This window comes from Haemorhous mexicanus, chromosome 2 (assembly GCF_027477595.1).
Source record: "Haemorhous mexicanus isolate bHaeMex1 chromosome 2, bHaeMex1.pri, whole genome shotgun sequence".
NCBI classification, from domain to species: Eukaryota; Metazoa; Chordata; class Aves; order Passeriformes; family Fringillidae; genus Haemorhous; species Haemorhous mexicanus.
In genome coordinates, this window is record NC_082342.1 from 41,062,062 (window position 1) to 41,626,317 (window position 564,256).

General features: G+C 41.0%; 3 protein-coding genes and 1 long non-coding RNA gene across 9 annotated transcripts; 2 read left to right on the top strand and 2 right to left on the bottom strand.

Moving 5' to 3' along the window:
- The first annotated feature begins 31,457 nt into the window (after window positions 1-31,457).
- Window positions 31,458-344,150, top strand: FAT3 (FAT atypical cadherin 3). Of its 2 annotated transcripts, none has more exons than XM_059838535.1 (25): window positions 31,458-34,764; window positions 127,560-127,874; window positions 210,147-210,208; window positions 235,765-236,079; window positions 237,897-238,107; window positions 247,365-247,504; window positions 256,842-257,117; window positions 258,639-258,849; window positions 262,484-266,557; window positions 273,820-274,016; window positions 275,098-275,251; window positions 276,115-276,348; window positions 289,836-290,225; window positions 292,481-292,695; window positions 293,452-293,589; window positions 296,233-296,376; window positions 296,929-297,126; window positions 299,635-300,433; window positions 307,656-307,790; window positions 308,802-308,959; window positions 316,555-317,023; window positions 326,231-326,384; window positions 327,517-328,172; window positions 330,816-330,929; window positions 337,612-344,150. In XM_059838535.1, the coding sequence occupies exons 1-25, from the start codon at window positions 31,470-31,472 to the stop codon at window positions 338,229-338,231; spliced, it is 13,674 nt and encodes a 4,557-aa protein (XP_059694518.1). In that variant the 5' UTR covers window positions 31,458-31,469; the 3' UTR covers window positions 338,232-344,150. The 2 variants fall into 2 exon arrangements, with proteins under 2 accessions (XP_059694518.1, XP_059694519.1); XM_059838536.1 differs by having other exon boundaries at window positions 330,858-330,929.
- LOC132323385 (uncharacterized) lies at window positions 344,144-404,321 on the bottom strand. 3 transcript variants are annotated; one of them, XR_009485336.1, is made up of 5 exons: window positions 404,123-404,321; window positions 401,819-402,073; window positions 369,953-369,996; window positions 345,097-345,247; window positions 344,144-345,007 (listed from the first exon to the last, which is right to left on the bottom strand). It is a non-coding gene; the product is annotated as an uncharacterized LOC132323385 (long non-coding RNA). The 3 variants fall into 3 exon arrangements; XR_009485335.1 differs by lacking the exons at window positions 344,144-345,007; window positions 345,097-345,247; window positions 369,953-369,996 and adding exons at window positions 374,238-377,141; window positions 379,936-380,057; XR_009485334.1 differs by lacking the exons at window positions 344,144-345,007; window positions 345,097-345,247; window positions 369,953-369,996; window positions 401,819-402,073 and adding exons at window positions 374,238-377,141; window positions 379,936-380,057.
- A 49,910-nt stretch (window positions 404,322-454,231) lies between these two features.
- MTNR1B (melatonin receptor 1B) lies at window positions 454,232-481,271 on the top strand. Of its 3 annotated transcripts, none has more exons than XM_059838537.1 (2): window positions 454,232-454,562; window positions 475,314-481,271. In XM_059838537.1, the coding sequence occupies exons 1-2, from the start codon at window positions 454,346-454,348 to the stop codon at window positions 476,180-476,182; spliced, it is 1,086 nt and encodes a 361-aa protein (XP_059694520.1). In that variant the 5' UTR covers window positions 454,232-454,345; the 3' UTR covers window positions 476,183-481,271. The 3 variants fall into 3 exon arrangements, with proteins under 3 accessions (XP_059694520.1, XP_059694521.1, XP_059694522.1); XM_059838538.1 differs by lacking the exon at window positions 475,314-481,271 and adding an exon at window positions 454,653-455,126 and having other exon boundaries at window positions 454,256-454,562; XM_059838539.1 differs by lacking the exon at window positions 475,314-481,271 and adding an exon at window positions 454,751-455,126 and having other exon boundaries at window positions 454,271-454,562.
- Window positions 481,272-520,714: 39,443 nt separating this feature from the next.
- On the bottom strand, window positions 520,715-522,001 carry LOC132324198 (ankyrin repeat domain-containing protein 7-like). The gene is made up of 4 exons (XM_059840297.1): window positions 521,816-522,001; window positions 521,518-521,691; window positions 521,320-521,426; window positions 520,715-520,856 (listed from the first exon to the last, which is right to left on the bottom strand). The coding sequence occupies exons 1-4, from the start codon at window positions 521,987-521,989 to the stop codon at window positions 520,715-520,717; spliced, it is 597 nt and encodes a 198-aa protein (XP_059696280.1). The 5' UTR covers window positions 521,990-522,001.
- Window positions 522,002-564,256: the final 42,255 nt, after the last annotated feature.

Genomic DNA, 564,256 nt, shown 5'->3' on the forward strand with positions numbered 1-564,256 from the left:
TTGTTGATGACCTTGAGTAGGACACCTGTTTTCATGAATTTCCATATATACTGAGCTAAAACTGTGACACTCCCCTGAAGGTATTTAGTATTTATTGGGAGATAATACCTTTATAGTGAAATCTGATGAGCTTTTTGGAGGTCCTGAAGTTACTATATATCTGGTTGTATGGCGTCTTTGTACTTTTTTATCTGGGCAAAATCATAATTAAAGACTTCCATGGGATAGTGAGTTTTTTCTTTAATCCTTGTATCTGGACCTCACATAACAGTATAGGAGAATTTTGTGTCCTGATCCTAGGGCATCCCTCCCAGATATCCCTCATAACCTGCATTCTCTGCAAAGGACTGCTAATGGGAATAGCCTTGGAGGAAATGTCACTCCACTTCTGAAATACTCTTTGATGTCTCAAAGTCACTACTGGAATTGTTCTCCTGGATACCGTGGTGAGAAGATAATGCCTGTCTTAGACTGGAGTAGCAAGGAAAGTCCAAAGCAACATTTCACCTACTCCACTTGGTAGGAATACAGGAATTACTTGCTTTTGTGTGTGCTTCCACATGCAAGGATAACGTGGTGAGGTGAAGTCGTGCGCTATATAGGCAAGGGTGATTGACAGCCCAGCTGGTGCAGATCAGTAATTGGAAATTCATTGCACATAAATCTTCTAATACTTACCATGAGACATGGGAATGAGAATATCTGAGCTCCAAAGGAGTTAACTCTTTCAGGGCCATCTCTGAAGATGTTCGGCTTTCCAACTAGCAAGACTGTTCAAATATTTCTCTTTAAATCCTTCATTTCTTGTTGTAGCAAGAAGAATGCTGGTGGAGGAAAAAGCCACCACCATGTGCTTCAATTTATAGCATTTAGGTGCACAGCCTTAAATATTTAATATTTATTTCTCTTACAAGTGCAGATTCAGATTGTCTTGGAAAAATCATCTTTTTATTTGGTGGTGAACACATTTTTGCCTCTACAAAATGCATCTTGCACATGTTGCCTGCCAATTTCATGTCTGATTTACCTGATTTGTGTCTCCACATTGGTGGGCTTATTGTATGTTTGTCCATGTGCCAGCAGGCTCTGCAACTGTATTTTAAGAGGTCTGTTCATGTCTAAATATTTATATTCTTTTCCATGAGGCTGAGACTGATTGTATGTGCTAGCAACTTCATCCCTGCCCCTCCCCCTTCTTCCCCCAGTCCAAGTGTGTGGTTTTGGTACATTTTCCTTCTCACTTGATTTCAACACTCGGGTGATTTCCACAATACAGTTTAGAATGTATAATTGGTTTCTGGTGACCACATTTTTTCTCACTTTTTTTGGACTGCCTCCTCTGTTACACACATATTTGTCTCTTCATTAATGTCAACGTGAATTACAGATGAGAGGCTAAGTGTGGATAAATTAGTAACTACACGAAACGGAAGGCGGCATTTAACTTTGTGAATTATTTGTGTGGGCACAGGACAGCTAATGAATACCTGAGGATCTGAACAAAACAGCAGTGCCAGCGTGCAGGGCTCCACTGTCAACACAGTTCACAGCGTGGTGGCTGTGGAAGATGGGCTCCATGGGGGGCAGTGCAATCCTGCTGGATTTTAAGGCCCACTCTTCTGGAAAGTGCTGTGGGTAAGTGGAAGTGCTGGTTGTGGTTTTGGAGCCAAAAGTTGTGCTTGCCTTTAAGGAACAGTTGTCTGTGTACAGTAAAGAGAAGACTAAATAGTTTGCATCTCAGTCCATAATGTATTGAGACTTCTCTTGGCCCTTAAAATGGTGTAAAACAGTCCAGAATGGTGTTTCTTGCTGTAAAAATACAGCACTTGGATGAAAGCCTTCCTTCAAGATGGGCCATGTTCTCTGCTTCACTGCCTGTGGTAACACTTTATTCATTTATGTCGGGAGAAAACCTTTTGTCTTCAGCTGAGCAACTTCTGCTTTGCTTGCGGTGCCCTGCAGAAACATTACAAGAGGTTTCCTTAAAGGGAAGCACTTGGCTATTTTCTGAGCTCGCTTTCAAAGTACTCTGAATTAATTATAAATGAGTAAAGCTGTCTGGCTCTTGATTACACAATTGCCTATCCTGGATTCCCTCTAATGAAATGTAAGCTGGTCCAATCGCAGTAAAAAAGGAGATGCCTTCTCTCCCTCCCTCTCTTATGATCTGAGCTATTCTCAGGTCTACTGGTTTTTTTTTTTTTTTTTTGGCTGCAATTCTGCCAGCCTTACATTTCCTCCCTTCTTTCCCTGCTACCTTATTTTTATTAGTCTTTTCTTATGGCTGCACTTAGGCCCATACCCTGTTATAATTTCCATTTAAAGTAGTTAACATGCAGCGATACAGTGGCTTTTTGCACTGAACTAGCACAATGCATTTTATTTATTTAAAGGATTCTAAGTGCCTATAGTGTCTAAGTGTTTGACAAACACATAAAAATACACAGTAGTCAAGCACTTAGCTGCCCCAAGAGGATGGGTTTCCCTCTGTGTCTGCCAGGAACATCCATAAACCCTATTATTCATGTATCCCGTAGCTTAGTAACAATTAACCTGAAGTCTTTGCTTTCTATGTGGCGAACCCTGACCTGTTGTCTCCATCATTTGCCACAACCTGAACCTCAAAGGATATGCTGTATTTTATCCCATTTTTCTTCTTCTGCTCTCATTTTTTTATAGTGCTGGATATTATGGGCTCCAGTTTTGAATTTTGTCACATTTTAACTTGGTTTACCACCTTCAGATGGGGTGGGAGATCGCTCAGTGCAAGTGACATGGATGTCCTTTACTCTGACATTTTTATTCTGTGTAAAATACCAGAAGTTAAGGAGCTGTGAAGTCCTCATTTGGACTGTAATAACAGTGTATAAGCTAAAGAACCCAGCCTGAGTTTTGGAGTGGAGGTCATTGAGCCCTAGCCCGACTGAATCACGGCACACATGGTGGAGATGGTGTGCCTCTGTCTTCTTCTCATTGAGGCTCTTGGCCTGGATGTCCAGCACTGCTCTTGACCTTTCTGCTTGTTGAGGAAGGATGAGTTCAAAATGAGTTAGGAAAGTGGCAACCAGGGCAAGGTAAATTTATTCACCCCTGCTCCTCTCCCCTTTTCTTGTGTTGGTTTAGCGAGTTGAAGACAGGCTATGGAAATAGATGAAGCTGTGAATTTTCTTCTCATGACAATATTGTAGAATCTAAGGAAAATAAATTATTCTGGGCTTTGTTTTTTCATCTTTGCTGGAGATAGTTTACTAAGAGCTTGGAAGTCTTCCTAAGGCTGGCTGAGGTTTGCCTTGAAAAGTAGACTGTACCTGCTGAGTTACCATCGTCCCTGCCTTTGGGATTTGAAGCCCATGTTGATGAATGCATTTAGTCCCACAATTACCAGAGGGCTGCTAAATACCTATTACTGTGCCAGACTTGGAGTCATGTATATTGAAACTTAGTTGAAAGGGGAGACATGAACCTTTATTGTTTTATTTTTTTACCGGGGTGTTCTCTCTTCTACCAATCCACCAAGGTTAGACCATCCCAGCTGCCTTTTTCTTACAGGGTGCTGGATTTTTTCATCTGCTCATTTCTAGCTCCTTTACCAGGACCTCTAGCCCTGAAGCTGCTTTTGTGGAGTATCCATAGCCTTCAGGACTCATTCCCACAACTGATGCTTGGGTTTGATAAAGGCATCAGCCCTGAGAGTTTTAACCTTCAGCAACCATAGCAACCAGACTTGTATCTTTTGAAGAAATAGTCCTGAGATCAAGTCACTTTAAAGACCCATGCTCTTTACTTCAGAAGACCTCCCCAAAATGGACTGAAATTGTCACTTGACGACATTCAGGAAATAGGGCAGAACTTGTAGAACATTTGTTCTGAGAATGACAGAAACTGTCGAAATTGTAAGACAATTACACTAATGCAACCTCTCTTAATAATGGGAACATCAGTTTGGCTGTGCTGGAAGTCTGTTAGAAATAGATGGTTTTTCAGAGTGCTATCTCTATTTTTTCTTTCTTCCTCTCTAAATGGTAAATGAGACCTATATAGGCAAACCATAGAATATGAGGCATTTCTGGGGGGAGGGTGGATATGGGAAGAGGGGAAAGGAGTGGGGAAGAGCTTTGGAGAGAAGAGCATTACCAAACCAGTGGAGAACCATCAGAGGAAAAAACTGTCTTTTTACCTATTACTCTGGAACTAACATGCTTGACCTCTAGCTTGACCTTCAGGGATGTTCATGAAATGGGAGGGTGAGCTCAATAATCACCCCATCCTGGTGTACCTGCAGATCCCCTACAAACTGTATCTTTCCAGAACCTTCCCAGGAGACTCTCAGAGGAGGTGTCCACTTATAACAAGGAGTGGTTTTGACTACTCTGATGCAACGCATATCCTGAAAATATGCTGATGAAGGTTTTGACTGCTTGACCACAGTGACAGGGTGGTGGTGGTTGGATGTGCCAACACACTTTCAGTTCTCTTGAGCTGGCTTGCAAAAGGTGCTTAGAAAAGTTGCCACTAAAATAAAACTGGAGAAGGAATAGAGGATGCAAGCTTGCAGTGAGCGGGAGACAGATATCATAGGCGTTTGTGATCTCTTGCCAAATTTATCCATCTCTTTTCCCACATTCTCTCTCCATTTCTGAGGAATGACGCTTAGCAGTTACTTTCTGTCTTCGAAGGTAATAGATGTGAGCATCTGTGATGTGGCACAGTTTTTCATTTGAACTGTTATTAGCATGTGTTGAAGATATATATTCAAGCAAAGTGACACTTAAAATATATTCTGTGTTGTATGCCAATATCCTATAGAAAGGCCTGATGTATCAGTAACCAAAATTAGCAATGGAGCATACTATCATATAATCTTCTCAGTGAAATCACAGACCACTACATAGCAATTTTCTTAGGCACTTGTAATGCTCTTATTCATACTTATTTTCCCTTCCGACTATCCCACGTAGTTGCTTCTTCAGTAGACTTTGGCTGGTATGTCCTAACCATCACTGCAGGCTCTTTTGGCTCTGTTAAGATACAAGTCTCTCTCTGCTTTTGAGCCAGCTCTGTCCCTATGCTGCCAAGCTGGAGCAGTGGGGGAAGGTTTTCTTGCTGCAGAGATGGAACCAAAGTGTGTTAACTCAGTCTGAATTGGGAGAATTGATTGGAGGTGTTGTACAAAAAAACTGCTTAAGAAGAGCTCTCTCCTGTGTTCATGTTCAGAGTGAGCATGGAATAGGGATAGGGATGAGACATACATCATGGAACCCTAAACACCTGGTAAGATTGACTGCATCAAGCTGGCAGCAGCATCAGCCCAGGCTGACTCAGTGGGGCAGGCAGATGCCCCAGGAGCCGTACTGCACTACCCGTAGCTGCCTTAGGACCAACCAAGCGGTTACAGCTGAATAGTATGAATTTCTTCCAATGTTATTTTTAATTTTCTTTTCATTTCACTTCATTCTAGAAGGAGCTCCATCTTCCCCAGTAAATTACAGATCTTTCTAAAGCTACAGTCAGAAGCATTAGAAATGTGCCAGCTGCTTTAACCAAGCTTGCCTGAGTGGCTGCGTTTGCCATGAAGCCACGGTAACAGATGCTTTATCGTGGTATGGTCAGTGGTCAGAGCTGCTTGGACCCTGATTAGATTTATGTGGTCTGTGCTGATACTTGTAGCTTCACTGTTGTGAACAGTCATGCTGTTCTCTCCTGTTTAAAGGTGGGTTAGGTTTGCTTCTCTGTGCTGCAGTCAGATTTTGGTACAGTGTCATTTCCCACCCTGCTCATGCAGAGCGAGAGCATCTCTGGTGGGAATGGTAAGAAATAACTATTGTTTTCTAAGTTTGCGTTCTGTCATATTTTGTAGGACCTTTCTCAGGAGGGTAAGTTTTGCAGACTCATTGAATAAAGACTTTAAAAAGTGAAAATTAGAGCCAGTCAAGATGGTTTGGTCACTTGAAATAAAGTGCCTTTAGAGAGTTTGGTTGCGTCATGAGGATGTAAACAAGAGTTCCCAATTCCCAATTCACCCAAGTGTGGTTGATTTGGCATAGAGTACAGCGAGCCCCTCATGCCTAGCTGGGAGGTATGAACACCTTTTCAAGAGCTGGGGCATGGGAGTGATGCCATGGGCACTGCAGCTCCATTTGGGATTGTTGGACCTCCGTGGTGGATGCTGTTGGGGAGGTAATCACCCAGCCCCACAGACTGGCAGCTGCACATTACTGAAACCCAATTTTCAAATAGGAAATTGGCCTTTTATCTTTGGTACTTGCTACATAATGGTGCAGAGCATTAGTCAGCTGAACCTCACCATGGTTTACTGCCTGGCTGTAAATTGTAATTGGCTGACTAACCTCCTCTGATGTTAAGTGGCTTAAAAGGTTGTTTTTCCTTTGTTTTAGTTTAGGTTTAGTTTCTGGCTTTATGTGTTCTCACTGTTTTTCTGATACTAAAATGTAATTAGAAATTAAAAAGAACAAAGAAAACCTCCAACCCTACTGATGTACATTAACATGAATCATCATCTCTTGAAAGTGTGTTTAATCCAGAGCTCTGCAACCTGATATACATCCCCTTCATTTGGTAAATATTTAAAATATCTGCAGACAGTTTTTTACATTCTTGAGCAAAGACCGCATCACCACGTGTTCAGCTTTGTTTCTGTTTTTGAGTATTGATTTTTATGAAGCTGAGGTGTGTTAAATGTTCTCTCTTCTTTTGTAGTTTCTAGTATCTATTGTACTATTATGAAAGCAGATACAAAGAAAGAGAGAATTTATTTCCTTTTTAATAATCAAAATGAGTATATTAGAAAGAAAGTGTAAGCAACTTTAAATAGTGCCAAAGGCTGTAGTCTTTGAGAACAGTTGAATTGAGAGGTTTATATAATGAACAGAGTTGATGATGCCTGTAATAAAGTGGATTAGCTGTTAGAAATTCTGTTACACCATTTATCTTTACTTAGTTAATCTTCCATTCTTGCAATTTCAGTCATACTTGCTTGGGGGTACCCGGATAGATGGTGGTTGTCCAAAAAAGAGGGCACATTTTTGTTGTCCAAAAGCTGGCACTTCCAAGTGTAGCTTCCAAAGGAGACAAGAGAAAAATTTCATAGCTTTTCCTCTGTATCACATAGTATTGCCCCCTTAGCAATCATTAGTTTGGGTAGTAATACTGACTTCTTTCTCTTTTGGTAGCAACTCTTTTTCTTCGATGCATCTTTCCATCTCGGAGTTCTGCTAGGTATTCCTTACAGCTTACATGGAGTTGCCTTTCAAGTGAATAAAGCAATTTCTGAGCATAGTGCTTCTTCTTCCGCATAATTTTAGGCTAAATATGTCCTGTTCTGTGGATTCTGTTTGTGTGATTATCAGGGCCCCATGTCTGATGGTGGCAGCAGTGGTGGCTGTGTGTGGGGTGATGCTGATGTGCAAGGGCTGTTGCTGTCAGGTGAGGTGTGCAGGGGCTGTCCAGGGCAAACAAGACAGCACAGGCAGCTCACCAGGATCTCTGTGCATGGCAGATTCCTTTTAGAAGCCTCTTGCACAGGTCAGGACCGTGGCACATCCCTCTTTCTCTGCCTCCGGCAACAGAAAGGTTTGTTTTGTTGACAGCCAGGGACCGGGACCTTCACTGTGACATTCAATTAAGAGGACATTGCCCAATAACTTGGTCTGATCCTGGCATAATGGCTTATTTTGAGAAATGTTGTCTATGCCTTTTTTTTCACACTGAAGAGGTGTCCATTCACTGAATTCCCCACTGGCTTGAAATGTCCTACCAAACTGGGACTGTAATTTTTACTGTCGAACAATCTTTAAGTTATTTTCTAGTAAAATAGTGTGGATTTTTATTTGCAATAAAACTTGATAGTGAATACAAATCAGAATTTTTAAGGAGCACAGGTGTTCTGTAATACCATGAATAGTGCTGTGATTCAAACTTGAGTAGTCTAGAATGGTGTTAGTATTTTTTAAGGAACAAAGCTTTACTTTAAAAATATGTCAAATTCAGTTGATTGTGTTTGAAAGAAGAACAGTCTTTGCAAGTAAGGGACTTGAAAAGCCTGGAATCAGTTTCCTGCTATTCTCCAACACATTTTGTATCTCCTTGGGGAGGCAATTTAGGCTTTCAGTCATCAAATCATCATCTCCAAAACCAGGGTAATAAAGACATTCTTAGAGCTTGGGAGTGTTGAGATGACAGACCAACTGATAGATCATTTATGGGTTCCAAGAGCCCTTATGTGCCCCTGTGTGGCTGTAAACCTCAACCTATGCCAAAATGCAGCTACCTGCTGGGTCTCCATAGCCAGTGTAGATTCAGTATATTACATCCTTACTAAAGTGGTTTTTTTGTGTAAGCAGTTTGATTGTCAGGGTGAGGGTGTGTGTGTGTTCATTCACTCTGATGTTGTCCCAAAGCAATTGCGAAGTGATTTGATCCCCTTGCTGAGAGAAGCATTTTGTACAAGGTTTAGGCCACTTTCAGGGGCACTTTAGCCAATTAGCATTGCCCCCTAATTCAGGGTAGGGGACTAAAAGAGAAATGTCATTCTGCAGACTCTGACTATCAGGTTGGTATTACCAGTGTTCTCTGTATCATGTTTCAAATCCAGTTTGCCATGCGGTGGTGCTAAATCAGTAACAACTGTGAAGCATGATGATCTACATAAATTCCTGTGATTTCTGGCCAAGGTTTTTTATTTTCCTCTCTTTCAGGTTGTCACCTGGTGTTGTCCTGCTTAGTGCCTGTAATCAGGGGTACTTCTTCCCTGATCCTACTTTTTCCCTTCCCTTTGCTCAAAAAAACCCATGTCAGCTAAAGGATACTTGTGAAGTGCAGCATCTTCACCACAAATACAGGTGCAAGTACATGAGCCTTGAATTACCATAGCTCAAGAAACATGCCTTCATGTCTATAAGCAGTATAGCTACACTCTTTTGGATCTTCCCATTTAAATAAACCTTTGATTTGTGGTATTTCTTGGGATAGTTGACCACTTCTTGAGATTTCTGCATACCCCATGTTTATCTAACTATGAAGGATGTTCCTTGGCATCGTAAGGAATCGGTAACAAATGGTGTGATACTTGGATCTACTCTTGTAGTCACTAACAGAAATTTGTCCTGCTGCTGGGTTATTTCCCTCTGTTAGCTAGAGGGAGAATCATAACCTTAACAGTATTTAATTGGAGGCCTTTTGAGTTAATTAATTTAACTCTTCACTGCCTTTGATCGCATGGTTTTATGAGTATTTTTAATTGATCTTATTTGTATGGAAATGTAATCTAACATTAATTTAACAAGATGGATTCAAATCAGTGGTCAACCCAGCTGCTCAATCAAGGATATTGCTCAGTGCTATTTTTGGGTTTAATTTGAAGATTATGGCCACCCTAGAAACAAAAAAGGAACAGCAGCTACTGGTGCTGAAATCCTGTAATTGTAGGCAGTTTGCACTGATGGATACTCTCAGCTAGGAATTGTACTGGCCACAGCAAATAAATATGGCTTTCTTCCCTTTCCACTGAGTTTTACAAATACAAATAGAAATATGGAAAGGGAAGGGGGACCACTTAACCTGTAAATTTCAATCCATTTGGATTTAAGCAAACCACCCATTTATTCTTAGATTAATGGCTTGCAGGCAGACTCTATCTGTTGTGGACTGTATTGTATTAATTTGCAACTGCAAGAGTTAATGCTAGTAATTGCCTTTCCTCTATAGAGAGAGCCTGTAGTAGGTTGTTTTTACATGGCAATCTGTGATTGATAGATCGGGGAAAACAGGACCAAAGAAGGTTACTGCCTCCCAACAACTTCCCTCTTCAAATGAAAATAATTTGCAATTTGTAGGATGCCTTGCCACACGTGCTTCAGGAATGAAGCAGTAAACACACTAGGCTGCATTCCCTTAAAGCAGTGAACCTCTTACTGCCTTTCTTTCACCAAACCAAACAAGTCGTGTTGTTGGGAGTCCATTGAAAACAAGTGTGCTGGCGAAACAGTCCCCAGACCCCTTCAGCAAACTTCCTGTACGGCCAGGCAGCGGACCTGATGAAAGAGCCTGTTTGTGAACCTTTGGATTCCTTCCATTGATTTGTAAATCCACTTTATTAAAGTACTGCCGAAGCTAGTGAAATGAGCAGCCGAGGGCTCCCATCAAGTTCCTAACAAATATCTGATGCAGCTTGGATCACTGGTACTGGCACATGCTTTTGAAATTGTTTTTTTTTTTCTGCTGTGTTGGATCGTTTCGAGACTGGGGGAGTAGAGACGTAGGAGGAAAAATGCAGTCTCCATCAGCCACGCATTATATGGCTGCTTTATTTTTCAATGCTGCTAAAAGTCCTCTTATTTAATATCGATCATACCAAGGAGCCAGCAAAGTACAGTGTTAATTGGGTCCACTGGAATTCTTGTCCCCTGGGAGAGAGAGCTTCCTAGGCAGGGAGGGCGGAGGGAAGGAGGGAGGGAGGGAGAGGAGGAGGGAGGCAGGCAGGGAGGAGGGGACCCACTGTGCGCAGCATAAAATGTAAGTGCACTAGACATCAAGGCTTCTGCTTGCATCGCTGGGAAGCAGTCGCGGCGGTTCCCACCCGCCCCCCTTTCAGAAATTAGCCAACTATTTTTGTTCTTTTTTTTTTTTTCTTTTAAGTCTGGTAGTTGTTCTTGAATTAGCAGCTCCTTTCTTTTATTTTTCTTTGCTTTTTCTTCCCCCCTCCCCATTTGCGGAGGGCTTTTTTTTGTATTTGAATTGTTTTCCTCTCCTTTCTGCAAAGCTGCAAAAGCTCTGCTTTGAAAACTGCTGCCCCAGAGTGCAGTTGCTTAGCTGTCCTGTCAGCATTGTTCTAATGCTCATTCCATATGTATGTCACATAGGAGCAGTACCCTCCTCCTCTCCCTTCCCCCCAACCATGCATTTGATTTTTTTCCCCTAAAGACCGATTTTTTTTTATTTTTCCAAAGGAGCTTGCAAACAGGGAAATTCAAACTGGATGTCTCTGTGCTGTGGTTACTTATATAGCCAAGACCACATTTCTCTTAGAAAAAGTGTTAGCTCTGTTCCTTCTTTTCCCTACTCTCTCTTTCTTCCCTATAAGCACAAAGGCTTTAAAAACTAAGATCTATAGTTCCTTTTTCTTTTTTTTTTTTTTTTTGCGTTACCGTGACAGCATGTATCTCTGTTGCTGAAGAATGAAGCAGGCAGGCTGGAGGTTTTTTATGTTCAGTGCTTTTGGGACCACTAAAAAGAAGTCTGCAGAGAAATACGTACAGCAGCTGTGCCAACCGAGTTTCTCATGACTGTTATCTGTCACTTATTCTGACTAAAAGGTAAGGGGTTCTTAGTATTTTTGTTAAAGTCTTTGTGCATTGTTTTTGTGGTGTCATTTGACATGTGCAACTCCGTGGCTCAGGAGGGAGATGGGTTGTGAAGATTTTTGTGTTAAGGTATTATAGGTCACCCAAGCAAAGCTCTTTGCATCCAGAGGAGAAAAAAAGATCTTGTTTCTTGGAATTGTTTCCCTTTTCATCTCAAATGGTTTCTCCAGCTTAGCTTGCTACTGATTGAGACATAAAGCTGGGGCATTATCGCTGCTGCTTATCTTTTCTGGTGCTCTTTCTCTACCTGGGGAGCACACACAGCCAGCTGGTGTGTGTGTGCAGATGTGGGGTAAGGCAGAGCCCCGGTGCATGGCAAATACTTGGCGACGTGCATGTTCTCCTCTCTAACTGTAACTAAATGTCTTCAAACACCCTTTTCAAGGTAAGAATGCCTTAGTTCAGCACACTGCAGCTTATGCCTGTTTAAAATTATTACTTGGATTACAGTGCATACTGTGGAAAGTTATTAGTTTCCACAGAGACCATTTTAATTGGGGGGTATGTGTGCAGCGGTTCTGTTTTGTGCTTTCCATACCCTGCTTGTGGGGGAGTATGAAATGTTATTTTCTTCTTAATTCTTGGGAAGGGTGAAGTTTACACTGTCTGTTAGGCATAGCAAATGAAGTTATAGCTGAAATCGATTAAAGCTGTGGAGAGGCATAGCCTTACAAGGCTCTTCAACTTAGCCTGAGAGTCAGAAGATACTTTATTAAAATATTTTTTTGCTCTGTATTGTAATATACAGAATTGTATGCAGGAAGGCATCTTCACCAAGAAGAATTAGTAGTGAATGATGCCTGGACTGGATCATTATGTCATTTATGTGTTAGAAACCTGTTTAATCCACAACCTTGGTGCTCACTGCTTTTTTGTGCCTGTGTGCTGGATGCATCTTTCAACAGCCTCTTAGTTCAAGAGGGCATTGTTTTATAAAATGTGTTAATGTGTTTCTGCTTTGCAGGCAGGCAGAAGTGCTCACTGTAACTGTCCCCTTAGCTGTGACACAGCCCATTATTTGGCATTTTGCAAAGGGCTGATTTTAGGACTTGCTTTTCTTTCTTTCAGTTATTTGTGTTCTTACTTTTTAGCTGTTAGTTCTCTGCATGGAAAATGTATCTTAAGTGTGCTCATTTCTCATGCTTTGCAATTGTAAGTGGCTGAGACAGTTGAGCAACCTGATTTAGTGGTGTCGCTTTACCAGGAATGTTGGATTGCTTATTTGAATAACCAGGAATGCCACCAAATATGTAATTACTTTGAGAACAGTCTAAAAATACAAAGTGTGAAGGAAGAGAGAAAAGTCCTGTCTGCAGGCATACATTTCTTTCTGTACTGTGCTGTTTATAAACATTATTTCAAAATCAGGTATTTCCTTACACATGCTTTGTGACTCTTATTTTTCCATTATTGTTGCATTATATCAGCACTGAGAAAACAGTCATTTAGATAACAAGTTTTCATTGATATCCTTTTTATAATACAGAAAGCAGTATAAGAAGCAGTAATAAGTTAAATTGGCATCTGCTAATTATGCTGAATACAGATTGTGAGCTCTTCAAGTCGTCCCTTGCCTTAATGCTGTTAGCATATTTTAGCACTGGCAACCAAAGGAAAGAAACTGGAATGTTCCTGCTTGGGGTTTTTTTTAGGGAAAAAAATATGACTTGTGAAGAAGTGTGAAGTTAATGTTTCTGTGCTGGTTGTGAACAGAACATCATAAATAGTTTGGTAGCACTTGGCAGAATTGCGATCCCTAAGAAACTGACCTGCTTGGTGATCACTAGAATTAAATGTGACCCTTGGAGACAAAACCATTGTTGTCTGATGGAAAACTTAGTCTTAGGGCAGGAGAAGTTGGAGAGTTTTGTTGTTACCAAACACATGATTCTTTTGGAAGCCTAAGAGAGACAATTAAAAATATAACTATTCTGAGCTTAGTTGTGGTTCTTCATACTGTATGGCAGTTTGGCTCGCCTCCTCTCAACACTGGATGGAAGTCTTGGGCTTCCGTGGAAGCAGGAGAGCTGCGCTCCTGCCCAGGTGTGCTCAGCTGCGCTCCGTGCGCTCTCCCTGTGCGGCAGCGGTGCTGCTGCCGGGCCGTGGCACGGAGCGCGGGCGGCGGTGGCAGTGCCAGCCCGGGACACAGCTCCGTGCCGCCCGTGGCCGCGCCAGCGGGACCGGCAGTGGCGGCGGGTCAGCCGCTAGAGGGGAGGCGAGAGCCGCTTATCCCGGTGCCTGGCACCGCCGGGGGAACACCGGGAGCCGCTTGGCCACGGGCGGGTGTGCACCGAGCACGGGCGCAGCCGGCATCCCCCGGGTGCCGCGAACATCCAGCGGTGCTCGCTGGGGCGTGGGGCAGGCTGATGCAGGTGCTCTTCTCAAGGAGCATCCTGCTGCTGGGGTGCGTGGTGTCCTGAGACGGAGCAGAACCGTGCCCACGCTTCGTCTGCGCTGGAGTTCCTGCCTGTGGACCTGCCTCTGTGCACAGCCTCCCTCTCGCCGGGCTCCAGCCTGCAGAAGAGGAGACTGAGGGGAGATCTCCATGCTGATCATCTTCAGCATCCTCGTGAGAGGAAGCAGGAGGTGCAGGCACTGATCTCTCCTCTCTGGTGGCCAGTGACAGGAAACAAGGGAATGGCATGAAGCTGTGTTGGGCAGAGTTTAGGTTGGATATCAGGAAAAGGTTCTTCACCCAGAGGGTGATTGGGCACTGGAACAGGCTCCCCAGGGATGTGGTCACAGCACCAGCCTGACAAAGTTCAAGGAGCATTTGGGCAGCACTCTCAGGCATGTGGTCATATTCTTGGGGGGCTGTCCTGTGCAGGGCCAGGAACTGAACTTCAGTGATCCATCTGAGTCCCTTCCAACTCAGGATATCCTACAATTTTTACCAGTAATGATGAGTTGATACATAGATCTACCCTAAGTTGTTTCATCCTTCTGTAGAGAACTTGTGGCACACAGTTTGTGGTACTTGCTCTGTGTGATGGGGATGGGCACAGTGGGAAGTGTCCTGTGTGGGGAGGTGCAGGGCTCAGTGGAGAGAGGAGAGCTACCAGCCAGCGAGTGCTCCAAGTCAAGGTGTGTTTGCTTAGGGATGGATGGGCAGTGCAGGAACTGCCTGCTTTGGATGTTGGTGTGTGTTATGGCAGTGCTGTAAATCTTGTCTTCATATGAGCCTAATTTTGCTAAAAGTGGTGTCAGAGTCTTTTTAATAAGACATTATGATTTTGGCTTCAGTTTTGGGTTGTCTTACTCTCTTATGTGCATGTGTAAAATGCAAAGCATATTTAATGAGGGAATACTTCAAATGCTTCCAAATTAATTAAAAACAGTTCCACATCTGGAATAAATCCAGTACCTTTAATGGATGGCTTTAACTTCACGGTTTTTCCCTCTTGTGGGAAGCCTTGTGACTGTTCCTGTGTGGATGCTTGTGAAAACTGGAGTAGCAGAATCCAGGCTTATTTTACAAAGGAGAGAGAACTAGAACCCACAGAGATCAGTAGAATCTTGGCCTTTATTCCAGCAGACTTTGATAAGACCTAATAATATTATATGATTATATGATAGGCCTGTGTATGGTCAGGTTTTCTCAGGGTACCTTGTTGTGAAGGTAACTGCTAATCTTAATTAAAATTTGTTGTTTCTTGTGGTTCAACTGCTGTTTAAATTTACACAGGTTTCAGAGGGGCTTGAATTAGGCACCACAAACAAAAAATAGTGGTTTTATAATAAGCTGTTTTTTTCCTTCTGCCTTCTCTGTCCCCAGAAGTAAAAAAAAAAAGATGAGATTTTTCTCTGTGTGAATGTTGTGATTTAAACTGACATAACTAAGTGACCTAAAGATAGGCTTATTGCATAGATAAAAAATGCAGGGTTGGGTTGTTTGAACTGCATTAGCATCAGAATAAGAAATGGCAGGGCAAGTTGGCTGAGGTGCCCATGCAGAACTGGGGAGGGTTGTTCTTTGGAAAGCTTCTGAGCTGGGAATTCTTTTCTGAGCCATAAATAAATAAATCTGTGTCCTGAACAGTTAATGAATGCAGGAGTCTGGGCAACTTTAAGCTGTTTGGGATATTTAAGAAACCCACATGGTGCTTTTGTTAGTATGGTTGATTTCAATTTTTCCCCCTAATATTTCCATTTTAAGGTTTTTGTTGCGTTGATTTTTTTTTTTTTTTTTACTTGCCTTATTTATGCTGAAAGATGCTGTTGGTAATGTTTTTGCCAGCACTTTCTGTGACTCCTACAGCAGTTCTGTTGTATGTTGCACAAAAATACTGCCCCTGAAACTTTTGATTCTTGAGCTACGGATGGAGATTGCAGAATTTTGCCCTTCAAGTATCTTGTCTTTGGAGTTGTCCTCTGTCTGCTTGTGCTGGATCCTCTGGGGATGCCAAGAAAATTTTATCTTGCAGGGATCCTACTGTGATTGCATTTACAGCCTTTCCAGGGGTACTCAGGGTGTTTTGCAGACCAAAACTCATTAAACCTCATGACATTCATGGCAGACAGATAAGCAGAAACCATAATAAGTAAACTAAAACAGGAAGAGGTGAAGAACTCAAGTTTCCCATGGTAATGAACAGTGACATTCCCACTGGACCAAGCTATAGGTGCCATGTACCTCTGAAAATGAGGGTGCTGTTGACTTGGCTGGAAGAGCTACCCTTTTGGCAGTGGATTTTGTGGAGGTAGTTAATATTTACAGTTTTGGTTCTAGCACCTGCCTGTTAAAGATTGAATTAATTCAAATTACCTTAGAATTTCCTTGCTGCTAAGTTCTTGGTGACTCTGCATAAGCAGTATCATCTTGGGAAGTTACTGAAATGTCCTCATGCCCTTCCAGGCTTTTTTTTAATTCAGAGTTTTCTGAATCAAGCAGCCTTGATTGGAATTGTAACTTTTTGCATTAATTAAAAAAGTGCCTGACAAAGGTGCACTAGCTCTCACAACACTGGCAGGTTGTGACCCTTACTGGGTTCTGACTTCATGGATGTAGCATTTCTAGGTATTCCACCTTTGAGGTGGCTTTTAAGAGAGGTTTGATACTCTTGGCATTGCTGCTGTCAGTGCTGTTGGTCATAGGCCAAATAAAAACACAATGCTGATGAAGTGGGTGAGCTGACCATACAGTAAAATGGAATAGGTAGATGCTTTGAGTGCACAGCTGCTTCAAGTGCAAGAGTACAGGGCAATGCCTTTAGAAGATAAAGGGTTTAGCCAGTCTGCTAATCAGATAGTTATGGTGCTGTAAGCCAGATTTTTAGGTGTACTGATACAATGCAGAAATTCCCATTAGGACACGCTGTATAACTGGAATGTACTGACAGAGAGTATGGCCCTAACTTGTACAGCCTTTCAAGAAAGCATTTTAGGCATAGGAGCCAGTTAAAAGGTTAATTGGGTGAGATCTTCTTTGTGGTATGTGAAAGTGAGCTTTGGAGCTTGAGAAGAGAAAGCAGCAGACAAAGCAGTGAGGTGTTCCAGGAGATGAAGCTGTTCAGGGTGGAAAAATGAGGATCAACCCTACACAATATGGAAGAGGGGAAGTGTAAAAAAAAAAATAACAGAATAAGAAGATGTGAAAGTTCTTTAAATTATACAAGACACCCCCCCCCCCCAAAAAAAAAAAAACCAAAAAAACCCAAACAACCAAACAACAGTGTAAGTGGAAAGAGCAGGGCAGACAAGTTGTCTTTAGATCTTACAGAGATGACAAGGGTTATTCTGGGAAAGGAATAAAGTTTGGGAAAATGTAAGAGACAAGGCCTGAAAGAGGAGGGAGCATGAAGGTCCTGGTGGAACCTCTTTTACCAAATCAGCATCCCTGAAAGCATCCAGGATATTGGCACAGTTCTGTTACTATGTGTGTTGTCGGTCAGTCATGGAAAAAAATGAGCCAAAAAGGAATGTAAAGGTCACATAGAAGGACTGCGGGGGCATCTGGAGAAGCTGGGATGTTGAGGTATGTGCTCCTATCAACTGTCACAAGAACTGGTAGAGAGGAGTACCAAAGTTCGTCCTTAGCATGACAGAGTGGTTGTTTGGGGGAATAAGCTGTCACAGAAATCAGGAGAATAAATGAATTCTTGCTGAAATTGAGCTGAGAATCCTGGGGTTTGGCATGATGCTCTAAGTGCTAATACCAAAAAGTAGGAGTTAATTTTGCGTTGGCTTCCTTACTGTAGCCTGCCTTCCTACGAAATATCCCAGAGCTTGAGCTGTTGATATTGGAGCATAAGTATTCATTTCTGAATTAATTTTAATAATGTGGGAATGAATCAATAGGCAGTAGTGCTTGGTGCCAATGAAATGGATTTCACACCAATGGGCTCTGGAGAAGAGCGCAGTTTCAGTGTTTCTCCTATTGCACATTTCAGTTTGCTGAGAACCTGGGGCAAAGGACGGCATCTCTGCTTCATTTATTGCTGGCTGTGCAGTTTAATTAGTGCCCATCATTACTGAACAACTCCCATGAAGGTGAATACAGGCTTAGAGAAGTCTTCAGCTCTGCAGAGGAACTCTGTGACTAGATGCTAAGAAGGGGCTGTTCATACATGGGAAACAAAAGGGCCCTTTATGTAAAAGTAGCTTGTTAGCTTTTTGTTTTAAAGCTGTAGCATCAGGGGTGTCACACACTAATAAACTGGCCAGTTCCTCCAGAGTAGACATTCTTGGTGGTGATTTAGAAGGTGCATTTATACAGTAGTCTCCAACTTCATTACTACGCTGTTTCCTTGGTTACTGAACATTTTGCATATAATTACGAGAGGGATCTTAACAATGCTTCGTGGTTCTAATGGTTTTAATAAAAGTTTTTCATATTACTTGGTTAGTGATTCTCTTTTTCCTTTAATGTTCTGTACTGGAGAGGAAGAACAAAAGGAAGTGATTCTTGTCAGCTAATTTGCACAAATTCTTTTGAGCCAAGAACAGGTTTTATTTTTTAGGGTGTGGAAATCCTGCTTGCTATTTCTGGAATTATGTTGCTGAATGGGTTGTAAATAGGGGTTAGAGCGCTACTATTCATTGTAACATGGAATTCACACTGTTTGGGAACAATTTTACAATAGTAAAGAAAAAGCTGTTTAAATGCTGGGCAGTAAACAAAACTTGTTATGGGTGTGAAAGCATTTAAATACTTCATGTGTCTATTTAAGGCTTGGGTATTTTGATAGTGTTCAGTATGTTTCTCAAAGGTACTTTCTGCTCTTTACACACCATCTTGGTTGCCTCAACTCCGGCTGTTGTTTAACAAACAGTTTGAGCTGCCATGGACATGGAAGGGATCCTGCCTGCCCCAGGCACCCGTTCCCATCTCCCTCCCTCCCTTTTATTCACAGGCATATTTGCAATAGGGCAGCTCAATCCCTACTGAGAACAAAATCAACAGAAAACAAATAAACAAAACCCAAACTAAACCAAAACAGCAATAACAAAGAGAAAACCAATGCCAAAACCATGGATACACACACAAGCAACAAAAAATAAAAATCAAGAAAGAAACAACAGGAAAAAGCAGGGGGATTGAGCCTGGGACAGCTGCTTTGGTGGCCACGGTGGCTTATCCTGCTGTAAAGTGATCGCCAAGCTGTGGCATGAAAGGATTATGCCTGAATATAATTAGGTTTAGTTGTGCAGAGTTTCTGCAACTCTTGCAAAGAAGTTGGTAGGAGCCTCCAGGCTTTGGTGGTCCCATGGCGATTCACTGTCTGTCATGGCCCTTCACTGGTGCTGCATGTGGGCATGAAGCTCTGTGTGTGTTGCCTCCATGGTTTTTGCACATCTCATTGTTCCACTGGCTGCAGGGGATGCTTTCATATGCACCTGAGGAACATCTGCTTAGGAGCAGTATTTTTGCATGTCAAAAAAAGAATTAATGCTTTCGTGTTCTTCAAGACCCTGTCAGACCTTGGGATATTCCCTAGAAACACAGCAACAAGGGCAACAAGGGTTTAAACTCTGAAATGTCTGTAACTGTCACAGGCTGTGTACATGAGATATGAGGGCAGCTGGGTGTGATGAAATGGGCTCTGTGTGTGTACACAGTCAAACTAGAAGTGTGCTGTCTTACTGGAAGCTGGTTTCAAGTTCAAAATGTTGTGGGTTTTTTTAGTGTTGAAAGAACTACTTTATATTCCTACTGTTGCTTTTTCTTCAGAGAAACAATATATTGTGTAGTTTCGTTTAATAAAATAACAGCATTTTTCCAAAAGCCAGAGAATACAAAATTTAATTAAGTGGCATTTGAAGATAAATTCTAGGGATGCATATGAGAAGGTTTTTTAACAGTATACTCAGTTTTATTGAAGTCCTCACAGCAGCTTTCATATGCCGAAAGCTATTGGCAGTCTTTTCCCATCAAAGTGGTACAGAACAATATTATATACAGATATTTTGTCCTTACCCATAATAGTTTCACAAGTGAGGCATGCTGCTTTTTTCCCCCTTAGTTTTGGATCTGTAAGTTTGCTTTGTAAGCTTATGCACTGCTATTTTATATAACTTTTTTTTCCCCCCGGCATAGTTTCGTCTAAAAAACACAGAGAAAACAGGTTAAATTATTCCAAATGATGTTGATCTTTGACCTGATGCTCTCTGAAACAACTTCTTTTGGTTTTTTACCTTTCTGGAGATTTGCAGGGATCAGCTTGAAATGGCAGCTGACTTTCAGTCAGTGCATTGTGGAGCCTGAGGAAGAGCTATTTGCAAGTAGTGCCTGTTATGAGGAACTTCATTTTAAATTCAGGTTTCAAATTCAGGAGCAGATAGCCTCACTGGGCATGAGTTAAGAGTTATTTAGGCTGGAGTCCTTTTTATTTCATCTGAGCAGTTTTCCCCTTCTCTTGTCAAAAGAAAAAGGGTGAGAGAATGGTGAATATGTGGCCTGAGCTTGCTTCTGTGGGATGCTGTAAAAGGGAACATCCATGTACCTTTGCCTAGCACAGCTGCTGGGAGCTGCACGCCATCACAGCACTTTTGAGATGAGGCAGGAGGGATGGAGCAGCATGGCATAGCCATGCCTGGGTTTTGAGGGAACAGGCGGGATGGTATGGGGGTGCTAGCACTGATTACTCCCCTCTGGGTGAGCAAACAGAAGGTGTAGAGCCAGTGATTGGCTGTGTTTTGGGAACATGAGTCAACAGCTTGGGGACATGGGATCTGCCCCATTTATTGGCAAGCATAAGGTTGGATGTTCAGCATGTGACATGGTCACTTCACTAGCAGTTTTTGTCAAAGTGTCTGAGGGATGGGGTGACTCTATTAGGAAGATTTATCCACGGGGACTTGGTGTGGCACCAGCAGGCAGGGAATAGTCAGACCAAGGAGTCTGCAAGCAAACGGATGCACAAGAGGGAGACATGATGAATTCTTGGTCGGGGGGACTGGGCCTGACCTTGCCTTGCACGTTGAGGTGGTTTACTCCAGCCAGTGTTTGGTGTGCATGCCCAGGATTTCGGAGTGCGGACTTTGCAACTTGACCTTTGGCTGCATGTGATCTTGACTCCAGCAGGGCAAATAGACAAGGGTGGGACATTGAGATCCATCTGCTTTTCTTGGTGGCTTCCATTGTAAACAACATGATAGAGTCGTAACTCTGTTGTTGGTGGTGGTGTTGTTATTATTACCTCTGCCTTACTGGTCTCCATTTCATGATCAGTGTCCACTTAACTTTCCAAGATCTGCATGTAATTTTGAAGACTAAACCCAAACTCCTGACCAAGCCCAAGCTGCTGACTTGTGAAAAAAACCCAAACTCCTGACATGTGAAAAAAACCCAAACTCCTGACCAAGCCCAAGCTCCTGACTTGTGAATAAATGATGAGTTTTGAATGGTACTCATGGCAGTGGTAGTGAGAAACACAACTGTATGACCCTCTGTTCTGGGAATTTAAGCCATAAATGCTGGCGAGTATTGCTTTGTAGGGAAACCTTCTTGCCCTAGATTTTGCAGGTATCAAGGGCAGCATAGCAAGGCACTGAGAGCTGGAGTATGTGGGAGGGTTCTCCTCTGTACCCTGGAGCAAGGGGCTTGAGACACTGCCTGTTGCCTCAGCTGAAAATGGGCTGAGTGTTTGCACTAACCTGACCTTCAAGTATGCATGAAAATTGGGGGCCTCAAGGGCAGTGCTGTCAGGGCACATGGGGGCACTTTGCAGCTGAAGCTCATGTGACAGCCAGTGAGTGTGGGTGCCTCAGAGAAGTCCAGTGCCCACAGGGATTTCAGGAGGTAGGTAGCAGTCTGCCATGGAAGTTTGTTCCTGCTTCCCAGTGTGCCTGGTTATGAGTCTCTCCATGAAGCCTGAGCTGCTGTGCTTGTTTAAAGTGCACTTCATAGAGGAAGGGCAGATCATAGCTCTCTATGGCTGTTTCCCCTGGTTTTCCATGCACTGCTCCTGTAGTTATTTGAGGAACATGCTTCTCCAGAGGGGAGCATGGAGCTCTCTTAGTGAGGAGAGCTAAAAGAAAGCTGAGCTTCTTTTTTCTTGTTTTTTAAATTTTGTATGATTTTGACATTTGAAACTGGATCATAAGTGAAAATACACTTTTTCTGAGGTTCTGCCTCTTCTGCCAAATATTTTAAAGGCACTTTTCCAAGATGATTATCAAAAATCTGCATTAAGAGATACCTCATTTAATCTAACATATGCTGATTGCCATGAAGATATTTTCAACAGATACTCTGCCATGGTCTCTGTTATTCTTCAGGACATAAATAACTGCTGGACTGTAGATGACTCTGTGGGTAACTGGCGGCTTATGGGTAACCTCTTTTCTGGCACAGAAATAATGGGTTGTTTGTTCCTTCAGTTGAAGTCCTGATGTGTTTTGATGTTTCTGATTTACATTTTTAGCACTGTTCCTGATACCATTCAGTGTTCTGTGAACAGTCTTTAAACTTGGTGTTTATTTTGGAGCCTTGGTTTTTCAGCAAACAAATATGTGATTAGCAATTAATGGTTTTGCTATAAATAAACAAAAGCGAACAGTTCAGCTTTAAATAGTGATCTGTGCTCTGTGGAGCTTTTAATTGAGCCGTGTCTGCAGAGTTGAACCTTTCCAAACACGCAACTGGCTTTGAGGGACTCCCAGCTGTGGTGACTGAGCTGGCTGAGTTGGAAAGCTGAAGCTGTGGTGGTTTGAGTTAATGCATGGTTCGCTAAAAAGTGGTTATCATCTCAAATACCTAAGCATGAGCCGACCATTGGAGGGGGGGCAGAATCGTGGTTTCAGTATGGATGAAATGTTTGAATGTGGAAGGAGTTCCAGGATGCTGAAGGCTTCCAGAGCTGTGCTTTTCCCTTGAGGGCTGCTCTCTGGGTGGCGGTGACTGCTGGAGGTGGCACCAGAGGCTCTTCCACACAGCCAAGACAGGTCTGGCTCTCTGAGTGCCACAAGCATGCCCTTGTGTGCATCAAAAATAGTATGTTGTTATGTTCCCTTCAAAATAATTGGATATAGCACCTTGTATGGATTTGGGCATTTCTAATGCAGATAGGTGTCCAAGGCCAGCTTTTTGGGAGAGCTTTTCTTCTTGCAGTGATTGAACCTTAACACATGAGCTGGAAGGAAATTTCTAGGTTTCTCTCAGAACTGTTAGAAAAGTAGATGCGGTCAGCCTTAAAACTATTTCCCACGTGGTGTCTGCAGTATGTATTTCACTTATCTGAGAGAAAGTATGATTTGTTTGACCTGATGCAGCTGTGCATTGCTTTTTGCTTAGGCAGGTTAACCAACTACTGTGGCCAGAGCTGGATGTAATTTTAAAAAGTAATGGCAAGAGCCCTCTCTCTAAATATTGCCTCTTAAAACAAGTGACAAACTTTCTGATTTTTTTTTTTTTTCAGAAAAAGTTGGAGAGCAGCCACTGCATTTATCAACAATTGCTTTTTTGTTTCTTTCTTTCTTTCTGCTTGTGGACAGTTGTGGGCTTTTACAGTTTGTCCAAGTTTTTAGAGACTGTTTTGTCAGAGGGCCACTGAGAGGCAGATTTTGGGGAGCTGGCTTTTGGAAAGGTGGCTGCTCTGCAGTGCCTAGCAGCCAGACCCATGTAGAGATCTCTAGCTGGTTGTAGACAACTCCGGTGTGTTGCTCCAGAAGCGGCTCCGTGTCAGCCTGTGACACAGCAGCAAGTGCCAGCACCCTGCAGATTCCTGCCCTACCAAAAGAAAAATGTTCATTGCTAAATCTAGTTTTTGTTCTCAAATCTCGAACTTGTTGAGAATCTCAATCAAAATATTTTCTCCTTCCACTTCCATCATGATCTCTTTCTGTTGCTTTGTGTCACAGCTCTCTAGAAGAGATACGGCACTGCAAAACCAATAATCCAATTCCTAGTCTCAAGTGTTTTTTTCTTTCTTTCTTCCTGACTAGGTTAGTAAGATCTAGCTAGTTCTCAAGTGATTGTTCTGTTTAATTGTGTTTTTATTTAAAGGCACCTGGCTGCACTCGTATGTCTTCTTTGGTGTAGTGAAAAGCTTTATCCTACAGTCTCTTTGTAAAATCCTTACTGGGCTATCATGATTTTGATTTGGCATCTCATAATCATAGGGCCATATAATGGTTAGGGTTGGGAAAGATCTTTAAATATCAACTAGTCTAACCTGACAGTGTTTTTCCCTAATTTCCATTTTATGTTGTGTGTTTTATATTGAGGTGTCAACAGTGAAGAAGCTTTTGTATATGCATCTCTATTTTCAATCTCCCTTCATTTGCCCATCTATAAAGGTCTGGACCATTTGAGCTGCCCTGCCTCCCCACACAGAGTGTCTGAGGGAGATATATAGTAGTTTTTACTGTGAGAGTAACAGCTTACTGCTGTCCTTATACCTACATACCTATTTATGGCCCTGGAAACAGTAGTTGTAAATATCATGGACCTCTTTCTTACTATAAACCGTATCCAAATAGTTTATACAAGCCTCTGCAAGCTGTCAGAAAGAGTATGTGCAGTATCCCAAACACAGAGCAGACCAGAGGCAGCAACCAGCAGCAGCTGGGACTAGCGGGTGTGAGTTTGCAGGAAAACAACCGTGGAAGAGAGTTCATGGTGGGACCTGAGCCTTGTGTGGCAGAGGTGGAATATGCTTTTTAAGCTGCAGGTACATCACCTTCACATCAGTGCTGCAGCTCCAAAAGTGCTTTTTTCATTGCTATGTTTCACCAGGTATTGTAAAAAAGCTGAAATTCGGGTTGCTCTAGGGTTTTGTACAAAGACTATCTCATCTCAATTGTTGTATTATTATTATTCAGCATTATTAGCATTATTATTTGCATTATGGTAAGGGTGGAGTTGCAAAAAGCCCAGTCAAATCGCTGCTGAATTCCCACTATGCAGCTGGAACGTGCCCCATGGCAGCCTGTGGTCCTCCCCATCCTCAGCAGCCTCTGGGTGTAGGAGTAGAGCTCTTGCCCCTTAGGATCAGAGGTGCAGCTTGGTAAAAAGCTGGCTGCTTGGAGGGGATCCAAATTGATCCACATTTATTTGTGGGGAAGGACCAGCAGTGACAGTAGTGGGACTCATCACTGCTGGATTTTTGCTGCTGACATTACACCTTGAAAGAACTTTCAAGCTAGAACACCTTGGATGGGGGTCAAAGTAGATTTATGAATAATACATAAGGAGAAAAAAAAAGAAAGGCCAGATAAGCAAGAAATAATTTCATTGAATGTGTTCCATAAGGAAGCCCCCATATAAATAACTGGCTCATTTTGAAACTGTCTCAAAGCGTCCCTGTTTTACAGTGACTAAGAAGCAGGAGCCAGGACGGATTTGAGATACACAAAGCGTGAAAACTGGATAGCAGCCTTTGTTTCCCTGGAGGCAGACCACCAAGGGACAAGCTCAAATCCTTTGTAAGGTGGCTCCCAGGAATTCACTTTTGACAGATCTCACATGGCGGCAAATTATTCCTTCCCCCTCCTCCTAAATTTTCCTCAAGCCATGTTTCATCCTCGAGGGGAAAGGGAGAGTCCAACAGACCCTTTGCACTCTTTATTTGGGAAGAAAAACAATGCTCGGCCTCTGCTCACAAGTGGAAGCATTTGCTGATGAACTGATACTTGGCAAAAATTGGTGTTGTATGGAAAAAATCCCCAGCACCTGCTAGCAAAACAAAGTTATTCATAACATACGGCTGGGTGGCTGAATCTTCACTTCCTAGGGACGGCCTGAATTACACTTGCTACACGCTGAGCAGCCTGTCTCCTGTGTGGAATGACATGCAGGCAGCAGGAGGATTTGCAGCTCTGAGAAAGGTTGGGATTTATAGGGCTGTCTCTTGCAAGGGCTTACTCTGCAGAAATGATCATTTTGTCTTCACCTTCTCTTCTGGGGATAAACACATCATGATATAATCATATATATGGAAAAGCGGATCTTCGTGCTCATCGGGGAGCAGGTAGCTCCATGAATATATCTTATGTTGTAAATCTGTCAGTGTCACTGAGGTTTTTTTCGCCTCCTGCCTAGACTCAAACACAAATCTTTAATTCATTTCTGCATGGCACATGTTCTAAATTCCTATTCTGTATGCTGACTTTTTTTCCTGGCCAGTAAATTGTTAGCCTTTTCCTAACTGGGTGAATTATTGTGGAGTGCAAGAAAGTTGTCTAGCTAGGGGAAGTGTTGTTCAAACATGTTTTTTTTCCCTTACTCACTATTCATTTGACAACATGCTAATGATATTGCCTGTGTAATGAGAGTTAAAAAATCCATGTCTCTCTAGTCTCTGTTTCAGCTTTGCAGGTAGAATGTCACCTTGGTCTTTAAACTTCTCGATCAGTATCTTCCATATGACTAAATAATAATTTCCATGACTTCAGAAGAGTTTTCAGTGGTTCTGTGCTATGGAAGAGACTTCTTCCAAGAGGGCATTGACAAATATGGACTCTCACCTCCTGGTTGCAATACTGACAATGGATTTGTTGCAATACTGACAATGGGTTTGTTGACAGTTCTTTTTCTATCACTGATGCAGCTTGATGCAAGCCTTTCATAGGTGACAATTGCAAACTTAGGACAAAGCTTTTCAATCTTCCTTCTGTCCTTTTTGCAGATCCTAATGTCCTGGTCATACAGAAGTTTCTGTGTGGTCAAATTTCTGTTGTTGATAGAAAAGAACACTGAGGTTTCATGCCTTGTGTTTTGATGGTTAGACCATGAGAATAGATAAGCTGTTGTTGATGTTGATGTTAGAATGACAGGAGTTACCTTGAAAGATTAAGGCCACTTCCAAAGACATCAAGAGCTTCTGTTCTGGGGCAGATGCATGACTTCTCTACATACTACTTAGATTTCATGTGCATGTGATATTACTGTTCCTCTGCTTCCCAAAAATACCTTTTCATTTTAGAATATACTGTTTTTGCTCTAAAGCTGCTTAGAGATTTGTGGCAATTCCCTCAAGGAAATAATAGTAATTCCAAATTGTAGTATTTGTCTGTACCATGAGGTCTCCAATCCTGTCCTGTGTGAGGAGACAGGTGTCCTTTCCCAGCTTCACCAAAAGAAATGCAAATTAAGACTAAAACCTTTCAGTCAAGGTTTCTTGACCCCCTTTTTATTTTCCCCCAGTACACATAGGTTCATAAATACCTTGACTCTGAGAAATTTTTCTAAAGTCAAGAAACTGTTTTTTCCCCTCTCATAGCCCAGAGGACCTATATATGAGCTCGATTGGGTTCTTCACCCTTCATTGAAGCTGGAAGTTAAAGCACAAATGAGTTTCTTCTGTCTTCGAAGGACACATAAAAAAGGTCTTTAATGGTTGTTTTGTATTAGCTAGTCACATTGCCTGATGGCCACCTGGAAACATGCTCTCAGAGTATAACTGGGCTTGCAGGCAAAGTAGGGAGAGAGGAGAAGGCTCTTTTGTTACCTCTTCTGTTGCCTACTAAAAGGCTTATTCCTCTTGTTTGCTGAAGAAATTTGCCTGCTATATTCCTGATATTCTATAAAAGACCTTTTGGCTCATGTTTACCCGAGAGACATATGCACTGTTTTCTTTTTCAAGTGTTTTATGATGTGGAGATCTTTGGAATTAGAAAAATTAGCCTAGGGAGAGGGAGTCAGACCAAGGAACAGATAGCACTTTTTTCATATCTACACATTGAGTTAGAACCATATTTTTGATGTGCAGGAATCCTGGCAGTTCCTGAGAATTCAGTCTTCCTTCTCTGGTGGGGTGTTATGTTTGGACGCAGCCCAGGCTGGAGGTTGCCAGAGCCAAGATGAGATAAAGGAGGGATGATCATACCCCTCTCAATTCCTCTAAGGAGCACCAGCAACTTAGAGGTCCTTGCAGCTATTCTGCAAGGTTTGGGTCACACAGTCAGCCAACTTTGTTCAAGGAGCAAGAGAAAATTACTCAAATGATGAATTGAATTTAAAATCGTAGAGTTCTCCATGATGTTCAAGTTTATTTTAAAGAGTATTAAAAATCAAGACACACTGTTCTATTTTTCCATTTTTTCCTTCCCACTTCAAGGCCAGAGACTTTTATAACAGCTAGAGTGGAAAGATTCTGGACTCCTATATTGTGTTGTTTTTTCACTTTTTTGGGTAGTTAGAAGGGAGTTGTTTCCCTTAAGTCTCTACTGCTATTGTAGAGCAGTTTTCCTCTCTCAGAAAGTTTTTTCCTTTTCCTTTTTCCCTGTTCCCTTTTTCATTTCATTTCCTTTATTTTTTCCCTTTTTTTTCCCTTCATACTAACCATGCTGAGCAGTACTAGGGAATTTTTATTTTAGTAGCTCCTGCCTAAACATTTTAAAATCAAGCAAAAGTAACCACAAACTTTGTCTTCACTTGAAGCATAACATTTTTGGACAAGAAGTCCCTTTAAAGAAACGCCTCCTAATTTACAGCGGGTTGCTTTGTACTTTGTTTCTGTAACCTGTCCCCTTACATTTCCTGTGTGTTAAGTATGTGTGTATTATGAACTCTTAAAAACAAATATCCCAGAAGAAAGGAATTCAGTAAATGAATAAAACATTCTTGGGTTGCCCAAGTGGCAGCTTAATAGCTCATCCATTGGGACTTTGATATAATATAATATAATGGTGATAGCCATATAAATATATGGATAGATTAATAACTTCAATGGGGAGCTTGTTACAACTCTGCATACCACATTTGAGATGAAATCAAACCCTGGAAGTGCTGCCTGATGTGAAAGTCCAGTTTTTCCGGTGCCAACCATGAAATTCTACCTAAAAATACATAATCTGTGTGTCTGTGTATACGTATGTACATACAGCTAAAACATGCTTTCAATAGCACACATATACATATGCTGCTTCTGGGTGGAATTTAGTGTTTCAGGACTGATATTGATTGCACTGAACCTCTAAAACTTGGTGGACTATTGACATGACTGAGCCTTCAGCAGTGTGTTTGAGATAAGGTTTTAGCCCAGCTTTATTTAAAAATGATAGGATAAATGGAATAGGAGTATAAGGTTGTCGTGTTACATTGCCTAGGATATGTGCAACTTTTTCGTTAGGTTCCCCTAATCACAGAGCTTCGTAAATATCTGCTTTGATGCCTGTCTGCCACAGCAGTCTGCAGCATAGGGTAGGGCTGAAGGTAAAGTTTCAAATATTTTTTTTTTTTTAGCAATGATATTCTCAGGAAAACTGATTTCCAGTTATGCTGGACTTGGAAACCTGATGTTGATGGCCCTGAGAGGTAGAGAGAAACCTGCTCATGCTGAACCATGGCATGGACTGGAGAAACTAGACCACCAATTGAGACAAATAGGATAAGACAATTCATTTCCTTACTTCAAAGAATAGGAAAATGAATTTCTAGGAAGTTGCTGAACTGTGGTGAAAGAAGTCTAGATGCTCATATGAAACGTTACAGCAGTCTCTTTTGTAAACCAGCAAAAATTCTCTCTCTTAGCAGGGGGAGAGATGATTATTGTGGTGTAGACAAAGGGTGCTGAAGTGCTCTTCATGAAAGGCAGCAATACAGTGATTGTCTATTGATTGTCTTAATAATGCACATCACAGAAAAGGTCCAGTCCTTTATTTTCCCATGAGATCTTTCTCAGTAGAATTTCTCCTTTTCATTGTCTGAATTTCTTCAGAAGTTTATTGTATGTATATATATATATATATATATATATATATTTAAAAAAAAAAAAAAATATATATATATATATACAACTAGCATAATCTCCCACACTAGTCTGAAGCAACAGCTTTTAGTTTCAGTATTTAAAAGTGATCCCATAAAGCCCCATGAAAATAAGGGACTTTGAGATTTTCATACTGGTGGATTAAATTGATGAATGTTTGTTGGGCTGAAGAATAAGGTGCCACTGCTGGTCTTTCAGATGAATGAAATGGTAACAACAATAAAATAATCTTTCCTCTATGAAGCAGATGAATTCCGTCATGGGACTTCTGGAGGTCAGCCTGTTCCCTCATGTACCCTAAGCATATTGGAGAATTGTGCTTATTTGATGTATGACTCGTATAGAACAAGATGTAAATCAGAGGACTCACGTGCCATGTGCACAGTAATTGAGTGGGCATATTCAGAAAAGGGACTGCCACAAATGAAATTCGCTGGCTACTGGGGAATGTAGGTCCAGAATTTGCATTTTTATTCTCTTTTTAAAGAGTTTATTTCCTTTTTTTTTTTTTTTAATATAATAGAAAAGAAAATAAGGAGACAAAGGTGTTGGAGAACTGCGAAAATAAATGTATTGGAAGATGAGTGCTACACTTGGGAGAATTGACTAAATTGATCAGTGTGTTAAAAAATGGGATATAGACTGTAGGATCAGGAAGTTAAGTGTTGTGTGTGGACATTGCAACATCGGTATGATAAATTGTTTGTTTGTTGTCAGTATTGAAACTGCAGTAGTCCCTCCGTTACATTGGAGGTGATAACGAATATAAATTCATATTCAAAACTAGCATGCAATTTATAAATCTCCTTGGGGAAGTTGAAATCTTGTTGGAAGTTTAAATTAACCTGTGTCATTGACAACTTTTCCTATCCTTTTCGTCCCTGTGTTCTTGCTTGGAGAAAACTACATTTTCAAGTAGCTTTTAAACGACAGTGAGAACAACGTGTGTGTGCAGTGGGTCTTTCAATAGTTGCCTTTTAAAATCAATTTTTATGATTTTCACAAGTAGCAGTGCATGTACTCTGTAACAAAGATAGTTATTCCCACTGCCTTATGGTAGCACCTGCCTGGTTTCCTCAGGCTCCTTTCCTCTGCTTTCAAGGAGGAAGCTATAGATAAGTAGGACTTGGCTCCCACCTTCTGCAGTACCCTCCAGCAACCTTCAGTTAGTGTCTCCACTTACTCTGTCTCTGCTTAACCTCACAATTTAGATTCTTGATGTGAGGCACTGGGCCTTTTCTAAAGGTATCTGTATTTAAAGTAGTGACTGCATAATGACTTTCTTATTCTACTTGTTCTTGATGGCTCAAATTTCATCATTCTTAACTGACCATAAAAAAAAAAAAGTAACATTTGACTATGACAGCATTTCATACATATGAAAATCCTGTCTCTCTTCCAAATGTTGGGACTGAAAATGAATTTTCCAATATGCTCTGAAAACAAACAAGTTTAGGCTTAGTTGGAGCTGCTGATAAATAAGAAAAAAAAAAATTTCTGTATGTGGTTCATTCTTTGATATGAATTTATACAAATATGTGTAGTAGCTTTTAATTTTTTTTTACTGTGATTATTATTCTGGACTGTATGCATGTGTATATGGTTGTGGTAGGGTCTTCTATTTTAAAAATGTGTGCATACATATATATATATATATATATATATATATATATATATATATATATATATATATATGTGGACATGCATATATACTATTCAGGTGTAAAAATACCCAGAGCTGGTGTGATTATATGTGTGTGTGTATAGTGTTCTCCCTTTCTGTTTTGTTAAAGATGTGGTGAATTGATATTACATAGATTTTACTTTCAATTAGAAATTTAGTAAGTAATGTTGACGTGTCACTTCACAGTACAGTTTTTATCTCTTGATCAACTATTTCCTGTTTTCTCTCTCTGTCACAGGGTGAAAGAATGATGTGATGGACGTGAATATGGGCCGCTGGTCAGGCTCACGGCTACCTCCGTCATGCCTTGCCCTTCTGATTGTCAAGTTCCTGGCCTTGATTTGCCAGGTGGCTCACGGGACTGCCCCGCTTGGCTTTCACTTCACACATTCCACTTACAATGCCACAGTGTACGAGAATTCTGCAGCCAGGACCTATGTCAACAGTCAGACGAGGATGGGCATTACCATGGCTGACCTTTCCTGGGATATCAAGTACAAAATAGTGTCTGGTGATGATGAGGGCTTTTTTAAAGCAGAGGAAGTCATCATTGCTGACTTCTGCTTCCTCAGAATAAGGACTAAAGGTGGGAATTCTGCGATATTGAACAGAGAAATCCAGGACAACTATTTATTGATGGTGAAAGGGTCTGTCAGAGGAGAGGACTTGGAAACATGGACAAAAGTGAACATTCAGGTTTTGGATATGAATGACCTAAGACCTTTGTTTTCACCAACCACGTACTCTGTCACAATAGCAGAAAGCACTCCCTTAAGGACTAGCATTGCACAGGTGACCGCAACAGATGCGGATATTGGGTCCAATGGTGAATTTTATTATTACTTTAAAGGTAAAGTTGATCTCTTCTCAGTTCATCCCACGAGTGGTGTTATCTCCCTAAGTGGCCGGTTAAATTATGATGAGAAAAACAGATATGACCTTGAGATTCTGGCAGTGGACCGTGGGATGAAGCTGTATGGAAACAATGGGGTAAGCAGCACTGCCAAGCTTTATGTTCACATTGAACGTGTAAATGAACATGCCCCAACAATAAGTGTAGTAACCCACATTCCCTTCCCATCAGACAAGGAACCTACCTATGCAGTTGTTAATGTTGATGACCTAGATGAAGGAGCCAATGGAGAAATAGAATCTGTTTCTATTGTTGCTGGAGATCCTCTAGAACAATTCTTTTTGACTAAAGAAGGGAAATGGATGAATGAGTACAAAATCAAGGAAAGAAAGCCTATTGACTGGGACAGCTTCCCTTATGGTTACAACCTCACTCTCCAAGCTAAGGACAAAGGATCTCCTCAGAAGTTTTCTGCGGTCAAACTGGTCCACATTGCTAGTCCCAGGAAAGAAAGTATCCCCCTGAAGTTTGAAAAGGAAGCGTATGATATTTACATCAGTGAATTTTCACCTCCTGGTGTGGTAGTTGCAGTAGTTAAGCTGATGCCTGAGCCGCAGGGTGTGGAATACAGAATATCTCCAAGTGAGGATGCTGAGTATTTCAAGATCAATCCCAACACAGGCCTTATTACTACTGCTCGTCCTTTGAAAATCATTGAGAAGGACCTCTATGAATTAGAAGTACATGCAAACAAAGGTGGCGATTTAAAAGCACAGGTTACTGTCAGGTTAGAGGATGCTAACGATCACACTCCAGAGTTCCAGCAGCTCTCGTACAGCTCATTTGTCAATGAAAGTGTCCCCGTGGGCTCCAGCGTTTTGGCAGTGTCAGCAGTTGATGAAGACAGGGGCGAGAACGGATACATCACGTACAGTATTGCCAGTCTGAACTCACTGCCATTTACAATAAACCAGTTTACAGGTGTCATCAGCACCTCTGAAGAACTGGATTTTGAGTCCTCACCAGAAAGTTACAGGTTCATTGTGAGAGCATCCGACTGGGGTTCTCCCTACCGCCACGAAAGTGAGGTGAATGTCACCATATACATTGGCAATGTCAACGACAACAAGCCTCTCTTTGAAAAAGTGGCCTGTCAGGGAGTGATTTCGTCTGATTTTCCTGTTGGTGGTCACATCACTGCTGTTTCTGCAATAGACATAGATGAGTTAGAGCTTGTGAAGTACAAAATAATCTCTGGAAATGAGCTTGGCCTTTTTTATTTAAGTCCAGACTCTGGTGTCCTGCAACTTAAAAAATCTCTTGTTAATTCCGGCATAAAGAATAGCAATTTTGGCCTTAAGATAACGGCAACTGATGGAGAGAACTTTGCTGATGCTATGTTTGTTAATATTTCAGTAGTTCATGGGAAAGTGTCTTCAAAGACCTTTAGCTGTAGAGAAACTAGAGTTGCTCAGAAGCTAGCAGAAAAATTGCTCAAAAAGGCAAAAGCGAATGTGAAGCTGAATTTGGAGGATGGTTTTCTTGATTTTTATTCGGTCAACAGGCAGGCGCCTCATTTTGACAAATCCTTTCCTACTGATGTGAAGGTTTCAGAAGATCTGCCAGTTGGTGCCACCATCCTGAGGATAAAAGCCTATGATGCTGACTCAGGCTTTAATGGAAGAGTACTTTATACAATTTCTGATGGTAATGTAGATAGTTGTTTCAACATTGACATGGAAATGGGGATACTTAGTGTTCTCATGCCCTTGGACCGTGAAAAAACAGAGCTCTATCTCCTTAATATTACAATTTATGATTTAGGTAATCCACAGAAATCTGCATGGAGACTGCTGACTGTCACTGTGGAGGATGCAAATGATAACAAGCCTGTTTTTCTACAGGACAGTTACTCGGTTAATATTTTAGAAAGTACAAGTCTTGGTACAGAGATTATCCAGGTAGAAGCCAGAGATAAAGACCTAGGATCTAACGGTGAAGTGACTTACTCAGTACTGACAGACACCCATCAATTTGGTATCAACAGTTCCACAGGAGTGGTGTATGTTGCAGATCAACTAGACCGGGAAGCAAAAGCAAACTACACACTGAAGATTGAGGCTCGGGACAGAGCCGAGAGTGGCCATCAGCAGTTTTCCGTTGTGCCTCTGAAGGTTTTTTTGGATGACGTTAACGATTGCTCTCCGGCCTTTATCCCATCCAGCTACAACGTGAAGGTCCTTGAGGACCTGCCAGTTGGCACTGTCATAGCTTGGTTGGAAACTCACGATCCAGACCTGGGCTTGGGAGGCCAAGTCCGCTACTCGCTGGTGAACGATTACAACGGGCGGTTTGAGATCGACAAAGCCAGCGGCGCCATCCGCCTCAACAAGGAGCTCGACTACGAGAAGCAGCAGTTCTACAACCTGACCGTGCGTGCCAAGGACAAGGGGCGCCCAGTTTCTCTCTCTTCTCTTTCTTTTGTGGAAGTTGAAGTGGTGGATGTTAACGAAAATCTTTATACCCCTTATTTTCCTGACTTTGCTGTCATTGGATCTGTAAAGGAAAACTCCCGCATTGGTACAAGTGTTTTGCAAGTTGTTGCTCGAGATGAGGACTCTGGAAGAGATGGGGAGATCCAGTATTCCATTAGGGATGGCAGTGGGCTGGGGAGATTCAGCATTGATGAAGAAACTGGTGAGTTTTGTTTCTAATTTCTCCTTCATAGAGGTTTTTTTCAAAAGCAAAGCTGAGGCATAATTGTTTTCTACCCTTAAGAAATTCAGTTCTTCTTAACAGGCAAGATAAAATTATAAGTAAGGATTTTCCAGGCACAGCAATGACATGATTTAATTACCTGGTTGCATTCATCACTCTGTGGATGTGAAATTATACACATTTCTTTTCAGCAGCTCTGTGAGGACTCCATTTAGAAGGCAGTGATAGTTACAGAATGACTCCCTTACAGTCACTGCATTGTCTGTTGATCACTGTAAATTACTCAGGTCACCTCCACGACATTGCAATACTCTAGATCCAGTGTTAAACCCAGTGAAAGGAAATAAGGAGTATGAAAGAAAGATTATTTTGTCCTAAAACCTATTTGTGGCCTTGTTCTTGTTGCTGGGAGTCATTTTTCATGGGAGTTATTCTGGAATGGCACACCATCCTCTGTAATACACTTTCTTGTGTTTATCAGTGTTGGTGTGCTTATGTAAAAGGTAAAAATCCAGGGAAATGTTCATAGCTGTAAATGACCTGTGCTAGTTTTCTTTTGGTGCCGGTAGTATTATAAATATTGATGTTAAAAAGCATTGTTAATATAGTGAAGGTTCTTCAGATGCTGAACTTTATTACCATACCACCCTACTGGAAAATGTTCAAAATACTAAATATAAAAGTGTGTTTAGTAAAACACTTAAAAACTGGCTGTTTAAATGTCTGAGGGTTGTTGGGAGTAATGGTGCAGCTGTGCACCACTAGATGTAGTGAAGGAATTAGAAAATATTAGTCAACAGTTTCAGAAATTATATTAAATATGTTAGGTCTGTGGGTTTACTGTGGTTTGTATGTCTTCTTCTGAAGCTTTTAATTGAGAATGTGGTATTAAACATAAGATTAAAATGTATGTTTTGGCAAATTCAAACTGTTTAATCAAATGTCAACTTTCTAAACTGAACATTATGAAAAACAGACGACATCACAAATGCTGTGGCTCTCATAGTACAAGCAGAGAAAAATATTTTTATTCTATTTTTGCTACAGCCTTGCTGGTACAGCTGTACACAGATGATTGCAGTCAAAACCTTATGTCCGGAAACATCAGACTGGGGTGTCAGAAGTCAAGAGGGCGCCTAGTGTAATTTCCAGGAATGTTAGAAACTCACATATCCTGCAGCGCTGACAGTAGCGGAACAACATTATTTAGACATTTGGACATGTGTTTAAATATTAAGCTCCTGCATTTGAAAATGTCATCCTACCTATGTATTGAGTTGCATCAACTTCATCTCAGTGGGCTCTTTATAAAGCATGGGGAGGTTGGTGCCAATGCTGCAATATTGATACAGAAATTGCAGCATTCAACATTTATTGAACTTGAGCTAGTAGGGAAAGTAACTCACTGTGTGTCACTCATAAGTGAAATAACCAGTTTTTTACCCTGTGCCTGCCCTAGTAGAGGTGGTGGCTTAGAATAAGTTAGGTCCCTTGTTCAGTAAAGCACAAATAATGTTTTAACAGGAATGGAAATTGTACTCAGTGTTCCAGATATACTTTCTTTCTAAAATTGAAATATATTTTGTGGAGGCAGAAAAGCCCCAAATGTCCCAAGATGCAAAGATTTTTCTGCCTTTCACTCTTTCATGAGTGTTACGTGAAAATGAGCCAACCTGTGTGATTTCACTTAATCATTCCAGAAGATAATCCAGCAGATCGAAAGGTTTGGGATTCTTGTTCCTGATTTCTCCAAATGTTCAGTGCCATGTAAGCCTTCTTGAAAGCAATTTGAAGAACACTTTGGGTGCTGCGCTGCAGCCAGGGCGATGTGGAGGGCAGGGCTTGAGGGCTACTCTGGGTCATGCTGTTGTAAGCTGAATGCAGGATTTGACCTTCTGTGTCAAATAAAATGCAACATTAATACTCTGCTATTGAACTGGTGGCAACTTAAATGCTGCTGAATGATGAATCAGCTTTCTAGCTGTAGAAAAGGGCTTAAGTCACATATTGAATTAATTTATAAAGAGATAGCTGTTTATTTACTTTCAGTGCAGTTCATTTGTCACTTTTAAACTGACCAACTCTATTGGCTTATGTACCGTCTCGCCTGAAATTTGTGAAGGTAAGCAGGAGTGTGAAGTACAACAAATCAATATTTTTGGCCGCTGCCTTAATGAAAAGATGACTGCAGCATCCATTATAATCATTAGGATATAAACTTGGCCAAATTCATCCTGATATATGAGCGGGCTGGACTGCTAGCAAGTCTGTGCTTTCAGCAAAATTCTGCTCAAATGCATTGTTTTTATTTTCCTGAAATATTACATGTTAATGGTGTTGCCTGTGTGTTGAGTGAGATGTGCTTTTGCTTTCTGAGGCACATTGATAATGAGGAGAAGCAGGCCTTCAGGATGGATACACACTGCATTGTGCAGCTGAACATTTGTTCTCATGGTGGCTTCTTCTTCCACTACAGACGTATAGAGGTGCCCAGTGGTGCATCTGGAAAATAGGAGGCTCAGGGGAGATCTCACTCTCCACAACTGCCTGAAAGGAGCTTGTAGTGAGGCAGGGGTCAGTCTGTTCTCCAAGTAACAAGTGTCTGGACAAGAGGAAATTGCCAGGAGAGGTTTAGATTGGGTGTCATCATCAGGGAAAATTTATTCACTGAAAGAGTTGTCAGCTATTGGAACAGGCTGCCCAGGGATGTGGTGGAGTCACCATCTCTGAAAGTGTTCAAAAAACGTGTGGATGTTGTACTCATGGCTAGGGATTAGTGATTGACTTTGCAGTGCTGGGTTAATGGTTGGCCTCAAGGATCTTGGAGGTCTTGTCAAAGTCAAATGATTCTGTGATCTATCTCCAGCAAGCTTGATCTAGCTTTTGGTGTGGGTTTCACAACACGCTTTTCCCCATTCAGGTCAGAACAGTGGATTGCAGTCAGGGAGCTTGGGAGTCTTCTCTGTATTGGTCCTTACGGATCCTTCTGCACAGTGTAAATGTGCAAATCTGGCTGCTGTTGTAGTTTGTTAGGAGTTGTACCATGGGGGTGAGCCTGGAATTCCCTTCCTACAGTGCTGCTCTTTGCCTCATGTCCTTTAGAATTGGTAGAATGAGGAGCATTGTTGTTGCAGCATTCACTGCTAAATATGCCAGTTCATACAGAGTGGTAACCAGAAGCATAGCAAGTATTTGCCAGATAGAAATGTGAATCACTTCCAAATTTGCTCCCGTGGATTTACTTTCCATTTCCAGGAGTCAGAGCCAGTACAAATCTGTAAATAAATAGAAAATCTCCTGAAGTGGATTGCTGCAGTTCATGACCTTTCAACTCCATCTGTGGTTTCCCACTACCTTTGGTAGAAAATGAAATTTCTCATGGGTTTAGAAGTCAGTCATGATTTATAACAAAAAAATCTGGTTTCAGGCTTTTCTAGAGGTTAAAAAAATGGAGGAACTTTTTTTTATTTATTGACTGTTGATATAAATGTCAGAAAGATGCCATTTAAAAACCTTGCACTAAGGAACATATAATGTGATCCTTCTGTCTCCTGTTAAAAACTGCCTTTTTTTTTTTTTTTTCCCCTGTCACGTTCAATTTTTTGGGGATCCAGATATGTAATCTGTTATAAAATATGGTTGTCTACAATGAGAGCTAGTCACTGCAAGCTTCTTTAAGTCAACAGAAGGAAACAAGTCGCTGAGAAACATGATTCATTTCACCCTAATGTAAAAATACAAAATAAGTTGGGTGAATCATGCTCTAAAAATGTGCCAAGGTCCTTGTGAGACTAGCTCAGGTAGAGGTCTACACTGAGTGCCTTGCTTGGTCAGATGTAGCCCTCCCTGTTAGCTGTGAACAAGAAGATATACTGTCAGCCTTACTGCTGGGTAATTTGTTATGACTCCTCTCTACCAGATTCATGGTTTTAATCCAGTTTCTGGGAATTATCTTTCATTCAGAAACCTGCACATAAGTGCACTTCTAGAAATAAAAAGTGGTAAAAAGATTTTAATAGTGTAGGGCTGAGAGTAATGTAAATATTAGTTTATGATTTTTCATTTTCTGACAATACAGTGTTAAAGCATCCTTTTTTCTACTTGTAGAAATTGATCAATATCTTATATTTGGATCTTGCAGAAGTGACTAATAACCTTCCCCTTGTGCAACTCTCATGCTAAAAAGAAGCTGGAACCATTTTCTCGTCTTCAGTATGCTTCCTGCCTTGTGTGCATCTCCACGCTCTTTGCCAGTGTGCTAATTGCATTTCTTAGAAGAAAATTGTGTAAAATGCACTCTTTTATCTCCATGTTGTTGTACCACAAATAAGCAGAGATGTGGTAGAAAAAAATTTGTGGGATGATAGTATGCTCTGAGTTTCCATCACAGGTTAGCTCTAATAGTTAGGACTACTCGTGAGGAAATGTCCTGTCAGAGATCCTACACTGCCTTATTAAAAATCTGGATTCTCTTAGCTCTGGTATGTACACTCTCATCGTGCCGATACCACAGCAAATGGTGTATGTTTGCTGTTTCAGGAGTTGGTGGTGAGTCCAACAAATGCATGTGGGTTTATGGTATCACCCACCTTGGGAGACTGAATGCCAGCTATCAGAACCTCTTTTCTGGTGGCAGTGGCGATTTGAGCAACTGGTAGGAGTTCCTGAGTTCCTGAAAGGTTGAGTTAGGTGAGATCAGGCGTAAATGCTGGAATCCTCCTTCTCCTTTTTTGATGATTTATAGTTCAGCTAAACTGCATTTTTACTCTAGCTCCACTTTTTAGGCTGGCATCTGTTTCTGCATGTTTACATAGCAGCCTGGCACACAAAGAGTTTCTGTATTTACCCTTACGCTACCCATGGACATACTGGTAATAGGAAATGATCAAAGTGAGTTCTAGAGGAGCAGAGAGGTGAGACAAAATCAATGGTTTCTGTAGGGTTTGTCAGAGTTGGTGGAGCAGCATCCTGACATGCAGGGAATTACTAACTGTTGTGCAGGTGGGGAAACTGAAGCAACAAGTTTTTTACTTGTTCTCAGGAAAGCATAGAAGCATCTTAAGTCCCTCTGAAATTGAACGTGAAGATAAAACGGTGATGTTAATGAAACGCTTACAGGATCCTCAGTGTTCTTGCAAAGCCCATGAGCATGGACTTAATGCTTTCAAAGAATGCTTTCTTTATTTCCTAGGGTTGTTCAGGAGCCTAAGTCTCCTAACTTTCATTAGAACTTGAAATTTAGGTGTTTGCTGACACGAATTTCTAACTCTGTAGAGGATCTCTGGTAAGAATGTAACTTGTAGATGACCCTGTTAACTTAATGTCTTTAGGTGTTTCAGCCCTATAATTAACATGAACAAGCCAGTCCTGTCTTTAACAGTGCTGAAAGCTTAAAAGGGACTGTTAAATGGAGGTAGAGGTCAGATTATTACAGACTCCATGGGTTTATTTACCTGGCTAAGGATGGTCTGGTCTTCTATCTGGATACCTCAAAAGTGATAGAAATTCATAACAAACTGTGGCTAGAAAAGGCAGTTGGTGCTGGAAAGCCCTAATCATGGCTTCAAAGGACTCGTAATGGAAACTGGAAACACCAGATGATATAGTTTACAATATACCAGACCTGCCTGCACTGTTCAATCTATTTGGCAGAAAGGAATGAATTTACTGCTTCAGACTCCTTGCATCTTCTTGCTGTCTCTTAAAATAGTTTTCAGTTATTTTGTATGCAGTTTGAAGGATATTTTCATTTACTACAATCTGAGTGGTTTGATAAATATTTATATGGGACCATTTCTAGTGTTTCCTTGAAACAAAGTAAAGTAAAATGAAAATCATTTGTGATACATGTTTTTCTCCCTCTCAGTTGTTTAATTTTATGGAGGCGTGTAGGAGCTAGTGGGTGGGTCTGTGTGGACTCACTGGCAGAATTTAATTCACTGTAGAGTTTGGAGACATTACTATTACAGCTGTTATTCATCTTCCTAGAGAGTGTAGGCAAATTTCATTACCCAGAGACAGTATTGTGGAGCCTCTTTATTATCCCAGGCTCCTAAACCCAGTTTTCAAGGTAATTTCAGGCCATAGCATGGGAGAAGTGCCAGTGGGTGCTGCTGGGAGGTGGCCTGGGAAAAGAGGGCTGCTTGCAGGGAAGACACTTGGAGCAGGCACTCATGACAAGATCATCAGCCCTCAGCTGGTCCTTGGTGTCTCTCCTGAGCAGCCTCCTTGGGGAGAGGTGTGTCACATGGGTCACTGAGCTCAGTCCTGGCCAAAATCTGGTCTGTCAGCCTCTATCTGTGTCAGGCAGGAATGAAGCATGCCTGAGAGCAGCTATTTCTGAGCCTGTGGAACTGTGTTAAAATTGTTCTGTGAGTTATCTCTGGCAGCTTTTAACAGTGGAAGTGTTCCTCCATATAAGATTTCTACTTTTAGGACAACAATCACAAACACTTTTTCTTTAGAATTAAAAACCAGTAATTTTTATACAAATTCTGTGTCTGTGTGTTTATAATTTCCCTGTTATTTCTGGATGTAAATTAGTAAGGAACAAGTCTTGTCTTAGTTTCACTGGACCAAATTTGTTTAACTTCTTTTTAACAATATGAACCCTAAAACAATGCATCAGCTTATGAAAATATTTACTTTAAAAGGCTCTGAGTATTGTTCTGACATACTTTCAAAGTTTCTGAAGTGAGACCAGTCATTCGGAATTGTTTTATTCAAGCTGTTCAGCTCTCTAGGCTTTATACCCCATAAAACAGCTCACTACATACAATTTTTATAGCTAGCTGTAATTTGCATGCTTTCCCTTCTTTGGAAATTGTTTAGAGAATATCCTTCATTATTCAGGATGCTCCTGGTGATAGGACATTTTGTCTCAATCTCCGAGTAGTTTATTTATTAATAAAGAAATGTGTAGTCTGTATTTCCTCCTGTCACCTTTATTACCCTTGAGAGATGTTTCCAAGAGCATTTTGTATTATGTCTTCTGTTATTCTCAGTGTATAATCCCAGCAGTGACCTCTATATCAGCTCATGTATCATCATCCATTAAATTATACCCAGGTGCTCGTGCAGAAAGCTTATCTCCAAGGTGCCAGCAAAGGGACCAAGCTCCAAGGTAGTGAGTTTGATGATGTTAGAGGGAAATTGACTTCCAGTGTCTAGTGTTCAGTGTGAGTGCATGAGCACCAGCTTTATCCTGGCATCACTTCAGACCATGAGCAGCAGTTCATGATAGTTCAGAGAAAAGTGGAGCAAAATCCACTTTAGCTGTTCCAGAGCACCAGGGGAAGCTGAGCTTACTAGCATATGGAGGGCAATATCCTCTTCCAGGGCTATGCAGAGGAGGGTGTTTGGACAATGTCTAAGATTACATGGAGCCATTTTGTTGCACTTCCTAATCCTTTGCTGTTACAAGTCCAGGAGAGAGAAATCTCTGCTGGCCAATAAAACTGAGGACACGTTTTTCTGTCTGACCTTGCAGCAGGTTGTGTGGCTTTTTAGGGAGCAGTAGAACTGGACAGAGTTAATCAGGAATTTGTAGAGCTGGTTTGGAGTGATAACACTGAGCTGATCACGTATCTCTTCCCCTGCTTGAATACGTAGGTAGGCTCGAGGATTTACCTTGGAAGCTGGATTAAAGGTACTTTTTTTTATAAAGCTGTTTGCAGTTCAAGGACTACAAGTAATGGTTAATCAGTCAGTTGCTTGGAAAGCTTTTCCAAGCTTTCATTGCTCTCATTGCTAAAAATTGTGTCGTATTGTAAGGCTGTTTGGCTAATTTCAGTGTTCAAGTCTTGGAACTTATTAGGTGTTTGCCAAGAAGGTAAAAATAAAATTAAATTAAAAAGCCCTTCCACTGTCAGATCTCTGAATTAGCATATACATGTTTACCTGAAAATAGATGTTTGGAGATGAGCTTCTGTAGCTCATGGAACAGATTATTTCAATCTGTAGTCTGCTGTTTAATGTAAACATCTTTATTGCATTTTATACACTTATGGTGTCTTATTAGCATTGAAGTGTTGCCAGTAAGAAATAACTGAGAGAAAACCAAACAGAGTGCATGTGGGGAGGGGCTTTCCATTGCAGTTGGTTTGCATTAGGTGTTTGCACTAATACATCTCTGTGTATCTCAGGGTGAAGTTTTTGGCATTGACCTGGTCATTTTGTCCAGGTGAAAAGAAGGGGTAGATCCATACAGCTGTGGCAAGAAGTTTGTCCCAAGTGTTGCTGCAGTGTTCCATTAGAGAGGGAAGTGTATGAAGGTGCAGGACTGTGCTTTGTTTCCTCCATGCTGAGAGCTGTGGTACATGCCAGTACATCCCACCTAAATGACTAGGAGTATCAGGACATGTTGTGGCACTTAGCCACCCCTCCATTGAGATACATGTGGGATTTTTTGCTCTTAGATGTCTCACCTTTGCAGCTGTTACCCACTGGGGGCAGCCTGGTTTCTGCAACCCTCCTTGAGAGGGAGGCAGCCTGAAGCTACTTCTCTTAGGAAGTGGTTTTCAATTACTTGGATGATAATCTTGGAGTTGAGCAAATTGTGCTCACTGTACATGAGCAACAATTCTTCAAGGTGATGGTCTGGAACAGTGCGAGTAATCTCATTGTGTGTGGTTTCAACAGCTCTCTGCTTCCACTGATGGCAAGGTCTGCCTATCTTTCACAGCTGAAGCTTTTGGGTTTTTCAGTTTTGCTGAAATATGCATAGCAAATGAATTTCTGATTTTAGATCTTGGCAGCCCGTAATGAATTATTTGCATCTTTATTTGGGAATTTTTCATCTTCATTTGAAAATTTTACTTAGAATTTGTGTTCTGGAAATGTAACTTTATGTATATGTCATTAAAAATGGCTTTGCTTCACACCAGTGGTTCATTCTATAGGGTAAAGATTTGGCAAAAAGAAGAAAACTGATACAGTGGATCAGGTTTTTCTTTTTTTTTCCAAAAACTTTATTTTTGCAAGAGAATAACTATGGGATTTAATTAAATTTCCCAGAATACTTCACAGTCCCAGAACACCTTTCATGTAAAGTACACAAATTATTTTCCACATTTTAATGAAAGAAGCTCTTTGATGTACTATGCCTATGTAGTTTCCATTTTGCTGAAAGGTGTAGATAAGTTAATAGTTTGAGATGTTTTTCTCTTTTTTTGGGACCGGGGTATGACAATGCACAAATTCATTAAAAGCCATGGGAACTTCAGGTGTTTGGCTCCTCTGTGATGAAGCCACAGGAAAGAGAGGTGGATGGGACAGATTGTTCTGAGTCCCAGCCTGTTGTTCCATGTGAGACCACCCTTCTTGCACTGTACAGGATCTTGGAGCTGGTTTTAAAAGCGTTGGATTTTACCCACCTTTTTAGGAAGGGTTGGATTTCTTTTTGAGATAGTTTCTAAGGATGAACTGGTTTGGTTTGCTATGCTCTACTTCCACTGGATGTGTTAGTTTGTTTTGTTTTTTACTGTGCTGTAATTCTCTTTTAACAGTAACTCTTTGATGCTGGCAGGCTGTAGTGTAAGCCATTGTCAATGATTAATGCAGCTTCCTCTGGGATGATAACCTTCTGTTTTCTGTCGAGGAAAGAACAGTGGGTAGCTACAAGTACCAGCAGTGAGGGTCAATCCAGGGATAACCTGGGCTGCCCACAGGACTGGCAGCTGGATAGAAACCTCATCTGGCCTTTGGGGCTGATTCTTCTGGGTGGCACTGAGTGCTCTGAGTGGCTGTGGAGCCTTCCCAGTATAGAGCAGACTTCCCAGTATGGGGCAGATTTCCCAGTATGGAGCAGTCTCCCTCACTGTAGGCTCTCAGTGCAGCACTGCCCTTCAGAGACACTTGCCTCATTCAAGGCAATCCTGAAAACAGCAGATTGAGCCCCTGTGAGCTCAATACAGCTCCACTGGAAACAGCTTCCATTGGAAACCTAACAAACATTCAATGTGCTATTTTCACTCCCACAGTTCCAGGATAGGGCAGTCTGTTCCGTGCCTTCTGTACCTCAAATTAGTGGTGTGGCTTCATCTCCACGAGGAGCAGTTGCACCAGCCATTTGCTAATGAGATGAGATGCTTTTTGTGAGTGTGTGGCTCCTCTGCAACCCAGTGTGGGTCTGCCTTTAATGAGGTATCTTCTTTTTTGGAACATTCAGTGTGGGCAGTAGTTCAGTGTGGGCAGCAAGCTGCTTCTGAGGTACAGAGTGTCATGCTGGAGACAAGCAAAATAATCAAAAAAGGAAGACTGTGCCCATAGAGACGTTTGTAAAGGAGATGGGAGCTGTTTATGAGGCAGGGCCGGGACTGGCATTTAGCTGTGCTGGCTAAAGGGTAAATAGCAAAATCTGTTTCATAAATGGGACCTAACGAATTTATAACTGCTGATTCTAAAGTTTGTCCCTCCATCAATTCATTGTCAAAACCTGTAGCAGCTTCTCTCTAAAAATGAAGGTAATACCTAAATAACGTTGGAATTTTCTCAACTGTAAAGACTGAATTTGTTGATGGTGGAAGTGGAAAAAGCCATTCAGCTGGTGGGTGTTCCTGGCTGTAGCCATTGCTACATTGCAAAGTGCTCTACTCATATATTGTTAGGAGCACAGAAGGGTTCCTGTTGTCTTTGTGTAAACATACCAGTGTTTAAAACTTTTTGCATATGCTTCTGCTCTTTCATGGGGATTTCCTTTAATTGCTTAATCTTTCATAATGAACATTAATCTGTCACTGGCAAAGATAAAATCCAGCTAATTCTCAGAAAAATCTGTTTTTCTTTCTCTGTACCCACAAATTAAAACTCATCTGATAACAGTTGGAAGCTCTATCTGGACACTGAATAACTGGTCAGAAATAACTGTGTGGTCACACTGTCAATCATAATCCAGTCCACTTTAACAAGAGGGTTTGGGCTTTCCTGGCAAGTCCCTGGAGGATATGGGAACCTCTGGTAAAGGGGCCATGGATCCCCTTTTCCTGGTCACCTGGATCTAGGAAAGAATCTGGGGAGAACTGGCAGGGTTCCTAAAGGGTTGATGTATACTCACAAAAAATCCCCCAGACAAGCAAACTATAACAGCAAGCTTTTGCAACTTGAATTGCTTCTGGAGAATCCCATGTTTTCAATTAAAAAAGACTGTAATTTCCACTCCTTTTATACCTGGCATTTATCTGCTCTGAAAGCAGCAGAGGCAGCCCATTCCTGGACCTGAGTGCTGTTTCATTCTGCCTCCCCTCAGTGGCTCTGGTTTTTCCTACAGCCACTGGGAACCAGCTCAAGAAAGCCATGAGGGAAGAACTCGTTTTTTGAGGAAAAGAGTGGTGGGGGGGATCAGCTCCCTGGTTGCATTTACAGGTCTTGCAAACACAAGCCATTTGGGTGGACCCAGAGAAGGAGATCAGGTGCAAAGCAAGGTATTGCATTGCTCTTTTGATGCTTCTGGCCCTATGGGTTTGGGAACATGGGTGCCCACAGCTTCAGTGGTGTAATTCATGTCACTGAAATTCATACTAAGACATAGCAGACATTTACTTGTCGCTATGGAAAATTTGTAATTCCCTGTTTTGTAGAAGTTGCTTGGTGGAGAGTTGACCTGCTAAACCAGAAATGAATTTAGTGTGATGGAGGAATGTCTTGGAAATAACACGTGCAAGAGCTACTGCTTTGTCCTGGCTTTGGTGTGGAAGAAGCAGTTGTGATGGAGTGAGCAAGATGTGTGCTAATGTGGGGACTGGTGTGTTAGCTGATTAGGGTGCTTATTTGCTGCATGGTGGTAATGGTGTGGGTCCCTGGGCCTCGAGCTGAAATCACAAGTCAGAACAACTATCAGATGGCTAAAGCTGCTTACTACACATCACAGAGAGACAGAATCCCCCTGGCAGTATAACTAACCTTTTCATGCCTAGCTTTACCTGTCTGTACAATAAGTCTAATGATCATCACATTGTCAAGGGCAGTTTTGTGCCAGTTGTGATGCTTGCATGATTAATGGCTTTAAAATGCGGTGAGTGATTTTGATGGAAACATGTATCAAAATGCAACGCAGCAACTGGGCAGTGCAGTCACTTGGTATTTGGAGGGTGTTAAAAGAGAAGTCCCTTCAGGAGTCACTTCTTCCCAGTTTGATTTCCCAGGAGAACTGTAGAATCACAGTGACCTATTTAAGCCAGTACATTTATTCCAAATAATTGACGATGGAAACGTTACACTGCCTGCACTGGACACGCACAACAGCCATGTGCTCAGGTTGCTCAGTCATTCCTTTCAGCCTTCCAGGGCTGCTTCAAGTCCTGGCTTGCTGCAGTGCAGTGGGTGGAAACAAAATGCTAAATAAATTTCAGGATGAAATGAGACAAATCCTTACTGTTGCTCCCTGCATGCCATAATTGCTGTGTCTCTGTTTGACCTGGCTGAGGGGCTGGCTGTGATTTTGTGTTGCAAGTAGTCCTATGATGCATCATTTTAAATGGATTAAAAAAAAAATGAAGCTGCAGTATTGTTCTTAGTCATTCTTCCCAGTTGTGGAACTGATAGCCATAGGTGAATAGAGCTGTTGAACTTTTGCCTTGGGAAAGCATTCCTTTTAACACATAATGGGAGACCATTTTGATGGAGTCAGATTTTTTTTTGGAGTTATGCTTCTGGCTTTCAGGTACCATGGGAGAAGGCCACTTCAGTATTCCTGATACAGGTAATACTTTTTAGTGATACCATCCATAATTTATTGAGGGATCATGCTGAGATGGGGCTCTGCTATTATCCAGAACCAGGATTTTTGTGCCATATTATCCCCTGGAAGCAGGAGCACCTCCAGCCCAGCATGCTCAGCTGCAGGACAGCAGACAGCAAAGCATGCCAGAAGTATGCAGGTTTTGTGTCCATACCATGGGTGCAATGTAAGCATAACATGGAGGAAAAGCTGTAGATGAGAGCAAAGTGCAGCAGAAACTCATTTGAAGATTCTCTCTATTTACTTAAATAAATAGTTCTGGCAGCTGCTAGCTAACTTGACTGCTTAGAGTATTTTCCATGTCAGTAAGGAGCACTGCCACGGTGTCCTCATTTTAAATCCAGTATGAGGCTCACCAGGAGTGACAGAAATTAATCTGAGCTACGATTTCCCATTTTTGGGTTTGGGGCAAGTTTGAGGCATCGTGCAGAAGTTGAGTAAACAGATTAATGCTGCCTGCAGCTCATGGTATTTTGGCTCAGAAATGTGCTGAAGGAAGACGTGTCTACCATGGCTTCACTGCCTTGCCAGAACATTTGCTGTGTTGTGTGGCATAGAGGGTAGTAGTTGTTTTAAGGAAATGTGCTCTGCCATCTCACATTCCTCCCAGCTTGGTTAAACTTACGACTTCTACCCCACAAGCAGAGTTGCAGACCTCTCCTTCCTTTCATGTGAAGCTTTACCTTCTCTGTTTTTCTTGGCTTTTTATGGTTTTATCTTTTTTGTGGAAGTGTCTCTCTTCCCAGTGCAATCTAAATTCCTAGGAATTCCCCATAAAATCCCTGTTGTCTCTTCCTTGAACTGTTTTAACAGCAGACTCAGTTGTGTGGGTTTTTTCTGTTTTTTTACTAACTGGAGCTGGACTGGAAATCTTCCTAAAGATTTCAGGAATCTATAGTGATTGGGAATAATTTCATTTGCCAGTGTCACAGCCTGGCATCTGTATGAACAGGGCTAGGTAATGCAGGAAAGAATTTTTTTTATTTAATGGAGGTACCTAAGGTTTAGGCAAACACAAATATTATTGATTCTACAGCCTTGGTTGAGTTGCTTGATATCACTGAAGTTTATTTATTTAATTATTTATTGAATTACGTGTTCAAAAGATGTGAAATCTTTGGAATAGAAAATATTACAAAGACTTTGGAGATTTATTAGACTACATGGCAATAAAAAAAAAGATTACCATATCCCTAATCATTTCATTTGTGTGAAAATGGCTTTGTGTTTCTAATCAGCCAGAAAGGAAGTTGGTCTCTTGGTAGTGATATTGCTTATGGTGATAAGCAAATACAACTCAGAAAAAGTCATGCTGAAAGCAATGTTCCCTGGTCCTTTTCACCAGCCTCTGTTTTGACTTTTTCATTTGTGCTGGCAATGAGTGATGTTAGGAGTGTCTCCTGGGCAACATACTGCCTGAGAGGTGTGATTTATGGTCCACTATTTTAGAGAAACTGCAATATTCTGCTCCTTACTAAAGAGAGCTTTAAAAACATACAGAAGTTGGGAAAATATGATCTGTCTTTTAAAAACAAGATCTGTGAACAGATGTATGTGTCTATTCTGTCACCATACAGATGGGCAGAAAACATTTAGTTGTCATGGCAACAAAATGTATAGTGCCACAAATGAAAAAGAAATATATAAAAGAAAAGTATTTGTCTTGCCAGTTGTTATATCATGAGAGCAGCTGCTGAATTTGAGTTTTATTGTCCTGAAACTTCAACACAAAATCCTCCAGACCACGTTTCTCCTTAATGCAGTATTTGTATCCTGTAGGCTTCCTGCAATTTGTCTTTAGATCTCTTTACTCTGGGAGGCATAGGTATTTTCATCTCTAGTTATTTATCTAGATGTGGTTTCTCTCTTGAATGAGCATGGGGCACTAAGCAGTAGATGGATATCTCTGTTCTCATGAAGCAGCTCCTAGATGAACTAACATTTCTATTTTGTTGTTAACTGAGATTTCCATATTGCTGAGCATGATGGGTTGTACTCTTGATATTTGGGTGAAACAGGAACTGTTTAGGCTGTAATCAAAATTTTTGTATATCTCTATATAGAGTGAGCAGAAGAAAATAATGTAGTCGATTTCTATTATTCCTTGGGATATTCTGTTCTGAAAAAATCAGTCTTTGAAAATGAAATGATGCAATTCAAATGACTGTGTCATGGTGGCAGCAAGGTCGCTTTCCATCAGCATGGAGTTGGGTTGTGCCATGCTCCCCCAGCCCTGTGGGCTCAGCCTGTGGCAGTGATGGGCCTTGAGGGTGGCCGTGGCTCCTCCATGATGTCTGAAATTGGCGTGCAGGCACCCATTGGCTCTGCCACCATGCCAGTGCAGGGTGCTGCTGTTTTACCTGGGGCACAAGTACAAGATGCCAGCAGGAGTTGCAGTATTTGGAAATGAGCACATGGAGGAATAGTGGCAATTCAGTAACTCTCAATACTAAGCTCAGAGCCATCATCAAAAGTCCTTTTACTTCTGTGTCTTGCTAAATGCTTTAGACTGCTTTGTAAACTGTTTTTAATTAAAAAAAAAACCAAAACAAGTGAGTCTTGCTGGTACCACTTGTCTGCTTTTTTGGTTTTGTGTAATATTGTGAATGTTTAGGGTGTATCCTCCTGGTCACTGCAAATGAGCTGTGTAGCCATTTCCATTTAAATTATCTTTTTTTTTCTTTAGCTGCTTGAAGCAGTGTTTCTTTTTTGGAATCATTAAAGAGTAAGCCAGGCTTTCTGAAGGTCAGAACTGTTTATAGCACTCTTCCCTGCTTTGCTTTTGCTTTCACAAAAAAATTTTAAAAAAATTATGATTTTTGGGATTTTAGGATTAGTTAATGTATTTACCCAGCCTTCAAAAGGTAATTTTCATGGGATAGAGAGATCTTGTTTACAATATGTATAAAAAGATTAAAAGGAATTAATTTAATTGTGTAAAACTCTAAGTAATCTCCTGCCTTCTTCTGTCAACCTGTCGTGCCTTCAGTTGAGTGGCACTTCCTATTTCTACTTTTTCTTAATCTTCAATTAAGTAGAAAGCTTTCTCCCATTTTTTAATTCTGTCTTTTCTTTTCTTCCAAAGCCTTCTCTAGCAAATTTGTGCTTACCCTGGTATGTCCTCTCTTCCTGTCTGCCTGTCATGTACTTTTATTCTCTGCCATCAGCACTGGCCTCCTATTTAGCTGAGTGCTTTTAACCCAATGAAGCCAGTGGGATTTAAATACCTGTCTGCTTGTTTTGGAAGGGGATTAGCTTTACAGCCCTTTATTGTGAAAGCAATGTTTCAGTCTACAGCTGCGGTAGTGTAGATGAAGAGTTGAGCTGGAGATCAGAAAACACTGAGAATTAAGTTGTGCTTGCAGTCAGTTTGCAGCCTCTGAATCTTGAAGAGTCTTCTGTTTGTATGGTTTAGGCTTTTAAATTTGTCTGTAAGTCCAAATGCCTAATTCCAGAACTCAAATCCAGTGAGTGAGTCGCAAGAGTGGTCCATCCTGCTGGGTCCCTCTCCTCTTCACCAGCACAATCTTCATACCTAAGGAGAAGTCATCACTGACCATGGGGGAAGAAGTTAACAGTCAGCTTTGCCATGTCGTAAATGCCAATATTTTAATTCATCTAAAAAGAAAATTTACTTTTTATTATTTCCATCTTCTTCAGTATGTTGTCAGAGCTGTTACAGCCATTTCCAACTGGCCCAGCCTTGGGCAGTGGCACATCCATCTTGGAGTTGCCTGACACTGGCTCTGCTAGACATGGGGGAAGTTTCTGGCACTGTCTCACAGAAGCCACTCTTGTAGCCCACCCTGCTTCCGAAACCTGGCCCTGCAAACTCAATACACCTGCCCATGGTGGGAGGGTTGGAAGTATGTCTTTAGTTAAATAAAACATCTTTAAGGTGCCTTCTCATCTGAGCCATTCTATGATCCTGTAACTCTAATTTTGCCTGGCAGTAGCTGACGAAGGCTCTGCCTCTTCCATTGTGAGAATTCCCACAGTAGAGCACAGCTCATTTCTTCAGAGGTGTCTGCTGTGGCTCTTCCTCTGCCTGCAGTACGACAGACTTCAGCAGTATTCCAGCTAGAAAACTTTTACTGATATTTTTCTCTCTGGGTGCACATTACTTGTGTGATCACTCGGTCTGATCTCACTTGTGTGTGCTAGAGCTTGCTGCCTTCTTAAAATTGTGCATGCAGCATGAAAAGATTCATGGATATGAGCCCTTGCAAGTTCACAACCGGTAAATGAGCTAATGATGATACATCTTCCCCTCCCTGCTGCACTCAGAATTTTTATTGCAAGGCTAGTGTCATTTGTTTTCATCTCTAGCAAATCCTCCCTACATCCCTTTCCATCCTAATAATTTCCTTTGAAAAACACCTACTGCAGTGACCTCCATTTGACTATGAAATTGAAGCACTAATCAGCAGGGCTGGTATCCAGGAAGTTTTGTCAATGTTGTGTAGTACAGACCCCTTTCCAGCTACATTAGCCACCAAAAGGCAGCACTTTTAAGCAGTACAGAGCCAGATACTTTCTTATATGAGCTTTGGTCTCAGCATCAACATCCCTTCTTAAAAGCAAATCTAAGAAGACAGTTTGCAAAATACAAAGTTCACCACTAATTTAACCCAGGCTAATAGGTATCATGTAAGGTTGAACAGATTAAAGTGAAACATTTTCCAGGCTTAGGAGCAGCCAGCAATGGGGTTTTCCATGTGAAAATCTTAATTATGGATCTTGATGTCCTCTGGTTCTGCCTGAACAGCGAGCCCTGCCATGAGTGTCTGCTTTATGAATGGCACTTCCACATGCCAGTGGCACTCAAAGCTGTCATAAATTCCTATTTTAATGTCAAATGCTTGGATGTACATAGCTCCTCTTTCAAGTAGGAGCCAGGCTATGAAGACTGGCGTGCATGCTTCAGTGGAGGGAGATTTTCTGAATCTTGGAAGGTGACTTGGACAGGTCATGCTCTTATCTAAAGAAATGGATTTTGGCTGAATTTTGAAAAGGACAAATGTGTGTCTGCATTATGTATTTATTACTTAATGTCAAGAAGCAAATTATGGATTTGGCAGATCTCTGTAATAGATGTCCGTAAGTGATTCTAGCAGTATAAGCTGAATGAAAAAGCAGATTTGTGGACTAACATGTCTGTAAAAGAAATTATGTTTTGACTTTGCGCAAGATTTGTTAAAATATATTTTTGTTCTGTTTGGGTAGTGGCTCTTTGGATAAGTACATGTGTGGGTGTATAGAAGCCTGCTGAATGGCTTTATTTTTTTAATAGCAACAATTCAGTTCCGGAGTTTTTTTGAGTATATGATGAAGTGATAAGTTTCAGTCATAATTACTTTGACCTTGCAGGTAATTTAATGATCTTCCTGACCCCTTGCATTATGACCTTAGGCCCTCATTTTAAATGTCCCAAGTGTGGGGACATTTATTCTGGAAGGTTTTTATTAGTGCAGGGATCTGTGGCTGTGCTTGGACAGCAGGTAGAAATTCATGCAACTTTTTCTTAAAAATATTTTTGGACACAGTTAGTATGCAGGGTGCTTCTCCTCTCTCTGTCACAGGAAGCCTTCTCCCTTCTCATCATCCATCTTGGGGCTGACTTCATGCCCAGAGACTGCCCCTCTTTCACACAGTGCATGCTGGGCTGAAAAAGGAAGGTTTGCTTTTTGCCACTTCTTCCTCAGCCTCGTCATTACTTCAGTGATGTCCCAGTGTCTGGCATGGTGACAGATAAGCTCTCTGGGCCAGATGAGTGTTAGAAAGGTTCAAGCTGAATCCTGATGTGTGTCTGGTCCCTCCCTAAGACCATGTTTAGAGCTGCAGTTCATGCATTTTTAAAAATATATTTCCACCACATTTGGAGGCCCCCTCTTCCCCCCCCCCTCCCCCCATTGTCTTCATACCTAATTAGTCATTCCCTAAGTAAATACGGTGGTGCCTCCCAAATTACTTGTACCATGAGGGAATACAGTTCTCTGTCTCCCAAATACAATCTGTCTTGTGCTTCATGGGAGTGATGGATTTGTCTCACGGAAAAACTTACCGAGAACATTTTTCATAACTTCTTAGCTTGAGGCGTGTTTATGTTTTGAATCAAATATCAAATTTTTTTGAGGTTTCTCTGTTTGAAGGCTATTGCTGTCTCAGTCCTTAAGGAGGCATGGGCTGGGGTTTCCTAATATTTCTCCTGATGGTCTCCTTAGTCCTTTAAGAGTCCCATTCTTCTTGTTTGAGCTGGTTATTTCTTATATTCCAGCAATGTAGTATAATTTTGTAGCTTTTTGTTACCTTCTGGTTGACCACCAGTTCCTTAACTTGAAAAATGTTGTATTTCAACTTTCATTGTCCTTTTTTTGTTTAACAGTTGGCACATACATCTTTAGCTCTCAGCATTGCTCTCTGGGTTTAGCTGGAAGGAAATGCTCTCCATGAGATAAGCCTAATGAAAAGATGAAACTCTAGTCACACTTTGAACTCCTAATTTAATGAAAAAAAAATCACCTGCACTATAAAGTGTGTAATTATGCTGATTTTCGTGACATTTGGGTCACAAATGGATTCTTCCTTGTGTACAGATGACATCAATTAATACCCGTTAGAGCTTTCTGGTAAGCCACAGATTTACCAGTGATTTTTGATTAAGTGGGCTTTAATTCTTGCTAACTATGAAGTGAGTCTTTCTGTGTTACTGCTGCTGATCAGATACCTGGAGATTTCCTTTTTTGTCCTAATGCTAGAAGGCTCTACCATGGAAAGTTCGTTCGGCTGGGAATATGCCTTCTCAGAGAATATGTATTTTGAGATTAAAAGAATATTTTACATTAATTAAAATTCTCTTTATGTGGAAATACAGATTTGTATGGAATATTTATAGTGTTCATTTCTGTATTGTTGAAAGAAGACAGCTACTTCTGTGTTTATACCCTAAAAGCTCAGCAGAGCAACAGAGATTCAAAGTTCCCCAGGCTAATCTTCATTGTTCATGTCCAGAATGAATGGGGCAGTGCTGCCCATTTTCCATGCTAAAGCAGATCTGTCTTCTCTACTGGAAGGATGTGCTAGGTTAGGTGGTAGGCTAATAGGTTAGGTAGGAAACTGGAGTGACTTCACAGGCAAATGCTGCTCAGGCAGCATTTCTTGGAAAATTCATATTAGAAATAAATAAACCTTTGTACCATATGGCAAGAGATTTAAAAAAAAGGCAAAAACCAGTTGAGACAGAGAGTAAGGAATCATGTTTCTGGTGTTATGTTGCTCTTGGGTGAGCATTTTCCCCCTTAAAATACCTTAAGCACTTTAAAAGAAATTGCTATTTCTACAGCACGCAATACATAAGGAGTATATAATAAATATATGCAAATTGCGTAGTACTAATATTCATAGGGGTTTTGATAAATCTCTTTAGGAGATACTAATTTTTTTCCCTTCAGTGTCATGTTTTGAACTTAAATCCTTCATCTGCTCTATTATTATTCTTTGATATTTCATTAATTCTGACTAAATTTTCTTAAATTATAAGCACAGTTCTTATTTCTGCAGAAATGCTAATAAAAGATGGCATGCCATATTTGGGACTTTTATTGAATTTAATTAATAACAAAGCGAGCTAATCAGGTAACATTCACCTTGAACTTTTTCCCTTAAAGGGAGATAATTTCTCATCTTTTGCATTTTTGTGTTAGGTGGAAATTTTCCAAGCACATTCTGACAGCTACATTTGAATATCTTTGTAGAGTGTAGTTAAATATTCTGTAAGCACTGCTGCTTAGTGATCTAATGAGCACAATACCAGTCTCTTGCTACATTATATTGCCTATTCTTCACAGTCAGGAAATGCATCTGGATGCTTTCAGCATGTAGAGCTGTTGTCAATTTGTGTTATTTAATATGATAGGAAATAAAATAATACTTTTAAACGTTTAATTGCTGACAAATTATAATTTTTAAGGTTAAGTGCTTTTATTTTGTACCCTGAAGAAACCCTTCATTTTAGGGCATTTGGTGGAAAACAATATTGGTGCTGTAAAATAATGGCTTTATTTCACAGCCATGTGCTAGTTTATATTTTAGGTTAACTGCATATGCAAAAGTATTCACTCTTTCCTCAATGGAGTAACTGAATGTGGATTTTACTGGAGTGTTGCCAGCCTCAACCTACTTTCTGTATGAACTATTAGGACAAAAGAAACTCCCTAAAATAGGTATTCAGAACATGATATTATGGATGTAATTCATAAAGCAGCAAGAATGATTTCAAGAAGAAAAAGTAAGGCTGTATAAAATTACATTATAAATCTTAAGCTGGGGAGGGGAGGAGGGGGAGGAAGATGTCAGAAGGATAAAGAAATTACCCTGGTCTTCAGGGAGAGAAATGTTAATCCAACATTGAGTGTCTTTGAAAACTTCACCCTTTAGTATTCATATACTCGTGACTGTGCCTGGAACACTGCACACTGAAAGTGCATTAAAATAATAGGAATAAGGTGAGAAAGTCAGAAAACTTGCAAGTTAGGGAAATAACCTGTGTGAATCTAGTCTGTCCACTCTCTGCGTTATCCGGTACTTTAATTCTGCAGCCATTAGTGGTAGCAGGAGTATTTTTGCATGGTCTTTATTATTCAAAGCACAGCATTTTGGGGACTGTTCATTACTTTGCTTTTCCTTTGTTTTTCATTTATTGTAGCCCAATTCACTATTTTAAAACATATTTTTAAACAAGATAAATTCCATTATATTTAACTCAAATTCCTATGATGCTCTTCACTCTCTGTATCTTATATCTTAATTTTTTTTCAAGACTACTCTGCCTGGCTACAGAAATCATGGTCAGGATTCAGCTAGAGTTGAGACTTGAAAGTAGAGACTAGTGGGCATGATGTCAGGCATTTCTGAGTGTGAGCCTGCATTTTTCCAGCTGAAGGGCTAGTGAGGCCATTTCATGTGCCCCAGCATTGTCTACCCAGTCTCCTGCTTAAACTGCAGAGGGGTATCAATCCATGCATAATTTCTGTCATATCTGTCAGTCCCTTGAGGATGCCTCAGGTAATATGCTGAGGAACCTTAAATGGCAAAAATGACAGTGTGAAGGGAACTGATTTTTCAGATGTTCATTGAGCATGAGGGGAGCGTAGGTGTTTGGCTCACGTCAAGACACCTACATTTAAGAATCTGGATCTGGACTTGGACTCCAGCCTTGGTAATAATGTTAATAGCACATTGCAGGATGGGAAACAGAGGCACGAAAAAATTAAAACAGGAAATACACAGAAATTTTATGGCCTGATTTTCAGAAAACGCAACAATCTGTATTTCAAAGCACATCAGAAAAATGGCAGAACCTTTTAGATTAGGAGGTCATCTTGCTCCAGCTTCATCTAACCTCAGTGTTGGGTCCAGTTACTCCAGGCAGTCCTTATCCAAATTGGTTGAGCAAATGTGTCTGGGAAGGCTGTTCCAGTGCTTAACTACCCTCTGGCAATGAGTTTTCACTTACTTCCAACAGAGGTTTATTTTGCTGCTACTCAGGACAGTTTCCTCTTTGTACTTTGTCTTCTCTGCAGCTTCTTTAGGTGGGAAGACTGCAATGAGATTTCCCTCTGCCACTGCTAGCCTTTTCTTCCCAATCTATACAGACCCACTTCCCTTATCTTCTTCTCCTCCACTGCATGCTTGGGTCCTCTGACAGTCTTGCTGGAGAGACATCAGTTTGTCATTAGGGCCACTGGGGAGTCTAAAACTGAGCCTGCTGTTCCATCATCACTGCATGGAGACAGTGCTGGCTTGTTCTGTGTTACCCACCAGAGTCACCGTGACATTTTCCTTTGACCTGCTCCCACTGGGCTCCAGTGGAGAAACAGCAAATCCCAGTGCAGGTTTTATTCCTTGAAGTTTTGGTGGTTCTTGTCAATTGCTTTCATGTCAGTCAATCTTCCATCTTACAGCAGTGACTCTGAAGAGAAGCCCTGCTCTCCACAATATCCATTGTTCCTTCTAAATTGGTGTCATTTGTGAGTGGGTGGGGCTGTTTTTTATCCAACATCCAGGTGGTGGCTGAACAGCAACAGTTCCACTCCTGACCTTTTAGGATCCCTTGTCACAGTGAACCCCTGGATATGTGATGAGCCAGAACACTTGAAACTACAGACCTCTGTTATTTGTGTCCAGCAGTCCAGACAGTTGCATCACCTTGTCCACTTATCCAGTCTAAATCCCCCAAATTATGATGCAAGGACTATGGAAAGCTGTACTGAGTTGTGTTTGAAGTAAAGCTTTGATTTGGCCACTGGTAGATCCACTTGAATGCCAAGACTGTGACTTTGGCTGTCTTCCAGCTGAAAGAGAGCTCCACCCACCTCATGGCTTTTTTAGAGGACAGCCTGTTGCAGGTGCTAAGCATGGTGCCTCCATGCAGATCCAGCACTGCAGGCTCAGCTGGCAGCCATGCCAGCACCTCTAATCCTGGATCCTACTGGCACCTGGATCCTACTGGCACATCCCATTGGTACATCCCTGCATGCTCCTGGTTGGGTGGGAAGGCCAACTTGAGGCACTTTTTACCCCTTGAAGAAATTTTTTCTTGGCTGGCAACTCCTTATACTGCCTTTGCTGAGCACAACTTGCTCACTTTGTGCAAACTTTGTGAGCAAGTTTGCACTTTGCTCTCTCATCCTCCTTTCTTGACTGGGCTCCACCCTGGGCAGCAGCAGCCTGGACCAAGTTCTTCAGAAACTTTGATTACATCTCTATGCCTGCCTGCTTGTTCTGACCCCTTTTCCAGTGTGAATCATGGAAATGCTACTACCTCTCATAGAAATTATTTTAACTTTTTTTTTTTTAAACATTTTAATATTGTTTTCACCAATGCAGTTCTTGAACATGTTATTCATTTAAGCTGAACTGTAGGAAAAGGTTGAGTTGTAGGCAGGTATGTGGCATAGAAGACTTAGTGAAAAAATGCTTAGTATTAGGGTAAACGTTCAAAAAAATAATTCTAGAATTAATTTCAAGCAATTTTAATGTCAGCACTGCAGCCCAACTATTTTAGCCAAGCTAATAAAATATGTTTATAAAATGGCATGTGTTCACTTACTTTATGATGGGAGAGCAGTGCCAAGTGTGAGGACTCCCTGTTTCACAAACTGGTGATTTCCCTAAGTTATGTGTAGAAATCAGCTGCTTTCTGTGATGGCTGTGACATGTAATGATTGCAAAGAGAAAGCAGACATGGTTGCAAGGGTAACATTGAACTGAAAAGATGACTTGTGATGCTTGTAATTAGGGTTTTGATTATTATCCAGCAGATGTATTCTTTCTTATTAGATGTTACTTGAAATAGTCATATTACTTGGAAACTTCTTCACAGTGGTATAAGTGTCAGCACACTTTGGTTTTATCCCTCATAAACTTCTAGTACATGGTATTAGCATCTCTGCTGAGTACAGGCTTGATTTTAGCCCCATGAGGTGGGAGGGGCCAAGCTCTGTCTGGCTGTGGGAGCCAGAGTGCATCAAGGAGAAGTTTTTTTGGATACCTAATCCTAGTCTGGATTAGTTGTTTGATACACTTATTGACACTGTGTTTTGCCAGTCAGATGGTGTAGCACATGTTCACCTGATGTCATTTGTCCAGAAATTGCCTGTTGTGTCCAATTCCTTGAGCTTTTTCCATAACAGGCTCTTCTGAGGATGGTTTGCCCCCTGGAAATGGCTTTCTCTCTACTCTGAATGCACAGTGAGTCCATCAGACCAGGCTGCACCAGACACCAAACTTTCAGATGTGTAGGGATAGTTGTAGAGGAGTTGTATCCTTAAATAAAATATAAACTGACTTCAAGTATGGTGGGAAATGACACCAGTTTTGTTGCTTAACATCTGCCTTTTTCATTAGGAAGCCAGACCTAGAAACCTTTTGATTTATGCTTGTAATCTCCATGATCTGCAGCTTTAGCTAATTTCAGTTTATTTAGCTATGGCCAAATCACATCAGTGGGGTAAAATGTACCCATTCCCTGGAGCAGTGCCCAGCTGAGCCCTGGTGTGGAGGCAGGATGGGCAGTGCATGCAGTGAAGCTGATGTGCTGTCAAAAATTATGGGAGTAACGGGAATACTGTCCAGGAATTTCTTACCCATCTGGACACACCAAGAGAGATTTAGGGATGATGCATATTGATCAGTCAGCCCTGAGTGATCAAGGGTCAGCTGTGTCTCCCACCACGTCATGGTTTGGTGAACGTTCCTGTTATGCTGCCATCTGATTTGAATGAACTTCACCTCTTCTTGTTCACTGTATTTTTCCTTGCCACAATTTTAGATGCATTATAAGGTCTTTGTTTTATTATTAGTCTTGGCAAAACATGACTATAGTTTTACATTTCTGAGATTATAGAAAAAGAAAAATGAGATTTTTCTCTCCTTGTCTTTCACCCAGAATCATGTTTGAATTTTGTGAGCTCAAAAAAGGAGCTTTTATTCCTGAAGATGTCAAGATAAGGTCTTGCATTTTCTTCCATAGCAGATTTCAGGTTAAGACGCTAATTTAAATGCATTTGAAATCAAAGTATGTTATTTCCTTTTAATTTGAAAGGAAGATGGATTTAAAAGCAAAGCTTATAGGACTGCTTGGGTATGTTCTGTAAATTGTTTGTATAAATTATATAAGAATAAATAGCAGAGAGCTTTAACTTTTCCCTTCTAATTTTCCATGGATTTGAACTTGTTTATTCAGAAGTTAGAGAGTATCGTTTGTGGCATTTACATTATACTGAAAATCATCTGCTCTCCATTTTCATTATTTTTCATGCTGTGAGGTTCCTGGGTTCCTTTATTTCCATGGAGTTGGACGGTCAGGGCAGATGGAGAATCTGAGAATCCTTTGTCCTGGAGTGTTCCCCGTTTTCTTTCTCTACCCTTCATTTTTACAGCTTGCTGTATTTTGTCCATCTGGTACTTATAGAGGTTTAAGCAATTTCAAATTTCTTTCCTTCTTACATTTCCTCAGACAGTAAAATGTAATAAAGAGGAGCGCAGATGCCACAGCTTGCAGCTTTAGAATCATAGAATCGGGGAATGGTTTGGGTTGGAAGGGAAAGATTGAAAGATCCTGTAGTTCCACCCCCTCTGCTGTGAGCTGGGATGCCTCTCACTAGATCAGGTTGCTCAGGGCCCCATCCAGCCTGGCCTTGGGCACGTGCAGGGCTTGGGCATCCACAGCTTGTCTGTGCAACCTGTGCCAGGTCCTCACCAACCTCACAGTAAAGAGTTTCTTCATAACACCAAATCTAAACCTGCTCTTTTTCCACTGAAAGCCATGCCCCCTTGTCCTAGCACTACATGCCCTTGGGAGACGTCCTTCTCCAGCTTGGTTTTAGTCTCTTTAGGTAGTGGAAGGCTGTTAGAAGTTCTCCCTGGAGCCTCCTCTTCAACAGGCTGAGCAACCCCAGCTTTCCCAGCCTGTCTTCAAAAGAGAGGTGATCCAGTTCTCTGGTCACCGTCATGTCCCTCGTCTGGACTGCTCCAACAGGTCTGTGTCCTTCTTGTGCTGGGACCCCAGAGCTGATGCAGCACTGCAGGTGGGGTCTCTCCAGAGCAGAGCAGAGGGGCAGAATCCCCTTCCTCACCCTGCTGCCCACGCTGCTTTGGATGCAGCCCAGGATGAGGCTGGCTTTCTGGGCTGTGAGCACACACTGTTGGCTAGCTTTTCATCCATGTCCAGCTTTTCATCCATGAGAACCCCCCAAGTCCTTCACCCCAGGGCTGCTCTCAGTGAGTTCTTGCAGTTTGTGCTCAGGTCTGCAGCTCCTTGCACTTAGATTTACTGTGCTTCCTGAGATTCAAGGGAGGTGCTTGGATTTATGGAAGTCTCCTCCTTGTATGCCCCGTACTACTCTTGTGTCACAGGATTACTTCTGGCAGAATTTCCAATGAGAAATTTGTGAAGGTTTTTGGCATTTTTGGTAGAAATAGACTTACTAATTTATAGCTCTGGGCTGATAACATTGCTGTCTGATGTCAGCTTGATAACTTGCAAAAAGTAATTTGAAGGTATCCTGTATTTTAAACCAGATTTTTGAAAGCCATGAAGATTTATCATTATTGATGTTAAGAATTTTGGGAGGGATATTAGATCTTGTGCTTCAGAGTTTCATACACTTTCTGAATTATCTTCTGTTGTGGCCTTGAGTTACTTTAATAATAACCTAAATATCAAATGAGATTGAAGGCTGGATGGCTTGTAACCCCATTTGTCACTGTCATAACCTGCTTGTGCTTCCTAGGCTCTGGGTTAAACCAATGCCTGACTTCTGCTGTCCAGACACACTAATTAAAAAGAGATTATTCCATATGATTCTATAGGTGTCTGCTGATATATAATCCTTGAGGAAGGTCAGTAAACTGGAAGTATTTTTGGTCTGCTCCTGTTGACATGAAACATAGTGTTTTTTCAGTTCTTTTTTTTTTTTTTGTTTTGTGTTTATGTGCCTTTGGATTTTATCTTAACGGCTGAAGATTTAGAATATAAAATCATGCAGCCACTGTAAAATGACAATTCTTGACTCAGAAGTTCAAGTCCAGAGGCTGTTCCCAATGTTCCATCTAGCAGGACGTGTTGCCCACATTAGTAGGTGCCAGTCCAAGAATTTGGTGGGTTTCTGTTGGTGCTGTCTGTGTGTGACTGAGGCGCAGGTGTGACTGCTAGAGTTTCACCTTCTCAGCTGAGTAAGTGACCCTATGAGCAGAGAAGGAGCAGAAGCAATTCCACTGTAAGGGAATAAAATTTGGTGGTTTTGCTTTAGATTACTCCATAAATTTCATTCTGTTTCCAAGAGAAAGTAGCACTGTCCATTAAGGTAAACAATTTCACAGTCCATTTGGCATCGTACAATGAAGGGCTGAGTTCAGAGATAACTCTGGTGCACCCTGTCAGACAAAGGAGGGAGCTCTGGTAGGTTTTATTTTTATTTTCTCCCTCTGACGCTTCTAGAAGTGGAATGCCAAGCAACTAACATGAAAACTGGCGGCCTACATTTACTTTTGCTCCAAATATTTAGGGACTAGGATCTATAGATGTGCTACCTTGGTAGGAATTATTTAATCCACGAGTATCTTCTGTATTTTGAAGGTTCTTCTTTCTTCTGAATTGATCCAAAAAGCCCAAACTGAACATTATCACAAACTTAGAATCCAGCAAATCTAGGTCAAGATTATCAACTAATTCAGTTCAGTGTTTAAATTGTAGCTTACATTAGATTTTAAGCTTTTACAATGAACTGAGAAATGGAATTTCTCATTCTGAGTTTCTCAAAGTAGAAAATTCTTGTAATGGTTTTACCTTCCCAATTATAATTTCATTTTATTAGTTACAGTTTTAGAACAGAAAAAAAAAAAAAGGAAAGAGAGAAAGAAACAAGGGAAAAGGTATGTTCAGTTGCACCACAGTTCTGGATAAAATTCCAGACTACTTCCAGTTTTTCCACTAAAGAAAGCTTCCTGTGAGTAAATGGAGAGAAAGTAGCTGCCATACCGAGAGGAGAGTTTTTGACTGTTTCACATTGTCTCTCTTAGGTTTGCAAAAACAGTATTCTTGGGATTTTAATGCTGGAAGTTTAAAAGCTGTGTTTTGGAGGTATGCATAGGGGGCTGCTTTCTTCAGGAATTATAATTGAAATGAAATGATTACTTTACAATAGACTTCCTAATCTTTATACAGTGAAAATAGGAAGACTTTCATCCCTGCTGTTCAAGTTCTAATGCAAAATCCCTGCCCTTTTTATATACTTTTTAATCACAGTGGTAGTCAAAGAGTTACTGTCGTTAGTGAAGTACTGTATTTAGGGTTGTTAATAGAGATAATTTTTTTTTTTCTTCCTCTTTCAAGTTGGGTGTGAAGCACTTGTTTTGAATGCTATATTAGTCATAGCCAAAAATAAAGTCTCACATCCTGCTCCTTCTCCTCCCATGTCTTCTGGGGAGCTTTTCTCTTGCTCCTTATCTCAGGAGACTTGTGGGTTTCATGTTTCTGAGACAGACCCATGCTACAGCTCCGCTGCCTGGTGACATGCTGCAGTTCAGTCTTTAGCAAATAGCTGTCCCTCATATGAGAAAAAAAGTGGATTTCCTTACTTTCCATCCCAGACCACCAATGCCTGCTGGTTTACGCCGTGCTTGACAGAGGCCAGGAGATGCATCCCAGCATCTGTGTGTTGGCTGCATCCCTCTGAGGTGCCTGGTTGAGTCATGCCAATGGTCATCCAGCAGCGGGGACTGGCCGGGCTGCTCCTGGGCACTGACCTCTGGATCCTGCTGCAGAGCCCCGGGGTGCTGCTGCTGCTGCAGCCCTGCTGCTGGCGTGCCAAGGCAGATTTACTGGCCTGACCTTTTTGTGACAGGGCAGGTGATGCAAGAGCAGCCAGAGGTCTTCCAGCACGCTCTGGGCTCAGAAGGAACAATTTGGAGGCATGCCAACAAAGTAACTTACAGAAAGGTGATGCCTCAGGTTTTAACTTTAATATTTTTCAGATTCTGTACTGCTTTAGTGTGTAGTTCTGAGCTTTATATTAGGGGATAGTAAACTCTCTTCACAGAGTAGGGAGACAAAATAATTCCTTCTCTAGCTGGGGACCAAGGACAAATGATCCAAATTTCAGGCCCAAGAGCATAAACAATGGTGGACTGAAGAGAGGAAAACAAGGATGGGAATTCATACCCTAAAGCTGTAACTGGACAATTAGCTCCAATATGCTGATGGACCAGAACTTTAAAAAGTATGAGACCCTGTGACAGGTTGTCCATTTTGTGACCATTTTGTGTTCATCTTGGGTGTAGCCCTGGTTGGGCTCTTGTGCTGCCCAAGGTGGATTCATTGAGGCCTTCTAATAAATACCTACCTTAATCTTTAACTCTGTCTAGTCCCTGTTCTAGGTCAGCCTTCACAAGGCATCAAAGGTATGAGGATGAAATTAAAAAAGAGCATGGAAATGAAGGAAGGCAGCAGCTTGCATAGATTGTGTTGGGATTTGGCATTGGGTTTAAGACCACAGAAGTCTTTTCTCAAATCTTAAAGTTTGGGGGTTTTTATGGCACATTTTCCCAAATTAGCATTTAAACATAACCAGGAGGAAGGAAATAATCCTCTGGTACTTTGCACTACTGGAGGCTGAATAGAGCCATCTACGGGGAAACAGAGATGTATTTTTGCTGTATTTTCTACTGTTCAATCTGTTTTAACTCTAAAACACTTTCTTGTTGTGCATGTCACAGCACTTTTCCTTGAGATGCATTCAGATAATAATTGCAGGCCAGATGTAGAATAGAGTGGTCAGTCTGAAATGTCACAGGAATAACAAAAGACATCTTCATGTTGCTGAACTGCTATGCCTTGAGGCATCTAATTTCACTCTGTACCTTTGGAAATGACATGGATATCACGATTTTGCTTCCTCAGAGCATGCGAAACCTGGGAAACTTTCGTGGATTTTTTTTATGGTTTTGGTTTTAATTTCCCTCCCACCCCCTTAGGAATTACTTTTCAGTTGCAGAATTTCAGTTTGCTTTGTTTAATGTGAAGGGCTGCATGTTAATGGGTCAGAGAAAATTTGGCCTCTTGAAGTGTCTATTTACCAGGGGAGAAATGCAAGGAGCATGATATAATTATATTTATTCTTCACATGGGAAGAATTTATTCTTCCACACCTTATGTGCTGCTTATGAAGTACCAGACCCAAAGTAGTTGTCATTCCCCAGACTGCTCATATTTAACACAGAGTGGCTTGCAAATCCCTCAGAAATAGCTTGTGTTCAGTGCAGGAGTTGGTGGGAAATGAGACTGCCTGGGACATCCAGAAGAAGCTGGCCTGGCCTCTCCCAGCCACCTAGAAGGATTTATTTGCAGCTTGCCTGTCCCTGCAGCTACAAAGTCTGGTTTTATGAATGATTTCAGATGCCTCTCAGGGGACAGCGTAGGACTAGGATTCAGCACCACCTCCTTTTCAGTACTGTTGGAGGACATATATGACAAAAATTACAGAAGAAACCATCACAAATTTTATGTAGAAGGAGGGGTTTTGTCAGAACTCAAAGTTCCTCACAAGGGGAAGTGGTGGGACAGGTACTGAACTGTCTTCTGGGCTGACTAGCAGTAGGGCCCAGGAGAATGGTATGAAGCTGTGTTGGGCAGGGTTTGAGTTGGGTATTAGAAAATGCTTCTTTATCCAGAGGGTGGTTGGGCACTGGAACAGGATGCCCAGGGAAGTGGTCACAGTACCAAGCCTGACAAAGTTCAAGAAGAATTTGGACAATACTCTCAGGCACACAGTGTGATTCTTTGGGCTGTCCTGTGCAGGGTCAGAAGCTGGGTTTAATGGTCCTTGTAGATCCTTTCCAGCTCAGGATATGACTCTGTTCTGTGATTCTCAAGTGAAGTTCTTTGGAGATGCTCTACAGAACACCAGCCATTTCTTCAGACACATAGCCAGAGTGAGGTGGGATTCATCTCACCAGACTGCAGCCATCTGGAAGTTAGAGGAGTATTTTTAGAGAGAGCCACAAGTGGAATACCTAAGATGATTGGTTGGTTGGATGGTTTAGAGATGCAGTCAGGGGCAAGGAACATATCACTCTATGAAGGGAATTTTTCTTTGAATTTATTTATCTGAAAAGTCTGGTTGGTGAGGAAAAAAGGTCACTTCTAGTTCATCTTCCTTCTCAGCACAGGGTATTAGGAAAACGTCATAGTTTTCAGATAAAGGCAAGCAATACTAGAAGGAAATTATTTCCAGGAATGCAAGAAGATTATTAGTTTAGTTGGAATGCTCTTCCTTTCCATGCAAACCCTGAAACAATCCTTGAAGGACTCTAAGAACTGTGCCTTTGAGTTGAGGTCATTGTCAGTGTCCCCCCCCCACTCTCAAGTGATGGATCCAGATGACTCCAATAGTTTGCCCGTAGTGTTTGCTCCCACAATGAAAACCTATCTATTTATAGTAACTTAAAATAAACTAATGGATTCAGTTTTATACACAAGCTCATTGGTTTAATAAATAGATATTATTTAGCGTATAAAGGTTGAAGGAGAGTTAGATAAAGACACCAGCTAATTAATCATGCAGACTGCATATTCGTCCCTGAGCTATATTTGGCTACTGCTTAGCAAGTAGAGGGTGAGTAGATCTGTGCTTGATTACTTTGAAAGAACTCTCTGTGTTGGCAAGGGAGTGAAAGCAGGTTTATATTTACTTTTAGGGACAAAAGCAGCCATTCCATTGACATGCAAGTTGTACTCCTTTACTGCTTATATCTGTGTTTGGAATAAAGTACACCCAGCTTGCGATTTACCCCACTGCTCTAAGCACCTTTCAGGATTTGGCCCTGGCAGATTAACATGCATTTACAAATCCAGCTGGCTGTGTTTGGAAGCTCCCAAAGGAGTACTTGATTGCCAATTACACTGTTTCTCCTTTCTATCAAATTGCCAAGAAACAGTAACTCAATTGATTTAAAATTATTTCTATCCCACGCAGTCTCGAAGCCTTGGAACCAGGTTATTTTGCTCAGTTGTATGGTGGTGTTTTACCCCATTGAATTGTGGTTTTAGGATTGCTCATCATGTCCCCTGTTGGACTCCAGTTAATAACTTGTTTGTGCTACATTAACTGTTTTCTGTCAGATAATTCTGCCTTCCTGTTAGGAAACAATGTCTCATAGTAAAAGCAAACACAGCTTGTGTCTGGGTTTGGGCAGGTAAATTTCAAGCCAGTGATAAGCATTTATTATTTTGTTTAAACAAAATACAAAGAAAGGTTTCACAGTCATAAAGGAATTACGTTGCCTGTCACTAGGAGAACAGACCATGTCTTTGCTTATTCTTTGCAAATAATTGTGTTTAAAGAAGGTGAATAAGGCAGAGAAAGCAAGCATTCAGGCTTAAGTGTTTTCAGGGTGAAGCCTGCCCATGGTGCCTTCTATCCTCTCCTGTGCCCTGTGGTATCCCCTGGTTTGAATTTAAAGGATCGAGCAGTCACCATTACTGCAAACCAATTACCTTATTCTGTTCCCTTCTTGAGTGGTGCTTGGGCATTAACGACTGTTCAACTTTCTCTTCCATAGTCCAACTGAGTTTGTAAAGCAGCATTTGAATAGAGAACGATTAACATCCCAAAAGGCATCTTTCTGTAGATGGTTTTGGGTGTCTGACTTGTCTGAACACATACCCCTAGAAGACACCAGATGTGTGCTGGAAAAAGCTGGATCTGCTAAGGACCATTGCACCTGGAGGGGCCAGGGTTGGTGGAGGTGTGTTGTGTGCAAGTAGAAGCTGCCCATGGAGCCTTTGTTTCAGAATATGTCTGTGACAGAAGGGTTGGGAGGCAGTTGCCCATGGAGCCTTCAGCCGAGCTTCTGTTCTCCTAAGGCCCTTTTGTCCTCCTGCCTGCCTTCAGCTCATGCAGCAGGTGGCAAGAGCACCCTAATGCTCAAGAAGCTCTCACAGCTCTGTTGTCCTGATTTACCTGAGAGCAGCCTTATTGCCTGCAGGTGAGGAGACAGTGGGGAGAAGAGCTTGGGCTGCTCCTGGGCACACACAATAGCTATTGTTATTTCAGCCTGTAACTCCTTGGTTGGGAAAGATAAATATAAAGTACCCTTGTGTGGCAGTGATAAATGGCAAACCCATTTAGTAGCAGACTGTCTAGCATCAGCTGTCATTAGACATGCATGCAGCACACTTTTCCATAGGATTTTGCAGTGGTTTTCTTTGAAATAGTGAGGTGCAGGAATTTTCTCACTGTAGGCTTTGGATGAGAGTTTATTAGGCATAGGCTTTTTCTGCCTGTTCTTGGTATAGCTTTTTCCATCCTTCTCCCTTCCTGCCTTAGGAGACTGCTGAGAGCAGTGACAAGCACAGTGCCTGCACTGATCTCTGGGACAAGCAGGTTGCAAAGCCAGGTGCAGCCAGCGGCAGCAATCACATGTGACATGCTATGATAGGGAGTGGATTGCATCTGGTTTGCAGGGACATTGCACAGACCACCTCTGATCCTTTAGGAAATGAGCAGCAACTATTCATCAGTGACAGTTTTTTGAGGTCTTGTAATTTGGGAGAGAAAATGGGCAGCATTTAACAGAGAGAAGAAATAAAATGCTGGGACTTGAAGGCTGCTCCCATGCAATTCAAAGTCCATCTTGCAAATGGCACGGACAGCAGAAGTCTTCAGACCAGACAGCTCTGATTTATTATGAGTCAAAAAAGGAATTGTTCTGTCTTCAGTAAGTTTCACAGGTACTCACCGTGGTGCAGGCAGTCTGGCCTGGAAAACCTCAGGCAGTTACAGGTTACGGTCTGGATGAGTACTGAGTAAGCCATCAAAAACTGTGTTTGTGGAAGGCATTTTCAGGCAACCATAACACCAGGTGTTGATACCAGCAGCTAACACATGTGGGTTTGTTTGTTCATGCATCTTCATAGCACAGCCAGTTTGTTCTGTGTGGCACTTAATGCAGCTGCCAATCCACAAGATGCTTTCTTGTGTACAGTGCTGTAAAAGAGGATCAGAATACCAGCTTGGTTTTTAATAGCTGTTACACTGGGATACTGTAAGCCCTGTGGTAGTTAATGTCTATTCGTGAAGCAGTGCAGAAAAACAAGGCATAGGTGTCCACAGCGTGTTGGGTAGAGCCAGTTCACTCCCTGCTGCACTGCTCAGGCTCACCCAGCCACCAGTTTGTGGTGAAGAATAAGACCATTTCAGTTACATGCAGACTTCTTTATACAAGCAATTTGTAAAGCCTTTGGATATAGTATTAAATAAACGAGACATTATTATACAGTTGACCAGCTAAGTTGAGCTTTAGCCAGTAATCCTGCTTACTAAGCGTATTATCAGGAGGAATACACTAGTCTAGACACTTTTTGTGATTTTTAACTTCAGTATGCAGTTACTCTGAAATAACAGGCTTTGAAAGGAAAATTGTCTGAAATGGCGAGTTCTTCACTGCAAGCATTAAGTACATTCAGGGAGAGAAAACTTTAAGTACTAAAGGGCTCTTCAGCCTCGTGGAGAAGGAGAGCACAAGGGGGTGTCTGAAAGCTGGGGCAGACAAATTTGCACAGAAAGCGAGACACATTTTTGACAGAGTTGCAATCCATCAGAACAAATTAGCCTTAGAAATGTTAATTTGAAAACAGAAAGAAAAATCTAAGTCTTGTTTTAGCCCAACAAAACTGATCTTCATTGAAAGTACTGGAATCTGTGGGGGAGTAGCTGGGAGATGTATGTTTAGCTGTAATGTAAAGATCAAGTTACACGATTTGATGGAGTTTTGTGGAATTTAGTGGCAAATGCTTGTCTGTACTTCTTCCCAAGGTGTCTTCCATGTCTCTTCCCTTGATTTCTAGATAACTTGTACATGCATGTTGATGCACAGACATGCTTTTTTATTTGTTTTTTTAGTGGGTTTTGACACAATTCAGTTGATCTGGGGCCTCACAGTGTCTGAGCATAGCAGGCCTAAGTGTGATGATTTCTGAAAGGAAGGAAATAACTGCTTCCCTGTAATGCAGATACCTCAGGCATCTCTCAGTGCCCTTATCATGCACTCTGTATCAGCCTCTGGCCTGAAGGGCCTTCTTTTACTTGTTGATTAATTGGCTGTGAGATGTGGAAACCAACCTGAGCCAGTTCCAAGGAGACCCATATTAATCACACCATCTTGCAAACCATATATGGCAAACTGAGTAAGCAGCTGCTTTCTAAATCTTTGGGAGACTTTAAAGCATAGGGACAAGAGCCATACTTACATACTTTTGATAACTAAATAAAGCCTAAGTTCTAAGCGTGAAGCTCCAGCAGACTATTGAAATGGAGCATCTGGATTCTCTTAATGTATCCCTCCAAAAAAGAGGAGGGAAAATGTTTGTGACTAAAGAGTGAATGATCATAGAATACATAGGCTGAGCAGGGAGCCTTGTTGGGGGACTGAGAAGGAAACTCTTGGGAGTTACCTCTAGTTTTAGGTAATACCAGGGAGCAGTCTTTTGGGATCACATGCATGCCAGTTTAAGCTCAGTTTACACAGAAAGTCAAGATCTTGTTTGCCTCTGCCTTTGGCTTTTAGGTGGCACACAGTGTCAGGTGTGGTTAGTATCAGGCAATGGTTTGAGTTGGAAGCAAGCAGAAAGATCCTCTAGTTTGACCCCTCCACTGTGAGCTGGGATGCCATTCACTAGAGCAGGTTGCTCAGGGCCTCACCCAGCCTGGCCTTGAGCCCATGCAGGGATGGGGCATCCTCAGATTCTCTGTGCAACCTGTTCCAATGCTTTTTCTCACAGTAAATGATTTTTTCCTAATACCTTATGTGGACCTGCTCTTTTTTCATTGGAAGCCATTCTCCCTTGTATTTTCACTTCATGCCTTTATGAAAAGTCCCTCTCCAGATCTCTTGTAGTCTCTTTAAGTAGTGGAAGGCTGTTAGAAGTTCTCCCTGGAGCCTTCTCTTCTCCAGGCTGAAAAATGGCAGCTCTCTAAACCTGTCTTCAAAGGAGAGGTGCCCCAGCCCAGTTATCATCTTCATGGCCACCTCTGGCCTCACTCCAACAGGTCCATGGTCTTCTTATGTTGATGGCCCCAGAGCTGGACACAGAACCCCAAATGGGATCTCACTGAAGGAGGAGGAAAGTGCAGGATCACCAGCCTAGGACACAGGTGGCCTTCTGGACCATGAGTGCCCATTGCTGGGCCATGTTGAGTTGCTCATCCACCAGCATGCCCAGGTCCTTGTCCTCAGGGCTGCTTAGCCTTGTTGAACTTCATAAGATTGATATTGGACCACCTCTCCACCATGTCCAAGCCCTTCTGGATAGCAAAGATATGTTGAACAGCAGTTTTATTTTGGGAGCACCTTCCCATTCTGTGGCCCATGGGGGAGTCAGAGCTGTGGAGGAAGTCATTACACATGTTGGGCTAATTGTGCCTCAGGTTTAAAGGCGTGGGTACAGGTGGCTGCAGACAGCCTGGGCATGCTGAGATCTGGCATTGCTGAGTGTTTGTGACTTGGGCTTTGCGAGATGCACAGTATTGCACAACAAAGAAATTATAGGCAATTAAAATATGCGTCATTATTAATTATTTAAATGCAATTAAATGATGCTTAATAGACTGTGTAAGCTCACTCCCACACCTAACTCTGCTGTGACTCTCCATAATGCACCAATACACCAGCCTTTCTGGAAAGGCAAATCCACTCAATTAAGCAGGTGTTTCCTCGCTCACTCTGCTCTCCTTTTTTCACTAATGGTTTGCCCAGGGGGAACCTGATTATTCACTTGCAATTAGAAGAAATCACAGCCAGTTGGTAGTGGGTTAGTGTGGGAACACTTTTTACAGGCCTTGGAAGTTGGGGTTTTTTTTTGTTTTTTTTTTTTTTTTTTCCAATTCCATTAGTGAATTAAGCTCTGGGAAGAATTATGCAGAAAGCCTATGCTTTCAGAAGCAATGGGACTCTGTTCCAGGAGTGTTTATTTTCTTTAGGATTTCTCACTTCCCCTTACTCTCACTCTGTCTTGTTGCTTTTCTCCTTCCCACCTGTCCCATTCCCTCATTGCTTCACGTTTTTATTTTTTCATTCCTTCTACGTACCCGTGTCATGTTCCTCCTTCACACTTTTGTCAGTCATTGCTTGCTTCCTATTTCTCATTCCGTCCACTGCTGCCCTGGTTAGCTCCCCCTTCTCTCCTTCATGGTTTTTGTTTTTGTTTTTTTTTTCCCACCCTCCCATATCTCCCAAGCATCACATAATGAGGAACAGATTGGATTCCTTACTGGGCTCGTCAGTGAAGAGCACCATGTTGATGCCAGGTTGAGCTGATATGATATGATACTACAGACAGGAGTTGGAAATAAGTAAACTTGGTTACTGTGGCACATTGAGATTCTTGGCTCTACCCCAAGGGATTTATAAAAAAAAAAACAAAAAAAAAAAAAAGGAAGAAAATTGAAGGGGGGAGTGAGAAACCAGCTGAATAGTCTGTTGCAGCTCACTCAGAGGGGAAAAAAAGATGCAGAGCATAAAATCTATTTTTGGGGGCTGGTCTTATTGTGGCTTCATCAATCATGCTACTTTATATCACTGGATTTACACAATAAAAATAATGTGCTTTCCACACTTCTCCTTGTTTGAAATGTCTCCCAGCAGCACTGGGAACAGAAACTTTGAGGTCTCCATAAATTGCTTGCAAGACTGGGGTTGGGATCCTGTCTGGGTATCACACAGAGTTGATATGTGATATTTCAGTTGACTGCATACTTTATATGAATGGTATTTTCAGTTTAGAGGAAGCCTGAGATCTGACAGTCCCATAGAGGTGCAGTGTAAGCAGTTATTTTCTTATTGATGGAGAACTGATAACCTGCCAGATCTTTCTGCAAATAAAGCAAGCTGTAGCATGTTCCAGACTTAATGACACAGGTATCTTGGTACCCACAGACAGTATTTGTTCATGGTCTTTCTTTTTTTTTTTTTTTTAACTTTTCTTGGTTATTATGAGTAAACAGATAATGTAGGAGTAAACAACCCATGCCAGATAAGGGTTTTTAGTTGTGGTATGTGATATTTCTGGGTTTGCCTCAAAAATTCATGTTTTCCTCTCAAAACTGAGTCCTGTTCAACAGAGTATTAGTACTTCTGCCTTAAGAAGAGATCTCGGTGCTCAGTTTTCTTCTACCATTTCCTTGTTTGCACTAGATAGTGCTGTGGTGCTGAAGGAGTGTGAACCAGGGGAGAGGGACATAACCTCACTGTGCACCTGTGTCTGTCCAGCTCTCTGTGTGTCCTGTGTGTGCATTGTTATACCTGGGTATATCTGGTGATCCTTAGCTTGTGGAAGTGAGAGCACCTTAAGGGAAACAGTATTGCACAAGAACTGGGCAGAAACTGAGCCTCACATATAGAGTAACCCATTTCTGCCAGTCAGCTTTCAGTGCTTGATGGACAGTTATTTATAACTGCTTACAAACATTAAAATTTTTTTTTCCTTTTTATACCTTTTAGTGATTTTAAAGTAAGTACTGCTCTGGCAAGGCTGGTTAGGACTGAGCTGGGGGTAACTAAGCAAACTGCCCACATTTCATTCTGGACTCCTGCACTCCTCAGTCGGAATACTGTTCCAATCTGAAGTCCTCCAGCCTACGCATGGGGAAGGAAGACAGTCATGTGTTCTCCAAATAAATAAGGCAGTTTCCAGCTCAGCTGGAAAAGTGGGTGAACCCAACACATCCCTGCTTTTTGTGATGACGTGCCTGTCACGGGCTTCTTTGATGCCCCTATTCTTTTCAGAATTCATGGGCATGGTGGAGAGCATTTGTGGACTGATTGAGGTAGGTTGATGTGATGTGAACAGTCCTCAGAACCTGGGGACTGCACCCTGCGAGTCACCTTTAGCCTCCTGCTCATGGGATTGTGGATCCTCTGGAAAGGATGAGGTGCTACAGAGTGGGGGCTTCAAATCCTTTTTCCTACCTGAAAATTATACATTGGAGGTTTTTCAGCAAATCTGTAGATTCAGATCCCCTGTCAAGTATATAGGCCATTCCTCCTGATCTTGGTCACAGTTTGGTATGGAATATTTCCACGGATTTGTGCCTCTCTCTGTGAACAGGGATAAAATAATTCTTTTACAGAAGCGATGCTGCTGGTAAATACATTAGCTTTCATGAAGTCCTCTAGTATCAGGGAGATGAGAGCCCTCTCAGGACAAGAGTACTCTTGAGGCTTGATGATGTTTCCATTGTAGTCAATTGGCTGGGACAATGAAACATCAGCTTCCCTGGGGAATACTCATGCAAATTCAGCCTTTCTCCTGGGTATCCTTTATCATAACTGTAGGGGTCGATGAGCTTTCAAAATTGACTGTCTCTCATTGTATGGATCAGCAGAAGGAAAGGGAGCAGCAGATGTCAACAGCTGTGATGCTGATCCCAGGTACAGCAGTGCAGACTTAATGTGCTTTTTTGTGGTAGGTATTCAGCTGTTGAGCCTCCAGCCTGCCTTCACTCCCACACACGAGCAACAGGCTTGGCCACACTGTCCAACTGGGATTCTTTGTTCCTAAAAACAGGGTTTGGACATCCTCCTACTAGGGATGACATTGCTTTGCCAGTGATGTTGGAGAGGGCATCCACAGTTCTCAAGGTTTTAAAAGACTTACTAATGCCACTGGTCAGGATTTCTGAAGAAAATGTTAATCAGGGCTTTTACTATATAAGTATGTTTAGTGTGACTCATCATCCTGGGAAAAACAGTTTAAGTGCTTAAGAACTTGCCAGTTATCCTGCTCTAAGATGCACTGGAAGAAGTGAGAAAGAATCAACAGAGACTTCAATACTGAATCTGCTAAAGTTCAACAAGCCCATCCTAAGGCTGCTTTGTTCTCTAACAGATGATATTAAATGGATCACTGATCACTTAGCAGAAAATTATTATTGATGTTCTAGGGTTTTTCTTAAAAAAAAAAGGGGAGAAGTAAAACTAGCATACAAAGAAATTGCACCATCACCAAACTAGTTATTTCTGTGAAGCATGACATTCATTACATGGATAAACAAGCAAACCTTAAAGGATGAGCTATTTGCCTTCTCACATGAATATTAAAGAGTGAAATCACTCTTGCTCCAGATGAGATAGTAATAGGTTTCTTTTCTTGAGGAACAAAGCATTGTCTTTGCTGTCTCAAAGAGGAATGCCCACATGAATCTTTCCTCCATGAAATACCACTTCTTTGGGCAGTGTATCAAATTATGGCCTTATTCCACATGCTTCAAAAGAGAAGAGCTTTCTAAGAATCTGTTTTTCACATTCCAAGCGATATTTTAGGTCTAATCTCTGCCTTGTGATGATATAGCTATTTATATATCTCTAAACACCAAAAGCAATTAGACATCTAAAAAAAATGAGTGAAACCCTTTCTTCCCCCACAGCCCCCTCAGTTTGTACATTGTCTGCAAGATGATGTTAGTCTGGTCATGTGGCATGCAAACATGTATTGCAGAAAGTGCAGCTCCATGGCATGTTACCCATTGTATTTCTTAGGTTTTTTTCTGTAGTGACAGTGCTTTCTCTCCTATCAAAGTACACATTTGCTATGCAGTCCTCTCGTCTTTGCACAAGTCCTTAGTGATGCTGCTGTAATGTGGGATTGCATCATCTGGCTCAGCTGCCTCCCTTTTCATAGCTATCATCTTGGGCATTAAGTGGGATGGCCAGGATTTCTCTTTTGTGGTTTATTCCCTGTCTGCATGGAGCAGTGTGTGCGTGCAGGAAGATGTTTTGCTTGCTAGAGTTTTTGCTTTTCTGTTTCTAAATATGCATTTCTGCTCCATGCCTGTATTCCTGGAGGAATTAAATTTGTGGTCTTGGACTGGGCCCCAAGAATGCTTTTACTGTGGCACTCATTGATTTAACTCTCATGGTAGATATATCTCCTCTGCTGGTGGGGCAAAAGAAGGATGGAGGAGAGGCATCTGTGCTGGGTTCCTCCTTGTACAGTCCTGCTTTATCATTACAGAGAAGAAGAGGTTGTGTTTTCCTCTTTTCCCTGAGGATAAGCCCAGTATTTGGAGGCTGCTGTGAGGAGCAGGATGCTGTGTGGGGAGGGAGGTGAAGAAGGTGTTGCCACCTCCTCACCACACATACCAATCTGGCCTGCAGGTCACAGATGTTTGGCTGCTGTGAAGTTGCTCGAGGCTTTGCCCATCAGCTGGACCTCGGCTCTTCCCAGGCTTCAGACCTTGAGCCAGAGCCTTCGGACCTGCTGTGGGCAGAAAGCAGGTCCTGTTCTCAGTGGTAGGATTCTCAGGGCTGTTGTTCTGTGATGGAATTTTTTTGCTTCTTGTGATTTTTTGGGGGGTTTTTTGCCCATTTCTAGAGTGTGCTGTGTCACAGACCAGCAAAGAATGCTTGAAGCAGGGAAAGCCTGAGCTTTATTTGTTTGGGGATTTTATTGTTTTGTTTTCCAGTGGGATCCTTTGAGAATAGTTTAAATACAATATTTCATCTGATACTAACCCAGGCCTGTTTCTTTTTCATTCCTTAAGGAGGACAGGGTTAAAGGAACAGTTTAAAATTCAAAAAGCTTTTTAATTAAAACAAGATAAAATAAGGACAGACCCCCTAGTACTTTAAGTGCCTTATAAACAGTTAGCCACAGTTGTTAGGAAAGGTGTGGGGTTATCTCCAGAAACATCATTTCCAGGCTGTAAAATAAATGAGAACATATGTGGGAGGGTGTTATCATTTGGGGAAAAATTCATGCATGGAAATTGTCATTTCAATAAATACAAAAATAGATAAAGCAAACACATACAGTAACTGCTGCATAATGTCATCTGCTATTTATTTCTGAAGTCTAAAGCAAACAAATATGATCTAATGGGGAAAATGGCTGCTTTGAAAGCCAAAAAAAAAAAAAAAAAAAAAAAAAAAAAGCTGGGAGGTGCACCCCAGTCCGTGGATCATGCCTTTTTTGTTTGTGGTAAAATTAGAAATAATCAAATACATTGGCCAAAGCTCAGAAAGTTGGCTTAAAGCTGAGGAGGGAAAGTGTTTGGAAATACTGTGATATTTAATGGGAGTCCAAGTGCCTTATGCTTCATTCTCATCCACACTGAGGGCTTCATGGTGAGACCACATTCCTCTCCTACACAGTGGTTACAGGAGGTGGTGAGCTGTGGGAGTCAGTGCTGGGGCACATCCTGGGGGATGTGCATGACACGAAAATAACTGTTATTCCCCCAGATCCAGGCAGAGGTGTCTGTAATTTGTTATCCTGAGGTTAGATCACCAGGCTGTTTGCTCCCTTTGAGGCAGCATCCTTCCATTCCTGCAGTGATGGCTGTGGTAGGACGCAGTGCCAGCTGTGTCCTACAGGCATTTTTGTTATCAGTAAGCTTATTGATGATGTTCCTCTGCTCACATCTGTTACTAATAGATGTAAATTTTATCAGTGTGGAGTCAGCCCCAAAGTATCTCACTAGTAAAGATGTGACTTTCCTGACTCATAAAAACATTCTGCTCCTTTTAAGTGATCCCTGATCACCTCCTGCATCCAGACTGCAGTTTGGGATCCATCCAGCATGTTGCTGGATATGTTTGGATTGAGGGATTTTTGGAAGCAAATCCGTTTGTCCCCATGTACTGGGCTTTGATCCAGATTGGGCGAAGGTCTCACAGGGCCCAAATGTGCTGTCTTTTTGGAAGACTGAACTGGGAGATCAGCACCTGGTGCACTCCAGTAGCAGGGGTGTGCAGGCACGGGAGCAGGCTGGAGCACCCCGATGCACAGAGTATGGGTTTGGGCTCCTCAGAACCCATTACTTTGCTGTACAGGCATGCTCCAGTTGCATCATACTGTTGCTGGCATAGGCGAGGTTTATTCTGTCTGGTAGAGGCAGGGAATTAAAGACCTGAAAGAATCATTATTCATATTTTTGAATCATGGAAACAATATATTATTCTATGATTTTTCCAGCTTTGTGATAGCACATGTAGCTTAGGCAGTTTTGGTCTAGGAAAGAGTGGAATAATTTACAGAATTATATGCTGGATATTTTTTTATTCTTATTGTGAATAAAATACTCAGTTCTACTCTAAATTTGGTGACATTTTTTTTTTATTCCTATTTGTTGACACCTGCTTTTTTTACATTGTTATGGGGGTTTATTACTTCATTTTCTGCATATTCTTGCATACTTCACTTTCATTAAGTAAAACAGAATGTTTTGATGTCACTTCATTACGAAGCTCCTATGTCCGTAAAGACGATTTCTACCAGTCTGGGATTGAGACACATGTTCTAACATAAAATCTGCTGTTGCAGTGTACTTGCATTTCTACAAGGCTTTGGACTTGGTACCATCAGCTCTTTTGTTTTGGCTTGTGTAGGCATAACAGTACATGCTACATAGATTAAAAACTGGTTTAATGATGTGTGTCAAAGGGAGAGGGTATCACTGAGGAGGTTTCTACTCACTGTATACTCCTGGGAGCAGTTCTTGTCCTGATGCTACTCAGTATTTTTGGCAGCAACCTAGAAAATGGTCTGGAATATTTACAGTTGTGATAAAGATAGGTGAGGGTGCTAAAGATGAGGAGGCTGTTTGTCAGTCTGGTTTAAAACCAGCTAATTCCTGAAGCATAAAAAAATACACTGGCCAGAACAAAATAAAATAAAGGTATCATAGTCTGATGATGGCAGTGGGGTACTGAGCAGAGACGAGAGGAGATTTCAGTCATTGCAAGGAGATACAATAGCAAGGAGCTCAATACAGTTGTTTTTATCCAAGGAAATATTGTTTGGTGTCTTCATCCCTCCATGTAGTTGCACAGAGAATAGTTACTGAAGGCCAGTATCTTTGTGGTTCTCTTGGTGAACTCATTACAAGATCCAATGACTGAAAGTCCTTGTGAGAAATCTTATTTTGAATTAGGGCTGCTGCTTAGTAATGAGAGTCAGTAGGTACTAGAATGGTTGCAAAGGAAGGTGATAGTCCCATGGCTTGGAAAATCTAAAAAGAGTTACTTTGAAAAAGAAAGGCATATGTAGACATACACACACCAACTCCACCTGCTCATGCTAACCTTTTATCACCCTTGATGAGAATGAAGAATCACTGCTTTATCAATACATCATTAACTGGGGATGTGCTGTGTCTCTCTTTGTCTATTTTTGTTAGGTTGAGGGGTTTTTGGGTTTTTTCTCCTCTTTTCTTGTTCCTTGAGAAAGAAGAACCTCATTTGGAGATAAAGAACTGAACATGATGGACTAATGCTTAGTCCTTACCAGTTTGGCCAGGGAGGGTTGTTTCTGTGGTCAAGATCACAGCGATAGCTCTTTGAAGGGAGGGGAGATTTTTCCACCGCATGATTAACAGAGAACTTGGAAAAAATTCATCTCTGCAGCAGGGCTCATCCATCATCTGGGGCAGTCATTTTTGCCTTTATCTTCTCGAATAATTTCCTTGCCATGTCTCTAGCAGGAACTGTGAGCACCAAGGCCGTTTTTTCCCTTCAGAGTCAGGCAGCCCGAGAGCAGCTCACCTCAAGGCCAGTGTCTATGATGTGCCTGAGGAGTCACACCCAGTAGTGCCTGCCTCTCCCTGCAGGCTGGCAAGATGAATTCCACCCAAAACTGGTCTTTTCTCTTGGTGAGCTATGATGAGGCTCAGGAGCATTTAGCTTAGATACCAGCGTGTTATAGGTGCCCATGTTTTGGTGCTGTGAATCTGTGGAAGGTACGGCAGAAGCCCTGCTTTGTGTCTGCTTATCAGCTTTACTGATCAGCAGTGAGAAACCAGTGGTATTTTGCTGGGGAAAGACAAGACAACCATTATCTGTGAAATAGTTTTTCCCAAATAGTCCATTTGATCATGGGGAACAGTTATGGACCTCAGGAAAGTCTGACAAAGGAGGGTAGAAATAGAGGATGGCTGTGGATCAGTTCACATAGAGAAGGTTATCTCTGCAACCTTTAAAGGCTAGAAGTTTAATTTTTCTTTTTAAATGAAAGCTTAAATTCTGCAGATGGCTTTGATAAGGTGGCACATAGATTTTTCATCTCCTGTTTGTTATTACTGTGAGGTCGGGAAAAGGTCCTGTGTTAAGGATATCTGGGAGAAAAAAAAAGAAAAAAAGAAAGAAAAGAAAAAGTGTAAAGTCTTCACAGGCCTGAAGCTAAAAAGGGAAGAAAGCCAGTCATCCAGGAATGGCAGATCAAAGCACTTTAGGAGGAAAGTATTTGTTTGTATTCCCACTATAGTTCCTCTTGGCCACTACCACCCCTGGAGTGTGTTCTTGACCTCAGCAGCAAATTATTACAGTAGATGCTTTTGGGTTTTTTTTTTAATTTTGTTTTCAGGAATGGAAAAAAAGGTGGTTCAGGCAGGGGAGTGGGCAGACCAGCAGAGAAAGTAATGTTTCTCTCTCCTTGTGATGGACCAGAGCAGTCTATAATTATGATTTATTTAGTTTGATGTGCAGCACACTGGACTTCCCTCTCTGCATTTTTTGCTTCTGTGGATCAGGCACAAAAATGTAGCTGTTGTTATTAATTGTGATTGTTTAGGTATTAGCAAAACCCCTTGAAAACAGCGTATTGACTTGCAGGTTGGTGGGCTTGTTTGGGGTTTTCTTAATATATTTTCTCCTTCATGGAGAGGATATTATTGTGCAGTTTGAAGTCTAGTGAGAAGTTACTTTGTTCTCTCTCCCTCTTTGTTCCTGTTTCTTCCCTCTGGAAAGGAAGGAGAAATTCTCATCAGTCCCAGCTAGAGGGAGGGACCAGGGAGGTTGCCCACTGCTTGTCCACTCCTGTTCTCATCTCAGTGTTCCATATTTGGAGTTTCCATCCCATTCTTGGGCCCTTACCAAAGCAACTCCCTTCAACCCACTTTATTACTCCTGCCTGGGCTTTAATTCTTGCTCCTAGTTAGGTGCAAAGGAGCAGGTAATTTCAATACAGATATTTAAAATGCCTGTGTTATACTAATAAAAATATTGGCAGCATTGTAGTGCCTTTTTTTTTTTTTTAACCTGAGATGTAGTCAGCAGAGGATGGTCATTGAATTCTGACTGCTGTTGTGTGTGTGTTGGCTGCCTTTCAGAAACCCTTATTGCCTGGCTGTGGCTCTCCCCATTGCCAATCTATCTTATGAGAAGGTGTTTGCTTTTAATGATCCTTGCCTTGTAGCAGTGCTGGCAGCTGGGATGCCATCCTGTCCCTGAGTGACATCTCTGCTCCCAGCCCCTGCTGCAGAGATTAATGTGAGCAGTTGCCTCTAAAACATTTTAATCTCACTTTTGGTTATTTTGAAAAATGGGTAACCAAACCCTGTAAATCATCACCCAGAGACAGTAAACAGTACTTGAAGGTGTTCAACACCAGGCATGGATTGCACCTCACCTTAAATCATCGCTGGCCAGCACCTGGCCAGCTCATCACTTAGTGGCATGACATCTTGGGCAGGTGCCCCATGAAGAAAGCTGAGGAGTTCTGTGTGCTTCTGTCTGGCCAGGCTTCATTTCAGCTGTGCCTGGGAGGAGTGGTGCCTTGCATCACCTGGCACTAGGTGCAGGTCTTGCCTCATGGGCTGTTGGTGTGGAGGGAAGAAAGGTTTGTGGTCTTTGCAGGGACCCCAAGGGAGAGTTGAATTGGCCAAGCACCTCCACTGGGTTTAATGGCTCTTCCTACAAATGTTCTGGGATTTAGGGAGAAGTGCACGTGCTTTGTAATAACCCTCAAAACCATCTGGCTGTGGAAGTTTGTAAGAATTCTGGTTTCCTGCAAGAACAATTTGTCTGTCTTAATTTTACATTATGGTTATGAACTGTTACATCAACATTAGAAAAATTAATGCAGAAGAATGTTTTTCATTCCTAAAAATGACCTTTCCCCTTTTTTGTCCAGCAGTTGGGCACTTGTCAGCTGGTGCCAGTAACTGCAATTCCTGAAATGCATTTGCTGCTGACCTGTGAAAACCTCTGAGGCTTATGGTACAGGCAGCACACTCAGGCACCTTTTACAGCTGAACTTTGTTAAACTAAATGAAAGTTCTGTCTTGGTAAATGAAACAACCCAAAATCTCTAAAATTGCTGCCAGCATGAGAACATCAACGCTTGTGAGATAACAGAAAGTTGGAACAATAGAGGAAGAGGCCATATGATACTATTTAAATAGAATTTCATTAAATACAGCTTCATCAAGTCCTTCATTTTTAATGATGTCAGGGGATGGTGCTGTGGGTGTTGTCTGGAACCCACCAGCCAGGATATGGCAGGGGCTGCCTGGAGCATCAGCCACCTGCACAGGAGGAGCTGTGGGTCTGCAGGGACAGGAAGGAGTTAGTCCAGGAGGCCACTGGAGTATATAACTGAGAGTTAAAACTTTTTTCTACTATCTTCTTCTACTATCTTAGCCCAAAGAAAATCTGAAAACCTTAGCAAGAATATATTAGCCCAGGCTTTTCTTCTGTCTTCCTGATCCTATGCAACAACTGAGAATTAAGAGAGGCCCTCCAGAGGCAATGAAGGACTGGCATGGCTGAAGGCATGCAGGTCCAGACCTGAGGTCAGTGGAGGCAGCAGCATTGCCTGAAGAGCCAAAAGTAGGTCTTGATTGAATATTCTTCCAGGGGATGAAATTAGACAATGTAGTCTAGGCCTTCAAATAATTTTCCTGTATTCAATCCCATTTAAAAATCACGGGAAAATCTATTACTCATCTGATAGGATGGCATACTGTTCTGCTTATACTCTTGATACTTTTTTACTGTATTGATGCTTTTTATTTGGGTGAAATTAATATTTGTGAGTTTTTTAGATTTTAGGTGGAAATTTGCTAATTTCTACTGGATGAGTAAGTGTATCATCAGGATACACTATCAAGGGATGATCATTAGGTAAATAAAAGAATGATTAGTAGTGTTGTTATCTCTTTCCTCAGTATTCTTTATAGTGCTTAAATATGCATCAATTGAAAGATGTGGACAACTGATTATCTGGTTGTGGATGACATTAGATTTCAAACCACATTTTTCAGCTAAGTTCTCTTTCACATGAAAGATAGGACCAGATGGTCTTTTGAGGTCCTTCCAACCTGAGCTGTTTCTTTTTTCTAACATCACATGAAATGTGTGTGTCTTAGCATCTTTCAACAGTCCTCTTTCCTGCTTACAAAGAAGCCCTGCCACTTGCAAAGAAATCTTTAACAAGTTTTTTTACACCAATATGCAGCCGGTGGGTTGTGCCACTGGAACAGTGATATCCAAGCCACTATCTGAGCCATTATCATTATAAGCTGTGCTTGTGCTCCAGCTGCACTCTGCTTGGATGATGATACCCATGCTGCCCACCCTTTGGGCTCATTCCTTGAGAAGCAGTGAACCTTGCAAGCCTGACCTAGCCTCCAAACCTGCAGGGGAAAAAAACCCCAAAAACAAGCAAACAAAAAACCCCCAAACAACCAACTGAAAAAAAAAAAAGGCAAAACCCTCTTCACATCCATAAATAACCTCCTTTAGAAGCCCCAGGGAGATTTATGAAGTTACTTGTGCCAGATGAGCAGCTGAGACATAGGCATAATGGCAGATTTCAGAGTTTTAGACTTCTTGCAGAGGCTTCCCTGCCTGGCCATGTGGAGCTATGCACTAAAAGAACCTTGTTGCTGTCAATAACTTTGATATCCTCACTTCCAAATACCGGGAGGTATTACTTGCTAAGAGTACCACATTCATACAAATACTAAATTCCAGACTGTATAAAAATATTACTTTTACTTAAAGACTCTTTTTACACCTAGGTATAGCGAAGATTACATAATGTGGTTTAAGGATCTCAGAAGAAGAGCTAAAAGGCTGATCAGGTACTGGGGAGAGACTGGGGAGGGGGCGTGGCAAGGAGAAGCCACAAAGAGTAACATGAGGTCTCTTGAAAGCTTTTGTGGTAAAATCATTCCTTAAACTGTTTGAAATGGGGATGGCAAGTGATATTCTGAAAAATGAGTGACAAAGGCATCTGCTGAGAAAATGCATAGAAAATGCATGTATATCTGGGTGCAGGTTGTAGGCATTTCACTGTGTGTGCAATTTCCTTCTGTTCTTCAATTTATGTTTAAAAGAAAATTTGTAATCAAATGGAAAAGGACACTTCAGCTCACAGAATTTTTCTCCCATAGACAGGCCCATGTCATCAATGCAGAACAAATGTTTTTATTGCTTCCTAAAAAAACCCTGGGCATTGCAGGGTAGCCTGCAGAATGCACAGTATTTCTTTATACTATTTCAGCTTAGACCTTTGCTGTTGCTACCACCTGTGCCCTGTGAGGGCTGTGTTTCCTGTTGCTGCTAACCTGGGGTTCACACTAGCAGGCTGGAAGATGAAAGGCTAATACTAATGCCTTCACACATTTCACAGAGTGAACAATTCACATTCATTCATTCCCCCCAGAGCTGGCTAGAAAATTGTCCTTCTCCTTGTTCTGATGAGGTTTAATAGTGAATATGCATTTTCAAGTGCTTGGAGTTATGTTATTTTGTGTTCTTTTCCACAGCACATGCAAAAGATACTGTCAGCTATCCTCATGTCCTTCAAACTCCGCCTGTGGTTGTGTATTGTGCATATTCAAGGATCTCTTTCATTTTGGTTATCTAAGGCGCTTCATGTACTTAATTATCCCGAGTAGGCTTTTCTGATGAGCCCTATGAAGGAGCTCAAAAAAAAAAAAAAAGAGAAAAAGAGGAGAAAGGTTAAAGACACATGATTCTCTCCAGGAGATACCCAGACAACAGCTGTGGATGCATTTAGTGATCAATGCTGCCTTTCCTCAAAACAAAAGAAATCCTGGGGTAAATGAAATTGAAAGACAGCACTTAGGAGTAAATAGCCCTAAAGCAATACCCTGGAAAAGCAGCTTTGTGGAAAGAGACAGACTAAGTCTCTTTACAAGCTACCTTATTTTATTTTCTGTAATTGCCTTTTTTTCCTATAGGTATTGACATGGGCACCCTTAGTGCTGACTACTAGATGATTCTGTTCACATCCTGAAAGTTTCAATGTAAGCCTCATCCTTAAGGGGCCATCTAGGATTGGTCTTCAAAGATGCATCTTCTACCCCAAATGTCTCTTGAAGCGTTTTGATCTTCACTTGTGGCATTGCTGGGTTACTTGGGGCTGAATCTGTAATCCCTGGATTTGACTGCGGAGCTACTCTGCCAGCAGAAATGTTAATTAAAATTGGTGGATTTTAAGGGATAATTGTATTCCTTTGGACCTTTTTGCTGGGGAGAAAGAAGGGCTGGCAGCATGGGAACACCCCAGTGTGCAGAACCTTCCCATCACCCCTAGGCATCCTGGGGTAGGAAGGGAGAACATAATTCTGCAGTTGCCCTTGACCACCTGCAGTACTGTGAACAAGGAGGGTTTGGCCTGCTTGATTGTCCCCATAGGTAGCACTCAGAAAAAAAAAAAAAGAGCAGCTCTTGAAACACGAGGGCTTTGGCTTGTCAGGAGCAGGGTAATGACGGTCAATGACATATAAAAGGTGCATGTCATATTTCTAGCTTGTTTCTTGCTCTGAGAGCATCACAATCCTGGGGAGGGAGGCAATTGTCAAGTAGACTAAATAGGATGAAGGTGTTGCAGAGATTTAATTTCCTGGAGAACAGTTTCCCAGATTTCTTAGATTTTCCAAAGCTGTATGAAACACTTTGGTTTCTGTGTTTTTTGGGAAAAGCCAAAATTTTCCAGCTGAACTCTGACTGACATAAAAATTGTCTCTGTCTTCCTTTCTGAGCGCTTTAACAACCAGCTGATATATATAGCTTCCTATAGTAAATTATGTTGTAAAGTCTTTTTGAAAAATAGGTAGAAATAAGCTCAAAACAATTTGGAGATGTGTGCAGCAGGATTTTGCCATTTTTGAGCAATCCATTGTTCATAGCAGTAGTTGGTGGCTAAGCTGTTTTCTTCTGCTTGTACATGTGTAGTGTGTGTGTATATATATCTATATATGTCATATTGTTGTTGTTTAGGAATGGTATTCTCCAATTTATAGCTCCCACTGAAACCACTCCAAACCACACTGCCACTCACTCACTCCCACCCTTCCCCTACCCTGCAGGGGGATGGAGAGGGTATGGAGGCACATAAAGTAAAGATCACAGCTTGGGAAAAGAACAATGTACTGGACTCAGCAATGAGATAAGAGAACCAACAATAATGACAACAGTACTAATGACAGAGGGTACAAGAAAGAGACAAATGATTCATGTGCAAACCCCCAGCTCTGCCCGACGGCTCCCTCTGCTATGTTGTGCTACCCTGAGGGGAGCCCTTCCCCTACCCCTGGAAAATGATGTATAGAACAATCTCTGGGTCCTGGCCATACCCCCTCCTGGCTACTGCTACAATTAACCCTGTCCTGGCTGGAACCAGGACACAGACCTCCCTCTGTGTGTGCCTGTTTGAATGGTGTGACTGCCTGTCGTGGGCCGTGTTGGAGACACTGTCTCGCAGTGAAGGTCCTTCTCTAAGGGATGGGTGGTTCCCAGCAAATGCCAGCAGTTGCTGAGAATGTGGTTCTGTCTCTTGACAAGGTGGATTCTTTATTATTAATATTTTAAATGAGTCTAACGTAATGAGTAGCAGTGTGTTAAAGCCTGTTTTCAGCCCAGGTAGTTTAAATAATAGCAGGACACAGCCGCTGTAAGCTTTTCATGCTGGGATTTGTGCAGGTTGCTTCCCAGGTTATCTGCTTCTCTGTGACTTGTCCTTTTCATCTTGTGCTGTCAGTAACTTCAGTGCATAAATGAACTGCAGATTAACCATCCAGGCTGGGACGTTTTGCTTTGCATTTGAAATGCTGATTCTCAGCACGAGGAGCTTGAACTCTCTGGCTGCCTTTGCTCCACAGAGTGTCACAGAGATTCAGACATTAGAGCCACGTGCAGCACCAAACAGTGCCTTCTCAGAGGCTACTCATTCTTCAGGCATGATATTTCAAATAATTTTTGAGTCAAAGGTTACATTTATGTCATCATCCCAAACATGGAGTATATTAAGATAGGTCAGTCGTTCATATCGTTAACTTGTAAGCTTGCTTTGTTTGTTTTAAAGGACATTGATTTTGTAATTACCCCAGAGATAGCCACTGAAAACCCCAAGAATGCACTGCTTAATTGAAATCCAAATATTGAAAGCTGTAGGAATGCAGCTGTAGGAGTCCTGTGATGGGCTCTGCCATCTAGTGACACCCACAAGAAAAAATGAAACGTTTACAAAAACAAGCCAAAGCCCTCATATGATTATTTTTGAAACCTGCTTGCTATGACTGGTAAACCAACAAAATGACTCAGGCCCAGTGGTGTTGCCATTGTCTGATGGCACGGCTCACCTCAGTCCAGCTTTGGCCTCCCTAGGCCTGCCAGAGGAGATCCATGCAGATGAAAACCACAAAGTTTTTTTACTGTTTTCAGTATTTACTCTGCCAAGACAGCTGAACCAAGACACCTGGTGATTAACTCCATAGGGGCCCTGTTCTGTACATCTCGGAAGCAGAACTGAGCAGCAGTGCCCTGTCCGTGGGGAGGCACACAGCCAACCAAATCTTCACATGCACAGTCTTGAAAAAACATATGTGAAATCTTAAAATGCAGGTCTTACAGTGTCCATGAGTTCATCTCATCCATGCTTCCAAAGCTGTTTCTTTCCTCTTCTTTTATCTTTGGAAGGGTGTTGTGCCAGGAGCACGTGTTGTGTTTGGGCTGCTTGTTTGCAACTTCTGATCCTCCCCAGGGAGCAGCTTGACCAGGCTCCTGTGCAGCTGGATCATGCAGGGAGCAGGTCACTGTCTCCACTGGAAACCCTGGATGCAAGAGTTGACCATGACATCAAATGGCAGTGAAATGCCAAGCAGGATGGTCACGGGGATGCTTACTACCTGCTAGCCCTGTGGAAATGCAGAAGCCTGTTCAGACTCAGAGGCTTGCCAAGGGGTCTCCTAGCTGTCAGACCTACCAGTATATAAGAAAAGTAGTAATAACCCCTCATATCCTCAGTCACATCTGTGCACGTTGATGAAAACTATAGTGCTTGGATAAGCTTCACTCATTTGGCAAAGGTTGGGGCTTTAATCATCATTTTCTTTGTCCTTCTCCAGCTGTGTTGATATCTCACTTAAATAGGAATAAATACAAAGACCTTCTCAGGCTCTTAGTAGAAGATAGCCAAGAGGTGAGGGGAAAAGGAATAGTGAAAATTATACATATTTTAGATGTCACTTGAGAGGAGGTGGATTTTATAGGGCTCTGTTTGAAGATGAAGCAGGAGCCTAATCCATGTGCTGAGCCAGTGTGGTCTGACCCAAGCCCTTTACTCTGGGTTGGGCTGACAGGCTCAAATTCAGTCTTTGTCCTTACAGTACCGTTTTACTGAAGTTTGGCTCTGGGAGGACTCTGATAACTGCTTTAAAGGACAGAGTTGGCTGTGATGCAGGGGAGTTGGGTTCTAAATGGGCTGTAAATGCCATCTCCCACACCTTGTGTTTTATGTAGGCTGGGGCAAGGGAGCATCTGTTCAGCATCTTCCACGTGAAAGCCTCTGATGCCTTTTTGCTGAACAGAAATTCTTTCTAAATACTGACACCATGGAATTAGGAACATATTTAAACAATGCTGGATTTCACTTCCATTTCCACATTTTAAGTGCTGAAGGTTTGGTGTCATAACCTCTGGGAGGTCCATCCTGTGGACCTGTCATGATGTTCTATGGGTAGAATTGTAGAGAGGCTGGGTTGATGTGAGGGCATCTGGCTGTGGCTCTCAACAGCATCAGGCCTGGTCAGGGTCTTCTGAAGAGCCAGCAGTGGAAAATAGGGAGAACTCTGGTGGTTGCTTTGATGTGGGCATCCGGTTGGATTAATGGGCTGGTGACCTACCTGTGATGCAGAGCCTGCAGGAGGGGAGGTGTTGTTAGCACATGGAGTGGGACAGCTACAGGGGTACCTTTGTTCTGGTGTCTAACCTGGGTTTGTGAGGGCTGGCAGAGCTGGAATTGGGACTCCTGGAGATTGCTTTGCTGTCATTGTGGTTCCTGCCTCTAACAGGAAGCCTCTGTTTGTGTTGGTGCCTGAACAGTCGCCGAAGCCTTGTGCTGTTTCAAGACACGACACTGCCGTGTGCAATTTCTCCTGCTGCTGTGCTGTATTTTATGTAGCACTGCCTATCAGTATGCCTAGCATTGGGAAGTAACAAAAAGAAATTACTCAGATGCTTTGAAAATAGATAGAAAGATCAGTTAAAAATAGATAATTTTCTCTTTCAATTACTAAACTCTAAGACGTGTTCATTTCTTAGTGTTTAAACAGCAGCTATTAACCTTTTTGTCCCTACCACTTCCTTACATTTTTCTGCTTGTGAATTTTGCAGCCCAGATGAATATTGAATGACTGTTTTTAATAAATTATTTCTTTCTCTTTCTGAAGCTGAGTCAAGGAGCGTCAATGTCAATGCCCCGATTTGTATTAAGGAGGCTGTAGATAATTAAGCACTTGTGAGGATCTGGGCAGTTTGTTGATGTGTTTTTAATTTTCTGGCGAGTGAGTGATGTTCTTTGAATTGTGGTCATTGGGGAAATCAGAGCTTACTGAAGTGACAGCCAGTGTTGTCTTCACTGTCACGTTCAGTGCAAGTCCAGCAGTATTATGGCAAAGCTTATGGGCAGAGATAACTATGCATCTCTCAGATGCACTGGTAAATGCTCTTCACATCCCTGTGTTTAACTTGTGAAAATTTGTGTCAGCTGTTTGGATTTCAGGTTTCTTTCACAATAACATACCTGGTTGTGAGGTGTAGTTGCTTTGTGCACCATCTGTAATGTAAAACAGAATGATCTGTAACACAAAATCAAGAGTTGTTGGTGCGCTGATGCTGCCTGGACCCCAAGTGCTCACCAAAGCTGTTCTGTTAATCCCTTCCTCAGCTGGACAGAGGAAATATAACAGAATTCTTGTGGGTCAAGATAAGGACAGGGAGAGCTCACTCGCCATTACCATCACGCGTGAGAGACCACTCGCCATTACAATAATTCCCCTAGTCTAAGCTGGGGGAATTATTGTAATTTATTACCAATTAAATCAGAGTAGGATAATGATAAAACCGAAATCTTAAAAACCCTTCCCTCCACCTCTCCCTTCTTCCTGGGCTCAGCTTCACTCCCAGTGGCACAGAGGGACAGGGAATGGTGGCTGCAGTCAGTTCATCATCACACTGTTTCTGCTACTTCTTCCTCCTCAGCCAGGACTCCTCAGGTGTTTCTCCTTCAGCCTGGGGTCCCTCCCACTGGAAGGAGTCCTCTATGAATTTATCCAGTTTGAGTCCTGCCCACTGTCTGCAGTTCTCCATAAACTGTTTCAGTGTGGTCCTTTCATGGGCCTCAATCCTTCAGGAACAGGCTGCTCCAGCATGGATCCCCCATGGGATCACAACTCCTGCCAGCAAATCTGCTCCCGTGTGAGCTTCTCTCTTCCAGGTCCCACAGGTCCTGTCAGGAGCCTGCTCCATTGTGGGCTTTCCACAAGGTCACAGCCTCCTTTGAGCATCCCCCTGCTCTGGAATGGGGTCCTCCAGGGGCTGCAGGTGGATCTCTGCTCAGCATTTGACCCCCGTGGGCTGCAGGGGAACTGACCTTGTTGTCGGTGGGGCTGGAAGTTCACTGGTGGTTTCAGTGGGACCAGTCTCTTGGCTGTCCTTGCATTTGCTGCCAGGCCATGTTTCTTGCTTCCCTAAAGTTACAAGAGGTTGCAAAAACAAGTCCTCACAAATGCTGCTCATCTCTACGTGGCACCCATTGCCTTAAGTCAGACTCTGTGCTGGGGCTCTGCACATGCATGGATATTTCTAATAGCTGGTGCAGTGTGCAATCTCATCCGAATCAAAATTTCATCTTATTTTGAATAAGGGGCACAGACTTTTCTTCAGAGCAATTTCCATGAGATATGGGCTGTTCTTTGCAAACAGAGAGACGCTTGAGCGCTGCAGCCCACTTGGAGAGGACAATGCCATTTAAAGCCCTGAGTTAATGAGAAGTCCACAGCACACATTTGATAAGCTTTGTCATTCTTTTGTCTGCAGATCATAGACCCTGCATTTTAATTTACTATACATAATGCTTTCTTAATGAGTTCCAGTGGATAGCCATTGAAACATGGCCCTTGCAGCTGCCAGCACGATTATGAAAAAGAGGCAGTTATTTGATTTACGTGATATTCTGTTACGGTAACTAATATTTGCAGACAGGATACAATAGAGGAAGAAAAACCCCTCCATTTAGATTTTGGTATCTCAGGACTCAGATGCTAAATCATTTATTTTGCATGTACGTGAACCAGCTACTAATTGAAAATTAATGGAGTTATGTTTGAGTTTTGAAAGTCTAGAGAGACTTCTGTTTGCTTTACACCACAAAGTTCAAGCAAACCCAGTAACACTAACAGGATTTTTAAAGTGCAAATGAGCTTCTTAACATAGTACACAGAAGCATTTTATAGAAGAGGTCCCTCATCTATTCCCTCTGTTTCAAAACAGAAGTGAAAAAGCCCAGAACATGGGAAACAACAAAATTGTAGTGCTATGGAAGAAATAATGCATTACTGCTGGTAGGGTTTGTTTTGTAAGGAGTTACTTTCCTTGCCTCCTTTCCTTCAGCTTGAGCCTGTGTGCAAGCCTTTATATAAAGCTCTGTGTGTGTGCATACTTATCCCCTTTCCTATACACTCCTCCTTGCAGAGCACCACACTGGTGACTTCTTACACAGAGGCACAATTTAAAGGGTTTATAGGGTTTTTCTGTTGTTCTTCCTGGGATTTTGGTTTTGTTTTGTTTGGATTTCTTTGGTTTTTGGTTTGTGGGGTTTTTTTGGGGGTTTTTTTTGTTGTTGTTGATGTTGTTGTAGGAATAGAAGCCATGATACCTTTGTGTGCTAGGCAGTGAACAAGGTGATAATTTTCTGTGTAGGTTATTTCCACTAAGTTTGTATGTGGGGGGGGAACCATGTATGTTTATGGTGGGATGATACTGTGGGACCCAAGTCAAGGAACAGATGCGTCTTCTGGTCTCTAGTACAAGATACAAACTGCTAGGGAAAAAACCAACAAAAACAAACCCAAGAAAATAAAAAGTTTCAAGTGGGGATTACAACTTCTGGTATTTTCTAAGTTAGACTGCTTGATTTTGCAGGTGTAGTTCTTAGCATTGATGAGGATGGTTGTTGTTGCTGTTGTTACCAATGACTGGAAAGCCCCACAGGGCTAGCAGGGGGTAAGGCCTGCCTGTGGGTTTTGCAGATACTTGCAGAAACTCTGGAGTGGTGAGTTTGAGATTTCCCTATTCTACTCTCAGGTGCAGGGAGAGGGGTTGTCACAGTCATTCACTGTCCCAATCTCATTTGTCTGTCCTCGTCCATCTTTACCCAATCCAGTGCTCCCAAGTTTTCCATTTCCTGATCTGCTCCCAGGTTTTCCTTTTCATGGTCTAGCAGTGGAGCAGGGAAGTGGTTGAGTTGCTATCCCTGGAGGTATTTAAAAGATGCATAGCTGTGGCTCTTGGGGACATGGTTTATTGGTAGCTTGGCAGTGCTGGGTTAACAGTTCAACCCAACAATCTCAGAGGTCTTTTCCTACCTAAACAATTCCATGATTCTATGAATCATACAGCACTTACCATACCATGTAAAAATACCACTGCTCCCCTGCACAGTGCCCAGCGCTGCTGCCGCCAGAGCAGCAGCTGCAGGGATATCTCGCCCTGGATTAGCAGCTCATACAACAAAAGCATCCCAAAGAGTCAAGCAGAAGTGTGTATCTACCCATCCCATGAAGGCTAGGAGACCAGACATAGCCTCACCTCACCACGTGTACAAAGCAAAGCGTTCCAGTCAGAAAACCAGTAGCTGAATTTGCTCCGGCCTGCAGTAAAGAGTGATGGTAACTTATCTGATGACACAGATCTCCAGGATGAAAATTTAAATACTGTGTCATTTAAGTTTGGCAAAGTGTGGAGGAGCAGAGTCCCACAGCCAAAAGCTTCTGCATTACTGGTGAATGAGCTGGAAGTGCACATTCCCCTTCTGTAGCATGTGAGCAAATGCATACGTCTGTGTGTGCACCGTGCGGGCTGAGTCATCGGTATCACCGTTTGCCAAGGCATGGAGACTGGAAAAATGAGAAATGCATGTAAAAATATACCCGCTGCTAGATCAAAAGGATTTGCCACGGGGAAGCTGCAGCGAGGCGATAGTGACGCTCGTGTTTGTCAAATGGCTTTTGTGCGAGACGAAATTAAACGGAGAGGGACTGTGGCGTGTGGAGATGCCATTCCCAAGGGGCAGAGAAAAGGTAGAAACAAGTGATTTTTCACGGGAGTGTCTGCTAAAAGGTGGAGATGTGTCAGATGAAATAACTGGGCAGCAAGTTCAGCAAAAAAGGGGGACCCCTTTTTCCCCAGCGCCGTGTGTTGGGGTTGCGTGGCTCTGCGCCCCTGGCTGCTCTGCCTGCCAGGGCCACAGTGGGCACACAAAAGGGCTGCAGGAAAAAAGCCTTTATGGAGCTATTACTAACCAAGGAACAGTTATTCCTCACAGCTCAGGAATCCTCCTAATTTTAGGTTGCCAGAAGCTCGCAAGGCCTGCCCCAGGGAAGTCTCCTTGTTCTCATGCCATAGGTTTAAATCTGGCTCCAAGCAGCAGCAAAAATGAGCTCATGGTTTGGTTCAGCCCAGACCTCCTTGTGCCTGTTGTTTTGCTGAGCTTTTAAATTAGTCCTTTTTAATATTTTTGGAAGTTTCTGAAAAGGCACTGCTTTAATATAACTGTAATTAAACCCCAGAACTCTTTAAAACTCTCTTTTAGAAGTAGGTCATTTTGCACTTACTTGTCTTGAAGGGGTATTTTTTTTTTCTTTTCTCATGTCTTAGTTGTAGGCTGACTTACCATCTGCCTTTCCTTGGCAAAGCAAAGAAGCAGAAGATAAAAATTTGTAAGATATAATTGAGCTAATATTAATCATTTATCTCACACGAGGTGAGTCACTGGAAATTATCTGTGACTTTATTTCTAAGTCATCTTCATGGTCTTTTATGGGACACTTAAAGTTCAGAAAACCTTCCCAGTAAAAAAAAAAATCCCAAATAAAAGTCTCAGTCTGCTCAGAGGGTGCTATGATATTTTAAAGCCATGTGTGGAGAGCTGGGAGTTTCTTGTTGTGCAGTAACTGGGTTTTGCATGGTTGGGAAATTGTGGGGTGAGCCCAGGCAGGATGTGGGATTGGTGCTCACCCCAGGGGATTGCAGAGCAGGTTGGGATCTCTCCCCCACTGTCCCACCAGGCTGGCAGTGAGCAAACAGCAAAACAGTTGTGTATACTACACACAGACTTCAGCAGATAGGATTATTTATTTTAGTTTTACTGTAACAAGTCACCACAGTCAGTGTGTCAGTTCACAGATGATGTTTGTCAATCTATACACATAATCAAGTATGCTAACTTCCCCAATTTTGAAAAAAAGTTTTAATAAAAAGGCTGAAGAATGGGCATGTCCTGCAACACCCCAGAAGTAATTTTGCTTTTGGTGCAGTCATTGAATTTCTTTCCCTCCAGCAACTGGAGACTAAATGAGCAGCATCACCTTCCTTCCTCTGGGAAGCAAGACCAAAGGAAAATGCTGCTCCTAATGTCGGTGTACTCCCTTGGATTTATGGCTGCACCCAGCAGCTAGCAACTGCAACCCCTTCTTTTTTTTATAAATATGTAAGAATTATGTGTTTGAATCTAAGGTATCCAAAGAAAAAAATTAAGGGGATACTTTTTCCTTTGCTGTTGGCTCTTCCAAGCCTCTGCCTCGTTTTTTATTGACTTTAATAAAAGCTGCTCTTATTATAGCTTTCAAATGGTTTCTTTATTTTATCTGTATGTGTGCATGCACATGGGCTTTTTAAAGCTTGCAGATGGTTTTTCTTCACCTCACCATTATGACTAGCCAGGGAATATTTTTATATTGTTTTGGTTTAGATTTTGTCTGAAAAGTAAGGCCTGCCAGAGCAGGAGACTACTTCTCAGCCCAAGGAAGGGCTGAGGTGGACTTTTGGAAGCAGATGGTGGCATAAAGAGGTGTCAGTAGCAGAGGGTCAGAAAATAAACACCCTAGACTACTAAGACTATCTGAAATGAGATGCATGTATAATTCTACATGTACAGCTTAAAAGGAAGCAACATGCCATAAGTATAAATTTACCTTTGTTTCTCATTATCCTTCTCTACTGATGACTACACAGTTAGTGTTCAACACTGACATCAAATAAAGCAGTTTACAGCAGCACACCTTCCTCTGTCTTCCCATGCATTTCATAGCTGCAGAGCACTAACCCTGGATGGTTGGTTGGTTGGTTGGTTGGTTGGTTGGTTGGTTGGTTGGTTGGTTGGTTGGTGGGTGATTAAGACTCAAAAGGGATAGTGAATTTTGCAAGCATGAATGCTGGCAGCACCCACTGTGGTGTTGGGCATGTGGAAGTAGTTCAGCCTTTTTGGCTCGAGCTCTCACGGGAGTTTAGGCCTGCTTTTGTTGTTTCTCTAGAGCTATTCTTACATTGTGGCCGGTCCTGTATTGGTCAGAACTGAATGTTCTAAGTGTTAGCTTGGTTGAAACCCTAATGAAATAATTCATCTTTGACTGACAGCGTAAGGAAACAAGAGAAAAAAGCAAATTCAGTGACTTCTTCCATGGTCCACAAAAACTGAGGGGGGATATCTGTGCACCTACCTGAGTCAGAAAACCTGGGAAGGAAAAAGAAGAATGACTGGAGTCATGGAAGTAATGGAGACTGTTTTTCAGAGAGAAGTCTTAAAATTGTAGAATACTTTCTGCTTAGTTTATCTAAACAGATGAGGTATTGATTGGCCTGATAGAAACCTTCACCCAGTGACAGTGCCAGGTGCTCTGAGACTCTGCAGTGCAGCGCAGAAAGAAGGGAAAGACCCCAGAGAGGAAGGGTTGCACTTGAATGATACAGCCACCACTTCAAAAACCTACCACCCATCTCCCCATGTCATCAGGAAAATAAGCCTTCAGCAAGTCTATAAGCAGCACAGTGCAGATTTTGAAGTCCAGTCAAGGCTCAGATCAGTAAAATTATTGGAGGTCAGATTGCTTGATCTTGTGATTCTTTTTTACCTTAAAAGCTATCATTGTGTGCCATTTTCTGTTTTAGATATGGATAACCTGCATCTGTTACACATAGTTTATAGTTATGATTCTATTTGTCTGGAGAAAAAATGTCAAAATTGTTAAGTCGAATCTGAGTTTCATGTCTTTACACCAGAATTCTTTGGGGAAATTTCCTATAGTCTTTTATTTTTAATATTGATACAGGCTCTGGCTTTGGTGATTTGTCTTGCTGCCACATAAAGTTTGTTGAAAGGAGTATAGTGATTAATGGCAAGGACATTTTAAAATTCTTGTGAGATGGGCTAAGATTATTATTTTCCTGGAGTTTTGCCGTGTAATGCCTGCTGTCAGAAGATAAGCACCATGTGACTTAATCAGCACTTGGGGAGAGCCCATTAGTGACAAATCCAGGTGCTACAGCTGATCATGTAGATGGCTGAATAAATAGCATTGTTCTTTCCTTTCCAGTGTATTGCACGAATATTGTGGTGTGCAGTTCAGTGCTGGAAGTAGAATGAGGTTTTTTGCAAGGTGTTGTATATCAGTAGGAGAGGGAAAACTGCATAAGAAGCAGATGGCATAAGCAGGAACAGTAGAGTTTTCAGCAGGAGAAATTAGTTTGGTTAGATGCTGTTAAGCTGTTGGAGTGAGGTGGGGACTTAACAAAGCAAAATTGACATGAACATGCACATATAATAATGTTTCATCTTCTAATAAAAGCTTCCTAGGAGTCACAGGGTCAAAATAAACTTGAAATTCCTTTGTGTTCTGCAAAGGGATATTTTAAAACAAATTACAAAATTAAAGTTTTATTAAAATGCAGATAAGGATTAGGAGTACCTGAAAGCAATTTAGGGCTGGGCACATTACTGCAAATATTCTAAAATAAACCTAATAGATGCACGTATCTAGAATTAAGGTTAACCTTAAAACAAATCAGTGATGTTCAGGAATGGAAATGCACAGCCACTTCACCCAAAAAATCTTGACTTTTTTCTGTACTGAGGTCATGTAATAGCTATATAATTATTGTGAGTGAATAATAGGGTTTTGTTATTTTTGAAGTCCTGAAACAGATTAAATTAGTCTTTTGAATTATGTTTTGCCTCAGAAGTTGTGCCTGAGGGGTGAAGATATTGTTAAGAGTAGTACCTGAGGAAGGTTACTACCAATGTATTTTCACATTTTTGTTCACAAAATGACAAATGACCCTATTTGTGAGTTCTCAGAAAATGCAGTCTGAACTGTCTGTTGTACAGGGAAGATGTGCTGCATTGTGTGTAGTGCAGTCCTTGCTTTCAGAGCAGGACTCAAACTAGCTCAGGGGAAGTAAGTGGCACTTCTGCTGGGAAAGATCTGTAAAATGTTGAAAAAGTGACTGTGGGAAACTCTGAACATGAGAAAAATGTTATAGACAGAATTACCAAGGGAATGGAATGAAAATAGGTATTTGTCTGAATGTGATATTGACTTGAACCCTGCAATGAGATTAGAAAAGAGAAGGGCAGAAAGAAGAGCTGCATCAAAAATTGGCCAGAGAAATTCAGTGATTTGCTTCTATCCTGAATGCAAATGCAGGGTATGCTGATGCAGAGCAGTGGCTCACACAGGACTGAGAGTGGTTGCCAAGAGAAGGCAAGGAATCGCTCCTTGAATACAAGCAGTTTGTTGGGTGGGTGAGAGAGCCTGGGTACCACTGTGAGAGCCTTCAGCAAGACAGCACTGGAAAGAAGCCATGGCAAACACCTCCTCAACTGCAGCTGAGGGGATATCTCTCTCTAAGGAGACTTTCTCCTGTTACTGAGCCTGTGAAGATCCATGTCCCTGGTGAATTCTGAGGTCTGTGAAATGTGTAGTGGCCCAGAAACCAGAACATTGGCATATCTGCTATGTAAAATGCAGGTTCGGTGGTATATCCAGAGCCTGGCATGTGCCAGGACATAGAGGAAGCAAATGTCTCACTGGTGGGACTGTCACCATTTCACCAGAGCTGTTTCTGGAAGTAAAGCACCTTTCCTTGGGATGAAAAAGGATTTTGGCTTGGTGTAAGGCTGCTTTAGTGGATTTAGCAGCAGCAAGGCACTTCATAACCCTTCAGTAAGAGCAGAAACAGCACAGGATGCCGAGCCCACCATATGTTCATGTTTAATAGAAGTTTATAAGTCTGTGAATTTTGCCTACGGGATGTCTAAAAACTCAGGGGTCATGTAAATTGAAACAATGCAAAGTTTATTGTGCATTTAACTTAATTTAAATACCTAGAAACAAGCACAGGGGGATTCTTACCAGTTGCAGTTATTGGTTTTAATAAATACCATTGTAATTGGATGTGATTTAATAAAAACAGTGAATTTCTAGCATTGTGGAGTAGGGGTACAACTCCCCAAAGACAGGACAGCAGAGGAGGGTTAACCAGAGTAACTTTCCTTTTAACTCAGTCAGTGTTACTGAGTCACTCCAAGGAGCCAGTGGGTATTCAGTTTCTCTCACACCATCCTCAGACTCTGTGTTTAATCTTGGTGGTGGTGGAAAGGTCTGCACTGAGGTGGCTGCTTCTCTCTGCAGGTCCTCTGTGGAATGACCCTGGGGAGGAGGCTACTTTTGGGCCAATATCATGGGTTTTTTTCCTAGGAGTTAACTGTGGAGAAGGGTGACCTCCCAGAATTGACCCTGTGGGATTTCAGAAGAAGCTGCCCACATGCCTGCATGTCCATGGTTTGCCCATCAATTATCTCCTTTCTGGTTTATTCAGCTCAGTGTGGTCTTTGATCTGCCGTGATCTAATGTGATCTCATCTAATGTAATCTATTTGTGTTCAGAATCCCAGTTGAAGTTCGTGGCAAGATTGGTATTAATTTTAAGCCTAAGATTTCTCCTAATATGGATATTTGCACACCTAAACACCTGCAGACACCATTTCTGTGTAAATCACAATCACAGTAATCTTGCAGCATTCAAACACATGCAAAAATTAACATAGTTATAAATTCTCTTCCTGTTCATGGGTTTCCTGGTAGATTTTACATGTGCAATTCCTGTGTGTTGTTTTAATAGCAAATTCCCTAAAGCTATCATCAGATTCAGCAAGTTTGTGTTGCATTACTTTTATCCAGCTTTTTTTATTGAAAACACCTGTGGAAAACTAACAGGTATCTGGCATTGATTCACTATTCAGCATCTAAAAAATATTCACTTATTTATGTAGTATTTAGGGATCAGAATAATTGCTTTCAGCATAGTACCAGAGCTGAGAAAATCCATTTTTAAGGTATGACTCTAAGGTCACTAATAAATTTTGAGTCTTAGAGTTTCCTCCAGAAAAGCGAAATGGGTCTGTGACACAGTGTTTGAAATATTATTCTGCTTTGGATATTAAGCCAGAATATTTATTTAGCTTAAAATCAAGTAGATGAATCAGAGATAGGTTTTATGTTTCATACTATCAGATAGACCCTGTAAGCCTGCTACAGAATCACAGCAAGAAATGGGATCCCTGTATTTGGGGTAAGGTTAGGAGAGATCTTTTAGCTTTGTGGCCATCATAGCATTACCTTTTGCTCAGCCTTGGAGAGTCGTGTGTTCTGTTTGTAAATTGTCATGGTAATTTCTTCTTTGATGAGGGCTCCAATTACAGTGATTTTATCTTAGGATGTTTGATTGTGTAATCTTTAGAAAACCATTTAGACATGCTGAAGCATTAGCACCAGGTGTGTCGTACCATGAAATCTGGTATAAAGCAGCTGTTAGCAATGCCTTCACCAAGTATCTCTAAATAATTGAAAGACCCAGTTAAGATTGAAAGACCCAGTTGTTATTGATGCAGTATCACCAGTGAGTGCTGTGTGTGGTAGCCCAGCAGGAGTGGTGTAACCAGCCTGCTGTGGCATCACTGAGAAGTCTTAATACACTCTCAGGTAGGAAACCTGGTATTTTGTGATCTTGGTAACACAGTAATTCACTGGATCTGGTGACAGTGTTTTTTTGAATTTGATTGTTAGCGAAATTGGGACTGTGGAGGTGATATTTCAGCATCGTTGGAGCATGTGATCCTGAGGGCACAGGTGGCAATCAATGATATAACAGTATAAGCAATTATATAAGGCTAAATCAAATAAAATAATCAATAACATAGCACCAATGCTATTATAATAAATTATGTTATGATGATAGCTATAAGAAGTGTATCTGAGCCACCATTCTCCAGTAAGGTCAGGCGGTGCCCATGTGCCATTGTTCTCCATTGTGTGCACTGACAGTGAACAAACAACCTGCCAGCTGCAAAGCTTCTTTAAAAAGGACAAAATTTGATTCAAGATTTGAAAACACCACAGAACATGAATAGGAGAATATTTGATAATATCTTAATAAATGCTGTCCTTTGACAAAGCTCTTACCCTTTAGCTGGCCTCTGAATACTGTATTATCCTAGAATGAAAATAAGATTCCAGATAAAAACAAAGAAATAGGCTCTATTAACACTAAAGGGCGTCTGCAGTTTTCCCTATCTGGGCCAGCCTCTCTGTATTTTCCTCCCTCAATGAGTTCCTGTCGGTTTCTATTTCATCAGACGATATAAATTTAAGTCCTTACAATGTTCTCCCTCTCATTTCTCTCCTATCATTTATTATTTAACCCTCTAAAGCATTTTATGTCTTGCAAGGTGCCATAAAAAATCAAGTTGATTGGTATAAATATTGCATTAGGAAGTTTCTACATTTGTGACCTGGTTTTTGTTGCCCCACATCATAGGATGCTAAATATTAGTTTAGGTTTAGTGCCTGTGTTGGGTAACTTTATGTACCTGTGTGTGCTTTAATTCAACTATACACCTAGGGAAGTTAAAACTCTCAGTGTGATACAATGTTGGTTTCTGTACACCAGTGTGTGTGCACTACATGTTGGGCAGACTTTTTGTTTGCAGATTATTGCTTTCCATGGCATTAGAAATTCTCCAGAGTGATGAGATTTTAAATTTAAAAATAAAAAAGGATCATATAGTTGAAAATGTGGCTTTACAAAAGCCCTCCACCTGGTTTCCAGCTTTGTGGCAGCCAGTTCCCTTTTTATCACTTGGTTTACCTGTTTCAGTTAGTTGAAATAGTAGAAGTAAAGCATGACATAAACTCAGTTTGTATAAAATTTATCCTCTTTTTCTGGATGTCACCTTTTACTGGGTTTGATCCCCAAACTGCTAGATTAATGATGTTTTATTTTTGGTGTTTTACTGAGGTACGGAAACCTGATGGAGTTGTGACTTCTGTCTTTCTGCCTTGAATATGGAAATACTTCATCACTCTGGCTTTACACTACGGGTGAGATGACCAGCATCAGTAAGAGAGCAGGTCCTTGTGATTGACACTGAACATGGTCTGGGCAGACTGTGCTGTGTGGGGACCTGTTATCTGAAGTGCCAGGTAGACAGAACTATGTATTTATAACTGAAAGCATAAAATGGATTATACAGGAAAAATGTGGTGTGTAGGAGAGAGAGAGTAGAAAGCAAAGATTACTTTAGGTACTTGGAATGAATCTTTCATCAGAGCCCTAGAATGAAAATCCAGAGATTTAAAAGGTAGTGTGGACTGAGGCCAATAACAACAGTTTATTGGTTTTAGTGATCTTGAATTAATCTTAATGCAGAAAGAGAATTTCCAATAAATTAATCTTAAAATAGCAAAAAAAAACCCATCATGATGGCTTATTTTATAGAAGATAAATACTAGGAAGGAAAGCATTTCTTCTGATAAAATGAAAAGTATAGAATAATCCTTAAGATACCTTTATGCAGAATACTTTGGTTAAACAGCCTGAATTTTTATGTAAACGACAGGCAGTGGGACTTCCATTCTGCTTTATTTCCAGATGAATGACATTTGAGTCATCAAAATAAGAATATTAAACAAGGGTGTCATTTTACAAGACTAGTTTAAGCTGTTAGGTGACCTCTACACCATTCATGGGTGGGTCTGAATGACTGTGGTGGTGTGATTTTTTCAGGGTAGGTTCTTCATCAGGCAAAAATATCTTAAGTGGAAGTTTATAAAAATACCTTTGTCCTTTGATTCTTTCTCACAAAACAATGTTTCATAGGTCTTTGTAAGCTTTATCTTCCCTCAGAATTCCTGACTGTGCAGCATATGCACAAGGATTTGGGAGATGGCAGTAGAGGTTGATTTGGATGCTTTAGTTTGTCCCTTTCTTCTGCATCAGTGAGGAATGGGAGAACTGGTTAAAAACCAAAAAACTAAGAAAAAAAAAAAGAATCTTTCTGATAGTTTCCCCCCAAATCTCTGTTTGTTGTCCTCAAAAATGTCTAGCTTTAATCAGGTTGTTTTTACTCACAGTGAGCAATCCCACGTTTTCACAGCAGATATTAAAAGTATTTTTCTCAGTATTTGGAATAACTGCAGTTCAAATACAAGGTGTAGTTCATGGCTCAGAGGTATTGCAGTCAGGTTTATTGCAAACCTAGCCAGGAATTGCAAACTGAGGACACCCAACTCAGTCTTGAAGGTTTTTATAAGGGTAACATGTCTTAGGGAGGTCAGGAAAGTCCTCTCCTCTCCCATATCTCCAAAATTTCTTTCTGCATGCTTGTTGGGAGACCATTAGCTTTGAAAAACATTGCTGGAAGCACTTACCTCTTATTTTTGCTCCCAGTCTGGGGAAGGTTTCATCAAGAAAGCTTTTTCTTCTTTGCAGGTTCTCTTTATCTTATGAATATTTCAGCAGAATCTGTGCAAAAGAAAGAGGCTTTTTAGCTGAAAAGCATTATTTGCTCTTCTGAGCTGCACACCGTCTTCCTATTGTCTGAGCTGTAATTGTTCAGTGCTGCTGTTGTTTAGGGAGTAGGTTGCACACTCAGCATCCTCAGAGTTACAGATCTCTCCTTTCCCCAGCAGCTCAACTTTTCTGATGCAGCTGATTTTTGACTACAGCAGAGGCCTTGATTTCAAAGCCACATTGTCCACAAGATCTCTAGTATGGCAGGGCACATGATTTTGTGGTCATCCTTTTTTTGCTAAAATATCCATGTGGTAGAGTATGTTTGTGTGTGTTTGCATAGCTGTGTCTCTAGGGACTGTCTATTAAGGGAAAAGTGTAGAGAAGCCAAAAAGAGAGACTGAGTATCTGGCATGGTGTCTCTAGAGATTCCCTCCTCTTCTATTAACCTTTCCACCACAACCACTTTTGTATTTCTGTTCTTAATTAGAATTTCGAGTGGAGCTATGGAAGGAGCGTATCTATCCCCCAGTTGATTCCTCCATCTGATTTGGCATCCAGAAATACGTTTCCTAGGAATTAATTATAATTGCTTTTGATGGAAAGCCAACTTTTTTCTTGTGTTAACTGTTAATTCTTAGCTTGTTTAACATGTGATTAAGTAACGATGATAAGCCTGAGTGCAGGCTCTCCCTGTGCTTGTGTTTTGTGTTCCAGGCTCAGCGTGGCTTGGTGGCTGGGCCATGTTAGTGGTCAGCATGGAGACGTGTGTTTTGGAGGGGTGAAGACAAGGCTCTGAGAGGCTTGTAGAGCTGGAGGAGCTGAGAGGTTGATTAATGAAAAGTTGAAACTACTATTTTTAGGACTGCCTGGCTCATTTTCAGTTCACTCCATACCATGCTTCTCCCCAGCTGTGTTCAGGGTAGAAAAGTTTAATGCTATGCTCACTTCTTGGCAGCTACACTTGGCTGATGTGGGGACATGAGCACCTTGTTTCCTGTGGGATTTCTCTGTCCTGGGGACAATGAGTAGCACCCAAGTCCTGGGTTGGAGAAGCCTATTACTGTAGCCTCTGCTTTGGGGACTCATCATGACAGGCTCCCCTAGCTGTGGTGTTTTTTTTGTTTTTGTTTTTCTGCTTTTTCCTATATATCTTTTTTAGACTGCCTGCTATTCCAGTTTCTGAGAGTAGCCCCTCATGCTTGTGACTCATGTTTTTATTCCTTCTCCTTCTCATGACAGCCAAAGATGTCATACAGATTCTTCAAGACAGGTTAAAACATCTTTTAGACACTTTCTAACTATGCTGCTGGAATTATTTGTGACTGTCAGTGAAGAGCCTTTACTGGGTTATTTTATTCTGAAAACTGACTTTGTAAAAGGAGACTTGTAACTGTCCAAGCACATTTCTTTGTCAAAATCACTGAGCTTAAGGTGGGGAAGTGCTTATCCTCCTGCCAGCCTTAAACCCCATCTCAGTGCCAATCAATACAAGGATTGTTTTCAGTTGAGACAGACAGTTTGACAAAGTAGTGATGGTTGTGAGTAAAGAAGACAGAGGCTTTTCTCTAGCTCAGTCAGTGGAGCTGCATATAAGCTTTACATCAGAGAAGGTAGGTTTCCCTCACCAGCCTCATCATAAGTGGGCAAAAAGTAGGTAGAAGATGTCCTGTTTATATCAAACACTCATTTGTGCTATTAATTTAGTCGACAGGATTTCTAGAGACACCTTGCAGTGCAGCATGAAGTGGGGGAGTCCCAGAAATGCTGTGAGGGTTTGTGCATGTGTAAATGGCAGGTCCTAAGGAAGAGATGCTGCTGGGGGCAGGCAGTGAGGGGGGAATGCTGTGCTGCACCCCTGACTCCAACAGGTGAACAGCATTTCCAAAAGCTCTGGCACAGCTGGACAGCTGCAATTCCTCCAGGGCTTGGAGAGGGACAGTGAGGCATTGAGGGGTTGTCACTTTGACTACCACTTTTTCAGTCCAACATGATTTCTTTTCTGGTAGGCATGAACCTATCCTGTTTTATCTCCCAGACACTAAGCAGCCAAAGGAAGAGCCAGTACATAAAGAGGCGTAAATGTGTAGGGAAATAAAACAGGTTTTCAGACTTGTTTAGCAACTTCCAGGGAAGCCATGAAGTTAAAAATGCTTTCAGTTTGCCTTCCATGATCAGCCATGTCAAAAAGCATTAAAATGATGGTTTCTGGAAAAAAAAAAGTATTCTTAATAATTAGTAATTCTCTAAACTTCATCTTCTCACTGGGAAATTTTATCTAGAGTGCCTGGGATCATCCTCAACATCAGCCCTGACCTGAGACCTCCTGAACTCGAGATAGAGATACAGATAGCAGGATTTTTGGTCATGTTGCTATGGGTTGGTGCCTAGGTTTTACTGAAAGAGGATGGTTGTTTTTATCAACTTTTACCTTATCCAGGCAACAAGTGTGCTCTTGGTGGAAGAGGCAAGGCCTGGGAATGGTGAGTTGTGCAGTGCTACCAGCAACAGCAGGTGATGAGATTTCCAGGACTGTTGTGGGGACTTTGAATCCAGCTAAATATGTGAGTTAAGGTCTGGTAATATTAGATAATGTATGAAAATAGCCATATTCCATGAGAACAAACTCAAGAGATGTTTAACTGTGGCTGGTAGCACATACGCAGACAGGAATCCATGTATAGGACATGGGTCATCTTGAGTCTGTTCTAGTTGTAAACAGTGAGACAAGGACCACATTGCAGGAGGTAGGTTTGTGATATTGCAGATATTTTTGCTTTTACAATAATGCTTGAGAGATGGTTAGAAAACCATGCAAAATTACTGGAACCAGGATGTGACTAATTGCTAAATCCCGTTGAATAGAAGTGGATTGATTTTTATGATCAGCAACCTGAACTAACTAAGTGTTTACATAACTTTGCAGGGTATCTTCAAGGTGGTGAGAAAGAGAATTGAAAACATCCTTTTTTGTTCCCAATTTAGGCATTTGACATTTTTATCTGCATGCAGCAGATTAGCAGAGGAAGGGCTGTGCAGGGCAGCACTTGCTTCGTTCTGCCTGTGCTGGGGACAGCATCCCTGTTGCACCCTCGGGGCCCCTCAGATATTGACTCTCCTGGCAATTGCTGTATCTGCTGTGCACACTCTGTTAGATGCCTCATTTGCACGTGTGCTGCTGGTTTATTTATTGTGGTGTAATTGCTTGCTGTGTTTGTACTGTTTTTCAAAGCTCTCTAAATGATCCCGCTCCACTCAGTCTGCCACAGTAAATACCTATTCCAGTGTATTGTCTCTCACCTTGAATGTTCTCTCTCTCTCTCTGAAGCAATTTGATTCCTGGCTCTGCTTTTCTTGATAATCTTTACCACTTCAGCCCAGTGAGCCTCCCCACTTTGGGAAACCTCTCCCTTTTTGTGCTTATCTCTGCTTTACTCAGTACCTAGTATCTCTTCACCCCTGAAGAGAAAAACTTTCTCCTTGTCTCTGTGCCAATTGTACATCTTTTTTTTCCAATTATCCTCCTTAAAAAAACCCAAAATATGTAAGAGGTCATGATGGGTATATTTCTGTCTGTGGTCCCCATCCCTCTCCATGCAGTGCAAGAGAGACATTATGAAGGGAGCCCCCATGTAAAATCGTATTTTAAAAGTTGCAGTGCTGAGAGCACTGCTGATTCTGTTTTAATCATACTTTTAGCTGTGTCACGTGTGCCTCTTCTGGCTGACCAACCTTTGGTCCCACAGCTCTTTTCTGACATCTAACCTGGGAAATCTCTGTTAGTTTTTTCTCCTCCTTTCCCATCATGTCTCTCTTTCCTATCTGATTCATGCTCTGGTGACATACTTTACTTTACCACTCTTATGCATGGTTGAGTTTCATTTGTAATCAGATATCTAGTACATCCCTTCGAGTCCCTCCAATAGGTGAGGGATTTTCTTAGTTTCTTCCGTCTCTTCCTTGTCACTAGTACCTTCCTTGAAGGTACTAGTCAGGTCACTAATAACTCTACCCCTCATTCTTCATCTCAGGTAGCATCTTGCCAATCTACCCATCATGTTCATCTCTTCCAGTTTGGATTTTGGAGTCTGGTTTCTCCTGGTTTGCAGTTTACATTTCCATCTCCCTTCATCATTCCTAATTGCCTAATCCCCTGTCAGAATACTCACTGACATTTTAAATATTCTCCTTTTCTAAAAGTTTTTTTTAATGTTTTTACTCCTATGTGCTCTCCCTCTGATTGCCTTAGCTGCCGCTGTCATTTCTATAAGTGACTCCAAAGATCCTTTCAAAGCACACATGATCCAGGGCTTGGTGCATCACAGCCTGGCCCCTGTTATTTGCTTTTTTTAATTACAAGAAGTGGGCAAGGTACATAGGTGTTTCTTTATCAGTGTATGTACAAAACTTTGCAGAAGGCAGTAGTGTGATTTTTTTTTTTTTTTTTTTTTTTTTTTTTTTTTTTTTTTTTTTTTTTTTTACCACTAGGTAGCTGAACTACAGTGTGCTGTAGGGATGGTTCTGTCTGAAACTGTTTAATAACACAGTAAAAGGCATTTTTGTTCTGTCAGTTGGTGATAAGGAGATAATTTCTCTCAAGTTAATAAATTTTAATTAAAGCTTCGTAGAGTGATGTAAAAATGGTGCTTTACTTGTAGTCATTGTCAGCTCTAACTCAAGGAGAGAAATCTAGCTGGTTGAGATGGGATGGAATTTTTTCTTTTGAGTCTCCAAATTCATTATAGAAAAATTGAACTGAGACCTTTGGTGGAGGCTGATACGATGCAATAAGGAATTGCAGTAAAATTAAGAAAAGTCCGACTTTCATTCAGCATCCTCCAGATAGGAGATGCTTTTTATTGGCTCTTTCCTTTGGGAATGTGCTCATTACAGTAACCATCAAAATAGGAATCCTTCATCTGGAGGCACCACTTATGTTTTCTATCTGGCTGTTTGGGGAATGAGATCTTTAATTAGTTCCGGATATAAAATATTACACAGAATTTACCTCCAACTCTTGCTTTGTTACTGGGGTCAGTAAGTGCAGCTTTGTTGTAATTGTGGTTGTAATGGTGTTGTCCTTGTCTAATTATAACACTCCTTTTCCCCTATAAACTGTCAGGACGTTTTTTTGTATCCTGTAAATAGCATGAGAAATTGTATCCCAAGGTTGATAATAAATATGTCCACTGAAAACAGGGATCTGGTTGACACATATATATAATGATATGAGCAGTGGAGAAGTTTTATAGCTGTCCTTACAGGATACTTTTAAAACTAGAGGGCGAGATCTGAATTTGTTTTCAGAGACATGAGAGATTCAGCATTGATATGAATGGTGTTGTGATTTCATGCAACATTTGCTTAGAGGTTATTGCTGTGGTCTTAATGGAAAATGAGGTAAATAGACTTCTCAGGACTGGTACGTGTTACGCCTCTGTGAGTGTAGTAAGTGCAGATGAAAGTGAATCGAAGTCATTGCTCCTTACAGCCTGACAGAGCTTCAGCTAGAGGGGATAGGGAGATAAGAATGTACTGTACCTTGTTTAGCCCAGATGCTGTATGAATCTAGTTTATATTTTAAAACAGAAGAGGTGAAAGGATGCTGTTTCTCTTTGAGAGATTCTGGTACCCCTTTTCCCAAACTACAGGCTCACAGGAGCCCCAGAGTACCAGCTGAGGAAGAAACAGTGGGAGAGCACAGCTCTTCCACATGGCCAAGGAGTAGCAACCGCTGGTGCCTTGGGATGGAAATCCTTTTTTTAACTCTTTCATGTGAGACCCACGATGGACAAACCTCATTCTTCCTGTTCTTCACTTGCTCCTCCTTCAATCCCTAGTGACCTTTATTCACTGTTCTTCGTGCCACCTCACTTAACCCTATTTTCTTTCTTGGAATCCTTTCAACTTTCAGTTCTGCCTTTGTGTCCCTGCACAGGGAAAACCCCACAATTCTCCAAGCATATCTGCTGCTGCCAGGCGCCCCTTCGCCTTTTCTCTCCTACCCAAGCTCCTTATTCCTCCTCTGTGCTCTGGCTGCCTTCATCTTCCCACTGCCAGCTCTCTCAGAATTTTTGCCCTCTCTACTCCACTGAGATTGCAGTTGACTAAACCCACAAATTATCACTTCTGGCCAAATCCCAAAGCGTCATGCCTGTCCTTGGCCTTGACTTGTTTTCATATTCACTGCAGTTGACCCCTCTATCCCCTTCGATTCACTCTTTTCTCAATAGCTCTTGGCAGCTACAATTACTTCGAAGAATGGCTGGTGTCTCTTATCTCTGAAGTGTGTTGTTCAGCGACTGCCTTGGCAGCTGCATCTTCTCCATATCCCCCTCATCTTAGCATTTAGCAAGGCTGCAGCTTCAGTTGCTTTCCTTCTCTCTTTTCCTGGTCCCAATCACTTAGAAATTTCACATTTTTTATTGCTTCCCCCTCCATGCTGGCTGATCAGAAGTAATACCCTTTAACGTAGAAATTTCCATTCCGGTTGGAATGAAAATTGCTGTCTATTCCCAGACACCCCCTGCTAGTTCATTTGCAAGTTGCTGCAATCAGCTTGTGTATTATCCCTTCATGAAATTCTATTTCTTTCATCATGGGGGTGGTGGGGGGAGAAGCAAAAACCGACTCTCTCTTTGACTGAGAATAAATAGGTCGTTAAGGGTTACTGTAGGATTTTCCTTCTGCAGCACTTGCAGATGCCTTTGTGAGCAAAGTCTTACAGTAGAGAATTAGGAAGAAAGATAAATTCCAAGCAAGATGGACATCAAGCTTATGCAAGAAAGAAGGCAAAGATAAACAAAATTGCTAATGAGATTTATTATAGTATTGAGGTGGAGCACGTCAAGAAATGTCATCACACATGTGTAGGTTACGTTCACTGGTAGGGTTAAACCATGTACATGAAATGTTCCTGGAATAAAAAAATCCAGTAAAAGATGACTGAACTGAGTCCATGAACTGTGTCCCTGCTCTGTTTTCAGGAGCCCACAGTGTTCAGAAAATGGGACCATCTGAAGTTCTTCTTAAATACTTCATTTTGCCAAGGGTTCACCTCCATGGCGTTGCTTACAGACTTCCAGCAATTCTCAGAATCTAATAATTTTACTGCTGCGGTAACAATGCATATTGTAGAGATTGTTGGATAATAATGACAATAAAAAGTAATTTCAGCATTGTGTTCAGTATATGATGGCTGTAACGTAGTAGCTTAATATTGCCTCTCTGCTGGAAACCATGTAAATGCCTGATTATGTATACCTATTAAAAACCCCCGGAATTATTTATAGCAGAAATAAAAATGAAGCATCTGTTTGTCACTGGGGAAGACATTCCCTGTGCTGTGCTACAGTAGGCCATGCATGTATTGAGATTTCTGCAGTCCCCAGTCCTTTAATCACCTGCACCATGTTAATAGCCTGCACCATGGGAGGCTTTCCCTCCACAGAGCGGTGCTGTGCAGTGAGGCGCGTTTGCCCACTTTTGTAAAACTTTGTCCAATTTTGCCCATTGAGCAGATGAACATGTGTTGTAGTAAATTTGCACAGTCAGTTAAACTGAAGATGCTCTGGTTAATAATGTGGGAATTTTATACACTTCTTATGTTCAGTTGGGATGTCAGTGCCAAAGTTAGTAATGTGTGTGCGCGTTTGTTTTGCCTTTTTAAGGCTTGTTTTGTCTGGCTGTTGTAAGAATTAGCAGATGTTTCATTTGATTCATGATGCTGGATGTCACGTCCTGGAACGGGTGTTTTAATTAGGTGGTGCCAGATGCTTGTTTGGTAGTGAGTGAGTAGAGGCACGCTCATGATGGGAATGCCAATGTCGTTGCAATACCATTGCTACTTCCCCTCTCATCCTCAAAGTGATGCCTTCTGCAGTGAACATCCCCAGTTTCTCCTCATTCTCAACCTCTACTTAACTTCTAGATTGTGCCTTCAAGTCCCTTGCAAGGAACATTCCTTCAGAGCTTGGTTTGCATGCCCCAGTGGATTGCTAAAACTTACTGACCAGCCAGAATAATGCTTTCATTTCTTCCCAGGATCTTCTCTGGCAGCGTTTGGGATCAGAAACCTTGATACCACAATTCCTCTTGGCATTACAAACTGAGATTAAGGAAAGTCTGTGCTGCCTTTTAGTGGCATGGTCACAGTTCCAGTTAACAGTTCCAGAGATCTTTCGGCTAGTTTGTTCCTGTGACAGCAGGTATTCAGACAGGAGCTTTTGAGTGTCACTTTGGACAGACAGGCAGTGGGTGACATCGCTTGAGGTAGGATTCATTGTGGCCATCACACATCCAAATACAAGGAGACAGCAGCAGTAATTCCAGCATGCTATGTATCTTGTATAAATGGCTGTAATATAAAGTTTAATATTCTGTTCAGCTGGGAGCCATATGGATACCTGATTGTTGTTCTGTGTGGAAATGGCACCTGTACATAGCAAAATACTCCTCAGTTCTGTTTGGGGAGACTCTACTGCAAAACGGAAAAGTTTCTCTGTCACCTTCTTTCAAAAAGTAAGATCAGCCCACATTTCTTGCCCCTGACTGCCTCTAGACATTCCTTGAAATGCAACCTCATTAGATACCTTTTTCAGTTTTGGGCTCACCCTGGGAGTGTCTGGGGAATGCCTGGCACTCACTCACTCACTCGTGCAGCAGCGTGGCTGTGCTGCTGCTGGGCAGCCTTTGGGCACAGCCAGCCTAGTGCTGTCCAGTTAGCCTGCTCCTGGCCTGACTGGCACTGGTATCTGTCAGTACCCCAAGCACTGACCTGGAATTAAAGACTTCTGGCTATGTCAGCACCATTTGCAGTTCACACCTGTTGGGAAGGAGGAAAGTTTGACAAGAAAATTTAACAGGTATGTAAGCTTGGCAGAAAGATCTCTGAATGTAGAACCTGCCAACAAAATAGAGATGGAAGCAAGTTTTGATATAGAAGAAAAGAATTGCTGAGCCAGTCTTACTGGATAACTAAGAAGGCAAAGGGTGTGTTAGTTAGGAGGTGTTTTTATGGCTTAGAGCAAAGGAGAAACCCACCTCAAACAAGATGTTTTTACCAAGTAAAAAGATACCACAGGCAAACAAGCCTGCTGATGGTGCAAGTGGAAGAAAGGTCTCAGAATTTCCACTGCCAGAAAACTGAAAAGCAACTTCTAGCTTAAACTGTAACATACTAACTTCTAGTGATTGGAGAATAGTAACATCAATATGGCAATTATAGTAGTTATGATAGGCTGTAGGTAAAAGTTAAGGTATAGATTGGTTCTGCTGTATTAAGATGCTCAGCAGAGAAAAGTATATAATGTAATCTTAACTAAAGGGTCTTCAGGCCTGCCTGCAGCTGGAGCTGACAGCTGTAGGCACAGGCTCTGTGGCCCATGACCCTGGACTGCTGCAACATCTTGGATACAATAAACTGCATTTTGAAGAGCTGCATCTCTTATTCAGGCTCTTACTCGCACCCCTGGAGTATGAAGTAGGAGTGTGCTCCACTCAGGCATTTTGGCTGTGGAGCTTTCCTGGTACGATGGTTTTGAATGACAAATTTTCCTCTCGTTCGCCTTCAGGATCTCAGCGAATTTGTGTTTCACTCAGTATCACTGGTGCAAACATTTAATCGTTTAGCATAAGTACGAAGTGATTCATCTGTTTATTTTGAGAGGTTGAATGCCTGACCACAGTATGTTTTCTTACATTTTACAATTTAATAGTAGCCTGGGGTGCTGTATTAATTTTACTTTACTGCTCCAAGAAGCTAAGATATGGCTCTTTGGTTCTCTTATGCTTTAGCTTAGCAGTGCTCTGTGAGATTATGATGACTGCTTGGTAGCTGGAGCTTTACTCTTTCCCTTCTGTTGTATTTCTGACTGATGCTGGGCTTACCCCTCCGTTAAATAGGTGCAGAAGCACCTGGCTACTGGTAGTTTATTAATGTTTGTCAAGAGCTCCTGAAGTGATGTTGTATAAAGTCTAACTATTTTCTAAAGAATGCCATCCTTCAAAAATTCCTGTACCCTGGGTCTTGAGGGAGAGAGTTTGATTGCAAACCATCACATTTGAAACGGAAAATAAAAAAATGACTGCTGAAAGCTGCTTTATATATTTGCTTCCCACTGGCCCTTTTACGCTGTACCTTGCCAGGGTCAAGACAAATATAATTCCATCCTGTAGCAGTAAAAGCAAATAAAACCAAAGATATTATTATTTTTATTGGGGTTTTGGTCCTCACCACAGTATGTTTATAAGGTAAACTCAGGTTTAATGGAACAGACTTACCTGTTCAAGAATCGAGTCTTGGACTGCACTTTCCCAAGTAAGCTTTTCTGAAGAAGCCAGTACCTATCAAGTGTGCTGCCAGAGTTTTAGTGCCCAGCACTGGACAAGTGGACATGTTGCATCTCAATTAAGAATGGAAGATAAATGGATGGCAGTAAATGGAGGTCATAGGTTAGAGGCATTTAATGGAAGAAATGGAAATGAAAATTGGAAAGCAATCTAGGGGATCTTGAGAAGATAAGAGCAAAGGAAACTCAATTAGAGGGAACCATGCTTCCACTCTTGGATCAGGGATAATTTCCTCAGTTTTGTTTGATAGGGTTTATTGCTTTCACAGTCAGCAAAGTTGCATTATAAATAAATAATTACATTCTGTTTTATGATTTCCTCAAACTGATGCATTTCAAACAGTGAAAATATAATCTCCATTTCAGAATGATGTGTAAATAGACAAATAGACTTTTCATAAGTGCAGCCTAACAATTAGCCCCAGGCAAAGCCCACACTGGTATTACTGAGTGTTTAAGAACTAAAAGCATGAAATAAAAGTGTATTTTTAAAAGCTGAAATACTCACAAATCAGATTCAAATGCTAACTATTTATGAAAGCTTGCAATGATAGATTTAACTGCATACAGTGATGGATTTGCAAGGCAGTCCATGCAGAGAAAGCATCCTATGCATTTGTGTCTGGCCATTTACAGAAAATAAAATAAATCACTTTTTCTTTTCCCCTCTTTCTTTAGGAATATATGTGTCTGTGAGTATGTATGTACATGTATTTTTATACATATCATACCTGTCTCTACATATATACAACATTTTATCATGATTAAATTTGATAAAGTGATAGAAGTTGCTGCAGTGCATAATGAGCACATAAATGTTGTGTCCACAGCAAAGTCCTTATTTTCTGTGTCTTATTTCATTAGGGCTCATGCTTGTGGTTTCCCTCAAGGGATCACACAGTGTATATTGGTACTGCAACATTTCATTATTTACTTTATCAGGATGCTCAGTTGCCGTTTCTCCTTAGGGACCTTAGTTCCCCTCATCATAAAACACTTCAAAATTGAGCTGCTGCAGTTGATGTGCATGTATATATACACCCCTGGTGAAGGCAATACTCACTCCTACAGACTGCATCTGAGCCTTGTCCTGAATAGCAAAGGAACATCTGGGTGGATGCTGAAGTCTTGGCACCCCTTTAGTGCCGGGCTGCCCACTTTGCTTCCCAGTGACGTGAGTAGAGCCAAAACATCTCCTGGAACTGCGAACAGGTAAAGCTGGTAGGAAGTGTCATGACTTTGGAGCACTCTGGTGGCATAAGGGTGGACCTTTATGTCTTCCATGAAAGGTTATACTTTGGAGTGCAGCAGCCAGAGCACATTGATTTGCTTCTCTCTCTTCAGAGCCAAAAGGAAGCACCCACAGAGTCACTGGCACTGTTCCCAGTAATCACGATAGAGTTGTCTGAGTCAAGGATTTTATTGTATGGCTCTCATTTGCCACAGTCTCTTGTGTGTCTCAGCTTTCTTCCCCCTTCTGTTCCCTTCTCCAAAGAAGAATGTCCTACCTGTGGAAGATTTTTTTAAGATAAAAATAAGACTAGTTCTTCCCCAAGATTAAAAAACTGGTGCTTACCACTAGTATACTCCGTCATATTCCCATATACTCTTTGAACCTTGGATTTATTACCACACGGAGCATGGAGAGTGAAACAGAAGTGTAATTATGGTCTGCTTGTGCAGGGTCTGTGCTTCATTTGATGTTATAACTGCAGCTCCATTTCCTGTATGAAAGGTAGAAAATTAAACTTCTGACTATCTCAATGATCATCTGCAGGTTTTCCTGTGGAGGTACCGCAAGGTTGCTCAAGGGGATTTGGAAAAAAATCCAGCATGGAAATGAATCCTAGTTACTTCACTTTTTGCAGTCACAGATAGGGCTGTAGGTGAGGTGCCTGCCATACAAAGCTTCTAGCTGTCTCTAATACTTTATTATTAGAAATACACTCAAAAGCATCAGGGGATGCACTTGGCAATTTTTGTAGATATTTATTCCATACTAGGAGAGAGTCAGCTAAATTGTGAGAAGTCTGAAGACTGATGGGAGTTTTTGGTGAAAGGTATGTGCTGGTGGGGTAGTAAGTGGGAAATCAGAAAAGGAGCTTCAAGAGAAGTTGAGAGGACATCGTGCCATCTTCACACAAAATAAGAACATTCAAAAAAAAAAAAACAACAACGAAACAAACCTCACAGACTTTAAAGGAAGGTGGGTTTTGGTATTATTTGGTGAATATCAGCATTTCAGCTATCACAGCTATCCACAGAGGCTTGTGGCCCTACTTAGTTTAATCCAGAATGACATTGTGAGTGAAAACATGATGCTAGTGTGGTTTCCCTGCAGAGGTTCAGCATCTGTGCAAGAGGTGTCTCATGAGGGAGGACTGCTTTGTGGAGGTTAATTTCTCATTAGTGAAATAGGTCTGGGGTGTTAGAACCATTCTTGTTCTTAAAAATGCTACCAGAGAGAGTCTTGTGTATGTTCAACAAGAGAAATGGATCTCCCATCCTTTCTGAAACAAAGAAAAGAAATGCTCCTAATCTTCTCAGTGTTGGCAGGTGATCTGAACAAAACTTTGGCCTCCAGGCAACCCTCTTGAGTATTTTTCTGCTGCAGTCACTGAAACTTCTGCCGAGGACAGAAGCAGCAGCTTGAGGTGTTTTTACATGCTCCGGAGAAGGAGGATGAAAGGTGGTGAGTCTCCTGCTCAGCCTCTCTAGAGAATAGAGAGGCTAGAGTATACCTAAAAGCATACTTAAGAAAAACTGAAATGCTTTACTTCCAGGCAATTTAAAACCGTAGTACTGAGCCAAAACAAGTCACCTTTTTTTTCCTTTTTTTTCGACATGCTTACCATGGAGTATCTTGGTGCCTGGTAATCAAAACCAAAAAACTTTCGTTTTAGAGACCTGAGAATAGTCCTGAAAATGGGTCCAGATAAAACTTCAGGCATCAGTGTGTCCATTCTGCATGTCACAGTGAAATGTAAAGTGTCTTCTTTGCAAAACAGAAATGTTTTGCTACAATATTGATGAAGCATATACTGCCCTTACCACTGGAAATTTCACTCAGAGAAACAAAGGGACATCACTGGTTGTTCTCACAAAGCCACAAAGTTTCCTGTCTGGGAGCATCTTGTAATCTGAGACCGAGCTGTTCCCTGTCTGCCATTCCTGCAGTGCCTGCCACCTGATGCTCTGCCCGGACAGGAGCAGTGGGCATTGCTCCAGGTTCACCAGTGGTCCTGTCCAGCACTTGTGCTGCTCCTGATGCACATCTCTAGAGCCGGCTCTTCAGTTTTTTTCATGCCCTCATACATGAAGCAAGAAGATACCAGGAGCTTCTTTTTTTCATTGAATGTGTTTTCTCCCCATTGTGGAGTTGGCAGTGAAGCTGTTGGGACAGCATAAAATGACCATGGGAGTGGAGCTGGGCATGCAGCAGCCCAGCATCCCACAGTAAAATTCTTCTTTACCAAGCTCCTTGGAGAAAACAGCTGGACAGTGTTCACAGATCTGTAGTGCTTAAAACCAGAAAAAAATCAGATAATTTGATCTCACCCCTTTTATATCTCTGTCTATTCTATGTTACTTTTATACATCTTTACTAAATGATCCTTTCCTAACTATACCATAGCATATATTTGCTGTGAAATATTTCTCCCTCAACAGTTTGTAGCTCTCATTTGCAGATGTCTGAGATTATTCCAAGAATTAATCATCTGCTTAAAAAAAAAAATTAAAAAATCAAGCTGATTGCTAATTTTATTTTTCCTGGCTTCAGTTTCCAATCATTAGACGTTGCTCCACCTTATTTTGTTAGATTAAAGAGCCCTTTGCTTCCCAGTAATATTTCCCTATGAACCTTACATGGATTTTTCTAATCAGGTTGCCTCTTCATCTTCTTTTTAATAAGCTTAGCAGATTGAAATCTTAAACTCCCTTACTATAAATCATTTTCTCTGCTCCTCAGACTGTTTTTGGAGCCTTTTTTTGTTCCATCTTCTCCATTTTTTTTTAACATGCTTTGTAAAACAGACTCCAGAGTCATGTCTGGTATGTCTGAGGAAAGGAAACATGGACAGGGTAAATGATGCTCCTGTGCTGGCTTTGTGCATCACACTCCTCTTTCCTGCTGTGTTCATGTTCAGGGGCAGCATGGCTGTTGAGCCATTTAAGAGGTACTCTTTCTCTCTTCTTTTTGTCAAAAAAAACCCAAAAAAAACAAAAAAAAACCCACCTAAAAAAAAAAGCCACCAAAAAAACCCAGCTCCTCTGGGTTAATGTTTGGATAGAGAGATAAAGGCAGATTCCAGGGTAATGGTACTTTTTCTTTTTCATAGGGTTGCTCTTTTGCTGTGGGCCAAGAGAAACAAGTAAGAAGGACAGAGCAGGGGAGTGAGTGGGAAAATGACTCTTTTTCCAGTAAAATATACATACTCTGATTTCAGCATAATGGATATCACTGAAAAGGGAAAGACATTTTCTAGCTGGAATATCCCAGTACTTCCTCATCTGCTCTGGCCAACCATCCCGGGCCAGAACTGCTTGGTATGGAGGATTGCTTGCTCTCCAGGGCAGCCTTCCCCAGCAGCCAGGCTCACCTGCAGAGCTCCTCTGCTTCCCTCCACCTCCCTCACTACTGGTCCAAAACACCTGAAGCAAATTGGCACAGATTTTGCAGAAGGGCTCCCAAAGCATGTAGGGACTACAAAAGATGCAGATCTTTGTGTAAAGGAAGAGGACCCCATACAGAAGTCCCTTGCCAGGACTTTCATCAGAATCCTTTTGAGCATCTTTTACCTTTTTTCTACATCTTTTCTTTCTGCTTCAGCTTTGCTGCACTTATGATCTTATTTCTAAAATAACCAGGAGCAAACTCTTCTTTCTAAAATAGCTTCCCAGTCCTGCAGGCAGAGGACACATGGGTCGGACTTTGATCTCTTTATTAATCTACTAAAGAGGATGTGTGAAAAATCTGGGTTACTCTGGGCATGAGCCAGAACCTTTGAGGAAAAAAAGTGCCCCCATTGAAACAGATTATTATTGAGAGTTAATAGCTTTCATCCTTGGTGAGGATTTCTGCTGGTGCCATTCCCACATTTGGTTCTTTTGGGAAGGCTGCAGAGGTGGGCACGAGGCATGCAAGGGTTTTGAAATCCCAGAAGCGCTCAGAAAAAAGGCAGAAGTTGTCATTTGCAGTAGGGACAATCAGATCCAGGGAGAAAAATTACATGCAGAGAGGCTATAATAATGTTGAGAGTTCCCAGTATGTAATTCATGTGTGGTTAGAAATGCTGTACCCACAACTGCTTTAAAAAAAGAAAAAAAAAAAAAAAAAAGGCACAGTCGGTAGAGCGAAATTATACCATCAACTGTTGTTCTTCTGAATTACATTAAGAATGTATTACCACAGTAGATCTTCCTGCAAGATTTTGTGAAAGTTTGAGGTATCTGAATTTTACATTATGTCTGCCACAGCCACAAAATTGTGCTTTTTGTTTGTTTTTCTTGCCCATTTGGCTGTCAAGTTGAGTCTGTGCGTATCCAGGGAATAGCAAAAAGTTCTCTCAGTGCATAGGCGTTGTATTTTGCTGTGCTTCTGAGACCAAAGGGTAAGGTGGATCCACAACCACTGAAGGGATGCCAGTAGCAGCCCAGATTCCTACAAGTTGAACACTATGGCTCAAGCCATGCAGGGTGGCAACAAATCCCTTTTGTCAGAGCAGCATCACGGTTTGCCCCGTTGTTCTCAAGCACTTGGAGCAAGTAGGGAATGGAACGTGGCAGCAGTTTAGTGTTCAGTGGGGCTTCATGACTCCTCAGCCAGGTTTTATTGCTGAGTTTTATTGCTTTGTCTGGCACTGATGGAGTGTGTTAAGCTTTGATAGAAGTTATTCATAAATGAGAGGTTTCTTTCCTGTATTTGTGCTTTTGAAGGCAGTTTGTTCCAGAGTTGTCCATTCTGTAATTTTTGTTCATCCATATAAGATTTTTTTTTTATTTTTTTCCTCAAGCAAAAGATATTAAAGCAAGATGAATATAGATATTTCTTAAAATAAGTAGAAGGATGTGATGGAAGACACAAAAATGGTAATAAAGCCTAGTCATGTAAAAATGTTGGCACATCTTATTTCATTTAATTCATAAGTGGAAGAAGATAGAGAATTTATTTGACTAAGCCTCTGGTTCAGTGTCTTGATGATATGTTTGGAAAATTGCTCTGAAATTGATGTGTAAGTGACCTTGAAGATGTCGTGTTTAAGTGATAGCTCATTTTGATGGGAAGTTGTAAGCCTCCCTCTTGGCCTCAAATAAAGCAAGCAAAGGAACTCAGCATTGAATTTAAGTAATTTCGAGGTGAAAAGGGAAGAAACTCTCCTCAAAACTCAAAATATAAATAGCCTGGAAGGTCAAGCACCTAATCTGAGATGGGCCTCTGTTTCAGTGCTATTAGAATGCTGCTTCACTGGGAAGTTTGCCCTTGTGGCAGCAGCTCCCCTACCCTGGTATCAGCCAGGGGAGATGTGATATGACTCCAGAGAAAACTCAGTCCTTATGGTGGGTTGCACTGCCAGTTCAGTATGCAACATTCACCCTTGGAATCACATTGCTCCTATATATATACATGCATACATATATATTAAAAAATACTAATGCCTTCATAAATATTAATGGCTTCATATATGAATATTAAAAAAATAAAATACCTTTAAAATAATTATTTTTGTTTTAGAGGGTGGTGGCCAGACCTGAACTTGACTATTGCTTTTAGTTTGTTGAACTTCCTCTCTACCTGTAGTAAATTAGGTTACTTTAATGTCTTGCAGCCTGAGGCAGGGCTGGCCAGGATTCCTGCTCAGGCAGGATATTCTTCCCAGCCTGGTGTCGAGGTCCTGCCAGTTTAAGCTGTGCTGATGGGCTGTACCTGGTGTAATGGCCCTGACAGAGCACAACTGCAGCTGCACTTTGCATTTAAGGCACATGAGTATCCCTCCCTAACTTTGGCCGTACCAACACCTCAGAGGTCAGAAGAATCACAGAGTCATTAAGGTTGGAAAAGACCATCAGCTCCAGCCGTTAAAATCTGGGAGTTTCCATCTGTACCTGAGCTGGATTTCAATCCAGCTGGCCGTGTTTGATCTAAAGCATTGCCTGGTGTTGGTTTCCTCTGTGAGCAGGAGGGGTTTACAGCCCCTCTGCGCGCTGGTGCTCTGCTCACAGCAGCAGCAGTGCTCCCTCCTTTGGGAAGAGCCAACAACTTGAACTTGCCTCTGAAACACACGGTGGCATGTTGTGTCCAGCCTGAGTTGTAAACTGTGTATTATTTACCTACTTACACATTGAGTGCAGATATATTGCATTTATTGACACAGTGAATGTCCTTGTGACGATTCTGGCTGGTAGTGATGGTCATGATATTGTGTGTAATATCATGGTAAAAGGTTTATTTGCAGACTAATTCAGTGTTGGAAATAGCATTGCTGAGGATTGGCTTTCTAATTCTCTTTTACTGCTCTGGGAACTCAGATGTGATATTCACCACAGAAACTGCACTTTGAGGTAACAGTAAATTTATACATTCAAAACATCAGTAAAAAAGAGAAAATCAGAAGTTAAGCCCTAGACAGGAATGTAACCTGCCTTTCCTTATCTGGCAAGAGCAGTTTATGGTATATGTTGTGTATTTCAACCAGACATAAGAATATTAGGAAGTTGTAGGTATGTATAGCCTCACAAAGTTAATATTGCTTTTGGACTTGTTCCTGGGCATGATCTAATCTCCATTTAAGGCAGTGGAGATTTTTCTTCTTTCTTCAATAGGAATTGAGTTTGTGTTTTAATATGCAGTAAAGCCTACCAAATTTGTGCAATAAAATAAAAACAGGAGGGCACACTTTGCACAGTGGGGGGCCTTAAATGAAGGCCTTGAAATAGTGTTTAATCACCAGAGTAAGGATGCAGATTTTCAAAGCTGCTGGCTGTGAGCAGTGGGGGGGATGAGCGATAGGTCTCCTTCATGCTCCGCTTGAGTTTGTGGCTGATGTGATACTGCTGCCCGCATGCAGAACTGGCCCTGGTTATTTATGGCTTGAGAAGACTTTAAAAAGGGGTCAGTATAATCTATGGTTTATTCTAATTCCCACTGGCTTTGGTGGCCCCAGTGTGATGAATCAGTCTAGCATTGGTGCTCAGGTTGGTGTCTTTCTTATGCTAAAACTGTATGATCCTTTGGTTTATATTTACAATTTAATAAAATATCTCCCAAAAGATGTATATGCACTCTACTTTCATGCACACAGAACTGTTCTATGTGAAGGACCTAAATAAAAAAAAAAAAAACCCAAACAATCACTTAGGTGTAATGTTAGTTTTCTTGAAATCATAAATATTCTTCCTTAATTAGCTGTGAAATTCCTGTCTGCAACTCATAACATTTTGGTTGATTTTACATTCACTGGTTTGATGAATAATGGGCTTGCAACATTTTTTAAACTTTTCCTGCTTACAATAGCTCTCCACTAAGTGTCTCTCAAAAATCACATCTCTGCTCAATGCAAGTAATCTTATTAGCTCTGACATTAGCTCTGACATTTGCATTTGCACTCACAAATCTTTCCATGGCTCCCCTGTGCATCGATATGTGAGGGAAGGATCCAGCCAGATCTTGGGGGTAGGAGCGTGGGTAGGCAGATATAAAGCCTTCACCTCGGTGCAGCCAGATGAGGTATGTAAGTTCTTTCTTCCCCCTCTGTATTTTAGACAGAAAAAAAAAATTAAAAACTTATTATGCAACTGTTTTCTTCTCAAGCTACTTTTATTTATTACTTCTTTCCCAACAAGGCAACGTAAACGAGGACCTTTGGCTGACAGCTCGGTGACAGCCAAGGTGTTGTGTTTACTTTCAGGAGACTCACAGAGTGTTTGATAAAAGATCATGAATAATTAGTAGCATTTTGGAATCCGTGGTTTTTCTCTTTCTTCCTTTGAGGGATGTAACAGCCCTGAGTACTTCACTGTTAGTCGGCATTCCTGATGGCCTCAGTCACCCTGAAGGGGGTATATATTTTTATAGTGACTTTAACCACTAAACCTTGCATTTGCACTAGCAAGGAACTGGCTTTGGGTTGGAATGGGCGTATTGCACTCTGGTAGCTGGGAGTATCTGGGAGTATGTTACTGTAGTGTCACTTCCATCCTGTGCTGCAGCTTGTGATGAAGGCATCTTCTGCTTTTGCTGCCTCCCACTCCTCCTGCCCGCCTCTACAGCTGCTCCTGGGCCAGGCTCTGGAAATAAGTGGGCCATTCACCTTATCTAACCTTTCCTGATTTCCTAGTCTGAGATGCACATTTGTGCAATTAGCTCATACTCCCAAAAAGGGTTGGGGAAAATAGGCAACATCTTTTGTCACTGAGACTTTTCTCAATTGATAACTGATGTAATATGTCCCCCTAAAAAACTACTGCAGTATTTTGAAAAGGAGAGAACTAAGCGTTTTTATGTGGCATTTCTGTGTGATAGTTTTTGAAAGAGTAGCAGATAATTTGTTGGTCAGTCTCCTTTCCCCGTATCTTGTTCATGGTTTACTGAGCGTATGGCTACTTCTACTGGTAACTTTTATAACGTGGGCTACTGAGTCACTCAGCAAAATCACATTCTACGTTAGCTTCTGCAGCTAAGCCAATAACTAGGGTAGAAGAATAGGTTCTATTGTCTTGTCTCAGTACCAAGGTGCCAGATGATGGGAGATTCTGGCCTGTCCCTGACAAGCAGTTGCTCCTGCTGGATATCCTCCTTGCTGAATATTTGCACTCTCCTTTTTCTGCCGTTGACTTCCAGCCATCAGACCTAAGTTTGCTTTTCTCAGCTAGATTAAAGAGCCTTGTTACTCTCTTTTGACTTTTCCATGCACAGCTTCTTACAGACCACCAAGTTGTCTTTTAATCTTGCCTTGAAAAACTAAACAGAATTGAACTCCTTTCAGTGTTTGTGCTATTGAGGGTATTCATGAAGGATGATCTGACTTTTAGGAGGAGCGTATGTGTGTAGCAGATATCCATGGCGATGGGCACCTATGTAAACAGCCAGGCTGACAGCTCCAGTAAACATTCCCTTAAAGAGCTGTGGCAGGTCCATCCATCACACTGCCTATATACACAGTACTGTCAAATATGTAAAGTAAACAAACAGGGGGCAAAAAGGAGGTGATGAAAGAAATAATGCTTTTCTCTAATCTCTTTTTGTTTTAAGAGCCTCTCAGGTTTCTCATCGTGATAGTAAATACACGACTTTCAGATATTTTTTGGGTGAACCACATCATTTGAAGTGGTCTGGTGACAGATGTACAGCAAATCGGTGGGAGAGGAAAGAGGGAAACCCAGTTTGCCAATTCTTCATCCTCTTTAATAGTTTTTTGAGTTTTTTTTAAACCTTCATTCTTCTCATTGTGTCCAATTGCAGGAGCCATACAGAAAACATTATCCCATTATTTTCTCGGGGAAAGAGGGAAAACAAGCCTTAAAGAGAAACAAGCACACAACCTTTGCATTGCTGGCACATTGCCGAGCCCAAGGGCTGCACTTAATTTACATATAAATGTGCTGAGGATTTTATTCAGCAACTAATGCACTCTGTTGTTATTTTTCATTTACAGTGTTTTCAGTGCACGTGGTGGTGGTTGGCAAATTGCATGGGCATATGTACTTGGAGGAATGCAGTGGCAAGTGTATTAGTGGCACTGCTTTTTGGATTGTTGGCTGGCTTTATTTCTGAGGCTGCCCTGGGCCTCAGGTAGTGCTGGCTCCAGGCCTTCAGGGATACTGCAAAATCCAGCCAAGGGCGACATAAAGAGCTGGCTCTCAGAGGTGTGCTCGGATTTCAGCTGTCTGATGTGAAAACACTGAGGTGCCTCCATGGTGTAGCATCCCTGTGGGTGAGAACATCTGTTTTATCTGTCTTGTTCAGAAGTGTGTCTGCAAAATCTTGGAACTTTGTGGTTTTTAGTCCTTTTGAAATTTTCATGATTTCTGCAGTTGTTTCTTCTTGATTTTTTTAGTTCAGGCATCATTACTTTGTTCACATTTATCTATTAACTGGCAAGCAGCTGTAAGAGTGCACCACAAAAACCCATCCAAGAAAAGCCCTTAGAGTTGCTCCCAAAGGCCTCTCCTTCTTTCTGCTCCCAAAATAGCAGGAGCTATTACCTGGTAATATCTGTGAGCTTTGATGTAAGTGATGTGTTATCTAAATTTATTGTGATTTTATCCAAGGATATTTCTCTCCTTTCTCTCTGCTAAAGTGAGTGAGACTGTCTGTGGACTGCCCAGGAAATATTTTGAAGCTCCTGATGTCAGCTCTGTAAGCCTCTTTTCATTCATACCATAGTGATGAAGGAGCAGTGTTGATGACCAAATATCATCATTACTCTCAAGGGTTAACACCTCATGTGAAGCTGGCATTCCTCTGGAAGGATGTCATCCACACCTGTGCGGAGTGATCCATTAAATATTTGGGCAGCTTGTGTATTCTTGTATTCTTTGTATCCATATGTGGGTGTACAGCAAGGAGGCATTTTGTACAGAACGTTGAAGAGCATGGTAGAAGGTATTCCCAGAATGATGAAAGAATTCCCATGTGGAAAACCTGAAAGTGAACAGAAGTCTTCTTATTTATCAAACTGCTGTGTGGTGTTGACACGTGAAACGACAAGACTTATTGAGGAAAAGGAATAAGGAATTAATTGTATCTGGGACCTTTTAATAAATCAGAAGTAAAAATAAGAACCAGCGTAGCAGACCTGTTGGCAGTAGCTAATGCTTGTTCAATGATCCTTCCCTTCTGAAATACAGAAATGAAAAGTGACTGTTGCCAGGAGTTATAAAATAAAGGAATGACTCAGAAGATAGATTTGTTATCACCTTAGTATCAGTGAAATTCAGCTTCATAAACACAGGTTAATCTGCTAAAACCTTCTGTGCTCTCACTGGGAGAGAACCTTATTTATTTCAAATTTTGTTTAAAGATGTAAAATAATTCTTCTTGTCTTCTGAATAAATCATCATCTCTAGTATCACTAATATTCATCTTTTTTTTTCTTTCCTATGTGGATTTATTTTATTTTATTTATTTCTATGAGTTGTTATGGGCACTTCTGATCCTTGCAGTGTAATTTCTCTTCTGGACTTGTGGGCTTTTTCATCACAGTTCACCATATATTTCACCTGTGTTTCTGCAGAAACTCATTACATAGCACAGGCTGCTGCCAACAAGAATATTTAGAATAAACTCTGCTTTTGTCCTCCAGTGCTGCCCTGCTCACCTAGGATGGGTGAATAATACATCTGAGTGAGAAAGACATGGATTTGAGATTACTGCAAAATGACCTAAGCCCATAAATGACCAGAATCAGTGCTGCCCCTCTCCCCTTCCTCTATTATATGGCTGATCAAATGCTAGGAGTATACTTGTCAGTTCAAACTAGCATTAAAAGACATTAAAAAAATCCAAAACTTGGAAAAAAGTTGTAGTATTAAAAAAAAAAATGTATCTTAAAAGGCAAAAGCATGTGGCATCTCTGTGACTGTGTGCTTGGGTTCTGTGCTGCCTTGATAACTTTTCTAAGACTTGAAGCTTAGAAGCTGCACTGTCATGGAAACAGTGCAGTCGGATCCTTAAAAAACCCCCAAAGCCAAAAAGACACACATATCTTTTATTAGTGCTAACCTTAGAGCAACTCTGTCCTCAGTGATGAACTGATAATTTTGTTCTAAATAGTATCAAACACATCTGACACTGAATTCAGGTTTCTTGTATTCCTGTTTTGCCCCGCAATTTCTCCATCATTTTCCATCTACTATTGACATGACTTGATGGTTTGGAAGCAGTCCATTTGGGTATTTCTTAATCTTGAGATCCTCTGCATTAGTGTGTCTCTCAATATTTAATAATGCTGTATTAGGAGATGAAAATGTTCTTGATACATGTGTCATAGAAGTGGTGAGGATGTGCATTTGCATATTTTGATGCTGGTGTGATTTTGTGTGTGGTACCAGTGTATTTGATCCTCTGTACACTTGTGGTCAGTGCTTAAGCCAGTGAAGGTTTGGACTATGCCAATAAAAGCAAGTCTTAGAGTTTCTGCTTTACCAGAGAATCACAGAATGATTTGGTTTAGAAGGGACCTGAAGGGTCATCTGGTTCCAACCAGACACAAACCAGATGTTCATGTCAGGGGGAGGATGGATTTTGAAAGCGCTTCAGGCAGGAATGAGGTGGGTGGAAGCCCTTCGTGCCAGGACAGTTCAGACACGGGGCTGGTAATTCAGTCCCTCTCTGTGGCTCTGAGCCAGAATCACACCAGCATCAAAATAAGAAAATGCACTTCCTCACCACTTCTATTACACATATATCACATATTTCAAGAACATTTTAATCTCCTTATACACAGACAGACTTTCTCTTTTGATTTCTTAGGACCAGATGGAAAACCAACTGATGTTTTCTTATACCAGCAGGTAAAGTGGCCAAGCCTTTCCTTCCTCTGTGATAAAAGAGGATAGAAAGATGTTTGTTACATTCATTGTCTAAGGGCTGCTGTGTGAGCTTTTGATTGCTTTTTATCCAGAATTTTGGCATGGTGCAATGAGTGAGCTCAATTTTAAATTTACTGTCTATTTTCTGAACTTGGATGGATTAATTTTAAAATGCCTCCTAGGTTTTTTTCTTTACCAAGGGCACAGGCAGGAACTAGAAAAGCCACTTTTTTTTTTCTTTTTTTTTCTTTTTTTTTTTTTTTTTGTGCAATTCATTGTCAATGGTTGTATCCCTCCCTACCTAGTTTTCTACAAGTTTGCATCACAAAGCAGAAAATGATGGTGTTTCTTCTGTTGCTCTGCCAGCTGCAGTTCTAGCAAAGAAATGGCTGTGGCATTAGGGCATTTAGGAAGAGCCATCCTTTTACCTTCCCTCCCTTCCAATTTCTTGGGACAAACGACTGAGATGTTGAACTGAGTTCACAAAGCAATTCCTGAGCTCAGGCTTCTGTTTTCATTTGTTGGACAACTTGAATTTTGGAGCTCCACTTAAACGGGTGGAGCCTTTGTTATATGCTGAACACATTTCTGTAGTACAGCCAGATGAAAAGAGATGTGATGTCTTGCTGATCCTCTTTGTGACATCCTCTGCTTGATGTTTTTCTACAGGAGTTATCTACACAGCAGATATTCTTGACCGGGAGACGACCAAATCCTACTGGTTGACAGTGTATGCGACTGATCACGGTGTTGTCCCACTCTACACAACCATCGAAGTCTACATTGAAGTGGAGGACGTGAATGACAATGCCCCTCTCACCTCTGAACCTATCTATTACCCAGTCATCATGGAAAACTCCCCAAAGGATGTATCTGTCATTCAGATCCAAGCCCAGGACCCTGACTCCAGCACTAATGAAAAACTGACTTACCGGATTACAAGTGGAAATCCCCAGAACTTCTTTGTAATCAATCCCAAAACAGGTAACAAAACCCTGTTGCCTCAGGGCACTGGGAGAATGCAATTTACATATTTATTGGCTTTTACCCCTTCAGGGTGCACTGGTTTGCTTTCCCAACCTCTGTTTTCTGGTGGCTTCTGTGACTAAAGCATCTTGTATGTGTCTGAAGAATTCTGCTTTGCATCGGTGTGCGAACGCGCTGGCAGGTGATGTGCTGCAGATGTGCTGCTGCAGCAGTCACTCTGCCCTGGGTCGCTGAATCACTGCTGGCTGTTGCCTCTTCCCTGCGTCTACAGGGACGAGACTTTGCTGCCCTAAGTCTGCAGAGCAGTGCTAGGAAGCAGATTCAAGCTGTTGCAGGTTACAGAGCACTGTTTCTTTCTTTATTAGCTGGTGTAGCACCACTGGAGTGAGTGACATGATGGCTGGCCAGCACATGTAATAAGGCTCCACATTAAAGTAGGTGGATTTAATTCTACAGCTTGCTTCACACAAAAAAAGACAGTTTAGGTGACCTAAACATCCCTCAGGCCTTTAAAAAAAATCCTTGTGTTTGCATTGATTTTTAACTGCTGGGGATGTAGCCTGTGGGTGCAGTGTGGCAGAGATGGTGATTGTTTCAAGTTAAAAAGCTGTTGTTAGCTGGCAGTGGAGCATGGCACCCATGCAGAGCAGCTCTGCACATGTCTGTACCCCAGGTGCCTTTGCTGAATGAGGCTGATAAAGAAAGTGCCCCAGGAGATGTAGCCTGAGTTCTTGGATGGGTGGGCACCTGCTGGGTGCCTACCTGTGCTTGGCACCTGGTGTTCCTCACTCCAGCATGTACCCAGCTTTTCTCACTCACTGGGGACCCTCCAGCATGATATGAGCTGGAGAGTAGAGGGGATCTTTCAGAGAAATATGCTGATCTTTGTGAAGATAGTTCAGAGAATTCACACAGTGCTCCTGCTTGTTTTCATGGTCCTCGTTTTGTTCTGGGGTTTTGATTTACTATTTTTTTAAGTTTATTTATATCCTGCAAATTTCTTTTCAAAATTTTCTTTTTTTCTTCAATTTTTTTTTAAACAGCTAAAAAACTAGAAGGAATAGACGTGACAGGGAGCATTTTTAATTTTGTGTATGGAAATGATGTTCACTAAAAAGGTTTTCAACATTTGGTTGGGCAATCCTATTGCAATGTGTGGCATAAGAAGGGGTCAGGATCTTCTCAGGCATAAGCCCAGGTGAAGAATTATGGAGAATGTATAATCACTGTGTTCAATCTGCTGAGCCCTAAGGCGCATATCTCACTTATTTTTAACACTTGGAATGGCCGAAGATGCTCTTCCATCTGCATCCCTTCTCCCCCTCCCCACCCCATAAATCCCATCTGGGCAAAGTAGCAGAGTTAGGACTCACAGTGTTTAATGCTTGTGCTTCCCTTCCATCAGCTCCTCCCGCAGAGCAATCTGCTCAGCACAGCCCTGCTTATCTGCCAGGGGAGCCTGTGACAAGGACTGGAGCAGGGCACACGGCAGCCCTGCAGCACCCTAGCCTGGTGGCACACCCTATGGGTTGGCTCTTTGTCCCTCTGGAGAGCAGGAAGGATACTCTTCCCTAACAGTGAGATCTTATTCTCACAGTTAACACTGAGAGTGGTTAATCTTCATTTGCATTGTGGAAATTGCTGTCTGAGAGCTTAAAGGCTTCAGGATGAGTAACTTTGCTGCTTGGGCAACTCCCAAAGGGCCCCCCTTGCACTCAGTGAGCATCCTTGCTAGTGACTGGCTGTGATTTGTTATGGAGAAGATAAATCATCCCCTTTCCTATCCAATTCAGTGCCAAACGCAGAGCAGTGAGAACTGGGCAAGGAGGCCTCTTGGAGTTTTGAAAACGATGAGGGTGACAGAGAGTGTGTGTGCAGAGATCCCTTTTCCCAAAGGGGAGTGCCAGGCCTTCACATCAGAAGGCTCTCTCCTGATGGGATGCTGATGTCCGAGAAATAAAAGCATAATGGATTTTCCTAGAGAGTGCCCCTGGAGGTCTCTGACAAGGCTCCTTTCAGCGTCTCCCTGCAGTGCACTAGTTCTCTCTCAGACTGTAATTTACACTTCAGTTGTTTTGTACAGGAGACTTCTGCACACCCGGGAGAGGTTTGTAGCCTGCCAGCCCCATGCTCTTGCTGGGATTCAGCTCAGCAGTAACTCACGTAGAGCGTTGCACAGCAGCCCTAAATGCGACAGCATGCTGTATAATCAAGATGAAAAGGTTTAATGTGAACCCAAATATGCTGCGATTGCTGCATACGTGGGCTGAATGAGCATGCTCCTGCTGTCGGGGGAGAACAGTCAGTTGAGAAAGGGGATCTTTTATTTTCTGTGTCACTTGGGAAGTTTCAACACTGCCAGCAAACTGACATCTCACTCCTGTGAGTAATCCACTGCCGAGAGTCAACACGAAGGCAGCATCCTGCATTTTTTACATCTTTTGGTGGGAAGTGACAGAAGAGATGGGGAGTTTGCTGGAGCAAAGGGATGTTCTCAGTTGTCTTTGGAGGTCAGTAGTGACCGTGTTTGCCTTCCTCTGGAGCTCACTTGCAGCTGCCTTGTAGCTCGTGCAGGTCAGGCAGGTTTCTGGAGGCACGTGGACCCCACTACATGTCTGATTAAGCAGGGACACAGGGAGTCCAGGTTTTGTTCCTGGTTCTAACTCAGAATCATAATTGCAGCCAATTCTCACACTCATGATTGATTATCTGGATAGCAGAAGCAACATTACTCCTTGTATGCCATATCTGTAGATAGAAGAAACCTCTTAATAGACAAGTTGTCACTTCCTACATTTTTATAGACTGGCACAGCTCGTGGTGGCTATTTTAGGCAGTCCCACTGCAAATGTATCGCGTGCATTTGGATCTGTTTGAAGGCAGGCTTCAGACCTTTCAGGATTATTGCCTGCTGTTTGCTCTTTGGGTTTTAGAGAGATAAAGAGTTGCTCCTGCAGGAATGAAGAGATGCTAAAAAAGCACTGATAGCAAGGTTTGGGCACGGAAGTCACCCTGGGCATGCTGTCACTGGGGGCTGACTCTGCTGTGAGGGCACAGGTACACAGTGGCAAGGGCCCTCCTCTTTGGGCTCGGGGTTTATATGGGTGCTCCAAGGAAGAGGACAGGAACGTGAGCAGCCTGCCCATATATTTCAGGATTGGAAAGGCAGTGTGGGCAACCTCCCATGAAGGCCTTTTTTATTTTCTCACCTTGATATTTTTATTGAAATACAGCCAAGCATCAGTTTGCGCCGTGGTATGCACTTTTATCTCATGAACTGATATTCATAGGTACAAGTACTAAGTGAATAATGAAGCACATGAGCACGTGTGAAACCATAAATCATTTACACTTGAGAACAAGGCAGCCTTGTTCTGCTAGCTGGTGGACACTGCAGCCTAAGTCTAGCAGGTCCAAGAGAGCAAGATGTGATTTTCCTTTACAGTGGGCAAGAGGAATATATTGCAAAAGCACAGTTTTGTGAGGGGAGTAGGAAACATGGTTTTCAAAAAGCTGAGGTGACTCTAGGGGTTACATGACTAAAGGGAAAGGCATTCCCCTGGGCATTTGTTTCCCAGCTGTGTATACCCACAGCAGCAAGGGAGGCATTCCTGGAGCTCAGCATCTTCAGCAGCTGCAAGTCAGCCTAAACCCTGTTGTGGCTGCTGGGAGAGCCAAGCCTTTTCCTCATAGCTTGACTTTTGTGCTTGGGAGGGCTTAGGGTTGCTTTGGCAGAGCACAGGGTCAGAGGGCTGTGCTCCTTTGTGGGTGGTGTGAGATGGGGAGGGTGGCAGAGCTGCTGCCAGAGCAGCTGGGCTGACAGCTCCCAGGAGCGCCGCATTCCGCCCGAGCCCGGTCACTCCTGGGTGAGGGCATGTGGAGGAAGGTAAATAAAACAGAAGGTGGAGTTAATAAAAAAATTGATTGATCAGAGCTGTAAATTCTTACTTTTATTTCATGTATATGGGTGTTAATTTCACAGCACAGGGAAATTACAGTGTTGATTTATTATGTTTCTGTGCTCTGGAAAAAAAGAATTTTAATTCAAGCCATTGCATTACTTTGTTTAGTGTTAACATATTTTAAACAAACCCAGTAAGCTTCTCTTCAGGCTGATGTAGATTACTTAAGAGATTCTTTAACTAACACACCAACAGACCAAATTTCACTCTTGTGCACATTCTTATTAATTAATTTACGCTAAAATTATGCTTGTGTGTCTGGAAAATCTGCTTACACCTTGCTTAGCCTTTTGCTGGCACCATTTAAACAGAGGCAGACCCCTGGCACCCCTGAAATAGTGTTTGCTGCAGTGGTTAAGGCAGGATGCACTTGTAGGTTTAGAAATAGTGCATGTAGGTCAGTACATCTTTGCAGAGCAGCAATACTCTGCCTCTGGAAGTTGTCTCTGAACTGTCACATCTGCACCTAGATTTGGAAAGACTCTGGATATTTTCACAGTGAAGTAGTATTAATATTTATATAAGCTAATAGAGGGTTAGTGAATGTCAGAATTTAATTGGTACGAATGCTACTCTGCTCAGCAGGCTGGGCTTTGCTTTCTTTTGCACTCACAAAGCCAGCTGGCGTAGAATCCTGCTGGGTCTGAAAGCCACGTTTGCTCTTCCATACTAAAGTAGTGCTTCACCCTCCTGTCATGCATCCTGATTTTTCTAGCTACTTTTCTTTGCCTTGTTCCAAGAAATCCCCACCCATCTTTGCTCTCACAGACTGAGACAAATCCAATGGTTTGCTGCTGCTCCACATCCTGATGGCTGCCAGCAGTACAGATCCTGGGTACCCAGTGTCTCTTTTCAGCCCAGAAATCGTAGAATCATGGAATGGTTTGGGTTGGAAGGGACGTTAAAGACCATCTAGTTCCAACACCTCTGCCATGGGCAGGCAAATCTCCCACTAGACCAGTTGCTCAGAAGCCCATGAAGCCTGTCCATGAACATTTCCAGGAATGGAGCAGGGATTATCTTTCTGTCACACCTTAATATTATAGCTGCTATTAGAGCAGACCTTGAGGAGGGGGCTGCTCTGTGCAGCTCTGGAGGGTTTCCCTGTGGTCATGGTTGTGGTCATGATTTCTTCTAGGTTTCTCAGCCTGTTCTTGTTGATAGTGGCGCCCTGGAAAATGCTAAGATAAACTCCGAAATGTTAAGCCTTGTGTTTTACCTGCGTAAGTAGTATAATTGCTAGCTGAAATGATTGTTTAGTAATTAAAATAATTATTGTATAATCATAAAAAGAACAATGAGAAACTGTATGTTCCTAGTCTAAGGTGGCCATGCTTGGCTGAAACCTATGTATGCTATAGAACAATGTAAGTTTAATAATTAACATGAAAGTTATATAAGGATAGAATATAAAAGCATATCCATCCCGAACCTATGTCGGAGTCAGATTTGGGTTTGTACCCCTGACACCCAGAGCTCTTCAATAAAAGCACCTACATATAATCATTTCTCGTGATTATGTGTTCCTGAACGCTAACATTGTGGTCAAGGGAAACTCACCTGTCCTGACTGCTACATCCATGCTGCTAAACTCTTAGTAAACTTCCTCTGAAATAAGGTCTTCCATATCTTGTAAATGAAGGCCATTAGCTTTTTTTTTTTTTTTTTTTTTTTTTTTTTTTTTTTTTTTTTGATTTTTAAGTCTAACCTGCAGTCTTTCTCCAGGGTGTGTTTTGGGTGGTATTGTAATCTAATTAGAAAATGTATTTTGAATTTTGATGGCATTGCAGGTCAGCTCCCTCCCACTGGGTGCTTCTCCTGAAGGGTGTCTCCTTCATGTGTGTTGGCCATGGAGCTGTTTCTGGCAGCTTGTGTGTGAGATGAAAATCAGCTCTGCAGATCATGTCATAGCATGAGTAGCTCAATGCTATGCAGCCTGTAAGTGTCCTTGCCCTGTTGAAGAGCAGAGAGGACCTTGCAGCGGCAAAAGACATTGATTCTGGGCTCTCCAGTTGATGGTGAATTTGAGGAATTGGTCTCCCTTTCCTTCCATGTTCTTGAACGCTGTACAAATGCTGAGTTCACCAACAGTTGCAGAGTCCAACCTGATACATCCATCACTGATGTGTGACCATAACTAATAGAGAATTTTATAATGTAATTCCCCTACCACATTAGCTGGCTTCCATCCTCTGTAATTTATGTTGTATCAACACACGCTAAATGATCTCCTTTCTTTGCTTTCACTTCTCTATTATTTAAAAGTGTGGCTCTTAATGACTTCTTTGTAATGCACTCACTGTTGAAAATTGAGCTTTGGAGCATTTTAAAAGCTTTAATTTCTGCTTTGGCATGCTTGTTCTTTACTAGACACCATATATCCAGTGGTTTGAGCCCAGGGTTAACAGCTGGAAAATCAAAGGATCGTGGATGTTGGAGTTGTGTGCTTAATTGCAGTGGGACCTATGCTGTACAGCATGTTGGACAAAGTTCCTGCATTAAGGAGTTTGTCATAATAGCAATAATAATATTAATAATTAAGAAAAAAGAGGAGATGAAAAAAAATAGGGAGAAGGGTGTAAATCAAGTCCATCTGCTTGCCAAGGCATGTTTATTCCCCAGAGGAAATTTTCAGTTAGATTCTGAGCTGCAGCATAGCAGGGACACAAACTCTTCTTTTCACTTTGAGTCACCTCACCTCATCGTTTTTTATTTATTTCTTCTTTTTTGGTGGGTTTTTTTTTTTTTTTTTTTTTTGGGGGGGGTTTTTTTGTAAGTGGAAGTATTTTCTTGCCTTATGTGATTGTCCTGTAAATTAATTCATAGTAGACAGTCTGGGGATCAAATATGCTCTGGAAATGCAAGCTATTGATTTTTCAGGCATCTTGGCATTTAAAAATGTGCATTCACAGTCATGTAATCATAGGCATACAAAAAAAACCCCAAAAAAAAACAAAAAAAAGAGAAGCATCGCTCCCAGTAGGATGAAGAGAAATAGAAAATAATTTTAGACTAAGTAAGTATTGTCTAATGGCCAGACCACTAATCCACTGAAAATGACAAAATGTGGGCTCAGCCAGCATGTCTCTTCCCTCCTCCCTTCCTCCCTGGCAGCGATTTCCTTCACAATCTGTATATGTTATCTGTGGAGAGGATAAAGGTGTGAGCTGTGCCACCTCAGTTGCAGCTACAGTAATGCTGCTATTAATAAAATAATAAATCCATTTTTATCATTTCTCTTGAACAGACCTGATTTCTGCTAGCAGTGGGTTTTTATTCATGAGGCACTGAATGTGGCTGAGATTGCTGGATGTCTCTGGTATCAAGTGCCTCTTTTAAAATGACATTTAAAGATACTATGTTTCTTATAAATGCCATTTCTTTGTAATCAGCAGATTTATACTCGGCTTATAGAAATTTTAACCTTTCTTTAGATGCCCATGATGACTTCTTTGGCCCTCTTTCACAGTAAGAAGTTTAAGGAGTATTCCTATTGCCTTAACTAGACAATTGTGTCCTCACTTACTCAATGCAGCGCCAGTTTTAAATCTGAACTCTTTGTTTGCTTCAGTAGAGACTTATGTCTGAAGGGCATAAGCATGGCAAGGGCCAGTGGGACAGCATTTTTTTCTCATGGAAGAAGTTGCTGCCCAATAAACAGACAGCTCCCTTCTTTCCTGTCCCAGCACCAATTCTGGAACAGCAACAATTTTGCCACTGATCTCATAAATCAACGTTGTTGTGCATTACATCAATCATTTATTATTGTTACAAACATCAGCAGAGCGTATCTTCTGCCTACTCAGAAGTCATTCACCTATCAGCTTAGCTGTGAAACTCATTTTTCTACCTTGTCTGTCAGTTCAGTTTCTGTTTTAAATTTCCAGAACTCATAGCTAGGCAGAACTGTTTAAGAAATCACCTGTCTAATAGGCTGTGCTATTCCTGCCCTAAATTTTTAGTAGGGCTGTTCCATTCACTTCTGGGTAGCCAAATTCTCTTGTTAGAATTATTATCAATGGCAGAAGCACAGTTTAGCTTAGTGGGTGAAATTGTACCACAAGTACTGAGTAACAGCCCTGTTAAGTGTATCCCCAATGCATATGCTATGGATGCTTGTCATATCCTGCCATACATTATTATGATAACATCAGCAAATGTCCCTGCGTTAACTTGTGGTCCAAGTCTGAACTCTGGCAGGAGGAATTAGCTTGGTGAGTTAGGGATGCTGAGGTGTGGAGCCTGCGAGCATGGCATTTGTGCAGGAGCTGGGGTCTGGAGAGGGAGCTGCCAGGGAGGAAAATAAAGCTGTGATGTCAGCCAAGAGAGGGTGAAAGCTTGGGACGAGGGTAGTCGAGGGGGTTCTTTCTTCTGTTTTATTTCCCACTGCTTTTTCATCAGTCAAGTAATTTGTGTTTATCTTTTGCTCAACAGTCAAAGTTAGCACCGGTGTCTGTGATGTTGGACACTGCAAATCCCAAGCAGACAATATTAAACCAGCTTTTTCCCCTTTTGCTCAGGTGCAGTGAATACTGTCTTCTTAGATCAGGCTCTTTTTGTGGCTTGAGTAGTGTTTCACTTCTTGTGAGGAATTTGTAAAATCTGTTAGTGGACTGGAAGTAAGACGCAAGGAATGTAGTTCTGGTTTACTCTTAGTTAACATGTGATCCTTGGTACAAATGGTGATATTTCCTCTTTGGAGAATTAGATTGACCTATGCTGCATGTGGGTATTAAAAAAAATAACAAAGCTCGGAAATGGAAATAAGAAGAGAAGGCAACTGGGAAGGCAGGTGTGTTTGCATAAGCCATAACGATGTCAGTAATCACCAACTATTAATTCTTCTTTGCCTTCCATCACACAGAGATTGTGTCAGCACCTCTTGTACCCCCAAAGTCTCGTAACCTCACAGTTCAGCTTAACTAGTCTGTTCAAAAACTAAGCTTAACAGTGGATTGTGTTATTTTCCCCCCTTTTTATTTGTGACTCTGTTTCCATCAGAGTTAAACTGTTACAACCAAAGATAATTATTTTCTGTGAAATTACTCTCCTCCTTTCCCCTTCCCCTTATGTTAATGAGAGTGTTTTTCGTTTGCTGGGAAGACTGACACAACTTCTTTGAAATTAGTAGTGTTGTTGCCAGTTAAGTATGTGACCTTATCTGTGTAATTGTACAGATCGTGCTGCCATATGTCTCCATGCACAGAGCTTAATTTAACCAGAGACATACATGTGTAAAAATAAAGCATTATCTGGGGGTTAAATATCAGAAGAGCCCCCTAATCACAGCTTTCACATTATACACAGCTTTCTACAGAGCTTGAAGAGCTCTGAAGTTAAATCTTTAAAAAACACTCTTTACATGGGACCATGCTCTTGTAACCCTGTTTTTTTACAATGATCATCATGTGGATTCTACTTCCTTGCGTGTTGTTCCTACTTGGTTTCTCCCCCTGTGGTAGCTAAGTCCTTCATGCTGCTTCCTTAGGTAGAATAGGACCATTTTTAATTTTTTACAATCAAGGAACTGACGCAAGGGAAGCAGCTAACTCCTCCAATGCCAGCAATAAAAGTTTGGTCTTCATTTGCCTTCAAAGCCAATGGCCACATGTAGTGCAAAGCCTTATGGCACGGGTCCAGCCCATCCTGCCCTGCTAAACACAAGGGAACCCTGGCCCCAGTGTTGTCTGCCATGTGTACAGAACTTATCTGGGCATGTTGGAGCCCTGGTAGGATCTATTTCCTCTCCTGTTCCCAGCTAGCCCACCACTTCCCATCCCTGCCGTTCAGTCCTTCCTGGCCTTTCTTTCTCTCTTGCCCAAAAGCAAGCCTGGGTTGCCCACAGGAGAGAAGGAATTACAGTTTGCACGGAGACAAGGAGTGCCAGATGGCTCTGTTGGAACCTGGGCATGTAATGGCAGAGCTGACTCTTGTCTTTTGGGTGGATGAAGGAGCCCCCTTCTCCATCAGCCTAATGCAGGCACGAGCCTAAACGTTCATGCTGGAGCAGGGAAGCAAACCCAGAGCCCTCAAGTCTCCTACTACCCTCAATAATCATGTTCTTTCTTTGTCAATACTACATTTGCTTGTACTTTCTGTGCAGGAGTGTTTCCTCATTGCTTCCTGTGTGTATAAGTCAATGTCATGACATGCTGTGGGTTTGTTGCCTTCTAAGAGAAATTTAATATTTGTGTCGGATGAGTTCCGTGCAAAGAATCTGTGCTGCTGCTGCAGTGATCTATTTATATGGTAATTAGCAAGTAGCTTTGCAGCTTTTAGAGGGATTTGGTTTGAAAACTAAGTATTATTTCCTGAATTTTAACTTACTAACAGTGTATGAACAGCAGTGTACATGCACTTTTTTTTTTGACGTAGCCACAATACTCAAAAGATAAATGTAAGTCTGCTCTGCAAGAGAATATTTTGGCTATAATTAATTTTGCTCCATTTACCATATGCTTGTATTTTCTGACCTTCATTTTATTCACAGACTCTGTGTAATAGAATGTGCAGTATTAAAACATAAGTTGCTTAAAGAAGCAAAAGTGCTTATGGTGCTAATGTCTTCAATTGAATTTTGTGGTTTGTGCCACCTGAGAATTTGACCATCATATCCTTAAGAAGTTATTACTATGGAAAGGTGCTGTCATTGCTCAAAGATATTGAAGGTATTTTTGTTAATATAAGAATGAGATTATTTTTTTAAAATCTTTGAAGAAATGCTGTATGCCCACTCAGATAGATCCTTTAGGAGAGGCGAACAGGAATGAAGAATCTTTGTCCTTATTATTCTGTGTCTGAGGCAGTTCTTGAGACACGACCTGGGAATGCACTGCCAATGACACAAGGAATAATTGCTGCTAAATTTAATTTATTGAGTAGGTGTGAATTAGATTAATTAAACAGAGAATAAACACACACAAGATTACCCAAAGTAACTGCATGGATGGAAAAATGTTAGGCTGTATTAAAAGCTTAGATATACATGATGCTGAGATATTTTTCATGTGAGTCTGTAATTTCTCTTGGGTTTTTTCTTTCTTTCTTCTAACACTTAATGTAATCCAAACTGATTAAGGGAATGCTATGCATTAAAGGGAAGAAAAATAAGACAAACACATGCTTAAGAATTAACTTGAGTAGTCTATTGGGTGAGCTGCAGCTTTGACTCAATAATATGCCTGTGCCCTGCATTTTCACCAAGGGGTGAAAACCCCTTGGCTTGGGTTGGATTCACTTGCAAAGGACAGAGTCCTTTAAGAAGGATGCACAGCTCAGCATCAGAGAAGCAAATTGGCAGGATTTGGATACAGTCCTTGTTGGTCAGCTGCATGGGGGGGCTTCATGCCCTACTCCCAAGCTTAGCTCTAATCTGTCAGTGCGTCTCTCCTTCTGCAGCCTGATGTTGAGCAGGGAGGATCTCAAGGACTTTTTATTGTATTCAGCCTGTAGGAGGAGGTTTCCATTCCACCTCCAAAACTTCTGTCTCTACTTTCTGCTTGAAGTCATTGTGCAAAATGGCTGTGATTTTACAAACACCCTGCAAAGCATTAGTCTATCTCTTTACTGCCTTAATAACAACAGAAGTGCAGCACTGAGAACATAATTCAGACTTATTGGGAAGACAAAAATTTCAGAGAGGGGAAGATTCCTATGTAGAGAGACATTATTTTTCTTATAAACAAACATGAGGAAAGGAGATAAAAACATGAAGAAAGTAATACATGTTTTGTTGAAGGGACTGTATAAAGACAGTTGCATAACATAGAAAATGTTGCTTGTTCAAAACTGTTTCACCCATCTATGTGTATGGACGTGCCTTTTGTCATCGTGAATGTCCACCCCCACCTCTAATAGCTCCTAAACAACCCAGAATCATATTCTCAAGATGCCTTAATTTCTGCCTATATAGTCCTGCAAGAAATGTAAGATGGATTGTGGGGGTTCAGGTTGGGTTTGGTTTTGTGATTTTGTTTCTGGTTTGGTTTTGGTTTTTTTTCCACACAAGTTTTTGTTGATTTTCTTCAGCACTTTTATTTCAATTATTTAATAATTAAAAATAATTCATACCTAAGAACTCAGTCAGGAAAAGTGAAACCTGTGCTGCCTTTTGGTAAGCTGAAATGGCAACTTATTTTTTTAAATATTTATTTGCAATCTTGTGGCACCTTTGTAGCTGCAGCCGCGAGGCAGCACCCTGCCACGCTTGGCAGGATGAGCGGAGGAAAAGATGGTTGCTACACCGAAAAAGCTCGCAGTTTAGGGGGAGCCTGAGACAACAGATGGGGAAAAGCAGATGGAGATGCGTCAGAAAAACCAAGGCGGGATTGATCAGTGCTAAGTTTGTTGCCGGGCACTCTCGGTGCGCGGAGGAGTGCCGAGCAGGCTTGTAGAAAACGGAGCATGGGGCAGTTTGGACACGGGCTGGCAAGGTGCCCTTGTGTGCCACGGGCTTCGTCCTGGGGCTGCAGCTCCCAGCCTCTTGCAGAGCTTGCAGCGAGGGGCTGCGAGGGATTGGCTCCAAATAGGATACAGGATATATATACATGTGCTGCATCTGTATCTATGGAAAGATTTCCCTCCCTCTCTCTAAGGTGTCTATATATAGATAGAGATATATAGATTATTTTTCTTCCAAAATTTAACACAGATTGCAAAGGGTTGGTTCTGGTGGGTTTCTGTTTTGGCTCTGTCTTTTCGTTCTTTTATTTCTTTTCTCTTTCTCTTTCTCTGTCTCTGTCTCTCTGTCTCCTTCTCTGTCTCTTTCTTTCTCTCTCTCTCTTTCTTTCTTTCTCCCTTCCTCCATTCCTTTCTCCCTTCCTTTCTCCCTTCCTTCCTCCCTCCCTTCCTTCCTCCCTCCCTTCCTTCCTTCCTTCCACCACTTCCGCCACTTCCACCACTTCCTTCTGCCACTTCCTTCCTCCCTCCCTCCCTCCCTGTTTTTGTTATGTTTGGTGTTGTTTTTTTTTTTTTTTTTTTAATTAAGGGAATTTTCAGCAAAAAGACATTCAAAGTGGATTTTTTTTTTTCTCTTTATTGGAATGTCTATAAGTTTGGAGGTCTTTTTTCCCTGTTCTCTGTCTCTGTTTTCATGAGAAAAGAAAGACAGAGGCAGTCTTACAACAGAAGGGTCAAACTGCCCTTTGAGTGGGACATGAGGGCACAGTCTTCTGGAAAGGCTGAAGTTTTCAAACATGATGTCCAGCTGTGCTCCTGAAAGGTGAAATTCTTTATAGTCTGGAAAAGCTGGCCTCACCAAAGTTAAAAAAATACCTAATGGAGCATCCCCATCCCTTCCTCCTACACTGGAGATCCAGGGGTTTTAAAGTGGGGATTTTTAGAGGCATTTGCTGTTTACAGCCAGAATAGAATCCAGGGAAGTCTCTGAATACTTGATTTCTCATTGGTAATGATGTGCATGTAGACGGGTGTACCAGGGTTAAAATCCTACCTTTTCTTCACCTGTCTGCCTGTGTGGGCAGAGGGACTCAATGTTAAATCACAGAGTCAGACATTTAGAGCAAAATTCTCATCTCTTTTTAAGCATGACTGGATCCTTTGTCAGTCCATGTACTTAAAAGGGTCACATCACTGGGCTTCTCAAGTGCATTTTTTTAAACCTAAAATCTGCACTACCATACCATGGGGAGCTGAAGAATATCTGTCTGTGTAATTTGTCAAGAAAAATTGAAGAGGTTGTGGCTTCATAGTTTGTGTGTGCCTGCATGGAGACAGAATTTATGATGAAGGTTTTCTTTCATCTAACAGATAAAAGTCATAAAAGACAGTGAAGTTAGAGAAATTCAGACTAAAAAGAGTTCTGTTTTTCTGGCTCAGCCTAGTTGTAGCTGTAAAGGTGCCATTCCAAGGGTGTGGTCCAGACACAGATGCTGAGCGACAAAATTCCCTGACCGTTATTACCCAGGAGCACAAAACAGATGATCTGATCTGGCCTAAAAACCTATTAATGCATAATGAACGCAGTTAAAGCCACAAAATTACCACAGCAGTAGAGGGGCTTTATGGCACAGCTCTGTTTTGCACAAAAAGCTAGGAGGAGAGGCCATGTCTCTTCTGGGAATGGATAATATATATTCAAATACAGTGTTGTCCCGTGTTTTTCTCCTCTGGGCTACTTGAATACCATTATTGCTATGAAATGTTTTAAATAAATCAACAAAAGAAAAAGATTGTTACATATATTTCTATATTGATTCTAACAGGATAAAAATAAGAAAACATTAGCACCAACTTGCCTCACATAAGAAGCATGATTTACTTGCTCTGTCACAGCTGACAGCATTGCCGACCATATTCCTTTTAAAACACTGTCTCACTGATAGCAAGGTGTGATGGAGCTTTTCAGACTGTTGTTACAAATTTTTGGATTAAAAAGTTTCCTATCTGTTACAAAACATCAATAAGCACATTTAGTGCGGTGTGCGGTAGGAGTGACTTGTTCCATTTCAGGGGGCATGTAATATTTTATCATCTTGCAGCCTTCTCGCAATTTGGTATGCCGAGAGAAATTAATTTGACTGTTTACAATATTTAATTTTCAATAATTATTCAAGCATATAGAACAACAGGCATTTACAGTATGTAGTAAACAGATGGATTAGAAATTGTGCATGCAATTAGAAATTGCACTAAAAATACAAACGTGCATTTGAATATTCAGTTACCTTTAAAAAGAGAAAAGGTAGAGATAAAACTGTGAGTGTCTTAGAAATTATTTCTAGAGCTCATGAAGTGCCCTTTCATAAATGGGTCTTTTCCAAAAATATTCATTGAATTCCGGTTGCAAATTGCATGTACTTCTTTTTTCCTAAGATAAGACTGAATTGTTCAGATTTGCTAGTTTTTCCATGCTGTTGTGGTTTCACAGTCACTGCAGGATCACTTTTTCCAGCCTCCAAAGAGAGGCATTCCCCTTGCATCACTGTGTCCATGGTGTTGGTGGTGTGAAGCACAGAGTGCTGACTCTGCCTGGCACCCACTCCTCAGCCCTGCCTTTGGTAGAGGTCCACTCGAGTCATGGCACTTGAGAAATTACTTTGTTAGGACAAGATAAATCTTTCCCAGAAATTGTGGAGCTGTCAGGATGTGAAAGTACTCTAAATGAATAACAGTCTGATCTTATTACTTTAGAGTTTATCCTTTCCCCACCTTGAATTGTGTTGCAATCTTTCATTCGGTCAAAACTGATTTGTGGGATAGATGACACAGTGACCCCCAGTGAAATCACCAAAAATACCTGGAAATGATTTTTAGAAGTGACTTTTGAGAATCCATTTTAGATGCCTGTGCAAATACATTCTTCCCTGATTTGGTGTGGTCTCCTCACACGGCTCCTGGACCGAATGCTTTGGTGCTGTGCACATGGCACATGCAGCAGGCTGTCTCCATCAGAGCTGGTGTAGAAGAACCCCAGCTTCATTTTCTCTTTTAATTTTATAATTAATAAAAACCAACCAAACAAAAAACCCAAAAAAAACCAAAACTAAACCCCACTCTTGTCTCATGAATACTTTGGAGAAAATGGGCTATAAATGTAACACCCTCAAGGAAAGAGGTTCATCCTGCTTTCAGTGAAGTCAGTGGGATTCTTGCCATTGCTGCAGATGGGTGTGGGATTGAACCCTTAGTGATTGTCTGAGTGTGAAATGAGAAAGTATATTTAGCCAGGTTCATTTGAAATTATTAGAGACAAATTCTCATCTAAGGTAACAGTTGGAGCTGATTTCCATGGCCTTTCAGCATATTGACCATAAATTATGTCATGACTATTAAATACCTCCTTCCCCCTATATGTACCTCCTTCATTTAAAAGGGATTATAATTTAACATAGAAAAAATATTTGAAATCTCTGCCACTCGAGTGGCAGTTTACTGGATCCAGTTCACTGGATTTAAGTGATTACTTTGACTTTAAGAAAAAATAAGTAATTTAAGATAGTTATTTTCCATTTTTTTTACTATATTGTATCACTAATTTTCAACCTATTGTTCTATTCACTATTGTAATTTAATTAATTCTATGTATATATTTGTTGATGAGTGTGATTTTTTTTTTCCTAGACCTTCTAGCATAGTGCATGAGAGCTCATCTATTTTCCCTGCTTGTGATATTTTCTGGTTTAGAGATGGAAGCAGAGTGTTTGTGGAGGTTGTGCAGTGTTACAGGACAGTGAATAAACAGATTCATAGGCTTTAGGTCAGAGGGGTATTTTATCACCTGCTCTGACCCCTTCATGGTAGACATGATAGAAAATCACCTAATTACCCCTACACTGAGGTATCTAACTGGTGTTTGACTAAAGCCTGTATTCCAGGAAGATACCGATTTAAAGGCTACAAGACCTTTTTTTTTCTTCCTCCCCCTGTTGCTTATCTCTTGTATTGTTTGAAATGTCTTGTTTATTTTTCATTGAATTTGTCTGCTTCTTCTCTCCGCCATTAGATTTCTTTATACTTTTTCTCTGCTGGAATAAAAAACCATTTACTCCCTAGTAATTTCTCTCTGTGCAAGTGCTTCTATGCATTAACCCAATTATTAATTAATTAACGACAGTATATTTTTAATGCAGAGAGGAAAAGAAGCACTGATTTAATTGGTGCCATATTGTCATTGACTTACATGTAGAGAAATGCAGGCTGTTCTGCCTCCCTAAAGTGATTTGTGGTCACAGTCTAAACGTGACTTTCAGAGTACTCCCTGCTCAAGTCTGAAACATGCAGGAAAAGCCAGGGCCAGGTGCAGAGGCAGGTATGAAGTAGCTCTGAGGACCTTCTCAACATGAGAGCAGCAATTGCCAATGAAGCAAAGAAGGTGTTCCAGCTTATTGTTCACAAAAATTATTGCTCGTGGCGCTGGCTCCCACAGTAAGATGATAGATGCTTAATTTCTTTTTGCTGTAGATAGGAAGTGAATGCATATGGCTTAGCCATTTGTCCCCCACCATGGCTATCCCTCCACTTCTTCAAGGACAAATTACCCCACTGTTTTTATGGCTAGGGATGGAAGGTTCTTGGCTTGGGGGCAATTATCCCCTTTGAGCTTCCTTTGTGGTCAAAAGATGGAAAATCTGGTGTTGTCTCCAAATATGTAAAAAGCATCTTTGGGGTAAGGAGACTAGAGAGATGTCAGCTTTCTAAACACCACAGTGCATATTTAATGAAAAAAAAAAAAAAAGATGTAGACCTAAGTTTTGATGATATTTCCAGAATGTACAGCGGATGCTCTTAGAAACTCCAATTTGTTTCTGCTCTGCTGTCACTGATCACAGATTCATGCACATTGTGAGCCCAGCCAATGTGGTTTATCAGCGGCAGATGATGAGCAGTGTTGTATAGCACAGAAGAGGTCCAGTGTGAGCCATCACCTAAGCACTGCAGGCACGTTTGCTCACCAAAGTGGCAGGCACTGGTGTCCCTGCTGTCCCTTGGCGCTCTCCCATGCAGTTCCGTGGCCTCTGTCCTACGAGCAGGATGGCGCTGGCTTCCTTACCCACTGGCAAGACCTTGCTAATGGCACAGGAGCCAATAGATCATAAGTAGTTGTCTTTTTGGAAAACAAGCTATCATGGGTGAGGGGTTGGCTTTAGTTGGATGAAGGAAAGTGGGGGGACAGTCACAAATTAGAACTTTGCTCCTCTGAATTCCAGTTACAAGTCAGAACCACAAGATGCTGCAGTGTTTGCTCTAGCAGGCTGGCAGTTCACTCACTTGTGTGTTAACACTTCTTGTTAACCTGAAATGTGGGGTAATTAAGACCTGGATTCCCTCCTCAGCTCTGCCATAAGGCTTATGCATGATCTGGAAGTGTCTCTTGGAGCAGCTTCCCCTGCACAGAGGTCAGGACTTTGCCCCATCCAGCTGACTTCATGCTGGCGGTGCAAGGCTGGTGCCCACACACGGACAGAAAGCCTGACTCAGCCCCCAGAAGGAGTTGCAGCCCCTAAGAGAATGGCAGTATCAGAAGCACAAAAAGAAAATACATTTTTGTTGTTTTCATTTGCCTTCTGGTTTAGGGCAGACTGAACAGATTTCAAACTTCAGATCCACAAATACAGCTTTTTTTCTGGGGATTGTTTTCATTTTGTTTCTTGTAAATGAAAGCTGAGACTCTTGTAATTACCAGGAGTCTCAAGACTTTGGCTAAATACAGAGCATTGGGGAAGCAATGACAAATCCTTGACAGGACCCATAACTGGCAGTGAAGTATGTGGTGACACTTGGGCGCTTGGTCCTCACAATGAAATTCTCTGTCTGAAAGCACGACTTTATGACTGTGAGCAGCAGCAGTAATGATCCCCTTCTTCTCTTGTGTGAGTTATTTCATTACTGCCTGTAATGTGCTTTGAGACCTTGGATTGAAGAGCAGGGTGATTATTATGGTAGTTTAATAATACTGTTTAGAAGGATGTAGTGCGCTGCGGCACAGCTTTCATGGAAACACAATCTGCATTCAGGGGAAATGTTCTCCATCACCAAAGTCAACTCCCAGAGTCAAAGTCACACTTGGCATTGCTGCTGCTCCATCTTCAGCAGCTTTTGGGGAGCTCAGAGTGCAGCATGATCATCTTCCAGTCCCCGGCTCTGTGACAGGACAGGTTGTTCTCACCCATCCTCTGTTGTCACTGAGATCTTTGCGTTTAGAGCTCTCTGGCTGGGGACAAGGGGATTTGCCTCAGGACACCTGTCCTTGTCCTCTGGTTTCCACCATTGCCTGGATTTATATTGCTCTGTGCCAAAAGGCTGCTGTGATACTATTTGGATTATCCCTGCACCTGACTCCAGACAGAGATTTTTGTGATTGCTTTCTCAAGTTTCACTGTGACTTTACTCATGGGTGGCGATCACCTCTTGCAGCTTGGTCTGCTGGCTTTTGAGAAGGAAGCAATCCCTGCTATCACAGGCTTCAACACCAGAAAGAGCTGTTGTGGCTTGAGACAACCAGTCATCTTCCCTGTTTTTAGAGGGAACAGAGGGATTTCATTGCCTCCCCAGGGCCCACACCCACAGGACAGGTTTCCTGGTACTGGTAGCTGAGCTGCCACCTCTGAGGCAGCTCTTGTCTCTATGGGCATGTGCCATCTGGGCGCTGTGCTGGCTCCCAAGCTTTCCCCTCCCTGTGCTGCTGCCAGTCTGCCCAAGGACCTGAGCTTGTGCCCAGTCACAGAGAGTTTTGCAGATGTTGCAGTATTGCTCAGTAGCTGAAGAAAAGGAAATTTCAAAACGCCATTTTTCCATCCAGTTATGTGACCTTTTATGTATTTTTCGACTTTCAAAGCTATTGTGCTCTTGTGCCTATTATCTCCTTTTTTTTTTGTTAACAAAGGCAGATGTAAGGTAATCGAAAAATACCATTTACCACTTAAATTGGTGCCTGAATTACTGTGGTGTCTGCACTGTAGCATCTCACAGTTTGCTCTGTATTTAGATTTTTACATTAATCTTTTATGCCACAGCATTTAAATACCTTTCAAAAATGCATTAACCAATCCATTTAACATTTCCAATAAAATACAGACAAGTTCTTTAAAGGAAATACTAATAAACTGTTCAATTCTCTAGTTGCATTAAAGCATATATAAACCAGAAACTTTAAAAACCTCTTCAGAATCCCTCTGTAATGAAAGGACAGAGAGGGCAGATCTTCCCATTCTGACTTCAATCGTAGGGTGTGAGTGGGGTCTTTGACGGTTCTAGAAAAGGAAATTAGCTGTTTGGAAACTCACTGCCAGTATGGGAGGTAGGATCTGTGGCTCCAGAGGAGAGAAAAAGGAGAAGATAAAAAGCAGGGAGAGATTTTGGTGTAGGAATTGCCAAAACTTCATCTCTGTTGCCCTCCATCTGTCTCCTGTCTCCCACCACTTCTGGGCATCATAGGACAAGCAGCACGAGAAATCTCTTTTCCCTTCCTTCATTTTCCCCTCTAGACCCAGTTTGGCAACACTTTCAGAAAAGAGAGGTGTGAAATTATATTTATTTTTTGACATCTGGCTTGTTTTCATTTTTTGCTCGTCCTGAGTCTGGAACAATTAGTCTTGGTCCACATTTAGGGCTGCCTTAGTATAAATGATGTAAATAGAAAAGCTGGTCTCTGCCACCAAAGTCATGCAGGTTTCTTCCTTATTTGGTCTCAGAAAATGAGAAATGGCAAGGAGCTTTCAGATCTGGCTTTTCAGATTGATTCCTGGCTGGATGTGTCATGTGAGACAGATAAATGCAGTTTAATGATAAATTCCAAAGGGAAAGGAAGAATTAGGAGGGATGTGTCTGAAAATACAACATCTTTGCCAGCCAGCTACATGCTAGAATATAATTTCTGACTGATTATCATCTAGTAACAATTAAACATCTTTAACCTTTTCAACCTCCTGTGATTTGGTGCATTAATGAAAAATGTAAAATGGAATATCCATCTTTCTGAAGAGGTTACAGAGAAGAAAAATGGTTGTGAGACTTACCAAGATTTCATTTACATAGCAAATCTGGTTATTACTTAAATTGTCTATCAGAACATAGTAAGACAGTGTCCAGAGAAAGAATATTCTTCTGACACTACATAATGATAAGACTTAAAAACTGAGAGGAATACAGTGACAGGAATTGGTGGGGGTTTTAGTTGGCCTTTTTTTTTTTCTTTTCTTGTGTTAAAAGAATATTAATAAAGATTTAAAGTACTATTTTAATCACAACTTCTAACTTTTATCATAATAGTCTAGATATATATAGCTGTATTTTTTACGAGAAAACAGACAGTTTCCTATTTGTAAGGACATCAAAAACTTAGAGCTCAATTTCACCATTCAGGACTTATTTGCCTTGTTCTCAGATTTTAAAAAAAAGCAACTGTTGCCATGTGGGCTGAAAAGTGATCTGTAATGACTAATCGACTGCAAACATACACCACTTGGGTATTGAAGCAGATAAAATTGCCAGGCATTTTTTAAATCAGGGTCTCAATATTTTTTTCTCCCCAGATGCTCTGGGCTCTAGCAAGTGCTCGCTATTCAGCAGGCATTAAAGAGGAACACTTAGCCATTTCTAAGAACAGATTGATTAGTTTAATCTCTTTCTTTGAAGGTGAACAAAAAGCACTGTACATTTTGTATATCCCAGTGATCTCCTGAAATGAGGCTGTGTGGTTTTCCTGAGTCTGCTCCTGTTCCGCCTGCTCTGCCCCTGCTGCAGCTGTTGGTGTATAAATAGGCTGAGGGCTTCTCCAGGGGTCTGTGCTGCTGACACTCTTGGAGATCATGTTGGCCTCAGCCTTCATCTGAATTCCCTGAGGTCTCCACAGCAGGGGCTTGTCTAACAAGGGAGAATCTCTGTACCAGCCCAAGGAGGCGCACTACAAAAAACTTCAGTCCTGCTTGGCACTTGTCTTGCATTTCAGCCTCAGCTTTGTCAGGCATCTCACAGTGGTTTTCTAGCAACAAAACAAACAGCTTCATGTTATATTGGCCATCTTCACTTCTGGGCTGTAGTCACATGATTTCAATAATGCACCTTCTGCCATTCTCACATGAAGTGTGTGCCAGAATTTTAAACCATGCCCTGCTGAAGCTCACCCAGGTAGTCAGCACTTAGCTACTGCAGAGCCTGGATAAATTCTGCTCTGGAGGCATCAGGTAGATAGGCTGAGAGCCAAACACTGCACAATCTACTGTTCCTCAGGCTCCTGAAACCACAGTTCAGCATTTTCAGAGATGTCCCATAGGAAGTGCCTCATGCCTGAGTGCACAGGCATGGAGGGAAGGCCGGAGGATGGGGCATGGGTGGGAATTCTTGGTGATGGTGAAGGCTCATTATGGGAGATGAGAGGAAGCTTTTTATCTTCCAAATTGTCCACAAACAGCATGGTAGCACTCACCAGTGCTGTGAGCTTGCAGTGGACACAGTGTAAGAGATCCAGCTCAGGCTCAGTTCACCCCCATTTTGGTGCAGAAGGAAGCTAGTGGAGGAGAAGGGCCTGAAAGGTGAGATAAGGAACATCTGCTGAACTTCGTGTTATGAGGTCCAGGAGACTGTAATCAGAAATCAAAGGGAGAGGACAGCTTATCTGCCCACCCCATCTCTTTTGTTGCTTACATTTGATTTTAAATCTTATTCTGATCAGAGCAACCTCAAGGTCTCTGAATTCTCCAGGTTGGCTGTGCTGGTATCAGTGGAGCAATGTCCTTTGTGATTTTCATCTGCTCTGCCTTGGCATGCTGAGAACAGTCCTTTCATTCTATCAAAGCCTAAAATGACTTCCTAGGTCTGGAGTCCCAGCATCAGACTCCTCTTGATCAGAATTACATCTGGGGCTATTAAGAACAAAGTGCACAGCTTCAGAACATGCTGGGTAGCTTTCTTCAGTGCCACAGTAACCTGTTAGGAAGTGGAATAATGATGAACACTATGAGCTTTGCATAGTACGTCTGAACAAGATATAAAGAGACAGTAAACCACGGGGAAGGGAGCTCTGTGGGTTATTGGTCATTTTTTATGCTGTCAAGTAGCTTTGTACAAATCATACACAGTCCGAGCTTTCTTCAGAACAGCCCCTGGATATAATTGGTGAAGATGTCTCTCAAGGCAAGAAGTTTGACAAAAGGGCAAGCTTCTCATTTTCCCAGCATTGACACTGACCAAAACATCCTGAAGTGCCTGATTAATGTCTCAGCAGCAAGGTGAAGGAGGTTCACAGCACAGACTGCAGCTGTGTCTGTCAGTGTGGTGCCTTGCCACACATGCACACACCACAAGCAGCATGCCTGCTTTGTTTCCCTCAACTTTAAGTATGTTTTGGAGTTTTTTTCTGCTAAGACATCTGGATGTGAAGATCCTTGCAGTTGTACTAGGAGTCATAAAAAGTAGGTGGTCTGTTCTTTGTTGCAAAAGAGATAGCATGTGTGTGGAGGGGGTTGGAGATGTCAAAGCATTTCCCCTCTTTTATTTCCAATAACAGAAGGAGACCTCAATTTCTATGACTTTTCAATTGAAAACAATTTTTTTCTGGATAGTCTTTTAACACCCAGTGTAAACTTTAGGGTTCTTTAACAAACCAGGTTTTTTAGCATTCTGTAACAAAATCTGAATGAGAGAAAATGAGGCATTTCATTGTTAAACGGCATTGATTTGTGAAAAGACAGCTATGTCAGAGACTCATAGAATTGTTTAACTTGGAAAAGACCTTTAAGATCATCAGGCCCAATCTTTGGCATTCGAAAAAAATCATTGTGTCACAAAATATACAGTACTCTTCCTATTTGCTGCCTTATTCCAATGGATGCTGTAGCTCTGTGGGTATCTGGCTCAGGAAAGCAGACTTTCTGGTCATCACTTTTACACAGCCAGCTAAATATGTTCTGAAGTGGTAGGACTCATGTAGATGAGATTCAATGCAGAAAATACAACATGCATGAAAGGAGTGTCATATATTAAAACTATTTGATTTAGTATTACCAGCAAAAAAAAAAAAAAGGATATTTACAAGTGTAAGATGAAAGGTCAGAATTGGTAATCTGGTGCCAAAATATCACTAGAGAACAATTTTAGCCCTTCTCATTTGTGAGAAACAGCTTTGTAAAACTCACTGTTCAGTGAGACCTCACTATAGAGGATTATTTCTATATGGATCAAGAGACACCATAGTCTGAATTCACTGCCATACACTCTGAAAAGCACAGCACACCTCTTCTCATTTGTTGTTGTTTTAATCCCTCTTCTTACATTTGTCTAGGTTTTCTATTTCTACTTTTATTAATTGTTATGAGGCTACAGCTGAAGAAACACTTCATAGTGCAGTTATTGAGCTGTTCCAGGAGAGGCACATCTTCAACATATGAGGAATGTCTAAATCTTAGAGAGAGTTTGCCTGAGGCTTCCAAAATATTACTCAGGTGCCAGCACATAGAAAATACCAGCAACTCCTGGTGAGACATGTGCATTGGATCAGAGGAGAGATGTGCATTATTTTCATCTGAAGTTTGCATGAAGATAGAGGAGAGAAGGATGCAGTAAAAACACTCAAGTGAATGAAACAGTGTCTGTTGCTGTAGATAAGTTTGTTTGGAAGGGAGTGCAGAGTGCTGGATGCAAGAAGCTGGGTTACATGGATGACATTTTTAGTGCAGGAGGCACCATGAGGAAAGTAGGGCACTTTGAGCATATGAAAGAGAGAGGTGTGCTGAACTTCATTAGCAATTCCAGTCACTTCTTCAGTACAAGACAAGATAGGCAATGTATTTTGCTGTTTAATCACTTTATTTGTTCCCTATACAGTCCACACAAAGGTTAAGCATCTTTATTTTTTCTTTAAATAGAAGTAGGCATCAGTGACAGAGACATTGCTGAGACTCTATTTTAACAAGTTAGCTACATGGTGGAATTATTTTAGATTTGCTTTGGGTTCTGATTAAAGGGAAATCTTTTCCCTGACAGCATCTTTTTGTGTGCTAGTGTTATTGGACTATTTGAACCAAAATTTACTAATGCATTTACTCACAACAGTAGTCATCCAGAAGTGGCATTTACAGCTTTTCCCACTGTTGTGCATGGTACCTGTTCTACAAGCCTCATTGTCATAAAATTCTTAATTTTTTTTAAAGATGACTACTCCTCCAACCCAAAATGTATTTATCAACTGCAGAAGTTAGGATGGACAGAGAGTTCTTTGAATTGTTATGCATTTGCTTGAAGACAGGACCTCAAGGTCTCACTTTTTACTTTGATTTTAGTCCCGGTTTCAGCTGGTATAGAGTTAATTTTCATCTTACTAGCTGGTACAGTGCTGTGTTTTGGATTTAGGATAAGAATAGTGTTGATTACACATCGATGTTTAAGTTCCTGCTTAAGTTAAGTGCTTACCCTCAGTCAAGGACGTGTAGTGTCCCGTGCACAAGAGCTGGGAAAGAGTACAGCCAGGAGAGCTGGGAAAGAGTACAGCCAGGAGAGCTGGGAAAGAGTACAGCCAGGAGAGCTGGGAAAGAGTACAGCCAGGAGAGCTGGCCCGAGCTGGCCATGCCACAGATAATCATGCTTAGTTTATAAATTGGGGGGAATCAGCCAGTAGGTGCTGACCACTGCCTGGGGATGGGCTGGGTGTTGGTCATTGAGTGGTGAGCTACTGTAATGGACATCACTTGCTTCCCTGGCATGTGAGAGCAACTTAAGGGCAATTTCCTATTGCTTGTTATTTTGGAGAAGAGTCTGACCCACATCTGGCTACAGCCTCCATTCAGGGATTTGAAGAGGACAGTAAGGTCCCTCCTCAGCCTCCTTTTCTCCAGGAGGAGAAACATCCCTATCTCCCTCAGCAGCTCCTGATCTGACTTGTGCTCCACACCCTACCCCAACTCTGTTGCCCTTCCCTCTGCTCCAGCACCTCAATGTCTTACTTGTATTGAGGAGCCCAGAACTGAATTGAGCACACAATCAAGACGTGGCCTCACCAGATATATGTATTTGTACATATATATATGTGTGTGTGTGTGTGACCCTTACTATACATATTGTTTTCATAAAGTAAAAACAAAAATTGGAAAGTGCCTGGCAAAAAAATGGGAGTAACATATGCTTTGGCAGATTTTTGTCGCATGTAGTATTTTATTCTGTGTTTAGAATCTATAGACATGTAATTCTAAATGCGTGCAAAAAACCCTCCATATTGTCAGTACCTTATATTATAAATACAATTTTCTATTCTATTAATAATGCAGTGTTCTATAGAAAGTGCAGATATAAAAGAACATTGCTAAGTATAGTTAATAACTGAAGATAAGTGTGACCTGAATATTTTTCTTTATTTTAAAACTCAGAACTGCCATCCTGAGAGTGACTTTTGAACTAGCAGAACCTAGTCTGAACTAGAATAAAACCTTTTCTAGTTTGAACTAGACTAAAACATTATGTTTTATTTGACCACGTTTTGAGCTGAAAATAAACAAGGTGATGACCTTAAAATCCTGAAAGCAGCAGCTGTGTTCCAGCATTCTACCATGTCCCTTGTGGTTTATGGTTTGCACTCCACACAGAGGTTTAGATCCAACACAATTAAAGAAGTCAAGTAGTCCCACTCCAAAATGAGAGGTGGCAGTTATCAGAGCCTTTCAGAATGTATATAATTATGATATTCTGCTGTTATAATTATGAAATGTGTTCCTGAGTATGTGTTGCATTCTCCCAAGAGCCCTTTCCCCATGGGATCACGTTTAAAAGCCCCAGAGACTGCTCCTGATTGCTTTGCTTCTGCACACACCTAATTTATAGGTTAGTAGGCAGGGAACTATATGAAATCTTTATTTTGAGGTGATGCTCTGCAAGTGTGCTTTATTTTGTGTGGTTGGGTTTTTTTGCAGCACAGTTCCAAACTTGGAGGAGAATCCATCTTCCATGAAACATGAGGTTGTTAAATCCCGTTGTTATGGTGTCGTTGTTTGCACCACATCAGTCATTTTTCTCTGCAGAAGCTGAAGATAAGGTGTAGTTTGTATTTTCTCTCACAAATGGCTGTAGAGCTATTTTGAATCCTTCCCCATTGCATACTGCAGTTAAAACCTTATGCATAGATGTGGGGGGGGAAAAAAAAAGCACTTGAAATTTCCAACATTAAAGTAATGTGTCAAAAAAAAAAAGGGCTTTTTATTTTTTTCTAGTAAAGTAGTTAATTCTTCTGGTAGTAGTAATTATGTCACATTTGTTCAGTAGCACGTATTAAGCAAGACTGTGTAACCTCTGTGCCCCTTCACATGTTTCACTGCTTGTATTTGCTGAGTGCTCAGAGCAGGGGCGTAAAATACTAAGTTGAGCTCAAATGGTAAATATTCAAACTGAAGCATGGTGCATCATTAATTAAAATTAATCACATTTGCATTTTAAATGGCTGCATTTGCGTGTTGGTGCTGTCTGGCCATTAGGAGGATGTTTTCTGTCTCAGCACAGCCCTTTGCTGCATGATGGAGGAGGCTGGGAGGGTCCCCTGGGCTGCATCTTGCCCTGTATTGGTGAGGTATTTGCTCCTGGCTGAGGCTGTCTTGGAACAAAGATACGCTGAGTGCAAGCAAGAATAAATTTGTGCAAGTAATATACTTTATACACGGTGTCACTCTAGTGTTCAGCGTGATCCCAATCTATTTATAATCCATGAAAATGATATAGTGATAGTCAATATTGTATGGATTCAGCCAGCTTTTTGTAAGATGAGTAGTAAATTTATGTGATGTTCTTTAACATCCCTCTTTCCAAATGCCTAAGAGCCAGTATCTTATCTATGCCTTATGTAGAAGCACAATCACAAAAGGACAACTGTTTCTGGAATAATGAATCTGTTTATACATTGATCTCACTGCCAGTTTCTTCTTACTGTCTCCTAGAGCAACCCAGTGATATTTGTATGGCAGCAGACCTTTTGAAATAGTGATTCGTCCATAAATTTATTAGAAAACCAAATTAGTTCATCCATCCCCAAATTACCAAAACCTGTGATGAGCCACTTGAGCAGGCACTGGGAAGTTTTCACATAGTGGCTAGAAATCAGCAGTTCAGTTCTCTGACTAGCATTTCATTAATTTAAGAAAATGGCTAGTATTATATTTTTCTATACTTAATCTGTCATTTCATAGTAAGTAATACCTAATTTAAAAAATATTATTTATGAACTTTGTCATTGAATTCTAGTTAGCCTCCTAGGAAGAACTCATGCTGGAATAAAATACAAAATAAAGTAAGAAAAGTAATCTAGAAAAAGAAAATTACAAATGTACCATAGGAAAGCACAGGACTTCTTTAAAGAGTGTGCAGATTTAATGTACTCTCCTGGTTAAAAACAGGTTTCCAATTTAGTGTTTAGTTACAATTCAGTGTGTTTTAATGACTACCAACCATTGGACTGAATCTTACTTTAGAAAAATAACTAAAAAGTACAGCTGCAAAGCAAGATTAGAATTGATTAAATAAATTAATGTTTCCTGCTTGCTGATTTAAATCATGATTAGAAGGGGTGATTTAAGTCTCTTTTATTTATATCATATTGTGCAATGTGGAGACTTGCAGTCCAAGTCCGGAGATGTGATTTGCTATTCCAGAATCACAGAACTACCTCTAGTAAACCACAATTAAGTTTTGGAGTCCTCATCTTCACTAGTTCAGGATATTTTTTCTTCTCCTTCTGCTTAAACAATCACAACTTGTGATATCACAAGTTGCCTATTATTGTTTCCTTTGGCCACTCCATGCAGCCTACACAGTGTTGGGTTTGGGGTTTTTTTTGTCTGAAATGTCTCTTGTTTTACTTGTCCTTGCCCACTGCAATGACACCTTCCTTGACAACTCTTGCACTTGGAGCAGGACAATATGGATAGATGGTAATACTGGAACTGCTGGGATTAAGGAATTGCTCTCATCAGGAGACCTTGGTGATGGACATCAGATGCTCTTGACTGATGACAACACAAAAATCACCACGGGGGTAGTTTAAAGCTTGCATGCTTTCCTTTGCATTGGCAGCAGGGTAGGAGCATGCACACAGTTCCTCAGTGATAAACCACGACAAGGGCACTAATTTTTGATTGCACTGACCTTGCCTGTGGCTGGTTGTATGTCTGGAGGTTAAGTGTGGCTTAGTATGGTATGGTGTGACTTTGCATGATGAGACTTTTGTGTGAACTTTTCAGTTTCATTTAAGGGAATAGTCTTGTGCAGCTGGAGAGTAGCCGTAGTCACGGCAAGCAGAAGGCACGAAGGGTTTCACTGTAACCTGGAGGTTAATCTCCATCACACCATTACACACAATACAAGAGATCATAATGAAATCTTCAGGTTTTTTGAATATCCCTTGCCTAAAGCCTGAAGGAATAAATATAAGAAGCTCGCTAACTGATTTTAAAGAGGGAGAAAATGTGCAGGTTTTGTTCACTCAAACATCCGAAGTTATTTTTTTTCCTTTTTGAAACATTCATAATTCTTCTGATAAGTAAATTTGGTGATGTGTAATGCAAAAGGAGATGTAAAATGCAGCATCCTCTTCTCTTTGTACTTCTGTTTCAACAGAAGTACAGGCACTCCTGGGGTTTAGAATGTTCAGAACATTGTCCTCTCATCACATAATATAATTATGTGGGGCGGTTTCGTAGAATGGCTGGACTTTGATCCTAGAAGTCTTTTAGTGGGATCCCACCCCGGTGAATAATAAATGGAGCCTCCTCAAGGAAAGGGGATTTTTTAAAAGAAAAAGGAAGCAAATCCAAAGACTTGGAGCTCAAAGAACAAATATTATGTTGTCAGTGTCCCTAAATTTAACAACTGACCTATGCTTTAAAGGATTTTTACGTTAGGATCAAAAGGGATTGTGTCATTCTCCTTCAGCTCAAGAACTTGTGTATCCTCTCATACATCCCTAATGTACTGGAGTTTCCCAAGACCTTGTTTAGATATTCTAGTGATGTGAAGTAGAACCACTTGGGGGAAAAAAAAGGTATTTGTTGTTACTATCGCTGTTACATTTGGTAAGATATAAGTTGTAAGTGATACCATGTTTTATGCTTAGAACGGAAAATAATTCCATTCTTCTGATATAAAGTTAAAACCGTTATTTTCCTCTGTGGAGAAAAGTCTTCCATCTATAGGTGCCTCCATAGGAAGCATGCAGCACTTGGCCTTTTTGGAAGTATAATACCAGATTATTCTCAGTCAACCACTTATTTCTTTCAAATAACCGTGTTACTGTCTAAAAATGACATGAGGGAGATAATGTGCAGCAAAGCAGGTAAACTAAGAGGAAAAAATAATGAAGGATTTCATTACATGGGTTATTTAAATTTAAAATGTACATACTTTGGAATGCAGGGCTCATTCATTATAAAATATATGCACCCTCGTGGCTTTTGGGTGTGGATATTTAGAAGTCCTTGTGGCTCACTCCCAACAGAGTTCAAAAAAACATTAGTTTGTGAAATAGGAACCAGTTGCATAGAAGAGAGGGACTGGGGGATTTTTTGATCCTGCTTTACTGTTGGAAGTTACAACCTTACATCATGGACTTTTCCATGCCACCTCAGTTGCTTTCATAATAGATCTATCAGAGTAGCTGTCATTTTTTCTCTGGCAGTGGCTAATGTTCAGCATTCCAGGAAGTGGATGGAAATGTGTGTGTTCACCCAACTCTTTCATCAAGCATTGTCTTTTTATTTATGCCTAATCTCAGTTCAAGCAAGAGAAAGAAAGCTTCAGAAACCCAAGAGCCAGATGGAGTTTCGTTTGCTTGTTAGTGGAGTAGCTTGGATGTCTGTATGTTTATTTAATAGTACCGGTGGCAGAAATTGAACTGTTCTGCTCTTAACACATCAAGCTGCTTCTGCCCATTACTTATCTGTTGCATGTGATAGGAGCTCTTAAAATGTGAAGAGTAGAAATGAATGCTCCTGTGAGTAGGGATTCTGATTTGTATATTATTTTTTAAGTGCTATGGAGTCGTTCAAGATGAAAGATGATACATGAATAGCCACATGAGATTGATTGTTAACCTTAAGCATTAAACCAAAAATACCTTGATTTCCTGGAACCACAGATCTTGGCAGAATCACCTCGGTGTTTATCCTTGCCTTTTATGTAGATGAAAGACTACCCGTTTTATTGTGTTTTATTCTCTCGGAATGAGATCTTAATTACTGAGACCCAGTCTGATATACACAGCCATTACATTCCATTACCACTTTCTGTAGCAGTGGAAATTTGCCAAATCACTTTAGACAGAATTTTGTCTTGCACGATGTGCTGCTTACTAATTGCCTGCAGCCTTCAGTCCTGTAGTAGCTATCCATCAGGGAAATGCCTCTTTGGCAGTACAGATCCCATTGAGTGACACTGAGGTTCTGATCATCACTGCAGGCTCCCTTCTTCTGAAGGACATGCTTGAAGGTGTCAGGACTACATGTAGTTTCCAAGCTTTTTGGATTCCTCTGCCGTAAATGGATTCTTCACTTTAACTTTGTTGCATTATTGATTGATTTCCTAAAGGAAGCTCAAGAAAATGTCCCTTGGGAGTCAAAGGTTTTACCTATTTAAGAAAACTTGCTTTCCAGAGTGTGTAGGAAATTGTCAGCCTTGCCATACTTCAATGTGATGCATTAGAGGAAATTTTGGTGAAAACAAATATCTAAAAGGACCTCAGCATGCTGGTCTTATGTGACCACTCAGTCATATCTCTTGCAGTCTCCAGCAAAGTTCCTTGGTGAATGTTCTAAGTCATTGAGACCTTGAAAGTTTTGATGTGGGGTTTTTTCCTTTTTTTTTTTTAAGTAGAGAAAATAACCCCATTTGCATGTCTGTGACTTACCCCTTTTAGCCTTTCTATTTCAGACTGTCAGTATGTGATTTTGAAGCTGCTAGGTTTTTGCTAGGGCTGGTTTAGGTCATCTTCAACAAGATTAATTTTCTAACAGTTGGCTTCAAAGGGCAGAGATAGCCATCAGTGTGTCTTCTCATTTGACACTTTCTGGAAAAGGGCAGACTCATTTCCACCATTTGCTCAAAGTGGTCTCCAACAGTAAAGCTCCTGTTAGAATATTATTTATGAAACACAGAAGTATTTCAAAGTCCAACCTGATTAACTAAAGTGGCTCTTCTCTGTAATCCATTACTCTAAGCTGATGTTTGATAGATGGATGGTTATTGCCCTGTTTGTATTTAAAGCAGTTATTTCTCCTGTTATAAATTTGCTGTCACAGTTATTTCCAGCTTCTGAAAAGCTAGCCTAACCTTTTTAGAAAATGGAGTGTTTTGAAATATTAAAGTACTAGAACACATTAAAATGTATTCTATGTTCATGAAAAGACAAGGAAAAAAAACAATTAATATGAAGATTAACAGTTCTGGTTTTACTTGAAAGACATGTAGGTGTGATACTTGGGAACATGGTTTAGTGATGGACTTGGCAGTGCTGGGTTAATGGTTGAACTCAGTGATCTTAGAGGACCTAAGTGATTTGGCTTTTCTAAATACAGCCAAAATCTTCCCTAATGACTGATGGTAGAGGGGAAGTTGTGTGGCACTGGCTGTCCTTGCTGTAGTTTTAATAGCAGTAAAGTAGTGAAAATAGAGTAGTGTTATAGGTGCTTGCTTATGCCCTCTCAGAGAGATGTTTGCTATAAAGAGTAGTGGGAATCAGATGTGTCCTTGAAATTCGTTTTGTTTGCACCCCACTTCTGAACTGGATATTGTTTTTCAGATCTTTCTGCAAGGATGATAAATGCTTTATTTTTGTGGTAGTCATTTGACTTTTCTCTTAAGAGAAAATACTGTTACCCATTCAGCCCAGAGAAGACACAATTTAGGGCCTGGTGGCAATATTTAGAAAAATGCATACAGTATACAACAAAATAACAGAATGCTTGGTATCAGTTCCTCTATTGCATGAATTTCCTTTGCCATCTCTGCAACCTAGGGACATGTTTATAAAGCATAGTTTCTTTTCTGCAGTGGAAAAAAATAAATGTCTTAGAAATTTTCTTCTTCTCTCCTCCTGAGACCACCTCAGGATTGTTATATATGTTATCCTCCCAAAACCATGTGCCTGATTCTGTGAAGCTGCTAGATTAATATTTTTTTTGCTGCCTAATACTTTAGTCTCTTTTCTTTTTGTTTTATCCCTCAGAGTCCCAAGTATCCGTGGACAGCAGTGCAGCAAAGTTGACTGTGTTCTTGTCCAGCACTTTATACTTTTATTTGTCCAGCTTTTATACTGTCTTCATCAGGGCTCCTTGCAAACCACAGCACCTGCATGAACTGCAGAAAGGCTTGTGCAGCTGCTGCCTCCTGTCCAAGAAAACCAAACTTACACTGCTGCTGTGGTTAACACAGTGTTTGTTAGTCACTGCATTTAGAAATAGTAACCAGAGAAGTGTTCTTCCAGCAGGAACTTTGATGTCTACACTTACTAAAAGGTCCTTCTCATATTTCTAAAGCAGTGATGAATTCAGGACAATGACCCTTTTAAAAGTCTGTTAATTTTAATTTGAAAGTCTAGTTACCTCATTGATAGTAGAGCCTTATAGTAGAGGACTCTTTAAGAAAACTGTAATGCTACTTAAAGATTAGTTCACCTTTTGGCCTCAAATGTGCAAGACTACCAAACTGAAATGGATATGGGGTTCATATTAGCGTTTCTAAAAATCAAGCCATTTGCCTAAATACCTAGATAAGGCTTAAAATGTCTGGATTTTTTCCAGGCAACCCAATTACAAGAGGCTAATATAGGCATGCTTGTGGAAGCAGACATTCAGAGAAGACTCATGTACCTAGATAACTGCTCAGCTTCTAAAGACCTTGGAAAGCCTTGGAATTACAGACTCTGATTTTTGCCTTTCTGGAGGACTGGTGGTTAATTGCACCATTCTGTTGTCTTTCTAAAATTGAAATGCATCTATTTCAGTTTGCAATGATAAATCTGATAATAAAATTGTAATTGCAAAAGCAATTTGTTGGAGCGGCAATTAGCAGTGGAACAACTGCTTCGTTAACATACAGATGCAGGGTAATGGTTTCTGAATCAAATGGGACTTGGTGAACTCTCTGGTGAAGAGGTTCTCCCTGACACTATTGCACATTTTCCTTTCTGTGAGCATTGTTTTCTGTTGCTTATGAGCTTCACTTGCTTTAACACAACATTATTCAAATGTCTCTGATAGCCTTCTCAACATTATCCAAGCTTTTTCTGTTTAAAGTCAGAAGCAATTACATGGCTCATATTCAGCTGATTTACTGTGTCAAACTCAGTCACCTGCTCTGATGTCTGAATTCAAGAGTGATTAAAAATTCAAGTACTTTGTTGAGTGAGGATGCTGATGCCCAGGTTTATGCTGAGGGCGGTATTCAATCCAGAGCTCTGAAAGCTTCCCTCAGGTGCTGCACACACTGGTTGTCCTAAGCTGTGCAGGTTACTGTTGTCTGGCACTCGGGAACCATAGATCCAGAGGTCTTGGTCATCACTTTCCAAATCCAATGCCATTACAGGTACCACCATTGTAGATATCACCACAGTTTCTGTTGAAACTCCTTCACGAGCCAAAGACGCAAGTGGTCGCAAAGTCTTTGACATTTAACCTTTTCACAGGAAAAACTCCTCTTGGGCAGAAATTTAGGGTTGGAGGTTTATTTATTTTTATGAAGATGGTGGGGAAATCGGTAGTCCCACTGGCAGACTCTTCTATCAGTTGGTGGACACCAGACTACAAGGTTCAGTTTTCAGTGGTGCTGAGTAGCCTGTAACTGGTCATTGGAAGGGCTGAAATGTCAGCTTCCAGCCCTGCAGAAATTAGCCCACCTTCTAGGGACCTGCTCTGGAAAGGCTGGCTCAGTCTTACCTCATGTAAGGAAGTTTCCTCTGTAGGAGATATTCGGTATTTCTTGAATGCATAAACAGCTGCATGGTTTTTGAGTTTCTCCTTTCCATTTACTCCTCTGGTTTTTTTCCACTCTTGAAATCTCTTTCCCAGATGTGTGGCAACACTGAAATCACTGGTTCCTTGGTGCGACTAGGGTAACAATATATGCTTGCAATGTCTGAAGGCAGTAATACCAGCAGAGATTCATACTGAAGACCATTGAAATAAGAACATGATCATTTGGCAGCCTGTTTACCATAGCATCGTCATTGTTATAAGGGGTTGTCACGTTACAGTGACCAGCATACAGCCTTCTGAACAGGGCAAAGTATTTATTTGAAAACTGGGGATACCTCCCCAGGAGAGGTTTGTCTTTTGCTCTCCATTACTGTGCTCAGCTGAAGGGATAGTGAGTAGAAGTCTCTGGAAAGCCTAAAATCCACATTTTCAAAGGCATTACCTGGTGCTTAATGGTGCAGTCTTAGGCACTGGGTGCCAGCCTATGCACTGGAGTCTGCACACTTAGTTCTGGTACTCCTGGATCTGTCTGGGAGCTGCCAAATAAACAAAACACTGCCACAGGTATGTGGCATCAGTGTAACACCTCACAGTGTTAGTGATGCACTTCTGGGCGCTGTCCCATCTCACCTCTGGTCTCAGAGCACCCGTTAAGTCCAGTCCAGCTCAGAAGACTGACAGTACAGGTCACAAAAGGGTAACACCAACAATGGTTGACAATATGGATGTAGAGGTATAACCTAAAATGCATATGGTGCAGGACTACATTTTGATTTACATGACATTGAGCACATCAAGGTGATGATGACATTATTGGTATTTCTGTGAATAGGGGTTTAATTTCATGTTTATAACAGTCTGAGGACTGGAAACTTCAGTACTTGTCCCTCAATTAGCACCTTTTTGCAGTTAGCAGTGAGAGCTAAGAGGAGTTCAGTCTCCCACCTTTTATTAGATGTGAAATCTGATCAGTCTTCCTTTCCTAGCAGTGTGTGGTGCAGGGCCATGCTCACACTTGCAATTCCACTGTAATAACATCCACAGACTGCTTGCTGCAATTCCTTTGGATGCGACATGCTAGCTTAATAAAAGGTAGCAATTTCAGACACGTGGTGATAATAGCTTTTGCTTGTGGGCTCTGAGGAGGCATTAAGTGGTGAGGTTTTGGTCTTTTCTTACAGCAAGAAACAAATGTGTCTTTAAAATAACTCCAGCATCAAATATTGGTGAAGTGCAAAGGCAGCTTTCAGCAGAGTGCAGAATGCGGGCTGCTGACAGCTACAGCTTTTCAATACCACAAAGATACTTTAAATGCAATGTCATAGGGTAGATCTCAAGGGCAGCAGTGAGCTCCTTGAAACACACTGCCCTGGTAAGAGTAGGAGAGCAGTTGTGGTAGGAAATGGGTTGTCAGAAGAGCAGCGTCGGTGTGTTAAGGCATGGTTTGGAGCTCGGTGGGGCTGTGGGTTTGGGCAGGGCAGCAGAACATACGAGAGACGGTGCTGCAAACCTACACTGCTTTGGCAGGACTATGGAGACACCAGGGCCATCTCCACTGTCACAAAGCCAGAGGTGTTGTTTCATTTTTCCCCAGAGGCAGCTATCATACAGTTTCTTTGCTGTAAAAGCATCACTGGTGACAACCTCCCTGCTCTGCTTGTTAGCACTGTAACCAGCAATCACCCTCGGTACCTCCACAGCAGCCAAAAGACCTTGTCACCAGTGCTGCACAGGGATAAATTACACAGGTTGTCCTGCAGATAAAATACAGGCCTTCCTGGCTTATTGTCATTGGTGCTCAGTGCAGGGGGTCCCTGACAACAGCTTTTAAAAGGTTCAAGAGTATGCACTGGGGTCAGGGATGAGCAGTGTTGCATGAATGACTTAGGGTGGTTTGCATCCGACTCTCAATTCCCAGCTTTCTCTACTGATAAACCCAACAGAAAGTGTCTTCTGGAGCCCCAATAGCTGTTCCTGTGTAATGTCTGCGGGCTTTCCTCTCACTACACCTCTCAACACCATTCATCAGTGATGAAAGGTGACATTAATTCATGTGGTAACTGTCTTCAACACTTCTCCAAGCCTGGGCTCGCCACCAGAAGTGACACCACAGGCTACCGAAATCAGCACAGTAGAAATTCGCCTCCACTGGCCTGTCAGTGCAAGCCCTTGGAAAGGCTCAACTGGCAGCCCTGGGAGCCAGTCTGTTCCTGTGAAATCTAGCAGCCAAGTGCCCTGGGACACTACTGTCTCCCTGGTATTCTTTGAAGTCACCAGTGATGCTGTGAGTCCCTGTGGAGAGCACCGTGCTGCCTTGCACTCCCGCAGTAGCACAGGAGGCATCTCCCCTAGGCTCTGCTGTGGGGTGTCCCACGTCCGGCTGTGCTCTTGCAGAGCTCCCGGAGCTATTGCAGCCGTTGTGAAGGGGAGAACAGATATTAGCAAGAACCTGTGAGCCTTCACTGCCTGGCCACACACAGACAGCACAAAGAAACACCATCTGACCAGGCGGTGCCTGTGGAGAAGTGTGAAATTCCTCTTCGTCAGGAGCCCAATCTGTTCCCGAGACAATTATCAGCTTTTCATACTCCCTTTGGTCTTGGCTCCTCACAAGTGGATGGGCAGATCCCAGAGCACAGACGTGCCTGGGAGCTTCATCCCTTGGAGCTGACCTTCCATCTCAGTGAGGGCAGGTTTGCCCCAGCTCTGCCTGGGCTATGCAGATCAGGAATCCTCCTTCACCGCAGATGACCTCTACCAGAAGGGAGGTTAATTTTAAAAAGGCTGGGCTTTCAATCTAAATTGTGGTTAATAGATAAAACATCTGAAACTACTTTAGACTGTCAGGGTGGGCTCATTCTGCTCTGTGGCATGGGAAGGCCATTTGACTTTTCACTTGTTGTGAACTGGGCAGTGCGTGGCATCTCTCTGTTCCTCTCGTTATGCTGCGGATCTGCCAAAGGCATTTCTCACTCCTCCTTTGGTGGCAACTGGTACATTAGCTAAATTCGCTTCTTCCAGCAGATGGTGATGCTGCTGCCCCATCTGTAAATGTGCTCTGCCTCAACAGCTCCTATCACTCCTGCTCTTCTCTTCTACTTGATATTCAAGCTGGGGGTTTCCAAGGGATTTTCTTACATCAATTTTTATGTGACACCTTTTCATTGGACTTGTGATCAAAAGAAAATGTCAGGCTCATTTTCTCAGCAAGTGTCATGGTAATGAGAGATATCTAGGCTAAACTTTAGGGGAAACATTTTAACCATAAGGACAGCTAAGCTGTCCATTTCAGTGATGAAATGTGAAGTGCCATAAAACATCCTCAGGAGCAGTTGAGTAGTTGGAGAATATTTGGAGTAATAAGAATGGTAAAGAGAGTTTCTGTTGGGAAAGGATTAGATATATTGCTGATCTGTCTTTGGGGCCCTGAGATGGACAAAACTGCTTAAAGTTGTTCTGGTCCTGTCTTCATATTCTCTTATTAAATTTGTTAATTAATGGGTTGTTCTGAACATGCTGTGCGCCCTGGATGTGGGTGTCTGAGCAATGAAATGTGTAATATAAAGGAGGTCATTGTAAGGTGTGTTTTAAGAGGCAGTGATGAATTTTGCAGATATGAGATCAGGGAGTGCTATCTGTCTGTCCGTCCGTCCGTCCGTCCATCCATCCATCCATCCATCCATCCATCCATCCATCCATCCATCCATCCACCTATCCACCTGCCTATCTATCCATCTATCTATCTGTCTATCCCTGTCTCCAGACTCAGTAACTGACTAAGCATGCAAACTGAACCCCAGACTTATGCAGATGCAAGGCTTTTTACTCTGCCTGATGCTTGGGAAGAGGATTTCAGTAAGGATTTTTTAGGATGACTGAGACAATACCTGATACATAAGCAGTGTGCTTTTACAGCTGCTGGGATGATGAATATCTGAATCTGTGAATTTTCAAAGACAAGAGTAACTGGAATGGGGAGTTTTTCAAGGTGATATTAGTAGACCTTGAGAAAGACACTAGAGATTTCCAGAGAGAAATGGCCACTTTTGTTAGTAAAGAAGTTTCTGGGAAGACTTAGAGAGAATCCAGCCTTGCCAGCATCTCTAAAGCCTGTTGAGAGAGAACAGTCTTGCTACTGACTTGCTTGCTGCCAGACACTGGAATCTTCTGTATTTCTGCCAGGCCCAGGAAACAGGGCATCTTTAATTTTTTTGGTGGTAAGAAGTGAGTCCAGACATTCTGAAATGCAGCATATAAATTAATAACTCCTACACAGCTAGCAAGCCTTTCATTGTTAAGTTGTAAAAATAGAAATCAATAAATAACAAATATTCTCAAGCATAGAACATTTGTAGGCCACTGAGTATTAGCAGTCATGCAACTGATCCTGTGTAAGTATTAAGTTTGCTGGTTCTGTTCTTGATAGAAGGGAATACTCAAGTGCATTATTAAATTTGCTTTAATTCCTGGGAAACCATCTCTGATTTTATAATCAGTGATGTTTCTGTGCTTGTGTTGAAGGGCCCATGGCTAGAATTTAAAAACAATATTTGAAAGTGACACTGGCAGCTTTGTTCAGATGTGTTAATTTTTAATATTATTTATTGTTACTTTGTTTTTGTTTGCTATTGTCACATAAATATACAGTTGGATTATAGAAATAAAACTGTATATCTCTGTAGTATGGCCTTTTCCTCCCCAGTACTAATGGTCAGATCTGGAAAGTTGCTGATTTAAGTAAGATAACTTTTTACAATCCCTACAATGAAATTTCTTATCATCCTTCTGTAAGGATGTGTGTTCTGCAGCAGAGATAGTTTACTGAAATATTGACTGACATTTACGTGAGGGTGTTTTTACTCAACAAGCAGGGTAGTTTCAGCATCACCATGAAACTGAAGTGAGGTGACCAGTCCCAGATGACAAGTTTCTTGTCCTCACTGACTGTTTTGCGTTATGGAAAGTAGCACAAGCCATATGAGAGGCCTGAGTGAGAGTAAAACCCTTGGACCTGGTCTCAAGAAATCCCCTCTAGGATCCCTATTGCCCCAGGATGTTCATGGCTTGGGAGCTTGCGCATCACGTAATGCTTTGCTGCAGTCTCAGCCCCCTTCACAGAGATCCTGTGTCAGTTTGGTTGCCTTCTGTAGACACTGTGGTTGGAAGTTGTTATGGGCTGCCTGGTGTCAGACTGAGCTCATCTGCTTGGGCAGTCTTCCACCTGGCTCTCTGGTCTGCAAGCCTCGGTTTCCATCCAGGTCCTGCCGGGAGCACCAACTTTCATCCCTGCCACTCTCCAGATGTTGACTGTTTTCATCTGCCCTTGGTCTTAGTTTGGATATGAAATTAATTTGGGCTCAAGGGAAGGTTTGATGCCCCATTTTGATACAGCTCTCAAGCAGTTACGGGTGACAAGTTTGTTATGACAGCATTCACAGCTCTGAGTTCCAACTGCAATGGAATGAGGCATGTGACAAGGTAAATCAGGTCAGTGGTTTGAAGGCACTGACAGATTACAGTGCTCAAGTCATTATATCCAGGCTGTATGTCCAGGTCAGTAACAGTGAGACTGAACAAATCTGCATTTCATGTGGTCGTGCCTTGAGGTAAGGTTGTGCTCTTAGCAGGTGTTTGTGGACTTTAGCTATTAGCAGTTGGATTAATTTTGCTTTATCATATTAAATTTTTGGTTTATATTTTCTTGATCTACATGAACATTCTGATTACTCCTGGGAATTTTATTTAATAGGAATCTGCAATTCTAACTGTGAGTGAATGCTAATTGTGACACCTCTTAAATTTAATAACTCACTCTGACATTTCCTAAAAGCTCCTCTTAGTTGGAAACAGTTTCCAAATTTCCAGATTTAGTGTTCAACAGCTTCCCAAGCATCTGTTTTCAGAACTGCTATGTTGCTGAGCCTCTTGCAGAATTAATGTCACCTAGTTTTTAAAATGTAGTAATAGTGGTATTTACGTTTGAGCTTGTTCCCCAGGATTCCCCTAAATGCTTATTGAAAACAAACAAGACCCAAGTGAGTCATCTGTGGGAGAATATTCCTCATTGACTGCAAACTTTCGTGGGGTTGCTAAGCAAGCTGTAGAGATCTGCACTGTACGTGCCTGTTTTTGGTTTGAGGGCTTCTGCCCTCCATGTCTCATGAACCATCGGATGCAAACCTTGTCCTTGCAGTCCAGCATCTCATTTGAGCTCTCTTTCTAGGTCTCTTCTTCTAAAACATCTTGGATGTTCAGCTTCACTTTGGATATTCTCTAAGGGACAGCTTTCTTCTTTCTGCTTATCCCGAGCCCCTTCTTTCTGCCTGTTTCATTTCCAGCTTCTTCTCCCAGTGTCACATTTGTCATTTAATTTGGAGCTATAACACTGAAAGAAACTCGTGTTGTGTTTGGATATATGGGAGATAAGGCTACTCTGAACAAATACTCTTTGTAGGCCTTGTCTGCAGCAAGTGTTCTGCTACTTTTTGCTCAGATGTCTGTGATTCTTTGTTCCCAGTGCAGTACTTGGGATTGCACAGTCACAAGCACGCGGTTTAGAAAGACACGTGAGGATGAAACCACAGGAGGGTATTGTCAAAGTCACAATAAGCAGTTTCTTAATGCTAACCTTGTTGGTTAGGAAAACAGAAGAATAACTATTGCTTCTGAAAATGTAGTTCATCAGCAGAATTCTTCAGTGTGCTTTTCACAGTTTCCTCGGAGTTGTCAGTGGCTTTTTATAAGTGAACTGCAAATAGTCTATAGTATTAAATATTTAATCACAGTTAGGTACAGCATATTCATCAGTCTGTAGAGTGAGCTTGTCAAAAGGCTCCTTGTTTTTTGTCTTCAAGTCAAGTCACATATTTTTAATACAAATCTGTTGTGTCTGTTATGTGGACTTAAATTGCTGCTTTGCTTGCAGAACTAGAAAAAGAAGAAAATAAAGCTGTTGGGGCTTTAAGTGGTTTTTAAATACATTCAGCAAGAATGTAGGATGAGGAGTTGTATCCACATGTTAAATGTTTTGTGTGAAACTCAAGAATGTAAAAGCATTCATATAGCTTCTAAGTCTTGTTCACTGATCATGGTAAGCTTTATTCCACCTTGGTACTTTATTCCTTGTGAAAAAGGTGGCTTTATTTCCCATTAGAAGCACCCTTAGTGAATCTCATTCCATTTAGGCATAAAGAAGTTGTTACTGTTCATTTTTTCAGTCACTGAACAATCAGAATTAGAAGTAATGTGAGATAATTGAGCCTGTGCTGCTTGTGGCCTTAAGGTATGGCACTTGATAGGAAACCAGCTAATGAGAGTATCCACAGTTGTACTAGATAGGATAAGGAGAAAAATACCCAAGAATTATAAACCCTCCTGCTTTAGAGCCAGCCCTTAATTAGGAGGGAGGTATGAAGAAACTTCCACAGTGCACAGGGTGAGTATTTTGATGTCTTCTTGTAACTTCTTCAGGAACATCTGGTACTCATTCCTGTTAAAGTGAAGGTGGTAGAAATAAGAATTTCTCAGGGCACCAATCAGATATCATAAATTTAAAGATGAAGATGCCAATTGCACATAATTTGGCAGCTACATGGAGCATTAGTTTTATATGTGGATATGAGTTTTCTTAATTAGTCAGTGGAGGAACGGCTCCCCTTCCTTGGGGAAAAAAATATGTGAAAAGTAGATGGTATAGGACTGGAAGCAGAAAATCAGATACATGCTTGAACCAACAGATGTAATAGTGATCAGGATATAAATAAATAGGAGGCAGGACGCACAGAGAAAGAAGCTGTAGTGAAACCAGCTGTAGCATGTACTGTTAAATAACCCTAGTGGTTTAGGATTTCAGCTCACCATTATGTCTGCATAGATCATGACTTTGGTATTGCTTCATAATTGTCTACGGTACCTGCCACGTCATGAGATAGACTGAAAAGTATTTTAAAAGACTTTTTACTTTGAAGCATTTAGAAGCAATTTGTCTACTCCCTGAAAGCTAGATTCTTTCTATCCAGCCCTTGACATGGTTATCTTCGTAAGAGCAGAGCTAGTGTTTAGCTCAGCCAGTCCTGTGCTGCTCTGCTGCTCATTCCTGTTCCTGTTTGTAGAGCAGGAGCAAGCTGATGGTTTTCTTCACTTTAGATAAACCTGTAGAGAGTTGATAGCAGCAGCATGGGTTTTAGTTGGTGATTAAAGCATTGGTTAAATGGGTGCACTTACCAGCCTGAATAAATCCTTCAGCAGAGTATCTCTGTAATAATTCTAGTAATCACGTACCAGGGCAAGAGGTGGCCTGGAACAGACCTGCAGAGGATTGAACTGTTGTTACGTTGCCCTCTGAACAACATGAAACAGCAGGGGAAATGAAAGACCTAATTTTACCTTGTGATAGATGATTGTGGCTAGAGCTGGGGGCTGACCATCCGGTCCTCTGCTGCACAGCCTAATAATGAATTGAGAAGGCACTCATTGACCTCATCTCAAATGAAATTTGTCCCATAATCACAATGACTTCTTTTTACCTTAATCTATTTTTTTAAAGGAAATCTTATAACCTCTTGACTTCAGGAGGAAAAGGAAAATAGTCTGTTAATTGGGAAAGTTTTCCCTTAAGTGTTCCTGGCTGGCAACCCTCAGAAGCCTCTTTTGATTGCTGATAAAGAGTATTCATCTTTGCCTGATGATAATAGTTATGATGAGAGTGAGATTGATGCAACGCAAAAAATTAAGAGCATTGGAAGGGTCAGCACTGAAAATTGCATTAAGATTTTTCATTTAACTAGCATCCCTTTGGTTGTGACTCTTTGTAAGTAACATAAATGACATAACAGACTTCTAGTTTAGGTATTTTGGGTAGGGCAAGGCCTAGATTCACAGCTTAGCTGTTTTTCAGAACAGCGCTGAACTGATTGGTTTGGTCCCTTTTTTCTATAAAAGCAGATTTTGCCTCTGCTTTGTCCTGTATCATTTCTTCTGAGAAGGAGATGTGATCTTGGCAATGCAAATTATAGTGAAATATTTTTAAGCAATGGAAAAAATATAATTCCTTATAGTCCACTTAAATAAAATATATTAACTCTGGGATTTGTGGGATCACTTTCACAGATATTTTATGCGCTTTATCTATGTCTGTTCATAGCAGCATACAGATCTTCCAGCAATTCACTTGGTCTGATTTACTTTAAATTCCATGAATCAACCTTGTGATAGTTTCCACAGTTGCACTCATGTGTAATAAAAGTGTTCTGTAAATCACTGTATATGCATATACAGGCACATGCATATTTTTACATATAGAATTCCAAATGTGTTCATACAAGTTATGGGCAACCAAAAGAACACATATGAGAATGCAAATCTCACAATTTTTAAAATTTTAATTAATGTTTTTTCAGTGTAATCAAATGCAATGACAGCTGCCTATCATTAGACCAATTATAACAACAATCTAGATCACCAAATTTCTTTAAAGGGTCATTAGTAGTACATAAAATTGCGTTCCCAAGTATCTGTCTGGTTTTACATTTCCATTCTCTAATTAGTAGGTGGAGCTGTCAGCATCACATACTCTTTGCAAGAGGAATATGATGTTGATGATGTGGATTTCCTTCTCCTGAGTTTTTGGTTCACTCAAAATTATTTTGTCTCCGTATTTCAATATCACAGTAGTTCACAGGTTGTGCTTTCCCGTTGGTTCATGAGGTTACTTGAACCACAGTTACTTACTTTTGCCAGTCTTCTGTCCAAACAGAAGCAGGAAAAGAATCTGCAATTGCACAAAGCTAAGCAGAACTGAAGTGGGTAAAGGTAAATTAGTAAATTAGGCAATGATGCAACTAAAACAACTTCCAAACCAAAAAGCAGTGAACAGGCAAATAAACACAGGCAAATTTTACTTTACAGCTGGTCAAATGAGGCAGTAGGCATCTGATGGTAGGGCCAGCAGCAATGATTTCTTGACTTTTGTAGGTGCAGCAAACACCAGGCTAAAACCAGTGCAAGACCAGACAGGTCTTACAGGGTTTGGAGTCATATATAGCTCATACAGTTAATTATTGTTGTAAAACATGAGATGTGATACAAGCACCAGCATTTACCAACAAGGCTCTGGCTGGGCCATGGGGATCCTGTGTGTGGTAGTCTGAGCCCTGCCATTCCCAGGATTGCAGGAAGGTGAGTTTGGGAAGAACCAATTCGGAACAAAAACATTTGCAAGAAGGAGATGACAGTACTACCCCTGTGCAGCATGATTTATTGATGCCTGAAGAAATCCTGCCTAAGGGAGAACCAGGTTCAGGTCTCTCCTGGGCCTGCAAGGTCTTCTTGCTCCCGGGAAGCATCCTGGCCCCCAAGTTGTGTCCCACATTAGTCCACGGCTCTGGCTGGGCTAAATCCAGACAGAGGCTCCTCCAGCAGTGTCACACACAGGGTTTCATTACTGACCAAACCTCCCTCAGCCAATGGTGCTGGGTGAGCAGCAGCTTTCCCACTGGCAGCAGGGCCTCAGTTACTGAGGCTGCATCATGTTTATTCGAGGATTTGGATTTGAACAGCTCACACCCCTCTCTTCCCTCAGGGCGTAAAGAAGCCTGCAACAGACTGCAATATGTGTTATGGGGGTCTTGATGGAAATGAAGGCACGGTGAAACACAAATGTTCAAAGAAATGTCCTTCCCTGGCTCCAAAAGTGACTGGCAATGAAGCAGGAAGGGTAATAGAAAGGATTATGGCCCCTTTCCATGGATATATTGACATACATTCTGTGGTATTTTAACAGATTGAAAGCTCCTGGAGCTGGAGTGCAGACAACATGCTCTGAGTAGCAGGCTACCCGTGGTTGTATGCTTTCATGCTTGGAACACTTTCAAATACAAAGGTCTATTGTCTTAAAGTTGTTGCACACAGATTACTGTATAATCTAATAAAATACAGATGTTCATTTGAGATGGCACTGTCATGAGGAGTAGGACCGCTAGGAGCATAAATTCTTTGGCAGCCCCTGGTTCTGTCTTAGACGATTCTCGGTTGAAAGTCTTTTCACATTATACTTTCATGCTTGAAGCACACAGTGTTATTTCACTCTTCTGGGCTTCCCTGCATATTGCCAGGCATTTTTAGTGGAAAATGTTTGGAGAGGCTTGTGTAGCACTAGTCCTCTTTTTGTCTTTTGGCTTCAATTCAAGGGACACCTCCTGCTTCCTCGGGAGAGCTGGTCTTCAAGAGAGACAGTCTGTGGGTAGGGAACAAGCACAGGCAGCCTTGTCCTCCCAGTTAATGTTCCAGGTCCAGTACTGAAATGGGGGTGGCTGTTGACAGGGTGTGGATGGTCATAAAATAACCTAAAACCAGCATCTAACTGGAGCATAGAAATAAAACTGCTCTCAGACCGGTGGTAGCAGATGCCATCAGGCTTGTAACAGCTGGAAGGGAGTATGGGCTGAGTGAGGAGGAACATTAGAGATGCTCCCCTTCTGACCAGAGCTGTGTAGTCTATCTGCTGTATTAGAGCCTGGTTTGATGAGAGATTTCACTGAAGCAGAGCTGATTTCTGCCTGCCAAAGCTCTGACCTTAGCACTTATTTTGAGCTCTTGGAGAAATTTGAAGTAGGCAAATGGTAGATTGACATATGAATGGAAAATCCTGGAGAGTTGGCAGAGTTGCATAACATGAAGTATCCTGTGTTGAGGTGTCAAGGACCACTTGGTCAGGCAGAAACAAAAAATTGGGGTACATTGTGTGTACGTTGTAGGGAGCAGAGACTGAACCAAAGCATTTGTATTAGTACTAAAGCTTATGTGGTGCCCTGGCTCCTGGATCAATACTGTATTCCCTTTAAATTTGCACTAAATGTCATTTTTCATTTCCAGTTTGTTAAGAAGCACCCATGCTCCAAACCACTGGAAAGCCAGCACTGGTAGTTTTGGATTAGCAGCATGCTCCATTTGAGGCACAGCTTGGCCTCCTTGTCTCCTGTCACGCTCAAAGTCCTGTGGAAACTCTGCTGAGTTTATCACTCTGTCATTTCTCTGAAGCAAATCAACTTGGCAAACGAAGCAGGAGTCTTTGCAATAACTGTGTCATCATCTCTCCTCTGAAGAGATCTCTTGGAGCAAATGTTTGTGAATATACCATTGTTTGGAATGCAAACCCAGTTTTTTCCTTAAGAACTACAGGAGCCAGTAGGGCATGCACTAAGTTTATCCCTTACTGTTGACAAAAGGAAAAGGATTTAGTGTTCATTTTTCCTGTTTAAGATCAGTGTAAGATTCTGCTTACCTTTGATCAATTTGTTAGGCTAGGGGGGGAAATATTTTGAGGTTGGGGAGAGTATTGCAAACTGCACCTTGCTGCATTCCTGTATTTGAATGATTTGGGCACTGTAACAAGAGAGAGTCTTTAAATACCTGGAAAAGCTGCTGACTTGGCTCCGTGCCAGCATCAAGAGCACATGCTGAGAGTTTGGCCAGGGGCCTCTTCCCAGATTGCAGGCTTAAATACATTTCCAGTCCAGAAAGGGCCATAAGCCTATAAACATCATCTGGGAACTTGCTTCTTAGAGGAGATTTCCTCAAAGAAGTTAAGGTACCGGGAAGATCCACAACTAAGGGAGGTGGTTGTTGTCATTTAAATCATACTTAAAAATGTCTGAAGATTCTTTTAAACTAAAGTTTGGAAAACAGAATTTTCTCTGTCTTCTTAAGTTCTCATCTCTTAAGTTCTCTTTTACCTTTCCATTCTCAAAGTATTCTGAGAGTGACATATAGGCTCCTACATAGAGCTGTGGAGATTAATGGATAGGATTTTGGAAGTGAATTGAAAGGAATGCTTGTGTGTTTTTCTCCTTTTTCTAGCTGCCTCTCTGCCATGGTTAGCTAATACCAACCAAAAAATTTAAAAAACACAAGAGGATCAAGGATGCAGCAAGTGCATGAAACATGTTTATGCTTACTGTGGTCATCAAGGAGAAAATAAACTTGTGTTGCTGGGGCTTCATAAGTTACTTTTTTCCTATGACTCCTTCATTCATAATTCGTTTTTAGACATGTGGATTCTCTGACCATAGCTAAGCTCAGCTTGAGCAGAGGGAGGCATTAAAATGGCCCCCTGTTCTTCAGTCACCTGCTTTTTATCAGACTCTCAGGAACATGGATAGAGAATTCTCTCTTCCTGTCAAATGAAGGTGAAAATCAGCTAAGACAGAAAAAAAAAAAAAACCAGAAAAAACAACGTTATTGGGAAAGAATGACAGGCACACATAATGTATTCACTTAACTTTCAGTTCTAGGGGAGCGGGGTCTGTGTGAGGCTCACAGCCTGTCAGCAGGTGCAGCTTCTGATGGGCAAAGCTGCATTCCACAATGCAGGAAGCCTCTTTAAGATGCACATATTTAGGAACTCCCTTCCTGCCTGCATTCTTTGCAAGTCATGAAGCTTTTATGCTGAGTAACTTAGTTCACCACCACTGCATCAGGAGAGTCTGACTGCCTGGTTTTATCAAGGGGGAGGAGGGTGGCTTCCCAAGCAGTACCACCTACATGTGGCATTGGAAGGTCGAGTACCACTGCTTAAGGTTCACACGGGAGCCATTTGGCATCCAGCAGAGGTTGCTGGAGAGAGGTGTAATGAGCCATATGGGTAGTAAGAACTTTTTGGGTGAGCTGCTACGTGGCTAAGCACTTATGCCAGCCTGCATTAAGGCACATATCACAAAGCAGTTTGAGAAGGCATTTAAGCACACTTCTAAAGCTAAGCCTGTTCTTGAAAACAAGGAGGCAAAACCATATGCACAGTGTGTTTCCCTGAATAAAAGCTTGAAAAAAATATGAAAACCAATGGCTGTAAAGGTTTAAATATAATCACCAACTTCAAGTTTAACAGAGCTGCAGAAAAGGCACATATTGTAATTTTCATTATCTGTGTTGTGTTTCCCTCTTGTTAGAAATTCATCCAAAGTCCAGAAGAGGCATGATTTTGATTGGAAAATTGCAGGAAAGGCATCTCAGACCACAGCATTTTCAGTGACTCAGTGAATTCAGAGTTACCTGTCACTCATGGGTCTGAGTTCTGTCCGTTTGACCCATTTTCCCACTCCTGCACTGTGTTATTTATATTCTGCAGCAGCACATGTTCCAAACCCATGACCAAGGCAATTTCCTGCCACAGCTGTGGCTCTCAAGTCATGGTGCTGTGATCGCAAATCCCCCTGTCATCCAGAAAAACTGTCAAGCTGGCAAAATGCAGCAGCATCAGTACTAATACCAGATCAAATTTGATATTTCAACCTTCACTGAAAAAATGGACTGTCAACTCAATTATTGTTTGGAGCAAAACACAACAGTGCAGTTGGCAGCAAGCCATGCCATTATTGGGACAATTGAGTTTTATGCTGGGGAATAAAATGTAGTTATCCTTAAGAGTGCCTGTCTGTGTGCACACTGCGCTGCAGACCTCCACACACTCAGCACACAAGTGCCAAGACTGTTTTCCTTAGTGTATCTGTCTGTCACGTGTCTATCCAGATGCTTCAAAGGCCCCGTGCAAAGGGGCATGAAAGGTACTGCATGAAAGGCATAATTCCTGCTCTTCTCAACTGCTGTTTTTTGAGAGAGAGCATTCACAGCCTGCCTGTGTCATGTGCAGGAGTTCCTTTTTGTTCTTGCATCTCCACTTTTAAATTTGTTTGTTTTCATCTTTGGAATCACGGAAAAGCTTATGTTGAAAGGAAACCTGAAAGTCCTCTAGCCCAACTTGTTCAAGAAACTGGGCCACTTTAGGTCAGCATTCAGATGTGATTTGTTTCCATCAGGTATCAAGGAGCTTCTGTAAATAAGGATGCTTCATCTTCTCCTGATTTACTCAAACATTCCTTTGGTCACTAGGATTGTTCTCCTAAACTCAGCCTGATAAGAGGTTTATGAGTCCATGTCCATAGACTGCCGTGGGAATTGTGCTGTCTGTTTGTTGTCCACTTTTTGGTCAGAAAAGAGCATGTGAAGAGCTGATTCTGGTTTTCCTAGTGGAGTCATCCTCTGCTTCTGTAGCAGAGCACTGAGCTGCATGCAGTAATTTGGGGGGGGGGGGGCACAAACTTGTACTGAAATCCAAGGCCAGAGCATGGTTTCACAGTTGTCTGAGACCAGCATGGCTTTGCAGCCTTGCACTGTGAATATTGGTGTTCCATACTGACAGGCTTCTCCCCACATTTCTCCATCAGAACTGATGGATTTGGAGGTGTCACTTCATTTCACAACTCTGGTCACAAATCATGTAGCTGCAGTTGCACCACTAAAGTTTCATGATGGTCCAGAAGCAATAACTACATTAACCCCATCTTTCCAAATCTAGTTGGAAACTCTTTCTACTCCATTAGCATGCTCCCTATAATACTGATAACTCCTGCAGATTTGAGCATCTCTCACAGAAGCCATGGGATTCTCCTGAAAGAAAGGTTCCCGAGCCTTTGAGCCTGTCTGCCACCAGCTCACCCTTCCTAGTGTTCTGGCTCTGGAGACATCCTTTGCCTTAAAATCACTCTTTTGGCTGTGGGCCCTTCTTCCACTTAAGATTTGACTCCATAAGCACATCTCATCACCCAGGATGCACTGGCTTCACATTGTAAGCCCTCCCTCGCTTGGTTTTATGTTCCATCACTGTAGCGCAAGACGAGTTTTCTGATTTGCTGGGTGCATGGTCTGACTCATCTTCCTCCTGGGAGGAACAGTCATCACTCCATCAGTGTAACAGGTGGCCATCTCTGGAGGCATGCAGGAAAGCATGAAGAAGAAGTCCAGCTTTATAGATTCCCATGGAAGGATTCGAGAAGCTTCCATGTGAACTCAGGGATGCATCCGTTTGCACCAGTCAGCCCTCATCCAGTTAGTCCCATCCTCTCACTGGAGAACAAGGACAAGAACAGGCAGTCTGCCACTCATGACTCGCACAAGCAGAAGTCTGCCAAGCCCTTTACAAGGCTGTGGACCTCTTTCTCACCACTTTTCTTTCAGTGGTTCCCATGGCCAAAAGAAGCATGAGACTGTAGTGTAGCACTGTAAAGATAAGGATGAAACTAGAAGAATGGAGGGAAAAGGGCAGAAGAATTAAAAAAAAAAAAAAAAAAAAAAAAAAAACCACAAAACCACAACACAGGATTGTGTTGATTTTGTGTTGATTTTGTGTTGAATTGCAGTGCCAAGATACCAGGAAACTTGGTTGGTTTTTTGAGATAATAGGTCCTGCAGAGGCAATGGGAAGTCCTTACAGCCTGGAAGGAATATTGTTTCCTCTACCTGCAGAAGAAGAATTGGAGTAGCATTCACCTCCCCTGTCCTTAGGCATCTGCACTCTACCTATCCTTGTCACTCCAGGCCTACCGGGTGCAGTATAGGAAATTTCAGATGCAGATCAGAAGAGATTTTTTCACTCTGAGGATGCTCAGATGCTGGAGTTGGTGCCCAGAGAGTTTATGGGGTTTTCGTATTTGGAGATACTCAAAATTCAGCCAGTCCTTGAGCCACCTGACTTTTCCTCCTGATTTGTGCAGTGAAATGCTCTAGATGTCATTCACATGCCCTTCCTATAAATAACAACCTGAATTATACTAAATTTCTATGACCCAATAATCATTACAAAGAAATAGAACATTCCAAGACAGGCCCTGTATGTTTAACAGATGTGTCATCTAGGGAAAGATTAAGGTCTGCCAGAGATGTTTTTTTATGGTTTGGTGTTTTTGTCTTAATTGAAGATTAGGAAATCAGCAACTAAGCATGTATTTATCTCACCATGGCAGAAAATGTTATGCCCATAAACAGTCTCTGTTGCTACCTTAAAACACAGAAAAATTATCTACTGAAGTCAGAGACAGATATTGCTACCTGAGTAGTGGCTGGTTTTTCCATATTCTCTTGTTATTAATATTATCTGTGATATTTCTTTGGATTTTTATCTGTAAAGATTTTTTTTTTCAAGCTCCATAATATTCGAATTGCAAATAGCACTGTTGTCATGGAAATCATTACAGAATTAGGCCACAAAGAGTGACAGTGACTCAGTAGCCAGGTGATACAGGCACTCATCTGGGAAAAGAGAAATATATTTTTCTGTCTCTGCTCCCATGAACATACAATTACTTCTTTGCTAATGAATCAAATGCACTTGGAGGGGATATCCCAGAAAACTCCTGCCAGGCAACTGCAGTATTTCTTCTGGCCTGGATTCAGACTCCTGTTCTCACTGAGCAGCAAGAGAAGGGAAGAGTTGAATTTTGATTTTGCATGTGTTAGCAGAAGGAATTAATCTCTGAATGAGGAGGTGGGAGAGGCAAGATGGCCACACTTGCCTGTCCTTGCCCGGGTGCTTGGGCAAGCTGTGAGCACACTCACCCATCCTGCTCCAGCTAAATGAGCTGATAGACAAGCAGTTGACTAATTCTAGTTGCATCAAAACTCAGCCAGGCGTGAAACTGTTTGCTCCTCACAGGACAGATGTGGGCTTAGTAATGCAGGCATTGATGGGAATTTGTCTGAGTGCAAATGGAGCCAGGAGTATTGGGAATCTCTTTGTATCAGCACAGGAGTCTGTGTTTATCTGATGAGTTCAATGCTTCACTGTTTGGTGTTGCAAAAAGAAATAGTTTAATAAAAATTGACCCTGGTTTGCACAAAGGCATGCATTGAACATCAAGAAGCAGTCCTGTGGTGGATGTGACAAAATGGACTTTTTGAGGTCCCTTCCAGCCTGAATCACCTGCTGTGATCCTGTATCTGAAATACCTGGCATAGTGTCAGGGGCTTAAAAATGGTTAAACCCTTGCTCACCGAAGAGTCCAACTTAAGTGTTTGGGTTTTTTTTCACTCAGTTCACATGAGAAAGATGTTAATGTTTGCAGAAGTTTATCTCAAGAAATCACAATTATTACTATCAGAAAGCCTGTTCAGATTGAAACAGCATTTACTCTGATTTTAGTACTGATTTTGATACTCTACTAATGATCCTTACAGAAGCAGTAAAATAAAATAAAATTACTTCATCAGGAAAATAGAAATTTGCACCAAAACTTTTAACAGTTAGTATGTCCTCCCTTAGTTGCCAGAATCGCGATGGGGTTTTTTATTCTTTTAGTATCAGCTTTTAACTCAGTACTTTCTTTCTTACAAGAAGGAGATGGCAGTGCAGTTCTGTAACCTATAATCATTTGTCGGGGATGGGGGTGGGAAAAGATTAGCTCATAACATGGTAATCTCATCTGCTATCTATTTTTGGACAGATTTTGATTAATTCCCTATTAAGCAAATTCAGTGGTGTGCATTAATATAGTGTCATGCTTTCCTGTAGCATGCTACCTGTGTCATGTGATGAGCTGTCCTGAGGGCAAGAAACCAATAAAAATTACATTCTTGCTTATTATTTGCACCACTACCCTTTGATAGCCCATCATCAGCCTATGTGTTGCCTAAGTTCAAAGTTAATTAGAATGACTGCCACTTCATGTCGTATGCAAGATGATTACTGCATGTACAGGAGAGTTATGCACCTCCTTATACGTGTCTGTCAGCAGCTCTGCCAGTTGTGCCCCATTCTTTGTTTTTAATCATAGCTGTCAGTAGGAATATGGGACACGCAATGACCATGAAGGTGCCAGGTGTAAATGGTTGGGAAATCAGCAACCTTTTCACTCCAAATGTGACGTTTCCCAGGAAGACTTTAACTCCACTAACCAAAAAACTCTTCTTTGTACAAAAGCATCCTTTTAAAAATTATTTTAAGCTCTTCCATTTTATTTACGTCAATCACTGGAAGAAGATTTGTGAAAAGATAGTAAGGAACAATCCTTAAAATACGTGGTTATGAATTGTAAGATAAAAAACTTAATTGCAGTTTAGACTTCAGATTTATTTGAAAAGGGGATAATGATAGTAATTACCCAGTTTGAGTTTTGTAGAAGGCTAATTAGATCCCAAAAGCATTTGTATGCACAAGGCAAACCATAAATACAAAAGACCATCTGGTCCTTATCAGCTTACAACACTAACACTGTCTGTAATTATTTTTTCTATATTGTTTTGATGTTGACATTTTATGATGCAATACATCTAGCCATGGTTAGGGAATAACCTGTAAATGCTTTTTTAGTTGTTGATGGGTTTGGGGTTTTCTCCTGCGTTTGAGGACATGGTCTGACTCTAGGAGTGCAGTGAAGCAATCTGGAGTTCAGTCGTTTGCACTGCTAACGGGTCAGTGTTTTAAACTGAGTTTGATTCTGAGGTTTTAATCTGAATTGTTCCATCTGCTTATTCCAGCATTCTGGGGGTTCAAAACTAATTTGTGAATATGATGGTAAGGCTTTTTCAGGCTGTGAATAAGTAGTTCCACAGCACTATAGAGACTCATTCCAGTGCCCTTGTTCCAGGTTTAGAGCTTGCTGTCCAGAGCTGCCTATGCTTTTGCTCCAAAATCAAGTCCATGTGTGGTCTTGTAAAAGTCCCTTGCTATCCCTGTGAAGTTACATGTTTGGTCCCTTCTGTGCTTTAGGGATGGCTCTCCACACTCCATGCTGTGAGCCCAGGCAGGCAGGATGTCCCAGCAGGACCTCTCCCAGGCTGCAGGTGGGTGCTGTGCTGCAGGAGTTGCCTCAGATCCTGTGGAAAGCTTTAGTCAGGCCCTACAAGGGAGGCAGGACTGGCTCCAAGCCTTAGGAAGGTGCTGAATGTGATTCAGCCTGAGTAATTTACCAGAGATGCAGAGAGAGACACTGCCAGCTGCTTTCTGTGGCATCTTGAGGGTTCTCTGAGCTTTTCTCTAAGAGGAAAATTCTTGTGCAGAATTTTAATCAATTCCTTATTTATGAAAATTGTCACTGATTTGATGCCTTCTGACAGCTCTCCTCAGCCAAACAAGGACTAAATCAATCCTGCAGGTGCTGCCCTGGGGCCCACGCAGGCTTCAGGGATCTGACTGTGCAAATCCAAGTGCAAATCGGACACTTAGCATGAAGTTCAGTATCTGTTTCACTGAAATTAGAAGTGTTTTAATCCAGTCCTAGTTCTCTTCATTCCAGATACCTCCCAATCAGTTCATCATGCTGTCTGGGGGCCTGCATCAGTCCAAATCCTAAAATCTGACAAGAATTAAGTGTTTAAAGTACCAAATTGTCCTGAAATTGAATCTTGTGTAAAAAATTATTTGATGCCAGATGCCTTTACTTCTCTTTATTTAAGGGATTTTCTTTCCAAATATTTTTCTCTTACTTACAGAGCTTGGAATCTAACATCTCTAGTGCTTTAGAGTCTGTTTCCTTATAATTGCATCATCTCAATTAACAGTGCACAGAATCTCTAACGAGACTGGGGCCTGTGTGAGCTTTCTGTTTTGAAAGGACAGAGCAGGAAAGGCACAGTACAAGCAGTGTGAGCAAGACTGTTACATACGTATGCCCTGTTACTTCCCATGGTTTTTCCACGCTTACATGGTCTTCTGTCTCGGAAAGCCTGGCCTGTGTGGATAGTGTGGATGTCTCTCTACCTGTGCAAGGCTTCACCCATCAGCCCCATCACACCCCAGTGCAGTCCTGGTGTGTAGACTCATACACCTTGTGTACCATCAGCCTCCCAGCCCCATACCGAGGAGAATGAGCCTTCCCTGGCCATGGCATCAGGTTCTGCCTGTCCTCACAACCTCCATCCCATCACCATCCCAGGCAGGAGAGAGAACCCTGTTACAGCCTGGCTGGAAGGAACCTTTATGTGACCACAGCATGAAACTTGGGTTTGGGTAAAGAAGATAAAGATCTGTATCTGCATAGGAGTTCATTTGTATTTAAGTAGCATAACATGACTAGAAAATTCGTGTGTTTGGAAGAAGTCTTAGGTGGGTGTATTGTTTATTTATTTTCTTTAGCTGCTTTGAAACACACTGGTGGCAGGCCTTGTATAGTAGCTACAAGCTATCTCTTTTTTCCTTTTTTTAAAGGGACCACGTTTAAAGTAGACAGTGTTCCTTAAGTAAATGCCACTGACTGTCCTAAAATTTCATGTCTGATCTCATGTTTTCATGTGAGAAGCATCTACCTTCTATCTACTGCAGAACCAGGACCCAGATCTTCCAGACATTAAAGCCTGCTTCCACCACTTCTGTGTCACCATGGTTTTGTAAAGGACCAGTAGAAAGCAGATAGCTCCTGAACCTCACCCAGAGTCTGTAGGTAGAGGCTGCAGCTGGGGAAAAATAACAATTTTATAGCACAGGAGCATGTGAATTCTCAAACCTAGACTTCATTCAGATCTATCACCTCCCTTGGCATCCAAAAGGTTAAGATGTACATCAGGAGCCACTAAGGGTGAGTTTGCTTTCTAATATAGACTGTCAGGAAAATCATAACACTGTTTTACTACCAAGATTGCTTTGGAGATTTTGTGGAATCATCTTGTTTGAGTGTTACAGCTGTCTGTAGGAAATTGATTGGGATTAGCCTTGGGAGTAGAGTTGTGATGGACCTGTGGTGTGCACAGTAGGTGCAGCGTGCCTGAGGCTGGGCTGGGGCAGGCAAGGAGCATTCAGACTGCATGGCAAAACTTCCCTTTTGCTCTCCCCTTCCTCCTTCTGTGGTCATTCCAGCTCTCCCAGCAGGCATCCGCGCATCCAGCATCTGCTTCCCTCTTAACACAGTCCGCCAGATCTGTGTGTGCTTCCTCCAGGCCACAGAAGATTTGGTTTAGTTTTGGTTTTTTGCATGTGAAATTAACACCTGGGATGGGATTTGCTTAACTGGATATGGATCTCTAAAAAGTCAGCATTTCTGAAGCCAGGTTCCAAAGGCTGTGAAGGGACACTTGAGTGGCTTCTCTGGTGAAACATCATTATTATATGCTTAGGCAACAGGAAATCTACTTCAGCTAACTGGTCACAAGGGGCTAGATCCAGAAAACATTGGTTGCCTAATGTGAGACTTTAGAATTTAAAGACCTGAATCTGATATTGCAGTCCCAAAGCCAAAATTACTTGCACACAACCCTAACGTCTCTTCAGTTTTTCAGCTCATTTGTGTTAATAGTGAACACTCATCCTGCCCCAGGGTCCTGCAGTCCACTGTGGTCCACACAGGACTGGCTTGTAATCAGCCTGGATTGTAATTCACAGATAAACTGAAAGAGCTTGATCCATGAAAGTTTAGGAAAGGAAGGCATACTGGATGGGTTGGGGAGCCTGCATCTTGTCAATGCCAGGCTATTTTTGAATGGTGTAAGAAGGGTGGAGGGGCTCTGTCTTTGATGAAATAATGCAGGAGCTATAGCACTTAGCCAGGAAGCTTAATGGTCTCTCATCCCAAAGATTCAGGATGGCATTTCTGCTCTTCCAGGAGTGTACTAGGTTAGATACACTTTAATGATACCTTCGGTACCCTTTCTTTTATGCTGACTCTCAGTGCAAAAACAGAATTAATGATTTTCTGTAATGGAAGGAGAGAAGTAAAGCACAGGAAGCTTTGCAGAGGGAAGAAGAGAAAATACAACTTTCTGTTAGAGGGCTGTGAGTGTCACTGACATGTTTTATGAAAAACCCTTTCCTTAGTATTTTTCCCTCCTGAGAAGCCTCAGGAACAAACTGTAAACAATTCTTATCTGCTGCTGTGGAATGCACCAGGTGGATCTGTGATTGGTCTTATCTGGTTGTTTCCAATTAATGGCCAATCGCAGTTCACCTGCCCAGACTGTCTTGGTCAGAGAAAAGCCTTTGTTATTCATTCCTTTTCTATTCTTAGCTTAGCCTTCTGATGAAATCCTTTCTTCTATTCTTTTAGTATAGTTTTAATATATTATCTATCATAAAATAATAAATCAAGCCTTCTGATACATGGAGTCAACTTTCTCGTCTCTTCCCTTATCCTGGGACCCTTGTGAACAATACCACACTGTGAGTATTTACCTGGAAGGGAATGTTCAAACACTCTGCTGCTGAGGCAGCCCTGGTGTTTCTTGATGAACTTCCACTGAATTAACAGAGCCAGCATAATACAGGAGATTTTCCAAGGTGAGATTCTCTCCAAAGAGCTCCACCAAAGACTGGTGATCCAGTTTAAGCTTTCTCTCAGAGCCAGTAAATTTTAGGTATCTTGTTTTGCTTTGGTGCAGTACCTGTAGGGGGAACCACATCATTTGTTTCACTGTGGTTCCACAGACATGCCTTGAGGTTTGAGTTGGGTGTTCTCTGAGGAGGGGGAATGTCAAGTTTTTGGCTTCACACCCCAGACAGAGTCAGGAGCTCTGCACTGGCCATCCCTGCAGGTGTCCCCTACTACTGAGGCTTTGACCTGCTGTCATGGGTAGATCCACCACCACTGGCCTCAGCTTGCTGTGCCTCACCTGTCTACAGGTGGGGTTTTTTTCTGAATTCTGTAACAATTCTGTAACAATTATATGAAATTAATGTAATTGAGACCTGTACTTGTCTGTTGATTTTTTTTTTAAATCACCCATATAAATATAATTGAGGCTGAAGGGCTTATTATGAGTGAACATCAGATTTCCTGTGGCACTTGGATGTCAGCAAGAGAAGGGAGGTGGATTTTACATCATGGTTTAGTTACTATAGCTAGAATCCATTAAGTTTCATTACCAATTTTGATTTGATGTGATGATTTGACCCTGGCGGTCAAATCCTGTAAATAAAGCAATGTGAGTTTACCTAAATTTCTGCCTGACAGGAGCACTCAGTTGTAGCGTTACGACCTATTATCTAAAATCACTGTGAAGCAGTGGTTCAGGAAAAGAATCTCCTTGCAGATATAATTTATTGCATCTTGCTAAACTCTTTGAGTGACTTTCAGACTTAAAGAGAGCCAATTACACTGCTTCTCACAATAGGCACATCCGTTTGCAGAGCCTTTTAGTAGTACTTAAGATTCCTTGACTGCATTTGCCTTTTGTCTGTGAAGCTTGCTTTCAATGTCACTTCCACTCTGCTGCTGGAGATAATCTCTGGCATCACACTTTTCCTTTCACTCTTCATACCCCACTCCCTCTACCTCGATTTTTGTCGCGGAATTTGCCGGCGGCTGAGGGGTGTCAGCCGTGGCTGTAACTTTGGGAGCCTGAAGCAGTTCTGAGAAGAGTCAGGACCATGAAGGCACCTTGCACCATTGCAGCCCCCCTTGCTACAGCCCTTGTTAAAACCTCAGTTCACCTGCCCTGTCGCCAACACCGCTTGTCATCAGTTGGCTGACTTCAGGCTGGCTTTGTGTCTTCCTCTCTCATCAGCTGCTCGATAGCGTGCTGATCTGTTTTGTTTGCAGTGTGATAGGTTTGAGCATACTGTATTATTTATAAATGTTTGGTAATTTTCTGTGTCAGCGATGTGTTCTTTGGGGCTGCTTCAGTCTTTAAAGAACAGGCTTGACACAGCATCTCTGTCGTGGCATTACAGCAGCATTCCCAACTGGTTGCTCTGTACTTGTCTCCACTTGCTGCAGTTTTAAAAATGTTCTTGAGTGCTGTGCTGAGTGTTTAATTAAAATTTCATGAGGGTGCTTGGTCTAATTCTCATCCAAATTACAATAGCATGAATGGGAAGTGGCCACAGAGGACTCGGCAGAGTTAGGGTAGTGTAAAATTGGAGAATGAGGGCTTTTGTCTTCAGTGTCATTGCCAAATAGTAAATCTGATTGAAGATTTTTCCCTACAAAACCTAACAAATTGAAACTAACATTTTTGTCCATTCACTTTTCCAATGTTTTTATTACTAAACCTACTGTATTTATATTTAATTCCCAGGGTCTGGTCTTGAGATATGCTGACCCCCCCTACAGTTTTCTCAAACTTGTATCTCATGTTTTGGACCTGAATCAATAAAGATTTCTTACAGTGTATTCTGCATTATGCAAGCATTAAGAGATCTTCAGAGTGGGGAAGAGAGAAGTGCCTCCTACCCCCTGGTTTTGTCCCCTTTGTTCACAGTCCCCATCCCTGCAAGTGCTCAAAGCCAGGTTGGATGGGGTGTTGAGCAACCTGATTTAGTGGAAGGTGTCCCTCTCTATGGCAGGGGGCTTAGAACTGGATGTTCTTTAAGGTCCCTTCCAGCCACAACATTTCTATGGTTCTTTTCAGATCTCAGTGGCCCCAGCACAAAGTCACCCTTACAGGGTGGCAGAAAGGAAGATCTGCCCAACAGCCATAACTTAGAGTGTTATCAGTCTGGCTTTTTCCTTCTCTTCACCTTTTCCCTACTGTTAAGGCAGATGCAGATATAATTACAACTCTGAATAGAGATCTAGTGAGCCACTGATTGCTAGCTATGTTGTGTGGCCATGACAGATCCTTTACTTTCATGGGTGCAAGCATAAAGTATGTCCTCTTGAAAACCTGAAAAACCAAAACAAAATGGTCCATGTAGTTGCAGATTACTCACATTTTAACATCCTTATGTGTGTGTATGAGACAGAAGAAAAATATTCTGTGCAAAAACTGAAAAACAAGATGTGTAGATATGGAAGGTTAAAGTCAAGTTTGTGTAAATCCTTCCTGTTAGTCCATCATGGATGTCATATTTCACTGAATTGCTGCTGTGGTGTCTTAAAAGTGTTGGTAGTTCACTGTATTTTATATATGCCATTCCTGTCTTTAATGTAAACTGCATCTTATCCACAGATATGGAAAGTTGTCTTCCCTGTGTGGAGGATAGGCTTTTTGTATCTTTTCTTGATGGTTGAGGCTTAGTAGAAAAAGAGATGATGGGACACAATGATGCTGTCCACTAAAAACCAAAATGACACATTAACCTCTTAATTTTGCTGTTAACAAGTAAAGATATATTAATGGCATAGGGATTTTTCATAATCCTTGTCTATTAAAGGGACAGCTTAGTATCTTCAAAGGAAGAAATAGATTTCTGTAATGCTTAATTGTAAGGCAAAAATAAATTGCTGTACTCCTTAAGTTAACTAAAAAAGCAAAGAATGCATTAGGAATAAGGAGAAAAAAAGATGTCCAAGAATTATCCCGTAAAACCAGATGAATAGGCACAAGTGTAAATCTCAGATAAACTTATGCTGAGAAAATACCATCTCATTTGCAAACAGGCACTGAACTGGATGGTTGTGGAGCTACTGAGAAGAGATATGCTTGATCCCCAAATTTAAATAATGACTTCTAGTTGACAGCAGCTTTGATTGCTCCTTGGAGCTACCCAAGCGAAAGAGAAACTGATGCAGTTGTCAGCCTGATCACTGACTATCTGGACTTACCATGTTCTGACAAGTGTATCAGGTACAGATGTCTGTAAAATTTTCTTAATAGGAGAGTCAGACAGGTCTGTCTTACTCATCAGCTGCCTCACATGTTGAGAGGCCACCATCATCGTTTCTTGTTTTCCTCCCATCCTTGCTCAAGAGAGAAGCCTGATATATTCTCCACAAGCCCTGTTAAGGTTGTAGCCTCACAGCTCTGTTCTTGCATTCATTATTTGTGTGTGTATACAGATATGTTCATATCTTTCTTGTCTGGATTTCCCTGCTTTTCTACCCAATGAGGAGCAGTAGTTTTTGCTGTTTTGCTCCACTCTGCCCCATTTTACCATGCTCCCCAGGTGGTCTAAACAGCAGCAGCAGAAGCCAAGATTCTCATATTGCCTCAGTGGGCATAAAGATCACTCAGGAACCCTCAGCTTTTTATCTCCTCGTGGATTTCTTTTTTCCATTGCCAGCAGAGGTGGACACTCTTGCCCAGACCTCTCCCAGCAGCATTCCCAAGCATATGAAGAAGTGGCTCAAGCAGTTAGCCTGCTCTGCTGCAGTAGGTGGCTTTCAGCTGTAGATTGTCCTTCCCGGTGGACCAGGGATCTGTAGCCAGAGATGTAAACATTGTGGGTAAGCATAGAATCCCAGAATCATTTAGGCTGGAGAAGACTTCTAAGATCATCATGTCATCAGCCAGAAAGCACAAATTTACGTTCATTGATGGAAAGGAGGGGATGTGGGTATGGTAACATTTGTGCCTGACCTCACTGTGAAAAGAGGAGTTTAGCAGATAGGACTGACTACTAGGAGTTGTGCCCTGTGCCAGATATTAACACAGAACTATTTTCTTTCCTTAATTTAAAGTCATTAGTTTAATTCAGACCAATTATGAAAAGAGTTTATTTGGGACTTCAGTTACTTCAGTTTGGGGGCACTCAAAATGAAGCAATGATCTGATTTCAAAAGATGTAGGTTTTCAGTGTTCTAAAAACATTTTTAAGGTACCTTCAGTTGCAGCACCCCAGATTATTACATCTGAAAATTAAAAGTAGTTGTTGAAATACTGCTTTTACCCTTATGCTTAAGAGCACAATAACTCTCATTTCTCCTGCTGGGCATTAATATCATTTACTTACAATTCTTTCAGGTGCAGACTTGTTTGCTTGGTAAGCAGGCTCAGAGGGAGACTTTGCCTGTGTTCCAATGCACTTCTGCTATTAAGGGCTGCAGCCTTTTCTGGTTTCTGGCAACAGTTTGATCTTGATGTTTCTGTGGATCTTGCATGGATGTGGAACATAATGGAGCAGCAGCTCAGCAGGTGCAAGCCCTGGTTATTGGTGATCACTCCTTTTAGATTTTGGCACTGATTTGCAAAGGTGAAAACATCAGCAGCACATCAGTTCTTACTCCTGTGTTAAGAAACATGATGAGATTTGACAGAATGGATGCAGGTGACTGATCATGTATCTCTTTGTCAAGGAGCCAGTGAGTTGATCAGACAGATCCAAACTCCTAAGTCCGCTATACTGTTCACCATATTCTTTCTCAGAGATGTTTTCGGGACAAGAAATATCATTATCACAGGTCCAGCATCTACCCAACTTCTACACATATGAGTAAAACAGCTCTTCAGTATCAGGATGGCCATGTGTGAAACTGTTCTCCTCAGTGCCAGTTGAAAAAAACCATGGTGATTTAAATGCTGCTTTCAGATCAGGTATTGACCATTTGTAAAAGAAACAAATAAATGTTTCAGGAAAACATCACAGAATCATAGAATGTGCTGAGTCAGAAGGGACCCATCAGGATCATCGAGTCCAGCTCCTGGCCCTGTGCAGTATACCCCAAGAAACACACCAAGTGCCTGTTTCTCAGTTTGTCCTGGATGTTGTCCAGTTTTCTGAGTTGTATTTGTAAATGAATCTTAAATTCAGTAATTTGGAGAGGATAGGAAGTATGCAGTCATATTTTATTTCCATTTAATATAGTGCATATCCTTTGGAAAAATGCCATCACATGCTACAGGCACAGTGCAGTGAGGTACAGGATCCAAGCTCCTAAACTAGGTTATTCTAGAAGGGGAAATTTTAGTTATTGATATCATGGGCACAGAGAGGAAGTCAGCTGCTAAGTGTTTCAACTTAGTTGTAAATTGTTTTATTATCCTGTTGTCTTTGTGATACTTCAACAATCATCACTGCTGCAAATTGATAGTATTCCTGTGTCCTGGGTTTACAACTGAAACAGAAGAAGCAGAAGAGTGTATGTTGAGGAGCTGGTTAAAGGGAAGGAGCTTGGACTTGTTCTTCCTGAAATATTTACTGCCTTTCACAGATTTTTTATGGGCTCCAGGAGAGATTTGAATGAGGTGTTAGGTTGAAAACTGAACTGAGAGGCTGTTCCTTATGTAGGGGAAGATGGTGTAAAGGAATTAACTGTTTGACAGCTGGACTTTGACTTTTGATGGATATTTTTTACGGGAGAGTGTGAATCCCCCTGCTCCTTTTTCAGCTACTCCAGACACAGGGTGTAGTGTGCAGAGGGTCACTGCTCACTGTTCCATTCCTGTGCTGGGAGCAGGGGAATGAGGGCTGTGTGGGGTTCTCCTCCTCATGCCTCTGGGCTTCCCAGGGAGCCAGGGCCTAGGGAGCTGTGCCACAGCGTGTTACTGTCATGGGTCCATGGTGGGTGACTGCCCTGGGGACGTGGCAGGGAAGTGTGCAGGTAGGTGTGACCCGGGAGTCTGTCTGAGCCTTGATGCCTCCTGGAGCTGCTCTCCCTGGGGTGGAGGTTGTGTTCAAGTCCTTACTCAGGGCTTGGGTTACAGGCACTATCTGACCTATAAAAAGCAATTATAACATAGCAAGTATTTGCCCCTAGCAACCCCTGTGGGCTTGCAGAGAGAGCTCAGCAAATAAATCACTACTCTTCAACATCAGCTTGTACCCACCTCACAAACCCATTCCTGGATTTAAGGGGAAGAAAGAAAATCGCATTCAAGGAAAGACGAGAGTTTTGTGCTGTGGTTTTATTTTTACCTCCCCAGCAGCACTATTACCCCTGTCAGTGCCTGCGCGTTGGCACGGGGGCTCTGCGGTGCCGGTGTCTGACAGCCTGCTAATAATGCGGCGTGGTGCGAGCGCGTCCTGTGCCAGCAGCGATGGCTGCGAGCGGGCGGCAGCGCGATGACAGCCGTGAGGAGCGCCCGGCGCAGTCTGAGAGGTGACATCCCAGGGAATTTCCCAATTATTTCTGCTTCGTTAGGCTCCGGGTGACAGGAAGGTCGCACAGCAAGCGCACTCCCGCCCAGAAGGTGCGGGTCGCCTCTTTCAGGCTTCTCTAAACGGTGCCTTTATAATTAGAGGATGTAATTTAGTTTTATTATATTTTTTTAAAGATAATAAACTATTGACAGCTGAGGTTGCAGGCTGAATTTAGCCGTAATCACAACCACAGATGCTTGTGTTTTCACACAAGTAACTGTACTCATTAAGTCTTCCTGTATAAACAGCTAAAACTCAGGGCTAGCTTGCCAAAAAGAAATCAAGACTTCTGAATACCAGCATACTGCTGCCCAGGGTGTCTACTAAATATATGGAATGGGAAAGGGGGAAGAGAGGAGAGCAAAGATTGATTAGGACAGCTTTTGTGGTGATGATGCTGGCACTGAAGGATGGCATTAATCACAGAACATGCTGAATTGCAAAGGACTCACAAAGGATCGTCAAGTCCAACTCCTGGCCCTGCACAGCACACCTCAAGAGTCACATCATATGCCTGGGAGCGTTGTCCAAACACTTATTGAACTCTGTCAGGCTTGGGGCTGTGACCAGTTCCCTATGGAGCCAGTTCCAGTGCCCAGCCACCCTCTGGGTGAAGAATCTTTTCCTGATATCCAGCCTAAACCTCCCCTGACACAGCTTCAGGCCATTCCCTTGTGTCCTGGCACTGGTCACCAGGGAGGAGAGATCAGTGCCTGCCTTTTGCTTCCCCTGATGAGGAGGCTGTAGACCGCCACAAGGTCTCCCCTCAGTCTCCTCTTATTTAATTAGTGTCATTTTTTCAGAATCAGGCTTCTGTGCTAAGCCAGGCATGCAAGCTGATCTGTAGGTACTGGAGAGAGAGGCAGTCCAGACTGCCCAGCAGGCCCTTCTGTGTGCTTTACAGCAGAAATCTGGATCACAGGCTTAGGCAGGACACCCAGATTTACTTAGCCAAAACCAGACAAGATGGCTTTCGTTCTCTGGGGTGTTTGGAATCATATCAGCTGAAATATTAATACTGTTCCTGTGACAGAATGGTGCTGCCATGATGTAGGTCTCATGAAATTACTGAGTGTGATTTTTTTCACCCTTAGAAGTTTTAATGCAGAGCTACGAAACAACTCCACTTAAGGTTGTATATTCTGGTGGCTTCATTCCTGTGGAAAGGGCAGCATGGAGCCAGAATGGAGACACAGTACCCTCTTGCAGACCCTTGTTCAGTGCCAACCCTTTGCTTCTTCCTTAAGGATGAGAGGACAGAGCAGGAGTGAGCTGTTGGTGCTCATAAGCTGCTGTCATGGTGGCTGACTATTGAGAAAAGCAAGAAAATAGATACATCTGCTTGCAGCCCTGAGCACACACTCATTCAAGGGCTAGTTGGGGTCTAACTTGGCTTCTTTGTCCTCCAAGGTTGGACCTGTTTGTCAGGGGACAACAGTCCTACAGAAACCAAACGTTACCAGCCGAGAAACACTTCTGTGAGGAGGATTTGAGTTGGTATATAACTTTGACATGCCTCAAAGTTATATAGACTCACAGAATCATAGAATACCCTGAGTTGGAATGGACCTACAAGGGTCACCAAAATCCAGCTCCTGGCCCTGCTCAGGACACCCCCAAAAATCACGCCATGTGCCTGAGAGCATTGTCCAATATATCACTGTATAAAGCAAGGAGAGACTGAGTGGTTTTCTTGGTTTTTTTTTTTCCATTAAAAAATACAAGTTTGATTTATGGGGTGTCAAAAATCAACATTTAAAATACTTTTTTGTTCTTTTTGAGAAGCAGTCTGAATGCCTTTACTGCAGCTTCCACTCCTCCGGGATGGACAGCCCACTGAGACAGCTTCCTCTGAGCAGTGGGTTTTGTCTCTTTGAGATTCTGTGAGAACTTGGATTGCATCAAGGCATGAAGAGAGACTGCTAGACAGCACTGTGGTATCCTCAAATCCAAACGCCCAGTTTTAGAGGAAAAAAATTGAAATTAAAAACACTGTAATGAAAAGGTGTGAGTAGGTTTTCGTTGGGTTTTTTTAACAAAAAAAAAACCCTTTCACAACTGCTGGAAAGTGAGAAAAGTACTTCCTTTGATGCTCAATTTTGTCAAAACCACTTGGGAAAGAGGCTCTCACTAGTGCTGAGCTGTGTAGGAAGGTATGAATTAGCTTGATTCCAGGTAGGGTCTGGAAAACAGCCATATAGGACAAAAATTAATTTAAAATCACTGAAAGTAGGAACCAAAATTGTGTGTTGCGGGAGCGCGTATGAAATTTAACATTTTCTTTCTGTCCTTCAGAAAAGCACTCTGGATGTGAGCATGGAGTACTGAATGAGAAGTCCTGAGGGTGCTGTGGCTAGGAGCCATATGTGCCCAAAGCCAGAGACGCTTATGTGTAGGAACCCGAGTTGAACACGCACTGATGAGTTCTCTGGATCACATGCAGACACCTGAATTCAAGTGTCTTAGTCTCAAGATGACTCTCAGCTGATATTTAAGGAATTACTAATTTTTCAAGCAGATCTGCTGCCTGTAAAAGAAATTTCTATTTGTGTTCCCCTGTTCTTCCCCAAGGAAAAAACCCAAAACAACTCCTTCCAAACATTTGAGTATTTCCAGAAACCTGTTCAATAGAAGTCAATTCTGTTCAGCATTTTCCATGTTTATGCCCTATGTTTATGCTAGTATTGCATGCATGACCCACTTGGGCATTTGGGAAAATAGAAGATGATTGGAAATGGGGGTCCGTGTGTCTAGTTGGTGTCTGTGCTGCTGCAGTACTAGTAGCTGGTGCTTCAGTCTTTCCTTGCTTGTGCATTTCTATGTGTTTGACCTTGAGGAAATCAGTAAACTCCTCTGTGCCTCGGTTTCCTATGGAAACATTGCTCCCTGTCTGCATTGGCAGCCCATTTTTTTATTAAATCTCCTTCTATTTTTTTCAGATTAAGCAATTTCTTGTTGTTTCCTGTGAGATGGTTCTAGTATTATTCAGAAAAAAAAAAATTAAGTGATGTGTATCCATAATCACTTTGATGGGTTAAGCAGCCTCTTGGCAAGCCTGGTTTCAGGGAAAGAACAATGTGGTTTTCTGTGGCTTCAAGTTTAACCTGTGGAGAGTGCATATGGGAGATGGGGGTGGTTTTCTGGGATTGTTTTTCCTCCCTTTGTCAAGTTGTGTACTGTGCAGGGCGCACTTTCTCCCAGGATGAGTTGACAAACACTCTGTCTAAAGCAATCGTGATGTATATCCAAACCTCTCTCCGAGTGAGGCCAAGCACTTTGGCAGCTCCTTTTTGCAGTGAGGTTCTCCAGAGCTGACAGCCGAGGCGCTGCTGAATGGGCCAGCACAGGGCTGGTGCTGATTAATGATGCAAACACAGCCCCCAGGAGCAATGCCTGAGCAAACAGGGCTGATGTCAGCCTTAGCAACAGATGGCAGAGCCCCTTTTCCCGTGCTCCACGGGCTGCTCCAGCACTCGGGGCTGCTGAATAAGGAACAATAAGGGTAGCACAGGGTTAACCACCACTTCTCTCAGCGTTTTTGTGCTGCCTTCGCGCTTTCACAGCAAAATGTCACTGGGTGAATTGATTATTTTTTTGTTTTGTTTTGCTGTCCAGATGCAAGAGAAAAGTGGCCACAAGCAACTTTTAGCTCTTGGGGCTGCCTGGTAAAAAGGGCACAATAAACATCCTTCCCGCAAATGTGGAAAAAGCAATTGAAGGTGGAGCTATTTTATGGAGGCTTCTGATGCTGTTGCAAATTGTTATGGGTCAGTTGCTATTTCCAACACTAACCTCAGCTGCTGAGGGTGGCTGGAAATGCCCGTGTTAATTACCATCAGGGTGAGGTCTTGTCTGTAGACACAAGTTGCATTGCTTTAACTACACTGGTATCATTAAAGCCGTACAAATACCCCGAAGTGAATGCAGTTACAGCCCTATAAATGGGCTTGTTTAGCTCATAATCTATGCTAGTATAAAGCACCTTTATACCCATATAATTGCACTCACTGGGGGTTGTGCCAGTGTAAATGTTTTGGTACAAAAATCAATAACTGGCATACTTGGAGGCTGTCTGGGGTCTGGCAGGCTGGAAGTGCTCTGCTGCAGCAGCTTCCATACTGAATGCTCAGCTATTTTTGTTTTTAATCTATCATTCTTGTCTCGACCTAGAAATAAAAATTTAATGGAAAGTTGAAGTTATGGCTGCAGCAGAAATAGGGGTTGCAGGTGCTATCTTCCCTCCTTGAACTCCAGTGGCTGGGGGATGAGGGAACCATCTGAGAGATCCCTTCCTGCACAAGGACAGGCAAAGGCCAGCCCGCAGATCCTCCCAGAGAAATATCAGTGATGGGAAAGCGAGTGATGTAGCCTAAAATAGGAGGTGGAGAGCTGCTTCACAGCTTTCTGGGGCTGCTCTTCCTGGGGCTGTAGCCCCAAATCCAATAGGACCTGCAGGGGCAAGAGACAATCCCATTTTGCCTCCCTCATCTGCCTCATGGGCATTTGTTCTTAGGACATGAAGTCTGTGACTCCCCCTCCCAAACTGTAGGGATCTGCACCATCTGTAAAATGCCTTTATAGTGACTGGAGAGTGAGAAATACCTCTAAACTACATTTTGTCTCCTCTTAACTTGAATATCTAAAAAAACCCCATATAAATCATGCTTAAGAGGTGCCTGCTTCTCTGCTTTGACTGTACAAGGATGTTTGTCAGCTGAGTAGAATGCAGGTACAGTGAGTCTTGCCTGTCCTGGTTTAGCAGGGTCCTGTTCTGTTCCAAGGCACCTGTGCTGACCCATGGCTTTGAGAGAGGTTTTGGTGGCGTGGCTGCAGAAATATTACTGACTCTTGGAAAAATCCATGTACTAAAAATGTCTTTACTCTCACTTCTTTGTCCTCCTTCCTTTAACTGACAAAGCAAAACTTGTTTGGGCCATTGGGTGTCTTAGTGAACTTTTAATTAACTATTTGCCCATTTCACTTTTCATTGAACTCCTGTTCATTGTTTTGCTACTTTACACTGTGGCTACCTTGAATCATTTCTGCTTGCTCATACAAGCATTTCCTCTGGAAGAGACAAGGCCATTGTAGGTCTCTGCACTCCTGGTTCTGGACCACCATCACCACTCTTTTAAGTAGCCACCAGGACTGCCCAGGTGCTCAGCAGTTCACTCAGCTCTGTCGCTGTTAGCAGATATCATGGCCCTTTGGAAAACTGCGGGGTTTAGTTCCTGGGAGTAGATCTGTGGCTGTCCTGACTCTGATGCAGCCCCATCCCAGCAGCCATGCAGTCTCCAGTCCCTGCTCCCAACTCCTGCCATGTCTCCCTGATTCCCCACACAGTGGCTCTTAGCTCAGTGTGCCTCAGTAGATACAGGCTTTTAAGAGGCTACCTGATAGTGATTTAAGATTTTAAAACATCTTAAATATTTTAAAAACCTAATCCATCTACCTTTTACTTCTGGGTGTTTCAGTTTCACCAACCACCACCTACAGTAGTTACAACCTGATCCTTTTGGATCCTACAGGACCTGTTTTTAGATTTAGGGCTGTGCTATTGCTGTAAAAACAATACTGCAAGTAAAAAGAATAATTTCAGTGAGTGAGAAGGCCTAATTGATTCATCAAGGGTTATACAGCACAAACACTTCAAAGCATCATCACAGGATCCTGCTGGGAAATGCCACTCAGCCTCCTGCCACAAGGAGCCCAAGGAGCAAATTCTCTGCATATTTTAAGGAGGTACTGAGTCGCAGCCTCAAAACCCCCAAAAAAGTTTTTCCTCGCATAGAGACTCCATGTGAAGTATTTTTGTATCATTTTAACCTACATTTATCTGTTTTTTATCTCAAGGAGGACTCTCAAAATTGCTCATGTTCTTAAAACATGAACCTGAGAGACTGAAGTGTTTTAAATGTGCTTCTGCTGTGCACAGCACCAATCTTCAACACACAGTTTTACTTTTATAGCTAAGATCCCTTATCTGTAAAATGGGAGAAGTCTTTTTAACCTGAGAAGGGGCTAACCTCATACCTCACACAAGCTTTTGGTGCTGAATTCATTGACAGTTATAGAGTACAATGTAATCTTTGTGTGCTAGATGTTGTCAAAGAACATGATTTTAAGGTTCTCAGATTTGCCTGGACTTTATTTTTTAAAAATTATTTTTAAGTGCATGTTCAAACTATCAAGTCACTGGGGAATGAAGTTTTATTTCCAACTTGTTTAAACACACTGAAAACTATGGGAAACAGGTAACTCAGTGTTGTTTTGAGTCCCATGTTTGAGGCAGTTTTATTCCCTTCAGTACTGAATAAAAAAATGTAACTGATCTGTAAATCAACCCTTTGATGCAGTGAAACTGCCAGAAACCAAAACTGATCTGGCTCAAATGATAGACACTTACTCTGGCTGACAACTTATACATTTAATTGGAAGCTACAGCTTTTGAAATGAATTGGACAGGGTGAAATCATCACAGTCAGATGTAGACAATGACAGAAGCCAGTATGTTCAGTTGTCTTCACTGAGGCTTGTAACACAGAAAAAGCTGCTGATCTTACTAGATTGCGATTGTAGATATTTGCCCTTCACTGAATAATGAGCTTGCAATCACATTTTGCTGAAGCAGGTTCTTTGTACAAATGAAACTTAAATCAGAAGGAAGTTAAATCTCATTTCTTAGTCTTCGATCAAAACCTTCATGCTTGAGCGCCTTGTAGAGAGGAACATTAGGCTCACATTTCTGTAATCTTATTTGTTATTCAAGATTTGCTCCTCATAGCCTAAACTACTGGGAAAAAAAAACCAAAATAAAAAAAAAAAAAGAAAAAAGAAAAACAAAAAAAAACAAACCCACATCCATAGAGCCTTAAAATGTAAAATCAATTGATTTTCATCACTTTGGAAAGCCTTTTAGTATAAAGGGAGAGCAAATCAAGTAGAAAAGAACTGCATACATCCAAAGTCACCAAATCTTTTCACTTGTTCCCAGGGCTCGGACAACAATGCCACTATGAAAATAGCGCTGAGGAGGAAGAGCATGCTGGGTAATGAGATGCAAATGAGCACACCAAGCATCCCACTCTGCCTTGGAGCCTTTGTATCCAGTAGTGCAGTAACAACCAGCTTTTGAGTCATGATAGGTTAGCACAGAATAGGTTTCACAATGGGTGTGTGTATTATCCTCATGGTTCTCCTCAGCTTGTGGTCAGCAGGGTAGTTAAACATGGCATCCATTTCAGTGAGAAGTTGCCTAGATTAAAACTAGCTGCAATAAGAGTGTCAGAATTAATTGTAACAAACTCAGTGTGAGACCTTGTGAAGGGAGAAGGCCATTTTATTTTATTTAACTTGATCTAAAACTTGTTTTTTTCTTATTCTCTCATACTCTGCACACCGAGGCACGGATATTCAAGTGCTGTGGTGATGATAACTCTTGTGAGAAATTGAAGTCCTCACTCTGTCTCTTGAGTTCTTGACTTAAAAGAAACTGAGCAGGTCTTGTTTTAAACAGATCTTCCTAAACATTTAGGGCTTAACAGAACTTTGCATTGCAATTTGGCGTATTTCTGGTTCTGTAACTCATTGCTGACTGTCTTTGTCTCATCCTGGATCTCTTTAAGGCCATCATCCGTCTTTTTCTTAGCATGATATTATAGGTGATGTGCTGGAACCTTGTTTCCCTCCTCCTGTTACCAAACCACAGATCTCCTCCTGCTGACAGGTCAGTGCTGGACCTTAGCAATGTGCCCAGATGTAATCAGCATGTAATCAGCGTGACATCTCCTTGGTTAGCAGTATAGACCATTCCTTTAAACCTGACTGTTGTTTGAGTGTTTTCACACATACACATTTCCATTCCTGTTTTGTCCGTATCCATTATATTCCTAAAAGGGACCTGTGCAAGAGGGAGGCCTCCAAGGAGCCTTGGATTTACTCAGAGGACTCAGCTGTTTCACAAGGCTGGGGCACTGGGCTGGCTTCACAGAGAAAAGCAGCTACTGTCCCTGTTGTAGTTTTGCTGTGCATTTTTGCTATATGTGCTGAGCCACCAAAGTGGGGGTCACACCTAACACTGCATTTTAGCCTTTGATAACAGTATATCAATCTCTGCTCAGAGAAGCAAAACAAGGACAAAGTTTAGAAAATGCTTAGTGCTGTTATCACTGAGCTTTATGATATTGTTAGTTAATAATATCTTACAAGAAGTAATTTTTTTCCTTTTAGGTTACAAAGAAGCATATCCATTATCCCAGTTTTGTGGAAGGGAAAGCTGAAGCACAGAGACGTAAAATGTCCCATGTAAGATTACAGACCAAGACAGAGGATGAGCTGGAAAATCTAACACAGGTGTCTCAGGATGCTTTCTCAGGCAGGAGACCACATTGGGAAAGGCAGCAGATCTTGACAGTGCTGAGTGTTGAGTTGCATGTCATGAAAGAGGGCCATATATCTTTTCTGTGAGGCTTCTTTACACAGAAAAGCTCTGTGTTCTGCCTCCAAATCAGTGAGATCACCTCACCAATGAATCATTTTCTTATTAGAGATGAAGATGAGATTGACTTGACCCGGGGAATCTGCAGGTAGTGCAGGGAACCTCTCTCACCACTGTGCTTTACTGAGCTGAAGACAATTGATGGTCATCAGGGATTGGTCCCTTATATTTTTTTAACACATTTTGGGAAAAAGCTGGTGTTATTTTTGTGTTGGTGAGAACAGTGCTTGGTTGAGGGAAAAATGCAAAATCACTTTTCTTTAAAAGGTAATGGGGGTTTGTGGACTTGGGGGGGAGACTGACAGCTGTGCCCTGCGCACCGTCCACATCTCCTCCACTATTGAGAAGAGAAAATACCAGGACTTCATCATGCTGTGACCTGTGCATATCTTATACAAAAGCATTCATTGGAGACTTTTTTATTATTCTTTTCTCCTTCTTTTGTTATAATATGCCAGAAAAAGAAATCGAACAAGAGGTCATGATGTATCCAGGTCCAAGGTACAGAATATTTGCATAGCTCCTTTTCACTGAGAGTGACATCAGCACCACCACCCTTGCTGCAGATATTATATGTCTTCATTCCTGTGAAGTTAATTAGCATAAGCTACATCCAGAGTCTAGTTAGGCTTAGCTGCTGCTTTTGCAGAATTATGAGGCCTTTGTGCACAAAAAAATTAAAGAAAATTTTTTAATGATGATGTGTGCTGGTTACTAAGCTAGCCACCAGTTAGATATATTTATAGCTATTTTTGCCTCTACTAATGATATGCTAATTATAGCCCAAATAGAATTCTGTAATTTCTCCCTGAAAGTGGAAGCAATGCAGGGAGATGTTAAAATCTGTGCTGAGGCATCCTATTAGCAATTAGGTTTTTAGGTGGCACTGCACTTCTGAAGGGAAGAAAGCAAAAGAAGATATGAGTGGTATTTCTGTTCTTACGTTTGAGCCTAAATAAAGCATTTGAACTTGAAAACCTTCTTATTCTACAAAGCATGAACTTATCTGTGAAGTGTTTTAGAAGAGCTAAGCCCCTGTGGGACAGTCCCTCAAGGGCATTTGCTCAGTTGTTCGAGAGCATCACAGCCCCAATGGATGAGTCAGGCGACAATGACAGCACGGAGAAATTGCTCATCAGTTGTGCTACAGGGGCCAGTGCAGCTTGGGCACACTGAATATTATAATACAAATATTGCAGCTATGGACTGCAGACTGGTTTTGCAATGTTAAGGGTAGGTCCTGAGGGATCATTTTAGTGGGCAGGCATTTTGGGTTGCACTTTGAATTTCATCCCACTTAAGTTCAAGAAGCACGTCACTGTGAGGTGCCTGAAGCCATTTGCAGTCCAAAGTGACTGAAGTCAGGTGGTGACTGTGGTTTGATATTGCAGCCTTTGCAGACCTTATCCTGCTGTCCACAGCGAGTTTGGATTTGGCTTCTTCCTGGCCAAGCACAACTCGCTGCCATCACTCTTATATCAAGTAAGAAAAACGGTGATAATTTCTGCTCCAGAAATGTGAAAGAATTGGCACCTTAAATACGACTCCTGCAGCAAGTAAATACTGAAGGGTATTATAAAATTTGAGATTTAAGCCATGCAGCTGGGAGATAACAAATAAAATGTCAGCAGCAAAGAGCAGGAAGACAGGGTGAAGAAATAAGCCTCGCAGTCACAGAACTATTTGTCTGACCTCTGCCAACCACAAGGCTTTCAAAAGTATTTTGAAGGACAGTATAATTAAAAACATGAAAATAAATAGAAAACGGGATAAAAGTGCTCATGGGTTTACCAGAAGTAAATCGTATCGGCCTGTCTTGATGTCACGGATAGGATAAATGATGTTCTAAGAAATACTTTGTGTGTCATCCACGTGGACTTCTGTAATGCATTTGATACAGTTGCACTGCAGAATTTATGAGGCACGAGGACGCAGAGATTAATTGTTGAATTGATATTGCATATGGGCCTGGCTGAGGAGGAAATAAAAATTATGAGTCTTGAATAAGGAATTTGCATGCTGAAGGGCATGCGTTAACAGATTATCTCAAGTAGTGCTAGACAAATGATCTTACTAGGTGGTTTCTTCAGTGATGCTGGCTTCAAAAGAGGGAGTTTGCTCTCATCCAGGGTTGGAAGGCATCATCCACACTGGGGGGTTTGGGGAAAATAAAAAAAAATAAGAATGGAAAAAACAACAAACAAACAAACAAAAAACCCAACAAATAATCAAACAAAGAAAAAAATACCCAACCAAAACCCCACCAAAACAAAAAAAAACCTAAGGAAAGGATCTTTAGGAGTTTAAAGGGTAGAAATTAATTAATGGAGTAAACTAAACAGTGTATTTGAGGACTGATACAAGATTGCTGCTCCCTGCTAGATGCATCCACAGGAGTCAGTAGTTAGTCTGCTTTAGTGCGGATGTGTATACTCTGTCTGAAGCACAGTGTTCTCCATCCATCAGGCTTAGGAGGGATGAAGGTTGGAACTGTAATGCAGGAAAGGTAACAACAAATTTATTAGGTGAGAAAGAGCCAGTACAGCTTGTCTTGTTTAGTTGACCAAAATGAAGGTGCAAATTATTCATAAATGCAGTCTGGAAACCAGAGTATTCAGCAGTCAGGAGTGCAAATAACCTTCCAGGAGGAATACACAGAACAGAAAACCTGGCCACTCCACAAGTGGAGAAGAATATTTAGAAAAGTAGTGGCTTTGCCTGCAGTTCCTTAGGACTGCACTGGCTGTGTTTTAAAGAATGAAAGGGAGTCCCTCTAAGTCCCCTGTTTTACAGGCAGAACAGACTGGCACGCCATATTGTCACTTTAAACATATTCTAGGAACAAAAAAAAAGCCAGAATCTGCCTCTAAAGGAAAGCATAATCCAAAATCTTCATTGAAGTGAATGTTTGCTGTGCATTTTGTTCAGAGTTTTGATATTTTCAGCAATAAGCTGACGGAGCTCTTAACGAGAGACAGAAGGGACAACGAAAGAAGAACAAAAAGGTTTTGCTTCAGCTTCTTTTTTTTTTTTTTTTTTTAAGGCATAACCATGCATTAGAAAATGTAACTGTTTTTAAAAAGCAATCATTTTTTATACCTAGCTTGTTTCAGAAAGGTCGTTCCACTTTCATTGTCACCTCAGGAAAAACAATAAAGCAGCAGTCCTCCACGTAATTGCACAGGCTCGCCTGGTGGGCTCTCTTTCTTGTTCAATGAAGTATCATTCATTTAGATCAGAATACAGTCTTTCTAAATTAGAGGTTTACATGTGTAATTATATAAAATGATATGTTTGTTTACATCTCCAAGTAAAATGTACGTCGTTTTCTATCATTTATCTTTGAAATTCAATTTTGCTTTGTCGATCCCTAATTTATTGCAGAGATGAATGTGCTGTTAGAGTGTTTACAATGCCTCTCGCTGCCTGTGGATAATAGAATTACCCTGGTTATTGCTATTCATTTTGACATTTCTATGGTCAGGAATGCGCAGTAGTTTTACGTTCCTTAATATATGGTGAAAATCCTGATGCTATTTATTGTGGCTGCCCTTTTTTTTTCTTCTTTAATCCATCTAAAGACTTAAATTTACTTTCAAAGAGTAGTGGGACAGCTGACAACTGATGGCTGCATTTCTCAGCAGCTGCGTACTCTCCTCTGTGTTCGTAAATGCGTGGAGAGGCTGTTTCATACCTTTGTGTGTGTTGTTAATAAATATTGTAGATATCTAGTAAACCCATGAACTCCCATATGAATTTCTGCTGATTCAGCCCTAGGGCTTTGGTGAATGAGCAGTGTGTATAACCAGTCACTGAATTTATGGAACATTTTTGCAAAAACAGTGTTTGTTTTACTTATTCCTTTTGTCTGTTTAACTGGTTGGGTTAAAAGGCCTGTACTTCCAGCAAACAATCCCAAGGTGATATTTTTCCAAGCAGAGTTTTCAAGGGTAACTCTACAGAATGTTTCCTTCGATATCTTCTTGTGGTTTTCTTTCTGTATTCTTGTTCCTTACGGTATTTGAGAAAGGCAAACTGGGAAGTGCATCCACTTTGGACTGTGACAGGATAGGAGCAGTGTTGCAGGATGCTCAGAGCATCTCAAAGGGAACAAGAACTCCATTGAGTTCTAATTTTATATTCCTGTTTCCATTTCAAAATTTTTCTCTTTGAAAATGAAAATCAGTATCTGAATGAGGATAAAGTGTCCCTCATTACCTAGGGACTAGAAATCTTCCAGATTAGACCTTGGCTAATCCATCCAGACCATCCATGTGTGTGTGTGTGTCATGGGACATACATGGCCCTGTGCTGCCTGGAAGTCCCAGGCAAAGATCCTGACTCCACAATGAGTGGCAAGGGTGTAAAGCATGTACTGCTATGACTTGGAGCCCAGCAGTATGTTCTGAGCTTGTGTTTAAAGCCTGCATAATAACCTGAAGTCCCCTATTACACTTCTAATCCATCCATCTCCCACTTGTATTTTCTTAATAAGTTTTTTATGAATATGCAGAGCAAGAAAAAAATTAATGGACAGTAAAACGTGCAGTAAATGTATCCTATTAATCTTTTGCCAGGGAAAGGGATGATGTTGCTTTCTTTCTAAGCTTCCTATATCTGTGAAGACACTCAGCCTTCATCGTAAAGCAGAAATTTATTTGGTTTCTTTTACTTTAGCCTGCTTGTTACCTGTCCTACATTTCTTTCATATTTCACCTAAACAAAGTTTGAGAATGAAAAATCAATAAAGGAGTTCTTCAGAATTTCATTTTTTAAAAAAAATGTTCCTTATACTATAAAATTTGCAGCACTTCCAGAGATAGCAGTAAAATATGCTGTCTCTCCATACCAGATTCTGTTATCTTTTAAGCAGTACTTTAGGAAACAGCTCAGGTAAGGTTATCCATCCACAGGTTGAATGAAAATAATTGAATTTCATAAGGAGAAGGCTATTGAACTCTCCTTGGCTTCACAGCCATATTAGGGAAATTCAATCTCTGTCCGAATATTGCCTGTAGCAAACTAATTTTTGGTCCCTAAGTGCCATAGTACTGAAAAATATGTGAATTTCTTCTAAGTCAAGGGTCAGTTTAGTTACTATCACACCTACAGCCATGGGCTGTTCTGGATGTGCAGAGAATAAGCATCAGAAGAAGCAAACCCAGAGCAGTGTTTCTGTTTGTGTAATACTGTTCAAACTCTCCAGTGCTTCAAGATTTCCTCTGCCATAGCCTTTGCACTTAACAGCCCTTTGTGAATTTTTCTTCTGTGGCTAAGTCCACAGAAGAAATGTGGATTCATTAATTTATTTGTCTACAACAAAAATACTTCAAATAATGCATATATATGGAAAGAATGAACATCAGTAGACCTTAGAGCTAAATATTCCTCTGTAAATATGTGCATTTTAGGGTAACTTTTAATATTCATCTTTTGGGGTAGATGCAAAATGTCACACACATGCATATACATAGTCTAATATTTGACTGTACATACAGTATATATGTATCTATTTGCATAGCACTGCCTGGCTACTTCAGCACACACAGGCACTCAGAGGTTTTATTTCCATGAGCACCCTCCTGAGAGCTGACTGGAGGCAGAGCATGGATTAAATCCTTCCCTCTTATCAAATTCTAAAAAAAAAAACCCTTTTAAAATTATAAAGCATTAATCATACTGTTGAATTTGTAAGTATTTCTGGTTTTATGTCATGTTCAATGATACAGAAACACGTGTGCATTCATCCACACACGTGCCTGGTGTTATTCATATGACATCAGACCTATCACCAAGCTACTGTTTGCTGATAAATTATATTTCTTCATTTGCACTGTAGTAACTGCAGGCTTTACTAATTGCAATTGCAAAGTATCTCAGGTGGGTTTTGATCTTTCACTGAACTTTTCCCTTCTTTAGCACATCTCAGTGTGCTAGAAGCATTATCCCAAGCATCAGTGGTAAGTGTTCAACTGCCTCGATCACACATCTGAGCCCTTATAACTGGTGGTTTGTAAGATGATGCATTGGCTGAAGATTGTATAGGCTGATGTATTGGCTAAAATTTCAGGATTTCTTTGTTGGTCCTGTTCTTTCTTCTGTGTCACTAAGGCTGCATCTAAGCACTAAGGCAAGTCTGCTTTTTTAGCCACCCAACATCTCCAGTTTTCCCCATCCACATTATAAAGTGATGAGATAAAGAACATTGCTGTTTCTTCTCCATTTACATGCTGACTTTCCTTTTACAGGGGACTGATTTGGGACACACTGTAAAGTGTCTTATCCAGTGAAGTTTTGGTTGGATGTTCCCCTGTCAGTGTCAGCTGGGACTTATGACTGTGTCCTGAAGTATTGCAGAGCATGTGTAGAGTGAGCATGTTCACCTTCTAGCATTTCCAAACTCTGTAACAGGAGTAGAACAATAATTATTCATTTGTTAAGATGGGAAAAATGCTCCAACAGCAAAAGTGGAAGGTATCATAGAAAAGCAAGTTGTATAAGACCTCCAAGGTTTTATATAGCACCTCAAATCAAAGCTGAAATATTTGGTCAAACAATCTTTTGGAATTCCACAAAACAACTCATTTATGTGGTCTGAGGAACAGATGTGCCAGGACGAAGAGAGATGTTTTAACTCACAAAATCAAAGAAAAATATGAAATTCTGTGAGGAGAATGACATAACCTTGTTTGTTAGTGGATGGTGTTACTGTAAATAACTTCTCTAGTGAATACAATTTTCCTCATCACTTTTATGGATGTTTTAAAGATCACAGTTATAAATATCTTCTGCCCTTAGCAGGACCATGATGTTTCCCTTTAAATTTGAGAGAAACTGTTTTAAAGGTGTGCAATGACTTCTGAAGCTTGTTTGTGGTTTTAACTAATTTTTTATAAATGTGTGCTGTATTTCCCAGCTGGCTTTGGGAGGTTGTCCATATGGTGGTGTCCATAAGGGCTACAGCACATATTCAAGATAGGAAAAAAAGGAAGGGTCATTTTTTATCATTGTCCCCTTGTGACATTCTCATAGGCAGGAGCACAGCCTAATATAATTTCCTGGGGTTTACTTTTCTCTGAGAGTTATTTTCTTTAGATAATACCTTTACACCATAACAGAGTATGACAATTTAATGCAGTTAGATAAGAGCTAACACTGGGATATGGTCTCTTGTGCAAAGGCAAGTTTTTCTCAGTTGCCCCAGTGTCTGGAAAATAAAGTTCTACAGCCTGCTAAATACTGCTATTATTATGTATCTGTGGCATGGAGTAGTGAACACAACAGGGAGTAACACAGTAAGGTTTTCATAAAACCCAGGAAATTAATTTCTATGAGACTGGACTGGTAAAACTGTGGGTAGTCTTAGATGTAACTGGCTTATTTATTTTTTCAGTTTTGATGATTACTCTTCATAATTTCTTGAAATTCAGTTTTGTAACCTGAAAGAAGCAGATTCATATCCATACCAATACATTACAATAATTCAATAAATATTAATACCAAGTAACTGAGACCTGATTTTATGTGTAGTTATATTTTGAGCAGTAGTGTTGGACAGTGTGATCTGTCCCTGACACCAGCAATGTGTGTGACAGTGAGCAGCCAGGATACTGCAGTGAGCCCATCATGGGTGCCAGGTGGGACAGAGAACAGGAGAGGAAACTAAAGCCTCATAACTGCACACATGGGAACAGTAATTTCTACACATTAATTTAACAGCCTGATTAAACTGCCCAAAATGGGCGTTGTGTGCTGCCTTTAAAGCAAAAACAAGCAGTTGTGATGGTTCACAATCAACATACTTCACAGTCAGGTCTGCAGAACTGAGGGTGATGGTCTGCTACCTGCCCCCTTTAGGATCAGCTGTTAAATCTCAGTGATAAATCTTCTGAGATCTGCTACATTTAAAATACTGGCAGGTTTGTTGTAGAGACTTGCTATGTGTTCATATATCTCTTTTGGAAGAAAATTCAGGTCTGAAGGCACTCTGACAATTATTGCAGTCAGAAAGGCTCTACATTAAACAGAGGGACCTCCTTTGTGATAGCAGTGGTTTTGTGAGGAGGAGGAGCAGCAGTAGTAGTAGATTTAGTTTTACTACTATCAGACAAGTACTAAGAGTTCATGATACTCAGTTTCAAGTATTAGCTCTTGGTCTTCAAAAGGAATGTGGATTTCTCTGCCTGAAGAGGATGGTGAGGACAGAGATCTATTATTTACAGCTGGAGATCTCTTTTTAAGAAGAAAATAGGTAAAAGCTCACAATGGCACATTAGCAATGAAGGAAGTGGAAGATAATATAAAAATTATCATATTCTGTACTGTGATTAGGTTGTGCTTGATAAATATCTATAGTGGCCATGCATATGATGAATAGGGATATTTCAATTTTGAAATCTTTATCAATTTATTGGAGCTGAACGTCTTTCATAATTAGGAATTACTTGCTTGTATCTTTGAGTTCTTTTTAGACGTGGGGGGATCTTGTGTGAATGACACCAATTTATCATCTGTGCTGTCATTTCTGTTTAAACTGATGCAGTGAGTAGATAGATGTCTCCCATATGGTGTAACAGTTTTGAATACTTACAACTGCTTGATGCAGGCAATACCAGTTTTGTTTTTTCAGCTTTTTGCCAGCACCAGCTTCTTCCACGTAATTATCATGATCCACTCTTAATTTCTGTGACCTCCCCTTGGAGGTCACTTCTGTGGTCTGATGTATCTTGTAACGAGTCTGAAATCCTGGAGGCAGACTGCACTTCCCTTTGTTCATTTCATCCCAGTACTTCAAGTAATATTTCTCCCCTTCTCACCAAAATAGGTAAATGGATTTCTCCAAGGAGAAGGTAATAGCATGTGAGGAGCTGTAGCTCGAGAAGCCTTCTGGGACTAGAAGTCTTATGTAGATGTTTCTAATGGGCTGTTTTAAGGATTCAGTGTCATTGTGCTTTGTGTTTAGATGCTTGGCTGCTCTGATTAATTCAATAAGTAGAATAGTTTATCCAGGAAAAATTTATTTTCATATTTCTCTTGGTAATCTTAAAGATGACAAATTATTGAGAACAACTTGGCCCACTGGCATTGTCTCCAAAATCAGCTTTAAATCTAGGAAAAGTTGATCTATCAAAAAACCAGAACATAATGCATTTTCCTATCCAAAGAAATGTTTTGTATGAGGGAAAACCCAAATCTGCCCTTTAAATCTCTAGTAAGAACAAAATAAAAAAGTGTGCATCCCTTTTCTTAAGGGAACTTCGGAAGTGTTTCCTTTTTTTTCTATGGTATAAATCTCACAACACTGGAAGAACATTGCCTTAAAAAAAAGATATCTTGATCATCCTCATGTAAAAAGGTAGTTTATTTGAAAGACTCAGCTTGAGCATGGAACAAATTGATGAAATTGTAGAACAAAACCTTTAATACATTAGAATTATTATATATGGAAATCATTATTACAGAAATAACCTTCTTTGTCGAGTAGTCTTGGTGTGGAAGTAATCAGCATCCCATCCCATTAATTGTTTGAGAACTCTGAAATCTTTAATGAGGTTTTTTACAGAAGAATTTCAGTCATATGCAAATGATTCATTGAAACTCTTAATCATAAGACAAGTAGTGATTCTTCAGTGAGTTTTTTACATTCACTGTAATAAATGTAGCATGCTAACTGTAGACACACAGTTAACTGTTTCTCAGTTATTTTTCTCACAGCATTTTTTTTAAAGATTCATTGCTGGTCAGAAAGTGATAATGGTTGGAATGAGAAATAAAATGCTTGACAGATGTCAAGAGATCTGTGTCTGATATAGCTTCAAATAGATTTTTTCCCCTTTTGACTGTTTTAAAAATTAATTTGTATTCAAATTGATAAAGATATATTTTTTTCAATATTATTGACAATCAAATATCATCCTTTTTTTACAGGTCTGATTACCACAACATCAAGAAAATTGGATCGGGAACAGCAAGCAGAACATTTTTTAGAGGTAAGTTTAAGGGGAAAATATATATTAAGAGGTTAGCTGATTTGTGTAGTTTAAAATCACTTCTTGCTGTTCCAGGAGAGTGGTATTCTACTTTCTCCTCATTTATACAGACTCACACAAAGCTGGGAATTGCCTGATTATACAGAAGAAATAAAACATTTTGCAATTTGCAAGCACAGGAAAAAAATGGAAAAAAATTGAACACTCATTTTCCACCTCTAATCTACTTCAGTTAAGTCCTTTATTGTAGCTCTTCAATTTTGTTTGTTGCAGAAATTTAGAATATCCAGAGCAAAATATTTTTAAAAATATGTGGAATGACCCAAACCCTGCCAAGATTTTTAGTCTCTCAGGTTAAACTGGTTTAAATTTTGCATCTTGGATCTAGTGTGCAACCTGATAATTTAGATGAAAGCAAACTTTGAACTTTTTCACATTCACTGCATTATCAGATTTTTTTTTTTTTTTTGCTTTCACTTATTGGGACTGTTAACAACAATTTTCAGTTTAAAAATTGCCTTCTAAAAAAGAGTATCTAAATCATTCCCTTGGCCCTTGTGATGAATGTTTCTCTTTATAAGGAGCTCACATGTGTTGGATATGGAGTGATATACTTGTAAACTACTGTTTTTGCCACATGTGTTTTCTTTCACACTGCTGTACAACATGCTGTGGTTTTTTTTCCTTTGGGTAGAAGTTCCTTGACTCCGTTCTTTTGTCTATTTATGAAGTAAGGAATTCTTGATTCCTGTTGGTACAAGTAAAAAGAGCCATATTGTCCCACATAATCAATCACCCCCACTAGTAAATGCTCTTCAAATCTGTAAAAGCTAAAAAAACATCTGGACACAACAGTTCCCAGTACAATCACTATCTGACAGCAATATGTAGTAAAATATATATTAGCATACTCATTAAGTTTTATATTTGCTAGAAATCCCAAATTATTTTGGTGAGTGCAGAACACAGGAGAGAAGGGTTGATTATTACTATACATGTTTGGGCTGGGGTTTTTTCTTGGTAGTTCACTGTAGATTCTTACACATTCCATGTCATAAATAAAAGGAGGGAAATACAAGGATTTTTCCCTTTTTAGGATTTAAATTGTAAAGTTAGTAAAATAATCATAATAACTTCAAACTTTCCATTTTATACTGTCAGAGAAAATCACAAATAGAATGAAAGGGGCATTGATTTGAAATGTGTCTATTGATGAGAATCTTGGGTTTGTAAATCTCCGTTGCTCTGCAGAGAAGGACCAGGTTAAGTTAGCACAAAATGAAACACAGGAGGTTCCATCTGAATATGAGGAAAAAACTTCTTTTCTGTGAGGGTGACAGTGCACTAGAACAGGCTGCACAGAGAGGTTTTGGAGTCTCTCTCTCTGGAGATACTCAAAACCTGCCTGGATGTGATCCTGCACAGGCAGCTGTAGATGAAGCTGCTTAGCAGGGGTTGGACTAGATGAGCTCCACAGGTCCCTTCCAACATCAGTCTTTCTGTGATTCTGGGATTTATGTGTTTGCCTCAGTGATCTCAGTGAAACATGCCAAATAGACATTTTCCAAGGGATTCCCATACAGATGGGGGAGTTCTACTATCAATAGCAAAAAGAAAACAAATTAGTTACTTATAGGAATTTAGCTTTAGTCAGCAAGACAAGTTAATCTGTTCTTTGCCCTGAATTGTATCTTGCTTGAAAAAATTACAATCTGCAAGATTTTGGGAGCTGAAGATGCAGTAGAGAGAAATTTGTGTCTTACACTGCTCCAAGGCTTGTGAATGGGGAGGGAACTGGAGGGCAGGCTAGGGAGAGGAGAAACACAGGAGCAGGCTGTCCTGCAGAAGTGCAGATATGGCCACATTGTAAAGCCCACCTGGAAACAGTGAGTGGGAGAGGGAATTGGACTCTGGTGGAGCCACAGCCCTGGTGATCAAGTTGCCCCTTTGAGCTGCTGCTGAAACATTGCCCATCGCTGCCTCCTGGGAGGCGCATTCCGGCTGCACATCCGCGCACAGGCTGGGGTCCAGAGCCGGGCTGGGCAAGCTGTGCTTGTTCTTGTGGCAAACTGAGAAACGTTTTCTGGAATGCCTGTCTGTCTGTGTGTAATTAACCCCCTGGGGAGGCCTTAATTGCCTGGACAGCCGTGGTTTCCCAGTAGTACAGTGCTTCCCTTCCGGCTTCATTCCATCCCTTTCTTCCAGGAGCCTGTCTGGTGTAAAGGAGCGCAAACTTGGCTCTCTTTGAAAAGCTCTGATTAGTGCTTGACCTAGCAACCCTTGCTCCCCTTTACCCGGTGTCTGTGTGAGCCACTGACAGACCTTTCCTTGATAACACTTTTTAATTATTTTTAATAAGCCTGTCTTTGACAGAGATGCTATACCCTGTAAGTACCTGCTGGTATTTCCTTAGCAAATTTCATTGTTAACAGTATTTCCACCGCTTTCACTGAAGCTGTTAGGCAAATGTAGTGATACAAGGTAGCAGATGTTAGTCACTGTGGTTGTGTGTAGTGCCAGTGCTTTTCTCCAGACCGCTGCTTGTGATGGCATAGAGTTGTTCTTCTGGAGGTCTCTGTCCCTCTCTGTACCAGAGGAAACAAGAATTACCATCAAGGAGTGGATATGTGTTTTTAAGGCCTCCATGCTTGGGAAAGGTGAATATAAGTGACTTTCTTCTAAGTTGCATGGGAATTCTGTTGCAAAGTGAGTACTGAGGCCGAGGTCAGATGTGCATTTCTTCTTCATTCCTCCTTTAATTGTCTTTAGATGTACAGACCTGTGTCCACATGGATTTTTTTAATGGTAACTCGGGCTGCTGTCACAAGACTCACACTTACCAAGAGTGTATTCCAGAGTGAGTGCAGGAACATGTCTAGACCCTGAGCCAAAAGATGCACAAAGAAGTCAGAAATCAACACCCCTTTGTAATCATTGGGATTTTCTCTTTGCTCCAGTGATATTTTTTGGGTATAGTTTGTTTGTTTGTTTTGGCATTTTGGAGCGAGGGGGTTAAAAAAATAATTGCTCTTCCCAGGTTTTCCATTGATTGTGGCATTGTCAATGCCTTTTTTTTAAGCTCTCAAGTTGAGGGCTTAATTTTTTTCTGACACATTTATAATGCCTTTCAAAACTGCAACTTGTATTCAGTGCTTGTTATCAGGTAGAATTTTTCTGCTAAGGTTTAAATTGGATGTCACTGGATTTTATACAGGATGGTCTCTTGCTTTAGTGAATTCTTATTAATGGACTGGTTCTGCCTGAAATGGGAGGAAAATGACCACTAGATTGCATTACTTTCTCACATGAAGCAAGACAAAAGCATTTGTTCTATTTCACAGACTTTCTCAAATACTTTGTCATTAGGATAAACTATTTAAATAACAGTCTGAAGGAGGAAAGGAGCTACCTGCTTGCTTTGCAAGTGAATGAGAATAGTGAAGTATTTCCAAGTGAGGTGGAAATGTCAGATGATTTGGCTTTATTCTCCTTGAATAATTGAATACATCATCCTCTTCTTTCCTTCTTTTACTTCCTCCTTCTTCAGGACATGTGTTGTCTTCTAATAATTTCTATGTTAATACTTCACATCCTCTTCTCATATTATGCTAGTTTACTAAAAAGAAGAAGCTAGAAGTGGAGAATGTTAGTGGAGTTTGAGCTGTGGGGAAAAAACCCTCACAAAAATAGTCTGTCAGTTTTTTTCTGCCCTCAGTTTTTGTAGATGCCTCCTAACGCTGGTTGACAGTTTTACAAACTCTAGTGATTTTGCTGTGTGATTTTATTGAAACAGCTGCAGGAGTGGTGGAGATCCTATAATAAGCATAAAAATTAAAGCATTTCGTGCAGGATCTGCACCCTTGTGTGGTGTCAGCTAATTCTGAGATTTCCAGAACATGAATAGTTCCTGGTCTGCTTTCCAGCGTACATGGGCAGCTTGATGGGAGAGGATTGTTGAATCCAGGCTACAATTCATTAACTTGCACATTCAGCCCAGGAAATGGATTTGAGCACATTTTCTCGCCCTGAGCAGTTTCTAAACACTGTTGCAGAGCCTTTGTTACTCACACTTCCAACAAAGCCTCTGCAAAATGCACCCACCACTGAGCAGTTCAGCTTGTTGGGAATTGCTGTGTCAAGACCTGTGTTTAGCAGAAGAATGAGCCAGAAGAGTTACAGGCTTCAGTGTGCAATTCTAGCAACAGTCTTTGAAACTTCATGATTGAAGGGGTGAATTGTCTGTAGTGAGAGATGACCTCTCTATCCTCTTGGTAATGGTATCTAATAAGTTGGTGCTTTTAAAGTGCTGAGGCTGTTTAGTCTCTCCCTGATGAGCACATGTGGTGTGGGCTCTTCAGACATTTAGCCAGTTTTGAAAATATATCCACAGTATCTGTCGGTCCAAAACACTAAAATAGCTATTTAAATTTACCACTGCAGATTCATTCAGAAAATATCTTTTAACATTTGTCACAGTAAAAACCTGTCTATTCAAAGTGTCTCTAAAGAGTAAAAGTAGCGGTTAATAAGCATGGTCAGAACTTTAAATCTCTTCAGAAGTGGCAAAGCAGCTGAAGGCAATAGGTTTAAAAATAGTGTTACAGCAGCCTTAGCCTTTCGTGGTCCAAGTCATGTACCCTAATTGAAGAGGAGGAGAAGTGGGAGCAGAGTATTGGCTTACTGCAGCTAATTTTTAGCCCTCTTAGTGCTATCAGAATGGTAGCAGTGCCTCTCAAGTGCCCTGCTTTTGTCACCAATCAGTATACACAGGCTTCATCAATCTTCCTGCTCCGGCGCAGCACTGGGAAGGATGGCAGTAACAGTGCAAGGGGTCGTAATGAAGACAAATTGCTAAATCTGATGTGAGTGTCAAAATACATGGGCTGAGTGAAACACATTGGTTTCTATTTACTGTAGGTACACCAAGGGTACAATAAACTGTGTTACATGGCATGTATTTATATGCAGTAATTAGAGGGAAACATGATAATCTGCTGTAATTGGAGCCTTCTAAAAAGAATTCAAATTTCCACTCATTTAATGGCGAGCTGTAAATGTGAGGGGAATGTTAATAGAGGGATTATAATTTTATTCCACTTGGAATTTGGTCCAGAATGTCACTGTGGAAGTTGCTGCCGTGAAGTTTATGGCCACAGTTTGCAGGGAGGAGGAGGAGTTTAAAAACTTGCTAAGGGGCATTTAAAAATAGCACTACCTCTCAGTTCTTCCCCCAAACACCACACTGGTGGCTCAGCATTGGACCAGCCTGTGTTCACCAGCCTCCTCTTTTCCTGCAGCATCTCCCACACAAGAACTTGACAAATTTAACTTTGTTTTGTTGTTGAGCCTGCTCGCTTGGGCTGTAGCCTTTGCTGGTGGTGCTGCCTGAAGTCAGTGGTCCTTTGTGAGAAACTGGAACATTTTCTGAAGAATATAGGCAGCTGTGTGGCAATATGCTCATGTATATTTTTACAGGAGAATTACAAAAGCTGAAGTTCATTGGGTTTATGTGGCTGAATAGTGCTCTACAGCACATTGATTGCCTAAATCCTGGATTACAAGTCTGTGTAAGCATTTGTTTCATGGTTCTTTAGCATTGCCCACATTTGGCAGAGAAAGCTGCATTTTTTCTCAGTGACATGCTGGTGATGGTGTAAAAATGAGGCAGTGTGTCTGATTGAACATTTTGTCTGAGGTTTAAATGGGTCCAAAGGCACATGCCTTTCCCTTTTTAACACTGAAGCTTATCAGAAAATGCAAGGGAAGTTTAAAAAATAGGTAAACAGCCTCTTCTTTCCAGCTTGAGTTCAAAAAGTGTTACTGGCTGTGCTTGCTGGAAATAAGAGAACTATTTTAATTATTTTTGAGACACTTGAAAGTATTTCTGGTTGAACAGTTTGTTTTTATAGAGGCAGCTTTCTAAAAGGACAATGGAAGATGCATCAATGTCATCTTCAAATAGTGACACTGAACTTTATTGTCAACTTCAAAGTTAAGGGGAAAAAATAAAAGGAAAAAGGAAAGGAAGCAAAAAAGAAAAGAAAGAGGGTGGGGAGGAAAGAAAGGGAAGAAAGCAAACAGCTCTAAAGAAAATCAAAAACATGTTCATCTCGTATTACCTCTCCATGGGGTTGTCAGCAGAGGGGAAATCCACCTGGCCAGCGTGGTGTTAGATCTAGCAGAGGCATGAGCTCTGGGCTTTGGAGGCACAAACTGAGCTCACTCACCCCATGATGCAAGTTTCCTTCCTGCACCCCGTGTTCTTCTCCTGCACTCTTCAAAAACAGCCAACAACTTGCCAAGGGCAGGAGGTGACTGGAGGTTAAAACTGTCCTTCAGAGGCAGATTTACATATGACACTGCACACTGCTTCTCATGTGTATTTGGGCAGACAGGCTTACACAGCAAAATGAGGGGAAAGTCCTGGTGTGATCCATCTGTCTGCAGTGAAAAGTGGTCTCCTCAGCTAAACTGTTCTCTCTAACTTACGTGATCTGGTAAGATGAAGAATTATCAAGTGCATCACTGCAAATATTACTAATTGCATTGTTAAGTGAGTGGTCTCCGTGCAAGAGATATGAACAGAAACTTTAAACAGAAAAGAATTAAGACATTGTGTTTTTACAGATTACTCTCTTTTATTATTACAAATCACAATGGCTCCCAAATGTCCTATTATTTTAGATAATGTCTTGAGTAGTAACACAAGTAACAGAGCCTAAGCATTGGGAAAACTGAATTTAATAACACTTTTCTTCATGCACGCGGAATCTTAATTCTGTTTTCTTATTAAATAAGAAGAGTATCGCCTTATAAATTTATAATAATGGAGCAAATTAAGCTTGGATTGAAAAAATAAAATGAATTGTGTGTTTAAAGTCCTTAGTATTCCATGTTAAATTCAGATAGCCACTGGAAAATATGCCTACAATTCTGATGACATAGTATATATACCAAAGGGAAAGGGCAAGAATGGGTCTGTGTATATCAAATAGTGATATAGCAATGACCCTCAGCTCATTTTATTTACTCAGTGAAATACCAATAGCCTTGAGAGACTGGGTGTGCAAAGAATGTCTGTGACATTTCCATAAAATTTGTGGACTTCTAAGTCAACACTGAGGATGCTTTGTTTACTTTTTCACCTTATGCTAATGGCTGATTCCAATCTTTATTAAGATAATATTATCTTTTTTATTATCTTTTTAAGATAATAATAGTAATAATAATAATAATAACAATAATAATAATAATAATCTCATTCTTTAAACTTTCTCATTATTAGTTTGGTCCTCTTAAATTGTTTTGGACATGCTAATACCAGGATGGTGTCAAGGACAGATACACTGCTGACAGTTCCATTCAGTGCATTATTTATATCAGAGTACCTGACTCTGGCCTCTGGGAGAGTGTTTAAGCCATCCAGCTAATCTGTTACTGTGTGGAAGTTCTCACATGGCAGGATTTTAGTCCCACAATAAAAATCTCACGTTTGTTTGGTTGATCTATTTTATTGATATCAAATGCCAATAATAATGAAGAAAAGCATTCTTCTTTTCTATCTTTAATGAGCTTCCTAAGTAAAAAATCTTCATAACTTAAAATGCAAAACTGTGGGGTTTTGTTGTGAATGCTTGATGATTACAGGAATGAGCCAAAGCTTAGAGACCTTCTATAGGTGTAGTGTAAGCATGTGTTAATTTATTTGGTATTAATAATAATGCACAGCTCATGTATTATTTATTCCCTCCTCATCTCATAGAAAAGATTCGATTTTCACAGTTCATTGACATATGATGAGAGATGTACCATCTACAGTGGAATACTGCCCCAAATATATTTTTTACTAAATCGTGTTTCATTGAACAGTGACTCTGCTAGGAATGGGCAGGGAACAATTGGTATTATGATCCAGGATAAAAAAACTAATTAACGACCTATTTAGATAAAAATCTAGCCCAGTATCAAGAGAGAGATAATTTTGCAGGTGCTCATTCAAGTTCATGTTTTGAAGAGCTTGGCCAGATCAGAGTCATCCAGGGCTGAGGCTTTGGTTCATACACTGCTGTCTGCCATGGTGTCTCATTAGAAAAATCACATTTCTGATTGCCTAGAGTTTTGCTTTAGTCAAGGAATGATTTGCATATATCTGACATTAGCAGAGGGAGGGAGGGAGGGAGGGAGGTTGTTTTACAGATTTCATGAATCATTGACCTGAACCATTGGGTCATGAAATGAAGAAATGAATATCTGCAAAGCCCAGCTCTGTTGGCTTTTTCATGCTGGGTATCAAAATGCCTCTTTTAGGATTTTCCTTGTAGACCCACAGCATTCTAGCAGCAGGCCTTGGCTCTAAGCACTTCATCATGGAAGCATGGAAGGAGATATTCAGCTTATAGACTTTGCATGCTATCCAATCAGGCATTTTCCAAATCTTCTAAAGGCATAACAGAAAAGATGCAGTTGTGCCAGGAAGGAAATCCAGCCTGCAGTTAGCCACCCTGCAAGGTTCTGAGCATCTCCTGGGAGCCTAGGGGTGTATCAGCACTTCCTTGACCCTCTGGACATAATTAAAATCTTACTGGACTCAGCATCATGGTGTAGTGCAAGAAAGTTACCTTAGTTACCTTAACTAGCATTATATGAAGACATGTGTGATGTCACTGTGGAGAGGGGATAGTGTTATGCTGGGGGCTAGTTCAATTTTTTTTTCTTATCCTGAGTGGTGTGCTTAGTCTGGCTTCAGTAGCAATGATTTTCCTAAACTTATCCCCTAAAAATCCGAGGATAAGAGAATTAGACATTGGTGCCCATGGCTGCATTTCCTCAGGTGTGTTGGAAATGGATGAGTGGATACATGAGAGAAAAGCAATTTAAAATATACTCAATACCTCTCTCTTCTCTTTGCAGAACTATGAGATAGCAGAGCATTAGATCAATGCAGATGGGTGGAAAAGTATTAAAACATCAAGTTTTATTGCATGCTTCGAAAATTAGGTCTGCACTTGTGTTAAATGTTGTTGAAACAGAGAGGGATGTATTAGTGGTCTTCCTTCTTGTTTTATAAATCATTCCTCATGCTAGGCTTTACTAATCATTCCTCATGCACTGGCAAATTCTGTGGTTAATCTATATCAAGCTTTTCTTTTCAGTCAGGATTAAGAAGTTTAGTCTAATGTTGCTTTCTCACTGAGGGATTAGCTCATAGATTAGCTCAGGGATAACAGGTTTTTTTCTTCATTGTATGTTTCTTAAGATCTGTAGGTCCCTTTTTTATGGGCTGAAGCCCACCTACCATGCCCAAATTGGTCTCATATATTCTTTCAGGGTGTCTCTCTTGCCAGGCTCTGTGCTTGGTGAAACAAAGACTCATTGTGCAGGGTGCACTGCTTTGCTAAGTCTTCACATTTTTATATGAATGTACCAATGTTTTAATCTTCTGCAGAAGCCACAGGAAATCTTTCACATGATTCAAATCTATTTTAGATATACAGTGCCTTTGTGTGAATTGTCTGCTTTAGTGCAATATCATGTTTTTTGTAGCATGGGTAATGCCCATCAGCTGCCAGGCTGTGAATTTATGTCTGTAATGTTTGAGCACACAAACATGCATGCACATACACACATTTTGCAGAAGTCTCATTTTCCTGCCTTCTCAGCTAAGACCAAGCTGAGAGTCCAATGTAGGGCAGGGGATCATCTTCCTCCTCAGTTAGGAATGCATTGCATCTCTACTAAAATCCTTTCTGGGCATAGGGAATCCTAGTATGCTTTTTAATTAATCCATCATTTAGAAAAATGCCCTTAAACAAGATTTGCATCCATTTGTTCTTTTCTCCCAGGGTGATCTGTTCTCAGCTGTTCCAAATTCAGGCTTGTTATTGCTAAAAAAAAAGTTGATTCTGGAATTTTTTCACAGCAGCTTCACTTGCCACCACCATTTATATGCACCAAATCCAACCACACTGCAATACTCTGTGTAGGGATCCCAGCACTAACTCTCCAATTCTGTTGTCTTGAGTGGCCTTTGGGTTGATTTGACACATGCATCAGTGCTCTGTCCTCTGAATTTTTAGGTTTTTTGTCTTTCCCTTAATGCTTTTCTTTTTCAGGGATTTATCATTTTCATACATTAAAAACTCAGCATTTCACAAAACTGCCCCCACCAGTCCATGCATATGATGAGAACCTTTTCCCAGTACACAATGAACACACAACATTTTCTTTGAGCCTCATCACATCAGTGTTCTCACTGTAGCCTGTAATGTCCTTCAATATAATTTATTTTCCCTCTTTTTCTGATCTTTCAGATCTTTCCCACATCACCACACTGTCCCTCCACCATATAATCCTTAAACTTTCATATTGATCAAGAAGGATATAGTGGACAGGATAGGAAAATGCCAAGTGATTTGAAAAAAATTGTGCTGTTTGGGGTTTTCTTTTTTCATTTTAAAAGTAATTTGTTATGGCAAAAGTGCATCATTGTGTGAAATGTGCTGAAATAAGATTGGAGTTCTCAGCATAATTTGTAACATGACACAAATTAAGGTATTTACAAGATACCTAGAGATAATAAAACCTCTAATCGGGTTGAGAATCAGTTTACTAAGCATAATTGACACTTTTTTTCTCCCTAAATATATTATCACAGAGCATAAGAATCCTAATGTTTTTCTTATCTGACTTGAGCTTGATAATAATCAGAGACCAAACAGCTATTTTGCTTTTTACGAAGATATGATTTAAACAGAAAAGTACAAAGGCCCTGAAGCATCAAGTGCAAAGAAATCGGCCCTCAAAACCAGTAATTTTCTTTTCACAGTCTAACAAATTTCAGTTGTCAAGAAACAGATTAATCTCATAATTCTCAAATGTGATATTGCTGTTTGCTAATCTCTCATGATACAGAGACGTTGAAAATGTTATCATAGCAGTCCTAAAGTACATTTTATGGTTTGGCAAAAAATAATGCTTTCTTTGGCAAGGAATGTTCTAAATATTCAAAAGCGAGGATTAACATGAGCACTTGAGAGCAAAAATGTCAGAATCAAAATAATGAGTTATTTTTTTCTCACATTCCATGGGAAAGTAAAAAATACAAATATTGCTAATAGCAGTCTGTCAATTCATGGCTTTGACTTTTCTGAGTTCCAGCATGTTCTCTTTAATCCAGGTACCTGTAAATAAATTCATATTTTCTTCCACAACCTCAAATATATTTTGTTTTCCCATTGTTTTTTGTTGTCTTCCACTATCCTTCCAGATAGTTATTAGGGTGTTGTATAAACTAAAACAAGTTTATACAAGTTCTTAACTCTCAGATTTTAAAGACTTCATTTGGAAAAAAAAAAAAGGGGGGAGAATATAAAAACATTGCCATGCTTTTTTAAAACCCTAACTCTTGACCACAGTTTAAAAAACACTTGGAAAATTTCCACAAAATCATGAATTTCAGAACACACATTTTAGCTAAGCAGAGCTTTATTATCTGGTACACCAAAGTATGCCAAAATGGCATGATATCTGGTGACTGAGAGGGACAGAAGGCAGTGAGGGATGTCTGTTAGCATGGTCTCAATAGACCATAATTTCTAGCAGAAGGAATCAAAATATTAACTGACACGTGAGATTAATTTGCATTTACTCCCTATCCTCCTCACCAAAACCCTGTTGTTCAAATGGACCTGCACAAACTCTCTCTGTGTAGCTTTGGACATATGTTTGTGGGATTGAATTGAATACTAAAGCCTGTTCTGTCTTTCCCACTGGCATTTACCAAGTATGTGTACAGTTAAGGATCTTTCACTATTTTTGTTGCAGCACACTAAATACTGCCTGAGTGCAGTCCTCTCTGCAGCACCTCAGCTGGGGAATGACATTTAAAAAGTAAAATAATACTTTCTTTGAATGCCTTCTCTTCAGGCATTCAGTCCTCATAATATCCAACTCTCAGTGTGAAAGTATCAATTGAAAGCTGTGGCTTTTTTAATAAAAAGAAGTCTGAAGTGTACTAAAGATGTGTTATTTCTGCAGCCCTGGGAGGGTGCCTGATGATGGATCACAGTGGTGATGGGATGCCCAACTTCCAGCAAGCTGCTCAGGTCCCAAAAGAAATCCTTGCTGCTGCAGCACAGTGCTCAGCATGAGGCAGTCATTTGTCCAGCTTCCTGACAAAGCACATTACCCAGCTCAGGGCTGTGGGCTGTTTTTCAGCTCATTCAGTTCTTGCAGAGTTAATTTTGTGTCCCCTTCCCTCTCCTCTAAGCTATAGCTGAGAGCTACCTCATGGCTTCCTAACTTGAGACACATCCCTGGTTTCTCTGGAGTGCAATAAGCTCCACTAGCCCTTGAATGCCTTAAAGGTAGTACCTGAATAAATTACACATTAGTGCTCTGTTTTCTCGAGGTTATTGAGAGCGCCTTCACCAGATTTACGTTCCGAAATAGGAACTGCACTTGAACTTCACTTGATTGACAAACTGCCTCACTAAGCCTGTAAATCAGTTTTACATGTTTTGTCATATGAGTAATCTGTGGATTAGATCTGCTCCTAATACTCCATTTCTAAAACTGGATGCGCTTTTGGACCACAAGTTTGTTTATATTTTGTATGGGATTTCTCAGAGGGAGCAGTGGCAGCATCTCTAGGTGGTGTCAACCAGGGCTCCACATCATGAACATCTGCAGCAGTGACCCAGCATTGTCCATGGGGATTAGTGCTTGGGGCTGGCATATTTGATTTGCCTGTGCCAAGGGGTAACACCTCCTGCACTGGTCCTGACAGGATGTACTTGTGCTGTTCAAGACCTCCCGTAAATCAGGAGCTTCCTCACGGCTATTTCCAACATGGCTATTTCTATACCCTGCGCCTTTAACACCTCCTGGGACAGTCTCAAAAGCAAAGCAGCTCCTGAAACTTTACTTTTTCAATCTTTTCTGCTAAAAGCCAACAAAGCAACTCATTAGAAGTTCCTTCCTTCTGCTTCCTCCTTTTGTTCCCTTCACCTAGCGAGGGCTAATTGGAGGCCCATAAAATGAGTCCGGGGAAATTAACCCCCTTCTCCCATACATCAGTCCTGCACTCCCAAATTGGGCATATTGTCTCATGCAGTGTTTTATTGTCCCCCAGACCACATTATCAGGGAGGCAATCTCACAAAGGTTAATAGCATTACTTGGTTGTCTCTCCATCTGACATTCCTGCTCGCCACTCTAAATCCAGTCGTTTCACCGCTCGCTTTAGACGCCTCTGCTGCCGTTAATTGGCTGCTGCTTCCCACTGACTTCAAACTCAGTTCTATAAATCGTAACTACTAGTAGCTGATTGTCCCTGCTCTTAAGTTTCATTTCACAACTGGGAAACGTATGTGTGAGTTGATATACCTGTCTTTTCAACCCCACTCTTTGACATTTGCAGTCCAATTATCGGTCACCTTGGCCATCCGCTCGGTCCGACTGTCCTCCCGTTGGTATGCTGTGTGTCAACACCTGCCCCATACACTGCCCTAATGGGAAAATAAACAGTAAATTATGAGCCTGTATAAATCCAATAAAGAGTAACTTTGACTCCATAAGCCATGGAAGTGAAACTGAGGGGTTTTAACTCATTGCTGGTATCCCAGGCTGGAATTGCTGCTCTGTATTTTTAGAGTGTCACAGCTTACTAGAGTCAGGCTAGATATCTATCTATTGAGGGCCATGGTGCCCATGCAGTAAGAAAATGAACCTTAAGGGCTAGGCATGTTAAGATTTCTGTATTACATTCTTGAATCAATGGTTGTCATCAGTAGAAAGGAGTAAATTTATATTAATCATTCTTGATTAAATATTTCCTTTCTGCAAATAAAAAGTATGCTTCCTAAGCTCTACTCACATTTTACATTTTATTGACCCTTTGCACAGCAGTGAATGCCATCCTGTGGCTGCAAAACCCAAATGCATGTTAAAGACTAATTCTGCAGAAGAATCCAAGCGCTAAGAATATTTTAAAAGTTGTGATCTTTTAAAATTCCTCCCGCACTGCAGGAGTGGAATACCATCTTATTATTATTCCAACACATAAAGATCCCTTTCCAGGACTCCAGGCACTGTGCAATTAATTAATTATAATAATATTAATTGATTAATTAATATTAATAACCTGAACATTTTAATGTGTTCCAAGTGTTATTCTGGGAAATTAAGGTTTTGGGACAGGATTTTTTCTTTTCAACACATTTGGGATATTATAACTTGGGGACAGCTTTTCCTGTTGTATCGTTACCCCAAAATGACTCTGTTCCCATACACACACCTAGTTATTTATGTTGGCAGTATGGTCTTGACACATTCTGAAAGTTTTTCGTATACATCGCTGTTCACAGGATCACTGGCTCTGTGTGTAACAGATTGAACAGGAAAAAAAAATCGTGCTGAAGAAAATAATTGCATGTGAAATTGCTGTTTCTTAGAAGCAAACAGAAAATCCCGCATTTGCCTGGGCACTAAATAAGATTGTTCCCAGTCAGTTATCAGCACACAGTGGTGGTGCTGCAGTGGTGCACACCTTCCCTACCCTTTAGCTGAAGGGTCACAGCTCTTGGGTACTCACCCAACTGAAGCCCAGGGCTCGGCAAAAGCTCAATGAGAATTAAAACCACTGAAATGAGGTTGTTGAGCTCTGGATGCCATCCAGTTCTCACCAAAGTCAATGGGAAAATTCCCATTGATTTCCGAGTCTGAGGGTTTCACAGCTGGCTACTACTTCCCTACCAAGAAGGTGTCTGTAATTATTTGGCTGCTCACACAACATGAGGGTGGTTTTTGTCTTTACACTAGCTCTGTCTGTCTCCAGTTGTGCACTATCTGCCTACCCCACTGTCCACAGCATGGCTGGGGAGGCTGAGACTGTTCTCAGGTGTCTGTAGTGATTTTTAGAGATTCAGCAGAGCTGAGAAAAGAGCTAACTGACTTAGTGAAAGAGGGGATTAAAGTAAACCTGCTCCTAAAGGTACACTTAGCTTGTGTCAGTCTTGTCTAGTGAGAAAGAGCAAGGTTTGTGCTGTGTCTGGGGAAACACAGAGTCCTGCTGCACCCATCAGGGAAGGGGATGATAGCTCTCATCCTTTATCCTTAGAACAGTTACCTGAACTTCAGTTTCACACCTTCGTACTGAACACAACATCTGAGCCCGTTTTCCAAGCTGGGAAATCAATGTGCAAAAAGTAAAAAAGGCAATTGGTCCAAGAATATGAGTTTTACTTCACAATTGGAATCTTCATTTTTTTCCCCATGCTGATTGATTCTCAACCAGCTTGTAAAATTGACCCCATGCCAATATAAATTAGCTAGTAGATATTTACAGGACATATAAAATCAAAGGCAAGTAGAGGTTGAGATAATAAGGCTTGTCTGTGTTGCCTGTTAGATGAAAGTGTGATTAAATATGGCCCAATTAATGCCTTTTATCTGTCCAAAATTGATTTGTAACAGAAAGTTGTGAAGTAGGCATCAAGAAGTCAAGTAGAACTTTTTATTACTAAAATCAAAGCAACTATTAATGTGATTTACTTTAACCTGGTCTGACAAAACCAGGATGATATTGTGATTAAAAAAATCTGCCTTGGGAAGAACCCCAAGAACAAGGCTCCGTATTCATGCTTATCTCCTTCACCTTATTTTAATTACTTTTCATACTGATTTTCTGAGAAGTTTTATACTATTTTGTAAGATATTTTAGGATGGAATCCTCATCTGACTCCAAAAATTACTTTATTCAAATACGCATGAATAATTGCTATGATATTGTCTTCTAATTTGATTAAAATTTTACTTTGCACCTCCTTGATAACCAAAGAAATGACTGTCAAATAATTTGATTATCACCAAAAAAAAAAAAAAATCATATCTTCTTTTTTTTTCCCTTTTTTATTAATGAAAACAGTCACTGCAATCTTCCTGGGTGACTATGCAGTAAACACAGATAAATTTCTGAGGCCTAAACCATACATTTTTGCTTTTTGCAATTTAAAATATCTCTAAAGGATATTCAAAAATTGGGAAAAGCCTGTATCGCTTAAAAGTCTGATTTATATATTTTCTACACAGCTACAAAATCAATTTTTATTTATCAATTTTTTAACAGGTAAGCTTTATTTTGAACATAAAACTGTGGAAGCTTCATTTTTACTGAGAAAAAACTAAATTGCATTTAAATGTCAGAGGCTACTCATCAGTCTGTCAGCTGTAAAACTGTCTTTGAAACTTTTTACCTGTGTGTGTGGATGGAGAGCACTCATTTCTTGAATATTGTGGAAAAACAGTGTAAGATGAAAATTGGCTTTTTTCAGCATTGCTGATGGGACACAAAGGCTTTTACATTAATATGAATGGTTTTGGCTTTGCCTGCTTTGGTATTGATCAAAGGTTTGTTGGTAAGTGATGAGTTCAAAGATAGAGATTTTTTTGCGGAGGGGAGTTTGGGGGGTGGGCTCTAAGTTTCTATCTGTAGTAAAATTGCAGAATTAATCACCAAAATTGCAGTTGTACAATGTGTGTTCTTCAGTGACCGAAGATCTTGGTAAACTTGTCCCTGCCTGACTTGGGGAGCTGGAATGCTTCTCCTCCTTTTGCTCCCTCATTGCCATTGCTCACTGCCATCTGCCTTTTGGGGGATTGGTTTTCTTTTGGCAGCTCATTTTAAACCCTGATTATTTCTGTAGCCCTGTTCTTAGCACAGATGCACAAACAGTTTATTGGTGGGTGGAGGTGGCTGCAAGTGGATGACAGGGGAGGAACGTCTGGAGGAGGAGCTGGAGATGGGGCTGGATTTGTCTTGATCTGATTTTCAGCCAGAGACAAGGTGGTGTCATCCCCTGTTGGCACAGCCAAGTGCTGCTGAGGGGTTAAAAAAAAAAGAAACTGCTGCCTTTCTTTTTGAAATCCCTGGTTCTGCTTTATATAGAAGCATAGAATTTGGAGTGTTGCTATAAAGTGTTCCTATAAAGTAAATAAATAATATATGCAGTATATGCAGTGTTCCTATAAAGTAAATAAATCTAAGGAACTGCAGAGTATATCTTTCTTCTCAATGCTGGCCAAATAAACATTTTACCTCCTCAGGAACAGCAATGTTGTTTGGAAACTGACCATCACAGAGCCTCACCTGAGGATGTTTCATCTATCAGAGGGCAGTGGATGTCAGCGTGACAAAAATTGTTTAGAAGTGAGTTTTTATATTATAGTTTGGGACACAAGATGATTATTCCCTTTGAAGATTGAAGGTCTCAGTTGAAGTTATTGCTTTGTTGTAACAGAAGCTTCTGCCACAATATTTTTAAGGGTGCACAGAGCAAGCTCTTTCACACTATGCCTTTTCCTAGAGGACCTTCAGCAGCTTGTTCCACATTAGCATGAGGCAGTGCTGCTGATTTAGTGCCAGACAGATGGAGGGCTATTGCCCCACACCTGCTCTGAATCTGAGAGTTTCTGCTAAAGGAGCTGAGAGTTAATTCCCTGTCAGTTTTGATATCTGGGGATCTGTGCCACAAACTGACATGGCTGCACACCCAAACAAGGATATAAAGGAAATACTGTTGATTAGTTAACTCCATGGTGACTAGTACAATGGCTTGATTAAATTTTGGCAATAAATCACCATGTATTTTTTGAGCAGGGCATGTCTGTTGATAGTTAAAACATAACATAAATTATTAATAGCAGGAAAACATCTTGGAAGCATGGATAACATTCTCTGTCTTTATTAATAGCCAGAATGTTTTTCTTACATGATTACACATATTGACTGGTCTAGTATGAAAAAATGGATGTTTGGAGATATGTAACAATCTTCATCATTTTGGGGAAACTGAAGAAGGTGTTTGTTTCCTTCTTATAGTGAAGATGAGAATCAAGTAACTTTTGTGGATAGAAAATGAAGAGTAATTGAATCTTTGAGAAAAGAGCAGTGTGGTGAGCTTACAAGTTGATGTGCGCCTCCTTTGAAGCACAAAAACTGAGAGCTGCTGTATTTCCTGAGTGCTAAGATAAGATTTTTGGAGAAGGGCATTATCTCTAGAGGTAGATCTGATAGAGGGGAACTTATCAATATTTAATCACTGGTGTTTCTTTTCACAAGAAAAGCAAAATCCACAAATGGCTGAAGTAGATATTGAGGTATGAATCAGATTAAAATTGACATAGAGAGTACTACTAACATTAAACTGCAGGCATGTCTTGATTTTTAAGCTTTATGTTATTTAAATCTGCTTGAAGTGAAATATTCTCACATTTGACTATTCATTTTCTGTTCACAAAACTCTCAGATTGTAATCTTCCCTTTCAGCAGGAGCTAAACACCTTCTTCAAAGTTTACTGTGAAGATCAATAGGCAACTTTTATCTTCTTTCTCCTTTAAGGGCTATGATGGTAGTTATCTTTCTCCTTAGTTGCTGTTTCTCAAGAGGTTTCATATGCCTAAAAAATAATTTTTAAGTAATTGCATATCATACTTTATCTTGTTTGTAAGGTGCCAGTCTGAAGGTGGGTAAATTTTCTCTGACAGGTATTATCAGGGGACAGTTTGGAGTGTATTCTGCTTTTCAAGTCTTTCTTCATTATATATTTAGCAAGACTCATTACTGTAGCCTCATGAGCAAAGAGAGGAAGCTCGTAATGTACTTAAAAGACCTTTACAATTTTTGTTTGGAGACTGAGGTTGATGCTCTTACTGTGATCATCTCAAATTTTCCAATTTTCTTGTGGCACACTTTGCAAACTGCTGAACATGGGGTATGGTATGTGCAGTTTCAAGGTGCTGTTATCACCTAGAAGGTCAGAAAAAGTCTTGGTTGAGCAATGCTTTTCCTTACCCCAGAGGATTTCTGCTGAATCTTAGGTGACCACAGTGCAGTTAGGCAGTAGAGGTAAAGATTTTCTGTGTTTAATTCCACCAGTGGGAATAAATTCTGCACTTCTGGAAAGTGACTGCCCTGGAGTCACTTCTGGACAAAGTTTTATCTACATTTCATCAAATGCAAATTATGAGCTCAACATTCCTAAGGATTATAGTTTTCTTTTTACTCAGGGAAAGGAAGGGGAAGGTGCTTTCTGAGGCTGCCTGAAGAAGTTGCCTTTAACACATGACAGGCTGCTCTGTTTTCTGGAAATCTAATGGAGTAATGGTCGGTTCTGCACTTGGCATGTATTGATTGAAGAACACTGTATAAATAAAGCCTGATGCACAAAGGTCATCAGGATCTCCAAACTCTAATGAAATTCAAAAGCAATGCTTGTGGAAAACTGCTGTTTTTCTTTTAGAGGGTCACTGTCAAGAGTTATGCAGATTCTTCCTTTTATTGCTACTAAATCTGAAATATAAGTCTGTAGTTTCTTTACAGGGACTTGTTTACTGTTTCTGTTTCCAAAAAGCTTGCAGAATAAAGTGTGACACAGGATAAATGTAATAGATGTAGTAGTAGTGGTTTTGGACTTTTAAATCACCCATTCTGGTACTGCATTCTGCCAGGTCCTTTGGTTACCATCTACTGATCTCAGCATTCTGAGTCTGACAAAAGTGAAGATTTGAAGCCTCTAAGGCTTTCTTCAGTACACTCTTCTAATATTTAGGTTTGCAAATACTACAGGGAGCATTTAACTCCAAATGAAAAAGTCTGCCTTCCTTCCTTTCTTCCTGTCTTTTGGCAGTACAGCACTGAAATTACCTGATGTCATCGTTAATTCTCAAATGGTTTAACAGACCATTATGCATCATTTTCTAGCTTGAGTGTGGCTGGAAGCCATTGACATTCCTAATCAAACACCTAGAGTGTTTATGTCAGTAATAATGTCTATTTAAAATGTACTCTAAATTATTTATTTTTCATATCTGGCCAGAGTGAATGCATTAATTTTTTTTTACAAAGATTTCCCAGATTAGCATATTGTAAAGGAAATAAGGAAAGATGGATCATATTGATATGATTGGAACTCTTTTGGACAAGAAGTATGATTTGTCTTTTGGGACAGGAGCACATCCTATTAGAATAAGTGAAATAAGCACTTTACCCATTCTTTTCCCACAGTTGCTAGATAAGGGATTAGAAAGATAAAGTATCGAGTTTGCTACAGCTAACTCAGTATTCGTTTTGAAGAAAAAAGAAAAGAAAAGAAAAAGTACATTTATTTTTCCTCTCATATTCTGTATGTCTTTGAGCTACACTGCCTTCACCTAGTGGCAATAATCTGACGTGTAGCTCAGTAACAGCATGCATTTCAGAAAAATATTTCCTTGTAAGAATTTAGCCACGAGTTTAGTCTCTCTCTGAAGTCGGCAGAGATAGTAATTCAGTGCATTTGACTTTAAAGTTGTATTCATCCCTCGATGAGCTCTCCTTTATAATCTTTCACTTCTCCTACTCGGGCTGAATTCCAGAGATTTACAATAGGTATTGCAGCTCGTTTACACGTTGGCAGAAGAAACAAACCCATTACTCACTAACAGCAGGGGTATGCCTTAACCCTCCGGCTCCCTTTGATCATTTTTCTGCCTTCAGTAGCTCAACCAGATTCTCTTTTCTAAGGTTTTCTGAAGCAAAATTAGCATTTCTTCTTGGGGGAAGGGAGAGACTTTTACCTGAAAACCTCTTTGTGCACGCTCCTTTGATGAGGCACAAGCATCTTAGCTCATTTTATTTTGCATTAAGCAGTTATCACACTATAAAAATAAACAAGCAAATATGGCATCTTCAGCTTTTTGCAATGCTAATGACAGTGATGTGACAGTTCCTCATAATGTAAATATTGGGTAGTCTAAGTATTTCTTCCTGCCAGAGAATGATATGGAAAAAGATATTTGTTCTTCTCAAGGCTTGATGACTCATATTAAACACCTGCTAATTGTCTTGTACTTGTTGAGGTAACATCCCTGCTAGCTACTCCCTCCAGCTGAGTTAATAATTACCTTGGAAGTCATGAGCTTTTGTTAATGAGACTCGATATAGTACTGGTAATTCAGGAGGGTGGTCCTCACAGTTGTATCTGTATTCTGAAAGATTCAAGAACTACACCTTCTCCAATTAAGTGTCACAGTCTGACTCATAGGAGGAGTGACTGGAGGCAAAATTCCTTTTGTGACCATTGCTGAGGTCTGGTAGGCTGGATTAGGCTGGATTATTAGGTAATACTTCCACAGTAGATGTCTCCTCCATGCCTTCTCCATAGTCATAAAAAGAAGAACTTCTCACATCTACCATTCCAGCTGTGGTATGTTAGCAGTCAATGTCAGTCTTCATTTTCACTGAGAAGGTTCACTTCTATGGAAATCCCTTTGTAGCTGCTCTGTGGACATGAACACAAACATGAATATCTCTCAGCCTCGTAGGGAAGGGAGTGTTAATGCCTATAGAGCAAACCTGCTGAAGTAGATCCTGCAGAAGAAGTGGAAATTGTTTTACTTGGAGAGAAAATTCTGTTATTACACTGAATTTGTCATACACTGAAGAAGGAGATATTTTAATGCATTTTTCTCAAAAAATACATATCTGATAGAAGTAAAGGGAATTTGGGGAGGCCTTGTCCTGGTCCATCCAGCTAAAGGAAACATTGTAAGGGAGGTGTGACTGTTGTTACTTTAGCAAAGAAATTCCCAGGTAACCAGTATCTGCATGTGTCTTGACAGACATATTTTGGTTAAGTCATGGGCATTAAAGCAAATGCTCATTTTATGGAGAAAACTGTAGTGGAACTGGTTGTGAGAAAATGGCAGCGATCTTAGGATTTCACCATGACAATATATAATAATTTGTTTTATTTTTGTTGTCTGTTGCATTCAGGCCCTATTAAATATGTAAACATAGTCTTTTTAAGACATTCCACCCTTACTGAATGGACCAACCCTTTGTCTGAGTAGTCAGGGAGTGCAAATTCAGCTGCTTTCATGGCTGTGTCCCAGCTTTGGGAGGTTGTTCTCTCTTTAGGCTGTCCTGACACAGCATGAGCAGCAATTTCTAACCAGTGCAGCAGAGGGGACAGGCGCTGTCCTGGTCCATCTCAGCTGCACGTGGTCAAGCAGCAGCTTGTCTGCAGCAGTTGGGTCTGGATACCAGACTCATCACACAGACAGGAGAAGGTGTTCACCCTTTAGGAAAGCACATGCTGACCAAGCAGCTGTTCCCCATCTCTGCTGGGAAAGCTGTGATCTTTGTCCTTACCCTTCTCCCATACTGATTACTGTGAGTCACCTCTTGTTGGGTTTTCAATGACACATCTTGACAATGTATTGAAACAGTCCTGTCTCAGACTGACAGATGAATGACAGATGTCACTCAGATGTCATTCATCTGCATTACCTTTATCTGTGTTCTTTTTCCTACCATGCTACCTGCAGGTTTCTAAACAAAAGAACTTCACCAGTCTTTAATTACAGCTTCTTTCCTGAAAGTTCTCCTGTGCCTTGCACATCTGCCTTTTGCATTTCCAGAGATACCGGCTGTGAATTAGCTTTGTCCTAGGAACATCCTAAACTCCTTCCCCTCCCTGGTTACTCTTTACTGTAATTTCCAGCTGTTCAAGAGTTTAGCTAAGAACTGTGGTAATGTTTGAGTTGAAATTGCCTTGGTTAGAGGGGCCCCTAAGTGCTGGTGTGATACTGTGTCCTGATGGAAATGGTATTTGCAGAGTGATGTGCTGAATGACCTCTCTGCTTCTCCCCGTTTTTGTCTGGGAACAATTCTGAACTGGCAGCAATTTCTTGGTTTGTTTTAATGTGTTGTCATGGTGGCTTTTTTTCTGTAGGGGCAGAGGAAATTTTTGCAGATCTTTTACCTTGCTTATGGCTGGAACCTGAATAGCCAGGCTGGGGTCAGGATGATGGAGCACAGAAAAGGAATCAGCCAGGGTGCAGATTTACATTTGGGGAAATAATCACATCACTGGCGTGAGGGAGGCTTAATTAATTTACATGCCTGCAAAGAGAGAAGTTCAGCTCCTGTGTCTGGCATTCAGAGCTTTTTCAGTGGAGCTGCATCCTGTAATTTTGAAAAGTTTTGAGTTTCACCCAGACAAAAAGGCTTAGCTGGTACCCAACATTTTCCTCTCCAGGGATGTGAAGTTTTAGCCCAAGTAGAATTTACTAACTTCAGGCCATTTTTCATTATTTTTCATTAATTAGCTGTTATTTTGTGTTATTGCCATTACTCTTTCCTGTTAGCTGTCAGCAAATATTTTCTGTGCAACATTTCTGTTATCGAACAGATTCCCCCCCAAGTTTGGGCTTACAAACCAAACAAATGCATGCAAATATTTGCTGCCACAACACCATGCTAGTCAGGATTTCGGCAGTAATGTGACAAACTGTGAGAATGTACTGGTAAGACATAAGGATGCTTCACTTCTTAAACAGCATAGTTTTTTGACTGTTTATACCACTGTGGTTTTCATAGATTTTATTGACATAGTTGGTTGTAAACCCTTTATCTCACTCACACACATTTTTTGTTGATAACTGCTAGTAGGTTGAAGAAAATGTCTTTAAAAAAAAAAAAAGTTGTATTTTTTCAGAGAACAAGAGTTTCCAGAATCTCGCTAGTATTTTTTAATGCAAAAACATTACTCCCTTAAAAAGCATCTTGTTGATATTTTTTGAGTTTGTGTGACACTGTTTCTATGCAATACAGCCTGTACTGCTTGTCATCAGTGGTTATTTTATCTGTGGAGATACCCAAAAAAGGTTTTTCTTGGTTAACTTGTGGCCTTGCCTAGAGCTTTGCTGGTTACAACATAGTAGAGCAGAAATAGAGGTGATCATCAGTGAAGTGGAGAGGCTGAGGTCCCTGGTGGTGTGGTTCTCACCCTGTGGAAAGGCAGATTCACAGCTGTGTGTACAGACTTTCAGCACTGTTTTGGAAAGAGTTGGTAGTGGGAACTGGATGGTTCAGTACACTGATAGTGGCATGGGTCTTCTTCCCACACCCCTGTGCTGGTGTCTGGCAGATGTCAGGCTGCAGGATGGGTCTGATCCCCATCCAGCACTCTGCAAACAGCTGTCCCCATCACAGGAGTGGTGAGCCCAACAACTGCTAATTGCCAAAGCGACTCAGCACTTAGGAAACTCTACTACAGTCTTGGCAGAAAGAGGCCTGAGACTAGTATGTGTTGTTGGGAGGATGGTGCCACTCTCCAAGTGGATTTTGGGCTGTTTGGGGAGTTTACATTGCCACTATATGTTGCCATGCTCCTCGCTTTTCTGTAAATGAGCTGTTTCAGTCCCTGAGGCTGTCAGTCTGCTCCCTTCCACTGCATCAGTTTTTAAACACATAGGTTAAAGACTTTATCCCTTTCCTGTATTTAACATTCTCATAGAAAACACAATTTTTCTGCTGATATCAGTGTTAAACTGGGGTTACTCTAAGTTTAGACTTTACACAAGGATGGGAAAATGCCAAGGGATATTATTCCCAGAAAATTTTGCTTTGCCTAACGACTGGACATCAGGACTATAGGATTTGCAAGGGAGCACAGGAAGTTTTAAGGAAAAATAAAACATCAAGAAGTTACCAGCAAACCACTTGATGTGCAGTGATCAGTATGAGCAGAGAAGGGTATTTAATATCTTGGCTCACTGTCATCAGAAATTGCTACTGTGGGATTTGGCGTGTTACCATATGTAGCTGAAAATGAAATTTGAACTTCTTTCATGCAAACAAAAATAACTTTCTGCCTTATTTCTTTCTCATTAAAAATGCAATCGAAATATTGAGGGAGAAGTTTGAAACATATTGATTTCATTTTGAAGGCATATTATTAAATCTCTTGAGGGCTTGTTGATCTTGAATCATTTCATTTTCATAGTGTTTCAGATTGAAAATTATTAGTGATTCTGTTTAAGTTGCAGCTAAATTACTAATTAACTTTCATCTCAAAGATTTTATTTCTTACGTGTTTCTGGCAGCACAGTGCATTCTCTACACAATGCAGCAGAAATTTTTTGTTACCTGCCTCTCTATGCTCCTTATAATCTTATAAAGCAGGTTTGGAATTAATGAGCTGTCACATCTTGGGTAATGAATGAAAAGAGCTGACAGAAATCCTTTTGTTGTTTAAGAATTTCCAAATAATTAATGGGAAAAAAATGACAGAGGTTCTTTTAGGGTTTAAGAAGAAATGCATCTTTCAAATTATTTCAGTGACAGAAGAAACTTTAAAATATGTATGCAAAAAATGCAGGGATCCCTGATTAATGGGTTAATTCCAGTTCTCTCTTCTGGGATAAACTTGCAGAATTTGAGATAAAAGATTTAATGTTTTGAGAAATAGCTTCTTAGTCTGCAGGTTCTTTATTCCAGGTTCATCTCAGAAGTAAAAAAATCTTCTGGATTCCTGGATTTGCCATTGTGGACAAATTGAGTTAAGCACTGAGCATGTTTATAGTAATTCTGTATTGTGTACGCAGAAGATGTTGCAAACTGCAGGTTAGCTTTGGGGTAGGCAGGGTGTTTCCATATGTTTCATGTTTTTCTCCAATTTCTGAAGTCCCGCTGTAATATTCCTGTTGGAATAACCTGCACTGCTGTTTTCCAGGTAACCGTCTCAGATGGGGGCACATCCCCCAAGCAGTCCTCTGTTTGGGTGGTGGTGCAGGTCCTGGATGAGAATGACAACAAACCACAGTTTCCAGAGAAAGTCTATCAGATCAAGCTGCCAGAGAGAGACCGTAAGAAGAGAGGGGAGCCCATCTACAGAGCTTTTGCTTTTGACAAAGACGAGGGCCCTAATGCAGAAATCTCGTACAGCATTGTGGACGGGAACGATGATGGGAAGTTTTTCATTGATCCCAAAACAGGGATGGTTTCTTCTAGAAAGCAGTTCACAGCGGGGAGTTATGACATCCTAACGGTAAGCACTCTTTCATTGACATACAAACCCATGATTTGACTGACTTCTTTCTTTTGTTTTTAAGAAATAGGCCCTCCTGTATAAGGAGGAATATATGACTGTGCTTATTCCCTGTATGTAAGACCTAAATTAAGAAATTTAGTATTCGTATGCAACTACTGCCAAAAAATTGAGTGTGAGAGATCATTGATGCTGTTGCAGGTCATGAAGTATTCTCAGAGTGTAATGTCAGCCTGCAAATTGTTAGCATAAGATGTTCCCTTGAATATCCAGAAATGAAGACCAGGTACTTGTCTGCTCCCAAAGTTGTATCATGTTGGCCTGGGCAGATACAGCTGCAAAAGGGTACTTACTTTTGGTGAACACAATTGTTTGCCCTTACAGAGGGCACCTACTGTCCCAGTTAGGTGGCTGCATCTAAGAGAGGAGGAGTACTGTGTACTCTGTGACGTGAAAGCAATTTCAGTTAAAAGAAAGCTCAGTCAAAATTCTTCTTTCAGAACTCTAACCATACAATGAAAGCAAAAGAAAGGGGAAATAAAATACGGTTGAGTTGATATAAAGCCATATAAGACTGGAATGTGCACTCTTCATGTGCAGGAATAAGCCCACAAGTTTAGTTAAGGAGCTGAAATAAAAGTGTCAGAGGTCCGTGGTCTGACATCTGGAAGTGATGTATCCTTCAGAAGTGGGTTGCCTTCATAATGCTGGAAAATGAATAGGTAACAAAACATTAAGAAATATCTAGGAGTCAGAGTAGAGCAGCCTTTGAGTGAGTGAGTACTTTTCCCTCTGGTGACCTAAAAGTCCTGTTTGAGACCTGGGCTTTCTTATAACGCAACCACTGAATATTTTCTAACTAGAAACTGCTCATCACACCCTCAGTATCTTTTCACAAAGGACATGCCTGCCTGGAATGGAGCAGAGTGATGAGTGTTAGTATCAAACACACTTAGCACATTTCCAGAGGAAGAAGTAGGGCATGATATCTCAGAAAAATAAAGTATTCCCCATTTTTAAAAGGTATTCTAATGGCATATTTATACCAGTGGACCTGTATAGCCAGAAACATTACCTTTTTTTAAAAAAAGGTTAACATTTTGTTAACATTGATGTTATTCACCAAAGCACCCATTTTCTAACCTGCATTCAGCCTTTTCTTAAGCCCAGTGTTTGTTGCTGCTCATCTTGTCTTTGCTATGCTAAGTCCATAAAGCATGTCATGCAAAGATCAAGCCTATCCATCTTTCCAGAAGACTTTATAATAAAAAGAAATAGCACCAAGCAAAGCAATTTTTAATGAACTTGACAGAGAGGAGAAAGAAAACATGACAAAATTTTGAATTATATTTTTTATGGAGAATGAAGGAAATGACCTTAAACTTATTTAACTCAATTAAAGATCCTGAGGAAGGCAATATAGGGAATACTTATCTGCAATACAGATGCCACTTGAAAGCAATCGAACATGCTCTGGGTGAGCGTGTTTTGAGAATGCATGGTCTTACAAAGGGTCATTACAAAGCTTCCAGCTTTGCTGCAAGAGGGAGCTGGGTGCAAGATGAAATCAGAGAGGGAAGATGGTTCTGGAGAGAAGGATCTGCTTTGGGAGTGTTTGAATTGCATCTGCAGGAGGCCTCCCACCAGCATTTCTTAAACAAAACATTTCAGTTTAAAATCACCTTCTTCTTTTGGTGGGATTTTACATAAAAGGTTACAAAGGCCATTTTCCAAGCAGTCATCGCACTGCTTGGATTAGTTCTGAACTGCCAAGCTGGGATGCTCAGCCTGAGCCCTCTTCTCTTTGTGCCTGCCAGATAAAAGCAGTGGACAATGGCCGGCCCCAAAAATCTTCCACTGCCCGTCTCCATATTGAGTGGATAAAAAAGCCCGCGCCCTCGCCCGTGCCCCTGACTTTCGACGAACCCTTTTACAACTTCACCGTCATGGAGAGTGACAAAGTGACCGAGATTGTCGGGGTGGTCTCTGTGCAGCCCTCTAACATCCCCCTCTGGTTCGACATCGTCGGTAAGTCGGGAGCCAGTGGTGCCAGGAGGATGCCCCAGAAGCGAAGCATATGGCTGTGCGGTTTTGAGAGCAAGGAAACTAACCGTGAACTGTCTCCCTATCTCCCCCCCCCACCCCCAGTTAAATCCATTTTCCTAATGATGAAATGAAAATGCTATTTTAATATAGTGGTAACAGTAGTAGTAGTAGTAATAATAATATTCCTGCTTTTGTTATGACTCCTTAGCTAAGCTTAAAAAAGAGCGCTGTATGGCTGAATTGGTTTTTTTTTGTACTATGTTATTTACTGCAATCTTAATGTTGTCTGTCATTTAAATTCTATTGTCATACTTTGCTAATCTCATTTCTAAATGTATTTATGGTACTTAGACTTGCTGTCCCTCATTTCTCTCTTTCTTCACCTTTTTTTCTGCATTCTGTTCTTTTTTTTCTGCTTCCGACTGCCCTGCTTCAAGGTGGCAAGCATGCTCGAGAGATGTTCTATATTCTACAGACAGCTTGTGGGCAGAACTGTTCAACAGAAGGTACCCTTAGTGCAAACACATTTGCTAAAATACAACTATCCAGGCTGCCTTTTATTTTTTGCAAGTTTTTTTGAGACAATTTATATTACATCTTTCATAAGTGCCTGTGACAGGATGCGATGCGACACATGGATGTGCTGCATTTCTTTCTATGACAGCTTTTACCGTATTTGTGTCCAATTATTATCATTTTATTCACGGATTTTCCACAGTTTATCACAAATAATTAATTCAAACTTTTCACAGTCCGGTGCCATCCATTTAACTGTGAAACAGAATGGGATGCCTCAACATATGGGTTACAAATGGAGACACCAAAAGTTTGTCTTGAATGCAAGCTGAAACAGAGAAATGTGTTTTGATGTGAGATTTCAAGCACAAAATTGCCTTATATAAAATTGCTTATAAAAACAGGGAGGGAGAAGCATCCTTAGTAAAAAGGAGGAGATGCCATAGAAATCTTAAAATCACAGGGAAATGCCATTAGATGCCAAAAGGACAGGGAGCAAAGGGTCTCACTTGGTTGAAGTAGAGAAATGGGAATCAATGTTCCTAAGCATTTCTTTCCCACTTCTGCTGCTGATTCAGTCAATGTCATTTAAAATAACTCCTTTAACATCTCAAAAGTGAGAATTTCCCCTGGAAAATTATTGTGCTTCTTAATATTTCCAGATGCTTCTATGTGGTGTTTGCATACCTTTGGATGTAAAACAGTTCATCTGCACAAAGTGTAGTTATTTAAATGAAGGGTTATAAAGCAAATGCTACATGAAAGATTAGAGACACAAAAAAGCTTTGCCATGGACTTAGCAGAAAGTGTGCATCAGCAGTCTTTATTTACAGGGATTGAGCCTGGCTCCCATTTCAACAGAGTTATTTGGAGATGGGTTTAACCAACAGGAAGGACAGGGACCACAGGAGAAAGGGTCTGTCAGAGTTGTTTTCATCCACCTTTTATTGCCAATTTGTGCAGATGAAAGACAGAAGCAGCACCACTTCCTCTCTGAATTTGTAGCACAGTTTCTGATGTGCCAATCATATTAAAATTAAACCCAAAGCTAATACCATATTCTGGGGTTTCTGCTAGTCCCTGGGGGAGGACAGCATATGTTTCCTAGAGTTTTCCTGCCATTTCCTTGGTTGCTTCAGTATGCTACATGCTGATGTTTACATTTCCCTTCCCTTCCTCACTGACCCTTTCCTCCCAAGACAAATCCATCTTTTTTGATGTTATTGACAGTTTTTTTATTATTTGAACCTTTTGCTGGACTTCTTCTGGTCCTTACCACGGCAGCTTGACCAACTCTCATTAAAATGCTGCCCCGAGGGAAGCCCCTGCTCTTCCACTACATTCTTTTTCATTATTAAGGGTCTCTTTCAATCAAGCAACACCTTATAATGATATTTGATTTTTTGCCTACGAATCAGAGATGATAGGGAAAACATTAGGAAATTTTAGCCTCTGTCAAATAATATGGCCTTTATGCCTACACTAGTTCAAATGGTTTAGAAGATCTTCCCTATTTAAACAATTCTAATGGTTTCCCTACAGGCTCTAGCTTCTGAAGTTGCAACATGCTGCATCATTGCAGAGGTCACTGAGACAGAGCTTTCCTAGATTTAATGAGAAATCAGTGACCCTGACCTTCCAGTTTGGTTGTGCTGAATGTTTTCATTAAATATTGCTGCTGTTACAAATAATTGCACTTCCAACAGCACCAATTTCTGCAACAGGAATAGCCAACAATCCTGGGCATGCAGAAGACCTTGTTTTTCCAGACACTCAGCATGCAAGGAGCAAAGACAAAAGCTATCCTGAGAGTTTCACAGACAGAACAGTGTGTATTTAGATAACCATTGCTGCCTATAGCCAGTGTCAAACCCCACTTTTTTTCATTGTTCCTTCATATCATCAGCATTGAGTTCCAGTGCTGAAAAGCCCAATGAAAGGCGTGGGGTGTTTGTAGAAGTTAATTGTCATATACAGAAAGCTGTATGTGACTGCTGATGCACAAGATGGTTTGTGTGCTGCTGTAAAACCAGACCTGATCCTGCTCCATCTGGTATATCGTGATTCTGAACCTCTGTGCATAGTTCACAGTAATGTCAACAAAACCCCTGAAGGCTTATGTAGAGATGTGGTTTAATATAGAGTTTGCAGCTTGACCTTTATCTTTATGACCTTTTCAAACTAAATGGGCATTGGAATTCCAGACAATCTCATAACATCTACTCTCTCCCAGACAAAAAAAAAAAAAAAAAAAAAAAAAAAAAAAAAAGAGAGGGAGAGCAGATAAAGTTTGGCTATAAAGTGTCCTGTCTGCCTAACTTTGCACCTTAATTATATATACTTTAGGTAGATGTTTAAGTTCTTGAGTTGATCAGCTCCAAGAGAGGAAGATGCCAGAGGGGCAAGAAGGTCATCTTCCATTGATGGACTGGAGAGGAACAGGATACTTGGATGATTGTTTGTTTCTTTAATTGGGAATAGCTGAGATGTCATACCTGGTTTCTCTTTTCAGACTGCATTCAATACCATTCTCAATTCATGCACATCCCACTGTGTGAAAGACATAAGCATAAGTTGTATCAGTTTACAATTTATTTAGTCATTAATAAGAAACTAATTTTCAATGGGAACTCCCCGATAAGTCAGAGACCTTTATTTGTACCAGGAAAATTGAGGCTTTTCTGTTTTTTCCTTTGTTACTGATGGGAATGGTGGGATGACTACTTTAACACTGGAGCTAAGCTGCATGGTGCTAGTTTTTTGCTTAAGTGGCATGTTGCACAACATCTCTCTGGTTCCCCAAACAGTCCTCCCTCTGTTTTTGCTTCCTCCCCCAGCCTGTGCCTATATAACAGCAGCCAAGCTTTGAAACCACATCAGCACTTTTTACCAAGCGTGCTTAAATGCCAATAATTTTAATATCTATTAATTTTAGTTGGTTGTCCATTTAATTCATAGTGCTGCAAGTTTTCATTAAAATCAAAAACATGTAGCTCCCTAGCCTTCTTTGAATAATCTTCTCTGAGAACTATCTAAAATACCTTCCTGATTTCTTTCTTGCTTTTTATGCCCTTGCTTTCAGCTTCTTAGCAGCAAACTCAAGGCTTTGAGTCTCTTCACAGTAGTTTTACCTAAAATTCAGAGTCTGCTTTACTTTCTTCTTAGCATGATATAGTACATAAAAGAATAAATATTTGCCTGTCATTTTACTAATATTTTATTATGTTATGATTAAAAAAATCTGTAGTTGAATTTTTGGTTTTTGAGACAGTCATTAAGTTTATTTCATCTTCTTTAAAAACAAAAGAAATTAAAATTTTGGCTTTGCTTCTTTTTCTGAAAATTGCAGAGGTACTTTAGCCTCACCTCTGAGTTTCAGGGTGAATTAGTTTCCTGCCTTTTGCTCTGATTCTCTTCCCTGAGCAATGTGACAATTGTAGCAATTTGCCCATTTTATCATCACTGTTCACTCCTGTCAGCTTTTTTAGTACAGACAAGTAAGAATCTTCTCTGCACTAGGAAAATGTTCCTCTAAATCAGATCATTTCCTGTGTTCCTTTTCTCCATTTGTCCATAATGGCATGGTGAGCCAAATGAGACTTGTGTGAGGATAGCTGTATATAGTGATGCTATTAGGTTTGAACAGAAAATATTGTGTGCTGCTTGCTACCTGCCAGTGAAGGAAGACTCCTGCTAGGTTTTAGTAGTGTTTAAATTGGGGATGTCCTCCAGAGCTCAGTGTGATCCATCTTTGCATCTAAGACTGAACAAGTCTGATTCTTTGGAGTCTTCTGATATTTCTGAGGTGGTATTCAATCCCAGCCTTTTTGATTGTCCCACTGGAAAATATGGAAAAAGGGCTTCATATGGGACTCGTTTGCCTACAAATCCTCCAGATTTGCTGACATGTTTTCTTCTCAGAGGAGAAAATGATTTTTCCCAGCAGCATGATCAGTCTTAAAGTGTGTATCAGCAACTGATAGGAACATAGGGAGGCTCCGCATGGTATCAAAAAGGAACGACATCTAGGAAAAGCCCTACCAAAAAAATTAACTGTTTGCAGCAAAATGCAATATAAGAAGAATATTCTTGAAAATGAAAAACCCCAGTACTGAAATTAGGGACAGAGATGCAGAGCCCACGTCCTGTGGGAATGCAAGATCTGGATTATGTCTTGCCTTAGGCAACTTCTTCAGCCGACCCCCAGAAATCCCTTTTGATAGTTCAAGTTTTCCTTGGCCTTTCCATTGCACCTCTCTTGTTAGCTTCACAGGGTTCAGTGGTTTGGGGGTTTTTTAGGTATCTTTTTTCTAAGAAGGAAATAAAGTTCTTTCCAAAATATACAGGACTTTTGTCTGAAGAAGAATTGTTTATAGTGACTCTCAAGCCAAAAAGTAAGCCAAGAGCAAAGGTAAAAGTCCAGGTTCAGACAGAAAATGTAACCAACTCTATACCAAGTACACAACTTAGAGCCTGTTGGCTCAGAGGTGTCTCAGTTCAATTTCCTGAGATCTCTTTCTTAACTGTACTATACCATCTGTTAAACTGAAAATAAAGACTGTTCTAGAGAGTTGTAGTGAGGGCCAGCTAATAAGGTCTTTTGTACCAGGGGCTGTTTCTACAGCTGTACCAAAAGCAGCTGGAATTGGAAAATCATATATAAACTAGAACACACTATTAGAGGACATTAAAAATTGCTAGTTCTAAAAGTTACTAGTTCTAAAAATTTAATGCTTCCAGGGCTTTTGCCAAAAGCATTAAGATCAACCTCAAGAAAGTAAGAGTAGAAACCATCTCACTTAACTTAAGGTGTCTGAAGTGTAGACATAACTATCTGCTAGGTGATTTTGGGAATCTTAACAATCAATTGGAGAGAAAAAGTGGATGAATTTTTTTCTGGATGAATTTTTACCATTCCAACATGATAAGTCTTCTCATCCAAATACAGCATTTAAAGTACATGTGGACTTTTCCTAAAATCTTATTGAATGTGCTTCAGTCTAATCAGATTATTTTAAGGGAAGTCTTTAAACTGTATTGAAGATGTATCAGCATTACTTTTTAGCCTGAAATGATACCACAGACAACAGCTAATCCACATCTCTCTGGGGTTATTCAGTATTAAAATGCTTTCTCAGGACAACCTGTCTAGCCAGATTGTCAGTGCAGTCATCTTGCTTTCTTTGTCACTGATTTTCCCAAAGTGCCTGAGGAACTCACAATGTATTATCTTTATTTGAACTATTTCTTTCCTAATGCAATTGCAAGCACATTAGCAAAGACAGCTTCTACGTATCTTGTATCTGAAAGCAGGGTTTAGTAGACAGTAAAAAGGAAAGCATGTGCCAAATGCTGGAAAGTGGAATAAGTAATGAAAATTCACATTAATAAAACTGAGCAGCTGAACAAAATGCCATCATCCTTAGCCCTCTTTCATCTGAAGATTGTGATCAAAGAAACTATTAAATGGACAATAGTAAAATTGTTAAAACTGATGCTGTGGGAGCCTATGGCACTGCAGACTAGCCCACTTCCAAAAGGTTGGTACAGACAGAATCAGGCTTTCCAAAACAGCCTCCAGCACCCCAGAAGCCAGCACCTTCTCAGCTGTCACCTCCTAGGGCCTCAGCCTCCAACCTCTCCATAGGCACCTTCGGATGGAAGTGGTTTCCTGTGGAGTTCCCAGATGCAAGAGTTTTAAAGAGAAGACTCCTGTTTGTTTTTACACGAGAATGATACCTCTCTCTTTGTGCAACCCAGCACCCATCTTACAAAGATGATTGTGGTAGATGCTTCTAATAGCCCTTGCATAGACTTAACTTCATAGTAGGCCTTGCCTAGCCTTAACACATCTGTAAGACTCTAAATGTTTAACTTTTATAGCATTTTTATGTAATTCATTAATTCATCAGTGTTTAGTGCAGCCTCAGAAGCATTTATCATATGAGGACTTGTGTGGAGTGAATACAGAGGCAGAGGAGCAGCACAAACCATTTGCAGACTCCCTCTAGTCCTGCAGATGAGAGGCAGGGCCCAATATCTCAGGCAGTATTCCCAGAAGTTCATCCATCTGCATGGTTCTTCGTCTGACCATGGTCTGTTAAAATGCAGAAGACTGAATCATGAATAATTCAGGGTTTCACTCCAAAATAGATTATAATCACAAATCTCACAGCAGGATGTTCTCTGATCCATCTCTGCCTCAGTGTTTGATGCAATTTCTGCCTTGTTTAATAGAAAACATTGCAATGTAGAATGAACTGCATTGCCTGGTTAGTTACAGGCTGGGGTGGCTGGCAACAAAGATTAATTTGTTTGTCACTAGACCGTTTTGGAAGATGTGAAGAATGTATAAAAAATTCACATGATGGATTCAGTTCTTCTTTTAGGGGAAGAGTATGCTTCACTTAATGGAAGTGGCTTGAAAAAGTCACTTTTGCAACAGACTATGTGGTGCCCTGAAAACCCAGCTCTGAGCCAGCAGAAGATCATTTAAAACATTTATTGTTAATCCCTCCATGTTACTTCTTGGAAGTTTTAAAGGCAGGTTTTTTTGGAAGTTGTGTGCCAGTTGATAGCATATAATTTTTGATTGCTCATTAAGATGGTTATTAAGCATCTCAAAGTATAGACTCGCACTTTGTTTTCATGGTTATCAGTATGAAACATTCTCTTTGTGAAGTGCCTACTGTCCCAAGGCTAGTTTCATTTCAGCTGAGATTTCCTTGCATGAATCTCAAGCTCTTTTCTTCAAAGGAGGTTTTCATGGTGCAGTTTTTCTCAAGTAAATCAATTTAAAACATTAATTGGGAGAAAGAAACTTTTTCTTCCAGACTAACTTAAAAAAAAAAAAAAAAAAGAGCACCGAAGATATAATCAATGTCCAAGTACCTTGCTATTGCTTAAATATCATGGACAGCTTGCAGAATGAGGGCAAGGAGTAAGCAATGTTTCTATCTACCATAAATGACAACAGGTCTAGTGGCAATGTTTTCCTGGAAAACCACAACTTCATCTATTAGGCTTAGACCTGTATATATTTACATCCATCTGTTCAACATATGGAAATCTGATGGCACATCTGAAATTACTACATTTGGATCACTTCAGTGGCCAGAAGTTCACAATTACTGCCTTTCCTCTGCAGCAGTCACCTGCATTGTTATTTTTCCTCCTATTTTCTTCTATCCATCTCTGAATGTCTTCCAAGGCAAAAATGAACCGAGCAATGCTTCTTACACCTTCCTCTTTCTTTGCAATAGCCTGTGCCAGAGGTAGAAGTGAGGGTCCCTTCACATTAAGGAATTCAGGGGCTGTGATTTTGCTGTGTTACTTCCTAATCTTCAGCTTCTTCAAATGCCAAAACATTCTTCTCTCAGTAAATGCATGACTGCTTCTGAGAATAATTCCAATTCCTGTTCAGCAAACCATGCAGATGGGAGAGCATGGAACACTCTTCTCTTCTCTACTCAGTCCCCCGCCCTAAAATTTTGAAAGCCATTTCGTGACACTGCCAGCCATTCAAATATATCTCTCTTTATATATATTTCACCAGAGCTAAGTCAATAGGATGGATATTTTTCTACCTGTGGACCTCATCTCAAGAGCTTTCAGCAGCTGTTACACAAGTCTCACAAGCAGTGGGGTTTGAAAGGCTTTTTGTCTCTGTGGAACAGGGCTGGCATTGAATTGCTGTGTTATAAATATACCTTAAGAGTTTGTCTGTCAGCAGTGTTGTGTCCCACCTCTCCCTGTCCCTAGCCTCCAAAAATTTCAGACTCAAGTAATACTAAATTACACTTCATAGATGAGTAAGTAAGAAAAAGCTTATCAGCAGGGAATGTGTGCTGCACTTTTGAAAATAATGAGTGGTTCAAATTTATAAACTGTAGCTGTGGCTGACAAATCTTGTAACCCTTCAATCTGAAATTATATTTGAGATTATATTATTTATAGACTTATTTTACTTGTTAATAGATTTTTTCTTTTCTTTCTTTCACTCAGTACTCAGGAGGGTTTTTCCACTGCTGCAGCATTCAGTGTGTGACAGGAAAAGGGATGCTAGTATTAGAACAGTGCTTTGTGAGAGGTTTTTTTGTACTGGAAAGAATTTAGGTTGTGTATCCTGTCAGATCTATTTGAATAATTCTTAAAACACTGGAAGGATTTGACCTTTGCTGCCAGTAATTATCATTGTCCTTGGTATTAACATAACAAATCTCTATCTGCATTTTTAAAATTGATTATATTTGTAATTTTTAAAAACTCAGATGGTGCTATTTGCACCCAGAAGTATCAGTGAGAATTTCCTGAAAATAAAATTTGTAGAATAAAACCCCGTTGAAATGACTTCTATACAAAAAGATAATTATTCTTGTTTGTTATTCAAACCATAAGTGCACACATCTTAGGGGCTTATAGCCATTTGATTCTTTTTATGGACTCAGCTATAGTTTACTTAAATGTACTGGTAGATTTTTATTATTTAGATTTTTTCTTTCTTTTTGGCAATGCATTCTAATGATATCTCCTTTTCAATATACAAACTGTGCTTTGAAATATAAATGACTTACGAACAAAGAAGTATCACTAGACGTACTGTGTATGCTAAGAGAGGCCAATGAGATGGATGACACTAAACAGACACACCCACTTTGAGGAATACTTGCAATGGAAGTTTTCAAGAAATGGCTAATTTGATTGTGTTTTTGTGCAACAATTAGGAGGGAATTACGATAGCTCTTTCGACGCCTATAAGGGAGTGGGCACGATTGTCATTGCAAAGCCCTTGGATGCAGAGCAGAGGTCAATGTATAATATGACTGTGGAGGTCACCGATGGAACAAACATTGCCACAACTCAGGTAGAATATCACATTCCTTTCTTGGCAAGCTATTCATTTGTTGCTGGAATGTATATGCTATAAAAGTTATTAATTTTTCCATTCAGGTGAAACCTCATCCTTTGAGACCACCAATAACTAATGGAGGGGATATTTTTCAGAGCCTTTCCATCTGGCTGTAAAGAAATGGCTGTTGAACATTTCAAAGCGTTATTTCTCCTTTTGTTCTCTTCCTGCTCACATGAAAGTAATTTGCCTTTCTCCAGCTGAGGGAGTCCCTATCACAAGCAGCAAAGCCTAGATTTTGACAATTGCATCTCCCCATAATGGTGCTCAATACAATAGTGCTTCCATGGTGTCAGGGAATATTGCTATTGATTGTGTTAAATGGAGTTTATACCTCTCATCCTCCAAAGACCCAAATGTGGGACACAAGATCAATTGTTCAGAAAAGAAATTGTTCAGAGGCAAAACTTAAAATACAAAGAATCCCTCCTTTAGTGTCACTGCCTGTGATTACACTGTCTTCTGTGAAGCAGCCCTGCTGAACCTTTTAAAACCAGGCTTGCTTGTCAGGCTCCTTGCCTTTAAAGTTGGGTCAGATAAATGTCATGGGCTGGGGCAGTGCTGGCTCTGACACATCTTTGTAGGAGGCACCCTGACGCAGAGCCTAGGTATCTGTTCAGTGGGAACCAGGCTGGAATTGGGTCATGGCACAAGGACAGGGACTCTGTGGTCCAGAGGGCACCAGGAAGACTTCAAACAGCAAAATCCTTTGATATGAGGTGGAGTTGTGGGCTTTGGATTACTTAGGGCTTGAAATTCTACATCTGAGTTACTCCCCAAGTGTAAATGAAAAAAACAGGTTTGTGATGTTATTTCCTTCTTTATAATTCAGAAGGAAAGCCTGAACATTTTCTATGTTTACATATATGCATGCACATGCAGATGCTTCTGTTGTACCTTGCCTTTTTGCTCAAATGCTTTCGACGTAAATCTGTATTCAGTGAGCCACAACACCAGCTTTCCTAAGAAACTGATAAATCATTGAGTGCTTTCTCAATCTGAATTCATGTTTATATATCCTGTTTATACCCCAGCCCTAAAATGTCTGATGTTTTCTCCCAGTAATCCACCCTTGGTAAGAAAACATCAGTTGATAGTAAGTTAGGTGCTACGAAATCCAGTGTTTTCCCTGTTAGTTTCAGAATTAATTGCATCTCTGCTAAAAACATCCCTTACTTTAAGCTTGATTATATCTGGCCCATGGTTCCCCGTTATGCCTTTCTCTGCTCAATTAAGGAACTCTTTAAAAAACACTATTTTTTCCCCAGGAAGGCACTTACTCACAATACTCAAATCACCTCCCAAGTCTTCCGGTAGAGAAGCAAAGGAGAATGACTGACCTCTTTATGTTCCCTTTCCATAAGGCATTTTCTTCAGCTCTTGAGTAGTTTTTTTTGTTATGCCTTTTTTTAATCTTGGCTACACTCTTAGTCCACGTTTTATATGGTGTTGAATGCCTAATATGACCTTTTTTCTTTCTTGCAAGCATTTCAGCCAAAAAAATATTTAAAAGCTTAGGGAATTTCAAACATGCTGGATTAAAGTGATTTCTCTTTTCATGGATATTGCGTTTATTGTCTCTGCTGCTTTTGATTTAATAGATTGACCTATATAACAGTCCTCAAAACCTAGTTGGATGAAACCCCTACATTTTTAATTAAAACATATGGTAAAAACATATTTCAGTAAAGCTGTTGCATTCTAAAAGAAGCCTGAGCATTCTTTTTAACAGTGATGTGACCCATTTAGGAATGTAAGATAGTTTCAGATTGTAAGAGTATAGCATTAATAATCACTGGTGTGTACAGACCCTTCCCTCCCCCTCCTTCTCTCTGTGTGGATACTGTTTAATTATTTAATGGTGGCCAGGGCATCCGAGCATGTGTTTCTTTTGGTCTTCACAACAGAGATTTCAAAAGTGATTGTTATCTGAAAACTGACAGAATTATGGTCTTCATATTTATCGCTCCATTTTGCAAAACTTTCTGACTTTATTTTTGGCTGTAATTTGGAGCCTTTGGTTACCTTCCTCATCTTAATTTTCTTTTAGAAAAATAATAAAAAAATATAAAATGGATTGGTTTAATTTAAAAATGTCATAGAATAGATCACTCATTGATAGCTCTCAGTGGCCTTATTCTGAGTTTTGACTGAACAACATTTTAACTATTTTGTTCTATGTACACAGTTCCACCTGTGGTTTTGACTGTAGCTGCAGGAAGTTACGGTAGAAGACGAAGCAGGTAGAAAGCAACTTTGAATAACAATAAAATAATTTAAAGGTCCCTCAAAATATGATGGTTTATTGTGAAACAGCTGATGATCACCATCTGCAATGGAACACTCTTGCTTTTTATTCCACCCCAGCTGTTTTCCTTTCTCTCTTCTTGGCCTTTTGTCTATTATACAGTTGGAGGTGGTAAAATACAGCATAAAAATGCCGAAGATTTTTGTTTGGGTAACGTGATCCCTGGCATGGACTTGGTGAAGTTTCTTCAGCAATGTTCCTGCATACCTTAAACTCCAATGAACTGTTCACTTCCTTCATGCCTTACTGTGCACATAGTTCATTACTGTACCATGAGAGGAAGGAAATAATTTTGATTTAAAAGTTGCATCTGTTGTAATAATGGTTCACTGTTACGAAAAGAGGCAAAAAACCCATAAGGAGTACTAACAAAAAAAAAAAAGTTGCAAACTCAAACTTTCTATGTAACCAAAAAACCAAAAGCCTACTTGTTTTGGGCATGATCAAGGTTTTCAAAAGAAATACAGTCTCCAGAGTGAGAACCAAAGTGCCAGGACTTGTTGAGCCACTGCCACTCACCATGCTGCCCATCCATGTAAGCCTGAACCATCCAACAGTTGGGATGGGAAGGGATGGAGAAGGAAAAATACAAAGAAATTTTGACTTGTTTGATTTATGTATTTGAAGTGCGGGTATAAAACTTCAGTCACAGTGATTAACTTCTAGAATGGCTAAGTCTCCTGACTTAGCCAGGGAGAGCTTTTGCTTTTTCCCTTTCTTTTATCCATCATTGCTTGAGGCAGTCATTTATTAAAGGCTGAAGGAATACGTTTGCTCCAAATTCCCACAAAACACAACTCCTGCAGCTGCCAGGCGAGCTGCTGGCCTTGCAGAGGGATTGGGGCTTCTGTATCCCATGTGCTGGAGAGAGCTGGGACAGTGGCTCTGTGCAGTGCCTCTGCTCCCTGCCATGGCCATCACCTCCCTTTGGCCTGCAAAAGGGTCTGGTGCCCTTGCTTGAGCAGAGAGAGATCTCTCCCCGCAAGGAATCACTTTACTGGCATCTAAATGCCTACCCCTGCCACAATTTTGACTCTGAAACATGAGAAATTCTCCTGGTCATGAGTCAGGTTTATCCAAAATCCCTTTTTTTACTGACCAACTCAGATCTTTTACACACATGCACAACAGAGGAATAGAATCACATTTATTTACTTATTTGTAGTACATACTCTTGAGCTTTGTTAAAATACCCACAGAAGCTGAGTACAGGGGGAATCATTGAACTATCATTTAAGTTATTATAATGTTTCACTTTTATTGAGAATGTTGTCCTGGCAGATAATTACATTTTTGTAAGAACAGCCTCTGGAGTGATGGTACTTTGTGAAAAAGATTATTTTACTCCTTATTTTCCTGTCTTCTTCTCCTTTCTCATCATTGTAACTGCTATAGGAAAGATGTGTTCAAGCATGAAGGCTGTTGCCTCCAAGCTAGGAGGCAAAAGGCACCTCAGTTTCACTTATTGCAAAACCACCTGACTATGTCCCAGTGAAGTGGGCACTCAGAGGGTAACGTGCTCTTCCCTCTGAAAAGTTTTGCAGATGCAGAGAAGTTTGCTTATAATATCCTCTGCTGAAGCTGGCCAGACTGGAAGAAGAGACAGAAGTTATTGTTCATTGCCCCTTTCTGTCTCTCCTTGCTGAAGATTTTGTAATTTAATTTATTCTTGTGCTGAGGATTGACTTTTAACTCTTAAGTTTCAGTCTCACCTTTCAGAGGTCATCTTTTCTTTGCAACATTTTCTTAAGAGGAGCTGATCGCTCACCCTGAGTGAGGGTGGTTCTCTTAAATGAATGGTGAAAAGCTCTTCTTAGAGGATCATGGCCAAAACGTAGATAAGACATCAGAGCCTGCCAGAAGCAGTTCTGGGCTGTGGATTCTTCTAGGGCAGAAAAAGAGATTCAGTTCAATTTTGGGGATTCAATTCAATATTTCGCTTTTGCTCTGTTGAACATTTCCTCCAAACTGTAACCCCTCCTTCAGTTTTTTTTTTTACATCCAGTAATCTCAGCACTTCCTTGCCTGTGAAGCAAAGATTTTTCTTTCAATTTTAACATAACACAGAGAACACAGTAAAGTATAAATAACTAGCCACTGATGTTGGTAGGGAAACTGAATTTTTTAGTTAAAGTTGGAGTTTGGAGGAAGGAAAAACTTGTCAGGGAGTAGAAAATAAAGCTATGTGGTATCACTGTTGAAAGCAGTATTAAAATAGGTTTCAATACCTTTGCAGAAGTGTAACCTGAGTTTAAATAATTCAGGCACTTAATAGGTTGCACTACAACACAGTGCCCAGACCAAGCAATTAGCCAAGCAGATTCTTCCAGCTTCAAATGTCTGTAAAGCAGCTGCTGGCATTTACCCAGTTTTCAGTCAAATATGTCTGTGCCTAAACCAAAGGTATTTGTTATGGGCAACATTAAAAACAGCTTTGGAGACACTTCCTGCATTAGATTTTGTCTTGCTTTGATTTGATTGTATTTCTCTAGGCCTTTCACTTACCATTTTGAGTACAAAGTCTTTGCTAATGCTCTGAGTGTTACTTTGCCTAATTTGTAATCTTGGAGGGCTGTGATTCCTTTATTTGAAACTTGTTTTAACTGTGGGAAATAGGAAGTGAGCAGGGAGAAGAAAATCTTTTCTAGTGAAGAGCTTGTTCAGACTATAAATTAGGCTCCACACAAAGGACACAGAAGGAGGCAAGCCTGCCTTTCTGAAGCCCACAGTGCACTGGAAAAGATAGGGGCTTTCAAGAAGAACCAGGCAGAGACTGGCTTGCTGCATGTTGGCTTTATGAGCATGGAAAAAAAGACTTGCAGCTAATGTTTGTCAATGAAAAGTAGTTCAGTCAGCAATCTTGAGCAGTCCTCAGCAAAGAGGAATCCCTACTTTGCAGCCAACAAATAGTAAACATTTCCATTCATCACCTTTTGGAGATGTGTTGGGAAACTTTTAAAGCCTGGCTTTGATTCTGCCCAATGGCAATTGTCACAGCTTAACACCCCGGGCACCTACGCAGTAATAAAGGATATTTATGCCACACAACTCATTCTTGCCATACCTTCCACTTGGGAATAAATATGTAGAAAATATTAAATTACACAGACATTGGGAGTCTTTGAGTCACTTCAGTAGTGTAACACTTGATTTGAGGTGAAAGATGTGCTACCAGCTGGCTAAAGAATAAGACTTCAAGGACCCTTTTGCTGACCCTTTTGAAGTCAATGGGAAGTTTGCCAGTAGTACCAAGATTTTATGCCTGAGGTTGGCAGCCATGAAATGAATTGGAGAACCTTTCCTCACATTAACAATCTGGTGGCACTCAGTTTATTCAGCTTTATGTATGTTTGTAGGATCAGGTTGTCTGTGAGCCTGGTGTTCATGTCAGTGTCACATTTTCCTTCCTTTCTTTTTAAGTAACATCTTACTAGAAGTTATCCTGCTGGAGCAGCAAATCTGCATAGGAAGAATGGCATTTTAAGGTGACCTGATAAAAGGGGTGTGGCTCAAAAATAAACTTAAAACACCTTCACCAGCTTTACCATTGCACTTCACCTGGGATTTTGGTAACCTTGTTGCAAAGCATTGTTTTCCTGGACAAAATACAGGAATAATAGTCACTTGCTCCTCAGAAATGTTGGAAGAACTAGGACTAATATCTGTTCTAAAAGGGACTAAAACTCCATTTTCTTTTACCTGGTTTTGTTTAAAGTAACTCCCAAGATAGCTCAATTTTGAAGAACATTAAAGAATTCCATTTATAGGTTTAACAGAGCTCTGTATAATCAGTATTCCCATATATAACTTAACTTTCTTTTGTTGCAAGGAAAATACAGCCCCCTCTATTAAAGGAGAGAAATGTTAAAATTACATTTGACTCTTGGGGATTTTGAGGGACAGCTGAGAAAAATTAGAAATACTCTTAACTGCTTAAATAGAAGAAATTGTGAATCAATAATGACTTCTTTATTCATTAGCATTTCTAACCCTCGCCTTCCATCTCCAGATGGAAGTGGCTGTTGAAGTGCAAAGTATGTAATAAATAATGTGTATTTCAATGTGGATCACTTGACAAATCATTAAAATACTGGCATCTCTAGGGAGGAAGATGGCTGCCACTTAAACAGGCACTTGATCAGTCTTACAGTAGATGTGAAGTGAAAGAGAGAAAAGAAAAAGAAGGAAAAAAAAGGGGTTTTTTTGGCAATGATCAAAGCAATTTAAAGCGCATGGCTCCCTGTAAGTTTGATGACAGTGAATGAGGGCCTCAATTTTTTTATCTTTTCTCCCTCCATGCCTTGCATTCCCCAAGCATGATTATGTCTGTATGTGTGTCAGGGCAAGAGCTTACACCTTTATCAGTGGGAAGAAGTGCTGCTCTGTGAATCCATGCTGTAATTTCCACAGTCTCATGGATTACCCTTGGTCTCTGATGCTGATCCAGTCCCACCCTGTTCAGTTTGTGCAGTCTAGTAAAGGCAAAAATCATGGAGCTGTGGCTTGGACGAGTGGAAGACTTGGGATGGATAAACTTTTATGCCCTCTTCTGCTTTATCAGTTTGCCAGTGATCCCAAAATGCATTAGGTATTGTAGGAAGTGAATCACTGCTCTGGGATGATTATATACCATGCAAACAAAATAGCATGTCACTTCTGTAGCAGTACTTTTAAGATGCATTGGTGTGTTTCTGTACATTTATTTTTATTCTCCTTCCAGAATAGCTTCAGCTTGCACACACCAATTTTAAAAATAAATTCACAGGTACAAGCCTAAAATGATACATGAGAAAGTTTTTGGTCATGAATGAAAAGCAAAATAATTTATCTGTGTTAATTATCAGTCGTGTTATAGTGGTACCTGTCAAGGACTGAGAACATCAAAACTGCTCAAGATAATTTTTCTAAGTATCAAATACTGATTATCCCCAAATCCTGTTGCTTACACTAAAAAAGTGGTTCAGCACTGGCTCTGTGCCCCAGTAGATTAGAGTTCAAGACTTTAATCTTCTCCTCAGGCTTTCTTTCATATGTTACAACTAGTTTCTTCACGAAGTTTTAAAACATAGATTTGGGTGGGTTTTTTTCCTCAGTCAGATCACATACATGTTTGATGTATTACAGCAACAATAAAAGTATAAAAAGCTAAGTAACTCTTCATCATTATTATAGGCCTAGCAATGTGTATTTCCCCCAATTTTATTGCTATCTGTCCAAGACTGAAGCATAACTTAATATAGGCTTCACCCTGCTTCACTCTGGCGTGCCATAATCTGGTGAAAATGAAATTGTATGGAATGCAAGTCTTATGCCATTTAAATTACAGAGCATTTTATTTCAGCTGTCTTTTGAACAGTTCCCAGGCTAGTTCATTACAACTGCTTCTTACAACTGCTCATGTTCCTTCTGGTAATGTGTTCTGCAAACCCTCCCACATATCATGGAAATCTAAAGTTTCATTTCTCTCTGAGGCCAACATCTGTTTGTGCAATATTGCAGTAAAAGTATTGCTGTATTTTTCTTCTGTTAAGAAAGTATGGGTGAACAGGGCTGGATCAAGCAAAACAATAAAATGCCTGCTTAAAAGAGAGCCAAGTAACAAAGCAACAAAGAAAATATAATGAGTGATGGGTCAGGTCTCCTAGTCTGACCAAAGAGTCCTGTGTGTGGCCTTCCCCAAGTCATTAATTGGACTATTTCTTATTTCAAAGCCTTTGAATAAAAAGATTGTTCCGTTTTACTTACTATAAAATTAGATGTGTGCTCTCACAGGCATATTTCTGGAAAAAATACTTTTTTGTTTCTAGCACTGAAAAAGAGTCAACTCTTCAGATTTCAGCTTTCAGTATTACACAGTTTGTCAAGGGTTTTGCTGCCACACTACCCACAGCAATCTATGGCATACAAAGTCTGGAAAGTACATTTTCCCCAGGGAGGGACTTCTCCAATGGCAAGACCCACAAAATGTCATCAGAGCAACACATGCTTAACTTAACTTTGAAAGGCAAAGCTTGGAAAATAGTGATTCCTGTTATTTATCAGAGTCAGCTTGTGGTATATTGAAATGGGTGTAAAAGGCGGGAAGAGCAGCACCCTGGCCTGCTCTCCCCCTCTCCTAGTTTCCTTAAGGATCAATACAGAAGTTTTAAAGACAGATTTGAGGCAAAGAGCACAGCATTCTTTCACATTTGTAGTGTTCTACCATTCATAAACCACAAAAAAAAGGAGACTAATAGGTGTTGGAGGAGAAAGTGAATTAGTTGGCAATAAAGACAGACTTCACTGGCAAAGGAAGAGCAAGGATGTAGCAAAAAAATAATCCTTCTGTGTCGCCAGTGCCCTGAGATCAGCTGTCCTTGGTGGTACATATTGATCTGTGTGGGGTGTGCTTGTGTGGTACTGAGGTTGTGTTTCCTGTGCCCACCTCAAGTGGTGTAAGAGCAATCTGAGGTGTCACAGCAGCTGCTGTCACAATTTGATGTTGCCAGTAAGACCCAGTGCAATATACTGGGCAGAAAAGATAGGATTCAGCTGAATCTTGATTGTAAAAAAGCAGATTTAAGCAACATGAAAAGGATTCTTTTATAGCTTTATTAGTAGTGAAGGGAAAAGGAAATTATATAATAGTTCTAGAAGTCTCTGGTAACCAAGGCAGTTACAAGGAAGGACAAAACCTTTCCTTGTGACCATTGTAAAAATACTTTTCAATCTACAGATACTGAAAATATGGGCTTCTTCATCGGGCTCTGAGTGGGTCTTACAGTTAGGAACATTTTACTTACAAAGTCAAATCCTTTCTATTTTTTTTAATCTGAAAAATAAGAATTTAATATTAAATAATGTTTCTCATTCCCACCATGCAGCAGCATAACATCTTCAGCCATTCAAAGTAAATTGCATTTCTCTAGGTGCTTATTCAGTAGTCTGACTGGACTTCAATAACTTCAAATGTTTTTTTTTTTTTTTTTTTTTTATTAACTGTAGGTTCTTATCAAAGTGCTGGATAACAATGATAATGGCCCAGAATTCTCTCAGCCAAGTTACGATGTCACCATTTCAGAGGACATCCTCCCTGATACTGAAATTCTGCAAATTGAAGCTATAGACAGAGACGAAAAGCACAAGCTGAGCTACACGATTCACAGCAGCATCGACACAGTCAGCATGAGGAAGTTCAGAATTGATCCCAACACCGGGGTTCTCTATACGGCTGAGAGATTAGACCACGAAGCTCAAGATAAGCACATCCTTAATGTCATGGTAAGAATGCAGTCGTGACTGCTTCAGGGACATGCAGGCTTCTCTTGAATGAAGGACTCAGTGCAACAAGTAGCCCCTAATTTATTCTTGCCTGCTCTGCTGTGTATTTATATCACAGTTTTTATTTCGGCTTTTTGGGAAACGTTATTGTGAATCTATTGTGTGGAATGTGATATGATTCTCTTTCCCAAGGGAGAGCAAGCAGGTAATTATTTAATCTCTTGGCATCTGGTCCTCTCCCTCAAGGTAATTTTCAGAGTTTCTGAAGTGAGGCTGAAAGTTATTTGAGAAGTTATTCACAGGGAGATAACTGCTTTCTTGCTATGGAGAATGCTACAGCCTTTCTGAATAGAAGCTTCATTTATAGCTTACTTTTATGGACTTACTTCAGTACATAAACTTTTGATATACAAAATAGCTTTCCTTTATCTACATTTCCAAATCTTTGGGTATGCAGAAAAAAGTTAATTACCAATTTTTGCATGGTGTGTCTAGACTACAGAACATAAATCTGTCTGTTTTCAAGTGGAGATTGTATATCACGGACATAATTTTTAAAAAAACAAACAAAAAAGAAACCAAACAAAAAATTGTGTTAGTTTAAACATTGGACTCCACTATTTTCTTTAACTACTTAAGACTTCTGCATCAGAGGCCTTCTAAGGAACTGTTCATGGTGTTTTAAGTACAGGGGCAGCATTGCCAGGGCACCCTAGGAAGCCAAAATCTGCTGTGTGGTGCAGCAAGGAGCAGCTGAGTGTAGTCTCTGCTCACAGAGTAAAGTGTTGCAAGTCCTTTGGGAAGCAGACTAAGAAATAGCTATAAACTGAATCACAGAAACACATGGCCAAGAGAGGTAATTCCCTGATGCTTGGTTTTGATCTCCACCTCATACAATAGGTCTTTTCCTCTGTTTAAGAACCAAAATTTTCAGGAGATAGTCGTGGCAGGATTATCAGTGAAGCATCGCTGACGTATTTTGGATGGGATTGAAGCAGGTGTGGTGACTTACACCTCTGTTGGCAGTTACCAGCACTTCATAGTGTGATTCCTGCTCTGTTTACTGTTGATATGATCATCTATGTATATAATCATGAAGTAGTCCATTGGCAGCTACAAGCACTAGACAGCCATGCCTATATGCTGTAAAGAAGGCAATGGCAAGATAAAGGCATGACCATTTAGCAAGTATTAACAAAAAAGGAAATTCTTGCAAACCCCAACCCAAATTTAAGATCTCATGTGGTTGCCACATCAAAAATTCATGTCATGATGGTTAGTTGCAATGCATTTTCTCACAAATGAGAAAAAAAAAGTCGCCAACTTCTTTCCTGGTGCTTTGATTTTAGTATCTGTCATCCTGGTTGTGAATCTATTTCAGATTGTTCTTTGGGAAAAATTAATTTTTTTACTACTTTGTATTAAACAGAACTGAAAGCAGTATTCACACTCAGATGAGTAATATTTGTGAAGTTTTACTGGATGACTGTCAAATTGTGTGTTAAATTATGTGTTCTCTAGGTCCGAGATCAAGAATTCCCTTATAGAAGAAACCTGGCCAGAGTAATCATAAATGTGGAAGACTCCAATGACCACAGTCCCTACTTCACCAGCCCATTGTATGAAGCCTCGGTGTTTGAATCAGCCGCAGTTGGATCAGCAGTGCTGCAGGTCACAGCTCTGGACAAAGACAAAGGAGAAAATGCAGAGCTTATCTATACTATTGAAGCAGGTTAGACCAAAAATGAAGTATCATGGATCATGCCAGAGATAGAACAGTGATGTGATGGTCATCTGTCTTGACACCCAATTCAGCTTCTTTCTTCTACTTTCTCCTGTACAGATGGGCAAAGGAGACACCTTGTTGTTGTTTTGTTGGGTTTTTTTAAATTTGATTTTGAAGCTACTATACGCAAAACCTGTCAAAACAAACTCATTCTGGAGCAGGTTTCCCAAGGGAGGTTATGGAGTCTCCTTCTCTGGAGATGTTCAGAGCCCCACAGGATCTTGCAACCTGCTGTAGGTGAACTTGCTTTAGCAGGAAGGTTGGACCAGTTGCTCTCCAGTGGTCCCTTTCTAGTCTAGCCTTTCTGTTATTCTGTGGCTGGTTCATTACCACCAGATGGCTGCAGAGCCTGTTACCTCTAAGTCGTTGGGTCAAAGCCATCACAGAAGATAGTTATTCAAAACTGCAGCCAGTAACTTGTTTTCAGGGTTCTGGTTTCAGACTAGTGTACAGTGGATCCTCCATACAAAAAAAGCCACAACAGCTGGTATGTCCTGGTATCTTTGCCAGTGTTTAGACCAGAGGAGCACAGAGACTAAGAACAGGGCTGTGATAAAACTTCTGCCATAGCATTTTAATGGCACAAGGTCTCTTTGAAACTAAGAGAGGGCACGATGATACCAGATGAAAATTGCTTTTGCAGTTAAAGGCTGTATATTTACATTCAGCGCATAATCTATACCAGCAAAAGCATTCTTCTGCTGGTGCAACAGCACAGTAGTAAAACATTTGCATTATCTCTGACTCATGTGCAAGTGAATGTAACTTTCTCTGGGTCATATGAATCTGAAGAATTATCTTTGAGATAAACCATTGATGGATATATAAGAGGGGGATGCCTGGAAAAAGAGAGAAAGAATTAGAAATTTGTAACCTTATAATTTTGTAATGTTACATTTCTACTTTGGGGGTTTTATTCATAATATGAATATTTCCACTGTAATAACAGCAAAACTTGAAACTTATATTTCCATAAAAAGAAGTCATAGGTACTTCAGAGTATACCCATATTAGGCAGATCACAAGCTTTACCAGCATTAGGCTCTGATCCTACTGGATCATTATTTATCCCTATATTATTATAAAGACTTGCTACCAGCTAGGATAGCTCATATCAATTAGGAATAGGCTAAATGACAAATAAATAATGACATAAGAATATCTACACCATCTCATACTGATTTAGCTTCATATAATTCAAGCTCACACCTTAAATTAAGATGATATAACCTGAAGTCTAGAGAAGACCCAAGGAACAATTTTTCTGTCATTATCTTGTATGCTCTGTGGAAGGAGATTACCTTCAGCAAACCAGAAGGTGAAGTCTTTTGCTGCTGAAAGTGTTGAACTTAGAATGAGGAAGATGTTAGCACTCCAAAGCAAATATTTCCTTTATGTACTTTGTTTGTTCTTAGCAGTTATTTCTCACTGGTCTTTAACTTAAATTTGGGGCAATCATACACGTGCCCAGAGAGGAAAACATTGTCCTTATGGAACAAATTCTGAGCATACTAGATCGAGTTCCTGGGGCAATGTTTTTCAAGACTATTCCCAGCTTTTTCTTGACACCTTGTTACTATTATGGATTCCCAATCATCTAGAGGTGCCACCACAATGTAAAGAGCATCCTGACATTTAAGGACTATTGTTCCAATTACACTGGTAATAGAATCTTACATGATGGAGGCAGGAAAATATTATTATTAGAAAAGATGCTTTAGCTATTAGATGATTTCTAGAGACTCTCTTTGTCATTACAGCCTGTTTTTATTTCATCATGAGCTCTCTCTGCAATGTCAGACCTCAAACTTCCATTTACTGTAAGCCTCACACTCCTCCAGTTTCACAGATGTCCAAATCTCAGGTGCCTCAAAATTCAGTATTCTGCTGCTGAATATGATAGATAAAATGTGCAGTTGAGGATATTGATTTTAACTGCAGAATTCAGATTGTACACAGCCCTTTGATTCAGGGGGATTACTCACCACATCTTACATTGCTCTGAAGAGAGCAATTGGTAAAGAAAGTAGTTTTTGTGTAATTTCATAAGAAATTCCTAAAGGAGAAGAACCAGCTCTTGCCTTGCAGGAGGCAGTCAGTGGCTCAGAATTATTTGTATTAGTAAGCACTGACAAAATATCAGCAGCAGCATTTGTAGTGTCTGTAAATGTGACAGATGCCATTATTTTTATGAGAATTTGTAGTTCTGGAAGAATCTCACCTCCTGTGTGAATAGCACAATTTTTGGTTTAGCTAGTAAACTTTACTGATCTGAAAGGAAGGATATAAATAGAAAGCCACTACCAGTATTGAACTACATAGAGTAGTATGTAACTTAAATTAGCCTCCTGAATTTACTACAGATAGTGAATCATATCTTAAAAATAGTTCACATTACCTCACTTCATTTGGGATTCCATGTATTTAGGCATTCCAGCTACACCTTACACCTTTATTGCTCTGTGTGCAGCACCCGTAACAATCACTTTAAAAAACCTCTCTTGTGTGTCACCTGAGATATATTTCTCTCCCAGCCTTGAGTGGATGCTTGACTGTGGATTGGAAACAGTTCTAGATTTGAAGATGGGAATTACAATAGAGGGAACATGGTGTAGTGATTGAAATTGCTGTTAGCTCAGTATATGCTGTTTGTATTTAGAATAAAAATCAGGAAAAGAGTCTGTATGCTTATATATGCCATGTGTATTTGCAGCATCCTTACTTCAAGCAAGCACTCATTAAAACAGCAAAATAAGGATTGCCAGTTAAAGGTGATCTCTAATTACAGGGTAGGAATACATACAGAAATTTTGAATCTGTCTTGCTGAAGAAGAGATTGGCAAAAAGACCAGAAAGAAATAAAGGCCCCCAAAAAGTTCTCTGATCCAAACTTACTGTTTTCACCTTTATGCAGTCAGTGATATCTGTGCTTTCATGTTGTAACAGGCATTTCATGACATTTTCTGCTAAATCTCATTCATCTGGATTCATCCTCCTCAGAGATCATATGATAAAACTTTGTGCCACAAGACGCTTGAATCTCTTTTCTATGCTATTTGCTCTGTTTTATTTTTTCTAAATGCCACTTTAACCTTTTTATATTCAGTTCTTTGAGTCTTGAACTACTGTAATCTCCTGTATGGTTTCTTAATATCCCATTCAATTAGGAGCCTGAGTTGTTATCCATTAGTCATGTAATTGGCTTGTTAGCCTCTGATCTCATTTCTTTGCCTTAGGTGTACATGTATTTGACTAATTTCTGTAATTTAGGGATGCTTTTTCTTACTTCAGTAGGAGGAATGTGCATGCAGTTCTTGCTCTGATGCTGGTACAGAGAATCAAGATATAGAGATAGCAACAGCTGAGTTTCTGATGCCTTGAATACCTATACCATCTACTGAGCTCTCTAATTAGCAGAAAGAAAGGTTGGAAGGGCCTTCAGAGTACTGTTACACTGTTTTTTTTTTTTTTGTTTGTTTTGAGTAACAACCTTTAAAAATGCAGCTTGTTGCTCCTGGTTTAAGTTATCACAAAGTGAGTCATATTTCATTTCTAATCTGATTCAATATTTTTGTTTTAGGAAACACGGGAAACACATTCAAGATTGAACCAGTTTTAGGCATCATTACGTTACTCAAGGAGCCAGACTTAACCACAATGGGACAGTTTGTTTTGTCAGTCAAAGTGACTGATCAAGGTTCTCCAGCGCTGTCTGCAACAGCAATTGTGCGGATATCTGTGACAATGGCAGATAACTCCCACCCTAAGTTCACTCTAAAAGAATACCAAGCAGAGATCAATGAAAATGTGGATATTGGAACTTCTGTCATTTCTCTCTCTGCAATCAGTCAGTCCACGTTAGTTTATGAGGTTAAAGATGGCAATGCTGATGGAGTCTTCACCATAAACCCATATTCTGGAGTGATCACCAGTCAAAAGGCCCTTGATTATGAACGTGCTTCCTCATATCAGCTCATCGTACAGGCAACAAATATGGCAGGCATGGCATCAAATGCCACTGTGAACATTCAGATTGTTGATGAAAATGACAACCCACCAGTTTTTCTCTTCTCTCAGTACTCGGGCAGCATAAGCGAAGCGGCTCCTGTGAACAGCGTGGTCCGCAGTGCAAATAACAGTCCCCTGGTGATACGCGCCACCGATGCTGACAGCAACCAGAACGCTTTGCTTGTCTACCAGATTGTGGAATCAACTGCAAAAAAGTATTTCACAGTAGATTCCAGCACAGGTGCAATCAGAACAATTGCAAATTTAGATCATGAAACGATAGCCCACTTCCACTTCCATGTTCATGTTAGGGACAGTGGGAATCCCCAGCTTACAGCAGAGAGCCCAGTTGAAGTGACCATTGAGGTAACTGATGTCAATGACAACCCACCAGTCTTCAGCCAGGCCGTGTTTGAGACAGTCTTGCTCCTGCCCACGTACATTGGTGTTGAGGTTCTCAAAGTCAAAGCTTCAGACCCAGATTCAGAGATTCCTCCAGAACTAACATTTAGTATAATTGAAGGCAATATGGACCATTTTTTAATTGACTCAAGCACAGGGGTACTCACCATTAAAAACAATAGTCTCTCCAAAGACCATTATATGCTAATAGTAAAAGTATCTGATGGGAAATTTTATAGCACTGCTATGGTGACAATAATGGTAAAGGAAGCTATGGATAGTGGACTCCATTTCACACAAAATTTTTATTCCACTTCTATCTCAGAAAACAGCACCAATATCACAAAGATCGCTGTGGTGAATGCTGTTGGCAACCGCCTCAACGAGCCTTTGAAATACAGCATATTAAACCCAGGAAACAAATTTAAAATCAAATCAACCTCAGGAGTCATTCAGACCACTGGCATCCCCTTTGACCGAGAGGAACAGGAGCTGTATGAGTTGGTGGTGGAAGCAAGCCGTGAGCTAGATCACCTCCGTGTTGCTCGAGTCGTGGTGAGAGTTTACATTGAGGACATAAATGACAACGCCCCTGTGTTTGTAGGGCTTCCATACTACGCAGCTGTGCAGGTCGATGCTGAGCCTGGTACCCTGATATATCGAGTGACAGCTATTGATAAAGACAAGGGAGACAATGGCGAGGTGTCGTACCTGCTGAAGGAAGACTATGGACATTTTGAAATTGATAGAGTATCTGGCAGCGTCACTTTAAAAGAAGCCTTCAATTCTGATTTGTCTAATATAGAGTACTTGGTTGTCATTCTTGCCAAAGATGGTGGTAGCCCATCATTGTCTGCGTCGGTAGAGCTCCCCATTACTATTGTTAACAAAGCAATGCCTGTGTTTGACAAGCCCTTCTATACAGCTTCCGTGAATGAAGATGTAGAAATGCACATGCCAATTTTAAGCATAAATGCAACTAGTCCCGAAGGCCAGGGTATCATTTATATCATTGTTGATGGAGATCCCTACAACCAGTTTAATATCGACTTTGATACCGGAGTTCTGAGTGTCATCAGCCCACTGGACTATGAAATAAATTCTCTTTTCAAGCTGATGGTGAGAGCCAGCGATGCTCTCACTGGCGCTCGCGCCGAGGTAACCGTGGACTTGATTGTTAATGATGTTAATGATAATCCTCCCATTTTTGATCAGTCAGCTTACAATGCTACTCTGTCCGAAGCTTCTTTGATTGGGACCCCTGTGCTGCAGGTTGTTGCTACTGATGCTGACTCTGACAATAACAAGATTGTACAGTATCAGATAGTCCAGGACACCTTTAACAGCACTGACTATTTCCATATAGACAGCAGCAGTGGCCTTATTTTGACAGCCCGAATGCTGGATCATGAACTCATACAGCAGTGCAGCTTGAAAGTCAGAGCAACTGATAATGGGTTCCCACCTCTGAGCAGTGAGGTTCTCGTTAGTATCTCAATAACAGATATGAATGACAACCCTCCAGTTTTCAACCAGTTAATATATGAATCATACGTGAGCGAACTGGCGCCTCGGGGTCATTTTGTGACTTGTGTCCAAGCTTCTGATGCCGACAGCTCTGATTTTGACAGACTGGAGTACAGCATCCTATCAGGAAATGATCGGACCAGTTTCATTATGGACAGCAAGAGCGGTGTCATCACTCTTTCCAACCATCGCAAGCAGAGGATGGAGCCCATGTACAGCCTGAACGTCTCTGTGTCAGACGGGCTGTTCACCAGCACGGCTCAGGTGCACATTCAGATCCTTGGGGCCAACCTCTACAGCCCTGTGTTTTCACAGAGCATTTATGTTGCAGAGGTTAGAGAAAACGCTGCTCCTGGAACGAAGGTAATCCACGTGAAGGCAACAGATGGGGATTCAGGTGTATATGGCCAGATCAGCTACTCCATAATAAATGACTTCGCCAAGGACCGATTTTTGATTGATGCAAATGGGCAGATTCTGACAACTGAGAGGTTAGACCGTGAGAACCCACTGGAAAGTGATATCGATATATTCTTGAGAGCCCTTGATGGAGGTGGCAGGACTACGTTTTGCACTGTGAGAGTGATAGTAGTGGATGAGAATGACAATGCTCCCAAATTTATGACAGTCGAGTACAGAGCAAGTGTCAAAGCAGATGTTGGGAAAGGTTACTTGGTGACTCAAGTGCAAGCAGTAGATCCAGATGATGGAGCAAATTCCAGAATTACCTATTCTCTGTATAGTGAAGCCTCTGTTTCAGTAGCTGATTTGCTTGAAATTGATCCAGATAATGGATGGATGGTCACCAAGGGTAGCTTTAACCAACTGAAAAACACTGTTCTGTCATTCTTTGTCAAAGCAGTCGATGGTGGCATTCCTGTAAAGCATTCCCTCATTCCTGTCTACATCCATGTTTTACCACCAGAAACCATTTTGCCTTCTTTTTCTCAACCCCAGTATTCTTTCACCGTGGCAGAAGACACCCTCATAGGGAGTACTATTGACATTCTGCATGTTTTGCCCAATCAGGGTGCTTTGTATAGCACAGTTAATGGTGAGCTATCTGCAAACAACAAAGACGGGGTTTTCATCATAGAGAAGGACACGGGGCTCATAAAATTGGATAAGAGGCTTGACCACGAAATAAATTCCGCCTTTCACTTCAAAGTTGCAGCCACAATTCAGTTAGACAAAGTAGACATTGTGCTGACTGTGGATGTGGAGGTGAAGGTGTTGGATGTAAATGACAACAAGCCTGTGTTTGAGGCAGCTAGCTACGATGCTGTAATAATGGAAGGCATGCCTATAGGAACAAAACTTATGCAAGTCAAAGCGGTTGATGCAGACTCGAGTGCGAACGGGCAGGTCACGTACACGCTTGCGGTGGAATCGGAGCTGCAGAAGATCACGGAAGCATTCACCATTGATAGCAACAGTGGCTGGATCAGTACACTGAAGGATCTGGACCACGAAAAGGATTCTGCTTTCACCTTTGCAGTGGTGGCCTCAGATCTGGGGGAAGCTTTGTCCTTGTCTTCAACCACCTTGGTCTCAGTTACTGTGACAGATATAAACGATAATGCGCCTGTCTTTGAGCACGAGGTGTACAGAGGGTCGGTGAAGGAGAGTGACCCTCCAGGAGAAGTTGTGGCTGTTCTTAGCACCTGGGATGAAGACACATCTGATGTCAATCGGCAGGTTAGCTACCATATTACAGGTGAGGAACAGCTTGCATGCTTTCTTCCCATAACCAGCTCACTGAAGAACTGTGCATGTGTCCGGTTTTAGGTGAACGTTTAGCAGGGTTTGAGCTAAATTATCACTCTGAATGAGTCAATTACATTCCTTTTTTTTTTTTTTTTGGACAGAATTATCAGCAAAGCTGAAAAGAGCGAGAGGAATGTGTGTGTGTCTGTGTCTGTGTTGCTCTCTCAATTTTCCAAGATGAATGCTTCCTGATTTGCTGCAGTGCAATGTAGTGTAGCCATCAACCCATCATAATTGATATGTCAGCTTGAAAACCATCATGAATTAATGTTTCAAACAAGAGAAAAAGAAAATTTTCTTCTTACAGAAAAAAATCTTTTAACTTCCAAGCATTTAAATTTCTTTTGAAATAACATTTTTCTTTTTGAGATAGGAAAGTGGATGCCAGAGCCGTTTTGAAATACCACTTTTTGGAAAGGCGGGGGGGGGCATGAATGAATTTTACATTATGGAATGAGGGATGCCATTTATTATCAGCACAGATTTCTGGCCAGGGAAATAGTAATATACTTAGAAGCACTGGTTAGCTGCCATGCATTGTTATATACAGCATAAGGAAATTTTGATTACATTACTAACACATTTTTCAGAGCATGGTAACGTTGCTCTTTCCTATTGTGTATTTATTATCATTCTTTTCGCCTAGATTCAGCCTAGCTTTTGTGTGAGTATGTTGTGAGTGATGGGTGCTACAGTTATTTTTCTTCTTCCATCTTGCATTGTCCAATACCTTTTGTTAGGGAACAACTTTTTCATTCCCCCAACCTTAGCAGTTCAAGAGCTATTATTAACTACCTAGTAATAACCAAATTATTGGAAAAATCCACATTTTTCACACTGGATGGGATTCAACATATATAAGACTGAATATAGGAAGCAGGCTGTGTGCAAAAATTACTTAACTTATGGGAGAATATTTTGTGTATTTTGCTGTGGAGGGTAAAGCTCCTACCCCTTTGTTAGCTATCAAAATGAAAATGGCTGTGGGATAGTGTGTAGAGAGAGGTGTGACACTGCAGTTAGCCACAGACTGCCTGTGTTATACATCACAAGTGGCATCATGTTCAAAGCAACCAGAAATTCATTGATTAATTGTAACCTGGAATTTTGGATTCACTTTAAAGATTTGCAAAGACTATGTGTTACTAGTGTAATGTGCTGTATGATATTTGAAGTAGGGGCAAAAGTAGTCCTGTGTGTAAATGTCAGGATTTAGAGGCTCTGGGCAAGGTGCATTAGCTGCTGGAGGCCCAGTTCCCACATATGTAAAAATACATCAGTAGTGCCTCTTACTAGGGATTTTGGGATATTTGAAAGAGTTTGGGGATCCCAGTGTAGAAGTGTGATGGGAAATGAAAACCCTTATGTTTGTAACAAAGATATGTTAGTGTGCTGTGATCATTGGCTTTGTTGTGAAGTCTGGCAGTCATCTCTTACAATGCATTGTGCCTTTAGTTAGGTAGTGTTTTTTCTTCACATACCAGTGCTGTTAATTTAGCAAAGCCTGGGCTTTTGAATAACAACTGTCAGATATGACTCATAAATTATAGATCATTCTGTACCTTAGTTTCTGCCACAGTTCAAAATATGACAGATTTTTTGCTGTTCTGTTAGCTTCTGAAAACATTAGATGTCAAAGCCCAGAGCTTTCTTACTGTACAATTACTAAAGCACAGAATGGGCTCAGAAATTCCACTTCCTTTGAATATATCATTTGAGCTTGGGAAATACACAAGGAAGAATTAGGTTCTTTTGATTAAAATGCCAAAACATGTTAAAATATAGTTTCACTCACAAAATAGTCTATTCACACTTTACCTCAAGTTGATCTCAGGAAATGCACTTGTGTATTTCATGTAATCAGATTTGCTAGATGATTATTCAAAAGCTGTGGCTTTCTGGAGGCATAGAAACTTCTGTGAATACAGTAAACTCTAAGTAAAAATGATACATTGACAAAAAGGAAGAAGAGGACAAACTATGAGACTGTCATGTGTATCCACCAAAAACATCTTTGTGAAATGCATCTGGAGAAAAGTAGCACATAGAAGATAGATAGAAGAAATTACTTAGAAGATAAGAGAAATAAATATTCTGGGGCAGGTATGATCACTGAAGAGTCCTTTGTGCCCTTTTAGAAGTACAAATGCCTAGTGCTGTCTTTTGGTCAGTCTTGAAAAGGGGTAGATATATTTGTGTGGATAAATAAATATTCTGCTTGGATTCCTTCAGTTCGTGATTGTTTTTCATGGTTACTGGCAAGTAGTTGCCATTATCAAGTCCACCTTCGCTTGCATTTGATGGTGAGGGAAAAATATTTTGCACTTACTCTTGGTTCAGTAGCAGCTGGAGATGTTCACAAAGCAAAAGCACTATACATAAATCTTAATAGAAAATCAATAGGAATTGCAGACGACACAAATGCACTTAGGAAGCAAAGTAGTTTTCTTTTGAAGGCTCATTTGAGGTCATTGCCTATATAATTCGGGGCAGTTTGCCTAAAACCAGGGTTCTTCTGATGTCTAGCCAATCTACACCCAGCCAGATATTACTGAGATTTAAGAGTGGCAAACCATGAAAAGCCACCAGAAAAATGTCAGTTGCCAAGACATAGGTACAGTAAAGTGTTTTGTGTTCCTCAGTGATGTTAATTAAGCTTCCTCAGGCACATAAAGCTAGGGAGCCAACAGTCTTTAAGCTTGGTTCAGCTGCATACAAGGAAGATGGGCAGTGTGTTTTGGAAGAAAGAAGTGTGTTGGTAGGTCATTTGCTGGGTTGATTGCCCAGTATGAGCAAAGGTGTGGCTTTTGTTAGTTTTTATCATATATTTGAGATACTGGAATTCTGGAGAAATGGGTGTTTCAGTGTTTGGGATGGCCTTGTGTTGCCAGATGAAGAACAGTTTTAACAATTTTATGGTAGTAAAGCTGGGAGGATTGAATTTATCATTTCAGAAGCTGAGTAAACATGCAACATCTTTAAACTGGGAGTGGAGGATAAATGTATTGATTTTGTGTAATGCAAATGCCTAGAGTTCTAACTGGGAATTGAAAGTACTTAAATAAATGCGTAAATGCAAGACAGAAGCTAAATAAATAAGTTAGTAAATATTCAGTTCCCCCTCCCAGATGGGGACATTGCAGTGAAAACTGATACTGTTGGCTTCTAGTTTTCCATTCCCTTTTAGTTGCTATAATGGCCTCTGTGTGTGCTTTAGTAATGATGTGTGTCAGGATTTGTTTATTTTGGATCACTGTGTCTCTGCATTTCATTTGTATCTGGCTGTTTTCTTTCTTTACTTCAACTTGAGCTTGATTTGGCTTTGTAGTATTTGCTGACTAGGGAGGGAGGGAGAGCATTATTTAAACTTCAAGTAACAAAAGATAAAAGATACTGCTGATTCTTTTAGCCTCAAAGCCTTTCTAAAAAGTTACTGGAGTGTTTTTTGTAGCTAGCACTTCGCTGTTGTGACATTCAAAGTAGAACATAAGAAAACTGCCAAAAGATTTTAAAGAATCCATTAATACATGTAGTCAGGAGGCTTCCGTTTAGAAAAGCTACATTATTCAGAGTGAAAAACTAATTAATTAGAATGCCCCTAGGAAACTGAATCTGCTTGCATATATTAGAGAAAAAGTTAATTAATCACTGCAGAACGAGATCTGCATCAAGACATATGTATAAGTGCTAGGAAATGGTTTCCTGGGCCACAGTGTGGATTTTTTTGCCTTTCCATTTTTAGGAATATTTTCTTGGTGGTGTTTTAGTTTTATATCTCATTATATCTCTTACACTTTATAGTCCACTTTTGCCTTCCATTAGTGAAGTATAGAGCCAGTCCTGAGAAGCAAAAAAAAAAAAAGCTCCTAAAAAAGACACGCAGATAAACCAGTATTCCTGTTTGTTGCACAGGTTTCTTGGTCATTCAGATTGATTCTTTTTTAGTGGAGTAAAAAGGGGGGAAAAAGATCCCAAGGACCATTTTTTATACATATTCCCCAAAGTCCTAGGTGTGGTTTAAAAGCCATTCCATTAGAAACAAAGCAACAGTGATTTTAAAATTGCTCCAAGGTAGTGTTTCTGCTAACCATAAAAGCCACCAGCTGATTTTAATTAGATTTTACCTTTCCTCTTTTCTTAGCAATGGGATGCCCATACCTTGAGTATATTGCTTCCTGGTTGGTCAGGACAGTTAATAATTTCCTTTTACAAAAGGACTAATATGCAGAAAAGCCCTGATTAATATCATGAAGCAAAATAAGAATATTTAAGACTACTTTTATTAATGGTTAACAACATGAAACTCACTATGACAAGATTACAGCCTTTTATAAAGGAGTGTTAAGCTTTTTTTTATGCTGGTGTTGAATTGAACAGAAGGAATTTAATGTCAATCAGCAGGGGTCTGCCTTCTTTGAAGTCACATTCAGGCTCAAGTCAGTGGACAGATTCTCATTTCCTTGGATTGTATTCAGATCTGGCCAGTACTATACATCAACACTCTGTGTAGCCCTCTTTGGGAGAAATGTGTGTTTATATGACACAACAGATTAAACAATGGTGATTATTCCAGACTATCACAGAAATCAATGGGAAAACTGCTTAGTTTTGTGATCAAAAAGGGTGGTTTTCTATCAACAGAAAATATCTGTATTTGATACATCAGTTTAGAGCTCTGTATGATTCAAAAGCCTTTTATAATTATAATGCCTATCTGACTAATTTTCTGGAAATCCTATTCATTACAACTTGCTTTTTTTGGCGCAGTCACAGCTAGCACAAATGGTGACTGTTAACAAGAAAGATTTGCTCAGCCTGACTCAACTGACTTAGTTTTCATATTAAATGGAAACCAGTCTATCTTGTCATTGGTAGCTAATGAAGAAAGCATAAATTACAGCCTGTGACCTCTTTCCTGCTTTTTGATGTGGAAAAGAGGTATGGAATGGACATTTGACTTTTTTGATTGGTTTCAAGCTCAACTTCAAGTTCAGACCTCCTTGTGTAGTTATTTTGACAAAAAGGTTATTGAGAACTGTCAGAATTGTGACAGCAGAAGCAACATATCAGAGACACTAATTGCCTGATAACAGAGTCAACACAAATAAATTCAGCCTTGGATTTTTATAAATACTCACTTATGCAATCACTCAGTGGAAGTACTAGAGGGGAAGGTTTAAGAACCTGATCTTTCCATTCAGCTTGTACATATCCCATGACACATGTCAGAACCCTGATTAATTTGTAAGCAAATGCACACTAGCATGTTTGACATTCTTGAACATGTTTCAAGAAAGAATAAGCATTCCCTTTATAGTTTTATAGCACTTTTAAACATGAGCAACATGGAAAGTAGTTCTAAGACTGAATTCCTACATGGAGACCATGGGAGAAAGCTTAATGTGGTGAGCAGAGAGCTAGTAGCAGGTTGACTGCAATTATAGTTCAGCTAGTGGAGCATCGTGAAGCTTTTTAATATTTCCTCACTCAGTTTCTGTAGCACATGAGTTTGCTATGAGTGTAGTGCTCTCTCCTAATTATTAAATGTGCAGATACATTTTTACAGACCAAGCTGGGCACAGAAGACTGGGTAGTTGGCTTTACTGGCTTTGGCTAGGGTAGAATTAATTTTCTATGAAGAATCTGCTGTGGAGCTGTGATTTGGATTTGTGATGTCACAGGGATGTTTTAGTTACTGCTGAGCAGAACTTACACAGAGTCAAGGCCTTTTGTAGTCCTCAGGCAACCCACCAGTGAGGAGGGTGGGAGCTGGGAGGAGACACATCTGGGCCAGCTGACCCAACTGACCACAGGGATATTCCACTCTGTATGGCAGCATGCTCAGCATATTAGAAGCTGACGGAAGAAAGAGCAAGGGGGGAGATGTTCAGAGCTAATGGCATTTATCTTCCCAAGTAACTGTCAGGGTGACAAAGCCCTGCTTTTCTGGAGACTGCTGAACACCTGCCATGAATTCTTTTTTTATTTTGCTTATGTTTTTGCAAAAGCAAAAAAGATGTGCTTTTATAGAGCTTTTGCTTTACCTATTAAACTGTCTTTGTCTCAACCCATGAATTTTCTTACATTTGGCCTTCAGATTCTCCTCCCATTCCCACTGGGGAGGAAATGAGCAAGCAGCTGTGTGGGGCTTAGCTGACTAGCAAAGTAAAGTCATAACATTGGTTTAAAAGATTTTACTGTGTGGTCTGACTGGAGGTTTGGATCAGACACACAGAAAGATGATGGAAGATGATTTCTTCATGGATCAGGCAGGAGACTACCATTTCAGATAAAAGAGTAAATAACTGAATAACTGTTAGAAACATTAACGATTGTGCCCGCCTTAATTATTGCACACTTCTGTATGTGATATGTCCTTCCCTTCCCTTCCCGGAACCTTCCCGGAACCTTCCCGGAACCTTCCCTTCCCCTGAGGATGATGTGGACCAAAACTTTCCCTCTCCCAACCTCTTTTTGTCACCAGGCAATTTAATGGTGTGGAAGAGCAACATTGCCAGGTTCAGTGTCAGTGCTATGGCATGGTAAAAAAACTCTTATGCTTTATCTCCTGCACACCTCTCACCAGCTTTCACTCTCGGACACATTTGATCTATTTGTACTGCTTATCTTCCAACTGTTCCTCAAATGACCTCTTGTTAGGACTGTTTAATACTAATGTGTCTTCCTGTGTCATGTAAACTTTTTTAAAAACTAGAATTTTAATAAGCACCAGAATGGCACAGCTGTATGATAAAGCTTCCATTAGAGGATTCCTTAATAGAACCCACTTCCAGTCCTTGATTGCATAATCAACAGGTAATGAAATTGTCTTGGTAACAAGAGCTACGGTGTATTACATCCTCTCCTGAGACTAAGTGGAAAGACAATTGTACCAGCCCGAGAGGACTATTGATTGTTCACAGTTTGAATTTGATTACCCTTACGGAGAACTGAACGAGAGATCATCTTCAGCTCTGCTAAATGGATTTTTTTTTTCACTGAAAGTTATCGGTTCACTTTCATGCAGGGCATTCAGGGGGCAATAAACACAGGGAGTGTGATTTCATTACAGATTTCCTGAGTCTGCAAGTTTGGGAGCACCAAAAGCTTTGAAAGAAATATGGCTGCTTAGTGATGTGTCTCTGTGTTGAAACCAGGTGGGAGCTCAGAAGAGACACCACAGCTCATTGTGTGTTGCTTGTCTTACTGCAGGAGGGAATCCCAAAGGGAAGTTCGCTCTGGGACTGGTTCAGAACGAGTGGAAAGTTTATGTTAAAAGGCCTCTGGATCGGGAAGAGCAAGACATTTATTATCTGAACATCACTGCCACAGATGGCCTCTTTGTGACCCAAGCTGCTGTGGAAGTGACTGTCACTGATGTTAATGATAATAATCCAGTTTGTGAGCAGGTGAGTTAACACCCATAGCAAATGGCTGCTGTGTTGAGAGCAATGCTTTCCCTACAGGTGTCTCCTGCTGTTTGCAAGTATTCAAAGTATTCATAGGCAATGCTGATTTTCATCCTTATGGACTTAGTTGGAGAATCTCCAGTGGTCTGGAAGAGAAGCAGGATAAAGCATTCCTGTGAAGCCAAGACTGAAGGATAATGGTCGCATAAAACTTTCAAAGGAGTCTTGTACACAGTGGCCTTAGTTGGCTTTACAACACATGATGCCTTGTGAGGTGGCATTGGGCAGCTACTCCTCCCCTGCAGAAAGAATGAGCTCGCCCTTCCCAACCCATGTGGAAATGTCATCAGTCTAGTTAACTCTAGCTTTCCTCAACTTTCCAGATACCAGACATCTAGTGGAAAAGAAGAATGTAGCTTGCTGTCCTGTTGTTGGGAATGCATGTATTGTGGCCTGACCACAGCTTTCGGAGTGCTAGCTGTCTTGTATTCTGTGGAAAGGCAATCCAGGGAACTGATGTTAGTGCAAGAGAAAAGTCTGTGTGAAAGAAAAAACATGATAAAACCCAGAGTTCCTTAATGGTACTACTCACAGAAAATTTATAAATACATATATATATATATATGTATGTGTGTATGCGTGCGTGCACATACTCATATAATTCCCATTATTACATTATCACTCACTGTTGGATTAGTCTCATTGCAAGAACCACTCTACCACTCTGGGGAATCACAATCTGTATTTCCCTCAAAACTGCTGGATGAGGTGATAAAAACAATTGTTTCTGTTAGCACACTCATCAAGATTTTCATTTCATAGGTGTCAATGGAATAAACAGAAGATACGAAATGGTATTACATTAAGCACCTAAGATGAGCCCTATTCACAGACATAATTTGGCATTGTTTCTGTGACACCTCAAAGCTTAACAGTGATTTGAATTTCTAGGAATGTGTTGTGTAAAGGAAAATTGCTTCCTGTATAGAAAGATGTGCTACAAATAGTTTTTAACAAAAGGTTGTTCAAAGACTGTAAAATACTTCTACAGCATAACTTACATGTCTGTTTTTGACTCTAGGTTGCCTACACAGCATTGTTTCCTGAAGACATTCCACCAAACAAAGTAATTCTCAAAATCAGTGCTAAAGATGCTGACATCGGGTCCAATGGTGAAATTCGCTATTCTCTTTATGGTTCAGGAAACAATAAATTTTTCTTAGATCCAGAAAACGGTAAGAAGACAAGCAAATGTTTCTGAGTAGCCTTGACCCCTCTACATCTGGGTACTGGTTTCCTTAATGAGAGTTAGGTTACATGTGGCTATCAGCCAGTTGTTCCAGTTCTGGCAGATGTGGGTGACCATTTGAATGGTGGTGGCAGGAGGGAGAAGGAGGGACAGCTTTGTTGGCCAGATTGGATGTTATAACCAGAACAGTGGATATCCATCCTTTTGTTTCCCTGCAGATTTCAAGTTAGATCAGAGATTTATCGTAGAGCCACAGGATATTTTGGGCTGGAAGAGAACTTTGAAGGTCATCTAGGCCAGACCCCTTTCCATATGGAGATTCATTTCCAAATAGATCATGTTGATCAGAGACCCATCCAGTTAAGGTTTCTAGGGCTGTGCCAGTGCCACTGTTTTACCACCCTAATCATATGAAATGTTTTCCCTTATATCTAGTCTAAATCTACCCTCTTTTAATTTAAAACTATTACCCTTTGTCATATTACAGCAGGTACTGCTAAAAAGAAAATGTTTCTGTGTTAAGGAGTCTATAAATCTTGAGAGTGACAGAAAGACAGACTTGGAAAAACTTGGTGGTGTTCATATGGGTAAGACTGTAGGCTGCTGTTAAAGCCACCATGAATGGCTTGTCATCCCTGCACTCATATTGGCACCTCACTTTTTTGGGTAAAGAGGAAGGGGATGTGACACTGCTGTGAGTTTTTAATCTGTTTGTTGGAATAAGCAATGTTGGTTTTGTTTTCTCTTTCCTATTCCCATAAAACACATGGTTTTGAGACACTCAGGCTGTCTAGAATTAGTGATGTTGCTGCAATAATAATGATAGCTGCTGCTTTTAAATAATTTCAGGTGAGCTGAAATCTTTGGCCCCTCTTGACCGAGAGAAAATCCCTGCATACAACTTGGTTGCCCGAGCCACTGATGGTGGTGGCAGGTTTTGCCAGTCAGAAATCCATCTTATTTTAGAAGATGTTAATGATAATCCACCAGTCTTTTCATCTGACCACTACACTGCTTGTGTCTATGAGAACACAGCCACTAAAGCTTTGTTAACAAGAGTCCAAGCAACTGATCCTGATGTTGGTAAGTGAATAACATTGCAAAAAAAAAGAAGTGCTTATGAAAATTCTGTGGGTTGGTGGAATTGCAGTGCAAATTTGCTTTTCTGTTGCTAAATTTCTTAATTTTCTCCTCTTCCTTCTTCTTTTTCCTCCCTATTTCTTTCTCTTCACTTTCTTTACATCAAAATGCTTGTGTCTAATCTTGACATTACGGTGTTACAAACAGAAAGGCATTGCAGCAGCCACAGAAGCATGTAGTCTTCTCTTGATCAGCAATAGCTCTGTTTAGGGGGAAAGATCTTTTGGGGGCTAAATTGCAACTTTCTTCCTTCAGTGGTCTCACCTCTTTTCTTGGGCCATGATTTTGAATACCCATGCCTCTATTTATGCAAATAATATAGTTACATGCCACAGGGACCTATACCTGATTAATCACAGCTTTTCTAGAGTTTTATACTGCAATAGCTCCCATTTGTTCCAGCTGGTTACCTTAGCATAAAACTATTGTACACTGTGAATGTACATTATAAATGTTCTGGTTACTTAACTGCACACTCTTTGAAAGTGTAGTAGTTTATTATATGAGGACTTTAGCCTTGAAATGTGGGCCCAATTATAAATATTTAAAGGGGAGTCATTTTGCATAATACAGTGATGAAACCTGCTATTAGAAAAAATTTTAGGTCATTCACTTGAGTTGAAATAATTTTGTTGGGTTTTTTTTTTTCCTTCCTGTGTTTTGAAGGTTTTTTGTAAAACTTATGGTGTGAGTAGTTTCATGTAAAAGGCAGATCTTTCATTCAGTGAAAAAAGAATTATTTTGTTGAGTAGAGTGCATGCTGAAAGTGTCAGTTATTTGTGAGGCTGATAATTCAGATATACAGGAATTCATAAAGGAGCAGCAAACATTCATTAATGTATCTATGAAGTGCCACATTATATGCCGTGGTTGAAAACTCGCAATTAAAATTATGATATTGTCCTGCAGTGAAGAGCCAATTACTGGTGGTAAACTACTGAACCATCTGAAGAGACAGTGTTGTTATTTTCCACTGTTGTATTAATTGCCATTTTTCTTGTATGTGGGATGACATTCAAGGAGAGAGGGGACACAATTAGAAGAAAAAGTTGTCAAGAGAAGTTCTTGCTGGCGCCAACTTTACATAACAGGATGGTTAACAATGAAAAAAACCCACAAACTATGAGCTAGTTGCTGTACTTTCCTTCTGAAACTAGAGAAGTTAAAGGGAGGGATAGATATGATGAATGAGAAGGGGCTATGTACTTCATTAATGCTTAGACCTGAAAATCAAACCATACTGTCTATCATAAGTAAATTACTAAAAAGTCCCTAAAACTGGATTTTTTTCTAATTGCTGTTCCGTTAGTCCCTACTAAAATCACTTATTCCCTATTGAATGAGACAATGAATGAGTTCAGGTAGTGTAATGTTCCCATGAGAGAAAAGAGATATTACTGATATTCTTGATGGGCTGTGATAGTCCTATAAGGCTTTTTGATGTGTTACCCTTAAAACATCAGTGGAGGCAGTAATCATCATACAAATAAATTTTTAACATTGAGGAAAAATCTTGTGATCAGACTTAGAATTTGCCTGCTCTGCTTTGGGCTTGAAGAGCCATGTACTGTAAGGGCAGGAGCATGAATATTGAAGCCATTGAGAGAAGACTTGAGAGAAGTCCCTTTTTGGTCCACAACTAAACACAGTTTAACAGAATCCTGAGAATACTGTGTTCAGACACTGTTGGATATTTAAGACAATTTCCAGTTAAGAGAAAAATAGGATTATATCTGCCTTGTGCCTTTGATATCTGTTGAAGTTACTGATCTCATAATATCCTGTGAAATTATAGGGCTGGACCATAAATTGCTGTTTAATATATTTATAATTTGGATACATACTTAGAAACTAGCTGTACCAGCTGGACACACTGAGGGGAAATTGTGATCCTCCTTCACAGTATTCAACAGAAGAAAACAGTTTTAACTGTTTAGTAGCACACAAGTTCATTTTCTATAACCTCTACATACAGCTGGGGATCTTAAATTACATGATCTCCTGAAGGAGGGAGAATATACATAAGTCTATTTGTTAGGATATTTTAGTAGTTTTAATTGAAAAAAATTCCTTCTCCTATACTGCTGTGATTGGAAAGTTTTAGTATTTCCACAATATGGTATTTGAGACTTATTCACCACCAGAAGGTTTGGAAATGTTCAAACTAAGAAATGAAAGCGAAATGCTGGTTCTACATTTTTTCAAGAGGTTCACAGAAAGCAGTGAATTTTTCACCTCCCACTGTCTCCAAAGCAAAGTGCCAAATTACTCCATTTTGTTCAAATTAAGGCACTAGAAGAGCTGGAATGAATGCTGAGGTGTAATTACATGAGCAAACCCATCACACAACTGCAATATCAGCCTGTTTCAAAGGAATTAGGGTCATGCTAGGGCAGCAACTCTGAGGAAACTTACACAGGACTTTATCAATTTTTTAACATCATACTTGCCACAAACTTCAGAAACATGGAGCCCAAAACTGAGGTGCAGGCACATACTCATTTCCAGCGCTGCTTGTGTTTTCTGCATGCACAGGGTGTTGTGGCCTTGCTCACAGAGTACAAGAATGAATGAGGGCATCATCCAGGCTCAGCAGTGCTTTAAGTGATGGGTAAATCCTGCCTCACTTGCAGATGCTGTGCTTTGTGAAGGACCTCCCTGCTCAGGCTTGTTTCCATGATGATTAATGGTGTAGTCTACCAAAGGCAGGAGCACTTATTGTACTAAAAATGAGCAGTGCATTATCCATGCTTCTGCAGTCTTCTTCATCACCACTGGGGCATCAGCCATCCAGATCTGTAGTCAGTGTAGTCATTTCACTGACCAATTGATTTTTTCTGGGTTTATGATGAATATGAGATTCTAATTTGGCTCACAATGGCAATAGCCTTGTCAGGAAGCTCTGTCCTGCCTGCCACTGCTGCCTTCCAGCCTCTCTCTCCATTAGTCGATGTTTAAAGCTGTGGCAGATCATCCCCTGCACAACCAGCCAGTGCAGATGGACTGGGCCATCTTTGAGCCAGCAGCCAAGGAGCAGGAAAACACAGGCATGTAGGTAAAAAATTGGCAGGAGTGGCCTTTGGTTCCAGAGTTTGTGCAGTGTGCAGACTGCCCTCCTCTGTGCTCAGCTGCCCCCCAGCCTCACAGCCCTTCCCCAGCCCAAGGCCCATGCCAATGCATCCCACAGGGGATGTGGTAACACGCATGCTGCTAGGAGCCATCTGGTACCCATATTTTGGTTTGGGAAGGCAAATCTGAGCGCTTCTCAGAGTCACTGATGAGACTGATCTGCTTCTTCCCTGAGTAGCAGGCATCTTGTCCCACCATCCTGCACAAGCAGGGATGTCTACAGCAGGTTATCTAGGACTCAGTCCAGATGGCTTTTGGATACCTCCAAGGGCAGAGAGTGCTGTCCTCCAAGGATTGACTGATAGGCATCATGAGCACCTCAGAGGTCCTCTGGGAATAACCAGAGACCTGCCTTGTGGATACAGACAAAAGTGTAACATCCTCACCATGATCTGTTGTACATACAGAAAAGTTTTATTTCAGGAAATACCCTCCCATATCTTACAGAAGATTTATGAGCATTAAGTAATGCAACCTGGAAAAACAATAAGCAGTGTGCTACTTTATTCAAAGCATTTTCTCAATTTTGTGCATAGGTTGCCCAGATTTTTTGATGTGTCCCAGGTTCTGCAGGGCTTGTAGCCTCACGAGCAGAATGGTCTAAGGTTTATTCACCAGTTCTGAAAAAAACCCATCCAGGTAGTTTTGGGGTCAGTAGATTTGAATGATAAGCCTGGATTTCTGTTCTTTGTTCCTAGTATTTGATACTTTGGTACTTAGGTGGATGTGAGAGAAAATATGGGTGTTGAAAGCCTAATTCAGGAAGCCAGAATGAGATTGGAGACCCTCCCACAGATATGTTTATACAGTCAGGTTATATGAGTTAATTGTGGTTGAATTTGATTCTGTTCTTTGAGCAGTTTTATAGAGTTAAATATTATTTGGACCAGGATTTATGAGAAGGATTCTGTTGTCAGCTGATTAGTACATTTGTGTTTAATCTGGAGAGTTTAAATAAATCAAATCTGTAATCAGTCTGATTCTTGGCATGTGGAGCTAATTATTCACCTTTTCACGCAAAGTAGAAGAGCTGCAGCAGAAGAAACTCAGCCCTTCTGGGGGAAGTAGTTTGAACTTCTTAGTAGGAGACATCTGCTTCCTAAAACCAAACTTCTCCAACAAGAATTGATACAGAAACTGGTAAACTGAGGGAAGGAGTGCCATTTTCTTTCAGGTTCTGATGGAAAATTTTATGTCAGATTTCAAAGAAGTCTGTGTCAAGAAATTATATTTTTCCTGCAAGGTTTGACCTCATGGATTTTGATGTTTCAATACAGACTTGCTTTGTCAAGAAAAGACCAAACCCTTACCATGTGTTGCTCACAAGGCACCTGCACAGGAAATAATAAATTTCTTTACTAGGGATAAATGGTAATATGACTTCTCATTCAGGTTTCAGCCAATCCAGTTTAGGGTACCTACCTACAGGAGGATGAGGAAGCAGGTGTATTTTACTTTCCTTTTCTTCCTGTCCTCTCTTTGTGTCAATGAGAAAAAAAGAAGAAATTATTAAAACAATAAAAATGAAGTATCTGCCAAAATAGCGACCAAGGAATATAGATAGCTCTCTGAGGTTTATCACTGTTTTTTAGAAAGTGGCATCAGGATGCTGGGGAGCCCAGCATGGAAAAAAAAAATCACTCAGGCTGTTCAGTGGGTCACCACTTTCAAGAATACACGTGTGGAACTAGAGTACAGACTTCAGCCTCATCAATGGTGGGCTTTGCTCTGGAAGGAATTAGGACAACTGAGCGTGTTGCAGTCACAGCTGCCTCCCAGCTGGGCTCAGGGAAGTGTAAAGTGCTGCCAGGTGAGATTGCAGGAGGGCCAAAGAGAAGTGTAAGACAGTCACAGCTTGATTGGAGAGCAAGTCTCTGAATTACATGTAAAGGTGAGTAACAAAATAATAGAAATGCTGAAGTAGGTACTGATTTTGGCATTTTCTGGCAAAACCAGTACGCAGCAAACCTTTGCTTTTTGTGTTTGTTAATGCTGGACATGTCCCTTAAAATGGATCTAGAAAATTCTGGAGTGTTCAGGAAAAAGATGAAGGCAGGGATCGAAACATGAATAAAAAGAATAACAGAGATAATAGGACAGAAGATGTGCTAAAACTAAAGCAGCTAATAGGTAGTTAACTTTGGCAATGAGGCCAGCTAGATTGCTTTTCTGGCTATTGCCTGAGTTTTTGTGAAATAAATATTACAAGATCCTTTACAGAGGATGACTCATTCTCTTTAAAATATACATGGTGCTTCCTATATCTTCACCCACATTGTTGCCTCTCAGACTTTTGAAATAGCACCTGGGTTGAGGCTCTAATGCAGGATATGAAAGAGACATGAATTATTAATTCCTTTTACTCTAGCAATCCAAAACAGCGCTGCTTAAGTAAGAGGTGTAGTTTAAGTAGGGAGGCCTGTCCACTGTCACTGGAGCTGTTTTCAGAAGGAATTCGGGAATCTGCCATGGAAGGAAAAAAACCAACCAACGAACCAATCAACCAAAAGACAAAAAAAAAAAAAAAAAAAAAAAAAAAAAAAAAGGGCAACACAAAACAAAAGGCATGAGTGAGCATTGCTCTGTAGCCTGGTGGTTGACTTGTTCCTATCCTTATACTCCTTCTTCCTGGAAAGTTTTCTTTACCATTAGACTTCTGTCCGGTCTTCCATAAGGAGAGTGGAAGGGCAATGCCCGACACTCCCCAGTTGTCTGGCCGGTCCTACAGACACTTGCAAGTCCAAATTCACTCTGTGAGCTGTTCAGGAGAAAACCTAGATTTTGCCTTCCTAGTAAAGTCAAAAACACTAACAGAATGCAGAGATACAGCACACTGGACCCCTGAAAAATTGCCAAATAAAAAAATAATAACCTCTTTAGGCTTGACTTAGTGTTAGGAGGTAAATAAACAAGATATTCGGGGATTTTGAAAACCTCTGTCAAAACATTCAGCATGACCCCATTGAATCCCTCAGAGGGCCATATTTTTAAAGCTTCAGGGGTAGTCAGGGGAATGCAGTAACCCTCCTTGCATTAAAATAATGAGATGTGTGCATCAAGATGACTAAAAGCTAGTCTGTGTTCAGGAACTGGAATTCATCAAACCAGTCTCATTTCCTTCTGCAACATGTGAGGAGACCATATTGAAATAAATATTTCAATATTTATTTTCAATAAATATTCAATATTTCGGGTGTTATGGCTTAGGTTTAGTGAGTTTTATGGCATTGTACTGCACCATATTTTTATGTGTAAGCCAGGGAAACGTGGTCTACACCAAACTGTTATCAGGGGATTTTGTAGTAACCATTATACTGGAGGGGTAAGTTTAGAAAGGTGCTGGGTGCAGCACAGCTATTTTGATTCCTGAATACATAAATAGGCATAAGGACTGTATTGCTAAATGTCAGAAAGCAGAGTGGTGCTGCGAGTTACCCTGGATTGTGTCAAAGCTGCAGCTGTGGTATTTAACAGTTGGAAAAGTGGTTTGGAAAAACCCAGTGCAAGTCATCGAGGTAAATGTGACATCTCATGTTTAGGCAAGAGAAGCAAGTGCACTGGTGTTGTCTGGGTGGTGACTGCCTGGGCTGCAGAACTGCAGAGGTGCAGCTGTGACCCACGGGCTGAAGGTATTTACACTTTCATACTGGCGTGAAGAGGTAAATATTCTAATGAGATGGGTAAACCAGAGTAATACTGGAAAAAGTAAGGAGTTCTTTCTATTTAATTGGTGTTGGCAAATCCTGACCTGAAAGGCTGTGTTGTTTTGGGTGCAGCGCTTCCAAGAAGGTGTGGGCTACATTTTCCAGGAGGATGTAGGAGATTGACAAAAGAGATCACAATTCTGGAAGAAAAGTCAGGAAATATTGAAACGGCTGAGAGGGTCTGCCAGGGAAAAAAGAGTTGAGATGATAAAATACAAGTCTTCAGCTATCAGATAAGTAGATGTGAGGAAGGAAGTTGACCCTTGTTCTTTTTTCTTTTCCCTTGTCTTTTATTAATTTTATTCAATCTCAGCAAAAAGTCAGAGAAAGATTTTTAGTTGTAAGAAAAGTGAAACACTGGGCTATCCAAGGAGGTTATGCAAGTTCCTGATCAAAGGATAGGCCTCTGTTTGGGGATAAATTGCATCCATCTTGTCTTTGTGCAGTGATAAATTAGATGACCTCTCAAGATTCTGGCTCTCTTCACACTTTCTCATTTCTCATAGTTTCTTTAATTTTTGAGATTTCCAAGACATTGTTAACAGCATAGAGGCAAAGAAGTAGACAAAGGAGAATTGTATGGATTCTCTTGGGTTATATGGAGTGAATAAACCCTGTCTTTAAACTGGATCACTTAAACATATGTATGTATATGAATAGTCTCTCTATGTATATACACATACACAAATATATAAAATGTAATATACAAACTATTTGATCACATGTCTGATGAAGAGAGGCTGAGGGAGCTGGGCTTGTTTAGCCAAGAGAAAAGGAGACTGAGAGGAGACCTTCTTGCTCTTAATAACTACCTAAAAAGAGCTTGTAGTGAGGTGGGGGTTGGTCTCATCTCCCAGTTAGCAAATAAAAGGATGAGAGGAAATGGCCCCAAGTTGGGCCAGGAAAGGTTTAGATAGGATATTAGGAAACATTTCTTCACAGACATTGGAATAGGCTATCCAGGGTGGAATTACTACCCCTGGAAGTGTTTAAAATGTGCATGGATGTGCTGTTTGAGGACATGGTTTAGAGCTGGGTCAACAGCAGGACTCAATGATCTTAGAGGTCTTTTTCTATCTTAATGGTTCTAGTCATGCTTATACATGTGTATATATGTTTTTTACCTCTCTCTGTGTTTGCATTCCACTGCTTCTGGTTATGTTTCCCTATGTTGCCAGCTGCAATGTGTAACCCTAAATCAGGTATCTCCAAAATCCCAACTTCAGAAAAATTGACTCAGGATCACTGAAGAAAACAGGTATATATGTCAAGTGATGTAAACCACTACCCAGGAATATGAAAATCCCTGCTAGGAAAGAAATGGAGGGTGAGCCAACTATCCAGATCTTGACTTCCCACCAAAAAGACAGCTCCTGTCCCAGCTGAAATGAAAAGCAGGGTTTAGACACCCATGGATGGTCCCATACTGCTAACAATTTGTACCTCCCATTTCTGTCAAGTATTTCCCTTGTGTAAGGGGCTGATTGTCTTCAGGTCTGCCCTGCCCTCATCCCATGGTACCCTGACTCCAATGGAGCAGTGGTGTGAATAAAGGCCTTTGGGGCTAGGGCTCTTTTTTTTCCTCAGAAAAGGGAAAAATAGTGAAAGCCTATCTTGGTAGCAGTGTTATGGATTGAACTCAGCCAGGTTTTCTGCTTAAGCTGTAAAAATCACTTGAAATATTTTCCCTTTGGGGCTATATATTCTTCTACAGTTCAACAAGGTACTTCAGGCAAGGTTTCTCTTTCATCTCAAAATGATGGAGTAGAGTACTATAAAATCTGGTTTAGAATTCATCTTTTGTCTTGTTTGCTGTTCACGAAGTTGTGGACTTTTATCTTCTAGTAATTGGCCTTGTGGTTAACATTTGGGTAGTTGGGAAAGGTCATAGGTACACACTGGTGTTAATCATCATATCATAAAAGAGGCAAGAGGAAGCACAATAATCAGATAGCTTGCTTTGTATGTCTGCAAACCACTGAAACTGCAAACTGAAAAATAATTTTTTTTCAGCTTGCTCTCTGGTCTACATCTTGTTTGTTTATTTGTAATACTTGCCATTACATTTCTTTTCATAGGTTTTCAAAATGAAAATGAGTAGATGACAAAAGATGTCATTTTTCAGACGTAAACTGAGTGGTCTAGCTGTATTTGGGGAAACACATTAAATAATGTGTTCAGGGTGACAGATGAAAACTGAAAGGAGAAACACTATGTGTGGCTTTTAATATGTGTAACCTTTACTTTATGTGTGATGCAGAAAAGTATTGCCCACTGCAGAAACTTACTGTCATATGGGGATTGTGCCTGTTGGGTTTATGCTCAGCCTTTTAATTGGTGTCAGTCTGGATCAAAATGGGTTGTAACATCACCATTTTCAGTGGAGTTGCACCTCAAATCCTGTGTTCAGTTCTTGACCCTCACTGCAAGAAAGACGTTGAGGGGCTGGAGCATGTCCAGGGAAGGGAAATGGAGCTGGGGAAGGGTCTGGAGCACAATTCCTGTGAGGAGCTGCTGAGGGAGCTGGGAGTGTTTATCTGGAAAATGGGAGGCTCGGGGGGGACCTTCTCTTTCTCTACAGCCACTTAAGAGAAGGTTGTAGTGAGTTGAGGGTCAGACTCTTTTCCCAAGTAACAAGCAGTAGGACAATAGGAAATGGCAGCAAGTTAAGCCACGGGAGGTTTAGATTGGTGAAAAGGAAAAATTTCTTCTCTGAAAGCATTGTCAAGCACTGGAACAGGCTGCCCAGTGAAGTAGTTGAGTTACAACCTTGGGAAGTATTTAAAAGATGTGTAGATGTGACACTCAGGGACATGGTTGAGTGGTGGCCTCACAGCGACAGTGCTGGGCTAATCAGTGATCTCAGAGGTCATTTCCAGCCTGAATGATTCCGTGATTCTGTGCTTTATACAAGGATATTGATAGCGCTGATGTGTGAAGCAAAGTTATTTTATATTCCTGATGCTATTTAGAGTAGTAATGACATAGAAGTTGTCATGATGTGACATTCAGTGTGTGCCCCTTTGTTTTAATACAGAAGAAAGCAAGAATAAAAGCCTGTTTGAAGAATGGCATTTCAGGTCCTAGGCGGGTGTATGTTTTACAAGCTCTTCGCACCAGGGATTTGGCAAAGGGCAATATTCTATCATATGCTAATACAAGTCTAAATAGAAAATGTGTTACCTCATTCCTTTATTTAAAAAGAAATGTACTGCAATTTTCTTATTGTAATAAGGATTCCTGCAAAGGCTTTCCTTGTACAAATAGCTCATGTTCATGATTGGCACCTTAGAAATCTGAGAAGTTTGAGTGAGTGAGTTGACACAAAACAGTTTGCAAACATTAACCCCCAACAGCTGTAGGCAAGCAGTGTGGGAGGATTGCTCTCTTTACCAGTGCAGGAGCCATGGCATTGAAGCAGTTGTTTCCTTTCCACAGAAAGCATCTCTTTTATAGCAGAATCTGCCATCAGCTCTGTTGCAGGGATGCCATTGACACACACTGGTGGACACCTCTCTCTCAAGATTGGGGTAGCCCCTGGACTAAATCATTTTGAATTTCAATAGGAATAGCTTCCTACTTCACCCTTGCATTCTGCCCATTTCTCTCCCAGCTGAGGGTCAGAAAGCTCAGTAGTAATAGCTATTGATGGAACAAAATGCTTTCTTCCGAGTGCTGTTTCTGCCACAGTTTTTCAATGATTTTACTCCTAAGAAGCAAGTATTAAATTCCACCCCTAAAAATACTCTATGAGAGGGTCAGCACACAGCTAAGATCTCCCTCTGAATGTCTCCTTTTTTTTTCTCCTTTTGGCATTTGGGCCAAAAGCCACCAGGGGTTGGTATCTGCATACCCACTCAGGTCTTCTAACCTAATCTTCTGTCTCTCCTTGCATAAAATGGCACTTTCACCTGTAAGAGCTTTTCTTTCCCATCCCATGGGAAAAATCAGACTGTTCTCTTCATCATACCAGACTGGTACAAGATAACCTATGTGTCTAGAACTGCTGTATTCCTCTTTACAGGAAAGAAAAATAAAAGCCTTACCTTCTATTTACCTTTCACTTACCTTCAAGATTTTACTGTCTCCATTTCTGCCTAAAAATCCCATATATATTAGAGTGAGCAACATAATCTGTATCTGATCTGTCTCCATTGTAGGAACGCCAGTAATGGTTTACAAAAAACATTATTAATATTTTGTTAATTCATGGACACCACTTTTAGGAAGCAGAATACAAGAAGAGTGGCTGGATTATATGTCAGATTGCCTTTACTGGAGTTATTACCTCCTGTACATAAACTTGCCCTCCGTGGTGTCACATGCACCAAATTCTATCTCCCCATTCCCCATTGCAAGATACTCTTGCTGAAGTTTCCTGGTGTTTCAAGGCAGAAGACATCCATTGGCCATTTCCTTTCGAGCTGTTTGTGCTCTCAAGGACTGTGGTATATGAATCTTCTGTCTTGTTGCCCAGGTGTGCTGTAGTGAGTATCAAAAAGGGAGTTTGTGCCAGAGAGAAGTGCAAACCAGACTAAGGCTGTCCTGCAGTTACAGACGAGTAGAAGGTGTGTGTTAGGGCCCCTGCCTCAGAGGAGTGTTAGATACTGTGTGGAAACTGGCAGGCACCAAGAGTGGCTGGTGCAGAATACTAAATAGTTTTACACTTAAAACTCATGTGTAGCTTCGGTGTTCAGTGGCATGCTCTGAATCAAGGGGGAAAAATTCCCATTTTCCAGCATCCCTGAGGATCAGCTGTTATTACTAACCCATTAATTGTTGTGGTCAGGTCTGTCCTTTTTTTGCAAGTAGAAGTTCATGGAGGATGTGTAGCTGAAGGAGATCCTCCCCAGCTGGAAACGTAGACACCTCCAGCCATTCAGACTCTAAAAATCTTCCACTTTCTACAGGGTTTACTGCTTTCAAATGTTTGTCAGTTTGCTTGACTGTCAGCTGGCAGAGTATTTGGATATATGTATCAAGAGACTAAGGAAAGGTGTGAGTGTGCTCTCAAGCAGCTGTAGGGTATTCAAAGCTTTCGTGTTTTAACATGAAGGAATTTCCTATGAATTTGTGGGCTGAGTTCCTGCTCTGTAGGACAGGAGTCAGTTCCTTGATTGCCTTGCTGTTTTGCTGAAGGTGGGACATTTTATTTTTCACGTTTGTGATTCCGTGGTGAATAGAGAGTCTTTGCTGTGATTAAAAAAACCAAACCAAAACAACACAAAAAACCTAACAGCCTAGTTCACTGCAATATTGCTATTAAATTTGTTCCGTATTTTAAAGACATTTGAACCTTTTAAATATGCTCTGGTGTCTCAAGCACTGCATAAAAACTTTATTCTTTGAAGAGTCAAATAATAATTCCTAATGCCCTTCAAGTAGGGTCTGGGACTTTGTAGTTGCTCTGGCTTTTATGTGTGTGTGATTGAACAAAGAGTCTCCCAGCTCCCCCTTGTGTGGATGCTACATCAAGCAGAAAACAACTGTGATTTGTGCTGCTTTTGATCAGACATTTCTACAATGCTTTGCTGCTGGAAAGCAGAATAATACTGTCACAAATTTTAAATTAACAAAATATGCCTAGAAGGGATTGGTAGCTCTTGTTCATCTGATTAATGTCAGGCTTGTAAAGTCTGTTCTCCCACAAAAACAGCAGCAAATGCTCAAGTGAGAGATGTTAAAAACAGAGATTCTCCATTTTAGTGAATCTTTGTGTTTTAGTTATAATCTCTTACTGAAGCACCCAAGACAAAACCATAAAATCAACTAGCATCAAGGGAGTTGAATTAGCTTATATCTGTGTTCACTTTTAATTAGATTTGAAGTGGCTATCCCACTGTAGTGCAGAAACCAAGTCAGTACCATCCCCTCAGGCCTTATTACTGACAACAACCTTAGCATAGATCTGCATATTCAGCTGCCGGGTGGATAGGTGCTTTGTATTGGGAAATATGGGCAGGATTTTAAAAACAGAGGGTACCTTTGGTACAACTCAATTTTTGCTCTTAGGCCTGGGGAACTTTCCTTTTCAAAATGTTCCCATTCTGGCAGGAGTTTTTTGATGCAGCTTTTGTTTAACAGGTATCATCTTATGATAATATTTTTCTGCTCAACAGTGGAATCAAGGCAGCACTGGTAGCAAGTACATTCTGTGCCACCTGATGTATTTCTAGGGGTTTATTTTCCCCTTATGTACATTTCTATTCCTTCAAGATGTGCTCTGAGACATTTCCAATTTCAGCATTCTGCTTGTCTCATCTAATTCAATTATAAGCTGTTCTGGGCAAGGACCATATCTGGGTTCTGCTTTCAAGTTTCAATATACAAGTTTTGCAAAGTAATGTTTAAAAGAAAGTATCATGATGAGGGAAGGAACTTAACAACTTAACTTATCCACAGGGATTTGTCATGTGAGAAGAGCTTGCCCTGACATCCCAACTCTCAGCAATATTGTACCCACAGGCACTCCTACCTCTACCCCTACTGGAAATGCTCAGTGCGATAGCAGATTTTGCTTAGGGTATCCATTAGATGGGGAGAGATTTTTCTTCTCTTTATTTCTTATTTTCATTTTCCCATTTGCTTCTCTTTCAGGCGTGAACAGAAAAGTCACCTATTCCCTGTCAGACTCTGCAGATGGTTACTTCTCAGTTGACCGGTCATCAGGAATCATTATTTTGGAGCATCCACTTGATAGAGAGCTTCAGTCCTCCTATAACATCACTGTCAAGGCCTCAGATCAAAGCATTGTGCTGACCTTATCCTCCTTTGCCACCGTTACCATTACAGTGCTGGACATCAATGACAACCCTCCCGTGTTCGAAAGAAGAGATTATCTCGTTACGGTACCTGAAGACACCTCACCTGGCACTGAGGTCCTTTCTGTTTTTGCTACAAGCCAAGACATTGGTACAAATGCTGAGATTGCCTATCTCATCAGATCAGGGAATGAGAAAGGGAAGTTCAGGATTAACTCAAAAACAGGTTTGTAAAGTGGCTCCTTGCAGTGCTAAATTAAAGCATCAGAAAAACATGAATGCTTTGGGGAAGGCTCTTGGACCAAAAGACTTCCAAGGCCAGAGACTCACAGCTTGTCATTGTGTAATTAACTACACAGTTAAAAAGCAATTTTAGGTCCGAGAGTGATGTCAGTTATAGTCACACATGGCTGCCCCAGCTCAAGTGGAGAATACTTTTCTCCATTAGTAAGTCTGTTGAAGCCGATATAGATGTGACAACCTATTAGCCAAACTGTGCAAAACACTTCTGAACACTTGCAGTGTTCACTTGCTTACCAGCTGAGTACAGCCTCAACTGTCTGCCCCTTAGAAAGCATCAGCCAGTGCTACCAGGACCTGTTAGGACCAATTCAGGCCTAATATGTGATTGCCATTTATGTAGCTGTATGCAGCTTCCCTGACTTAGGTTGTTCTGATTCGTCTTTTTGACTTCAGCCATGGCTTGGATTGAGGTCTTTTTGGTTATACATCAAATTTTAGAAGTCCACTACTGCTTCTCTATGAGAAATACCAAAGAAAGATATCATATTTGGTGTAAATGGCTCATTTTCCCTGAATTTCCTTAGCAGGATATATTCTTCATCCTCACTGAGTTTTTATTTCATGAACTGTAACCTGTTTCTTCTATGCTTCCTGTAATGGATCCCCTTCTTCTCACAGCATTCAGGATGACCAGTACAAATCTGACACCTGAGTCTGAGAGCAAAGCAGTCTTGATTTTAAATGCTGAAGAGAACACTTCTTTGGGTGCAACTGTAATAGCCAGTAACATGAAAAATCTCAAAATTATGCATTGTGTCATTTCTATAATTGTGTGCAGAAATGGCTCTCCACTCTGCGGAGGCTGCTGCCTCTCATGTGAGGGACTTAACATAACTGTGTATTGTCTGTCATCTTCATCATGTTGATTAGTGCTAGAAAAATTTAAACATAAATATGCCTAGGCAGCGATACTTAACTTCACATTTGACAATGAAGCCAAGGAAATAAATCAATAAAGACCCATAATGAAGCTTAATCACACAGGAAAAAAAAACCCACCAAAACTAAAACTATATATTATTCATTAATGTGTGACAGCTCCATTATTATCCATTTAGAGGCAGGAGCTCAGTTTCTAGACAGCAGAGTGGTGATGTAGCATGCCTGATCAGAGCTTGAAAAATAATTTCCTTCGCACCATTTATCAGTGGAACCTAACTCTCTGCTAGCCACTTGGAAGCTTCTCTTCAGGGCTCCTGCTTTCAGCAAGTCATGCTGAAAGGTGGAATTCATTTGTAGAGAGCCCAGACAAGATTAAGAGGAATAATGTGAGGTCTGTAAAATGTGACTTAAAAGGAAAGACTGAAGGAATTTAGGCTGTTTAGCTGGAAAAGAGAAGAGACACTGTTAGTTTTCATGCCTATAGAAATGACCTGTGAAGAAGAGGGAAATAAACTGCAGTCCATGCCTAGTCGTAAGAAGTTGTGAATGGGTTTAAATAACATTTGGATTACTTTGGTAAAATTATAGGAAGAAATTCCTAGCTGTAATGTATATTAAGGCCTGAAATACATTTCCTAAGAAGGTTAGGAAGCTGATATTGTTGGAGGTTTGTAAGAACACTAGAAATCAGATCATTTCTGTCCTAGAGGGAATCTGGGTGCATGCAGTGAATCAAGTTACAGAGAATCTTAATTTTGGTTATGTGGTGAAGTAACACAAATATTATAAACCTAGTTGAGTGGGGAAGTCTCTGTTTAATCACTTAAATGATAGACAGCTGATTTCTCAGAGGTATTCATATCCTATTCATTTGTATTTAATTCATGAGAAGTTAATTGTGTGGGAGTGAATTTCTGTTGACTTGTCAGGGCTTATTTCCAGAGTCGGCATCCAGTTCTCCCAGAGGCTCTGTGAATGAGATGGTAAATGGGTGAATATGGCCCCCACTTCTTCATCTATGATCCTCACAAAATGAAAGCTATTTTCATGAGGAGCCATTCATTGCCTCATGCCTTGTAAAGGTCCTTTCTGCAGAGGCAACCCAAGTGCAATTGGCATCATTCTTTAACCAAACGACAGCAGTAGAAACCTGAATAAACATTTTTATTGGATTGGGCAGTCTCACAGTTAGTGTTGTATGTGTGCCACGGTGATAAATAGCATGCTGTACTGTTTACTACAGTCAAATCCCTCGCTCTGTGGCATTATTTATTTTTTCCCTCCTTTGCTTCGAAGGAGTGATTTCCATTGTCGAAGCTTTGGATTTTGAATCGTGCAAGGACTTCTACTTAGTAGTGGAAGCAAAGGACGGGGGAACGCCCGCCCTGAGCGCGGTGACGACGGTGAACGTGAACGTGACGGACGTCAACGACAACGCGCCCACCTTCAGCCAGGCTGTCTACAGCGCCGTCATCAGCGAGGACGCGGCCGTCGGCGACTCCGTGCTCATGGTGAGCGTGGCCGTGGGGGCCATTTAGGTGCAACGAAGCCATCTCCCCCTAAAAATCTGCTGTGCTGCCTAATTATGATAATTATTACGTCTTGAGGCCCCCCAAACCATTTTTTAGACAGTACTCTGCATCTGCTACTGCTCCCCAAGCTGCTGGCAGTTTCTCCCCGAAAGAAAGTAGTAGTAGTACTGAGCCTTCCTTTTTAACCCTGTTATGCTCTCAGAGGGCAATGGCATATTTTAGGTATTGCATTTCATGAGTCAGCTAGAAAGAAACGGGTTTTAATAGAAAGGCAGAATTCTACTTTTCAGTGAAATACAATTATAGAGTCATAGGGTTGGATGAGATCTTAAAGATCATCTAGTTCCAGCCCCCATGCTGTGCACAGGGACGCCTTTCACTTCCCCAGGCTGCTCAGAGCTCCAAATACATAGTATTTGTGTAGTCTGGCATGCAGGGTGCCATCCCCAAACCTCACAATATTCTCGTCTTGCAACCTGTGGATCCAGAGAGAGAGTGTTGTATGGAGTATTAAGATTAAAATATTCTGTATGTTTTCAGACTAGAATTTTGAAAAGGCCCAAGTGAAGCCTCCTAACAAAAACCTGTTGGATTGATGCTTTAGAGGTGTGCAGTTCACGTATAACTAGTCTGATGGAATGTGAAGTTTACTTTTTGGTGTGCTGAACAATTAATGTATCAAACAGATCACTTGATATTTGTTTTTCTAACTTTTTATTCTTCTCTCAAAAAAAGTTGATAGCAGAAGATCTGGACAGTCCTCCCAATGGTCAGATTCATTTTTCCATAGTGAATGGGGATCAAGACAATGAATTTTCAGTTGATCCTGTTTTGGGACTCGTGAAGGTGAAAAAGAAATTGGATAGAGAAAGGGTAAGACATGTGGGACTTCTTAACTTGCAATGACTTACAGATGTTCATCAATATCCTCTCTGCTGCTAGCTTGTGTTGAAGGAGTTTCTTTTATACTCTGCAGCAATCAGCCTGAGATACTCCAGCAGATCTCTCTAACGTTTCCCCACTTCTTCCCATGCCAGCCCTGTCCCCAGTGTTTCTACACGCCAGCTGCTCTGCTGCCACTGCCACCCTGCACCCTCACAGCAGCTGGGGTCGCATCAGGGGAGAGCAGCAGCCCTGGATTTCTCCCGTGGTTCCTGCAGGAGCTGCTGCTGCATTAATGAGCTGCCTCCTCTGCCCCGTGCGTGCAAGCGCACATGTGCAGCCGTGTGTGCAAGAGAGTGGTGACAAAATGCTCCAGATTGTGGCACCGAGCGCCGAGCTGAGACCTCAGCCATTAATTAGCGCTCTGCAAAACATGCCACTGGGGAGGGGATGTTGTGGAGTGGCCGGGCTGTACCAAAAGTGAAAGAGTGCTTCATTAAATAGGTTCTGCTGCTTTGTTTGCTCACTCCATTATTCATTCAGGATTATTTATCACCATTTTGCCATAGCTAGCAATTAGCAGCTTTTGGGAAAAAAAACAAACAAATGCAGTTGCCTGTGCTACTAGCAGGGCGGGAGAGTGCTACATGGCTTCAGAAACCTTGCAGCACATAAGGAAATCTGTGCCTCCTGCCTCTCAGCAATGCAGCCACAAAACTGGGGAAGCAGATTGCTAACTTCAGAATATGGGCTCAGCTGGAGAAGCTCTTCACTGGAAGCAAACCTGCTTCTTAAAACAGTGGCAAAACCCTTTCTGTATTATCACTAAAACAGGATTAAATCTTGTTTGGTGGTAGAATGACTTTACCACAGACTGTCTAAAACAGGGGAGTAACAATGGCTGTACATGTTGCAAGTTGGCTGTAATAAAAGCACAGGCTGAGTTCCTTAATATGACTTTTTCTAGTTTCTGAAGTGCAGCTGCATTCAGGTGCACACACTCACCCTAACAAGAGGGTGCATGTGTAATGCCAGCTGTGCTAGGTCTGCATTTTCCAAAGTTTCCCTCAGTTAAAATAAGCTGTGATATTGTCTTTTTCTTTGCTTCCTTGGCGCATTTCCTAGACACAGGTGTTTCTGACCCCTTCAGGGAAAATTATACATGATGCTCCATCTGCTGTAGATCCCCAAAGGTAGTGCTGACTCCCAGGATTCAGTGGTTTAAGGGGACTTATTTCCAGAGCTGTAATCACACAGAGACAATGACTTTTGCCATCTACCTTTCTGGGATACATTAAAATGAAAGCCAATGCAGAAAAAAAAATTAGGAAAGATTCTACAAAACTCTCTGGTTTTAGCTAGCAGTGGAAATTACGGTTAAAAAACAGATTAATTCTCTTACTCAAGTTTCTCGACTTTCCGTAGTTCAGGATTCCTCTTCCCTCCTGTGTCACTTTGCCCCCACCAAATCACAGTCTATCTCCTTCATACAACCCCCCAAAAACATGTTCCCTTGTTCCCTTTTGCTTTGTATTGGTCCCACATCCCAGAAGAGCCCCCTTATTTTGTCTGCTCGGTCTGAGCTCCTCCTTACCACAAAAAGAGCTGTAATTTTTCAATTGTTTTTGGATTTTCTTCCCTCCCACGCCCTTCCCAAGAAAGCCCCTTTAACATTATCTTGTTCCCCTCTGCAGGGGCATGTTTTTCCCCTTTCCAGCCCTACACTGAGAGGGGTGGAGCAGAGTGTTGTATCTGGCATGTTTCGCCCTTTTCCTGCTCTGTGGTGGGAGGATTCAGGGGCAGACATGTCTGCAGCTTTCCCTGCAGAGCAAGGAGCAATATACAGTAAAAAGCAGTTGTAAGACCTAAGGAAGCCAACATAAGGATGCAGTTCGGAAAATCCAACTGTCATCCATAAACTGTGCATAGACAGAGCTTTTGCAAGTTGTCACATATGCTCACACCTCACACACGGGCACATATGTGTGTAGAGGGCCTGTGGATGATGCACTGAACTGCCTGCACTGCACTGTTTGTGTCTGTTGCAAAAAGCCAGACTCAAGCCCACTTATCTTCTGCAGAGTGGTGGATAATATTCTGTTGCTACAGGAACTGTTGTCCCTCGTACTCCCAAATGTTTTCCAGTGTGTTTAAGCCAACTGCCTGTGAACTTTTTCTTGGCTCTCCATCACCACTTTAGAAACAGTATGTGTCAAACTGATGCTGGCTCTAATAAGCAATTTTTATATTATCTTGGAAACCAACCATAAGATAAATAGAATCAGGTCACTTATCCCAGCGGACACCTAGGAGAAAATGTAAGCTTACAGGACTAATAGCTGAGTTCAGATATTATCTGTCATTTGTTTTCTGTCTGCCCCTTTGTTTCAGGAATGCTTTATCTGATGCAGTTATTTTAATACAATGAAGCTGTTATGTTTATTGGTAGCCTTTTAAAACAGAAGTTGGGGCACAATGTGGCAATAAACAGGATAGTGTTGTACTAAGGGTGGGAAGGTAATGAGGCCAAACAGCTTTCCTTAGAATATGGAAGGTGGTGCATTGAATGTAAAGAACCTGGGTTAAAATTTAGGACCGTTTCCACAATGATTTAATGTTTTCACCTTTTTTCAGATATCTGGTTATTCATTAGTTGTCCAGGCAAGAGACAGTGGTACCCCTCCTTTGTCTTCATCTGTGACGGTCAATGTGGACATTTCTGATGTGAACGATAACAGCCCTGTGTTTACTCCAGCTAACTACACAGCTGTAATTCAAGTAAGTTTATCCTGCACATCAAAAACTTCTCTGACTTTTAAAATGCACGGGCATTTGGTTTCAGTTAAGTACCTTTTGATGATCTATCTGCAAAACATGTATCGAGTGATCTTATCTAAAGGAAAATATAAACAAATCTTTCTTGAGTCTTTTGGTAAGTCTCTGTTTTCTGAGGCTCCTTAACCACAGCATCTGTCACACATTTTAACATTCATCCCTGCTGCACCAGGTACTCCAGCCTCAAAATGTCTGCTCTGGGATAAGTTCACACTTCTTTATACCTTGCTCTGGGTGTGAGTCTTGACTTTTAGTCAGTCCTGATCAGACAGAGTATCAGAGAGAGCCCAGCAGGCCCTGGAGGCGTGCCGGGTACCTTCATCTCTGCCGCTGGTCCATGGGGTGTAAGCGGTGTCAACAAAACTCAGTTTGTGAAATGCCAGCTTGGGCAAAGAGCATTCGGTTGAATAGTCACGATAGAAAAATGTGATATTTTATGGTTGCAATATGTATCATTTTAATCCTTTTCTTTATACGCTGTGTATGTGTGTAAAGGAAAATAAACCAGTGGGCACAAGCATTTTGCAGCTGGTAGTGACAGACAAAGACTCTTTTCACAATGGCCCCCCTTTTACCTTCACCATCCTCACTGGCAATGAAGAGGAGGAGTTTACACTGGACCCTCATGGCGTTTTGAGGTCTGCAGTCATCTTCAAGCACATGGTCTCAACTGAGTATGTGCTCTGCGTGCAGGTAAGGCTTGATTTTTACATCTGCACTCTACACTGAAAAACAAAAAAAAACCTCTTAGTGGTAGGTAGCCTGTACTTTGCCTGTATGGGTTGTTTTTAATGGGCTGTATTCTACAAGTAAATACCACACATTCCAGTTTGCAAATGCACAATGCAGGATATTTTCTTTGATGTTCTTAAACCTGGTTTCATATAAATATAAATAGGTAGCCAGCCACCTTTCCAATTTCCTCAGCATGAAATGAATTTTCTGAGCAGCGACCGTTATGGTTTAAGATTTTCATCATTTCTTTCTGTAGCTAAGGAAGGAAAATAAGAAAAAATGCATTTTATACAAATAAATACACCCAGAACAAGTGACTGCAAAGTACTGCTTTAGGAACGGAAATAATTTTTGCTTTTAAGTCATAAATTTAATCATAAATTTTTGGAAGCCTTCCAAGAATTCATGAAATCACATTTCCAAGGTCAGCTTAACTTTTAAAGAATGTCAAAATAAGACATGCAATAGAAGTCCAGCTCAAACTTAGCTTTAGAATAATCGTTGAGAAGCTTTGTAACCAGGGTAATTTTGATTGCCCAAACCTGTAAATCCAAAAGTAATTTGTCCACATTTCTCAGGTCTGCCAGAGAAGATGTACTAGGGTTCAATAAATATGCAGGTCTAGGGAATGAACCTCTTCACTGAAATGAATCAGGGTCCCATAAGCTGTGTCTGAAATTCTTGCTTCCTCCTCTTGCTTTGCTGGGGTTGATCTCTCTAAGCACAGCCTGTCTGTTCCTTTACAAGCACATTTAATGATGTTCACAGCAGTAGCATCCTTAGAGGCAGTTGTTGGTTACAATTCACAAAATAAAAGCTCTAATGCTAACTAAGAGTTCAAATCAAAGTTTTACAAGTTTGTCATTTAATATCCTTCAAACCTATTTTTCAGCCTTGTAGGGAAATAAAAAAACATTACCTTTCTTTCTTTCTTACCATGCCTTAATACTAAAATAAATATCCTGCTTTCAGGGAAATTTGCTAGCCAGAGTTCTAGTGTAGCCAAAACTGGGCATGAGAGTTAAATTTGAGCAGCATCCTCCGGCTTTACAGATCCATATATTTCATATAAATGAAATACTAGACAGACCACCATGTCTGAGATGCACCAACATGCTCAGAAAACCATGCTGTTGGATTGTGGAAACATGATTTCTCCCAGTATTATTTTCTTCAGGGATTTCTGCAGTGAAAACATATTTTATAGTTTCCTGTTGTGTTTAGACCATAGAAGTGTTTCTTTCCATCCATATGTGCCAGAGTGCTGCTTTCTCTTTTCCACTATAGGGTTTCTCCACTGTATTAGGTTTATTAAGAATTAATGTTAAAATAGAAAATGGAATGAGACCTAATCTCTTCTCTGTGTACATGGGCATTTGTCTGCACACATATATAAAATATTTTTAAATACTCCACACAGCTCTTTTAGGAGTGAAGATGATTAAATTTTAGAGTGTCTCAGAGTTAATAATCTGCTTGTAGTAGTGTCCATATTACTGTTGTCATCCTCCCATTTTTTCCTTCAGCTTGTAAATTTTCCTCCCATGTCCAAATACAAAGATCTTTGAACATGTCCTGTATCTCTGCCTAGTGGCAGTTTAGTCTTCTGTTCTTCTCTGAAGCAAATAAATGTGTGGAGCACTATATCATAATAGGGGCTACAATAAAACATTTTTCTTATTGAAGGAAAGGACCCTGATTCAAGTTTGCATACCTTTCTGTCAAGATGGCCTTGGGTTTTTTGTCATACTTGCTCTTTTGCTCCCTATAAAAAAAGTGCAAATGATGCTATAATACCTGCTCTGGGTCTTCCAGTCGTCTTTCCAACTGCAGTGCTGCTCTCATATTTTATCATTAGTAACAGCACAAGCACCTATTTCATTTTTGGAGGATGATAAATTTTATTTATGTCAAGCATGTTTCTTGGTTGCTTCAGGTAACGGGCAGAATGCTGTAGAAAAATTCTGAACTCCCTCACATCCACACAAACTAAGCAGGGTGTGGAGTGCTTTGGAGTGCACCAAGCAATGCAGAAGGCTGATACTTCACTGGAATTCAGTCTCTTCTCCAGGGTAGAAATGAGCCCAAACTGTGTTTGGAGCAGAATATACCACGTTGTTGATATATTCTCTGTTGTGAAGATGACAAGTGATAGCTATGGGATCCTGGGAACATTTCAGTTTGAGTAATGAGACATTCTACTGACACATTTCTCTCTGCAATCCACTTAGAGATCAGTGCTTCCCTAAAGAGTTTGTAAGTTCCACTGCTAGAAATGGCTGAGACACTTCTTTACATATGTATTTGGCAAATGTATTTGAGCATTCTTCTGAGAATTTCTTTCCAGAATTACTGATGCTGTGAGAATATACATAGCAAGAAGTTATGGTTGCAGGCTGTGTTCCATGTGTGTTTTTATTTCTTATTTTTTCTATCTTTTTCTTTTTTTTTTCTAAATTACATTAGGCAAAGGACTCTGGGAAGCCTCAGCAGGTTTCCCATACCTATGTTCAGGTGAGGGTTATTGAAGAGAGCATTCACAAACCAACCGCCATTCCACTGGAGATTTTCATTGTCACCATGGAGGATGATTTTCCTGGGGGAGTCATTGGGAAAATTCATGCCACAGATCAGGATGTGTACGATGTCCTGACATACACGCTGAAATCAGAGCAGAAAAGTTTGTTCAAGGTCAACAGCCACGACGGGAAGATCATCGCCCTCGGAGGGCTGGATAACGGCAAGTACGTCCTGAATGTCTCCGTGAGCGACGGCCGCTTCCAGGTGCCCATCGATGTTGTGGTCCACGTTGAGCAGCTGCTGCAAGAAATGCTGCAGAACACGGTCACCATCCGCTTCGAGAACGTTTCCCCGGAAGACTTCGTGGGTCTGCACATGCACGGGTTCAGGCGCACCCTGCGCAACGCGGTGCTCTCCCAGAAGCAGGACAGCCTGCACATCATCAGCATTCAGCCGGTGGCAGGCGGCAGCCAGCTCGACATGCTCTTTGCCGTTCAGATGCACAGCGGTGGCTTCTATAAGCCTGCCTATTTGATTCAGAAGCTTACCAATGCGAGGAGACACTTGGAAAATGTGATTCGTATTTCTGCTATCTTGGAGAAGAATTGCTCTGGACTGGATTGTCAGGAACAACACTGTGAGCAAAGTCTGTCTATTGATTCACATTCCCTGATGACTTACAGCACGGCGCGAATTAGTTTTGTGTGTCCCCGCTTTTACCGGAATGTGCGCTGCATGTGCAATGGTGAGTACTGCCCCCTCTTCCCCTCCCATCGCTGCACATTATGCCATAGGATCCATTTTATTCCTCTGATGCAGATTAGAAGGGGCATTTCAATTCAGTCCACTAAAGCACGACCGGCTGATGCCTTGTGGGAATTGATTTCTCAGGCTCGGGAAGAATTGTTCGTGTTTACTGATGTAAATGGAAGTTTATGAACTTTGGCCTTTTACGACAAAGACCGCTTTCCTGGAGGCTCTGCAATCAGCCAGCTTCCAGGGGAGGGGAAGGAGTGGGAGAGGAAGGACCAGGAGAGGGAGGGATGTAGTTTCCCAATCAGTTGGTGCCACCACTGGAATAAACCTGGATTGTGACCGCAGCAGAGCAGCCTGCTCTCCAACAATGCACCAGCAGTCTCCAAGGAAAAGCACCCCTGACCTAAGCCGGGCAGGTGGGAAGGCCTTTCTCGGTCCCGTTGTTGCAGACAGCCACAGAAACCAATGAAGTATTTTATTAGCAAGTGCTTTTCCTGACCTTTAATGCTGCAGTAGGGGACAGGGTGAGTTTTGGGCTGCTCCACATTTTGGCAGAGATTTCACATGGGCATATGACAAATAGACTCGTGAGCCAACCTTCTGTATGGTTCTGCACTTGGATTTTAAAACCTCGGGCAGTTATAATACTGGCTCTGTTTCTTTTGTTTGCCAGGCTATTTGCTCCTCATTCCACTTCATTTAAAAGCAGAGAAAAAAGCTGCTGTAAAATCAATACATCTAAGTCTCCCTCATCTTAAGCACACATGCGCACACACAGAGAGCAATACAAGAATTCAGCAGCCATATCCCTCAATAACCAACCTTTGTTTCTGCAGCAGTCGGCAGGGCTTCATGTTTTACCACTGACCTCGGTGGGGATGAAAATAGGCATAAATTGCATCAAACTTAACCAGAAATCATTTTTCTTCCTGTGGCACTTGGATAATAGTGGCAAAGAAGTTCGATTCTGAAAAAATACCATGATCTCTATCTGAGGTACATGCAAGAGCAGACTATCTGTCCACTTTTTAACTAAGAGTTTTATAAGTTTCAAATAGACATATCTATCATAACAATAGTCAGCATTTTGTTGCACATGAAAGGCTCTGAAGTAAAGGATTTTCACAGATTTAAAAGGGACAATGCTGCAATATCCTCCAGTCAGGTCCAGGAGCCAGTGTGGGAACACTGTCTGCCAAACTTCTTTATATTCTCTAAATTAAAACTTCGTCTCACTTTTGTATCAAGAAATCACAAATCCTCATCTCCATGGGGATACTGATAGTCCTCACAGTCAGAAATTGGTTTTCTGGCTGCCAAAATTTTCACCGTTTATCATTTCATTTCACTACCTATTAAAGTCAATAATGATGTAGTATTCCCTCTGCCTCATAATCCCTTTGCTTAACTCCAAAAAAGGGACTTTGCAGTGCAGCACAGTTCTGACCCGGCAGCTCTCCTGGCACAGCAAGCTTGCAGTGGGAGCACAGAAATTCAGCTGGGATAACGATTTCCAAATTCTTCTGTCATGTACCAGCCAGTCCTCAAAATGGGTGTCAGGCTGCTGGATAGGCAGTGTGGTTCTGAGAGGGACTGTAGCCCTCAGTCTCTGGGCCATTTGTCATGGCCTTGAAGACTGCAGTGTGGGAACATTTGAAACAGGCAGTCCTGGTCCTGCTGAAAAGCTGGAGGGGTTCCCACTGCTCCCATTTGAGCCACCAAGTGGGGATTTCCCATGGGGGATCCCCACAATTTGGGGTGAGGTGGAGCACATCCAGCCTGCCTTACAGCCTGTAGTAAAAAGCTGTCCAGAGCTGCTGAGGTAGAGTTGTCAAAGAGGTGAACACCTTGGTGTCTATTACTTGCACAGAAATAATACACCTTGTTGGGAAGCAAAAATTCATGCTTTGGGCCTTCTCCTCATTAGTTAATGCTTAATCCTCTTCTACTGTTTTTAAATAAAGGAGCCACAGAAAATATTTTGGTATTTAGGTAAACACACTGTGTTTTCTCACATAAGAGATAACACAGGCTTGTGAGAGCATAATAGAGAATGTATGGGTAGTTTTGCTTTCATGAAAGCTAAAGACTAGAGTAAAAGAGTTAGAAAAATGCAATACTTCTTCCATCAGTAGTTCTTATAAATAAATGCACAGATGCAGCAATTCTGGAAAAAGTGCACAGATTTGTTTTGGCTTGTTTAACAAGACAGCATTAGCAAGATATTAGCAGTGTAATAAAAGTATTACACTTCCTTTGTTGCTAAAATAGTTCCACATCCAGTAAATATTAATACCTTGAATCATGAAAAAGCCATTAAAATGCTGCATATGTTTCCAGAGATCTGATTCAGTTATGGCCCAGAAAGCTTGAGTTTGAACTAATTCACTCATTCTTGAAATATGTATCATGCTTGGAGTGATTTTGTCCACTGGCAGATGTCACAGATATGCACAATTTATGCATGCCAGCTGTGCATAACTTACCTAGATTACCTTTGTGAGCAAACACAGTTATCTAATGTGAAAATGCAGGGAGACTGTAAAGTAGGCAGTGGGTGAACTTTGGAGTTGCAGCAGCTCATCTCTGGAAGGGTAAGTTCAGAAGTTCACATGCATCAATCTTAGCTTTTAAATCAATAAAATTGAACTAAAGAGTTTCTAATAACAGGCTGTCTCCTTAGATTTTTTGCTCATCTGTTTGTGTTTGTATGAAAAATATTGTCACAAACTGGGGTTTGTGTCAGCGTGATCAGAGGGGCTCTGCAATTACCAACCTCCCATCACATGGCATGAGGTATGCAAACATCTGTCAGTGCTGGGAGAAACAAATGTAGGAGGAATGGAATAAATATAGTCCTGTAAAACATTTCTCATGGCATTCTCATTTTTCAGAGGCAAAAATCTATTCTCTTTTTTTTCATGATGCAAAGTAATTCTTTTGTGTTCAAACAAAGGTGCAGGGGCAGAGCAGGTTTTGTTGGGACTGCTTTGCTCTAGAGTTGTTCTGCATTATAATCTTACAGAAGTGATGGTAGATCAATATTTTCATGGGAGAGGAATGGATTGAAATAATCTTGACAAATATGAACCTATATCTACATCTGTGCTGGTCACTCCAGGCCCCATTTGCAGATAGTGGGAAGAATGAGGTATTTTTAATAATGTGATACATCTGTCCCTAGATGTCTAAAATCAGTGAGATGAATCATGCCCTGAAGTTAGATGAGATTAATTCCATTTCAAATGTTTAATATGGTTCTGGCCTAATAGTTTGAAAGAATTTTTCGAATTGACCCAGGAGTGTTCAGCAAAAGTGCAGGCACATCCACATTATTTAATCAAGAGAACAGCAGCCTTGGACCACTTTCTCATGAAACAAGACAATTCAGACTTTATGAAGCTACTTTTAGTATTTTGTGAATGCTCTGACAGAAGGAAATCATAGACTGTGAGGATCTGCTGTTAATACAGGACCTATTCTTCAGAGGAGATTTTTGGCCTCAGCTCCACAGAGCATACATTGCCTCTAAAAGATTCCTGGATGCTTTGAAGGACTGGGCATCAGCAACCCGATTCTTATGTGTACAACAGTGCTTTTCCCATTTTCAGGAAGCACACACATGCATGTTAATGAGCCTGGAATTCTCCTGGCAGGAAAAATTGAAGAAAAAGGTCTTTGCTTGGGAACAGAAAACTGCAGGTATCTTGGTTAGATCTGACTGTAGTCTGTTTTATGTCACCTTTGTCCAAGGAAGGTTTTCTCCTTGTGTTCCTGCAACTCTGGCTTTCAGGAATCTCCCTCCTTTCAAGCTTTTTTTTTTCTGTAAGTGAGAAAAACAGAGTCTTTGTAGTACTCACACAGATTCAGGAGACTGGGCTGATAGAAAACCACTTAATATCAAAAGGCTGTAGTTAAAATTGTTGAAGCACTCAATTTTGAAAATATATTTACAATCCTAGAAGTGCTCCTTTTTTGAAGGAACAGGAATTAAATAAGTCTCTCATCTTGCAATGGAACAGTGTTTTCTGCTTCAGTATATTGGTTAGAAGATTGAAATACTTTTATCTTCTTTTAGAGAATTAAAGTGAAGATGATCTGTCAAAATCAAGTGGGTCTATTCCACCTTTTCCTGCCACGCACTGCTTGATGCTAGCTCGTGTGTTTCTGTGGTACCTTGTAAAGAACAGTTTTTATTAATACTAATGTGAGTTTCAAGAGAATGCCATAGATTGTCTGGACCTGCCTAGAAAAAAAAAAAAAAATATCAATTTGAACCTATATTTCTTGAATCTTTTATTGGATGGAAAACAGACTGCTCTTTGGAGTGGAAATGCAACATTAGAATAATTTTATTTAAACTCAGGCTGTAAATCTTTGATGTGGACAACGTAACCTTGAACAATTTTACAATTTTGCTCCACATAGTTGTGAAATCAGCCTGAAAATGTGTGTTAGCTGGGGCAATGCAATAATGCAGATTTGTGGCTTATGTACTTATAACCATTCAGACAGGCATAAAGCACTTCTCACAAGTCTGAATATTTTAAAGTTTTGTGACAGCTATGAAATCCTGCTGCAGCAGGATGAATAAGAAGTTGGTTTCCTTGTAGTTTACCAGAAGGAGTGTTCTTGGCCGTTCAGGATAAACAGTTCTTTCCACCGTTGCACAGAGTACCTTAGATCTTTTCCATATATTTTCTGAATGTGAAAGGATGTCTCTAAAGTACAAACCAGAGCTTGAATCAGATAAAAAAAAACCTGGCAGAGGCGGATAACAAAGGAAGCTGTTCCTTTATTGCTTCAAGTCAAGGATACAGTCATAGGTTAGGGGATGTGAAAATTTGCAGAGCCACATTTGGAAATCTCAGTGCCTCTTTCTGCTGCACAGTGACGAGCTGTGGGGCTTTAGTCCAAATGGCATGTCTGTCAGCTACACAGAGGCTCACTTGACTTGCAGCCTCACTAAAGGTTCAGGTTTGTTCAAAGAAGGGATATACTCTGCAGACACTAGAAGGCTGTGTATTTGTCACATAAGAATGAGTTAAAATAGCTAAAACAACCAAGGTGAAAATAAAAGGCAGCCTGTAGAATTTTTAACAACCCGTTATAATTTCAGAAATAATTATTACTTTCCATTGAATTCTAAGAAATGAGGAGTTTTATTCTAAAAGAAAAGCCAAACAAGGCAAAATATAGATAACATCATATTCTCTGTTAAGTTATACAGATCTTACATTTAAATAAAATATGCATCTGTAGTCCAGAACCTTATGATAGTTTTTTTCTTCATTCTATAAGTCCTAAAGTGTGACTGTGTATTGCAGCTGTTTTTCCTGTTAATGTTACCTACTAATGTGATTAATAAAGATTGCCATGCATCATTTTCTAACAGTGCTACAGGCAGTACTGTAAATCTTTTACTCCATGGACCTCTCAAACAAATGTTTGATAAAGGAGGAGAGGATGTTAAACATTAAATTGACTGTGCTGTACATCAAGGAGGACATTTACAGTAATTGCCATATTTGTAGTCAGCCCATGTCCACTTTGAAAGCTACAGTAGTCATTTTTCTTCTCCCAGAAAATACTTACAGTGTCAGGTAATTTCAGCTATGCTTACTATGAGCCCTGCTTGGCTTGTACAAAAGTGTGAGAGCAGTAAGATTCTTTCTTTCATTACTTCTGGAGATGTACTCCATGACAGGTTGATTCCTTCCTTTATAAACTGTAAATAAAACAATGTGCTCAAAAGTAAACTAGTTTTGGAATACAATAAGGATCCTACATTATAGATCCTGCAATATACAAGAACTGCCAATATTCAGAAAGCAATGGGTAAGAAGGTGCTTTTTATCATTAAATTCCTCACCTACATGTCTTAAATGAATTAACTTGATAAACAAAAGAAGAGATGTCTGTCCATTCCCAGCAGCTGCCTTTGCCTCCCTTTATTCTGGGGCTGCAAATCAACAAAAGCAAAAGGGCAGGAGTGCCTTTTTTTCCTGCACTTGAAGACTGCTTTCATAACAGCCATACACAGATGCCCAAATGTAGAAGCTGACCCTGCATCTCCCAAGTACCTTATTGCAACCAGAAGAGGTTAGCTGTTGTGGAAGTCACATACTTCTGAAAATTCATGTATTAGGCAGCAATAGTTGTATTATGTTTTGTATTATTACAGACAGCGTGTGCAAATCTTTTAAGATTACGGCAATCAAAACAGATTTATTTAGACACTTTCAGAAGTTACATTGAAGTTTTAGCCATACCCCATGAAATGCAAAAAATTCTTTTGACATTGACAGGCTTTAAATTATAAGTCCTTGACATGCTCAGCATGAGAGATGGAAAGAATTTAGAATTTTTGAAAAACCTACATATAGTTGTGTCTCTCAAGTATTTTAAGCAAATTTAAAAGTCAGTATAGTTCTGTCCCTGCTGACTAGAAAACAGGAAGGTAGGTTTTGGTAGCCTGGGCAAGCTGGATAAGATGTAAAATTTCAGAAATGTCAGGAGGAGCATAGGGAGAGGGCAAGTTTGCCTGTGCTGTATGATCAAGCTGGCAGCATGTCCTGTGTAGTATAAGAATGAAAAATCCAGGTGTCACTGTAGCCTAAGCATGGCTTAGAATCACAGAGTATCCTGAGTTGGAAGGGACCCACAGGGATCATTGAAGTCCAACTGCTGGCCCTGCACAGGACCACCAAGAATCACACCGTGTCCTGAGAGCATTGTCCAAATGCTTAAACTCTGGCAGGCTTGGTGCTGTGACCATTTCTACCTCCTTAGATTTGCTTCTCATGGGTGTGCTGGGGGAAGAGGAGTGCATAGCTTCAAGCAATTTTTTTCACTCATATTTCTAAAGCCGTCGTGCAGGAAGCTTTGTGGGAAAAAGAATGGCCTGAGAGTTATCACACACAGTTATAAACCAGTTACTGCTCATAATAGTTTGTTTTTATAATATGTTCCCACGGGGTTTAGAGCAATCTTTGGAAAAGAACTATTGCAGTTCTGCTGTGCACTTGCCCAAAAGCTGTTCCTTCCTTTCTATGAAGGTGTGTTGGGGCTTTTTTGCTGCTGTTATTATTATTAAGCCATTTTTTGCTTGTACTGAAGTGTGCGATCAATAATGGTCTTTCATTACTCTTGTATTGCAGCAGATCATGCATTGCTCTGTGGATCCCTGACAGTGTTTTACCTTATTGCAGGAGCACTCTGCCCAGGCTCCACCGATCCCTGCCTAGAGAAGCCATGTCCAGGGGACATGCAGTGTGTGGGCTATGAAGCCAACCGGAGACCCTTCATCTGCCAGTGCCCACCGGGAAAGCTTGGCGAGTGTTCAGGTGCATGTCACAGCCATAAAGGGGGATATACTTGGGCAATAAAGTGCTGCCATTCCCATTTTGTAGGCAGTGAAGTTAACAGAAAATGTACTGCTGAAGCCATCTCAGCACGGGCACTTGGGGTGTGTGTTTATAAGCCCTATAAATACTTGTCTTTAGAGCTAAGGGGCTGTGTGTAGACTGTGATCCACTTTCTGTTTGGAAATTCCCAATGGCTTGCTCGAATACCAGCTCAGTCAAACAGGCTGCTGAGAAAACAGAATTTTTCCTAGAGAATGTTATGCCAGATGTTTTCCTGCCCATGGGCAAAGCTCTATAATTAACTCTTCTGCTTACTATTTAGATCACCAAAATTCCAACCTTTATTAATGAAAACACTACACTATCCCAAAAAGAAAGTTTGAGGACATCTGCTAGTTCTCTGCATCTGTGTTGTTCCCTAGGATCTGAAGTGCCAGGTGGACAGGCAGTGAAACAGACCTTTCTGTTGCCTTCAGTGAATGCCAGGCTGCAGGACAGAGGATTTGTGCTGTTTGCCTGATGAAAGCACAGCAGATACTGAGCTGTGCTCCTGGCCAGTGGTTGCAGGGGACTCATTGCAAGGGTTTGCCTGACATCTGCCCACATGTAACTTGACACCCATAGCTCAGCTGCCAGATGTGCAGGTGTCGTCATCTTTGGTTCCCTCTGCTATCAGTTAGGCAAGACTGGTGCCTCCAGGAGTGTATAAGCTGAAAAATGCTGAACACTTGGAGAAACCCCTTTTTTTTATTTTAAAATATGGAGAAATAGAACTTTTCCTCTATCGCCTGAAAAATAGCTTAGAAAAAGGAAATGCAGAAATATTTTGTAGTAGATGCCAGCTTTGTTTTCTCTCATCAAAAATGAATTGTATTTATTTCTTCCTAGTCATTCTCATTAACTTTATAAATTCTTTAATTACTTAACAGTTGATGCATTGTTTTATGTATCACTAAAAGCACATGTGTCTTTTCAACATGGTTGTTTCAGGCCACACTTCCCTTAGCTTTGCTGGGAATAGCTACATTAAATACCGTGTTTCTGAAAATAGCAAGAAAGAGGAATTCAAGTTGGCTCTCCGGCTGCGAACCCTGCAAAGCAATGGGATTATCATGTACACCAGAGCCAATCCCTGTATAATTCTGAAGGTAATTAAAATAACTTATCTTTTCTGCAGTTGTTTTTCTCGATTCTGTATTTTCTCTTGGCTCTTGATTTGGGGTATGCTGTTCTCATTTCAGCTGTAGATTGAGAAGATGAAGTCTGATTCTAACAGGGAAAAACAATTTCAACAACAGCAGCAACAGCAACGATCAGAAAAGCAGCTTGTTAGTGGTACTTTACTTGGAAAATTCCCCACTGGGTGCTGTTCATTATAAGCACATTATGTGTGTCTGTGTGCAGGAGCCAGTCTGCACGAGATGTAAGATTTGGCCATTTATATGACTATGTAGTCAAAACTAAGCCTGCTGAAATTGCTGTTCTTCCCTTCTGTCCTGTCTGTGGTTAGAGGATATGCCCTCACTGTTAGTGAGCTAATTCCAGGAACCAACTGCTTAGAACATGCCTCCTACTGAATATGAAGATCTCTGCACTCTGTCGATTAAGATTTTTTTTTAGAGTGTGTCATGGGGTCAGTGGAGATTGATACCAAATCAATATTTAATTGGTAAGCTTCCCATGCATTTTTTTCTTTTTATTTCTTTTTTTGTTTTCTGTGGAATGGCAAATAAATTCAGGATGGAGAGGGAGTACTAGGCTCATCCAAGAGCCTGCACATATAGTATTTCTGCTATAGCCTCTAAGGTACCAAATGAAAAATTGACATTTGTAATTCAGCCACATTCTACTAATTCAGCAGTGGAAGAAATGGCATGGAGCCTTTTGTGTCTGTATTTGCAATCTTTAGGGTATTTTTGGCTGAATGCTTAGGTAATGTTAAAGTGGCTGGATGAGTTATTAATGGGCAGCAAATAATTTTGTAGCTGTTAGACTGAAGTATTTCATGAGCAAGAGTACTGTCTGTCAAGCACCAGGAACTGTCAGCGTTGTTCAGACTTACATGAAACAACCTCTGCTCTGAGACATGTAGAAATACAGTTTGAACTTTCAAGCATGTGTTTTTGTTTAAAAAAAAAAAAAGCAAAACTTAAGGTTGGAAGACCTTCTTTGAAGTCTTCATCATGCTTGCTCTTAGCATCTGTCAGTAGGTAATGTTTGCAATTTGGTAATTTCAAAAAATACCTGGGAAAAAAGAAATGGCCCTGGTGGAAGGTGCCACTTGAGAACAATAGGAGATGATGCAGAGATGGCCTGAATTGGAGTTAGAATGGTGATAGAATTCATTTTGCTAGAGTTTTGTGTATGAAGCTCTCATCATTAAGGAGCACAGCATATCCAGGTCATAGACAACGGAGTGAAAATATCCAGTTGAAGCAGGGAAATTTTGCCACTAAAATAGAAAAGTTGATGCTACTGCTATTGTTAAAAAAAAAAACAACAAAAAACAAAAACCACACACACAAAAAACCCCACACCAGGGGAAAAAAAACAAAACAAAAAAAAAAAAATCCAAACCAGTAAGAGAGCTGCCCTTTACAATCACCAGAATTAAGTATTTAGTTGTGAGGTAGGATTCATATTTTCAGTCTCCACTACACATAATCACCTAATTATTTTTCTTTGAAAAATGCTGAGTTAAAAATAATACTTCAAGGAGCAGCAATAAGAGCTGTGGTTATTGTGCTCCAATCTCAGTCAGCAACCTCCATGTCAAGCTGGTTTGATCCCTAAGTCTAAGAAACAAAGAAAGAGAAAGTAGAGAGCTTCATATGCAGCTGCTGCCTCATATATCTGATGAGTGAGGTCCATGGTCATGTATGGATGCAAAGCCTCTGCTTTGTCCTGTGCATTGATCAGGGGAGGACATGGGGAATTACCCTTCTCAAAGCCTCATGCTCAGCTTTTCAGTAGGGCAGGATTCACTGTTGCAGTGAATCCTTTTCCCAGGTCTGGCACTGGGCCTCTGCATGCATGGGGTTTAAAGGAAACAAAATCATTACATTCAGCATAGTTTTTTTTAAGAAATGGTGTCACGTAAGTGATCAGGAATTGTCAGAGTTTGGTTTGTGAAGGTCTTTTTACCAAGGAATATCAGGCTAAGTTCTCAAAGAACGTGCTCTGTGGCAGACAAATGGCACCAAGGGATTCAGTCCTGTCAGGTCTCTTCAGGGATGGCAGCTGGCTCTTGGACTGCACTTTGGGGATCCCTGACTCAGGTGTTTTCAAGGAAGTTATGCTTAGACTTTCTAAACACACATTTTTTTCATTTGTAAACCAGAGGTAAGGCTTCCTTTAACCAGGTACATATGTTGGGAGGTAGGGCAGCACTCAGAAATGAGGCCATTAAGCAGATTAATTAGAGGTCTATAAATGTGAAGTTGTTATCATTTGAGCATTGCTTTCAATTAAATTAAACATGAGGAGAAGCTTTCCAAACAGAGGATAAAGGTTGAAATCCTGTGTTCTTTTGAGCACTCTGGCATCACTCCAGCAAAGCACTTAATCACTTGCCTAACTTCCTCTATTTGAAACCAATTGGAACTATTCACATACCTTAATTTTAAGCATCTACTTAAGTATCTGCTGGATTACCACCACAGGGCCCAGCACCATCACTGAGCTTCAAATAAAGCAGAGATGGAAGAAATTTAGACCCACAAGGTATGAGCCCTTGGGAAGACAAGCAGAAACACCTGTGCTGTTGGGGCACAGAGTGGCATTGATTGTTTTGAAGCAAGTCTCTGTCATTGCAGTCTGTTTAAAAATTAATGCTGCAATATGCTTTTTGGTGTTTAAATGGCCAGCTTAATTTTGGAAGCTCATACATTTGTGATAACTCCTGGGATGGAACTACTTCATAATCTTAAGACAGTGTCCTTCCTGGATGAGTAATCAATTCCATAGAGCAAACTGCTTGTCTGCTACTTTGCTGAAAGCCTACCAGCTTACACTCTATTGATATAATAAAATAAGGGTGTTATTTATTCAGCTGTTTCAAATAAAGCAACTCATCCATCGATTTTAAGAGGCTGGCCTTTTTTTCTGTTTTGTTTTGGTTTTTTGTTCTTTTTTTGTTGCATGCTCTTGCTTTTAAGACAATTGGAGCAAAATGAGATGCAAATCAATGTTGGCTTTTTTTTCCTTTGGAAAGATTGCATGTCCCAAAACCAGTACCACCCTTTCCTTTTACCCATGTAGCAGCTAATTCAGAAAAGTAAGATTTAACCATCTAAAGCATTACAAGGCCATTGCAGAAGAGAGTTCTATTTTTTCCGCAAGGAATATAATGGAGTTTCTTCTTGTTTTTTAAATTTTAAGGAATAAAAATAGGTAATGAAAGACTTTCCTACCATGCCATAAATATAGCAGCTAAACAGTAAAGGGCAAGTATATGTTCTTCGGTCCAGGCAGTTAATGTGAAACTTTGCTTGGCTTAGTTAAGTGTGTATTACACATTTTAATGCATTACTGCTGCATGGCTTATGCTGGATAGGACTGAAGTTTGGATATGATCCCAGTTGTGGCTGGAGTTGAAACGAGTAATGTTTTAATTAAATACACCGATTTACACAAACGAACCTGAAATGCAATTCAGCTAACGAGATATTTCCCCAGATAGATTAGGAGGCAGCATGCTGTATCCATGGTGTTTGACTGCAGATGGACTGTGTGAGCTGGAGGTGGTCTCAGAAGAACCATTTGATCATTTTATTACCTATGTTGATACACAAATATGGATGTTAGCCAAACATCTTAGCCAGACTAATATTCCAATATAATTTACAGTATGTGTTTGGTTCCATTCTGCCCATTGAATGAGATTATTGAAATGTAACAGATTGCATCAGCTTTTGGAGTCTTCACTGCTCTTTTAACTTCTCTACAGGTGAGATCTTGTGGCATATATGCTTAAGTGTACACTAATCTCCCTGTCATAATTGTTATAACAGAGATGTAGCTAAACCCTGAGCCTAGAAAGCTCTGGGAAGTGAAGCTTTGTGGGAATTTTCTGCCCAGCTAGAATGAAGAAGTATCTCTCTGCTTTCATGGTGCAGAGGGTCTCTGCTGGTGCCATGGGCTGCACTGGTGAGGAGTGGCAAAGTTTGCATGTCTCTGCTGTGAGATGGAGTAACTCAGCCTTTCTGCAGTGTTGCGCTACATAGATGGATGAAAAAAGCAACACCACACATTCAGTGCTAGACTGACAGTCTGACCATACCAGCTCTCAACCAGACCAACCATGCCACTGGATAACTGGATAACAGTTATTGTCTGGATAACTGCTGAGCCTGGACAAGAGCCTGGGTATTCATTGGATGCCCATATTTTTTCCTTGAATGTCCCTCAGTTAGCTTGAAGTTCAGCTTTTCTTGGTACCGAGGTCCAGGCTATAATCAAAGAGCCCCCTCTGAGGACTGAGCAGTGACCCTGAGAGCTCAGTGGCTACAAGGAATCACAGGAGCACCAGGGAATAGTTGGATAGTGAGTGATAGTTGAATTCTCTGTGCTTAGGAGTGGGGACAGCAATTTTACCTGTTAGGTGGAAAAACCTTCTCCTCCCTGCCTGGCCAGTCCAGCTGCTGAGTACTCAAGAGTGGAGCCCTTTGCAGCATCTGCTCCTTGCCAGTTCTTCCTGTTCTCCCTACTCCTCCTCAAAGTCCATCAGGGAACAGATACTTCCTCCCAGCCCCTCTACAGCAAGGCCCATGGCCGTCTGATTAATGACAGTGCTTTTATGGTCCCATTGCTAGGGGTATCTGGGCATGTCACACAGTCTTTCATGTATCTGTGAAGCAGTGGTGTGAGGTAGGGAAATGACGTTACCCCTCTTTTACTGATGGAGACCTGAAACTAATGGCTTGCCTGAGATCTCAGAGGAAGAATGTTGCAGAGTGTGGATTCCCACGCAGATCTGTCATGTCTTAGGCTAGTACTGTAAGCATCAGACCATCCTTTCCATCTTTCATTCTAGTTAGAGGTTACTCGTGTTTCTTCAATAACAGGAAGGAAACTTAACCCTTCAGACAATATATATTTATTGTGCATGTCAGATCATCTACTGGTAAGGAGAAATAAAAGTGGATGAGAAAGATGTATAAAACATATTTTAATGGCAAATCTTTTAGATCATAGTTTTCTGTATACAAATGGTGTAATATTTATCCCAGGTGCTCAAATGTGGCGTTGTATTTATAAAGATAATTGGAAAAACATGTTCTGTGAGTAAGAGTAATAGACATGCAGGCAGTAGGTCCTTCAGGGCATAAGTAGTCATAGGGGAGGTATACATATATTATACACAATCAGTATAAGAGTTTCCATAGGAAAAAAGCCTTTTAAGTAAGCAGCAAGTTATCTGCTTATCCAGCGATGGCTGTTTTTCAAAGTGTTATATGTTGGTAGGCATTTTTCTGTTTGATTTGTATTCCTGGTGAGACAGACCACACTTTCTGAGCAGCACCTTCAATGTTTATGGACTGTTTTGTTGCACCGGGAGGAAAGAAACTATTTCTCCATCTCTGGAGAGAAGATATTCTCTGTTTATCAGGGCATCTTGTTTACCAAGATTCCTCCTGAGAATATGCTTTAACAGACCCAATTTCAATCTACAGAAACTGTTAACAGCTGAGTTTTGAGTCCTTTAAGAAAATGCTTTTTAATGAAAAATGATCCAAACTCATTATTCTGTACGTCCATTAGCCTTATTTGATTGAGCTGTAGGAGTATCAAGCAACATCCATCCCTTAAGCATGTATTACAGTCATAGATCTGATTTCTTCTCAGTTTCATTACATCCTACAGATCAGGGACTGCAAACCAGACAGTTGTTCATCGCAGGGGCTAATTCTAGTTCCTTCCCTTGACTCCTTCCATGTGCATTCATTCCTCTACGCTCCTTCATACCATGCAGAGTAAGTGGGCAGCTGGCATCTCTGAGGAGCTTGCCCCACGCTTGGCACCTCGGTGTCCATGCTGCTGAGCAGTCACTGGGCAGAGGAGTGGTGTGGTTTGTCCCCTGATTGCCCAGCCTGATTTGGCTCGAGGTCCAGTTCAGAGTCAGCCAGACAAGAAACCAAGGATTTGCAAAGGAGAAAGAAATCCAGAGATCTACAGATCTCAAGATTTTGCCTGTAGCTTTTCTCCTGGTAGTTTTGTTGACCTCCAAGGACATAAAATGCTGGTAATGGCAGACAACACAGGCTGCTCCTGTAGATTAACACTTTCCTGTTTACCTTCAAGCCACATCAGGGAACCTGTCTGAGAAGAGTTTGACCACACAGTCACATGCCAAGGGATGTCTTCATCTGACATGACTGTTCATGCTAGAAATGGCCAAAAATGCCCAAAGGCAGATGGACACAGTGCAGCATCCTCACGTCTGTATTTTCCATTCCAGTTCAGCAGGCCACCAAAGCTCTGTGGGGTTCTTGCAGTGACAGCTGTGGAAACTCTGCTCTTACTGGTGGGAGCAGTCAGTCTCTGTAACAGATGCACCAGTGAGAGGACCCTGTGAGCTGCCTGCAAGGATGAAAAATGACACAGCACCTGAACTTTTCAGGGGGATAAATAATGGGACAGAACTGTCTTGAAATGGGGTTTGCAGAAATAAATACTTCCTAGAGCATGGCATAAAGGTGAAATACTAGGAAGAGCTTTCAGAGAACTTGAATCCAATTAATGTGTCATAAGAAATTATTTCCATCCTTGTCAGCCATTTTAAACTTATATGCCATCTGTTCAAGAAACCTAAAATCTTGGGGTAAACTGCTAATCAGGAAAGCAGCACTTCATATCCATTCCCTCACTCTACACTTTGCCTGCCCCAGCAGGGTAGCCCAGATTTTCTTTTTACGAGGACTTGGGATGGGTGAGGGACAGGAGGGAGAGTAAGAAATCCCTTACAAACTCTCTAAATCCATGAGTCCAGCATAAATATTAGGAAAGAAAAAAAGAAAAGCAAGACCCATCTTATGTAATCTGTGAGGTATACACAGAGCAGGTTGTGTTGCATCTTTATGAAATAACTGACTTTTGGTCAACTAATATCTTACTGTTGTATTTAGTGATAGCAAACTTATGATGTTCAAGGGAAAATCCACACCTCTTTGAGATGCTCCTTAAAGTTACAGAAGCACAGGATGTCTGTCTGCATGAGCAGAGTACCTAACATCACCAGCTGAAAGTGTGGCCATTGGCTTTGCCACAAGCCTCTCAAACACTAAGAGGTGATCCTGTGCCCTGACCCTCCTTTTGATCACATCAACCCCTGGGAGCAGAATCACAGCTCTCCGACAGAATCGCAGCTGAGAGAGACACAGCTGTTCGAGAGCAGAGCCAAGAGCAGAACAAGGGTTCTCAAGTCCATATCCTGTTCAGTAAAAACCATATAATTATCCCAGTTTTCACCTGTGTTCTGAACCCATATGATTTTCTGTATTTTTAGTTTTCCTGCAGTAATTGGCTTCAGGCAAATTTGAAGTAAGCTGATATTTTCCACCTTACTTTTTTTTGCTCATGATAAAGGCACAGCTATTTGCTGTTTTAGTGTCATGTAGAAGAGCAGCTCTAACAGTGTGCAGAGACTGTCTAGAAGTTCTCTGTGCTTCCAGATTCTCTGTGAGAGCGAATTACAAGACAGCAGAGCGCCTGAAGCGCTTTGATTTCTGTTTTCCTCCTGCAGATCGTCGATGGCAAACTCTGGTTCCAGTTGGATTGCGGAAGTGGCCCAGGAATCCTGGGAATTTCTGGAAGGGCCGTTAACGATGGAAGCTGGCATTCAGTCTTCCTGGAGCTGAACCGCAATTTCACCAGCCTGTCCCTGGACGACAGCTACGTGGAGCGCCGCAAAGCCCCTCTCTACTTCCAGACACTCAGCACGGATAGCTCCGTCTACTTCGGCGCCCAGGTCCAAGTGGATAACGTCCGCAGCCTGACTGACAAGAGGACAACGCAGGTCCTGAGCGGCTTCCAGGGCTGCCTGGACTCAGTGGTGCTAAATAACAACGAGCTGCCCCTCCAGAACAAGCGCAGCAGCTTCGCAGAAGTGGTGGGCCTGACGGAATTGAAGCTCGGCTGCGTCCTGTATCCCGATGCCTGCGAGAGACACCCCTGCCAGAACGGCGGCACCTGTACTGCCGTGCCATCTGGTGGTAAATGCTTTCATTACTTTGCGGGCTTCCCCCTCCCCGTTTCCCTCTGTAATTTATTGCCAGAGATGGTTTTATGCAGCAACGTGCTTGAAAAATCTCATGAACTCTATAAAACTCTGATAGGTATTGCAAATTGGGTAAAAGCTGTTTGCTCTATAAATAACAGTGAAATGGTCCCCCTTCTTATTGCATTAGTGTTCCAGGAGGAAATTGATTTATTGGCTGTTAGTATAATCCTATTTCTATAGAAACCAATAGAATTACAATTACTGTAATGTTCAGCTGGATTTTTCAGAATCCATTTACAGCATCCTTACAGCATTGAGGGCTGTACACAAAGATGGTGATTTGAAATGTCCATCACAGATGTAACAGCAGTGTTGCCTTACTCTGTTTCCGAAGCTGTCACAAATAATTACTGAGCTGTCTGCAAACACCTTCGTCCTTTTGGAAGTGAGTAATTTCATTACATGTCTGCATGGAAAACAGCAAGTTGGGCCCATTATAAACCCCCCTGAACAGTATTTTACAGCTTTCTCGGAGGCCTGAGTGCTTTAAGGTCTAAGTAATACTATCCAAATTTTATAGGGCATTGATTTAGACTGTGCTTGTGTTGGAGTTTCCTATCCAGTGGTTATGTGGTGGTTTGTGTCATTTGATACGAGTGACTTACTGCAGTGCACAAGTTACCAGAACAGTCAGCAGTTAGCAGGAGAAAAGCAAATGGCACACATGTAGAACATTGCCTCTCGGGCAGTTCTCTTCCTGCAGGGTAGGAGTTTCCCTTCCAAGTCCCCATACTGTATTAGCATGCAGCACTGCACACCTTTTCTGGCAGAATAAAACTTCCTCTGAAAAGGAGGTTGCTCAACAGAGAGGTTTTCTGCGAGTTCAGAGCTTTCCATTCACTTACTGTCAGTGAGTTTTGGTCATGGTTCTCTAGGGAAGTTCCCGCCTAAACTCTTATTTTATGGAGCATTTAACCACTGTCCCAGGGCTTTCTGCTTTAACGTGTCCATGCAATTCCCTTGCACCCATAGTTATTATTTCTGGTTTTCATTAGTTTAAGACTGACTCTCATATTTCCTTTCTGAGTCCCCTCCATCGCACAGAGTTTTTAGGCCTAAACTTCAGATCAGTTCAAGACTGACATGTGGTGAGAGCTGAGTAAAACTGTGATAAGTTTCTCAGTTGATTAGCCCCACTCCTATGAAGTAAGTCCTGAAAATGTGGATTTGTCCATGCTGGACCGTCTCAGCTAGCATCCCCTCTGGGTCTTTGGCTTTGATTCAGCCACCTCTTCTCCCATGCTATCACAAATGATGCATCAGGGATGCTATCAGCTTTGCTGTTGATGGAAAGAAATGGGAGGTCAGTTAGAAGGAATGAAGCACAGCCCTGGCAATCCAGGATGTGTTGTGGGGCATGAGGAGAAAAGTTACTGCTTGTGTGTTTCTCCTTAAGGGTCTTTATTTACCAAGGGAAGGAGAGAAAAGGAGGGCTGCACAACAAGGGCAAAACTAAATAATTCTGAGACAGAAGGATGCTGCAGCCGCTGGAAGAATTGCTAATCATGATTATTGAAATTCCAAGGAAATGTGGCTGTAGTATGTACAGGAACATCTGTATGATGGCTTTGATTCAGAGTCCCTACTTAATAAATGAGGTTAGCCATTCGCCTCACATCCTAGGAAGCATGAGAACAGTTCCTTCTATTGATTTTATTTGAGTCTATTTACAGTATTGCTCAGTAATCTCATGATGAGTAAATTGAAACCTTTCTAACAGAACTCCTTACAGTAATCCTTTTTTTCCCAGCACCATGTGCATGCCAATTCAAACTGAAGGGAGACACAGGGTAAGGGAGAAATGAGCAGCCCTGAAGTTTGGACCCATCTTATTACTGCAATGGCAAATACCATTTTCACGTCAACAAAATTCGCTGCTGGAAAGCAGTCACAGAACTGATTTAACTTGCCTGTGTTCCTGCCTCAGCGAGGGGCATGTGCCCTGCAGGGATGTTTTGGCTGCCTGCCGTCAAAAAATCTGTTTGCTGTTTTTACTGTCTCAGCAGTGTGTGTAAATAAAGGATTGTTATAAAGCCGTAATTCCAGTGCAATGGGGCCTGACTGGATGTTGGTGGTTCTGCAGCCCAGCCCTTAAGGAGAAGGCATGGGCATTTTTGCTTCCACTAGGCAAAGTAATTCTGTTGTTAGTGTCTCCATATGCTGAAGGCCACATAATTAAATTCTAAGAGCACAAGAGTCCATCAGCATTGCAAGTCCTAGTTGCAGAGATGGAAATCGCAATGTGCTTTTAAGAACCGTCAACCATTGCACTTGCTGACATAGATGTTAGCAGCTGACTTCCATTTAAAAAAGAAATAAAAAAACCTTCGTTTGCTAAAGAATTTTCTTAAGAACAAAAATGGCAGCTTTTTTCTTTTTTAGTGAGGGGAAGAATGCAAAAATATACCATGAAAAGGTCCTTTTCCCAATCACAGGGCATTCAGTACCATCAGAATCTCTTGACTAATATTTTCTATTATATTATCCTCCTTTTTCAGTTTTTGGAAAATAATGTTCTTTTTCCTAAACAGAGAGTATTTGGCATAAGATTTTTTTTTTTTAATAAATAAACCCTCTAGTTCAAATTTTACAAAGCAGATTTCATATACTGTTAGCATCCTTGTAGTTTTGGACAACCTACTGTGCTTTACAAGAAAAGTAGGAGAGAGAAAAAGAAAGCTGAGATTTATAGCTACATTAAGAAGAAAACAGTCAAGCAAAGGTTACCCAACATTATAACATGAAAGAGTTGCTGGCTACATACCAGAAGTCAAAGAGGCCATGTCTAATTTACATATAATTTGCATAAACTGAGCATCTACAACACAAACCTCTATAACAGTGTTCCTGTTATAGAGAATCTAAGATTCTCTATTCTATCTCTGTTCCTGAGATCTTCCTTTCAGTAGAAATGCCTACTGCCCTGTTCACCATTAATAAAAAGCTGCCTCAATTGCCTTTCCCTTCATCCTGTGGCTATGGGAATAGAGTGATGCCATGGCCCTGTTTGGGGAAGTGCTGTGTATGCACTAGGAGTGTGTCCATGCTGCTGCTGTTAGGGTTTGGACGGACACATTCCCAGCAGCTTCACAGCCCCTGGCACAGGGCAGGGCTGTGCCTGGGCTGCACAGAGCGCAGGACTGAGCACAGAGGTGTTGCCCCAAAGCAGGGCTGGCACAGGGCTAAGCTGACCCACAGTGGCTCTTTCTGCCTGATCTTTCTGCATATGGAACAGAGCAGAATGGGGATCTCAGCCTGCATGAGAGAGCACAGACAGCTCAGATGGGAACTCCAAGAGTATAGAAAAGCCTCTCTGCTTTCAAACTCTGGTTTCTGAGCCAGAAGAAAGTGACCATGACACGAATCTCTGCTTGCTCTCAGTGTTGTCCAAGTGATTTCAGTGGTACAGGAGGGAGGACTGTGTGTCCAGAGACCCCATGGGGAGATCCAATGCATGCTTAAATAGGAGTTGGCAGAGGGGGATGAGCACTCACTGGATCTGACAGCTCAAGAGACTCATAGCAGAAAGAGACATACTCAGTTTTCTTGGGAGACAGTGGAAACCACAGCCCTGAAGTATAGGCCACATTCCTCCAGTCCCTGTCCATAAGTATGGGTCAGTAAATCTATTTTTATAGAAAGCTAGCATTTTGAAACCTAACAAATAGCATGAGTTTCAGAAACAGCTTGGCTCTTTGAACTGAAACTTCCCAAGAAAATTCAACCAAGTGTTTAAAGTGTGGTTAAGCTATAAGCTGCTGAATATGAGGTCTTAAAATGGGAAATGTCACACAACCTTAATAATAGTGTGGCACTTGCAGAGCTGCCCATGGTAAATGTATGTTTATCTGCATGAGTAACAGTATGAGCAATCTCAGCAATAGAAAGCTTTACTGGAATCACACGCAAAGACTGCAGCAATGTTTTCAACCACAGAGAGAAACCTCATGCTTGTAAAGCCTGCAATTATAAGTATAGTTACTCCTTTTTAATTTGATCAGTCCTGTATACATCTTGCTTTGATTAAAGTAAATGGCTTATATGAGTAGGCGATTTTATTTGAACATGAAGCATTTGCGCAGAAATATTTACTGAGTCAAGGACTGTGGGCAGAGTGTGGGGACATAAAGTCATTTTGCTTTCCCCACTTTCCACTTTTCTTCTATTCTTTTTCCTTTTCTTTTTTTCTATGAACAGAGCTGAAATCCAAAGGGAGGAGAAAATGCAACATGGCACTTGGGTGGTGGGTTTAACACATGCTTTAAATGCTGTTGGCAGCATTACTGGTTTTGAGGATCAGGTAATTCATAAAAAAGAAATTCGGGAAAAATTAATGTCATAATACCACAGAACTGACCTGTTCTTACTAATGCTCTTGATCTTGCTTTTTCACACACGTAAACAACCCAGCTTACTGTGATGTGAGTATACCAAATGCACATCAATGATTTTTTTAAAAGTAATTTTAGAAATTTTGGGGGTGTTTAATATTTTTAATAGCTGAATATAGGTGTCTGTTCTTGAATTCCTACTTTAAAAGCACGCCAGTCCTCTCATAGAAAGCACTGGTCCAGCAAAGACTGATGTTCATTTTCATACCAACGAGTGGCAAGAGGCAATGATCTGTTTGAAGACAGATAAGTTAAATCTGGAGTGGCAGGACTGTGTATGGCTGAAGAACATACACTACTTGAAGGTGGCTTGGTTTGACTGTAGACCTAGCAAAGTACAAAAGCTGGGAGAGGTCCTCTTCCCCTTCAGTAGTTCTCATCAGTTAACTTGGTGTGTAACACAGTGTGGTCAATGTCAAGGGCAGGGCAATTTCTGGACGTCGAGTCTGTCAGGTCTAGCTGCACAGCAGGGAGAGAAACTACACAGAGAGACAAATGGAAAAGCCAAAGCACGTTAACAGATAAAAGCCAGCCTGTCTTGCATGGGATAGATAGAAACAGGAGCATACACATGTTAAAAAAAAAAAAAAAAGAAAATTGGCAGCAATTCGGAGCATCCTCTTTAATAAAGCCAAGTAAACCTTGGGATAGACAGACATTCAGATGCTCAGGCTGGGAATGCTACCAGCAGAGATGTTCACTACATAACAACACCCCATCTGCTGATGGCACCATGCCTGCCTTGTGCTGCTGCCTCTGCTTCTTAAGTGCCAAGCAAACACAGGTGTAGGCAGGGAGCCTGTCTAGTGTCCTGTCTCACTGCATGTTGCTCTTCAGTAAGGTCTGGGGTGAAAAACACCTTTTCCTCTTGGTAGGGACATGCCAAGAGCGCAGTAAGAGCAGCTGTTTGAGTCACAGGGAGAAGGTGAAATTTAACTGTGTAGAGGGGACTCAGATTGATGAAGGAGTGTGAGAGAAGCCTTTTAAAACAATAAGCCCAAGACAATGTGTGGGGCTACATAATGTTTCAGGCCATGAATAATACTTGGTGCCAATCTTCTCATCATCATCATCTCTCCCTGGGCTTCACTTCCCACTGTGGAGAGGCAAGGTCTCAGAGGGCAGGACCAGGCTGAACTGGAAGACAGCTGGTCCCAAAGCCCTGAGCTGCACACAGAGAGGCTCCTCAGCACCAGCTGTTTGGCTCCACAGAGCCACTGCTGCTGCTCTGCAGGACTTGTCAATGTGGATACAGCCTAAAAAGGCTGTATTGGGGGTCACAGCTTGTTGTTGCTCTTAGGTCAGCTGTTGGGTACATGCTGCTATGGCACATGCTGAGAATGTTGTGGTCCCACCCTACAGGCTTTCAGAGGTGTTTTCCAGAGCTTCCTGTCTTTTTCCGCTGATTCCCTCTGAAGAAACACTGCGGTGAAGTCACAAAATTTGCTGCCTTGGAGAATGCAGATCAACATTTCTAGGAATTAAATATTCAGTCCTTCTGGAAGAAGCTCAGATGGACTGTATGATCCTAAACACTGATGAATTTCCAAAACTTCAGTGTTTTCATTGTGAACAGGATCAAGCCCTACATTGTTTAAAAGAGATTTTTCATCCCTTGGTGAGAGGACAGTACACTGAGCCTTTTCTCATCCTTGAATGTGAGAAGTTTGCTTGTTATTCTTGTTCTAAACCAGAGGGAAGAAATGAATGGTACATTAGCAGGATATTAAATTAAAAGTATAATAAAAATCCTTTATTGGACCCAAGATGCACTCCCAACCAGCGGGGTTTTCTTCACAATTTGCCTTTGTCCACAGCCATGTGGCTAAAATATGCAGTAGCCAGCAAAATTACAGCCTCTGCTGGGAGGTTTGGAGAAGGATTAAAGGTCTGGCAGGTCTTCTGGCTGAGTGCTCTATGCTGTCTACTGAGCCATCATATCAGCCCTTCTCTTCCCTACTCCATGAATTTTGACATATGTTTTGCTGTGTTGGAGCCCTCCCGGGTGAAAGCTCTGCAGCTCTGAGCATGTGTGTCACAGAAAAGTTCTGTGGCTTTTGCCAGTGGATTGGACTTGGCAGGTGTATGGCAGTGAATCCAACAAGAGGAAACACCAGTGATAAATATGGTAATTTAATACTGTCTTGTTTTAGTGCCTTCTTGATTTCTAACTTTGATCCTTAGACTTAGAATCTATAGTGAATACTGTAGTCTTCTAATATCTGATGTGTGTTCAACCATCATTAAATCAAATTGTATGAAAAATGTAGGCTTTCAGAAGCAGATTTTTATTCTGGTCCTGTTCATACGCTGCTGAACAGGGCTCTGACCCATCTGGTGCATTCAGTTTCATCTCTTCTTAGTATAAAATGCATAAATCCATGTTTCTTTTATGGTTGGTGGTAAAAATATTTTTTAATCAAATCAATACTTCCGAAGTTTTCTATAATGGACAAATGTAAACAGAATATGTTACAGAACTTAGAACTTAGCTGAAACAAACAAAAGGCATGAAAAGAAAGTGATTCAAGGGCTTCGTCTTACAAATGATTGGCACCTGAGAACTTGGTTAAAAAACAACAGAATCTTGGCTTTTAATATCACTTTAGAATTATGGATGTTTATAAAGTATCAGATAACAAATAGAATAACATATATATTCTGCTGTTACATAAGGCAACAGAACTGATTATGAATAAAGTGGTTTATATTTGAATTGAACATTCTCCTTTTGCTTAAACTCATTGAGACTGTAAAAAACATATAAAACATTCGTGTAAATTTTTGAACTATAGATGTCACTGTTCAGTCATAAAAAGGAAGTGCTGAAACAGCCTTATTTATTCATGCTGTGAATTCTACCTGCAGTGACAGGTTTGTAGTTCTTCAGACCCAGATCACTATAGGCCCAGAAAGCTGTTCACATTGTCTGAGTGAGATATTTTTAAGACACAAACAGAAGTAAACCCATCTTGCTGATGCTTACTAAACATGCTTTTTGGGAAGCCCAGAAGGTGAATAATTTATTTTCTTTACTCTGTAACCTTGGAGAGATCAGTGTGTGTGTCTCCCTTCTTGTAGCAGGACAATGAAACAGCATGATATTTGAGTATCTCTTTCATTTATCTTCGATTAAATAGTACTGGATTCTTGAGTGAGTATGCCAGCAAGTCTGGTTCCAAGTTTATTCTCAAAAGCCTGTCCTCATGAAAGAATTCAATTAGAGTAGCTGAGCAAGGCAAATTGAACTATATAGGACATAAAAGATGTGAGAGTCTTGATGCTGAATTGCTTTTTCCTTTATGCCTCCACTGGGTTTTCCATATTGTTTCCATGAAATTCTTTTCCTTGTAACTGTGCTGGAAATTCCTGCCATATTTGCAGAAAGAGTAACTTTTAAAACAAGTATTTCTTTTTTTTTGCAGATATATAGATATAGAAAGTTTTTAAAAATACATTTCAAAGGCTCACCACTGAGAGATGATATTTCCACTACATCAGCTTGACTGCCAATAATTTTGACACTGAATTGAGTTGCACTCAACCATTTCAGCTCTAACTGCAGCGGTATTAATGGCAGGAAGGCTCCTTGTTTTAGTTGCTTAATATGCTATATTCACTAGTTATGTGAACCCCATAACTGGAGCTTGAACCTTGCCTACACATCTGTTTAGGACATTTGGATTATATAAGAAACTTTTTAAAAGATCAGCCAAAGTTTTTTTACAGATGTCCAGGAAAATTTTGCTGGCTCAACAGCTCTAGCTTAGGAGGAACTGTCTTAGCCATCCCATGGCTTTCACAGCCTACATGTTCCATACTCTGTTCAAGCAAAAAAGCAGTCCATATCCAGTTCACAATCACAACTTTTAGAGATGCACTGCCTCACTGGATTTCTTTGTGACTTTAAATAAAGCTTTTATTAATGGCACTGTGCCACATGAACTCATAAGCAGAGAAAAAGAAAAAAGGTATTTGTCATTTGATACTTGGCAAGTTGAACTGATGTGTTTAAAACCTCTTTTTTTTTAAATTCTGCTGTTGCTCCTGTGTTGGCAAAAAAACACAGAAATGGGACTTCAATCCCCAACAGAGTCCCCCTCCACATGAATGTTGTTATGCCTGATGAATTGCAGTGAGTGATTAATCAGAATTTGATAGCACACTAGTACTGAACATAATCAGCTCTGATTAGTTCTGGTATTGCCCAGGTCAGCTGGTATTTTGAAGTTTATAGTTTCTGCCTTGATTATGCACTTTATAAAACTGGTGTTTTAGTACTGTCGCATCCCCATTGGGTTGTTCTCTTAAAGGGCAGAGATGGAAAAGCTCTCAGATGGTGAATTTGTTCATTGGTGAAGACCCAAAAGAAGAGTAGGCGGCCTCTATCAGCAAACAGTTTGAAAAAGTTGGGAAATACATCCTTGATCTAGAATATTTCTTATTACCTTTCTTGAAATGTGTTCATAAATGGCATTTTTTCTTACCTGAATCATGATGATTACGATGGTCTGGGCTGAGCCTCTGGTTGCAGAAATGAGCTCTGATTGCCTGGGCATCTCAGATAGACAAACTCTTGACTAGCATTAGTGTGGACCACATGGACAGACCAGAATGAGTGTAAACATCCCCTTGCCCCCACAGTACAATTTATTTTTCGGCGTGAAGCAGCCAAATGGGTCCTCTAGCTTTTAGACAGACTCAGTGGTAGGAGTCTAATTTCCGTCTCTCTGTCCCTCACCTCCCAGGGTACCATTGCAATTGCCTCTCCCAGTTTACAGGAAGGAATTGTGAGTCAGAGATCACAGCCTGCTTCCCAAATCCTTGCCGGAATGGAGGCTCGTGTGATCCCATCGGCAATGCTTTCATCTGCAACTGCAAAAATGGCCTGACAGGAGTAACGTAAGTGTCCCTCCCCAGGTGGGCAATGGGAGCTTTTTGACTCAGTGATGATGGGCTTTTTGATCAGGCATTTTGTACCAAAAAGCTGTGATTCACCTCACAAAAAATAACCCAACCTTAGCGCTTGTTCCAAGTCAGAGCTAATGACAGCTGAGAAATCCCTGAGACTTGCATGCTCAGAAATGTTTTTTCTGAACTTACCTTCCTAAGCTGTTGATTCAGGATGTTATCTCAAGACAGTTTTCTCTGAGATACACCTATCTGTTGCCAGCTTTTTGAACAATTTCATAAAACCTGTAGAAGCTGCTGTGTAATCTTTGTTTTGAAAATGGACCAATTATTTAGTCACCTTAGCCCTGACATAAAAAGCTAATTTATTGCAGTCATTTTCTTAAATCCCTCCCTAGATCATAAACTTGGTGTAGACACAGAAAATCCGGACCTGCGCACCAACATGTTTTTCCCTTATCTGGTTGTCTACTGTTTGTCCTTTTTCCTCTGCATTTTGCTACCTCTTATTCTTTCCAATTCTCCTCTCTCTTTATGGTTCCTGTTCTTTTTTTTCCCTCGCCTCTAATATCTGTTTATTTTATCTCCTGACCTAAACAATTTTACATAGTCAGTATATCCTCCTCTCCTCTTCTCTCCGAACCTCTCCTCTCCCAACCTCTCCCAACCTCTCCCAACCTCTCCTCTAAATATTCTGATGTTTTTACTTTATTTTTTCTCAACTATCTTCTCCTTGAATCCCCCTCTCATATTTTATATTGAAACCCATGGGATAGTCCAAAAACAGTATAAAAAGGCAGATTCTCTATTACATTCAGTAAGCCTCATTAGGGTGAAGGTGCCTTTTCCTATCAGATGCATTATTGCCTTCTTGATATCTATCAGATGCTTTAAACTCTTATTTCCTTCTTGATATTTCCATTTTATTGTCTTTAAAAAACCCATGGAATAGCTGTAGAAAAAATTAAATGCCATTAAATAATATGATAATAATATGATAATTTGCAAAGTACCACAAGGCATTAACTAATGGCGCCACTTTGACAAGAGACAGCATTATGCACAAGTTGGACTGCCTCTTAGATGTTCTCGAGATTCCAGACTCTCCTTTTCTTCTTTTAAGGTGTGAAGAAGACATCGATGAGTGTGAAAGAGAAGAATGTGAAAATGGTGGCTCCTGTGTCAACATCTTTGGTTCATTTCTGTGTAACTGCACCCCTGGCTACGTGGGTCAATACTGTGGTCTGCGCCCCGTGGTGGTTCCCAATATACAAGCTGGGCATTCCTACGTTGGCAAGGAGGAGCTGATAGGAATAGCCGTGGTCCTGTTTGTCATATTTGTGTTAATTGTTCTTTTCATCATTTTTCGCAAGAAAGTTTTCAGGAAGAACTATTCCCGCAACAACATCACGCTTGTACAGGATCCAGCTACTGCAGCCCTGCTCAACAAGAGCAATGGCATCCAATTCAAGAACATCAGGAACAGTGGAGACAGCAGAAATATCTACCAGGAGGTTGGGCCTCCACAGGTGCCAGTGAGGCCAATGGCCTATACCCCGTGCTTCCAGAGTGACTCACGGAATAATCTGGACAAGATAGTGGATGGGCTTGGCGTGGAGCACCAGGAGATGACAACGTTTCATCCGGAGTCCCCTCGAATACTGACAGCCAGGAGGGGGGTGGTGGTGTGCAGTGTAGCTCCAAACCTGCCTGCTGTGTCTCCCTGTCGCTCCGACTGTGACTCCATCAGGAAGAGCACGTGGGATGCTGGGACAGAAAGTAAGTAGCCCTGCGTGCTGGTCTCCTTCTTCCCTGCCAGCAAGGTTTGCCTTCAGGGTGCAGCAGGTACAGTGGCACAGGTACTCTTAGTGCTCCAGCCTAATACATGTGCATTGTTACATTTCTCCAAGAAGTGATCTGGTTTAATTTTGAAAGGTTGTAATTAAACCAGGCATTTAAGGCCCCTCCTTCTATGCATGGAGTATGACTAAAAGCATTTCACTCATTGAGAAAGCATATATGAGTAAGTGCTCTGAGCATTTTTCAGTGGTACAATGCAATTATCTTTCTATTGGAAAAAAAACAATTTGGGGCAGATTTCTCAAACATAAATTCTGTTAGGTTCAGGCTGTTTGTTTCCCAAGGGAGTTAAAAATATTTAAACCTTCTTCAAGAAGCAATCCTGTTTTGCATCAGGGAGAAATTAACTAATATTCCCTACTTTCAGTGTCTGTGAAGTGAAGCAGAAAATCACGTATGGCTTGATATATAGGATCACCTTTTCAGGCCATTGCATTCCCCTCTGCTTTCAGTATCAGAGCCATCATGGAATTTTCAATCCTATTTGTGCACTGATGGTTCCTCACCTGATAACACAGCACTCCCTCCATTGCTCAGCTGGAGATGAAGCAGATCTCACATTGTCTATCATGGCAGGAAATACCAGTTTTCTGGAAAAGAGTTACAGCCCTGCATCACCTATCCTCGCTAGTCAGACCATGTCATATGGACTGGGAGATGCTTACTTCACTGTATATGATTTTTTTAAAGGTGTTTTCTCATATTTGGGATTTTCCTAATGCATCTTCCAATACCTGTTGGAGAGGGACATTTCTGCCTGTAGTGGTGAATGGCCTTAAGCTGAAGAAGGGTAGGTCTAAATTAGCTATTAGGAAGAAATTCTTGACGGTGAGGGTGGTGAGGCACTGAAGCAGGTTGCTCAGAGAAGGGATGGATGTCCCATCCCTGGAAGTGTTCAAGGCCAGATTGGATGGGGCTCCAAGCAACCTTGTCTAGTGAAAGGTTCCTTGTCCATGGCAGGGAAATTGGAACCAAATTATCTTTAAGATCCCTTTCAGCTCAAAGTGTTTTATGATTCTATGATCTTCAACCCTATTGCAGCACAGCCTTAACCAAAACTGTCACATAAAACTGCACAATCCAATCCTGTAATTGAAAGCAGTGGGAACTGAGTAATACAGAGAGGAATTAAGCAACAGGTCAAGAGGACAGCCTTATGTTGTGCCAGGGGAAGTTCGGGATGGACATCTGGAAAAATTTTTTCTCTGAAAGAGTGGTCAAGCCTTGGAACTGGCTACCCAGGGAGGTGGTGAAGTGACCATTCCTGGAAGTGTTCAAGAAATTATTGGGAATGGCACTAAATGCTGTTTTTTGGTTGGCATAGTGATGTTCAGTCAAAGGTTGGGCTCAATGATCTTGGAGGTCTTTTCCAGCCTTATGGAATTCATTATTCTATAGCTGTTCCCTGATCCACACATTCTCATCCAAGGCAGCACACTGGCTAAGGTCATATAGTGAAAAATTAAATTAATGTTCATTTATTTGGGCTGTATTTCAGGGTCATGTTGTGTCTGACCTTTTAAACTTTAAATATAGTTAAGCTGATTGAAAGCATCATCACACCAGCCCCCACACATGCTCTGTTCTATATTCTCCTGGGGGTTTGTGCCACAGGCACTGCTGGTACTGGTACAAATTTCTGCACACCATGAGGCCGTACCAGGGAGAAAGACCTCAGCTGTCACGGAGTGGGAAGCAGTTTTGTTACTGCAGCACTCACTTCATCAGCTCCATACCCTGCTGCTCAGCAGGAGCAAATCAGCTCTTACCGTGTGGAGGTGTGCTGTGCTGGGTAGAAATACATACAGCTGGCAGGTGGAGAGCTGTGCTTTCATGTTGATAGCACCTGACCTTCTTCATTTGTGATTGGCTCAGGTATCTTAGTGCTTAAAATGGAGAATAACTTTTTGAGTTCCTGATTATTGCCCATATATTGTGTAGTTGAAGGTGTTTATTTATATATGCTTAATTACAGGAGAATTTATACCGTAGGTTGCAGTTACATTTCTAAACAGTAGAGTTGTGAAGACTGAATGTCCCTGATGAAAAGCAATGTAAATTGAAGCATAATCTATTATATGTCAGTGATGGAGCTATTAAAATCTGATCCAAGGGCCACTGATATGAATAACAAGATGCACAGTAACTTTACTGAGCATTGAATGAGCCTTTAATGAGGCTCTCAAATTAGGAAATGAACAGTAAAGTTAAATGTAACTGTAATCTCTTGTATAAGCTGTTTATACCACATTCCTTAAGTCATCACTTTCATTGCTTTTGAGACTGCATGCCATCTAAAAAGACAATATTGAATACAGATGTTTCTTCCTTGATTACAGTTGTCATCCACTTGAAAGACTCCTTGGGCTTCAAACACTTCAAAAGTCTAGGTATCTTCACCAACTGCCTTCTTGACGAATAGGTCATGTCCTCTGTGTGAAGGAAATAATTTTATTCTGACTCATATAATAGACGGCAGGATTTAAATGTGTCCATGATATAAATAGATAAATGTGCATACCTAGAGAGTACCATTTTGCTTTGTCTTTGCTGTCAATGAAGGTAAAGGGGTTGATGACGCTGAAGAAGTGACCTGTTTTTCAGGAAGTAATAAAGGCAGCAACTCTGAAGTACAGTCCCTCAGCTCCTTCCAGTCTGATTCCGGTGATGATAATGGTAAGAAATGATTTAATCTTTATTATGCTGGGAGAAAAGCTATTTATCTCTCTCTCTCTAATATTATTAAAATAATTATGTGACATCTTGAAACTCTTTGATGATGCCGAAAGTAAGAAAGTCGTGGGTTCAAACCCTGACTTTGTGTTCCACTTACTAAATTATAGGAACGTAATAAAAATCTTGATGCTTGGGGCTGTTGTATCAGGACCGAGCTTTACAGCAAATTAGAGGTATGATACAGCAGAGTCATGCTGCCAAGATGTAAGTTGACTAATAGGTTGCAAGTGAAACTGTAGAATTTTTATCATTTTCCTTCTGGGAAGAGCATGACTTTCATGTTTCACCGGTCGAATAAAAGGGATTTCCGTGCTATTTGCCAGGTCTCATTCACGGTCCCAACAAAACTCTGCTGCTGCTCAGCCACAACAATGAGGGATGAGCCAGTCCCCAGCGTCTTGGCCTGTCCCTGGCAATCACAGCTCAGCAAACAATAGAGCACCATTAAATCCTTGTTCAGTGCATACTCAGTGCCTGCCTCTCATGTCCTGCATCATTATCCCTTATCTTCCTGGGTGACACATGCAGAGCCATACTCAGCCCACTAAAAGGTCCACAGAGTCAGAGCAAACCTTTGTTCCTGCAGCCCACGTATGTTGAGCAGTGGGTCTGAGAAAAGTCAAGATGTTTCTGCTGGGGAGGGATGGTGGATGTCTGGAAGCCTCGTTCAGACACACAGAAAAAGACTATCACAAACGAATCGTACTTGGTTTCCTCAGCCACAAGTTAATGAACTGTCTGTAGACTAAGTTCCTCAGTCATGTCATGCAGCTGTTCTCTAGGAACTCTGAAAAGTTGGAAAAAGCACTGATAGCAAAGGACACTTGCAGTTCCTTTTGGTCCACTGTGGCTGAAGCATTACAATTATTTTCATCAGGCTTCCCAATGCTTTTCTGCCCCTGCACCAAAAAGACCCCTTTAGCCTTTTTTTAGGTTAAGTGTTATTTAATGATGTATATTTACATTATAGTTACCTTTGGTCATTTATTGTACATTGTTACTTTTTGTATCTCACACATTCTGATTAGACATTTCAAACTCCTAATCCTGTCTCCACTGAAATCATTGACACAGTACCCACAGAAGCTGGATTGAACCTTCTATGCCCACTCATTTTTTGTGAAGGCTGCATTTAAAATATGGCCTTTAGAGATAACATTTATAGTTCAGGGTTCAAACAAATCCATATCTTCAGGGAGAACGAGGGAAGAAACTTAAATCATCTGAGTCATTTGCAGAGATCGATGCGAGACCACGCTCTGGTTTGCTTGAAGCAGCAGGGAAGGTTTACAGGGAAAGAGCCTAAAGGGCAAAGGCAGGCATAAGTAAGCATATATATATACTCACATGCCTGTACTTCAGGGCTAATGGATATGCCTCCTGAAGCCATGAATCCTTGCTCTTCTTGTCATTTTAATTCTTTGTACTTCACATACCTGCAAAGGTTAGAAGGTTGTCAGTGAAAACACAACAAATACAGTTCAGCATCCATGCTCTTTGATGAGACAGGACAGTGGCTCCTTCTCCAAACCCCTTCTTCCAAAGCCAGGAGCAATGCTGCTGGCTTCTCAGGCTAGCAGAGGAGACAGGCTTGTGTCACACAAATGGCTCTGCTGACAGTGACTTGTGAAACTGGGTGGCAGCTTCAGACTGGGAAAACCTATTTTGCAGCAGTGGATCACTGGGCTGAATTCCACTGAAGGTGCAAGCAGCTTCTCCTCACCCTCTCTAGGGCTCTTGGAGCCTTCTCTTGCTGTGTCAAGGGCTTATCTTACCATGTAAACTCACATGGGGTGAGATTTTGAAGCTACTTTTTTCCTGTCACCGCATTTCTCCTGCATTCAAATTGCTCAGCTTCCCTAGTCTTTCTGTGAGTAGTTAGCAGTTAATTTTGTAGTCCAAAATCTGAGCAGTGCTGTATTTGAGCATTTACTTGCACTGAGCTGTGTGGGGTGGGGTTCCCTCTTTTCTGTGAATATGCTCTGCACAGCTCCCACCAGAGCCAGTCCTTAGTTGGAAAGAAAACTGCACTGGCCCTAGGTTTTGACCTGTTTTTCACTCTTAGGTTTTGACCTGTTTTTCACTCTTAGGTTTCTTCCTCTAAGAGTTTACAGCTGCCCTCCATCCTTTTTCCCAGCCACGCAGCACTAACTGCACAGAGCCCCTTATTTTTCTGTCATGTGCATAAGCCAGTACAAGTCTCCTTTGTATAATTACTATTGCTGCTGATGGCATAAATATGCTGATCATAGACACAGAAAAGGGGTCCTTTGGTTTATCAAGACTCTTTTTGCTAAACCCTCACTAGAACTGAGGAAATTGGATTAAATACCTGACTCCATGCCCAATATTTAGCAAAAATGTGAAAATATTCAATGTATGTCTGCACTGTTAACACATTTTTTGTGATCTCTTAAGTCTGTTGGCTGTGTGAAACAAAAAAGTATGTTTTGACCCATGTTTCTGGTCCCCTCCTCAGCCTGCTCCAAGAAAGGGGTTTTCTTATAACTAAAGACAAAGGAAAAGGGAAGGATCCACTACCCACTCATCCAGAGCTTTCCCTTCAGTTTTGATTTTTGGGTTTATTTCATGTTCCCAGAGACAGGAGGGTTGGGTGGTGCAAAATGCAGATCACCTGGAAGACCACACATTACAGTCCTCCACATCAAACAGCTGCACAGTCTTATATTGATGATTTCAAGGGAAATGTGTGTTTTGTTGGAGCACCTGCAGAGAACACTCAAAGCATTTATAGAACTATTCTGTCAAACACAGGTCAAAATTTGAACCGCACCTACACGGCGGTGTCCTCCTAATTATAGCTGTGCTGCTGAACCTCCCTGAGGTATTGCATGGCATGGCACAGACAGTAAATTAGTAAAACATTCCTCTTAGGAGATAGATTGAGCTTAGCACCATTTCTGATGGTGTGATGGTCTAAAAGATAATGATCCTTGGAGCACATAGCACCATCTCTGGAGGCCTCTAAGCAAGAATGAATTGGAAATTAGTGTCAGGTAGACAAGATACTGCTTCAGTTAATTGAATCAGCTGACCAGTCTGCTTGAATTTGTGAGGTGATATACATCATCCCATATGCCTTTCTGGAAATGCTGTTTTGGAATTTATCAGCGCTCTGAAGATATATGGGATTATCTGAAATGAAATGTCCTGCAATCAACTGCATAAATCATGCATTGGTCAGCAGCCTTTTTTTTTTTTTCTTTCAATGTCAGTTCTGTCTTTTGAGAGAATTTATTATGGTAACCTATGATGTGTGTTTTAAATACTAACCTGAAGCTGTCCTTCCCCTCCCTTTATTTTCTGCTTTCCCTCCCCTGCAAGCTTCCATAGTGACTGTCATACAGCTTGTCAACAATGTAGTTGACACTATAGAAAATGAAGGTATTTAAATTTTTTTCTTTCTTGTTATACAACAATGCTTCCTGTTTTCATTGTGAAACATTCCAGCAGAACCTCACTAATCTACACTGACCAGCAATCCTGTGGCAGGGATTGGGTTTTGCAGATCAGCATGTTCACCAGCAAACATGAAAATGCCAGAGGAATGTACCAAAAAATATCTGTGGGTAACTGGAGGTGGTAGAAAAGGTGTCAAGCCTTCATCCTCTTCTGTTCAAGTCAATGTTTCTGCTTGTTTATTCTCATTGCCTTCAGAGAAAATAATAGAGTGATAATGGAGCCATGTCATTGAGATGATCCTGGCTGCAGAGACTGGGAAGCAGAAGATGGCACGGGAAGTCTGTAAAGTGTCCCATGCTGCAGCAGAGCTGGGTTATGTACCCCAGCGGTGTCACACAGAGAGGAGCACAGTGGTGGCTGGCTGGTGGCTGGTTTCTCCCAGGAAACCCTGCCAAGCAGCAGATGTGTGGGCACAGCTCCACGGATGCCGTGGCTCTCCCGTGGCCTTGGTGTGCCCATTCCACAGAGCACGGCAGTGTGCTCCAAGGACCAGCACTCACCTCTTCCACTGACCTCCTGGGTAACCTCAGGCATATCATGTTATGAGTGAACCTGTAATGCGGGGATATCACTATTTTCTTTTTTCATAAAGCACTGAGGAAATGTTTTGTTGTCATAGATAAACATTTCTTTTATTTATTTTCCAACATTTTTCCTACCCTTGGGCAAATGTCAACTCAGCATCAAGTCAGGTTATGCACAAGTCAAAAATTTCATCTGTCCTTAGCAAATTTAAGACAGATTTTACATACTTCAGCTAATCTAGTCTGCATAATACATTAAGATGATTAAGTAAATTATTTTTGTGAAACTACTGATTTTTTTTCTTGAGCCAGTGTCACAGTAATTTTGAAAAACACTTTTAGTGCCAGCTAGTCATGCGACTTGAGTATTTGTTAATAGTGCATTTATTGATTTCCTGAAGTGTAAGAGTGCCATTCTTCTCACTATCAAAAAAACCCAAAAATTAACTAGCCGAGGTTAATTCAAAAGAAAGTCCCATTCAAAAAATAAAAAAATAACCTTGAAAAGAAACCATAGGCACTGCAAATGACCTTACCTTTCTAAGGGAAAGCTTAAGCAAACACACTGGCTCATTGTCATCCTTTACAGGTCAGAAAAAGCCAGTCTGGCAGTAGTTTCAAGAGACTGTCACTGAAAATGCTTTGCCCACTTCCCAGTTCTTTATGTGAAACTTAGGATTCTTAGGATTGTCTGCTCTGCAGCAGAGCTGTTGGAAGTGGTGAATAGTTAGCCACATTGGAGCTCTGGGCAGAATTGCTGCCACGGAGTCATGGGAGGGTGGGGCTCCTGCCCCAGGGACCTGCCCGGGGTTGTGCAAGTCAGCCAATTAGTGAGGTTCTCCTGGATCCCGATCCACACAACTCAGAGGGCCCTGGCACATCTCAGGTGCAGGGCCATCACACTGACCCCAGCACAGCGAAATCCACTGTACAAAGAAGAGAGAAGTGCAGAAGAGAGGTTAGGGCCGGTTCAGACACTGCTGCTAAACCTGTAGTAGCCCCAGCCCTCCTCACTCCAGGATGTGTCAGAGCAGGTGGAGAACTCCTGCCTGGCTATCCAGCCAAGGGAAAAATCACCATCACCCCATGCACCATGTGGTGATGAGCAAGGGCAAGCGTGATCTGAGTAGGTGAAGGGCTGGAGAAGTCTTCCCTTGCCTGTGTCTGAACCACAGAGGTTATGTGATGCCATGGAGGTCTGTTCCTCCTGCCAGACCTCCTCCAGCAATGTCATCCAGAGACTTTGCCCGATGACTTCTTGCATGGAGCCAAATAACATGCGGCTGAACAAGAGCATATCCATCTAGAAAATGCTGCAGCTTCTTCCCCGCTCTTGTCTCACATAAACCTCCTTCCTTGCTCTCTCCCCCACCCCTGCACCCTCTCCATACTGGAATGCCTCCCTCCCCACCAGCTAGCATGGCAGTGCAGGTGGGAGGTGGGTGTGGGGTTGCGGAGCATTGTAGCTGATAGCCCCATTAAATGGCTTTGTATTCTATTCTATTCAGGTTCTTATACCGTGCCCATCACCATGGTATCTGAGCCCAGGTGGGCCCAGATTTGTTTGAACCGGCCCTGAGAATGGTAGATTCTTATTTTTCTGTTTCAAAGTGAACAAGTGAGAGAAAAATGTACTTTGCAATTATAAGCCGTGTCGATGGTGGATAGCCATTTTTTGTGCTAAGAATTACAACTCTAATGTAATTCTGTATCTGTTCAGTGAGGGTAAATAATTAAGATATGATAGAAAAAGGAGTATAATACACGACATAAACAGTTCTTTATGTATGTCTGCATTTGACAGGCAAGCTTATCTTGTACGTTAAAATAAAGAATAATTAAAAATCCTACTAAAATGACACCATGGCAGCTGTACTTTAGAAATATGCATGCAGAGTTTTGTATTTTCACATGTAATACAATGCTGGTGACAAGCTCCGAGTTACCAGTTTTTGCTTTTCACTTTGTATCTGACAGTGTCTGTTATGGATCAAGGACAGAACTACAACAGAGGTGATTTTTCTGGGGCACCTTCTGACTGTGGGCCAGGGTGGGCAGAGCACTGACTTGATCTATTTGGTTTTTTTTCTTGAACTGCTTCACATGTACTCTTTTGTTTGAATTCTGTTGGGTTCAAAAGATGCATGAGAATGGTCAGCCACTTTTTTTGTTTCAAAATTCAGTTTTCAGTCAATCAGATTATTTGCTTGCACACTTTGTTTCTTGCAGTCATTGAAAGTGGAAGGGGAGATAAGCTTCTGTAGGCATGCCGACTGCATTTAAAGATGTTTTTCAAATAACTGTGAAAAGCAGCAATTCAGACATTTTGATTTCTTGGACTCATAGTTTCTAATACAACCCAGTAGCATCTTAAAAAGCAAAATGCCTGAGAGTGGCCGTGTTTTGTTTCTTTGCTTGTTTGCATTAGCATCATAATGCAATTTATTCTCCTCCTCTCCCCTCTGGTCAGAGCATGGCTGACCTGTGTCCGTGGCCTGTGGGGCATGCTGTGATTTGAATGTGCTGTGAGGACTCAGGCAGGTGCATGCAGGACACTCTGCTCTCCTCTGTGGTCCCATCCTAACGCAGTGTTGTGGTTCTTTTCCCTGCTGCAGCGTATCATTGGGATACCTCTGACTGGATGCCCAGCGCTCGCTTGTCCGACATTGAGGAAGTGCCCAATTTTGAGACGACGGATGGAGGCTCGGCTCACCACGGCAGCACCCGAGAACTGGAATCAGATTACTACCTTGGCGGCTACGACATCGACAGCGACTACCCTCCCCCTCACGAAGAGGAGTTTTTGAGCCAGGACCAGTTGCCACCTCCTCTTCCAGAGGATTACCCAGACCAGTACGAAGCCCTGCCACCCTCGCAGCCGGTCTCAATGGCAAGTACTCTCAGCCCTGACTGCAGGAGACGGCCGCACTTCCACCCGAGCCAATACCTCCCTCCCCACCCGTTCCCCAATGAGACGGACACCACAGGATCTCAGACTGGGAACGAATTTAGTACTTTTGCTGTTGGCCCAAGCCAGAACACAGAAAATGCTAGTGCAGGTAAGGTGCCCTTATCCTTGCACAACTCCCTCAACGCCTCCTCCTCTGACGTCTCAGCCGGCTGCGGCTTTGATGACTCCGAAGTAGCCATGAGTGACTTTGAAAGCGTGGAGGAACTCAGCCTAGAAAATGTTCACATTCCATTTGTGGAGACCCAGCAGCAGACACAAGTGTAAAGGAAGCTCCTTTCTTCTTCCTCCTCCTCTTTTTTTTTTTTTTTTTAATTTTGTCATTTGGTCCAATTAATAGTATAAATATTGAGAAGAAATTTTGCTGAAGGTGTGTCTATATATATATTGGGCAAAGAAAAGTACAGTATAACCCATTATTAACTTGTTCAGAAATGATACTGTATGTGCAGACACGAAGAGACCAATTGTGTTAAGTATTATACATCACAAAATTGTTACAGACAATCTGGAGAGAGTGTACCTTCTATTTATTACCAAGAGTAAAACTCAGCTTTTGAGGCAGGGGGGAAAAATAACTGCTAAATAATTTCTTTCTCTCTCACAAAGTTGGGTTGTTTTGGGGTTTTGTTGGCATTGTGTTATTAAAAGTGTTACAGTGTTATGATCTTCGCACGGTATTAAGGAACGAGTATGGATCATTCTAGAGTGCACTGTTGCATGAAATTTTATGTCAGCAAAGAGTGAAAGCAATTGATTGCTGGGGCTGCTGCATACAACACATCAGATGGCTGAAAAAAGCAACATTTACAAATTGACCTATCCAAGACAAGTGACCAGTTATTTGTCCATAAATATTTATCTATACTTTTGTTCATTACATAGCATTTCATTCTGCTTTGTGTAGAGTAACACACATATACACAGTTTGTATTTACTCCAAATTGGCTTACTTTGGTCGTCATTTTTAAAGCCTGATGTCAGGCACATGTGCATAGCTTTGCCCATGAGGACTTCCCAAAATGTCAGAGTTTGGCTCAGGAGTGGCCTGGTTTTGCCCCAGCTGTGTATGCACAGCCACTCTTAATGTGTATGCAACACTGATCTGAAAACTTGAGGTAACCTACCCAGCTGATCATTTTTTGGAAATTTCTTGCTTGGGCAATCAGCTCTTTAACAGCAGTCCTCATGCTGCAGTAACCAAAATCAGTTGCAATTAAGTTACATATTAGGCTGCTGTAACCTCACATCGTTAGTTTAAAATCTTTTGGCAAATGTCCATCCCTAGAGTTCACAGGATGGGTTCTCAGCTGCTGTAGACTGACTCAGTCAGTGGAGCTGCATGAATGGACTGTGGCCAGATTTTCCACTGGGTGCATGATTTTGTAGGATTTGAGTACATCCAAAGGTTGTTTGCAGACTTCAGAATATTGTTGTGGAATCAAAAAAAAACATGACATCTGTATGCTTTTATGCTTCCCCCAGCCTGATTGGAGTAAATGGTCATTAACATTGATTTGGTCAGAGTAGTCAAGTGCAATCTGGAAATACTGGATTTTCACTCAGTGTATTAAAGCAGAGTATACACACCTGTTGCTTGGTGCTCTGAAAATGTTTTTACCCCACTGCATTTTACAGTGTCTGTGTACCTTACCAGTGAATGTGAGTCTACAAGCCTGCATTACTGTTGGGTTTTCATCCATTTCTTCCATGGCATAATTCTGTCATTCTGAAAAGCTACTGAATATCTAAATCATTTTGATAAAAGAAGAGATTCATTAGCAAGTTTCCTCTGCTGCTTTCCTTGTCCTGTCCCTTGGTCAATCACCTTAACTGGATAGTTTCAGCAGTTGTATGTCAAGGCATGTTCTTGAGTGACAGGAGTTTCAAACAAAATTAAATTGCAGGCCATTTCTTGACATACAGAAAGGGTTTATTCAGAAATTTTCCCCAACACAAATAAATTACTAGTACAATGTAATTTAAATAATTGCAGCTTGTAACACTTTTAATAAAACAGGATTTCTAGCATTCTTGGAGGAGGTACAGTGTGTTGCTGCTTCCCTCCAATAGATCGTATAGCTATGAAAAATTGGTGTGGATATTTTCTTTGGGATGATGCAGCACTTCTTCAGTAGAAAACAGCTCATTGTGCAGCTATATGAATAAAATGAGTGAACTTCTAGAGAGAATGTACTGCACATACAAGTATTATCAAGTACTTGTCTGCAAATAGATCCTGTCCATTGAATTTATGAATGTCACTTGGTCTTCTCAAAGTAAACATGCTTCTGTAACAGTGATATATTCTGAATGTGCTCATGGTGCGTTTCAAACCCTTTCCCCTGATATTATTCCTGTGGTTTTGAGAAGAAAAAAATACAGAAATTTGTATTGTGTTTGCAAGGAACTGAGGGATTTGCCAGAAGGCCATAAAATGGTTTGGCAAGCCTAGAGGCGTGGATAGAGGATAACTCGTATTGTTCATGAAGTCTGTGTAACAAGAAAGGAAATGCAATTAGATTGATGTCTCTTCAAGAGTTAGGAGCTTCGGAGTTGGCAAAGCAATTCTGCAAATTTAGCTGCACTTTTAAAGCTTGTATGACCTTCTGAGAATGTGATGCTCTCTTAGCATCGGGCTGCAGTTTACATGAGGCTTGCTCCTACTCAGTTTTGGTTTGAGACATTTTTATCCATTATGCAAGTAATTCTGTTCAAGCCCCCAGATAGTTATTAGGTGTACTTGTCACCTGTCTTCTGTAGTGAAAGTTCTTGCGTAAGCATGAGACACCAGTATCAAAATTTACTGGAACATATCAAAAGTGTCACGAGGGACAGCACGATGGGAGCCTAATGATTGCCATACAAACAAAACAAAAAAAACAAATCAATGTTTCTTACCAAGCTTGTTGCCTCAGTAATATATTGTTGGTAGTGAGTTTTAATAGTGAAATATGCATAAATACAATGTATAGTACTTTTTCTGTTTGATGTTGTTGCCATTTCATTTCACTGAACGCCTACTTATTAAAGTGCTGTTGGGAAGGTGCCAAGGATCACCCGTTCAGCCTTCTCTGTCCTATTCATGATTTCTATACCTCAATATCTCCTCCCCTCCAAATCCATCTTCAGATTCCCCTCTGTGAATATTGGTACTTCTGTGGCCTTTCTGGTTTTTTTCAGGCTGTTTTGATAATGATAAGACCCAAATGCAGATCTAAAGGTGAAATACCTCTTAGGGAGTAAGATTTTCATAATAACATCTCTTGTTTTTAAACCAAGCCATTTTGTTTTCTTTTAAATTACTATTCCACATGAGCAAGTCTAAATCTTCTAATCTGGAGCATGAGAACACATTCATAACATAATGTAAGAATTAGTGTTCTTATTAGCACTTCAAATATGTATTTCCTTTTTGTGCCATAAGATGATTTTTGAATCACTACTGCTGTCAGGTCCCTGGTTCTGCAAGAGCTACCCTGCACATCTCTGCTTATCCTGTGTGTCTGTATTTCAAACTGCATCCCTGTAGATGGCTCCACTACCCGATATTTCCTCTCAGAATCATCTGTAGCAGATGATTTCATAGGCTTAATGAAGTACTTCTGGGTATCACTGGCTTACACCTTAGGATCAAGAAAGTTTTTGCTTTTTGGAAAGAAGCAGCAAGAGAAAAAAGCAACTTGTTAAAATACAAATACACATTTATATCAAAAATCATGAACTTTGCCAGGGGTATATGAGTCTAAGTAAAAGGGTGCTTGTTCTCTGTGTTTTGATCAAGTTGAGAATGCCATGCACAGTGGCATTCTTTTTGATAACTCTGGCAGGGGAAAGACCATTACAGTGGCTACTACGTGATTTATTCTGCCAATACCTCATTAGGTATACCTGTGCAAAAGGAAAAATTAGGCTTAGTACCATTCTTAAGTATATTAATTATTTTGCCTTTGTATTATAAATATTTTTTTTTTTTAAAGGGCAAAAACCCAAAAAAAAACTATAGATACTATATGTGATTGCTGTCTTTGACCAGTATCTTGAAGTGGAATAAAGGGCCAAATGTGACACCATGGAGCTATAGAGTCACTTCCCTCCCATGGGAGAAAATAGACAGCCCCACTAGAAGATGTACATAAAGTTGCCTTCCTCTAGGACCCTCCTATAGGATACGGCATATTAGGCAGCCAGGAGAATTTAGGAATGCAGAGAATGACTACAGAACCGTGATTTCCTGTCAATAGAGCTCTTTTCCTTAAGCTCAGTGATGTCTTTGATCCCAAACTATCCCAGGGGTTTCTTTAACATATATTTCCAGTGAAAGGCTGGAAGGAGTCAGAGGCTTCTCACTGCCACTGTTTTCCTGAACCTGAAAGTTGTGTGCGCCATCTGTCAAGCAGGGTCTCCACCTCTGCATGTCCCGCAAAGGACTTAAATTTTGGTCTTTGGAATTTTTTTCTCCCATCCTCTAAATTCTGTAGTGTAGTCTGGAGTAGTGAGAGCCTTGATGTATCGGTACCTTCTCAGTGTGGCTGCAGCACAGTGAATAAAAGCATGTCATGAAGTGCTGATCGATGGGGAGGCAGCAGCCTGTTGTCTCTGTGAGCCAGGCAGAGACATTTTGAGAACATGATGTAAAAGTTGTTGCTCTGGTCTCCTATAAATTCCATCATAAAGAAAAACGTGGGCTGAACAGGACAAATGGCTGAGAACACCCTTAACTCCTCATTGAAAAAGCTATATGGATGCTATAGTAAGTATATCCTTACAGTCAATAACTGCAGTCATGGGAGAGGGAGGTGAAGGTGCCCTGGACCAGTTCTGCTAAGCTTCATTTGTAAAGGAAGCATCCTTAATAATGGAGGAAGCCAGCTCTTCAGAACCAGTATGAAAGTACATTTGTGATTTGTAGATAATGTTTGGAGCTATTCACTTAGTAATAATGGGCATTTCATTGGTTTCCAGCGAGAGAGTTACATTTTCAGGTTCATTCCCTGATGGCTTGCCATCATTTACCATGTGGTAAAAACTGTGCTTTTTGCCTGTTTGCATCTCTGCTCCTCTCAGTACACCAAAATGTGATTTGAGCCTTAGAAATTTAGACCATTGCCCATTACCCATGATTTTTAGCCTGTGTTTCGTGAACTTGACATTTAACATCTCCATTATCAGAAGGACCATCCAGTTGGTAAATTAGCTGCATCATCCAAGGGACGAGCGGATGGGGAGGAAATGAAATTAAATTTGTTTCTTTATGTAATAATGAAAAGCAATAATTGCAAATATGTCGTATTACACAAAGGCCATAAGTAATCTTTACCAGTGTTAAGAGTGCACTTGAACTGTATTATGGAAAGAGATTGGAGCCCTCAGAACTGTAGCATTCTTTTGTCATAGGAATACCTGAAACACTATTAATCAGCAATGCAATGAGCCCATACTGCCGATTTTCAGGAGATGACAAAGATGTTTAGGAGTGAAAGCAGTTCTCTTTAAAGCACTGTATTGGAAAAGATTGTCTTGTAAATTTTACCTGTCTCAAGCAGGCTGGTTTGTAAAAGATGTATGTTTTGGTGTTTAAAAAGAAGTTTATAAAATAATGTATATAATGGTTTCAAATTACCAGGCTTTTGTAGATATTTGATGCCAATCAGGTTGCTTTAATTTCTTTTGTTTCTTTGTTTGTTTGATTGATTGATATAATTCTAAAGAGTCATCAAAGTTGGTTTAAACTTCTAAGATAACAGGAAAAAAAGTTTTAGATCTGAAAACTTTTTAATCATTTCAAAATGTACTGTAATTTTCCTTTGGGTTCAGCTCTTTTTGTTTAAGTTCTTTCTGGTTTTAAGATTTTTTTAATTGACTTTTTTAAATGAATGTGTTTTGCACAAAAAACCTAGAGGTATGATTTTTATTCCATTTCAAGTAGGTATTAAGAAATGTCATTTTTCCAATGACAACAAATTCAACCTTATGCAAAAGGGAAGGTTTATCACTTTGAGTGGGTATAGTTCTTCATCTGAAAACTAATTGTTCCTTCATAATTGCTGTTGGCAGTATTGTCTTGTGTTCTTTTGCTATAAAAACAAAACAACAAAAAAAAAAAAGTGTACAGGTTTGTAACTGCCAAAATTTGCTAAAGTTGATGGTTAAAATAAGTTTTCCAAGTAAACAAAAAGAAAAGCCCAGCTGTGTGGACTGCTTTTTGATTTTTCTCCTACTTTCAAAGGAGGGAGCAAGATAAAATACAATTCTTGAAGGAATGTAGCATTTAGTTCCCTCTCTCTGTGTTGCAGAAAATGCTACTTTTTTGAAATCTTTAAATTTATTTTATTATTACGTGGAAATCCCTCCATAGGGGCCCCTACTTGCACTGCAGAGCACCCTTGCCAAGAGTTGCTTAGCTGCTGTGTGTAAGTTAAGGCAGATCCCTGATTAAAACCACGTCTTCAAAGAATGCAAAAGACATCTTTGTATCATGCAGCCATCTAGACAGTGAACTCCATCAATGGAGACAAATTTCAGGGGACAGTGCAGCTGTCTGGCTGCTTAGTGGGGGTAGAAGGAGTGGGTGTGTAAAGGAGCATCCCACTCCACAATGTGCCTGCCATGGGCATCCCTGTGCTCCAGCATCATGGCACTGGCAGGTGGGACCAGCTGGGACAAGTTCACGTGTGTTAGCACTGGCCCTGGAAAGAGATGTCATTGTGCTGGGCATGGTACTCAGTCTGGCCAGGGCCTTGCATTCAGGGATGTCCCATTTATTCCTCCTTCATCACACCTTCCAGCTGCACAGCCCAGGCTGCCCTAACTGGACTGGACTGAAGCATGGCAGCAGTGTAGGAAGAAGGGCAGACAGTCCTTCCTGAGCTCTTTGAACACTCTGCCATGACACAGCCAAGATCACCCCTCGTGCTGCTGGGGAGGAGGGATGCTGCCTGTGTTGTGTGTCCCTTTAGAACAAGGACTCAGAGCAGTGTTTCAGTCACCACCAGTCAGCACACAAATATCCCTTCTCAGCAATCTTGAAACAGAAGTTTCAGCTGTGAAAAGGAAAAATACCAAGTCAACATTAGAAGCGTCTCTTCCCTCAAGAATACCCTTTTCTTTTTTTCCTAGCATGGATGACTACCTTATTTTAGTCAGTTTCCTATTTAATTTTCCATTTCTGTTTCTGCTTGTAGAGGATCTCTTTTCTTTCTTTTCCACCATTGCCAGTAGATCTTGGCAGAGTCTCAGCTACTTATGGCAGCAGAAGTAGCCTGGCAGTCCAGCAAGGCTCACTGTTACAGAGAGATGAAGCAGAGCATTATAAGAGAGAGTGAGTATAGTTCAGAGTATATTCAAGATTAAATGATGTAAAATTCTTGCTTCAGTTTAGTGTTCAAAGCTAGAGATATGAAATGACATCAGTATTTCTGTTAGAATGGAAAAGATGAGATTTGACATGGCAAACAGGTTAAAATGCACCTAAGTGTTCTGTCAAAATAGAACTAGCACCGCTGATTTCCCCCTTCACATCAAAAATAAGTTATTTCTTCCTTCCATGTGTTTTGGTAACAGGGTTTGTAAATATGAGGTGTATCCTGTCCGACACGGTGGAAACCCTCCCCTCGTTAACACTGCAGTGCTGCTGGTGCACGAAGTCTCACCAGAAGCCTTTGTGGTCTAAAAACTGAGGGGGGAACACCTCATGAGAAAGTATGAAAAGGAGAAGACACTAAAATGACAGCTGTAATCATTTCAATGAACCTGAAGTTTTTTGCACAGAATTTTTTCCTTAATTTGCACGGAAACATCTGTAGTGCAAAACAATGTGAAAATCAGAGATAGGTTCATTTCCAGCCCCTCAGAAAAGCTTGGAGGGCTTCTGCAGTATTCTAGGGATGAGTCAGGTGGACATTAAGAGGAAGGAGACAATCCATCCTGTCTGAACACTTACTAAGAATCTTCATTTTCAGATCAAAGACAGACTTTTCCGTGCTGGTAAAACCTTTCCTACTTGCAGTTTTTGTTCTGCCTACCCCCCATTCTATCATGCAGTGGGGGACAAAACATCAGTACAATGACTGTGACTTCCTCTAACGCTCAAAGAAAGCAATTTAGAGGCCCCCTACCTCTTCTCAGACAGCAGTCATAGCCACAGAGAAGAAAGCATTTTGCAGAAGGCTTGTCAGCCTGTTGAAGGAAGGACTCCTGGCTGTGGGAGAAATGCGTGGTTTCATAGGAGACCAGGCAAGGAAATTTTAACAGCAGGTGAATGTCAAGTTCTTCCTCCCCTAATTTAACTTCTTCAGATGTTATATTCTCCCCAGTGGTACCAAGGGTCTTTCTGTGCATGTATTTAGCTCACATCCCCACTTAAACTTGCTTTTCTAGGCTTCCAGATACTGCATAAATTTCTTCCAGCACCTGAAACCATGCCCCTGGTTCTGGTGTGCAGGAGGGCTCCTTACAGGAGTCTGGCTCCTTACAGCCAGACACCTAAAGATGTGGTGACCAGCCCTGGCAGTGAAACCCTACAGTGTCCTTTAGGCCACTGCCATAGATGAAACCTTAACTGAGAGGATGGTGAGGCTCTGGCACAGTTTGCCCAGAGCAGCTGTGGCTGCCCCATCCCTGGAAGTGTCCAAAGCCAGGATGGATGGTGCTTGGAGCAACCTGGGATAGTGAGAGGCATCCCTGCCCATGGCAGGGGGTAGGAACTAGATGATATTTAAGGTCCTTTTCAACCCAAACCATTCTGTGATTCTGTGTTTGTTTATCAGGGAGGTATGGCCAGGGATGACCAAATGCAAGCCAGTAAAGGGAGTTTTTATCCACAGGCATGTGAGTTGTAATTCTGCCACTGCTTTGATGTGACTTACATCTTCCAGTACCTTTGGAATATCTTTCTGCAGCACACATAACCTGAGCTTCCAGGAGCCATTGGATAGCCACCAGCACCTCCTGCAAGAGATGGACTTTAAAAGCCTGGATGAATCCGTGGAGCTCACTGGACACTGGTACTCTGAGGCTATTGCCCAGGGAAGACAGAAAATACAAAGAACCAGCTGCACAGAACCCAGTTCCAGCTGTCCCACTTGGCTAGTTCTTGGCTTGCTCAGACATGTCACAGATTGCCCTCCAGGGAAAAATGCTGCTGTATTCAGGCCAAGCAGAGAGAGCAGCTGGCTGCTGCAGCCTGCTGAGCAGTTACATGGCACTGTTTGTAACGTCATTTATATGGCAAGTGTATATTAAAAAAAAAAAGAAACTATGAATATAATTTTTCTAAGTCAGTTTAAGGCATTTATTTCAAATAACAGAAAATTAAATGCATTGAGTGTTAACACAATGATAGAAGGGGATCATATCTGTACAGAGCAACATGTGAGGATTCAAGCAGCATGAGTAAGTCTTAATCCACATAAAAGGTAACCTGCTGATTTTGTTAAGTCTGCTAGGTCACTCCAGTTGTCTTCAGTAACTTCAGGGGTCTCCCTGAGAATGGTGTTTGCAATCCACCTTTTGGGGCATTAGCGATGCCTTAATAAAAACAGGAAGGATTTCTCCTGGGAATTATTTGCTAGGAAAACTTAAATATGCTGTTTAAAGTTAGTTGTGAATTGGTATGTTGCAAGGAGACCAAGTTCCTGTCACTCTCCATCCTGCTAAAAGCAAAGCAGAGTTTTCAGTTTCTGTGCATCTTGGGGTTGAAGATTAATACCTGGAGTAGTGGAGCTGCTGCCTGCAGAGCTTCCAGTGCAAACCTGTGCCTTGTGTTTGCTTCCAGCACAAACCTGTGCCTTGTGTTTGCTTCCAGCACAGACTGAAATACAGCCACAGGGGGAGGATTGCTGTCATCTACCCTCAGCTGTCTGCAGTGGCAGTGCTTCCCTCTGAGCCAGTCATCCTTGGATGCTTTTATGTTCAGTGAAGAGATCTAAGATGTAAAGTCATCTAACCTAATGTTAGTGTCGACTTTAGGACAGCTTCTGAGAACAGATTATTTGTCTTCAGTGACCATTAAGGATTCTAGATGATAATGGTCTCAGCCATGAACTTCTATTTGGATCCTACGGATTCTGCCTCCAGGGCATAATTTCCTATTGTTGTTTCATGTAATTGCTTTAATATTTCATTAAATTTTAATTGCTTTAATATTTAATTTAATATAAATATTTAAAATTTACTCCTACAAGAGAGAGATAGATCAGCAAACTGGAGAGAGGTAGAAGAGAGCCATTAAGAGGACCAAGGCCTGGAATATATGACATATGGGAAGAATATAAAGGTTTCAACTTACCTCCTGTGATTCTATCTATTTCTGTGCTTTCTGTCCTAAGAAATAAATTTTTTTCTATTCTACTGAAATTGCTCCATTGCTATGTATAAATATTATTTTCCTTTCATTAATTATTGTGTGTAAATCTAATTTAGTAGGTCTTCAGGGAAATCACTTTATATTATCCCTACTTACTGTTAACTTTTAATAGTACTAATTAATTAATGCAAACCTCAAAAACCATGTTACTCTACAGGAGAAGGAAAAATTTTCCCCTGAAGCAAGAAGACAATGCTCTGATCAAGGCCTTTTTCCATTTCAAAGTTTTGCTCTCACATGCTGTCTCTTTTGGAATGCACCCACATGTAGCCTGATGAACCAGCAGCACTTGAGCTGTGCATCAGTGCAGCTGGAGAGGCAGGGAGACCTGGTCAGCACTCAGGATTAGCCAGGTTGACCAGAAACCCACTTTTCCTCCTTCTGTCCTTTAAAAACCTGAAAATGTTTAGGATTGTTGCAGTTCCCACTGGTCTACAGCTGTGAACCAAGTACGTACCTGGAGAGGCAGGACTTCTTCAGTGCACAGCAGAGTCAGAGCAAGAGGTGCCAGGAGAAGAGCAGTGCTCTGAGACTTCAGGAAAATACAGCCCTGTAACACTGCCAAGTGCCTGGCTTTGTCTGTGCTATACAGCCCTCTCCTTCTGGAAAACAGTATCATTTCTCCTAGGCCAGAGGTAATCAAATTCCTTTGATTGTTATGGTCAGGGATAAATTTGAGCCATTCGATGAATTACTTATGAGTAATAGCAAACTGAAATAAGTTCAGAAGACCTACATAATTCCCCTCTAAGAGTGCCCAAAGGCCTGGTCAGTTGGAGTGTTGGAGGCTGTGGTTTGGTCACCCTCTTCAAAGGAACTACAGCCTCTGACAGCTGGACGTAGGTAGGTGTGGGAGCAGACTCCCCAGATGAGAGTCCAGAGAACTGCATTGCTCCAGCTGGGGCTACAGAAGAGGTTGTGATTTTCCAAGCAGTCTCTAATTAAGGAATTTTGTTTAATATAATTCATTGCTTTTTAAAAATAACTTGATTACTGATTCAGATAGCAAGGTAAGAAAAGAAGATAAAAACACAGCAAGTGACACAAAAAGCTAGGGGGAAAGCTGTTATACAGGATGCTGTCCCTCTGGGTTGTCCTTACCCTTGCATGAGGTTCCCAAGGCCACAGTTCCTCAGCGGGGATCATACCCCAGCATAGGTCACCCACAGCTGCAGTCCCCTTGGGTGTACCTTCTCTGGCATGGAGCACCTCTTTCCAAGAGTATTTCCAGCCATTTTCCCAATGTTTCCTTACACATTCTTCTTTTACTGTCCCTTCTCATGTGTCTTAACCCTCGCAGCTGCCTCCTTAAATACATTTGAGCATGAGTTTTTTGGCACCTGTGCATTGGTATTGTGTCTCAGTGAACTAAGAAATAGTGTAGTAGATAATCCTTTGAATAAGAGCTTTAAGTGTGATGGTAGGAGTTTGATCTATGGCTGAGAAGCAATCTGGCTGTGTAAGACTGATAGTAGGTAGATGATATTGCCAGCTATATTAAGACTCATTCAAATTGCAAAAAAGAATGTTGAGAAGCTGGAAAGCATTCAGAAAGTCTGCAAAGCTGAAATAAGAGTTGAGATTCAAACTCTGCAGTGACTCTTACTAATTTAGCTATCAAAAGATTGTTAAAAATTACCAGAGAAAACAAAGCTTTGTCTATTTCGGGATAGTTCTGTAGCAAGGCAGCGAACTGGCACTGAGAAATTACTTAGAGTTTGGATTGAGTGCTCATCACTGGATGTCTTTAGATCACTCTGATCTTAAATCTGTCTGCTTTTAAACAGGACTCCATCTGTATCTCTGAAAGATAAGTTGTCGTTCAGGATAAGATGCAGAACTGACAGTACACCCAGGAAAGTTGTTTGGTTGATGGTAAACAAAAGCCAGACAATCTGTTGAAATTAATCCCTTCTATGATAAAAAAAAAAAAATATTATTCCTGTAGAGAAGAAATTAAAGGTCTGAGAGATACAAAATGCCCCTTGGTTTTGAGCAGATCCTGTGTGGAGACTTCCTGCAGTGTGTCTGCCTGGTGAGCACCATGGCAGCATTCCTGCCCTGGTCAACCATGTCTGCAGCTGAACTTTGCTAGGAACCACTGAGGGAGAAATGGGTGATTTATAAGCACTAATCCATAATTTACAACATTTATTTCTTATTTTACCACCTGCTTTTTTTCTTTCTTAAGTCATATTTTTAATCAAGGGACAGTTTCATTTTATTGACTGCAATACTGAAAGCATGAGACTTCAACAATATTTCTCCAGAACACTTTCTGAGGGAATTTAGCATTTGCAAAGGAATTACTCATCATACACCCTGTAGGAAGAAATAAATTCCCTTCCAAATTGCCAATGAAGGTGTTTTTAATTTTTCTTTTCCTTCTTTCTTGTTTGCTCTGATTTCAAGAGCCAGAGGTGTTTTTGACATTAGATCATTGCTTTGACGTGGTTTCTTCACAGGGGACTAATTTTAGGGGACAATAGAGTTTATCATGTGAAGGAGAATTACTCATTGCTTAGAGAAACTAAGCAAAAGAGAAAAACTTCAAATTGTCAAAAGCACTCACTAGAAACTCAAGCTGCACGTGTTTTAGGTAACTGAAAGGGGTCTTCCATGTTCCTGCACAGATATATTAGAAAGGATAATGGATACACTTTTGGCAGGACACACGACAACAGCTGTAGGGGCTTTTGGGGCTTTCAACTAGGTCATCAAATTAGAATTAGTAGTGATAGAGCAATGACATCTTAAGATTTATTATGGGGAAAACTGCTGCGTTAGGTGTTCCTGCTGCATCCCACAGGACTACTGTGGTACCTGCTGTGTGAGTGCTTTCCTAGACACTGTCACAGCCTCCTGGTGCTCAACTGCAGAAACCAGTCACCAAGTTTTGCATGGGGCTGCAGCAAGTTAGGGACAAATGTTTCACTGAATTGCAGGGTTGTGCATCTTGGAGAAGTCAGTGTTAATAAAAGCTTTCAGGGTTTGGAAGATCTTTTAGCATGTATGTCTTGATAAGCATTTGAAGGTTTGCAGGTGATGCAGAGATACCCATCCTTGTTCTGTGATGGTCCTGAGAAACTGAACAAAATCCAAGCTGTGCATTTTAAGTTAATGCTCCATAATGGACTGTAAACCTGTCAGCATATCTCAGCTGACCTTTCAGCTGTCTTTCATGTTGTCAACATCCCTTTCTAGTTGGGAAGCAATGTGCAGTAATTTAAAACTCTTACAAAAGTGTGGTCAAGTTCCTAGTGTGTGATGGGCAATACTAAAGTAATATTCATTGATTTAATCACCTCAAATTTACCTAGGTGAAACATCGTTTCCCATGAAATGTTGTTCTGTTGGATAGCTGCTTCCGTGGCAATTAAAGTTCCTATCCTTCTCCCTATTGTTTTAGGGCCCTTCTGAATTCTCCTCCATGAAACAGGATCACTTCAAAAGGCCAAAGATGAGCAAATTGTACTCCTTCTTTCCTTATTTGTCAGGACAGGCACAAATCACTAAGTTGTTATATTTTCCTGCCCTCCTAGCTAGAGCACTGAGCAAGCTGGCAGGCAAACAGCAAGTCTCCACCAGCCAGGGGAGCAGCAAGGCAGAAGGTGTCTGTTCTGTCCAGCAGTCTGACATCTCCATGCTTAGTTGGGTCTTTTTTTTTCTTGCTGTATCAATATTCTTATATCTTTTTTTCCCTGAAAGGCTGGTCCTTTCATCAATGCATACTTGAATTGTTGTCCTTTTTCTAACCTTTGCTTTCCTGTCTGGATGAAGAGGCAGAAGAACATATAAACACAGTACAACAAGATGCATGGAAAAGTAGCTCAGGGAAACCACATTGAGGCTGTGTATGAAAAGGCAGCTTTAACTAAAGAAAGTTTCAAGGAGGAAACAACAGTCAAGTTGAAGCAGCTGTTTTCTCTGCAGTGTTTTAGCTAGTTGGATATTCTGGCCATGACCTGGGTGAGTCACAGTAGTGGGGGCTGCTCTGTAGCAAGCAGGGTAGTGATGCTGGCGTTGGTGTGAGTCCAGCGCTGAAACAGAAGTTGTCTCAGCAGCCAACTGCCTGTATATGCCCTCTCCTTTGCATCCTGATGCCCGGTTCCCTCCCACATGCTTCCATCTGTGCAGGTCCCTCTAATGAACAGCCTCTGCACCACCCCCTGTTGCAATGTCATTTCTGTTGCTCACTCCCAGTGGATTCTTCTAGTCTTCAGACTTATGGTGTCAATTATAGCATGGCTTTCTGCCAGGGCAGGATCCCAGGACACCTGCTTTTGTCCTATAAACTATTTTCAAAGCTAAGCTACTTTGATTGTCTGAGCACAGAGAGGAGCAAAGTGCCTGGGAGACGCTGCTCTGGACATGATAAGATGGTGCTATCAGGAGCCAGCATGCCTGTGGTAACTGTGATAAGCAGAGGCATTCCTCCTCTCTATGCTCTTTTTGCCTGAGGAGATCATGTGGCTTGTTATTCCGGATGGATATGTTGGATTATTTCCCAAAGCATGGGGTGGCAATGCCTCTGTCCTGCGAATGCAGGGCAGGCAAAAGCTGGATAACTCCGTTGTGGGGCTGATTATGGAACTGCCGCTGGGTGTACAGGCGCTTTTCATCTTTTACCCTCTCCCAGTTCCTGGCTGTAATGTAAAAATTTTGCTGCTCAAAAAAATTACAGTAGTTTGGGGGTTTTAAACTTTCTCTGAAAGCAGATTAGAGTGGCTAAAGCACCCTCCAGTGCCCGCAGAAACTACCCCAATCCAAGGTGCAATGCGAGCAGTAAATAAGTGGCATTTGAAAACGTAATTTGTGAATTCGATTAGAATGCAATTGAATATCACATTGGAGAAAAGAAGCATGGCAGAAATGTTTGTGCATTGCCATGACAATCATGCAGGAACTTTGATGCCAGACCCACAGGGCTTCATAACTGCATTGGTAGTGATTTCCTGAAAACCTATAAACATTTGGCACACATGGGCTTTGGATTTTCATTCAGTCAAAATGGACAGTTTGTGAGATCCCTTATTACCAATCATTTTTCTCATTTTCCTCTTTGGATAGCTAGAGTTTTGCAATGGAAAAGTTCAGTATTCAGGGAAAAAGAAAAAAAAAAGTGTGTGAAACTGAAAATAAAATGTAATCTTTACTGGAAGGAGCAATTTCTGATAAGTAGAGAAATACTGCTGAGAGCAATAGGAGTTCTGATGACAGATGCTGATCACCAAGAAAACCTCATTTATTATCTTGACATGTCATTTTGGTGCTCTTAATATCTTTAATCATTGTCAAGCAAGAACAGGAATCCAAAATAACTGAACAGCTGCTTGGTTCCATTTTTCTTGGTATGGAAATGAAATCTTTGCTTTTACCCCAGCTCCCTGGATAAATACTTTCTTTCATGGATTTTATTTCATTCTAATCCTCCTGGTGTATATGTGAAAGCAATTGTGTGTATAAATACACAGAGCAGCTGTAGCCATATTGGATAATAGGCCTATAATTACTTCTCTGATTTAAAGCCTAACAGTTTATTCCACAACTGTTGTGATGCATTTTTATTAATATTGCAATAATTTTGCTGCCCTTTTGCTAAGTTACGTACCGTTGTCTCCCCAAATAAATGAAGTACTTACAGTAGAAGGGATAATTAGAATGCAGCTCTGTATGGAAATACTTAACTCTCAAATATCTGGCTCAATCTATTTACAAGAAGAACTTAGGAACAAATTCTAAGAGGAACATGGATTAAAACTGAAGCTCCTTTGTGCCACTTTATTGAACACACTCAAACCAAACCATGGGGGGAAACTACACATTTAATCAGGGCTTTGAACATCTGAGGTTTCCTGAAGTGATTTCTCATGGCCCTAGATATGATCAATGATAGAAAATGCGTTTCCTTTAAAAGTATACATATTTTTTAGTTGGCCAGAATTGCCCCATTATGAATCAGTTTCTGAATTTCCTAGAATTTCCCCAGGAGTTCTACAGTTTCAGATTTGCTGCACTTCTAAGTGATGAGCTTATTGCTTTAGTTAATTAAACACCAGGAAAATGGAAGACAGCAAGTATGATGCCAAGTTTTATAGGTAGCTCCAGGTAACTACAGACCCATAAGATTGGCCACTGCACCCATAAGATTGACCACTGCACAGAGAATAGAATTAGAGGAGAGTTAGCACTGATTTGGTTTGCAGTCACAAATCTACTTGAATTCTTTGGAGAAGTCAATGAGGACGTTGTAATGGGTCTGGTTTTCTGGTAAACATGGTGTACCTAATGTCCTTAAAAAAATTTTCAATATGGTCCTACAAGAAAAAAAAATCAAGGAAATTAGGCCAATGTGCAAAATCAGAGATCCCTCAAGGGGAAATACTGGAAATGAAAGATAGGAGGCCATGAATTTTAATATCATGGAGTTACAAGAATAATTTCAGAAGGCTCTGTTATAGAATCTGGGCAGTTCAAGACATTCACAGATTATTCACAAAAGTGTTGTACCAAAATGTGCAAATAATTATAAAATTATTCAGAATAGTCAGAATTTAAAATGAGTACAAACACTTTCAGAAATGTTAGATTAAATTTTATATTGATAAGTGATAGGTACTCCACATTCCAAAAAATAGCTCTAATTGTGTATAGTGAGTTTAAATGATGCATTTTTATTCAGAAAAAAAATCTAGGAGTCATCAGTAACCATTGTGAAAATGAGTATTCTTCTGAAAATATCAGCCTAATGCTTAGATGTTGTTCAAAAGCAATTTGTATTGGGAATTATAAGGAAAGTAATTGAAAATACAGGTTAAAATATACTTCTTTCTAATCAATAAAGCACCCTTATCTTCAAATTTGTATATTTTTGTGGTCTTCTATCTCACATAGGGCATAGCTGAACTGCAGAAAGGGCAGAAAAGCATAGCAATAACAGTATTCCACCTCAGAGGAAGACATTTATTAAGATATTACATCTTAGAGAGAAACCCCAAAATGTTTTATGATAAAGACCTGGAAGTACTGGAAACACTGAACACTTGTTCAGAGAACATGCCTGGGAAGCAATCATTAGCTCATTTTCCTAGTACAGAATTAGAGTGACACTGTGAAATTTTTAAGCAATGATTTTTAAATAAATGGAAAACAGTTCTTTATTTATATAGAGTTAACTTGGGAAATGTTTGGTTAAAAAAGTTGAGGAATCTAAAATGTAAATGGTGCTTAAAATAGAATCGTATGAAGTTTATATAGCAAATGTTTCACAGATCCCTTGATGGCAATTTAACTGAAATTTTTTAAAGGAAATCTCTGGTTCAGGTATTTCCTAGGAGACTTTCCCAGCCATCTTTGCTAGTAAGGATCACTACATACTTTGAGTTATTTTATTTATTGTGTTCTTTCTCTAAGCATCTTGTGCTAGTCACCTTCATAGACAGGACATATGGGCTGTTAGTGTCACCCTGTGTTCTTATATTCCAAATTTGCTGTGCTATGGAACACAAATCTCAGTACTCCTTTATCATGTAAGTTGGCAGTATTCGCTTAATTTGTATCAATTTCTCTTCAAGAAGCACCAGCTTTTTGGTTTAGCTAAGTGATCTGACTTCGGGTTACCTTCTGTCAGATGACATTTGTCTCACACAAGATCAATTACATTACTACAGTTCAAATCCCAACCCTATTTTTGAACCATGCTCTTGGAATTAGAGGCTGATATGCTCAGTGTTCAACTAAGTGTTTTAACGTGTTTAACAGCTGTCTGGGTGATCAGCTCTGATCTGACTATTAGGCCCTGTAAAACTGTTTGTATTGATGTTCATTTACATTAATTTCCATTACTGTCTTCGTCTGCCATCATGTTTTTGGGAAAGGTTCATCTGAAGTTCAGACATGGAGTTCCTGGGCGTGACTGACCTGGTTGGCATGCTGCCAGAATAAATTACAGCTTTCACTGGCTAAATGGCTTCAAGTGCAGCTGTCAGAGCTGCCAGAGCTGCTGAAACATCAGGTCATTGAGGGGGCTGGATGTCAGCTAGAGGCATTTGTGCACAGGGAAGGGATTGCTTTTTGAAGGAAGAAAGGGAACATCAGGATGCTTAACTACAGATACACAGCAAGGTGGGTCTGAACCAGGCACTCAGCAGGGGAGGTCTGGCCTGCTGAAGCTATTTATTATTCAGGGAAAAAGGATCAGATACAGCTTACTGGATGCTGCACACATAGCACTTGTAGGTGCTATCTGTATCCACATATACATGTATACATGTAAACAGGCATGTACATCAGGATTTGGAATAACACGTGCCTTTACAGAACAGGCTAGTTAAAACTGCATGCAAATAAACTTCACTGCCAATGGAAAAAAACCAAAACAAAACACCTCAAACCACCCCCCCTAACCTCCTCTCCAAGCTTAGGGCCTTGGTTTGCTGCTTAATACCCTGAGCCCATGAATACCTGTCCAGTGGCCAGAAAAATGTGTGTGCAGATTATTCTCCAGACTTTCTAAAGCTACCTCTGAAGCATAATGCCATTAAAAAGGTTTCAGCCCATGCTGAGAGCTCAGAAAACCAGATTTAAAGTGAAGCATCCTAAACACAGGCAGCCAAAGTGAATGGTTTTTTTAAAGAAACTAAAACCATCATAATAGCTGCTTAAAGCGTAGTAAGGAATTTTAAAGATTTCTGCTTATGGATGAAAATCTTCTCTGCATTGATAGCTAAAAATGTGTTAAAAGGCCTTTCTGTATTAACACCCACAGTAAATGAATAGGACAAATTGCACTTCCTTACTAGCATTCCAATCTGGAGGCGATGACTAAGAAATATTCATAATTCATAGCTATGACATCAAACCAGTGAATATTGTGTTTCTAGCCTTTATACTGTGAGTGGCAATCTCAGTCTCTGGGAACAGATTATATTTTTCTTGCATGGAGTGGGACTTTCACGCATCCTATGCAGCAAACCAATCTGATCTCCCTCCTTCTGTGACAGCAGGACCTGCCTAGGGAATGAGGGACATGCTGTGGATGTTGTCTACCTAGACTTTGTTGAAGTCTTTGAAAATGTCTCTAGCAGCATTCTCCTGGAGAAATTGGTTTGGTCAGGTGCTCATGGGCAGGGGCACTCTGCTGGGTAAAAACTGGCTAGGTTGGAGCCCAGAGAGTGGTGGTGGCTGGAGTTACATCCGACTGGTGACAAGCAGGGTTCCCCAGGACTCAGTACTGGGGACTGTTCTGCTTATTAGACATCACTGCACCTTCCTTTGCCTCTTCTGTTAACAATCTCTGAAAGGTCTCATTGTGTCCATTGTAGTCAGCAATGCCCATAAAGCATGTCCAATTCAGGCCTGTTTTAAGGCATCCTCTGTGGTTAGTTTTTCTTGATTCTTGGTTCTTGATACCTTTATTGCTCAGTGTCAAGATGTTGTGAACCAGTCCATAGAAGTATGAAATACTGAGGCACCTTATTTAGTCAGTGGAGGGAATGCTCTGACACTCCTGAGAAGTTCCAGAATGTTTTCAGTGAGTATACAGGGCAGCTGAGTGCCTCCCTTTGGCACTCTGGATTTCGGAACAGTGCAATAGCTAAGTCAGGTACCACAGGTATTTAGGACTGGAAACAGCTCCTACTTCTCTTTTACCTGTTTCTTGTTAACAGATAGGTCAAGGGGAGAAAAAAAGCATGTGTATTTCCTCCCTTTCCACTCCTGAGGGAACAAGTCTGCTCTGTGTTTGTATGAATGCAAGTGTCTGTCAGCAAACAATAATGATGTTTAAGCTATTGCTGAATTTCAGATAAGTTTTTCCATTAAGTGCAAAGCTAAACCTGAAATAAATGTTATATATAGACAACAGTTCTTGATAAATAAGAACAAAATTAACTGCAATCTCACACCTTTGTCTTATGTCTCATATGTGAGTGCCAAGTGCTAAGTTCCTATGGTCATTTAACAAGAAAAAGAAATTAAATTTAAACCTGAGGATTTCTTAAAGAAAAAAAAAAAGTGCAGTATTATTTACGAGGCCAGCTGTCTATAATCTCTTTTCAAATTTTTCCTAAAAATGTGGATTCAGCACAAACTTCTGATTTCATTGTTCTCTAGGATAAGAATATTTCTCTGTGATGCCTCTTAAGTTCCACATTGAGAGAAATAAAAGGACTAAATAAAAGGCAAGGGAAAAAAAAAGAACTTTTAGACACTGCAGCTACCAAATCCAGGCGCTGTGCTATTGGTGATGGGTACAAGAAGGCCACTCCTCTGCATTCAGGTAGAGTCTGATTCCAAGCATATGCTTTGACATTTAAGCAGATGAATCATTAAATGCAACGACTACCTGGAGGCAGGGATGCACTTCATTGGTTTTTTCTGCTGGCAGTACACTTTATTCTAAAATATAAGGATGTTTAAAGACTTTGCGTCAGTGGATCCTGCTTATTTAAAAACAAAACCAGAATCTTTCAAGTTTGTTTGTGAGAAGTTCATAAAGTGAGACCCTTGAGTTACCTCACCATCCTTCTTTGATCAGAAACAGATTCACTTCAGCAATTGCTAATTTTTCTTCAAAGTATATGAACCCCAATTCCAAAATGTTTGACGGAGACAGCTGAAAACCTGAACTGAAGCTGACATTGTTAATATGTGCTTGTACTTCTGCAGTACTCATGAGTGGGGAAGGGAAGGAAGGGCAAATGTGCAGATATATGCCCTTCAGAATTCAGACACAACAGGCGGCTTACAGCTGATTATTGACTCATAGATGTGAAACTCATAGGAGTTTCACAGTACAGCAGGATATGCTCATGGCTGAACTCAACCACTTACATGACATTTTGACTCCTCAAAGACTAATGCTGTCACTACCATCAGACAAAATTCTCATTTCTTCTCTTAGGTGGCACTTACACATCCATCTCATCCCCATTTCTCTCTAAGGAAACCGCTAAGAGGAAAAAAACCCATTACTTTCAGGAAGCACCTCATGGAAGAATGTCGAATATGCAGTGAGAGAAGACTCTCTCAGCTTAATGTCATAAGCATATTGGGTGGGATGGCAAACAGGGAAGAAGGCAGAAAGGAGTGGGAAAGCATGGAGAGAAAAATAGCTATGCCAGTAAATCAATTTCTATTCTAGATTTAATAAAAACGATGATGACTTGCACCAACCTGAAATAACACTGGGACTAAGGAGAAAACTTCCCACCTAGAAAGTTCTAGATGCAAGATTTGTTGCTCTGTTTCATCACAAGGCAAGAGGAAGAGGTAGAAACTTTTACAAGCTTCTTGGACAACATCAGCCAGGCAAAGGTAGAGTTGGACAGCAGGAGGGCATGGTTATATACCCACACAGAATATTAAATAACCTGGATTTAGTCCTGCTGCACAGAGCAAGACTTCTGCTCAGGCAGAAGGCCAAGAGGGATGTCTTTTCTTTCAGCCACAGATCACCTGAGCCTAATGCCTAAACTATGCTATGGAACAGCTATGTGTAGGACAAATAGAACACAAAACGATATCAAAGCACAATGAGAATTTTGGCTCCTCTACAGCTGAACTGCTAAGAGACTGCCAAGACTTGTTTGAAAGATACTGTCTAAATATATTTTATCTTAAAAAGTATGAATGACTCAGAGATGTTTCACCTACTGCACAGAGTAACCCAACAAATGTGGAAAGCAGTCACTTTTACTAAATAAACTGAGTCTGTGACCTGGAAAACATTAGGCTAAATGCCCTCCACTAACTAAGGATGACCCCAGTAGGGGGAAAAAAACCCTCTCAGTGCAGCATGTTAGAGAAAAATACTGGTAATTCTAGATAAACCAAGCAGCTTCCTTGCCACAAACTTTGGACAACAAGAAGAGAGAGAAGCAGCAAAACACTGGGATCCAAACAAAAGCAAACCACCACATTGCAGAAAACCCTCCAGCAAAACCTGTGAGGTCTCTGTTTGAGTAGATGGCATTTCCAGGCTACTGTCCTGAGGGTGACAATAGCAGTTCATCACCAAGGCCTTCCCTGTCACTGGAAAGTGCCCTGGAAGTAAATCCAAGATAGAATAAATGAAGATAATGCTGTGATTGACTTCAGTACCACACATAAGGAGATGAAAAATTTCCAGAGCATTTTGTTGCTACCCTGATCTGACGTAGCTATCAAGTCTCAGAGAAAAAAAAAAACTATGCCTTATTTTCACAGTAAACTGCACAAACTGCAGCTCTGGTTTTTACACTGATAATCACCCTTGTGAGAATGAGAGGTTACTGGAAGGTATCTAAGGGGCCATTGCAGGGAAAGGAGCAAAATGTTTCAGGAACCTAAGTGTCTTTATGTGTGCCATTTTCAGAACAACAGTCTCAGGTTTCTTGCAATGAATTTGGGCATTTTCCTTGGAAATGGACACTTAGTTATCACCACTTAGTCACGACCAGATCATGGCCAGTCAAATGGTAAATCTGTATTGGGCAGTTATTATTGCTAAAGGTCTACTAAGCAACATGGTGGAGAGAAAAATAAATACACTACAATGGCACTTCTGAGTGCAGAAATCTCTCTCCAGAGGTGTCCATAACAGAGAGGCAGTTGGTTCAAGACACAACCCTGCATTCAAGTGCATAACCCATGGGGTGCTTGCAGCAGACAAGAAGACACAGACATACATAGATCACTGCTGTTTATGGTAGAAAGGAAAGGATCTCCCAGAATACCAGTTTAGGCCCTCTGCCAGGATTAAATGACTCCTTGAAGAAAAAACAAGCATTTTGTTTACTCCTGCATTAAATTCTTATTATTACTGTAAACGACATTTGTCTTCCCTATTTCTTGGGGGAACCTGAAATAATGAGAAATTCATTCCCTGCATATGGAAACAAAAAAGCATATCACTTTTAACACATTGCCTGTGGTCTGTCCTGACAGCTTGGACTTTATGCTGTGGATGCCATTTTCATACAACGAACAGTCAAATCCTCGTTCATATCACAACACAAAGCTGGTTTTGTATGTTGCCCAAATGCTTTTCCAAGACTCATTGCAAAAGCAAAAGGGAAACATAGGCATGGAGGACCACCTAGAATGCACAGGTTGAGAGGTCCTAAGCAGGATATGGATGGATCACAGGCACTTAGTGATCCATCTCAGACAGCAGAAGAAACTAACTCAAGGTGAAGAGCCAAATGCTAAGTACTTCTGCTTGTGCTGCCTGTCTTGTGTAAGGACTACAAATCTTTGCTACAGCTCCAGGGCATGGCATATGCATGAAGAGCTAAGAAAGAGCAGTCTGTCAACTGCACAGATGACCATAAGACTCCTTGATAAAGGAATCCTCAATGGGAAAGAGTAGATAAGCTGATTCTCTTGGGCCAAGAGAGAGGCCCTGTAGGTCCCTCATTATTAATTTTTTATGGAAAAAGGTTGTGGTACTTCACTACTTGTGCAGGACTTCCATGAATGGCTCCACGTCAGGCTTCCCAATATGCCATTTTCAGCAGATCTCTGAAAGCGTTACCTTTAGGGACAATCTCTGGGTGCAAGGAATAAATCCTAGACTTTGTCTTTTCCTTTTTTCTTTTTCCATGTGGGCTTGAGGAGTGGAAAATTGCAGTTAACTTTAATGTAAAGTCTTAGAAGCCAGTCTTTTTAGATAGACTTCTAGTCCAGTTCATGAGGCAAGTGAGAATTTTATCTTCTAATAGTATATCTGCTATGGACTGCACATGGTTTATAGAAATGCCTTAAGCAATACTGTTGTCAGCAGCTCACAGACTTGTTAGAGCATCAGTTCCTTATCAAATTCTATTTTCCAACAGGAGTCCCTTCTGATGTCATTAACACTTTAATCTTCTGGTGAAGGCTTTCTTTTGATATCAAAACATATGGAAAAAAAATAGAGGGAAAACCTTCCTCTGGAACGCTTCACTAATGGATTCACCATGGTTTTACTAATTCCCTTGTTATGAATATCTTGATCAAATAATTCATTAAATAATATTAAAGGGTTATCTATGATTATAAGTAGAAAATTTTGAAGTGTAAGGTATAGAAATATCTGGAGTTCTGTGTAACCATAGAAATCCCACCAAGAAGTTACAGGACCCTTATGTTTCAGACAAGAAACTGTGGAGATGATCACACTTACCAGTTATGCTGCTTGGAAACCCAACCCTTCCCTTCCCATCTTGTTTTTAATATCAAGGATTCCAATGAGTAGACCTCAATAGAAATAGCCAGTGATTGTTTTAGGATATTGATGAACTTATTAACCATTAGAACCAATCAGTATAAAGATTAAATTGAAGTGCAGGCATAATATGTATAGTATACTTAAGAACTTACGTAACAATATTTTAGCAGAAAAAGTATATAAAGGGGTGGGCTTTGTTTGTTGAGTGGGGCACATTTCAGAGGAGTTATGCCCAGTGTCCCCAGCCAGCACCCCAAGAAAAAAGCGCCTGCATGTTTGCATCAAATTGGTGTTGGATAAGTTTCTTTCATCCCGTTTGGTGACACCCTAGCTAAAGCTCTTTGAAGAGTCAAAATGAGGAAAAGAGGCTGGTAGAAAGGCAGGGTGTATGACTAAGGAGATAGAAGTAAAAGTTTATATGGCTGCTTGGATCCTTATCTCCATTTCCCCACACATTCCTTCTTTTCCCAGGCCTTACTTTTTCTCTTTTCCTTGTGTCCAACACTCTACTTTCTATACTGGCCTGTTCTTTTAAATGTGGATTCTGTTGGCCCCGAGTTCTCCTTTGGACTTCATGACACAACTGTGGCTGAGACATGAAGGTGCCCATCAGTGTTGACTCCTGCCAAAAGGATACTTGTTGCTGGGGCTCACACAGTCTGTAGTCCATTCCCTGGCAAGGGCTTCCCAAAAGCCCTTTTAGTATCCAGTCCACTGCATGACCTGCCTTCTTTGCTCTCTGCTGGAGAGGATGGATGGCACCTGCAAACCAGGCTTGTCTCTCTGTGCTTGATTGTCTCCACCAAGAGCAATATTTACCAAAATGCTGGCAAGTTTGACGATTTTATCAGCAATGCTCAGCATTCAGCAGCTGTTGCTGTTTCCAGTGCCTAAAAGAAAGCCAATCCAAAGCCTGAGAACCTGCCAGCAGTATCTGCAGGCCATGAACCTGTGACAAAAGAAAGCTGGGGTGTGATGCCTCCTCCTGCACAGACTGCCAGCACCATGGAAGCACTGAGGCTTGGCAATGGGAACAATGTAGGCACGGAGGTGTGTTTACCAGTAGGGGCTGGGGAGGGGGGCATTGTTTGTTTTTAATACATATCTACATCGGCATGTTCTGACTGAAAAGAATTATCAAGCACATCTGTCAAATCCATGAGTTCCCCTTCTTTTAGGTACACATGGACAGAAAGAAACCAGACACAGCACAGAGTAAAAATACCATGTGTGTCACCCTGTGTCCCGCTGGCAAACACAGCCTCAGATCTCTTTATCAAAGGTCAAGTCACCCCCTGATCACATACAAAAACAAACTCACCTGGAGGAAAAGAGCCAAATGCACACAGCTGTGCTGAATATCATGTGCATGGTTAAAGGAGCTGGGAAAGGCATCTCAGCTGCTGCACAGGGTGTCTGGGCTGGCCCCCTCACACACTACACAGGTGTGGGGCTCTGCACTTCCAGGCTGGCTGGGCAGGGAAGGACTACTGGAGGGAGGCAATTGCATTGAACCAGGAGAAGGGGAACGTGGGGATGAGTCATAACAAATCAAGGTTTAAGCCTCTACTGTTGAATTCAAAATACATCAGACCAGGAAAAAAAGCCTTTCTACTGATTGCCTCGGTGAATCAGGTTGTGGTTTTTACTTTGGCTACAGTAAGGACTAATAATCAGTTTTCTTTCAGGTATCAGCTCCCATTTCTCACTGCACTCCCATTCTTGCTGCTCTTGCTATAGCAGAGTTATGTCCCCAAAGCATTTTCCTCTTTAACCATCAGCTCCATTTCTTTCTGAAGTATGGGGTCATGCACAGGTGTCTTCACAGGTTTCTGGGGCACAGTTTCAAAAACCCTGCATCTTTTAGGAGTTCACTAAAGCACAGCTCTCCCAAGCCAGAGGACGTTTGGGTCTCCTGGTGATGACACATGAACCTGTACAGAGACCGGCTGAATGCATCACAGGACTGGAGCAAACTTCAAGGCAGTATGAGAAGCAGACAGTGGTGGGGAGGGAATGAAGGGATAATAATATGCCTATGACTCCTGCATGCCTAAGAAGGAGAAATGGAGAGAGGCAATATGCTTCCTGGTGATCACAGCCTCTAGAGTACTTCAGTCTCACCTAAGTGCAAAGCTTTGTTGAATCACTGCAGCTTTAGCAAATTAATGTCTCTGCAGCTGAAGGCAGGATGAAAACAGTCCATTATATAAAGGGCTGCCAAGTATGGTTCTTTTGTTCACACAGAGGAGTGATGGGCTGGTACCTGTGTGCCTAGAGCAGGATGTTTCTGATCGTAATGTCCCCTTAGCTCTGTTTAGATCCCTTCCTTGCCCTATATACCCCTCTGACTTCTACCATCCTCGCTTGAATGAGCAGTATAATACAGAGTGACCTCTGTGGAAAATGCAAGGAAAGACAACGAGAAATGTGCTAGACCTGTAAGATGAGGTTAACAGCAGTCTGGAAGTATGGAAAACAGGCTTATCTCCCGTGATGCATAATGTCTGGTGGCACATTTTATTTTAGCATAAGTCTACATTAGTATTCTTATTTTATTTTATCACTAACACACAGGAACTAGTGCAGGTATCCTTATTCCTGGCAAGCAGTATATTGCTATGTAAACTACTCCATTATTCTTAACTGCGCAGCTTCCAGAATAATATTTTCAATTCATATTTATTGTAAGCAAGAGTATAAAAATTTCAACATGCATAATGATGTGGGTACAAAGAGCTTTTAAAGGTGAGATCTTTCATTTCAATGTTCTGTGTAATACACCTGAAATATTTTGACATGTTTAATAACATGCACAAGAAAACAGAACCATTCTCTTAGTGTTAATGATCCTTTTTATATAAAATAGAAAGTGTCTTAAAAACAGAACTATAAAAAGACATTAATATTTTCTAATGTTCTTGAATAACAATCTAATAAAATTAATATAACTTTCTATTAGTGGGGCCATTTTCATGCTCAGGCTAAAAAGCAATGGGCCATGTAGGAACTGTAGTGCATGGAGCACGGATATCTCTTGAACAAAGAGGCTAAATTATTTAAAAGATTTAGGGGTTAAAATGAGTGTTCCTACTAATTTCAAATCTACTCTCACTCATGGTGAAGTTTTCTGAGCATCTCAATTCCTCTTCTGTCACTGAGCTAGCAGAGGTATAAAGAATGAGGAGGCACTGTAGTATGCTTTGGTTTGGGATTAAAAAAAGATAAAGATAAAAAAAGCCCAAAAAAATCCCAAACACTTTTATTGGCCTCTCTGAAGATATGAAAAACACTTTGGAGCTCTACCCTACGACTGTAGCACATACTTCAAAAGGGGATGATGTTGCTGCCCAGACCACTAGAAAGTTCAAAGCAGAATTGGCCAAGATCATGCAGTGACTAAAAAGGACTGCAAAGGGTTACTCACCATCCTATCTGTGAGCTAAGGACAAGGCACACGATGCACCTGATGCAGCAGCTCACTTTTAGTCAAAGCTTTGCTTTACTCACTAACCCCACAACTGTGTCTCCACCCCATAGTCAATCTTTAGATGAGAGTTTTATAGTGAATCCAGCGACACCCAGCAGCTGGGTCAGAATAATATATGCTATGAAGGTAAAGGACAGCATCTATTTCATGCTTGAATACTTACTCCCAAGTAAACAACTTTACACAGATCGTTTTTTCCAGAATCGTTATGCCAGATCAGCTACTCCCATGTGACTGCTTAGCCTGGAGCAGTTGGGAACGCACTGCATTTGCACTGGTTCACTTTCAGACAGTTTACCCACACTGGAGCAACTGCTATGGATTGAATCTCTTGTGCTGGAGACAAAAATGCACAGGTACAAGCTGTCCTCTGATGAACCCCTCTGTAAAAAACACCTCAGTTTCGAAGCAAGTCCAAATGTTCAATGAACATTTCATGTCACTGACATATTTTATGAAAAATCCTTTTGCCAGGATCTTGTCTCCTGAAAAGCTGGGAAGCTTCAGCTTCTCCATGTTTTGCTACTTTGGAATGTGGTTTGGAGAATTGTTTACCCAGCATGTGAATTGTTTTTACTTGATGACCAATGACAGCCAGCTGTGTCAAGGCTGTGAGCAGTCACAAGATTTTATTATTCAGTCCTTTCTTTTCTAGGCTTCTGATGTCTCCTTCCTCTATTATTTAGTATAGTTTTAATCTATAATTTTCTTATAATATCATATAATATCATAATAAATCAGCCTTCTGAAATATGGAGTCAAGATTCCCATCTCTTCCCTTGTCCTGGGGACCCTCAAACACCACCACAATTTCACTCCTTGAAAAGACAGATTTGGGATGAAGCCTTTCCATTTAAAATGCACTAGCTCTCCCTCAGACACTCCCAAGGCATCCATGTTTGATCTAACCCAAATCTTACTTACCATTTACAATTTAGATATCTGTATCTGAAAACTGTTAGGTTTTATCCTCTGAAAAATATACACAGGAGGTAAACACCTCCAATGGTGTAGCAGAGCAAGAAAAAGACCTCATCGTCTCAAATTTTGTGTTTCTCCTTTCCTTCCTTTCCAGTGGATTGTTATCTTTTATTATCAGAGTTCTGCTTCAAGACCCTGATGAGAGTAAACTTATTTGGACATGATGCTGTGCAGACATACAATAACAATTTTATCATAAACTTCAATGATTTTTCATCTTTGCTTTCTTTGCTTTCCTTTTGGGACTGAGCCAAAATGTCCAGATGCTGATTCCTAAAGACACTGATGAAGAAGATAGGCTTGCCAAGGCCTTCTCTGGTTAGCATCACTCCATTCTCTCTACCAACACATCTGAGATGGTTATGTTAGAGAAAATACATAGTACTTTATTCATGAAAACAAATATAAATTGCCAGGAAAATTATCGGATTTTTCTCAATAAGTGCACTTCCAGTGAGGTCAAACTTTTTTTCTTGTAGAAGAAGATCTAGATAACTGTAATCTGTCTAAGCAGCCAATTTCAATGTTGTTGGATTTTGTTTTCTTCAGGGAAAAAAATATATTTTTTAGAGGTTTCATTTGAATTAAATTAAATATGAATAAAAATTAAAATTAGGAGTAAAATGTGGGTAAAACCCCCTAGATGATTAAGACTTAAACAAAAATATCTTCATAATTTGGTCTCCCAAAGAAAATGTTATATCTTGAATTATCATTCAAACTTAAAGCTAGTTATTTTTTGCTACATGCTGAAACATTTTTGAGACAGAAACAGCAGCTTCTTAACACTTAGATTATCCCTTCTGTATGGAATAGATTTATAGACAGTCATATCAAGGAACAAAGAGGAGTCTCCTTACTCTGAGGCTTTTTAGAGAAATAAGCCCTAAATAGTTACAAGAAAGGCTCTTGGGAAAGAATAAACTCTTTTCAGGGAACCCCTGAAAATTTTTAGTCAGATCTCATGTGAACCTTCTTGACTTCCATTCTTGAACGCAATATTTAGTAAAGCCACAATTTCCTTCTTTAAATTTGCCCTTAATTAAGACCTGACTAGAGCCTTAATTATTTTATGAGACAGTTTCTCCTTTTGAATAACAAACTAAAAATGTGAATATCTAATGCTTTGTCTAACTAGCACACAACTGTTTCCTGCCCAGAGGCCCTTTTGGGAATGGTCCACAGCTTGCTGTGTCTGCCAGGCCCTGCCTGGGCATTGCAGGGCAGAGTTCTTGCTGGGACTGATCCAAACCACAGGGTGGATGGACAGGGTATTAGATGGATTAAAAATGGGCTGGACTGCCAGAATCAGAGGGCAGTAATCAGTGGCTCAGTGCTCAGTGGGCAACCAGTAATGGATGGAATATGTCAGGTGTTGATTATCTTCATCAGTTACCCAGGCAATGAGGCAGAACAAAGCATCAGCAAATTTGTGGATTAAGTTAAATTGGAGGCACTTGATATGCAAAGCAGTAGAGATTTAATTCAAGGGGACCTTGGTAAATTCAGGGATGGGACCAATAGAAATTTCAAGAAGTTCAGCAAGAAATACCATGTGTTCCTTCTGGGGCAGAGTAACTCCACTGTGGCAAGCATTACTACACATGGGAAACAGACTGGCTCACTGTTGAACAGGACCCAAAAGTTATGATGGACACAAGGCTCAGTAGCAACCTAGACTGTGCTCTCCTCACAAATAAGACAAGCTGCAGAGCAGAGTTATACATGGAGGAGCCAGGCCAACAGGAAAAAGGCTCATCTCCTTGGCCCTGGTGCAATAACACCTTGCAAAACTCAGTCTGGTTTTGGTCTTCCAGACCAAGAGGGCTGTGGAAAAACTGGAAAGAGTCCAAAGGATGGGTACACAGATGGTCAGTACCTAGAATTCCAACAAGGAGATGTTATGGGATTTGGGATTGTTTGGTACTGTGAAGAGGAGGTTAAACAGAGACCTAACTGCAGTCTGTAGGACTTAGTGAAGAGATAGAAACTCCTTTCAGCAATAGCAGTAAGAGAATATATAAAAATTCACAGCAGTCACAGACTGGGATATGGGAGGTTCAGGTTGGACATTGATTTTTTTATCAGCACTGGAACAGGTTGTCCGAGAAGTCTGAAAATTATCCATTCTAAGATTTTTTAAGTCAGCTAGTAAAGCCACATTGCTTCAAGGCTCAAGGAGGAGGTTGGAGAAACACCTGCAGAGATCCCTCTAACCAGCACCTCTAACCAACATTATTCCTGGTTCTCACACAGACTTGCCTTGGGCTTTTATACAACTTGATGTGAATTTTACTGTGGGGCTGCTGATGTCCCCAGCTGCCTACTCAGCCTTTCTCCTGGTACTTGCTCAACAGCCCAGCCCAGGCCCCTGACTGCCCTGCTGTCCCATGGCCATGGTGTGCAAACTGAGAACTGAGGCGCACAGCCAGTTCCACCCACTGCAATGGAGAAAAAGGTGTTAGAAACCCTGAAAGAATACAGTAAGTGCTGACACCACCACAGCTGTTTGCTAGGCCAGCTTCACCTGGCAGCCTGGGCTTAGACCCATTTGCAAGCATAGCTTTTTCAAGCCTTTCGGAATGAACCAGTAGAACTGATGTCATCCTTCCTGCTTGTACACTTCAAAATGCATGGTAAAATGCATGAAGGAGACCTTTACAGAAAGATAGTGTCTGTCTGTATGTCTGCCAGTAATATTCACAAAAAGATCATTGCTGAAAGGGTTAGCACACGATAGAACAATTCTAGTTTTGTACCCAGCATGTTCATATTCATGCACTCCTGGGGACAGTCAGCCACAGAAAAGTTAATTGCAAGGTTCTTACTTGGGAAAATAACCATTTTTCTCAAAAACATGACAGATTACAAAATGGCTGATTCTGCTCTTTATGTGGTAATTCGTTTTCCCCTCTTACCAGAAACAGATTTATCAATTCATTGATGCAAGGAAAACTCACCTTTTCCAATGATGTACAATAAATCCTTGCTTGTCAGCTTTACCCTGAAAAATGCAAAGCATCCTGTAAGAAGCAGCCCCACTATACCCTCCCAAACACAAAAGATGTTTTTCTGAAGAGCAAATCAAACTTCCCAGGAAATACAAGGACAGTAATTTGATTATGATGATCATCTCATTAACAGCCATGGTCTCCCTTGTCTCCATTGTTAGTAAATGTATATTCACACAGAAAAGGGCCTGATTAACCCATCATTATTTTTGATACAGTATACTATTTTTTTTCTCTCAGTGGATAAAAACAAGTTTAATGTAATGTTTCCCTTAAAATATCTTTGTATGGGACAGTAAGCTGATAATAGAGAAGACGGTGATTGAAACCTTCGGGGCTTCAGTGCTTCTAAAGAACAAACACTGCCACTGAGACCTTCAGTGAGGTTTATCAGACTTCATGTGCTTATCCTTGAGCCAGCCACCCTCCCTCAATGTCCAAACAGGCAGAGACAATTCAAGGAAAAAACTCGCTGTGTCCTGGTGCGGACACATAAAATAAGCGAGTTGGTTGAATTACAAAAGTTTTTCTTCCTCTCCATTTCACAGAAGGGGACCCTGTGGGCCAGCTCAGGTGGAGGTGTGTGCACTGCAGACACCTCAGGTTAGGTGAGACTATCCCTAACCCTGATGTGGGCTGTGCTCCCCTTAAATAGAACATAATCTGTTTGCAGAAAGAATTTCAAGGAATTATGCCCCATAGTCAGATCTGAAGCTTACCTCTTTGCTCCAACAGATACAGTTCTCTCTGCACAATATGCCATGGATTGGAGCCCCAGCTGCCTATTTGTGAGAGCTGCATTTGACCTCAAAGTAGCACCTGTATCTGGAAGCACCTGTATCTTGACCAGCTCACACAAAGATTTCTGATTCTCTAAGTTGACTGGAAATGCTATTTATGTGCAGCCCCTTATTGAAGACTTTTGCAAACTAACTGCTTCTCAGAGGCATGGTGACTCTCCTAAAATAAATTCTCTTTTTTTCCTCATGCAAATATACTCAACTTGTACTTTTAAAATCCTTTCTCAGGATGTGTGGTTTTGTTTTTCCTTTTCACAGCCTCTAGGATCTTGCTGATCTTGCAGTCCACTATGCACTATTCTGTTTTCCCTCTGAACAGTTATTTTTTGCAGCCTGACAAACTCTGATTGCTTTTCCTCAACTTAAAAAAAGGAACTTTAGCATTTCTGTTTCTCCTTTGAGTCCCTGATATCCCATCTGGACTCAGACTGTGCAAACCATCCAAAACTGCATATTCAGCTCTGCAGTTTCAAATCTGTTATAAATGATGCAGCAGTCCCTTCCTTTCTTTTGACTTCTCCTATCAAGTTGATGTCTTTCAAATGCATCATTCTTTTTAGAGCACAGTATTTTCAGGTATCTGTGACTGTCTAGCTGTCATACTCTTCTTCATTTAACCATAGCTATTAAGCCTAGTGTGTCCAATTCATTACTATTAAAATAAAAATAGCTACCTGTAATGTGTCTTCCTTTCCAGAAGGTCCATTTTCATTCATGAATACACAAAATCCTTGCCATTGGTGTTTCCAGTTGGCAGGAGTTCTGGAGTGTTTGAGGTGCCTTGGGGTTTCTACCTTCTACTCCAGTTTCTCAAGTCTTCTCTTCCACTTTTCTTTTTCCACTTCCACTACTGCCATGTGGAGTGGCTAATGTGATGACTAACATAAACCTTGACTCAGAGTGTGTATCTCTGACGAGGCTTCCATATAACGGAAGATAAAAAAAGAAAAATTTTGGGAAAGAGCTTGAAAGAAAAGGAGAAGGAGGGATTTTCATGCTAATTCTTTGTCAGATTGTTCATCAGTTAACACTAATAAGTGACGGTTCACAAGCAGGATGAACCAAAACTCTCAAATGCCCAGTCGGCTGTACAACCCAGAAGTTTCCACATCTCTATTACAAAGGCAGAGTTTCTTTCTTTGGGGTACTTTCTACCTCTTTTCTAAATCAAGAGGAAAAAAATACATGTTTGGCAATTATTGCTACTGGATAAGAGTCAGATAGGATATGCTGGGAAATAGAAAGAATTACTTTTAAACACAATAAAGGAAAAGCCTGGAGGAAATGTGTTATGTAAATTTGGCTCTCCAGCCAAGAAATTTATCTTTTCCCTGTTTGCTTTAATTCAGCAATTTGTTTCTGGAAAAAAAATAACAGAACAATCAAAAAAACCCCAAACAACAAAAAATAAAACCAAATAACCAAATCAAACCAAAAACACTCAAAAAACTCCCAAACAAATAAACAAATTCATCGAAATTATTACTGATTTGAGGGCAGAGGGAAAAAGGAAGAATTCATGCCAATGTAATGGAAAAGCAAATGGTTTTGTGGGGTTTGGTTTAAACCACAACAGTTATATAATAAGTACTAGGCTGTATGAATTGCATGGATGTGGTTTATTTTGTGTATAATGAAGACAACCATCCAGATTGCTGATTTTGAGATGAGCTCTCACCTTCCAAATCTTGCACCTGGGGATGCAGTAATTGGCCCGATAAAGGAACCTGCCTGACCTCTTTCTGTGCTGTGGAAATTGTCAGTAAGATGCATTGGGTTGGGGATTAAATCAGCCTGGGTGGTCTTGGCTGACTCAGAAACAAAGCTGATATTTCCAGAAAGGGAATAAAAGAACATTTAGAACTAAGAAGCTTTCTGATCTGGGAGAGAGTTCACAGACAAACATTGAAGGTCTTTGTTACATCAATATCCTTAATCATAGATTCATGGAATCATAGAATATGCTGAGTTAGAAGGGACCCATTGGCATAATCAGGTCCAGGTCTCTTAGAACCTTTAAAATTTCTTTATAACCTGCTAAATTAGCTGCTGATACAAAAATGTCTCCACTTCTCAAATTTACAAGTAAAATGGTGATTTTCTTTAATTTTTTTATAGAGTAGCAGTGGTAACAGTATGAAGTCATGGTCAATATTTTTTTCTAGGATGTAGCACTCTGCATTTCTCAAATGAACCCAATGAACTTTTAATTTCTGGAATCAGAAACTTTTCATTTCTAATAGGCTAGAATAAAATTCACTGAAATTATTATCACAACAAAGAGACAAAACAATTTCAATGTAAGAGAATAATTATTCTTCAAGAATTGTGTTAACAAAGTAATTTTTAAACGAATGAATGTTACTTGAAACACTGTAATAGTGCTTTCTTCTCCAAGTGTCACATAATTGTCCACAAGGATTGGTCCAGATCTGGTACATCCGAGGCAGATACTTCTCTCTGCAGCTGTGTTGTTTGGGGCCAGTTGCTTTCCAAATGGATGTGTTGTCACTAAAAGGGAACAAGTACCCTATCCTGCACACAGCATGATGGAAGCAGGGCTTTGCTGTTACCAGACTAGTCCTTGTACCACATCATGTAGCTTCACTGCCTCAGGTGTTCACTAGCTTAGTACCTCTGCATTGCATTCCTGGTCCTAGTGAGGACGTGTCCATAGAGAACTTGTGACTACCATCTATCTCCAGGCAGTGGACTCAAAGGCATGTGATAAGGTGCCCCCATGATAGACCATAAACCAGTGTCAAGGCATCCAGCAGATGTCCAAGCTGCTTCAATCCCATCCCTCAAATAAAGCACTAGGGCTCCTCCCTTGTCTCCTCCAAACCACGTGCTCGCTCTTGTGAATGAGCACAATGTCAGTTTGCTCACTGGAGCACACTGGGATCCACCTGGCTTGCCGAGATAGCAGAAGAATATCCACCATTTTTACTGAGTGATTAAAAGCTTAAAGAACAACAGAAAAGGCTGGCAGAAGATTAGAGAAAAAATGTGCTCCAAGGAGGGAGAACTGGGACTCTTCCTTTTTGGCAGCAATCAGCTGTTATATTTGGTGCAAACAGCTCTGTTCATAACTCATCCATGAGGATGAAGCAGCTGTAGATGAAAAGAGAGGATAACAATAAACAGGTATGGTTTATAAAACTGTAAGGGAAGTCTCCGGCAATAGACCCACAATCCAGACTTGCAGGTTTGTTTCCAGCAGGGATACAGATCTGAAATGCAATGCTCCAGCACTCCAGGCCACTGTGCTTCCAGCAGGTGCAGCCAGACTCACGACCTGTACCATCAGTTCTCCAAAGGGATGGTTACAAAGCTTTCAGATGTTTGGGGTAAAAGGGATAGAGAGCAGATTTTGTGTCAATTTGTGCAGTATGGCGGGTAGAGTGGACTTCAAATATGTTTGAGATCAGGAAAGCAAGAGATGAGATATTTTATTAACATATTAATTTTCATGCAGAAAACAGAGCATAGAAAAGAGGACCTTTGCTGATGGCAATGCTATTGCGGAGATACAAAGAGGAATGAAAGGTAAAGACCAGAAAAGCATTATGTCTTTGCCCAACACTTTTTAAAAAATTTAAACTTTTTGTGACTTTGCGTAGATTTTGGCAAGACCTGAGACAAGCTTTCTTCTTTAATCGTGCCATGCAGTGCATGTAAAGGGTATGTCTTGATGGGAAAAGGGTTTCTGTGCTGAGCAGGACACTCAGCACAGTGATGGCTACCCAGAACTTCTCTCACACATTATATGGGTCACGCTTTGCACAGTTGGACCCCTTGGGCTTTCTCAGCAAGGTAGATGTGGCAGAGATGCTCTCCTGAGTCTTGTATTAAGGAGGAACTAAAATAACTGGAGATTTTGAAACTAATTTGAAGGGGTGGGTGAAACATGGGAGAAGGTGTAAAGCTGAAGAGATTCATCATTAGGTTCACATTTCAGATTTCACTGACTTTCAACTTCTATTGATTCTTGGTTCCCTTTAAGCATCTCCACCTTATTAGGAAGGTAAATTACTGACAAGAACTGAAGAAATTGCTATCACGTACTGCCACAGAAATACTGTGTGATTAGCACAAAATGAGTCATATGTTTTTCACAGTGTGGGAGAAACCATACCTGCTTGAAAATAATCCCTTCTCATTCCATATAATCCTTTCAGTAGTACACTCTAACACATAAAAGCAGGGTCACAGTGCTCTCAGAAAACTCACATATTTCAGTTGCCTCCTAAAAACACCAACTCCTGGAACTTTTATTCCTTAGTACAGTGCTGGAAGGATCTACTTTCTGCAATGTACCTAACACAGTCACCACTGACAAAGGGAGAATTAGAGGTACATTGAACAATTACACCTAAGATATTGTAGGTCAGTTTACTAGAGTGCTATGACATTCACTACATGGTTGATTTAAAAAAAAAATGGTGTACATGAATTGTTTACAGCCTCAGGCCATAAATGTTGTACAAATCTCATATGGGAAATCTTTTTCAAAAGTGTGGGCTTAGTAAATTACTTCATCAAAGGGATATCCTGCAAAATGAAGCTAGCAGGTCAAAGGTCCTGAAAGGCTATCTGGTATTGTGGATGTCAGTCCACAATTCTTGTATTAGTACTTTGATAGTCTTCCTGCTTGGTGTCTATAAAGAACAATGCTTATTCCTACCTGCTAAATAAGGGTTTTTTTGACAAAGGGAGAATTACTTGAGTTTTAATGAATTCTTTAATTCAGTTTAACCCTAAACTGTCCTAAAACAATACGGAAAGAATTATTTAAGAGTTCCATTTTGTCATCATCACAAGCTGTGATGATAGCATCCCTACCCTTGATTGAGTACTACTGCAATATAAATTAACCATAATGACAATGATTGTGAGATGGCTTGAAATGGGTGGCAGAGGGAACAGGCACTTGAAACTTCACCTCACCATCAGACTATAACATTTAAAAGCTAATGAGCTAAAAAGGAATGAATGAGAAAATTAATAATGCACTGCAGAGTAGAGCATTCAAGAGAAACTTCTCCTCCCTTCCATACCAGGGCTAATTAATGTTATCTATCGTAATAAAAACAACCTTAAGCACTACTTCTTCATTTTTAACAACCTGTATTACAAGTTAGTGCATAAATGCTCTTTGTAAAAGTACAGAATTTGAGTAGCTATGAATCATGACACTTAAAATGACATGTTCAATTGTGAAATAAAATTCAAGGACACCGCTTTTTCAAGTGGTTTGTTGTGTTCATATTGCTATTAAGAAGTCCAGGTGGTTGTTCTCTCAAATAACTGCTTTTTTTCCTTTTATTGGTGCATGTGTTATATGCTCCCAAAAGACTACAGAAGTTGGACCAATTTTTGCACTAATTAATAGTCCATGCAATCTTCCTGAAGTCAAAGGAGTTGCCCAGGATGCAACTGCTAGGAGTTTCGGCCTTCTGCATTAAAATCCTAGCAGCAGGCAAGAAATTGCTATAATGATCACCATGGAATACAAATTGAGCAACTCCCCCCAAAGGGAACTTTGTCACACTAATAATAAGGAGATGACTTTCAAGTTGACATAAACTTGCAAGACAACTAAAAGGAGTGATGAATTAATGAGTCACACATAACCACTCCCACATTTATAGGCACTGTCCTTTCCTTAAAGGATAAGTAATGCCTCACTGTCTTTCTATTCCGCATACAGATAATCATAAAGTCATAGAATCATTTAGGTTGGAAAAGACCTTTAAGATCACTGAATCCTATCATATAGCATTGACAAGTTCACCACTAAGCCATGTCCATTAGTGTCACATCTACATGTCTTTTTAATACCTCCAAGGATGGTGATTCAACCACTTCCCGAGGCAAGGGCTTTCATCAGCCTATTCATAAATGCAGATTGTTATGTCCTCCTAGTCTTTCCCATCTTTGCATTGGAAACAAAGAGTCGTAGAATTGTGAAATGGTTTGGGTTAAAAGTGACCTCATATCTTCTAGTTCCACCCATCCTGCCATGGGCAGGGGCATCTTTCACTAGACCAGGTTGCTTAAAGCCCATCCAACTCCATTGTGAACACTTCAGCGATGTGACCTTCACAGCTCATGACAACCTGTTCCAGTGTCACATCACCCACACTGTAAAAACATTTCTTTCTCATGTCCAATCTAACTCCACCCCATTTCAATTTAAAAGTGTTGCCCTTTGTCATGTCACAGCATGCCATGGTGAAAAGTCTCCATCTTTCTTGGAAGTCCCCTTTTTGTACTGAAAGGCCACAGTGTGTATACGCAAGCACACAGTCTCTGAATGCTTCCTAGGGAACGTTCTGAAAAAGAAGAAAATTGATTTAGAAACAAATGAGATTCCTAGCCAGTATTCCTCCTTGGGGAAGAACTAGCATTGACAGTTATTTTTAACTTTAGACTTCCTATAATAGAAACTAAAACACTGGGAAAAAAATTAACAGAGGCATGATAAATTAGCAACTAATATTTTATTTTTTCCTTTTTTCCCCTTAGTTTGGTGATGTCACGAGTAAAATAGTACATGCATATTGCACATGGTTAGTTCTGTTCAGGATTTTTTCTGTAGATGCAGTTACCATAGGTAAAAATATTTTGAAAATGGGTTGAATGAAATGTCAGTCTGAATGGGGATTGTGCTACTGATAGTGACTGGGAGTATTAATTATGAGGAGACACCAGATATTGTTCATTAACAGCAGTTGTTCCTATGTCAAAAAGTCTGGCGAATTTCACATAACTTGACAACATTCATGAATCCCAGGTGACTTTCAAGGCACCGAATTCACAGTTACAGAAATTTATGATTTATACTTGCATTAATGAAAAATTTTGACTGTTAATAAAACTGCAAGTGTTACAGTTTATTTGGACCTTCTGTTACAGATGCACTTAAATTATGTGGCTGTATGTACACATATTTTTTGTTATATTTGTATAAGCATTTAAATGTGTACACTGGGTATAATCTTCTCTCTGCCTTCCTTCTGGGGCTAGTGGGATAAAGAAAACTGGGGAAATTTTCATCCTGTTGGAGAAGATAGAGGGTCCTCACTAGTCCCACAACTGGAGGGTTACAGGAAGGATAGTCAGGACAGGTGAGGTAGGAGGGTTGACACTATATGTAAAGGAGAAGTTTGATTGCACACTCCTTACTGCTAGTGGTGATGTGGTTGAGTTTCTGGGTAAGAATTTGAGAATGTGATGGTAGGAGACTGTGTTGAGCACAGTGATGACAAAACAGTGGAGTATAAAATTTTCAGTGAGATTAGAATTAAGGAGAGCAAAGTTGTTACACTGGCCTTCAGAGGAGCAAGATTTGAGTTATTCAGGGAGATATTTAGCAAAGCATTTTCACTTTTCAAGGCTGCTCAGTCTGTAAGAAACATCTTTTACAATCTCAGGAGCAGGCAATTCCAGGGTGTCCTAAGTCAAGTAAGCAGTGCAGAAGACCTGCCTGGGGAGGGCAGTCCTGCAGACCAGGACCTGGGGGTGCTGGGTGGCAGCAGCTCAGTGTGAGCCAGCAGTGAGCCCTGGCAGCCAAGAGGCATATCCCATCCTGGGGTCCATCAGACACAGCACCACCAGCTGGCCAGAACTGTCCTGCTGCATTCAGCCCTGGTGCACTCTTACTGGGAGCGCTGTGTGCAGTGCTGAGCTGGCACCTCAGAAGGATGTGAAGGGCCTTAAACATATCCAGATAATGGCAGCAACTACAAGAACCTTGGGCTTGTTTAGTCTAGAGGAAAAGAGGCCAAGGGGCAACTGTATTGCTCTCTGCAGCTTCTGGAGGAAGGGAAGTGGAGAGAGAGAGCTTATCTCTTCCCCCTGGTATCCAGTGATTAGATGCTTAGGAATGGTTCAAAACTGCACCAGGGGAGATTTAAGCTGGACACAAGGAAGCTTTTCTTTATGAGAGAAACACACTGGAACAGGCTTTCTAGAGAGGTGGTCCATTCCCCAAGCCTGTCAGTGTTTAAGAACCATTTGGACATAATTCTTCAACTAAATTAGTCAGGCACAGGGACTAGAAGATTGTTGTATGTCCTCTCAGCTAAAATTGTCTATTCTATTCTATTATTTTCCAATTAAATGGGCATTGACAATTTTGTTTCTCTTTTGGTCTGTAGCAAAGCCTGCACTATGGTAACATGTGAAAGTAACATGTCAGATCAGCATAAGACAAGAGAGGGCTTATCTGTTAGCTGTGTGTTAGTGATTGAAAGGATCCCTGCAGCCTGCACCCAAGGAGAGGGCCTGTGGACAAGATAAATAGTGATGGCTCTGTCCAGGTTTCCTGTGCTCTGTGTTTATGTAGGCAAGCCAGAGACAGAGGCAAGAGGAGACACAACTGTAGGGGTATAAGGCAAAATACTCAGTGATACACTGAGCCCTGCAGTGATACACAGGCCACGGCTTTCACCCAGCTATGCACAGACAGGCCTTGTGCAAAACTAAAGGAAACCTTCCAGGCTGACTTCTAGTCCAAAAAAGAAGATATCAGGGAACAGAGGTTCCAATCCTTCCCTTGCTGGCTTTTTCCCTTTGTCAATTGCTTCCAATAGAAAAAAATCTGCCTAATTTCTTATTTGCAAATGGTTGCTTCCATCTTCTGGTATGGATTTTTATTCCTTTCTCTCTAATTCTTTAAATTTCAGCATTCCTCTGTGTCATGAGAGCACAGTCAGTAATGGTCTTATAGACTGAAGTAATTTGTAAGGTTTTGTTCTAACAAAGTAAAAACACTAAGCTCATTAATTTGGTCCCAGAGAAGAACTTCCTTCAGTCCTCAAATATTTCTGTGGCTCTCTATTGATCATCTACAGAGATTTTTAAGCACTCCTGAAAGGATGCATTACTCCAGTGCTGGGTTTATTAAATATCCCAAATACACAAAGGAAAGAGCAGTCTGATTATGTTTACCATTTATTGCCCTGATTACAGATTCAGTAATACTAGTTCTTTTTACCACCACATCTGTTTTCCCAGCACAGTCTGGGAATTGCTTTCACAACCACTGCTGCTTAGGAGTTACTCTGCCATTCTTGGTATTCTCTATATGCTCTTACCACTTTGCACTGGTACTTGCACGTGTACCTTTGTTGTTGGCTGTATTAAAACACAGCTTGGATGGACTAAGAATACAAAGCAGCCCTGGTCAGTCATTCTGTCTGCACATTCCTGTTTGTTGTGGTGACTGCATTGGTCTGCAGTTTGATCTGCAATAAATAAAGAGATTGAATGAAGTGATTCAATGGCTTAAACTTCTAATGGGCTTATACTTGATAGAATCAGTCATTCACTTTGAGGTGTGATTCATGTTATACGTAACAGTTTTACACAGAGTATGGGATACCCTCCTCTCTGATTCTGAGCTGTAATCGGCCTTCCTGCTTGGGTCCGTATCAAGGACAGTCATAAAATAAGTCTTGGGGCATTTTGCAAGTCCTTCCTGGAGGAGTCCCACGTTCTTTGCTGCCAAGATACATGAATTGGGTAGACAGCTTCCTCTCAGACTGCCTTGAAGCAGTGTGCATACTAGACACTTGGCTCCATGCTCCACACATGCTCCATTTTAGAGGCTTTGTGGCTTCACAGTAGCTACACAGAAGTGGATGAGGGAGTGAAATGTTCTCCAGCAGTTTTAAGCGTGTTGACTCTGAAATGATAGCACATATGTAACCTCACTTACCAAAGGCTTTATCCATTCAGTTCATGTTCTGCAGTACAGTAATGACTTTTAACAGGAATGCCAAAGCAAGTTAAATGCTTTAAAGAGTTCAAGTAAGAGATGTCACTAGCTTTAGCATTAGAATGGAAACATAGATTAGAATGGAAATATTCTTAACATTTCCTTCCAGACATGTAACCTTCAATACATCAGCTTTACATTATATCACCTAATAATAGGACTTTGCCATTGTTAGGGTTTCATTACTGCTAGCACTCTTGTATTTTCCCCCTTTCATGTCTTTAGTTTTATACATAGTTTACATTTTACATGGTTCTATTTTCCTATTTTCACATTTTTATTTTTCATCATTCACGTCCACTGGCTGACCTCTTTCCTCCGCTGAAGAAGGGACTTGAGCCCAACTCTGTGGGATTTTAGTATCCTGATTGCTTAAGGGCTCCTGTCTGCTGCACATGGCAGCACTGTGCAAGGTTAATATTGACAATTTTTATACACAACCTCTAAAGCATATTCAGTTTGGTGCCCACCACTGAGGAGCATCACACTGCCTAAGCCCCCAGGCTGTCATTTTCTATGCCACCTCTGAGCCCTGCCTCATCCTACAGTGTAACTCTCCTTCCATTTAATCTGCTTTCTCATGGCCACACTGTTCTCCTGATAATTTTCCTTAGAATGAAAACCATGTGCCCTACAAAACAGAAAAGATGTGTCTTACAGATGGGACCATCTCTGTCTTTACAAGTTCAGAATAATCAGGTCATTGCTGCAGGTATCCAGGTAGCATTTAGCTTTCATTTCAGAAATTATTTCTTTTTCTAAATTCAGTATGGTCCTGTAAATATCCAAGATGAATTTAGGGATGAAAGTCATAACATTTTTTTACTTAAAAGAAAAAATTCAAGGCAAGCTACTTCTAATTATCTTGCATTGATGCTGAGGAAAGGCAGTGCATACATCAAATTTCCCAGCCACTCAGGCATCACCAACTCTTAAGATATTCTTAAACAATGAGTGAAGAAACCAATAAAGAATTTAAGATTTTCAGTCCCTGAAAGTGGCTTTTTTGCACTTCATGGTCATTCATTACAATGAGGCTTAAAATAATATTTTCCCATATTTTTCCCTATCTATAATATTTTAAATGTGTTAAAAAGAATATGAGTTTATACATGCTCTGAGTTGTTTCATTTTCCTTGGAAATGGGTGACTGGAGCTCTGCAGAGCATGCTAGGTAACTTCTCTGTTAGGATCTGGAGGCTGCACCCAGCAGCAGTGCTTCTGCACAACTGGACCTGCTATCCAGCCAAGGTACAGCAAACAGAGGAGAGAGAACTTTGGGGAAATGGATTCCTAATGGTCTCTGGAGAATGTGGTTTAAATAGAAGGGAGCTTTAGTGGAGCAGAATTGAAAAAAAGAGAATAAGCCATTCATGCTTTGACTGATAACTGATTGATTGATTAATTGATTGATTGATCCATTGAAGCCTTTACAAGCCAGATGTTGGTGAGAGGGACCGGTGTGAACAGGCCTGAATGCCTCACTGCACACTAGATGAGACTGAAAGAAGAGGACTCAGCATCCAATTGACCCCATTTAAAAGGAAGCAAAGTGGGACCTGTCCTACAACATGAACTGGGAGTCAATGCCTAAATAACAGCTGAGAATGTGTAATGAATGTGTAAATGGAAGGGAGTCCCTGTGTATGAGAGTCAACTGAATCCTGCTATTACTAATAGCAGAAGATTGAAGTGCCTGGAGTTTCAGCTTTCTTTCCATTTGTACAGCAGTAGCTGGCCTCCACAGGCTCAGCTTGAGGCTTTCAGTCTAGGCTATTTTGTGGATAACAGTTTCTGATTCTCCTCCTCCCTTTTTTTCTTCTTCTTTTATTCATTGTGCCTCAAGTCAAAGCTTGAGGCAGCAGATGGATTTAACAGCATGGGATCAGCAAATTCCTATTATGATGAACTGAGAGAGTGAAAAACCCTAACTTAGCTCTATTCATGCAAAGGGGAATAATTGCTTGTGAGTCAGTAGAGCTAGGATTTCATTCTGTGCATCCAGACTCCTCCTGAGTACTTGAAAGTGGAAACTCTGGGAGTGTTTGGCCCTTTTAAGGGTATTCTTACAGAGAGAGATTTCAGAGGATATTAATGAAGTCAAAAATTATCAAGATAGTAATATTTACTTTACTTGAAAAATCATCTTAACAAGCTGGGTATGATTATACTTATAAAGCTACTTAAATTAAAGCAGAGCAAGTTCTGTTTCTGATGTATCTTGACATCCCCAAGGGCTATTGGGAATACTTTCTGGTCTTTAGGAGAAGCCTGCTCTCTTGGACACGTCCCACACAATAACATGTAGGTGTTGAAAGCAAACAGTAGGTGGCCTCAGAACATTATCATTGCTCTCTCCGGGAACAGCGGCAAAGCGAGGGCACAGCCCGGCTGATCCTCAGCGGCTCGGTACGGCTCCTTCCCTAATTGCAGGAAACATGCTGAGATGTGTCCTGCAGCCCAGCGCTGTGGCTTTCTCCTGGAACAAGGCCACGCGTTCAACCGGAATGCAAACTCCCGAGATCTACGTTTGCTTTGCTGTTTTAAACCCATTTTGACCACTGTCATGTCTCAGAAGTTACAGGAAAACCAAGAGTTGAACAGAGAAAATGAGGAGATAAGCAATTCTCATTTTTTGATGTGTCATACTGGATATATTACCTACTTGTGGTAGTGAAGAAAGACTGGAAAATCCTCTTGCTGCTTTACAATGAAATATTCTCTACTCACATGCCCTGTGTTTCAAATATCCAGTGAATGGCTACATATGGTGGTTTGGGAGATGAGAGCTCATTAGCCACCATGAGCTACTTCATGATTTGTCTTGCCTTCTTTAGGGAAGTTCTGCAGGCATAAAGAATTCAGATCAAACCTGTGGGCTTCAGTATCGTGAGAGTTTGCAGCTTTGGTCAAGGTTTGGTCCCCTCTAGTGCAATTTGTATCACCCGTATCTAATCCTGGCCCTGAATGCTTGTGCTTCAGAAGAATCCCTGATCTCAGGGAATCCAGACCAAATATATGTTGTAAGTCCATTTTCCATAACCTAACCTGTTCCATCAGTCCCCTTCCAGACTGCCAGATTGTACCAAGAGGAGGGAGAAGGAGAGTCTGTTATTGCATCTACCGTTCAATTGTTTTTCATTGTTAACTTCTCAGAAAATAAAAGAGAAGCCTTGTGCACTACAATGTTAGTCATTCTTCCTCTCAACCCAGGCTGCAGAGGTGTGTTTTCCATCCCACTTTCTTGTGTGTTCTCCATGTTCATATAGGTAAAAGCACAGGTTACCTTGGGAGTGCACCCTTTCTCTTGAATTGCAGGACACCTGCTTTCAATAGCAGAGTCTCTGGTCTGTACTGGTGGAGCATGGAAAATTTCCTCTTTAATCACCTCTCTAAGCTTCCTGTGGTCCTCTTCAATTTCCTCTTTTAAATTCTGGAAATTCTTGATCAGTCTTTCCACAGAAGGGATGTAGGCCCTTAACAAGGCAGAGATAGTTTCTTCATATATCCAGACTGTGCCAACCAAAGTTGCCACTTTTTGTTCTCCCTCCTTCAATGACATCACTCCCAATGAGGTGGCTTATGATGCTGGCACATTCCATATGCATTTCTGTCTCATGTTTTCTGTGCACTGAACGCTGTCTGGATTATTAGGGAATTGTTCATTATCTGAAAAAGATTATCTCCTGCACAGCTAATTCTCTAAGGTACCAGACACCTTGTGCCATGTTGTTCCACCCTTCATGGCGCACTAAAAACTCATCTTTGCACGAGTAACTTTCCCTCACACTTGACAAGAGTTGTCTGAAGAGGCTGAAAGTTTCTGGTCTTCTCCTGATTCGCTGGTCAATACCAGCATCCCAGAAGAGGGATTGCAGTTGTTTGGCTTCACTGCCATCCGCTGCCACACCATTGGCCACGATATCCCAGCGCTGGAGAAGCCAGGTCAATACGGGCTCCCCCCAGGATAGGATGGGGTGATTCTCTCTGGTCCTGTTTCTTCCACTGGTTTTGAAAATCCTGCTTCCTTTTATCACTCCCTGCAAGAACTGATTGGGTCTTGGATTTCTTCCTCTTAACAGGAGCGACTGCTGCTGGTGTGGGTTGTCACTCCAGTTCAGCTGCAGTGTCAGTGACCATGGTGCTTGTTGGTCTGCTTTCCTTCCCCTCCCTGAAGGTGCTGTACAGTAACAAACAGTGTGTGGTAGGCAGTAGCCAGGGCCCAGCACAGCTTCATGCCTGTCTGGAACAGCCACAGCAATTTTCTTACAAATATTCTGTATTCTGCCATTTTATCAGAGTCCCGTATTTGCTCAGGTGTGAACTTCCAAATCATTGGACCAGAATACTTCTTCAAAACTTGGCCCATTTTTCTCACCTTTCATGCTACTCAGGACTATGTACCCTCGGGGGCACATCTCTGAACAACCTCCCCAGAAATGTCTGTCCTGACTCTAAAGACAGTATAGACCATACAGAGAGACATTGCAGATTTAGCAGCAAGGTTTTGCTGTCCTTAACATCCAAAGGGAATTTCAAATTCTCAAAAGCTGTTGTAGCAGACCTGAATGAGAATCAAAGAGGGTGAAGGGCTGGGTAAAGCCATCCTCTCCTGTTCTCCCCACCTGGGTGGGGTAGTATCATTAATGCTGGGTAGTATTATTAATGCTGGGTACTTAATTAAGCTGGGTACTATTATTAATGAACTGCCAAAGGCAGCGGCCAAGGCCAGAACAGGCAAACTACACAGAATTCACAGCCCAAATGGCCCTCATTGTCCTTGATGTCACCATGTCATAAACTGAGGTCACACAGTACATCACCAAAGCAATCCTAATCCCTCTCCCCACCTTGACAAATATTATCAGAGGAGCACATACAGGAGTATACACTGGGCTAGGTACCACATCCACACGAACAGATCAAGCGCTGTATCCAGGGAGTTCTGTACCCAATACACAAGTGCTTCAATCAAAAAGTTATTTCAACTTCTCCCTTGAGCCCTACATTGGGCAGCAATTAAATGTGTTGGGTTTAGCCCCAGCAGGGAAATTGAACTCCAAATAAGCCACTCCCCTTCCTCCAGCCACTTTCAGTAAGGAAGGGACCATAAATGAGGGATTATAGGTTGAAATAACAATTTACTAAAAGAACAATTACAACTGCAGCATTAATAGCAAAATTACATCAAAGAGAAGATGTTTAATGCACAAAAGGGTATTCACCACTGGGAGCAAAAAAAAAGTACTTCCTGAAGATATTTATGTCTTTGCCAGAGAGAAGAAATCCTGCAGAAAACACACTGGCAAGTCCAGCCTTTGTAGAAAAGATCTCCAAACTGAAAAGCGCAGTGGGAGTGCTACCATGGCTGTAATGAAACTTTTCCTGGCAAATAAGTGTTTTATCTTGTGTTATACATCCATCAGCAGAGCTGCCTTTGAACACCTCATCCATTAGGCAAGGTTGAACCAGCACTTCCAGAGGGCTGGCTGACACTGCCTGCACAGCCAGGCTCCCAGGAGGGCAGACAATGTTAGACTGGCCTGTCTGTCCCCAGGTACCCCACTGCCCACAGTGCACAGAGCCTCTCCTGTGGTGGGGCCCACCCTTCTCAAAGAGGGGTCTGTTCAGCCTGGCCCCTTCCTTTCACAGCTCCTGTGACTCTCTGCAGGCCTTTATCACCTCCTCTGTATGGTAGCTATCAGATCAAATCATACCTGCATGGTACACACTGAGTTAGCCCTCAAAGTATCAGCAGCAAGCATGAGATTAGTTATGATTTGACCTGTCTGGAGAGTGAATACATTAACAGTTTTTTGAGGCTTTCTTTCACTCAGATCTCATGTGGAGCAAAGGATGGGCCTGGACAGCTTTGTACTGCTGTGACAACTGCAGCAATCTGCATTTGGCTCATCAGAAAACAAGATTTGACCTGTCTGAATTTCAGTAATGCTGGCATTTAGCTGAAAAGGAAATCCTCCTGAAATAACATAGATCTTGTCCTTCCATTTAAGTTCATCTGCTGCTGGTTGCACTTCAGTGCATGGGAATCCCCAGTGTCATCAGGACTGATTAGCCAGCAGCGTGAGGCAGAGGGATAGGATGTTCAATTTTCCCTCACCATGAAATTATCATTCATGTGGGAGATAAGAACACCCTTCACTTATTCATTAATATGATTTCAAAAGAACCCTGCAATTTCACTTGCCTTGCAGCCGACGCTGACCTAACAATATGAAATGCTGTTTAGTGAGTTATCAGTCCCCACAATTTCAGTCAGAATTTGATTATATTTTTGTGTTTTGTGGACTAGATTTATACTAAATTTAGTTGCTTAAGGTAACTGACTTAGCTGGTACTATCTCAGTTCAAACTTTTGAGGTTTCTACTCTTGGTTAAGTGGCCACATCACATTTGCACGGGCTGAAAATGTCTTTTAAATTGCAAGAAAAGCTCAGAAAGCATGAAAGTACAGTAGCTCAGTTAAAAGCACATCCTCATTCTTCTAAAAATGTGATAATATTTTTCTTCTCATCTCAATAGTTTTACTCTCTGAGTAGATTAAATATTAGTCATCTTCAGCAGCTTTGGAGCAGAGCAGAGCTGGGTCGAGTAACCTTCATATGGCCTTTCTCTACAGAGCTGCAATGTTCAGGATATGTAAATCAATACATAAAATCCTGTGCTTTGCTTATATACTCTTGTCTGACTACATCTGCATCATAGAACACATCTGCCTTGCTATATAAAACTGAGGAAGCATCTTGCTGAGAGAGTATCTTGCCATGAAGCCAGGGAGAAAGGCTACACAGCCCTAGGCCCTGGGTCTTTTCCAAGCTCAGTGGGATGGGTCCCTTGAAGACCCAAAACCATCATTCTTGTTTAGTTCACCTGGGGTTTTTCCCCGTCCAGATCCATAGTAGATGTGAGGCTGTGGGTCTCAGCCCAGTAGGAAGCTGTTTCCAGAGGGGGAAGCCCAGGGTTTGTGCTGCACACCCTGAGAGGGGAGTCTGGGGCACAGCTGGAGGTCTGTGCAGGGCAGAGGGCAGCAAAGCTGAAGCAGTCGTGCTCAGCTGGTCAAACAGGAGGCAGTCAAGCCCTGTGCTGCTCCTGTGAAGCACACAGCACCAGCCCAGCCTGTGGGCACCCCAGCAATGCAGCACCAGTCCTCTGACTTGGAACACTCTGGCAAGAGAGGCATAACCATTTTTTAGTCTTCTTTCAGCCTTACTGAAACTTGGGAAGTTTCAGTAATGACATGGCAACCAACACTGTGATTCATTTGACCTGACTTCAATTATATAAATACAAGTCTTTGGTCATAATCAGCATCTCTCTGCACTCAACAGCACATCCCAATCCTGAAATTACTTCTGAGCTGAATCTCACTCATAAAGGCTGCTCATAAAGAAACAGGGAATGTTTGGGTAAGGTTTTAGTCTGTTTGTTGACAAATCTTCAGTAAAACATTGAAGTTCAGTGTCTTTCCAAAAGCAATAATAAACTACCTGTCTCTTAAATGGAGTTCTACAGGACTGCAAACCTTTTTAAGATCCATAGCTAAGAGGTGCTGCTGTAATCAGAAGGTAAAAAACCTGCTTGTAACTGTGACATGCTGCCATGATCATTAATGAGAACAAAAATCATATTTATCAGAGGACAAAAAAAAGGCACGGAGCTTAAACTTGTAAATAAATCTATAGTATTATAAATTTTCCCACTTCTCCACTCCAAGTTAAAAGACAGGGTCTGGGTCATGATAAATGTGCTACCTCATTCAGACAATTATAATGCACCAGAGGAATTCAAACACAAAATGTTTTTGGAAAAGACACATAGCAAAGCCTTGAGGGAAGATATGATTTAAGGAAAACCTTGCAGCAGGAGGGAGAGAAAAAATGAAACACAGAAGTGGGAGGCTGATGGAAGAAAACGGATAAGAATGGGATAAATTTTGTTTTCAGTTGCACTAGCATAAATGATTTTTACCCCAATAGTACTTGCCTTTGGAAGGCCTAGAGTTTTCTATGGTTTTCTCTTAAAAACCAAGGACCAGCCAAAGCCAGGAAAGGAAAACCATAGAGTGTGGTCAGTATTCTGATGTGGGCTTACAGAATTTATTGCAAGGAGGATGGGTGCGTTCATTTTCTCCCTGCATAGGGATAGGGTATAGATTTTTTTCTTCTTTTCTTTTTTTTTTTTTTTTTTGAGCTATGAAGCAGCTTCTTGTAATATACTGATTTGGACTTTAAAAGGAGGGCAAGGAATTGGTTCAAATTTTTATCTTTAGTGGGCTAGCTGACCTGAAAATTATTCTGCCCTTAGACTTCATGCATATGCCTCTTCCCTGCAGGTAGAAATATGGCAGGTCCAAAAGGCTAATAGGTAAGTTCTTGGAAAGCAAGCACATAAAGAGATAGTAAAAGGACAACCCAGGGATTTATCACCAATACCTTTAAACCACTGACTGCACAGGCCAAGCTCACATTCTCTCTTGAGATGCAGGATTAGGCCAGATGGACACCAGCACAAGGTAGAGCATGTCCTTACCCTCCGCACCTCACAGATCACAGTTCCAAGGCTGAGCTCTCCTGCATTCTTAATCTAAGTTTGCAATCACAGGATCTCGGCATGCCTGTGGGGCACCACCTATACTGCTCATGGCAGGGGGAAGGCCAGGTGCTGGAAGGAAGCTGGTGGAATGGGGAGAGCAGTGCTCTCAGACAACTCTGACAGAGAGGTATAGCCATCGCCTGCAGAACAAGGAGACCTGCAGGAAGTGCACTGGCTCAATGGAAGATTTAACAAACTTAGAATTTTGCCAAAAGGGGAATACTGGAATGGCATTCAGAGAAGTGTAGGGGGTGCAGACGGAGCAGAACAAAATGCCAGTTGACTGGAAGTTTCTTTGTTGTCTCATCTAATGTTTAATACCCTTTTCAAAGTGTGACACATACCAGCCAAAGTGTGGGAGGTAATTCTGTATCACTGGCCTAGGTTTCCTCCCACACAAAGCAAATGCTTTTGCTTCGGCCTGTGCTCAGCTTTCACTGTGAGGATACACAGAGTCAGATCTTCACCTTTTGGAAGATGTATTTGGAATTCAAGAATGCTCTTAGGCACACATTTGCAATGAACAGGTATAACAAGCTGTGCCATCCCTGACTCCTGAAAACTGTTGTTCCCTAAAAAAGGATATATCCTTATTAACAGAAGCCTCATAAAGGTTGGTGGACTCTCTCCCAAACTGCATTTCATTGCAATGCCATTACTTACACAGAAATCTAACTGCCCTGACTACTTTGACAGATGCCAATCGATCAAGATAAACAAGCCAAGATATTCTTCCTGGTGTTTAGGTAGCCTTTCAGGAATATGTAGGTATGCTATAGGTACCATGACAGAGCCACCAGCCCCATGAACACAGTGTGAGCACAGTGCACCTGGGACTAGCTACAAGCACTCAAGCCTAGATGTGAACATCTGGACTGCCCTCCTAGTGGCTGATCTCTACCAAACTGCCTTCTACTGTACTCTAGATTGTACTGATTAGTGTAGGGATTTATATACCCTGAACCCTGCAGACCCATTTGAGCCTCCAACCACCTCTTTAAAAGACATGGATTTCCCATAGGCTCTTTATCATGTCAACCAGCCCTACGCAGGTGTCTTTCCCAGGAAATTCCAATGACATGACACACTATGTTGAGGCAAATCACCTATAGCAGAATTTTAAATACCTACCCTATAACTGGTTTTCAGTGTCTAAACCTCAAATGAATGTCACTAGGAGACAGAAAGTGGATTTTTCACTATAGGATTAGTCTAACACTGTGATTAAGCCTTCTCTGAGCAGCTAAAATACAGTCTTTCAGAAAACAGGTTTTTTTCATTGTGGACAAAACCTTTGAGTCTGAAAAAATCCCTATGACATGATGAGACTTTGCTACAAATAACCATGGAATTAGCCACATATGTCCATAGGCAGCAACTCTATGGGGCCTTTATATGGTAGCATTTGAAGGAAAGGCTTCCAGATGTTCACTGAATCACAGAATAGTTGAAACTGGAAGAGATCTCTGGAGATCATCTGGTTCAACCCCCACACTACAGCAGGTCTAACTACAGCTAGTTTCCCAAGTCACTCAGATACAGTGAGCTTCTGAATATTTCCAGGAATGGGGATTCCACAACCTCACTGGGCAATCTGTCAGTGCTCCATTATCGTCACAGTAAAAAAAGTGTTTCCTGATATTCAGAGGGAACCTTCTGTGTTTCAGTTTGTGCCAATTGTTGCCTCTGATCAGTGGACAGCACTGAAAAGACCCTGTCTCTGCTCTCCTTGCACCTTCCTTTAAGGTATCCCTTGAACCTTCTCCAAGCTTGACAGTTCCAGCTCCCCCAGCCTTTCCTTATATGTGAGGAAAGCCCCTTAATCATCCTTGTGGCCCCTAGTCCAACTTTCTGCAGCGTGCCCATGACTCTCTAGTACTGAGGAGCTCAGAACTGGACACAAGACTTCAGGTGGGGCTGAGGAGAGGAGACTGACAGGCTGGCAAGACTTGGCCTAATGCAGGATTCCATCTGCCTTCTTTGCAGCAATGACGTATTGCTGGTTCATCCTCAACTTGGTGTCCACCAGGACCCCAAGGTTCTTTCCTGTCAAGATGCTTTCCAGCATGTACTGGTACATGGAGCTTTCCCCAGGTGCAGGACTTTGCACTTAGTGAGGATAAAGTTTAAGTTCATGATGGAATAGAATATCAAAGGAAGAAGAAATATAAGTTGACAAATATTGATGAGGTACTCCAGAAATTCAGAAACCATTGACTAGATAGTTGGTGCTAAAAAGAGCTTGGGGTGCTGGCATGCAGGGACAATGGTGGCTTTGCTTGGACCAGTCAGAGGTACACTTTTCAAAGGAAGTCACATGAGTTTTGGATGGTGTTTGTCTTTATCCTGGAGTTTGATGCAGTTTGCCCATGAAGCCTAAGAAGTAGGAGTGTGAACAGGAGTTCAGAAATTATCACAGGCACAGAGTTACCCTCCTAAGTGGTGAGAGGCAAGGGCACTCCCCAAAGTGAACTCATTGGCTAAGTCTACTTCTAGTGATTTAAACAATAGGTAGGAATACGATGGGGCCCTGGACCTTTGGACTGTGAAAGGTCTGGCCAAGACCAGTGAGCATTCTCTTAACCAATAACCAATCTGAGTGGTACTGGCCTCAGCAAGAGCTCAGGACCCTCCCAAATTTTTTGAATGACAGGCAATAATTGTACCCATCAGTCTTCATCCTGGAAAACAGTCCTGGGAACATCAGAGATAGGGAAGATTAGGGTACACATAGCAGCTGAAAATCCTCAGGTTTTGCACATGGCAGCTATCCACTTTGTTTTGCCTCCCAAGCTGAATTCTCAGCTGGCCCCTTCCCAATCTAATGATATATTCCATCCTTAGCCAATCCAAATGCTAAAGCCCCAACAGCCACAATAACCTAACATGAAAGGTCTGAGAAAACATCTCTTCTTGCTAGTGTCTCTTTCTTTCAGCACAGATTGCTAGCTAACTCAAAGTCAGAATGAATTTGTAGCAGAGCTTGTTTGCAGGCTTTTTGCTCTGCCAGTTAATACGGAAGTTAAATATCTGAAAATTGGGAACTTTGGTGCAACAGAGTTGAGTGGAAGTCATACATCTTTCTTTGAGGTGATATGAGGGAAGATATGTGAAAGAGGTCTGTTAAACATCTAGAAACCCTTGTGCATTGCTGTAGAGGCAGAAAGACTGAGCTGCAGGTGAAAACTTAACCAACACCACCTCAGACATATATTTTCAAGCAGGCAAATCTTGCTGGTTTTGTCAGGCCTTGTCAAACTCTCAAAGGTCTCTGAAAAAAATTTTAAAACCCAACAAAACAAACAAATAGGCAAAAAACCCAAACAAAGCAAACAAAAAGCCCAACCAGAGCAGATAATTCCATTAATCATTGTTTTGTTTTCTCCTGGTAAATGTAAAAGGCAGTCCGTTCACCCTGGGATTTTAGAGGTTAAATACTCAAATCCTGAAGGAGTTCTATCATTTTTCTCCACCAGATCTCAAATTCCAAGTTTCTTCCTTAATCCTCACGAAAAACCTACACACTAAAATATGCTTGTTAGCAATTCATTGCTCTTCTCATTAGTCCCCATTGTTATTAGCATCACTTCATCTGCCATATGTTTCACATTTAAGCCTTGCTTTAGAAAGCCCTAAATCTTGCCTGGGAAGTGTGAAAATAATTATGAATTCAATAAAATTTGAAGTGTAACTTATTCTTGATATAATTTTCATGTTTTCCATCTTGACAGATTGGTGTAGTAGAATTTCAGTTTTACTGTTTCCTATTCAAAATAATGTTAACTTCCCTTGAGGAAAAAAATTAATGAAACTAAGACATTTTAAATCTTCAAAATGTGAGATTCTTTTTGTCACAGGATGTCATGTGCATGAGGATTCACAGCTATTCTGCTGAGTCACTCTCACAGCTGCACCGTGTTGATTCTATTAGTTCCAATACAGAAAAACAAAGAAGTAGCACATTTCTGAGGCAGAGTGTATGGGAGTCAAGACACAGAAAGGAATTTCCTAGCATGGTCATGCTTACTTAGAAGATTCTTGTGGCATTTAAGTTTGAAATAAAAGCATCATGTTGAACTGTCCCCATGCAGCATTCATGTAAGATTTTCATGTGTAGGAAAGAGGAACGTTCTAAGCTCAAACAATACAAAGTGTACATGCCCCTTCAAGGCCATGGCATAATGCTCTATCTGTGCTCTCCACGTGTTCTCTGAAGGACAAGGGAAGTCTTGGTAGCATCACAGAGATTGATCATGCACCACACACACATGGAAGAAATGAACGGCAATCCCTGATCCTGGTCTCGACAGCACACACAAAACCCAAAGTTCCAATGCTCTTTCAGCTGGTCAAAGTTGAAGAGGTATTTAGAGAGATTTCAAACAGCACAACTTTGTTGTGAGATCTCCAACTAAATTATAGGCACAAACTAAAGCACAGACTTGCTGGATGTTTTTAATGAATAAATTTTTAAGAGTATTTGTACTAAAGCACAACTAATTTTTTTTTTATTAGGACTGCTGATATTTATTCCAAAATGTCAGAGGTGAACACATAGAACTGCTTGTGTTTGAACTTATGTTTGACACAAATGTAAGAATCTAAAAGTCAGAAGATAATAAAAAGATGTTGAAAGCTGCAACAATGAAACAAGGTAGATAAAATAGGAATGCTAAACTGTGGTGGGTTGGCCATGGCTAACAGCTTAACTCTTCCCTCAGCTGCTTGCTCACTTCCCACCTCCCTAGGACAGAAGTGGAAAAGGGTAAAAAAAAGGAAGAACAGGAATAAAAAAGCCTATGGATCAAAATAAAGACAGAAGGATTGCTTACTAATTACTGCTGTGAACCAAACACATTCAATTTGGGGAAAATGAAATTAATTCACTCCAGAGGAGGAGGTGCTGCAGAATCTGTTCCCTCTGCTCTCTCAGCCAAGACTCCTCCTAGAGCAAAATCCTGTGGAGCAGCTAAGGAAAAAGATGAGATTCAGACAGAATCATAGAGTGATGAAATAGTTGGAGTTGGAAAGGACCATTAAAGATCATATAGTCAAAACTACCTACAATGAGCAGAAACATCTTCAACTAGATCAAGTTGCTCAAAACCCTATCCAGCCTGACCTTGAATGTTTCCAGGGGCAGGGCATCTCTGAGCAATCTGTTCCAGTGTTTCACTACTCTTATTGTAAAAGTTTTCTTCTTTATATCTAGTCTAAATCCATCTCCTGTTAGTAAGGTTGTGCTTTAGTGAAATATGTTTTGGTTTATTTGTCTTTCATAACTGTGCTTCTGTTTTATCATCAATTGTCCAGCCTCATCTTTGCAAGAACACAACTTCTACCCTAACCTTGCCTATGCTTTGAAGCATATGCTTGAAGCCTCCTACCATGTCCCACCATCTCTGTTTTTGTTGGTCTGCTCACCTGAGGCACTGCTGATTCACCCCTTAGTGTCTGCTTGTCAACATGTGCTCAAGCTCTGAAGGGCACTGCACTGAACTGTGAGAGTAATTCTGGGTAGCAGTGATATCAGCTGTCAGGTAAATGAAGAAAAATATGCCACAGCCTACGGTGTTCAGTGTTCTGCAACAGCAGGAGTTGGGGTGGATGAGGCAGAGATACCTGCACTGTCCAGTATCAGCATAGAAAACATTAGCTTGTAAAGAAATGTTACTGGCTTGAGATGGTGAAAATTGATGTAGGCTCAGTTCAGTCTCCTTTTTATGTGGATCTATTTTATCAGACTCATTTATTTTACAACACCAATTGTATCCACACTGCGTATACGTGGAGCTTGTTCAACAGCATGGCCAGCAAATCTGGCTAGCGGGGTCACCTGTCGGGGGCTTCATCTTAAGTTGTGGGATGCATACATGTCTGCACATAGTTCTCTTGACTAGAGCCAGGAGTGGCACATACATTAGAAAGTTATTGTTTCTTGAACCAGCGTGAACGATAGCAGCTTTTCCTCAGACACCCATCACATGTCCTGAGGTTGCCATATGGTGGAGTTCCTGCCAAGTTTATTCCCATCCACACTCTAGTAACAACCCCCTTTTTATATCTCTATTGGTCTTTTAAGCCTTCGCACTCTTCAGGAAAGCAGACGTTGGGGTGCCATCCCAGTGAAGTATCATTATGATTCTTCCCCTGCACAGTTCATTCTCCCTTCCCTTCGGGATTATTTGATGACACATTTCCTTGTTCAAAACTATGGAAGCCAAAAAGAACATATGGTCCATAGTTTATAATAAACTCCTGGCAGCCTGCCTCTACGGATGTTTTAGCACATTGTGGGGACTTGATAGCTTGCAATGCTTCCTTCTCAGACAGATTCATTTCCTGGTAGTTAGTGTTGGCTGTGTTGACAGCTGCAAGTTTGTGTTGGGACAAAGAGACATTTACATGTAATGAATAGCAGTAAAATGCCTGTATGATAGAGCTTGAGAGGTATAAGGGTTTGCTCTAAGAACTGCTCCACTGGCCTTCTTGAGACTGCAAATGCAGAGCATTTTCTGATTGTGAAATGCAAATTGATTTTGCCTTTCCATAAGATCATTGATATGCCTTTTTTCTTAAATGCAGTGGCAGCCTTCATGTAAGTCCATCTTCAGGGTAAAGGATTTCCCATTTCTGAACTTATCTAAAGAAATCTAGCACAGATTTTTCTCCAGGGTTATAAATAATATGAAATTTCTTCTCTAGTCATTTTTTCTTGCCTCTGAGTCACAACTTACTCCTCCATGCATTGGGCTGATGCAACTGCATGCTGATTTTCCTCTGGGGTAAGCTGGGGCAGTTCCTCAAGGTGTTGCATTGAACGGAGGTGCAGCTGAACTGTGCCATATGTAGGACAGGATCTGCTCTATGTGAGATTGAAGCCACATCATATTCATCCACAGAAAACATAATTCATAGATATTCTCGTCCTTTCATATGTCCTCAAATCTGTATTTTCCTTTTAACTTTACAGTGTTCCTACCTCTACCAAGACTTAAATTGTGGTTAAATCATTTCCCCCATCAAAAAATTAAGAGCTAGACTGGAGACAGCATTAGTTGCCTAAAGAAAAGTGAACTAGAATGATAGAATCATAGAATGGTTTGTACTGGAATGTAGCATTGAAGGTCATCCTGTCCAAAACCAGTGCCGTGGCTAATGACATCTTCCACTAGAGCAGGTTGCTCTAAGCCCCATCCAACCTGCATTTGAATATTTCTAGGGATGGGGCATCCACAACTTCTGTGGACAACCTGTGCCAGTGTCTCACTACCCTCATAAAAAAAATTTCTCATGTCCAATATTTATCCTCCTTCAGGTTAAAAGCCCCTTGTCCTGTCACTACATATCCTTGTGAAAAGTCTCTCTTGCTCTTTCTCGTAGGCTCCCTTCTCTTCTCCAGACTGAGCACTCCCAGACTGAACAATTCCAACTTTTTTCTGTCTGTTTCCACAAGAGAGGTGCTCCAGTTCTCAAATCACTTTTGTGGCTCCTCTCTGGACCTGCTGTAACAGGCCCATGTCTTTCTTGTGCTGGGGGTCCCAGAAGCGGACACAGCACCCAGGTGGGGTCTCACAAGAGCAAAGCAGTGGGGCAGAATCCCCTCCCTCGATTGCTGGTCACAACCCTTTTTATGCATCCAGTAGACAATTGGCTTTCTGGGCTGCGAGTGCACATTGATGACTCATATTTTATTTTCACCTTACTAATAGGTTGCAAATAGGATATCAGAGCTACAGCATATTTGCTGTACCAACACAGTAAATATAATATAAGCCTTATATAAGACCCATGCTCTTCTAATTGAGCAACTGGAAGACAAGCAAAATAGCCCGTTGTGACTAATAACTCCCTGAACAGCCATTCAGGCAATAGAATGACAACCATGTGAAATGTACCTCCCAGGATTACTTTGGTATTGGGCTTGCAAATTCCTGTTCAGGGACAGGAGCCTTTCTTTTTGCTGTTCTTATATGCCCAGCCACATAATATGGATAGCAAATAAAGTCAATACTTTTTTTTCTTTTTTTTATTTATCCTAGGAAAATACCCTACCTCAGTATCTTCAACAGGACTGTGTTCTTACAGCAACCCAGCTGCTCACTCTGGCAAGGTCTCAGTTCAAGGAACAAGACTAGATTACAGAAGAAAGCCTATTCTATTTATTGCACCTGGCTCAGATTGTTCCCACCCTCAATCCATCCCCACTCATTCGTTCCCATTTCTGGCAAATTGTCTTGGTTTTGGAAAACACCTCTCTTAGAATTTATGATCAGGATTATTTAACACTTCCAAGTGGAGGCAATTTTATTACCATGTAAATCCACAGAAAGGAGCGAATTGTCATCTCAAGTGATGGAGAGGGAGAGACAAAGGACAGCAGTTCATACCTTGGCTGGGGAATGCTGAGGGCAGGAGCCAGAAACCAGCTCTTAGCACTATCCTTGGAGAGCTGCTTCATCTGAGTCATGTGCTGGATGCCTATGCTTCATTTATTGACATAAATTAGCTTGGAGCAGTTTGGACTTTTGTTCCCTATTATCCACAGATGCTAAGCATAGTCTGAGGGAAACACAGACAATATCTGCTACCTGACCTTTACCTTTTAAGATCTGTCTTCCTAACCCAGGCTAGAGCAGGTTCTCTAAACTTATTATGGAGTTATTGTCCTCCAAAAATAGATTTCTTTCCATCTTACAGCTTCTCCCTAAAAGTGAATTCTACACCTAATTTTGTATCTAACATGTATGTTTTTTGAGGAGTATACATCCATATTTCAAACAGTTGATGTTGATTGAATTGATTCAAAACATCAAGCCTTTTTGAAAAATGAACCTAATGGAATTATTTTTATCTTCTTCTTATTTCCCTTATTCCAACACTCTCCCATGGTCTCAGTTCACTTTGTTCCCTGAGAATAAGTGACTTGGGCCTAGACAACAGCAACTTCCTCTGAAAATCAGTATCTAATTTCTTCAGGACTCAAGCTAGGATGAGGGAAATCCAGCTTGCCCATAAAGGGGCAAAGAGTGGAAGAGAATGCCCTTGAGGAATCCTGCAGGCAGAAAGCCAGTAAAAAACCCATTAAAATCCCATCAAAGTGATTTGATGACATAGTGACAAAATTATATCTCATCTTTAACATCTCATTATCTAGAGGCCCCCAAAGCTCCTCTCAGGCAAAAGGCCATGAGGTGCTGCTGGTGCTGCTTGGTCTGATGCATACAGTCAGCACTGCCAGTGCCAGCATTCTCCTGATCCTGATACCTGCTGGAGTAAACTGGCAGGGCTGACAAGGGGCTGGAGCAGCTGCTCTCCATTGTGTGTGTACAATGTGCTGTGAGTTTATGAAAGCAGCCTGCAGCCTGCTGCACTCTATGTCCCAGGCTATGACTGTTCCAAGACACTGCTAGCTGGCTCCCAGGCAGCACTGACCCCTGCTGCTCTGCCTAGCTGGGTGAGGTAGAAGTCTGGCCAGGAGGACCGAGGCAGAAGCATCCACTATTTCAATTGTGTCTCATGGGTTATAAGGTGGATGCTTAGATGCTAATGGGTATTTATTAAACTTTTCTCCTCACTGCTGTTTTTTATCTTTCTGTTTCCAACAGGTCACTAAAGCTGTCACACATACAGTGTGACAGATAATTGCTGAAGAAATCAAGGTATTTATAAAGTTTTCCTTATGAAATTTTCAGGCTGAGCATAAAACAGTCACGTATATTTTAAAAAGACATTTTGGGGAGATGGCTGGGTATAGTAATGACACAAATTACTTGCCAAGGAGCAGGGAATTCCAGACAGAGATAGAGACACAATCTGAGAGTGGTGACAAACTGGGATAACAATAACTGGAGGTGAGGACCTCTCTAACCCTCCTGAAAAATCAATGTGTGTCAGTCCTGGGAGCACAGGCCTGTTTAGCTGCTCCTGGGAAAGGAGAGAATAAAAAATTTTTGGGTTAGGAGGGACATTAAAAGTCATCCAGTCCAAACTCCCTGCCATGGGCAGAGGCACCTTTTACTAGACCAGGTTGCTCAGAGCCTCATCCAGCCTGACCTTGAAGGATTCCAGGGATGGGGCATCTGCCACCTCTGAGAAACCTGTTCCAGTGTTTCATCACCACATTTTTTTCCTTGCATCTTGTTTAAATCTACCCTCTTTCAGACTAAGACCATTACCTCTTGTCCTATCACCCTGTTAAAAAGTCTGCCCCCATTTTTCCTATAGGCCTTTTTTAGGAACTGGAATGCTGTTAAAAGGTATCCCTGGAGCCTTCTCTTCTCCAGGCTGAACAATCCTGACTTTCTCAACCATTCTTCACAGGCGAGGTGGGCCAGTTCACTCATGATCTTTGTGACCCTCATCTGGACCTTCTGTAACAGATCCAGGTCTTTCCTGTGCTGAGAACTCCCGAGCTGGATGCATTGTGTGTCATTCCTTAGGGCAGGCACCTATTCAGTGTGTGCTAGCACATGGCACCATGCTGTCTGTGGAGTGAGGGGTCTGTTCAGTCCTCTGAGGGAATAAATACATGCTTCATTCCTAGAGCAGGGACCTTTGTTACCCTCCTTAAGAATCAACATGCTTCCTTGATCAGGGCCACATTTGCACATAGGGCCTCTCTATCTGTGGAGCATGACAGTTCAGAATGATCTGAACACTAAGCTCTACCAAAAATTTTGTCTAAGAGTTTTGTTAGTGCCATAAAACATTTCTCCATCGTTTCCATTTTAAATTATTCTATTTTATTGTAAAGTAAAAAATCAAATTTTATCTGTTGAATTGGAAAGAGGATTCTGATAAGCTAATGAGTGAGGGGGCAAAGGAAGTGATTTAGGAGGAAGCTCTCCTGGGATGACCTGGCATGGACTAAGGACAACAGACTGGACAACAGAATCACTCATACACTGACACATTTGTTATGCAAGCAGCAACCAGCTCTAATGACAAAAAAAAAAGACCTGAACAGTGGGTGATTCTGCAGTGGAGGAGGGCACACCACTGAGGTGATCTGTCTGCAAACACGCCTGTGCAGTCGCACGGAAATCAATGTGGTTGCATGGCTACCACTGAGGACAGCCTTTGGCACAGCCTTCCAAAGAGGTCAGTCACACAACCAGAGCAGTTGCATCATGTGTACTAAATAACATTTAGACAATTCAGAATCAAAGGAGCAGCTCACTCAAAAAATGCCAGTCCTAATTTCTGAGCGCCTCCTTTGCATGTGTCCTCACAGCTGTGCACCTGAATTAAGTATGCAACTGCATAATTACATATTTCTTATTATGGTCCATTACTGAGTGTCTCTTGAACGTGTTCTGTATAAGTTGAAAGGGAAAAAAAGTTTAAATGTAAAGGTTTGGATGGAGAGGCAGAGAGAAGAACATTTTAGGGCCTTGTTCAAGATTGTGGTGGATTGACCCAAGCTAGCTGGTAAGCTCCACCTTTGGGAGTTCCCTCCCAAGAGGGATGGGAGAGAGAGGCAGCAAAAAAAATGTTATGGATTGAGATAAAGACATTTTAGTAGGTAAAAGGCAAGGCAAAGCAAAACAAAGCATTCATTCACTACTTCCCATCAGCAGGCCAATGTTCAGCCATTTCTAGAAGGCAGAACTTCATTGCATGCACTGGTTTTTTGAGAAGACAAATGTCAGACATCCCACTTTCTTTGTCTTTCTCTGAGATTTCATAGCTGAGCATGTCAACGTAGGGTAGGAGCAGCCCTTTGGCTGGGTTGAGTCAGCTGTCCTGTGTTTGTCCCCTCCAAACTTCTTGTCCACTGCCAGCCTACTGCGGAAGGGAGGGTAGGAAAAAGAAAAGGCTTTGACACTGGAAAAACACTGTTCAGCAATAGCTAAAATGTGTTATCATCAATGACTTGGTCACAGATCCAAAACTGTGTTCTCAAGGCTGCCATGAAAATTAACTTCATCTCAAGCAGACACAGTAGAAAGGTTCATTTTGTTTCTTCTAACACAGTTGGTAGCACAGCTAATGCTATAAAACACTGCTGATAGGTGCCTAATACAAATTCTGTCAAAGTGTTCTCCCATATCTGCTCACGCTGATCCCTTTGCAGCCAGGAGTCTGCATTTTTATCCCCAGAAGCTGTAGGAGCAGAGAGACTGAGTGTATCTTTACTGACAAGTAGCTGGACGAGAACCTGCCTCTCAATTCCTATATTTGTTTTCAAAATATTTTGGTTACTTTACCATCCTGTTTACCCAAACTCAGTTAATCAAAAGTCTTAATTAAATAAGGATTAGTTTTACCCTCAGGACTTGACAGTACTATTTCCTGGATCCAGAAAAGCAGAAGTCAATATCCCTTGGACAGCTTCCCAGCACAGCGCTTGGAGAGAGCTGCACTGCAGCTTGCTGAAAGCCAGTTATGCTCCAAGATCCCACACATCCCACACATAATGAGGATAGCAGAGCTGGCTTTACAACTTTGGTTTCTTGTCAAGTGTTTAATTCAGCAAACTTCCAGTTTCCTCCTTAGGTTACTTAAAGGTAAATCTCAAAATGCTGTTCCAGAGTTTGTGCATTTTAATGCACTTGAATTCCAAAAGACTGTATTTATCTGAATGCTTTCCTGCCTTCCTGTATATCTCACCTGAAAAGGAAGCAGCACATGCAGTATCTTCAGTTAAGGCATCTTTCACTCTTTGCACTTTTAAAGCACAGAAGAGCTTCCAATACTGAATTTCCAGTAACATGTTGTGACTGGGAAGGTCCTTGCTCTCAATTTGTTTCAATATACAGGAAATAAGATGATTCAGCAGTAGCTTCTGCTGGGAAAATTCATTTGAAGTGACATCCTTTCAGTTACAGCACTCCTCTTCTGTGGGATGTCATTAACAAAGTTGTCCTGCAGACAGACAGCCAGGATTGTTTTGAAGATTTTTTTACAATAAGAATGTCCAAGTGGTATCTAATTTTATGTATTATGTAAACCCTACATTTATAAAGGCATAAATCTCAGTTTAAGCTCCCACAATATCTGCTTTCCCCACAATGTGATGTGGCTGGGTGTAATTGTCACTTTCCCTGGGGCTTGAGTCACTCATACATTGAATACATAAAGGAAATATTACCATGACCAAAAGTTTTAACTAGAATTAAAAATAGCAAAATATTAAAATAATAAGCAACTGAATTTCAGAGTTATCCTGTTGTTTTTTTTTAAAAACCTATAGGACATGATTTTGAAAGCCAATTACTTATATGACAGTTTTACTCTTATTGTCAGACATTCTTTACATTACCTTCTGTGTGCATAATTGCTGATTTTTACCTAAAACAATCATAATGAAGTGAATACCATACATAAATCACATTTGAAAATATCTGTCCAGTGTGTTTGCTTCTCATTGTTATGTGTATTCTTTTCTTGTCTTATTTGCATGAAGAACTCCATTTATGTTAGGCAAGGTTAGAATTTTGTCATGGTAGATGATAGCTGAAGTTTTCAGAAATTTTGCCAAATAAGCATACACTGAGAAATGTTAAATTCAAACGTTTTGGAAACAAAGTTTTGAAGTCTATGAAGCAAATCTCAGTCTGCCAAATAAATTTAGCTGTTACACATATGCTACATAGGTTACAGAAAAAGTATTTTAAATGCTTTACAGATATTTTTCATGCCTAAATTATTCAGACTTTGTGCCCTTTCAGACATGTAGCTAGATGCCTCCGTTTTCAAATAATCCAAGAAATTAAGCTTAAAAAGGATGCTTAAACCCTCCTCAAAAGTGATGTTTCTATATTGAAAATATGACTTTCCAGGACGATAGCCTGATATATTCAGCTTCTAACAAATATAATACGTCCCCTTTAGCAACTCAGGGTCTCTGATTCAGCATGCAGAACACTCCAGCCTTACAGGATGATGAGGCTTCAGACCTTGAATCTGGTATGCTGGAAACATGTTACTGGCCCAAAAATGAGTGTTAATCAACTTGCAGCAAAGCTGAGCAAAATAATTCAGAGTAGGGAGAACTCATTTATCCACAAGGACAAAGAGAACACCTTTTTCTAACAGGAAGAGTTTTTAAAAGGTTGTTTTTTATTCTGCCCAGAAGACTGGAATATCAGAAAATAAATTGATTGGTAAACAAACATGACTGGAATCAAAGGGAATGTAATTTTCCTATTTGACATGTGACTGCTAATTTTTCTTGGAAAGTTCCTGCTATTGTGGCACTTTAGAGAGTTCCTCTGCTTTTGTCTTCTGGTTCTGGGGAAGTTCCTTGTGTAACTCCATCAAAGAAAAAAAGTAACAAAAGCACGTAATGAACAATTTTTCAAGAAAAATGGAGCAAGAAACTGCTATGTATTAAATGCACTGTTAGCAGCATCACAATGCATAAAAAATACAGGAGAAAAGTATCATAAGGGCTTACAGAACACACAGATACAGATATTATCTTACAGATACTTCAATGTAATGAGCATTTGTTGTCTTAGACAACTTTCTACAGAAGCAGTGGAAAAAAATCCAAAAGCATTTATGCAGAGCAAATGCTTAAACCTTGTCAATAATTATTATTTAAACCAAAAGCTGGCCCCACTACAAAATGGGTATGTATTGGGAGGGGGTTTCCAGTCGCATGTAATTTTCAAAAGACAGAAACAATCTGAAGCTGGATACCACAAATAGCAACAATGCAAAAAAGTTAAAGGTGTGTCATTTTTCAAAGAGAGACTATTCAGATGTGCTCTATTTCATTGGTTTCATCAGAAGAAGGTGAAAGTAGGATAAGTAGTATCGCATTTTAAAGGGTCACTTTTAGGTAAAGTCTCTCTCTCTGACATTTCTAAAGAAACAAGTGGCATTTCTTTCTGTGAAAATTGTTTGCCCATAATTTGCCAGTTACATTCCTTCCAGAAAATAACAATTTTAACATTAGTGTTTTACCTTTCTTCATGTGGCACCTCTTCGAGACTTGCCTCTGGCTCCAAAAATTATCAACAAAGTGACCATTAGGCTGAATTTTGGCAATAGCAAATAATGGCTGCTATCATCACACCTGATAGCTCTGCTGTAACAGTGGAGTACAACTCTGTGGCCTCTAATGGTCTGACAGGTTTGGGGGTTTTTGCAAAAGTATTTATAACTGACATGCTTTCTGTTCCTGGGGATCACCCAAATGCCTGCCATAAAAATATGTGCCTGGGGTGACCCTGGGAAATGTACATAAGAATGTTTTTCTTCATTTGAGCTGGTGACCTCACCTAATGGGATTTATAGCTGTGCTGAGGAATTGTTGGCAGGGAAAGAACAAGAATGGGCAGAGACCATAAAGTACATCGTGATCTTGCACTTTATGAAGAGGATTATCCCTTAACAGGGAATCTCTTAGGCCGTGTGTAGAGCTTCCTGTGCAGTTCTGATGAAAAGGAAGATTTTGCAGGAAAATATGCATGAAATGAGTAATCTCAGTTCTATCCACTGCACGCTGAAAAGCTCTGAGGGGAGCTATTGCATCTAGCATGTTTCTGCCAGGCTTAGTTCACCATTCTTTCCTCTGACAAGTCTTTGTTCTGGGGGACAGCAGGTTTTTCCTAAGGCAAAAGCACTAGTGAGGCACTGAAAGAGGTTGCCCAGAGAAGTTGTGGATGCCTCATCCCTGGAAGTTTTCAAGATCAGGTTGGGCAGGGCTCTGAGCAAGCTGATCTAGTGGGAGGTGTCCCTGCCCACAGCAGGGGAGTTGGAATGAGATGATCTCTAAGGTCCCTTCCAACCCACGCTGCTCTAAATCGCTGACACTATAATCCCTTTAGTGTTTGCTTTTGGTCATGATCAGCTTGCATGAATAGAGAAGCATAAGCAGATTCAATGTACCTGAGTGATGGGATTAATGTCTGTCACATAACTTTTCTTTGCTGTTTTGATTTTACAGCTTTTCAAACTACAAAAAGCCATGGAGATAAGGCATCTGGGTGACATCTAATTAAAGCATCCCAAAATCTTGAGAATGGATGAAAATCTTTACATTTAAAAACAATTTATTCAATTTTTTTTAATTTGATTTCTTACTTTTGAAAATAATTGGGTTGTGTATTAGGGGCTTTTGTTTGCTTTCTTGCCTTTTTCACCTATAAGACTGCTGATGAAGAAACCAAAATTCTATGGCATTCATCTGACTCTAAGGCCTAGGCTTTTAAATAAAAGAGCAGAACCCATGAGTGTCAAGAGAAGGTTCAGCATGATCACTGGTGTATCTGTGTTCAAGTAACTAGAATGCCACAGTGTAGATGGATAACAGGATAGCTAAAATCAGCTTGTGTTGCAGTTTAACCTGATCTCTTTGAATTGGGTTTGTACCATGCTGATACTTGAAATGAGCTGCTTTGGCTAAGCTGACAGAAATAAACTGCTTAGGGTGAGGTTAATGTTTCATTTATTGCACTCCATTCATACCAGTGTGAATATGGCAGCAACAGAGACATCTAGTCCTTGGTTTAGTTTGCTGCTATTGCAGACATTTGTTGCACAGAAACTTGTTCATAAAGAGAACAAGCTTCTAGATTCATACCAGCTGTGAGTTCATCTCTGAAACACTGAGGACTGAAGTGTCAAATCTCACTCAAGTGAGATTCTTAGCAGTGGAAGAGGATAATTTGGAAATGGGTCCAAATTGGAAGAGAGCAGAGCAAATGCTATCTAATCTGGAAAATTTATGGCTCAGAAATTCCAGGACTCATGTCTGATTGATTATGAAAGTCCATAGAATTAATGTGTGGTTCCACTACTCACAGGGACCAATCAAACATCCTAGATGCATGGGAAAGATGGAGGAGGAATAACCAAAAGAATAAAAAATGCATTGCTTAAACAACAGTGAAAAGTGTATACTCTGTGTCAATTACATTATTTCTAGAGGGAAAAGAATTTCCTTCTCTTTTCTTCAGTGTAACTTTTTTCCTTTATAAAACTACTATCCTCTAAACTCCTTTCTCTCCACATGTCAGAGCAATTTAAAATAATAATAAATTTAATTTAATAATAATAATAATTTGAAAAATCTAATTTCATTTATTGCATCCCATAGTTATTCTCATGTACTGGAAATTTTGCTCTGTGATGCTGGGTTTAAAATTTGTATTTATTTGAAATGCACTGCTTTTCTAAATATTAAATCTGACAAACTGCTGGAGTGCCAGGGAATCTGTATAAGCAAGTTACAGCTGAACCAGAACATCACATGGCCACTCCCATGGCCTCATGATCTCCTCTTAAAGCCAGCAGTGTTATAGTCCCACACAGGTGTTAAAGGGTGCATAGGAAGTGGTGACAGAGCAGGTAGACATATACACAATCTCTAAATATCAGTAGTAGTGACTAAATGGGATATCCAGGGCCTCATCCAAGCTTCAAGTGACACACAGAATTGCTTTTCTGATGGCAGGTGATGGCAGGAAGGAAGTCCTACCCCTGGAAAGATGGTAGGAAGGCTTTTTGCCTGGAGAGGTACTGTGGGGATGCTGGTGGGCAGCAGTTTTTGCTCCAGTTGGCAACAGTTTTTGCTCCAGCTGTTCAGGGACAGGGGGAATAAGGTGTGGGATAGTAGGACAGGATTCCTGCTTGAAAGGTGAGGCAAGTAAAGCAGACAGTAATGGAGTTCAGGCCGGAGGGGAGGAGAAGTGGTCAGGACATGAGATGGGTACTGGCATTTAAGGGAGGCACAAGAGGATGAAAGATGTCTGTAAGACTCTGTGTGCCCATCCCAATTCATCTCTGAGGGGATGTGCAGGAATCCTCCTTAGGCTGCTATTGAGGACACTTCCACTCGCCACAAATGACTAAGAGCTGCTCCTGCCTCTGGAGGGAGCACTGACACTTTTGTTTACCTTCCTGAAGAACTGAAACTTCTATGGTTTTACCATGCCATTTTGGCATCAGGTCTTATCTTCTTCCTTCTCCTTCCTTCCTGTATAATATTTATAGAAGATTATGCAACTTTGACTGAAAGACATGAAATGATGGAAAAGCTACCATGTGTGGATTCTCTCTGGACTAAGAATTATGAGAATGATAAGATTTTGAGTATACTAAAATGAAATTATTGGATATACACATATTGATAAAAGATGTGCTCCCTCTTCATTCATAAGCAAGATTTTGGGTGCTCACATTGGCAAAAAGTAGGAAAAGCTACAAATGATTGTGGGTTTGATTCTTGTATGGGCCCCTCACTTAAGAGTTGGACTCAGTCATCCTTTTGGGTCGCTTCCAACTAAGAAAATTCTGTGATTTTATTAAATCCCTGATCTCTCCTTTACTTCTATCCTTGCAAACCAACTGGTTTTGCTCTGTATTCCGTAGCCAATTAGGATATAAATAACCCATTTTTTTTCCTTTTTCTTCACTACCACTAGCTCCAAGGTTAGCTTCATCCCAGCCTTGAGGAATCAAAGTGAGGAAAAAGACTTGAAATAATGACCTGAGATCCACAGTAAACTGGGCTAATGGAAATGAACAGGCTGAGATGTCCATCATCCTGTCCCTGACAATAGCCAGCACTGAGTGAGTTGGGACAGTGAGCACTACCAAGACACTGACAAAGGATAATTTACCATCTTGTACATGATGAAGAATAGTCCTGCCTGTGGACATTTTTCTAACCCTTTACAGTTTCTTTCATTGTCATGCTGGTCAGAAAATCATCAGTGACTCACTGAGGTCTGAAGTACACCATTTTGCAGAAGAGAAGAGGATAAAGAAACCAAGCATTTCATCTCAATTGCAGGAAAGAGAGAAAGAGAGAGAGAGAGAGAGAGAGAGAGAGAGAGAAAGAGAGAAAGAGAGAAAGAGAGAGAGAAAGAGAGAGAGAAAGAAAGAGAGAAAGAAAGAGAGAAAGAAAGAGAGAAAGAAAGAGAGAAAGAAAGAAAGAAAGAAAGAAAGAAAGAAAGAAAGAAAGAAAGAAAGAAAGAAAGAAAAGAAAGAAAGAAAGAAAGAAAGGAAGGAAGGAAGGAAGGAAGGAAGGAAGGAAGGAAGAAAGAAAGAAAGAAAGAAAGAAAGAAAGAAAGAAAGAAAGAAAGAAAGAAAGAAAGAAAGAAAGAAAGAAAGAAAGAAAGAAAGAAAGAAAGAGAAAGAAAGAAAAAGAAAAAAAATGATCGAGATATTTGTGTTATTAACCATTCTTGGATGATAATGTGCAGGTGCTGCTTAGGGTGATTGCAGTCATTGCTGCTTTGGTTCCCTAATAAAACTATCTAGCATTAATTTTAATTCTGCAATTACAAAGTACAGGCTTGTAATCATAATCCATCAATGTTGAACTTACTTTTCACTGAAACTCGTTAGAAATAGATTTTTTAAAATTCCTGTCAGCATTTTCTGTATTTACTTTCTTCATCATTCTTTTCTGAGAAGTGGCTAAACTGCTCAAGACATACAGCCAACAGAAATTTTAATGATTTTTGTCAGATTTTAGGGTGAGCACAGAAGTTCCTCTTTCCAACTATTTTTTCTGCAAACAATGTACATACTGCAAATTAGTCCTGGATTTTTTTATTCTTTCAAGGTGGAAAATATATGTAGATTTACATACTGCATGAAAGGTAAGGAAAAGACTACAAGAATCATTACTTTTTCCTCTTTTCTGCTTTAGTCATACTGAAGTTAGACTTCAGACAAAGTCAGGATGAAAACTTGTCTTAGATTTAGGACAGCCATTATCTTAATGTATATTTAAAATCAATAGAAAAGTGCAAAGATGTTTACAGGACTTTTTAATTATAGTCAAATCCATGTAAGTGTATTTATTAATATGTAGGGAAAAAAAAATCAAATCCCTCTCAGGTTTGGAAAGAGCATTGGTATTGTAGTAGACCATAAGCTGCCACACTGAAAATGCTGAAGATGCAATGATCAGAGTTGTTTAGGAAGAGCCATCTTGTAAAAGAGTAAATTTTCAGACCACTCTGAGTAGAACAAGTAACTGGGTGGAATTAAATTAAAATAAATGTGTACTTCAAAGTAATGACAGACTTTCCTGGATACCTTATTCCATTAGAGAAACTGCTATTAAGCAGGGAGACTTACTAAATATTGCAGTGCTTATTAAACTTGTCAGCCCACACAAGCCTTCTTATCTCATACAGTCATCTGACGTTTTAAATACCCCTTGGACTACCTACTCTCATGTTCTCCTGAACCTCACTGATTTGTTTGGAGGGAATATTTAGTGTTTGATTAGCAGATGTATTAAAAAGTGGAACAGTGCTTTTATTGCCCTATGGGAAGGATGACTGTAATCAACTTGAGATTTAAAATTCTTCCAAAGAGAGTATTAAGACATCAGATACTCAAATTACAGACTTTGTGTGTCTATCACTGTGGAGAGACAGCTGATGTTATGAAGCAGTCCATAAAATAAGGTTTCTTAAAAGACTGTAAAATCTCTGTCTGTAATTAGAAGTTTGTGAAAATAACTAGAGGAAATTGTAAATTTGAACCAAGAGCAAAGTTTTAACCCCAAGACGGAGCAGTCAGTCAGGGGCAGTCAGCTTCATATTAGAGGAGCTACTTTTGCAAAAGACTTCACCCATCACAGATTTGTCTTCTCACCCTTTTGATACAGCTATAAAAATCAACAGAATGCTAGAATACTTTGGCCAAGGAATTATGTAATTTTCAAAAATACCATAAATGGAATGGTATAGTTACATTATATTCATATGTACCAAAAAGGAATAGTTCTATGGGCTCTGTTCAAGATCCTGAAGATCCGTTCAAGATCTGTTTAAGTGGGATGATCCTCAAACCTGTCTCATACTCCTCACTGGTGCCAACACAGCATCTCACAGGCCTGCAGGGATGTTTGGAGCCCTGAGAAAACACTTAAGGGGCCTAAGAGCTAACCAGCAATCCCCATTTCCCATGGGAGAAGCTCTGAAAAGCTGTGGCAGGCTAATTATCACTTCAAGTTGGGTTGGGTAAACCTAGTAAACCCTGAGAAAGGGTTGTATGGTTAGAGCTTCCTACCATGCTCCCTACCATGTGTTCTGTCACTGAGCCTGTGGACTGCACTACATCCTTCTCCCTCCTCCACTCTCATCAGAATTCAAAGTTCTTGATCAAAACCATCCTCTCTTCTTTTCATCCTGCAGCTGAAACTTATAATTTCTCCCGCTGACTCACCAACCCTCCGATGTCCTTTTCCATGCTCCTTCCCATCCTGTTAGATCATCCTGACTCTCAGCAGAATTAGACCACCTAAGCTGCACAGACGGTGATGTACAGATGGGAAGGTACAGTAAGCCCCAAGGCTGAACCACTCTCCAGCACATACTGCTGCTCACTTTCCTTGCATGGCAGTTCCCTTCTGCTGAACTAAAAGCCATACTCCCTACTCTCTTTCCTGCCCTGCCCCTATGCTTTCACTGTCTTACTGGTCTGATGCCTTTATTCTAGCTCCTCTGGACCTCTTCTCACCACCCACTAATGCTGGTGCAATAATTTTTCATGATCTTTGGCACATTCTCAGCCACTTAGATTGCTCCCTGTACTTATCTCAGGCATTTTTGGTCTTCCCTTACATTTTTCATCACACCATTTTTAATTGGTGAGTATTTTTAGCCCAGGGCTACATATGCATGCAAGATCCATGTGTTCAGTTTTTACCAGTTATCTGTTAGTCTGATCAGGATATCTCCAAGTCTTCACCACCTCATCTATGTCAGGCTGCAGAAACCTTGTGGCAGACTTCAGTCTTTCATCATTTTTCTAATGGGCTCGAGGCAACTCTTTCATTACCCAGCTATTTATCAGTCACAGTCTCAAGCTTTCTATTACTTTAGCTGCACAGTCAAAACAAACAACCTTTATGATTTCAGTGCCTGCATGACATCGTTAGTTTTCAACTAAGCCACTGGGATACTCCTAGAAGCAGATCTGTTTCCTTCTCCTCATTCAAACTTATAAGTCACTCTAGTCTCACTGAATCTAATTGTCTTCACTTTCTCAGACATAATTTCCAGATGTTGCCACATCACTTTTAACATAAGTGTATTGTTTTATTGAGTTGCAGCAACTGGGACATAGGATAAATATGCACAGATAAACCATAAAGTTGCCTCTTTTTTGCTCCATTCTCTATCTATCTGTCTGTCTATCTATCTATGTTGCAGCAAATAACATATATGCATCTTCATGATTTCAGTCTGATTTTTTTTGTCTTTCTGATCTCTCCACATCCTCCTTTTGGGCTAAACAGTACTTAATATCAGTCCAAGGAACTGAACTGTAATAATACCCAATGACATTAGTAAGGTGTTTTAAAAACTGGAGGAGGTTTCAGTAACACTGGAGAACTTCTGTCATAAACCATAGTCTTCTTGTGAAATACAGTGGCTAGTCACTGCACAAACATCCCCAAAAAACCTGGTACCTACCTGCCTCCTCAAAATAGCACCTAATGATGGGATTTATCTTCTCTAACTTTTCTCATTCCAAAAGCTGAGTCCCAAACTAAGGTAGTAAAAGAGAAACTAGCATCTCCAGAGGAGAGTTCATCCTATTCTGAATGTCTAAATAGAGATGAATGAACTGTGAAGTAAGTCACAGTTCACCAGTCACTCTCCTTACCAAAGGATAATAGATTACTAGAGGACTGTCCTGAATGACACACTCAAGACCAGGATGGGTAAACTTAAATGGATGAACAGTGTCTCAAGGTTCTGGGCATCTGCCATCCTGAGCACAACAGGGCACGAACAAGCCAAGAGATTTCTGGTATGTGCTGATAATAACTTCCTTCTCCAATTAATACAGGGACCAACAAGGAGAGGTGTTATGCTGGACCCTGTTCCCTGATGGTATGTTGAACGTTATTCTCACCAACAAGGAGGGGCTGGTAGGCAATGTTAAGCTCAAGGGCAGCCTTGGCTGCAGGGACTGTGAAATTGTGGACTTCAAGATCCTTAGGGCAGCGAGGAGGGCACACAGCCAGCTCCTTGCACTGGCCTTCAGAAGAGAAGACATGCATCTTCAGGGTCAAAGCTCTCAAGAGAAGCGGGGCCCAAGAAATATTCAAGGATCACCTCCTTTAAGGTCAGGAATGATGCATCCCAATAAAGAGGAAATCAGGCAAAAATGCCAGGAGATCTGTGTGGATGAAAAAGGAGCTCCTGGAAAAACTCAAACCTAAAAAGTAAGCCCACAGGGGATGGATGAAAGGAAGGACAGGTAGCCTGGGAAGAATTGTCCTGGAGATTGTCCAAACATTTAGGGATCAGGTTAGGAAAGCTAAAACACTGAGAGAATTAAATCTTGCCAGGGACAGCAAGAGCAACAAGAAAAGCTTCTGCAGGTACATGAGAGATAGAAGGAAGTCTGGGGGAAATGTGTGCCCTTTCTGGAAGGAAAAAGGAGACTTGGTTACTGAGGATATGGAAATGGTTAAGGAAATCAATGAATTTTTTGACTCAGTCTTCACCAGCAAGTGTTCCACAGCGCAAGTCATCGAGAGCAAAGGCAGGGACTGGGAAAAACTATACACTGTAGGAGGTCAAGTTTGAGCACATCTATGAAACCTGAAAGAACACGAGTCCTTGGGACCTGATGAGATGTATCCACAGAACCTGAGGGAACTGATGGAGGAAGTGGCTAAGCCACTGTCTATCATGTTTGAAAGGCTGTGGCAGTGTCATGAAGTTCCCAGTGGCTGGATAAGGGGAAGCACAGCTTCCATTTTTCAATTGACAGGCCAATCAATCTCACCTTGATGCCCAGCAAGATTAGGAGCAGATCCTCCTGGAAACCATGCTTGGGCACATAGAAAATAAGGAGGCAATTTGTGACAGACAATATGGCTTTACTAAGGGGAAATGATGCCTGACAAATCTGGTGGCCTTCAGCATTGGCATTCTACAGTGCCCCATGTGACATCCTTGTCTCTTAACTGGAGAGACATGGATTTGAGAGGTGGACCACTTAGTGGATTAAGGAACTGGTCACAATCAAAAATTTTGTGGTCCATGACTCAGTGTCCACAAGGAGAGACCAGTGACGAGAGGCATTCCTCAGGGTTTTGTACTGGGACTGGTGCTGTTTAATGTCTTTGTCACCAGCATGGAAGGTGGATTGAGGACCCCCTCAGCAACTTTGCAGATGACACCAAGCTGTGTGGTGCATATGACATGCTGGATGGAAGGGATGTTGTCCAGAAGGATCTGGACAGGCTTGAGAGGTGGGACTGTGCAAACCTCATGAAGTTCAACAAGTAAAAGGTTCTGCTTTTGAGTCATAACAATCCCAAGCACAAATACAGGCTGAGCAGAAATGGGTTGAGAGCAGCCCTAAGAGCCAGGACCTGGGGGTGTTGTTTGATGAACAGCTCATCATAACTTGACAACCACAGAATCATAGAGTAGATCAGGTAGGAAAAGACCTCTAGCATCATCAAGTCCAACCATCAACCTAACACCACAATCATATTCACCACTAAACCATGTCCTCAATTAACATGGCCACACATTCACATATGTGTGCTTGCATCCCAGACAATGTATTCCAGTCTGCATCAAAAGCAGTGCAGGCAGCATGCAAGAGAGGTGATTCTGCTCCTCTGCACTGCTCTGGTTAGACCCCTCCCTAGAGTACTTTGTCCAGCTCTGAAGACCTCCAGGACAGGAAAGACATGCACCTGTTGGAGTGACACCAAGAAGAGGGTCATGACAATGATGAGGTGACTGGAGCACCTCTTCTATGGAGACAGGCTGAGAGTGTTGGGGTTGTTAAGCCTGGAGTAGAGAAGGCTCTGAGACTTTATAGGACCTTCTAGCAACTACAGGTAGGCTACTGGAGAGCTGGGGAAGGAGCTTTTAGAGGGACATGTAGTGATAGGTCAAAGGGGAATGACTTTAAACTGAAAGAGGGTTGGTTTAGATCAGATGTAAGGAAGAAATTCCTTACTGTGAGGCTGGTAGCCACTGGCACAGGTTGCCCAGAGGAGCTGTGGATGCCATGTCCCTGGCAGTGTCTCAGACCAGCTTGCATGGGACTTTGAAAAATGTGGTATATTGGAAGGTGTCCCTGCCCATGGCAGGGGGGTCATAACTAGATGATCTTTGAGGTCTCTTCCAACCTAAACCATTCTGTGATTCTATAAATGAAGAAGATTTTATTTCAAAGTCATTATCTCTTTGTTTGCTCCCTGACTCTAAACATTAGCATTCTTTGTAGCTGTGGTACTCCATAATATAAGGGCAACCCTGCACTACAGACGAGTGAAGTTTGGCTTTGGTTGTCTCACAATCAAATTCACAGCGACTCCTCTAGCTAACAATAAAAGCACCTGCCACCCACTTCAGGAATAACATTTGACCAGCTTTATATTCCCTAACAAGCAAGGGTCTTTTGATATTTACAGAGTTTATTATTTCATTTGTTACAGAGTTTATTTGTCAACAAAGAAGAAAAATGTTACTTTACAGTACATTCATCTAAATAATATTTAGTTCCAGCTGGTTTAGTCCACTTTTTTTTAATGTTCTGTTAAAGAAGGTTAAACAAGAGGAGCAGAACTTTATTTTGACCTTAGGGTGTAGTGTTATAAAATATTATATAAAAGATAGATAGGGACTTGTCAGAGTCAATTATGAAGTCGCATTGAAGTTGGAAAGCTCAGCTGAGCTGATAGCCAGCCCACACAGCAGTGAGTCATTTTTGCCCCATCACACACAAAAGCACGCAAGTAAGGCATGTCAGTAGTGCGTCACACACATCTCACCAATGGCTGCAGCTCCACTTGTGGACAAAATGGAGTTACTCACTGCACTCAGCTTCTTCTGAGTCTCCAATAGCCCATGCTCAGGATGTTACAGTGACATTTCACAAACACAAAGAAGTTACTTCTCTTCTGCTCAGCCAACTCAGTTCTATATAAATGCACCAGTGAGAAAAAAAAAAGAAAAAAGAATGTGCTTCTGATTGAAATGCCTCTGCTTAAAACCATTTATTATATATTTAATATCTAGAGTAGAAAAATAAGATTATATTTAATGAGTGTGAAGAGTGCAGAGGGACCTCAGGGACCTGGTGTAAGCCCACACAATATGTGATTGCCAGTGTGTTTATCAACAAAAAGGACTAACCAGTGTCATGGTCAAAAAGAAAGGCTTGATTCAATTGCCCACACAGAGACATCTAATGTGATTTAGGGTGTGCCATGGTGCCTGGTACAGACACCCAAGGCTGTCACAGAACTTGGGAAAGGCTCATAAGCAGCAGTTAGGCAGCTTTACAGCATCTCAAGTGCCACAAGATGATGTTTAGGGAGTCAAACTGATTCCTAATGCAGTGAAGCCTTCTTCTACAAATACATTGGTTTGCAGTGATTTTATTTCCAATATCCAAATGACATGCTCAGTCAAAGATGGTCTCAGACTACCCTAGGCATCCACGTTGAAATAACTGAATTGGTTTTAGTTTCTAGGTTTCCATTTTAACCAATGGATGAACTACTGCTAATAATATTACTATTAATCAGTAGTAGTGATAGAAATAATATTACTATTAATCAGAGTAGTGCAGTGAAAGTAAGGTACTGAGCACTTTAGAGATCCCTGCTGTTGGGTGATTTTCACCGTTCTCTGATCTTTGATTGCTGTAGGAGCTCAGACTCTTGTCTCATCTCCAAACACCTACATGTAGATCTCTGCCTCTGGATGTGCATCCTACTGAGTTTCTAAATTTCATTTCCCCAAATACAAATGAGGATAGTAACAGGTGGCCTTTATTGGTGCCACCATGGGGAGCATTGATTAGCACATCAGAAGCAGAGCTGTCATGGTTCTGTGTGTGCAACACCACGAGCAGCTGAAGAACACAACTGATTTAGGCAGCTTGCATTCAATAATTTCACTGTGCAAGAGCTCTCTGAGCTTTTATAGGACCAGGTACCTACAAATATCTGTAACACACAGAAGTCACTAGAATCACCTTCTTGGGCTTGGATGGAGACAGACCTGGCAGTCCACCAAGCTACCCAGTCTTCCAACTCCAGTTTCCAATTTCCTGCAAATGTCAGGCCCTTGGACAGCTAAACTGAGGTCGTATGCACAGTTAACACAGTATGTACGTCCCTACCCTAACTCAGGATACCACCATGACTTGTGGTCAGCTGGATAATGCTTCCCATTTAACCACAGCATGCAGCTTGGGAAAAATTTCTCAGATCTTTGTAGATGTGAAATGTAATCTTTTTTTTATTCTTCATTTATGAATAAAAAATTTGATATAATTCTTTGCTAAAACTTTCTTTACTTTTATCATGATGTCATGGTTCAGTTCCTTAAATTAAAGGAGGAAACAGAACATAAAATTTGATATAATGGGGAAATTAAACACTTTCCTTCCTAATTGCGCTTCTATCAACTTTTGCTGAAAGACTCTTGCTATTTCCTCCTATTATTAAAATAACATAACAATTTTGTTACCCTAGTTCTGAGGAAGTCTTCTGATTTTTTTTTAGTTATTTTTTTCACTGGGTATGACAACAAAGTGAAAGAGAGAAAAATTACTACAGAAAGAATTGTACAGCCTGAAAATTGCTTTTTCATTCAATGGGGACAAAAATTTTCATCTTCACAGATTCATATAATAGTTTTAGTTGGAAGGGACCTTAAAGACTATTAAGTTTCCAATTTCCATGTCACGGACAAGCACACCTTCCCCTCTATCACACTGCTCAAAGCTCCATCCCCAACCTGACCTTGAACACTTTCAGGAATGGAGCATCCCCAGCTTCTCTGGACAACCTGTTCCAAGGCTGCAACACTCTCACTGTAATTCTTTTTCTTTTATCTTGTCTAAATCTATGCTCTTTCAATTTGAAGCCATTCTACCTTGCCCTATCCCATGACCTTGTGGCCCCTTGTAGGTACTGGAATGTTCTATAAGGTCTCCCTGGAGCATTCTCTTATCCAGGCTGAACAATCCCAGCTCTCTCCATTTGTCTTCATCACAGAGGTAGTCCAGCCCCCTGATCATCTTCATGACCCTCCTCTGGACTCACTCCAACAGGTCCATACCTTTCCTGTACTGATGGCTCCAGAGCTGGACCCATTACTCCAGGTGGAGTCTCACCTGGAAAGGGGATTAAAAGGGCAGAATCCCCTCCCTTAAACTGCAAGGTTGACATTATAAGGCTGAGCATGTCACCAATCCATACACACACAAAGATGTGTTTGTGTACTATCTAGTCAGGCTGCAGTCATGTAACTTCATACAGACTGCACATTATTTCCAGATTTATGTTTGAAGGGAGACTGCTGGCTTGCCATAGTGATGCTGCAGTAGCAAATTTAAAATGGGACAGAGTCCTCTTAGGAAGGAAGAAGAGAACAAAGTCTAGCATTGAATGATCTGGTGCAGGAATAGGTGGTCTGGAATCTCTCCTTACCTCCTTTATAACTAAAAGCAGAGAGTTTTGCAGTCTGTGGTCAGCAAAACCCCCAGAGACCATAGATATGACCCAATACTGTGTGTATAGAAGAAGAATATTGACTGAGTTCTTCAAGCATTAAAATAATCCTAAACTTCTTAGAGATATTGTATAACCCAATAACTAATTTCTAACACTGATTAAGAGTTATAGGGCCCTGATTCTGGATCTGACCCTGTACAGCATCTAGGAGCCAGTTTAGCATAAATCTTACCCAGCTAGAGACCCTCACATCTCAGCTGGCGATGCAGAGGTGTTTCCAGATGTTTCCATAGAAGCGTTCATGTGACCCATCTTGCAGACATCAAACCAGAATAAAATGAATCATGACTATAGAGGGGAATCAGGGTGACTAACTCAGATGTGAATACCTGCAATGCAAACACTTGGAGGGGGTCAGATGAGTCCTGCCTTGACAGACCAGGAGCATTTGCAAGATAACCACAGGACTAGAAAACAGCCAGGAGGGAGTACAACAAATATTACAACGCAATTAGTCATCCTGATAGCTACCAGTGTAATAAAAAATTGGTCAATCTTTAATTGTCTCCATCCTTCTTTAGAGGAATGTGATTTACTCTGCTTTCCCCTTGTCTCATGTTTTTTCTTGTCATGTTACATCAGTCTGGGCAGAATTTCACATAGATCTCAGGGGCCCAAAGCCTCCATATCAAGTTTTGGGCAATATTAAAAATAAAACTGAGCATTTAGTCTCATAAAAGTCTGGATGAGGACTCAAGTGACTTCAGATATCATCAGAAGGGAAATTGAATTTAAAAAAACCAAAACCAACAAACTGACAACAACAGCAACAAAAACCTAAACGACAGCAACAAACAAAACAAACAAAATCCCACAATGAAACACACTAAAAGAAAAACAAAACTAAACAAAACAAAACTAAACTAAACTAAACTAAACACAACTAAACTAAACTAAACTAAACTAAACTAAACACAACTAAACTAAACTAAATAAAACTAAACAAAACTAAACCAAGCAAAAAGAAAACCACACCAAGGAAAAGTTGGGGGGAAAAGTAGGTAAGTATAGTATAATTTTGGTAATAGCAAACTTAAATTATACCAGGACTAACATTTTTTGATGGCTAGTATCAAGTCTTACAAGCATACAAAGTTTTTCAGAAGCTTTTTTCTAATGTAATGATTAAGTGCATTAAGTAATTCAAGAAAAATAAAAGTTGAAAAAGTCGTTGCTTTATTTCCTTCAGAATTTTCTACTTGTGCAGGAAATTTGTATATCACTTAAGGACTCCTCATGATTAGAATGCACTAGAAGTTCATAAAGATGTTTCTAACGCTCTTTTCTTTACAGTGACTCAGTTGGATCTTCGTGGAGTTTTTCTTCTCATTAATGATAAAGCCAACATGACAATCAGCAAAGCTGTCAAATGTTCAGCTCAGTCCCTGCAGCTTTATCACCAGGATGTGATAAATGTTAATTGCAACAACAGTCTATAAAATTAATCACCCAGAGTTATTTCCTGAGCTTATAGTTCATGTGAATCTCCTGCATTTCAGGCAGTGATTTGAAGAAAAAGGAGATAGCCACTGATGCTTGATTTGTGGCCTTTGCATTGCAGGGTGGGATTGTGTGAAAGATTCTTAGAGAATACAGAATGTGCCACGTTCAAATGGGGAATTTCAGATAGACTCGCTGAGCTCAGTAAAGTCACACTGAGCAAGATCATTAGCAGAATTGCTCTTTGAAGCCAAAAGATTTTGCAGGCTGTTTGGTCAAGTTGACAGCATCAACCATGTTCTCAGCACTTACCAAAGAAATCTCTAAATTATGTCCTATATCTAAGATATTTCAGACCACGCTTTGGCTGCACGCATAGTTTTAGACAAGTGGTAAATGTTCATCATCACTTTTTTACTTTCTTGGCATATCTGTCCTACATTAGCATATCAACAGAGCCATAAAATCTGCTTCATTGTCCAGATATTCATCAGCATGTTCCCTTTTGAAAATGCTGTAATGCTAGTGAAATACAGCAAATCAAGCTGGTGCAGAAAGCTACAAGCACATTTGTGTGCCAGCTTTGATGATCTGCCTCTTCCAGGTTTCAGTGCGTTTTCATCTATACTGACATTGTCTCTTTGTAGTATGCAATTGTTAATAAAGTCTGGAAGATTATTTGTGTTTTTGCATCAGCTGACCACGTCCTGTGGCTCCATGGCTGCCAAGAGGAAACAAAGCCCACAGACAGTTATGTCCCACACTCTCTGACCTCTCAAAGGACACAGATGAGTCATAAGCTCATGATGCCTTTCTTCCGAACTGCCTGTTGTTGTAGCAATTGCATGGTAGATTTTAGATATTTTCCATCAGAATCAATATACACTGGCACTCATTTCTCTGAAACCTTTATTTCTGACAAGATAATCACTGTTTTTAGCTACTCTTCTGGAACATGTAATAGTTTTGCTAGTACTATACAGGCATCTCAGACTTTAAGAGAACTAGCTATTTTGATCATAGAAAGGCCAAACATGACTAAAATCCTCTTAAGTACTGGAGTTAATACGAGCACATTGTAAAGCTGTATCTATTGGTTTGGAAACACACACTATACTTTTCTATATGTACTCTTCCATGTATGCCATATCTCTGCTCCATCTCTCCCGGGCCTCATGAGAATCCTACCCTTTCTTGGAGAAGATACTTGTAAACTGCCTCTGTTCCATAAAGGTTTTCACTACAGTGGGGAAGCCTTAGTCCACATTTTACCATTCCCATTGTAAAAGGGCAGGGGTATTAAGAAAAAGACACCAGAAATGCTTTACAACTTATTCATTAAAAAAAAAAAATAAAAGAAGAATGATAGGCAGTCTGATGTCACTAGAAAATAATTTAGAAATATGGACAGAGATAATATCCAAAGTGAAAATACCTGGCTACCTTCTTTTCAGTTCATCAGACAATGCTTAGCTCCCAGAGGTTTCTAACATATATATGTATTTTTTGTCCATTTCCAAAGTTTCATAAGCCCAGTTGTAGCTCACTGGTATTTCTTAGCTTCCAGAGAAAAGTCCAGGGAGTTCACCACCCCAGTGAGAACCCAATTTTGTGTTTTCAGTACTCAGAGTATATAGGACAGCCAGGTCCTCAAATGCAATGTTGAGATGGGTTAAACAGAATGCTGAGATTATAGGTGTGTTAGCATTAAATTGACACAGGTCACAGGAAGGGTCTGTAACAACCTGTAACAAGGCTGTTTTAACCAGGCAAGTTTTAAGCTGTTGTCAATTTAATTACCCAACTAGAGAGTTAAAAACTAACACAGAACAAAATAGTATATCTTCACACCACTTCTGTTCAGAACACCAAGTAATGTGACAGATATGCCAGAATTTTGAAATTAAACAGCAAAATTTTGTATTGCATCAAGTTAAAATAGTTATTAAATTAACATTAATTATTTTTTACTATGTTTTACTTATAACTTTTAATTTCTTTTTACTTTCACTTCACAATTACTATGTTGAAAAAAATAAAACACGGAGAAACACAAATCCTGTTTCAGTTCTTCCTGTTCTTGAAAAATTTTTACTCTATGCTCATCAGCATAATTTCTTAATTCTTTCCCACCCAAGGCAATTCCAGCAGCTGAGGTGTGCAGAGTTCACGGTTTTGGAGAGTGTTGTGCCGAGCTGTGTGTTGCTGAATGCTTTGTTGGAGAATGCCCAGCACAGAAATGCCCCTTTTGGTGACAGCAGAAAAGGCAGCAGTGTTTCCAAAAGCCATTTGCTCTGACTGGAGATCACTCCACAGCCTGGAGGACTCCCCAAAGAGCCCTACACCTTGGTGCATGAGCATCCCTCATGGCAAAGCACTGAAGGTGATGGCTGAGCAGGGATGAACACCAGCACCCCTCCAGTACCTGGGCTGCGTGGTTCTTGTTCTCCCAAAGCCACTTCCTCTAGTCCAGGAGATCTTCCCTGTGCCCTCTCAGCGCCGACCACAGCCTTTACTCCTCTCCCCACCCCTCACTCAAAGGGAATCTGGAGGTGTCAACAGACTCTTGATGCTATCTTGGGCTAGACATTCCCACCAGCTGAAAGGGAACAAATAAATTTCAACTTGAAATCTTCAGCATAGATCTGCACTAAATTGGATCATTGCAGCACTTCTACTGCAGAGGACTCAGTCATAATTCTGGTAGAGATCCTATATCTAACTGTCCCTGGGATTTATAATTCTAATATGATATGCTATGATATGATATCACATAATATCATATCATATTACAATACCACATGATTGATATTATATGATGTGATGATATGATGTGATAATATAATATCATATCACTATCAAACCAAACTTTGGAGCTCAGATTCTCAGGGAATATTTTGATGGGCACAGAAATTATCCCATATATTGCTCTCAAGATTTAGGTTTTAGAATTAAATTCATTGTGGAAAAAAGAAAGGAAAAACCCAGGGACATTCTACTGGGGAAGGGAAGGTATTTGTGTGCCTTAGGTCTTCCTGGTGTCAGCATTTTCCCGTTTGCATGGCAAGGAGTCATCCACTTATGCTCTGCCTTCACCCAAGCCTGACTGCATTGCTTAATGATGGATTTTTGTGCTGCTCTAAAATACTTTATATGCTGATACCACAGGCTGCTCATAAGAAAGAGTCTTCCTGATCTCCCTTCCAGCCTGAGTTATCCTGTGATCCTGTGATTGCATAAGGACTTTGACTGTCATCAAGCAAAAACTGCCTGTGGTAAGATGAACATCAGATGCAACCTTGGATAAATATAGAGGGACAAGTCACTAGAGAAGTGCAGCTGTCTCCGTGTGTGAACACTCCAATTTAGCTGCATTGGCTCATGGCACTTGTGTGTTCACACAGGCAAGTGATTCTGTCTGGTGCTGTCCTTTTCACAGTTTCGAATACAAGCAGCTGGGAAAGCCCGTACTTAGTCATCTGTCTGCTTGTCTCCTTCCAGGAACTCCACAGAGTGCCCATATGTTACCCTGTCAGAAGTGGCACTGCTGTTATCCACTCAGAGCAGAGAAACAGCGAGGGGAATGTTCAGAGAGCCCAATGCTGAGCAAGACCTATAAATAACACAGGTTTGAATCTGTGCTAGCACTATTTAGGTATAACAAAATGATACGATGTTCAGATGAGCTAGAATCTATAAACATTATTTTGACACATTTAGGCCAACAATGCTTCCATGTAAAGAGCATATAAACTGTAATAAGTCTAACTGTAATCGTTGGGGCCTTTTAGTGATGCCTATCACTAGGTAAAAGACAGACCAGAAGCTGATTTGTGTCAGCATCATTACAGCTGTGGAAGAACTATGAAACCAGCTGAAGATGTCTCTGGATCAGAGAGGATTTTAGGGGGGTTGGGGTTTGTTTTTTGGGGACTTTGATGTTGTTGAGGATTTTTAATGTTGTCTTTAATCTTCTTGACATCAGCTGGAAAAGCAATACAACAGATTCAAGCAATCCTGAAGATGGCTGCAGGATTCCATGTCTCTGGAAGAGATGACGAACACCTGGATCTGCTTTTCACTATCAAAGAAGAACTGGTGACAATCTTGGCTGTAGTGCCAATGAAATGATGGCCTTCAAGGGTTTGAGGGGACTGAGAAAAAAGAGGAGCAGGGCACAGAGCCAGGAATTCTGGTCAGCAGATCTCAGGCTGCTCGGGAGGGTCAGAGATAGGCTTCCATGGAAGACAGAAATGAAGGGAAAAGTAGTTCAGGGCACCTGTCAGGTGTCTAAACAGAGAGAGATAGATAAAGTGATTCCAGCCCATCATAGGAACAAAATGTTCAGCAGATGATAGAATCATAGAGCCCTAGAATGTCCTGGGTTGGAAGGGACTTTAAAGAAAATTTCCTTCCAACTCCCCTCCTTGGGTAGGGACACTTTCCACGAAATCAGGTTGCTCAGAGCCACATGAAACCTTGAATACTTTCAGGGGTAGGACATCTACAGCTTCTCTGAGCAACCTGTAATTGTGACTCACCACCCACACAGTAAAGAACTTCCTTGTAATATCTAATCCAAATCTGCTCTCTTGCAGTTAAAAGCTATTCCCCCTTGTCCTGACACTAAATGCTCTTGTGTAAAAGTCTCTCTCTCTTTCTTGTAGGCTTCCTTCAGGCACTGGAAGGCCACAGTCAGGTCACCCCAAAGTCTTCTCTTCTCCAGGATGAACAGTCACAATTCTTTCAGCCTATTCTCACTGGAGAGGTGCTCCATCCCTCTGATGCCTTGGAGTGGCTACCTAGAACAGAGGCTGGACAAGATTAGGAGAATAAAAGCAGGTATTATTAAAGGCCTTCAACAGGTACACCATGGGCAGTCAAAAGCCTCCGAGACGGGCTGCACCCAAGATAGATGATGGTCACAAGTTTTTGAGGCAGATACAAGTTTGATCCATTTACATATCAGGGGTTAATCCTCCAATGACAGCTTCAGGTAATGAAGCCATATACCCCCAGTTTTCTCCCCCCAATTCACTTTTGTTTATGCTTTTCGGGGCCTGAGGCAGTAGGGTGTCCTTGAATTTCAGCCTTGGAGGGATTGTTTTGTGTGACCCAAATGTGAAGACAGTAACTAACACTCTATGTGGAGTTTAGAGTTCTACACTAATGCAGTACAGGATTTAAAAAATGTACAAGCTAAAATCCTAAGGCATTGACCTCTAATCAACTTGGTCCCCCTCGTCTGAACTTGCTCTAACAAGTTGATGTCCTTCCTGTGCTGGGGACCCCAGAGCTGGATGCAGTATTGGGGGGTCTCATGAGAGCAGAGTAGATGGGGCACTTGGCCTGTGAGGAGACACTGAGGAAGCTGGACTTGTTCAGAATAGAGAAAAAACAGCTTCAGAGGGACCTTATGGAAGCCTTCCAGTACCTGTGGGAGGGTTTTCCAGAAGATGAAGCCAAGCCCTGGACAGCGTTATGTGGCCCGATGACACCTAACAATGGTCACAAATTGTAAGAAGAAAGGTTCTACCTGGATATAAGAACTTTTTCAACATCTAGACAGACAGGTACTGGAAAAGCTGGTCCATAAAGGCTGTGGAATTTGAATCCTTGAAAGTCTTTCAGGGTCCAGCTGGAAAAAACCCAGAGTAACTGAAATAACTTGGTCTGACGTCCTAGCTGACCCTTCTTTAGGCAGGGTCTGGACTAGTGATGTCTGCATCCCTCCCAACCAGAATGAGTGTGTGATTCATCTGCTGCTGTCATGTTTTCATGCAATCAACAAAAATTTCAGTGTGTGTCAAACTCAGGGAGCTATGAGGTACAATTCTCTGGGATCATCCAAGTGTAATATGAAAGGCAAGAGTTACTGAGATAGATGTACCACAGCAAACCATCCTACGGAAGAAGGAAAATACAGAGATTGTTATAATTGCATTAGAGGTCTTTAAAATTTTGAAATTCAGTAGGGATTCATACCAAGTAGATCTGCAGAGCACAAGGATGACAAGGGATTGAGAATGACATAAGCTTATCTGAATAAAATAACAAAATTGAAAAAAAAAATAGTATATAATATAAAAGTATTTTTTTATAGTTTCCTACAAATATGTTGGAAATGCCAAAACAAAGGAAAGCATAGCCCTAGTAGGACTCAATATTGTTTGCAGATCATATAGCAGATGATGCAGAGAAGGCTGAAGTACACAGTCTTTTCTTAAATTTTTGTTTGGAAAGAAAAAGCTTGCTAACAATCCATGTGAATTTCAACAAGATAAGAATTTGGCTAGAATGCAGAAAGGACACATTAAATAATGAATTTGAGTTGGCAAGGTCTGGTGGATTTCACACTAGAAATTATGCAAAGCCTGTCTTCCCTCATCCCATTTTCCCTAAAAATGAAAAGGAACAAACCCAGTACTTATGTCATTAAAAGGAAAAGGACATGCACATGAATAGAAGACCCACCATTTAGAAATAATTTTTGAAACATCTGACTGCTGTCAGAGCAGCACTTGTGTAAGTTGACAGTGTCTAACTTTGATGGAAGTGTAGAAGTAAAGAATTAGCCATCCACTATTACTCATAACTTAAGGCCTGATTAAAAGTAACCTATGGGAAAAAACTCTAATAGAATTCAGGGTTTTTATAAGCAAGGCCAATTCCTTTCATATTTAATTTGAAAGACAGCTTATGAAAAAGATGTTCACTTGTCAATTATGCAAGATGATTAATACAATTTTCTGTAGATCTGCAGGTTCAAAAAGAGGCAACAGATATATTTCAGTTTAATGAGCTGTTAGGAAACATCTTTGCCTTAGTGAACCTCGAGTTTAGAAAAGTTCTGCACCAGGTACATTTTTTTCCAAAGCTCAGATCAACATCTATTTTAAACTAAAGCAATAATAACTTGCTAATATTCTCCTATGGGGCCTAAGAACATGTGTGCATGATTCAACATAGAAAATTTCTAGGGGTTAGATTCATTTAATGATCTCATAACTAGTTAAATGCTGGCACTGAGAAGCATCTGTAGCCCCCTTTAATAGAGTCCAAAGCCTACAACACCTGGTTACCTTCTGGTGCCTAGTTATGACAGTGATCTCAGCAAGTGATTGCCCAAGTCCATTCACATGTCCAATTTCCTCAACAGATTCATTACTTAAATGAAAGATTTTCACACAATTTAACATAGAATTTAGACCTAGAATAGAAAAGGGCTTCAATATAGATATTTTCTTTCCATTTCCCCCTAATTCCATTTCAGAATGGATCTTGCCAAGTCCAAGAGTTAAGTCCTTGCTCCAGCTCCTACAAAAAAATCAGTAGGTTATTACAAAAAAATGTAAGGTTATTACTTAATTTCTGTTTATTCAAGTTGCCTAGAACTGAGACACATCCTCTAATCCTAAGCAGTGCAAACCAAAAACCACCAGTTATATATAAGTCAATTAAGTTGCAACAATTTATGCCAGCAAAGGAGCTAGAATTCCTTTTTAGTTAATATAAATTAAACAAGTGGGATCATCTCATAGCTCTGAGTCTTATTATGAGTTCACAGGAGGTCCTGCTGTTTTGAATTCTAAGTGCTAAATGCCTTTAAAACCTCTGCAACAGTGCAGATTTTGAAGATGCCAAAGAGTCTAAGGAAGCAGTCTCCCAGCCCCATGGAGAGAGGAGCTCACACTGGAGCAGGTTTGCTGGTAGAACTTGTGACCCCACTGGGGACCCACCTTGGAGCAGCTTGCTCCTGAAGGACTGCACCCCACTGGGGACCCAAACTACAGCAGTTCATGAAGAACTGCAGCCCATGGGAAGGACTCACATTAGTGAATGACTGTCTCCCATGGGAGGGACCACACACTGGAAAAGGGTGTGAGTGCTGAGTGCTTCCTTCCCCTGAGGAGAAAGGAGCAACAGAGACAATGTGTGATGAACTGACTGCAATCATATTCACCATCCCCCTGCACCACTGTCAGGGAGGAGGTAGAGAAATTGAGAGAGAAGTTGAGACCAGGAAGGAGGGAGAGGTAAGGGAAAAATGGTTTTATGATTTGGTTTTATTCCTCATTATCCCACTCTGATGTGATTGGCAATAAACTAAACTAATTTCCCCACTTCAGGTCTGTATTGTCTATGCCAGTAATGTGTGAGTTCTGTCTCCTTGCCTTTATCTCAGCCCAGAAGCCTTCCACTGTATTTTCTCTCCCCTGCCCAGTTGAGGAGGGCAGTGATGGAGTGGCTTTGGTGGGCACCTGGTGTCCAGCCAGGGACAACCCACCACATCTGGGTGAAAGCCATTACAGGCTTTTACTCTTAGACAGTTCAGTGCCTCTCTGCACACAAAGTAAGCTTCCTTTAGAGCATCTGGGCTTCCATGGCTAATGTTCTTTGTATAAACCTGAAGCTCTAGTGCTGGTGCAGATACCTGTGGTATTCAAGGCTCCTGTGTGGGATTTCCTAATGCAACACAGAATCTGTGTAAAAGTTGTGCTCTTCTGGACTTGTAGCTGGTACCAAGATGGATACTCAAAGGCAGTGAACTGTCTTCCAAAAACTGAGCTGAAGTCTTAGTCAATGCTGTCGGTAGAGCTTCCTGAATGATCAACCTCTACATGCCTGCTTTAAGATTAAGTGCATCCTTCTATCCCCCTTGACTTTAATGAGTAGGACTCATCTGCCTAGGCAGATGTTTCTAGCATTATTTGAGGTGGTGTAAGGTTGCTACTTGGAGGTGCAACTCCAAAAGGGCACAGGTTTGGTGTATGACCATTGTCACATCGGCCAGCCCTGAGCAGAGGTTTTGGGCAGCCCCAGGGATGCCTCAAGGGAACACTGATGTACTGAACGGCAGTCAGCTGAAAGCTATAACTATAGCCTAGACACACAAGTAACATATAGACATCCACAGGACCACATCCTAGTTTAAAGAAACTAATTTCAAACTGGATCCTTCACAGTTTTGTCTTAACTCTGATGCACACTTCACCAGGCTTCATGTAGTCAGGTGTCACAGATGAGATCAGCTAATTTCAGGAAACTGTGGGATGACCTGAAACAGTCAATGATGCTTCAAGCAAGAGAAGCAACGAGTATCTGTGTGGGGGACACAATGAGATTAAAGTAGTACCCATTACACAGTATAATGAGAAGCAGTGACACTCAGTGTAATGAGCAGTGGTGGCTGCAGTGCATGATCACACTCTCACTGACAGTCTGGGAAATAGAGCATGAAATACATGAACCCAGAGACCTATGATCTTGAGTCGTGTCTTGCTCATCATTAACACCTATATGAGTCATTAGAACATGGTGAAGACATTACATAAACTTTTATTCACTATCTGCTGCAAACTGCATTGTTTAGCTGTTGTTCTGACTATAAAACTCATTTCTGTCAGAAGCTATGAAAAGAAAAATAAAAAAGAAAAGCAAGAGTGAGAAACATTTCTGTTTGTCGAGGATAAATTGCCAGTCAGACACCCTCTTCCCTGTGATACATATCTGTCAGCTTGGTTAATTAGCAAGTCATCAAAGAAAATAACTTTTCACCTTTGATACAGCTTCTGTTATAACTATAATTTGACAGGATGGACTTCAGTTTAGTCATGTTTATGATAAACCAGGCTATGTTGTGCATGAGATTTTTTTCTTCATCATTTGAAGGCGTAAATGTTTCTGGGGCTCTAGCTTCAAAACCCCATGGACCATGGTGAAAATGCTTACTGATTTGTGTCAGGTATGCACTGACAAACTGCTCCTGCTCTGGTGAATCATCCTGGACATATTGCATGTTTTTCTGGACAGCTAGTCTACTAAAGGATATTTGCAGCATGGCAGAGAAATACTGTGGAAATACTGGGTGTTGTGGGATCTAGGATCTTGTGTGCTTAACACAAGTTACATGGTTGACATCAGTTACAAAGACAGGATTTGATTGGATTTGATTTGATCTGATGACTCCAGTTCTGTGTTTCCATAAAACAGCATAGCCCATGTATGTGTATTGATCAGCATTTTAGCACTGGTCATACCTTTTTTAGGACTTCTTTTCTAGTCTACAACATACATCAGCAATAACCCAAATAGCCCCTGAAGAGACTTGAGAAAAATAAACAGCTCTTGTGTGAGCAGGTGCTTGTGCCTGAGTGTAAGAGCACATGTTCAGTCTGCCTGAGATACCATGTTTGAGACTGACTGTGGTCTCTGAAATAGGAAAGATCTGAACTATGCAGAGCTGTGTTGCTGTTTTCTTTAAAAGGGAAAAAAGAGAGTGGACGCTGCATTTGTCACATGCTGCATTGTGAAGCAGATATGCTTTATCTCCAGAAAGCAGTACAAAAAGCCTCCTTGGTGGTGGTGTTGTGTCATCAGATCATGGAGGACTGCAGCTGGAGCCCTGACCTGAGTAGATGTGTCTTTTTCCCACACAGAGGTTATTTGCTTTCCCCCTCAGCTAGGCCAAATGCTGCCTTTCTCACCTTTTCCACTTCATGCCTGCCTTATCTAACTTGAATTTAGCATTTGCAGTCCAACAGGTCTTACAAATTAGCAATAGTGTCTTGGCACTCTCTGAGCCAGACTCACCTTGCCTAACTTAAGAGACAGTGAGACTAGGCTTCCTTTCAAGAGAGAAACCAATTTTGCAAGTGTAGATGTCAACTTAGGCAAAATGTTCTTTACTCTGCATTCTGCTCCTTTAGAGACTCATTATTATTATAGGGTTTCCTATCTAGCAAGTGTGCAAACAATTTCAAAGCAGCATATTTTCAAGGCATATCATTAAATTTAGGAATTTCTGCTATGTAATTCTTATTAGAAAGCCAACCTACTTCCCTTATCTGCTTCTTTAAAGGTCCATGTTGTGGCCAGGACAGTGCTTGCACCTGGCTAGAGCAAGCATTTCATCATGAAGGAGGCCATCAAGGATCTAATGCAACTCTACTGTAGATGTCTTTGGTGAAAGCACTCTTGAGATAGGGTTCAATTGAGTTTTATTAAATATCTGTTTCAGAAGAAAACCACCACCACAATTTCATCACAAAAATCATCTCACCTGCTTCACTAATTTACAATTACTGGGATTGTGAACAAGTAGTTCAACAGTAGCTGAAAATATCACAGTCAGATGAATCAGGCCTAGGTTTCTCTGGCACCTTGTTTTCAATGCAGAAGACACTCACCTGCTGTGCTAAAGAATGAGTTCTAAAAATAATGATAAATAGAATTACACAGTTCTCTTAAGCTTTGTCCTAGTTTTGTTATATTGATACATACTTTCCTCAAGTAAAAGGTCAACAAAAACTATAGAAATGAATAAATAAAAATTGTGATATTTTTAATTTTGGAATTTCACAGTGAGATTGCATCTTGCATACCTATTTCCTCTAGAATTTTACTTTCTAACAAGAATAACTATATTTCATGTCTTAAACTACCCTAAATGCTGTCAGTGTTCAACAGACCCTGATGGCCTTGACAAGACATTGGGACAGCACAGTGATGATACAGCAAACCGATCTGCTTCTCTCAGCTATTTAGCATCAGCATAATGACAATGAGCAAGAAACCATTTTCAAATACTCATAAACACTACACATCACCTTGCAGATATTCTGGAAGAACAGCCACTTCAGGCAACAAAGAATTAGCATGACAAAGAGAGCTGAATTAACACAAATGCCTTCTGACTTATTCCCTATGTTTATGTTCAGCCTGCCACCAGTTACCTGCATTTAGTTTATAGCAGATGGAAAAGAATGTCATTAAACTGAAGAATCATTCTGCTCTTCAGCTTAGCTGTGAGTGCAGAAAGTAATCATTCAGGAAAGAGATTACTCCTACTGGTCATCTGCTCTGTTTGCATGGGCCTTCAAGCATGTTGATGTTGATAGACAGGCTTTGGGACATACAGACACACTGGCCTGTTGAAAACCCTCCTCAGCTTTTCCCATCCTATTCATTAAGAAATAATCTGAGAACTTTTTCCCTCTGAAAAAATTTGTCAATACAACTCTTCTAAGAGCAAAAGGAAGAAGAAAAAAACCACTTTTTTTTAAACACATTACTTCTTTTAGTGGCATAAATTGTTTCATGAATTCACTGATAAAATTGTTTGGTTCATGAAGGCACTATGTTCTGCAATGCATGAAGATAAATGGCAAAGTACTTTTCTTTAAATTAGTAGCTTGGATGTTTAATTACTTTTCTTAATGTAAAGAGATGTTAAATGACACACTCTTATTCCCTGCTCTTTACAATAGTTTTTAATGCAGTCTATTTATCAACAAAAATGTATTCATATGCATAAACGTATGGATATTTATAGACACATAAACCAGTCAACTCTGAAGGAAATTTCCTTTTGAAAATAGAGGCAAGATTCCATAAACTTTGCCAATTCTTCAAGCAGTAACCCAATCCATTCTGCACATGAGATCTGCATACCTGACTCACAGGGATGTCAGTCTTCCTCAGGCAAATCCATGTTTGAGCTGATTGTATTTATTATTTATCAGATGTACTTATCCATTGTATTTCACACTTCTGAAGACTCTTCAGGCAGAGAGCTGCTCCCCACTGAGCATCAGAGGTGTTTTTCTAATACAAATATCCATCCTTATGGAATATTTCACAATACTGTAAACTTCATGCCTTAATTATCTTCTCCAATACCTGCTGTTCTGCTAGTACCAAATCCAGTTAACTTGGGTAGACAGAGAGCCTGTTTCTTCCTCCTCTGCTCCTAGGTCCCTTCTTTCCTCCATAAACCCAGACACGTTTTGTCACATAAACCTCCTTGAGAGTAACATTTCATCCTTAGTGGCTTTCATAGACAGGCATAGGTTTCATGCAAACAGCCAATTGAGCAAAATGAGAACATAATTATAATGCAGAAAAAAGCACTAGTGATGTTAATATATTTCTATTTTATGTTGGAAGGGATAAGCCATCTTGCAGTCTGCATTTTCATTTGCTGCCCATTCACTGTTCAATATAAATTCTGTTCAATTTCAGGCTTCATGTTTCACACAGCTTGTCATTCCTTATTCAGTCACTCTCTTCAACATCAGCATTGCCAGGCACATGAATAAGTAATTGCACATTTTACAGGCATGTCTGTGGGAGGGCATGAATGAGTTATGACCTTCTTTGATTTACAGTCAAGAGCCTCCAAAAATTCTGATTTTAGAGTACAAATTCACCTTGTTGCTAGGACCTAGCTCTCAGGCAGCAAACCTTAAGCCTACAATCTGAGCTTGGTTTACCTCCCTTAATCTAGATTTTTCATTATCTCCACACAGAAAGCTGTCTCCAAGCTCCAAATAAAATCTTTTCCTAAAATAATAACCCATTTTTCTTTACTGTAATAAATCAGATTACTTCTCTCTGTCTCCTCTAATCATAGTGCATGTGGAGAACAATTGCTCATTGTCTATTTTATAGCAACTAGTTACAACCAGAATGCTGTTTTTATATTTTGTCTCATGTTTTCTTTTTCTGGATTAAACATATCCAATTTCTTTAGATCTTCCTCTTAAGTCATGTTATCTAATTGCTTAATTTTTCCTGGAAAGAGTTCTGAGAACAATCAGAATTTGTCTACATTTTACTTAAACACAATGCTCAAACTGTATGCAGCATTTTATTAAGGCTTAGCTTAGCTAAGTGCTTAGTTGTTGGGGAAAAAAACCCCAATTCTATCTAATAATTTCCTCTTCTATTAATGCACAACACAACTTTCTGGAAAAAAACATTGCACTATGCCTCAATTTCTTTCACACGATAACTTGTTGGGTTGGTTTCTGATTTATTGCACCCCTAAGTCCTTTTTCTGCTTCTCTTCAGCTGGGTTACTCATAATTTTTAAGTCTTTTGTGCATTTGATTTTCTCTTCCTAACAGTCATTCTCCATGATTACCTGTATTGAATTTAATCTTGTTGATTTTAAATTTTGCTCTCTGCAGTCTGCTGGGATCCCTTCACTTACAGAAATCCTTGCAGGTAATTTTTAATGGTTACATTTTTTAATGACTTTAGAGTGAATTTCAGTAGGTCTGAACAAATTGAATCCATCTAACTTATCTAAATGCCTTTAATGTTTCTCTGTTCCATCTGGCTCTGCACCTCTACATTGTCATTAAAATAAATTTAAGTACCTGGTGATGGCTGACACTGCCTTTTTTGCATTGGCTCAAATGAATCACTGCATACCTCCATCATTTCTACATATCACTCACATACACCTCTTCAATGTTCCCTCTTTTTTCACTGCAACCATGGTGAAAGTACACAATAAAGGTAGCAAGCAAACAGATTATCCTTCCCTTTCAAAATGAAATCTAGCCCTGTTATCACAATGAGACATGAGCAAGCTGAAATGCATTTCTCAACTCTACTCTGCTTTAAACGTAAGCAAGGTCAGACAGGAAGATGTATAATAATGGCACTTTTTTACTTAGCAAAGTTATTCCCCCCATTGAGATGAAAGGACACTAACTGGGCAAAATATCTTCTTTTTCTAGCTAAGCTGCATTAGCCGTGGTGTACCAAGGAAGAGAGAGACACGTTCAGCTCTTCTTGACTGGAAACAAAATTCTAATGAAGCCTTTTTTTTTTTTTTTTTAATGGAGATAATTAAACAATAGAAGGCAATCTCATTTTTCTTTTTTGCAGATTTTGAGTTTGTTGCTGGCGAACAGATGCATCATCTGAAATCTGTAAAACAGATTTTCATATCTGTAAAGCATAGGAGAAGTATGAAACAGCATACAACTATATTATATGTACGGGCTCTTATGCCCATTGCTGTCCTGATTCTGCAATGAACCAATCATGGGTGCATTTTTGTACTTGAAAATTTTACATTACTGGAAAAGTAGCTGTGGGCTAGAGGAACAAATTAGAGTACTATCTCCAAGATAGTATTTATTGCAGAAGATAAATATATGAGAGCCTTATGGATTCATAAAATAATTCAGGTTGAAATGAAATAATTCAGGGCCTCAGGAGACCCTCCAGCCCAACCTCCTGCTCACAGAAGGTCAGACCAGGTTATTCAGACCCTTATCCCACTGACTCTTGAAAACTTCCAACAAACAACGTGCTTGGACTCCACAACTTCTCTGAACAGTCTGTTCCAGTGCTCAGTCATCATCACATGGAAGAAGCATTTCCTGGTGTTCAGAAGGAACCTCTAGTGTTTCTGTTTTGTGTCCATTGCCTCTGGTCCTGGCACTGGGCACTACTGAAAAGAGCCTGGCTGCATCCTCCAAGGCATCATCTCCCTTCAGCTATTTATTGATATTGATGAGATCCCTGTAAACCTTCTCTTCTTCCTAAGAGGTGCTCATTCCTTCCTCATCCCTTGCCTGGACTCTCTCCAGCGTGTCCATGTCTCTCCTGTACTGAGCAGCCCAGCACTCAACACAGCACTCCAGATCTGGACTGAGCAGCACCAAGGGATCACCCTCCTCTCCCTCAATACATTTCCCAAGGCAGTCCAGAATGAGGTAGGCTGTTTTTGCAGCAAGTGCCCATTGCTTGCCCACATCCAATCTGGTGTTCAAACTTTCTGCCTAGTTTCTTCCCATCTGGGTAGCCCCCAGTATACACTGGTGCCTGGGGTTGCTCCTCTTCAGATTCAGGACTTTGAACTCCTTTTTTTTTTAATTTCATGAGGTTCCTGTCAGTCCATTTCTCCAGACCATCCAGATGCCTCAGGGTGGCAGCACAACTCTCTGGCATATCAGCCATTCCTCCCAGTTTCTTGTCATCAGCAAAATTTTAAGGGTACATTCTGTCCCTGCATCCAGTTAATTAATAAAATTTTTGGAAAAAACTGGACCAGTGTTGACCCCTGGGGTGCATCTTTAATTATTGGCCTTCAACTAGATCTCCTACCATGATGGCAATCCTCTGAATTCAGCTGTTCAGCCAGTTTTCAATAGACTGCATTCATCTGCTGATCTATCCCCTCTCTGTGAGAACATTGCAGAAGAGAGTATTGAAAGCCTTTCTTCAACAGAACCACAGTTCTGCACCTTCTCCTGATGTTTCTCCTCCAGTGACTTCTCCCATCGTAAGACACTATCAGGTTAACAGTCACTGCTCCTGAGCTTTTCTCGTGGATGGTCGGGGTGCTCAGTTGTTCACTGTAACCTTCTGTTCATGGAACAGCATTACATTTGGACTCTTCCTTGACTTTACTATGCAAGGTTTACCATGTAAACTTCTTTGGTTTTGGGTGAGTCACTCCTGTGGTGAGCCTCTGCACATTACAGCACTGGTTCAGACTATGCAAAAAGTCTCTGGCCCTTTGCCTCACATTTTCTTGACTGCAATTGTGTCAAGCCATCCAATCTTTTCTGCAGTCATGCTGTACTTCTGCCAGCTGCAGGATTTGGACGTGGAGACCCTCATAACCTCATGCCTTTCCATCCAGTGGCCTAGAAGTTGTATGTGAGGTGTAAAAACTGCATGTTGGCAAGGGAATGAGTGACAACAAACATCCTTGAAGGAAGACAAACTGGATGGAGATTAGAGAGGATAAATACATTGACATGATCACAAATTGAGCTGGTATTAGCAGTGTAGAAGATACCAAGGTACAGATGAAGAACTGATTGGTTCAGTGACCCAAATATGTTGAATGGTGGAAAACGAAACTCTGGGTACCAATCGTGTAATGAGAAATTTGTCTGAGAGCTGAGAAGTCATCTGCTGGAAGCAAGTGAAAGAGATGAAACTGATTATTCTTCAGGATAAGCATAAGCCACCAAAGTGAAAAAGGGTATCAGTCCAGGAGTTTCCCATATGGAGCACGAAACATGGCGTAAGACGTGACTCACTCAGAATGCTGTACACTCTCACCATTCATGTCCAAATATGAATTTGAATTTGAAAAGCTAGGATAGTGGGGGAAATATGAGGACTCTTAAAAGTGGGTGTTGTGTGTGACATGAGGTATTAAAATGTGACTACAGTGATATAAAAATGAGATTATTTTTGTCTGATTTTGGGTCTTTTTCCTACTTCCATTTTCACTATTGTCACATGCTTAGTATTATCAATTATTAGCATTTTTAATTCTCCAACAATCTCTAAAAAATTCCATGGAAAGAAATCAATCTCTGAGAAGTAATCTTAACTATTTCTCCAAAGAAATAAAAGGTTAGGCAGTAAGGAAAGGGAGACACATATGCTAGGAGAAAAATTACTAATTTCTTTTTTTTTTCCTAAAAAGTTACTGAATTTCTATTAGGTGGAATGACTGTCTAGTGTCTCCTACTCAATGGTGGTTGTTTGACTTTTTGTAAAAATGGAAGTAACTTTTAGGGAAGTACTTGAACGAAAAGAGATGTGTATACCAGTAGGTGAGCCGGGAAAGCATTCCCAGGACAGTAGAGGTAGAACTTTCCAAACAGCTCTGCTATGCAACCAGAAAAGGCAAAACTTAACAAAAGAGGAAATGAAATAAACAGAAGTGACAACATGATGCAAAATCCTGAAGGTGTAAGAAAACATGATGCAAAATGTTGAAGGTGCAAGAAGAATGACAAACTTCACGTAATAAAAGGGAAGAAGGATAAAACACAGCTTCACAGATAACAAGGCAGTGCTGTTGCTGTGTAACTACCAACAACCACAGATCTGGAATCCAGATATCACCCTTGCTCTCTATTCCTCTTCTCATTTTATTAGCACTGAAGATTCAATAATTAAAATCCCATCATTTCCTCACTGACTGATGAGGACTATGAGACTCCAGTCAGTCTTCCAAAGCACTGAAGAGCCCATAAGTTGCTGGCTTGCTGCCAGATGAAAACAAAACTGGCCCAAAAAAAAACCTATGGTGGGTGTTACAAGGAACCTTCCTGAAGTCAACTTTTTGGTCTTGTTGCAGTCTTGAATTATTTTCATGTACTTCCCTGTTGGCTACTTTTTCTGACACCTGTCATAACTCTTGCTTTCTCGTGTAAATCACACCGATTTATTAGACTCCAATTTTCTGGCATGTAAAAAAGCTCACTAGCTTCAACAGCACCCCTGAACTTAATTCTGCTCGACAGGAAAAAGTCACAGGCACATTGTGTGTGGTGCAGATAGAAAAAATAAATGCCCAGAGCAGCATGATATATCACGTGGTGATAAAGCAGAGTTAACAGCTGCTTGAACCCTTTGCAATGAAAGCACAGCTATGGCCTATCAATTTTCAGAAGACCTTGGGAGCACTTTTATGATCACAATCAGCACTCCTACAGAGGGGGAATTTTTATCTATTTGGTTTCACACAGTTTTTGGAAAACCTTGAAGCTGTATTGTGTACACTAAGGAAACCTTCAAAACCATATGAAATGGTGGAGGTTTTGGACTGCTATATGCTGCACGGTTGGGAGCAGATCAGAGTAACAGAACTCAGAGCTCAGAGCACAGGGAGTAATTTGCCTGTTCATGGAAAGAATTTAATACAGTAGGCCCTACAATACTCTTGTGATCTTTTCATTTTATGCTCAAAAAATTAAAGGTGGAGAAGAGTCTACAAGCAGTAACAAACTCCCACTCTGTAGTATCCTTTAAAAACAGTTTTCTTAAATTGAAAAAAAAAAAAATTGCCTTTCAACATCTATCCTAATAGCCATTTTGTGGAAAGAGATGCTTCTGAAGAAACAGGAATTAAAATTTTATTCTTCTGACCTAGCTGCTGTCTAAACTCTGCAGCTAATATATAGGGAGTGTACACCCTATGCACCTACTACATTTAGGAGCATCAGTTTGTGAAAATGGTTGTGATTAAATAGATGAATTGCATGAATTCTGCCAGTGAAAATACTGATCTCTTGTCTAAAGGTAATTATTTTTTAAAAATTCTTTTTTTTTAAAAAATGGTTTTAGCATATATGAAAGAGCAAGGGTATGTAATTTGGACATCATGTCTCTGCTCTGAAAGATTAAGGTCACTAGAAAGTAGACCATTTACTTCTTGTCAAGGTATTCAGTCACAGTCAAACTAAACCACATTCAAACATGAATACATCTTTACTGGATTAGAACTGGTTCTAAGTATTCAAAGAAATCTGCAAGGTGATGGAAGTTCTGCATTTGCTCTTTTAGTTATTATTTAGTTCTGGACTTTAAAAACAATGGGATTTTTTAACTGCAAATCCTGTTTATTCAACGGTGGTTTTGGAAATCAAGGGGAGGTTTGTCCTGGCTAATCACAGTCTGAAATAATTTCAGAAATGCCTTTATGGGGATACAGGGGGCTGTCAGAGCAATTTTAGACATAGTGGAAAGAACACAGCATGGTAATGATAATTTCAAAGAGTTTTCTTTATTAGAGGTGCTGATAATTTTAAAGTCAAGAGCCCCATTGACTACCAGAGATGAAATCTAGTTTGCAGGACTAAAAATTAGATTTTTGTTTGTGAACTCAATAGATCTGCTGCTGAGTCACTGAGACCTTGAAATATGGCACCTCTTTGTTTTTTTCTCATAGTCATTTTTTCAGCCCGTGCATTGTAAGCACTTAATGGATTTGATATAATGGCACTTGGGAAGGGAACATAGATCAAAACCATGTTGAAATCTGTATATATCCTACCATTATGTTGCCAAAGTAAGCTTTGCTTCTAGAGCAGACAGAAAGTAACACGTGAAAGCAATTGTACCATTCAAGAAGACAGGTGAGACTATTATTAGCATGGTCAAAATCAAAGCTAAAACATTCTTGTGATGGTTCAAGCCCATTAGGGGTAATAAGATCTCGTTTAATAATTAATAGTACAGTAACCAGTTTCACTAAAATCTGTCTGCAGTAGTCTGTGAAACTGATGAAGAAATTAATGTACCTTCAGCCATTCATGAAAACCTATAGATTTTATACCTTGACACTCCCTTGAGTACTGATCAAACAACAAAAAAATCATTTTTTCATATTAGTTGTGCCACTGAAGTCTCTCAACACCTCTTCATGCTGCATCAATATTAATGTGTGAAAGCAGCCCATTTATAACCAGTTACACTCTCAAAACCTGGGGGTCTCTCCCACAGCCCACATCCCTTCTGACAGCCCACTGCTGACCACACTGACAGGAAAGAAGCAGGTCAGCAACCAGCTGAAGACAGAAACAGCACTTTGCTTATATTTACATCCCCTCTCTGACATCAGACTCTAGGTCCTCTTTGCAGACCTTCTGCCTCTCAGCCTGTTTCTGTTGGAATGTATTTTTCCAGGCAAAAAGTGACTGAGAAGGCATCAGTGGAAAAGAGCAGCATTTGCCAGTCCTAGCTGTGAGACAGTGTTCAGGCAGGACTGAACATCTGCCTGAAGCTGCTGCACAACTCCGTGCAGCATGTCCATCGAGGTTTGAGAGCATCCCTGTAAGGCTGTTGGTCTGGAACAGGATGAACCTCGTTGTGAGGATGCCACCACTTCCCAGGATACTTAGTGGCAACTATTCAAGCGCACTCAAATGACCCTGGTCTGAGGAGCCATTTTAGAATAACAGTCTTAAATTTGGAAGAATTTGCCAAAGAAGTGTCAGATTTAGCAGATGGGAATGTGGCTGTGAAAAGCAGAAGGCTGTTTATTTACCATGTAAACTCAAATGGTGTAAACTCAAACGGCCAAGTAAATCTCCTGCAATGTTAGGTGAGAGGTCGAGGAATGAGGGAAAACCAGAAGACAGTACCAGAAGTGCAGGTTTTAATTCTGGAGCCAGAGAGGCTATTGACCCCTGCTTTTCTTCTGCCAGGGCTGACCTTAACGGAGGAGTGAAACACACAGCAGCCCTGTAAGCACAGCTTCAAAGTCAGAACACGTTTGCTACAGATCTTTGGGACACCTGGAACACAAGGATGAAGAGAGACATAGTGATCCAGACAAATCCATGGTAGGGACTGATAATAATAACAGTGCTGGGAAAACTGGAGAGGAACTCACCACAGCTGCATTATTATTCAGCACACTGTGCATTATTCCAAGCCCAGCTCTGACAGACATGCAGAGGAAACCAATAGCTCTTTTAAGCAACAGTACTGTAGTAATGGGAAGGGATGGAGATGGGACAGTGAATTGCTATCACAAAGAACTGAATTCCAAGCAAATCAAATCAGTTAGAAAAACGACAGTGCCCTTAGCAGGCATACCTTTGTGGAATTAGGGGTTAAAGGGGGAAAGCCATTAGGGTAGCAGCAGGGGAACCCAGCTAGAGCAGCAGCAAGCACTGAATCAGACTGGGAACCATTTCTTCGACTGAATTAACACAGAGGTTCCAGTAAGCAAGGAAAATGTTGAGAGATGAACAAAAGGCTCAGAGAGATAATAAACATAGAAATGAGTCAGGGCTTTAACATTTGCTAATGATGACCTGAAGCAATTGGACTTAAGAAAGAGGGATAAGAGTGAAGCATTGTATAAATAGGAGAGCGAAATATGGTACAAATCCCAGAAGCAGAAAATAACAAGAGAAAAGGCAGCATCAGCTCCGAGACTCCTCCAACACTCATGCTGAGTAGTTTTGGAAGAAAAAGAGAGCCACATACAAAAGAATATCTAACTGCTAGAGTAGCTAAAATGTTTGAAACTGCAGAACCAGACAAGCAAATGCCACACAATTAGAATGAAAATGAGCCATTCAAATTCGCAGAGAGTAATGTTTCATTCAGTGAGGCCTGTGAGGAGGTGCATGAAAGAAACCTGAGGGGGTGGGGGGGCGGTCCATTGTCTACAAAATCAACAGAAAAATAGAAAGGACAAACACCAACAAAGTGCTAGGTAGCACATGTCAGTAATTGACAATTGAAAGGATGGTGGATTAGGTGTGAACCTTCAATGGGGGAGAGAGAGAGAGGTATTAGCTATTTCGTCTGAACTTGGAGAGGTCTATCTCTTGAATACTGAAGTTAACACTATAATGTCTGATTTTAAGTGACATGTGAAAACCATTATTTTTTTCAGAGTACAGATAAGGAAATGAAAAAAACAAAACCAAAGAAAATGTGCCCAAAAAAACCAACAAGACAAAAGGAAAGAAAAGGTTGTAGAAGCCTTTGCATATATAAGAACTGCTAATTTAAGATAAAACAAACCTATCGATTATAAATAATACATAAGAAATGGATAATAAAAATTAATTGAGTACATATAAACAACAGTATAGCCACCTTAGGCGATGAATTGCATGAAATAAAAAAAGCAAACATGCAGTTAATCAGGCCTTTAAGATCATTAGAAAATCCTATGAAGAGAGATACTTAAACTGGAGTAACTCGGATAACTATTAATAACAACCCTTAAGCTGGAGTAACAAGGATAACTATTAATAACCATCTTTAAGCTGGAGTAACTTGGATAGCTATTAATAACAATCCTTTCAGCTTTATCTGCCAGAGGTAGAACAAAAAAGGAATCTATTCAAACACTACAAGTATATTTAATTATAAGTTGCTGACTCCATTTCACTTAATTTTCATTTCATTTTATTATCATATCTGAAACAGGATAGATGTAATGCTTTTATATGTCAGTGGCCTGGTCTGGTGTTGTCACTGATGAAGGATATGTCTTATTCTATCAATATGAATATGATTAATCGATCACAAACTCACAAAGGTGTGTATGTAATACAAAACTACACACGGATATGATTTTGTCTGTTTAAAGGACTTACTATTCCAAGTGTTGAAAGCAAAAGTGAATCAGTCAGATGCACAAACGTAAGAGCTGTATTTTAAAAGACTGCATGTTTATGTAGTGCTACAGCCAAGACTTTTTAAAACAACTATGAATAAAATCATGGACCTGGGGTAGAACAAAATATGGAATTTTTGCGTAGTCTCTACAGAAGGAGGACAGCAAACATCAGGGCAAGGCAAGCATTACACTTTGGAAGATAACAGCTTCCTGTTCCAAAATGGTCAAGAGTGACTCTGGAATAGTCCCATCCATATCCAATCAATCTGTAAGTGCCTGTGCAGGCTGCAATGGTCATTGTGTGTGTTTTTGCCCAAACTACCATGAACTAATTTATAATATTTATGTCTGTGAATATTTACTGCAAACTCTATGGAAGGATATTATTTCTTATTACATACATTTCAAAATAACACTTATGAATTAAATTATTGCAAATGTGTGTTATAATAGGCCAGTGATTTTTTGGGGTAAGCTTCAGTTGATTGCAACAAATGCTAAGGGTATTTAAAAGGTTAGCTGAGTTGGACTTGATGGCTGAAGAATGATCAGGATGATTTTGGTGATTGTGCAAATTGTGTGGACTACAGCAACACAAAGCTTAGCAGGCTGGTACATAAACAGTACTAGAAGATATCAATGGGCTGCCCTTGGACTTTTGCAAGTTCTCACATTACAAAACCAATAGGAAAAAGTGAAAGCCTTGAAGAAGGTCCATTGCCCTGTCCTGATTCTGACCTCAAGTACAATGATTTAGAGTCTCAGTATTAAAAACTATTAGTGGGAACTTTGTCCCAGTAACACATTTGCTTTATATAAACATAAATTTCAGAAAGGCTTTGCTGACACAAACATAAATTTTAGACGCACATCCTTTATTTCAGTCTATCATTTGATTTTTTTTTCCCCCCCAAACAACTAAAGTTCCTAATAATTCTGCTTTAAACTTGCTATCTGACATGAGGCAGCAGTACCAGAAGTACAAGTAGTCAGGACTAGCAAAGTGCAGATTAAGGCATATAGGCACTATTACTCAAGTGCCAAAACCTCAACATAGAAGTATTGGTGTATTCCTGCAGGCATTACAAATGTCAGTATTTCTCTAGGAGTTACAAAAGCAGGAGACTCCTATGACACAGCAGTGTTTGGCTAATTTTTCATTTCTTTTGAAGGCTTTACAGTCTCTTTTACAGGAAGACAAGATTCTTTTATCAGTGAGAAAGAGTGCGTGTTACACCTAGGGGTGTTGATGGACGGCAGGCTGGACATGATCTGGCAACACAGAGAGCCAATCACATCCTGGGCTGGATCAAAGCAGCATGGGCACCAGGGTGAGGCAGGGGATTCTGCCCCTCCATTCTGCCTTCATGAGACTCCACCTGCAGTGCTGTGTCCAGCTCTGGGGTCCCAAAACAAGAAGAACATGTAGGAGAGCAGCTGTGAAGATGATCAGCGGCCTGGAACACATCTCTTATGAAGAAAGACTGTGAGAAATTAAATGGTTTAGCCAGAAGAAGAGAAGTGGTGGTCCTGCATGGAAGATGGGGACAGACATTTTAAGCCCAAGCCATAACTCCTGACAGTTGCATAGCAAAAGACATGGGGACCTGTGGCCCATCCAGGCGACCAGACACTTAGAAACACACCAGGATCTGAAGGATCTGGAGGAAGACCTGAGACTTGGACTGTGAGGGTATAACAGCCCCAGGGGGTTTCTTTGTTCAAGGTCCCTTCTTAAAGGCACCAGCTTCAGTTGTTTCTGTATTGCTGCACCATGAATAAATTGCTTTATAGAATAAAGCAATTTATGGGACTCTGCTATGGAAAACCCGGGGTCAACCCTGGGATTGAAATCTGCAGTAAAAAAACCTGGTGTGCCTGTGTGTTAATGTGGGTTGTGTCTGGAGTCAAGCAGGTCCCATTGGGTCACTGGAGCTGCCTGCTGTGAAGGGGCTTCTGTCCCAGCCTCTGGCATTGAGAATGTGACTGCCAGAGAGTCTCATGAATGGCCAGACTGGGAAGTTTACCACCATCCAACCCAAACTGTTCTATGGTCTGCCAGCATGCTCCCTAACCTTTCCAATTAGTGTTTCTTTTCATTGCTTGGTCATGTTTCAGTGACACAGTTTTAGTTAGGTCTACACAAAGTAGTATAAATGCTGCCACTCCTACTGGACCCATTAGACTATCCTCTTCCAGCTTCACCTACTTGGTCCCATGGTCTCTGAAAAAATGCAGCCTCCACAATCATAAAGACAAGACTGAAACAGGGAACTTATGTGAGCCATCATGTTTCAAACACAAGAGGAAAGACAGGAAAAGGTTTGTAATTTCAAGGGTCTCTGAGGAAGACTTTAAAAGAGCTTTCTAAAATTATGCTAGCGTGGAATAAGAAAAAAAAAAGCATGATTGGAAAGTTTTTAATAGAGGAAATTCCTGTAAAATTATGAAAGCTTCTTCAAACATTGAGACACAAATTTGGGAATGAAGAAACTCTACTATAAATATACAGGCAGAAGGACTGTGATGCCAAGAAATGGTAATCATACCCACTAAAAAACTGACTGAAAGAAAAGGTCCAGTTTGTCCCAGAGGGTGACCAAAAAAGAAAAAAAAAAAGTTTAAAATTACAAAGCAGAAAGACATACACATATATGGATCTAAGACTGAAGATCACAGACGTGCTTGGGCAGACACTTGGGAGAGAATGATCTGGAGCTGCTATTCTCTTCTACTTCCTTTTCCCAGAAGATGCAGTAAGTAACCTCAAAGCTCACCAACCCTTCTGCTACAGACCCTCAAGAAGATATCCAAACATCACCATGCCCCCTGTTGCTGACACATCCTGTGGAACTGAGCTGCTTGGACACAAATTTTAGGCTAATGTCATGTTGTCTCCAAAGTTGCAGGGCAATCCTGCCCGTAGCTTCTATTCTTCTTTAAGATGCACTTTTGTCAAGTTCTAATGTTGACTGAAATGGGGGAATCCCAGCTGGGGGAATCCTCCCAAAACTGCAGAGATTTTTCTCTCTCCACCCTGTGACTATTGCTAATTTCACCTTAGCAGAGTGGTTGAATGCATTTCATCCCTTCCATACTGCTCACACTGACCTGACTTTCCATGGTTCAGTCAACAGCTTCTTCCCAAAGTTCTCTGTCCTGGGAGTGACTGGGCTGGGTTTATGACTGGAAAGGAGGAAAAAAATGCCCCTAAGTTCTCATTTCCCTTAAATCGTGTGAACACCCTTACAACAAACAAAGGAATTTTCCTTCACTTATTCTGGAGAGGACAAAAATCAATCCAATGCAAGTCAAAAGCAGGACATAGCAGGAGGAGCTGGTCTGTTAGGACAATCTGTCTGGCAAAGCTGGTAGAGGGCCCAGCCTGCTCAAGAAGCCTAGGCTAGACTTTCAGAAATGAAAAGGGAACAAAGCAGGAAGATAAGGTAACATGAGTTACAGACAAGTTCCTGAGGAGACAAAAAGGGATCAGCAGCAAGGAAGAAAGAAAATACAGGATGGATTGATATTAAAGCAGGAAAAGGATGGTGAGATTGGGAAGACACGGGAGCAGGGGAAAGGGTGAAACAAAACTTCCACAGGTTTGAAAGGAGAACTAGGCTTTGTTAGGCAAGAAGACTGCCTGCACATCATGAAAGGGAGGTCCTGGGATCTCAAAGAAGCTCCCAAAGGGAATACAAGGACTATCTGAGAAAAGCAGACAGGAATGAAGCAATGAGGGGGTAGAAAAACAGATTAAAGTACAAACCAGGTGTGATACACCCAAAGGGAGAAGGCATGGAGGAACTTGATAGGAGAGAGCAGAAGGGAATGTATATGGGAGAACTACCTTGAAAGGTTTGAATCCTAAAACCACTGCTTTTCTATGCCCTAGAATAAAACCCAGATCCTTGAGCTTCTTCTGTCTTCTGCTGAAATCAAGTGGCCATGAAAGGCAATAGCTTCAGACTAATTTAATGCTGATGAAAAAAAGAGAATGACAACAAATTGTGATGTTATCAATTTGAAGAGAGCTGTAAAGAAGAATTAAATACATAAGGTTCACTATCAGTGAGAACCCACAGGAAGGTCAGTAATTCTGAATGACAGAGTATTCAATTTTGGGGTCTTTTTCCAAACAAAAATCTATGACATGACAAACAAAGAATTCCAGGAAACTGCAGCTTAAGGTTACCAAGCCATGTGTCAGACAAATAGTAGAATCAATGCTGGTACAACCCAAATTCAACACTTTTTTGTCACCCTATGTCACAGTCGTGGATGACCACTTACTATCCCTAATGGACTGATGTGTTCCATAAGTGGATCAAGTTTTACCCACACCAGCGGGTCAGGAAATGATTATTAGGTTTCTCCTGACAAAAGAATGTCGTAGTGCCAATTTGCATATCTCATTGGTGTACTGGTAGGGTTTTTAATATGGCCCCTCTGAAATTTTGAGTCAAAAATACTATATATTCTATTGTTCTTCATGTCCTACTTTAGAGACCTTAACTTTAAAAATTGGAACTGGTTTTGGTTTTTCCTCTGTGAAAGCTTAAAAGTATGATAGTTTGAATCTACTAACCCCTTATGACACAGTGCATTTTTCAGGTATCATTTTTTTTCAATAATGCACTAGTTAATATTAAAAAGTAGAAAAATAGGCTATTTTTGTTGTCTTCCTTTCCAAATTTTCATCCATGACCCATACCGTTTTTCCATAACTCATGCAGCCCTCATCTCCTGCCAGCCAAGTTTCACTTCATAAAGCAGACACACTCTTTTCCCTTATGTTAGTTTTAAACATAATGCCACCACAGCATGTTCCAAATTGCTTCCTGAATTCTTCCTTTGCTGTTCTGCTTTCAGTCATATCCTGCATGCCAGCCATACCAACCCTGACAGTATTTACTTTCTTATTGTTTGAGGTAATAATCATTCTGAGTTACAAAACAATTCTGAGCTACTTCCACAAACATACCTCCAGGCATTTTGTACAGTTAATGAATTCCAGTCAATGCAGAATAATTAACATTTACTATAAATATAACTTTGTCCTAAATGATTTTGCCCTTTGTGCTAGGAGAATGACAGAAGAAAAGCATGATTATTACTGCACAAAAATGAAAAAGTAGTTGGAGATTCTTTTGAACTTAACACAATAAAATTCTAATAGATGTATATTTTCAACATTAAGAAGAAGAAGACTCTAGTGCAGTGAATGATCTAATGCATATAAAACCACCTCAAGGACTTTGATAGATGAAACTCACCTGGACTGAAGGCCATCACAAGAGCACTGCACCTCTTAAAACCTATTACAATAATGTTTCCCTCCTAAACACTCCTAGAGTAACTGAAGTGATGTTTAGCCTTTATGTTGTTTGTCACTGAAGACAGACACACAGCATCACCCCTAAACAGCAGCTATACCTCAGGTGGTAGATTATTCAGTGGGTCAGCAGGCAAAGCAATGAATCCAGGCAGTAAGTTTCAATTTGCACCATGATCTATTGTTCTGTCTCCCCACTCTGAGAAACATGATTCATCTTAGATTGCAGCTGAATGGCACCACTAAATCCACTGCTGCTGACTCGCTGGTGGTCCTGTTAATTATTAAAGGGCCACACTCCTGCTGCATTGGGTGTGCATGGCCACGTTTTGGTAGCAGGGGGCAACAGGGGTGGCTTCTGTGAGAAGCTGCTGTAAGGTTTCCTCCATATCCAGCAGAGTAAATGCCAACCAACTCCAAGACAGATGTGCCACTGGCCAAGGCTTGGCCAATTAGAAATTATGATAATGCCTTTATGATAATATACTTAAGAAGAAAAACGATAAGTTATTGTACAGATGTAATTGTGGCCAGAGAAGAGTGGGGCAAGAATATGTGAGAGGAACAGCCTGGCAGATATCAAGGTCAGTGGAGAAGGAGGGGAGGAGGTGTTCCAGGCCATGCTGCAGACCACGGTGGGGCAGCCCTGCTCCTGCAGCCCATGGGGGTCCAAGGGGATGGAGAGATCTACCTGCAGCCCGTGGAGGAGCTGGACCCCACACTGGAGAAGGTGGATGCCTAAGACAAGGCTGTGAGCCCATGGTGGAGCAGGCTTCTGGCCTGCAGACCTGTGGATAGAGGAGCCCATGCTGGAGCAGGTTTCCTGGTAGGACTTGCACCTTGTTGGGGACCAACACTGGAGCAACCTGTCCTTGAAGGACTGCACCCCGTGGAAGAGTGACCCACAGGGCAACAGTTTGTGGAGAACTGCTGCCTGTTTGGGGGACTCACAGTGGAGAAGTTCATGGAGAACTGTCTCCTTTGGGAGACACTCCATGCTGGAGCAGAGGAAGAGCTCCTCACCCAGAGCAGAGATAAGAACAATGTGTGATGAAGTGACCGTAACCCGCATTCCCTGTCTCCCTGAGATGCTGGGGTACAGCAGGTAGAGCTGGGAAGGAGGGAGGGGTGGAGGGAAGGTGTTTCAAGGTCTGTTTTTCCTTCTCATTATTTTACTCTGATTTTGTTGGCAAAAAATTGAGATAATATCCCAAATCCGAGTCTGTCTTTCCTGTGATGGTAACTGGTGAGTGATCTTTCTGGTTCTTACCTCATCTCATGAACCCTTCATTATATTTTCTTACCCTGTCCAGCTGTGGAGGCGAGTGATAGAAAAGCCTTGGTGGGTGTCTGGCATCCAGCCAGGGTCAACCCACTACCTATGAATCATAGGTACTAGTGGGAAAACAAATTCAGCTCAGGATATAATTTGGTTGGCGTGATAGTCGTTATCAGAAAATTATATATTCTAATCAAGCAATCACCAAGTCTGACTCATATTTTATTTCTAGGGGTCCATCATGTTCCAGCTCCAGTCCCAGTTCTTATTTCCCTGGCACAGAAGAACATATGTGAGAGGAACAAGTTTATACAGCTCTTGGTAATCTTGATGGAAGTGTGCTATTACAGAACCACTGTGACCTAAACTTCCCACGGAAATTGGACTTAAGACAATAGGGCCACCTATTAACATATCTGGCCTGTTCTTAGTTCCTCCCTATAACTTTAAACTTTTGCTAAATTGCACTGGATTTGAGTCCAGGCCTCAAGCTTTGAGGTTATTATACTTTCAGACATTTTGTGAAAATCAAAAGCTGGGTAGAGGAGCCAGAGTTCCACTCCTTTGGGAAAAAAACAATTGTAACTCTGTTATGTGTATATCAGCCACCTGTATCACCATCAGGTGATACCTCATGTCTCAGCTGATATCTGCACACCATGAGAAAGCCCAAGACAGCACAGGTCATATTGTCTTGGGGACAGCACTGGCGGAAACTGGTGGTGAAGAATGAAACATGACCTCTATCTTTATTAAAAAAGTTGTATTTAAGTTTTGAACTCATTTGATTCACCAAACCAAATTAGTCCTTGGTTCCAAATTTCAGCTCATGCATGGTCAACCCTGTGAAGCAGCCCATCCATTACTGCTGGTGTTGGCAGACAGCTGCAGGCTTGTTTTTATGCAGCTTAGACCATTTGTGACAGCTTTGCATTAACTTAAAAAAAGACAATAAGCTGCATAACAAAATTAAATTTATTTTAAAACATTAACAAAATCACTCTCAGTTCCCTTCCAAGAAGTACATAACAGACTTTTCTTAGCCTCTTTTTAATGTGACAAAAGAGACAAAGAAACAAAATTAGTTAGTTAGCTCCAGTCCCATGACAGATTCATGGGACAGTCACCACCAGGACTTGAGAGCTTCATGATTGCCAGTGCATCTCTCCCTCCTCAGCCCATCTAGGCCTTCTGGCTGTGACAAAACTAGCAGCTGCCTGCAAAAACAAGCTGAAGGAAAGAGATAACAGCACCTGAATGCTACATAAACATCGGGATTGTGGTAGCTCTCTCTAATAACATAAACCAATTATGTTCTTCTGGCTCTGGTTTCCTTCTTAAAAAGGATTAGTCATAAGGTTATGCAGAATAAGGGAATTAGCCTTTCACCTCTGAAAAATGTAAGTTCAAATATTAGTGGAGGTCATGAATGAAAATCAGTTTCTTCCACTCCAGCTTGTGGTTATATATTAGGAAAGCACAACACAAATTGGCAGAACAGTCCCAGGAGAGGAACAGCAACAGCAGCTTGTGGTATACACAGAGTGTGTGTACATGTATTGTATACAAAGTACATATATAAATATAACCACTTACACTAAAGAATGGGGAAGGTGGAATAAGAGACCATGTTTACAGATAGGATGGCTTCAAAATGTTTTGAAATTCAACACGGAGTCCTAATCAAGAGATCTGACGTGTAGCTTTAGTCCTGCGATAACCCTTGGAATAATCTTCCCCAAGAAATCTTCCCCTTTAATCACCTCACACTGCAATACCTAGCATAAGCTAGTCCTCAAAGCTCCTCTTCAGTTTCAGCAGAGAGACATGCACAAGGTTATCTATTCCACCTACTTCCAAACCCATCCAATGATTACAGGACAATAAATGTTCACAATCCTTGGGAAGCTGATCTCGTTTCTCTCTCTCTCTTAGTTTGAGATGTACTAAACCTAAATCCCTTCCCACTCCACATCTCTGTTTTGTCCAATATACCAATTAAAGCTTCAAAAATGGGTGACTCTTTTCACTGAAAATTCACAGCAGAAGGATCCTCTTCTGTGCCATGGAAATTCAGTGTGACTAAAACATCAATAAATTATTGAGACTAAGATGGCAGATCTCATTTTATGAGCAATTTCCAGCAGGTAAAAAGGGGTTGGAAAATTATGGACAACAAAATAACCTTCCTCTAACTAAGGCTTTGATTTCTATATTAAAAGTATTAACATTGCATGGAAAAGATGAAACCCAGACCAGAAAGTGTTGATAAGTGAATATTCTGTTCCTACAGAAAAGAAAGACCCTTCTTGAGAGAGAAGATACACCCTTTCTGTACAGGATCATGACAGCAGTGGACAAGAACACAGACTTTCATTTAAACAGTGGGCTCAAGTTGACTTAAAAATATAGACTTATATTAAAAAAATCCCAAATTGTATAGAAATTGAAGAGGTATAAAAGGTATAAGACTCCAGCCTCTGCCATGGTGTACACAGTGAGAACACTCAACTCAAACAGAGATAGTTAAAAGTAGGAACACTATTTGGAAACTGTGCATTTTAGCTCTAAGTGTCCCTTGGTTTTGTAGAAATGTGTGCTGAAATAACAAACATCGAGAAGATATAATTTCTTCTTCTGTGGAATACCTGAAATTCAAGAGATTTTGCCAAAGGGATCCTCTGTCCTGAAATTTCATTTGCACTCATGAAAAGTTTTGACTTCTGTGACCAGTTACAGATTCAGAAAGTCAAATCAACAAATCACAGAGAACAAAGTGCTTGAATGTATATCCAGGAAGCAGTCATTTGTCTTCAGAATGAACAGGAAAAAAAAAAAAAAAAAAAGACAAACAAGAGAGTTTAGCCTCAGGCAGCAGTGCAATGCATGGAATATTTGATTGCTCCACCATTCAGGCAATTCCTGGTCTTACCCTGCAAAACAAATACAGCTTGCCTTTAGAAAACTTTAGATTGCTTTCAAAAAGAAACACAAGACATGGCTAATTTTCCTAGACATAGTAGAAAATTTCCCCAGAATTAAAAATATAAAGGTCTTAACAATCCAACTGTGAAGAATATATCTCTTCCTTTGAGATGGAGAGCTTTCTGCAACAATGAGTTATTTCATAACAACTGCAACAATCAATAGGCTTAAAAACCTATTTCACTTCCAAAGAGCATTTGGTTAATTGGAAATAAGGCTACTAAAAAGCTGAGTAAGATCATCCACAGATCGTTTAATGCATCTTAATCAATCATTTCACAAATGAAATAAGATTAACATTCATAATTTATCCTTTGAGAGACAACACTAAATAATAATTCCAATTTATGTTACTGATACTAATGAAGAGAGTGGAAATTCAGAGTAGATAAAGAACATGTTTTTTACAGGTTGCTGAGGCAGGAAATGTACCAGTTTTATTCCTATCTGCCTGTTTTTCTACTCTCAAATGCCAGTGCATCCACAGAAGTCAGACTCTTGTTCCAAAGCCAGAACACTAACTCTGTTTCACATTTTGTGGCAGGCTCATACTTCAGGCCAAGCTCAGGCCATAGCTTTCTAATTTTTCTCTAAATCACTTGGTACACTTTTGGGAGTTATTAAATGAAGTGAGCAATGATACATAACAATTGTGTGTGACAGGGAGAAATACATTGTTCCTCTTTTGGGGACAAACTGCAAACCTGGATAATGCCAGAAGCAAAGCCTACCTTGAAAAGCCACATTTATGCTCAGGGGCAGTTTAAGCTTTCGACAAACAATTAAAGATAAATCCTGTAGTAATGACAGACAACAAAATGGTACAGCTCTCCTGAAAGCACTTACACAGATTCTGGAAAGATGCCCAGAAAGAGCCTCAGGCATGAAAATAAATGATAATATGTGTAAGTTTCCCATAACAAGTCCAAAAGTCTAGAGTAGTACATAGATAATGGGCAGCGAGAATAACAACTTTCTGAAAGGGGAGATTGGAACAGAGGCAGATAAAGGGAAACACTGTAACACAAAAGTTATTCTTAAACTATTCTTAATGATCATTATTCATTGGTGAAAAATCCTCCTTTGCACTGATGAAAACAGAAAATAGACATTTCCTTGGATCAGCTACCTTTTCAACTTCTGGAGAAAGAAAAAGGAAAATCAAGTGAACTCTCACTTCTATCAAGAATGACCCTGTCCTGTCAAGTTGCAGTTATTACTTTCCTATATCAGAACTGGAAAATAACTATTTAGGAGTGATAATTCTCAGAAGAAGGTTCTTCTTTGGTCCAAGCCATGAAGCTGTGATAACTCCGTTCTAGTTTGAAAAGGACCATGTTGCCTTACATATTGCCTACATTAAAGAGAAAGCATCTGGAGTAGGGTTGTTTGTTTTTGTTTTTGTTTTTTTTTAAATCAGCGTAAATTAGACTGGCACAAAAATCCACATGCATGATTCTATGTTCACTCCAACCAGGACTACTTCAGCTTCTCTAAAATTGCCCAGGATTTTAAACTGAACAATAAACTATTTCTAAAAAAAAACCAAAAACCCACAAAGTAATCCTTAGCATTTTGATTACACCAGTGCACGCTAAGCCTCAAAGAAGAAATGAGCCACAATAAGTTATTTACCGTTAGAAAAGACAGAAACTTGTCCTGTTTTTCCAAACTAACGCCACAAGGCAGGTTACCTCAGGATCTAATTCTTGAAAAACTGAGGGGCATACCTTCCTCTGAAAGCAGGACAACCATGCAGCGTGACCTGGATGGCTTGAAAACAATGTGAAGTAGGGCACAAAACCCTCCCGAGTTACGTCTGCTGAGAGGAGCCCTAATTGCCGGCCCCCGCTGTGCGAGCCCGGTGTCACAGTGCCAGCGGCACGTGGCGGCTGTGCCACGCCGCCAGCCAGGCACGGCGACAGGCGGGCTGTGCCCTCCTCTGCCGCACGCCTCTCGCTTGTTTATTTAATGCAAATGAGCATATGGTAGCTGTCACTTTGAGGGGCCAAAAGGAAACGATATGTTTCAAGCTTAATTGCAGAGTGAAGCCCGTCGGTGCCCTTCTGTCGGCCCCGCAGCTTGAAAGGGAAATCCCGCGGAGCGCGCCCGGCTTCCGAAGCCGACATGGGCGCGGGCACGTCCCGTCTGTGGCGCTCGCACTTATCGCCCCACGGGCGCTGCCCTTACTCTCGACCTGACCGCTATGTTCAAACGCGAGGCACAAGGCCACGGCGAAGGCAGTGTACGACCCCTTCAGATCTGCTGCCAGGCCGACGGGAGGAATGTGCCAGGAACACTCGTCTGGGCGCACCGTGTGCCTGGCGGCGAGAGAGGCGGGGGGAGCGCTGGCCTTGCGCTGACGGGAACGCCGCGGTCCGAGCCGCGGGGCAGGGAAAAAACAATCAAACCAACTCCCCAGAACCAAAACACAAACAACCCCCAAACAAGCCTCTCCCGGCAGCGGATGGCGGATGTTCGCGGCTGAGCCCGGGGGCAGGAGCAATGTTTTGGGATAAGGGCTTCTCCGCCGCCCTCGCCTGCTCCCGCGGCTCTCCGGCCACGCAAGCTGTCACCGGGGATGGCCGACGCGGCTGCCTCCGCGACCCGCGGATGCTGCCCCCGCCCCTCCCGCTCCGCTCCGCGCCGCCCGTTCCCGCCGGCCGCCGCCGCCGCCGCCGCCCCCTCCTCCCTCCCTCCCTCGGCAGGCGGGGCTGGGCCCGCCCCCGGGCTTCCCCCGCTGCCCGCGAAAGAGGAGGGGGCTCTGGCACCGCCCCATCCCCGCCCCTCCCGGCGGAGCAGAGCCCGGCGCGCCCCTTAAAGCCGTTCCCGCCCGCCCGCGCAGCCAGTCCGCGGGGCCGCCGCCGGTCACCGCGGGGAGGCGCCGGGACGGGGTGGCCGCGATGCTGGAGAACGGCTCCCTGAGGAACTGCTGTGACCCGGGCGGGCGCGGCCGCCTCGGCTTGGCTGAACGGGAGGCGGCGGCGGCGGGCGCCCCGCGGCCCGCCTGGGTGGTGCCGGTGCTGTCCAGCGTGCTGATCTTCACCACCGTGGTGGACATCCTGGGCAACCTCTTGGTCATCCTCTCCGTCTTCAGGAACCGCAAGCTTCGGAACTCAGGTAAGGGCTTGACCCCCGCACCCTGCCCTGGCGGTGGCAGGGAGCAGCGAGCGCCCGGAGTCCCGCCGCTATCCTGGTCCTCACCTCCAGCTGTCCTGAGGAGTCCAGCCGGCTGGTCGAGTCCGTGCGGGCCGCCCACTGAAGGCGGGGGACCAGAGCCCCCATCCATGGGTTCTTGCCCTGTGCAGGGACCCCCAGGCGCTCAGTCACTCTTCCCAGCGCACCGTCTCTGCGGTCCCCTCGGGCTCCATCCCGCCCCCCGTCCGGGAGCGCAGGTCGTTCAGGGGTTCCTAATGAGGCGTTATGTGGTCTCTATGGAGCTCCCGAGGAAGGGAATTGGTGCCATCCGGCGACAAAAAGCGTGCCCAAAGCCATCGGAGGAGTGAAGGAGGAGCTTTTAAAACTTGCTCAAGAGTCCTAAAGATATGGTGCTGTGCAAGCTCAGCCCGCTCTCTGGAGCCCGCATCAGAGCTCACGGTAGTCTTCACGAAATCGCCTTCTTGTCTCCTCATCACATATCCTTTAACCAGAACGCTACAAATAAATTGCGGTGTTGTCTTTGAATCGTGTCTACAGTTTCTCCTTGTGTGTGCTAGAATGTTGCTCTGCGGTTTTTACTTGCTAAAAGTCCTGGCTTTAATCTCCTCATCTCGGCCGGGCTGGTTACAACGTGATTCAAACTACAAAACTCTCTAGTTTCTCACCAACTTCTCTGATTTGCCTCCTGGCCCTGATTCGCGCACGTCCCGCTGCGTGCGGATCCTACAGTCCCCTCCGGCTCCCTCCATCGTTGGAGCCGATTGTTCCCTGATGCGCAGAGCTGGGCACACCCGCACTCGGCTGGATTCTGGGTGTCGGTGCAGTATAAAGTGCTACCCCCGAAATTGTGGTGCGTCTACTATAGTACTTATAGTACTTAGCTGTTCCCGGAACTCCTCATTCCTTAGAGACTCGAGTTCCCTCGTTTTCCATGCGCACGCAGGTCGGGGTAACCAAACTTTGCTGGGAGCTGGCAGGAGTCTGAAGCACTGTGCTCCCCGCACTCGGAGCCAGCGGGTTCTGCCATCGATCCCCTGTGTCAGCGCGTGCTCCTTTGCCACCGAGAAGGAGGCAGAGCGGCTGGCTTGTTTCTCCTGAGGATGGTGGGGGTGTTGGTTTGTTTTTTTTTTTTAACCAATGTCGCTTCCCAAGCGCTGTCGTGTCTCACGTGCGGTGACTAGAGCTCCTGCTAAAGGGGAACAGGCGCTCGTTCGCTCTTGCTCTAAGTTAAATCGTACTTAGGGGCAAAAACAGTTTATGGAGGGGTAACTCTTGAGCTCCCCAATCGCTGCACGTCTAGCTGCAGGCGGGAGATGCCGGCAAGTCCCGTTTACACGGGGCTGAGAGATCACACTGCCCCGAGCAGCACCGAACCTGAGAACGTCTGGAAGGGTGTTTTGGCTGAGCGAGGGAAGACGTGGGGCGTCTATTGCTGGTCCGTGCGCTTGTGCTTGGGCTGTCTGTCCCGGGGAAGCAACCCGAGAGAAGCAGAGCCGTGCCGAGGCCGGCAGTGCAGCACGCCCCGGAGCCGGGGCTCTGCGTGCCCCGAGCGGGACCGCGGCCGCCGGGCAGCGCCGGGCGCTGCCCCGAGCGAGCGGAGGGGGGCTGGGCTGGGCTGGGCTGGGCTGGGCTGGGCGCAGCGGCCGGGCACGGAGTCCCGCGGGACCCGCCGTGACTCATCGGGGCTCTCCCGGCCCCCTCGGAGCCGGGGGAAGGCAAGTTCCCGAGGGATTGGCTCCTGAACTCCAGGGGGAGGAAGCGCCCGGGAAACAGGCTCTCGCTGGAGGGGGCGGCCGGCCCGAGGCACCAAATCCCGTCCAGGGGGGGAGGAAGAGAGAGACTCTCTTCTGAAACGTTCCCTTCATCGAAACAGCAGCTAAGGGAAGTTTGAACTTGAAGAGAGTGATGTCTGGAAGAGTAAGTTTCAAGATATTGATCAAAGTACTCTGTGGCACGCTGGGACTGTTGGGGGAAAAAACCCCAAACCCCAAAAAAACCCCAAAAACCCCCTAAACAACACCACAAAAAAAAAAAAAAAAAAAAAAAAAAAACCAAAAAAATCACCCAAACGTAGTCTTCTTACCTTGTTCAAATACCTGCTAATTGATCTCCTTTTAGGATAATCCTCAATGTGATGTCACTGACCCTGTCCCAAAGATCTCTTTATCTTTGATAAGTACTGTGAAAAACAGCAGGGAATTATTTCTGCATGATCTTTATAAGGTTAAATACCTTTTTAATTGCCAGTGCTTAGTTTTACATCGGGGAGACGTGACTCTGCACCTGAAACTAAAAGGGCATAGTTTGGTAAATGTCTACAAAAGTCTTTTCAGGAAAAATTTCTTAGGGAGGAAGCAGAGTGGAAGAGGTTTGGAAACTGATGTGGGTGGAGTGATAGAGGGGATGGGAAAGCGGCAGAGAGCTAAGGCAGTACTTGCCTTAGCCTCTGACAAAGAAAGATGGAAAAGCAGGTGGACTTGCAGGTTTCTATTCTGAGCAAACAAGAAACGACGTGTTTGTTCCTGCAAGGGGAGTGAATGCAGTAGAAAGTGAAAGGGTGAGGAAAAACGGCATGAAAGGAGTTAGACCTTGTCAGAGAAGAAAAAGATGAAGTTAGGGGAATGGTTATGACAGGAAGACATCCAGATGATCGAAGGAAAAAGGAAGAGCTATACATCATGAGCACTCGGTTCCCTTTGAAGAAGTTAGTGAGAGATTCTTCTTAGATGAGAGTTTGGGACTTCAAATAAGTCACAGGTGTATAAGGAATAAATTAACCAGCTTTGCCTAGTTCTGTGGCACAAGAAGTAATCATACCTTCAGAAAGCAATACAGGTCTAGCAGTTTTTCCAGGATTTACCAACACTATTCTGTTCTAGACTTCACAGAGAGAAGTTTCTGATAACTGGAAACAATGTAGTTATGCATCACCATCCTTAAAATTAAAGCATGACCAAAACTATTCTAATGCTGTTATATATTGGGAGGTGCAAGAATGGAGTGAAATAAAATGACCTATTAGCCATTGGGCTTGTATCCTCTTATGTTCAGCAGGAGAGAAATAAAGAATAGATAGGATTGGTGTTTCTGGACATTGCTCGTTCACTCCTCAAAAGTGGGATTTTTGCCACCCTTAAAATAGAATGATTGTTTCAGATCACACAGGAGTCTCTTTCCCACATTTAAATTTGGTTTGGGGGAAAATCTGTGAAGACTCTTCCAAGTAATGCATAGCATAATTGGTATGAATCAACATGCTTGTCTTACATAACTGCCCCCAATCTTTCTGTGAGAGGCTGAGCAACTTCTGATCTCTGAAAGTGATTTAATTTACAGAAATTAATGCTTTTATCAGTTCTAATTTGGGAAGAGAGCAATTTCATCTAACATACTATAAAATTAAATAAAACTTTGTATGTGGAAATAATAAGATTAAAACAGCTTGCCTTTCTATTTGAAATGCCAAATGTGTTCTGAATTTTTAGAAACAATTATTGATTTTGTGTGTCTTCAATTAAACATGCCCAGTTGATGGCAGCTTTTACATTGCTGAACTTTTGAAGTGTTAAAGTTTACATGAGCTCAACAACCACTGCTGGATGATCAAGTATCCTGAAGATGCCTCAAGTAAATCAAAGCCACTAGATGCTTTTAAGAACTTTAAAGATACTTTTGTACAGCTGTAGCTATAAACATAACATTATGGGCTGGGGTAAGAACCTGGTAGGAAACACTCTAGAAAGTGGGAACCAGCAAGGCATCTCCCAGAGGACAGAGATAAAGCAAACCATTTATACTTCATTGGCCCTAAAGCCAGCATAAAATCAGTGAGAAGTGAGAATTAGGCACATTAACTCAATATCATTTCAAATAGTAATGAGGTCTTGGGACCCTTTGACTTTTGGCAGAATATTAATATTAACCTTGGTGCATTGCCAAAGAATGCATTAGTGGAAAGTGGTATTTTTAGTGCATTTTGTCAGCCCTCCTCACCCTCTCCACTATTTTCCTTTCTATATATATCAGCTAACACAGCACAGTGGGACTCTGATTTCCATTTGAATAGCAAGGTGCTGTTGCAACACAAATTAAATCAAAATTCATGTTTCTTTCACCTGTAAGAGCATCAGTGTATTCACATGTTTAGTTCTGTCTAATGTGTATGTGGCTCTAGAGATGGACAATGCTTCTCATATGGACATCGGTACAAAATAAACAATCCTGCACGTAGGATTATAATATTGGTACTTACCCATCTACTAAATAAACTTGTTCAGCAATATAAGCAAGTCTTGTAGTATTTTTCCATGCTCTTTCCCTTTCCATAGCCTTCACTCCACATCTCTGTGATGCAGCTGAAGGTAAGTTATCCCCATTGTTAAATGCTGTTTTCAGTTTTCTTCATCTCCTTGGCCACACCAGATCTCTTTCCCTCCTTTATTCCTCTGCTATTATTTTTCCTGTCCACTGGAATACAGGATAGTTATTTCCTGCGATGGAATCCATCTCTTACAAAATGACAGTGGAGAAGCCTGTTTCTGAAACCACTTGGACAAATTGTCCTTTAATACCAGCAGTGACGCTGACAAGAACATATTTTGATGAGCAGATTGTGAGATCCCACTGTGATGGTTTCAGCTTTTGTACTCCTCATTTCTTGAATTCTGGATCCACAGAATTCTTAGCTCCAGGACTGGGTGTGTTTGGCTTTCATATTCTCTCTCACATTCGCCTTAAAGGTGCTCAATGCTAAGAAATTGATGGGAACGTAGCTTCAACATTCACAAAAGTTCATTGAACCCAACACTTAGAGTAAAGGTCTTCTATCTCTTACCACGATTCAAACTCATTTTTACTTTATTTTAACTTTTTGATAATTAGCTCCTTACTTAGAGTGGATATCTTTATTTGTAGAATTACAATTGTAATTTAATTTGAATGGATTATTTCTCCACCTGCTGAGAACTTTTCTGCAATATTAATGGGGAGTAAACAAATGTTTACCCCTCAACCTTTTTTTTTTTTTCTGTAGTAGACAAGTCAAATACTTTTAGTTTCCTCTAAGTAGCTGAGTTCTTAATTTTCCTGGGGGTTTTAGGCCTTTACAAACTAAATTAATCTGTTTTAAACAGAAAACTGACCTGTTCACAGTAATGCAGATGAAGTACCAATAATACTCTCAAGAAAATATTAACATTCTATTCTGCTCTAGTCCTTTCCTGGATAGACAAAATGGACCTGGCATGCCTTGAAGACCCATTTTCCTTTTATGTGGTAGCATAATATGGGTGACTGTTCTTGGTGCAGTCACTTGCTGATGCAGCTCTTCTTTTTCTTTTGTTATATAATTATTCCTTCAGTGCCTGACCTCATATCTCATGTTATTATACTCTATCCACTTTCTGGTCTTTTAGTCCTCAAGCAAAAAAAGATCTTGACATGTCCGTGTATCAGTAGGCTCTCAACTTTGTATTATCACAAAATTTCATCAGTTGTCTTTGGGTTTTGTGATGTAATACTTCTGAAACAGACAAAATTAGTTCAATGTAGGTTATCTCCCTCCGGTCCAACAATTTTTCTTTCATCATTGTCCAGGAAGTGGTAGCAACAGACTGTAAGTGGTACCCTGGTGATTCCAAGGCTAGATCTGTTGAGAGCAACCTCCCAGATCCAGAAAGTCCAAGTCCAGCTTTTATTAAATAAAGATGATCAGATTACTTGGTACAGCCACTTTGTATAAGTTCACATTAATTTATTCCATTGGTCTATACATGCATCTTTAATTTTCCTATCCCTCCAAGTTTGTCTCTTCAGTCTTGGCTAGAACTGAGATTAAGAACCCAAACAGTTCTCAATTCATTCTTCCTTTTCAACAATTTCCCACCTTGAATAAAGGGGACATGTTAACACATACTCTATGGTAGACAAATGAATCTTCCAGAGGTGGCAACACTGGTTTGCTTCTCTTATTACTCCCTGACTAATTGCTTTTCTGACTTACTGCAAGCACCATTCATGCCAAAAGAAGCAGCATTTGTGCAGCACCATAGCAAAGGAGGAGGAAATGGGTAGTAAAATGTGAGAGCACCACAGCTGCAAGTGAGTCATGGCAACACTGCTCTTTGGGATGCATGTGGGAGCCAAGCTCTGAGAGAAATCAAATCACTCAAGCCTGAGAGAAATCTGCACTTCCCTACAGGCAGTGAGGACTAGAGAACATTTCAGCCCCTTTTTACAGGTCCCACATGTAGCTCTCAATACTTTCAGAACACAACACTATCTCTGAGATAACAGATGTTAAAAAATTCCTGCCAATAAGTTTAATCAACCTTTCCAATATTTTCGCTTTATTGTTGTGTAGATATGCTAATTCCTCACCTGTCAGCCTGCTTTGTCCCCAAGACCACCATTTTTGTCCTTATTAAAAGGTCTAGCAAAATCTTTCTTCAAACCGGGAGCCATTTTAACTCAATTTTCAGGGTCCTCCTCCCCCAGTAACTTCTTTCCTTTCCTCTTTTTTGCTGTGCTGAAAACACATTTTAGTAACTTTAGAAATCTTTGTGAAGTCAAAGAAATTTAGGGGGTTAGTTTCCATTTTATCAATTCTTGCTCTCTCTAGCAGTTTTCTTGGTGGACATATCTTTTACTTCTAGCCTCATTTGTTGTCCTTACTGAGACAACTTCTTCTCCATCTAGATCTGGAACTCTTTTTATATTTCTTCCTCTTTTGGATGCAAGTGAAAGAGAATATTTTTGTACCTTTAATATGAAGAAATGCCAACATTCCTCCACATTCAAGTCCCTAAGCTCCTCAATAGAGCTGATTTCACTTTCCTAATTAGCTTCTTTTATTTATCAAAATGTGCAAGCCCCCTTCTTAGCTGTGTCTGCTTTGTTTATTCTTGTATTTAATTTAACCAAAATAATCTCATCTACTTTCAATACAACCTTATTTTCTATGGCAGGCTCTTCAGGGATGTCTTTGTTCTTTATGAAAACAAAGGCTGGGGTATATTGGGAAATAGACTCTGAATTGAAGAAATCTGCTGGGTGTATGTCCAGAACTCAGCTGCCATTTCAGTGCTTATTTTCCCCTTTACATATGAGGACCTGCATTGTTAAATTGGCTTCATTAATGTTTTCCTCCTAAAAGGAAGGTGTTCTCATCCAATTTCAGGTTTCTTCATTCTTCATTGCACATTGTCTTTGCAACTCTTCCCCAGTGTAATTTTGTCTTTTACCAGGATATTCTCTCTCTCTCTCAATCTCTCTCTTCATTCTCCTTCTTTTATGAAGACAATGGACCTTTTGGTTGGCATTTCTCTTCTCTGATCACTGGTGCAATTCCATTCTAACAGAATTGTTTCCATAAAGTTTTATTTTTATTTCTCACTGGTTTTGGATCCCCTATTTTATTGCATAGGTTCCTGGCACCCTTTAACTGACTCTACTGCTTTTTATATTACCACTCCAGTTGAACTCTGCAATGTTTGAGCTCCTGTTTTCTATATTTTTTGCCACCACCTTCCTGAAGCCAAAATTCCCTTGCCCTGGGTGTTAAATGAAGAAACTATATGGTTTCTTCTCAAGCTCTCTTCCCATCTCTCAACTTCAAATTCTTTTTATTCATTCTGCCAGCTTGGATTGCAAGCTGGTATCCCATATGCTTAGGTGAAGTCTGTCCATGAAGATATGAAACCTCCCCATGAAGATATGAAACCTCTTCCCAGAAAATACCTCCAAATGATCAATACTCCAAATCTTTCTATATAACTTCTAGAACTATTCAGTCATGTGCCTGTGACTCATCTCATAATTCTAATTATGCTTCTATTCTCTTCATGGAGAGGAAACAGAATAAGTTCATCACCAATTCCATCCTCTTTTCTGTGAGACTTGGTTCAAACAGTAACCAAATGTGAATATAAGTCTTCAAAGTTACTTATAAAATAATAACTCTAAACTTTGTTAATCTGTAACTAAATCCAAAAGTAGAAGAGCAAAGTGAAAAGCCAGTATTACTAATTCGCCAAATAAGAAAATTTCTTTAAAAAAGAAGGTGAATCTTGCAGGTAAATTTAGAAAAAAATGAAAAGTGGAAACCTAAGATTGTTCTAGAAGAGAAAAAATCGGAAGGATACAGAATTTTAAATTATTTCAGAAATAGAAAGTTTGTAAGGTAATTATGATCCTAGAGGAATTGAAAGTATTTAGGAGTACAGAAACATCATAAAGTAGAAAAATAACTTCTCTATCAATCTGCGTCATAGGGAATGCTGTTAAGGGTAAAATTGTAACTTAGTGCAGGTTATTCTGCAGCCATAGGGTATTTTGAATCTTCCTTTGAAGTACTTGGCAACACATTATTGCCAAGTTATCATTGTTCTGAATTATCATTTACTTTATCCTGTACGGTAAGTATTCCATTTATTGATAAGCAAAAAAGAAGTTTATTGCCAAGATCAGGTCCAAGGTACTTTTATTTTAGAATGTAATATTAAGTCCTATTCCACTTAATAAGTGGAGCTATTGGTATGCTTATCTTTAGAGGAAATAGAATGATAAGGATTTATTTGAGCTGCAGAAGTATGTTTTCCTGAACTTGTAACAAAGAATCTAAGGGTGTATTTATGTCATGTATTTCATTTGGCACACATCCACGCTACCTATGTTTCAAGGGAAGGAAAACCAAAGGATGCTGTTTGTGCAATACTTTTCCTGCAATTCTGTATTCAGGCTCCCCTTTAGGCCTAGTCTAACACAGTCACACAGCTCTTGCTTTTTTTTTTTTTTTTTTTTTTTTTTGCCAGCTCAGAGTATGGATAAGTTTCTTTCATCTCCTTGATATAACCAACACAAACGTACTCTCAGAGACAGGAAATTAGAAGGAGCTCTTAGCAGCTGTATTGTGGCAGTTCCAATGGGTCTTAGGAGCACTCCCTTTCCTGCCAGCTCTCTCCTGGACTCTGGACTGACATTCCTTTTTCAAGACTGACTGTATGAGGAATGACCTCTCTGCAGTAAAGCTCTATTCTTGGATGGACCAGCAGAAGCAATTCAAGGATTCATGGTGCTCTCTGGCACAATCAGTGAGAGCTGAGACCAAACCTCCCCACAGAGCACTAGGACAACTCATTTTAAAAGACTGATTTTCCCATCTATCTTAGCCCATATATATTCACCAGATTACTTTAATCATTGTGTTGAGGATGTTATAGGAGACTACTCTCATTCCATTAAATCAGTGACAACCTGTTCTCTGCCTCTAGGAGTAAATTCTACTCCTACTCCAATTCAGATATATTATGAGTACCACTACCTTCAGGTATGCTTCAGATTTTGGCTTCTTAGAAGTTTTCTTTTACCAGTGCATATTGGTGCCTTAAACTGGCAAGTACATTGCCTCGTTGCCAAGAACACATATGAAGACAGCCATGTTATCCTCAGCTGATAAAACCATTTTTTTCATTTGCAGAAAGGAATGCTAATGCTACAATTTTCATCTTCCTAAAAATGAATCTGAGCAGTTGTTCTGCTTTTTTAACTTTCCACCTTGATATGGGCATAAAACAGATTTCCTGACAGCAAAATCCCACCAAAACATGTTTAAATCACTGTGGGTGCAACACTGTGGTGTGTCCTCCCTAACAACAGCAGCTGCTTTAGAATCTTCTCTTTTACTTATGATCTCCCCTCTGATAAGGACTGAGCTATATCAGAGTCATCATTTTCCTGACATTTCAGCTGCATATAGGACAGCTACATCTTGACATGAAAACAAATAAAAACACCTTAAATACATTTATCAAATTACTAGAATCCTGACTGTTTGGATTCTTTTTTAAATTATTTATCAATTGTAGAGGTATTTGATTACACTGTTTAATAAATGCTGCTTAAATTATGTCTGCAGAAAAAACATAACCCTTCTGACAGACTTACTAATTTTTTCAGCTGTGTTTTATGGACTTGGATCAGTTTCAATGTTTAAACGCCTTATGAAGATGATAAGAATTTATATGATAATTCCATTTATATTGTCATCTTTTTGCTATAGAACAACATCTGCTTACCTGTTGGTTTATATTGCCTTATTTGTTCAATGTAGGCAATAATTGCTGTCAGAAGATAGCACATGCAGCTCCTGGAACTAACAGTCTGACTAACAAGAAAAATATCCACTTGGTATCTCAGCCCTTGTAAATATAATTATGTTAACTAATTGTAAGTTTAGAACTAGCAGCAAATTGTAAAATATATCACTGCAAAGAAGACAGGGACCAATAAGCGGCATCCTCAGGTGTCTGTGATTTGCTCCAATGCTGCCCAAAATTCTCAGTGTCCTCTCATTCTAATGCCAGTTCCATTTTTCCAAATAATTCAAGTATACACAGCATTTCATTTGAGTGCAAATAGGGAAAAGAACCTTTTGTGAGAAGGTATTCAATACCAACATCAATACCAATATAATCAATCTAGATATTTTTATGTGCTAATTTTTTATTCAAGTAAAAATAACCTACTTTTTGAATATTACCCACAGTTAGATGAAAAAAGTGTCTATTCAAGGTGCCCATTCTGTGCAGATCCCGTCCATGATGAAATTCATTAGAGTTGTGATGCTTAGGACCATTAAAATATGTTCTTAGAAGTAGTCAACTATAATCAGATTTTCTACTGAGAAATAAAAGGCTGTTATATTAAAACATGCTGCTTTTCTTCAAGACAGCATAGTCACTACATGCCATCTGGGAGTTGTCCATCCCTCCTTTCTGTGGACTGCCACTTAAGGTCCTTAAGAGTCTTGGGAATATATTCAAGAGACTAAACATTCCAACCAGCTTGCTTGAAATCAGTTGTTACTCACTGGAATGCACAGGGTGTAATTTTTGCATTGTTAGAGAGGAAAAAAAAATACTAATAGGGGACTGGTATCTTTGTATGCCTTTGTCTTGTTATGTTAGTGGACATGACAGGAAGAATATTTAAAATTCAAACTTCCCTCCCCCAAGTCAGATAGTACTCCATTATACTCCAGGTGTTTTACTGGCATGAAACATAGTGTCAGAAAGTAAGTGCTGTGCTGTGCAAATTGAGAGCACTCCTACTCAAGGACAAGACGTGTCCCTAAAATATTTTTAAAGCAACTGCAAAAGTAACTGTTATTTGATTCACAGGTGGGGTTAGAGCCTGTGGACAAAAGATTACTTTCTGAATTAGTTTTCATGTTAAGCAAGCCTCTCCTTACATTTTTTATTCTTCCCTTTGCAGTCATTGGAAGCAAAATGTGTAAAATATTAATCAGATGTTAAGGCAGGCTTTGTAAAAGGATGGTGTAACAATATTGATTTGCCTTGAAAAAATTATCTACTGGTAAGTGGGTTGAAAGAGCTTACAAAATTTTACCCATGATTGTGTTGCGGGGTATGAAACCTCAACTGCACAATCCAGAGTCCAGTTGCAGCACTCGACATCTGTTGTTTCAAAGTAGAAGAAAAGTTAACTAATTTGAGGTCCTGTAATTATGCCTCTGGTTGGATAATCTGAAAACAATAGAATCTTCTTTAGTCACTCTTATGAAACACCTGGTATGCTAGGACCATAAAGACTGTAAAACTTGCTGTACAGCCAGCTTCCTGGTTGAAGATGAAGCAAGAAAATCTGCTCTGCTGATGGAGAGCAAACACAATAGTGAAGTAGGTGACCTTCAAACACTCTCAAACATTCTCATGTAGTGTGTATATATATATATATATATATATATATATATATATATATATATATATATATATATATGAATATACTACTACATGAGAATATATAAATTAAATAAATATAGTGATTTCCATTTGAGCTCAGCTTAGTAAAAGCCATATTGGTTTACTCCAGTTTGCAACTGTATTGATGGACTAAAGGAGGTGTGACTCAGTAGGTTAGGCAGACAGAAGTCACCCACAGCTCTCTTTCTGGGTCACAGGCCACCAGGTCACTCATGGGGGTGGGCTAGCTAGAACTGTCACAAGGAGCTAGTCTGAAAGTCTGGTTGCTGTCAGTTCACAGTGCTCAAAGGTCATCAGAACAGCATGGGGAACATGCAGAATCTAGGTTAGATTCTTCTAACCTAGTAGGTGAGTATCTAGATGAGGAGGAGCATCCTAGCCTTGCTAAAGACAGTGGGAATTGCTTTCTGAAAATGATTTTGCTAGGAGCTGCTGCCTCCTGCCTCTTTCTGTGCAGCCTTTACCAGACTCCACACTCCACCCCCACAGAGTTCTGTACCTTCACTGGGATGTAGATTTACTGGTCTGGAAATGTTTCTTGGCCCAGGTTCTGTGTTTGGCTCAGACTATTTTGTCCGCTCAAAGATTGTTCAAAAAGTTCACAAAGAATCTGAAGGCAGAAGAATAAGAAAAACAAAGCCCCATTTATTCCAATCTGCGCTGGGGCCTCTTCTTCTGACCAAGCAAGTCTAGCTCATTGTTAATTACCATGTCTGGTCTCTGCATGCACAGTAACAGATATGATCTTAAGTACCTTCTGATATTTAGTAGATCAAGAAGACTCCTCATCTGTCACAAAATTGACAGCATCTTGCCTCTATTCCCTAGCGAAAACGGTAAATATCCTGTACACTGGTTCCTTACTGGAACAGGTCACCCTGAGAGGTTGTTGAGTGTCTGTGGCTGTAGACAGTGAAAGGCTGACTGGACATGGCCCTGAACAACCCACTATAGTCTATCCCTCTTTGAATGGGAGGGTTGGACTAGATGAACTCCAGAGATCAGTTCCAGCTTTCGTAGTTCTATGGCTACACTGGCAGCATGCCTATCACCCCTCATTTACCTATCTCAACAATATCATGACTTGCAGGCCCAGCCACAGTAGAGTTGTTGTCTTGTCATTTTTCAAGGCTTCTACTGGCTCTCAGAAAAGACCTTGATTCAGCAAATGATCATTACACACTTTGTCCGTATTGAATTGGAACACAAAGCAGCTAATACTTCAGAAGAGAATACACAATCATCTTCTGTAAAAGCATTTTATTTATTCATCTGTTCACATGCTGTTTACAAACCTATGAGTATCATTATAAGATGAATCATATCACTGTGCTTTGCTTTAAGACCTTGTTTCCAAAAGAAGCAGATGGCAGAGACTGACAACAGCTTCTGAAGACATTCATCTCCCTATGCATGTACAGTAATGAGGCCTTCCAAAAGCTCAGGGCAGAAAGGGTAAGACATTTCCTTACTGAAAGGTTATAATGGCCATTTTTGTCAAGTATCATCTATTTTCTTTCTTGGTGAAACAGGAAACAAGAGAATAAAAGAAGATTATAATAATGAAGGGACTCCATAGGTTTTTTAGAAGCATTGGCAACTTGTCAACATGAGTGTTTTCCAATTAGATGTTCCTGTGTACTCTATATACTGCAGTGTATCAGATCCTATTTTATAAAAATCCAGGATCCTCCACTGTGTCTGGGAGTTGAACATAGGAACACCCAAAAGTACATAGGAGGAGTAATGGGCTTAGATTTGGTTTCTTTTAGCAGATGGAACCAGCTGACTTGTCCATGCTTTGCACATATTTGTCTCGGCAGCTGTCACAGGCTGCAAGTCCTCCACCTGCAGCCCTAGGGAGCAGCTGAGCAAAGCACTGAGGAAATTGCCCCTTGCATGACTTCGGTTCTGAAAGTGGAGACCCCAACATCTACACTGGTCAAAATGTTCTGGGCTGTTTAAATTCATCTGCAGGGCTTAACTACAAGATGCACCTTATCATGGCTAATCAAATCTCTTGGCAAATTGGTCCTGATTGTGCCCCATAGTCTCCAATAGTCCCCAATTTTATTCACTTCATATACCAGCCTGATAGCCTGAGTATCTTCAGTAATATCTTAAGCCTTATATTTTAAAATAAAACTATTTAATGTCTGAGATTTGTTGGTTTGTTAAGTTTTTTTTTTTTAATTCAACTAATCTGCTAGCAAATATTAAAATAGAAAAAAACACAAGCCAAAGAGCTTAACAAAACAAAACATGATTTTAGTTTGAAGAAAATTATTTTCATTTTTCAATTTCCTGTCCTTTTTTATAAAAGAAGGTGGAAGTTAAGATATTCTAAGGACTTGAGCAATGTTTTGTTGCAGTAGTAAAGGAAAAAACCAACATAATTTCCTTTGACACAAATGTAGTTTAGATACAGTAGCAAAGATGAAAGTAATAATAAAGGTGATGGAATGAACTATTGTTTCACACAATATAAATTAAAATCTGTCAGGGCATAATGAAGTTTTTTTCCAGAGTTTTTAGAAGTGAAATATTCTTCCTTTGTTTGGTTCCACACTTCAGTACTTTATAGTTGATCACAAACAAGTTTTGGGGTAGGGTTTCTTTTGTTTCTTTAACAAAGCAACATCCTATAAAATGCTACATATTTCACTTTTTTTTTTTTTAACATGCAATATAATGCTGAGACACTGAATAAAAAGTTATTAAAAATTATAGGTCAGCCAGCTCTTTATAGGATCTAACTAGATAGCGCCTGTTGTATTTTACAGCTTTTTGTATTAGCCCCTTTGTCAGCAGTAAATGAGTTTTCATACTTGCAGTTGCACAAGTAGGTTTCCTATTCTTTCTTGGTTGAAGCAATCAACAGCTGTGATTACTTCAAGAGAAGAAAATTAAGCTGATATGTACTGGCAGACACAGAAAACAGGACTTATTTCATGAACCAGTGAAAAAACAGTCTGGTTTTGTTGCTATTTGGCTGTGCTCAGTAACCGGGGGTTCTGAGGCTGCGCTGGCACTGGTGCCATGGCACTAAGCCTCAGAGTCAATGTCTTGGCTTCGCTCCTCCTGTGTAATCTAAACTGAAAAAGGGGAGATTTTAAACTAAAGAGAGTAGACTTAGATTAGATATTGGTAACAGATTCTTTACTGTGAGGGTGGTGAGACACTGGCACAGGTTGCCCAGAGAAAGCGTGGATGCCCAAACCCTGGAAGTATTCAGAGCTAGGCTGGGTAGAGCATTGAGCAATCTGATGCAGTGGAAGGTGTCCCTGCCCATGGCAGGGGTGTTGGAACAACATGATATTAAGGTCCCTTCCAACCCAAACCATTCTATGATTCTACAAGTCTATGATTCTCTCAGCAACAACATGGGCCTTTTCCATCCTAGACTTCCCTCAAGGCAAGAGGCTGACTTCACTGTTAGGGCATGGATATAAGGGATCTTCTCCCCTGAGCCTGCTGCAAAATGCTGCTCCCTTTCAGATGGCTGGACACACAGAACAAGGCATAGCTAGACTCATACTCTGTCTTAAGCAGTAGATGGAAGAAGGAACTGAGGAGAAAAAGAGAACAGAGCAAGCTTGCACTATGCTTCTGTATTGTTACAACTTGTGATTCCTTCCATCTCAGAGGGCTTCCTAAATCTAGTATGGTATGTCTGTTAAGTAAACTTCAAATGCAGTACTTCAAATAAGGACTCTTACAAGTACTTTTCCAGTCTTCCCTTGAACACAAGTAAAATGTTTTCATCTACAAAATCTGTTATGGATTTACTACCTAGTGCAGCAACCATTCCCTTTTATTTGCTTTTAATACAACTACAACTAGCCTTATTTAATAGCTCCAGCTCTGCTATGTGCTCCATCCCTCAGCATCAGTATGCCACTATGATGCTGTTTGGGAGAAGAAAGCTGGACCAGTGCTGCCACTTTTCCCAGAGGATGCCTAACAGAGGTGGCATTATCTAACACAAAAAAGTAGGACCAAGGTTCATGAACCTGGAGTGTTCTTCCCAATCAGTGTCTTGGAGAGATCCTGCACCTATCTCAGTTTCCCTGCTGTTAAATCATGAGAAGGATTTTTAAACTTTTTTTTGGATGAGCATACTGATAAAGAGCACTCTACAATCTAAGTGGTAACCTGTGTATTCTGATTCTAGGCTGAAATTCTTGAACATAACCTAGAAAGAGACAAGCACGCTAACCCCAGAAGAGCGGCAGGGCTGGTGAGTAGGGCACTGTCTGGGGACTACGGGACACATAAACTCAAGTATTTTTCTAAGAAGGGGTCTTCTATCATGGAAGTGTCCTAACCACTTGGCAACAGTGAAATTTCTAGTGGTAGAGCCTGTCTTGCCTCTTCTGCTTCCCCTTTCCTCTCTGAAAATACGAGGTAGTGGAAAAGTTCCTGCAATCTCAGAAAGTATCAGAAGCCCAGGAAAGTATTTATCACCCCGTATATGTGGTATCTGATTAACGATCAGCGTTTCGCTTTGGAAGAGCCAGCCCCGGGCGTTTCCTGCTGCCCTGCCAGGTGATGCGATGTGCTGTCTCTGCCGTGGCTCCCGCACTAGGTGGCAACAGAGAATCACCACCGTCCCCAGCAGCACCAGAGCAAGCCACAGGCGAGCAAAACTGCTCGCCCGGGGGATTAGAAACCTCAGGCCCTTTTACTCAGCTTTGAGCGGCACAGCACTTTTGTACCTGTGGTCTATTGGCAAACTCAAAGCAGCAAACTCGCAGCAAGGACTAGAGCTCTCATATTTAACCGGAGGGAGAAGAAGAGTGCAGGAGAAGCGGAGGTTTTGGTTTGGGTTACATTCATGCCTAGCTGCCAAGCGTGCCAAAATCATGATCTCAAAAACAACAGTGCAATTTAGATACCTCCTTTCAGTAAATCTGTGTCTGTGTCAACAGCTGAGAGATCTGCCTAATAAGCCTAAAATTCACCTCCTGCAAATGTAGCTTCCAGCACTAACTCACAGCTGCAGATGTAGGGCCAAGAACACAGTTCTGTTCCAGTCCAGGAGTCTGCAAGGCACTTAGCCACAATCTCTAAGTCCTTTTTACATGTTAAGGTTTTGTTCTTGTGAGTCAGGCATTCTTCTTCAGGCCAGTCCTGTTTAATATCTTTATCAGTGATCTGGACAAGGGGATTGAGTGCCCCCTCAATCTGTTTGCAGACAACACCAAATTGGATGGGAGTGTTGATCTGCTGGAGGGCAGGAAGGCTCTAAAATATGTTGTTCTAGTGGAAATCTATTGCCTCTCCCTTTCTTTTACATCAATGTCTGCAGTATACCTCACTAATATCTGAAATAACGAAACATAACTACAAAAGAACATATTACTGCCTTTAAACTGTCACATTCAAAGAAAACAAACACCCATCTGGCATTTGTTTGGAGCATTATGTTGCACCTTCTGTTAGCAACACGCTGTTGAACATTATACCAAATTAACATGTCTCAGTAAATCAAAGCTTACCCTAGGTCTTGTCTTGTACTGTCACAGGGAATTCAAATGTCAGTGTGTGAAAGACTTAATTCTCTGCTCCACCTGATGCCATAGATAGAAGAGGGTGATGTCTGTATGCAGCGTATAAAAACTTGTTAAACAAATGTGTAACAACCAAAACACTACCTAAAAAAAAAAAAAACCCAAACACATATTATATGTCATATATAATTAAGCATTTTCACCAGTTTAAAACCAAAGAGAGAAGAAAAACCTTTAGAAAATAGTTGCTCATTGCAATTGCTTCTGGGTTTAGTAGAGAAATTAAAAGTCAGTTGTCTTTTCAGAAGGCAGATGCTTAGCCCTTGAAAGTTTTGGCCTTACCAAAAAGTTTGTTCTGTAAGTAAATTCCTACAACATCAAGTCATATCAAGGTTACAAGAGGGTGTGACAGTTCTCTTTCTCCTGTTGGTTGTAGTAAGTAAACCAGTATGCAAGAATGCTTCATGAAATACCTATCTAGTTCTGTTGCACCCAAAGTCAATATCAGAATTATTTTCTTTTTTATGGATAGAACTATCAGTGTTTAAAACAGCACAGATGTGCAAGTTTTTGAATACCTGGCAAGACATTTTGCTTTCAGTAGCTACTGCTTGTAATTACGGGGTATTTCCATTCCAGTGAAAAAATGAATATACCACTCTCTCTAATGAAACTGAAATCTAAGAACAAAGTTCATCAAGTAAATTCCAGAAGCAATGATAATAATTCCAGCTAGATGAAAATTCTGGGCTTTCTATTTTTTACAGGCAGCAAAAAGTTACCTCTTTAGTTCTATTATGAATGTAATTTAGGCCACTCTAAAAGCCCTGGGTTAGGTGTGTCAAGGAACATTTACTTTCTCCAAGCACATAGAAAATGTCTAAGACCTTAGATTTCTCAAAATGTCAATTATTTATGTTTTTTGAATTAGAAAAGTTTCTCTCTACTTCTGTAGATTATTCATTGCAGTAATAAACATTAAACTTAATTCTGTAGTCATCCACAAAGACGGAAAAATACCATTGGACCTTACTTTGCAGTGCACAGTGGGAACATTCAACCCTGTAAAAAGCCATAGAAGTGACAAATCACCTGAGGCCTTTATAGATATTGGACCATTTTTCTTCTGAGTTGTAAACTAGTAAATTAAGTTTTTGACAAGTTCCTTGCTCAGTCTATTTATTCATTGCACCTGGAATTTTCAAGAAGTCCTAAACTGCACTCAAAACTTTGAAAATATCTTGCTAAATGTACTTTACAGTTTATTTCCAAATGTGATTGAAAGAGCTCAATGCCCACTCTATTTCAACTGAACAATTACATTTTGGGTAGAAGCTGATGCTGGAAGGCCTTAGAGTTTAGATTAATCTTAGTGAACCCACTAGACTAAATTCTCTCTTTCTCCAAAAGGCATTCTAAAACAGAAAAAAAGAGTCTTTTTTCCTTCCTTTTTCTGTTCTTTTTTCTTCCTTCCTTTCTTCTGACTTCCAACTTCTGACTTCTCTATCTTCTAATGTCAGATACAGTGATGAAAAAATATAAGAGAAATTCTTGTTGCCAGGATGTAAATATATTCTAATAAAGATGCCCTTGCTCTTTTGTTAGTTTTGTTTTTTGTCCTGTTTGCCACAACAAGGCTACAAGAGGCCTTCACAGTAATCTCATCCTTCCTGCACAAAGGGATCAGCTTTATTTAGGCCAGTACTGACAAATCCTTCTTCTCTATTTTCTTACAATCTTCAGCGGCAGTCTCAAAGCAAGATGTTCCTACACTTCCTTCTTCTTGCCATTATTTTTTTTTTCCTCTGTGTCTATTTTGAAACTTCCTTGTTGTGGCTGAAACTTGCTTGGATTCACAACAATCATAGGAACGTGTTATATCCTTCCTGCTTGGCTTATTTGAAGTTATCATGGCCCACTCAATTGTCTCCCTAATTTGTTCAATCTTTCCTCACAAATCATGCAGCTGCAGCTATTGAAAGACCTGTGTAGCTTTTTAAAATATATGAAACAGTCTACTAAATGCATAACGAGGAGCTATCTGAAATAAGTTGCACACTGTTCTTGAGATGGGCTATGTTTCTGAGAGTACAAATGGATAATCCTGGTTTCCATTAAGTTAACTTGCTGATGTGCAAATTCTGGTGAGCATGGTGGTCCCCTAAAGTGTATGGGAGAAAGACAGCTCCCCATTCTTTAATTCAAGAAGCTACAGATGTAAAGCAGGTGGAGAAAACAGTGTAGATGTGGAATTCTATAATTTTTGGTGAGCATATTTGTACATGGTTGTTGCTTTTACAACTTCCAGTTAATGCCATTCTTAATACGACACGGATAATTGCTTTGTAAGTCGAGAACTAGTAAACTCAGAATTTGTAGAATGGAGCACCTAACTGCTCTTTTCAAAAAATTATTATGTTCCATGCTCAATTTTAAAAACTGCTTGGATTTTTCCATATCAGTTTATGCTGTCAATGACTTCCAGGAAAGAAAAAAGAGTAGGCAAGCCATATACAAAACCATACAAACCATATACATTTTATATTACCTAAATGCCAAGAATTCAAAGTTAATCCCTCTATCTTCTAGAGTGAAGTTCCTAAAGAGCACTTTTCAGGAATATAGTTTACTATCTCACTATTTTATAAAAATTCCCTTTGATGTCAGAAATTTCAAACTGATGAAAAGGATACCGGTTAAAGAGAGAAGAGAGGGCTCAACCATACCACCTATATTCCCTGTATATCATCATCAGAAAATATTAATACTTCCTCTTCCATGCATGGAACTTTTCTTTGTATAATTAAATATGCCTTTCTGCAGAGGATGATGAAGATGACCCATTCTTCCTTAGACAATCCAAAGAGAAAATAACTGCAGCATAGGTAAGCCATTCATGCAGAAAATTTCTACAGAATATTGTGCAGCAATTTAGAGTATGCATAAAACAGCACATCCTTCCAATACCTAAAGACCTAGTCATTGTATAACCTTCTCCTTTATGCTTGAGAAGCCCATTAGCATTCCAGTGAGAGGATACAATGGCATAATGGCTTACTTCTCTGGCACAATTTGGTTTTTTCTTTTTCATTATATCAATCCAGCCATGGAGTTAGCTACACTTAACACGTGCTTATGTAATAGCTCACTGGTGGCTATGTTTATTAAAGACAAAAAGAGCAAGGAGGATATAATCCAGTCACCAACTGACTTGAAACACCCTGTTTCTCCAGATATTTCCATGGTGTTCCAAGTTACATTGTAAAATCATTTCCCTGATGGTCCTATATACCAGCTGCTTGCTGACATCACCAATAATTTAGCATTGCAGACGTCCAAAATAATGAAACACTTTTTTTTCTTCTTCACAGCTATGCTTGCTTTCAGACTTATGCTTCTGTATTTTTCTTTCCTTCCAGGTAACGCTTTTGTGGTGAGCCTAGCTTTGGCTGATCTGGTGGTGGCCTTGTATCCATACCCACTGGTGCTCTTAGCTATTTTCCACAATGGATGGACACTGGGTGAAACACACTGTAAAGCCAGTGGCTTTGTGATGGGACTAAGTGTAATAGGCTCAATTTTCAACATCACTGCAATTGCAATAAACAGATATTGCTACATATGCCACAGTTTTGCCTATGACAAAGTGTACAGCTGTTGGAATACAATGTTGTACGTCTCCTTAGTCTGGATATTAACTGTAATTGCAACTGTGCCAAATTTTTTTGTTGGCTCTTTGAAGTATGATCCACGCATCTATTCCTGCACGTTTGTCCAAACTGCAAGCTCCTACTATACAATAGCTGTTGTGGTCATTCACTTTATCGTCCCTATCACCATTGTCAGCTTCTGCTACCTTCGAATTTGGGTTTTAGTGCTTCAAGTTCGAAGACGAGTCAAGTCAGAAACAAAGCCAAGATTGAAGCCAAGTGACTTCAGAAACTTTCTTACCATGTTTGTTGTTTTTGTGATTTTTGCCTTTTGCTGGGCACCTCTAAACTTCATTGGACTGGCTGTAGCCATTGATCCTACGGAAATGGCACCAAAAGTTCCTGAGTGGCTGTTCATTATAAGTTACTTAATGGCCTATTTCAACAGCTGCCTTAATGCAATAATATACGGTCTTCTTAATCAGAATTTTCGGAATGAATACAAACGAATTTTAATGTCACTGTGGATGCCAAGGCTTTTCTTCCAGGACACATCCAAAGGAGGAACTGATGGCCAGAAGAGCAAGCCTTCTCCGGCTTTAAACAACAATAACCAAATGAAAACTGAAACATTGTAAATGTGTAATAGTCAATGCAAGAGTTTGTCATGGAGAAAACCAAGATCATAGTTGTAATGTTCTGGTCATTCCTGCCTAATTTTGGGGAGTTTCCACTCGGATCACACTTTATGACTGGAATACTGTCTTCATAGTAAAGCACATTGCTCTGGATTAGTGATTTATACAAGATATTAATTGAAAACGTGTTTCAGAATTAAAGCAGCAGGTGGGTGCAAGCTGTTTTAGTTCTGAGAGCTGAATCCTGCTTCCAGACACATGAATGAGGTATTTTTTTACTTCAGCAGGAGTTTTGCATTCTTTATACAAGATCAGGATTCATTTCTTTGGAGATGTAGTGAGTCTATGTGTTCAGCAGCTCATCAAAGCTCTGGAGTGGTATTTTCCTCCCTTCTGTGTCTAAACAGAGGGTGAGACAGACACTCTATTATTCATATATAAGCCAAACATTGCATTTCTGTGATAGTAATGATGTCTTTGAATCCGATTTGTAAACTGGAGAGAAGAATATTTGTGTAAAAGCAAATATTAACATTAGAGACTTTCCTCCCAGGTTCTTCATACCTACATACATTGAGAATGGGAATACGCTGTGTCTACTCGCTTCATCTTTCGTGGTTAATTTTATGGTAGATAATGTAATTGGTTGATTTCTCACAGATTTACCTTACACAATATTCTTCCTTTAGAAAAGATTGAATTTTCATTGAACTTCTTTTATTTACCAAAATATCTATATAAAATGTCATTTGATGCACTTTAGCACACCTTACACAGTTGTGACAGACTGAAATTATAGCATTTGACCTGTGATCATCTGGACCAGCAACTGTACACTAGACAGGATATCCTAGATCATCTCAAATGATGCTAGACCAAAAGAAGAAGCCCCTTTGACTATAATGGTAGCTGATATATTGACTCACATGTCTACATCTAATCTCGAACAAAACCCACTGCTGGTGTTTAACCTACGGCAACCTTCAAGGTTCCCTGTAGTGGAGATATGTTTCCTTCCATCTCTGATGATAAACACACATCCAAGGATAAGATTAATTGTTTTGTGGAGGTGCTGGTCTCCTTTCACTGACTTTAAAAGCAGCTTTGATTAATAGTTCAAACACCTAATTTTGGATAGCTAGAGAGGGATTTATCTTGCTTAATTTGGGACGAACCCAGTGGAGATGTTTGCACACAATCCGTTTTCTAAATACTCACAGTAGTTCTTAGAGTCCTAGAAAATTATTCCTTTTCTTTTGAAAGAGATATCTTTATTGATAAAGGGAGCTATCAGCTGAACTCTGTAACTGTACCTTCACTGACTCTAAAAAAAATCTGATAACTCACACACATTTCAGGCAAGGACAGGTCATCTTAATTCCATAAATAGTTTACCTACACTTCATATTTGCAGTTCATAAAATAAAAGATTATTTTCCACTTTATTTTTAAACTCAGCTCAAAATCCAACTGGATTTCTGCTTTTCCAGGTAACAAATTGTAACAGTGGCTGTGCAGATCAGATTACAATTTGGGTTATACTCCAGAGCATCATAGTAATTTACACAATGTGGTTGTACTCTCTCTAAATCAGATTGGGATCTGTGCACAAGCACACCATCAATGAGCTTATGTTGTCATTAGGCTTGAAATGCACATTACTCTTAGCATTTCTTAGCAATGCTGTTTAGGGTAGTGGAGCTAGGTTTCTGGTAAATCCATGTCAGGTATTGATATGGAACAATGAGGAATTCAGGCTGCTATTACATTCCACTTTGGGTTTCCTGACCTAGCTATTATGAAAAATATTTCTGCAGTAATATTAATTTGTACAGCAAATACACTCCTTCTGAAGCCATAAAGATGTATTAAACATCCCCCTTATATTCCTAGAGTGATAGAAAAATATCAAAGAACCACAGTATTTTAAATGTTCTATTAGCTTGCCAAAAGCCCATGTAAAGTACAGCAAAGTAACAAATGTGATTATTATTTTAGCTGCTTTCATGTTCTTCACATGATTTCTGATAATCTCAGAAGTCCAGCACCCTCAGACTCATACAGTGGTAAGCTGATAAGGAGCTGAAAACTTTGTGCATAAGGGTAATGAAGAGATGTGACAAATATAACCTCGTGGCAGAAAATAAAAATATTGTGGCTAAAATTAGCAATCATTAATAAGTAGGTTTTACCTGAAACATAATTTTGTAAGTCTGAAACAATTTTGATACATGTTGTGTTTTTCCATGACGTCCAGAGCAAGATACGGAGCACAAAATCAATATGCATGTATATCTACATGTTAAATTTCCCTCAGAGTAAATAAGAAGTTTCAAAAGTCTCTGAAACTTGTGGGAAAGGATATAAAATTTGGTTCCTGGCAGTCCTGCTTTTTCTGACTTCTCTGAGTCAAAATTGTGACTTGAAAGTCAAAATTGGTTGTCTGACTTATAGGTGAACTATTATTAGAAATAAGGTTATAGACCTAGGTTTATCTGTCACTGAAATGAGTCAGAATGGAGTCCAAAAATAATTGGTTTAGCTCCATAAAATAAATTTAAATGTTGAAACAATTTCTTTGGCCACAAAAATGAGCTGCTATCACTCTCACGAGGAGCAGACTTGAAATTTGTATAAAGTTATTTTACAAATATTATCTGTTCTTTAAAAATTAAATATCACTTTCCAAATCCTTGCTCTGATATGTTCCCAGCTATCCTAAATGAAGCTCATACAAATAATTGAATGGAATCACCGAGTTGTGGAATGGCCTGGTTTGGGAGAAACTAGAAAGATCATTTTGTTTCAGCCACTCTGACCTGGTCAGGGACACCTTCCACTAGACCAGGGTGCTCAAGGCCCCATCCAGCCTGGCCTTGAACACTTCCAGGGATGGAGCTCCCACAACTTCTCCAGGCAACCCATGCCAGCCACAGAGAGAACTGTTCCAAAATCGGATCTTTTGTCACAACTGATGGAAAATTTTTGGAACAGTGTTAAATTTTTAGGTGAGGATTTTATCACCACAGCATTACCTGGAAGGGGCCCTGCACTGCCTGGTAGTTGCAAAGCCAACTTTGCTATTATTGTGCCAGGTACTGCTACTTGTTGAGTCCTGATGTATGGAAAATAACTCATGCTTGTTAAAATAGTTTTTATACCATGTATTACTACAAAGCATTGCATTTTATTTGATCTGGAAATCAATCAAATCCATAAAATTTAAATTGTCCTGTAAGTCAATCAAATGCATAAAAATTATATTTAGATAACTAAATGCGGCTCTCAGTGGTAAAAAGTCTTTGTGTAGAAATGTATATTTCTACCTATATTTCTATAAGAAGCCTTAAATTAGTTTTCTCCCTTTTCTTACTTTAATTCAAAATCCATTTCCCCAAAGTTAAGTTTGAAGGAAAACTCTATAAATGCACTATCAAGAGAGTTGATATGGTTATAGCATGATTTGAAAGTATAGTCAGGAAGAACATATCAGCTTTGAGCAGATTTATGTGTCTTTGAGGAAATTATTACTTTTGTTATATAAAAGTATTTACACCAGCATATCTGACATAGGCACTTTAAGAAAAAAGAGGGAAAAAGTCAGGTGGACCCTCTGTCCTGCACAAGGTAACTAGTGAAGGAAAAACTAGGGCCTCAGGGAAAAAGTCTGTTTCCAGAAAATGTGGAGTGTTTTCAAACCTTTAGTGTTACCTTGATTAAAAAGTGTTGTATTTTCTGTTAATTAAGAGAAGTAAATGTATTCTAGAATTGTTCTTACAGTAGATTTCAGATTAGAAAAAAGCTTACTCCCATGTAGATGGGTGAAGACCAGTTGTAAATTCTGTTTCAATAAAGAGAGAAGTGGAGGTCTGGTAAAGTCTAAATGAGACTGAAACAATGCATTGGTTTTATCCTGTCTCTCTGTGCTAGTGAAAATATCACTTTCAAGGAAGAATTAAAACTAAAGGCACAGTCCTATCAATGTTGACTTTGATGAGATTTCTCACTAAATTATTGACTGAATGGAATAATTCTGCCTGGCTCATTCTCAGGAGCAGAAACGCTTTTCTGTCTCTCCACTTCTTCCTTTAAGAACGTACTTGGATAAAAATTATTGCTTTCATTTCCCAATTGTATTTCAATTAATTGAACCAGTCTGGGAATTTGCCAATGAATATATATGGAAGATTGTATATATTTCTTAATATGTATATAAAACAGTTTTGGTCATCAGAACAATTTGTTGCATTTAAAGATGTTTACAGATTTAATGGAAAATGAGAGAGAATTTATTTTCGGTCATCTATTGAAATGTTGTTAGTTTAACTGGATCTTGCACATCATAATTATCTATAATAATAAATCAATATTTTACCTCACGTTACAATGTGCATGCAGTGAGACCACTGTGAATGTCAGCTGCAGGACACACAACTGATTCCTGTTCATTGTCTTGTTAGTAACACCTTCATCTGACTGATAAGATTACTTTTTCAGTCTATATTTATAAATACTTTTGTGGCATAAAGTTACTCCAGGTTAAGAACATGAAGGAGCTGTGAGAAATTGGGCACTCCTAATTTAACTGGAGTTGGAGGTTAAAGCTGGAGGTGATGCACTCTGTGACCCTCTGGACTCAGTCACAGAGGTGGAACTGTCCTGTTCACCAACTGTAGAGACTCTTGTGTTTAGCCCTGGGGGTTTTACTCCTTGTGGATAGCTGGGAAGGTTGTTCCCAACATTTCACAGGAATGTTGCTGTGATTCACTCACAGAACAAGTCAGTCTCATGGCATTGTGCAGACAAAACTCCAAATAGTTCAGTGGCTGCAGAATGAAGCCTCAAAACTGCTGTATAAAGGGAGAATTCCTCTCTGGGAGAATGAAGTAGAGCTGGCCACAATAACACCATTTTAAAAAATAGTATTTTATGTCTGAAATACATAGCAACTAATTTTCCTCTTCTGTAAAACCACTGAGGTTCCCTTTACCTACAGTCATGTGATAAAATTAGCTAAATGCATGTGAACTGATAGTACAGACATCATAAATGAGGTCTGTTGGTGCCAGATGTGTTTTATTCACAAACTAATGAACATAGAGGTTTTGTTCAAGGAGAAGTAAAAAAATGGAGGGAAAAAAAAAAAAGCCTGTGAAAGCAATTCATGTGACTATAGTTTTAAATTGCTTATGGCAAATAACCAGTTTGCCTGTCTTTACCATAAGTGTAATCATTATATCGTGGGAACAAAAATCTAAAAGGCTTTGCAAAAACTTAATTATACAGTCCTGTTTCAAGGCAAAAGATACTCTACTCTAGAAACATGCACTTCCCAAATCCTAATTTTCAGAAGTCTCCATAGGACGCTGAAGATACACACAGGATGGTGTGAGGGCAAAACATGGAAGATTGCACAATTGCGAATTTAAATGCTTTTTACTTTGCCCACAAAACAGACCCTGCCTGACTACTCAGGAAACACACCTCAAAACTGTTAAGGGACTTTAAAATAGAGACTACCTCTGGTTTGAAATGTTCATATCTCTGTGGCAAACAGTATATGAGCAGATAGAATTTTTCCCCCACAATCTCAAGAATACTGCCAGAATTCCAGAATCACGTCTTAGGCTGGGAGGGATCTCCAGAATTCAAATTGTCATTATGCTCTGCTCAAAACAGATCTAAACTGATCTGTTCAGGTCCATGTCCAGTCAATTTTGTACATGTCCAAAGATGGAGACTACACAACATTTCTGGACATCCTGTATCAGTATCTGATCGTCCTCATAGGATTTTTTTCCCCCCTAATATCTATTTGGAATCTCCCATCTTGGAGCAAATTGCTCCCATTTCTTCCCATCCTATCACTGTGTGCCCTCAAGAAGACTCTAGCTCTATCATTCTCTGATCAGCTAATTGTGGACAGCAGCATGGGCTGCCCTTCAGCTTCTCCCCTCCAATCTGAACAAATCCAGCTTTCTCAGCCTTTTCCCATATGGCCTGTACTCCATGTCCTTTATCAACTTTGTGGTCTCTGCTGGGCTGAGTCCAGTATATCAATACCAATCTTGTACTTTAGAGTCCAGAAGAGGACACACTGTCCTAGACGTAGTTTTAAAATCCCTGAGCAACATGGACCACGTCCCTTGCACTGCTGGTGACCCTTTTCCTAACGCAGCCCCCTGCTGCAAACACATGCTGCTGGCTTATGGTGGGCTCCTTGTCCACAAAGGAGACCCACATCCCTGTCTCCAGAGCTCCTTCCAAGATGGGTGAGCCCCAGCCTGTAGTGTTTCATGGTGCTATTCCATCCTACACGCAGTATCTTGCTCTTATGGAGCTTCAGGATGTTCCTTGTAACTTATAACTTGTCCAGGTCCCTCTAAGTGGCAGCCCTGCCCTCCAGGACATTGACTGCTTTCTCCAACTTGTTGTTATCTACAAAATTACTAAGGATGCACTCTGTCCCATCACCTGGGTTGTTACTGAAGACTTTAGGTGGGATTGGTTCTGTTATTGACCACTGAGGGACCCCATTAGTTACTGACAATTAGCTGGATGTTGCACCACTAATCACAGCTCTTTGGGTCCACCAGCTGAGCCAGTTCCACACCCACCATTTTGTCTGCTTAAACAGCCCTTCTCTTCCAAATTCAATGATAGGAGACTATGGGAGATTGCATCAGAGACCTCATTAAAATCAATGTACACAACATCCACGTGCTTTCTCTTGGCCGCAGCACCCATCACATCCTTGCAGAAGGCAGTGAGGAAGGTCAGGTATGATTTCCACATGCTAAACCTGGAAAAATAGGTAATACCTGGAAAAGAGAAGGCTTCAGGATGACCTCAGTGTGGCCTTCCTGTATGTTGAGGGAACTTACAGAAAAGATGGGGCAAGATTATTTACAAGGGCAAGTAGTGACAACACGAGTGGAATGGGTTCAAATTGAAGGAGACTAGGTTTAGATTAGATTTTAGGGGAAAGAAATCTTTGCTGTGAGAGGCACTGGAACAGAAAATCTGTGGATGTCCCATGTCTGGAGTTGTTCAAGGCCAGGTTGGACAGGACTTTGAGCAACCTGATCCAGTGAAAGGTGTCCCAGTGGGGTGAAACTAGATGATCTTTAGGGTTCCTTCCAATCCAGGACACTCTATGGTTCTATGATTCTATGATAAACCTGTGCTGGTGGCTCTTAATCATCTTCTTATCTATTTTTGAGTTTAGAAATGAATTATGAGTCTATTTGCCCCATCATCTTCCTAGAGACTTAGGTGAGACTGACTAGTCTGTAGTCCCCTGAACCCACCTTCTTACCCTTCTTAAAAACCATGTGACATCGGCCTTTTCCAGTTCTGAGGAGCATCCACAGTTGCCATGACATCTCACAAATGATGCAGTGGGGCATCACAATGTCATTAGCAAGCCTAGATGCATCCCACCCAGTTCTGTGGACACGTGTATGCACAAGAGTCCTAAATGATGCCGAACTTTCTTCCTCTGCCGTGGGTACTGGTTTGCTCCCATGGATCTTGCTAGAAGGCTCAGAGATCCGGGACCCCAGAAGACAAACCTTCCAGTGAAAACCTGAGATGAAAGCTGCAATGAGTGCATCAGTCTTTTCCTTGTAGCTTCTCAATAAGTTCCCTACCGCGCTGATAAGTGGGCACCCAGCATTCTTACCGTCCTTTAAGACCAATGTGTTCATACTGTGCTAGTTGCCCTTCACCTTGGTCACGCCAGGTCTTTATTTGCTGTGTGAAGGTGATTACTGCACAAATTCAGCTATAATGTCTGTGTCCAGAGCCTGAAGAAGCCTTTCCCTTTCCATTCCATTTGCAGCAGCCTGAGATTTTGGCTGGGAGGAGGAGATGCTATTTTGTGTGACTTAAGGTGAGCTGGCACAAGCTAATCTTGATGATCCAAACTGAATGCACAGTCCAGGGGGACAGAGACTGTGCTGGCAAGTCATTTAACATTTGTCAGCAATGACATTTTGATCAAATGCTAGGGCAAGTTGAGAAGGACATATTTTTTGTGAAGAAATCAATCAATCAATCAATCAATCAAAAAGAAAGAACAGGCTTTGGGATTTTTTTCCTCCTTAATTTCATTAGTAATCGAGGGACTTCTGAAGGACATTTTTGACATGGAAAATGTTGTTAGCATATTCTGTTCACTTTCACTACTATTCTGCTCTTTCTTACTACTCTCAAGCACAATTTCACTGAAAATCCATTTCATCAGTTTAATTCAAACAGTTGTCACTCTTAGTGTTATAGCATCCTTGTCAAAAGTTGCTTAGCCAAAGTAAATACTGCAAATCTATTTTCTGTTTCCTATCTAATTCACTTTGTTTAAAAGGCAATGAACCAGAAATATTTAAAAGAAGTGTATGTCATATATATAATTTTAGAATTTCAACCTAGATTTTCCATGCTTTAATGTATTCACCAATTCCACATGCCTTAATTTATGAATTGTAATCCATAAAGTCAAGAGCAAGTGATTCCAATGCTTTCCAAATAGTAAACCCTAATTCAATATTTAATCAAATGCAGCCTTTTTGTCATGCTTCAATTACTATGTTACTGGAAATTAATGTAAATTTTATATTCATAGAACTAGGTTGCTGCCAGGGTTAATTAGTTGTAGTCTAAGCACTTTATACAATAGCACCCCAGGAAACTGGAATTTCAAGCAAGATTACATCATTAAACATAGTACATCAAAGATTTTCCCCTTTGCCCTGAAGTAGCACTGTTCTTAAATTGGGTGTCACTGCAATACCATGAAGCCATTCTACTGCTAAATTTCAAGCAGATATTCTGTGTTTTTGAGTATTTTATACAATCAGCAAATACAAACTACCAAAAAAGCTACTTCAGGGATTGATCTGGATACTCTTGGGTTGGACACAAAAAAGTGAATTCAATGGCCCTAACAGCCCATTCTGGTATAGATCATAAATTGGTAGGGCCTTCAAGTCACCTCTGCATATAGAGTGTGTGGAGAAAAATTAAAAAATAAAGCTGCTAAAAATGCTCAGACAACATGATCATGTCCTGTCTACAGTGACCACCTCTCAAATGGATTACATGCAAGAAACTAGTTGGCCTAACTTTTTGGGGGGAAAAGCATATAAATTCTAGAGTTTTATGCTCTGTCTTGTTCTCAGGCTGACCTTCCAAAAGATACACTTGCTTCTTGAACAACTTCTGCCATCATCTTAACTTTTCCAATGCAGAAAAAGTACACTAATTGAACTGAAACTTTTGAATGAAAAATTGTGCCATTTGAAAGAATTTGATGTCCTACCGATGCATTTAGTTCTGTGCCCCACCCCTGTGCCACTTCAGAGGGCTTTGTTACAACAAGGCTATGATCCCATGTCCTTTTTATCTTGATAGACTCTCCCTTACATGCTCATTTTCTTGAGCAAAGAAAGGAATTTTACAGAAAATTTGAATGCGGCTCTCTCAAATACATTTAATTATTAAAAAAAGGTATCAGAAACAGTGAGGTCTTCTTCATTGTTTGTTACTGATCACCAAAGAATATGCATGAAAATCATGATCCATTCTGTCTGTCCTTAGGCCAGTATGCTTCAAGTGGGACAATGTGCAGACACCTCGGCTTTTTAGGTTGTTGATCTTCTTGAATAATACGTCTTTGTTACTCAAATTCATTCCAAAAAACTGTCTCTAATGAGAAGAGATTTTAAACGTATCATACATTTTATTTGTGGAATGAATATGAATAAAAAGCATGAAAGGCATCTGGACACATCTGGACAGTTATAAAATTCAATCCATGGTATGAGAACCTCCTAGATGTCACACACCATGCATATGATTACTTGCCTACAGTGAACACTCTCCAGAGCAGTAGGAATCCCTGTAGCATAACATGTCCTACCTGGCTTCCTGAAAATGAAACCCAGGTAAGCACTTTTTCTACCTCAGCTTTTTTCCCTTGATCCAACAGATTTGCTGACACTACAAATCATACTGCCATAAAAAACAGAGATTCAACTAAAAAGCCAGACTACACTGGTTGTGAGGATGAATTTGTGTGCTGCTGTGATACAAATGGTCCAATAAAGGAGGTGTTTCTGCTCCTCAGATCTGCAAAGGACCTCAGTTCTCAACACATATGCAAATAGAGGCACTGATGAACCTCTCACACTCTCCTCTGGGACACAGGCAGGTTTTTTGGAAATGGTTCAGTAGGCTTAGGATTCCTTGGTGACTCTATCAGCACTATTTCCTCCCCTCCTGCTCTACTGCGGCCACTAGCACTTGTATCATAAGACTAGATGCTAAAGAAAACACCTATAAGTCATGAGACCAGTATAAAACCACAAGGGTTAGACACAATCAGAATAAAATGTAAGTATTTTGGAATGAGATGATGTTTAAGATTCCTTTCTGTTCACAGACTACTCCATGATTCTATATTGTTTCTCTTTTTCTTTTTTCCTAGATGATATTTCTTCTGAGTAGTTTGAATGGGTGGGATGCCTCATTGTTTAATGATACAAAGCTAAAACATGCAGTATTTTTCATGGCTCTGTGGAAGACTCAAAGTAGGGAGGTTTGTTCTGATGTCTGGCAAATATTAATATTCCAAGTTTGGAGCACACCATCTCATGACCTCAAGGTAAGGACAAGAAGCCAGCACTTCTGTCAGCTTTCAGTTCTGGCTTCCTGGATTTGCTCCACTGAGGTCCTGGGCTTTGCTCCCACCCAAACCCCAGGGGCACTCCACAGCCTCAGCATTTATGGGCCATGCTGAAGCAGCTGAAGAGAGGATGGTGGCTCCACCATGCGTGGTTAGTAATTCCTTATGATTCCAAGGAACCTGATTCCTTTTGGAATCTGTGCTCCTTACCGGGTCTGTACTGCCCCTACATCTGGGTGAAGGAAGACCCAGTCTGCCCAGCTGCTGGGAGACTTTGGCATGGTGGCAGCATATTTTTAAAACCGGGTAAAGAATATCAGCTACAGATTTGTGTGAACATGTAATACCACACATACACATACAAACTCTCTGGAGCAGTTATGCCATAAAAGACTGCAAAAGCAGGATGGGATTAAGCTGTTATTTATTAAGTCGCAAACCCACTGTGAGCCTTTAGGAGGGATATATTTAAGAAATCAAGACATACCAATCTTCAGTTTGTTCCAGGAAGTGGGAAAATTTACTTGAAATTTCCTACTTCATCCTGTAATCCTATTTTCTTAAATTTTTCATAGAATGTTCACTGAAATTGGCAGAAATGGGATACAGGGGTAAACAGTTTTGTGATGCAAATGGCATTTTAAAATATTTTATCTCTCATCAGAAATACATGGAAAGAAGTTTATTGTATTCTTCCCCAAACATCACTGCCTATTTATATTTTAAAACCCAGTATATGTATTAAAAATATGTTCCTCTAATTTTAAAAGCCTTTTTTTTTGTATTTGGAGACTCTTAATTTCATTAGGATTGCTGTATTGTAAAAGGTGTGTGTGCTTTTGGAGGGTAAGCAGTAAGCACAATCTCTCATTAGGCCACAAGTAGTTAACACATTCTTATTTTCCAAGTGGCTTACAGCTCATTTTTCTGTTGCATTTAAGTGGTGTCTTTGTAGTTTTAATTGGATAAACTGTAACATAAAGCATTTAAAAATTAAGAAAATTTATTTTTGAGAATCTCTTAGAAGAAAACAGTTGGCAAGAAGATTTTTACCACCTCATACTTTATGTCTGGTTTCTTTTGCCTTTAGGCATACTGGTAGACCTCTTTATACACAGTGTGGAGCACCAGCAAAAGAAGAAGCAGGCACTGGAGTGCTCTTTAGGAAAACTTGGTAAAATATTGCTCGTAGCATCCATATTTCTCCTCTGCTATATGAGATGTGACAGCAATAAGGGCTGAATCATTTCCTATGGTTCTTCAGAGACAGGAGCTGATGGAAGGATACTGGCTGTCTTCACGTAGAGAAAAATGCTTCAGATTTTGCTGAGGCTTCCCTGGTCACCCAAGTGTTAAATTAGCTGATTTTGAAAGGATGAGTAAAGCCTAAGGGACTTTTTTTCCCCAGATGCTGTCATTCCAGGCAACATTGCATAGCTTGCTACGGAGCCTCTGGAATTCTTCTCATGGCCCTTTTCATCTATGTTTACTGGATTGGCACTGGCTGCAAGATTTAACTTAGGGTTTTCAAAAGCCCATGCTTCCTTCTTTGAAGATGCAAAGTGCCCTTTGTAAAAAATTCACATCCTCAGCTTTGAACTTCAGCAGCAGCCTATTATTTTAACACTCCATTTAAATGTTAATGTGCTATTTTCTAAACTTCGAGCTGCTAAACTACTGCATGATTTCCAGACTCCATAATAAAGGTTTTCATGTTGGAATGACATTTCCTCTAGATTACACAGGTACAAGTCTCCATAATTACAGAGGGAATAGAGCAAGGCAAAGCTTCCGGCAGAGGAAAACATACCTGAGTTGTTAACTGAATAGCTGCATTGAGATAGAGAACAGTCATTCTCAGGCTGCATGGCATTTAAAGACACTTAGAAAAGACCATTTAAATCTCCTATGCAGCCACAAAGCAAGAGAGAAGCCTCATGCCATGCTGCAGGAGCCATCTATCTGTACAGCTATGCATTGGTGCGAGATACATACACGCACATTCCCAGTGAGGTTCAAACTGCCAGTGAAAATAGGGATGCTGCCTTTTGGGGTAGGAGGGACTCTTCACATCACAAATTTCATTCTTCATCATAGGTGGCTGCTATATGGCATCTGATCTGCAACAAGTTTATATTTTAAGTTAACAAGAGGTAAGTAAAAGCATCCTAAGATTTCATGTCTTGGTGAAAGGAGAATGAATTTTCTTGACCAGAGTGAAATCAAACAAAAATCTGCAAGAGAGCAAAGAAAACATTAAAAAAAACCCCTCAAAACAAAAACAAACAAACAAACAAACAAATCCAGCTGCTAATTCTGTCCATTATTTGCTATTTCCTTCTATCAGTGCAGCCACAAAATTTCCACCCTCTTTTCCTGGAGTAGGAAGAAACAAGCAAGAGAAGTACAGAATATCTAAATGTACTCTGCATTTCTTCCTGTATTCAGGGATCAACTACAAGGGCACTATTGCTACACATACTACACGTTCTTCATCTAACTGTCTGGGTTCTGGAACATCCAGGAACACAATGTGGGTTTAGATTTACCTGGCTCCTGTGCATAAAAGTGTCATGTCAATGATGTTTTGCTAGTGGATTAAGCTACATATCAGGCATATTAAGCCACCTAGCACTCACACATGGGTGTGCAGGGTCCTACAGATTTCCTGGGGCCACCTCCTAGTTGCTACAGGGCCACATTTTCAAGCTGCATGATGAGTTTCTGGACTCAGGTCTTCAAGATGCAGAGAGCAGACTCATTAATTTTAGCTTAATTTTGGTTCCCCTAGAGTCCTTCATTTAAACAGCCTCCCAGTGTACTCGATATGGAATATCAGGTTCAGTTTTCCTCCACGGATGAGTAGGAACTTCAGGCAAATAGATAAATCTAGAATCATGCTCCTATAAATACATAACATACAAACAGTAGTGGGATCATAGCTGAGATATCTGAGGATATATTTTAAGGCATGTACAACCAAGGACCTGTGGGAAATGTGCAGATTTCAAGAAACTCTTGGGCATTTCAGATGATTTAAAATGCCTTTGCATAGCCTGGTCAGTTGGACCTCTTGTGTCTGGTCAGACAATTTGCTTTCAGTGCCACATGGGTTCTGAGGGTGGATCTGTCATAGACAAGAGCTTAGACACTTGGCTCATAAATGTTTATTTTCGCTTTGATGTCTTAATTTATGACTCAAACCTAGATCTAGTGACTTCAGCTGATGTCAGATCTGATCCCACTGCAGTGTAAGCACCATACCTAGCCCTGAAAACAAGGTGTTGAAGAACAGCATATTTTCTGGTCAGCAAGAAGGACTGGTGGACAGGCAGCAAGGCTCCTCCTAGAGTTGTTTGGTTTTTTTTAACAAAACCAAGACAAAAACTCATCAAAAGAGTAGATTTTGCACAGGAATAATAGAGAGGTGTAGCCAATATAAGAAGAATCACAGAATCCTCTGCAAAGTAATTAAATGTTTTCTGACATAGTCTGCAGTTCTAATTGAGGTCTGCTGGGGTAAAGGGGCTTTGAGAAATTACTATTTACTCAGTAATTCAGAAAGGTCCTTTTTATTTACAGCCATTTGGGTTTATTGAGTAACTACACAGAATATTTATAGTATCTGCAGTCTGTTCACTGTTCGTTTGGAAACAAAAAGAGCACATCCACAGTTGGTAAGTTAAAACCCTGTATTATGTCATCATGATGGAGGCAAGAGCCTTTTACACAGCACTTAGAGACACCCCCACAAAGATCTGAATCATACAGTGTGTGGAGTTGTGGGCAGCTCTCCCTGTTGCCTCTCCCTCCTGCCTCAGAGGGGCTTCTCTACCACAGAATAAGGAGGATTTTCTGTGGGGAATCTAGCCAGGAATCGAGCTAAATCAGGTGGGCATTTGACATGCAGAAATCAAGGAAAATACTTAGGATTTTAAGGCTTTGCAACATTAATAATGAAATACTGACTTTCATTAATTAGAGATATTAATGTTTCTTTGCAATATCACTAAGGAAAAACTGACACCAAAGAGTGAAACCTCTCATTTACACTGCTTTGTTCTAGTGGTTCCTGGAGATTTGGAAACCAAAGGGTAATTCCACAAGCAACATCAGAGTTCCTTTTGAGTGTGGTCTCTACATGCCTCAAAACTGAGGATCTGTTTGACATGATTTTCAACTTTTTCCGTATTCCCAAAACACCACTTTTCTTTGCAAAAAACAGCCCAAATAATGAGTGCTTTGTCAGATTTATTTTCCCAAACATATTTAATACAAACACCTAGCAGTCCAGGAACCATGTTTAATAAGAGAATGACTTGAAGCAATTAAAGACATTATTTTAATAATTTACAGTAGTATTTTTCTAACGTAACTTAAAGCATGTCAGTGGGTTTTCTTTCTCCTGCTATAGAATCTCAAACTTCTAAAACATTTTCCAACAAAATTATGGGCTTGACTCAGTGAAGTGTGAGTTGACTTGCTTTTTTGGACCATTTAGAAGTCTTTAGTATCTAGTGATGAAGAGACTTCCAGGTGAAAACTCACATCCAAAAGAAACAATTCCCAAGGTTGAGAAACACAACACAGGCTAAAAGCTTAATAAATTCTACTTGGTTGTCAGTGGTGGGCAGAGCTGATCTGTGGAGGACTTGACACATAATTTAATACAATGTCAGCTCTTTAAAGAAGAAAAAAGAATGGTTCCCAAAATAACTAAGGGAAATATCTCCACTCTTAACAAGAAGGGAACTATCTCAAAGTTGGGCATGAGGCTTTTATCATTCATCTCCTCCCTTTCAACTACCTCTTAGGCTAGATTAAATCCTGACAACCACTCATTCCTGACTTTTCAGTATTTATAGCTCAAAGTTAATTTGAAACCTTGCTGTGCACTCAGTAGTAGGCTCTTTTAGACAAAGGTTTAGATTCATGATTTGTATTCAAAATACCACCAGATTGGTGTCACATATCCTGCCTTTGGTTGTGGCTGACTCAGATGGGAAGTTTTCTGTCCCTATCCTATGCCCAAGGGTGGTATTGCTCCTTCCATCCAATGGCATAACTGCCCTTGTAATTGCTCCTTGATGGAACTAATTCAATACAACTGAGAGTAAAAGAGATCTACTACCTAAGAGAAGGTAGATCATGCTTAATCAATTAGATTAGACAGCAGTTCCCCAAGCACTTCTGCTGGAAAATAAAGGTTCAGAGTCAGCATCTGTAGCTCAATGAAAAATGATTCCAGCAATTCTCTACAAAGCTCTGGACACACACAGTCAACTGATGTGCTATGAAATTACACAGAGCAATCTGCTTTTAGTCCTCTTCTTCAGGGGTAAGAACTTGAAGAAGGATAATTGGAGTTTGGATTCATAGCAAGAAGAATAAAACCCCTTCCAGGTGCCTTCCAGGCAAACTGGAGTGCTTTGGGTTTGTGGCAGCTTGTCCTCCAGCCAGGTACTTCTGCTTGATGATAGGAAGTGTAAAAGCAGGTAAATATAATAAAATGCTGCTGGAACATCTTCACAGTTTCCCAATGTCTTGGACTCAGGCTTGGGTAAAGGTACAAGCAAAAATTCCATTTCATTTAAAGAATTTGAGGAAAAGAAAGAAAGAAGTTTTTGATGCAAGAAAAACTCAAGAGTACAGCCCAAGCCATGGGCCCTCCTATTTTTCTATTGGTTTTCAGTCAAAAAACTTTTGGTATAGCAATAAAATGCAGCAAATTTCAAAACACCACTGAAACTCATGGAAATTCTCTCTAATGCTTCAGTTTCTGGACTTTACTAATGACCAATTTACTCCATAAAGCCTCTGATGCAATAAAATCCTTGTTTGGCAGAGCACCACTTGTGTACTTCTGTTCTGTCTCATTTAGATACTAAATATTAAATATCAGTCAGACTTTCAAACTATCTTCCAGGATAAAAAGTCTCATTTTACCCTTATTCTCTAGAGGTACTCTCAGTAAGGAGCTAACAGATCACAATCATTGAAGCAAATTAGGTCAACTCAGCTTCTCACTTGCAGTTATTCACCAGTGAAAAAGGTGTGGGCTGAGGTCTTCCATCTGCATTGAATATTCCTCTTTTTCACTGTCCACCTCTTTATGGGAGAGACTAGGCTATAAATCATGATTGTTATGGTTTGGTTCAGGCCAGAGTGTACATAAAGCTTCCAGAACATTGTAAAACAAGTCTTGGCTCACAAATGAGCACACCGGACACAAAGGAGGTTTATGGACAAAAGGATGCAATCAAGTGATGTGCTTTCAGACTCAGCTGTTAGTGATGCAATTGAAAAGAAAGGAGTCACAGCTCTTGTTTCCCTCTCTGGCACCAGGTTAAAGACAGAGCTCAGGCCTTGAACCAGGTTCTAAGAGTAAATGTATAGTTGATCAGAAGGCTGAGACACCAGGTTGCAAAGCTGCAAGATGTCACAGCTCTGAACTTCCCAGCCCAGGGGAATTGGCACATACAGGTAATCAGGGGCAGCAATCAAATCAGAGCTGAAATGCAAAGAGTGGATTTATTTCATTACCTGGCTGACACTTTGTTCTGTGATGGAACTAAAATCTTCCAGTCCCAAGGAACTAAGGTTGGGACTCTGTCAGCCCAATTCAGCAAGGCTCAGGTTGCAAAGACAGTCTATACGCTGTGAATGAGAACTCAAAGTTTTACAAGGAAGAAAGCTAAAATGAAAAACCTTTGCATTCTGCTCAGTCCTCCCTGTGCAAGTGTTAATATCTTCATTAGTCATAATATGTCACTTGATCTTACTTCCGTTCAAAAACAATTGCTTAATTTCCTTATCACAGGCAGCAAGGGATGAGGGCTGGCAGAGGCAGCTCTTTGTGTAAGAATGGGTAGCACATACTGTGAGTAAAGATAGTTCTTGATTACTTTGACCTTTCATCATTATAACTTTGCTTAATATTGTAATTAGAATATTAGAATGTGCTTCATTTAGCCAAGAATGTGATAAAAAGTAATTCTTTCTGGGGTATTTTTATATACCAGAGATGATTAAGAATTCAGTCAGTGTGTGATTTTCCATTTTCTTTCCTATATCCCCTTTTTAACTTCAACTCATGAGAACTATTAAGTTAGACCAAACCTTAATTATTGCATCCTTTTGCTTGACAGATTGAACTATATCACTAGAATCATTTAGCCTAACACCCTGGAATCATCATTTGGAACAAATAAGCCATTAAGAGTGAAAAAAGGTGTGAAGGAAGGGGATGAATCAGGGCATGAAAAAAGTGCTCCACTGGTGGAGTATGGAGACAAAACCAGTGCCATAAGGAGTGTGAGATATGGGAAGATAAATTTAGGAGTATCTTGGCCACTTGTCTAAAAGATTTTAAAATCATCTTCTGGAATAATCTTTTAGCCAGTGCTTGAGACTTGCATTTCAGTACACTCAGCAGGGTCAGGATTTGCCTGAATGTTCAGGTATTCTCTTGATTTCCTAGCCAATATATTATATTACCTCATGCATACAAAAAAGCTAAAGTCAGGAACTCACTGTTAACTGCTTTTCACAATCCATCTTTTCTAAACATATATTTACACAAAATTTTTGGAGGATTTGAAAATGTGAATCGGAGACTTTCCTCTGTTCCTTTCTTGCATCATTTTTCCCCTAAACAATGAAAATTTTTTGACTTTGCAAGCAGCAAATTCTGCATTTGTGCTGGAAACAGCGTAGATAACACAGAGATATTTTAGTTACTGCTCACAAGAGCTTACACAGATTTAATGTATTTTCTGCTTCTGACCCCACCCCACCAGCCATGACGGTAAGGGTGCACAAGGAGTTGGGTGGGGACACAGCTGATCCCAACTGAAAGGGATATTCCAGACCATGTGGCATTATGCATAGTATATAAAGCTGGGTGGAGGAGAAGAAGGAAGGGGAAGTGATGGTGTTTGCCTTCCCAAGCTAATGTACATGATGGGGTTCTGCTGTCCAGGAGATGGCTGAAAATCTGTCTGCCCATAGGAATTGGTGAAGGAATTCCTCAATTTGTTTTGCTTGTGTGTGTAGCTTTTGCTTCACCTATTAAAATCTCTTTATCTCAACTCGGGAGTTTTCTCACTTTTGCTCTTTCAATTCTCTCCCAGATGTCAATGTGAGGAGCATGAGTGAGAGGATGTGTGGGGTTTAGGTGCCACTTGGGGTTAAACCACAACACAATTGTAAAGAGGGGAAAACTGTTATGCCATGGTCCGAGTTAGTTGTACACATTTTCCAAATCAAAGCCAGACAGGGTCATGCTGGCTTCAGAAATTCTATGGAGTTGAATCCACATAAGACTGTTCTAAGAAACTCCTGCAGATCCTTTAATTGTGAATGACATCTCATAAGTAGCTCAGGATTTCTTGAAGATCAAACAGTTCAGTTAGAAATTAAATGCCACAAGGAAGGCAGACTCCAGATCCTACAGTGATGACAACTGCATGGTCTTGGGGTGCTCACAATCTGCTGTATAAGGTGAGCAATACTTAAAGACTGCAAGAGGGGAATGCTGACCCATGCAGTGGTCCCTGAGCTCTTCTACCTCACAGCTGCCCTGCAGAGGCCAAGGGACAGCCCTGAAGGAGGTGGGTCAGTGGGAGCCATGCTCTTACAGAAATGGATATTGCCTGTGTTGGGGGAGCATAAGCCTGATCCAAGGAGCATTAGAGGGAGGTAAGCCAACTTCCATTTATTTGAAATTAAAGTGATTGTCAGTTTACTTTGGAGTTAGGTGTGTATATATATAGTGCATAGCAGTACTCTGCAACATGATTATATAAGGCAATGCTCCCAAGCCTCTAGGATTTTGATCATGCCTCAGCTCTCCTCAGTAGTTAAACCCAAACTCCCCTCTAGTCTTCTTGGTTCCTTTATTTAGTTTCTTCATTTGTTTGCTCAGACTTACAGAAATATAATAAAAATGCCTTGCGGTGCTCTATGCATTTTGATGGTACATTAAAAATAACACCTAACCAAAATCTTACCTGAAAAATTATTATGTAACCTGGTTTTGAAGGACTCCGCCTTCATGTTATCCCCAGGGTAAGCATCGTGTGCTCTGCATTCCATGCCATGAGAGCACCAGCCTGGTGCTGGTAAGACAGCCCTTGCACTATTTCACACACATTGAATGGCAAAGGAAAGTACAGAAAACCATGATTGTGCCTTAGGCCACAGGGGATCAGAGTAGACTCAGGACCAAGTGTTGTGAAGACCAGCCTGTGTCCCTCTGCTCTAAATAAGGTTTGTCCTCCACAGTAATGAAGTAAACCCATGTGCACGCTTGTGTGTCCCTCAAAGACAGAGATCAGTCCTTGTCTCCCTCTGCTTAACAGAAGAGGTAAAACTTCTGTGTTCCTTTATTTCTTGCTATTGAGCTTTGTTTCTTAGAGAGCTCTTGACTCCCTTGAAGGCAGTGAGGTCCTGCAGAGGGACCTTCCTAAATCAGAAAACAGGGCAATCACTATCCCTACGAGGCTCAACAAGGGGAAGTGCCAGATTCTGCACCTGGGATGGGTCAAACCTGGATATACAGACAAACGGGGGAATGAGGTGCTGGCAAGCAGTGCTGCACAGAGGGACCCAGGGATTCTGGTCAATGGCAAGCTGAATCTAAGACAGCAGTGCCCTGGCAGCCACGAAGGCCAGTATGTCCTGGGGGGGCGTCAGGCACAGCACGGCCAGCCTGGCAGAGGGAGGGGATTGTCCCACTCTGGTCTGCACTGGGGCAGCCTCACCTTGGATATTCTGTGCAGATTTGAGCACCACAATGTAAGGGAGACATTAAGCCACTGCAGTGTGTCCAGAAGAGGGCAATAAAGATGGTGAAGGGTCTTGATGGGAAGCCATAGAAGCCGAGAAGTGAATGAAGTCACTTGGTCTGTTCAGCTTTGAGGAGACTAACAGGAGACCTCATTGCATTTTACAACTTCTTTGTGAGGGGAAGAGGAGGGGCAGGCACTGATCACTTCCCTTTGGTGATGAATGCCAGGACCCAAGGGAATAGGCGGAAGTTGTGTCAGGGGAGGTTTAGGTTGGATGCCAGGAAAAGGTTCTTCACCCAGAGGGTGGCTGGGCACTGGAACTGGCTCCACAGGGAAATGGTCACAGCACCAGCCTGACAGAGTTCAAGAAGTGTTTTGGCAATGCTCTTGGGCACATGGTGTGACTCTTGGGGTGTCCTGTGCAGGGCCAGGAATTGGACTTGATGATCTTTTTGGGTACCTTCTAACTCAGCTTATTCTGTGATTTTGCCGCTATCATGAGATTTATGTTTTGGTTGATTGGCTCTTTTCTCACAAAGTCTCATCCACACTCTTCGTTTAGTGACCCACTTGTTCTGTATGTATTTTTTTCCCTTTCATCCCTACCCAGAGATTTTCAGCATGACTCACTTCCTACTACATTGGAGACCTCAGATCGAGCCTGCATCTTTGATGCAGAAGGAACACTTCCTTTCTTTTGTCCATGAACATATTATACCCTTTAAATTGTACCTTTAATCAATATGCCAATTATGTGAATTTTCTCTCCAAGTCTATTCTGTAAATTAAATCACATTCTGATCCTCTGCATGAATAATTTCAAGTTTACAGATGCATTCTCTATGGTTTTTATCATATACAAAAACCTAAAATGTTTGGCAGGCTATTCTATAATTCCTTTGATCCTCCTAAACTCTGTAAAACAAAATATCTCTTCTAGTTTCTTGGCCTTTGTCCAAGTCAGCAAGTAAGCTTGAGTTTATACTCATCCATAGTGCACTGTCCATTGCTAGTCTTGGTCCTAGTTTAAAACTCTTCTCAACAGATGTGCGAAATAATCTTCAAAGTTTCTCTTCCTCTTTCACGTATTCTAAACTCTGCCATCAGTCAAAGAATGACTCATTAAATATCCTTGGATGAAGCAGTGAAAACCCTCCTGACAGCACCATCTGCTTAGCCATGGCTTTGTCAATTGGATACATTTTTATGTGGATGTGCTTTGTCCCTTCACTGGAGGAACAGATGGAAGTCCCCAGTTCTTCAATTTTCCTTCCACTATCTCACAGTCAGTTTGGATCAGCGTAGGAACACTAGCAGAGCTCAGGAGAAAAAGCAGAATTATGCCTTGACCAAGAGTCTGGATGTACCTCAGCAACTTTCAGTAATATTTCACCACCCAAGTACTCTCCAGTACATCTCTAGGAGTCTCTGGAGTCTGGGCAGTGCTTTTCCCCTACAATCCTCACAATACTCACCTGCTGACTCTGGCAGAGGCTTAGAAACTAGAAGAGATACTTTCTAGAAGAGAAATTTAGTCATTATAGAAATTTACTCATGCAGTCATACATCCATCTAGATCTCTGCCCCTTTGGCAGCATGGGTTGCCCAGCTGAGCTCACTTTCAACCTGTCATACAAGCTGTCCTGGAGCATGCAATGGAATAGATGACATATAAATAGGTATTGTCTCTTCTTCTTTATTTTACTATCATGTTCTTTATGAAATGTCTCAATTTTGAAAAAAAAATTTCTAAAAATTCAAATTAAGCAGGATTTGCAACATTTGTAAGGTTTTGAAAGATGAAAGTGAAGCTACAAGCAAAGAAACAGAATCATAGAATGGTTTGTGCTGGAAGGAGCCTTAAAGATCATCTAGTTCCAGCCTCCCTGTTGGGCAGGGAATATTCCACTAGATCAGATTGCTCAAAAAAAAGAAAAGAAAACACAGTATTTGCTAATTTTCTTCCTTCATATCCTTTTAGAACTTACTTTATTTATGTTATATTTTGACCTCCCAACCTTCTTCCAGATTATACTTATTAAACAATATATTTTAAAAGTCAGGAGTACTAAATTCTAACATAACAGCCCAATAACTACTTCATCAGCCAAATCTTTATCACTGTAATCTGCTAAAACCACGACTTCATTACAAGATTAGCTTTGCTTTTGACTTTATTCCTAGCCAAAACTAATTCCAATTAACAACTCCAGCTCAATTTTCCCATGCAGTTAACACGCTCTGCTGCAAGAAGGTGCTACACTTTTGTGGGTAACATGACAATTTCAGTGGATTATGACAAGAATTCAGTTATACCAAGAAGCCAGAGTATTAATGAAAGGGATTTTTCAAAGTCAGTGTCTTTTCTGCCTCTATTTCTGTTTGTCAGAAAAACATCTCTGTAAGGTTAATACATTGACACACATTGAGAGCACCAGACTGCCTGCAGTACAAAACCAAATAATCTTATTTCCATTATTTGAAAACTTTTATCTCTATGCAATTAATCAGAGGTAAAGGCATAATTTAAAGCTACATTATTCTTGCTGCTACAAATCTCCCAATTTGCAATGTACATTTTTTACTCCTCGCTGTAAATGTTAGAATCCCACAGGCAGCCTTGCCAGTGTGTGGTTCCTGGCCACACTGAGTTCTTGCCAAAGAGGCAATTTAATTACTGACATCAGACCTGCAAATCAATGGTGGTCACTCAGGACATGACTACTGTTACAGGAGATGGCTTCTCTGGTGTATTCCTATTAGCAAGGGAAGAAGCAGCAGTTCATACAAAACTTGTACTTTTATTCTTTTGTGCAGCAGAGGCTTAACCCACCAATCCCTTGTGGCATTTTGGTTGTCTCCACATGTATCCATGTAAACTAGGGTTTTCATGGCCTCGGAATATATGCATATATATATATATATATATATATATATATATATATATATATATATATACATCTGCACTGTACATACATCTTTTTGTCTGAAAAGTGTTTGCCTTTAAGAAAACAGGGTTTTTTATGGTACTCCAAACACACTACCAGGTGTATCATGTTCTGGTTCTCCTTTAGCACTGGGTGTTTTCCACTGATCACTGGGGTGCAATCCTTATTTTTGCAACCCAGTCAGAATTCTGAGATATCTCATTGTTAGTGACGCTTCCAAGGTCACTTTGAGTATAGAGCATTGTTGTCATTGTTTTCAGTAATAGCAGTGTGATCTTTCCCATTATTTCTGCAAAAGACAAAATTTGCCAAAAAATAGTAGAAATATCTAGATTGAAATAGACCTCTGGAGCTCATCTGGAGTCGCCCATAGCCTTGTCAAATGAGTTTTGAATTTTTCCAGGGATAGATGTCCCTTGACCTCTCTCAGAACACATCCTAATGCCACACAACACTCAGGCTGAGGATTTTAAGCTAATATTGGGTCAGTTTCCCTTGCCACAACTTTTGCAACATTGCTTCCTCTCCTTTCACTGCACACATCCAAGGAAACAATGGTTTCATCTACTTCACATTTCTCATTATGAGAGTGAACAACTGCGACTAAATCAAGCCTTTAGCTTCCTTTGCTCCTAACTAAAAATACCCAGTTCTTATCAGCTGAGCACATCTCCATGCTAGTGGTTCTTCACTGTGCTCTCTCCAGATTGTTGATCTCTGTTATGCACCAGAGATCCCTAAACTGGACAGTGTAGTCCAGGTTCAGCTGTCCTCCTCCCAGGCATGAATGTCAAACCTCAGCAGTTCAGTGCAGGGAATCACAACATGTTTTGGTTTCACATTTGTAGAGCACTAAACACCATGGGGCTCTGCACCTGTGTGGGTTTTGTCTAAAGAAGTCTAAAGGGGTTCAAGATAAAAAGGTTATGGCTTCAAGCCATGTAAATGCTTAACATCAAGTATGAAAAGTATAGCAATGGGTGCCTTCAGGACTAGTGCATCAGTCAAGCAAAACAGGACTGAAACTGCTAGAACAAATTTTCATAAAAGAAGAAAATAGAAAGTCATTAGGATATACAAATTGTGGAAGATTTGTAAAACATGAAAGCCATGTCCTCATGACACCTGTCAAGAGCACAGAGGCCGTAAGCTAAAAACTGTAAAAATAACCAAGATCTCTTCTCTGTAGGCAGAAGACAGCTGGTAGTTACCCTGGCCTCCTGCTGAACACTGGCTCACTGCTGTGAGCACATTTACCTGCTTCTGACAGATCCCACCAGTCACAAGAACACCAATGTTCCATCCACAGGCATGGGGTGACTGGGCAAGTGATCCAGGCATCAGCTGAGCCCTGCAGCCAAACTGGAGAATTCAGAAATAAATAAGAGCATCTTGGTGTCCCAATCTGGGAACGCGTTCTAAGCTGCAAACACAGTGAGCAAGAGGGAATATACCCAAATATATCTGGTAAAAGTTCTCATCCAGTTATTTCACCATGGTAGCCACTGTGAAGAAAATTAACTCTACCTCGGCCAAAACCATCACAATCACAAAATAAAATTCTAAAACATGCTTCTGTGCTATTATATTTTTTTTAAGTAATATGGTTCAACATTTCTTAACCTTAAAATCAACACTTTTTTTCTCTCCGTAATAGAAGTAACCCACTATGAAAAAACAAAAATACAACACTTGACAATAAAACAATATAAAACTCTCTGACTATGACTGAAGAACACACTTAGGAAAGGTTCATTTTCTTCTACATCATGAAATGAAAAATAATTGTCATCACTCCCCTGCAAGCCATTCACTGTGATTTCTATTTCATAAGGATGCAATTATTGTGAAATGTTAAATCCCCTCTAAAAGATGCTTGAACTCACTGAAGGGCCATTAAAATTTATCAGCCTCACATCACAGAGGTCTTGATGATTTTTCTGCCTTTTGGTTTCAGTTAATATGGCCTCAATGACCTCAGCTTGCATTTAAATGTCAGATTAAGATTAGATCTCCAGCCTAGCTAATTTCTGACAGCCCACTTTGTTGTGAAACTAGACTGCTAGCCTGATATGACCAAAACTAGTATCTTATCTTTCCAAGTAGCCAGGGAAGTAGATAGCTTTGTCTGGAAAGACAAACAGGGAGGACAATGGAAACCTATTTAGGACAGGAATCCTAGATGACAGTCTCTCAGCTCAGAGAAGAGACAAGCTGCAGAGAACAGCATCTTTGACAGAGTATTCTTCTGTGTTAGGGATAAAACAGATTAATCTGACTCATTTTATACTCAGCATCCTTTTATCAGTTTAATTTGCAAATCTTCACATGTGTGCTGGTTTTGGCTGGGATAAAGTTAATTTTCTTCACAATGATTTGTATGGGGCTGTGTTTTGTTCATGTGCTGGGAACAGTATTGATAACACAGGGATGTTTTAGTTCAGTGCTCACACAGGCTCAAGGCCTTTTCTGCTTCTCACCCCACTCCACCAGAGAAAAAGCTGGGTGTGCACAAGGAGTTAGGAGGGATCACAGCTGGAACAGTTGACCCCAACTGACCCAATCGATGCTCCATACCATAAGGTGTCATGCTCACAGATAAAGGTGAGGAGAGAATAAGGATGGGAGGACGTTTGGATTGATGGTGTTTGGCTTTCCAAGTCAACATTATGCGTGATGGAGCCCTGCTGTCCTGGAGATGGCTGAACACCTGCCTGCCCATGGGAAACAGCGAATGAAAATTCCTTTTCTTCTGCTTTGCTTGTGTGCACAGCCTTTGCTTTACCTATTAAACTGTCTTTACCTCAACCCATGGATTTTCTGGCTTTTACTCTTTGAATTCTCTTCCCCATGCCATCATGGCAGGGGACTGAGAGAAAGGCTCTGTGGAGCTCAGTTACCAGCTGGGGTTAAGCCATGACAAAAGGTTAATCAAGGTATTGCCATGAAAATCTCTCAACAGACATCCCACAAAACAAGACAGAGGATGTCATGTTACAATGATAACATTTAAAAGGAATAAAAACTTAGGATAAAAATAAGACCTAAGATACTGTCTTTGTAGCAAAGAATAGCTTAGCTGCTTGGCCACCACATGAGAAGTCCTGGCAAGCAGATCTGGTGATGGAAGTGCCTTTCTTATCATACCTGCAAACTCATTCAATTTCCTCAGCTCATCCTAAATTTCAGCTCTTTGTTTCTTGTCTAGATTTCAGATGCTACCAGTCAGCAGCATGAACTCTCTGACCGACCGTCATATAAAAAATCACAGGGCAAATTTTCCAAACACAGACTTTTAAAAATAATGAGATGCAGGATATTGCAACTGTAAGCCTTTTTTGTTTCTGCTAGGAGCCTTCTGTCTTTCAGCTCTCAGAATTTACATGATTCCGCTTTTGAGTTTCTAAAAAAAAAAAAAAAAAATTCCAATAGGTATCAAGTATCACATGAAGAAAAAATAAAAAGACAATACAATGATTTCCATGGACCTTAAAAGTGTTCTGTGTAACAGATTATTATTAAGGAATATTATTCATATGCCTTAATAATAATATTAATAATATTAATTAATTAATTAATTTATTATTATTATTATTATTATTATTATTATTATTATTATTATTATTATTATTATTAAGGAATATGCTATGTTTTGGCTTCAGCTGCCAAAACATAGTGTCTTTGGATCTGATTCAACTCCAGGAGCTGGCAGACTAGAAGTCTGCCACCAGAAATAATAGTCAGCATCATCCTATTATTCCCTTTTCCTGAGGACAAGCAGCCTAGATTCTTCAAAATAAAAATGTCATTTCACTTGTCTTGTCTCACTTGACTGTATCCATAAGTGAAGTTACCACCTTGCACATGATCTGCCTTCAAAGCAAACAATGAAATTGTGCCTTCCCTCCTGCAGTACAGCTGAGATGCTCAAATAACTTTGCACCTCAGCTTCTGTCAATCCCAAATACTGCCATCAGTGTTACTCACAAACAGCAGAAATCAAACTGGCCAAAACTCCTGGATTCTAACTCAGTCCTCATTACAGGCTGGTCTCTACTTTTTGTACTTGGTCCCAATGAAAATGTTAGTTTTGAGATTTTCCCTCACTCGCTGCAAGACCACGCTGATCATGCTCCTGTCCTGCCTAGGAGTTTCTCAGCTGTGAGTCACAGCCCACTGCACAACAATCACCTCTGTAACCAAACATTGCTAAGGAAAACTACTCAGCCTGGATTTTCCACTCTATGTCTTATTACTTAATGGGCAAAAGTGAAGGAGCATCCAGTACCATCAGAATTCAGGACTGCTGAGAGCTGCCAACTGGATAATATAAGTCAGTAAGGGCTCCATAGGAGTTCCTATTACAAAAAGTCACACCAACAGCTTCAGCAGGAGCATTGATCAGGACACTAAAGTGAGCAGACCTTGGTGTTCACTGCAATAAAATCTATTCCTTTGCTCATTCTGCCATATATTGTTCCAAGCTGGTCGGAACATAAGCTCCACCTCTCCTCGGTAAACTTCACAGTGTACTGAAGCAAATTATTATGTTGTTCTTAGTGGAAAACACCTTCCAATAGAAACACCAGCACAAACAGATCTTACCAAAACCATTGGCTGGTTACCAAAATTAAAGGACCACAATCATCCAACCCCACATATTAATCCAAAATATAGTCTCATGCAAGCGTGCCCTCCTCTGTACCCCATCACACCATACTCTCCTTCTTCCCCTTAAGGGATATACATATAGTTATGTACATTTTAGTGGTGGTTTCACCCTAAATTTCTGCATGGATTTCCCATACCTTACACCATTTGGAGCTGATGGAACTATACATTCACTTTGAGGAGTAACCCACTGGACTGCAAGGCTCTAGAGAAGTGACCACTGGTCATCTTGAGTCAATTTTATGTGTCCCAGTTAATCCTAGCAACAGAAAAATAGTGGGTATCTCCAATTTGCCTTCTAAATGCTATTTCCTCGTTTCTTCCTCTCTTAAAAAACCCAACAAACAAAATCAAAATGAAGGCACAGGGAGAATGGTGGAAAAGAGATTTGCCTCTGCCCTGCCATCTGGGCTGTGAGTATTTTTGGCTGCCATTTGTTTACGTGGCTTGGTTTTGTTTTACTGCATTGAAGCAGAGCTGGAGTACACCAGCTCTCATTGTTGTTCCTGTGCTAAAACTCTTCTCCAGCTTTCAATTCTCCTTTAGCACTCTTACTTGGTACCTAGCTCTGATTTCATGCTTTTTTTCTTTTTAGTGAGTCTCAGACCATTAATTCTCTACAATTCACAGACATCCAACTTTCATGCTGCCAAGATGGTCTTGTGTCATGTAGTTAACTTCACCTACAGATTGTTAAATGCTCCCCCATGAGTCAATTCAGTTTAACATCATCCCACAGTAATGGCTTATAGGAATATGGATCAGATGCTTTTTCAATGCTGCACCTCAACAGGATGGAGAAATGGGCTGACAGGAACCTCATGAAGTTCAGCAAGGAGAAGGACAAAGTCCTGCACCTGGAGAGGAGCAAGAAAATGGAGCCAGGCTCTTTTCAGTGCCAGGTCCAGGGGCAATGGGAACAAGCTGAAATGCAGAAGGTTCCCTTTAAGCATCCTTTTTTTTCTTGTGAGCACTGGCACAGATTGGCCAGGGAGGCTGTGGAATCTCCATCTTTGGAGGTCCTAAGAATCTCTAGACATGGTCTGGGACAATTGGTTTTAGGTGGTCTTGCCTGAGCAGGGGGGTTGAACCAGGTACCCTCCAGAGATCTCTTCCAAACTAAACCATTCTGTGATTCTGTCTAAATGCACTAATAGGTTATTTCTCTTATAGAATCCTTCAACCAGCCTAAGAAATAGCATCCAAGTCAGGTTATCTTGTCACATTATTGGAAACTGTAGGAGAAAAAATGGGATCTATACACTTCTTTTTATTTTAGTGAGTGGAAGTGAGCATCATGTGCAGCTGGGATGAGGAGAAACAGGATTGCCAGGTTTTATTCCCAGTTCCCATGCTGCTTTTATGGATAGAATACCTTAATCCCTCTGTGTTTTACTTAATCCACATGAATAATGAGCACACATTTTACTCCCTTACATACTTACCACTTTGTAATGTATGTCATTTAATGACCTTAACAAGTTTTGAGATCATTATGTGAAAGACACCACACACAGTGGTAACATCAGTTATTGAAATAGGTATACTAGCAAGAGAAAGGCTCATTCTTAATCCAGGAATGCATCCTAAACCATGAACACAGGATGTGCAAGGAATTTGAATATACCCACAACAAGATTAATACACAAACAAGGTTGAATGCTGGTAACCAAATTCATGACTCACTTTTATTTACTACCATGGAAGGCAGTAAGGAGGAAAGACCAAAAAGTAGGAAAAAGGAAAAAGAAGTAGAGAAAGCAAGAAAGGATCCCACAGCCCCTTATTGCACCAGGTCCTCACCTGCACCTCACATGGACGGCTCTGGGGGATCGCGCTGCCGGCAGCTCAGGCATGAGTAGCTGCCATCTGCTCCTTTTGTTTTCTGAGCATCTTAATTCACTCCAGCAGACCCAAGCAGTGGTGAAACGGGTTGTTTTACAACAGTTCCACAATTAAAGATCAAATTAACATGTGGCTTAACATGTGAAATTGCTTTACATAAATATTACTAGTTAAATATAGGTCGTGGAAATGCGTGTGCTGCATATATGAATGTTAACAAATGCAGGCCCTATTTGAGCAAGGCACAGGCGCCTCCAAAACTCAAAATAAGAATCTGAGTCAAAGCATAATTGTGTGTAAGCTCAAAACTCTGTCATTAGTGTTAGTTGTCTTCATTAAAGCAGCCTTCCTCCTGCAGTCACTTTAGGCCATGTATCCTTCTTTCTCTGACCAGAAATCAGCATTACTTTGAAATAAATATTTGGGTAATAAATCATTACAGCTCTTTTGTTTTTTGAATCATAATGTTTAGCCAGCAAGTCAGTTAAGTTTAAAATCCCTCAGCCGAGGGCAAATTCCAGCTGTGGAAGTGGAAAATAACTGGTCATGTTTGAAGAGAATGGCAGCACTACAGCAACAGGTCTCCTGTGTTTGATGGCTTGAACAGGTCTCCTGTGTTTGAGGGCTTGAAGCACTTTGGCTATGGAGGGCAGAGGGCCCATTTGCCACAAAAAGGACAAACCCAAGAAACAGCAGGGAGGTAAAGAGACCACAGCAGGAAGTGCTTGGAAGGGGAGTTTTGAAGCTCTGTTTGAAACACTGCAGCTAAAACTTTTAGAAATGTTCTATCATAAAGCCAATTTCAATCCCAGCTTTAAATGACTGACATCATATACTAAATTGCTATCAGTGTAATCTTTACCTTTTGATATTTCCTTCTGTAAGAATTTGGTTGCTGTTATTCATCATTAGGAGAAACAGTTTGATGAGCTTTGGAAGGCTAAGCCTCAAAGCAGGTAGTGTGCACTTAGGTGTACTTCAGAGTGGAACTACTTTCAAATGGACAGTAGAAGCAGGAGATATACAGGTGTGGAAGAAAATTTTGGTGTCTTAAGCTGCTTCTCTCTTTCAGAATAACTGTGCTAACATTGCTGTTGAAGTAAGGTTTTGGCTTTGCAGTTTTGAAAAAACCAAAAGATAATAATAACTGAGTTTTTTACACCCTATCAAAACACTTCACATGTTTATCCCTAACATAAGGATTGCTACTGGATTAGCAAATCCAAAAGTACTCCATTTTTTAACTCTTGGCAAAACTACTTGTTACATGACAGGAAATGGGGACAGATCAAGTGGCTCCACACACAGAGAAGGCATCAGTTAGGCAGCAACTGAGCCATAATGAGTCTCTTCTAGAGACTCCTCTCTCAAGAGTCTCTCGGCAATGCTTTTACCAAAACACCACGCAGCAGTTAAGACAGCAATGCTTTTATCTATTCCCCCTATGAACTAAAAGGAGGACACAGCCCTGCAGCCAAAGCAGCACGCAGAGGAGAGGAGGAGTAAGGTTAGCATTTAAAGTTGAGGTGAACACTTCAAAAATTTCTGATTCTTTGACCACATCATGTTTTTACACAGTTTCTGTAATAATAGTCTCCAAGAGCAGCTATGACACGTGCCAATCTGGAACTACAGAAAAATAATTATATAGAAGGCTTTCAGTCCAAGAAGTCTACATCTAGATAGTTGCAGTTGATTATTAAATACTACAAACTTTTTCAAAGTTCATGTGTAGGAGTTTACTGACTAGGCACAAATGTACTTTCTTCCACTTTCAGCTCATTCTTTTACAAAACACAGAATATTTAAGTACTTTTAGTTACTTATTTTATTTTTTTCCTGAAGCCAAAATTAAAGATTGATTCAAGTTGCAACAATTCCAACATGTTATAAGAAATTTTCTAAGCCATCTAAGATCTGTTAGCAATGAGGGAAGCCAATCTTTTAGTGATCTCCTATTCCAGCATTGCTTTTTCAATTGATGATATTCCTGCCTCTTGAGCATTTATGCCAATTCTCCCTTTGAGGAAGGAGAGAGGTTTTCTCTCTCTACTTCCATATATTACTTTCAATTGATGTCTGACACTGAATTTATCCTAAACAAATTCCGATAAGGACTGTGATAATTATAATATAGATTAAGGCCTGAAGTAGTGTAGCCAACCCTTCAGTGACTAATTCCCAATTTCCTGCAGAATTTTGTTTAGTTGATTAGTCTCTGTAGCCTATTGTAATTCCTTGGGGAATTTCCTGGCTCACTGACTCAGTGATAGGAATACAGGTGGTGATATTACTCAAATTGCACATTTTGCAGAACCCTTGAACTAAATCTATTATGAGGTTCCCAGTTTCTCCAGAAGAAGCTATATCCCTTTGAGCTACTATTCTACAAAGTATAGAAATAGAATCTTCATTAACTGTTTCATTTCAGACAAACACTGTCATGAACTCTATAATCATCAAAAAAATTCACTTGATCCCAATTACAATTTATGAAATATTTCATTTCAATCTTATCTGTAAAGGATTTGCTGTCTGCTGAAAAGCCCAGTGAAGTGTTTCCCAGTTTGGGGCTGGCTTTGCCCAGGTGTAGTGAATGCAGGAGTCTCTTTCACAGCCATGTGGGTAGCCAGGAGAACTTGGAATGGTCCTTTCCACTTTTCCTTAAGTGTTTCATCATTCCACATGTGGACATATACCTTATCCCTGGGTTGATGAGGATGTGCCTGAACGTCCAAGGCTGTTGAGGAAGCTAAACAAACCTATGCAAAACTGAGAGCTCTTTTGTCAAAGATAATACAGACTTTTTAAAATTATCATTTCCTATCACATGGCTTTCTCCTGAGATAGTTAGTTTGATACAGCGTGCCTTAAAAAAATTTCATAAGGACTTAATCTTACTTTAGATCTAGGCCGTTTTCTAATTCTTAATAATGCAAAAGAAAAAGCCTGAGGCCATCTTAGTGAAGTTTCTTGACAAATCTTACTTATTTGCCATTTCAAATTTCGATTAATTCTTTCTACTTTTCCACTGGACTGAGGTCTTTAAGGAGAGTGGAGATTCCATGTAACTCCCAAGCACTTTGCATAAACTTTGAACTGTTTCAGCCGCAGAATGAAATTCTCTGTCTGAAGACAGACCCAGTGGTACCCCAAATCTGGGTATAATTTCCTTTAACAAAATTTCTGTTACTTCTAGAGTTTTGTTGGTGAGACAGACAAAGGCTACTGGCCATCCAGTAAAGCTACCCATCAAGAACAGTATCAATAACCGTCTTCCCAGGGTAGTTCTAAAAAATATGTCTTGGTTTAAGGCAGTTTAAAGAGGTGAACTTTCTAAAATGAGCTTCTTCCCCTTAGTTCCATCCAATCCCTTTCCACAAATAAGGAACAAACACAAGCAGACATAAGAGAATAGATAACAATTTATTGACAAGTGAAACAGCACCAGGCAAAAACTAACAGTTAGTATTCACTAGATAGTGATCACTAGATACAAAATTGCCAAATTTCACAAATCTCATGGGAACAAAAAGACGCCCAAAAGGGCGGAAACGCCTGCAGGGTGGCCCAGCCCCAAGGACTGGCTCACTTTGCACACTTCACTCCAAAACAGGTTTTGATAGCGTGTGGAAAATCACGGTGCCAAAGGCTGGTGTCCATAGAAGAGTCCTGCAAAAATCAACTTTATTTGAATAAAGGAAGAGTCTAGTGGACCATATCCTTGTGGCGTCTCTTGGGTTTTTGGAGGATCCAGCCTCCTTTTATCCTAAACTCCCAACCACTCCTCCTTTCCCCGTTGGCTGAGGCACTAAAACTGTACAAACTTCCCAAACCACCCACTACATGTCTTCCTTCCAACATGTACCCCACACACATTCTTCTAGAATATGATTGGGTCTTTCAGGTTATCTTGTTATATGGTGTGATCTCTTCTAGATACCCCCTAGGAAAACCTGAAAATTTTAAAATTTTCCCGCATGAATATGGAACTAGGCTTTACAGAGCAAGAACAGGGAAGTCTCTGAGTAGCTTACTGAGGTAAGAGATTGCTGGATTGTCTCAAAGATTTCAATAGTCTTGGTTTGTTGTTGGATTGTGGCTTCTAGCCTTGCTGTTTGCATTTGGAGCCTGAAAAAAAGTACAGGCCTTATCACAGAAGTCCACAAGAGAACAAATCCCAAAAGAACAGCATTAAAGAACCTCATCTAAAACAAAAGTCTTTGAAAATAATGTATTAGTATCTCACTGGGATGCAAGATGACAGCCCTTTTGTTTTCACAGAATCACACAAAGTGAAGCCTTGCTCCACTGTCTTACCGTTGAATGCGTTCTTCTAGCTGGGGGATAGCTGCAGCTGAAGAATCAAAAGAATCAACCAGGATGCCTTGCATGTTCCTCAAAATTGCAATTACCTTCTTTTGGGCATTCTTTCCTGAGTCAGCATAATATTCATTCTTATTAAGAGGTTCTTTCAGGTCATTGAGCTGTCAAACCACAAGAAAAAAACCCAGCAGAAAGCTTTTATATATTAGAAAATAGTAGAGTGCTTTGATGTTTAAACTCTGATGTTAACTTTCAAAACCTGGATTACTTCTTCATCTTTTATAGTAGGCCCTCTCCTACACTGATTTCCTGGAGTGTGACTGGCACAACACTTTTCTTATCCTCTCCTCTTTCAATGACTCTGAACACACTCTGTAACCTGTTCTGGCATCATGGTTTAGGAATGGTATTCCCCAATTTGTGCTCCCACTGAGACTCTCCAAACCACACTGCTGTTCCCTTGCTCTCTCCTTCTCTTCCCCCTCACCCCAGCAACAGGAAGGAGAGGAGAACTGGGGACACAAAAGGTAAAGGTCACGGGTTCAGTTAAGAAAAATTTACTGGAATCAGCAATGAGATAAGAAAACAGTAAGAGCAACAATATTCATAAGAAAAGTTCAAGAGAGAAGTAAGAGATCCATATGCAAAATGCTCAGAATCGGTGTTACCTCTGCCACGCCTATTCAACCACAAGGGAATAGACTCCCTTTCCTTTCCCCTTCCCCATGCACCACATTCTCTCCTGCTTCCCCCACCCTGCCCTGCTTCCTCCATCCTCTGTCCTTGGCAATGACCAATGACCCTGAGGTGGCACAGAATAACCTCAAGGCCCTAGCCCCTGATGGCTACTGTGATTAGAAACTCCTCCCCTTCCTGATGTGACTTTACAACTCCATAACAATGGTGATGGGGGGAAGAAATCCTACAAAACATCTGTGCAATCCTCCAACAGGCCTATTCTTTCTCTGGCAACACACAGTCCACTTTGCAAAACCAGAGAGGAGAAGCAAATACTGTTCTCCATGAAGCTTGGGTAGCAGCTTGTTGAAAGGAATACGCATCCTTTTCCCATTAAGGACAAAGTGGCATCACAAGTAGTGATTTTTTTAATTGTAGTCACCAGACTTATAAAATCAGTCGGGTCAGTTATGTGTCACTCATGTTACCCCTGTTGCAAAGTTGTGTAGTGTACTAAGATCACCTCAGTGCAGCCCTTCACTGCTGCTTCAAGTGGTGCCAACAGGCAAACTTAAAGGCAGCAGTGCTGTTCCTTCCCCTGAACAACTCCATGCTACACAAAAGTCTTAGGGAATGATCAGTTCTCTGCTCTGTTTACTACAAAAAAGGCTTGGGACCCTGCCAAGAAACAGGCATTTTCCACACCCTAATTTTACACCTTTCCAGTTTCTCCAACAGCAGTTTCTGTTCCTTCCTGCTGTTGATCTTCACAGTTCCAAGAGAAGCTCCTTCCAGGGAGTCCTTTTTGAGAATTTTGTCAAGCTTCTGCCTGGCCAATGGCTAAGGAAATGATGTTTCATAAGCACGGCAAAATCAGTGTGAACATGACAACAAAAGTGATGCTTTTACTGATGAAATTACATCATTAGATTGGCCTACAGGTTGAGGGAGAGGTTGGCCAGCAGGTTGAGGGAGGCTATTCTCCCTTTCTACTCTGCTCTTGTGAGACTGCACCTGAAGTGCTGTGTCACCCTCGGAGGCCCCCAGCACAAGGCAGACATGGACCTGATGAAAAGAGGCCAGAGGAGGGCCACAAAGACATCCATGGGCCTGGAACACCTCTCTCATGGAAAAAGGGTGAGGGACCTGGGATTTTTCAGTTTAGAGAAAAGCAGGCTCTGGGCAGATATTATTGCAGCCTTTTAACATAAAAAGAAGGAGAGATATTTTTACCAAGGATTGTAGTGATAGGTCAAGGGGCAACAGTTTAAAATGAAAAGACAGTAGATCTGGATTAGATGTAAGGAGGAAAATTTTCCAAGTATTGTGATGGAACACTGGACCAAGCTGTCCAGATGAGTTGTGGTCATCCCTGCATGTGTTCAAAATGAAGGTGAATGGGACCTCAAGCAGCCTCTTTTTGCAGCCCTTCTGCTTCAAATACATATTAAATTAGGTCCAAAATACAGCTCAGGTCCAGATTAATTACTTCCTCTCAGCACTATTCCAAAATATACTTACTAGCAAGAATACATGTGCTTACACTGGTAGGTTCTATTTAGGGATATTTGCATCCATCTCTAAGAGTCACCTGTTTGTCCTGCTCAGGATTTGTTTGAGTTGAAGAATCAACCTTTAGCTGAAGATCTTCTCCCTGTACTGTAGGAAGCTAAGCAAACAAGAAAAAAGAGAAATAGCTGGGAAATGAATCCTCGGCAGTACTGCAGCATCACACTGCTTGCAAGCAGAGAGCACGAGGAAACGTGACTTCTGCCGAGGGCAGTGCAAGAGCTCAGGAAGTACCTTATTCTCAGAAGAGGACATAAAATGTTCCTTCGGTTCTGCTCTTGCGGCTGATAATTGAGATAAAAATAAAGTAAGAGTGTTGTTGCTACGAGTGCTTCTTTCACTTTGCTTTTCCAGAACTGATCCACTCCAGAGAGGCCTCCAAAGGTAACCACGCAGACCCTCTGAAATTACCTTTGCCACGCTTCACTGCAGCAGAGCTCACACCCGCTCTGTTTTGGTCTGCAGTGGGAAGCTGCACATTGGCTGACACTTTCCTTCCACCTTCAGAATCAGTCTGCATATTTTAAAAGAAACATATGAGAACTGCCACAGGTTGCTTCCACACCATCTTCCACCCTCAGAGCTTCTGCTTCAGCCAAGAGACCTAACGAGAGAGGATCAGGTGATGGAAATAACAGTAAGGGCAAACACAGTCAGCACGTTTGGCATCTCTCTCTTGGGTAGATCTTTCAAAACAGGACAAAGTCTTCCTGCCCAAGCTTGAGAAAACCTAGGCAGAAGAAATTGGTCTCTAAATTGTGGGTCATCCACAACCACTTGACATTGACTGGATCCACAGAAGAGATCTGTGAGGTGGGAAAAAAAGATTCTTACAATGCCAGCCTTCTAGGACTTAGAGGACTGTAACCAGAAGGAAGGTTTACTTATTTGTCCTAGAAATCCCACATGGACGTCAGCTGTAAGGAGGCCCAGGACATTAGCTGGACCTCACTTTGTCCCAGTCCCATCTGAACAGCTTGTCTGAAGCAGCAGCATGTCAAGGTCCAAGTTATGAACGTGTGGCAGAAGCAGCAGCAGCAAAGGAAAATGAGCCCTGAAGCAGGTTAGTCCAGAGGGACTCCCACTGTAAGGTACCTCAGAATCCCAGGAAAAATCATTGTATTCCTGTTTTGCTTCCCCCGCTGCTGGCTGCAAGACTCTGTCTTCCTTTTTCACTTCTCTCCATGCTTGTTTTGAGACTCCTAAGGAAAGATAAGCACACAACAGCTACGAGTGTTTATTTTACTCTGCTTTTCTGCATCCGATTCACTCCAGAGAGGCTCACAAAGGTAACCATTCAGTCCCTCTGAAACTACCTTTGCCAGGTTCCACTGCAGCAGAGCGCGCACACGACCTGGTGCTGGCTGCAGCAGGAAGCTGGACAGCAGCTGACACTTTCCCTTCATCTTCAGACTCAGTCTGCGGAATTTAAAAGACACACATGAGAACTGGCACAGGCTGCTTCTCCACCCACTTCCACACTCAAAGGCTGTGCTTTAGCCAAGAGGCCTAACAAGGTCCTGGTGATGGAAAGAACAAAAAGGGCAAACACAGCAAGCACATTCAGCATCTCTATTGAGCATTGTTTTCAAAATGGGACCAAGTACACCTGCCCATGCCCCAGACAATCTAGGCAAAAAAAATTGATCTGCAGACTGTAGGTCATATGGGACCACAGCTGATGTTAACTGCATGTACAGAAGAGAGATGTTTGATGGAAAAATGAATCCTCACAATTCTAGCCTTGCACAGTTTTCACAGGACTGTAACAAACACAGAGCTTTACTACATTATCCTTACTGGAAATCTACATTGGACACCAGCCACAAGGATGCCCAGGAATTTAGCTTGACCTCACTTTGTCCTAGTCCTATCTGAACAGTGTGTCTGCAGCAGCAGAATGTCATCATTCTAAGGTATGAGTGTGTGGCAGAAGCAGCATCAAAGGAAAATGAGCGCAGAAGCCAGTTTTGTAGAGGGACCTCACTGTCTCCCTCAGAAAAGGTACCTCAGAATCCCAAGAATTATCATCTTTTCTTGATCTTCCTGCGGGTTGCAAGACCCCTAAGAACAGATAAGAGACTTGTCACATCTCTGAGTACTTGTGTCACTCTCCTTTTCCAAATCTGATTCACTTCACTGAGGCTAACAAAGGTAACCATGTAGTCCTTTTGAAATTACCTCTGCTGCACTCCGCTGAAGCCGAGCGCACACGCCCTCCTCTACGGCCTGCAGCAGGATGCTGCCTGCTGGCAAACACTTCTTCTACAATTGCAGAAAAAGGCTGTGTGATTTAAAAAACACACATGAGAAGTGGCATGGGTGGCTTCTGCCCCCACTTCCATGCTCAAAGCTTCTGATTCAGCCAACACGACTAAGGAGAAGGATAAAGTGATGAAAAGAACAAAAACGGCAAACAAAGCCAGTGTTGAGCCATCATTGTTGTTGAGCAGGATTTTTAAATTGAGACAAAGTCCCCCTGCCCAAGCTAGAGAGAACCTAGGCAGAAGAAATGAATTGTGGGTCATACACAACCATTTGAAATTGACAATTCACAAAAGAGATTTGCGAGGAGGGGAAAAAGCAATTCTCCAAGGACTGCAAGCAGAAGGAAGAGTTACTTCTTTGTCCTAGAAATCCAGCTTGGCAATCAGCCAAAAGGAGGCCCCAGACTTTAGCTGGACCTCACTTTGTCCCAGTCCTAACTGAAAAGATTATCTGAAGCAGCAACCAGTTAAGGTCCAAGTAAGGAGGGTGTGGCAGAGAAAGTACCTCTGAATCCCAGGAGGAATCACCGCCTTCCTTTTCAGCTTCTACTGACGCTGCGCCTGGAAAGACACCTAAGGAAAGATAAGAAGCGTGTCATTTCTGTGGGTGCTTATTTCATTCTGCTTTTCTCCACCTGCTTCAGTCCAGAGAGGCTTACAAAGGTAACCATCTAGTCCTTCTGAAATTACCTTCGCCACGCTCCACTGCAGCAGAGCACGCACACGACCTGGTGCTGGCTGCAGCAGGAAGCCGCGTGCTGGCCCGCACTTTCCTTCGACCTTTAGGGTCAGTCTGTGTGATTTAAAAGACACACATGAGAACTGGCACAGGCTGCTTCTACACCCACTTCCCTGCTCAAAACTTCTTCTTCTGCCAGCAGTCCTAAGGAGAGGAGTCAGGGGACGAAAGAACAAAAGGAGCCAACACAGCCAGCATGTTCAGCATCCTGTTGAGCAGGGTTTTCAAAATACAGTCAAGGACACCCCTCTAAGCTAGAGAGAACCTAGGCAAAATAATTGTCTAAAGTGTAGGTCATATGGGAGCTGTTTGATGTTGACCACACCTAGAGAAGAGAGAGAAACCAATCTGATTTTTATTAATGCCTGAGCATATGTTACACACAAGGTGAAAAACAACTTTAGGGGTTGCACACCTGCTGGGAACCCTGTCCCTGGTGAACCTTCACCTGGCAGCTGATCAGGACAGAGAAAACTTCCATGTCTGGGCTACAAGCGACCCGCTCCACTAGCCAGTGGGGCAGATCCCTGCATGCCCAGGGAAAAAAAATGCCTGGGAAATTGGGCCATGGGATGAGCCTGAGCACACAAAAGCAGTGAACCGCACCACAACATTTTCTTTGGGTTTCTTGGAGGCAGCAGGGGCTCACCCAGAGGGTCAGCTCCCTCGCTGCGCCCTGGCTCTCATTTTTCCATTCCTGCAGTCCTGTTTCCCTGTCCGCAGCTGCCCCGTTTCTCAGTTCCCCCCAGGCAGCTCGATGCCACAGAAACCCAGCGCTCCGCTCTTTGCCCGCGGCTGCCGCGCCCCAGCCCGGAGAACAGACAGCGGCTCCAGGAGTGTGTCTGTACCACGGCAGCCAGTTTGTCCATGGAACGGACACACAGCCTGCTGTGGTTTGAGAATCCCTCCTGTCTGCCACAGGAGCCACGCAGACTCATCACAGCTTGCAGCACTCACACTTCATCTGCCAAGCAGGTGTCGACATGCTGTCTAGGGTACAGGGTAATGATCTGTCCCTGTCTTCTGTTCCTCTCCCCATCTCTCTTTTCCCCTCTTTGCTCTCTTTTCTATCCCCCTTCTGTAGGAGCACTTACCTTTCTTTATAAATAAACAGTTCTCAGACATAATATTGCACTCATGTTTTATTTTCATCCAAGAAATCTATCAAAAAGAATCCTTCCCAACTCCCCTTTTACAGCAGGATGGGACAAGATGTAATCTGAATGATGGAAAAACAGCAATCCTCACAATGCCAGACTTTCATTGGTTTCCGAGGAGCTTTACTGCTCTGTGCTATTCTAGAAATCTAGTTTGGAGGTCAGCCACAAGGAGGCTCATGACATTAGCTGGACCTCTCTTTGTCCCAGTCCTAACTGAAGAGATTATCTGAAGCAGTGCCTGGTTAAGGTCCAAGTTACAAGTGGGTGGCAGCGGCAGCAGCAAAGGAAAATGAGCCCAGAAGCCAGTGAGCCAGAGAGAGCCCACTGTCTCACTCAGAAAAGGTACCTCAGGATCCCTGGGAGAATCAGTGTCTTCCTTTTTTGCTGCTCCTCCTGCTGGTTGCAAGACCTCTAGGAACACATAAGAAGCTCATCATATATCTGAGTGCTTGTTTCACTCTCCTATTCCAAATCTTTCTCACTCCAGAGAAACACCCAAAGATAACCATTTAGTGCCTCTGAAATTACCTTTGCCACGCTTCTCAGCAAGAGAGCACTTGCCCACTCTACTGTGTTTTCCAGCAGGACGCTGCACGGGTTTAATTGCTTTGTCTCTGAGATTACTGAGATGCTGTGTAATTTAAAAGACACATGTGAGAACTGGCACAGGCTCCTTGTGCACACACTTCCACACACAAAGCTTCTGCTTCAGCCAAGAGGGCCAACAAGAGAGGGATCAGGTAAAGGAAAGAACAAAAAGGGCAAACACAGCCAGTGCATTTGGCATCTCTCTTGAGCAGATTTTTCAAACCAGGATAATGTCCCCCTGCCCAAGCTAGAGAGAACCTAGAAAGAAAAATAAGTATCTAAACTGTGGGTCATACACAACCATTTAATATTGGCTGGACCCACAGAAGAGAGCGTTAAGATGGAAAAATGCAATTCTCACAATGCCAGTCTTCTAGGACTTCAGAGGACTGTAAGCAGAAGGAAGAGTTACTTCTTTGTCCTAGAAATCCAGCTTGGCAATCAGCCAAAAGGAGGCCCCAGACTTTAGCTGGACCTCACTTTGTCCCAGTCCTAACTGAAAAGATTATCTGAAGCAGCAACCAGTTAAGGTCCAAGTAAGGAGGGTGTGGCAGAAGCAGCATCAGAGAAAGTACCTCTGAATCCCAGGAGGAATCACCGCCTTCCTTTTCAGCTTCTACTGATGCTGCGCCTGGAAAGACACCTAAGAAAGAGAAGGAGCGTGTCATTTCTGTGGGTGCTCATTTCACTCTGCTTTTCTCCACCTGCTTCAGTCCAGAGAGGCTTACAAAGGTAACCATCTAGTCCCTCTGAAATTACCTTCGCCACGCTCCACTGCAGCAGAGCGCGCACACGACCTGGTGCTGGCTGCAGCAGGAAGCCGCGTGCTGGCCCGCACTTTCCTTCGACCTTTAGGGTCAGTCTGTGTGATTTAAAAGACACACATGAGAACTGGCACAGGCTGCTTCTACACCCACTTCCCTGCTCAAAATTTCTTCTTCTGCCAGCAGGCCTAAGAAGAGGGATCAGGTGATGGAAAGGACAGAAAGGGCAAGCACAGCCAGTGTGTTTGGATCACTGCTGGGCATTGTTTTCAAAACAGGATCAAGTCCACCTGCTCAGTCTGGAGACAACCTAGGCAGAAGAAATTAATCTCTAGACTGTAGATCATATGGGAACCAGCTGATACTGCATGTATCTAGGGAAGTGAGCTGTGTAATGGAAAAACAGCAATCCTCACAATGCAAGCCTTTCAGTTTTCAGAGGACTGTAACCAACAGTGAGCTTCACTGCTCTGCGCTATACTAGAAATCCCTCTTGAAGGCCAGCTGCCAAGAGGCCCAGGACATTAGCTGGACCCCACTTTGTCTCAGTCCCTACTGAACAGCTTGTCTGAAGCAGCCGCATGTCAAGATCCAAGTTATGAGTATGTGACAGAAGTAGCAAAGGAAAAAAAAAACAGAATCCAGGGAGTGAAAGAAACCCCATTGACTCCCTCAGAGAAGGTACCTCAGGATTGCGGAGGGTGCATTTGTCTTCCTTTTTCTCTCCTCCTTCTGCTTTGTAGTCTCCTAACAAAAGTGTGTCATTTCTGTGAGTGCTTATTTCACTCTGCTTTTCTCCACCTGCTTTACTCCAGGGAGGCTTGCAAAGCTAACCAACTAGTCCCTCTGAAATTACCTCTGTAGAGCTGCACTCTATTAGAGCGCAAAGACACTTTATTTTGGTCTGCAGCTGGACCATTGTCTTTCTTTTCTGCTGCTTCTTCTTTTAGCACACCACCTAAGAAATAAGATAAGAAGCACATTGTTGCCTTGAGTGTTTATTTTCCAGTCCTTTGGCCCATCCCACCAGACCAGCTTCCCATTGATTTGGTATCATTCTGCTACAGCAGAATTTCCTCAGGCCACAGCGATTTTTCTCATTAGCTCTTTGAAAGCAAAGTATCTTACGTGACTCTGCCAATGCAGGTGTTTCCAAGGGAATGACAGGAATTATCCCATGGCAGGAGCTCCCAATTTTTTCATTATCAATGCTAGATATAGAAAGGAAAAAGAAGCATTAGGTAAAATCCCCCCAGATTTCCATGCACTCTGCAGGAAGAGCAAAAGCCATGCATGCTCCATCCTACCCATATTCGCAGACAGCTGCTAAAGGGTCACACACACAGAGAACTTACTGCAGTCCCAGAGAAATGGAGACTGAAATCCTCATTACAGGCTTGCTGATGGTACATGTGCCTAGTCTTTTCTGTGGAGTAACTCACCCCTGCTACAGTCTGGCTACAGTCTCATCTGATAAATCCCCTCTCCATTTTAAGAGCCAATGAATTTAACCAGCCTCCTGGCAGACTGCCATCACCAAAGCCTCTACTTCAGCTAGATGTTATGCTAATGGTGCAGCTACTCTCCACATCAAGATGGTTTAAAGTCTCTTAAGTCCTGGTCCTCACTTTGAAGGGCTTCAGAAATTCCCATGGTTAGCCTGAGGACCTCAGAGTTTAGAGAGCTCTCAAGTGGGTTATCAAGGGACCAACAAATATTGTGCTTGCATTCTAAGACCTGTGTTGTCTTCTAACAGCCCTGAGTTGACTGGGGCTTGGGTTTGTTTAATAAGCAGAAAACAACAACAACGAAAAAATCAAACAAGTAAAGGAATTGAACATGTTCTCCAGATCAAGGCTGCTGTGCAGGATGGTGCATTATCATGACATTCATACTGTGCCAGAAGCCTAGAGGTAAAGAATGAGCACCACATATTGTAAGAGCAATCTTCAAACATGCTTTATTCCTCAAGGAGGTTTTACACCACAGTTTACACAAGCTCCCTTCTCTCCTGCTTCCAATCAATACAAGTTGCCAGAAGGGGCGGGGGTAGAAGAAACGAAGTCAAAATCCAGTGGCATGAGTTCATGGGCAATAGTTTATAGCTAGAAAAGGCATGCTTATAGGAATAATGCACTACATTCACCCATCCCTTGGCTACCATCACTGTGAAAGAGGGCTTTTTTCCTCAGTCTAGTAAAGCACACAGGGGATATCTGTTAGATCCCCTCTGAAACAAAAGGCAAGTAGTTGCTGCCGATGCTATGTAACTTGGAAGCACACAGGTGAATTCTCAGAGACAACTGGGGGGAAGGGACAAAGTTTTCCTCAACTTCTAAATCTATTCATAACATGGAAAGAGATACATCAGAAGACATCACTGAGCTTAGCTTCTGCAAAGCTCTCAGCACCTCATTAAACCCTACTGCTGTTACCAAAAAGGGAGGTACATCAGCACAGATATTAGGAGAATGTAGTTGTTCTAACAATGATGTAAAACACTTACACATCGTCTTGAACCATGTTGGTGAAAGGTGTGTATGGGTTGAGTTCCTTCTCTGACTCAAGAAAAACAGCACCATGTTGAAGAAGAAGTTGTATTATTTTCTCATTCCCAGAAAAAGTAGCAACTTTAAGAGGGGTCCTAGAGCATCCAAGAGATTAGAGTAAATACATCACCTTTTGCAAAAACTGCCTAGCCAATACTTTAATTCCTCCTTGCTCCTTAAACAATTCATTTCCCTTCTCCTACAGGCAGAGTGAAGGCACAGCCAAATGCCTACAAATGTTGGAGAATTCAGGCATGTGGGACTTCAGGAGGTCTCCTGGGCAACCACCTGCCCAGAGCAAACTCAGAGCCTGTGTGCCTGCATGTGCATACACATGTGGGTGTTTTGCACAGCAAGCAGTGCTTTCTTGCAGTCCTCAGTGTGGAAATCACCCCCTGAAGAAAGCGACACCTAAGCCCAGGTCTGCTTTCACAAGTCACACGGGAGATCCTTCTGGGCAACTCTGGGTCTTTTTTCAAAGCTCATTCTTATGCCTCCCATCAATCTAACTCAAACAGTGCTAAGGAGCCCCACATGCACTTTTGGCAAACCCGTTACCTAAAAATTTTATCCTGAGCATTCACGTCAGCTCCTTTTTGAAGAAGGAACTTGACCATTTCTTCACGGTTTTCAGTGACTGCAAGAGTAAGCGGAGTGCATCCCCACTGAAAGGAGAAATCATCTCTCTTAGAATAACAGAGAGAAGTCGAGCAAGTTGACATGGGAAGAGCAGCTTTACCCAAAGTTCAAGCTTACTTTATTCTTAGCATCAATATCTGCACCATGCTCAAGTAACAGCTCCACTAGAGATTTGCTAGAAACCATGACAGCAAAGTGAAGGGCGGTGTTACCATTTATACTTCTGTGGTCGTGGTTGGCACCATGTTCCAGCAGAATAGCTGCACAGTCCCTGTGCTGGTGCTCTACTGCCTGGAAGCAAGACACAAAGGAGGAATAACTTCCAACATCTCGCTGTCAGAACTCCTGCACCTTCCCAACACTGGAAAGTATGAGCACCATCAAAGATTAGAGAACATATGCCCCTTCTGCATACCTTCATTAGTGGTGATTTATCCAATTTGTCACAAGGGTTTAGCTTGCACTTATTTTCTACCAGAAACTGAACAACATCTGCATGGCCATTTATGCAAGCAAGATGCAGAGGAGTCCTAGAAATTAAACATATGCAGTTGTCCTGGTTTAAGTCCAAATGGCAAATAAGCACCATGAAGCCACTTGCTCACATCCTCTCCCTCCCCACCCCAGTGGAACAGGGAGGACAGTCAAAATTAAAACTTTAAATAACAATTAAATTATAACAGATTGAGAAATAGAAAAAATGAAATAAAATAAATATTATAATATTAATAGCAAATAAAAAAATCCCAAGAAAAAACTGTGATGTACAATACAGTTGCCCACAATCCACTGACTGATGCCAAATCCTATTTCAGAATGTTGACCTGACTAAGCTCCCTCCAGCTTTTTGTGTACTTTCTCACTGGCAGAGCATGAGACACTGAAAATGTCCTTGACTTAGGGTAAACACTGCTTAGCAATGGAGGCTTGTAAATCTACGGAGAGTGCAGAACCAGTGCGTGAGCCCCTGGGAACCCCCCCCTCCCCCCATCAGTCCTGCATCAGTTTTGTCCCAGAGACTGATGGGATGGACTTCCTACAGCACTAGGTAGGAAGGCTGTGCTGGCTTTCTGCAAATCCATGCCCTGCTAAACCAAGCTGCTCAGTCTGGCACCTGGAAAGGAGCTGTCTCTGCTTGAATGAAGGGCTGATGAGCTGCACAGAATCATCAAATCTTAATATGGTTTGGGCTGGAAGGGACCTTAAATACCATCTAATTCCAACCCCTGCCATGAGCAGGGACACCTTCCACTGGACCAAGTTGCTCAGAGCCCCATCCAGCCTTGACCACTTGGATAAACAGGGTTGGGACAAAAAGAGAAGTACAAGGGGAGGGCAAGCCAGAGTGAAGTGGATCTTTCACTGTCTCCTATTACAGCTCAGGCAGGGCTCCTGTAAGGCTGGTGCTCTGGGGCTGGCCCTGCTGCCAGGCACAATTCTGGGCTTTGCTGGCTCTTCCAGACAGGGTGGGTGTGTTCTCTGCAAAATTGGGTTTGTTACCTGGTGTGCAGCAAGCCAATAATTACGGACTTGAGAGAGACACTCATTATGTGTTTCAGAGTTACACGTGCCTGGGTGCTCAATGGTATTTCATAGATGAAACACCCCACCAGACTTTCCATGCTGTTATTTATACATAGAAGTTCAGAATTAATAGCTTCCCAAGTACAGCCCCTCTACTATGACTAGTTAATAGTTTCCATACAAGTTATGTAACCACAGCTAGCTTCTATGCATGCTTAAGGGAGGGGTCTTCATCCGTGCAGGGGTCTTTTTAACCTGTAGGTGTGATTTTCAGTGTTATAATGAAGAAAATACAGCTCGAGTATACATGGACCTTGAGTCTTTTGCCAAACTGGCAATGTATACACACAGAAATACATCTTGATTTATAACAACCTTTACAGATGTCCTTCACTAAGGGATGCTTCTGCTCTCTGTTCTACTGGCACAACAATATCTTGATTTACTACATCCTTAACGCTTGTAAGTTCCAGGATGTCCTTGGCTAAGGGATGCTAGCTACTGCTGTTCCACTGATTTTTCTCCTTTCTTGCGGCTTAGGCTTGAAAGCAGACAAAATACATCCATAAAAAAACCCACCCCGACCCAGACAATTTTGACAAATTCCACATTTTGAACAGGCGGAGGGCCTGCTGCCCGTCCTTACTGCTTGTCCCGGTTGTAGCCATTGATGCAGTGCTTGTTCAGCCACCAGTGCTGCCGCAGCCGGGCCAGGTCGGCGCTGGCGGCCGCGCTGTGCAGGTCCACCAGCCCCATGCCTCTGGGCTCGGCGGCCCGGGGCTGGGCTCAGCACACGCAGCAGGGGCCCGGCGGCCTCTGCCGAGCCCCGGGCCGGGAGGGGAGGCGGCCGTGGGCACGGGAATCGCGGACCCGAGGGGCGAGGTCCGAGCGGCGGCTCGCAGCCCCGGCGCTGCCCATGCCGCCGGCACGGAGCCGGCACTGGGGCTGGTCAGAGCCCGGCGGGGACAGCGACCCTGGGAGCCGGCACTGGGGGCTGGACAGAGCCCGGCGGGGACAGCGACCCTGGGAGCCGGCACCGGGGGCTGGACAGAGCCCGGCCGGGACAGCGACCCTGGGAGCCGGCACTGGGGGCTGGACAGAGCCCGGCGGGGACAGCGACCCTGGGAGCCGGCACTGGGGGCTGGACAGAGCCCAACCGGGACAGCGACCCTGGGAGCCGGCACTGGGGGCTGGACAGAGCCCGGCGGGGACAGAGACCCTGGGAGCCGGCACTGGGAGCTGGACAGAGCCCGGCGGGGACAGCGACCCTGGGAGCCGGCACTGGGAGCTGGACAGAGCCCGGCGGGGACAGCGACCGTGGAACGCGCCCCGGCGTCACACACGGGACCCGCCCGCCCCGGGCACGGCCGGCGCGGCGGGGAAGGCGGGAGCTGGGATAACACGGCCTGTAGTAGCAAAATCACAGCGTTTCTGTCAGCCTGAGACCTCCCCTTACTGAGAAAGAAGCGCTCATACATACTCATTATAGATCATGAAGAAGTGCGAGCTATAATAATGAAGGATGTTAGCCCAGATGAAAAAAAAAAAATAAATAACAGAACTGACATTGTGCTGGTTCCCAGGAGATTGTGTTTTCCCCTCGGCAGACAGCCTTCTGGAAATAATCTGTTCAATCTAAGCCAGGGCCAGGCTTTTGAATAGGAGGCAGGCTGGAAGCCTCCCATGGTTTACCATTGCCTAATCCCAGCGATCAATAGTTAATTGTATTTCTATCCTCTTCAATCCATTGATCATTTTATGTTAAAACATCAGCTAATTAATGACTACCTTTGAACAGCAGAGTTAGACTCATTAAGTTCATTTTGAATAAATCAATAAATGAGACAAAATTCCTGGTGGTTTGGGCAGCCTTTAAAAGGGGTAATTTAGAAAATGAGTTTTCAATGACTCCATTCTAGCAGTTGGCAAAAACTCAAAAAATAAGCTGAGTCTCAACTGAGGCCATAAACACTTTTATAGAAACACTAAGTCAGATTTTCAAGGGAATTCAGCACCCCAAATTCCCAGCCTTTTTTAAAATCTGCCTACTCTCCTGGCATTAAAATACATCACTTCAGAGGCAAAAACTTGAGCCCTCTATCATGAGCAGGAGGAGGGCTGTTCACTACATATGCACAGACAAAGAGAAAACAAATTATTTCCTGAAGAAAAAGACATTTTAAGAAATTATTTTGCATTTCCTCTTCCATCTATTAGGAAAAACAGTGGATGGCGGGTGGAAGAAAATTGCAAGGACAGAAAATAACTCTTTAGGGAAATGCTAATACCCAACAATACACAACATATACACTGATTTATTTTCTTTTTCTTTCTTTCTTTTTTTTTTTTTTTACCTGAAAGGTCATTGTAAAGATTATAATAATATCAATGAAAGATTAAAGTCTTGATTGCTTTAATACCTTACTGCTAAATCCTGTTAATAGGGAAGATATGTCTGACTGCTTTTTCTAATGCTTTTCATGCCTGATTTTCAAATTATGTGGTAAAAAATCCAGAGCCAAATGCAAGGGCCCCACTGAGGGACGGGAATGACTTAGGCCACTGGTTGTTCATAAAATAATTCCCTAGTAACTTACCATCAAGGAACAATTTGCATTCACAAAAATCAGGAGCCAGATTTTGACTAGCAAGATAAAAGTCAGAGCCCTTAACTGTGAAATATTCTTCTGAGCCTCAAAAGAAGGCATGGACTTTGGAGGCTAGCTTCTCAAAAGCTTCAAGAGACAAGACTTCTTGAAAAGCTTGAAGAGACAATACCAACAGAGTCTTTTACTTGCATGGATTAATCCTTCACCAGTTACACCAGTAGAAGTTGTTCTGGTGGATATGCTAGAATCCCACTGAGTGATTATATCAGCAAGCAGTACAGAGAAACACCCCCCACTGCAATGGCTGTTATTCTGTCCCCTAGAGATACCCTGCTGGAGCCAAAGAGTCACCCAAATGCAATCTTGTTTCACTGAATGCCATAGACAATGCTGCAATAATTATCCAGACTGGAGGCAATTCTTCCATTCATTCAATCTTGCCCTTCATTCACACAGCCCAGCCTAAAGCTCATCTTTGCAAATGTTGAGTTTGATGCTATCCCAGCACACTGTCCACCCAGCATTCAGAATTAAGCAGACTAATTGAAATAGCAAGTAAAACCCCCAATTAATTGTTAATGCCTCCTCATGATTTCTGTGAGTCACATGGTGGTTCTCTGCTGCAAGTAATTGGGTTCTTGCAGAGAAATAGACACCTGAAGTGGCACAGGCCATTCCACCTGACTGTTGGCACACTGGTCATTACCAGGACTTGAAACAATTTAGATGTGCAAGTAACAGGATACTGCTATCAAACATCCACCATAGTCACTGGGTATTGTGTAAGAACATAGGAGCTTTCATATTTAGTGTGTGGCAAAAAAAAACTGCTCTCACAAACCTGCTGCATGTAAGGTTCCCTGATTCTAACAGTGCACCCCATCACCACTGTTTGCCAGCCACCATTCACTGGTGTAGCTCAAAGAAAGTGGCAGGGTTTGCTCCCAGCCATCACCTGAATCTCTCAGTGATTGTTAGATTTCATCCTGCTTGATGAACAGATTAGTTCTGTGCATTGGAATGACTCTACACTTTTGCTCAGAGAATTTACTTATTATTCTCAGAGCATCAGAAGTAATCAATTCTATGATTTTTTTGCCCTTTTATCCCTCATAATCCTTTTTCACCTCATTCCAGAAATGCATTTTCATCTGAAATTTGCACCCAAAGTTCTACTGGGACCATCCACAGAGTACCAAGCTTGTAAAGACAGCACAATATCAGCTTTGATATTTTTCTTCATTGTAGACAAAACTAAAATAACTGTTTAGTATTTTTCATCACTTGCATACCAGTAGAGTATCAGTTCTTATGTATTGGCCCTTTGGTGTTTTTATCTGCCCTCTTTATTCACATTTCTTCCCAGGCTTTTGAATCATCTGATCACAATAACTGTGCAGGCTGGGATCCCTCTGAGATGCACAACCATTGGGAGATGCCTGCTCTCAGGACATAGCCTGTTGCATTCTCCTTTAGGCAACTCCTTAGCTGCTAACTACATCCTGTCTCCTCCAACATCTTCTGTTTATGAAGGAACTTCCATCGTGTGCTTACCTCCATGGTTTGAAGCTTAAAGAACCTTAGCACCCTAACATTGCTGATGGGATAAATACTGCAATTGCCTTCCAGCCAGAAACAGTCCCAAGAAGAAAAGCTTAGAGAAGCTGGCAGAGAGGGAGATTACAAACCTCCTCAGGGCCAGGTCACAGTCTCATAGCACTTTCCTTCCACCAGTGTACAAGAAAAAGACATTTTGGAGAGGAAGTGTCACTACTACAAGACACTTTCCTGATTTGGATCTCTTTCTTCCTATGGACAACCTTGTGCTGTTTTTTTAAACCATCTTTAAGAAAACATTTAAGTGAAGTTAGGACACAAGTTTTTTAGGTAAAAGTGGCAGTACTGAGCTGTTGCAGGACACCAGAGGAATGGCTGGCTGGCTCCCAACATCCAGGTGGAGAAGTGGTGGGAGCACAGGGGCAGCCATGAGTGGGTGGGGCAGTGCCCACTGCCCCGTGTGTGCCTCTGTGTGTGTGTGTGTGTGTGTGTGTGTGTGTGCACGACCAGCCCCAGAGCCCACGCTGCCAGGGACAGCCCAGCTCTGCTGGTAGTGCAGGAGCAAGATTCTAGGGCTGGAATTGGCATAGGCTTGCCTGACAGAGGACCATGGGCATAGTGAAATAATAAAATTCAGCATAATTTTACAGTTAAACTTGACAATTTTTTGTCTTCCAAATTAAGCTATTCTATGCGAAGCATTCTGCAATAAAGTTATGTTTATGAGGGCTTATCACATAAACCTGCTCAATACCCATAGGCCCTCTGTGAGCTGTGCTTCCTTACATCTGCATTTTGTCTTTCCTCTTCTTTGGGTGGGTGGTTGAGATGAAGTGACTCACCACTGGACACCTTGAAATATCTTCAACAGACAGAAAGAAAGCTAATTTAATTTAAAATGACAGGAACAGTAGGTTTACCTGTCTAATCTGATTTATTAGTGCTCCCCTGCCAACTAGTTTGGATAAGGTTCCAACCACATGAGCACCTTCATTTGCTTGGTCTCCTACAGACATTTAAGAAGATTGTCCTTTCTTTGGATTTTGTCATATGTGACAAACACAGTGAATTCCCTTTCTTCCTTTTTTTCCAGTTAGTCCTTAAGAGACAAAGCACACAGTTAATTTGGGACATTTAAAGAACAAAGATAAACACTGGTTTAAATCCACTTTCTCTGAAAGTCTTCTTTTCTTCCCTGGAATTATGTCTATACAAATGTTTCTTACAAAAGAAATTCACAACAGACCCGCAGGGGGATACTAAAAGGGTGGGCAGGATGTGCCTTCAAACATCCCTCATTCAACGACTGAATGCTGCACAGGGGAAATGGACTGCAGAAAAAGGACAGATTATTACCATGCAAACCTGTAATACAGTATGGCCATTGTCACTAAGAAAGCAAAAAGCTTTGTACTGAGCTCTTCAAGCCTCAGAGGAAGGGCTTGCCCTAGGTAAACTTTCCTTGACCTGTACAACCTGCACAAGGTCAACAAGCAGAGCCAGCCAAACCCGGCTTTAGGAGTAACTGAGAAAACAAAGAGTGAATACTTCTAACACAGGTAAAATGCATCATGCATTCTATATTCACATGTAATGTGGAGCTGCAGAGCAAGCAAAAAAGAGTGAGGTGCAAATATATGTTAGCAAATACATAAATGTGGCCCCATGTGTGTTTTGACTTGTGGGGGAGGAAACCACCACCATGAAAATCCTGCACTCCAGATGCTGGTAGTGGGCTAAAGCTCCCCCTTCACCATCAACCACCAAAACAAAACCATCAACCTTAGGAGTCAGAGGAGCTGGGAAAGAGTGAGGCTGAAGGGGTCTAGAAACTAAATAGGGTGAGACTAATAATTGTAAATGTATAGCTATCATTATTATAATATTATTGAAGTTTTTCTGCATTGAAGCATTTTTCTTTCTTATATAATTATTTGGTCTGAGCTATTATTTGCTCCTTGGATTAGACTGTTAATACTTCAATCACACCAGCAATAAATTCTTGTTTTATATAAATTTCTTCTGACGTTTCCTCTGTCCTACGCACTCCCTATCCCTTCTTTATCCTTTGCTCCTCCCATTGCACCATCCAGAGTGGTGGCCACACTGAAAATGAACCAATGTGAAAGACAGGTTTTTTTCCAGTGATTTGTTCTGGGAGGGTTGATCAACTTTGCAAACACCATCAGAGTGAAGGGAAGATTACTACCTGCTTTAAAAAAGCTGGAGGTCTACACAGTTTTACTATCTGAGCGACATTATAATTTCAAAACTATCTCATTCCAACAGAATGTAACATGCAATAATAACTACCTGTGAAATTTCTATGGCTATGTCCTGACAGCAGTACAGCAGCAGCGGTTTTTCCCTACTCTTATTTATTCCTCCTTATTACATATAAGCATTTTCCTGATTATTTTAACTATAAAACCAGCCACATTCCAGGAAACAAGAATTTTAAAGCCGATTATATCTGGAGCGGGACAGTGATTGAAATGAAAATTGTATTCTCAATGTAGACTTTCTTAAAAATTACCATTCTTTGAGTTTTCATACCTCAGTGCTTAGGGCAGGATGGAGAGTAAACACCACATATACAGAAACATAGAATTAATTCTTAAATTTTTCCCCTTATCTAAAGCATATTTCTGCAGCATATCATACACGCTAATTCTAGCCCAAATATTCAGATATTCAGTACTATTTTTCTTGATGCGTGTTCCCAGAAAGGAAAGCTGAAGGATGTAGGAAATCTACCAAGATAAACTAATGTATAAGATGATTTGCAATAGATTAGTCATTTAAGCAGGAAATTTAAGAGACGTCTGAAATACCTGTGCAGGGTAATTTTTAAAGACATCTACCTCACAAGAATAAAGAATTAAAGGTATGCAGGCAACAGCTGCGCACTCCTCTGCGAAGAGATAATAGTTTTGTTCTTTGCTTATTCAGCAGTTAAAGAGGTCTTAATCATTTAAAGTCTTCTTATAACCACAGTCACGACAGGACAAGCAAATAATTAATAGCTCTTTATGGTCTAAATCAGTCTTATCCTGAGCTTTTGGTTTATTCTGGTCTAAAGAAGGCTGCAGCCTTGCACATGATGTCAACGATTATCCCAAAGCATACGGTCATGCTGAAGCTTCACATCTCTGTAGTGTTCCAGTTCCAGTTGAGGCTACAGAAACCTGGATCCAATGCAGATGAATGCTACCCAGAAGCCAAGATATTTATGTCCAAGTTTCCTACAGTTTAAGGCATTAATTTCTTCCTTCTGTAATATTTAGAGCATTTTCGTCCTCAGCCTGGGATTACATTTTTGGAAAAAATACAATCCTAAACCTGCAACCCCAATTTTGGCTGCTCTTTCCTTTTTAATAAATTCTATATTGGCAAAGTGTAGGAATTGGGCATTTAAAGCATCTTTTAAGGGTAGGTGTTGGATTTTCAGAACCAGAGCAAGTAATCATTTGTCAAAGTCATATGTTTTTATAAATATGTTTTTTTTTCTGGCTCTCAGTGTTGTATTTTCTGTGGCTCACCAGCACTTTAATGGTTGTGAGCAGCCCAAGTACTGCTCAAGACAGATGGAGTGCTGGGTTAGTGCAAATTCTTCATCTGACCCCAGTTCAATCTCAGCAAAATTATCCATGGCCCTAGAGAAAAAGAAAATCCAAACTGCTCTTCATATGTATGCTTTAGAAACAGCATCCTGGACATGCTGGGAATACCTGAGTCCATCAAGGCAATTAATCTCCCCTCATCACCATGTCTGCTGGTTTTTTTCACCATGGGTCTGCCAAAGGTGAGTTATTCTGACAATTTTTCCAGAGCATCCACCCCAGGAGCAGATAAGGGTGCAAGCACAGAGCAGGCAAGGGATTAAACCCATCTTGTGGTCAGGAGCAGCTGTACAGAGAGCACAACACACCCTAAAACTGTCAGGACTGTGGAACATATCCAAGATCACCTGAGAAGCCCTGGACATGAGGGTTTTCTGTGACAAGGAGACATGGTTTGACATATCACTCCTTTACACAAAGTTCCTAGGCTTAATCTGGATTTTGCCTCTTTGTCTTAGTAACAAGTATATTCTTATATAGGACCTGCTTCTGACAGTGTGGTGAAGGCCATAATTGAGAAGTCTCTATAAAATCACCTTCTCCAAACAAGAGGTGAAATAATTCCTTTAAACTGTTAAGTCAGGAACTGAATAAGTGTTTGTCATCTAATTTCAACTCTCCCACACATACTTACAGTGAAGTCAGTGAAGGTTTAGGCATAAAAGCTATTTTGGATTGTCTTCAGTGTTCTAACCTGTCGAGAAGGACAAAATTCTGTACTTCTCCAGTAAGAAGTGATCTCATTGGAATCACTTATTTCTGCAATTACTTGTAGCTCATTAGGAGTGAGTTATTTCACTTAATTTTTATCTCTTACCCAGAAAACCCCACAAGGCAGCCAAAGGCAAGAATCAGCAAAGAGACAGGCAAAATTAACTCTTGCTATGATAAATAATTTTCTGTTTGCTGAGTTTTAATTTAGTTACTAATCTTCAGACTTTCTATTTGCAAGACATCACCTAAACTTGTATTTTCATCCATTTAAGCATCCAGTAAAGTTTTTGGCAGAATTGACACTCCAGAACTTGTTGATCTACTCTTTGGGACTTTCAGCTTACTACTAACAAAACTACACTAACTTAGCACTGCTTTATAATTCTTGAACCACACCTGGTTGTCCAGCCAATGACATTGTTAAAGACAATGGCACTGTCAAACTACTGGTGAATCAATTCACAACAACCCTGCTTTACAAACTATGAAGCCAGGAAAAATTGTGCACAAAGTGCTACAAGAAATTGTCCTCAAATGGATTTTGTCATATCTAAAGGATGTTTTTACTACTCATGGCATGAAATGATGTGATGACTTCTTTACACAGGAGTAAGAATGTTTAAAATACTACCAAAATATTTACTATTAATTAACCCAATGAAAAGCCCATAGACTTTTTCCATGAGGTTGTGCATGACTTGATACTGTTAAATTTCTCCAGCTCCCCTAATCCAGAACAGGTCACTATTTTAGCCTCTGACTACTCAAAGCCTGCATGGGTATTACGGAAAGTTCATCTCAGACTTGCTACCTGCTGCATCCTGAATCCAGAAACTGACCTCTTTCAGCCCTGCACCCATGAGATCAAGCTCCAGTCAGGGTGTTATCTCCACTGCTTTGTCCCCCCATCCTTGAAAATGTCTCCAGGCTAATTCATTTTCCTTGTGATATACATGTGGAAAACCACTATTATCTCAGTTTCATCTCTGCTTATCTTCTTTGTGCTCCTTTGTGCTGAATGAACCACTGATCCATGAAACCCTCTGGCTGCTCAGCACTGCTGCAGTCCTCACTCCCTCCCTCCTCTCCTTGGGCTTTGAACATTTGGCACTGCAGTAATCTTATTGCCAACTCACCTGAAGAACATGAATCACCTCTCTTTCTCCCAAATCACTGTTAAAAAAAACAAAGGAGGGTGTTGCAATTACAGTAAATAATTGCTGGGTTTTTTTTTTTTTTTGTGGTTTTTGTTTTTCTTTTTCTTTTTCTTTTTTTAGTTTTTCATTTCACTTTTCCACTCTGTCCCTGAAATGAAATCATTACAAGCTGTCATCTAGAAGGACCCTCCATTTTTTACTAGGCAATATACTTTGTCCATTTAGTTTTTGTCCAAAAACAAACACAGATGGTGATTATTTCTTTTCAGAAAAGGATGGGAGTTAAAAAATGCCTGAACAGAAAGAATGCTTTGGGTATCACTGACAGATGGCCACAGCAAGAACCGTGAGTATTCAAAAGTGTTTGTGAGAGCAGGATAGGTCCCCATGCTTTCAGTGCTGAAAGCCACGTGTCTGTCCCCTGCGACGTGTACAGTCAGCATCTGTTACAGAGAGGAGTAAAACACAGAAAGATCTGAACAGTTTGCAGAAATTCTGTCATTTTCACATGTGGTTTATAAAAACAAGACAAAGTTGCCCTCTCTTTTTTTGTCAGGTTTTTTGTCTGGGTGTTTTTTGTGAGAGTGTTGGGGTTTTTTGTTTCTCACTGAATGCATTTGAAAATGTTGAATTTTTATTTTGAGGTGCATCATCAAAATAAAAAATTATGAAATTCACAGTATTGGCACGTATGTATTTGTTTGTTTCATAGGGCACAGGTAAATCATTGCTAGAATGATTGTTAGGAGTCTTTCCAATTTTAATAACACTGTTCTTTCAGCTATTGCAATGCATAAGCAGTTCATTTGTCTTCATTGCCTTGCCTGACCATATCCTCTGGACTACTGTCAAAACATCCCCAGTGTCCTTGAAAAACCTCATAGACAGACAATAATCAACACATTAACTGTGAGTCTCCAGGGACCCATATCCAGAGGTAAACAAAACAGATCCCTGGTAACAGAGATCCCCAGAGGAAATGTGCTACAGAGAAATGCACTCCATTGTCTGTGATTCAAAAGTCAGTGCTTCAGAAAACAATACTACTGGTTTTAGCCATTAGAAGGACATTTTAGCTAAAAGCAATCTGAAAAGAAATTTAGTTTTATTTCCTTCTGAAAAAAATTATATAAAAAATATTTTATTACAAACTTAAGGCAAAAAAATCTTATGGTGATCTGAATCTCTTGAGTATTTATATCAGAGGCTATAGATAACAAGTGGACAATTCTGATTGTATCCTGTGGAAGACAACAAGATATGTTCTAGCAAATCCTTTATGATGAAAATTTTCTGAGCACAAATGGCTGTAGCACTTTCTTGCCCATCCCTGTACTTCTCAGAAGTCAAATGATTTCCAGAAGGAGAGAAGGAAAAAAATAAAGTTCAGGATAAGACTGTGACATCTTAAACTTCAAAATATCCTCTCATTGAGACAGAGTTTAGAAAATAAACTTTTTCCCTCAAGCTGCACTATCCATGGCAATTTTATGCTTTAAAAAACACAGCAGCCAAATACTAACTGCAATGCTTTTGGCTGTCTGTTCCTTCCCTCATTCATACATCATTTAGCTTCCTTTTAGGAGGTGAAAACATCAGCTTATCTGAGGAAGGAGACAACTGGTTTGAAGCAATTGTTCCATGTAAGACTCTTTTTTTTGTATTCTCTCCTGTGCCATCATGGTACATCAATAATTTATAGAGCATTTAATTACTCAGTAAAGCACAAGTGGGCATATTTTCCATAGCTATTCCAAGCACATCAATGAGGCCTTTTTCCCCTTAAGGCCTTGAAGCGTGTATAGTAATGGACTTATAAAACCTTCCCTAGAGTACCTTACTGCTCTTGCTTTATGTTCTTTTAATTTATTTTGGGGATGCTTTTTTTGTTTTGGTTTGGTTTTTTGAAAGGGGAATTTTTGGGCCAACCTAGACAATACTCTTACTGCTTTGACTTCATCCTTTCATATGGTGAGTACATTAATAAATAATATAGTGCTGACCTGCACTGAATGTTTTTTTTAAAAATCTCGCTCAGGCTTCACAGGAAACAGAACATGGGCTTCTCAGGGAAAAAGAATCAGATGGCATTAGGCTGCTTCCTTGCTGATTTTGGCGAGACACCTGTAGACAGTCCATTCTTGGTATGGTCCATTCTTCCTTTCAGCAGGACCCTTGGGATGTGACCCACTGTCACACTCATGCTCTGAATCACTCAGAATCTCAGGTTTTTCTTCCTGCAATGGGCCCTGACATTAGGTAAGGGTCAGGGCAACACCGTTTCCATTTCTGCCTTCTGATTTGAAGGCTCTTGGAGTGACAGGTTAACCCTCTGTGTTTCACTGTATTTTGTAAAATAAGCATAAAAAAAGCTTGCACCAACTACACAGAAGAGTGCCATGAGACTAATTATCAGTGTTTCTGAAGAACTCTTATGTCCTCAGGCCAAATGTCTTATTGGCAATGTTTCTTACTCTGTTAAGTGCCAATCTGAGCAGTAGGCACCAAATTCTTTCTTTCCTTAAGGCCACTGAAGACAGCAGACCAAGTTCTCACATTTTTAACCCAAATCTCCTCAGGATTACAATTAAAATTGAGACCTCTTTTACACCTGCAAAATCTTTAAGAAAAGCAAAAGAAGCCTACCAGTGACAAAAGTTGAGCTCCATCTGCCTAGCACACTGCTTGGCCCAGTTTCAAGTAATATCATACCCTACACCTGTGACACATTTTTTGTGTCTAAAAGTGACACAGTTAGAGATAATGGAGGAAAAAGTACTTTATATATATACATATATATATATATATATCTGTATAAAATGTATATTCTGCAGCATGAAAGCCACCTGAAGCTAGAAGCAGAATGCCAGAAATATGTGGAATAAGCACAGTGACAAAGAGAGAGAGACAGCAAAATCACCACAGAAAAGAGAGGTGTGTGCACACCAGGGTTTTGCAGTGCTTGTCAGGGAGGGAAGATGGTTGCAAGAAGATTTTTGGCTTTATGAGTGATGAAGTTTAAAAGAATAGGAAGGCTGCCAAGTTTGGCCCATCATTCAGTGTACCAAGCAATGAGCCCAGCCTTACCTATAAGAGAAATTGGTGTAGAAGAATTCTCTATTTTCCAGGCGCTCAGCAAAATAATGTTATGGAATTTTCATGCAGATTTTCCGCAGCTGAGATTTCCAGAAAATAAAAAAATCTGAACTTGTTTGGAAACAATGGGTTATTTCCTAAGCTCTAAGTGTGATGGGCTGGTTAGTAAATGGAATCCCTGCTCTGCTCACACCCAGGTGTGTGCCAATCTTCTTGCTACTTCTGTCTTCTCTCCAGTATTGCTTAATTACAAAAAAAATTGACACAATAGCACATTTTGGGTGGACCGAAAAAAAAATAATCCCCAAACCACCCAATTCTGCAGAGGGATCTCCATTGATTTTGGAGTAATGTTTACAATTTTTTGAATTTTTTTATATTTTTTTTTATAATACGGGAAAGAAATTTCCCATATTATTGCTATATACAGGATACATCCCAAGGAGATGACATTTACAGCACTTGTCAACATTTTAAGACTCTCATTCAGGGAAAGTAAATTAGAAACTGCATTTTGTTTTCTATTGAAATACTCAGTAGGAAGCCTTTCCAAATTACCTTTGGAAGATGCAGGTCCCTGTAAACACAGAGCTTTCTTTGGGACCACTGTGTTCTAGGATGATTACTTGGCTTGTTCATCTTGTTCCTGTATTTGGCCAAACAATTAGCTTGGCAACGTGCCATAGCTAAACTTTTCCTTGGGAAACTTACTGTTGTCTAGTTGAATGTGCAATGAAAATATGTGAAATTTTAAACTGCAGCAAGAGAGAAAGGAGGTTAATGATTTTCCATGTTGCATTTTAAAAAAGCATCTCCTTGGCCTTGGTGTACAATGATATACACTAATTGACTAAGTTGCTAAGTGAGCAAGATTTGAAAATGAAAAATGTAAATATAACCCCGATGGTCATTGCAGTGCAGGAGAGAATTTAGAGAGGAGAAGCATCCATTAGGTTCACCATCCTCACATGAAAAGACATTGCAGGACATATACATTTTCAGCAATGTTATTAATAATAGTGAAGTAAATGTGTCTTGAGAAAATGCAATTAAAAGTTAAATTGATTTGCTTATCCATTTTTCGCTTTCATGGCAACACTTATGGCTGCCCAGTAACTGTAGTGGAATCAAATGATTAATGCCCAGTTTTCAGGGATGTCCTCTTTACTGCAGATATGGAGATGGCATTTAGATCTTAAAACATACCTTGGGAATCCTCAGTATAGAACTATTAAATCTCATTGCAGTTCACTTTTCTGACCACTGAATCATCTTCCCTATCTCCTCTTTAAACACATGCCAGGCATTTGTCACCATGCCAAGCAGACACGTGGGTTTTGTAATAGACATCCTTTGCCTCCTCTGTGAAAACATAGTATGTGAACCCAGATTTCTAGAAATAAATGGTCAGTGAATTAGCCACTAATTTTGTCTCTTCTGTAATGATACACACACTTTCTGTATGTATTATGGGGAGTCATGATTATACTTAGCATGGTTCAAAACAACATTGATAAATAATCATGTCTAAGGTGATAGCTTAGGTATAGATATCTGCACTGCCCATAAGAGAAAATAAGTGACATTCATTGCACCCTTCTGTGTGGTTGGGGATTTCTGTTTGTTTGCCCTGAAAACCCCTTTAAAATATTTTTCCTATTTAATAATTCAGGTTTACGTGGCAAATTGATTTGATAAGGTGTAAATAAATCATTATGTATATCATCATGCATAATTATGTGCATGCTATGAAAGGCAACAAGAATTTACTGGAGACTCTTGAGCTTTCATGAGCTTAAGTGTCTCTTGATAACTTCTGCAGCGGTAGCTGAATTGGAGCCCTGCTGCAAAATAAAAGGGAGAGAGCAAAAAAGGAAGCAGCAAAGTGGAGAAAACGCACAGCGAAGGCAGGATGCTGGTGAAAGAACAGAGTAGTCAGCACTACGTGCACTGGCACCAAACAGCACAGCAGTGTCTAACCCACTGAAACCAGAGGGTTTCAGCACCTCCAGATGCCAGTGTATGCTGGAGTGGCAGCTACAGCCCATGGGCAAAACCTACGGTGTCAGATATCCTACAAAAAGGACCTTGAGGCCCAAAGAGTGGGTAGAAACTCACACCACCACTTCTTGCAACTCCCACTTCACAGTACAGAGCAATGTCTCATGTCCACTTGTGTTTGTCCTCTACAAGGGAGCTTGGCCCCAAGGACAGCCTGAGGATGCCCAAGATGGTGCAGATTCTCTAGGACACCACCTCAAATAATCACAGTGGAAACACAAAGGTGCAGCTCATTGGAACAGACTTCCATACAGACAGTACTTGAATCTCCCTGCTGGCAATTGCTCCAGTTATTTACTTCAAAAGAGAAAAATCTCTGAGAATGCACCAATCAGATCTGAGATGTTTTAAAAAAGAGTGAAGATGATATCATGACCAATGAAATATAAAACCAATACAGTTAAATGGATAGTGCTGCTTTTAAAAAAATTATTACTCCCTGTTTATTATATCCTTGTTTTCAATTTTAGCTGCAGTTAAATTAATTTTTATTATGCAATAATTTATCTGAAATTTGAGAATAATTTATCAGAGGAATATTTATTGGACTTAACATACAATTACCATTACAGTGTAAGATTTCCTATCCAATGATGACTAAAAATACTGTGGTTATCACTTTGCAATGAGTATTGTACCATTTAATTTGAAAGCTGGAATTACCTGGGAGAAAGGACTGCAACTTGAAGACATCAATAAACTCCCAGAAATAAAACATAAGATACAAGAGGCCCATGAAATAATGATGTACAAACTTTTCTTGCTACTGACTGGGACGATGATGATGATGATGATGATGATGATGATGATGATGAAGGCTGTGCTAGCCATTGCAGAATGCCTTCATCAGTTGTTCACAAGGAGAACTAAAACTTTATGGACTGTGAGTTTAAGTTAGCACACTCAGTTCACTCAGCCCCACCAATCTACATCATTTAAAAAATCCCAGTTCAGGTTTAGCTGGTGTCTTCAGACAAAATCATAACAGATTTTGGCAGCAGTGGTAAATTTGAGGAAGAATAAGAAAAGGGTAAAGTCCAAAGGTGCAGAGAGGTTGTTTTGGAGCATGTACAATGCCTAACCTGGGATGGGGGGGTGTGCAACATTTTGTTTTAAGGTAATGGGAGGCTGGACAAGACTAGCAAAGTCTTGACTGCAAGCATTGGATGATAAGAATCCAATAAGAAAAAGATGTTTTAAAAGTTTATTAAAAACTATCAAGAAACTGTTTTGTCCGGCCTGTTTTCAGCATATTTCCAAAGTGTTAGATGCTTTTGGGGAAGGAAGGTGAAGGTTCTTTCTTGTCTTCCTGCTTTTCCTTTAAGGAAAGTTCTTTTTCTTTCTAATCTTCGTGACAAAGGTGTCCTGTATTTGTTTTTTATTCAGTTTTCCTCTTTATCGTGTTCTTCTCTCAGCAAAATATGACATTTTGAAGTTTTCTGGGCTGGAGAAGTAAACTGCTTTTTGCCAGTGATTCTTTATCTAAAGAAATTTCTCAGCTTTTTGACCAACAAAAAAACTATTGTGCACTTTCCAGAACAAACCATATTCTCCAACAGAGGTAAACCAAAGCTGTAAGTTTAAATAATTTGGTATCTTGTTTTTGTTGAGGATGCCACCTGTATGCTTTCTGTGGCTTCCTGATGGATGCACAGAAACACAGGCAAGGAGGCAGAAAACAGCTTTAAAGTTCATATTGTGTTAATATGAATGGGAGTGGTTCACCAGAACAGTGCTCTCATTGTGAGGGATTTTGCACTCTAAGGCACAGGATGACTTCCAAGAAAGATTTTCTTTCCTATCTTGTATACATTTGTGATATACTGTGTGAGATATAGGGAAAATTTGAGAATGGAAACTTTTCCATAAAAGATAATAGGAATTTTGACTGGGGTTTAGATTCTAGCCAGAGGATTTATAGGTTGGTATTCATCTAGGAGTCAGAAAATCCGGATTCAGGTCCTCAGTGGACTATTGATTTCTGGATAGATGTTAGTATGTCACTTAAAGCCTAATTTTTAAGGCAGTTGGTTCTCAATAGGTTTAAATAGCCCTGCCACTTCCTTCAGGTCCCAAAAAGAGAATTTACAATCTTGGAAAATTTAGCCATTAATCTCTGCCCTCTATTGCTGCTGCATCTTTCTCAACTCTTCTGATTCCCACACTCTAAGTGGCCCATCTCTTCAAATTATAGTTTGGGGATTTTTTGGTATTGGATGCAAGAACAGTATTAAACATTTTTCCAGAACCTGACTTTATCAGGCCCAGGCTTTGTGCAATTAGGCCTAAAAGCAACACAAATAGAAAATAATGACACAGTTTGTATTGAATTTTATTGAGGCCAGTGAACACAGCAGCTGTCACATACTTAGAGTAAGTGTAGAAGCGAGTGAGTGTAACTACTGAAAATGAAGATGCAATACCCAAAAGAGAGTCCTACAGCAAAATCAGAGGTGAGGACAAAGACAGTCCAAGGAACCTTCCCAGACCCTAATCAAACAGACATGCACATATCTGTGTCTGTGTGGGCGAGCTGGGTTTGCATGGCAAGCTTTTGGTAGCAGAGGACCTACAGAGGTGGTTTCTGTGAGAATCTGCCAGAAGTTTCCCCATGTCCGACAGAGCCAATGCCAGCTGGCTCCAAGAGTGACCTGCCACTGAGCAAGATGAGCAATGGTGGGGATAAAATGCCAAAGAAAAATTAATAAAAGCTGAACAGCAGCCAGAGGAGAGGAGTGAGAATATGGGCCAGGAACAGCCCCACAGACACCAAGGTCAGTGCAGAAGGAGGGGCAGGAGGTGCTCCAGGCACCAGAGCTGAGATCCCTCTGCAGCCCATGGGGCAGCCCATGGTGAGGCAGCTGAGCCCCTGCAGCCCATGGAGGTCCATGGTAGAGCAGAGATCCACCTGCAGCCCATGGAGGATCCCATGCCTGAGCAGGGGGATGTCTGAAGGTGGCAGTGACTCCATGGGAAGTTCATACTGAAGCAGGGACCCACACTGGAGCAGTTCATGAAGAACTGTCTCCCATGGGAAAGACCCAAGTTGGAGAAGTTTGTGGAGGACTTCCTCCCATAAGAGGGACCCCACACTGGAGCGGGGGAAGGGTTGAGGAATCGTGTCCCTGAAGAGAGAGGAATGGCAGAGACATGATGATGAAGAAGAGTGTGATGAACTGGCTGCAGCCCCCATTCCCCATCTCCCTGTTCCACTCTGGGGGAGGCAGTAGAGAAATCAGGAGTGAAGTTAAGTCTCCCTGGGATGAAGGGAGAGATAGAGAGAAGGGTTTTAAAGTTTTTTTTTCTCATTATCCTTCTCTTTTACTAACTAAATTAAACTAATTTTCCCATGTCCAGTCTATTTTGGATGCGATGCTAATTGAGGAATCATCTTCCTGGCCATATCGTTAACAGTGATTCTATGAATGGACAGCATTTTAGAAGATGGGATCCAATCATAAGACAGGGATTGTAACCAGTAGTAACCAGCCAAGGACTTAACCAGCTACTAAGACTGACACTGCTTTGGGAGTGCTGATGCTTTGTTCCACAACTTACACCTATGTTCTGATCATGGGAGGGTCAAGGTGGGGTGGGCTATGATCAGATAGTTCAGCTGATACTGATACTGTCCTTCCTACTCCATGTACACCCCTCTGCACTCCATTGTCAGCCCCTGTCAGCCACTCAGCTCTTCACACACCCACAAGGCTGGTGTAAGGTGCCCTTTCCTTTGACTACATCCTTTAAATGCTATTGCTGTATAAATGCCACCAGTTCCAGCGCTACCCACAATACTAACCACTGCAGAGCCTCATGCTGCTTTTTTACTCTGTGGCTCTTCTCCTTTTTTCTGCTCTCCTTCTGGCTCTGGACCAATTCCTTCTTTAAAATTCCTTTTGAAAGGTTCAGCTTGAGAACACTTCATTTAAGTACTGAGAGTAAGTTCATACTTTCAGAAGTACTGCTGCAGAGCACAGGAACTCACCAACTTCCCTTGATGAAATGCCTCATAGGTTTTTTTTTTAATGACTCAAGAAAAAAAAAACTGTCTTGGCTCCTTTCCTCTCTCCTCAATGATGATTCAACCACACAAACATGTAGCAAGATGTGTGAAAAGCCATTCTGTAAACAAAATTATTTAAGCAAAATGAATCCTATTGCATTGGTTTTGTACAAGTCCTGAGTCAATCCTATGGGACAGGTTGAATTTAACCCTGGCTTAAGCATGCATAAATGAAGACAACTCTTATTTGCTCTCTGAGATGTTGTCACAAATTCTTCTTCCAGTGCATGAACTTCCATTCTTCCAGAATGCTACCCCTGAATTTGCAACGTGGTCTGGCACACAGCATGTATCATCAACAGAAAATCTTTCAGAGAAAGATGGACAGGAGCTGCAGGGAGGCAAGCATCTGTTCAAACTATTCAAGGATTAAATTGATTGCCTCTAAATTAATTGGGCCAGAGAAAGAGATAACAGGTTGGCAACTGAACACTGCTCAGAGGGATGTAAATTTCATAAAAATGTTGGAGTACAGTGCAAGATAATTTATAACAGTGAGGCGCCCTATTCCACTGGGCTACAGAAATGAAAAAGCTGAAGAAAAAAGTCTGCAAACCTAATGCAGGGAATTCTTGGTAGCTCGTAAAGGTTGATAATGAAATAAAGGATCCAGCACCTCTTTCTGGTAAAGAAAACACCTGGATTCTTATAATCTTCCCTGTAAAAAAATCCTTATTTGCAAATATTGCCAGCATGGGTCTAAATCAGAGCTGTATGAGGAAGGGTGGGAAGGATTTTGGATGTGTTTTTTGACATCTCTTTTCAGGGGATGGTTGATTCATGTCTGGTGTTGTACCCAGTATGACTCAGCTGTAATGAGCAAAAAAACATTCTGTGATAATTTCCTATAGGTTTTGCCTTCTCTTATCTCTTTAAGAAGCAGCATAAAGTAACCCAATATAAAATCAAAGCAAAGGTATCACCTCCCTGTTGCAGAGTGTATTTAGGCTTGTAATTGTGGTTCCACTCCAACAGGAAGATCTCTCCTGTTTCACAGTCCAATGTATAAAATTTAAAACTAGCCCCAGCATCTGGCTGTCAGACTGCAATGTCATCTCCTCCAGGAGAAGGAGTTTCTCCTGGTGAGGAGGAGTGTGATGGGTTCACTCTGACTGTGCACCAGGTGCCCCCCAAAGCCACTCTGCCACTGCCCTCCTCAGCTGGACAGGGGAAAGAAAATACAGTGAAAGGTTCATGGGCTGAGATAAGGACAGACAAAAACAAACCTTGAAAACACCTTTCCCCTATCTCCTCCCCGTTCCCATGCTTAACTTTAATCCCTATTCTCTGCCTCCTCCCTGACAGCGGTGGGAGCACACCTTGTTTCTGCCACTGCCTCCTCCTCATGGGGAGAAGTCCTCCCCTGCTCCAGTGTGGGTCCCTCCCATTGGCAACAGTCCTCCACAAACTTCCCCAACATGAGTCCTGCCCACTGGCTGCAGTTCTTCACAAACTGCTCCACCATGGCTCCCTTCAGGACCAGGCTGCTTGTGGGATCACAAGTCCTGCCAGCAAACCTGCTCCAGCGTGAGCTCCTCTCTCCCAAGTCTCACAGGTCCTGCCAGGAACCTGCTCCAGTGTGGGCTTGGGCTTCCCATGGAGTGAGATCCTCCTTTGGGCATCCCCCTGCTCTGGAATGGGATCCTCCAGGAGCTGCAGGTGGATCTCTGCTCCCCCATGGGCTGCCCCATGGGCTGCAGGGGAATCTCAGCTCCAGCGCCTGGAGCCCCTCCTGCCCCTCCTTCTGCCCTGCCCTTGGTGTCTGCAGGGCTGCTCCTCTCACAAGCTCTCACTCCTCTCCTTTGGCTGTTTCTGACTCTTTCTGTCTCTGGCCACAATCACCACTGCACAATGTATTTTCCCTTCTTCTTGAATACAATATCCCAGAGGCACTGCCACTGTTTCCCTTGGGCTTCTCCTTGGCCACCAGTGGACCTCTCTCAAAGCCTGCTGACATTGGCTCTGTTGCACATGGGGGAAGCTTCCAGCAGCTTCTCAGAGAAGCCACCCCTGTAGATCCCCTGCAACCAAAAGCTTGCCAAGCAAACCCACTACAAGGGACTAATGAGAGAAATCAGATTTGGAATAATTCGAAGTTTCAGGAATGGACACAGTGGCTCTTTCTGGAGGTTGTTGCTCTCTCAAAAGGTAGGTAAGAGTACCAGAATATTGGCATGAGTCAATGGCCTCTACACTGGATGGATAGAGAAGCTTGCACTGCTGACTGTTCATTAACAGTAAAGGAGGGCCCTTTCATCAGTGATTGCAGATTTTTTGCTAGAGGGAGAAGCAATTAAAGTTCTTTAAAATTGCCTATTCCTGAAGTATTTCTCATTATAAAGGACTGCGGAGGGAATTAAAAATCTCTTATTTTTTCACCATGCCAGCACAAAATGAAACAGTTCCTTAATGCGTTAATGTGATACTTGCAAATAAATGTGAGATAAGTTTTGGGACAAAACCAATGTTGTTTGAAAATCTGTGACACTCTAATGAACAGATTAATAAAAAAACAGTAATTTGGTTCAAATACCAGAGATAGGCAAACATGATTTTCATTCCTATTTCTTTTTCTTCCTTCCACCCTGGAATAAACTATTCCAGGGAATAGTTTATCCATTTTAAAATGGGGGTTTGCCAGGACAGGTGTTATTAAGTAAAAATCCCTCATGTCTGGTTATGTTTTACTCACTAAGATATTACATAAAAGGTTGGTAGTGCAAATACTGCCCTCGCCTTCCTGAAAGGGAGGAGGTGGTGTACTATCCATAATTAAAAGGTTGGTAGTTGCTTAGAACTAGAGACATTACAGGATACATTCAGTCTCCCTGGAATACACTGATACATTCAAGAAACCTGATGTTCAGGGTGTAAGATGGATTGCAACTTTTCCTCTTCATTGTCTGTTACTCAGCTCTGTAAATTCACCCCAGAGCCAGAGATGCTCAGTGGTTAGGAAACACTGCAGATCAGTCTCTGAAACTCTGACATAGGCTTCAAAGCTACTTTTCTACCAGGGTAGGGAGCTATTCAATGTAAGAGAGCACGGGCTGAACTACTTTCATTTTAGGATAGTATAGACTGATTTTGCTTTCAATCTTCTCTGTTCTGTTGGTAAGAACACTGCTTCCCACCTGTGCTTGGGCACAGCCTGGCTTTCAGAATGATCCAAGTTCATCAGTTCCTGTTGAATTTAGCAATGGCTACTGGGAGACAACTCTGGCATCTGCCACATGTTAAATTCCGTCTTAGGAGGAAACTGCAAATAGCAGCAGCATGCCTTCAGCTGGCTATTCAAAAATCAGTGACCATTAACAGTACTGAGTGCATGAGAAAGTGTTTTTAAAAGGTTTGCTAATCACTCCTGTTCCTGAAACTTGGATCACTGCAGGTCCCCTCACTGATGCCACTTTGCCAGCAGCCAGCAGCTGCTGACAGACATGAGCTGCTGAAGACAAGCTGAAAATACCCCTTGCTTTTTCACAGTACAGTACTCCTTACCCAGAGATTTTCATTTCAGTCATCAACAGTCTTCACTGCCTGTCTGTGTTTTCTTTGTCTGAAGTCAGGTAATAAATGATTGATGCAACTTCAGATGCAAGCTGCAGTGGCCACCCAACACGGTTTGACAGAGACTCTGGACATAGTTTGATGGTTGCCTCAAGTTATGCCTAAGGGTTTTGTCCGCCCTCTGAAAAGCAAAGTGATAGGGATAACTAAACTAGGAAAGTTGCAAGTCAGCAGGCACACAGGGCCATGAAAACACAGAGCAAAGCAGAATTATCCCTGTGCTGTGCTGGAGTTAGCAACCCCTTATTCTCATCCACACATCAGTTTATCCTCCTCATAAGTCAGAGTTTTAGTAACGCAGGCTTGCCAACAATACCAGCTTCATGGTCAGCATGGACCAGCTGGGGGAGTCTGCTTGCAGCCTCTGGCTTGCTGACATTCTTTGGAAGTGGCCAAGGAGCTTCTGAACCTACTGTTGTCAGAGGTCCATCTGCCTCCAGCAGATCTACCTCCAGATTTACAAGAAAGAACAAAGTAAAGAAGCCAACAACTTGATCGCACTAAAGAATTACAGAAAAGAAGAAATGGAGGAAAAGAAACTCCCTCTTCCTCAACATTTGCCAGTGTGCACTGTGTCTCTCCTAAATTTACCCAAAGTCTCCTATGAAGTGCCAGTGGTCCTCTTAACTCAAGACAAGTCAGCGAAACAGAGCTTTGCACTTAATGGAAAAGCCATTTTGACTGAACAAGTCCATTTCCATTAAAAAAATCTATTACAGAAATTGATTGCAATGCTCATACTGGGGCATATGAGAAGAAAAGAGACAGAGAATGTAAGCCATTCATCATTTCTTTACAGATGCCTGCTTCCCAAAGGCTTAATTGTGGTTTGATTATATGCAGTAGTGGCTCATTTACACTAGCCCTGGCAGAAGGCAGTGGTGACTAACAGTGCTTTAGCAAAATGTCACACACAGCCTTTCCTTCAAACCGTGCCAGGGCCTGCTGAAGTCTGGGTGATGAAGTTCACCTTACCTACATCTAGATTTCCAGCCAGGTGTCTTTGATATCGTGGTTCCTCGAGCCTGTTTTGGTCATCTGCTCTAGTTGGAGATGCGCGGCTCCAACAGGCAGGACCCACTCCTGTCTGTGGCACACAGAGGCACTGTCCTGTGACCAGCCAGGTGTGGTCAAATGTGTTCCACTCTTAGTCTGGGCATTGGCTCAGTGGGTTCTGGCTGAGAGGTCAGCAATGAATTCTGGTGAGGTTGAACAGTTTTGGAGACTTCAGTCCTGAAAGTACACATTGCCTCACAGTATGTCATCCTTGAAATAAGCAGTGTCCTGTAGTCAAGCCACAAGCCATTCTGCTGGAAGACATTTCCTCCTTGTTACACTCCCTGCAATAGTATAAAATACACTGCTAGTTTCTACATTTTATATTTTTCCTGAACTTTCACTTTTCTTTTGTTTTTTTCTCATTTCACTTCACCTCCTCATCATCTTTCTCTGTTTGCCTCTACATTTTTCAGTCTAATCTTCCTTGCCATCCTGTATTCTATTTTTCCTTTTTACTGCTTTTAAATAATGTCATTATTTATTGGTTTTTATCAACAAATCCTCTCTTCAATACAATTCTTACACTTATACTTTCCAAAAACTTTGGAAGAGAAAATAAATTCCTTTCTGCTGCTTCTGCAAAACATCTGTTTAATGTGTTAATTCACATTATATTTCTAAATAATGTGATACATGAATGTAAGAACAAAAGAAAAAATTTACATTCAGACTATTTTCATGTAAATGTAAAATCTTTCTGAAGACTACACACATTTATGGGATGATAAATTATTGTCCTGTATCACTTCTATCGCTTAACTTTTATTTCCTTAGTCATGTTTGCACTTTCCTCAAGTATTTCTGTGATACAGCTCAGCTCAGTCACTCAAAGCTCTCAGAAATCACGCCCACCTTGTTTAGTCTCTATCCTGCATACGGAACAGGAATTCAACTGAAGAAGCAGCCTCAGAAATTGCTTTTCAATCTTCAGAACCATGCATATCAGCCCTAAATACAACCAATACAAGTCCATCTGGCATGTTAATTGTTGCTTACCTCTTATCTATGCTTGCAAACCAGCTGCAAGACCATAAAATTTGGAAATATGTTTTATCTCCAGTGGGTTAAAAGCAATGCTTAGGTTTCTGTATTCAGGGTCGAATGCAGGACAAGATTGCTCCTGGCTAATTGAAGCTGGGGACTGGGACATTAGGATGCTGGGGAGCTCTCCACATCCCACACTGCAGAAGACCCCTAAGCAAATTTCAGGAAGGTGTGTGAACAAGTCAGCAGAACTCTTGTGCTTCTGGGAGAAATGCATACACTGGGTTTTTCCATGAAGAAACGGGAGCTCACTCAGTGCCAGCTCAGCTCTCTCTAACCAGCCCTTTAGCTCTTTCCTTTGCACTAATGTGAAGACAGGCTGAGAGAGCTGGAGCTGTTCAGCCTGGAGATGAGAAAGCTCTGGGGAGGCATTCTAGGAGCCTTCCAGCCAGTACCTAAAGGGTCCTACAGCAAAGCTGGAGAGGGACTTTTTACAAGGGTGTGTGGTAATGGTACAAGGGTGAATGGCTTTACCTGAAAGAGGGCAGGGTTAGATTAGATGTGAGGAAGAAATTCTTTGCCAAGAGGGCAGTGAGGCATCGGAACAGGTTCCCCAGAAAAGCCGTGAATGCTCCATCTCTGGAATTGTTCGAGGCCAAGATGGACAGGGTTTGGAGCAACCTGTGGAAGGTGTCCCTGTCCATGGCAGGGGGATTGTAACTAGATGATCTTTAAGGTCCCTTCCAACCCTAACAATTCTATGCTTTTATATATAGCAGAAGCAGCATTGTGGCACGGCAGTGATTTCATACATCCCTATTCAGTCTGGCAGCCCCCTGGCTTCTTCTGAAAACTTTCCAGAGCAATAAATTAAAGGGGTTTTTCTTGCCATCCCTGCTGCTGTACTTTGGAAGGAGTATCTGAAACTTCCAGCAGCAGATGGCCCTTCCACATCTTCAGAGTTACTTGGTGGACCTTTGATCTTTCTGCAGTTGCTTCAATAAGCCAGCTGAGTCTGAATCAGAAAAAAAAATCTAAGGCTCATGAAGAAGTTTAATCCCTCCTAATAACCCAATCTTATGATATTTACAATCCTCCTGTTGCTTTTATATTGAATAACAAGGTAGAAATCTTCTGCAACTTCATAATTGCTTGCAAAGCTTTTCTAGGAGCATTAGAACCATTTTCCAAGTGCTGCAAAGGATCTGAACTAGAAGTGTGCTGGAGCTACTCTTCTCTCCCACGCCTGCAATGTGTGCTCTTGAGTGCTGGTGTGACTGGTGTGGTTCCACAAAGCCATTGCTGACTTTTCTCAAAGACTGCTGCATCCCACTGGACTAGTCCTCTATCCCAGAGAGGACACATTGAGCTGTTTTTGAAGACAGTAATCTTCAAGTCAATGAAAACAGCCTAAAACATGCATGCAGCACCTGTTTACCTGCCTTGCTTGCCAAATAAACAAGTGGTGGAAGACTTCTGGAGGGTATGCAGGACTAGTTTAGTACAAGGACGCAGCAATAACAGGGAATGGAAACTGTCGACTTGCTCTTCTGATTTGACTGCCCTTCCACATTGTTATCTCAGTACAAAGGTCTTGGAATCACAAATTTAAATGCACTTAATTATTCATTTTTATGGAGAGTAATTAAATGTTCCTTTCCAACTCATCATGAAGGCCTTCAGTCCAAAGCAGGTACATCTGTATCACTCAAAGCATTTGGCTATTGCATAAAAAGCTTTGCAATGTGAGCTGCATATACTTCCCAGCTTTCCCTGTCTCCCATCAACATTGGTTAAAAGGGAAACTTTAGGGGGGGATAGTGCTCCCCTCAGAGCTGCTGAAGCACACAAATTCATCCATTTAGTTGAGCAAAGGTAGAGCATTTACATAAACTATTCTCTGTCAGGACTGTGGGTCTTGAAATTCCCACAGATGTTCCTCACTTTAGTACAGCGCAAAGCGAAATTCCTTTTGTCTAACTTTGTGCCTATTCCCACATCTGTCCACCCTGAAGGGAGATAAGTGGTCACCTCCACAGATGGTCTTACCCATGTGTTTGATAATTTGCTTTGACAACATTGACAACAAAGGGAGACCACTGATTTATTTTTCTATGTCTGCCATTGTATGAAGTGAAAATAGCCCATGAGAGGTTTCCATTTCCTTTGCCACAGCTACCACATTGCCAGCCTTCGCTGAACACACCTCAAATGTCTTTTCCTTGTGATCATCCCAGTCTTCTGCACCTCCTTGTTCCATGGAACATCCCTTCCATCTCCTGAACTGTGGAGAAAGCTGACAATATACGTGCTGTGTCAGCTGGTAAGTTTCCTCACACTGCTTCTGCTACATGGGCAATATCACTTAAGGACAGGAATGATGTTTACCTTGAAAAGGGTGGGCACTTGCAGTCTACTTTTACTAATGATGGACTAAAGGAAAGCACATATCTGAGATCCTGCTCAAGTGTTAATGTCTGATCTGCATCTTCTTCCATTTATTACAAATTGAACGTTACATTTCACAAGGGAAAAATCAGGATGCGTTGATCAGAGAAGTGTTAACACCAGAGACTTATTAATAGTAACTACAGTACAAAAGCAGCTGTTTCCAGCTTTTATACAGCATTACATTTGCTTGATGCAGATAAAGAGAAATTACTCATAAGGCAATGGAAAGAAAGGTGTAGGAGGGTGAATCATGTCGGAAGAATAGGAAAAAATGAAAGTGGGGGCAAAATTTTTTAAGCATGCTGTGTCATCCCCAGTAAAAAGTAAGTTGCTATATCAGTGTAATGCTATTAACTCCTGCTTGGTTGGGCATAATGCATGGTGGAGGAGGGAATACTTCAGTCAAATTGAATGACAGTAATTTTGGGGGAAAGAGAATGACTCTCATTACTTTTTTTTTCTAGAAGGAAATTCATTGGCATCTTCACATCTAATTCTGATTTGCAGGCAATTAGTGCACAGTTGCACAACTGGAGCCAAACTGTTGCTATTAGCAGGGCACAGCACAATTGTCTAAGGTTGAAAATAAGTGAACACGAAAAGACTGCAGCTTTTCTTGAGAACAGGATGACAAATATTTAGTGAAAACATGGTTTATCTCTTAAAATTGCAGTTAATTTTAGACGGGTTTCTTCTTTTGTTCCAATGTCCACATCATAATTATCGAGATTACTCTTTGAAGCAGGACTAAGGAATGCACTGGAGCAATCTCTACTTCAGGGATTACAGGCTATGTCAAATTAGAACTAGCTAATCACTATGATCTGCATATTACACAGGATTGACTGTCACATTGGATTTTTATGCAAGTTTATAACAAGAAATACTGCATGTGTCACTCTGACTGCTTTTCTTCAGGATGACATCTTCCATTTCCTCTGCTTGGAGAGACCTTTTATTCCTTCCATAAGCAGAGATTGGAAAACAAAGATATTCATGTCAAAGTCAGACAAAAAAATACATTTAATACTGTGCCACAGAAGCCAAAATTAAGGGCTTAACCCAGACACAAAAAGTGACATAACTTACAGGGACACTGTGGTTTTCATCTGCTGTTTGTTTCCCCTTTGTGCTGCCAATATCTCTGCCACTTCCTGGTGTGCAAAGAGCTGTTCCCAGCAGAGAGGGCCATGATCTGGGCTCTCAGGGCTCCTTCATATTAACTCCTCCACCATTCCTTACTGAAACCTTTTCTAGCAGCCACTCTGAGTCCATAAAAAAAAAGAGGTGGCATGCTGCAAAATGTATAATCATCCCATGAAACCTTTCACTATTTCTTTTCCATTTATGGGACACAAAACAGTCATGTGGCATATCTAAGGGAAAAAAATCCCCAAATTGTCCTATTTTCTCAGTGTTAAGCAGCTTTGGGGTACATAACCCATGCCAATGTTGCAATTCAGGTATGTAAAACAGGCAGGGCACCCCAGGCCCATTTCCCTTGGCACCAGGCTGCATCTCCAAGAGCAGTGCTGAGGGAAGCCCCAGCCTGGGTGCCACCATCACAAGGCCAGAACTATGTTCCCACATCTTGTTTCCCCCCCTGAATTCCCCTCCTGAAATACTTCTCAGTGTAGTAATTCCACAGCAGATCACTACAGCAATCCAAAGGACATCCAAATCCTTTGCACAAATATTGGGAGGAGTTTATTGGGGAAAATATTACTCAAAAACCCTTTACACTCTCCAGCTGGTAACGTGTGCCCTTCATTCCCTTCACTTACACTACAGAGGTCAGTATGACCAGCTCACTCCAACTCCCTGACCTGCTGCCAAGTGATCCATTTCTTTGAGTTTTTCTCTGCTCTTTCTCTTCTCCCACTGCCTCTAGGGCTGTCTCAGAGTGCCACATCCCAAGCTGTACTTTGGGACACAGATGGAATCTTTGCTCTGTCAGGAACACATGCTGCCCATGAGGAAGTTGTTCTCAATTTAGGCTCAAGATTGTGACTCCAAAGGTTCTGCCTTGAAAGCACCACACGTCTCACTGTGCTTCTCCACGCCTTCTGATGGGTCTGGAGAGATTTGCTGAGGTGTTCATACCAAGTATGCAGTATTTCATGCAGGATAACACTGAAGATATTTTATGCACAAATACCTTTGCAATGACAAAGAGGTTTCAGTGAGGAGAAAGGTGTAGGCAGTACCAGAAGGAGTGGGTCTGAAAGCTTCTGGTTTCTCCCTGCTGCAATGAATATCACACTTGATAGTGAGACCAAAAGACTCCAGCTAGAAGGGATCTAAAGAGGAGGGACAGGAAATGATTGATTATTTTAGTTAAAAGAAACAATATTACTTGGCCACAAGCTCCCAGGTAATAGAGAATTACTTTTTCTTAGCTAATGAGAAATTACACCTCTACAGCATCTGAACAAGAATGCAGTCCACTGAAAGTAATTCTTCAAGAAAGGATGTCAGAAAAGACCAGGAAATGCACAAAACATTTGCACACCACTGCAAAAGGGCAGTTTTGCTGTGAAACCATTAGAACTGGGTTTAGAGTAGTCCAAACTCATCCCAGAAATGGTCATGGAAGGTGCTCCATATATCTAATGTAGCTTTTAGCTTTTTCAGTGGTAAGACAGGGCTTTATTATTGCTTTTTTAAATTTGTTGTTGTTGTTGTTTGTTTTACTTTGTTTTGTTTTTACTAACTAGCTATTATTCCAAGATCTATCTATAGCTACATTTGCTAAAGAGCTGCATTTATGCCCAGTAGGATGGGAGGATCCAAATCTGTGTTATTTTTTAAAGACTTCAAGGGGCACTTCACCACATAAAGGCAGTGTAACCAGTTTCCCACCTGCATCAGAAAGTGCTATAAGAATCAGGTCCAGACAAAACAAGCAAATTAGGAGCCCTTCCTCTAAACAATTGCCCTTTTCTTGAAGAACTTGATGATGTCTTGAAACTATGAGAGAAAATTCTGACAGTGATAAACTTCAAATTTTAAGGGTCTAGAAAAACAAGAGGTGGGGGGGAAGGAAGAAATAAGAAAGAAATTAGGAAAAGAAAAGAGGGACTGCTTATAACAGCCTGTGTGGGTTTTTAGGAGAACTCTGTTCTTTTGCAAAATGGTAGAGGGCAGACTGGGGGACTTGTGCATGTACTTGCAGCAACTGGCACACGTCATGGCACCCTGTTTCTTTTTTCTTGTATTCAGATCACAGATCACTGACACATTCAGAGATGACAGGTCAGAATTCATGCAGATAAGAGCTCATATTTAAAATATTTAAAATTTCCTTATGTAAGCATTAATTTTATTAAGATCTATCAAAAAAACCCCTCCCAAACACTGAGAGCAAATGGGAAAGATTCACAATTTACTAGATACTTCAGTTATAATTTGATTTGAGACTCAATTCTTTTTAAAAATGTTCCTACTATAAAATAATCTGTGGGTTATGAAAACCATTTTTAAAGTTTTATACCATATCAGTACACATCTTCACTAGAGTTCTCTTTTTGAGATACCTCCTGTTAATACCTGGACTTTTACTGGATACTTCTCACCTGTAAATTCCAGAGAATTTAATTCAGTATTCCTAAATCCTTATTTTCCCAATGGATTTTCCCAAAACACCAAAACTTGCTACTTTATGCCTCAAGGATAACCAAGAGCTTCTCCAGACTGGCAGATGACCTCTGTAGCTAGCAAATTTAAGCCAAATATTTGCTCTTTTAGTCTCTCTAGTTCCATTTTTTATGTTTCTTTATATTTTAGCAGTTAGATTTGGACGTCAGGGACCCAAACCACCTCACACTGGATCTTTAACGTTGAGTAGCTTTTGTTTCCAGGGTTACTTTTTCTCCCTTTCCTCCTCCTCCACAATATGTCCCTAGTTTTCCTTCTGCTCTACTCCCACCCCCAACATCTCTGTCTTTGCCTGACTCCTCTCAGTGTAGGGCATTAACACACAATCTTCTTTTTCTTCTGCATCATTACTGAAGAAACTACTTGACAACAGTAATTACAAAGATCCCTGGTTTGCCACCTCACTCTGCCAAAAATATTACCCTAAGTGCTAACCTTACATGTTCTTAATTTCATTTTCAGTCCCAAGAGAGCTTGTCTTCAGGCTCATCTGAATTCTTCCAGAGTGTGAGTTTTTCAACCACTGCAGTTCCTGCTCACTGCTGAAGGAAATGATGTCTTCTAATCCAAAAGCATAATAAACCAGATCAACTGCTTTGCTTTCAATGACTGTCTTAGCTATTCTATGAAAAAACATCTGGCAAGATTTATTCTATATAGACATAGTCATTTCTTTTCCTCATGCTTCTGAGGACCAAATCCTTTTCACCAGTAGACTGGTTATCTATGTCTCTGCTAAGCTGGAAAACGTCCATAAAAGTAAATAACATTATGCCAGCTTCGTACTAGGCATTTTATCAGAGGTTATTTCTCTTCTTTAAAGGCAAGGAGTTCTAGATACTGACCTTAACTAAAATTTTCAAAAAGATCATATAGACTTTTTCTTGGTTTGGAGCTGCCTGCTCATTTTGAGGCATCTTGGATCTCATTTGAAAGCACACAGACACCTTTGTTTGTTAGACGCCCAGAAGTATTAGCAAATTTAAAACCACTAACATTTCTCCATCCCCACTGTCCATGAAATGCAAATACAGTTTCTCTATCTTGCAGGCATATTACGAGGAAAAATATGTCACTGTAACTTAAGACCTCAGATACTGTGAGCAAATAAGGAAAACAGCAAATAATGAAGCAAATACAGGTAAACAGCCCCATAGACATGAACTAATTTTTTCTTCTTTCTCCTTCCTTTATTGAAAAGTTCTACACTTCAGCTGTGGTTATATTACTTGTGCTAACACATAAAATAGCATTTTTTATCATTCTGTACCTTGTCCTTCACAGACTCAGGATGAATTGTTATCCCAGGGGAAATCACTGAAATGAGGAACATGAGCAAGATCAAGTTTCTGCAATACAAACCTGACCCAAAACATGAAATACACTTTGGTGTCATGTAGGTCACGTAGAAGGGCAAAATGTACCCAGTAATAGCTGTGATTGTTAGTTTATACTCAATGGGATCAGAAGTTGATATCATATCTGGTACTTTTTCTTCTGTTTTAACCAGCCATCACAGGTCTTCTGAATCCTCCTTCTCAATTGTGCATGGCTCTTAGACTTCAAAACGACAAAGAAGTCTTCCAAACTCAAATCAAATAAAATACAGAGTGTCCCCTGTGTAAACAGGTTCCTCCATGGAGAATAAATCACACAGATCTCTGCTTAATGATGCTTACAGCCTCTTGTTTCCTTTCCTTCTGTAGCAAAACTCCCCATCCATCTCCCAGGAACTGAAGGGCTAAAAGCTGGTGCAAGCTGTGGTTGCTTGCAAGGGCTGTGAGTGCTGCTGCTGGAGCAGCAGCTCCATGAGTAAGTGTGATAATCAGAAGAGCTGACAGCTCCACAGGGTTCATTTGAATGCATTTCCCCAAGTCACAGTTTTGAGAAAACTTTAGAGAGTATCTTTGACAATATTTTCAAGGTGATATCTATGCCCTCTGCCAGACTGGCGAATAGCCCTGAATGTGTCAAGGTCATTAAAAGGTGATATGACAGGCAAAGATCCTAATATGCAACTACATAATTCACTGCCTTGGCATATCAGGCTAAAAGTCTCAAATTTCCCAGAACAAATTGTCACCAAGGAGAAAACAGTGAGATCCATATGCAGTCTGCTTTGCAGGGAGAGAACAGAAACTTGACATGTTTTTCTACCAAAGAGAAAATGAAGTGATAATTCAGGTGTAATTGTATCACACCTCCTTGGGGAGTGACTGAAAAGGATTCCCTCTGTAATAGATAAATGCCATAAAAAGGCACAAAGATTGTAGACTAAATCTAGGTCTATAAGACTGGAAACAAAATGCAGTTTGGAAGAAGTGAGGAGCAACTTAAAACCAGCAACTGATGCAGCAATCAGAGTAGATGAGGTGCTGAGAAGGGAAAATCCCTATATAAGCTTTGAAACAGTAGTAAGTACTGTTACAAAGATATTTTTTCTGGGAGCAGTATTGCCAAGTAACACTGCCCCAGGCTGTCTCCCACCAGCATCTTCACATGCGCCCCAAAAATCTCCTTGGCCTGGACCTTCAGAGCTCACTGCCTTGTCAGCTTGAACATGTTTTAGCTGTTGGAGCTGAGACCAACGAGATAAATGCAAGACCTGACACTGTTTAACATTTTCATCAATGAACTAGGAGTAAATATAAAATCACTGCAGATAAGTTTTGTAGAGCTGATGATGTAAAAAAGAGCAGAGAGAAAAATAGTACCAGAGACAGAATAATATTAAGAGCTGGTTGGTGTTGAGAAAACTATTTCATTGAAATAAGTGAAAATTCATATTCCTGGGGAAAAGAAATCCAATATTTATGCATCAAGGGATTTTATCAACAGTAAAATAAGGGTTATCTTGGGCAGTGAGCACACACTGGAGAACTGTTAGGAATGACTAGAAAAAGATGACAAAAGATTATTTTTCAGTGAGAGAATTGAGTTGAAATTAGTTTTCAAAGATAATCAATTATGTCATTCAAATGCTGGAATACTTTTATAGGAGAAAACACAGTGTCCTATGTCTTGAATGGGGCTCTAATCTGGTGGGGAATAAAACCAAAAAATTTAACAAGATGTCTAGAAGCAAAAAGGAAATCTAAATTAGAAACTATAGACAAAATTCTAGCAGTGAGAGAGTCTAAACTCCTGAGCAAAACACCAGAGAAAATGTTGGATTTTCAGCCTCTTGATGTTGCATAATGACCTGATGACTTTTTGAGTCAGGGCTGAGATTCTGGATGCAAAGTAACTGTCTGTAATGCATTTGACTCAGGTTTGGTGATCTCCTGATGCTCTTTTTCATTTGTAAGATCTATGAATATATGTAAATATTGTCTTTGCACTGCCACAGCTGTTCCTCTTTTTGTTTCAGTTTCTAGCCAAATTGAGAAGGAATATAAAATCCTTTGCCTAGCCTAACTAGAATCAGTCCATGTTTTATTAATACATATCCATTTCTCTTCCAAGAGCTGGAAGAGGAGAGGAAGCTGAAGAAGGCCTTAGTCCCAGACTTATACTCCTGGGCTATAGATGTTTTAATTTTTTTTTTCCAAATTCCAGTTAAGCACTGTGAAGTATGAAATGAAACCAGCAATGTAGAAGTATTTTTTTGTGTATTTTATACAGTATTTTATACAGCATTTTGCAAAATATATTCTGCTAGTTTCTTCTTCTGTTGCCTGTGAGGCTTTTCAGCATCACATCATTATCCCAAACCGCATGATTTCTTGCAGATTTTTATTTTGTCTCTATATATATTATAGGTCCAATAAAAATCGAATTAATAGGAAAAAAAAATTAAATTCTCAGATTTGTGAGCTATAGGCAATGCAGTTATTACAGGCAAGTTGGAACTCACCTTTATCAGGGTCCAATTAAAAACACCATTTAAAAGGCACGTGATAACTGCAGTGTTCAGTGAAACTGCAGGAGATTCACAAGATGAGAAGGGGCAAAGAAAGTTCAGCTCAAAAGAGAAATATATTCCCAATGAACAATTAACCACCCTTAATCAGGATCTGCTGACAGAAAGAGGTATGAACTGGGTAACAGCTTCCAAGCCTGGAGAAGAGAAGGCTCCAGGGAGACCTCATAGCACCTTCCAGTACCTAAAGGGGACTCATAGGATGGGGACAAACTTTTTTAGCAGGGTATCAAGTGATAGAACAAGGGGGGTGGCTTTAAACAGAAACAGGGCACTGTTCACTATGAGGGTGGAGAGGCACTGGTGGCACAGGCTGCCCAGGGAGGCTGTGGATCCAGTATCTCAGGAGCAGAGCTGTGCAGATCTTGTTGGAGGCACTTGATGATGTAGGGAAAAATGTAAAGGTGTTTGTGGCTTGCCAGGAGCAACCTCATGGAAAGCCAGCCTTTGAGAACTGGTGAGTGCATTTACACAGGTATTACTCATAGATAATTGCAAAAGAAATGAAAATTAAACTCACCCCAAGGTAATAAATTTACCTTTCTCAAAATTAATAGCCAAGAAGACCATAAATATTTATGAGAAAGGAGGAAGAAAATAGAAAAAGTCAGATAGAAGTTATAATTTGTTCCTTTGTGTGTTGAATGGACACTACAACTGACTGTGAAATTTAATCTTTTCTATCATTAGATCTCAGCTTTCAGTTCCAGAGACTTCTCCCCATGTCTCTCCAAAACAGAAAGACCAAGAAATGAGACATTACTAAGTATACATTTTAAATTGTTTCAGCATTTGGCCAGTACATCAGGGTCTGGAGTGTCCCGCAATGTGCAAAACCAGAAATTCTTTAAACTAAAATGTTTTGAAGCCTGTGTCATATAAAGTTGGTACCTACTTATTCATCTACCCATAGCTAGAAACAAATAGATACCTTCTTCTATTATCTCCATTCAGTGCAATAAAACAGGAATGAAAATTCTGAGACTCAAAGCTGGGTTATAAAAAGCCACAGAGCCGCTGGAATGGGATGTTTGAGACAAGCAAGCATGAGGTGATGGCTCCTGGAGATGCTCTGGCAGTAAGATTGGTTTCCTAATGCCTATATGTGTGCCTGCCATGTTATTTTGGCAAGGAACAAAGAGGAAATGACAGGACAAGAGCTGTAGGTGTTTGTCCAACAGAGCTGAGGGCTGTACATGGAGCCCTTTTTGTTCCATGGCACTGGTTTTGCTGCACAAGTAGAAGCGTTCTTAGAAATCTCAAAGCGGTAAATCCCAGAGCTCCTCACATGGCTGCAGGGAGTAGGGATTATTCATGAATTGAGCATAGGAAGAGTAAAGCTCCATGTTGTGTTGTGCTGGATTGTTCCGTTCCCCCCGGTTTTGTAATGGTTCTGCCCTGGTTCTCCCTCCCCTCCTTACTCTTACCAGTCAGCCCAATTCCTCCCCGGTCTCCCTGGAGATCAGATGTATCTCTTTGTAAACCCCTCCCCGGTGCCCTGCCAGTCACTCCCTGCCATGTCCTTTAGCTCTAGAAACTTCTACCGAGGGCAAGGAGTGATTGGCCAAGGGGCCGGGGCCCCTCCCTCCGGCTGTTGTTATTGGTACATTCTTTATGTCAATGCTGTGTACCCCACTCCCGCCTTGCTCCCATTCGCCCGAAGATGGGCTCCTCCCTTGTACCCTTCGCCCTTTTTAAACTCGTGTAATCCCTTCCTTTGCTCTTTTCGGTTGCTGGCCTCCTTGGGGCTGAGGTTGAAGCTGGGTTTGCCCCAGCCTGAGAGCGCTCTCACTATTCCCTGCTGGGTGAAGCTGTAACGCGGCTACGTCCTTCCCCGAGGAGGCATTACTGCTACAACAGGGTGCTCTCCTGAGGCGCATCCCAAGCACCGAGAGTGGCACAGTGCCCCCCGAGCTGCAAGCGGTGCTGGCCAGCTTTGAGGACATTTGAGAAGGCAGACCCTTCTCCTCTCTTGCCGTGCTACTTCAGCTACACTTGTAGATGATCTAGAAAAAGAGACAGAGGTTTGAGATGCACACTGTTCTTCGCTAGTTTTAAATCCTCCAGACTCCTCATGGCAGAGTCACCCCATATGAGTAACAGAGTTTAGGAAAAAATTAGGAGAGTTTTAACAGAAGTTTCTATGATGTTGTAATTTTCTATTAAAAGAACCAAACCAAAACAACTAAAATCCGAACCAAAATAAACAACCCTCCCAAACAACTGAAGAGGAAGATAAAAATAAATGCTAGGGGGAGGTGTGTCATAATGCAGAGAAATTACATTTGCTCATGACATGGATCAATCAAAAAGAAAATCGTGTTTTGTGCCAAACTTTGATGGAGGTAATTGAACATGAGATGACAATACTCTCATAACTTCTTACATACTATTCTATAGGGCAGCATGTGTTGCCTGGATAAGGCAGCAGCTAATAAATATGTGTAATAGCAGAAATAAATACCTGTAGCTTTCAGCAAACATTGCCCAAAGTGAGCCACCTGTAACCATATCTATGTTCTGTGCAGAGCGCTGAACATCTGCTATAACTCCCTGATGGATGGTCCCTTCTTAAGTATGAATTATATAAGCCAAGATTCTCCAAAGTAGCTATCAGACATGGGAATCTCACCTGCAAGTCTGACTTGAGATATTGCAAAAAAAAAAACTTGCATTGCAGTCAGTTCTGGGTAACTGCCCCTCCAGTTTTGATCTTTTGACAGGAATACATTGTATTATTGTTCTTGAAGTGTCATCCTTCAGTAGCAAAGAAGGGAAATAAGAAAGCAAACAGGAAAACAGGTATCAGTTATTCTCACCTGCTTAATTACTGTGGTGAGCTAAACCCTTGCTGATGTTGATACAAATCTGACTGGTTTTCTCAAAGCACAGCACCCTGGAGATTATGTTACAGAGATGCTTCAAGGCAATTCACAGTGAGCTAGAGCTGTCTGTAAGTGAGAACACTGCAGATTTATGGCAGGTACATTCTTGAGGGAAATAGATTTATTTGCTATGTTTGCTTGTCAAGCCCAGCACCCTGTCTTCAGTGCTAGTAAGAACTTTATTTTCTGTTTGATTTCAGAATACTGTGATGCTTTATGCATTTCTCTCTTTTGATTCATACTTTTTTTGTTGAACATCATTACATCTCTTGCCATATCACTTCAGCTAACTCTAAAGTAATGTGGAAAGGGAGAGATAAACCATACAGTCCCAACAAAAATGTTCAACCCTCAAATTTCTCTCACAAATACAGAGATGTGAGAGTAAGGGCTGAAAAGTGGCAGTCAACAACCACTGCAAAGCCAGAAGTCACACAGTTTAAAGTAAGGTCTCCAGGCAAGCCAGAGATTTGTTTGCTGCCACAGGGTAGCTGACCTCACTGGAGGACAAACAGCACATTTCTTCCCCTAAACTCCAAAAGAAGCAAACTACACTGGGAAAATAACATTGTTGCAGCAAATTTTGCTGGCATTGCAGTGTCTGTAAGGGATCATTTGTCATCAAATTGAACAACATGACTGTTGTAGGAGAATTGTGATGCCAGCCTGGCCTCTGGCAGTCACAAGATCCATTGCCCTGTTCTATGAAAAAGAGAGCATTATAATTTAGGACATTGAGAAGGGTCACTCTGCTCCATTTTAATTAAGAAATGTAGCACTTATGATTTAACAAAGGAAAAAAGTTCTGTTATAAAATGGATGGCAAGCTTCTTACAAACTATAGCTTTGCCTCCAGAAGAAGATGCCAACATTTACAGGACAGAACCATAGAAACTGTGATAAACAACTGGCACTGCATGTGACATTGGCAGGCAGGCATGTTACTGAAATAAAATGTAACATGGCAGAAATGCAATTGCAAAGAGAGATGATCAGCTGAGCTGGCTGAATCTGATGGAAACAGTAATCATCTGCTGAATAGAGGGGGAAGGAAATATCTGGAAGAGCAAAGCTTGACTGGTGTGTATTTTTGTGAACAAAGCACACCTTCAGTGTGTATTCTGAGGCTGTAGAAGATAGGCAGGACTGATGGTGAGTCCCAAAGTAGCCTGTAAAGGCCTGAGGAAAGAGCTGAGGCCATGGCTTGCTGCTGGTGGTTTTCTCAACAGTGGATCAGGTCTTGTTAGCTCTGATCTCCCTGAGTTGTCCCCATGCACATGGACTATACCCAGAAGGGTGCCCCAGCTTCCAGCCTGGATCTTCATCTCAGCTTTTTCAGCTGCATTTCTGCTCAGACATGGTCCACACCAGTCCTGCTGTCCCACCACCCCAGCCCAAATGGTGTGTTTTCCAGAAGAGAGACAAGGCCCACCCTGGCCAGGTCTTTGAACTGAGTGATTGGAGACCGGAGGGCACCTCCAGATATTTAAGATACAGCCTGAGTGCCCTCGTGAACAACCTCTGGAGCTTACCTGAGGGTCTATGCTGCAGTCACAAAACCATGGCTATTTTAAGAAAATTTTATCAGGGGCAGACCTGAGAGGCTTCTTTCATGGAGTTGAATTGAATTGAATTGAATTGAATGGAATGGAATTGAATTGAATTGAATATACCTCATTTTGTTTCTTGGATAACTCCACTGGACACAGGCACATTTGCTTGTTAGAATCATTGTCAACTGAATCCTTGAACTTCCCCATATTCTCACATTTTAAAATCAGCTGTGACACCTGGTTCAATAAAACAAGCAGAAATTTGAGATTCACAATAAATATAATTCGGATATGCATTTATGATATACAGATGTTTTGAATGAACAAGGCAGAGGATAAATAACAGCTCACAGCACAATGATGAGTAGCATGGCTTTGTCTAAAATTGAGAGCCAGGGACAGAGCTAGCCTTGCATTCTGAGCCAGGAAAGATCACTGGATGCAAGGCATAGCAGTGACTTCCATGAAAATAGCTTAGGTAGGAAGAGAATGGGTAATTTTAATAAACATGTATATGAAATGTCTTTATTTTTATATATAAAAAGATCCTTTCAACCAAGCTGACATGAGTTCAGCAATTAACATCGAAATATAGAACTTTAAATGGCAGAGAATTCACTAAAAATACAAAAGTAGGAGTCCCTCAGTGACAGATAGGGTGCAACATCAGGTTGGGAAGACACAAAATTATCCATGGACTCATCAGACTCAGGAGAGAGGGCACTCAGATGCAGTAACCCGGCAGAGGTAGCATACACACCATGGGTTCTAACAGAAACTTGAAACAACAGAGTTGCCAAGTGAGGGGAAAGCAAGAAGATGAATGTGATCCAACTATCCATGCAAATAGTCCCAGCAAAGTTTTGGAGGTTAAAGTAAAGTAGTACCTGTGTTGTAAAAGCTGTGTAGTCTTTGAAGGGTATCTTGTAAGGCTGATCAGGTGAAAGTGTTAAGTTCCCATTGACAGACTTATTCCTGTATATAGTTGGGTCATACTTAGTAATAATAAGTTTGCTGAGCCTTTGGCTGACACCCTCTGGAGCCTACCCAGCAGTAGGAACAAATGGATTCTCTATCTTGTGGGCAAGAATTGCTCCAATAATTTATTATTCTATATGAATCCATTAACAGTAACAATGTCATAGGCTTTGGAGAAGATGCTGTAACACAAATGATGCTGAAAGACTACCAAATCCTCACAATGATTTTATTAACCTTCGGGAAGTATGAAAAAAGAGTACTGGGCTTGGTTTCCCAGGACTTTGATCTCTGGGCTGGCAACTGAAACCAAGAAAAAAAATGTTGTGTTGTACAAAGAGATTATATTAGATATGAAGATGGTCCAAAAAAATCAATAAACTCTGAAACTTCCAATGGCATTTATATGTCAACATTTAGAGGGCTGGATACATTAAAGGTTATTAAATTTTGGAAAGTTGCTGAAAACAAAAATATAGACCAATCAATTCTCCCTAAATATCTAAGACACAAATGAGAATGCTCCCAAAATAAAACTTTGTTTCTGAGTGCATATGTAAGAACAAAACTGAAAGGACTTCATTGGCTTCAGTAGTTTGAGCTCATACAAAATCAAATAAATCCATCAGGTCAAGAGACAAATACTGTACAGCATAAATTATCCAGACACATCATGAAAAACACCTCACAAAAAGCCACATCCACAAATTCTAAGAAGTAATTGAGCTGTTTAAAACCCACTAAAGAAACTATTACCTAAGGAAAAGGAGTGCTGGGGGAGCACATGTACCTTTTACCTGCAAGATGACAGCCCAAAGCTCAGCAGTACGAGGCAATGGGGCTGAGCCCCAGAGAAACCAGTTTTCTCAGGAAATATGAGGGGGGGTGGAGGGTCTGTCAGGAGCTGCCAAAGCTGGTAGCAGGAAGGAAGTGAGGTTGCCACAGCCCCATATCCAGCACACAGTGAGGCTGAGCACATATTCCTGATAAGCACAAGACCATGTGTATAGGCACCCCAAGCAGGGTTTGAGCCAGGTAAGGGAAGAGGCCAATAAGAAGTGGATCCTGCAAGGTGGGATAATGCTTTCTCTCATGCCAATGTTCTCCCTTACACAACTGGCTCAGGTGTGGAAACTCCCCTCCAGGGGAGGTATTGGGACATTTTCATGGGTGGGAGCAGAAGCTTCAGAAAAAGTTGACTAAAGAAGCCCTACCATTGAGTCACAAGATGCAGAAAGGATTCCCTTGCTTTCTAAACTCCTTCTCAGAGAAAGGAGCCCAGGCACAACTGGATTCAGTCCTAGTTTAGTGAGAAGGCAAGAGAGACTGCACTGGTCAGGCACAGGGCATGGATAGACTGACACCTGTATTGACCATTCCCTGCTCACAT

What these genes read in the sequence shown, in the direction of transcription:
- FAT3 (XM_059838535.1), top strand. Translation starts at nt 31,470, where the DNA reads ATGGACGTGAATATGGGCCGCTGGTCAGGCTCACGGCTACCTCCGTCA. An exon ending in AAGCAGAACATTTTTTAGAG is followed by an intron (nt 210,209 to 235,764) that starts GTAAGTTTAAGG and finishes GCTGTTTTCCAG; the next exon opens with GTAACCGTCTCAGATGGGGG. An exon ending in TGTGCGCTGCATGTGCAATG is followed by an intron (nt 300,434 to 307,655) that starts GTGAGTACTGCC and finishes ACCTTATTGCAG; the next exon opens with GAGCACTCTGCCCAGGCTCC.
- MTNR1B (XM_059838537.1), top strand. Translation starts at nt 454,346, where the DNA reads ATGCTGGAGAACGGCTCCCTGAGGAACTGCTGTGACCCGGGCGGGCGC. An exon ending in CCGCAAGCTTCGGAACTCAG is followed by an intron (nt 454,563 to 475,313) that starts GTAAGGGCTTGA and finishes CTTTCCTTCCAG; the next exon opens with GTAACGCTTTTGTGGTGAGC.
- LOC132324198 (XM_059840297.1), bottom strand. Translation starts at nt 521,989, where the DNA reads ATGGTGCTTATTTGCCATTTGGACTTAAACCAGGACAACTGCATATGT. An exon ending in ATAAATCACCACTAATGAAG is followed by an intron (nt 521,692 to 521,815) that starts GTATGCAGAAGG and finishes TCTTGCTTCCAG; the next exon opens with GCAGTAGAGCACCAGCACAG. An exon ending in ATATTGATGCTAAGAATAAA is followed by an intron (nt 521,427 to 521,517) that starts GTAAGCTTGAAC and finishes TTCTCCTTTCAG; the next exon opens with TGGGGATGCACTCCGCTTAC.